The following is a 563,188-nucleotide window of genomic DNA, read 5'->3' on the forward strand; positions in this document are numbered from 1 at the left end:
ACAGACCCTTTCGGTGTGCTGGGAGTGGGGGAATGCATTGCAGATACAGCCACTTGGGGTGCATAAAGTTCCAAGGTTACATCTGTAGCAGATCCTTTTGATGTGCTGGGAGGGGGGGAATGCATTGCAGATACAGCCATTTGGGGCACACAAAGTTCCATGGTAATATCTGTAGTAGACCTTTTTGACGTGCTGGGGGTGGGGGAATGCATTGAAGAAACAGCCATTTGGGGCGCATTCACTTCCATTGTTATATCTGTTGGAGAGAACAAAATTACTGAATATCATATTACAAATAAAAATATTTCAATAGAATTACTCTTGCACTTTGTATACTAACTTATTAAATTAATTAAGAAAACAGCCAACGAAAGCATACATTAGTGAGAATGTAATGTAACAACTAATAAAAATACAAGCAGGAGTGACCAACCACCAGTTACCTTGCTTTTTGATTTATACTATGGGTAGAAAAGAAATAACCGCACTCATGACAGTAGATAAATTAATTAACCAAAAACAAGATGATATTCAGTAGATAACACATCTAATGCATGCATCAGGTGTGCTATTACTCCATTTATTAAAATGGGACACAGCATCCCTGTATAAAGCCATTACCAGAGCTAAATGGTGAAGCATGAGAAGCATGTCCTATCACTTGCCCAACTGTTGAATCAGTTCCATCGGAGGTTGATGTTAAAAGAGATGAAAAAAGCGTAGGTACAGCATTCCGCAGCAGTCTACCCTTGGCTTTGTTAAGATAATTCTCATCTGAGAAATGACGAGAACAAATCCTGTAGCCTCTAAGTGAATTACCAGTATACACAATGCCCATGTTTTCCTGCCATATTTTGGATCTACAATGATGAATAAATTGTATGTATATTAGACGTACAACTCCAATACTATAATTAGGTACTGTTACGTTATTATTTTCTCCTTAACTAGTCCACCAACAAGAGAAAACTTAAATCTCCCAACTTCACCGGGGGAAATTTAAATAACGATTTCTGAGACTGATTGGTTCCGGGTCCGGCACATAAACACACTTACGTCTCAAGAGCGAGGCTGTTGAAGTAGAAATGATGCTACACAAACATGGTGTTATACCAGGTGTTGGACAGAAACACAGATGTAATAATGAGAGTGTTTAATATTCCTTTCCTAACCTTACAGGCGACAAGTAACTATTTAACTCCAACTTAGATGCCGCTGCGGGTGAAACACAGTCGACTATGTAAGGTGATGCTAGGATACAAACCAAGTGTTATTCCAAAATGAACAAATTAAAGTTTTGGACCTTGAGACCAAATTGAACTAACCAAAGTTAACAATATATAGGCGAGGTTATGAGTGAACTGATGGTTCTCAAAATAACACGCTGAAGGCGCTTAAACTCTAGCTAAATTTACAAACAGTGCCGGTACTACCAGGCTAAATCTCAAACTATACAAATGACCAATTCATGAAAATTAAACCAAAACTTTCCTTACACCGGGCCTGGGGCTTGAAATCCAAGAAGAGTCCTTGGGAGAGCGATCCGGAGGAAGGTCCTCCGAGTCCTTCTTCCGCCGCTGGTCTATCACGCCGTCCGTATCCTCGGAAAGTCCTCGAGGTCCTTCCTCCCCTCGACCCTTCCTAGGAAAAGGCGTAAATTAGTCAATGTTAGCCCCGGTGAAAATAATATAAAATGATAATGAAGTGATAAAATAATAAAAAAACTTCCGAGAGCCAGCGAGCGCGTCGTTTCTGGCGAGGTCACTCCAGGTCTGATAACGCAAATCAACGTAAAAGAAATGAGTCAAGATGGCGGACTGCAAAAGAAAGACGCTGAAGGACCTTGCCAGATATGAGTTGCTCCTGGACTCGGGTTCCTCGGCCGGGGACAGTCCGGTGTGAGGTCCTGTTCTCTGGTGGGATCCTTGGGGATGACGCCGGCCCAACAGGGTGGTGAAAATAATCCGCTGAAGCGTAGGGTCGATGACCCTCGTGAAGGAAGCCTTTCTCCGCCGCGACGTTTCGGTTGGAATTCCTCTAGGACAGTTTACCAGCCGATTCGGTCCTCCTCCACGGGTTTGCCAGCACCTGTTGCACACTGAAAACACCCCCTAATCTCCCCCTTTGAACACAACACTCACACACGGATCGGTCGTAACCTCTGACCTGAACTAGTCGAGAACCAGTCGAGAACCTGTCGAGAACCCCTGACATGGCGTCTGCTCCACCTTTATATATTTTCCCCTCCTCTCGCCGAATTGACGCGGCCGGTACCGGAAGTCGGGGTCCGAGAGCCCGCTCTGGAATGTTCTAGAACGTTCTCGCCTTTACGATTTACCGCGAAATTTAAATCGTAACAGTACCTGTCCAAATTGATAGGAAAACGATGCATACTTTGCACTTCATCCTCTGACGACCCACACACCAGACACAATCGCGGAGACGGCATCTTAACTATAATACGATGCACACACGAAACAAAATTTAAATGTTCTTAAAGTAGAAAAGCAGTAATTTGTAAGAAAGTCTAGCACACGTATAATACGATGCACACACGAAACATAATCAAAATGTTCTTAAAGTAGAAAAGCAGTAATTTGTTGAAAGTTTAGCACACGTATAATACATACGATGCACACACGAAACAAAATCAAAATGTTCTTAAAGTAGAAAAGCAACAATTTGTACGAAGTTTAGCACAAAGCACACGTGTGAACAGTTTCAATACAATTTCAAAACAAAATGGTCGCCTTGAACTGTCATTTGTCATTGTCTAATTTAGCTACGCTGCTGCAACCTATGCGTGGACTGCGACTGTAGGAGGGAGATCGAAATAGGTAAATTCCAGGCTAGTGACAGAGATAGCAAGCGTACAATATTTTGTTGACTTGCGGACAAAATTCTGTATCCACATGCCGATCTCTACGTTATCTCTGCCCCTAGTGAGCGAACCAGGTCATCCCGCTCATCCGGCCCGTTCGCTCCCCTAGTGAGCGAACCAGGTCATCCCGCTCATCCCCTGTTTCCGGCCCGTTCGGTCCCCTAGTGAGCGAACCAGGTCATCCCGCTCATCCCTTGTCTCCGGTCCTTTCGCTCGCCTAGTAAGCGACCCAGGCCTCCCCCAATCCCCCCGGATCCCGTTACACCCCCGCAACCCCGTTACACCCCGACCAGCTCTCTCTCGCTACGCCGTCAAGAGGAAGTTCCAGGGCCGACCGACGTAAGTACGAACATCCCCTTATCTCCCTTGCCGCCGAGGACATCCCCCAGGTCACGGGCACCATCCCCGGAGGATCTCGCCTTCACCAGGTGGTCCCCTTGTACATAGTGTAAATAAAAGTTTTGCGACGACTGTTTGTTTGTTTCCCCCCCCCCTTACCCCGCGCCCTGACAGCTGACCCCTAGACGCCGTCACTCCGCAGAGCTACCCCGGCCGTGTGGCGTCCCGCCACAGCCGAAAAAAGGGACTGGCGCTCGAGGCATACCTCGACCGACCGGCGTCAAATCGAATCCCGTGACGTTACCACCGGAAGTGATCGTCACAAAAGTCTACAATGCAATTCATTCTATCCGATGTACTTTCTGCAAATTTCCACGTAAAACTTTCCCAAAATGGTGAATGATCGCAATTTGTAATTTTTAGTATCCTGAACTTTTACTACGATAGTATAGCCCAAATCTTCGACATCTCTCATTGTCAAATTGGTGATTTCATTGCATCGAAAGGGGTCACACTTAGTCACAAGTAACATACAATAATAATTTATCATTCTTCCTCTAGCGAACTCAGAAATTTTACCTATGTAGCCAGAAACTTTGCATCAGGAGCAATTATGTAGAAATCATACACTTTTCGCCCGGGATTGTGGGCGGATTAGATCTATTCGTATGTACATTGAGGTTGCCGCGATCTGCATCAATTTTTGAGCCGTCGCCGTCGCTCGCCGTGCATTTCGTTCTCTAACACTACACACTTACTTCAGATATTCGCTGAATACAACAAACGTTATCAAAACGTAAATAGCAAACGATTACAACTTACAACTGTTTACCTATTAACATTTTGCGCTATTTTTGACATTTGTTTGACATCTGATCTGACATCCGTAAGCCGTTGGACACGCCCACAAGTCTCACAAAGGGCGGTTCGTCTTTAATCACAGTCCAATCGATTATATATTGGATAATAATTTCGTTATTTCGCTTATTTACAGGCTTTATCTTAATGGGGATAATTTATTAATTAAATATTTCGTGTAATTGATAGTTGTAATTCATAAATAAATCGTGACAAATACTTCAAATGACCTTACATTTGACCCGGTCAAGCCGCCTGTGGGACACTTCTACTCCTAGGACTTGAAGTACTTGTACTCCGCTCAGAAAAAAAGAAACTTTAACCGTCTCTATGGAGATACACAAAGGCGCGATTTTCGATCGCTTGAAGATAAAAAGTCGTTGGTGACCGCCGATGCTCAATCCAGACAAGGTCGAGGACAATGTGATAAGAAGCGTAATGCATAAAATCGAGATTTCACGATAAAGCAAAACTAAGTCGAAACACTGATCCAAATTACGTGATTAACAATAAATGAACAATGCTAAATGAAATCATAGAATTCGTGGAATTAATAACGTTAAAATGTGCGACAATGAATAAACTTTTTGAACTCCGCTTAGTTAATAATAGTAAGAACAATAAATAATGAAATTATCGGTCGACGTTTAGCAAATGAATCTGCACAATAAGGAATGAAAGATTTTGGAAGCCACGGCCCTTAATGAAATGGAAAACAAATTTCACAATTTCACCGGGACTTGGACCTAGTGATGCCTGAAGTCCAGGTTCCTCTAGGAGAGCCTCGGGGACGACGTCGGTCAGCAGACACCGATGTAGATGTAGATCCGCTTTTCGGCGTTCAGTTCGATTGAACCTTACGCCGTGGGGTCGCAATTCCGCTGTCTCCGCTTGGAATTCCTGAAGAATCTTCGCTCCAACCAGCCTTCGTCGACTCCACCACGATACCACACCAACACCTACTGCACTCTAGATCACCCCCCTTGACTCCACTTTTGTTTACTTGTAAAACCTTCAAACAAAAAGTCGTGAACTTCTTCGACTCTCGCTGGTTCTCTCGTTTTATATCTTTCGCCCCTCTAACGTGGGTCTTTTTCGGCGGATACGGAAATCGCCACTGGGATTGCCATTTATAACAAAAAGCAATTGTTTTTGATCGTGACGTCACTCTTTTTTAGTAGAACGATGTGTTTAGGCTTTACAATTACTGCTTCTTGAAGTAAAATATATTGAGTAAAATCATAAATCACACCAACAAAGAAACAGATCTTAAAGCACGCCATCCGGTAATTTATGGGGAGGTGTTAAATAACCTCAGCCAAACATTTGGTGACACCCAACGGGCAAAAATGACGGTTTCTTACCTGTAAATGTAATTACCTGTAAGTGGATTGTAAACTGTTTCCTTGGTGTGATTTATGATTTCAGCCAATATTTCTATTAGGGGTAAAAATACTATACAAATGAGGATAAGTTTGTGCGTTTATTGTTCTTGCGTAATTTTTACTTTGTGAATCATTTAAATAACACCAAATCATAACAAATATTTCTTACATACAAACTGCTATGTATTGCTAAGATAGTTTTATAAAAATAAAGACCGATCAAATTAATTTGTAGTCAAGCTATCCATATATTCGAAATCGTATGTCGTCACTTGAAACACAGGTTAGATCTCGACATATCAATCGCAAAGGCGTACGGATTCAATTCCATGGATATTTCGATTACAATTTAATTTCATCATTCAATACTTACCAGGTCTCAACGTTTTCTGCGACGTTGGATGAACAGTAAATACGCTGGTATCAACTGAAATTATTATATCATAGGGAATTAATTATATTTTAAACGAAAGAAAACACCAAAATCAGCTCTTTATTATTCGGGGGTGTGTTACAGAATGAATCCAAAAACTAAAACTAAACAGTTTTATATCTAGAAGTGTGATAATTACGACATTTGCGACCCAGCAGGGGCTCGATAATTAATCACCCCAGCTGCATGCTCTTGACTTCGTCGGGGTTAAAATAAAATCCCACGCATTAACTCAAGTTAAATTATAAAAATTTAACAATTAATCCGAATACATGAAATTTTGACGGCAGTATACATAGTTATATACACTTGCCACCAAGCATTTGCTTATCTCACAATTTTCAGTCTTCGATAAGCATGATGAAAACACCGTATTTGATACATTCTCAAAATGTAATAGTATATTAGCACATGAGTTTTATTAAACTTAATATTAAGACACGAGTCAGATTTGCAGCACGACTGCCGCAGGCAGGACTGCCTGTAAATGACGAGTGCTCTTAATTTTTATAAAACGAGTATTTTATGCCAAATAAAATCAATTTTTCTTCAAACGTCCGTAAAATATGCCATTGCGATGCTGCATTGATAATGCTAAAATGTAAAGTTAACTAGCTAAATCATTTGAAATTCCTAACTCAAATTTTAACAAATTCGTGTCTGAATGTGACATATTGATAGCTGAAGTGAATAAATAAGGTTTAATCAAGAAACTTGTACACTATTGCAAAACGTACTTACAAAAAACGGATTGACAGACGGATAATAATTTCGGATTTTGTTCACAGCGTTTTTTATACTAGTCATAGTCATAGTAACGTTTTCCAAAACGAGCTATATTAATTTATCAGTCTACCCAATCTTCTACCTGGTTTCTTAACATGTCTTAAATAATTTGTTATGAAAGTTTGAAGAAAAAATAGTATGTGATATATTCGGAACACAAATGGTTTTATGTGCTTTGGCTACCAGCCATTTTTGCTCCTCATAACATAATACAGGGTTATTCACGAGAGACTTCCGATAAAAATTTCGTTATGTGCAACCCAAAATACAAGAAATCCCTATAACTTAATATTTTGTTTAATTCGAAATAACCTAGCAATCCAAGTAGCTTAGCGAATAAGATTAATCACGACACTTTCTCTTTATTGAGGTTACGAGCAAAAATTTTTTACAACAAACATGGCTGTTGCCTATTTGGAAATCGCCGTCTGTAAATAAATGTAGCTTGGGCACCATTTTTTTTTTACATTGTCCATATATGAGAATCATATCCATGTTTTCACCTTTTGTGTACTTTATGAAAAAAGTCTTGAAAAATTATGATTAGTTATAAATGTGAAAACTGACATGACAGACAATATAAGGGTCAGCAATCGTTGAGTTAAATATTACGTTTTATAAATTTAGCAATCTAGAAACTTTTGGAAATTGTAGTTTCGGTTGCATATAACGAAATTTTCATCGGAAGTCTCTCCTGAATAACTTAGGGAATTTTGTGACTATCGATGACACTTTTATTTCATTTAGTGTCATTTTTCGCAAGAGAAATTGCAATTAAAGATGAATTACACAGAAATACGTCAAATAGCAGAGAATATCACAGTAAATTTGCTGGCGGCAATGTGTGTTACCAACTGAAAAAAGTTTCTAGATTGCGGAAGTGTTAATAACTTACGAGTATTTTAGAATCTGCGTCTCTAATAGGCCTATTATTGTATTCAATTTGGAGTCGTTTATGGCTATCTCTTAAAGCACTCGTAGTTTAATAGATCTCTAAGAAAATTTTTATCAATATTTCAGTGTATTATTGTCATTTACACCAAAAAACTTCCAATATTAATGTTCAAACTGTTGCAGATGTAGTTGCATCCGTTATTAATAATTAATACAAAATTCCCTAGAATTTGAAAATTTAAATTTTTAATTTAAAAATTAAAACAAGGGTGCAAATTCTAAAAAATAACATAAAAAACTCGTTTTATAAGGGCATTGGCGCACTCGCCCCATACAAAACTCCCCTACGGGTCGTTTTCTACACTTGGGACTCGTGCGCCAAATCAACCCTTATAAAACTCGTTCTTTAATATACTATTAACGCATTCAAAGTGAATGCGTTAAAACAGCAAATTAGAAAAACAAATTTTGACGTTTGGCCTTCCTCGTCACGTCACATGTCTTACGTTCTAGATTAAGGCTGGGACTTTCTTAGATTTTGGTATTCGAATAGTTATTCGATTATTCGAATAAGTACGATTCCAAGCCTTATTCTGGATGGCAATGCCACTGACCGCGGGCAGTTTCTCGAACATTCGTGAACATTCTCGACAACTTAATTTGTGGGAAAATTAAATTGTAACAGTACATATTATAAAAACTAATAGGACAAATTCACGGTTTATCCTATTTTTCATAGAAAACACACCATTTATCATAAAATATGATGAAATCAGAGGAATCGAAGACAAAATGAATTAGGTATATTAGTTATATTAGTTTATTATTGTCCGATAACTCCTTCTCTCCCAGTACAAAATGATCATTCTTGGGAAGCAAAGAGACAGATCGGACACAATACAGAGTAAGCTTACAACTATGTTATAGCTTAGATAACAGTGTTTTATTATTGTTGACAATAACAAAACTTAATGTCCGGGACATCCTGTTGAATCTGTACAGGCTGTAGCTTTGTAACAGTTGGTTGAGTCAGTACATGTTGTGGCTTCAAAACAGTCTTTTGAATTTGTACACGTCATGGCTCTATTACAATCTGTAGACCCAGTACATGTTAGTGCATTGACACAATTTTCAGAATCGGTACACGTTGCTGCCTTGACACAATTTTTAGAATCGGTACACGTATGTGCATTTGGACAACTTCCACAACCAGTGCATGCTGCTGTACAACTAGTACAATCAGCACCCCCAGTGCACTGGCAATTATACTCGCTACACAAACACATAACGATTACTGCTATTATTAACCAGTTTTTTGTAAAACCACACATTTTGAATGCCATAGTTTTTTGTATTATTGTTATTGATCTTGTTGTTTACTTCGGTCGACTGCTGAATTCTGGTCTACGCTCTACTATATAGGTACCTTATTTCATTATCTTTTTACACAATAATTACAATAACATGTTGTTCATGTTGTGGAATAACAAACTTTCTGATTCATGTGTATAAAACTATGACTGATATAATATGGATTTTAAACAGTTATTCAAACTATGTGACTTAATCTAGATAATCCTGTAAAACGGCCTTGCCGAGGAATCAAAATGTATTTTTTTGACATTATTCATTATTTTGAAACAAGTGCAAAAAGATTACCTTTTCCATTAAAATTGTTAGTATATTCTACTTTTTTATATCAAGCATTATGATTATGTTGGAATGGTGTATTAGAAAATAAAATAAATATTGTAACCTTTCGACTTCCTTGACTCTTCCTCGGTGAAATTTTTCGCCCTTATCTAATGTATGGTTGGTTGCAACATTCCCTCGGAGGGTATTTTTTGCGGAAAAATACGAAATAAAAATAATGACAAAAGAAAGGTTTATGGATCCTACGTTGTGTTTTGTTTATGATTTTATTTAATTAGGTTTTATCAAGAGGCCGACCTTCGGGGGGTTTCCAAAATGGAATTAAAACGATTGATCCCACTTAACTTAAATTTTATTTAACAAATAATCGTGTATGGTGGTGTTTGGTCCCAACCAATGGTAGAAATAAATAAATGAATTTAATAACAGAAGTTGGTGGATATTTGACTTCATGCGATTTGACTCGCGGCCCGCGAATTTAGATCTGACTCCGGAATAAATGACTAAACTAGGCAACCACAGAAGTCTTTGGCGCGAACAGCATTATGAGAGTTTGAGATGAGAACTATGTGATCCAATGTAGATTTAAATTATCCCACAATTTAAATTGAACCCGACAGGAAGCTCTGGAACCTCTCATTCTAGCCTGGTCTAATAAAGGGTAAAATAAAAGGGGCAAAGGTTGTAACAGACTTACTAGGGTACCTCTCTTCACGTATCAGCTGTAGGTACCTAAAGAGTCACTATCCACCTAAATTTGGCGATGGCTCTTTGTGCTCTACGCTGGACCAACAGCTAATTGAGAACGATGAACACTGGCGGTAGCTTCCCCCGACCGAGAGAAAGTTCCAAAGCGACGGATAATGAATTAAGATGTCCCTTTTTTTAAACAATAATTTAAAATAGACGCCTTGTCGAGAGCACATTTCCCCAATCGGTAAATGCAAGATCACATACTTAAATAAAGAATGAACTCAAGATTTTGAAACGATAAAGATCTAAAGCCGTTTGTCTAATTAGATCGCGACCACAAATAAAGTACAGAAATTAGAAGAGTAATTTACCTTGTAAATGTAAAGCACGTAGTCACAAAATGGCTGCTGAAGGTACCGGAAGTACCTCGGGCTACTTTGGAGATCAGACCACGAGTGAATCAAAAAAGCCCCGTTTTTCGTTCCGCGTTCCGGGAAGTACAGTGGCGAAATTACCGGTAGCCTTAGCATGCCATTAAACGGTAGTGGCGAATTTACCTGTATGTTAATTTCGTAATGATGCTTGGTGGCGAAATTCCCAACACCGAAGTAAAGTGTCCCAGGAAGACACTAATGCTCCTAATACCAAATTTACCAGCTAATAATTTAAGTTCATTTCCTTTTGATTTAAGGTTTAGAAAGGAATTATTTAATAATGCAACACCCATAGAGACAAAACAAATGTCAGTGTGAAAAACCAACAGAAAAAAATGTTAAACAAAAGTCCATTTTTTTTAACAATTGTCAAAGTGTTGTCATGTTGGTATAGGCCACTAGTTATTTGATGGTTATTAGGTTGGCAACGTAAAATGTCAATAGCATATTAGCCATCTTGATGTAAAGGCGCTTACGCTACTGAAGCGACAATTACTTTTACATTGAAAATAAAAAGTAGAATAAGTTTCCAAAGGAGAGGATCTGGACGGCCTCTAACAAAACGAGCAAAACTGGCATTTCAGAAGCTACCTAAACGATGTTTTTTTAAATTTGGCGTTGAAGTTGGCGTTGGAGAGTCGATTGAGAACGCACTGCTCGTGTACTTGTATTAGTCTTATAACAATAACTCTTTTGACCTGTTGTTACCCAGTCAATTCACCTGTCCAATCTCCCAATAAACATCCTGCCTTGACAGTACTTTTATCATCGTCTTTATACGAGCATACAATGCTATCTGTGTCACTCATCGATCCAATCTCCCAATAAACATCCTGTTTGTTTTGACACTACTTTTACCATTATCTATATATATATATAATGCTATCTGTGTCATACTCATAATAAACCACACTTTTTCCTAATATGTCTAACATTTTGTCTGGCATTTGCAGTTGTAAAACCAGATACAGTGTGGAACAAACTGATTTTCATCTAGTTGCCTTTGCATTACCCTTGTAAAAATAGGAAATGCCCCTCTAAGAAAATAATCATTATTTTAAGCCAATAGCTTTATATTTTAATCGTAATAATTGTCAGTTTGACTGATGACATTTATTAAAAAAGAATAGAGCGGTCCAGGAAAATTTACATGTGAAAAAATTCCAAAGCTAACTAATTTGTATAACCGGTCCAAAATTCGAAATTATTCAATAATAAAAATGCGAATCAGACCAAAACAAAAGGGGTCCACTAATAGAATTTTACGAAATGATTCCATTGCCGAAAGAATCACCGCCCTAGAGCCTGTTTAAAGAGAGGTATTGTTAGGTTATAAATTACTCTCCCGAACTGGGCAATCCTGTTACCGGTAACAAATCCGGAATGTTCAGGGGTATAACGAACAGGTCGTGGACTTCGAGTCAGTAACAATACGAACCACGAGTATCGTCGTCTGAGGCTGAAAAATGGTGAGGTGCCCGGAGTATTGGAAATGATACACAACAAACTCGTGGAGAATGATTTTTTATTCACAGACTGTCACGTGAAATGGTTGGTACAAGACAAGATCATAAATAAATGAAACCTAGGAGTTCACAATTCCTATCTAGTATAACTTAACAAAATGATACAATCTGCAAAACTTCACGAAATGAAAAACCTAAACAATTCAGTAAAATTTCTCCTATTCTGACCCAAACAAGACGCAACTAAATCACCCACGAGCTTCCCTGTATTGACGCGAACCCAACGAGCAAATCTTTTGACACCGGTTGAGAGCAAGTGCCAAAAATATGTATAAGGGGGTGGAAGGCCGACCCCTTTTCGGAAGCTAAACAATTACACCGCCCTCCGGTGAGGGTTAGGACGTCGAGCTCTTCCTGCCTTCCTTCAGCGAGCTCCTGATTTACTGCTGGTCGACACTGGAGTCGTTGATCCTTATCACCACGCAATTGTTTACCCGGTAAAGAACCGTCGCAAGAAACTGTGGTGAACGCCGATAACTCGATGCTGACGAGGTCACTCAGAACTGATACGGTGAAGCCGTGAATAAAAAGTTCTGCCCTTGACGCAAATTAAAAATTGATTCCCAAAACTGGATTATGCACAAACTGCCAATTTAGACATTGACGAAGTGATTAACAAACTATTTCAATGAGTCTGTCATTGAATAAAAGTGAAATGAAATAAAAAATGAGATGAGATAGATAACGTGGAAATTGAATTTATAGGTATGTAAAATATGAATAAGGTGTGGAAGCCCCTGCCTAGAGGAAAGAAAGTGTCACCACTGCTCCGGACTTGGCTGGTGGGTAAATCCGGGACCTTCCGATGAGTCCGGGGACAACCTGGACTGGCAGGACTTGACGTGATCTTGATTCGCAAAAGCGTTCGGTCTGGAACCTGTCGTAGTGAAGTCCTTGATCCGCTTGGCGATTTGGGGTGGTGGTACTTGGACGAATCGTCTCCAACGGCCCCTCGTAAACTTCACTACGTCGTCCCGTCAGTCCTACAATTCACTGGATCACTGTCCCCGTGACTCTCCCCAGGCACTAACTACACTGCGAGCAGCCGTGAACTTCTCCTTTTTGTCCCTGGTTCCCATGATTTATAGCGTTCGTCCCCTCTCTGTACGGATTTTTCGACGGAAGTCCGTGTACGTTTTTGTCACGATGGGTTCTAGAATGTTCTAGAGAAATCGGACAGATTTACAAACGCACGGCGATTTAAATCGTAACACTATGTACAAAATTGGTGTTTTTTTAGTTTTTTGCGAATTTGTCGACTGTAATTACACAAGAGGTTTCATTTAGTCGGTAAAATATTTTTTGCAACGAAAACGTATTGCTTAGCAATTAGACGAAAAAAATTGGCACGATAAAAGCACGACGGCCGTAGGCCGGAGTTGATTTTATCCTGCCAATTTTTCGAGTCTAATTGTCAAGCAATTAGTTTGAGTTGCAAATAAATATTTTTCCTGACTAAATGAAACCTCGAGTGTAATTCGGCGAGACAATTTAATGAATGAACAATGCAAATTTAATTTTTTTATTTGGTATTAAAGGTATTACATGCCTAGCAACTAAAGGTATAAGTTACCTGAGTGTTTTTGCCGGATAAAAGTTAGGGCAAACTTTTATCCGCTGTCAAAGTGACAAAATCACAGCGCCTTATGAGATTTGTTATACATGAATTAAATTGTCGAAAATTAAAGGAGGGAGGTAAAAAATTTTCAGCTTAGAGGAATTACATTGACGAGAGGAATCCAATGGCGCAAGATCCATTACGATGTGTCGGGTAATAGCAGTTAAAATGTTTTTCTAAGTCGAAAAATGGCAATCTCAAAATTAACGTTTTTCACGATCGGGAGTAGAAATCAACTTCTCGGATGTCAACGTCGTGACAGAAGTAGAGCATTTTCTCCCTAGGGAGCAAATATTTCTTTCTTTTTTTTGACAGTTATGACAAAAATCTAATGGGAGTTTTCATTTTTTTTTGACAGTTGTGACAAAAATCTAATTGTGTTGTCAAGGCAACTACTAAAGTGCCATAGCGGTTCATTTTTGCACGCATTTGCGTTAAAAAAGTGCTGTAGCGTATCATTTTTTAACGCAATTATAAAATTTTTCAATCACAACAATAGTTTATTTAACGAGTTCGTATGTAAATTGGGCTTCTTTCGGCATGAATGAGGCCCACGAGTTCACACGCGAGAAAAATTTCAAATTCTGACACTGTCGAAAAAAATTGTTATATAAACTTACGGGCGCCAAAAAATTTGCAACTCGTTAGTAAAGTACCTTTTTTTTACTCGGCGGATTTGCGCACTCGCTTCGCTCGACCGGCAAATTTTTCTTCTTGTAAAAAACCTGTTAACATAAATTCCTATTAACAAATTATAATAGTTATTTATTTAACGAGCTCGTTTGTAAATTGGGCTTTCTTTGGCATGAGTGGGCCAGTTTAAAATGCGAGTGAAACGAGTGCCAAAAAAAGCCCAATTTACACACGAACGAGTTGAATACAACGTTTTTTGTTCGACGAGCCCCTTAAAGGCTCCAAATCGCGTAAAATCTTTAAAAATTAGCTTGACGTTTCATTTTGACAAGTTGTGACATTTATCAAAATCCGTTCACACAGGAGAAAATTCTCAAATTCTGACAGTAACGAACAAAAAAATTTTATTTTATTATTTCTTTACTTTTTACCCAATTTGAGACATTCGAGATTCGATAAACTGTCCATTATCTTCCACCATTTACCTTTATAGTAACTCCTTAAGAACCAATCGATGAAGCAAGTCCAGGCATTAATTACTCTCATGCTGTTCTTAAGAGGAATCCTGCGGTGCTATTTTGAATACCACAAACACTGTTCCGTATTTTTCACTTTGTGTAAAATTGGGGCTGTTTATTACAAAAAATTTAAAAAAGCATTGAAGATAAAAGTAAATACAATGTTTCTACCGTGCCAGTTTTTTCGAAATGTATTTACAAATTTGTTAACGCAGCTCTAAATTTACGGTATTTTATGTACATAAATTTTCAGAATTTAAGTCGAAAAATTTAATTTGGCTATGGCAGGAACATAGAATGTAGATTTGTCTAGCAATGAGATTCAATTGCTTAATGAAATTCGTTTTTCTTTCCGAGTAATAAATAAAATAGCAGAACATTACAAGTGTGAAAACTTAATTGTCGCATGCTGCGCTCTAGCGGATCGATTGAAGATCTTTTTGCGCTATTAGACAAACTGAAAACATTAAAGGAGCTGTGAGCTCAATGCAGTGTCGACTTCCGAGGGCCCAATTACGTCATACGTACGCCAGTCAGTTTATACCCGTTAAGCGATATTGTCTTTTCTTTATTATTTTATACAGTGATCGTTTTATTTCTTGATTCTGATAGCCCTTTTAATTGTCTAAACGACAGTATAAAAATTTTGTTATCTTACATAAGGACATTTTTGAGAAAAAAAAAATAAAGTTGGAAAAAATAAATTTTATATTATAACGAACAGAAACAAGTCAAAAAATCAAGTAGATAAATTAAACAGTCAAATGGTACTGTCAATTTCAATCCTATGTGTTATTTGTTTTACAAAACGGCTCATTTAACTCTCTATACACAACGTATAGAAATTTGAATTTTGATTGGGTGCGGGAAAAAAATTAGATAAAACTAAAACAGGAGGAATTTCTTAATAGATTTTCTTATTGTCAACAAGCTGGGAGACAGCAATTCGAACATTTAATTCCATAATTTTAAGTACTTAGGGCCGGTTTCACCAACGTGGTTAAATTTAATAACTTCAGATTAAAATATACGAGAACATTGTTATAACAATAGGTAACTAAAGTAACGAGCCATTTTAACCTAGATTTAACTTTAACTGGCGTTGGTGAAACCGACCACAGCAACACAGTTGTTGACTCGTTTTTGTTCATTATAAAAAAAAATTCCAACGTTTTCTTTCTCAAAAGTGTCCTTATATTAGAGAACAAAATTTGTATACTGAGGCTTAGACAAATAAAAGGGCTATCAGAATCAAGAATAAAAAAAATTGGGGGTTTCCATTAAAAAAATATCGATGACGTCATCACTCGAAAACAAATGATTCCTTGGAATTTGATTTGTATTAAAATATGCATTTTTATAAACTTAAATTGACACGTCCAACTCAGGGGGCAATGTCAAATTATGTTAGAGAATTATGAGAAAAACAATAAAAAAATTCTATCTCTTTTAGATTTGAAGATGTGGGGGCTCAAAAGGTGCAGCTTTGATCTCATTTAAAATAAATAAAACATTAAAGATTTTGATTATTCGTGTTTTCCTAGCCAATGCTATAATAATTCTGAATTATTGTGATCAGGTTTGCGATTATTTACTTCGTTATTTGGCTTTGATTTTTCTTTCTTATTTCCATAGATACAATAAAAATGAAATATTTGCTAAAATTCAATGCATCGCAGCAGACAGTCCTACATTTCCACTGGAATGATAAATTTTCCGTGGACTGTGATTTCCAGGTGGGAGAATGGTTATTTTCACATAAGAAAGTGGCTAGCAACATAGACCCCCTAAAACAAGTCTTTTGTAATTTGAAAGTGCTTCCGCAGTCAAAACATCGCAACAAATCGAATAATTTTGCAAGTTGATTAAAAGAAAACAAATATAGTCCATTTTTTATTATAGTCCGATGAGCTTAGTCCGAATCAAGAAGTCGACATGACCTGCGTCTGCTTTCGACATTTGACAGCGGTGCATGGTGCTACCAATATTTGAAAATTTATATTGGCATCTTGGGACAAATATCATTACAAATTTCAATTTTTGAGATTTTGAGTTGTGTTCTTTCGTGCTTTCATGATTTTTCTGCAAATTCATTCCTCCGTTTTCATTTTGTTTTTCAAAAAACAGTTCTTTTCAGAACTCTTTTGATAACTATTTATCAACTAATATATATAATACATTCCCTGTACCTATATTTTCGGACTTTTATTTTTATTAGAAAATGAGAAAAAATTAATATTCGTTGATTTTTCATTGTTATCACAACCAAATTCACAACACCGTGGAATTTTAAGTTTAATCATTTATCAATTGTTGTGTATAATGATAATGTACGGTCGATGGACAAATAAAACTGGAACACTTAAAATTTAATCTACGTAAACCAGACTATTAAACTGTTAATATTATATTTTTCAATGTTTACATAAAATGTCATACCAAAGTTAACCTATAATCTGTTTCAAAATCAAAAATCCACCACCTGTGGAATTATGTTGGCAGAAAAAAGAAATCCCTAGAATAAGTTTCATTTTTTTGGATTGGCCCCACCTCCCGCCAAAATTTGACATCGAACTGTTGAGTTTATTTACTGTCGTGTCAAAAATGGATTACTCCCTAGAATTCGAATTTTTAGGGAAATAACGTTTTTCATGTTGTGTGTAACTAGAATTTTCAAAAGTTATTTTGAATGCCTAAGGTTGGTTACTTTGAATTGAGAGATTAAATCCAAATAAATATGCCGCTAGTAACCAAAATTGATTGTGAAACGAAAAATCATCTATCACTTAGCAAGAAATTAGTCATTTGCAACTGTTACAATTAATTTGCTGTCTTACATTTTTGGGATATCGTTTGTTTGTCACCAGAAACCACATAGCCTCCAACCTAACCAAATTTATGGCAACCTAGTAACGAATATCCCTAAATCCTAGGAACGATGAACTACGACCAAAACGACTGTCAACAGTTTTCTTTCATAACCCCAGTTTTTTCTGATATACAGACACACTAAGAACAAAAGTTGGTGACGTTGTCGGTTGTATTTTCGAGGGACAATGCAGTGTTGGTGGATTTTTGATTTTGAAACAGATTATATGTGTGATAAAGCCGTAATTAAACGATGGAGATTTGTAAATTTTGAATGTACAGTTGCGGCCGTTGAAAACTCAGACACTTTGACAACGCCAAACTTTTGGCTTTGTAAATGGTATTGAAAGTGACGTTCTCAAAATGTCACTCAAATATTATCCACATTAATTTCTCTCGCAATGGCTCTTATACTCACACCGTCCCTCAGTCAAACACATTTTTGCAAATCAGATAATTGCGGCATTTCAAAAGTTACGCGCGATTCTGACCTAATATGTCAAATACTGACACTGACTTTATAAACCTTGATGAAAATCCTGTTTACGCTAATCAAATTTCGGAATTTATAGTGTTTAAATCTTTCTTGTCTGAGATTTCAACGGCCGCAACTGTATGTGATTATCATTTTTGTCCCAGTGTTATTTGTCCATCGACTGTACCATCGTGATAATAAAAAACGACTACAGTTAACGTAAGATTTTTTGAAAATTTAGAACGTACCGAGATTTGTCAGTTTTATTTAAAATTTTCAAATTCGTGAAAATAAACCCGCCCGCAACACAGTGCTAGTGCTAACATCCAGTTCGGCAGCAATATTTCTAATGGTACTATTGCAATCATTAAATTTTGGACATCATTTTTCTGTCATTTAAAAAAAATTACTCTAAATCATGCTTTATTGAAATTGTCACACATGAATGATGAAATTGTTGTCAAATTCATCTACAATTTGTCAGTATGAGCGATGACAAAATATAAAGTTTATAGTTGGGCTAGAGAGGTGAATGTTTGCAGAATGCATTTATTCTGATCTTGGGTTGCAACTTAACTCCGCCTTCCAGGTACAATTCCCGTCACCCGCGCCCCCGCTAAACGCGGGAGCATTTTGGTAGGATTCCTCTTAAGGATTTTTAGCGGTTATTTAAACATTATACAGAGTTATTCACGAGAGGGGTATTTCTGAATTTCTTTTTGCCGCAACCCATTATACACATTGCAACAATATCTTGATTTCAAATTTTGAAAATAATTATAACTGAATCCACGATGGCTCTTAGTCCTGTCTCTTTGACGTTAAAGCAAAAAATCTTTGTCAATTCTAAAAAATTGTTTTTACAATGACGAAAAGACTGATATGATCCTCATTTTGGAGAGCGTGGAAGGAATTCTGTCGCCGCTGCGGATGTTTCCAAGCCGATGGTAGACACTTCGAACACCTTTTACATTAACTTAATTTGTTAATTTATTTGTTGAATTTTGATTAAATACAGGTTATCTGCCAATCTGACATTTCTGACAAATCTATTCAACTTACTTTGATTTCTAATTTAAAAGAAATAACACATTTGATTTAGTAGTCACTGCCATTGTATTGTTGGTTGCGGCAAAATAAAAATTCAGAAGTACCCCTCTAGTGAATAACCCTGTATTCAAAACATTTGAGGCGTTTGGTGTCTATTTATCAATTGAGCGTTTGCGCTAAAGACTTCTGAAAACAAACACTTTATCCTCACAATGGCATAAAATATTCATTTGTTTTTCATTTCGAGTAATTGTTTATTTTCTTTGAGAACTTGAGATTTTATCAAAACGATTAAACAAGATGACCTCGCCGGCGGTGGTGTGACATATTCAAGATATTATCTCCGGTATCTAATGTGTTGTAAAGAGCGATCAAATTAATTTGTAATCAAGTTATTCATGAATCCGAAATCGTAAGTTTTACTGGTCGACTATAATCATTGCTACGTCTGCAGCTTATGCGGTTTACAGCAATGTGGTAATCGTCTTTCTTGGTATGTTGGCGAGATGTGAATTTTGTTATTTTTTTCATCTTCCACACCTCTCTAACTCAATGCATTTTATCTACGATCGTGTAAAAAGTAGGCACTTTTTGCATAGAAAATGATTGTCAAAGTTGCCGCTTAGTGAATTGACTGAACTTCCAATATAGTTATTTTTATATTAAGTTCGCGAAGAGAGTGTTTTTTGTGCATGAAAAGGTCTTTTACGCCGAGACGAAGGTCGAGGCAGTATAAGCCTTTGAATGCACAAAAAACACTCTCTTCGCGCACGAAATATAAACAATATTTTTTCTATAATTGATTCAAAAAATTGAAATTAAAAATTCAAATTTTTGAAGGAACTCTGAAGTTTCAATGCAGTGACCATGTTGCTAGGTAACTAATAAAAAACAGTGCGTGAAATGAAAAACAGAAACAGTCGTATGCGTGAAATTGCATTTCACACACTGTTTTGTATGGTTTCTATGGTTTCGATCTTACTAACAATGCAAAAAAAAATACACGTCAGAAAATGACCCACTTCAGGCACAGATAACTATGCGTGAATTTCAATTTTTTGAATCAATTATAAAAAAAAAAATTTTTGTTCGACACTGTCAGAATTTGAGAATTTTCTCCTATGTGAACGGATTTTGATAAATTTGACAACTTGTCAAAACGAAACGTCAAGCTAATTTTAAAGATTTTCAGCGAGTTGGAGTCTTTGGGGGACTCGTCGAACAAAAAAATGTTGTATTCAACTCGTTCTTGTATTATTTGGGCTTTTTTTGGCACTCGTGGACCTTTAAAACTCTCGTTTCACTCGAGTTTTAAACTGGCCCACTCATGCCAAAAAAAGCCCAAATTACACGCGAACTCGTTAAATAAACTACTATTATTGCACAGTACTGTCAGAATAAAATATGTAGTACAATTTGCTACGGTTCAAACTGGCCAGAGGGCACAATATTTGGCTATCTCGATCTCAGCTCAGGCCACCACTTGCGGCGAAGTCGAGGGTTCTTTTGGTAGCAGGCCCCGCAAGCAGCTTGCTGACCTGGCCAGGAAAGGTATTTGAAGTTCGCGAGAATGAAGTCAACGAAGGTAATTTTACGCACAAAGCGGACGTGACTAGACCTAGAGTCCGCCCGTTCTAAAAGTAGCACACTGAGTCATGCGAATCTGACAAGTAGAATCTTACCAGTGGCGTAACGTGTGCGCACTTCACTAAAATCAAATGGTTAAAAAAGATATTGTAAAAAGGGTTCAATCGAAGGTAAAATGACAAAATCAAATTTTTTTATCGGATAAATTTTTCAATCTTACGAAAACTTTTTGCTTTGACAATTTTACGAATTGAATTTGGGCATTTTTAGCTCGCGGGTCTAACCTTTGAATAAAAATGCTCAAATTCAACGAGATCGTGTTATTTTTGGCAAGATTAATTCCAGAACACAAACTTTAACGTTAATTATCTTTTTATAATACCTACAGTTATTAAAAACTGAACACACACGTTTGATGTACAACGGAATTAATCGAAGATAAAATAACAAGACCTAATTTTTTATCGAATGAATTTTTCAATTTTACGAAAATTTTTAGCTTTGACAATTTTACGGCTATTTATAATTTTTGCCCGGTGCAAATAAATAAAATAAATTAACTGGTAATTTTTTTATTTTGGTATTAAAGATTATTAGTAAAGAATACTGTAAAACTGTGTAGCCCTGAAAAGAACTGATTTTATAAAAACGACTAAAAAGACTCTGAAACAACACACGAAATCATCAACGTGCGACGTAAATTCGAAATGAATCTGGAATCGCCGAAACTAGACTTTTGACACGGGCGCCACTGCGCAGGTAGAACACCCCTTATTTTTAAAAGTGGACTCGGTCCAACTCAAATTTGTCATCAACGCAGGTTTATTGGTGTGCTACTCTTAGAACGGGCGCACTCTAGGCTTTATTCAGGCAGGTGGAACAAAGGGACACAACGAGCGAGCTGGCGGGGTAGTATTGATACGCTGATGGTGTGAAATTTTGAATATAATTGATGTGATATAGCAAAGGTTATAAATATTTTAATTTATGAATAACTATGGAAGATAATATGATAAATAGGTATATAAAAACATGTATAATAGGAAGAGGCAATATACTCGGTTCTAGCAATCCGGTCGAAATAGCTATTTCCGCGGAGGTTTACAATAAGCGAGCCTCGCCGATGTTCACGCGGAGATATTGAATGAAGATGCTGAATGTGAAATATAAAATGAGTAAGTGAGCTATTGCTACCTCTGGAGGAGTGCTCGGCAGATCGTTTGCTTCATTATCCCCATTATTATCACACACTTTACCTTTATTTGTCAAAAACGGTAATGGCGACTGAAAATTGTTTACCCACAAGTAGGTTGCTAAACGAAGTGGTCCTCAAATGACGGTTACTCATAAAAAATTGAATCAATAATTATTATATTATAAATATTATACAAATTTATGTTAAAACATGATTATGATCTCACAATCGCAGATAAAATGTTGTAAGACATACGTGTAAAAAAGTTCCTGTATTGCACTCACATCTTCGCTCGTATTTCACTCGTATTTTAAACCCGTTCGTGCAATAAAGGATAACTTTTTACACTTACATCTTAATAGTTATTTATATCCGATCGGGCGATTTTTGCCTACTTATGAACTAGTTTTTAGGGCGTTGTCGGGGCGTAGAGCCACCCCCCTCCTTCCAGAACGAGAACCACCCCTGCGTGGGTGAAGACAGAGATTTGAGAGGACAGTACCGAGATGGACTCAGGGTAGAACAGTCAGAGTCACAAGTCAGAAATCATTTACCCAACATCTCGAGTACGGTCGTACGGTCCAAACAATTGTATAAATGTAAATAAACGTTTTACACAAAACGATACGGTGTGTCAGTTCACGCGCGCCTACAGTCAAACCAGTGAAGCCTCCATTAGGCTGAGCAAACCCAGGAGCCCCATTTGGTTCCGAACAAATTCCTGGAGCCCCCATTAGGCCCCAAACATTGGTCCTTCGAGCCGGATCGTATCGACATCGAGGAAGCCACAGCGACAGAGGCAAAGGTAGAGTGCATGCCTTTTTTATCTGTTGATTAGTGTGTACATGTCCTAAAAACATGGCTAACGAACAAGAATTGAAATCACTTAGAATACGTCGCGGTACGATCAAGAGCGCCGTCACGCGTGTATCTAACTTCGTAAGGGATTTCGGCGACGGTAACATTTTTCAGCTAAAGACACGTCTCGTGAATTTACGGGAGGCGTTCAAAGAATTTGACGCGGTTCAATTACAAATCGAAGTACTCGACGAAACGGCCTTACAAGGCAACGAGCGCGCCGATTTTGAGAACGCGTACTACAACATTGAATCCACCATTTTAGAGAAAATAGAAACCGCCACCGTTAATGAAGCCGCGACTATCGCTAACGCGACGGGCTTCACCCCATCGGTATCAAGCCATGGTACCGGTAACAGCAATGTTAGATTGCCCGTACTAGAATTACCCACATTCAGTGGTAATTATCGGGATTGGTTGTCATTTCGCGACACATTCACGGCGTTGATACATGATAGCAATCTGTACACGAGTATCGAGAAATTCCACTACCTTAGAAGTTGCTTAAAAGACGAAGCCCTTAAGGCAATAGAATCAATTGCGGTTTCAGAGGCAAACTATGGGGTAGCATGGGAAACGCTAATCACTCGATTTGAAAACAAACGCCTCATAATACAAGAACACGCGTACGCCATAATAAACCTACCGCCGTTGGTGAAAAACTCGTATCAGTCGCTGAGAAAGTTAGTTGACGATTTCAACATCAACCTCGCAGCGTTGACGAATCTAGGGCAACCCACGGAACATTGGTCGGGTTTATTAGTACCTATCATAAGTCAGAAAATGGACTTTTTCACAAAGCGCGAATGGGAAGCTCAATTGGGTCCGGGTCCACCGACTGTTGAGACGTTAAAATCCTTTTTGCAGAAAAATGCGTAACTTTGGAATCGCTCAGCGTCGCAGAGCAACAGAGCGCAAAAACCAACAACGCGACGCCCAAATCAAATAACAAGACCTCCGCGAATCATTTCAGCAAGGACAGGACGCTGTGCAACGCTAGCACAAACAAACAAATACAGTGCTACATGTGCAAAGAGGCGCACGGACTGTACCAATGTCCTCAATTTTTGAATTTAGTTATCGCGCAGCGGCTCACACAGGTCAAAGAATGGAAGGTCTGCGAAAACTGCTTCCGAAAAGGCCACGAAGCCTCACAATGCAAATCGCGAGCATGTCGGTACTGCAAGGAGAAACATAATTCTCTTTTGCATGTAGAAAATAACGTGCAGACTTCAGTTGTAACTTACTCATCATTCGGAAAAGCCAAACAAAATCTACTCGCAACGGCGGAGATTTTAATTCGCGATAGTCGGGGCAACTGGCAGGGATGCCGTGGGCTATTAGACCCAGGCTCCCAGTCTAACTTCATCAGTGAGGAAACGGTCAAAAGGTTAGGGATCGGAACGAAGCCGGTTAACTGGCCGATAACGACGGTAGAAGGGTTGCAGGGTTGTGCACGGCAGTTAGCGCAAATTCATTTCAAATCGCTACATAACCCATTCAATGCTCACATCGATTGTTTGGTGTTAAATAAAATTACGGAAGAATTACCGTTATCTTCCTTTGAGTTCGAGTCACGGCAAATTCCGGGTAACATAAATCTGGCGGACCCAGAATTCAATGTGTCCAGAAAAATAGACGTTTCATTGGGGTCCAGTATTTTTTGGCGTGTTTTAAGTGTCGGCCAAATCAAGGCCACTCGAAACAACCCACATCTGCAAGAAACGATCCTGGGGTGGGTTGTTGGGGGCGATATGGTTGCAGGTCGTAAACCATCTTACTCTTTGTAACGTGTCATTGAACTCCATCAATAAACAACTTTCCAAATTTTGGGACGTGGACGAATATCCAACGAACAAAAGGGTCGTAATTGTAAAAAAGGAGGACATCGAGTGCGAAACCCATTTCAAAAACACGTGTTCTCGAAATGCCGAGGGTAGATTCACGGTCGAAATACCATTCAAGCTAAATGGCCCCAATATCGGCGTCTCAAAAGAGATGGCCATAAAACGTTTTTTATCATTGGAAAATAAGTTCCGAAAAGACCCAGCAGACATCATATCGCGCGGAGTCTATCCCCCCGAATTATTGACAAATAATTTATGGTTCACGGGACCGCACTGGCTGTCGCAAAACCCAGATGGTTGGCCCTCACAGACGGCACAACAAATCACGGGCGAAGTACCGGAATTACGGCAGGTAGTAACCCTTACGGTCATCGGGACGGATGATAGTCACCCAAATCTTTCGGTTATCAATCAATTTTCCACATTTCGTAAACTACGACGGATAATAGCTTTATGTCTTCGATTTGCCGATCTCTGCAAAAAGAGAATAACAAAAAACGGTTATAATCATCCATCGACAGCGGAACTGCAAAACCCGGAAGAGAAAATAATACTTCTGGTGCAAAAGGCGAATTTCGAACACGAAATACGGGACCTAAAAGCAGGTAGACAGGTAAACTCGAAGAGTAAATTAAAGCTGTTAAACCCATTCATTGACAATTCGGGGATGATAAGAGTGGGAGGACGATTGTCCAATTCACAATACCCACACGACAAAAAATATCCGATTGTTTTGCCAAAGGGTCACGTGACCCGACTGATACTTGAGAACACACATCGCGATCAACTACATGCTGGACCAACGGCCACACTAGCGGCGGTACGCGAAAAATTCTGGCCGTAAGATGGGCGCAGTGAAATTCGGAAAGTCGTGCACAGGTGCATCCCATGTTTCAGATCAAAACCGCACGACAATAACCCGATTGCCGGTCGTTCACTAACTGTGGCGTTGATTTTGGCGGTTCCATATTCTTGAAAATCGACGGGATTCGTAGTAAAAAAACTACCAAAGCTTACATATGTCTGTTCGTATGCTTTTCAACGAAGGCGATTCACTTAGAACTCGTCAGCGATTTGACCGCGGCGAATTTTTTGAACAGCCTAAAACGATTTATCGCGCGTAAAGGAATGGTAGCGAATATCTACTCCGACAACGCCACCAATTTTGTTGGAGCTCAACGGGAACTACGTGACGTGTTTTTGGCTGACGAATTCGGCAACATCGTGTTAAGACACCTAGCGGAGTTTAATATCAATTGGCATTTCATACCCGCCCGGTCACCTCATTTCGGAGGTCTTTGGGAAGCCGGAATTAAAGCAGTAAAGGGGCATATCAAACGCGTAATTGGCCAAACCTCATTAACATATGAGGAAATGTACACATTGTTGACAGGTATTGAAGCTTGCCTCAATTCGCGACCCTTGTGCCCGCTGACTGAAGATCCGAGCGATCTAAACGTCTTAACACCCGGACACTTCCTGATTGGCACGGCGATGACATCCCCACTGGAGCATCAAATCGTCGACGTTCCCCAGAACCGCTTGACGCGATGGCAGCACCTAGAGCAGATGAGACAGCACTTCTGGAACCGTTGGTCCAAGGAGTACGTCGGCCAGCTACAAGAGCGGCCAAAATGGCAGAAGGGCAATTCCAGCGCGAGAAATTGAATGTAAATGGAGTTGACGTCTTCTGACGTTCTTTGTGGAAAAGTGAATAGAAAGTGTTGAAAAATTTAAAAATGGCCTACCCTTAGGACAAAAAAAGGATGAAGGTATTTTATAAGGTCTCATCTTTATCGAAAAAGATGAAATTGGTTTTGATTTGGCTTTAATTTGAAATTTTGTCACAAAAAAAAAGTTTGCGGTCAACGAAAAAATGTTGTAATCAGCTCATTTGTTAATGGGCGATTAATAATTTCAACTATTAAAGGCACTCACTCGCTACACTCGTTCGTGCTTTAAACAGTTTCGATTATTAATCGCATTCATTAAAAACATAAGTTTATTAAATAACTATTAATTTAATTTATAGCTATTAAGACAACAAGTGTTTTATAAACGATTTAAAAATCGAGGTCGTAGTTTAAATCAGAGCGACGGCAGGGAGCGAGGATTTAATAGACCGAGATTTTTAAACTATAGTTTACGCGTTGTCTTCAAGATTTTTTCTAAAACTAACATCTTATCAGAAATTTTAATAAATTCAGAAATTATTCCAGGCGCGTCACAATACGCAAAATGCCAAGCTTGCCGTGGGTACTGTCGGGGCGTAGAGCCACCCCCCTCCTTTCAGAAGATGACACGTTTGAGGTTATGTGTCGGTGGTCTCGGTCCATATGAATCATGAGCAATTTAACCAGGAAAATAATAAATATTATTATTATTATTACTTGATAGTATTATCCGTAATAGTGTATGTACTCCGGCAAAATTGCCATGCCGCCGGGTGGAGGTGGGATACGGATAGAAAGACTTTGCCGCGTCTCTGTAAGTACATTATTGTAATATTTGAATATTTTTCAACAACTACCAACGCAATTTTCCATTGGAACTTTCAAAAACCCATAAATTCAACTTGACGGCTGAAAATTTCCCAAAGACCACTCACCAAGATAAAGAATGGAGTATAGGTCAAATACGATGACAGATAAAAGTCGACAAAAGGACGTTCCAAAATTAGAATTTAACGTAAATTCCAAATTTAAAATCAAAATGCGGCCTTTCCATTAAAAACAAACAAGGATGGTGTCGATTTCCGGTATTTTCGGAAGTGTCGCAAATTTGAAAATATTTTATTTCAACTTGGAGCAGTTGATTATAGTCGGCTACCAATTTTCAGCTATAATATAACTAGTGGTATGATTTATCGATGATATTATGAGTGAAATTGAGCTGGAGATTTCACGAGTCCGAAGGACGAGTGAAATGTCCTGCTTCAATTTCACGAATTTAATATCATCGATGATTAATCATACCACGTGTTATATTCGATGAGACAATACAATGAACTAAATACAAAATTATTCATTTATTTGTCAAACTGACAAATTTATTTCAATCAAAAATCGTAACGACGAAAGTAAATAAGATAATATTTTTTTGTTTTTTATTATCGCTGTGATAGCCATGCAACTAAGGACTTTACGCGTTTTTATTTGATCATTCATGATCACGTAATACATGAATTATATTGTCATATTAATACGATTTTGGGAAATCAGAAAATTTCTAACGAACGGGCTACTTGAATCACCCTGTATACAAATGGTGATTTGTAGTTATTAATAAACGAGTTAATAAATTATTTGGATGATTTATTGAACTTAATTCAGGTAAATTCGGATCTTAAGACCCCTTGTGAGACTTCGCTGAATTCGGATCTAAAGGTTCCTTATGAGTTGTGAGACTTGATTGAATTTGATTCTTCTGTAATAATTTAAATGTGAAAGATGCGTCAACAAAATACACTGCGCCGCAAATTTAGGGCATACTGTGTAAAAACTTTAAAAAAGCCTGTAAATTTTAATTTTAAATGATGCATTATGAAAAGAGGTTTTCTAATGAGTATCGGATTTAAACTTTAAGATAATGCGAATGAACATTTTTGGTTTCCAAATGGCAGTGATAATTTTCTAAAAAGGGATACGATTAATTTTCTAAATTATGCGTTAATTTTGCGGCGCAGTGTATGTAATAAAGACCCGGTTGTATAAAGCGATGTCAAGTCATTGTTAAAGTTAACATAATGTCAAGGGATCTCGTTGGAGGATATTTAACATTTTATTTGAATCAGCCAATCAAATGGGCGGATTTCCGACTTGACGCGTTGTTAGCTGACACGATGTTAACTAAGCTTTATACAACCGGGCCTAAGGGCCAGTTTACAGAAGCGAAATTAAGTTAATCGTAATCAAACGCGAGATTAACTGAACACGTGATCAGATTGAACCAATCGAAATTTCGGATTCATGGGTTAATCGCGCATTAAAAGTTAATTCGAATTAAATATTTAATTCTCTTTCTAGAAACTGACCCTAAGTGTTTTAGGGACATGATTAAAACCTGTGGCGCACTAAACCGAATTATTTTTGAGCAAGGCACGGCGTTCACGTCTCGTCAATTTTCTGATTTTGCTGTGGAGATTGGGACGAAACATCACGTGTGTTTTAGGGTTTACCACGAAGAAATGGTCAGAATGAAAATTAGCGTACAACCGTACGCTAATAAATTCGTACTATGGGAGCCTTTGACAAGGAAGATCAATGGGATGAACATATAAGTATTCAAGTTGGGATTAATGTGTCCAATGGAATGCTTTATGATGAGGAGTCCGAAGTTGTAGATGTCAAGGAGGATAGAGACATGATAATGACGGGCTTGGAGCAGTGTCAAGGAGGTACAGAAACGGCGTTTCGATGCTAGCCGTTGTTCAGCCAGAAAATACGAAGTTGGCGATTTGGTGCTGATCAGAATTGTTAGTCATGCTGCTGCTGATACCAGTCAGAAATGATTTCCGAAGTGGAGAGGTCTAAATAAGGTTGTTGCTATCTTGGACAAGGCAGATGTAGGGTTCCAGATATCCGAGGAGCACGTTAGAAGAACCTGTAGGGAGAAACTTGTCCTCGAAAGACGTCTGGTTTGCAAGAAAAAAGCAAAAAACTGTGTTAAACGTGGCTGCAGAAGCAAAAACGTAGACGCTTAGGAAACAAACGCGCACCCTCCCCGAATTTTGGTCATCCCTTTTCGCACAAACGCAGGTGACATATTTGACGTTTATTTTGCTAACCTTACAAACATTTACAAAGTTAAAGACAAAATTTGGACGTTTTTTATTATACTGGATGCTTTAATTCTTCCATAAAGGACTAAAACACGATCGGGATATTTTAGCAAGGTAATTTATTTCACGTACGCTTCCTGTGTCTTCAAATAAATTGACGACTCTCTTAACTTTACATTTTGTAAAGCCTACATTTGGATAGTGTTCCACGAGAAAACGAACTGTGTCGTTGAAGTCCTTAGGACACTCTCCATAGGCAAAAATTGTTTCCTTTTGCAACAATATTGAAATTTCTGCCATTGTAGTCTATTTTTAGAGTATTTTCAATAAATTTACACAATTTGACGTTTCTAATAACGCGCGCTCCATTTTGACAGATTTTAAAGGGTGTAGGTACAAAATGTTGCTTGGCAATCTTTCATCAATTGTTTCAAAAGGTAACTGCTCAAATACATTCAAATTTTACATTTAATTTTTAACAACAAAATCTATTTTTTTAGTTGAATCAGACGAGTGATTTAGTTAATTGTTTGTGCAGACCCCTATTTTTTAATGTTTAACAATCTAATAATAATCACGCCTAATTTTCAATAAAGGAAGCATGTGTTAAAATGACATTTTTTTAACTTTCGGTTATTTTATTATTACTAATTGAACCTTCGCCGTCTAAAATATTTGTATTTTAAATTTAATAAAAATCCGTTGGCAAATAACCGAGATATTAGGCTCGAAAGTCTTAGCTGAGACACCCTGTATAGGGTGTATTTTTAAAATGTACCGAAATTTTACCTACGAGGTTCTGGGACAACGTAGAAAACTAAAAGCAATAAAAAAAATTTTGACAGAATTTTTTAAATATTTTTTCCGAGTTCTTCATGAAGCCAGGAGCTCGCGATTGAAATTTGTACACGCATTTCAAAAATACCTGTATGTTAAACATACAGGGTGTCTCAAAATTCGCGAATTTCGAATTCAGAGCATGGTAGGGAAGGATCCAGTAGAGCTCGAAAAATTCTTTGAAAAAAATATTCGCTCTGAAGAAGATATAAGCACTTTAATTTTGTTCAATATATAGCAGCCTTCATATCCACAGTGACAAAATGCTATTCTAGCTACGTTGCCGTTTGATTTTTAAGAAAAATTACAAACATTTAAGATTTTTTTTACTCCAAAGTAAAGCTACTTTTCAAAAAATTGTTTTACGTTATGATTTTTCACAATCATCTACACCATAATTAACAATAAACACTGAACTTTTCATCCTGTATTTGAAGAAAACGCACTTCAAAAAGTGCACCTTCAGACCAATGTATCTTTGTGGGGGGAGTCCTGATTTTTTTTTATTCCCATATTTGGACTACTGATGAATTTGGAATTCGCGAATTTTGAGACACCCTATAATCAACATGAGAGATTATATTTTCTTTTTTAGTGAACCTCGGATATAGTGAACCAGTTTTCATGCATTTTTCAAGTTCACTGTAAAGGGTGTTTTTTTAAATTTGGCGTCGAAGTAGGCGTTGGAGAGTCGATTGAGAGCGCACCACTCGTGTAAAAGCGTAAGATTTAAACAGCTGATCCGTGATCCGTAACCTGTATAGTGCGTTCACAATCGACGGTTCAACGCTTACTTCGACGCCAAATTTAAAAAAACACCCGTTATATAAAATCACTAATGGCGCTACCTTAACACGTAGTGTGTTGATTTAGTGACCTTAGAATGTTATATACCTATTATCCGTTCACGATTGTTTCAAATTCGGACTGTCTATGAAAATCTGACATTTTAGTTAGCAATATTATGATTTGACATAATAAATCTATTTTAGGTTATAATTGAATTACACTGAATCAATTAGGGAATTAACAACAAGACGAATATTTAATAACGAAACGTCATATGACAGGATCTAAGAAAAATATATCGTGGCCTCCTGCGTGTTTAAAAGAATCGTGAACGGTATATAGTCCAATTTTTACCTTTTTGCGATGACGTCATTATCTAGTAACTTTACGTAAATTCCATTCATTTTGTATTGAACTTTTCAAGGTAAAATAATTTAAATTTTGGCACTGTAATTATGTTTTGTAAATAGTGACATGCATATAACCAACATAATGTGATTTAGCAATGCTCAATTCAACGTTTACGGTGTTTACCTGCATGTCGGTCACTATTTACAAAACATAATTACAAAACCAAAAAATAAAATTATTTCACCTTGAAAAGTTCAATACAAAATGAATGGACTTTATGTTTGAGCTAAGATCATAAACAAATTTGAATTGATCATAAATAACTATAAATGTGTCAAATTTGTTGACAATTGCTTCGAAAGGTTATGTTTGTAATCAATGTAATAAGTGAAAGAAATTAAAAATTGACAGGAGCATAAAATAACCTCAAAGTGACCATCAATAAATAAACATGCGTTTCTTTTGGTTTTTTGCTGTTTCTGTCGTTTCAATAAAGAGAAAGCGAGGAAGGAAATCGTGACGTCACCTCAAAAGGGTAAAAATTGGACTATACAGTGCCTTTTTTTTAACGCTGGTCATAGGAATTTACATGAATATTGGATCAGTATTTTATAAATCAATTTAAGTTTATTTTATACTACAGAATAAAATAATTACGGAATTATTTTAAAAAAAGTACTTTTAATTTTTTATACTATTTCTTGCCTAGAAGGTTTTATAATCGTTAGACAGTTACAAAATGTTCCGACAAAATTTTTATGATCGTCTTGGTTAGTATCTTGCATCATTTCTTTATTTGAAAAGGTGTCCATTGAGAACTGTTACTGTTTGACATTTGTTGAGTTTACATTACGTCAGCCTACTTGGCAAGCCATGTGCTAAATTTAATAAACTTCTTTTTGCTCTAATTCCGTGATTATTTTGTTTTGTACGATGGGCCGAACTGAAATTGATTTATAAAATACTAATCCAATATCCTACCAAATTTCACTTAAAAATTCCCAATAAAAAGCTCATTAACAGACCCTAAACTTTTTAGCATGTAAATCCCTATGGCCAGCGTCAAAAAAAAGGCACTGTATAATGTAAACACCGTTCACGTTGTTTTGGCACAAGGGGAGGCTATGATTTCAGTTTTTAACGTTGGACGCACTGTTTCCGTCACTAAAGTGCCTGACATGCGGACCTGTCAAAATGTATGTTATGGTTATGGACATACACCATGACCAGCTTCATTTTTTTTTTTTTTTAATAGCCTTTTCCTTTCACCATATTGGCCTATCTGGTACAGTCGATGGACAAATAAAACTGGGACAAAAATGACAATCACATAAGTCAAAATTTACAAATTTGCATCGTTTAATTACGGCTTTATCACAAATAGGTTAACTTTGGTATGACATATTGTATAGACTCTGACAAATATATTGACAATTCAATGGTCTGATTTACACAGATTAAATTTTAAGTGTCCCAGTTTTATTTGTCCACCGACCGTACCTTGCGGTCGACTAATTTTTTCCTTTTTTTCCTTTGGTGGTGCGGCGGGGCTCTGGGGTACTTTCCCCGGCCACCCACGCCCACCCTCTCCTCTCCTCAACTCTCCTTTTTCTGGACGACACGAAACGCACACAACACAACATCCATGGGAGGCCATCCGGCCTGGGATTCGAACCCTGCTGACCTCGCGGTGGTGTCGGACGAGTGTCGCTTTTCCTCCCACCACCCTACCGTCAGCCCCTGCTAGACATACACACACATCCATGGCCCGGCGGAGGTTCCTTCCTTCGAAAAAATCCTCCCCCTTCGGTGGGATTCGAACCCACTAGCGCCGGGACCGCGACCTCGAAGCACTGTCTCCGACAGCCATGCGGCCACCGAGCTACCAACTTCATTAAACTATGTTATGGCCATCCCAAATGTCGAAAAAAGTAAACCAAATGACAAGTCGATGATGGACATAGACAACACAGTAAATAACCACACATTTAAAAAGTTAAATATCAGGTTATGTTATATGCCATTTCATTGTCAAAAACTGTCAGTTTATACGTTTTCGTCGTCATAAAAGTATAAACTGACAGTTTTTGACAATGAAATGGCATATAATATAACCTGATATTTAACTTTTTAAATGTGTGGTTATTCTAAATTTCACTAGATATCGCCACTTCATCTCCACCACCATGGCCTACTAAATCTGAACTGCGCTGCGCTTATTACGGCCGTAACAAACTACCTGAATGATTGATTCGGCTAACCTCAAAAAATCTACCCTTAACTAGCGCCATCTCTTTAAAGATATTAAACTACAAATCAACTAAATTGCCACAATAATTTAAATTTCCTTGAATTTCATCAAGGTTGAAGTACTAACATGGGAAAATAGTGCGTTGCATGTGGAGAAAATAACAACAGTTATTTTCAAATTCCCAGCAACCTCCAAACCAAATCCAAAATTGATAAAATTATAACAAAAACTAAATGTAACATTTCAATACATGTTTCTTCTTTATTATCTACAGCAACTCCAGAACCCTTGTTACGTTTAGTTTGGCTTCAAGACCGTGGGGTCTGTAAATTTGTGGGGCTTTTAAAAAACTTGGCTAATATTGTCACACAAATTTTGTAATATTTAATTCCAAAAAATCCTTGTCAACCACTGGTTACTACTTTGCATCCACATTTAATACAGAATTCCATATTTACCTGTGATAAACACAAAGATAAAATTTATTATCCAATTAGTAATGAAACCAAATTTAAACATTTGTTTATAAAAAAAACAGATTACGATAAAAACGAAATCCATTCAGAATAAACTCACAAGTAGGAAGGTTTTAAAATTATAAACTTACGAGAAAGGTATTGTCTTCCTGCAGATAGATAGTTTTACTTTTAATTTTTCTACTGTGCTCTATCCATTTTCAGATTTTGCAATTCCATTTTATATTTAAATATTATGTTTCATAATTTGATTATTGTAATTATTAGGTATTCTTACGTTCATGAAACGTATACGTGAAAATTTATTTTGCGTTGAAATGACAAAATAGAAAGTGTTAACCTAACAAAATAAACACGTTAATACGTTATGTGATTGTGATTGGATAATTTCAATTCAAATTACATTTTTCTTTTCCATTTCGCTAACAGATGGAGTTGGTTAAGGGTACATTTTTTGAGGTTAGCGGAATCAATTGCTCCATTGAAAATCCGAGCTTTGTTACGGCCGTAATAAGCGCAGCGCAGTTCAGATTTAGTAGGCCATGACTAAGCATAACATACTTCATACGAAGCGCATTGGAATGGCCATAACATAGTTTAATGAAGTTGGTCATGCATAGACATCTATAGTCTGTTTTTTCCTGCAAGGCCCAAGCCGTGGCGGGAAATTTGAAATAAGCCAATAGGATTAGTTAAAAATCGGTAATTTTACAATAAAACAATAAATTAATCCTGCTAGCAGGGGATGTATCTGTCACATGTGTTGTCATTTCTGCTTTTTAAAAATGAGTGAAAAGATCAAAGGCAAACTTACCGTTAATGAGAAACTGATGATTCTTAATGTCTTTAAAGGACTAGAACACGATCATCCTCAGTTTAACAAAACTGTTTTATTAAGCAAGTGTTGCGAATACACAGGTAACATATCTTTTATTCTCTTCATTAATGAAGACCAACAGAAATACAGTGGAACTCGGTTATAACGAACACTCAAGGGACTTCAGAATTTGTTCGTTATATCCGATCGTTCGTTCTAACCGTACGTCGTCGTTATTTATTAAGAAAGATAAATAATTACATAGGTATACATAAGATAATATGGTAAACATTTTATTTAATTCAAATAGTCACTAAGAGTTTCCTCTTCTCGGTACCGGTCATATTAGCGCAAAACAAAAATCGTTTGCCGTTCTTTGGACTGTTTTCCGCCACATAATTTTTCACCTTTGAATTTCAGTTTTATTTGGTGTTTATTTTATTATTTATAAAATAATCCCGTTTCATCACCGTTGAAAATATCCCTCTCATTATACAGCCTGTCTTAGATTTATCCTTATTTCATAAACGAAAATTTGTTGGTAGTGTGCTGGACTTAAATGGCAATTTTACGCACGTTTCATGTTGCATATTTTATTTATCTAATTATAATTAATAAAAATCATCGAATAATGGAGGTCGGTTAACTTGATTTTTTCATTAATATCACAATAAACCTAATTTTGATGCAACATATTTTCCTTTTTTTCTCGAAAATTTTGTTATCAAAGTGTATACATATGTAGTTTTTTTATGCCATTACAATCAGAAAAAAAAACTCTAACAGAATCAATAAAAAAAAATAGGTTACCATTTGAAAAATAAAAGTTGCCCATTGCCCATAAATGTGTAGATGGCATAAAAATTATATGCTCACTCAGGTTTGTAATGTTTTTAGAGCCATTTCGTTTCCTGTCTAATTTTTTTCATTTGGGTTATCAGTAGCAAAGTTATAGCGTGGGCCGTTTTTTTAAGACAGCCAGTATTTTCTTCGTAATTTTGGCTATACGGACGTAAACTAAGAAACAGTAACTGCCTTGTCAACGCTTGCTGTGTTTATTGTTTCCTAGAATGTAAAAAAAGTGCACGTGCGTACGTTATAACCGAGTTGTAGACCGCTTTCGCGCCTAGATATTGGACGTTAAAAGCAAGCGTTCGTTGTAAGCGAGGTTCGTTATAACCGAACAAATTTGTTAATATAATATAGGATTTTCAAACGGGACTTTCAATTCTGTTCGTTATATCCGAGCGTTCGTTATAAGCCGGGTTCGTTCTAACCGAGTTCCACTGTACTTCTAATCTAATAGGTCGTTCTGTGCGAACAGTTAAAAGAGTTTGGCCGAGGAAAAAAACACTGGCACCCTTAGACCACCGAAAGTACCTCAACGTGAAGATCTTTTAATTTTAAAGGAACATCAAAAGTATTTAATACGACGAACTGTACACCAGTTCTTTTTCGATAATCTTCCCCCAACACTAAATTTGATTCATGCCAAGATATAACAAAATGAAGAAATTCCAAAAATGAGTAGGTCCAAATTATATAAGATGTTAAAATCTCTAAATTTCGCGTGAGTAGACAACAAAATGAGATTTTGATTAATTAAAAGCGTAATCTCTACAATTAACAGATTTATCAAGAGAGGTAGGAAAAGTATATTATTTGATAGAGAGGACATTGTAATGTGGAGAAGAAAATATTTACGTCAAATAAAAGAATTACGAAAGCAAAAAAAAACATATATTATTTAGACGAAACATGGGTGAACTCGGGTCATGTCAGATCTAAAATATGGGTAGATCAGAACCTAATGAGCAAAAGAGAGCTGTTTAACCAAGATTTGTCAGTCGGGTTAAAAAATCCTAGCGGAAGAGGAAAACGTCTAATAGTGGTACACATTGGAAACGAGAAAGGTTTTGTTAACAAGGGGTTGTTAGTTTTTGAAGGAATTAAATGTGGAGATTATCACGACGAGATGAATTCTGAAAAATTCGAAGCTTGGTTCACTAAAATCTTAAGTTTGATTCCTCAGAACTCAGTAGTAGTATTAGATAATGCTCCATACCATAGCCGAGTTTTAGAAAAATGGCCAATTTCAGCATAGCGAAAAGAACAAATCAAAGAATTTTTGGAAATAAAACAAATTCCTTTTGAAAATAACTTACTCAAATGTGTACTGTCAGATTTGGCATCTCTTCATAAGCCAGTCCAGCCACTTTATGCAGTTGAGGAATTAGCAGCAGTGCATAACGTCAAAATTCTGAGAACTCTTCCCTACCACTGTGAACTCCAATAGAAATGATTTGGGCTCAAGTAAAAGGTTATGTGGCTGCTAACAACAAAACATTTAAGTTGGAAGACGTTAGATTGTTGCTAGAGAAAGGTATCCAGAATGTAACACCAGAGAGGTGGGAAAAGTGCGTGCAACACGTAATTAAAGAAGAAGACAAAATGTGGAACTTGGATGGCAATATGGAAACTGTTATGGAACCATTAATTATAATTTACAAAATTCCTCTGATGATAGTGATAATAGTGACATAAATTAGTTTGAATCGGTTGTCCGTTTGTCTGAATTTAAAAGTTTTTTTTTAATCAATAATAAATTTCTTGTTGCTTTAATGCTTGAAACTCTTCATTTTTATTATTTTTCACATTAGTGTTTCAACCCCTTGAAACCAACAACCAGTTATACAATGTGCTTTTCCGATTGCCTAACTTCTCCCCTGCAACATCCTGCGAATTTTCAAAATTTTAGCGGTGTAAGTTGTACTGGGCCTTGCAGGAAAAAACGAAGTTTACTACTCTCGTATCAAAAATGGATTACTCCCTAGGATTTAGGGATATTCGTTACTAGGTTGCCATACATTTTGTTAGATTGGAGGCTATGTGGTTTCTGGTGACAAACAAAAGATATCCCAAAAATGTAAGACAGCACATTAATTGTAACAGTTGCAAATGACTAATTTCTCGCTAAGTGATAGATGATTTTTCGTTTCACAATCAATTTTGGTTACTGGCCGCATATTTATTTGGATTTAATCTCTCAATTCAAAGTAACCAACCTTAGGCATTCAAAATAACTTTTGAAAATTCTAGTTACACACAACATGAAAAACGTTATTTCCCTAAAAGTTCGAATTCTAGGGAGTAATCCATTTTTGACACGAGAGTATATCCTCTAGAGAGTCTAGACATGGCATTGGTTGTGGAAGGGGTAAAATTTGTGTAGTTAAAATCCGTCATCTTTCTAAGGTCAAATGTAATGTTGGTGGTCTATATACGCAGTACCAAATTATTACATTTAACATTTTCAATCGACTCTCCAACGCCAACTTTGAGGATAAATTTAAATGAAGTATAATAGAATAAACTAATACAAAACGAAATGGCATATTCTAGGTAGTGTACCTATATTGAGAAGAATAGGGTAAATAGCGAGATCGAATTTCATTGACGGCTCATTTCCACCGCAGCCTATTTAAATTATTTTCTTCACGACTATTAAAGAATGAATGCATTCTTGTTGGATATTCAACGAAAGAAAGATATTAATTCCACACCCAGAAAATACTAAAACCCAGGGCTGTCGGCCAATCCATCCCTCGTATTTACATTCTATCACCCGCAACTCGTCAGTCGGATGCGAGAAATAATACATATGCGATCGGGGACCACATGTTATCCGCGAGAGCTGCGAGTTTACAGAGCTGTTGTATAAATTTAATGGTTATAAAAGATTATGTTGCGCCCTCGTTTGTGGATGATTTTTGGAGTTTTTTTACTCATCCCATTTACAGTGTCTGTTTTCGTATCCCACCTCCACCTGGCGGCACGGCAATTTTGCCGGAGTACATACACTATTACGGATAATACTATCAAGTAATAGTGCAGTGCTTATCAACATGTGACATGAGTATAATAATATACCTTTTTGAATTACAACCACCAATGTGTTCCCCAAGTCCAAAATTTTTAAATTTTTAAAAAGAGATTGCGGTACTATTCCTGTTGCTGAAATTATAAATGGTGAAATCGAAATTTTTTCTAAACACCAAAGACTTCTCATAGCAACGGAGAGTTCTAAATATTTATTAATTTTTGTATTATATGTCTGTGTTATATTGTGTGAATTTGGAACAGCTATATCTAAAAGATATGCTTGCTTTTGTTGTTTATTTAAAATAATAATGTCTGGTCTGTTATGCTGAATGTGAATGTCAGTTAAAACTGTGCGATCAAAATATAATTTGTACTTGTCATTTTCTAAACAACTTTCTGGTTTATAAATGTAGGTAATGTGGTTGTGTATCCTTTAACAAATTGAATTTAACTGCTAAATTCATGTGTATAATTTTTGCGAATATATCATGACGTTTTTTATATTCGCTATGTTTATTACAAACACAAACAAATTTAACTATCAATTGTTGCAATTACATACGTTAATAATGCATTTTGAACCGTTTCGGAAGTATTTTCATATCGCTCCTGGGATCGAATCAGTAGAGAGCCGCACTTGCAGCGTTGGTAATTCCGTGATTATTTTCTTGCATTTCAAGAAAATCGCCTTCAAAGTCTTCATCGGGCATTAAAGCCATTCTTTCTTTTCTTTCTTTTTGCAACAAATTTCACAAAACTTCTGACAGTATTTTTGTTGTTTATCTCAACACCATGACGACATAGGTATAATTGCCCCACCGCCTTTCATTACAAAATTTTTATAAACATAAATAACAATTAAAAAACGAAATTTAAAGGCTGAAGGTGGAAATAAAAGTTTGTATGCAACTCGCTTAGCAATTAATCTTTACTGGGCTTACTGGCTTATGGGACTCGCTCCTTACGTCGCTCGTCCAACAAGTGCCGTAAAGATTAATTTACTAAGCTTGTCACATAAATAACTATTCTGGCTGTTCTAGCTCTTTAAAATATCTCCCATGTAAAGACTTTTGTTTTATATTTGCTATAGTGTCAGGTATATTTGGCTCAACAATATCTGAAATTATATTATCACTTAAATTTAAAGGTGTGTAACCTTTATTCGCTGAAACCAAAGCATTAAAAAAGTGTTATCACGAGCTCTATTGAGAAAATAATTTTTTAGTGAAGCAATTTGATTTTGTTGTAGAATTTCTAGATTTGAAAAACCCCTACCACCATTTTCGCGTGGTAAATTAAATCTTTCAATAGCAGATTTGGGGTGATGTTTACAGAATTTTGTAAAGAGAAATCTAGTTTTTTATATTCTGTAAATTAGTTTTGGACCATTTTATAACACCAAAAGAATAGGTCAACAATGGAACAGCATATGTATTAACTGCTTTAATTAAATTATTACCGTTTAATTTTGATTTTAAAATAGATTTCATTCTTAAATAAAATTGTTTTTCTAAATTTTCTTTTATAATTGAATGTTGAATATGATTTGATTGATTAATACCGAAATATTTATAAAATTCTCCTTTATTTAAATTTTTAATGATTTCTCCTTCTTTAGTTATATATTCTAAATTTTCGTATTGACCGCGACATATTGATTGCGTTTTACACTTATCAATAGCAAAACTCATGCCAATATCATTTGAGAAATTTTCAGTTATTGTTAGTCAAGATAAAATGTGATTCTTTTTAGATGCATAAAGTTTTATGTCATCCATATAAAGAAGGTGATTTAATTTGGATAGTGTGGTATTATTAAGTCTAATATTGAAACCATATCCAGTGCTATTTAATAGATTTGTCAAAGGATTAATGGCTAGACAAAACCATAAAGGACTTAAAGAATCTCCTTGATAAATTCCTCGTTTAATTTGAATAGGCTCAGATTTTAATTTAGTATTGTTTATTGATAAATTTAAAGTAGTTCTCCAAAATGTCATAACATGGGATAAAAAGTTAATCAAATCCAAATTAATTTTATAAATTTGAAGAATTTTAATTAACCATGAATGTGGTACTGAATCATAGGCTTTTTTGTAGTCTATGAATGCGGTATAAATATTTCTATTATTTTTTTTAGCTTGTTCCATTATCACCGTATCTATTATGAGCTGTTCTTTACAACCAAAACACTCCTTAACACAACCTTTCTGTTCTTCATTAAGTATATTTAATTTTTGACAATGGTCGTAAATTATTACTTTAATGCAAGATGTCATAATTATAAATTGTAGGCAGACATGTCTATATTTTGATGGATTTTTAGTATCGGAATCTTTTGGTTTTAGATATGATATACCATGGGCCAAAAACTCTGGAAATGTGTTAGGTTCCCTAATAAATCCGTTAAAATGATCAAGTAAGCATTTATGAATACAAGTAAATTTTTTTAACCAAAAGTTATGAATTTGGTCACCTCCAGGGGATTTCCAATTATGTGAACTAAAATTTCAAGGCTAATTTGAATATGATGTGGATTATTATTATCTGGTATCTCATTTTCTAAATTAGGAATCCATTCTGCCTGATTATTAAATTGAACTTCATTTGACCATATGTTTGACCAGAATTCTTTAATTTCATTTATATTTGGTAGACCATTATTATTTTGAGTTTTATTATCTGCTAAATTTTTGTAAAACAACTTCTCATTATTTCTAAATAGTTTGTTTTCAAATTTCCGTTGTTTATTATTTTTATATCTTTTTAATCGTTTAGAATAAATATTCAATTTTTGTAATAAAGTGTCTTTAATTTCTATTAATGTTTCATTATATTCGTTATATTTTAAACAATGTATTCTGTTTTTATTTAAAATCGATTGAATACAGTTATTTAGATGATTAGTTTATACCCTTTAAATATTCAGTTATTCTACCTAAATCTCGTCTGATATTGTTAATGCGTTTATTTAGTCTTCGTTCCCATTTTGGTAATTCTTTAGCTTTTATATTATTTGTCTGGTCAATTTCTTTTGAACCATTTAATCTGATAATTGTTAAAGCTCCACTATATATAATACTGTGTAATTTTTTAAAACTTGTGTTATTTACAAATTTATGTAAAATGAATTGATTTAAAATTTCAATCATTGCAAAGAATTTTTTGGAGCTTTGTTGTTTAGGTAATAGTGGTCTATTAAATGGTTCTATATGTTCAAATTCGTTCAGAGTTCTATTAAATTCATCTTCAATTTGTTCTTTAAAATTTTGATGGTAGTAAAAATTTTGATTAATAACATGTATATCATTATAACTCAAGTCTAAATTATTTATGTCGTTTTGTATCGTGTTGTTTGGTGTTGAATTATTTTGATAACAGAAAGAGTCATTATGATTTGGTAAACTTTGTAAACTTTGCGGTTCAACAGAATTTTCAACTAAATTATTAGAAACTTCATTATTGTCATATATTATACAACTAGAGGACTGAAAATTCTCGATTATACGAGACGTGTTGCCCGGAAACACCACGAGATCGAAGATCGAGTGGTGTTTCCGGCAACACGTCGAGTAATCGAGAATTTTCCATCCTCGAGTTGTATACGGGTAGACTATATCATGAATAAAATAAACAAATAAATAAATAAACAGGTTTCCGAAACCGACTGGGCGCATTCAGTAGCAGAGCGATTTAATGTGACGTTAATGTGACGGCTAGTGCAAAAAATTTTATCAGTTAAGGCGGCGAGCGAAAATACAAAGGTTGGTATATTCGAATATACAAAGGTTCGTATATTCGAAATCACCCTGGTTACTACAATAACCGCTGTAATACATGGTAACTAAAGAAAATCAAAGATTCTTATTGGTTTATGAGGTAATGAATGATATAGTCAGAATAATTAATTGACAATTCTAACTTTACATCATTTTTGATCTTTTCTAAAATTGCCGAAGGGATATAGTTTTTCTTCATAATGGCTCTCCTCTGGTCAGCTAAATTTTGAATAGTAACAGGAAACTGGGGGTACTTACTTTGGAACGCTTTAAATAAATCAAGCCTGTAAGTACTCACAACATCCTGTAGTTTCGTGATCCGAAAATATTCCCGTATAATGAAAATATTCATTTCCATAGTCCATTTTTTGCGTTTTCTAACTTCTGTAGTACCATTGGATTGCAGTGAAGCACTTGGAACAACATTCGGCGCGTTTTTATTACCGAGCGAATTTATTGACATTAAGACAATTGTCACGGCACTCTGTTATTATTATCATGTCATTAGTTTCACGGTGCCGCTTTGTCCTTGTATTTCAGCTTTGTTCCACATCAACTAAGGGGAACTACTTTTAAACGAGCCTCTCAAGGTGAGGGTTCACCAATTGTAGACGCGTATGGCACTATGGCCAAATTTTGGTCACCTCTCTTCGCACAAACGCAGGTGCCATATTTGATGTTTATCTTTCTAACCTTACAAACACTTACTAAGTTAAAGACAACATTTGGACGTAATTTATTATACTGCATGCTTTAGTTGTTTGTAGCCCGAAGGTTCTACAAAGCACTGAGGGTAAAAATCATTCACTTTCGAGGTCCATATACCTACTATTTTTTGCACGACTCACCGATTTTAATAGAAAAAAGCCGAAAATTTGTAAATTATCACTAACTGTCAAACTAAATTTAAGTGTCATGTTGACATGTTGTTTTCTATAATTAATTCAAAAAATTGAAATTCACGCATAGTTATCCGTGCATGAAGTGGGTCATTTTTTTACGTGTATTTTTTTTGCATTGTTAGTAAGATCGAAACCATAGAAACCATAAAAAACAGTGTGTGAAATGCGACTATTTCTGTTTTTCACTTCACGCACTGTTTTTTATTAGTTACCTAGCCACATGGTCACTGCATTGAAACTTCAGAGTTCCTTAAAAAAATTTAATTTTTAATTTCAATTTTTTGAATCAATTATAGAAAAAATATTGTTTATATTTCGTGCGTGAAGATGTTTTTCTGCATTCAAAGGCTTATACTGCCTCGACCTTCGTCTCGGCGTAAAAGACCTTTTCATGCACAAAAAACACTCTCTTCGCACACTTAATATAAAAATAACTATTAACCTTTCGGCTTTTTTCAATTAAAATTTTTGGATCGTGCAAGCAATAGTATTTGCACCCTCGGGCTTCGCCTTCGGGCTACAAACTGCATCTCGAGTGAAAAAACAAATTAATTCGAAAAAAATATGTATAATAAAAGCACAGTATTGAGCCATAAGAATCAGTAGTTTCACTCGGCGGCGGCACCTTTTATCTTTTTGTTATCAAATTGCACTGCGCAACTCACCGACGAGTTGCCAGTGGCGTAGTCAATTCCAAACCATACGGGTAGATGTGAGAGTTAAAACTAGTCCGGAAATGAAAATGACATTAGGGGATGCAAATATTATTAAATATTTTTTGAAGGGGGAATAAGGGAATACATAAATTAAACAATTTTTATACATATACAGGTGCGTCTTAAAAAACGCCGTAAGCCATATCTCCGTTATTTATGGCTCAATTTAAATAAAACAAAAAATGGAATAAATCACTTTAAAAACTCTATAAGCACAGTATATATTTTTTTTTTTCAAAAAGTCATTCAAGGTCAGATGATAGTCAACATTATTTTTTCAGATAGTTTGGTATATTTTTTTATTCCTACTTTGAAAGAGATTGTTTTTCTGAATCCAACGATATGCTGCATGTCAGAATGCGCTTAATAGTAGCCGAGAAAATAAATAAATAAAATCGCAAATAGCAGGGAGGGATTCTCCCACTGCGCAGTCACCTGCGAGTTTGTCAGGTGAATCGAGATCTGCGACCATTTGAACCCGCGAGTGAAACTACTGATTCTTATATAACTCTATACTGTGATGAAAGGTTGAATTGGCTATGGTTTTTTGCCCAAGGGGAAAAAAGATGACTAAAAGCTTGAGTTGGCTATGGTTTTTTGCCCAAGGCGAAAAAGACCCGGTTTACCCCATACAATCAGGGAGTAAAATTGCTCATTATGTCCAAGTCGTGCAAAAAATGAGTTTTATTGCGTTTTGAAAAAAGGAGTGAGTCAACTGTCTGTATTTATTTAAATAGTACCACAAGTACCACAATATGGCACATTTCACACGGTTTTTCCTTAGTGAAAATTTAAAATTGCAAACGATTTCAACACGAACACGAACGAACAGCCTAACCGTGTACAATGAAAAATTTGAGAAATTTGATTGGCCGACAGCTGTGTGTTTTTATATTGTACACGGGCCGATGATTAACGATGTCTATCTCCGCGCAACGGCATAATTATTTTGTCCGCAGCTCTGTCGAATGATATTTGAAGTTTGAAGGGATGCCGAATATTAGCGTTTTTTTTTGTGGTCGTCGGAAAAATATCGTGTATACCACGTGTTGAAAATTCGATTTCACACTCGTTTGTTTAAGCCACGCGCCTACGGCTTGTGGCTCAATTCTGCAAACTCGTGTGAAATCTTTCATTTTCAACTCTTGATATACAATATACTATTTCGCACATGAAATAAAGTTTGTACCATGTCAATCCCTATGGTTCATTGATAAAAAATTAACTGTATAGTTAGTTACAACTCGGGACACAACAATTTGCTCTACTACTCATTATACTTACACTTGTTATTGGTTTGGTTGTTGGTGAAGCAGGTGTTAACCCATCAGGCAACCTACTTTGAAAACCAGTTTCAACAGGCTCAAAGTCATTGTGTGAATGGTTCAGCGGCTAACTAGAGTGACAATAGTTATGAATAGGCAGAATATAGCCTAAGGGAGTCCGTTTAGGCTCAGGGACGCGAGGGTCGCGGGTTCAATTCCGACCCAGGGCGAAATAAAAAAAGGCTATATTCTATCTCGTGATTCGGAAGTCACGTTAAGCCATTCGTCCCTGTCTATTGAGTTGGTCATCATGCCCCTCATAGATTTGTAAAACCAGTCCTAGACTGTGTAACAAATTTTTTTAAAAACACATATGTGGTTTAAAATCGATCATCGATAAATGTAGGATTTGCGGAACTGAAGGGGAAACCATTGAACACATCATTTCTTCTTGCACCGTTTTGGCTCAAAGCGAATATAAAAAACGTCATGATATATTCGCAAAAATTATACGCATGAATTTAGCAGTTAAATTCAATTTATTAAAAGATACACAACCACATTACATTTATAAACCAGAAAGTTGTTTAGAAAATGACAATTACAAATTATATTTTGATCGCACAATTTTAACTGACATTCACATTTAGCATAACAGACCAGACATTATTATTTTAAATAAACAACAAAAGCAAGCATATCTTTTAGATATAGCTGTTCCAAATTCACACAATATAACACAGACATATAATACAAAAATTAATAAATATTTAGAAACTCTCCGTTGCTATGAGAAATCTTTGGTATTTAGAAAAAATTTCGATTTTACCATTTATAATTTCAGCAACAGGAATAGTACCGCAATCGCTTTTTAAAAATTTAAAAATTTTGGACTTAGAGAACACATTGGTGGTTGAAATTCAAAAAGGTATATTATTATACTCATGTCACATCGTGAGGAAATTCCTTAACATTGACACAGAACATAAAACACAAAAAAGTCAAAATGTGGAGGCGAGACGCCGGTAATTATGTTGAAAATCGTACGACACTCATTAATGACCAATAGAAAAATTAGTTCACGAGCCATAACCATGGCAACAAAAAAATTTCTTGGAAATTTTTTGTAGGTAGACCAACCTAACTGTGATTAATAAGTGGAAATTTTTTCAGCCAATCAAAATCATTTATTTTGTTGTTGTCTTGGTTATGGCTCGTGAACTAATTTTTCTATTGGTCTTTAATGAGTGTCGTACGATTTAAAAATTTATAATTGAAGAAGCATAATGTCCGTGTCGTTGCGATTTTCTTACCGAATATGTCCTCGTGCATTGATTAATATCCGGAAATAATCAATGCACTAGGGATATTATAAGTGATAAGCACTGCACTATTACTTGATAGTACTATCCGTAATAGTGTATGTACTCCGGCAAAATTGCCGTGCCGCCGGGTGGAGGTGGGATACGAAAAAACAAACACGTCACCCCACTGTAAAATTTTACAGACACGCTTTTATCCCACTAATTGCGTAAATAACTTTATCTACGGCTGCTTGGATAAGTCGTTATTACCACACTCATTTACAGTCATTTGAGTTGCGTAATGTAGTTCATTACCGCACTGGTTTCATTACGTAACGCATTTTTATTTAGAAGCAAACAGACAAAATTTATTGAAATACAACAATACAAAAGAAAAGCTAGGTACTTATTGTAAATACATAACACAGTCCTTGCATTTTGTTCGCCCAGTAGCCGGCATCGACTTCGTTTCGGTCTTCAATCTCTGGGCTTGGCACAAAAAGACTCTCTTCCACTTTTAATGATATCATCTACTACTCTCTTTTGGGTTACTCACACAAGAGACTACTTTGTAATACACGTCATATTGTAAAAACGACGCAAACTGCAGTGACACCTCCAGAGACGCTCGTCTCTTGCACTCCAGGTCGTCCTCGAAACAGGATCACACACGTTTCCATTCCAGGTTCTGGTACTTTTCTCACTTGACGTCGGGGTAACCTCAATGTACATTTTTCGAAGTCACTTCACTTCCGAGAGCCGCGATAAGACGTAAACGACCCGGTTCTCAGTTATGAAAAATTTAAAACAACGCGTTGTTTACAAACAGAATTAGCTGGTTGTCCTGGTATTGAGCAAATTGTTTCAATCTTGTTGTTTTGATTTTGAATTAAAACGATTGAAACTGACATTTAACAATTATCAAAATATATTTTTGTAAATGTCAAATTTGACGTTTTTGCCAAAAATTGATTTTTTTAATTAATAATTCGCAGCCGTAGATAAAATGTTGTACATAACACGTGGGCTAAAGCATATTACAGGAAACTCGTGTGTTACAGATGAACTCGGGCTAACGCCCTCGTCATCTGCAATCTTCACACTCGAGTCCTGTAATATTGCTTTTATCCCACTAATTACGTAAATAACTATTACACAATTAGTGGGATAAAAGCAATATTACAGGATTCGAGTGTGAAGATTGCAGATGACGAGGGCGTTAGCCCGAGTTCATCTGTAATCACACGAGTTTCCTGTAATATGCTTTAGCCCAAGTGTTATGTACAAAATTTTATCTAAGACCGCCCCGAATTAAAAAAAAAAGGTAAATCCGCCAGTCTCATTACACCACTCATTGGAATAATGACTTACTTATCCCACTCAAATGAGTGGGATAAGTGTCATTTATCCCACGGGATTAGATAAAATTAATTTATTTTCATCCAACATGTATTATTGACACAACAATAAGTTACGTGACATATTTACAATTTTTATAAGATCAGAACAGTGAGAATAAATTATGAAAATACCAGGCACAAGCTACGGTAAAATATGTGTTGATTGTCACATCATGATGTTCTCTATTTCCGTTCTTGCTCTTGAAAGCTCCGCCCATTCTTCTTTGTTGATCGTACCCGCCGACCTTGAGCAGCCTCACCCAATAGCGTTGTTAAAACTCACCAAGCGATTGTTACAAGCTCCGCCCACAAGTCTCGCCCAACCCCACCCACTGAGTAGTTGAATGAGTTCTCCGACTGGCCGATCTGGCAGATCCTGGAAGATTTTTAAATTGAACAAACAATATGAATGCAAAGCGACATCAATTACTTACTTAAATGAATTAAAATTACACTTTTTGATAGTTTTGTACAATATTGCAATAAAAGAACTGGTTCAAAGCTGTAACGTTTTGTAATTTATTCTTGGATACCAAACTGTATTACTACAATAAGGAAAATGACAATTGTCTTTACCATTTTTAAAACTGTTCTTCTGCTGATCTCAAACATGCCCGCTGCAATAAATGTTGGTAGATTTTTGATCAAGAAATTTGAAAATTCTTCCAACTTCAGCTCCTCCAAAACCTTGCCCTCAAACGACCACCTCAAATCATGACTCACGATGTTCTCAGCTTCTTGCAACACAGAGTCGTATTGCAAAATTAAGATGAAGGTGCCAAACTGAAATGTTAAAATGTATCAAAAATTTTTTCTCTGGGTTCTCTTAAGTACCAAATTCCAACCGAGGAAGATCAAAATGATGCTAATGCCTTCGTACATGTTTATCTGATTGTTGCGAAATAAAGTGTAGTCAATAACGCTTAAAGCAGCAAGAATGGAAGCAGACATTAAGAAAAAGTTGGGCCAAGCAAACATGCTGTTGAAAATGTCTACTGTATGTTTTAAGAGCCGCATGGTATATTCTACTCTTTTAATAAATACTAAGTGGAGAGTCTGCTTGTCTGTTGCCTTCGCATGGTCCAGCAGAAGATTTCTCAAGCCTCTGTACTGTGACAGAATCATGTTGACGATGACATAAAGCAGCAATTTGTGAAAGAATTGCAGATATATTTCCACATGAAATATTAAGTTCTTCGACAAATAGTCAGCGATATTGTTTTTGCACAAAATGTAGACCACACAACTAGATGTTGCCAGATGCAATAGATTCAGCAAGATTACAATAAAATTCAAGGGAACTGTCGGCTTTTCATGTGGTTGTTTCAGATGCGAGGTGGAGTTTAAACTGTTGAGTAACCGTTCCCATGACCGTTTCTTAGATAAGTTCATGACGACAATAGAGTAGAAACTGAGACTGTGGATGCACACTTGACTCAGCAAGGCAAGAACCAAGTCCGTACAGAACGATGTGATACATTCTGCGTCTTCGTGTTCTTTCGTCTATTTTTGTAGGAAGTGGTGTGTGCCCAATGAAGTAACCAATTTTAAGAACGAGTGATAACTGTTGAGAGCTTATGATGTGACTGAGATACTAGAGCTAGTAGACATCGTTCAGTCTAAGAAAGACATTGTGAGTCATCCAAAGCTGCGCGAACACTCGCAGTCCAGGGCCGACCAGTGGCGTAGGGAATATTGGCTATCTTAAAGAACTGTTTTTGTTAAATAAATAACGCAACACTGACAAGAAAACGAGAAAAAACAAAGAGAACACGTGGAATTAGCTTGAACAAAGTCAATGATAAACAGCAAGTGCGCCGCTGCAATGAAACTCCCCCAACGCGTCGAATTTGGACTCGCCCGACCAGAATTCGTTACTGCACATCGTGACATTTGATGTCTTTCTTATAGTGAACGATATCTACCTCAATGAAGATGCGCGCAACAAAATAATAGAAAGGGTTTTATTTTGATGACCACAAATTTTCTACTGTAACCTTCTCATGTTTTATTCAACAAAAAACGTTTCACTAAAATTTCCAAACCCTTTTTTTATTATACAGTGTCATGATATGATGATAAGATAAAAGTGTTGCATGTTTTATACACTTTATACACCGCGCGTAGTTTCGTGATAAGATGAAAATGTCGTGACGAACCCAAAACAAATTTAAATACACGAAATAATTCCGTTACGTAATTGTCTACATTTGGGTTAACTGACATGGATTTTGAAAAATATCTTCTTTTAACAAACGCGATATTAGCGTGTGGCTAGTTGTAGCTTAACAATAAGCTTTTGACGTAACGGAATTCTCTCGTGAAATGAGGATCACCTTGTTTTGGCATAATGCGAAACCATGATTTATTTTTTTAACGTTGGACACACTGTTTGACTTCCGTCGCTAAAGTGCGGACCTATCAAAATGAATATAACAAGTTGCTGAGTCTGAGTATTCCTCTATTGCAAACTGACAATAATGCACATTGACGGTATTTATAACCTAATTTATCAGACAGCTTTACTTCCAAATTAAAACCAAAATTTCCATGGCCTCCCGTTATGCCAAAACAACGAGAATGCATTTTATACCGTTCGATTAATAATGACTTAGATAAGAGGCGGCTATGACTTTGGCAGTGTCAGGGTTTTCGTATTTTTGGTAACTCAGCTAATACGTCAAACAACTGTCGCGACGAATCGAAAACAAAAGTCAATTATACAGGCACCATTTTGTGGTGTGGGAGCCAGAAAAAGGGAACGAGAGGAATCGAGCGGTGCAAGAATGATTGCCACATCTTCAATTGTAAGAAAGATCCTATGCTTGAAGCTGATTTGAACCGGTCCAAAATTCGAAAATTTTCAATAATCTAGAATGCAAATAGATCTCGACGAAAGGATTCCATTGCCGCAAGAATCATCGCCCTAGAGCCACCCTAAAGAAAGTTATGTGCAAGAAAATGATTTTTTTTTTAAGTTATAGTAGGTATAGGTTTTAGGGCTCATAAGAAGCATCTCGACGACGGGATCTGATAATGAAAGACAATATTCCTCAATTCACTCCTACATTCCATAAAATAATAGTTAAGCAGAGTCGTGATCTGGTCATTTCAGAGTAAACTCTTATCATTGAGGAATCTGCAGAAGTCTAGGAACAGACACAAGTCATATGGAGTTAAATCAGGCGGATGGGCTGGATGTAGTCTCTGTTATCGATTGGTAATAAAGATAATCATACAGGAATATCTCATTTGCACCTCAAACAATCCAGTTATTAATTCCCACAATTGATAATATCTCTACTACGAGTAGTTATGGAAATTATACTTCAACAAAAATGTATTTCTGTATCAATTATTTCATTCAGGAAATATGAATGTCAATTCTGTTCTTTTGTATAAATTATTCTACGAATAAAACAAAATGGTTTGATGACACGCAAGTCTGAACCTACGAGTAAGTATGAGTACATGGACAAGCGGATACCACTTGAATGTGTTTCAAACTTTTCACTTAAAGTCGGTTGCTTTTCAGTAATTTCGTTAAAAAAATAAACACGTCAGATCTGCTCTAATATTTATTTTATAAAATCATGTACAGATTGACTCAATTTGAAATTTGAACAAGAACTGCAATGTTTGACACATTATTGATAGTCTGCAATGTACTGATTGTCATAGTTTAGTTTAAATAATAAAATTTCAAAATTAAGAGATTGCTAGAAATCAGAATAGTTTATTTCGTATTTCACTTTAAAGTTTTGTTTATTTTGAATCCTAATTTCTTATTCTGCGTTTGTACCAAAAGATCTAAATGAAATCCATTCAACACTTTGATAGTTAAATCATTGCTGCTCTAAATTCAATCAACCAAGTTTCGAGAATGAGACAAGAAAATGAATCCCAAAGGATCCAGCAAGCTGTCATTGTTTGTTAAATGTCTGAAACTGTAAAAACAACTATAGATTTTTCCCTCATGAATAATTTAGTCAAACTGCGAGTTAATGATGAATCCAATAGATAACTGATCTCCAACTGTGACACGTAAAACAAGTTTCAAACGTCAAATAAGCTAAGCACACTGCGACGGTAACAGTGATATTAATATACAATGACTATAAAATTTTTGAGTTTTTTATTCAAAATTAGTCACACTTTACCTTGACCCCGTCGTCGATTGAACCAAAACAAACCACTTGGGCCCGAAAGTTATATAATGTATTGATTTTTGCAGTTCTAACGACAGGTGCGACATCAATTTTAATCCTGCAGAAGTTCCACAGAAGCTCCGTTTTAATGAAAACAATTGTGACTACAACTCTAGACATTTCTGTTATGACATTTCATTTCCAAACCACGATCGTGTTGAACTTGTGGAGCGCGAAGTCATGGAAAAACCTTCTGGAAGGCTTGAAAGTCAGTGAATATTTGATCAAACCTAAGAAGACGAAAGACAACACAAAAGGGTATTTGGTCTTTCTTGGTTTTAATCTTCTATATGGGATATCACGGGGCTATATTCTATACGTCAGATATTCTATTCGAATAGAGCAATGTATTCAAACACAACCCTGGAATTTTGCGCGAAGATACGAGTATATTTTACTCCTCTACACGTTTCTTCTTTGTGTCATCGTTAACATGATACGAATGAGATACAAAGGCTTGCGGTTAAGGATTTGCAGCTTTTTGAAGAAGAAGTCACCAGTTTGCGACAAGAACTTTCTTGATTTTCTCGATTGGGTCGAATCTGCGATGAATCTTCTGAAAAATACTGTCCAGATCTACAACAGCTTGTTCGGTGGGAGCATTTTTTGAATAATCTCATTCGCAACGCTTCACATTTAAAATACACCTACAACCTCTTGTACAATTTATCCCTCTACAATTTGAGTTATGCGATTTTTTTACCATGTTTGTTTTTTTATTGGAATTTTGTAAGTCTCGTCAGACTTCCGTGTTCTATTCTGACATTTCTTTCTTTCAGGTGGTCACCATTGTGTTGCTCTTCTTGTGTCATTCTGTGACTCGAGAAGCTGAGAGGATCGTGTCGCTTTGCTATGGCGTCAAATAGAGATTTGAGCATGTTTCAAAAGCCAAAGAAGAGAAATTTTATCAGTTCGGAAATTCTGTGTCCCAGAGCGTTCCTACGTTTCGAGCGGCACATTTTTTTCACCACATCTAGGAGAACAGTCCTTGACATGTATTAGATCTTATTATTTTGGCCCAGTTTCACGACAAAGATGAGCACTCTGAGGTTGAAGTGCATTAACTGCTCACACGACGAACTTTTTAAGCCTGCGAGCTCTCTATTAGTCGCAGAATCAGCGAATATTTTTGTCATTTCATTTCGCGACGAGAATTTTCTTTTATAATTCGTATCATGCGACTTGGCAATCATGGAGTTGACTATCTGGCAACAGTGCGTTAAAATGTAGCGCCAGGCATTGCCATCTAGAACACAATAGGGCGTATTCGGTAATTTTTAAAGGGGCCTTAAAATTTTAGCCTGCTTTGGGGTGTATTCTGTAACTGCTGCTAAATTTTAAAGGGCGTTAAATTAAGCTGTCATAGCAATGACCAATCAGGGCTTGAAATTTTAAAATTTTAACATCTCTTTAAAAATTACAGAATACGCCCCTTGAAAATTTAAAATTTCAAACCACATTACAAATTGCGGTTTCCCTTAGACTAGGTATCAGTATTTGTCAACCTCATATCTGTACTTGCGGTTCGCTTGTTGATACTTTGAGTCATCATGCATTGTCTTGCATAAAAAGTGCAGGAAGAATTTCAAGACACAGTTGCCTTAATGACATTTTAAAACGTGCTTTTTCTTCTGCCAATATCCCTTGCATTCTCGAACCGACTGGTGTTCTGAGGGATGATGGCAAACGTCCAGATGGGATAACAATTATCCCATGGAAAAAAGGCAAATCACTTGTTTGGGATGTCACCTGTACTGACACACTTGCACCTTCCCATTTATCTGAGTCGTCCATTTCACCTAAATCAGCTGCAAATTTAGCAGCAGTTCTTAAAAAAAAGAAATATAAATCCTTATCCGATAATTACTTTTTTGTTGCGTTTGCTGTGGAGACTTTGGGTCCTTGGAGCAATGATGCACTTTCTTTGCTAGATGAATTGGGAAAACTTTTGTCTAATACCACAGGTATTCCTCAGGCGAAAACATACTTGAAGCAGCGCATTAGTATTGCGATTCAGAGGGGTAATGCTGCCAGTGTTATTGGGACTGTGCCTTTATCTTCTACTTTTAAAGAATTATTTTATTTGCTTTAATTTTATCTATTTAAATGTATGAAGAATCAATCTATTATAAATAAATTTCCACTTATTTAGAGAAAAAAAAATCAAACCCGGATTAGTCATTGCTATGACAACTTAATTGAACGGGCTTTAAAATTTAGCGGAGCAGTTACAGAATACGCCCTAAAGTCTTAATGCAGCAATTGTTTTTGATCGTGACGTCACAGTAAAGGTTTTATCGAAAAACGAATGAAACCTCCAGAATTTAATAAAAATAGCAACATTTTTTGCTAGCATTTTTTTTTAGTAGAACGATGTGTTTTGGCTTTACAATTACTGCCTCGTGGAGTAAAATGCCATTAATGACGCGAAAATGTGTCATTTATAACTGAGGTTAAATTTGTGTATTTATTGTTCTTGCGTAATTTATAATTTTTATTTTGTGAATCATTTAAATAACACCAAATCACAACAAATTTTTACATTTAGATTTTTTAATTATAGTCCGATGAGCCTAGTCCGTAAAAAAGGTCGACATGACGTGCGTCTACTTTTGACATTTAACAGCAGTGCATGGTGTTGTTTTGGTAGGTGGGATGACATCGGAGGACCGCGGGGAACAGAGAAGAGAATACATTACTTTTTCCGCCAAATATTTGAACCTGCGCAAAACGGTAACAAATGTGGTCGTGATCGTCATCGAGTCGGAGGAGCCCTACGTTGTGATTTTCTTTTGGCGGAAAAAGGTTCGGAATGCAAACGGTGAGGGTTCCAGTTGGAAGAGTGCCGCAAATAAAACACACATGTGAGGGACTCAAAATACCTTTTATTAAAAATTCCTGTAATAACTTTGATGAAAAAGAAATTGAAACGAATACAAACGACAGAAATTAAGTTTAACGAAATACAAGAAATTAACTAGTTGAGTGCATCACAAAGGTAAACGACAAGATGGATGCAACAATATTTAAAATAACAGAAAAACGGGCACATGACAGACAAAATGACAGTTAAAGCTTGCAAAACAAGTAAACAAATTATGGTGCAGTTATTACAGACAGGGACGGATGAAAAACCCTCTTCAAAAACCGTATCCCAGGTATTACTCATATTTTACAATTCGATTAATGACAAAACAATGTTTAGTTTGGAACTACGCGGTCAAGGTACGCCGACGGGAGCTTAGAGCTGGAGGTAACAAACTTTAGGCCGCGAGGGGACTCAGAAGAATAATCTGAATCATCTTGAAATCAAGCGACGTTTATAGATATTCGGCGTATTAATGAACGTCAGACTATTTCACCGACCAAGCAAGAGTGACAGAGCGTTTCGGGGTCGTACGATTAGCATTCCTAGACCGCATCCGCAAAGACCTAGGTCCGCCGTCCCCAACCAACCTTTCCCGGACAAAACCCCGAAGTCTCTATAACCGTTGACGGAAGCTTCACGAAAACATCCCGACGCCGCTCCCGCAAAGACTAAGGTCCGTCCCCGCTAACGGCTCTAAATAACCATAGCTTCCACAGAAATTTACTAAACAACCCCACGACTTCCTGATTGTCACCTAGCTCCCACAGGGGCGCACTTACAACATTTTACTTTAACTTTTCCGAAATCTAGCAACAACACAAAGAAAAACAAAAACTGAGTTTAATTCAATCGAACAAAGCGTAACATTAAACGATGAGAAAATCCAGCAAAACAAAGCGCAACATCAAACAATGATAAAATAAGCAAAACAAACGCAACATTAAACAAGGATAACATAAGCAAAACAAAACGCAACATTAAACAATGAGGAAATAAAAGAGAACAAAACGCGAAGTTAAATAACGATAAAATAAAAATGCTTTAAACAGGAATACAATACTCGCTGGCAATACTCAACAAAAATATGGCGGGTCGAGTGCCGTTAAAAAAATGTTAGTGAAAGAAAAACAAAATGGCCGCACGCGGTCTGGACGACGGCTAGGGATAACGCTTAAAATTAACAAATGCGCGCTTCTTAAAGAAACAGCATGCAACAAAATGAAATCTACAACATACCCTTACCACGTGGTCCTGGTCCCGAAAACAAAACACAAAAAGCTAACGAACGTGGAATAAATTGCCCAGGCGAATGAAAAAAACGTCGAATTCCTCACGGGGACACAAATATCTACTCGGGACTTACAAATTTGAGAAACTGGATCGCTCTTCGCAAGGTGTGTTCGTTTCGAAAAACTAAACAAAAGTGACCTACCCCCTTACAACCACCCGCGCGAGAGAGCTTCAACCCCCCGCTATATTTCCGCCCGCAGTTCCTAGTCTAGCCGCTAGTACCTTCACATTTGGCGCGCTGTTGTGGCGGTACCGGAAATTTAAATTTAAATTTTAAACTGGGTCACTACACTACGTTAGTTTTTTTATCCACAACCGATACATTATGAGGTCATAATTCTACTGTTTTGAGACGTCTTATGGGATTAATAAAACACTAATGTCTTATAAGCAGTGTTAGGACAAAATAGTACTGGACAGTCGACCAGTACAACGTTGCGTAATCCCTCACACGCACATAAACACGATTCAGCTGGTTCGCGTGTTATTTAAAACGAACCAGCCGAATCGTGTTTAAACAACGTGTAACAGAAATAAGTACATTAATTTTAACCGGTAACAGAACTCGTCATGATGAACAATTTTTCTATGTACTACTTTTTCGAAATCGGCAATTTTTTTTAACATTTTCCCCCCCATAAATTAACGAGCCGTTCAGCCGTTTACGTAAACCTTCTAAGCACAGCGACCAGGTAGCCAGGGATGGGCGGCGACGCGTCGACTTTATTTGTCGACGTCGACACGTCGACAATACGTCATCAATGTCATCAAATGTCATCAATGTCATCAATGTCGATAAAACGTCGACACTGCGTCAACAATATCGACAATGTCGGAAATTGTAATAATGTGAGGTTATATACAGTTTATTATACAACATTCACAATTATTTCAAATTCGAAATGTCTATGAAAATCTGACATTTTAGTTGGCAATCAATATTGTGATTTGGCATAATAAATCTATTTTAGGTTATAATTGAATAGTACTAAATCAATTACGGAATTGACAACAAGACGAATATTTAATAACGAAACGTCATATGACGAGACGTGACACCAAACTAACAAAAAAAAATCTTGGCCTGCTACGTGTTTAAATCAATCGTGAACAGCTAATAAAGGGTGTTTTTTAAAATTTGGCGTCAAAGTCGGCATTGGAGAGTCGATTGAGATCGCACCACTCGTGTAAAAGCGTAAGATTTAAACAGCTGATCCGTACCTAATCCGTAACCTGTATAGTGCGTTCCCAATCGACAGTTCAACGCCTGCTTCGACGCCAAATTAAAAAAAAAACACCCATTACAATTGCTCCTACTCGTACTTCATATTAGCTGTGTTAATTGAGCTGTAATTTTAAATTTGGCGCGACCTTGATGCGACCTTGAAACACAAAAAGAGGAGAAAAAAAGGCATTTGCACAAGGTTTGAATGGTGGGAAACGATCTAAGAGGACGCCCTGAGGGTGTCTAGACAGAAAAAACGCGAAAATTCCAGAAGTAGTTAAAGTGAACAATTACCCAGACTAATAAACCGATGGGACACCAGATGAAGATGTTGGTACCGACCGTTTCTTTGTAATTTTACCTTAAAAATGTTTTACCATAAGGGTCATTTTTGTCTCATTCATAATTCTTGTCAAATCAGGTAGAAACTTCGAACGAACAGTCATTTCCTCAACAACATGACATAACCTAACTTTATTTTTGAGAATTGAATTTATTTTGAAATGCGTACATACACCATTAGAACAAAATTTACATAGAGTGGATTTAAAACCGTCACTTTTCTTAAATTTTTATTTCGAGAGTAAGGATGTTTTCTGAATGCAATTAAAACTTTTAATTTTATCGGACTCTCGACATTGTTGACTTTGTCGACATTGTTGACAGCTCCCAATTTGTCGACATCTAGCTAATTGTCGACGCGTCGACAATGACATAGTCGACACAAAATGTCGACACCGCCCATCCCTGCAGGTAGCGTGGTCTCCAGTGGCGGGTAGCGAAATTCGTGAAAAATTTTAAACAATTTTAACTCATTAACAAGAACGTTTACAAAAAAAATTTATTTAGAAAAGTTGTTGTTCTTGATGAGTTTTATTACCAGTTAAAATTAATGTACTTATTTCTGTTATACGTTGTATGTGAGCGAGGTATTACGCAAAGTTGTACTGCTCGACTTGTCCGGGACTATTCTGTCCTAAAGGCGGCCTCACACCAAGGCAACATTTGGCAAAATGTTGCCTGCAACATTTTTTAGTAATGACCGGCAACATTACTAAAAAATGTTGCCGGCAGCATGTTGCCAATTGTTGCCTTGGTGTAAGGCCGCCTTTAGACTGCTTATAATAATTAATAAGACACTATAGCGCTAAAGTCAGAATAACTTTATTTAGATCCACTTAAGATTTACATTAATATTCACATTAACAGACAAAACATTGGGGTTGTTTCCTTTTAAAAAAGAAAATATTATCGGTCTTCTTTTTTTTTTGTTTCATTAGCGAAGACAGATTAACTGCAATAGTAGATGGAACTGTAGTCTCACAAGAAGTTTCGGTGCACTTTCAAAGTTGCCTTTAACTTAGAGACTTTTGTCTACGACTATGAAGGTAGATACTTTTTACGGACATTGAAGAATTACGCCGATAGGAGCTCTTCGGTTACTTATCACTGATGTTACACTCCTTTTTTTCTTTCCAATTAATAAAATTTGCAAATTTTCGTAGGCTTTTTCAGTTTCTGCAAGTACTTCCGCTGAAATATTCTGATTCTTGCCAATATTTTCTATTTTTCAAAAATGAATGATTGCAAATTGCAAATAGGGTCGACAAAACAATCGGAAATAAGTAGCAACCGTTCCATGACTTCCTGGTATAAATTAATTCATCGTAAAATGACAAACGTCATTTGAAAAAGTCAAATAAAAATTTTCCAAAAAAATAAAGGAAAATGTACCTGGATGTGGATAAAATGTTGTATTGCATTCGTTGTCTTATTAGCTTAAAACACTCAAGAAAAGCGTAAACAGCTCGAGCTAACGCTCTCGTGTTGACCTTTGTCTTTCGTGTTTTATATGCTTAATAAGACACTTATACAATAAATAACTACAGTGTGGAATAAAATGAACATCTACTTACCTTTGCATTACCCTTGTAAAAATACGAAATGCCGCTCTAAGAAAAAAAGAAAGCCTAACCTCAAAATATATACCCAAATTCCAAATGTGATTTATTGCGAAGGGATGATATGAATGCAAAGTTGAGATTGAAATTAAAAAGGAGCTAACAAAAGCAAGTCACAGCTAGTGTTGAAAGTGGCCACCAACGTTTGTTAATTCAATTTAGTAAATTGTAACAATTGTCAATTCGATTGATGACATTTATTGACAGAACTAATAGTTCGGCACTTCGAAAAAAAAAAGTAGAGCGGTACAGGAAAATTTACATGTGCAAAAATTCCAAAGGTAACTAGATGTAAATCATTTTATTCCACACCGGATAATCATAACTTAATAATTATAATACATATTTTTCAAAGGTAACTAGATTTTCTTAGCAACCGTGATTTTTACGTGAAATTGAATGTGAATGGAGTTGACGTCTTCTGACACTCTTTGTTGAAAAGTGAATAGAAAGTGTTGAAAAATTTAATGATAAAGTAACGCACATAATTCAGAAAACGTACCATCGGTGGACATTAAAAGCTGAAACAAGATGACAATTGTATAAAGTCAAAACTTACAAAACTTGTGTCGACTAAACTTGTTTATTTACAAAAAGGTTTTAAAAATTATGACATGACGTTTATTTATCAAACCCATCAAGCTAAAGTTCAGTTTGTTTCATATTGAATGATATTGTTTGTTTTCCCAATTAAATAGTTGGTAATTATTCACAGAATCGGTTTTTTGGTGGTTCAGGGTGCACTCGACCTGCAAAGAATTATTTTTCCTACCAGAAAAATGTTCATACCTTGACCGAACTGCACCACATCAGATTATTAACCCCTAACCTTCTACCTGAACTGCACTATCCCTCCGCCACCCGGCGGCACGGCAATTTTGCCGGAGTACATACACTATTACGGATATTACCATCAAGTAATAGTGCAGTGCTTATCAACATAATTACCGGCGTCTCGCCTCCACATTTTGACTTTGTTGTGTTTTATTATGTTCTGTGTCAATGTTAAGAAACTTCCTCACGATGTGACATGAGTATAATAATATACCTTTTTGAATTTCAACTACCAATGTGTTATCTAAATCCAGAATTTTTAAATTTTTAAAAAGAGATTGCGGTACTATTCCCGTTGCTAAAATTACAAGTGGTGTAGTGCCCCGATTCAAAATTCCATTTCACGGCTACCAAGTAGGCCTTGGTTTGTTTACCAAAAATGGAATCCAGTAGGCCATGGTCAAGAAGTGACTGAAGGGATGGTGGGAAAAAAAAAGCGCGCTCTGGCTTTCCACTCTCACCGGAGGCAAGACGTGTTTTGTGCGTGCAGAGTGTTTTGTTTAAAAATCTCGTGTTTTTTTGCTAATTCCCACTGCCATCCGCTGTTGAATTAAACGCTTTTCATTCACGAATTAACAGACGGAGTGTTTTCTCGTGAGATTTGGTGCAAATCAGTGATATTGACGCTGTCCCATTTTGGCGCCACTTTTTCCCTTTGTCTCACGCGTTACACTAATCTTTGTTCGAGCCAGGACTGTGTTTTGTTGTTACAGGTATGTTTTGCAGGTATAACAGCATTGTAAATATTAAATTCTGACATGCTAAATTCACAAATTTGTTAAAATCGTAATTTGTTCGTATCGGAAGAAAAGTTTGTGTCATGTAATTGGGAAAGCAGTTTAGAGCGACATCAGCGTTCGTTTCGTCACGGGCTGTAATAAATGTTCCGCACTTCGATAGGCATTGATTGGTGATTGGGACTATGTAGATCACTGCACGTTGTAGTTTCGTTCGCTCAGCGTAATTTCTTTTCCTTTTTTTTTGTCCTCGTCCCCTCCGAACCTACGCGTGAGATTCACGTACACACATAGTAGTTGTGTGCCTCTTCCCCTCCGAACATACGCGTGAGATTCACGTACACACATGGAAGTTGTGTGCCTCGTCCCCTCCGAACCTACGCGTGAGATTCACGTCCACACATGGAAGTTGTGTGTCCCGTCATCTCCCTTCCGATCGGCATGCGGATGTAGAAATAGGGCGCGGGGGTGTCGCATGCGTTAGAGGTTGTAGTAATGTTCACACATGTACTCTGTAGTTGTTGTATCTCCATTTAAACGGCTCGTAACGAAATCGCGCGTCCCCGTATCTCAACTGTACCGAAATGAAATATTTTATTGTAATTCGTGTTTAAGAAAAATTTGTTATGAAGTTTGAAAAGATTCCGCCTTTGGGATACCGTTTACGGGGGTTTTATCGGTCCCGTTTTGCAATAACCGCGTTTTATAATTTGTTTATTTTTGTGTTTTGTCGGGAAAATTCGTTCATTCACCTTAATTCAAAAATCCACTTTGTCGGTTCGTTTGGCGTATGCGAGTGCAACGTGAGATTTGGCATTGTGTCTAATTTCTTGTTTGTCTTTATTTCTTTAAAAATTCACCGTTTGCTATTTCGATTTTGGTAAATTATGTATTTTGTGTTGCATCGTTTAATGCTGTTTATTTGTGTACACCTTATATTTTGTTTTGTTGCCATCTTGCGTTGCTCGCTTCAAAAATTCAAAGTCATTGCGGATCAAATAATTAAATGAAATAAAAGTTTGGCGTCCCTCACATGTGTGTTTTATTTGCGGCACTCTTCCAACTGGAACCCTCATCGTTTGCATTCCGAACCTTTTCTTTTTTTCCGCCAAAAGAAAGACACAACGTAGGGCTCCTCCGATTCGATGACGATCACGACCACATTTGTTACCGTTTGCGCAGGTTCAAATATTTGGCGGAAAAAGTAATGTCTTCAAATCATTACAGTGGTAAAATCGAAATTTTTTCTAAACACCAAAGATTTCTCATAGCAACGGAGAGCTCTAAATATTTATTAATTTTTGTGTTATATGTCTGTGTTATATTATGTGAATTTGGAACAGCTATATCTAAAAGATATGCTTGCTTTTGTTGTTTATTTAAAATTATAATGTCTGGTCTGTTATGTTTAATATGAATGTCAGTTAAAACTGTTCTATCAAAATATAACTTGTAACTGTCATTTTACAAACAACTTTCTGGTGTATAACTATAATGTGGTTGTGTATTCTTTAATAAATTGAATTTAACAGCTAAATTCATGTGTATAATTTTAGCGAATATATCGTGACGTTTCTTATATTCGCTTTGAGCCAAAACGGTGCAAGAAGAAATGATGTGTTCAATTGTTTCCCCTTCCCTGAACTGCACCATTATTAAAATTATAATTTCAATTATTTATTCCACTTAATTTATATGACACACAAATAGCAAAATGTTTCCTACTTATTCTACCTAATTTATAATCATTTATCATTTTCTCTATAAATATTTTTCTCTGAGAAATTTCTTTTCTAACAGTTTTCCTTTCATTCAAATTAACAGAATTAATTTTTATATAAACATCTGTTTGCATAGCTTTCATTACATCTTGGTCCAATCAATAGGGATATTTACCTTGTAAAAGGCACAGAAAAGTTTATACTTGGCAGGTATCTTCTATCAGGCATATTATTAATGTTGATAAGTTTGCGACCTTGGGGGGTTGCCCCGCCATACTGGAGAATAGGGGTGCAAAATCACATTTTTGCGATTATTTCATTATCCGTGCGAGATACCTCTATCTAAGTTATTATAGAAAATATAGAGTATGCAATTCTCTACATTTTTTGTTCTTTATGTTTTTTTGTCACATCAATAGTTTCGTAGTTACAGCGTGTAGAAATCGAGAATTTCTTTTATTTTTGTATTTTTTATTCTTTTCCACACCACCACAGAGGTAGAGCAATAGAGCAATATAAACACGATTCAGCTGGTTCGTTTTCAATAACAGGAAACCAGCTGAATCGTGTTTATGTGCGAGCGAGGGATTACGCAAAGTTGTACTGGTCGACTTATCCGGTACTACTTCGTCCGGACACTGCTGATAAGAGCCGTTTGACACGAGACTTATTTCAGTACTGAATTCAGTACAATTGTTGCGCGCGCTGATTCAGTGAGCTTGGATGCAAGAAAATAGAACATGTTCTAATTTCTTGGATGTAAACCTGCGCATTAGCGACATGGTTGACGGTACCGCCGTCGTGCAACTGTGCCTGTTTTTAGAGGTGGCAAGTTCGATTCCTTTCAGTGAATCAATTCATTTGATTCATTTTTTTAATGATTCGTTCACAGCTTTTGAATAATTAACCATACTTCTATTTAAAGCTATCTATCTATTTACATTGGAGTTTGAAACGTTAATAATTAGACGTGTAAATAAAAAATGTGTTTTTATTTGCCATTCTGAAAATAATGTTCTTTATGTCCCGGGCCCATTTTTTATAGCTTGTTCGGCTCCTGCAAGTGAGTCTTGTCCTGTACCGTACTGAAACGACCAAATAATAATACCCAAATTTTTTTCGGGCGCTTTTTTACATTCCTTTTTTTTTTCTACCATGATTAATACGGTGTGATCAAGAATGACTGAGTCTGTTGGTAACAATGAAATTTTGAAATTTGGCAAATTTAAAATTTACCATCAAAGGTTCATTTTTGTAATAGCATAAACATAACCGGCATAACCGAAAATGTTTAGAATGTCGTCTCAAGTTAAAAAATTCAGTCAGCGCGAATTACGAGATAAAAAACATCAGCACTTTTCAACTGTTTCTTTGCCAACAGACTCAGTCATTGTTGATCACGCTGTATCATCATTATCTCCGTGGCTGCTGCTAGCAGTAGTTGTCTACGCCGATCCATATTGATATTAATAGCTGTTTTCCATTCAATATCCTTACGCCCCTGGTGCTTGAAGCCTCGTACTTCTCGGAGCTGCTCGAGAGCAGTTATGAAAGGAACGGTTAAAATGTGCGAACTTTGAGTTGAAATGCCCGTGGTTAAAATCCTAGGTTAAAATGCACGTTTGGGCCACACGCCCCTGCACGAAAGGTGGTCCTTGAGGGGAAAGGGAACGGTAAAACCAATGAGCGTGATGCCCACCGTTTCTAGCAAATGGAACGTGGGGTTTCAAGCTCAGGAGCAGCTCCGAACGGTTCTTTTACTTCTTTTGACCGAATGGAAAGCAGCTATTGTTCACTATTTTCACTTTCAACGGTGCCGCAAACTTACGTAGTATTGACACTTAACAGATTGTTTACATTGAAAGCGCATGCGCGTGTACGTATTTTACGAACTTACGTGTCATACAGCAATCCGGCATTCAGTACTAAATTTTAAACTGAATCAGCGCGCGCAACAATTGCACTGAATTCAGTACTGAAATAAGTCTCGTGTCAAACATAATACAGGGTTATTCACGAGAGACTTCCGATGAAAATTTCGTTATGTGCAACCCAAAATACAAGAAATCCCTATAACTTGATATTTTGTTTAATTCGAAATAACCTAGCAATCCAAGTAGCTTAGCGAATAAGATTTTTTACGACACTTTCTCTTTATTGAGGTTACGAGCAAAAATTTTTACAAGAAACATGGATGTTGCCTATTTGGAAACCGCCGTCTGTAAATAAATGTAGCTTGGGCACCATTTTTTTATTTTTACATAGTCCATATATGAGAATCATATCCGTGTTTTCGCCTTTTGTGTACTTTATGAAAAAAGTCTTGAAAAATTATGATTAGTTAAAAATGTGAAAACTGACATGACAGACATTATAAGGGCCAGCAATCGTTGATTTAAATATTACTTTTTATAAATTTACGAATCTAGAAACTTTTGGGAAATTGTAGTTTCGCTTGCATATAACGAGATTTTCATCGGAAGTCTCTCGTGAATAACCCTGTATACTATTTGGTAATTTAGGGAATTTTGTGACTGTTGGTGGTGGCACTTTTATCTCAAAGTTAACAGTTAACAGTTTCAAAGTAAAATTTTAAATTACCCAGAAATACGGCAAATAGCAGAGAATATCACAGTAAATTTGCTACCGGCAATGTGTGTTACCAACTGAAAAAAGTTCCTAGATTTCGGATGTGTTAATAACTTATTAACGCATTCAAACTGAATGCGTTAAAACAGCAAATTAGAAAAACAAATTTTGACGTTTGGCCTTCCTCGTGACGTCACACGCTCTGCGTTCTAGATTAAGGCTGGGACTTTCTTAGATTTTGGTATTCCAATAGTTATTCGAATAAGTACGATTCCAAGCTTTTTTCTGGATGGCAATGCCACTGGCCGCGCGCACGTTTCTCGAACATTCGTGAACATTCTCGGCGACTTAATTTGTGGGAAAATTTAATTGTAACAGTACATATTATAAAAATAGGTATATTAGTTATATAAGTTTATTATTGTCCGATAACTCTTTCTCTCCCAATACAAAATGATAATTTTTGGGAGGTAAAGAGACAGATCGGATACAATACAGAGTAAACTTACAAATATGTTATAGCTTATATGTATAACAATAATTGTGTTTTATTATTGTTGACAATAACAAAACTTAACGTCCGGGACATCCTGTTGAATTGGTACAGGCTGTAGTAGCGTTGTAACAGTTGGTTGAGTCAGTACATGTTGTGGCTTCAAAACAGTCTTTTGAATTTGTACACGTCATGGCTGTATTACAATCTGTAGACCCAGTACATGTTAGTGCCTTGACACAATTTTGAGAATCGGTACATGTTAGTGCCTTGACACAATTTTGAGAACTGGTACACGTTTCTGCATTTGGACAATTTCCACAACCAGTGCATCCTGCTGTACAACTAGTACAATCAGCACCCCCAGTGCACTGGCAATTATACTCGGTACACAAACACATAACAATTACTGCTATTATTAACCAGTTTTTTGTAAAACCACACATTTTGAATGCCATAGCTTTTTGTATTGTTGTTATTTATCTTGTTGTTTACTTCGGTCGACTACTGAATTCTCGTCTACGCTCTACTATATAGGTACCTGATTTCATTATCTTTTTACACAATAATTACAATAACATGTTGTTCATTTTGTGGAATAACAAACTTCCTGCGTCATGTGTATAAAACTATGACTGATATAATATGGATTTTAATCAGTTATTCAAACTATGTGACTTAATTCTAGATAATCCTGTAAAACGGCCTTGCCTTGTATTTTTTGACATTATTCATTATTTTGAAACAAGTGCAAAAACATTACCTTTTCTATTAAAATTGTTACTACATTCTCCTTTTCTGGTGTATGGTTGGTTGCAACATTCCCTCGGAGGGTATATAACTAACCCGCCTTGCAATGGTCAGATACGTTGGCGATGTATCAATAAAACAGCAACAGTGTCAAACGTAAAACTGTGGAAGATCATTACGAGAAGCCAGCAAAACTGATTCATACAAATTACGTCATCTTAAACAATATGAAAATTGGAGAAGTGATTTTGTAAAATGTGTTTCTTTTAAATATGCGCCTGTTGGCTCGTTGTAAACCTAAAACCTATAAATAAAATTGTTTTTTCATGGTAACTTGTTTTTTTATGGTCACTTTTAAAATGTCTCTAGGCAGTAGACAAGTATTAATTACGTACAAAATCATTCACTACTGGCCCAACTCGACCATCTCTAGCATGTGTTATCATCAACGGGTTATTGTTTTGGTCAACAAGAGATTATCTCAGGTATAGTGCTCCCGTTTCTAATTTGGTTTTACTACCAGCCCTGTTGTCAGGGAGTGTAAAAGCAGGTCTGTTATCTGTTGTCTGACCAGGCTACAATATCTTCACGTCTTTTGCTAAAACCACAACCCCAGCCCCAGCCCCAATTGGACTGCCATAAAACCAAATTATAAATGGGAAAACAATACTTGGCCCAACTCGGTTGCGCCCGTGGCACCACTTTGGCTCACAAATTAATCAATAAAATTTACAACTAACTATTGTAGCATTTCCGCTCCAAATGAGCGGTTGTTAGGATGTTTCGTTGAAATAATTTTAAAATTTAAAATTCTTAATTTAGCGAACCTATTCGGAACGTTACAATATATAGGTATATTTATGTTTTTTTTTTGTTATCATATTAAAACTTTAAATTTGAAACAGACTGCCATTAAACAAAAGCTTTTTGAATTAGTTCTTTCTTATTTCATGTGTGTGTACTGAAAAATTCAATTTGAGATTTGTTGTATTCCACTTATTATTTTGAATTCTGCACCTAAGTATGCTGTTGGATTATTATCTTTCAAACCACATCTACGATTACTAATCAAATCAAGTGTTTCTTTCTATAATTGAAGAACACATAGTCAACTAAAGTGTCCCAGGAGACACTAATGCTCTGAATACCAAATTTACCAGTTAATAATTTAAGTTCATTTCCTTTTGATTTAAAGTTTAGAAAGGAATTATTTAATAATGTAACAACCATAGAGACAAAACAGATGTCAGTGTGAAAAACCAATAGAAAAAAATTGGGATGGAGCCGAGTCGAAGACCCGGCCTAGTAACTTACCCGACGTCAATTTAAACCAATCTGAATTGACCCGAGATACCTACCTTGTCCGTGTTAACCCACATAAGTCGTTTTCTAATTCTCGCAAATAGTAAATATCATTTCCAACATAAAAACACATGCCCTTTCAACTTGTAATGTCAAATTTCCATGTCACTTCATTATTTTTTCGAGCAACCCCCACCCTCTTCCACCCCTCGTAGTCGGATTGACACCAAACTCTATTCGGTGGTTACTATTACAGAATTATTTCCAATGGCAAGATTCGAGATTTTTTTGTTAAAAGTTTCAGCAGTTATCGCCGTCGATCTATGAAGACGTAAATTACTTCATAAGTCCGCCATATTGAAAAAATCCGCAAATGGTAAACATCGTTTCCGACATAAAAACACATGCCCTTTCAAACGGTAAAGTCAAATTTCCATGTTCCCTTATAATTTTTTCGACCTACCCCCATCCTCTTCCACCCCCCATGGTCCGATTGACACCAAAAGCTTTTCAACTCGAGAGACCATGGATAAATTTGTGTTGGTCAAATTTGAAAGCAATCGGTCAAAGCGTATTTGAGTAATCGTGGGAGAACGAAAAGTGGGACAGACAGACGCACAGACAGACGCACAGACAGACATTATTCTAAAAACTTCATAAACGTGTTCAGAGGACCTCAAAACGTAAAGATCTGATGAAATTAGCAATTCGAAATTTTGGACCGATCACAATAACTTACCTACCTTTGGTCGGGTAAGTTAAAAATGTAAAATTAAAGTCCACTATTTTAACAATTGTCAAAATGTTATCATGTTGGTATGAGCCACTAGTTATTTGATAGTTATTAAGTTGGCAACGTAAAATGTCAATGGTATGTCAGCCATCTTGATGTGAAGGCGCTTGCGCGACTGAGCCACAATTACTTTTAAATTTAAAATAAAATGTAAAATAAGTGTCCAAAATAAAGGATTTGGACGGCCTCTAACAAAACGACAAAAATTAGCATTTCAGAAGCTATCTAAATGATGTTTTTTTAAATTTGGCGTCGAAGTTGGACAGTCGATTGAGAACGCACTGATCGTGTAAAAAGCGGGGTACACACGGACCTGGATGCCTTGATACATGCACGTGCATACCTACATCAGCGTACGAGCAAAATTTCTGACGAACACAGGAACATCATCGCGGTGTTCTTTGTTCTTCTGATGTGCATTCATTCGCGTGCGTAGAACAGGCCGCAAAATTGAATTTGGCAGCCGTTGCCTTGACGACGGCCGGAAAAGTAATAGTCATTTTAATATTTATAATTTATTATCCCAATTACAATATATCTATCTGCATATTTGCGGTGTAATCTTACAAAATCTGGATTGCCACTATTAGTACAGAATCTTTGATCCGGTTTGAAATTCCCGCTAATTTCAAATGAGGCTGCCTCAAGGAGTAGGGGTCGGTAAGAAAGATCCTCATTATCGATCTATCTACAACAGAGACGTGTAAACTAGATTAATTTTTCACCGGTCAAAAAGAGAAATATCTAGTAACTAGTAACATATCTTGAATCCTGAATGTCATCAACAGACATTTTGGTTAATTTCTCTCTTCGTACGGCCCCTGAAATTCCCACAATTTTTTCAAAACGAATTATTTTATTTATGTCGTTTCTATAGCAACATATCGACATGTAAGCCGACTTTATTTTGCCGTCCGCAAGTGAGCTCGGTGACAATTTTTCTCTCGGTTCGTTAAAGTACGATTTCGCAGCCTTGATATATGTATCGAGCGATCAAATTAATTTGTATCCGTATGTCTTTTGCGACTGACATGTCAGGATCTAACATGTGTTTCAAGCTGTGCTTCTTGGAGCGTGGAGTTCAAGTAACGACATACGATTTCAGATTCATGGATAACTCGATTACAAATTAATTTGATCGCTCTTTATAAATAACTATTTTTTATTTTCAATCAACTTTACTTGTATTAATCTTATAACAATAACTCTTTGGATTTGTTGATACCCAGTCAATTCACCTGTCCAATCTCCCAATAAACATCTTGCTTTGACAGTACTTTTATCATTGTCTTTATACGAGCATACAACGCTATCTGTGTCACTCGTCGATCCAATCTCCCAATAAACATCCTGTTTGTTTTGACACTACTTTTACTATTGTCTATATATAGAATGCTATCTGTGTCATACTTATAATAAACCCCACTTTTTCCTAATATGTCTAACATTTTGTCTGGCATTTGCAGTTGAAAAACCAGCTACAGTGTGGAACAAACTGATTTTCATCTAGTTGCCTTTGCATTACCCTTGTAAAAATAGGAAATGCCCCTCCACGAAAAAAATAATTATTTTATTTCAATTCAATAAATCGTAATAATTGTCAGTTTGACTGATGACATTTATTGAGAGAACTACATAGCTACTTGAAAAAGAGTAGAGCAGTCCAGGAAAATTTACATGTAAAAAAATTCCAAAGCTAACTAATTTTTATAACCGGTCCAAAATTCGAAACGATTCAATAATAAAAATGCGAATCAGACCAAAACAAAAAGAGTCCACTAACAGAATTTTACGAAGGGATTCCATTGCCGAAATTACCGCCCTAGAGCCAGTTTAAAGAGAGGTATTGTTAGGTTATAAATTACTATCCCGAACTAGGCAATGCTGTTACCGATAACAAATCGGGAATGTTCAGGGGTATAACGAACAGGTCGTGGGCTTCGAGTCAGTTAACAATACGAACCACGAGTCTCGTCGTCTGAGGCTGAAAAATGGTGAGGACTGCCCGGAGTATGGGAAATGATACACAACAAACTCGTGGAGAATGGTTTTTTATTCACAGACTGTCACGTGAAATGGTTGGTACAAGACAAGATGATAAATAAATGAAACCTAGGAGTTCACAATTCCTATCTAGCATAACTTAATAAAATGATACAATCTGCAAAACTTCACAAAATGAAAAATCCAAACAATTCAGTAAAATTTCTCCTATTTTGACCCAGACAAGAGGCAACTAAATAACTCACGAGCTTCCCTGGATTGACGCGAACCCAACGAACAAATATTTTGATACCGGTTGAGAGCAAGTCGCGAAAATATGTATAAGGGGGTGGAAGGCCGACCCCTTTTCGAAAGCTAAACGATTACAGAGCTCTTCCTGCCTTCCTTCAGCGAGTTCCGGATTTACTGCTGGTCGACACTGGAGTCGTTAATCCTTATCACCACGGAATTGTTTACCCGGTAAAGAACCGTCGCCGTCGCAAGAAACTATGGTGCTCGCCGATAACTCGATGCTGACGAGGTCATCAGAGCTGATACGGTGAAGCCGTGAATGAAAAGTTCTGCCCTTGACGCAAATTAAAAATTGATTCCCAAAACTGGATATGTACAAACTGCCAATTTAGACATTGACGAAATGATTAATAAACTATTTCAATGAGTCTGTCATTAAATAAAAGTAAAACGAAATAAAAAATGAGATGAGATAGATAACGTGGAAATTGAATTTATATGTAAAATATGAATAAAGTGTGGAAGCCACGGTCTAGAGGAAAGAAAGTGTCACCACTGCTCCGGACTTGGCTGGTGGGTAAATCCGGGACCTTCCGGTGAGTCCGGGGATAACCTGGACTGGCAGGACTTGACGTGATCTTGATTCGCATAAGCGTTCGGTCTGGAACCTGTCGTAGTGAAGTCCTTGATTCGCTTGGCGATTTGGGGCGGTGGTACTTGGACGAATCGTCTCCAACGGCGCCTCGTAAACTTCACTACGTCGTCCGTCAGCCCTGCAATTCACTGGATCACTGTCCCCGTGACTCTCCCCAGGCACTAACTACACTGCGAACAGCCGTGAACTTCTCTTTTTGTCCCTGGTTCCCATGATTTATAGCTTTCATCCCCTCTCTGTACGGATTTTTCGACGGAAGTCCGTGTACGTTTTAGTCGCGATGGGTTCTAGAATGAGAAATCGCATAGATTTACAAACGCACGGCGATTTAAATCGTAACAGTATGTACAAAATTGGTGTTTTTTTTAGTTTTTTGCGAATTTCTCGAAAATGAAAGGAGCGAGGTAAAAATTTTTCAGCTTAGAGGAATTACATTGACGAGAGGAATCCAATGGCGCAAAATCCATTACGATGTGTCGGGTAATAGCAGTTAAAATGTTTTTCTAAGTCGAAAAATGGCAATCTCAAAATTAACTTTTTTGACGTTCGTCAAAAGAAAGTGCAAGTTTTTTCATTCATTTGCGTTCATAAAATATGTGATTTTTGAATCGGTCATGAAGTGTTAAATGCCATAGCGGTTCTTTTTTGAACGCATTTGCGTTAAAAAAGTGCTGTAGCGTATCATTTTTTAACGCAGTTATAACATTTTTCAATCACAACAATAGTTTATTTAACGAGTTCGTATGTAAATTGGGCTTTTTTCGGCATGAATGAGCCAGTTTAAAACGCGAGTGAAACGGGTGGCAAAAAAAGCCCAATTTACAAACGAACGAGTTGAATACAACGTTTTTTTGTTCGACGAGTCCCTTAAAGGCTCCAAATCGCTTAAAATCTTTAAAAATTAGTTTGACGTTTCATTTTGACAAGTTGTGACATTTATCAAAATCCGTTCACACAGGAGAAAATTCTCAAATTCTGAGTGTCGAACAAAAAATTCTATTTTATTATTTCTTTACTTTTTACCCAATTTGAGACATTTGAGATTCGATAAACTGTCCATTGTCTTCCACCATTTACCTTTATAGTAACTCCTTAAGAACCAATCGATGAAGCAATAAGTCCAGGCATTAATTACTCTCATGCTGTTCTTAAGGATTTTTAGCGGTGATTTAAATATTATATTACAAACATTTGAGGCGTTTGGTGTTTATTTATCAATTGAAAACAAACACTTTATCCTCACAATGGCATTTCGAATAATTGTTTATTTTCTTTGAGAACTTGTGATTTTATCAAAACGATTAAACAAGATGACTACCTACCTCGCCGGCGGTGGTGTCGAGTGACATATTCAAGATATTATCTCCGGTATCTCATGTGTTGTAAAGAGCGATCAAATTAATTTGTAATCAAGTTATCCATGAATCCGAAATCGTAAGTTTTACTGGTCGACTATAATCATTGCTAAGTCTGCAGCTTATGCGGTTTACAGCAATGTGGCAATCGTCTTCCTTGGTATGTTGGCGAGATGTGAATTTTGTAATTTTTTTCATTTTCCACACCTCTTTAACTCAATGCATTTTATCTACTGTAAGACTTGATTTTTGCCCAAGGGCGTTATCCCTCAATATTTGATAATTCATCGATCAGACTCATCGGTACACATTAAATTAGACGATCTCAGCTACAGTCATACGATAATCTACAATCGGACTCACCTCCACCTCATTCAGTCATTCAAAGGGTAAAGCACAGGTCCGGACTCGGGTTTGCTCAATGGGACGGTACAAACATGTAAATGATAAACACCTGACACATCTGTCGCGAATCAAGGTCATACAGTGACTCACCCGGGGATTCCTCCCCCTAGCTTCTATCATGATGAGAGGCTCGAACCACGGGCGTCGTCTTCAGAGCGCTACGTTCCGGGATTGCGTTGGATGTTCTAGTAGCACCTGTAATAGCCCCGTGTGCAGTTTGGGGTGCACAGCCCGCCCGCAGTCTCCACAGAGGAAGACCGCCACGGCCAGAGTATGAGCCTACAACCCACTTCCATACGTCACTATGCCCCCTCAGTACCTGGGGACCGGGATGACCTCATAACCTTTTGACCAGCAACGTATGATCGGTGCATTTGGTTGCCACCACCAGCCATCTCTACGAGATGCGCCCGGTCAACGGCCTAGCCGTGTCATGAGCCAAAGGTGCCCCACCCGGACATCCGGTGCTCAGGAATCATACCATGGTATAGGGAGGTTTTACGCATTAAGGTACTGATTTATAGCCCAGCTTGCCCAAACCTGCTATCACCCAGTTACCAACACACCTGGTAACTGTATCTCTATTCACTACACCACTTCCGGGTCACAATTATTTACCTGCCGTCACTCTCGTACTCGTACCTTAGACAGCCCGTCGGTCGCAACTGCCAAGCGACACTGACTCTGTCTCGCCTGTGGAACTGTTCAAAAACACCCCCGAGTCAAGGACCTTTCAGAACATAATTTATGAGCCAGATGTTTGGGGTGGAAGAGGTAGTTTTTCTGTTTCGTTTTTAAAATTCTCTTACACTACGATCATGCAAAAAGTAGGCACTTTTTGCATCGAAAATGGTTGTCAAAGTTGCCGCTTAGTGAAATGACTGAACTGTCCAATAAAATTTTTATTGCACAGAACTGTCAGAGTAAAATATGTAATACAATTTGCCACGGTTCAAGCTGGCCAGAGGGCACAATATTTGGCTAGCTCGATCTCAGGGCGCCACTTGCGGCGAAGTCGAGGGTTCTTTTGGTAGCAGGCCCCGCAAGCAGCCTGCTGACCTGGCCAGGAAAGGTATTTGAAGTTCGCGAGAATGAAGTCAACGAACGTAGGCACAAAGCGGACGTGACTAGGCTTTATTCAGGCAGGCGAAACAAAGGGACACAACGAGCGAGCTGGCGGGGTAGTATTGATACCCTGATGGTGTGAAACTTTGAATATAATTGGTGTGATATAGCAATGGTTATAAATATTTGAATTTATGAATGACTATGGAAGATAATATGATAAATATATAAAAACATTTATTTTATGTTTCGACCGAAAACACTTTTTAAAAAATAATAACTTTATTTAAACACAAGTTACACAGTGTCATGCACAAAGATGTTAAGAAAATGCCCCCGTGTGGACGTTACGTTTGCCTTATACATACCGGGTGGGGCATCGTATACGCGCACGCGAGAAATCGCGACTTCTAATTAAATAAAATTGTCGAAATTTTTCAGACTTACCCGGCTATTGGTAAGGTACATTTCATAATTTTTTGATAATTTTTCACTTACAAACAAAGCCAAAAAAAAATAAAATGTAAATTTCAACCAAAAAGTCAAATTCTGATTTTTATACTAACCTACCCAGATTCACTTCCTATAATTATTTACGAAATCTACGGAAAAAAATACCAATTAGATTTTGAATTAAACGCAGTTTTACATTTCAATTTTCAAAATCATTTTTATTTATGACCTGCTACTTGTGCTATCGTAAATTTAGGTGACAATGGAAACTGTCAATTTTATGGCAAAAAGGTTTAAAACGGTCGGCTATACCTTTGTTGGGAAATTATACCATTGTGCCGTAAATCACGCGTCTGGTTTACGTTTAAATAAAAAAGCGAATTATTTAGCTAACCAAGTCAAAATTTGTAATTGTGCCACCAGGGTTTGATGGGCTAGCAGATACAGATTCATTTAGTGTAAAAACTTTATAGGTAAATGAACAGTTAATTTCAGAAAACTAATAAAACTGTTACGGCCTTATTTATTAACAAAAAAATGTTTAAACATTCTCAAATAAACCTTATCAATAATTAGTCAGGTATATAAAATTTGGCCAATTTTATTTAATTAGAAGTCGCGATTTCTCGCGTGCGCGTATACGATGCCCCACCCGGTATAGGGAATGATAAGAAAAGATTAACGACTAAGTGACATCCACACGTTTACAGAAGAATACAGAGTAATAATATTGACATGTGAAGTAAGTCTAAGTGGATAAAGTAGCAAAATGATACAAACGAAATATTAGAATTTTAGATAAGTGGTGACAAAACTAAAGATAAAGTAAATAATTGAGCTCAAAGGTTAAAACTAAGTTAAAAGCAAAGAAATAAATCAACTTGAATTATTGGGTTCACTGGGTCAGTCAGTTATCGCTCGGCCGGGATGGTGCACTGTGAGAAATTAGCTTGTCATTGCACTGGGATATAACACTCCTCCCTCTTCTCCTCCACCAGGTGGAGAAGAGTCAGAGTCTCCTTTTTGTGGACAATGACGCCAACGGGATATCCCTTTGGTAGACGACCTCTTCGGAGTGGTCGTCAGTTTCGATTCGAATTGGGGATCTTCTCGAGATGTTGGACCTTATGTTGCAATAATTGAAGATCTGCGGGCAGCAGGAGCCAGGACGAGGGGAACCATCGTCAGAATGTGAGCCCTTAAGGTAGCCAATTAAACCTTTAAATAGCTGACATTTAGAACATATTACGTAGACAATTATTGCGACTACGACGATAATAGTGATAATAGCAAGTGTGCTGAGATGTCGATGCGCAAAGGATTCTTTCCCAAGGTTGTCCAGTTTATGTACTGTTGTACTGATTTAACTTGAACTCGGCAGTTTTCAAATCATCTAGGTTTAACGTGTTGATTTTCAAAGGTTTCATTTGATGACGTTGATTAAGTGGAGGTGTGAAATTTTCGCAACAATCGTAGTATAATGAAGGAATATTATCAGCTTCGGAATAATTTGAAGATTTTTCTTCTTGGGCGTCAACTTGGATTGAGCCAATGAAAGCGGTGCATCTAAGTGCCATGATTGGAATGCTGTTTTGATTAATAATTTCGGCCTTTGAACCTCCAGATGAACAAGTATGAGTAATTGGCAGGGTTTTGCCAGTGATGATAATCCATTTGTTGGCCCTGAGTTTCTGGATGTTGTAATCTTCAATATCTAGTAGTACGGGGTGGCATTTTTCGTTAGCTGTCAATTTTGTCAAGGCTTCGATCAGGGATGGGCGGTGTCGACAATTTGTGTCGACTATGTCATTGTCGACGCGTCGACAATTAGCTAGATGTCGACAAATTGGGAGCTGTCAACAATGTCAACAATGTCGAGATTCCGATAATTAAAGTTTTAATTGCATTCAGAAAACATCCTTACTCTCGAAATCAAAATTTAAGAAAAGTGACGGTTTTAAATGCACTCTATGTAAATTTAAAAAAAAATCCAAAACAATCAAATCGAACATGGTCCGCATTAACAATTTGGTTAAGTTGGAAATAATGCCAAAGCTGAGTACGGTTGGTCAATAAGGAGGATTGCGCCAAATTTATACAATTACCTATCATTTAAGAAACCAAATACGAAATTCATTTTTACCGTTACGTTTTAAAATTATATTATTAGAAAAGTTTTCGCTACGGGACTGCGGCCGGTCCGGATCGAGTTAGGTAGAAAATTTCAAAGCAAAACCGAACATCTGGCAGCTTCAAAAAATTGCACCCTTTAACGCTCCAAATTGTTGTAAACAACACCGACCCAAACAAAGCCTTTAATAAACATTTCAATGCCGAGTATTACACTTTGTATCCAATGTTTAGCAGTGCAGCAGTTGTGCTGCACACTTTCAAGATATAGGATATTTATTTGACTCTGAAGGCCGATCTAATAAAGCTATAATATTCACCACATACAGGAAGAGGCATTGTGTAGGTGTATTTCCCAAAGTATTATTACAATTAAAGCTGAATTTACTAAGAACGAGCCCTGTAATTGAGGAAAGGACTGTGCGTTCGGAGTTTCTACCTGATTTGACAAGAATTATGAATGAGACAAAAATGACCCTTATGGTAAAACATTTTTAAGGTAAAATTACAATGAAACAGTCGGTACCAACATCTTCATCTGGTGTCCCATCGGTTTATTAGTCTGGCCTTCAGTCACATAAATATCCTAAAAAATGCAACACCAAGAAAACAATTTGCAGACCCTTTGACGGCTTTCAATTAGTTGTTCTCCGATGCCACCCGGCACCCGCACAAAGCTTCCGTATTTACATAGTTGCCTGTCTACCTATGACACTTATCACAGCTAATATGAAGTACGAGTAGGAGCAATTGTATTAAAAAAAATAGCTGTTCACGATTGATTTAAACACGCAGCAGGCCAAGATATTTTTTTGTTAGTTTGGCGTCAGGTCTCGTCATATGACCTTTCGTTATTAAATATTCGTCTTGTTGTCAATTCCGTAATTGATTTAGTACAATTCAATTATAACCTAAAATAGATTTATTATGCTAAATCACAATATTGATTATTGATTGCCAACTTAAATGTCAGATTTTCATAGACATTTCGAATTTGAAATAATTGTGAATGTTGTATAATAAATTGTTCGCATATACCGTCAGTTTTTTTTAACTCTGGCCATAGGGTTTTACATGCTAATTTTTCAACCCCCTGTTAACTTTTGTTCCGATGAAAATATTCAAACTATTTTTGGAACAAAGTTGGAAGATTTGTTAAACTATCGGATAGGTTACAATTCAATATCCCAAACTGTCGAAAAAGTTGTGGAAAAAATATTTTTTAGCGCACCGAAAGCGTCCAAAAGTGGAGATCGTCAGCTGCTGGTTGAGCCGACAATGGCGCTACTCTGGCGGCCGCTCGACGTACTATTATTTCGGCGCCCTAAAAAATATTTTTTTCACGACTTTTTCGACAGTTTGGGATATTCAGTTGTAATCTATCCGATAGTTTAAAAAATCTTCCAACTTTGTTCCAAAAATAGTTTGAATATTTTCATCGGAACAAAAGTTAATAGGGGGTTGAAAAATTAGCATGTAAAACCCTATGGCCAGTCTTAAAAAAAACTCACTGTATACGACCCTGCATGTGAGATTTAAGTCATACATAACCTCACATTACATATTACAATTTCCGACATTGTCGATATTGTTGACGCAGTGTCGACATTGTCGACATTGATGACATTGATGCAGTGGCGGCTCGTAACAATTTCAACTGGTACGGCAGAGTCGTTGGTATTTTTTTTAAATGCTCAAAGTTGTCGCCGTATTTGTTCCATATTTATTTAAAATAATGTTTAATAATAATAATATAATGGAAATTAAAAAAAAAACTTTTTTTTTGATAAAGAACAAATTCACTGTTCAGCAAGAACCAAGAGGAAGGTCTAGCTAGAGCAATTCTTGCTAGGAGGGGAGGATTAAGGAATTTGGTAAGGTAACGTAGGTAACTAATAATTTATAAAAAAAAAAACGTAGCGAAACAACTATAAAAATGTAAAAGAAAAGCAAATTCCAAAAAAAAATATCACATATAATACCACGAGTAGGCAAAGTTATGTTTGCCATGAAAAACAAGGGGCGCTTTTTACTTCATCCTCAACCGTAATTATAATTACATTATTAATACTTTGAATGATCTCATTTTGTATGGTCATGGACAAACCAGTGAAAATCGTGGATTGTTTAAATTTATCATTATGCCGCTTAATAATTTTGCAAGTTCTCTAAAATTGCCCTGATTAAATAAATTTTCGTTTTCATTATGCCCTCCAAACGCTAGCTCTTGTGTTCCTAAATAAATAGTGATGTCAATTAATCGTCCAATTAATAACACTTTAGCGATGTGCATTGTCTAAGACGTTTGCAATATTTTGTTTTCTTCCAAATAATTTAAATTTTAGTAGGCCTTGTGTGTGATCTTTTGAAATACCGTGTTTTTGCAGTGCCCTACCGATCTCTTTACGATTGTGAAAGCCTGTACAGTTAGTTCCACGGACCTGGACGTTGCTCAGAAAAAAGTAAGCACGGCCAACAAAACAATCTATTCCTAATTTCGCTACCTGTAATCCACTTGCACTTTTCATAGCATGAAACACAAAAACCACGATTGGAGCTGTCCGCTTTGCTAATTACTAAATTTGACATGGCAGGACGAGGCCGTTTCAAATCCTTAACAAACAGTTTGTCATCGTAAAATAATGAAGATAATTTATTTCTCAGTAAAAAATCTAGAGTATCTGAATTATTATTGCTCACCACTTGTCGAACATTTGCCATTATTAACACGGAACAATAAAAATTAAAGTAACACAATTTAAACGTCAAACCGTTGAGTGCTATTGTGGTTCGAAACGAAACAAACAAAAACCCTTACTCTGCGTTAATGAGGTACGGCGCTGCCGTACCCAGAAACTGAATCGCTGTCGCCACCCAATACTTCCTAACAAATTCCTATTTTTATGCCAAAGCCAAATGCCAATCAACTTACATTTTCAGTTAAATTATATTATTTCAGTTTCATTATTTTTCTATAGATTTTTTTTAAATTTCTAAATGTAAGTAACATTTAATTTAAGAGCAATAATTTTATTAAATATTTCTTCTTCATCGAACTAAGTGAAGAAGAAGAAAACTTAAACATAATATTAAAGCTTCTTATGGTCTGTAAATATTAAATTGATATTTAAAGGTATAAAAAAAAAATAGGAGCTAGGAAGTATTAATTATGTAGTGCTTTATTGAAAATGTTCACAAAAACCCACAGCTGTTTTCTCAATAAATACAAATTTCTATTATTTTATTAACAACTAAAAATGTTACTTTTTAATTAATAAGATCAATGAGAATTAAGTGATTCGTTAAAAAAAAACAATTCGAATCTATGAATCTAAAGACTGAAAAGCGGTGCGGTACGGCATGCAGTACCAACTAGGGTTGCAATAATCTCGACGTTCTGCGCATCTGGCAAGCAAGTATTGGTGCATTTAACGCAACTCTCGCTGTCGCTGTCGCTGATCTGGTACTACTTGCCGTAGCCGTCGTAAGAGATAGCCGTGCTGACGTAGAATTGGCAACATCGCTTGAGGACCGTCGAAGTCAGCAATATACATGGCGCGATATAGTGGAGTGTGTGTTAGTTTTCATTTTCTTGTTCATAACTGCCGTTTTTTGGTAAATATTCATGTATAAAAGGGTTTGATGTGTGTGGGAAGAGTTGTTCAACCGTGTTATGTAAAGTTTAACACATTTTTGTTTTCATTTATCGGTGTAATTTGTGTTTTTTGTGGGGAGTCTCCTGTATAACCTCAAAAACATGCCTAGCCGTTGTTGTGTGCCTGGTTGTAACAGCAACTATGATTCAGCATTGAAGACAACACAGAATAATCGTGGTATGAGTATATTTAAATTTCCTAAAAATGAAGAACGTAAACAAGCATGATTGAAAGCTATTCCGCGGGATGATTTTACACCCTCATCTTCAAGTGTGGTCTGTCAATTACACTTTCATTCTACTGATATTGTTTTAGGTATGATAAACACTTGCAACCTGATGGAAGCACTAAAGAACTTCTTTTAAACAGACCACGCTTAAAAGATAATGCCATCCCCAGTATCTTTCCCAATTTACCCGCGTATTTAACCAAATCAAAACCGAAAGAAAGAAATGACCCTCAGTCTAGACGAAATGCCGTTTGTCAAAGACAAATTGATAATGTGACTAATTTTTTAAATTCAGACATTATTATCGATTTTAATGATTTAAAAAACAAAATTTCAACTGAGGTTAATATGTCTGGGTGGGAATTTAAAATAAGTGATAATGGTGTTTATTTTTTTACATTAAATTTTAGTAATAATAATTTAACAATTGACACATCGATATATGTAAGTCAAATTTTGCAAGTAAAAATATGCATCAAAAAAGAAGAACTAACTCCAAATGAATTAAAGTGGATTTTGCCTTTCGATCTTAAACTTTCTAGGTTGTCACAGTTAGTAAATTTATTAGCACGATACAAAAATTCAACTGATAATAATTATTCAGAACCAACAGTAAATATTTTAAATCGGGGCTTAGATTTATTAATAAATGCCCAAGAAAAGGGAAGAGAACAAAATTTTGATAAAATCAGACAATTAGAAATAATTATAGATCAGTTGCGACAAACTGTAAATGATAAACCGAAATATTCATCTTGTACTGTTATAATGGCTTTTATTTTATATTCCCAATCAGCTTCATGCTACGAATTAATTCGCAGATTTTTAATTTTGCCCCATAAACGATATTTGCAGTCAATATCGTCTTCTCTTCAAGTTTCACCTAATTCTGAGTTAACAAATAAAAATTATCTTGTAAATGTCTCTAAACCTTTAACTTCATTAGAGCGGGTTGTAGTACTGTTAGTAGACGAAATTTATATAACGGCTCGATTAGACTATAGATCAAAAAGTATAATTGGTTCTGCTGTAAATTCACCATCTAATGAAGTGGCCAAAACAGTTTTAACTTACATGATTAGCTCTGCATTTGGAAGTTTAAAAGAAGTTGTTAAATTCGTTCCCGTGAACAAAATAAAAGGAACAGAGGTTACTGAAATAACAAAACAAATAATAAATTTTGTTCAGGACTGTGGTTTTGAAGTGCTTTGTGTTATAACCGATAACCATTCCATAAATCGAGCTATGTTTAAAACACTTTCAAAATCATTTAAAATTGAAAATCCGAAAAGCCCAGAAAAAACAATTTTTCTTACTTATGACTTTGTTCACATCTTTAAAAATATTTGGAAAAATTGGCTAAATTTAAAAAATCTAGATCACACCTTTGTATTCTGTGATTGGGAAGATCTGGAGACAATTCGGTATGCAAAATTTCAAAATCTTCGAGAAATTTATCATGCAGAACAAAATTCACTTGCTAAACAAGCCTTTAAACTTTGTTATAAGTCACTGTATCCATCTGTTTTGGATAGACAGAAGGTTATTTTGGGAGATAATATTTTTCACAGTTCCACAGTATCTTGCTTGAAATCAAAGTCAATTAATGACACAGCACAATTTTGTGAAATTATTAGAAAATGGTGGGATATTGTAAATAATACTTCCAATATTAAAAATTTAAAAATTTTGGACTTAGAGAACACATTGGTGGTTGAAATTCAAAAAGGTATATTATTATACTCATGTCACATCGTGAGGAAATTCCTTAACATTGACACAGAACATAAAACACAAAAAAGTCAAAATGCGGAGGCGAGACGCCGGTAATTATGTTGATAAGCACTGCACTATTACTTGATAGTATTATCCGTAATAGTGTATGTACTCCGGCAAAATTGCCGTGCCGCCGGGTGGAGGTGGGATACGAAAGGCAAAATTAAGAGAAATGAATGGTGTACCCCTTTTGAAAAGGAACATATAGATGACGATGTCAAATTGCGGTTTTTAAAAAAATTTGTTTTGTGGATAGACCAGTGGAATAGCTTAAAAGATTTTAATGGCAAATTATCAAATGATACTTATCACGCTTTACGACAAAGCACATTAGTTTTAATATCTTTAATTGAATAGAGCTTTCAAACTTACGATACTTTAAAGTACATACTAGCTGGAAAATTTAGTACCGATAATTTAGAAAAACGCTTCGGATTATATCGATCTCTGTCTGGATGTAACTATAACGTTTCATATGATGACATACTGGGAGCTGAGAAGAAAATTAGAGTTAAAAAGGTATTTAAAAAAATTGATGGATCTTTCTCATTTACAGAACTGAAGGAAAATTTTGGAGCAATAATTGACGATGAAAAAATTAATTATTATGATAATGATAATTTCCCACATATTAAAGATTTTATTTTCATATTAGAGACAAATTATCTGTAGGATTGTGATATAGATTTCTCTGCAAAAATATATATTTCTGGGTATGCCGCACATTCTATATCAAAAAAATTAAGTTGTTGTGAATGTATTTCTGTAATTAGAGCAGAAAAAGGAAAACAGTTAGGTGATGTTTATTTTGATAATCTACAAAGGAATGGTTTATCGGTTGCAACTGATTCTGTAATGTTTATTTTCGTACATATGTGTTCGATTTTGGAGTATATTTTAAATGATGAAACTTGCTTACCAAAATTTTTAAATTGCTCTGAACAAAAAATTCTCTTATGTAAGTTAACTGTACTCAGCATTCAGTCAGATTACTATTTTCAAGATTTTCTAGAAACTTGTAATTGTGGAAATAACTATAAAAATATTTTAAATTCTCTGTTCTATATTTGCTAATATATGCTTAAATAATTTTGTAAAAAACAAAAACAATCAATTGGCCGCACAGAAAAAAAAGAATGACGGCAGTGGGACAATGAAAAGTTCAAAAACAAGAAAACTAAACACATTCCAATAAATTAATAATAAAATTTTATGTATATATTTTTGTTTTGAAGAATTCATTTTGTTTTTATTTATTTTTTAATTTATTAAAGAATTTTATTTTATTTTTATATTCTCCGTTATGTACATATATATTTGTTTCAAAGAATTCATTTTATTTTTTGATTTTTTAAAGAATTTTATTTTATTTTATTTTTATATTACCTGATGTATATATTTTTATTTTGAAGAATTTATTTTATTTTTTGTTTATTTTTTTATTTTTTGAAAGATTTTATTTTACTTTTATATTACCTTTTATTTATATATTTATGTTATGAAGAATCCATTTTCCGTTCTCCTTTCTCCTTTCTCCTGGCAGGAGATGGCCCGACACCTCCACGTGGTTCTTGCTGGACAATAAATTATTTTTTTCGTACAAGATATATCTACCTAGATATATTTCCTTGCTAAATCGTTTCGTATAGCAAGTAAATGTACTTGCGGTTTTTGTATTAAAAATATAGTTTATTGACAAAGTAGGGTTTTTCCCAAATTCCCTTATTGTATTATTTGAATTTTTTGAGTTAAATAAATTGTTAATTTTAGTGATATGCAATAATTACAGCCTCACACGTTTTCGACATTTATGTAAGTAAAGTTCTCCCAGAGCTGCAGCGGTTTTATGGCAGAGCAATAGTAATTATTACGCCTGTTGAGATGCCGATACCCGACATAAACAGACCCCTGTCAATCATCATTTTCGTTCTATACCTGTCAGTTTACAGGGTAGTACTTGGACGAATTTACGATGAGGGGTTGTACTTGCGGTTTAAACCTATTGTCGGTGTTGTTAACGTTTATACAATGGTACCCTGCCATAAAACCGCTGCAGCTCTGGGAGAACTATACGTCTGCGAAGTGCCGAGTGCCGGTCCACTAGAGGCGAGCGTTGCGGCGTTGCCTTTTTCTCAGCACGGCTATCTCTTACGACGGCTACGTACTTGCCGACCCAAACCCAAACAGCGTGCAATTTCATCGGACATGCTCACGCGTATATTTATTTTAATGCGCTCACTTTTACGGGATACTGGGACCTTTAAATCTCCAGTAAGGGCTAATGTCATAAAATTTGAAAAATATATGCATATTAGAGAGATATGAATGATGAAACTTGTTTAAAAAAAAGGTATAAATGAACTGTTTTAAATTGTGTTCTTTTCAAATAAATTTCTGGGTCGGCACTGCCGTATCTGCCGCCCCTGACCAGCCGCCACTGCATTGATGACGTATTGTCGACGTGTCGATGTCGACAAATAAAGTCGACCCGTCGACGCCCATCCCTGGCTTCGATTTTGCAGGTTGGATTTTCATGAGGGAGTGGAATTAAATCCGAACATAACAAAGTTTCTTCTTGGAGATATTTACATTTCTCTATACTGTTAATTTTTAAGTATTGTCTATTATTCTCACATAGAGCAACATATTTTTATTCAGGAATGATTGTATGAAACAAATTCGTTTTAGAGTCTTTTGTTGGAATTGAATACAAATGATAGGGTGTATGTTTTTCCTTTTCTATTAGTGGAATTCTCAAAATAAAGACAATTCTTTTGTTTGTTTGATATGCTTGTAAAGTTACTAAATTTGTTAAAACTGGAAGTGTTGTTGTAATTTAAATGTTGGGATATTTGACTTAATTGGTTCAAGAGATATTCCGGTTTAATTGATGAATGCAAAGCCTTTAATTTAATATAGTTTACCTGAGATTCGATAAGAACTAGAGATTCTAACAACTATTCACAAGTATTAATTAATTTCAACTGATTATTAAAATAATAATTATTATCCTCGATTTTATTAATTTCATCTTCGATAATTTTAAGGTCATCGTTATCAGTTTGTTCATCGATCTGCAACTTTTGTGTGGTATTATTGAAATTTTAAATAGTTGGTTACTTGGATTTATTCCTTGATTAGATTTTGAATTTCCCTATCGTCCTTTTCTAATTATTTATTTATACATTGATCGTAATATTCGCCATCGGATGCATCTAAATTTTCAGTTAATGTTTTCCAAATTGACCCTAAGCCATTTAAAATTCCTCGTTTAGATCTTCCTGGAGTTTCTAATAGAATTTCTGAAAATTTATTGTCAAGTCTTTTCGTAATGTGATCTAAAAACTGTACTGTAACCTTTCGACTTCCTTGACTTTTCCTCGGTGATTTTTTTCTCCCTCGTTTGGTGTATTGTTGGTTGCCGCATTCCCTCAGATGAAATTTTGCGGAAAAATACGAAACAAAAACAATGAGAAAGAAATATTTATGGATCCTACGTTGTGTATTATTTTCCATTTTTCTTTAATTAGGCTCTAATGAGAGGCCGTACCTTTGGACGGTTTTCAAAGATGAAATTAAAACGATTGCGCACACTTCACTTAAATTTTATTTAACAAATAATCGGGTATGGTGGCGTTTGGTCCCAACAAATGATAGAAATAAATAAATGACTTTAATAACAGAAGTTGGCGGAAATTTGACCCAATGAGATTTGACTCGCGGCCCTCGAATTGAGATCTGACTCATGAATAAATGACTAAGCTGGGCAAATATAGGAGTTTATGGCGCGAACAGCATTATACGAGTTGGAGATGGGAACTATGTGATCCGATTTAGATTTCAATTACCCCAATTAAATTGAACCCGACGCGATGCCCTGGAATCTCATAGATCACCCCGGTCTACTCCGGTGGTCGAAAATAAAAGGGAAAAAAGGGTTCTAACAGGGCCAAAGGGTACCTCTCTTCACGTGTCAGCTGGCCTAGTTTGGTCACTGTCCCGTTTACGGGTGACATGGCGGTTTGTGCACTTATGCCGGACCACAGCTAATTGAGTGCGACGGACACTGGCGGTAGCTTCCCGAACTCGAGAATCCAAGACATAAATAATGAATGGAAATGTTTTATAATGATTGCATAGTGGTTCCCCTTGACAAGAGCACGTTTCCCCAATCGGTAAATGCAAGAAGATCACATACTTCGCTATAAGGAATTTAATTCAAGATTCTAAAGAGTCACGTGGTCATCAAAAGCTCCAAGAAAATAATATCACCTTTACGTTAGAACGATAAAGAACTCAATGCTGTTGGGCTAATTAAATCGCGGCTACAAATAATGTACAAAAATTAGAGGAATAATTTACCTTGTAAATGTAAAGAACGTGGTCACAAAATGGTTGCTGGAAGTACTGAACGTACCTCCGGCTACTTTGGAGATCAAACCCCCGAGTCAATCAAAAAGCCTAGTTTCCCGTCCCGCAATCGGTTTTATCGTTTCTGGCGCACCCCACCTTCGCAACCCCTACTTGACCAACGTGACCAATCAGCTCGGTTCTACTTTACGCCGATCGCGACGCCTTTTCGAAATCTCTAAAACTTTTGAAATTACAGTTTCCGTTTTTCCACCATTATTTTAAATGTTTAAATTTAGACTTTTGTTAGGACCAGACCGTATATACATAATTTGTTGTTGAATTAGAACTCTGAAAAAGAACACTAAATTACTGACTCTATACAATAATAAAAATCAGCATCAAGAAACAAACACCATTAAAATGGGACAAACCGAATTAACAGGAACACTGAATTACCGACTCTATACAATAATAAAAATCAGCACCGAGAATTAAACAGAATTTAAATGAAACAAACATAATTAAAATGCAACAAACCTAATTAAAATAAAACAAACACAATTAACATGAAACAAACATAATTAAAAAGAAACAAATTAACCTTATTTTGAAACCTAAATTGGGCTTGAAACGCTGTTACGCAAATGCCATTTCATGCAACTAAGTTCCGTTGTTCTGCTACTTCTAAAAATTGTTCTACATTGGTTTGATTCCCCAAAACCGTTCTAATTAATGATTACTTCGTAAATTTCATTCTCTCTCTCTCACTCACACGTCTGATTTCTACGACTACCTGGCTTTACCGTTACCCGGTCCTCTGTGTTTTCTACCGACTCCCTTTCTACTTTGCTTTGTTACTTTTCTAACTAAAAGTGCAAACGATTCTAGTTCTTTTCTACGATAAAGCGCTCTGTTTTTAATTTGCAATTCTCGCCCTTTAATTACAAATATGCCACAAATTTGAGAATGCTAAAAAAAGTAAATTAACCTAATGAACATTAATTTTGTTGTTCTCTCAATTTGAAACCTGCTAACATCAAATTCATTAATTCAATTATCCCCTGATTTTAACTGGACCACCCAAATTGTCGAACATGTAATTACAATAAATTTATTGCAACGCTTCCTTTCCCCTAACACTTGTTCCCCTTGGGCTATGTTTTGCCCCGGACGCGTACCTGCATTTTTCAAAGAAAGGTTGGCAGATTTCACTTGAGGAGTGTAGTGCCACTCTTGTGAACAAAGCAACAATAAAATTTACAACTGACCAGCATTTCCGTCGCAAATGAACGGTATTTAAAATATTTCGTTGAAATTATTTTTAAAATTAAAATTCTTAATTTATCGAACCTATTCGGACCGTTACAGTACATGTGGTTTTACAGGCTTATTTTGTAAAATGTCGAAAAAATTACGACATCGTTATTGAACGGTAATCGTTAGGAAATAATAGCGAGAGCATAACGATTGAAAGGAAAATTGGGATTTTGTAACACATGTCGTTATGAATAATCGTAAAACAACGACTTATCGAATTGTATCGACGAAGCGGTAATTTTTACATTGAGTGTACGTTTATTGCTATCTTCATTCCGTTAAACCAGCATGTCATTAGATTGAGGTTATTCACAATTGTTTTTGATTAATTCTGTTTTTTGAAATATGTTTTCACTCCTGTATTTACTTAAATAAAATTCATGGTGTTTAATTAATGGAGTACTATTTATACATATACATATTACATAAACTGTCTGAATATCAAGTTATTTCTAGTAATGTTGTCCTTGATGAAAGAGATTCACATTTTTCAAGTCTTCATAATCATCCAATTCGTCATCGTACTGTATTATAATATGTTCATCCAGAATATTTCTTTGAATTAAAATATTGTATAAAGTGACACATGAGTACACAATCTTGGCGGCAAATGGAGGAGCATAATGTAATACTCTGTCTTTCAGAAGACATCTGAAGTATGATTTTAACATACCTATACACCGTTCTACGCAATTTCTAGTTGTTTTATGAGCTTGTGTGTACCTTCCCTCGGGCATTTCAGGATTAGCACCTTCGATTGGGGTCAAAAGGTATGGCTCTAATGGATAACCAGAATCTCCTAGTAGCCAAGTGGATCTATCACCATCGGCATATCTCTGGTGAAATGTTCTCTTAACAGCACTCATCATATAAACTGCTGAGTCGTGTACTGATCCGGGATAACGAGCATTAACACTTAAAATCTTCAAATCAGAGTCACAAACCAACAAGACATTCAGCGAATGAAAATTTTTACGATTTATAAAAACGTTTCGTGGATAAACGGGATGTTCTCTCGGAGGTGCAACAATCACCACAAACGATCCATCGATACAATCTATGACACCGGGAAAATTAAACTTTAATCCTCTTTTCACTTCAACAACCTCTTCCAACGTTTGCGGAAATTTTATATAGGTAAGCATTTCCAAGGTATCTAACCATTACGTATACCACTTCATGAAGAGAATTACTGACTGAAGTTTGTGACAGGCCTGAATGTTCAACTGCTTTTGATAACTGCCATGAGCGAAGAAGTGGAGAGCTGTCGTAAATTTTCTAATAGCTGGAATTTTGATAACTCTCTGTCCATTTTCTAGGTGTTCCTGGATTTGGAAAAAGACATCTTGTGCAGCTTCTCTGCTTAACCTATAGCGTTGTCGAAATAATGCTTCAGGTAGAAAAAACGGGTCATTTACATCGCGCAAATACCTATTCATTTCTCTACTACGCGGTCTGTAAAACAATATTGTTATCAGAACCAGCAAAGGAACTCTTTGATCGAGAATACCCGAAATGCCCAATGAATATTTTGTTCTACCTATGTAGTTACAAACCCACTTACCTACGTTCTAATTCATCCAAAAGTAGAGCCAAAACTTCTCTTTCCATGATAATTTATGTCAAATATCCACAAATTATTAATCTTAACGAGATTGTCAGAAGTCAACGACTGCCGGATAGGCTATCATTTGATAACGATACAATTTTAACGATAAATCGTCCACCAACGTTATCGAAGTTAATACAAAATTGCTTTTAGGAAAAAGTCGTTATTTCGTCGATTATCGTTCGCTAACGTCACCGTTATGATATGTGTCAATTTACAAAATAGGCCTGTTAATCTAACAAAGTTCACAATGGAAGTTTTCGTTGGAGTCAATTCAATTTCGGCTGCATTATGATTTGTGCTTCTAATTATTTTATATGGACCGTTATACTTGTTTTTCATCTTATTTCCTTTTTCTGATCTCTAACATAATCTTGTTGATTAAGAGAATAATTTGGCTTATTTGCTTTAACGTGTGCGTCAAATCTTGTTTTTGATTTTTCTTTGTTCCTTTGTTGATTTGCAGCGACTTCCGGATATCGATATGAGGTTAAATTATTTTTATCGCGTACAAAATGATTTTGTGGTTTTGGATCGTATGTGTCCGAAAATTAATTCTTGTGGAGTGAATTTTGTTGATTGACTTCTATTACGAGTATTATTGTGGAATGTAGTAACGAAATTTAAACCTTTCAAAACATTTTCCTTGGAGTGATTGTCATGATAACATCTTAAGGAATCTGATAAGGTAGAGTGAAATCTTTCGACTAATCCATTCGATTGAGGTTGTGCTATTGAACTAAACTCGCAAAGGCCGGTTGCACCAAGGTGAGTTAAATCTAACCACAGATTAAAATATACGAAAACATTGTTATAACAATAGGTAACTAAAGTAACGAAGCATTTTAACCTACAGTTAACTTTAACTGGCGTTGGTGCAACCGGCCCTAAGTGAATTAGGTGATTTTTTGATAAGGTTAGTTATTAAATTCTAATCCTGAATCTGAATAGATTTGTTTAGGTGTCGTATCATGTCTAAGGAAAATATTATTATTATTATTATTATTATTATTCATTTAAATAGTTGCTGAGGCAAACCTATTTAGCAACTTAATGGTTGTATAATTCCGTATATTGGACAATTGTGTACAGATTTATTACTGCATTTTGTCATTGCTTCTTAAAAGCACAGACATTAGCGCTGTTAACGACTGTGTTATCTAATTTGTTCCAGGTTTCAAATGCGCGGTTTGTTAGGAAATATTGTCGAGAAGATGTCCTAAATTTCTCTTTCTTAAGCTTGTATTGGTGTCCTCGTAGTCGGGGGTCCGTTTGCATGTCTATGAACTCCGAGGTGTCACCTGGCCATATATTGTGGGTTAATCTATATATCTAGATCATATCTGCTCTATCATATCTGACTTTTAATTCAGGCAATTGTAGAATCTCTTTAACCTCTCTCTGTAGGGCTTATGTTTAAAGCCTGTCGGCCATCTTGTCACTGCATGTTGTACTCGGTTAAGCGTATGTATATCCTTCACATGATAGGGTCTCCAAACCGATATTGCATACTCTAAGTGGGGCCTAACGTACATTTTAAATAACCTTGAGCATAATTCAGGACTTGGTTTAGAGAAAGCTCTTTTGATTGAATGAAAAACCCCAGAAGCCCTTCTAGCGGCTCTGGCGCTCCGGTTGCCCCAATTCAACTTGTTATTAACGAGAACGAACAGATCATTTTGATTTTCAACTACAGTGATGTCTCGGTTTCCAAGTTGATATATTTTTTTTGGATTGTTGAAACCAAGATACATGACGGAACATTTGTCCGGATTCAAGGGTAAACACCACTGATCACTCCATTCAGTCACAAAATTTAAATCAATTTGTAGCTTGTTAATATCTCTACATTCATTGGATGAACTAAAGATTTTTACGTCATCTGCGTAAGCTGCAAAAGGACATTGTAATCTGGCAAGCAAGTCAGATGTGTAAAGAGTGAACAATAGCCGACCACGCACCGAGCCCTGTGGCACGCCACTTATAACGAGTTTCTTGCCTGAGAGCACAGAACCCACTTTAACTGCCAACGTTCTAGAGGACAGAAATGCCGCAATCCAGTTCAGGACATGTCCATTGATGCCACATCTTTCGAGTTTATGTAGGAGTAAAGAGTGTGGCACTCTGTCAAATGCTTTGCTAAAGTCTAAGTAGACAATGTCAACGGTTTTTCCTGTGTCTAGCAGTTTGGTCCACTGGTTACACGAGGTAAGCAAGGTTGTTATGGCAGAACGGCCAGGAATATACCCGTGTTGGTTTATTGGTACAACGTTTTTATTTCCTAGAAATTCGAGTAATTGTCTAACTAGCACTTTCTCAAATAGTTTGCACGTGCTAGATGTTAGACTAATGGGCCGGTAGTTTTCTGCCTTGCACTTATCTCCCTTTTTGAATATTGGCGTTACAACGGCTTCAAGCCATTATGTGGGCAATTTGCCACTTCTTACCGATGTTTGAAAGATTTTGCATATCTAAGTTGTTGCAAACATTCTCTGCAGTTTTATTTGTGATTTCAACCGGGTCAAAGTTTACAACAGGAATAATTAATTCTGTTTCTACCAAATATTCGTAATAGTAGTGTCCAGTTTTTCATTATCTGTTACGATAAAATTTGGATTTTTTTCTTGAGAATCACGGTTTAATACAGAACAAATATCTTAATTTAAATGGGAATTTGGTTTTATGTCGATTGTTTGTACGGTACGAGGTGGTAATTCAACTTTATCTTCACCTTTATATTGATAATGTAAAGGGATATCTTTAAAATATGTTTTTAATAAGTTTTGTTTACGATGTATTATACAATCAAAGGTAGTAAAAAAATCTAATCCTAAAATTGCATCAAATTCAATATCAAGATCTGCAATGTAAATTTTGAACAAAGTATCACTATCATCGAATTTTTTGTAGAAAATTTCGTTGACGTTTATACGTTTGTTTGAAATTCCTTGAATTTTAAAATCTTCTTTATGCTTTTTCATATTTTGTGGTACTATACATGGTTTCATTATTGAAATTGCAGCACCAGAATCGATTAAAAATTTGTTGTTATCTTTACTTATAATGTAAACTAATTTAGAATTTTGAAGAGAATTTTCAAAGTTCGTGGTATGAATGACGTGTTGTTGATACGGGCGGTTCGTAGTTTAAATAGTTGACATTAGAGTTTTCGTTCCTTGCATGTTGAGTAACCGAAGGACGTTGGTGATTTGGTTGCTGAATGTTTCGATTGACTTGATTTTGATTTCATCTGAAACACCTATCTACGATGACCTGACTTTTTGCAGTAAGAGCAATATTCGTCGTCTGATCTTGTTGTACTAGAATGAGATGGATAATTTTCTTTAGGGACAATTTTATGATTGACCTGATTATGAGGAGATGATCTTGAACTTTTGAAATTCTTTAAATAAGTGATGTTTTCTTCCTCAATTAAAAATTGTTCCGCTTGTTCTATTGTATTTGGTTTTTGAGAACGAATTATTGAACCTAGTGGATCGCTGAGACCCGCTAAAAATGTTTTTAATGCCATTTTTTTGCGACGAATTTAATGCGTCTCGAGCTGCTTGATTTAATTCGTTGTTCAGAGCTACGCTGCTTCTAATTTTTGTCAACAAGTCCTCAATGCGTTGTGCAAATGCTCTAGGAGTTTCGTTAGTTTTTTGAAAAGTTGAGGTCAAATCGTAAAGTAACCCTTCCGTGTCACGACAATCACTGTAATGAATAATGATTAATTTGTAAATCTTTGATGTCGTTCCATTCTCGATGTTGTCTCGATGAAATAAACTTTCTTGTTTTACCGACAAGCTTACTTTTAATAATAAAAATTAATGCATTTTGTTGATTTTCGGGAACATTCTCAATTGCAAAATTTACCGAATAAGGTACTGTTACAAACCCTCTTATTAAGAGGCCCGGGGTTTGTACATGACGCTGTGTAACTCCGCAGGGGGGGAATAGTTTTACACATATGCTTGATTTTTTTACTGGTATATTGTTCAACTGATTTGTATATGGTTCACACTGGGGATCGCTGGGTTTCCGGTGCTGGGTCGCAGGTGGACAGCTCCGTGCTCTCCCGGAGCAGTCTCCGGCTAGGGTTGATGTCGGGGCTGGGTGGTGTGGGCCGGTGGCCTTGATTGTTGCTGGGTGATGGGTCCAGGTGGACCTGAGGGAGGAAACGGCGTCTCTCGTCCACGGTGGTGGTACTGCTGACGGTGAAGCCTGCTCGCCACAAAATGGCGTGGTTGTTACTTTCGGAGAGATAAGGAGTTTCAACTTACTCTTTCGGTCTGGTGACCCCCCTTGATCCGCTCATACACTATGAGTGTCCCAGGGTTGATCCGCACAACGGCGGTGACGCAAACCTTTTTCTGGGATTTGTCACGATTGTCCTGGGACACTAAGTCGCGGCGGCTCTACCGTTGGTGTTACTTGTGCCGACGGTGTTCGAGTGACCAAAAATCTCTCTCTCCCCCACGCTGATCCGTCATTTGCCCTCACCAACCGTCGTACGATGGTCCTAATGTGGTCGTACATTAGACCTCGTAACAGTACTCTGATCTCCGTCGTATTCGGGAATCATATTGAAACATTTCGACCTTCATGATTTTTCCTCGATGAAACTTTCCTCCCTCACAAACAGAATTAAAATGACACAAACAGAATTAAAAAGAAACAAACAGAATTAAAATGGAACAAACAGAATTAAAATGAAACAAACAGAATTAAAATGAAACAAACAGAATTAAAATAGAACAAACAGAATGAAAATGAAACAAACAGAATTAAAATGAAACAAACAGAACTAAAATGAAACAAACAGAATTAAAATGAAACAAACAGAATTAAAATGAAAACGTACCTACATTTTCAAAGAAAGGTTGGCAGATTTCACTTGAGGATGTGGTGCCGACACGGCATCAATAAAATTTACAACTGACCAGCATTTCCGTCGCAAATGAACGGTATTTAAAATATTTCGTTGAAATTATTTTAAAATTAAATTCTTAATTTATCGAACCTATACGGACCGTTACAATATTTATTAATTTTGTGTTATATGTCTGTGTTATATTATGTGAATTTGGAACAGCTACGAGTATACAGTGCATTTTTTTTAACTGTTGCCATAGGGAATTGCATGGTAAAACTTATATCCCCTGTTAACTTTTGTTCTGATGAAAATATTCAAACCGTTTTTGGAACAAAGTTGGAAGATTTTTTAAACTATCGGATAGATTACAATTCAATATCCTAAACTGTCGAAAAAGTTGTGAAAAAAATATTTTAAAGCGCGCCGGAATAATAGTACAATCGCGGTCATCCAAAAGTGAACGATAGCTTGCGAAAATTTCCGTATTTTTCGTTAGATTCAATCAGGCTGTATTAATTGGCGTTCGTGCAGCAGGCGTTACTATTTTAATAATAAAAAGTTGTAATAAATAATGTTTAATAAAAATGAGGCTGAGAAGTAATTAATACATTATTAAGGTGAAAGTAAACTTTAGTAAAGAAACCTTTCCAACACCTATTCGTATTGGCCTCTCAAGCCTATTTTCTTGCCAACGCCTCTTTATATTGAAGATCCAAGTCTTACTGCAATGTAATTCTCTCGTCACAGCAGCCAACGACCAATTTTCTTCTAGCTTTGCAATAGCCCTAGCTGTCTGAATCGGAGTGAGATGTGGCATTTAAAAAAAATAGTTTCAATAATTTTTTTATCGCTAGCGTCAAACTTTGACATTTTAGGACGCCTATGATTTAAAGTAAAAATCAAACTATAAAAAAACGTTCACTTTTGGATGGCCGCGATAGTACGTCGAGCGCCGAGCGGTCGCCAGAATAGCGTCCCTGTCGGCTCAACCAGCACCTGACCAAATTCCTTTACAGTGCGACATTTACAAAATAGTCGAAGAAAAACATTTTGAACAATTCCTTTGATAATTTCTGTTAATTTGTTGAATTATTTGTGCGTTAACGTTATTACGTTTTGTTTTTTTATAAAAAAAATTAATCATAGCCATGAGAAGATCTCGCTATTTATTTTTTAAATGAAACTGACAAAAATCAAAAGTGGGGATAGGCAGTTGCTGGTTGAGCCGACAAGGACGCTATTCTGGCGGTCGCTCGACGTATTAGTTGATAAATAGTTATCAAATATTGGTAGCACCAAGCACTGCTGTCAAATGTCGAAAGCAGACGCAGGTCATGTCGATTTCTTGATTCGGACTAAGCTCATCGGACTATAATAAAAAAAATGGACTATAACTATAATGTGGTTGTGTATTATTTAATACGTTGAATTTAACAGCTAAATTCATGTGTATAATTTTAGCGAATATATCATGACGTTTCTTATATTCACTTTGAGCCAAAACGGTGCAAGAAGAAATGATGTGTTCACTTGTTTCTCCTTCAGTTCCGCAAATGCTACATTTATCAATTTATGGATTGTAAACCGCATATGTGTTTTTTACACAATTATTACAACAACATGTTGTTCATTTTGTGGAAAACCTAACAATTCCCCGTGTCATGTGAATAAAACTATGATTCATTTAATATGGATTTTAATCAGTTTTCCAAAATATATGGCTTAATTCTAAATAATTCTGTGAAACGGCCTTGCCGAGGAATCATTTATATATTTTTTTAAGTATATAGCACTGTATTTTTTTTTATTCTGATAGATGTTTATACAAACATTAAAATAAAAAATAAAAAAATTGTCTTTAATAAAAAAAAATAGAATTTACAAAAATCAAGTAACTTTACTATAGCAAATGTTGGAAATTACCTCCATTCTCTCTAAGGCACATTTGACACCTTCCACTGACGGCCATTGCGGCGATTCCTCTTACTAAATCATCTCTGTTATCGGGCGGAGTCAAACAGACATTGTCTTGGATGTCCATAGCTCTTTTGTCACTTTGCAAAATTACAATGTACAATGTAATGAGACATTGCTTGATTTAAAAAAAAATTACATTTTTAATTTCTTCTTTTTGTTTCTATGCATGAGCATGGTTGTTTACATTTTCATATTCAAAGTAAAAATCTCTATAAAACTGAGCACAAGAAAAGGTAATAGTGTAAATAAAAAAAAAAAAAGTTGACTATCCTCTGTCAAAAACAGAACTCAATAACGAATATTGGATCAATTCAAATTGTAGTCCATTTAAAACTATGTTTGACACATCATTTATTAAAATCGCATGAAAACTAAGGAAGTTACAGCACCAAAGATTTTTCATAATAATCATAATACATCCGGTATACAGTGTGAACATAAAGTTTGGAACAAAATTCCTAGTAGCGTTATGTGATGTTTTTTGGAAAATCGCTTGGACGTATAGTCCTTTACCCTTTTGCGATGACGTCATTATCTAGTAACTTTACGTATGTTTCAGCTAGGATCAGAAACAAATTTGAATTGATCATAAATAACTATAAATGTGTCAAATTTGTTGACAATTGCTTCGAAAGGTTATGTTTGTAATCAATGTAATAAGTGAAAGAAATTAAAAATTGTCAAATTCACAGGAGCATAAAATAACCTCAAAGTGACCATCAATAAATAAACGTGCCTTTTTTTTTTTGTTTTTTTTCTGTTTCTGTCAATAAAGAAAAAGTGGGAAGGAAATCGTGACGTCACCTCAAAAGGGTAAAAATTGGACTATACAACTTGTTTAAATGACGTCATTGGTTTTTGCGAAATGACGTAATCACCAATTTTTTTCAATGGCAACCCCAACTTTTTTTATCTCTTTCTGATAGACCTTCCTACTACCTAAACGATGAATGAAAAAAATTGCTACGTTACATAACAATTTTTTTTGAGAAAATGGCAAACTTTATTTAAAAAAAATATTTAATTTTTACTGTAAAAATTTTAATTCACCTCAAACAAATACAAACAATCATCTAAGGTTAACAATAAAGTTTAACGCAAATGTTGAAATTATTCCCTGCCAACCATTTGGCACTTACCGACACTTTGTACACTGCGCTCAATAACGTGTACCATGACAAAATGCCACTATTCCATTGGCCGGTGTAGGAGGCCCAAGAGATCCTACATACGCTTCCGGGACAGTAACAACGCTGCTCAAACACCTGGAGACTGGAAAAGACATCGATGACAACGTCATATGTCGACGCGACGCGCCCACCTTCCGTGACATTTTTCGGGACGCTCGTTTCAAGATCTTTCAAATTTTTGTTTGTTGGTTCAGTCCAACACCTTTGTGGAAACTGTGCCAGCCACGGGGCAGCTGGAACAACACGTTTTTGCCCCATAATGTCAAGCTGAGGTGGCTTCACGCCTCTGGGTTGTTTAGCTGCGGCCTATCTTTTTATCGTTCCCATTTTCTTCTCCTTCTTTCTCTTCTCTCAATTCTTCTTTCACAGCTCAGATAACCGTACGGCAAAGTTGGTTTCGCTTTCCTTTCATTTTCGTGACTTGCCGGAACGTTATCTTCTTCTCTTCCTTTCTCTAACTGTCTTCCTCTTTTTTCTGTGTCCTACCTTTTAAGACCCTGCGGAAAATCACTGTTACCATATGATGTAAAATACGCGCGGACTCACCGACGCTTTACCGCAACAACATCTGTGTATTTTCCGGTCGGTGAAATCGAAAGGTAAACAAACCGGCGCCATGATCGTTCACCTGTCAATCGAGAGCGCAGGTGTAGTACCGCCGTAAATCGTCATTTTTGATGCGTCGTACTTTAGAACATCGGAACGCCTTATTGCAAGGAAAAATAAGGGTCAGGCATTTCGCGCCACGCAACATTTCGACGACTGGGGTATCAAAAATTTAGGGAATTTTGTGACTGTTGGTGTCACTTTGATTTCAAAGATAACATTGAAAGTAGCATTTTAAATTTGAATCTAGACTAAACATAATTGTAATTTTTCGCAAGTGAAATTGCAACTAAGATGAATTATCCAGAAATACGGCAAATAGCAGAGAATATTACAATAAACTTGCTGCCGGCAATGTGTGTTACCAACTGAAAAAGTTTCTAGATTTGAGATGTTTTAATAGCTTATTTACGCATTCAAAGTGAATGGGGTAACAGCTTTGTCAAAACAGTTCTAGATTAAGGCTCGGACTTTCTTAGATTTTGGTATTCGAATAGTCACTTGAATATCTAGTCGAATATTCGAATAGTTATTGGAATAGTTATTCGAATAGTTACCTATACATCGTTCACGTTATATTGAGCATTGGTAAATTCGCATTATGTTGGTTCCCTGCATCTCACTATTTTAAGAATCACATAGGCAAGAAATAAAGTTATTTAACCATGAAATATCCAATTCATCCTGAATTTACTTTATTCGAATATTCGAATATGTAGTTATTCGAATATTCCAATACATATTCGAATAATTCGAATGGCAATGCCACTGGCCGCTAGCACGTTTCTCGAACATTAGCGAACATTCTCGACGATTTAATTTGTGAGAAAATTAATTGTAACAGTACCTAAATATTATTAAAACTAATAGGACAAATTCACGTTTTATCCTATTTTTCATCGAAAACACATCACTTATCATAAAATATTGTGAAATCAGAGGAATCGAATGCAAAATTAATTATGTATATCTGTTATATTAGTTTATTATTGTCCGACAACCCTTTCTCTCCCAGTACAAAATTATTATCTTTGGGAGGCAAAGAGACAGATCAGATAGAATACAGAGTAAGCTTACAATTATGTTTTAGCTTAGATAACAATACATAATTGTGTTTTATTATTGTTGACAATAAAAAAAACTTAACGTCCGGGACATCCTGTTGAATTGGTACAGGTTGTAGCTTTGTAACAGTTGGTTGAGTCAGTACATGTTGCGGCTTCAAAACAGTCTTTGGAATTTGTACACGTCGTGGCTGTATTACAGTTTGTAGATCCAGTACATGTTGCTGCCTTGACACAATTTTGAGAATCGGTACACGTTGCTGCATTTGGACAGTTTCCACAACCAGTACATGCTTCTGTACAACTAGTACAATCAGTACCGCCAGTGCATTGGCAATAATACTCGGTACACAAACACATAACTATAACTGCTATTACTAACCAGTTTTTTGTTAAACCACACGTTTTGAATGCCATAGTTTTTTGTATTATCGTTATTTGTCTTGCTGTTTACTTCGGTTGACTGCTGAATTCTGCTCTCCGCTCTACTATATACCTATGTCATTATCTTTTTACACAATAATTACAATAACATGTTGTTCATTTTTTGGAATAACAATTTCCTGCGTCATATGAATAAAACTACAACTAATTTAATTTTAATTTTAATCAGTTTTCCAAACTATGTGACTTAATTTTAGATAATGCTGTAAAACGGCCTTGCCTGGGAATCTACTTTTTAAACTAGCATTATAACTTTTTTTACTTTTTTCTACTCCCATGTTCAAAATGCCAATATCATATTCAAACTTAAAATTTGTAACAGACTGCTTTTTATACAGTTTGAGTCAATTTTGGCTTATTTCTGAAATTTTCTTAGATGCAACCAAAAATACTAATTCCGCTTACCACTTGATACTGTGTTTATTTATAATAACAAATTGATTGAAAATTGCGTTTTTGACTACAAACGTCACAATGACAATGTATACAGTATGTTATTGAAATGCGTTAAGAAAATTTAAACCATTTACCATTTTTTCGAAAAATCTTTATAAACACAGATAACATTTTAATTAGTTTGATCGTAAATTCTAGTACCCGCCAATGACTCCGCGCGTACTTTAAAAGCGAAATACGATAAAAACTTAGATAGTCCACTTCTTTATTCGTAGTAAGTGAGTGTGACATTCAAGTTACGCATCACACTTGATCAAGGGCACTAACCTTCAAATTAAATGTTCGAAATGACGCCCTCCGTTATCGATGCACGCTTGTGCCCTGCGAGCCATAGAAGCTTGAGTTCTCACCAACATGTCCGAATTTCCTCGAACTGAGTCGGCAGTATTATTCACGCGAATAGTTAATTCTTCGACGGTGTTAACTGAAGTCTCATAAACAATCTGTTTTAAATGGCCCCATAAAATAAGTCACAAGGATTTAAGTCCGGTGAATGAGCTGGCCATAAAACTGGTCCATTACGACCAGCGCACCTCGTGCACTGTGAGCGGGCGCTCCGTCATGTAAGTACCACATATCCCTCCGAACTCGCAACGGCACGTCATCCAAAAGGTCACTCAGCTCATTTTGTAAAAAATTTAAATATCCTTCACCATTTAAATGTGGAGGTAAGACATGTATCCCGATCAAACGATTCTCAATTATTCCTGCCCACATGTTAATCCAGAATCTTTGTTGGAAACCACGTTCTCGGATTTGGTATGGATTTTCTTCTGACCAGATGTGGGTATTATGCGAATTAAAACTCCATCTCGAGTAAATCCTGCTTCATCTGTGGTTAAGACGATGCTTAAAAAATTTGGTTCTTCGTCGATTTTTTGAAGAAACCATTGACAAAATGCGATTCGACGTGGTGGATCTTCTGGTTTTAAGTGTTGGACACGTTGTTCGTGCAGCGTTCTCCAAATTGGGAAACTGGAAAGACCTATTCGTAATGCAAGTCGTCGGCAACTAACATTAGGTTGCAGAATTTCAGGCTCCAAGTCCAAGATACGGCGAGATCTTGAATGGCCTCGATCTCGGTTGACAGAACTAAAAGTACCATAATCCCTTAAATGCTGGACAGCATTCACAAAGGTACGTGCACAGGGAACTTTGTCACGGTTCGGAAATTCCGTTCCGTTTGCTCATCGATTTTTGCGAGTGTGGCCGGAGTGGAAGGCCCAAGGGTTGCACTAATGCACCATCGTTACTCGAACACCTAGAAAGTAACCTCGAAAATAACCAACTCGGCAAACGCTCGCTCACAGTTAGGCCTAGAGTTAGCGCATATTATCGCGACCGCTTTGTTCGTGTTCCTATCCCCCATGTGTCCCTATCCCCCATCATCCCGTTCGTTTATCCTGATCGTTGATCCCTCTTTCTACCTAGTTTTTCCTTTGATTTTTTTCCCGGTTTTCTTTATCTTTTACGTTTGGCCCCGGCCGATGAGGCGACCGGAATGGTGCCTTTTCCCTCAAAATTTCAGCGGGACGGTAGCTACATACCGTCGCGTTTGTCAGGTCGGGAACCTTGGCCCTGTGCCAGAAAAAAATTCATTCTTTCCAGCCTATCTTCTTCTCTCTTCACGACCTAGAGTTTATTGGAGTTTGGGCAAGTCGCTTGAACGTCTCTTTTCCCTTTTAGACTCCAACCCGGTAAATTCCCTTCACTTTCCCGACCCTCGTTTTCTTTTTTCCTGGACTACTCAGTTTCACTTCAGCGCGTCGAAAATTCTAGAACGCACCTGCCGGTTCTCGATTTTTCCTTTTGTCGGCAGTCATTAAGGTCGGTTTTCCTACGTCAAGAGTGGTTAGAATTTTTTGGGGAAGTTGATAAATACTCGGCTCGACGCGATTTTTCTTCTCTCTCGTGCAAATATCGTCACTGGGTGCACTTCGCCGCCATTGTCGCTTGGACATTACCGAATTCGGGATTTGGGCGAAGTCTCCCGTACCCCAACAAAAAAAGTTGAGTGGTTCTCCGTTCCGTTGCCGTAGTTGCCGTTTGGAACTCCAACTTGTGCGGAAATTCCGGATATCTGGGAGTCGCGCCCTTCCCAAAAAAAAAGACCTCGCGCCAACCGAGTAAGTCACGTTTTTCAACTCTGATCGGTACTAATTTGCGTCTCCTTTTTCATGAAAGGGTCTTTTTTTTCCTTCTCTCTCGACCTTCTGCCTCGTCACGTCTGCCGTACTCTTTCTTCCCGTCGCGTCGCTTCGTTGTTCCGGCGAAAAGGAGTGTAATCTGGAGAACCCCTTCACCCCGGAGAGCAGCAGCGGATATCAGGCTGCAGTTATCGAAGCACCTCGGTTGAGAGGCAGGGATTGGCGGTGTCGACAATTTGTGTCGACTATGCCATTGTCGACGCGTCGACAATTAGCTAGATGTCGAGAAATTGGAAGCTGTCAACAATGTCAACAATGTCGACATTCCGATAATTAAAGTTTTAATTGCATTCAGAAAACATCCTTACTCTCGAAATAAAAATTTAAGAAAAGTGACGGTTTTAAATGCACTCTATGTAAATTTTGTTCTAACGGTGTATGTACGCATTTCAAAATATGCAAATTCAATTCTGAAAAATATAGTTAGGTTATGTCATGTTGTTAACGAACATCAACTACTTTCTAGAAACCTTTTTTGCGATAAATAGGAATGTCTGATTATTATCAACGCATACAGTTTGGATAAAATTTAAAATAAAGTGGGACAAGTCTTGCTGCAGATTTTCGCTAATACATATTTAATATTTAATTGATTGCAACCGGTTGTAAATGTAAAGTTTTAAATTTGACACTTGTCAAAAAAAAATCCAAAGAACATGGTCCGCATTAACAATTTGGTTAAGTTGGAAATATGTAATGCTAAAGCTGAGTACGGTTGGTCAATAAGGAGGATTGCTCTCAGCTATAATATCGCTAAATAAACAAGAAAACAACGAGAAGCCACACTACTTTGATTTGCAAAAATCACCGTTATTGACTATGACATCAGATGAGTCCCTCAACGATCATTTATATGCGCCAAATTTATACAATTACCTATCATTTATGAAACCAAATACGAAATGCATTTTTACCGTTATGTTTTAAAATTATATTATTAGAAAAGTTTTTGCTACAGGACTGCGGCCGGTCGGGACCGAGTTAGGTAGAAAATTTCAAGGCAAAATAGAACATCTGGCAGCTTCAAAAAATTGCACCCTTTAACGCTCCAAATTGTTGTAAACAGCACCGACCCAAACAAAGCCTTTAATAAACATTTCAATGCCGAGTATTACACTTTGTATCCAATGTTTAGCAGTGCAGCAGTTGTGCTGCACACTTTCAAGATATAGGATATTTATCTGACTCTAAAGGCCAATCTAATAAAACTACGAGTATAATATTCACCACATACAGGGAGCGGCATTGTGTAGGTGTATTTTCCAAAGTATTACAATTGAATCTGAATTTACTAAGAACGATCCCAGTAATCGAGGAAATGACTGTGCGTTCGAAGTTTCTACCTGATTTGACAATAATTATGAATGAGACAAAAATCACCCTTATGGTAAAACATTTTTAAGGTAAAATTACAATGAAACGGTCGGTACCAACATCTTCATCTGGTGTATCATCGGTTTATTAGTCTGGCCTTCAGAGTCACATAAATATCCTAAAAGATGTTTGCAAATTTACGTTTTTAATTTTGATGCAACGCTAAGAAAATAATTTGCAGATCCTTTGACGGCTTTCAACTAGTTGTTCTCTGATGCCACCCGGCACCCGCACAAAGTTTCCGTATTTACATAGTTGCCTGTCTACCTATGACATTTATCGCTAACATTTAAAATTACAGCTCAATTAACACAGCTAATATGAAGTACGAGTAGGAGCAATTGTATTAGCTGTACGTTGGCTGGTATAGCCAATAGATATCATTAAATTCCCTAAATTTAGTAAAATTTTATATATTTACAAACCTAAATCAACAGGTCGTAGTTTTTTGATTAAAAAATAGACAATAAATACGCTACGAAATTACACTACGAGCACTTACCAGTTCATGAAAATACGCCAACATCACTTTCATTTACAGTTGTAACCTTATTTAGATCTTGCCATTGTTTGAATGTTTCTATGATTTCAGATAAATACCTCCTGCCTTTCGATTTTTCCGGTAATCAACTATTTAAAGCTTGTTCTTCTTCATTTTAGACGTTTTCCGGTAAAACACTATTATTCAAACTCAATTTGCGAAATGTCTATTTGTCTAAACAACCAAATGTAACTATGACACCTGAACATATCATGCAAACGCGATCAACTCAATCTATTTTAAAACGAGTTTTTGGATTTAATTGTTTTATTTTATCTTCTTCGGCTTATTCTGAAACCGGTAAACTATTGAACAAACCACGGATGTTATGAATCATAACAACCTTAGATGTCTTAAAATCGTCGCTCTACGAGCTCGGATTTCAAACCGACATCTGCGGTGGTCATGATAGTCATAACATCGCTAGGTATGTTAATAGCTATTACTTGTATTACTCTTATAACAATAAGTCTTTGAACCTGTTAATACCCAGTTAATAGTCCATACATTCTTATCTAATTCATCGGTCCAATCTCCCATTAAACATCTTGTTTTTTACCATCGTCTGAGCATACAAGCACAATGCTATCTGTGTCATAATAAATCACATTTTTTCATAATAATTATGTCTAACATTTTGTCTGGCATTTGCAGTTGTAAAAGCAGCTACAGTGTGGAAGAAAATAAATTTCATCTAGTTACCTTTGTATTACACTTGTAAAAACACGAAGTGCCCCTCTACGAAAAACCCGTTATTTTAAGGCGCTAGCTTTACATTTTAATCGTTTGTTAATTCAATTCAGTCAATTTGATTGATGCCATTTATTGACAGAACTACATAGCTACTTGAAGCAGAGTAGAAAAAGAGTAGAGCGGTCCAGGATAAAAAAATTCCAAAGCTCACTAATTTTTATAACCGGTCCAAAATTCAAAACTATTCAGTAATAAAAATACGAATTAGACGAAAACAAAAGGGGTCAACTAAATACTTATAGAACTTAACGAAAGGATTCCATTGCTGAAAGAATCACCGCCCTATAACAAGTAGAGATATTTTCATATTTGATGGCGGAAACAAAAGACTGAGAAATGTCACAAATTTGTATTGTCAGTGTCAAATTTCTCAAAGACGTTCGTGATTTCGATAGAAATGCAGCAAATTGGCAATAAGAAAGTTATTCATCGTCGAACTAGAGAAATAATTTGTAATACGTTTGATTATATGAGAATAACTTTTCCTTTAGAGCCACTGACAAACATTGGCTTCCTTAGAATTTATTTTTTGAGTCTATTTAGCGAAAATTTAAATTTACCTAGATATTCCTTTTTACAGCGTTCATGAGAAATTTGACACTGACAATACAATTTTGTGACACTTCTCAGTCTTTTGTTTCCGCCACCAAATATGAAAGAAAATACCTCTAACTCAATGAATATTCTATAATTATGCCTAACGAAATACATAGATTGCCATGGATTTCAAAACTGTCAGTGTCAGATGTCAATGCGACGTTCTAGTTTTGTAACAAGTTTTAATTGAAATAAACAAAAATGAGTGAAAAATCGATTGAATCAGATATGGAATTTGATAATACTCCACCAGAAATTACAAATATGTTATTATTACGAGTACATGGTTGTGGAGAAAATACAGTCCGTTACTCTGTTAGATTTCGAACGCGAGCGTTAGCGATATTCTAACCTTGTTACAGAATATACTATTCTTTAGGCAGAATATAGCCTAAGGGAGCCCGTTTCGGCTCAGGGACGCGAGGGTCGCGGGTTCGATTCCGACCCAGGGCGAAAAAAAAGGCTATATTCTATCTCGTGATTCGGAAGTCACGTTAAGCCATTGGTCCCGGTCTATTGAGTTGGTCATCACGCCCCTCATAGATTTGTAAACCAGTCCTAGACTGTGTAACAACAAAATGGTGCCAATGCCAAGATAAACAACAGAACAAAGACACAACCCCACATCTTCCAGGACACAGAGACCAAACAAACTATGAAAAACACAATTTTTAGTTCGGTTTGGAAATCATTTTTAATTCAATAATTCTATACATCTATCTCATTTGTCTAGACTCTAGACCGTTTGGAACTACAGAGTGTCTATAAAAGAACATACATCAAGAGTGCTGTGGAACTCGAATATATTTGATTTTTGCCGCTTTGTAGCATATTGTGGTACCAAATAGAAAAACAGAGGCTATGTAACTTCATTAATGACAGGTTTTTCGATTTTTAAAATAAATTTCTGTTAGGTACAGAACACACCACATGCCATCGTATCTATTTTTCATTAATTAGTGTTGTCTGAAGAATGATCACTTCCAATTTGTAATACTCGATGGACTAACAATAATTCACATTTTTATTAGGTATAAACTATCAAAACATAACTTCTGCAGACACCTCATAATGAAGATTCGGGGTAATTAAAACAAACACATTTTGGGGGTTTATGTACTCTCTATTTCAAGGGTACTATTACGACCCAAAAGGCAGGTCGGCCACAAACAGATTTCTGGTGTCCTGATTGGAGTACGGAAGGGAGAAAGAGATGCCAAAGTTCAAAAGACAGCACAACATTTATTGGGTCCTGAAATTACAGGGGCGGCTTGCCCGGTCTCTGCACCGCGCAGGGTGCGATATTGCGAGTACTGGTCACTCCTCGTTCGGGCTTGGATGACGTCGCGTGGTTCAGTGAGGCCGAAGGTGGACAGTAATAATTCGTCGGAATGTGTGTGGTAGCCGCCGACGGAGCTCCTCCGGAGTCGGGGCTCGCTTCCTCCCTAGTTGGGCTTCACTGAGGGGTGTCTCCACGAGGTGGTGCGACTGGAGAACTGTGGTGGAAGTTGAGCGACTCGAGGGAGTCGTGGGTGTTGAGAAAATTGAGTCTCGATGGAATGTTGATTGAGACTGAAATAGAGTCCTGGGAAGGAGAGTCCTGCTGGTCGCCTGTGGGAACAGTGAAAATTTTCTAGCTGCGAGAGCCGCCATTTTGGTTTCGAGGTCGTACTTACTTGCGACGCTAGTACCGAAATTTATCCGTCTTCAACGTTTCCGGTTCCGATCCCTAATTAGTCGCGAGCCTGTCTTTTCGCCGGTTAATTTAATCGGTCCTTTGACCTTCGCTTCCGAGACGTTATTACACTGAACGCTCGGACACTAATTTTAACTCGGCGAAACGGTACTACGTGTTGTTCGGTGGACCTTTGCACGGAAAAGAGAACGAGTTCTTCCGTTATCCGTTGCGGGTTTTGCGTCGGCGCTCTTCACTAATTAGTGGGGACGAATTTGCGGGTGGTTTTACCGACCGATAAAATCGTCACAGTACCTACCCAATTTTACAGAAATTGTTGAAAGTGGCCCCCATTATGTTCTAAACATTTCCTAATTCGTTTCTTTTTATTTTCAAAGATATTCTGCAGCATCTGCTGGTCTATAGTATTGCAGCAGTTCCTTATTTCCTCCATAAGTTCCTCCAAAGTGTGCATTCTCCTTTTAAAAACTTCATTTTTTAGATGGCCAAATATACAAAAATCTAACGGTGTTAAATCTGGAGAACGTGGGGGAAATTCAGGATTTAATCTATTACTGATAATTCTATTGCCATAAAATTGTTGAAGATAAACCAAATTCTCTTGTGTTGTGTGAGCTGTAGCACCGTCGTGTTGAAAGTATCCATTCTGCAATTCTTCATCATCCAGCTGATTAATAAATATTTCTAAAATTTGTTCCCGGTATCTAGTGGCATTTATAGTTTCATGGAAAAATATCGGTCCAATTAAACGCCTTCGTGAGACAGCAATCCACACTCCAACCTTTACAGGATGCAATCGGGTTTCTACAAATGCATGTGGATTTTCTGAACTCCATATTCTATAGTTTTGTGAATTTACATATCCAGATAAATGAACCCATGCTTCGTCCGAAAAAAAACTGATGTCTAATAATCTGCAAGAAAAGTTAATATTAAAATTGTTTAATTCAATTCATCATTACAAACCTGTCATCATTCAAATTGTTTAAAAACCAATTGCAGTATTCTAAGCGCCTCTCAGAATCACCTGGTCGAAGTTCTTGAAGTGTAGTGATCTTGTATGGATATAAGTTCAGGTTTTTTCTAACAATTTTTTGGCAAGTGGAAAGTGGTACATCAGCCTGAAGTGATAACTTCCTGAGAGATGTTTTTGGGCTTTGTTCAATTCGTTGGCGTAAATCTTCAACAATTTCTTCATTGACTGGCGGTCTTCCTACACTTTTACCCTTTTCAACACTTCCAGTTGCCACAAATCTATTCACAACCCTTCTAATGTGTGCAATTAAATTTGCTTCCACGATGTTGCAATTTGGAAATTTTGCAAAAAATTCTTCCTTGCAAGCGTTTATCGAGTAAACCCACTCTCCATTCTGCAGAGTACCATTTCGGTAATACGACATCACAATGAAGGTGTTTTGCTCTAGCGATAAAACCATTGCGGTTTACTGAAAAGATTGCTTATTACTTACTGTAAACGTACGAAAATAACTGTCTTACCTTCGCAACCCCGTAACTTGTTTCTGGTATTATTCACAATTCACGCTTACGCGGAAAATCGTTTTAGTCTTGATAAAGACTGTTGAAGAAAATCACAAGGAAAACAACTAAGACACGGAATTCACAACTGAACTAAACTGGGAAACTGACGCTCTGACGCTAAAACGTATTTATTTGACATGTGTCATTTGACATCAATGATATCTAATTTACCGGCTTCAACGGCTTGACATAGTTCGGTCAAAAAAAGTATAGAGCCGCACAATTCCACAGCACTCTTGATGTATGTTCTTTTATAGACACTCTGTATATAGCTGCGTCGTTTCATTTATTCCTTTCGGTACTCTTTTCAGAGCAATTGCGATTCCGTGGAGCAGAAAGCTGTGTCATCATAACAAAACGAATCTTCACCGGTGACCTAGCTGCCCAGAGCGACTGGCGTCCTGGTCTCCCAGCTTCATCCTAACCGTCGGTTACGCCGGTTGCAATCCGTACCTATCATAAATGCGTTTTATCCTATCTTTCATCGAAAACGCACCATTTACTCGAATCATGAAATATAATGAAACCAGCGAAAACCGAGGCGAAATCAGTTATATATGTATACTCGTACATTAATAATTATACAATTAAACGAACTTACCAGTGATGTTCAATTGGAATTATGTGGCTTCATCCGGAAGATAACTTGATCGAGTAGTACCTCTTGTTACTGCTAGGTCGCGTATATTTTTAGAGTGTATAAAAAGGAAAACTGTTTTACCGACTACTGATCCCGCGCTGCACTCCGCGCTTATGTCTCATTCTTTTTAAAGTCTTCCCCAAGTCTCATTCGCATATTGCAACAGGACGGGGTTGTTCGGGGGGGTTGGGAAGTTATCTTCCGGATGAAGCCACATAATTCCAATTGAACATCACTGGTAAGTTCGTTTAATTGTATAATTATGTGGCTTCATCCTACAGATAACTTGATCGAGTAGATATTCAGAGTGTACTGTTGCTGGTGCGATTACATATTCAAGCATTTATTGTGAAAAATGAACTATTGTAAACAATACTGTCAGCAGATCTATTCTAATTATTGACCGCCAAGATGGCCGGAGCTAATGAAGAGCCGTGCTGTTGAGTAGGTCGGTTGTAAAACTTGGCGAATACTTGGGAGTTTTGTGAGCACCCGGCAGACCGTCGAATTATGTCCCATGACAGGCCTTTCTTATAGGCGGCTGAAGTCACGGCGTGGCGAGTGGAGTGTGGAGCGAACAGATTCATATCTACTCCTGCTGCTTTTAATACTTCCTTCACCCATCGACTGATGGAATCCTTTGAGGCCGTACGGTGAGGCTGCCTGAATGTGATGAAAAGAAATTCCTCTTTCCGAAGAGGTTGGGTGGCCTTCAGATAGTCTTTAAGCGTCGTCGCTGCGCAGAGGGAGGGGTTAGCTTGAAAGAAGGGTACTTGCAAAGTTGGTTGTTCCCCCCCGACTCTGGAAGTTTTTATGTGATCGGTGATCCAAATCTTAAAACCTTGGGGACTCTGGTTGATATTTTCGAGCCTTATAAGGGATAGAGTCTGCAAACGGTGACCCGAAATTAGTGCTAACAAGGTGACAGTCTTCATTGTTAACTGTCGCAGTGAGAGTGAACTGTTTGGTCCTAAGCTTTCGATGTAGTTCAGTACAGTTTTTGGGTCCCAAATATGGCGGTATTTGGTGGTCAACGGCTTCATCTTGAATACGCCTCTCATGAACCGCTTTACTATACCACTACAGCTGAGGTTGTCAAGAATTAGAGCCAAGGCTGAGCGGTGTTGATTGAGTGTGCCGTATCCCGTATTAGGTTTTAAATCCAGTTGCTCTTGGAGGAACTTAATTGCCTGGTTGGGTTCCGCTCGGAATGGATCAATATGATTAGTGGAGCAGAACGCCCACCAAAGCTAGGTCGTAGAGTACTGTTTCCTGGTTGCTGCCGCTAGGGAGTTTTTTATTGTGCCGATGCTATTTGCTGGTAGTCCTTTCATGCTGAAAGCGTGCCGGATAACCTCCCCGCCACCAGGGTAAGTGTCTCTGCCAAGGGATGTAGTTGCCTAAAGGGTGAACACAAAAGTTTAGATTGTGGGCCCAAAAAAATTGGTTTTTGTTTGAGTAACTTTATAAAGAGGGGGTACCACGGCTGAGATGGCCAATGAGGGATGATTACAATGCCAATAGCTTTTTCATTGACAATTTTATTTAACACCCTGCCTACCAGGTTAAAGGGGTGAAATGCGTAAAAGAAAATGTTTCCCCATGGGATTGTAAAGGCATCGTCTGCAATGGAATCTGGGTCTTTCTTCCACGAAACGTATTTTTGGCATTTATGGTTAGATATGGACGCGAATAAGTCAATTTCCGGTATATCGAGGCGTTGTACAATCATTTCATATGCGCCCGCCGCGAGTTCCCATTCAGTGTCTGCGGGCAATGCTCGAGACTCCTGGTCGGCTTGGACATTGTCTTTTGAACAAATGTAAGTTGCTGTAACCCAGAGATCTCGCTCCTCACACCACGACCATAAGATTCTGGCGATACCATCTAGTGTTTCATATTTTGTACTTCCCATACGGTTAATTGTTGCGATAGCAGTCGTATTATCGAGCCTAAGCAATATGTTACATGACGTTTTGTCTTTGGTGAAAATTTTTATGCCGTAAAGCGCTGCTTTGAGTTCTAAAGCGTTTATGTGCTGCTGGGAATCCTGTGTCGTCCACCACCCGTGCACTTTCTGGTGATGACAACAGGCTCCCCACCCTGTCCGCGAAGCATCGGTCTCGACTTCGAGATCGTAAGTATCTTTTCTAATTTTGTTAAAGACATGGTGGATATTTGTTTCCCACCACTTAAGATCGGACTGTGCCGTAGTCGACCTTATTTGCATGCGAACAAGATAATTTTGCTTGCTGTCAAACAGAGCACGACATTTCTCCCTCTCCAATGATTTTATATGTGCCCAGCCATATTTGACTGCTGGAGCGGTCGAAACTAATAACCCTATTAGTCTAGCAATACCGAGAATTTTGTGGGAATTTTTATTTTTCAAATTTCTTAAGTGAACAAGGATTTTTTTCTTTTTCTTAGGTGTAATTTCGATGGTGTGATGTATGCTGTCTAAAATAAAGCCCAAATATCTACATCTCTGAACGGGAAGTAGCGAACTTTTGTCCTTATTAATATAGAATCCGAGATTCTGTAATACCGTTAAGACCTCCTGTGTCTGTTGTAGACACCGTATGTAGCTGTTCCCAATTACTAAGAAATCGTCCAGATAGGCCACACATGAAATGTTTTTTCTTCTGAGGCTACTAACGATCGGTTTAACAATTTTCGTAAATAAATAAGGGGCCGACGCCAACCCGAACGGAAGGCAATTGAATTGATACAGGTCTTGTCCAAACTTAAAACGTAAGTACTTTTTGTGTGTCGCATGAATAGGTATGAGGAAGTACGCATCTTTTAAATCGATGGTTGTCATGTAACAATTTTGAAACATTAAACTTTTTACCGTCTTTATATCCTCCATTTTAAAATGTGGAAGTGTCATAAATTGATTAAGGCTTTTCAAATTGAGTATGAAACGCTTATTGCCATTTTTCTTGGCTGTCAAGAAGAAGCGAGAAATGAATTGATTTTTTACGGGGCTACATTTACTGATGGCACCCTGCTTTAGCATTAGTTGTATTGAGTTTAACGTCTCTTTGTCATGAACTGAATGGCATAACTTTTTTGGCGGTGCTTTTTGTATAGGAGTCCTGGTGAATGGGATTTTATAACCCGTAATCCAGTCCATTATTTGGCGTTTGTCAGTAATACTGTGCCAAACATGATGGAAGTACTTTAGTCTGCCGGCGGAAGGGCACCTTACCGCATTTATTTGCGGTTCCTCTGCTGGTGCTGGGGCTGTTGGTAGTGTCTTTTGTACGCCCTCTGCTTGGGAAAAGACCTGCGTGCTGCGTTGAAGGAACGTGTCGGGCTTCTCTGTGGCCGAGCGTCCCTCATTTGACTCGGCTGTCCCCTCCCGTTTAAAGATTTATTGGTAGCTCTGTGCGATGGCATAATCATTTTTGATTTATGCTTCAGCTCGTGGCTAGATTTTTCTAGTGCCTTTGCTGCCCGGAGTCTCTCTGTCAGATCTCCGCCGAAAAGGGATTCCGTCGGTGCACTATCCTGCACCACCTCCTTAACTGTTGGAGATAGCATCGGTAATATCAGAAATCGGCGTGATTTGGACATTTCGAAGAAAACCTCTGTTTGAATGAGAACTGCATTGTTGAGGTCGGTCAAGATATCGTCCTTGAGAGGTTTTGGTAACTCAGATTGCAAAAGTTTATTTATAGATTTGCCGAGTGCGGCTATCGTGTTACCAACCTTGTCTTGGGTATAAGCTTGGTATTTGTCCCGTCTCAAGGTCAGTTGATCGAGAGCGCGTTTGATCTCAAGGTCTAAAATGGGGACTTTACATTCACAGAAGTTTGTGGGATGAGGATATTTTTCGAGAAGTGTCGTCCTCATTTTCTCCTCAAGGCCCTGTCTAAGTGATGGCCCCCACCGCTTGCACAGCGATGGGTGTAGTTCGAACGCTTCCTTGTTTTTAGGAGACAGTTCCCCAAGAAAATGTAAGGGGTCCTCTTCTAGAGTAACGTCATTATTGATGACTAACCGTTCCTCCTGCTGTGCAGAGAGTTGAGATGTGGCGTTCGCGGGGGTATTGCTCCGGTGGCTTCCCGCCCCCGACCTGCTAGAGCTGTTGCGGCTCCGACTGGGTCTGGGTTGGCTAGACCTGCATCGGTCCCTATTGGGCCGTACTAAGGTCTGTGGAGAATAACGGTCCCTTGTGGGCCTATCTCGAGAATAACGGTCCCTATCTTTACTGGGCCTAACTCGGGTTTCCGGTAATTCTCGTCGTCTGCTGCTATGGCGTCGAATTCTGGAGGCACTGCGACTCCGGCTGGGCCGACTGCGTTCACTACCAGCACTTCGACGACCATGCTTCAGTTCCTCCTCGATTTTCCTGAGTTTTCTTAACAACTTGTCGGTGCGTCCCATTGCTCTTTACTACAATGGAGAGGTTAGTTTATACTCACGTCTGGATACACAAGTTCCTTTACTTGTCCCAAAATGGCGCCTGTGAACTTCTGTTTCACGTTGTCGCGACCCGCGTAAGAAGAAGAATGAGACATAAGCGCGGAGTGCAGCGAGGGATCAGTAGTCGGTAAAACAGTTTTCCTTTTTATACACTCTAAAAATATACGCAACCTAGCAGTAACAAGAGGTACTACTCGATCATGTTATCTGTAGGATAAAGCCACATAATATTTATTATTGTCCAATAGCCTTTTCTCTCCCAGTACAAAATTATCCTTAGGACGCAAAGGGACAGATCGGATAGAATACAGATTACGTTTACATTTTTGTTTTAGCTTAAATAATAACAATTATGTTTTATTTTATTGTTGACAATAAAAAACCTAATGTCCGGGACATCCTGTTGAATTGGTACAGGCTGTAGCTTTGTAACAGTTGGTTGAGTTAGTACATGTTCTAGCAGTGTAACAGTTGCTTGAGCCAGTACATGTTGTGGCTTCAAAACAGTCTTTTGAATTTGTACACGTCGTGGCTCTATTACAGTTTGTAGACCCAGTACATGTTGTTGCCCTGACACAATTTTTAGAACCGGTACACGTATGTGCATTTGGACAATTTCCACAACCAGTGCATGCTGCTGTACAACTAGTACAATCAGCACCCCCAGTGCACTGGCAATTATACTTGGCACACAAACACATAACGATACCTGCTATAATTAACCAATTTTTTGTAAAAGTACACATTTTGAATGACAGTTTTTTGTATTATTGTTATCTATCTTGCTGTTTACTTCGGTCGACTGCTGATTTCAGCGCTACGCTCTACTATATAACTTATTGCGCAGAAATCGGATTCAAATAGGCGTTAGGTAGGAAGCGGAGAATCAGTTCCTAATATAATTACATGCAAAAACACTAACCAAGTAGCCCAAGTACTAATCGCTTACAATTGATGTGGTTTCATATTATAAATACAATCAGCGCACGGAATAATGCTAGTTAAAACGACTTGCGATGGTGTTTATTGCTGAACAGGTCGACTGTATGGTGTTTGCCAGGTTTTTATTCTGCGTGAGACGGAAGCAATGTCTGGTGGCGTCCCAAGTGTTTAGGGAATTTATTTGAATAAAATTCGATGAGGTTGTAAAGTAAAAAATAAATTATCAAATAATAATGGAAACAATATTCAAACCATAAGATGCCAGGTAATCTGTCGAGTCTTGTACTGCTTCAAAAAACAGACAAACCATTATTATATCGTGAAATTACATTGGGCCCGACGCCCTGCAAGTACTGTGTCGCACGTTCATGAAATCGTCCCCCACTACTTAAATCGCCTAAATCTGTCTTGTTTACACAAAAATGACAATAACATGTTGCTGTAAGTAAGTATCCGAAGAAAAATATTCCGATTATATCTTGTGGAATGACAAACTCCCTGCGTCATGTGAATAAAACTATGACTCATTTAATATTGTTATTACATACTCTTTTTTTGACATTGAGCATTATGATGCATGCATGCTGTTGGATTATCTTTTACACTACATCTAGGATTACTAATCAAATCAAGTTTTTCTTTATTTAATGTTCCATCAGCAGGTAAATTATATTATAGAATTCTTCAAATCTTATCAAAGACACTACTTGTTTCAGTTGACGATGAAATATTACTGTTTAAACTTTAAATATCCAAATTGTACGAAGTACCTAATTCTGAATCGAAGAATCCGAAACACCAAGTATGTTGGTATCGTTAAATCCCTTATGAATTGACGATAATAGTTATGATACAAGTTTATAAGGAAGCCTTTAAAGCACGCGCGACGCATAGCGGAGTGCTTTTAACGTCGCAAGTGCTTTAAAGGCCCATATGAACGTGTATCATACGCTATTTTTTTATTGTACCTACAGTACAATCTGAAAATTATTATTATTAACGAAAAAAGTAAATTGAAATACCTTTTCCGACGTAACCTGTGTCATTAATCGTTGATATAGAAATGATCAATTGTTGTTGTTTCGTTGCTATCATAAATTGTGTATAAATGTCTATTTATCATTGGAAGATGGAAGTCCCGATTGGACGGACGTTGTACGGAAGAAACGAAATTACCAAAATTCCCAAACAATAAGGGGCAAGGCAAAATCGTTGAATCTTAGTGCGGCACCGAGAAAAATTTATATTTACGCTGGTCATTTCGAATTAAACACAGAGGAGAAGGCGATTTTAGAACATTTGCAAACTATTTTTCCCCAAAAGCATTTCCAAGTTGAAAGGCTACCCAGGCGCGAAAATGCTAAAAGTGTCGCCTTTAAGGTGACAGCCGATTACGACCTACTTCAACAAATGAACAACGAAGAGATATGCCCCGAAGGAGTATTAATTAAGCGTTTCATTTTTTTTCGAAACGGGAACACGGAGCAAATAAAAGCGCAATAAAAATTTGAATGTGCTCAGGCAAGAATATAATAGGATATTATACACCAAGGTGAAGAAGTTCATCATTATAGCCAGAGCGCCAAGATTAGAGCCCGAGGCGTGCCGAGGGTTCTAAGGCCCAATCTATCTTCCGCCGGACGCTACAACTGTTAGTTATGCGAAACATGTCCAGGTTGTTAAAAATTTATTATATAATATTCGTCGCAGTACGTTTTTCATTCTAGGCGACTATAATTTGCCAAATATGAAATGGATTAATGATAGTGATACTAAACTCGGTACAGGTTGCAAAGACACACTTGTCATTTGCAACAGCGCTTTTATGACATTAGTCATTTGAAATTACTGTACTTATATGGAAAATATTCAACCCAAACTATGATTTTCTTGTCCCTTTGTGCCTTTATTTGGTTCAGAAATATGAAAAAAATGCTGTTGCAAATGACAAGTGTGTCTTTGCAACCTGTATCGAGTTTAATTTGTTGATATATACTAACGCCAATTCTGATAAGGACATCATAATCTGTGACAGTCTGTATTCCTGTGATTTCTGTCTATTTAATACTATAACTAATTGTAATGGTAATATCCTTGACTTGTATTCCTCTAATTGTGACTATATTAAGATTGAAAACTGTATTGAATTTACCAAGACTGATGTGTTTCATCCACCGTTCATGTTTGAAATAAGTGTTGATAATGTTTTTGTTGAAGATCTTTGTGACATTTTTTATGATTATTCTAATGCCGATTACGATGAAATCAACACACTTTTGTCTAATATGAACTGGAACACCATCGATTCCTGCAGGGACATTAATGAAGCTCTGAGCCTTTTTTATTATTATTTACACTTTGTCTGTGGTCTTTTTCTTCCTGTGAAGAGAAAATGTAAGAGCACATTTCCTCCGTGGTTCGATCCTGATGTTCGTAGATTAATTCGCCGGAAGTCAACCTTGCATCGTCGCTATAAAATCAGTCACAATGCGAATGATTATGCTGTATTTGCTGCAGTCAGAACACAATGCAAAGAAGCCCTGAAGAAATCATACAAAGAATACATAAAACGCAATGAAAATTTTATTACATCTGATTCGGAAAATTTTTGGAAATATATAAACCAACATACCAAATGTAACGAAATACCGAATCTCATGATCTACCACAATAAGCTGTATGTGGTAATGACAATATTGTTAATACCTTTGCCGAACATTTTTCTTCTGTTTATAATGATGCCGTCACCACACAGCCTGCTTCTGCTTGTGACAATCCTGTCGGTTTGAGCGTTGTTTTCAAAAACTTTGACTTTACTTCAGATAGTGTCTTTTATGAACTTACTCTGTAATAAAGGTGCTGGGCCAGATGGGCTGCCTCCAATTTTTTACAGAAATTGCTGTACATCGCTTACTGATCCTTTGTGGTGTATTTTGAAGTATTCACTCAACTCAGGTGTTTTTCCGAACTGCTGGAAATCAGCTCTTGTCACTCCAGTGTTTAAATCTGGCTCTAAACAAAACTTCGAGAATTACCGACCCATCTTTGAAAAGCTAGTTGCCAAACACTTGTCTGCTTCCTTCAAAACTGTCCGTCACAGCATGGGTTTTTCGCTAATAGATCTACGGTAACCAATCATTTTGCCTTTGTTAATGATGTTTTTGATGCATTTGAGGGCGGTTTTGATGTGCATTGCATTTATACTGATTTTTGCAAGGCATTTGACACTGTTAATCACAAGATCCTTTGAATAAATTGTATGTATACGTACGGAGTACGCGACCCGTTCCTATCTTGGACATCTACCTACATTTCCAATCGAACTCAGCAAGTTGTCCTTAAGGATGTGAGGTCGTCTGCATACTCTAGCACATCTGGAGTACCGCAGGGCTCTGTTATCGGGCCATTATTATTCATAATCTTCATCAATGACATCACTGATAGTCTGACCTCGGCATCGCTGCTGTACGCGAACAATCTCAAAATCTATAAAACCATCAAAACGCAGCTGGATGTATTTGATCTTCAGAAGGATGTCAGAAGAATTGAAAACTGGTGCGCACGCAATGGTATGAAACTTAATGTTTGCAAATGCAAGGCAATGTGTTTCAGCAGGAAAACTGTGCCCTCCGTTCCTTATTATTCGTTGGAAGGGGAGCAGCTGGAAATTATCAATGTCATCAAAGACTTGGGTCTCTTTCTCGACTCCAATCTATCGTTCCATGAACATTACGACTTCTTGATTTCTAGGGGAAGAAAAATGCTGTGATGTTTAAAAAGATGGACAGTGGATTTTAAGAACACCAGAGCGACTATAATATTATATAATTCCTTGGTCCGCTCCACATTAGAATACAATTGTGTTATCTGGTCACCTTTTTACGGTATTCACATTTCACGTATCGAGTCGGTACAGAACAATTTCTTGAGGTATTTGAAATATAGGCTGACAACTCAAAATATCAATTTTGATGATTTGCACTCTGTAGCCGCTTACAGGTCTTTGCCCTAACTTAAAACCAGACGGGATTGTCACAAGCTTTGTTTTCTACATAAAATAATTAATTATAATGTTGACTCTTCTGATGCTCTGCTTCGTATCGGCTTTAATGTTCCTTTATGTAACCTCAGACACCCGAATTTGTTTCATGTTTCCTGCCATAAACACAATTACTCCTACAATTCACCCCTAAATAGTGCCCTCCGCCTGGACAACCTTTACTGTAACGAGTTAGACTTCTGTGGAGTCTCGATAAATAAGTTCAAGAGTGATTGTAGGAGACATCTGTGCAAGTGACACATTTTGTTCCCACTTTTTGTTCTTGCTAATGCTTCATGTGTGTTTTTCTTGTAATAGCTCTCTTGGCGTGAATAAACTATAAAATAAAAATTAATTTTTAATTAAGAAAAAATACATAGTATATGTTATTCGGAGCAAAATTCATAACATAATATATTATTTTCTTCAAATCTTCATAACAAATTATTTAAAACATGTTAAGAAGCCAGGTAGGAATTTCAAATGATTTAGCTAGTTTACTTTACAGCCGCTCATCAGCGGAGACAATAACTTCACGGACGCCCTCAGCGGAGATAATAACTTCCCGGACGTTCCTCAGCGGAGATAATAACTTCACGGACGCTGGTCAGCTCGTTAGATGCCATGACAATGAAGTGACACTTTAGCATTATCAATGCAGCAGTGCAATGTCATATTTTACGGACGTTTGAAGAAAAAAATATGTATACACCGTGTAGAATGGATTTTGGTAGCTACTGTTACATTATTGTTTCTCCTTTTTTGTTACTCAAGACAACAACGATTTTTTTTACTAACTGAATGCTCCTATGTCGTCACACTGTCACTACCTCGAAAGTGCTGAAACGGCAAACTTTTTTTTTAAGATTAGGTGCTTGCCAGGAAGTAGTAGGGTAGAAAAACTCTAAAGGTTCAACAATATCTTTATTCCGCGACCAAACGACAATTCAAATGATAAAATTAAAACGAGACTGACCTAAAAGCCGCTAATGGCTCTCACAATTTCAACTTAAAACATGCACTCTCTGGTCTTTGAATACGGAACAAAATCAAATCTCTTAAGGCGGCGGTACAAATGAAAGAACTTGAACAATAAATTAACGAGATCTAAGTAATCTAGTCGCTGAAGGTGTGAACGAAATTAAGTAAAAATGATTCAAGGCAAATTTGATTTACATTACTTAAAGGAAGAAGAAAAGGTCTTACTCCGGGAACCCAGTCGAATTGCCACGTTGCTCCAGAATAAAATAAACGAAGATTCCTTGAGGGAAGGGGAGGAAGGTCTCCCGAGTCCTGTTACGCCGCCCGCATGTGCGGAGAGGTCTTCGAAGTCCTGAAAGAAACCAGCAAAAAAAAATGGTGCACGTGAGTGATACGTCGTAGCTGGCGAGGTCACTCGCTGCCGGATACAAATGTAAGTGTTAAAAAAAACGGATAAAAGAATTAGCCAAAAATGGCGGACTATTGATGAAATCCTTGTGAAGATCTTAACGTTCAGAGGGTGGTCGCCAAAAAAAAAGTTCTCTCTTTTTTTTGGAACAATAATGGGCGGGAAGCGTCTTTCCGGGAAGTCCACGACCTGGTGGCGTAGATGTTACCGCCGTGGGTCCACCCGATTCGAAGTTTGGGTCCTCCAGGTGGGCTTCGGAGATGAGTGGTCCGGCAGATGTAGGCGTGGGTCAAATCCGCAACGCGTAGGTTTCGATGAACCCTCCAGCCAGTACTGACTCCACCACGTGCACACTAACACTAGCTGCACACTTTAAAACACCCCCTACACTCCTCCTTTGAACACAAACGACACACTGAACAAACGATCGTGAAAATCCCCGATTTACGCTAGTTCCCCCTTTATATGCCTTTTGCCCTTCTGGGTCGGATTTTTGGTAACGGATTCGGAAACACCGTGGACCGTGCGCGCGCTCCGGAACATTCTAGATCGTTCTGGCATTACGATTTGAAGAGAAGATTTAAATCGTAACAGTACATATGAATTTGTAAAAGTAAAAATCCTCTTTGAGGTCAATCTTCGCAAACAGTTTCCGATAGCGATCGGTCTAATTCCTTCATCTTTCTTGTTAAGGGCACATAAAGACGCACCATGCAATAAATGGCAGATTTCTGAAGGAAGTTGCCCAGATAATAAAAAATTGCACAGTTTTGTTAAAGCTCTTAGTGCCTTCTGACCTGCTTCACCCGCTGATAAAGATATAATATCTTTCAAGTATTGTGGTCTCATGCCATCTAAACCTGGTGAAGAACCGGCAGGAAATGAATTGATAGCTTCTCGAACGTTTTGCTCATTGACTATTAAACTAATGTCTCCTGGTTTGGAAGGGTCTGGGAAAAAAAGTTTGCGGGATGGTGAAGGATGCTTTTTTAAGTCCTTCAGCAACGTCTTCGTTGAATGAAGCTAATGAATCATCGGCTACTTTTGCTTCCACTTTCTTAGCTAATGATAAATTTGTACGTTTCTTAGAACCAGTTCGTATTCGAGGTACTTCAAAATTAGAAAGATTTTCTTTTATATACTTATTCAACGACTTATCAGATTTCTCTGCTACATTGAAAGCTCTATAGGAAAAAAGCAAAAGATTCTCAAAGGAAGATATTGATTTGGTCGAAAGACACAATTATTAATAATGGAACTTAATTTATCTGCAGCTAAATGTCTACAAGCTTTTGCTAATCTTGTAATTGTTGGTAACTGAAGTTTCAAATTAATTAGCAATTTTGTTATTGATTCGGTTGAAGAAGAAGTAGAAGAAGTTGATAGATTATTATCGACATGATGCTTATCTACGTGAATGTTCAAGCTGTTATTATCCTTAAATGATTTTCCAGGACATAGAGTACAACGTAATCGTTGAGATCCATCAGGTTGACTATCTTCTGATCCGGATTGTTTCTCATAATCCATGGAAGTAGGTGGAGTTTGATTCATTGTTTCATTTTTTCTTCTTGATTTATCAATTTTTGAGGAAAATGATTCACACAAAAAAGATTGGCCCATTAGTCCATGGATTCTTGTTCTATGAATTTTAAGACCTTTTTCGTTTTTAAAGTTCCTGTTGCAGTCTTCACATTGAAAAACTAATTTATCTTCAGAAATTGTATTATGACATTTCTTGATATTTCCGAATTTTTGTTCAATATTTATATTAACGTTCGAAGTACCTGCGGCGGTTAAATCTTTGTCACTAATTTTCCAGTGGGTAGTTCGTAAACAATATCTTGAGTCTTGAGGATATTTAAATTCAAAAAAACTATAATTCTCGTCAAGAGAAATATCAGATGATGTTGACAGAGGCATGGCATACTTTATATGTACCTAAATTGTTTTCTAATTATTTTCTAACATTTTCTGGCTCTGTTAGACAAGAAAAATTAAATATTAAGGATCTATTCATAACATAGTAATAGCCATGACTCCTGACAGCAATAAATTTCATTTTCAAAGAATGAATTCTTTTAACAAAGAAGAAAAAGTTAACTTCGTAAAATGGCAATACTCTGGATTGCCTTTTTTTTGTCATCTTTGGTTGTCACTTCGATTACACGTCACTGCTGTTGCTATTTTGACCAATCGTTTAATTTTTTTTTCTACTACGTTTCTGGAAAGTTTCATCTACTGTCCTAGCAACACACTTGTAATCGAAAGTGAAACCTATCTTGCCCGTGGTTGGTAGCTACGAAAGTAAAATACTTACACGACTAGGAGCTTCCTTACGGGACAAGGAGAATTTATTTTATTTTGTGACAATTTTGATTGAGGTACTCAAATCATCAAATGGAAAATAGCAACCCATTTTATAATATGTAATTTAATTAGTCAAATTGAAAACATTCAATTACAACAAAGGAAAATTAATCTACCTACTTATTCACATTTATTGTGATTTATTAATTGTTGGAAAGTTAGGTTATATCGCTCATCCGACTTGACAGGCAACAATGAGCCTAACGCAATTCCAGCGGCTCTTTCAATTCCGTCACATTCCATATTTTGTGGGAAGGCTTGTTGCATAAATACTAAAAATACTAAATTTATAAATTAACTTCTATTCTTCAATTCTTTCTAATATTTTTAATCGCTCATCTAGAATTTCTATTACCCCAGCGCGAAGAGATAAACAAACCAGTGGAGGTAGAGTTAAAGAAGATAATCCAGATGCACTAAATAATAATTTATCCGATAAATAAACCAATTCCAATTTTATAAAAATAAACTAGGCAAAAATGAATAGGGAATTTTTCAATTTTTGAATTTTTTATAAATAAATACAGTTTAAAATTTATAATGAAATGTGTTAGAAATATATAAAGATACACATTAGATGTAATGTTTCAAGTACCTGTAACATTTTAAATTTATCTAATGTTTAAGAATACGTGGGAGGATTGGGGCAATTATTTTGCTTTCTAAGAAAAACTGTGGAATTCCCTATTCAGTTTTGGCTAGTTTACTTGCTGTGGCTCAGTCTGGTTAAATTTAAAAGAAAGAAAAGAGAAAGCGCACGTTTCTAACTTGACGTTGATCTGCTGTTTCTCGTTGTCCTAAAATATTTAGTATCATGGCAACTTCATTTATACAGGGTGTATCCAAATTCGACCGACGCAGATTCTATGATAAAAAATATGCATTAAACCAAGGAGATCTTCATTTACTTGAGATCGCCTTGATAGAATGCTTAATACATATGGGATCAAAAATGCTGAGTTTGCGAGATAATTGACTAAAAAGTTCTACCAGCAACAACAGGAATCGGTTTGAATTTTTTGATAAAACGTACAAAAATAACGGGTGACTATTAAAATTTTCACTTAGGGTTGGCTATGGATCATTCTTTGTTTTCCGTTGCACCTTAGACACTGACAAGTTTGACATTTCAAAACTATGTTTTAATTGTACTGACTGCCATTTGCCGTTCGTTCTTGCGTGTGTCTAAAGTAACAGAAAAAATAAAAACTCGTTCAAAGCCAACTCCAAGTGAAAATTTTAATAGTCACCCGTTAAAAAGAAGCTATGTAGAATTTACAAAAATTGTCAAAATTTCGCCCCCCTGTACAATGCACAAATAACCCCATAATGATAATGATAATGATAATGATGTTTATTCATGCAAATAACAATAAGTTATAGCACATGTCAGTACAAACTCATACTAATTTTAACAACATAAAATTAAAAATTTACATATACAGCGTTAAATCAGCTGATAGAAACTCTTCAAACGAGTAGAATGCGCCCCGCAACAAGCAATCCCCGGTTACCCACAGTACCACTTCCACCCTCTCCTTTTTTATACTGTTGGGCAGTTTGTTGTAAAATTTTATACAATAATAGTTAACTGCATCTCTAGATTTGCTTAGTCTTAATGGTTTATAGGATGCTTCAACAGTTCTAGTGTTATATCTATGATAATAATTTAATTTAGGATATAGTTCAAAGTTATTTAAGATATATTCAACAGATCTATAGATGTATAGACAGGGCAAGGTTAATATTTTAAGGTCAATGAACTTTTGACGGCAATCATCCCGATAACCTATATTTGCTATTATTCTTACACTTCTTCTTTGCAATTGAAATAGCCTATGTCTGGAGGAAGAGTGACCCCAGACTAATATGCAATATTCTAAATGACAATTTATTAAGGAATAATATGCAATTCGCAAGCAATGTGCTGAAAGACCATTGGACATGTTACGAAGTAAATAGATGTTCCTGCACACCTTTGATGCAATATAATCTCCATGCCTATTCCAATTTAATTGGGAGTCTACAAACACACCCAGATACTTTTTGCTGACGGCTTCATTTTTGTTCTTTTTCAACGAAAATTGCATAGAAATGGTCTTGTTCCTATTCAAACTTAATCTACAGTGTGGAATAAAATGATTTACATCTAGTTACCTTTGGAATTTTTGCACATGTAAATTTTCCTGTACCGCTTTACTTTTTTTTCGAAGTGCCGAATTATTAGTTCTGTCAATAAATATCATCAATCGAATTGACAATTGTTACAATTTACTAAATTGAATTAACAAACGTTGGTGGCCACTTTCAACACTAGCTTGCTTTTGTTAGCTCCTTTTTAATTTCAATCTTAACTTTGCGTTCATATCATCCCTTCGCAATAAATCACATTTGGAATTTGGATATATATTTTGAGGTTAGGCTTTCTTTTTTTTTTTTGTAGAGCGGCATTTCGTATTTTTACAAGGGTAATGTAAAGGTAACTAGATGTAAATCATTTTATTCCACACTGTATTTGTAAGAAACCAATCCTCTGCCAATAGCAACAGTTCTCTACCATCACGCTCCAAATATTCAATGGAGGGGCCTGCAGTGCCAATGGTAGTATCGTCCGCGTATAAAGTTATGTCTGCATTTTGAAATTGACAAGGGAGATCGTTAATATAAATTAAAAAGAGTAGGGGTCCAAGTATGGAACCCTGCGGTACTCCAAAGGCAATGCAGGCTTCATCTGATATTTTATCATTCAGCTTAACACACTGCGTACAATTGTGCAGGTAGGATGAGATCAATTTCGTACTTGAAGGATGAAAATTATAAAAAAGCAGCTTTCGTAACAAAATGTCCCATGATACACAATCAAATGCTTTACTAAGATCTAAATAATGTGTGTAATAGGATTGTTTATTTTCAAAAGTTTTCATCACATTTTCAACAAATTTCAATACTGCTGTAGCAGTTGAAAAACCTTTCCTAAAACCAAATTGCACAGGTGTTAAAATTTTATTACGCTCTAAAAACTCGATCATCTGATTATAAAGCAACCTTTCTAGAATTTTTGAAAAAATTGGAAGTAACGAAATCGGTCTGTAGTTGTTTACATCATTTTCATCACCTTTCTTGTATATCGGGACTGCTACAGCTTTTTTGAGACACTGTGGAAATACCTTCTCCTCAATACAATGATTTATTAACTTGGTTAGAGGTGGAATTAAGATATTTTTAATATTTTTTACAATATACAGCCCATAGATGTCTTTTGTATTACTTATCTTCAATTTGCTATAAATATCCCGCACCTCAATGAATGATACTTTCATAAATAAAAATATCTCTTTATCATTATCAGAAACACTCATATAGGAAATTGGATCTCGTTTGGGTGGTGGTAAGGCCGAAATAATACTACCCGCAACCGAGGAAAAGAACGCATTAAACTCATCCGAATGTAGACCATTCTGTTTATTTTGCTGTCTCTAACTCCCCAGTATGTTCCACAATACTCTGGGATTGCTTTGATTATTTTTGATAAAGGTTTCCGTTGCATCAACTTTTGCTTTTTTGATTGCTGAATTATATCGTTTCTTAAAACTAGCTAATAATTCCTTAGACTCCAAGGTCCCACGTAATTTACAATTATCACTTAGTAATCTTAGTGTTTCTCGCATTTTTCCTAGTTATTTATTGAACCACCCAATGTATAAGTTTTTGGAGTTGTGATTGACGCGAATGGTTTTTATTGGAAGAACTAAATTTAGATAATATATAATAATATTCAAAAACATATGAAATTTATTATTTGCATTAGTATCTGATTCAATAAAGTCCCATTCGACGTTACTTAATAAATTGAAAAAATTAAATCTACCTTGCTCTGTGAGCGATCTTATAACTTTAAGTTTAGTATCAGCTTTGTTGCAATTATGATTTGGCATAGTTACTATTATTCCCAAATGATCAGAAAAATGTGTACAGAGTGGACTAACAATTATTAAGGATGAAAGAACATTTGTGAAAACATTGTCTAGACAAGAGTTTTTCCTAGTTACAAAGTAAACCAAAGGTCTTAACTCGTAAGAAAGTAATAAATCACATAACGTCTGGGTATTTACGTTGTTTGAATCAAATTGTAAGTTAAAATCGCCTCCAATAATTATGTTCTTATTTTTGTAGTCGATCATGGTAAATAATTTTACAATAGTTTGCATGAAAATTTCAAATGAGCCTAGAGGTGATCTGTATAACGTAACAATGTATAAGTTATGTACAGATTATCTCACAATGCAGCTCACTAGACAAATTTCGAACAGTTGTAGACTCGGAATAAAGTGTAAAGGGACGGTCACGTGATCTGCGCGCAAAACCAATTTGCGTGGTCGAGTCCATTCGGCCGAAAATAGGGTAGATTTGTCAGAGAGTTGTTTACATGTTAATGTATTGCAACTTTATTTACGACTTTGCTTTAGACGATTCCCAAGTTTACCCAAGGCTTCAAATCTGTCTTCTCGAGACAACTGAAGATAACTTTAATTGTTTTCGTAAGTACAAAAAAAAAATAATAGGAAAATTTATTTTATAACCTCACTTTCAATAACAATTCAATTGTAAATGAAATGAAATGAAAACTTAACTAATACCACCGGAATTTCGTAGGTTTTTTTTAGCAGAATCAGGCAGAATGGCTTCACATCAAACTTTTGGCCAGCGTGGGAAAATTTTACACAGTCAAGCTCGCGAAATTATCGCCAACGTCATCGCATTTATGAAACACGAATCAGAGTGTGTTAGAAATAATCGGGAGTTGACTATTCCTATCATCAATTACAAACAACGAGTTATGGCGTCCACAGGTATATCTGAGAAGATGTACAAAACAATTACAAAAGAGCATAAATTATATCAGTATTATAAAATAATAATGCTAAACTTCAGCCTCAAATCTGTCAAAAATCCCCTATTCATTATTATTGATTATATCATAAACTGTTTAAAACGTTTTATTCTACTAGGGTGAAAATTTCCCATTACATGATGCGCCACTGTGTTGGTTCCCAGTGATTCTCATTTTCCCTACGCCACTGACGCGTTAAAGGCCGCGCAAGCTAAGCTCCGCCCCAGGTCCTTTACAGTTTAATACGATTCTAAGGACTTTCACATTGATGTTGGGATGTTGCAGTTGGATGACTCCACGATTACAATGGTTCCTTCTTGAAAAATGTTCAATCGTAACTAGATTCCCAATTTTGACACAGTCAGCCTCAATCTCATTAAGCCAGTGTTCTGATAAACACAATACATCCAGGTTTGATTCTTCTAATAGTGCATCAAAAGCGTTCACCTTGTTGCGCAAGCACTGAACATTTAAAAATAAAAAATTTGTCTACCTTTCCCCATGAGATAGGACATTTGGTGACTTTAATTGCTATGTCGTATATCGAATCCTGTTTTTAGCAGCTAGCACTTGTTTCTTATAAGTTTCACATGAGTAACTGAAGCAAGAATGGTTAACACTTAAATTTAAAGACTCTTCTCTGTTACGCCTTGTACAATTTACACATATCACCTCCTTTTTGCAGGTCCCTTTCTCCTTCTCGTCCTTTTCACCACAATTAAGGCAAGTGGGTTCTTCTATTGGACAGTTCTTACTTATATGGTTAAAACCTCCGCAATTAAAGCATCGGATCACATTCACATGTTCATAAACCCTACAGACGTCCCATCCTATATAAACCCTTTCCAGTTTGATGAGTTCTGAAAAGGTTTGAGGATCCACCTCGACAATTGTTAGAAAACGTGTTTTCATCTTTTTGCAGGCTATGAGCTTGAACATACCGTTTATATTTTTTAGGCTGGGATTTTGATTCTTTAAGCACTTCTTCAGGTCATCTTCATCCAGCTCGTCAGTCAGGCCAACTATTTTAACTTTAGGGTTATGTAGCCGTGGTTTTGTTATATGATAATTCTCACCAATATCCTTTCTAGCAGCTTCTTCAAGTTTTGCAAGTTCTTCTTTAGTGTTACAACTGATCGCAATCGCACCGTCTTTCATTTGTTTAATATTTTGAATACCGACTTCAACTTCAGTGGGTTTAATTTTTTTTTTAAGAACACTCTGTGTAGCTTGAAAGTCTTGAGCAGTTTTAGGTTTGAATATGACGGCATCTCTAGGTTTTTTCAGCATCCCGCTGTAACTTTTGTGTGTAGAATCTATATTTGAAAGTCTACATTTATTATTTGAGAGTAAATTACGAAGTTCATCAAACTGTGGATTCATTTGTTTATTTATCTCTTTTTTAAAACATTCCAGGTCGTCCCTCAGTTTATCGGTAGTCGTTCTTATATCCACCTGATTATTATCGTCACTGGTAAAGTTTTTGTGCGTGCCCGCTGTTGTTTGTAGTTGATGAATCTTGCTTTGCAAATGCTCGATTTCACTTTTTAGTTCTTCATTTTCAGTTTTCAGGACAGAATTTTCATTTTTCAAAATTTCCATTGCAACTTGATATGCCCCTTCGACATTACTTACGTCTTTATAATGTGACTCGCATAGCATTATATTATCAGACACTACGCAGAACTTCCCCTATCAATCAAGACATTAAGACAACTTTTATGATAGGTATCATCATATTTTGAACACTTCACCCATGCACTAATAACTCTTTGTTTGCACTTTTTACAAGCCTTTTCTATGCTTGTTTGCTCAGCAAGATCATGCGGATCCTTTCGGTCCGCCATCATGGCTGTTAAGGGTGACCGATACTGGCGAAGTATTTCAGTTTTGCCACCTTTATAACGCAGCCAGTAATGCACAATTGAGTATATAGATAAGTATGGAAACCAAACTGAATTTTTACCTGAAATTATAAGCCCTGACCGTTTCCACGCCTTACCGAAAGGAGCTTATGGTCTGGTTTATCAGACAAACAATAAATACATTTCTTATTTTGCCTAAAAATGTAAGGCATAATTTTCTTCTCGAAAATGGTCGAATAATAATATTGTTAATATTCCTATACATAATAGATTAAAATGATCCAATAATATGAACTCCCAAAATTCATACCCATTACTTCTATCATTGCATTGAAATTACAACTGTTAAAGTGCGTCTATCGATATTTTGAAACGACTTTATTTAAACACTACTTAGTTAACATTTTGGATCGTTTATGATGGTCTCATTACTAGGGGATTATTTACCTACCCTGTAACAAAAACTCTGGATGGTTCAAGACTTGTACCTGCGGATTATTGTTACTTTTACTTTGTTAGCGGGCAATAAACCACTGAAGGAATTATTTACATGCGAAGTCGGGATTAGTTTATGAATTGTGTTATCAACAATTTGAGCAATGGCTTACGTTTTTATAAGTCTCTTTTGCGTGACGAACTGATGAGATCAATTCAATACATGCTTTGAAGTGCAGAAGAACTAAAAAAAGCTGAAAGCACGTATCTGGAAAATTTGTCGAAAAATATCAAAGAAATTGAAGAAGACACGAAGCAACAAGCTTTTTCAAACTCATGGCGAAAAGAGCGAAAAAAGAGAATAACTGCTTCAAATTTTGGACGAGTATGTAAGATGAGGAAAAGCACATCAACCAAGAAAATAGTGGAAAATTTACTATACGGTACCTTTGTCGGCAACGAAAGTACAAAATATGGACAAAACAACGAACTAAAAGCCATTAGATCATTTGAGTTGCAAACATCATTAAAAACGAAACCATCTGGTCTAATTATTGATAAAGACAGACCTTTTCTGGCTAGAAGTCCCGATGCAATTTTGGAGGACAATTCAGCTTTGGTTGAAATAAAATGTCCCGATACTGCCAAGAATTTGACCCCCGAAGAAGCTGTCAAACAAAAAAAAAATAAAGTTTGCAACTTTAGTTGATGGGAAATTAAAATTAAAAGAGAGACAATTTCATGTATCTATCAAATTCAAGGACAAATGTTTGTTAGCGGTATAAATACAACCTATTTTGTAGTTTTTATTCAAAAAGGTATGAGTATTGAAAAAATCCAAAAGAATGAAGAATTCTGTTCAGAAATGGTGTCGAAATTGACGAATTTTTATTTTGGGGACTCCTACCGGAACTACTAGACTCGCGAAGGAGGAGACAATTACCAATTCGCGACTTTTTTTAAAAATAAATCTTTGAATTGTTCTGTACTTTTTGTGATCAATACCTACCTACCTACCTACCTACACACTACACAACGCACAAAACTTTTTATATGATCATACTTTCATTTATAAATCAATATTTCTGTACTTAATTTATTATACATATAATGACGTTGACGTAACAATGTGCGGCCTAAATTAGACAATTTATTTATTATTTTTATACGTATTTAAAAAAAACCTAATATTTAATTTCAAAAATTAATTTTAATTAAAAAAATCGAAATATTAATTAGCTCTGTATGGTCATAATTTATATTGGAATTTCTGAAGAAATTCGAATAATACCCGGACAGGGTTTATCTGCAACGTCATAAAATTTGCTGGTTGAAAACTGACGGGCGGCCCAAACTAACCAGCGGATTTGTCCCGTTCCTAAACAGGCAGGTAGCTTTGAAATCGGAGAACAGATGTGCCTCTGGTGGCAAAAGCGATGAACTAAAAGGGTTTTTATTCGCAAATTTATAAATGAATAACTTCCACAACTTCCGTTTTTTTAAATTATTATTGAATGTAGTAGGTAAAGGTAAATATATTGTATAGAATTACAAAGTATTCTCTAAAAAATGTCCGCCTGGAAGACGAAAAATTTAACTTTTACGTTAAGCTCAATATTTAAAAAAAACAAATATTTCATCCACAATTTCACAACGCAGCGATCTCAGTAAACTTATTTAGATTCATTCTACAAAATCTGGAAACATAATATTTAAGTTTAGGTAATAAAAAACCGTATTAAAGCGGCGCACTTTAGGTTTTTTGTACATCATCAGACAATCTTTTTCTCTTATAAAAAAAGGATAATGCAGCGGTCTGGAGAATTAAAAAACCTTTAATTTGATGTATAATACTTGACGAATGATTGCGTATTAAGTGAGTTCTTTGCAATTAAATAAATACACTCAAGTGAAGGCTGGTATCGGTCACCCTTAATATAAAATCCAAGGAATTCAGATTGTAATTGTTTTAAAGCTTCGTTGATTATCTTGTAAACTAAGCGTTTTTGACCCCATATGTATTAAGAGTTTTATGCTTATTTTTGATTATAGAATCGCTCTGAAAGTTTGTCGGTCAAATTCTGATACACCCTGTATCACTTTGGTGTCTATAAGGCCGCCTCACTTCGCGTACATTATAACGGTCTCGCTATCGCTCGATCGATTAAACTGTCCGCTCATTAAGAGTCTATGTTGATAGTTGAACAGATGGCTCTGTTCAAAAAAGCATGTTTTTACACAGATGTAACATCTGTACAGAGTATATCAAGATGACTACACCAACTACTTGTAATCATATAAAGTCGAGTTAGAGGAACGTGGAAAAAATAATACAAATATTCTCCTGATGCTTTTTTGTTTTTTCTTATTTTTCCAAATGTTGATTTTTGTTGTTGACATGTAAAAGCATATGATTAATTGACTAAGATTTGATCAAAAATTGTGTAACAAAAATTTTAAATTTCGGTTTTTAAAAAAGCAAAGGGACTATAAGAAAAATAATTAAATTAGTGAATGTTACAGCAATTGAATTGAGTATTCTGTTCTAAAATACTTGAAACAAATTTTATTTCCGAGCACATTTTTAGTTAAAATTTTCTAACTTTAACACCCTGTAACTTTAATTGAAGATGAGAAAACTTTTTTTCAATTTTTTTAGGTTCTTCGCACGGTATTCTGTACAACTGCTAGTAGTTGGTGGGTTCGTTTTGAATCACCCTGCACAATAACAATATAACAACACGCTCCTATTCGAATGCAACATTGTGTCAAAATTTCAAAGCAATCGGTGAAGAACTTTCGGAGATCTGAGATTTTGTTGCGTTCGTTTTGTACCACCCTGCATAATAACAATATAATAACATGCTCCTATTCGAATGCAACATTGTGTCAAAATTTCAAAGCAATCGGTAAAGAACTTTCGGAGATCTTAAATTTTGCCTACATTTTGGTGCATATGGTTTTTGCATATGTCCTCCTGGAAGTGTGCAACATTTCTGGTAATGTTTGCCTAATTTCATGGCTAATACGTTGCTTAGGGTTTTCAATACTGTTCGGTTTTAGGCATGAAATGGGGCAAATCGCACCGGAAATGTTACAAAATGTAAGGAATGCATGTTATTACCGATTTGCAATTTGCTAAGAAAGAAACGGTGTCCATTTTGAACATTTGTTGCATTAAATAGTCTTCAACTTATAAAAAGGGTTTTTATTTTTTAGCACGTAGGCTTTGAAAATATTCAGGAAACAAACAGTGCGTTGTATTCCTTGCCAAGTAACCTTTCAAACGGGTCGCAAACGAGTTCCTCCAGGCGGTCAAATTTTTGCAGGGCTCTACCTTTTTGATCCTTATGGGCAAACGAATTCCTCCAAGTACCTGTAATCGAATTAGAGACTGGCGGCGGCGGTCCATCTGGACTGGCCGTTAGCCACCACTTAAGATTTAGTAAAATGTTTAATTTTTTCCAATATTTTCAATAAGGTAGGTACCCCTACCCACCCCACTTAAAATTAAGGATAAGTATATAACACTTAGTATCAATTTTTCTTGTGACAAGTTAACATTCTGTCTCTGCGAACAATGAATGTTCAAAAAGTAATTTACAGTGAAAAAGGAAACCCTTTATTGGTTATTAATGGAGCAAAATTTTTGGCGGCAGCGGAGTTCCTCCCGGCGGTCAGAAAATCTCAGGTCTTGTTGCAGGTAGTGAACGGTAAGGGATTAGGGCTGGTGATAAGAATGATCGGGTAATTAGGAATTACATTGCCTTTCCTAAAATATTAAATTAAAGATTTCTTTATAAGAAGACATACTTCTTACGACCAATGATTAAAACCATCTATTTTTTGGTGGGGTGCAGGGATAAATCTCACTTATAAATAGGCCCATTTCAAAGTAAAATTTTTAGTTTAATTATTTCTTTAAAAGCGTCAGCATGGAAACTGAGTGAAAAGGTGCGAAATTTTGTCAAGCCAGAAAGTTATGTAATAAGTGATAACCGTATACGTTGGAGATGTCTTAAAAAAAACTCACATTATACTCATATCATGTATATAAATAGAGTATAATTTGTAAATGCCGTATGTCATTTTAATTTACCCTTGTAAGTAAAATTGTTTCTCCCTCTCATCAGTGTATTTATTGCCAATTTCAAGCAAAATACTCAATACTCCCCATAATAATCTAGTGCCGCTACCACCCCTCGGCTACCTATAGCAGTAATCCCCGATAACCTCGGGAGGAACTCGTCCGTTAAAAAGGGTTATGCTGGTAAAGAAGTGACCACCGGGAGGAACTCGGATACGCCCAAATTTTTTAAAGCTAGTGTGATAAAAGATGAAAAAACACGCTGGAGGTGCACAGAAAAGTTTTGAGAAAGAATAAATACTTTGAAGTGTACCTGCTTTGCCATATCATTTTCGTGAAATTAGCCCGTCCCTGATAATCCTCCACATTTCGCTACCTGACCTGACATCCACCTTGGTACCTGCATTTGGAGGAACTCGTTTGCGCCCTTCAAACGAGGTGTCACTTGGCATTCCCTTCCATTTAAGAAAAAAACCTAGGGGTGGTTACGAACTTCCGGAAGCAGATACGCCAAAACCATAGACGCCAAAATGTTGACAAGCAAAAGCAAAAATCGACCTGTTTCGAAATTTTTTACAAAAATTCCCTATGTCCAAGTTATGAATTTTATTCCAGTTAAAGTTACCACACTGAATATGTATAGATATTGTAACGGTCCGAATAGGTTCGATAAATTAAGAATTGTAATTTGAAAAACCTTCCGAAGGTACGGCCTCTCGTTAGAACTAATTAATCAAAATGAAAAAATAAAACACAACGTAGGATCCATAAATATTTCTTTCTCATTATTTTTTGTTTCGTATTTTTCCGCAAAATTTCATCCGAGGAAATGCAGCAACCAACAATACCAACTGAGAGAGAAAAGTTTTATCGAGGAAAAGTCAAGGAAGTCGAAACGTTTCAATATCATATTCACTATTTGCCACTAAATCCAATAATTCAACTTTTGACTTTGCCATTATTTATTGCATCCGTTAAAATAAAGATTTACAGAACAAAATCATTTCATCTTTTGTTTTTTATTGCCTCTTTAGGACAAATTGATATTTTGAGGCAAAAACCTCATTTTTAGGTACTGCTACGTTATTAAAATGTTTTCCTTTTTCTTCCGAGTTCCCTAAAGCAACAATTTGAAGTAAAAGGAAAATGAAAAACAAAAAATAAATAAATAAACTAAAGGAAGAAAGAAGGACCACCGATCCTTACGACGGGCATGGGTCACTTGCGCGCCACGGTCAGAAAAATCTACGGGTGGGCTTAATCCCACAGGACAGTTGCTCGCCAAGTAGTAATAGGGTTTTGGTCAGCAGCGCGCGGCGGTCAGTTTACCTGCGAATCACACCTAGGTACAGATTTGAAAATATAATATATAAAACACTGAAATGTTAGGGAATTTGTGCACGAAACGGGCAAATCAGTGCTATTCATTTGAATATAAGGGTGTGGTTGTACCTCCTTCAATACGTGTATAAATTTAAAAGTATGTATCTGGATGTGGAATGTAAAAACTGTATTTATTGTATTTATGCAGCCCTTGAAGATTATCTCAAATTTCATAATGCCACAAAACAACCCGGCTTTACCTACAGATTTTACGAAGAATAGCAAGATGAAAAGAAACATGTGCAATGCAAAGGGCAATAAGTAGTTCTACCTGTTTAACGGTATAGGTGTATTTTATTATCTTAATCCCTCATTTGCGCGCAAGTGTCCTGTACCTTTTGGGGCCATCAAATTTCTAGCAAAGGGTAAACTGACCGCGGCGCGCTACTGACCAACACCCCCTTAAGACGGGCGCTAGTACCGTTACGCCGCGCCGCCCACACGCGCGTAGAGATCCTCGGGTATTTTATACCATTTTTATAAATTTACGTATTAAATAAATGTATTTTACAAATAAAATCAATTTTGGTACTTAATTTAGGGAATTTTGTGACTGTTGGTGACACTTTTATTTCAAAGTTAATATTTAAAGTAAAATTCGAAACTAGACTAAACATAATTGTTATTTTTCGCAAGTGAAATTGCAATTAAATATGAATTACCCAGAAATACAGCAAATAGCAGATAATATCACAGTGAATGTGCCGCCGGTAATGTGTGTTACCAACTGAAAAAAGTTTCTAGATTTCGGGTGTGTTATTTTAGAATTTGCGTCTCTAATAGGTCTATTATTGTATTCAAATTGAAGTTCTTTATGGCTATCTATTAAAGCACTCGTAGTTTAATAGATCTCAAAGAAAATTTTTATCAATATTTCAGTGTTTTATTGTCATTTACACCAAAAAACTTCCATATTAATGTTCAAACTCTACTTTTTATCACTTGTTGCAGATGTAGTTGCATCCGTTACCTTGAATTACTAATTAATACAAAATTCTTTAGACTTTGAAAATTTATTTTTTTTATTTAAAAATTAAAAGAAGGGTGCAAATTCTAAAAAATAACATAAAAAAACGCGTTTCATAAAGGCATTGGCGCACTCGTCCCATAAAAAACTCCCCTACGGCTCGTTTTCTACACTTGAGACTCCAAATCAACCCTTATAAAAATCGTTCTTTAATATAGAGGGTTATTCTAAATGATTGTAGTCGAAGTAGGCGTGAAAACTGAATGTAAAATTAATACAGGGTCTCTATAAATGATTGTCTGGTCAAGCCAGCCTTGGAAAAAAAATTTACTGTTCCGCTTTTTTGAAACCGATGCCAAATTCTAGTTCGTTTTCACGGTCACTTCTGACATTAGTGAATGTCGTTTCGTTTGCGCTTGTCAGTCGAGTTTTGGTTCCTTATATTCGTTTTATCGCAGTTAATCACAGTTAATATACACCAAAAATCTGTATTTTTCAATAAAAATTGCAAGTACATCCGCTTTTAGAGGTAAATACACTGACAAAATTTGTGAGGTTATGCTTTAATGTTTTATGTTTTATTTAGCTTTATTTTCTTTACAATGGTTTATTCTGTTGAACAGAACACGTTCATTGTTGTTTTTTACTTTCGAAATGGAAGGTTTAGTAATGGGGAATTATCTGTTTGTAAAAATGAATTCCATCAAAATATCTGAACAACATTGTGAACAGATTTTTAACAATCAGAACAATTAGCAAGGGTAAATCATTAGGACAACCACCAGTATCTGATGAAATACTCGAGGATTTGAAAGAAATGGTGGAAAAGACTCTACAGATATCCATAGCCTGTTTATCTCAACAATCTGGTGTACCACGATGCACTTGTCACAAAATCATTAAAAATAGGCTACAACTGCATCTTTATAAAATTAGTGTTGTACAAGAACTCCAACCTGTAGGTTATCAAAGTTGTGTTTAATAATGTATTCAGTTTGAAAATCACCTCAATTTCATAATTTGGAGTGCTGAGAATCCACACCAATTTGTAGAGACTCCTTTACATGTTTTGAAAATTGGTGTGTGGAACTGTGGATAGCAGTGTTGCTGTACCTTTAACTAAGAAATGCTGCAAAATATTTTTGAAAATAAATGAAGAATTGTCAAGTGTTTAGAAGTTAATGGGGGACATCATCAATCTATTTTATAAAAAAAATACCTATTTGTTATCGTTATTTAGTGTTGTAAATTATGTTGTTGAATACATTTGATTTTATTGAAAAACCAGTAAGACTTATTTGTTATGAAAAACACTGTTATTTATATTGGAAGAAAAAATGGGAGTCAATACATGGTCAATACCACATTCGACAATTCAGTCTAGGTCGTATTTACCACTAGCATAAAACAAGAAATGTGAAAGCACTAAAGCAGACAAAAAGGCAGTATCAAGTATTGTATTGTGGTATACAGGGACAAGGTGTTCTCAATATTTATCTGTTTGGATTTGTTCTCATACCAATTCCTGTACAGTGTGTGGCGGTACGATGGGGGCAATAATTGTTCCCCTGTTGGAGTTGATATTAAATAATAAATACATTAATGTTAGCAAGAGTAAAGCACAGTTGAAACTTGTCTCTGGTTAAAAGCCAACAACCTAACCTGAAAATGTGACATTCATTATTTGCCCAACAACGCGGCACATTCAAAATTTGACAAGTTTCCATGGCTGGCTGGACCCGACAATCATTTATAGAGACCCTGTAGTTGCCGCTCCACATAAAAAACATCAAAATGATGTGAATAAGTGAGTACACACCGTTCACACACGGGAGTTAAATTGGGTGCAAAACAACTCAATATTTCTGGATTCAATTGTTAATTTAACAAAAATAAATAAAAATCTTATCACCGCACTTTTCACCTAAATAATTACAGTAACAGCGACAAAACTGACAGTTCACATGAAAGCGGCAAAAATGTAATAACATCGGCATGGCCTACTTCGACTACAATCATTTAGAATAACCCTGTACTATTAGCGCATTCAAAGTGAATGCGTCAACAGCTTTGTTAAAACAGCAAATTAGAAAAATAAATTGTGATGTCACACGCTTTGCGTTCTATAAGAAGGCTGGGACTTTCTTGGATTTTGGTATTCGAATAGTCATTTGAATTCAATTCGAATAGTTATACGGGGTCATTATAAATGATTGTACCATCGTAGGTGGCTGTGTGCTATGCTTTAGGAGCGCCGCTATATAATTGTTACAAACATTTATAATGACCCCGTACATCGTTCACGTTGTATTGAGCGTTGGTAAATTCGCATTATGTTGGTTCCATGCATCTCACTATTTTAAGAATCACATAGCCAAAAAATAAAATTATTTGACAATTAAATACCCAATCCATTCTGAATTTACTTTGTTGTAATATTCGAATATTCGAATATTTCGAATACGATTCCCAGCCTTATCTAGATGTCAATGTCAGACTTAATCTGCGGGAAAATTACATTGTAACAGTACCTATTATAAAAACTAATAGAACAAATTCATGTTTTATCCTATTTTTCATCGGAAACACAGCATTTACCATAAAATATGATGAAATCAAAGGAATCGAAAGCAAAATTAATTAGGTATATCAATTATTTTAGTTTATTATTGTCCGATAACCCTTTCGCTCCCAGTACAGATTATCATCCTTGGGAGGCAAAGAGACACATCGGATACAATACAGAGTAAACTTACAATTATGTTTTAACTTAGATAACAATAATTGTGTTTTATGATTGTTGACAATAGAAAAACCTAATGTCCGGGACATCCTGTGGAATTGGTACAGGCTGTAGCTTTGTAACAGTTGGTTGAGTCAGTACATGTTTGGGCTTCGAAACAGTCTTTTGAGTTTGTACACGTCACGGCTGTATTACAGTCTGTAGACCCAGTACATGTTGTTGCCTTAACACAATGTTGAGAATTGGTACACGTTACTGCATTTGGACAGTTTCCACAACCAGTGCATGCTGCTGTACAACTAGTACAATCAGCACCTCCAGTGCATTGGCAATAACACTCGGTACACAAACACATAACTATAACTGCTATTACTAACCATTTTTTTGAAAAACCATACGTTTTGAATGCCATAGTTTTTTGTAATATTGTTGTTTATCTCGCTGTTTACTTCGGTCGGCTGCTGAATTCTGCTCTGCGCTCTTCTATATATATATTATTTCATTATCTTTTTACACAATAATTACAATAACATGTTGTTCATTTTGTGGAATAACAATCTCTTTGCGTTATGTGAATAAAATTATGACTCATATAATATGAATTTTAATCAGTTTTCCAAACTATGTGACTTAATAGATAATCCTGTAAAACGGCCTTGCCGAGGAATCAAAATGTATTTTTTATACAAGTGACGTTTTTAGTGGAAGCTAATTTGATTAAAAATTGCTCTTTAAACTTACCGTGTTAAAAGTATTTTTAACACTAGTAAAAAAAAACTTTTAACACTAGTTATTTTTTATTTATTTATAAATGTTAAAGTGGCTCTTGCCGCTTTTTCAATATCTGCGGGAAATCTGTCGTCGATATCGGCATCGCTAACGTCGTTTTCTTTGCATTCCATGTTTACGAATGCAATAATGTGGAATTGAAAACTTTTTTCACGTTTCTAATAAACAAATGTCAATACAAGACTAGCTACCTGATTTTTGCCGCAGAAATTAAAATAAACATCAAAAATACGACTGCGTTTTTTAATGCAATGCAAACCAGATGTATAAAAAATAGATGTATGATGGACGTGTTAAAAGTGATTTTATTTTGTTCATGGGGTTGGTCAACTCGCTGGACTCGTTTCCCAATCTACACCACTTACAAAATAAAATCTCACTTTTAACACTTACATCATAAATAACTATTTTGACATTCTTCATTATTTTGAAACAAGTGCTAAAACATTACCTTTTCCATCAAAATTGTTACTACATTGTCCTTTTTTATATCGAGCATTATGATTATGTTGGAATGGTGTACTAGAAAATAAAATAAGTACATCTGGTTTTTTGTTATCATATTTAAACTTTAAATTTGAAACAGACTGCCATTAATCAAAAGCTTTTTGTATTGCTTATTTCATTTCATTTATATTTAATGAAAAATTCAATTTAAGATTTGTTGTAGGGATTCCATTTATTATTATGAATTCAGTAAGGTTGGATTCTGGACTGTTGGATTATCTTTAACACCACATCTAGGATTACTAATCAAATCAAGTGTTTCTTTGTATAAATGGAGAATACACAGTTAACTAAAATGTCTCAGGAAGACATTAATGCTCCGAATACCAAATTTGAGAAAGAGAGACATGACTAGCAAATGCTTTTGCTCGTTTTAGAAAGCATTTGCATGACGATGTTAGGATTTGCTAGGATAAATGACATTCTGCTTCATGTCATACTAGTAGTGATAAATCGGCTGTTAAAGCACAATAAATAGTAATTTATTATACCAGTTTTATAAGATAGAGTGCTATAAAGCAAACAAGTGCGACAAAATGGCTTATAAAACGAGTACAGCAGAACAGATTCCTGATGGCGAGCGGTGGGGGTTACTTTGCGCAGAGCTTGCTCCGCCCAACTTACAGACGATTGCTTAAAATGAATTGAGCCCACAGACAGTGGTGTAGTTAAACGTTTATTCAAACTAAAAATATCAAAGCTGGGAAAAATACAAAATAAAGACGGCCGAATTTGACGTGCTTGACTGCGAATAACAGGTTTGATGTTATTTGAAGGCATTTTTACTATTTACAATGACTTATTCCACAAAATTTACATCTACACGAATGCTACACCTACACCACTGATCAGCCACGACCAGTGAGGATAGAGCAGCTGATTGGTGTCAACTGCGCATCCCTACCGCTCGCCATCAGGAATCTGTTCTGCTGTATAATACAATATTTTTTCTATTTTGCACCTTAAATTTAAAAAAAGTTCTAAACATAATGCTAGGAAAATTATATTTGGCAAATATAAGGGTTGGTAACGCTGGTAAATAGAGGAACAATTGTAAGTTTTGAATTTAAAGTGTCGTGAAGTGCAGTGATCATGTAGCAACAACTCACTATGAGTCACTGCCAATATTAAAAATGTAAGTAAATGTTTCTGAAACGCGTTTCGAAAAGAGCTCCTTTTCGAAATCCGTTTGAGTGTTATACTGACTGTGTTATAGGTCCAAAATAGAAAAAGTATGTTCCAAGTGCCAAGAAACCGTAAATTTTACAAAGAAAGAAAAGACAATACCATTAGAAGAGAAGATTAAGTAAAATTGTTTCGTTTCCCAGATGAAAATGTTCAGTGGATTGCTGAACATTTTCTTGGGAATGAGGATGAAGAAACGCGCGGTGGTGCTTTATCTTCGGTGATTAAAATGAAAATATAGTTGCGATATGTGGCTGATTCAGGAATAAAAAATAAAGTTATTCAAAGTATTGTAACCTACCTGAGGGGATGGTCCACTGCGCCGGCATCAGTCGGAGAGCAATTTGTGTATTGCGGGGGTCCCTTGACGAAAAATATAGGGCGCCACGAATTTGGTTTGCAATAAAAATTGGAAATTTAACTCTGGGTCCAAACCCGAAGACCTCAGAAGAAAAATTCCGGTAATTCAACAACACAGGGGGTGGAAATAAACGTATATTGAAGTAAAATTGTAAAAATGAACACAAGAAGGGTATTTGGTATGATAATTAATTATATGAAATTAAATGTGACTGTCTCTAGTAAGCCCCTACGAATTTGAAATTAAAAATCAATTGTTATTCGGTTTTTACCCGGAGATTGCTCCTATATAAGAGCGCGTGGCTACGTGTCGTACAGGGCGTAAAATTTGTTCAAATTATTGAGTAGTTCGAGCGAACAATCAACGCGTTAAGTAGCTAGCCCTTCACAAGGTTACTCACAAGCTTATTTAAGAAAAATTCAACGAACTTGCGCATTAACTTGGTGGATTGATTTGGCGCAATTTAACGGAACAAGTTGTCCGTTCCTGGTGACAATTTACTACTAGGGATAAAAAAAATCTGACCGTAGTTGCTGCGGTGCTGATCGCTGCCGGAAGATGGACTCCGGGAACTCCGGTGAGGGTCAACTTCGACGGTGATGACTGCGCCTGCGTAGAGAATTGAAGATAGCTCGATCTCAAAGATCCAGCGATAATTCTTGTCTCTTGGGAGTCCGGGATATGGAGACGGTATTTGACGGTAGAGAGAAGATAAAAAGCGAATGTAAAAAAAGGCCTGAGGAAGAGAATAGAAAATTACCTAAATGAAGTAAAAAAGGAGGAAGGTCGAAGATAAGAAAGTTGGAGGTCTCACCTAAGTTTTAACTCTGGCCTTTCTCGAGAAATTCGTGCAGAGAGATGTACTGTCGTAGGCGTTCTCGACTTGTACTTCGATATATGTATTTCTTTCATGACGATGCTTTTCCCTTTTACGGTACTTAACGATAATTGACGGGAAATTTCACCGTGTGAACAAACTTGGTGTACACGCAAAACGGGAAGAGAGCTAATATCTCGTATCTCTCCCTTTTATAAATTCGGAGTTTTTGTTAACTCTACGTGAAATTGAGTGGGCTAATGGTGTACTGCCGTATGTTGCAGTCGTAGGAAAAGTGGGGTGTTGGATTTTAGTGAGAGAAGACAGTTGACAGACCAAAATTAACAAAGAAGTGAGGTTTAGTTAAGTGAAATTGTAAATGGAAAATTGGGAAATGAGCAAACCTTTGCTCGCTGAGTCACATGGAGAAGACAACGGGCATTGAAATAGAACTAGTTTCGCTCACCGACTAGTTCGCGGCACGGAGGAACGAAGGCACTCAAACTGAGGCTCACTGTGCCAGAGTGTAGGCCCCCAGGGTAAGGTTAAAGCGAACAAGGTGGCTAAACTACATTGCTAGTAAAGCTTTTCCGTAGGTGACGATGAAAACTAATTTTGACTTTCGGAAGACTCTTACTTCCCCTAAATCACAAAGGGTGGCGATATTCTTCAGCCCTTCACCACAGGGCGAGGAAGATGAGAGAATTTAAGAGCACAATGCGGAAATAGAAGAGGTTGATGATGTAATTATATAAAGTATCCTTCGAATTACCGGAGATGAGTATTTTAAACAATAAATATTGAGGAAGAGTCAAAACAGTGTCTCAGCATGTAGCGCAAGGGAACCCTCAACACAAAAATTACTAACTATATCAGGCGTTGTAAAATATGTTACGGGAAAAATAATAGACAAGGCACCACTTTGGATACGAGTAACTACATTTTCCTGGCAGCCCTGCGTTGAACGGCAAGCAATTACTTGTCAAGTAACTAGCATATGACAGGCACAGAACGAACGTGATGATTGACAGGGGTTTGCTTATAGTATTTTACAGTAGAAGTCCGTTAGGATAGCCTTTACTGCCGAGCCAGACATTTTGTGAGACGAGCTCGCAGAGCGAGTCGAATAATACTGGCGAGGCTGTAAAGGCCCTAACGGACGTGTATTGTACAATAGTTTTTGTAATATCTCTACGATTCGTTCACAATTATCTTTTTGAAATACATGTTTTTTAACGCCATCGAAAAAACCGAATGATTAATAAGTGTGCGGAGGACGTCGTCATGTCAACCGTTGTTTGTGAAAAAAAATTGTTTCAATGTTGTTTGTCAGATTTGTTCAACGTTTAACTTTCCGTTAAAATTAAATGAATGAAATCAATACAAAATCGCAATCAAGATATGCCCGATGTCCGGAAGTGAGGTATCGTTATTGCCTGCAAAATCGCGCTTGTGTTAGTCTTAAAATTGTGAGGCATCATCTTCGATCTTGTCTACATTTGCTGCTGTTTGTCAGATTTGTTCAACATTTAACTTTCCGTTGAAAATAAACGACTGAAATCAATAACAAATCGCGATCAAGATATTCCCGATGTCCGGAGAGCAAGTGAGATCATTGTTATTCCCTGCAAAATCGCGCTTGTGTTGTGGTGTTAAAAGTTTGAAGCATCATCTTCGATCTCGTCTACATCTGCTAGTGGCATACGGATTTCGATTAATTCAAGGTGTGTCCCATAACATTAAACATTAATTATTGTACCAATTGTAAAAAAGTTGAAAAATAAAGTTTAGATCTAAGTACGTTGCTATAGTTATTTAGTCATTCATAACGGTCGCTCCCGCTCATAACGGACACCCTTAACGGACTCCGGCCGTTATGAGGTTGTTTACATGGTGACAAACAGTCCGGAAAGCCACCTTTAACAACTAGATATTACAAAAAGTTGTTTATCGGCATCTCAATAGACGTAATAATTACTATTGCCCTACCATAAAATCATTGCAGCTCTGGGTCAACTATATAAACGTCAAAAAAAGTTCCTTTACTTTCCTTTGTGTGTATTTCTGCTGTGCAAAAATGTGTGACACAAGCAATGAAAACGAACCCAGAAAAGAAGAAGATATTCAAATGGCCTTTGCAATTTATTTTACAGTGATTCGGCCATAAAAGTAGGTAAAAGCTAGTGACTGACACAGCTGCACAATGGCAGGAACGGCCAGGGTTGTATTTGGTAAATTTTTCAAGCAAACAGATTTATGGCACCCTGCGGTGAACCCTCATAATCATTGTTAAAAGTTAACAGGGGATTAGACTCGTAAACGCAAAATATCGTTGGGCAGACTCTACTACAAATCGAAGTATCCCTGTACCAATTGCTTCTCCCAAAAACTTTTGCTCCTATGTACAATAGTAAATAAAGTATAATCTGAAGCAAATGCTTCAGACTGAAGTGTTTACTGATATGTACTTGAAGTAAAAGGTGAAGGAAATACTCCATTGTGGAACCTTTCCTCGAAGTAAGAGCAAATGCTTTTTTTTTCATACCATTCTATGTTGGATTCACAAAAAAAATAAAATAAAAAACGTACCTAATTATTTAAAAATAAAGTTGACAATCATCTGACCTTGAATAAAATGCATATTAAATAAGTCGTTATCCACATGACGCAATGAGCTTGTTATTCCGCAAGATAAAATCGGAATATTTTTCTGCTAATACAGCAACATGTTATTGTAATTATTTTGTAAACAAGATAATGAAATAAGTTATACTTTGGGAACGGGAAATTGGAACTTTAGCTTCTTCAGTTGAGTTTAGGGTAGGTTGTAAAGATTATACCTAGTAATGAATATTTACGACTATGAGCAATTCATTCCAGGAGGCACAAACAATCTGCATTTTGCCGATATTCGGCACCCGTTTTTAGTGACTAGGAGGTATACTAGACCAGCATGCCGGTTGGCAAAAACTTATCACTATCATAAATCTTCATTATTATAATTTGTAAACCCATTGCAAGTGAAGAAGCTAAAAGTTCCAATTTCTCTTTCCCAAAATATACAGGTTATTCACGCAGCCCGTTCGTTAGAAATTTTCTAATTTCCCAAAATATTAATACGAAAATTGGTAGCCGACTATTGTCGACTGCTCCAAGTTCAAATAAAATATTTTCAAAATGGTGACGCTTCCGGCAATACCGGAAATAGACGCCATCTTTGTGTTTTTAACTGGAAAGGCCCCATTTTGATTTCATATTTGGATTCTACGTTAAATTTCGAGTTTAGAACGTCCTTCGGTTAACTTTTGTCTCTCAACGTTTTTGACATACCTATGTATTTTTTTTCGCAAAAAAGCGTTCATTAAAAAATTCATAACTCTTGAACCATCGGAAATAAATAACTTATTTTTATTTTACTGACTACCCAAAGATTTGGGCGATCTTCTGCGCTATTAGTGACATTTTTTTTATGTTTAATTACCCACTGAAATTTTTTAAAATTGATAATCAAAAAATGTCGAAAACTTCATTTTTTTAAATAGCAACTACCATTTCTGACACTAGATATAAATGTGACATTGCGTATGCCTATTTGCAGCCGTTTTGGTGTAATTTCAATTCAATTTCAATTCTTTCAAGAAAATATTTTTTTTCTACAAGCAATTTTTTTATTTGAATTTTTATTCAAAAATAGCATTGCAATAAATAAACAAAAATAGTAATTTATTTAATGAGTTTGTGCGTAAATTGGGCGTTTCACTCGCGTTTTAAAATGGCCCACTCGTGCCAAAATAGGCTCAATTTACACACGAACGAGTTGAGTTTTTTTCTTCGACGAGCCCCTTAAAGGCTCCAAATCGCTTAAAATCTTTAAAATTAGCTTGACGTTTCGTTTTGACAAGTGGTGACATTTATCAAAATCCGTTCACATAGGAAAAAATTCTCAAATTCTGACAGTGTCGAGCAAAAAAATATTTTAATGTAAATGTGTGCACCGTTTTCATTGAAAATATATTTTTTTGTTAATTTGCTTATTTTTTATTATTTCGTTGTTATCTACTGTTCATTGCATGCGATTCTTCAATAAAAATTTAAATAAAACAATTGCTTGATAAAAAAAAAAGAATATTTTATTAAAAAATCGAAATTACGCCAAAACGGCTGGGAATAGGCATACACAATGTTAATAAAAGTAGGCTTAAAATTAAATTTTACATGTACATCTAGTGTCAGAAATGGTAGTTACCATTTAAAAAAATTAAGTTTTCTACATACCGGGTGTCCCAGAACTGCCGCATGATATTTTAATAACGTATTCCGGAGTGAAAATTAAGACTAAATTTGAAAGAATAAATGTCGAGGGCCGTAGGGTATTTAAATGGTAAACTATTGAAATTAACCAATCGTGTGAAGCTTTTTTCAACCTGTTTTAAGGTATATTAAGTAATCCGACTAGTTGCTAGGAAACAACTTACGTTTACATTTTTCAAAATTCTTATAAATTTAGCTGGTCCACTGTGCTTGACAGAAATGAAGTGTCAATGTGACATTATTTTTATAATAGCTGCGTTGAGGCACGTCACCCTAAGATGAAAGCGTAAATGTTGAGCTGACAAACGTTAATACACTCGTTGAAACTAGGGAAAAATATTGACGTTCATGTTTGAGTGGAATAATACCTTAAGATAAGCTGGTTTTTAAGCAGGGTCAAATAGAAAAGCAATATTGTTTTGATTTTTTAGAATTAAAAAAAAGTTTAATAAACAAACAAAACCCATAACAGTTAACAATTCGTAGATACTCTTATAATAATTGCTCAAAATGACCTCCACCAATTTGAATACAAAGGCGTGCTCGTCTTATTAAGTTTGCTTGGGCGTCTTGAATCATTTGAGGTGTAATCGTTGCCAAAGAATCATGCAATCTATCATCCAGTTGTTCCAAAGAGTTCACCGGTTTACGATAAACATAGTTTTTCATGTAACCCCACAAAAAATAGTCTAAAGGTGAGAGGTCAGGCGACCTAGCCGGCCAATTTATTGGCCCGCCACGTCCTATCCAAGAATCAGGATATCTTCTATCAAGGACTTGTTAAGCTTGAGTTGTATAATGCACTGGAGCACCATCGTGTTGAAACCAGGGATGTGCCAAGAATTGCAATGGCACATCTAGAAGATCAGGCAATTCATCATTAAGAAAATTAGCATAGACTTCACCATTTAATCTTGGAGGAAATTCAAACGGACCAACCTGAAACTCTACAGTCGATATTTTATCTGATAATCGTTTGTTTATCAACACTTGCCAATGAATCTCCTAAAATCCCAGCCCACAAATTGATGCTAAACCAATGTTGAAATGCATTAACATGAATTGCATGTGGATTTTCGTCTGCCCATACATGATAATTATGAATGTTAAATGTTCCGTTCCTTGAGAAAAAACATTCATCCGTAAATAAAATACTTTTTACAAAGTTGGGATTTGCTTCATGTTGTTGCAGTAACCATTCACAGAACTGCACTCTGAGAGGAAGATCTTCAGGCAAGAGATTCTGTACACGCGTATAATGATAAGCGTGTTGTCGATTATCCTTTAGAATCCGCTGTGTTGTGCTTTTTGAAATGTCAAACATACTAGCGACGCTTCTAATACTTAACGTTCCGTCTTCCTCAAAAGTCTGAAGAACAGCCTCTTCATTTTATGGAGTGCGAGCCTCTCGTGTAACACCACCAACTCCTTTAGTTTGAGGTACTAAATTCTCCCTATTCCTAGCGCGATTCACCAAACGCAAAAATACATTTGCAGGAAAACGTGCAGCGTAAGCTTCTACGGCTGCGTAAGCACTTTCACCACATGCTCCATATACTATGAGCATATCATAGTACTCTGCAGCGGTAAACATTTTCAAAACTGTTCACTTTTCGATTTTCTGAAAAAATATTACTGTCAAAATGACGTTAAGAAATGTCACAATGTAATTTATTATTCGATTACAGCGGACCAAATAATTTAAAGAATTTTATCGTATTATGAAAATCCATGGAAATGAAACAAAGTAATGAGCTTACCTAATAAGGCAATTAACAAAGGTCTTATGATTGGTCAGCGAAAATCGCTTACAGTATAGATACTATAGGACCCTCGAAATTTTTTCTTTCAATTCTAGTCTTGATTTTCACTCCAGAATACGCTATTAAAATATCATGCGGTAGTTCTGGGACACCCGGTATATACCATTCACGATGTTTTGGCATAAGGGGAGGCTATGATTTCATTTTTTAACCTTGGATACATGTTTGATTTGTGGCATCTCTGCTGTCACTAAAGTGCCTGACATGCGGACCTATCAAAACGAACGTAATATGTTGCCGAATTTACCGTAATCATAATTAAGCGACTTTAAAACGTATTGATGGTGTTTGTATTAGACTGCAGAACATATGTTCAGTAAGTTAGAATGAAGTCAAGTTTTTATTTGTGTATAAATTGAATTGTAGGTGAGTACAAGATAAATAAATATGTAGCACGGATAGTGAAGGAAGAAACAACGACCCAATTGAAATGGCACAGGGGTTTTGTAAGACCTATTACAACTTCACGATAGAGTTGTGAATTTATGGCTTGAGTCTATTTTGAAATGTACTCCTGAAATTTGCCAACATTTTTGTAGATATTGTGAAGAACTTATTTCGGAAGATTGGGCAAAATTAATGTGAAATCTTTTATTTGAGAACGTTTTTCCTTTAATAATTTCATTAGGAAAATGTGACTCGGAATTTGATTGGGATTTTGATGCAGGTAATGATGATTCAGAATTTTCTAATGAAATTATGGAAGTTGAATAGTTTTGTTCTTTTTTGTCATAGACGATGGGTGAGTAAATATTTTGCAGAAAGATTCGAATAAAGTAAGGCTTAATAAGTAGGTACAAGATTTTATACAATCTAGTTCTAGGAATGTTTTGGTTAAAATGAAAAATTCATTGAGAAGATATTAACTGATTGGTTAAGACACTGTATAGGTGGGTTATCTAAGTGGTGCACAAATTAACAGGAGCCACTTCGTCTTCCGGTCCCGGTCCCTACTATTCTGTAGTCTGTTCAAGTCAGTTTCCTGTTTTGTTAAATTGGATTAGAAATGTGTGAGTATTGTTCCATTGCAAACTAGTAAAACTGACCACAATGCACTAGACAATGACGCAGTTTATAACCTCAAACTTAGAAAAACATAACCTAATTCAACAGACAGCTTTACTGTCAACTTAAATGCACTTTTTCCATGGCCTCCCCTTATGCCAAAACATCGTGAATGGCATATATGTATTTTAATTACCAATTTTCAAAAATTGCAGTAGGCGTATGAAACATTAAAAAAATCACTAATGGAGAAAAAGATCGGCCGGACCTTTGGGAATTCAATTTAGAAAAACTAAATTATTTATTTCCAATGTTTCAGAAGTTATAAATTTGTTAATGAAGCCCTGCAACCTCGCTTTTTTGCAAAAAAGATTACATAGGTCAAAAACGATGACAGATAAGTGTTGACAAAAGGACGTTCTAAACTCAAAATTCAACGTAAAATCCAGATGTGAAATCAAAAAGAAGCCTTTCCATTAAAAAAAAGATGGCGTCGATTTCCGGTATTTCCGGAAGTGCCGCCATTTTGAAAATATTTCGTTTGAACTTGGAGCAGTCGATTATAGTCAACTTCCAATCTTCATATTAATGCGATTTTGGAAAATCAGAAAGTTTCTAACGAACGGGCTACGTGGATCAGCCTGTATACAGGCTGTTTGATGAAAAACGCCTCAACCCATAACTTTGTTATTTATTACCCGATTTCAATGAACAAAAAAATCAAAGATATGGTTTTTCAAACACTACAAAACAGCCATAAAATGGTTTTTTTTTGGCGTTATCTTCAATAGCTAACGATAGTCAACTTTTTTTTTTAAATGGACACATGTAGTTTTTTAGGCTTGGTCTGGTAAGGTTTTTTTTTCTGGATCTAATGATGTATTGAAAGTTATCATTTGGTTCATAGCTAACTGAAGAAAAAATAAAACATTTTTTTCTGGTTCAGCTTATTATAAAATTTTTAAGAGTGCCGTGAAAAACAATCGGAATACAAAGTACGATAAATGTCATCTAAACGTCAGCTTAGAAGTTTTCATCTGCTTTTTTAAACTTTTTTTATTTAAGTATAAAATAACATTGTCAGTCATGCAGGATAGCAGTCATTTGACTATTATTTTATGTTCGAGTGTAATAAAAATCGTAATTAGTTAAAAACAAAAAGATAATAGAAAAAATAATAATGTGTTATACAGTCTAGGACTGGTTTACAAATCTATGAGGGGCATGATGACCAACTCAATAGACCGGGACCAATGGCTTAACGTGACTTCCGAATCACGAGACAGAATATAGCCTTTTTTTTTTTTTTTTCGCCCTGGGTCGGAATTGAACCCGCGACCCTCGCCGAAACGGACTCCCTTAGGCTATGTTTTCCAAGAAAATAATAATAAAACTCTTCAAGATTGCACCTGAAAATTTTCAAAATCACACTTGACATTTGTTGCTATTTGTATTCCAATTGTTTTTCACGGCACACTTGAAAATTTCATAATAAATTGAACCACAATTAAAAATTGTTTTATTTTTTTTTCAGTCAGCTATGGACCAAATGATAACTTTTAATACATCGTTAGATTCAGAAAAAAAAACTTTATCAGACTGAGCCTAAAAAACTACATGTTTTCATTTAAAAAAAAAAAGTTGACTATCGTAAGCTACTGAAAATAACGCCAAAAAAATTTATTTTATGGCTGCTTCGTAGCGCATGAAAAACCATATCTTCGGTTTTTTGTTCATTGAAATCGGATAATAAATAAAAAAGTTATGGGTTGAGGCGTTTTTTATCAAACAGCCTGTATAGTAGAGCGTAGAGCAGAATTCAGCAGTCGATCGAAGTAAACAGCAAGATAAATAACAATAATACAAAAAATATATCATTCAAAAACAAAAACAAAATAAATAAATAAAATATTTAGGCATTATTGGAAATACTTTCCCTCCACCACCCTGAGGCACGGCAATTTTGCCGGAGTACATACACTATTACGGATATTACTATCAAGTAATAGTGCAGTGCTTATCAACATATTTACCGGCGTCTCGCCTCCGCATTTTGACTTTGTTGTGTATTATGTTCTGTGTCAATGTTAAGGAACTTCCTCACGATGTGACATGAGTATAATAATATACCTTTTTGAATTTCAACTACCAATTTGTTATCTAAATCCAAAATTTTTAAATTTTTAAAAAGAGATTGCGGTACTGTCCCGTTGCTGAAATTACAAGTGGTAAAATCGAAATTTTTTCTAAACACCAAAGATTTCTCATAGCAACGGAGAGCTCTAAATATTTATTAATTTTTGTGTTAGGTGTCTGTGTTATATTATGTGAATTTGGAACAGCTATATCTAAAAGATATGCTTGCTTTTGTTGTTTATTTAAAATAATAATGTCTGGTCTGTTTTTCTTAACCCTCCACCACCCGGCGGCACGGCAATTTTGCCGGAGTACATACATTATTACGGATAATAATAAGTAATAGTGATTATTCTTTTTTTTTGGGGACACCTGTATAACGTATCCCAAAAAGATATTAAAAAAAAATTTGCCATAAGTAAAAACTCATTATGAAAACGTTTATTAAAAAACATTTCAATAATTCTTCTTAAAAAAACTTACGGATGCATTTTGATAAAGTTAACTTAAATATTTAGCAATATCCCTAACTTTTTTCGATCAGTTTATTATTATTAAATATTATTTGTACCATACTTGTAGATAGTCTTTTCCTTTATCACTGTGTAATTTTTCACTTTAACATTAAAATAATGTCAACATTTTGGTTGTTTTCCAAACTTGCAGCAATCAATACGATAACGAAAATATTTGATCTTTTTTCTCATAGGTGATCACTGCATGCACCAATGTCACCTTCAGAATAAAAATAAATAAATACACGATGATCTTTAATAATTCCAAAATGCTCTAACAACTTTATTTCTTGTCTAATTTCAATAAATGATATATCAAATGAAAGGGCGTCTAAGCTGACATACAACAATTTATTTTTAAAGAAGTTAATTATGTAAGTGGAGTGATATTTAATTTTCTTATTTTATTTTTAAATTGTGATATATGTTTTTTTTTATTTATATTTAAATACATTATTTTGCTAAATCTTTCTGTATAATTTTTTTTGGAATATACAGAGTGTCCCAAAAATGGCGTACTAACTACTTACTACCGTATCCAGGATGTTTAAATGTACACGAAAAAAATATGGAAAAAAATTTTCAGACAAAAAAATAAATTATTATTATTTTTATTATTAACGGTAATACAATGTAAACAAAGATGTACTCGTACATCATTACCTTGCAATGTTACCGTAGTGGATTTAAAATATTTTTTTCGATTTCCAAAGCTTGTAAATTCACTATTGTGCAGGATGAGATATTGGTAGTGAGTAATCCTGTACTTTGTGATAATATGTACGATTAGAGGTAGCTGTCATGACAATTTAATACATATATTTCAAAATAATTTTCCTGTTAAGTGCCACTTTGAAGGACCGCCCAATCAGTAAATAAATCCAATAGAATTTTTTCAACATTTTTCTGACGTTTACGGTAGTCTCTTCTACACCGTAGTGCACCGTTAGTACGCCATTTTTGGGACAGCCTGTATTTAATTTTAGAAAAAATTCCAACTATTCGAAAATTTTGTTTAACGATAAATTGTATAGTAAAAAATCAAGTGGTTTAAAATCAAATAAATAATAATAATTTTTTATAGTGGGGAACTGTTCAATTAAGAAAACGCTGGTTGTAAAGGCGAATGGCTGTCTGTGTATTCTTGCCACACTCAAAATAGGTTTGTAGCATGTCGGTCATTTCACCAAAAATGTCAATTTTTACTCAGAGTTATGACAAATGCAATTTTTTACAGTCTAACAACTTGTCAAATTACTTGCGCAACAGCTGCCCCAGCTTACAGGTTGCACAAGGTAACTAGATTTAATTAGTTTTCTCATTAGAAAGTTTCACTAAAAAAAAAAAAATTTGTTTCACAGTCTAGGACTGGCTTACAAATCTATGAGGGGCATGATGACCAACTCAATAGACCGAGACCAATGGCTTAACGTGATAGAATATAGCTTTTTTTTCTTTTTAATTTCGCCCTGGGTCGGAATCGAACCGGCGACCCTCGCGTCCCTGAGCCGAAACGGACTCCCTTAGGCTATATTCTACAAAAATTTAAAAAAAAAATAAAATTTTATACAATGTTTAGAAAAATATTGCTTTTAAAAATAAGTAAAAAAACATATCACAATTTGAAATAAGAAAATAGAATGTCGCCCAAAACTTACTATTTAAAAAATATATATAATTATATGACAGTTTATAGTATTTTAGAAGGCATTTTATTTGATACTGTAACGTATCCTTTGCGTGGGTCGACAGCTGCAGCACCTCCCGGGTTCCGGCCTTACGTTGGGGAGCTCGTCGTAACCTCCTGGTGACGTATCGGTCCTCTCGCTTTACGGTACTGGTGACGATAGGCTTTGGGATGGTTGGGAAGGATTCGATTCCGATGCAACGCAGTGGGGAATACACAATTTTATTCAATAAATAAATAAACAAACTACAAGGAGGGTTGAGTACGGGGGGGGGGAGGACTTTCGTCCGACTCGTCCACCAAGGGCGCATTCCGGAGCGGAGCTACTCAAGGTCCGGGTAGATGTCTCGAGGGCGCTGTCTAGTTGGAGCCAAGACTGATCGTCCGTCCGACTTGTCCACCGGGTGAGCTTCTAGGGCAGAGCTATTCAACGTCCGGGTAGATGGATGTCTCTAGGGCGCTGTCTGGTCGCAGCAGAAAAGTAGTCTTTTCTTCTGCGTGGTGTTCTGCAATTTATAAGGTCTGACGATGGAAGGGAGATAGTAGAGATGGTCAAGTGCTAGGGGAGCCGACGAGGGCGCTATTCTGGTGGCCGCTCGGCGCACTGCAACTCTGGGGTGCTACAATACGTTATTTATTGAAATTGGAAAATAAATAAAGGTGCTACAGTGTTTTGGAAATTTTAGAAATCACCCTGTATATCTAGTCATTTGAAAAAATAAAGTTGACTATCATCTGACCTTGAATAAAATCCATATTAAATACAGCAACCTGTTATTGTAATTATTTTTTAGACAAGATATTGGGTGATACTGATATCCATAAAAATTAGTATCAGTTCAACCTCAAAATAAATACTTGAATCCATATTCATAAGCAGATGCTTATTCTTATGAGCAGATACTTACATCACATAAATTCGTACTTACTTTGGTTGCTTAGCTCCCGACAGATTTTTAAAAAATCGGCAATGAATATTTTGACGTTCAAAAAATAAATCGAGCGCCACGTTGGGCGCCAAAAATTTCAACACTTTGTTTGGTTTGGGTCGGCTGTTGGCAATTGTCGCCGGTAGCTCAGTCTTGGGGCGGGCTAAGGGAACGAATCAACTTGACCCAAAAGACGAGACGGTAAGGGCGCCAGGATGATACTCCGGGGCCGATACCTGCAATGAATCACATGTGTCCCAGTTGACCAATTTAATTAAAAGAAGTTCCCTGGTACAGTGATATGTGTACAATAATGAATGATGTAAAATTAACAATTGATTTTAAAATGCAAAATAAATTATTGTTTGATGTTTCCCTCGAAAACAATTAACTTAAAATACAAGGGGGCTGGTAAGGTAGTGATTTTGGCGGTAAAGCCAAAATACAAATGCGACAATAAACAATATTAAAAATGCAGACGTAAATGGTCCTGACCGGTAACTGAACGAATAAAAAAATTATCTAAAAGGAAATTCCCGGGTCAGCCGCCGACGATACTTGTACAAGCGTTCGGTGCGACCGCAAAACAAATAGTATCAAACCGAAACGGAACTTAACGCAACTCGGAAGATACCGGGGTCAGATTTACAAATTAAAAAAAATTCCAAATAAAATTACACAAATACGCAACACAACGGGAAAGAGACAGTGAGACAAAAAAGGAACGTTATCTCCCTGCTAAGGAACTGCGGCCTCGAAAGACGGAGATAACCCGCACCTCGACGCGAACAAAATGGAGGCTCTGTTCTGGAAAGTTCGAAATTCATACGGAACGATCAGACCTGAGCCTCTCGGCGTCGTCCTGAGGGGGTTTACTCGACGGTTCTGCTGCCGTTGAGGCCGCTGCTGGCTCCGGAAGAGGCGAAGGGTCCGCTCGTGTCCTCTCCGGGCGCTGGTCCGGTTCGACAGGGCGAAAAAGAGACGGGACAGGAAAGAGAAGACTCCCAAGAGCTTTTCTTGCAGATGAATCCTCCCAGCAAAACAAGAGAGACTCAAAAGAGATCCCAAAAGAGGTCCCAAAGAGGTCCCAAAAGACCCTTTCAAAAGAAGAGAACGCATTTGGGGCAACATACGGCAGAAAAACTGTGACTTACTCAGTCGGCGTGAGGTCTTTTTTGGGACGACGGAAAGCCAAAAAAAAGTCCGTGACTCCCAAAATCCGGAAATTCCGACAGAGTTGGGGTTCCAAAAGGTACGCTATCCAGCACGAAACGGAGAACCACACAACTCTTCTGACGGGCACAGAAGACTTCGTGAGAATCCCGAAAATCGGTGCGATACACAAAAAAACACTGCCACGAAGTTCACCTAGTCACGGTACTTTAACGAAAAAGGGAAGAGAGGCATCGAAACGAGAATTTATCACCTACCCCATAAAAGTCTAACCAGTCTCAGTGAAGGAAAACCGACCTTAACGGCAGTCGCCAGAAGGAAAATCGAGAACCGATAGGTGCGTGCGTTCTAGAGTTTTCAACGCGCGAAAGCGGGGCCGAGATAGGTTAGGAAAATCAAGACAAAAGGACCAAAATGCCTACGCCGTCGATCGTCGATGAGAACCGTCAATCGGGACCATCTCCAGGTGTTTCGGGAAACGAAGAGAGCCGTCAATAGGGGAAGTAAGTAGGACTGAGAGGTCCACGAAGGATGAAAAGAAAAAAATGTCTAGAGACGAGAGAAGGTGAAGGAAATTTATGGATTTGGAGTCCAAAAAAGGGAAAGGTAAGTTAACGGTACATTCAGACGACTTACCCAACTCCGATGAAGTCTAGGCCGTGAAGAGAGAGGAAGATAGGAAAGAACAAAAATTTTCTGGTGCAGGGCCAAGGTTCGCAGCCTCACAAACCCGACGGTATGTAGCTACCGTCCCACTCAAATTGCGAGGACAAAGGCACAGGTCCAGCTGCCTCTTCAGTTGGGGCCAAACGTAAAAGATAAAAGGAAACGACAAAAGAACTCAAAAGGAAGGCAAGCTAGTAAGGATTAACAACAACGACAAGCCAACGTGAAGGAAAAGGACACAAACACAACGGTTGCAGTAACATGCGGTTACTCTCGGCCTAACTGTGAGCGAGAGTTTACTGAATTCGTTACTTTTAAGGTTACTTTCGAGGTGTTCGAGTAACGATGATGCATCTCCAAGCATTAGTGGAATCCACTCCGGCCAAATCCGCAAAAACGAGGAAACGAACGGAACGGGATTTTCGAACCGTGACAAGTTAATTATAATTAAAATCCATTTCTGTAAACGGTATTTAGATTTTGAGGTCAGCGCCATGTCCGCCACAAAATCCGTAAAAAGAAAGAAAGTAATGAGGATGACCTATGGTTTGTAGCCAATTTGGTTCAGAAATATCCCGTGATTTTAAATAAAAATAAAGTGCCTTCAGTGATAGAAAACGGAAAAGGCCTTGGCTAATTCCCAGGACGGATAGTAACTGCGTCGATTTTCCTGAAAAAGGTGTCTGTAATCCCACCATCAAAGTGCGCCAAAACCTTTTACAGGGGGATTAGTGTTCTCCCAGTAAAGTGATTAGCATAATGATCTTTTGAGTACTGTTACGTTATTTATTTTCTCCTTTGGCGAAATTGTCCCAAAATAACCATTTAACAGTCTTCGGGTCGAGATCCACTGGAGAGTACAACTAACAATGTGGGGGTGGGTGGTGATAACCGGGAGAAGTAAAATTCTGAGTGGTTTAATACAAAAATATATTTTCACTCAGTCCTGCACATGTAAATACTTAATAATTCAACAAAAAAAGTTTCTCACGCAAATTTTTATGTACAAACTGAAGGGTGGTGTCCGATAAAAAAAAAGAAAAACCCTCGAAAAGGAAATTGAATTCAAAAGGAAAAAAAATGGGGAACCGAAAGCGAAACCCGATATCGTCCTCGACGCTAATCTTCTACGCCGCCCACGATCGGCTGACCGTTACCTCGGGCCTCACCTCGTTTCCCAAAAGAAAAGAAAAATTCGAATAGGAAAGGAAATCTCGCGACAGAGGACGACACAAATAGTATATTAAAACATGAGTTTTATAAAACTTATATGTATTAAGACACGAGTTAGATTTGCAGCACGACTGCTGCAAGCAGGAGTGCCTGTAAATACGAGTGCTCTTAAGTTTTGTGACCCAAAATGTGCCAGGGACAGCACCGGGCTCTCAGGGGGTTTTCGGGGCAAAGGGTGTGGGTTCAGAATGGGCGCCAGGCAACTTTTTGGAGCTGGTGTTGTCTTGTCCAGTTGCCGGGACAAGTGCTCAATTTCTAATTTCGTCGGAAATTCAAATACACGAGTTTGAGATTAAAAAAGATTTGATTATTCTGGTCTCAACTGTTGACAACTCACACTGGTTTCAATAGTGGTGTACTGGTTCACACGACAACGAAAATGGTTCTATTCGTAAATTGGATTTAAATGAATGAATTGTGGAACCAGTACAATTAGATGGTCTTAAAGTATTTTGGTCTTCACCAGAAAAGCTTTTCCTCACAGTGACCGGAAACTTAAACTAAACTCTGTGTCAACTTAAGATTCTTACAGTGTTTTCCGAACGAAACAAAAAAATGGTTTCTGTTTTTAAACTTTCCGAACTTGAAATTCCTTAGCAATTAAATAAATGGATTGAATGAAACGAAATTCAAGGTTGGTGTCAGGCTATGACCATGACGAAAATGAACAATTGAATCCTAAAAAAGAAATGTTAAACTCGGAAAGGTTCCGATGGTTTTGATTCTCGAACTTGAAGAATTCCTTTATATGAAAAATGACAATGAATATATGAAATTACGACATGTGAAAATGTGATTGAACTCTATATAAAAATTGAAATGCGTGAAACAGCAAAAATTTACAAAATGAAATGTCTCAATAAATTATGAGTATACATGAAACGATAATTTGAGAAGCGGGAGATTCGAGGCGTTCCTTAATAAAAGATGGCGAAATGAAACATTTGCGACTTATCTTTTCAAGGCGAATCTGTTGATTCCTCGAATGGGTGTCCTGACTAACTTGCGGTACGATACGGGCTCCCATGAGACGGTGTCACGGCGTGACCTTGAAGTGTTCTCTCAATATATAGCCGAAAACGATACGATGCTGAACTCCAGCGAACGACGATACTGAACTCCAGCAGTTAAGCGAACAACTACGGTACGATCGACGGTGCGAACGATCAAACTGGAAAAACGACGATACTGAACTGGAAGAACGACCCCTTTCCGCTGAAAGGGGGTGCTCCACGGTAAATTTTGAAGGAGGACTTTCCGGTACTCCCTCACGGTACGGTACTTGATCGAACTACCCCTAATTAACGGAATTAGTGATGCGAAATCGCTAATGGGCGATAATTACCTCTATCTCTCTAGATGGCGAGGGGTCTCTCGAGAACGGTAAACGGTAAACAGTAAACGGTAAACGGTAAACGGTAGATCTCTTCGGGCTCGTTGACGGCTCCCGAAACCTGGCACCGCCGGACGATATGCACCATGGCGATCAGCAATCCGCTATCGGGGATGATTGCGGATCCCGAACGCCACGCACGTAATTCGCATCTCGCGACTTGCGGCACAGCCGCCCGCTCGGCGGTCGCCGACCGAGTCCCCCGATTTCCGCTGACGATCTTCTTTTTTTTGTTACCCTCATATCTAGGAGTGCGCAACACGAAATAGCTGGAACTTATTTTCCGCTGCAATAAGGCGTCCCGATGATTGCACGGACAGCGCATCTAAATGACCATTTCCGGCGGTACTACACGTGCGCGCTAAAATGACAGATGGACGATCATGGCGCCGGTTTGTTTACGTTGGATTTCACCGACCGGGAAATTCACGGATGTTGTTGCGGTAAAGTGTCAGTGAGTCCGCGCGTATTTTACGATAGATGGTAACGGCCATTTTCCGCAGGATCTCATAGATTGGACACACAAGGATGAAGGAAGAAGGTTGGGGAAAGAAGAGAAGAAGATAACTTTCCGGCAAGTCACGGGAATGAAAGGGAAACGGAACTGACTTTGCCGTACGGTTGCCCGAGCTGAGAAGAAGAAGAGAGGAATTGAAGAAAAAAGGAAAGGAGAAAGAAGAAAAAAGAGAACGATTAAAAGATAGGCCGCAGCTAGACAGCCTAGAGGCGTAAAGCCACCTCAGCCTTAAATTTAGGGGTCAACGCGTGTTGTTCCAGCCGCCCCGAAATGGCTGGCACAGTCTCCACTAAAGAAAACTCAAAAGAAAACCGCGAAAGAAAACTGAAAGTAAAACGATAAAAAAAACTGAATGCTGAAACTATAAACAAAAAAATAAACTGACTGATGAAACAACCAAACAAAACTGAATGATCTCGAAATGAGCGTCCCGAAAAAGGTTACGGCAGGGTGGGCGCGTCGCGTCGTCATGTGACGTCGTGCTTTTTCTTGCTAGCTCCAGCTGTTTGAGCAGCGATGTAATTTTCCCGCGAGCAATAGTAGGATCTCTTGGGCCTCCTACACCGGCTAAAAGAATAGTGGCATTTTGACATGCTACAGTTTTATAAAACGAATTGTTTATGCTATTTTTTCTAATTTGCATATTAAATACATGTTTTTTTTTACAAATAAAATCAATTTTAGTAATTTAGGGAATTTTGTGACAGTTGGTGACACATTTATTTCATGGTTAACATTTAAATTAAAATTCTAAATTTGAATCTAGACTAAACATAATTGTCATTTTTCGCAAGTGAAATTGCAATTAAAGATGAATTATCTAGAAATGCGGCAAATAGCAGAGAATACCAGAGTCAATTTGCTGCCCGCAATGTGTGTTACCAACTGAAAATAGTTCCTAGATTTCGGATGTGTTAATACTCGTAGCTTATTAACGCATTCAAAACGAATGCGTTAACAGCTTTGTTAAAACAGCAAATTAGAAAAAGATAAATAACACAATAACAAACAACAACAAAAAGTTGTTATCGACCTGACCGGCCGCTTGCAGGCGAGATCATCAGCAGACCGATAGCCAAACCCGTACAAAAAAATGTTTCACCGGAACGACGCGCTCGCTTCCCGAAAACTTAATTTTTTTCTTTATCACCCTGGCTTTCACTGGCTTTCATCGTCACGGTGCGGTCGACGTCTCTGGAGACCTGGACGTTCTTCGGAGACTTCCTCGGGCCCACGGTGGTCGACGAAATCCGGGCGTGGAACCTAACTCCGCACTCCGACGTTCGGTTCTCCGCGAACCTTCCATCGGGGATCCGCAAATCCACTCCTTGGGGTCTGGGTTTGGATTTTCTGGACTCTTCTTCCAGCCTCACCCTCTTCGGATCCTCGACGTCTCCACACCCTTTTCTCGCCGCTCAACTACTCGCCCTTTCAGCCCCCTTCACAATCCGGCACCGATCTGACCCTAACGGTTTCGCGTCCTCTAATAGCGCACAGGATGCGAGACTAAATCGGTACGCCCCAGCGGCGGGTCCTTCGTTCCGTCAAAGTAACGTTCCACGCATTTCTTTAATCTCGATCTCTGATCTGCGGAAAGATCGTCCTTCGTAATTATGTTTCCGACCTGTGGTCGGTTGCCAGCGTCAATCGAGGGGTCTGCGAATTCCCAAGTTAGTTGTCGCAAATTGGATACGATGCCCATCTCAGTCTAGAAATCGATCCCCAAGATCATTTCGTAGCAGACCTTCTGGCACCACCAACACCTCCAAAATGCCCACCCTACCTTCTAACGTCACCGGGACGTTCACGGCTCCTATGCAGGCAGTTTCCTAAGCGGACGCGAGGGTACAGTACTCTACCTCTGTAGGGTGCATCTCAAAATCTAACGCCCTTAATTTGAGCCACCCAGCCAGTCCGACAAACAAATCCCAAATCTAGCAGCGCTACGAATTCGCATCCACAGATGCTTACGTTCAACTTAGGACACTCGTTCCTCTTCGAAATCGTACGAGTAAATAAGTAATTTAGGGCGGCTTTAGTCGACTTTACTACGGAGGGCAAATCGCGACCTAGTGATGTTGTCCTCCTTGTCCATTTCCCCGGTCTTATCTACAATCGGACCAGTTATGTCGCATGAAACCTGATTTACCGCATCCCAACATTTTATGTCCCGTCTGGAGGGGCAATCGCAGATCTCATGTCCCGTCCGTTTGCAACGATGACAAAAGGGGTCCTTAGGAGAGGGGGTTGTGTCTTTCGACGCGGTTGTCGTCTTTTCCGAACGGGTCCGTACCCAACCGTACCGACGAGGCGCCGCGCTGCGCTACCACGTGTTGGTGTATATGTATTGAAACGCGTGGCGTCTAACCTGCGACAGAGACATTACAGATCGTCCGGTGAAGCTATCTCTTTGTCCCACAGCCGGTCCTGGTAGTACAGCAGGATGTTTTTCTGGATTGCGGCCATCTTTTCCGTGAAAGATAACGGTCTCGGCAGGTAACCTTCCAGCTATTCGAAACTTGCCAAGAACATCCCCACGGACTGCCCCTCCGTTTGCCTGTATTTCAGCAGGTTTTAGCGCGTGGTCTCGGAATAACCTATGAGCAAGAATTCGCAAAGTTCGGTCCAGTTCGAAACTCGGCTTTCGATCATCCGGTACCAAACTAGAGCCTCACCTCTGAACAACATCTTTGCGTGCCGTAACAGGTCATCTTTCGGCAAATCGTGTGACGCGCACTTCTGGTCGACCTCCACCAAGAAATCGAAAACGGACATATCACCCTTCCAATCTCTTTGGAACGCGATACCCCAGTTCCCGATCACTTGGGTCCAGTTGTAATTGCCCCAAGACCGTAAACGGGTTCGACTCGCAGTGTCGAAGCAATCCCCGGAAATACCGACGGTGTTTCATTGAAAAATTTCGCTCGCCATTTGAACCCGGCGATAGCTCTGTCCAGGTCGGCACAGAGTCTCCCTTTGGCTTCAATTTGAACCACCGGCTCTGCCGTAAGACGGCCAAGGCGTCCCTTCAAGTGGGCCAACTTCGTAGCCGCGATACGCAGCATGGTCTCGTCCAGTATTCTGGTGAATAGCGTATGGATCTCCTCGAGAATTTGCCTGCAACGCGTCAACTCCGGCTCCGAATCCAGTTTCACCCCCGTATCGAACAAGATCCCTTCCCGTTACAACTGACAGGTAAAGTTTTAAATTGGAGGCCAGCTTCTCGCAAATTTAGTGCAGTCTATGCTATGTAGAATAAATGCGGATATAAATGCAAACGGCGCCACGACCAAATATTAATGTAATATTCAAATAAAATTATCTAAAAATTAAAACATAACCTGTCTCAGAACTTTTGTCAAAATGATAGAAAAGGTCCGTTTATCTACTTTCCGTTACAAATGGGCTCATTATTATATCGAAAACAGTTTAATAATGAATCATATTATTAAACTGTTTTTAGTAACTTTTAGCTTTTGTTACATTGGCAACATCACCCGTTTGACGTTAGGCGTCAAGGTAACGAGTGAAGCTATAAAGTAAATTTACTAAATATAACCTTACATTTTTGTGAAAAATGTCTGTTGCCAACCCACGCGAAAGTCCTTAGTCTAATAGGAAAACAAGAGCATGAAGCTAAGGTGGCAGTTCCAATTCAATAATAATTTATTGTACTTTTTATTTTTGAGATACCTAATTACTGTAAATAGTATATTAAAGTATAAGTGGATATTAAGGTCTTTAAAACACGCGCGAAATAGAGCAAGTGTTTTAAAGACCAGTTATCCACGAATCCTTTACGATATTTTTTTTTAAATGTTAAATGAGTTAACATTTAGACTTCACATTTCTCCGGTCCTCTCGGGTTTGGTGATGTTTTCATGGAAAACGCGCGATGTTGCCATGGAAAAGAGCGTCTTTTAAAGTTCGATTTAAGCACGCTCAGGCGTGTTTTAAATGAGTAAAATTGGTTACCAATAAAAAAAAATTATGAATAAAATGTTACTTGAATAATATGCATCAGCATATTTTATGATCTTATAAGATACGTTGCTGTTGACGACGTGTTTTATAGAGAAAAGCGTATTTTAAAGGAAACATAAAATGTGAGCTCAAATACACCATAGAAACAGTATAAGATATTAGTGTTAGAAAAACACTTTTTTCTAACACTTCTCCGAGTCCGCTATGGACATAAAGAAAATTCGAAGTAAAAGAAAAAAAACGAAAGGAAGAAGGAAGGACGACCGATCCTTATGACGGACGGCGACAAAAAGAAGAGGTAAACGTAAAGTAACCCTGTCTAGATCTGAATGAACAATGACAATAGTAGTTTATTTAACGAGTTCGTGTGTAAATTGGGCTTTTTTTTGGCATGAGTGGTCCAGTTTAAAACGAGAGTGAAACGAAAGTTTAAAGGCCCACGAGTACAAAAAAAAAAAAAAAATTTCACACGGACGAGTTGAATACAACGTTTTTTTGTTCGACGAGCACCCTAAAGGCTCCAAATCGTGTCAAACAAAAAAAGAGATTATAGAAGCCGCGCAATCAATAATAAAATGTACGATAATGAATATAATTTTTGAAAACCGTTTAGTCAAAAAAAATTGTTACACAGTCTAGGACTGGTTTATAAATCTATGAGGGGCATGATGACCAACTCAATAGACCGGGACCAATGGCTTAACGTGACTTCCGAATCACGAAATAGAATATAGCCTTTTTTTTTTAATTTCGCCCCGGGTCGGAATCGAATCCGCGACCCTCGCGTCCCTGAGCAGAAACGGACTCTCTTAGGCAATAAGGAATGAAAGATTTTGAAAGCCACGGCACTTAATGATATGGAAAAGAAATTTTCCCGTTTCTCCGGGACTTGGACCTAGTGATGGCTGAAGTCCAGGTTCCTCCGGGAGAGCTTCGGGAACGACGTCGGTCAGCAGACACCGATGTGTGTGTAGATTCACTTTTCAGCGTTCAGTTCTATTGAATCTTACGCGGTGGGGCCGCAAATCCGCAATCCGGACTTGGGTCTGGAATTCCTGAAGAATCGTCGCTCCAACCAGCCCTCATCCACTCCACCACACCACATCAGCACCTGCCGCACTCTAAATCAACTCCTCCCCCAAACAAAAGGTCGTGAACTTCCCCGACTGTCGCTGGTTCCCTCGTTTTTGTATCTTTCGCCCCTCTCCCCATGGTCTTTTTCTGCGGATACAGAAATCGCCACTGGACGCACGTAAGTTTCTCGAAAATTCGAGAACATTCTCGACGATTTAATTTGCGAGAAAATTAAATTATTACAGTAAAAATATCAATTTGTTCTGAAGAGGCAATAGAAAACAAAAGATAATAACATATGTTCAATTGAGAAGTTCATCAGATTGGCTAATATCTTGTCGCTATCTTTGTTTAACCAACTTAATTTACGATGTTGTTGTCAACTTGATGAACATTTCAATTGAACACATCATTTCTTCTTGCACCGTTTTGGCTCAAAGGGAATATAAAAAACGTCACGATATATTCGCTAAAATTATACACATGAATTTAGCTGTTAAATTCAATTTATTAAAGAATACACAACCACATTATAGTTATACACCAGAAAGTTGTTTGGAAAATGACAGTTACAAGTTATATTTTGATAGAACAATTTTAACTGACATTCATATTAAACATAACAGACCAGACATTATAATTTTAAATAAACAACAAAAGCAAGCATATCTTTTAGATATAGCTGTTCCAAATTCACATAATATAACACAAAAATTAATAAATATTTAGAGCTCTCCGTTGCTATGAGAAATCTTTGCTGTTTAGAAAAAATTTCTATTTTACCACTTGTAATTTCAGCAACGGGAATAGTACCGCAATCTCTTTTTAAAAATTTAAAAATTCTGGATTTAGATAACACATTGGTAGTTGAAATTCAAAAAGGTATATTATTATACTCATGTCACATCGTGAGGAAGTTCCTTAACATTGACACAGAACATAATACACAACAAAGTCATAATGCGGAGGCGAGACGCCGGTAATTATGTTGATAAGCACTGCACTATTACTTGATAGTAATATCCGTAATAGTGTATGTACTCCGGCAAAATTGCCGTGCCGCCGGGTGGAGGTGGGATACGAAAAAAAGTATATTATGGGACAAGTGGTTGAAATAAAATTTCAACGTTGAGAGTGGTGTGAAAAAAGTAACTCGAGAAGTTGAAATTTTATTAGCCACGAGTTCCATATACTATCTTTTTACGAATTAAATGGTTTGCTTTGTTTTTTAATTCTCCAATCCACAAACATTCTATAGAGGAACTCGTAAATATGTTTCGACTTGGGAGAAATTAAATAAGAAAATGCATTATCAGTTGCAGTTCTTCTAGCTCTACATCACTATCATCATCACACCCATTTTAACAAATTAATGCACTTTGGAAAAAAATTAAACATAAAGTGACATTTCTCTTGTCAAAATTTCAATGTCTATTGGTGGAAATGCGATTTCAACCACCAGAATCAATGTTAAAATGACTGATTTCAATGTCATGAGTAGAAAAATACTTATTTACAGTAAGAGTGAGGAAGGCAAAGCTTTAGTTTACGCGAATTGCGTGTTCGTCCACGAAGCGAAGCCGAGCTGGCCGATACAAATCAAGTGAACGAAAACGGCCTTACTCTCGAGTGCTGTATTTGGTTTTGCTCGATAACTATTTAGAAGGTGAGTTTGTAACTTTGTATTCAAAATTTTAAATAAAAATAAATCCCATCACAGAAAAAAATAAAATACAGAATAAACAAATTTTTGCAACGTCAATCAACTGGTTGTGTGCACGTTGTGGAAATGAATGATGAAGAATTATGTGTTTCTGATGATGTCCTGGAAGAGGCAAGTGCAGCGAGGTACCAAATGTTGCCTCAAAAATCAAAAGAACGTAAAAAAAAAAATACGGAGGATAAACCTATAACGCAAAAAGCTTTGATTAATTTGGATAATAGATACGAAAGAATTAGAAAAATTCAGTGTTGAAGAGTACATTGTTTGTATTTCAAAACCTCTTGTTTGAAAACAAAATGTGGACACTATCAGCCCAAAAAAGCTACAACTTTTTCAAGAAACGATGCTTGCAAGTTTTTATTGGAAGCGGCGGACCAAGGGTGGATCCTTCAGAAAGTTGTACTAATGATGGGCATATTGGGTGGCTGTCGTTGTAATGAATTATATAAAATAATGAATTTATATATTAACCTCCTATTATTGGTTATTATTTTCAATATACAAATTCTTTTTCATAAAATCCAAAGAGGGTGAGCGAAAGAGAATGAGCGAAAGTGAAACCTTCACCTACTGGTACCCATGGATCAGGACTCACTTTCAATGGAGGTATCGTACAAATTATTATTTAGTGCATCTGGATTATCTTCTTTAGGCACTGGTTTGTTTATCTCTTGGCGCCAGCCGGGGGCATAGAAATTTTAGATAAGAGATTAAAAATATCAGAAAGAATTCAAGAATATAGAGTAATTTATAAATTTTATGGACACTTATTGCATTTATACAAGGCTCGTGAATTAAATGAAAAAGAGGTAAATTTACGGGAACAAGAATTTTTACTATTTTCATAGAGAAAATATTTACAACAATATTTAAATGGTAATTGGTTCTTATTCTAATAAATGAGATGTATACTGAGTAACATTAGAAGTGGAACACCAACAACATATACATATGTATAGAACCTATTAGTCTAGACGCAAGGTAAAAGTGATTAAAATTTCAGCCTCTTACACCAACTAATAATTGACAAAAAATTAGTAATTTGTTTGCCGACCTCGATTTTGGATACATTCATTTAACCTTTAACCATTGGCGAAATGAGGTGTTCAATGTCCTCTTGAGGCACTTGGTCCCAGGCAATTTTATGTTGCAGTTCAGCTGGGGTCTGTGGGGGGCGGTGCAAACTGGTCAGTCTTCTCCCAATCATTTCCCAAACATGTTCGATCGGGTTTAGATCGGGAGCTCTAGCTGGCCACAGTGAAATGTTGACACCAGCTTTATTTAAGAACTGTAGGGTTCTTCTGGCTATATGTCGGCGAGCGTTATCTTGCTGAAATATGGGTTGATGAAGACCATTTAGGTAAGGCAACAAAAACGGTTCCAGAACTTCGTTTATGTAGCGTACAGATGTCGTACTGCCCGGAATGAAAACTAATGGTAACCTGCTGCCATAATCAAAAGCACCCCCTACCATTGCTCCAACAGTGCAGTGAATCAGCCTCTCAACAGCAAACTCAATATCAGACCTCTCTCAACAACGTCAAAGATTAGAGTGGGGCAGAGAACGACAACAATGGAGGGAGGAATGGCACAATACGCAATACGGAATTCAGCGATGAATCCAGGTTCTGTTTGGGGATGAACGACGGTCGCAGGCGAGTAAGAAGACATCACTTCGCTCGTTGAAGAAAACCACTCTCAACGTTGAAATTTTATTTCAATCACTTGTCCTATAACATACTATTATATTTTGTTTTCTATTGCCTCTTCAGGGCAAATTTTTAGTAAATACTGTCACAATTTAATTTTATCGCAAATTAAATCGTCGAGAATGTTCTGGAATGTTCGAGAAACGTGCGTGCGGCCAATGGCGATTTCCGTAGCGGCAGAAAAAACCGTCGTGAGAGGGGCAAAAGATATAAAAGGAATGAACCAACAACAGTCGGGGAAGTTTAAAACCTTTTGTTCGATGCGTTTATGAGTGTCAAGGGGAGTCAAGTGGGGGGGGGGGGGGGTGATTTACAGTGCGGCGGGTGCTAGTGTGGTATCGTGGTGGAATCGATGATGGCTTGTTGGAGCCACGATTCTTAAGGAGGGGGGGAGGGGTGATTTAGAGTGTGGCGGGTGCTGGTGTGGTATCGTGGTGGAGTCGACGAGGGCTTGTTGGAGCGACGATTCTTCAGGAATTCCAGACCCAAGCCCGGAATGCGTAAGGTTCGACAGAACGTGACCCTGAGGAGCGGATCTGCACACACATCAGTGTCTGCTGACTGACGTCGTCTCCGAAGCTCTCCCTGAGGAACCTGGACTTCAGCCATCACTAGGTCCAAGTCCCGGAGGAACGGTGAAATTCGTTTTCTGTATTATTGAGGGTCGTGGCTTTCGAAATATTTCATTGCTTATTGTTCTTATTATTATTGACTAAGCGGCGTTCAAAAATTACATTCATTATCATTAGGCTTACCATACATCCCGGTTTCACACATTGGTCCCGGCGTCCGGGTCGGTGTGGTATTTTGCCCGGTTGTGGGAGGGGAGTCCCGCTGATGCCGATCATTTTAGTAAGGTGCAGACTGCAGGCTGTAGCTCGTAATACAGTGTGGAAACTTTTGAATGGAATAAAATTTGTAGACGATTTTTGTAAAAAATGCCGAAATTGGTTTTGTTTTTCCTTGCCCAAATTTTGGCGCATATAGTTTTTGTATATTTGCTCCCGAAAGTGCGTAACCACCCCTATTTTTTTTCAAATGTAAGGGTATCTCAAACCTCGTTTGAAAGACCACGTATATATACAACGTGTTTCACGTAAGAGTGAGAGCCTGACGAAGTCCAAACACAAAACAAAATAAATTTGACAAAGGGCATTAGTTTCATTAAAAATTATAAATTGTAGTTTTGGACATCCCCGACTAACACAATCACTGGAAAGCTTCTCCTCAAATGTGTGAATAAGGGGAAACCTAAAAAAAATTCTGGGATGTCGAAACTACTTTTTGTCAAAATATGATTTATTTACCCAGTTAGTTATGAAAATTGAATATTGGGTTGCATTTTGGTGTTATGGAAGTCCACGTAATAAATTTAATCACCAATAGAACTCTTTAAAATAAACATTTATTTACATATTGATCTTTTTTTAATCGAATAATTGTTTTTACTGTTTTCCATTCGAGTACCTATTTTAATCGAGTAATTTTTTTTTCGTGCTTCGTTGTCAATGGATGTGTAAACACATGAGTGGGTATGAATTTTAGGGTTCAAATTATATTTAATTTTAACTCAGTTTGGAAGAATTTGCGGAAAAAATGATAAATAAAGAAAATGTTTATTTTAACGAGTCCTATTGATGGTTAAATTTATTACGTGGACTTACATTACACCCGGTATATATTGGCTATGGGTATATGCACCTATATGCACATGTATGTATAATGACACGGTTTAGAGCTTCAGAAATATGGTAAGCCTGATTATCATTCATTTTATTATTAATTGCACGGCTTCTACAGTGTGGAATAAAATGATCTTCATCTAGTTACCTTATTCATTACACTTGCAAAAACACGATGGGCTGTTCTACAGGCTGTATCCCAACCTCAAAATATACATCAAAATTCCAAATGTGAACTATTGCGAAGATGTATGGTATACATTTTAATCGTGTGTTAGTTCAATTCAATAAATGGTAATAATTGTGAATTTGATTGATGACATTTATTGACAGAACTTCAAGGCCACTTTAAAAAGAGTAGAGCTTTGCAGGAAAATTTACATGTGAAAAAATTCCAAAGCTAACCAGATGAAAATCATTGTGTTCCACACTGTATAATTTCGTTTATTCATTTATTGTTAATCACGTAATTGGGAGCTTTGTTACATCTTAGTTTTTCCTTATCGTAAAATCTCATAATTTTTATACTTTATACTTCTTATCACATTGTCATCGACCTTGCCTTGTGCAAGGTTCTTCTCCGCAATTAGAATTTGTTTATTTTATTTTATCTCAAGCAAAGAAGGAACCAGAGGACCTCCCCGCTAGTGTGGGCGGCGTAGCGGTACTAGCGCCCCTCGCAAGGATCGGTTATCCTTCCGTATTCCTTTAATTTTTTTTTTCATTTTCCTTTTACTCCGAATTTTCTTTTTGTCGATAGCCGACTCGGAGAAGGACCCCTCAGGCGTTATCATTTACTTTTGTTGTTGGATCCTTTCAGATCTGGACAGGGTTACTTTACTCCTTGGGAGGCAAAGGGACAGATCGGATAGAATACAGATTAGATAACAATACTTGGGTTTTATTATTGTTGACAATCAAAAAAACTTAACGTCCGGGACATCCTGTTGACCTGGTACAGGCTGTAGTAGCTTTGTAACAGTTGGTTGAGTCAGTACATGTTGAGGCTTCAAAACAGTCTTTTGAGTTTGTACACGTCATGGCTTTATTACAATCTGTAGACCTAGTACATGTTAGTGCATTGACACAATTTCCAGAATCGGTACACGTTAGTGCATTTGCACAGTTTCCACAACCAGTGCATCCTGCTGTACAACTAGTACAGTCAGTACCTCCTGTGCATTGGCAATAATACTCGGTACACAAACACATAACTATAACTGCTATTACTAACCAGTTTTTTGTAAAACCACACGTTTTGAATGCCATAGTTTTTTCTATTATCGTTGTTTGTCTCGCTGTTTACTTCGGTCGACTGCTGAATTCTGCTCTACGCTCTGCTATATAACTTGTTTCATCATTTTGTTTACCCAATAGTTACAATAACATGTTGCTGTATTAGGAGAAAAAAAATTCCACTTTTATTTTATGGAATAACAAACTACCTGCGTCGTATGAATAATTTAATATGGATTTTAATCAGTTTTCCAAACTACAGGGTGATTCACGAATAGTGTCTTATTTATTTACAAAAATATAATTATTTTGACAGATTTGATTGACACTATTGTTTCGTTTTTCTGAAATCGGATTCCTATGATCACAAAATTTTATTCAAATTAAAAAACTGTAAAGTATTCTATAAGAAAGTAATTTATGTTGCAGGAATAAAGGCGCTAAATCAGACACTATTCGAGAATCACCTTGTATATGAGGTAAGTTTGATTAATAAACTTTTCAGTAACTGGTATTTAGCAGTTTATAAAAACCGTAAGAGTGGGGAACGCTTTAAACATAATATGTTAGGCGTGTTGTTAGAAGAGCAACTTAATTCTAGATAATCCAGTATAACGGCCTTGCCGAGGAATCTATTTTTAGACTGGCAATTATAACTTTGTTTTTCGGATGTTATTGTTTTACGTTGTGTAAGAAATATTTAAATACCAATATTATACAATTTATTAATCTATCAATAAAGTAGTAAACAATTCAGGTATGAGTAAACGAGACGTGCTCCCTTATCAACATATGACCCTAAACCAGTGGCGGCTCGTGACTTTCGGACTTGACAGTGCTGCAGAGCCCAAGTCCAAGTACCTACCTACCTACATTGTATAATTATAATTATAATTAATTATAATTATAATTATAAATAAAATAAAACGAAAGTTTTGATATTTAGATACAGGGTGTAACAAAAATAAGTGCATTTATTTTATCTGTTAATAGTACTCATCAATTGCAACAACTTTTCTAAATAAAATTTCTTGGCATTTGCAAAATTGACTTGCCATTTGTCCATCTTTTATTTTGACGTGACGTTCACGTTGAATGCAATTTTATAAATCTGAACATTTTCTTAAACAGGAATCACAAAAACTGAATGTTTTTATTCCCTTCGTATTGCATTTGATGAAAAAGAAGGTCTCACTTTTGTTTGGTTTTTTGTTACCATCTTGTTTTATTTCTTAATTAAATGTAGCTAGTTAGATTAAAATCGTTTGATAGGCTGGTAAGCAAAGTTTTAGTAAATTTAAATTAATTTTAAAAACCCTTCAGAATTTGTTTTCGAAAAAAAATTACATTCATATTTAGCAAACTCGATTTATTTTTTAAATGATCGCTCGGTATTACCAGTTAAAATTAATGCACTTATTTTTGTTAGACCCGGTATAATATCCATTTTTATTATTTAATGTTAAAAAAACAATTCACTGAGCCGTTGACTTATTCATCTACTAAATCACGTCACACCATCGTCACACTTTCTGGCAGCGCGACTTGCAGCTCAGAGCCCATGCAAAACTTCCATATAATACTTGACGTTCATTGGTCAACTCAAGGCCAAGTATGATATTCAAGCTCTGGAATGACAAATTTGCCGCGTTTATGTCGGCTGCAACGGCTAGCTGACGTCACGAGGCAAGACAAGGAATAACGAATGTATTGTGGATTGCCGATATAATACAAAATAGTGAATATTGATAGATATAGCCGAGTCTGACGAGTTAATGAAAAATGTTCGGAAAAATGCAGATATTATTTTGTTTTGGCAAATCTTGGATTAAAAAATACAATTAATTCTAACATATTATTTTTTCAAATTACGAGTAAGTGTCGGTGCTGCAGCTCTGCAGCCCTTATTGAAAAACCGCCACTGCTCTAAACTTAAACTAGATTCCTGTGCACCCTCAATGCGGGGTATTAAAAACAAAACGAGGTAATAAATGCGTGGTAAGGCGGGGGTGACGTATGGGTTCCCACGTTAATTCCTGAAACCATGACGCCAACCACTTCCAGCAGATGCCCTTCGAACCGAGCGTCCAGACTAAGGATGTGAGAATTTCGTACAGTTGCTGGTTAATCATCTTTATTATTATTGTTTTAGTACACTTACATTTAGACAGTAAATATAGACCGCAAAGATAAATCGCTGATAAAAATAATCTTCGGATCCACAGCATGAAGTAGGAGACACGCAATAAATATTGTATATACTGTGCGTTCAACAATTACTTAGATAGGTGGCTATGACTTTAACAGTCTCAGATTTTTCGTATCTCTGCTGACTCAGCTAATAAACGTTAAACAACTGTCACTATAAATCAACATAAAAAAATTCATCATTGGATCGTAATGGTGTTTTCAATAACGGAGAATGGACATGCATTGCTGTTGCCTGTTTGCTGGAATTTCGGTAAAAATTTCCAAATTTAAATTGAAACAGGTATATATGCAACCAAAAATATTTCCGTGCATCCAGACCATCTGATTGTCTAGATTCGGACACATGTTCCAAATTCCAAAGGTTTCTTTGATCTAAATACTTGTATAGATATATAAATTCATTTCATTGTGACAATGTATTTAAAAAATAACGTTTATTAAATAGGTATGTATTTCAAAAGCTATCTATGTTTTATTTGAATTAAATAATATCAGAGGGATCACGTTAACTTTTTTATTTGTATTTTGTGTTGCATTTTTACCTAGTCAGGCTCGTACTCCTATGTGAATGGCTCTGTATATCATGACAAATTCTTAGTCACATATTTCTTATTTGCTAATGAATTAATATATGTACTTACCTATTTTTTTATATCTTCGTAAGGTATCTTCGACTTGGCATCTGCACTGATCATGCCAGAGTTTGCTATTAATATCATAGCGATTTTTCGTAACAAGTCAAGCTCCTCTTCTTCCTCAAGATTAAAATTTATAGTTAGGTACATAATTACCCATTTACCTTTATAATAATTACTCATTACTTTAATTTCGCCTTCGGCACTGATCTGGTACAACCACTCTAGAGCAGCCTTGGCAAATGTGTCCACTTGCTCGTTTCCTTGGATTTTTGCATGTCCTTTGACCCAGGCAAAGGCTACTGTCATCCCTCTGCTTCCTAGCCGTTTAACCAGTTCCACTATGTCTAATAGGAGGTAGTTCCGCATCTGATGTTGAAGACCGTTTAGAACAGATTGCGAAACTGAGAGTATTAGTGCATTCCCGCCAGGATCATTTCCCCAGATGAGCGCTTTATATATCGCCATGGCTTCTGCCGTGAAAATCGAGGCTTGTGGAGAAAGTTTGTAGCTCTGGACAGTTTCGGAATGTGAGGGCGGTTGCGCTAGAAAGGCACAACCGGTGCCTTCTTTCATCTTTAATCCATCGGTGTAGATTCTGATGGTGTTCGAGGGAAGCGAGTCAAACATTTTCAACAGCACTCTCGTGTTGTGGGTGGGGCAGTCGGAGTATTTTGGTGAGAATACTGACAGCAGGGTTATCAAATCGTCACATTTCTTATGAAAGGGATGCGCTGTTGGGAATTCACAGTCTCCGTGGAGAGCTGGGGGGTCGTGCATATAGACCTTCACCAAAGGTAGGAGTTTCTTTGCGTTCCAATATTGTGAGGTTAGCGCAATCACCGCGAGGTTCGTTGCTTTGCACGACAGATTTTTTTCCCCCGTACATTGCCATTTAAACAATATTTTCTTGGCTGGGAACTCCCTACGCAATGGCAGCGGCTTCTCGCCGCTTTCTGCATATGTGATCATGTTTGGCGTTGATTTCATCACACCTAGTGCTTGTCTGAGAGCCTTATGTTGGACTGTTGCCAATTGATTGAAAACACAGACGTTCGCCGCACCGTACCAGACACATGCGTAGTCTAATATGGACCGAATATAGGCTGTGTTCAAAAGTACGCACACCTCTTGTGCGCCTCCCCAGGACCGTCTTGCGACTGCCCTGAGAAGTTTCACACCTTTCTCGCATCGAGTTTGTACGTAAGTAACGTGGGCTTTCCACGTTAGCTTCCTATCGAGATATACCTACACCAAGGTACTTGATTTCATTAACCATGGAAATCGTTAGGTTATTTAGTTTTAGCTGGGTGTATGGGATTTGCCGTTGTCGACAAAAGAACAATAGTGCGGATTTCTCGGTGGAACGGGCGAATCCGTGATCTTGGCACCACCGATTTAGGATGTAGGATGTATACGGATGTATGCGATTTGTAAAAATGCCTGTGATTGCGTTGGTCGCTGCTTCTGACAGACCTGTTTGTACCAAATAGCTGCTCAGCACACTCAGGTTTACTGCATTGTATGCATCCTTTAGGTCGACGAAGAGGCAAGCCATAATCTTGTTCTCTGCTCACGCCATCTGAGCATCAATTATCAGATGTGATAAGACCTCATTGGTGCCTTTTCCTTTCCGGACCCCTAGCTGCGTTTTTGAGAGTAGTTGGTGCTCTTCCAGGTGATGTTCTAGCCTTCGCTTGATCATCCGTTCGAAAGTTTTAACTAAGCACGACAATAGCAAAATTAGACGGCAGCTCTCAGCCATGTTTGGGTTCTTATTGGGTTTGCAGAACAAACAAATCACTAAGGTTTTGAGCGCCTCTGAAATTATATTGTGTAGCCAACAATCCTTAAATATCTCCAACATGTAGCATTTGGCTGTTGGCGATAGGTGATCTAGCATCGAATAGTTGATCCTGTCATAACGAGGAGAGCTGTTCGCGGTCGTTTTCAACGCACGGTTTAATTCCGTTGGTCCGAACAGCCTATCCAAGTGGGGACATACCCTTGTCCTTGTTGTGGCTGCGGTACTGTCTCGATGCACGGCGGGAGGCGCCACCTTGTTCAATATGTCTTCTAACATAATCGGAGTCAGCTGAGATTTTTGTTGTCCGGCTGTTGGTGTGAACCGCTTCGCCATCGCCCTGATTTCTCCTATGGGCTTGTTTTTGTCAAGTGAACTCACATAAGCTTTCCATCCATCCCTTGCGATTTGCTTAAAGGCTCTCTTACACCAGGCGTCTTTATTCTTGTATTTTGAGAAATTATCAGGAGTCATGTTGGCTTTATATTTTTTAAATGCCAGGTCTCTCCTTAACTAGGTTTGTGCACACTGCGTCCCACCATGGCGGGTTTTCGCACTGAGCTCTCTTGATCTTCGTTCTGAGGATGGCGACATTGGCGGCCTTTGTAATCAATTTAAGAAGATGCTCCGCTTTTTCTGTCAGCCTCTCTTTCAGATCCAGATGTCTCTTGATTTCAGACTGATATCTCGACCAATCTGCTTTGGTTTCGTTCCAGAACAAATATGTTTTACGAACGTTCAGATGGTGATTCTCGGAATATTCTATGAGAATGGGCAGATGATCGGAGCCTAGGGGGTCCTCTAGAACATTCCAGGAACATTTTAATGCAACGTTTGTTGATGCCAAGGTGAAGTCAAGGGCGGGATTCATGTATTACCGCCCGTATTGAGCACAACGTATTCGATTTCACTTAGAACCTGGTCGACAAAAAAGGTCCCTTCAGGGCTACTTCCTCCACACCCCCATAGGACATGATGCAGATTAAAATCGCCACCGATCAGGGCGCTCGCATGCACCCGCTTGACCAGATTACACCAATCAGTAGCTGTGACGTTAAGACTTGGTGGTCTATAGATCGCTAGCAAGGTCAGATTTAACTCTTTAATTCGGACCCCTACCACTTCTAGAGCACTTTGTATAGTGAGGGTTTGATAGTTATATCGCGCGTTGAAATGAAATCCTGGGCTGAGTAGGCGTTGGAAAAATTAAATCGTTTAGAACAGTGTAAAGTTTGAATTTCCCGCCGTTTGACACGAATGACATTTGATTATGTTTAATCGGGACATAGTTGAACATGTTTGTTTTCAGCAAAGGGTGCCCTTAGATATTTGATTCGAGAACAGGAATCGTTAAGTTACTCTATTTTTAATGTAAAACATTGCAAAGAAAGAAAAAAAGAAGCTCTTTTTTGGCTCTAAATTTTAGGTTAGCTGTCAACATGCTCCAATTAATCTACGCTTTAAAAAAGCACAACAATTGACCGTTTCCAACGCCTCCCCAGCCCAGGATTTCATTTCAACGCCCGATACTTATTGGACACTAGAATCGCCACGCCTCCTTTCCCGTCGGGACCTCGACCCTTCCGAATGCAAATATAGGAGCTTATCTTGAAGGTATGTCTCGACTTTTAGGTAATTTAACAGATTTGATTTGTTAGCAACAATGGAACGCGCTTTCCATTGCAAAACCCTAGCTTTATGTTTATGTTGGTTGGCCATGGTTGCTTTTAAGGAGTTCATCTAACAGGGTTTTAATAGTTTTTCCGAAAGTATTAATAATGCCTTCCAAATCTTTTCCTGTGAAGGAAGTGCGAATCGAATCCATTACACCTTTATGTAGGATTGTTTTAAGTTTTTCTATTTCACTAACCGCGAATGGGTTATGGGCTGTCCCGCGAAATTCATCTTACTTGGACCCGTCGGGAGAGGTTCAGGATTATTTTCGATTTTTTTTCTTTTGGTTGGATTAAATGGATGGTTGTGTTGGATGCATCCAGATGAGGTGTTCTGGGTCAAGGATGGTTTAGCTTTTCGGTTTGGCAAAGGTGGGAAGAGCTCGTTTAGTCCTGAGAGTGGTTCTGAATTTAAAAAGGGAGTGCGGATTTGTGTTTTTGTTACAGTCGCAAAGGAAGGATTTTTTAATTGCAAACTGTTTTTGATGATATGGGCAATATTTAGCTGTTGACGTTTCGCAATACACACAGAATTTAACTCGACAGCATTCGCATTCCGTAGCCTGCTCTTTACCACACGTTTTATAGCGCGACCTACTGTTACATTGGCTGGATATACGTCCAAACCTTAAGCAATTGGACCACCTTGAATAAAGTTTGGTAGGGCATTTAATGTAATTTATTGTCACCGTTTTTGGTATCGAGAGCCCCGCTAATGTCACTACTACTGTTTGCCAAGGGATTTTAATTTTTTACCCGTCCTGTTCAACAAGCGAGGTTATACGCCTAACACCCAAAACTGGGACTTCAGATTCAATTAGGGTTGTTAACTGGGATTCCGTCAACTTTATGTCTACTCCTCGTACAATCGCTTTTTTTCTGTAAGGTGCTGGAGAATGTACGCGGTTAGTTCATTATCACTAAATAATTTTTTCCGAACCAATGAGTTTGCTGCCAGGGCAGTTTTGAGCACTATTTTCAGCCTATTTCTTCCTGATCTACAAATTTCCGTTGTTTCGTTTTTAACCCACTGTAATTCTCTTAACAGTCCCCCCGGGATGGACCCTACCGACATTTAAAGTATTATGCTCTACATAGACTACATACGGCCCAATATCTGTTGTTCGATATTTTAGATTAACATTTGTCTCTATTTTTTTAAATTCCCTATTTTCGGGATTTTGACGTGTCTTATTTAATTCTTCGGCCTGTTTAGACTCATTTAAACCGTTTTCATTACTGTGACTATCCTCGTTGTCACTATCATGATCCAGCCGGCCATCACCACCGTCTACCACACTAAAATTATCGTCGCCTTCCCTTCTTATTCTAACCACTATGCTATTCCCTCCACCAGGGTCATCCTTCCCATCGCCATGCCCCATGGCGAGGGCGGACTTACTTTAACTTACTTTAACTTATTGATTAATTGATTTAAATTACCTTTCTTTTGTAATAAAATAAAGGTTGTTTATACTTTAGCTAAAAACTTATCTGTTCGCTCTGCTTCGCTGATAGTCACGGTCAACACATCCGCTTCACTTGCTAGCCGAACTCGGACTGTGTCTTGCATCAAAGCTTTCAAGGATAACTCTCTTAATTTAAAATACAGATATTTTAGACGGTGAAGGTTCAATTAGTAAGTATAAAATTACTTCAAGTTAAAAATTATAATTTTAACACATGTTTTCTTTATTGAAAATTAAGCGCAATTATTATTATTAGATTGTTAAACATTAAAAAATAGGTGTCTACACAAGCAATTAACTAAATCATTCGTCTGATTCAACGAAATGATTAGATTTTGTTGTTAAAAATTTAATCTAAATTTTAAAGGCATTTGAGTAGTCACCGTTTGAAACAATTGATGAAAAGTTGCCAACCAACATTTGGTACACCTCTCAAAATTTCGTTTATCGTTGTTCATTTATTGTTAATCACGCAATTGGGAGCATTGTTACGTTTTAGTTTTTGTTATCATAAAATCTTATAATTTTTATACATTATACTCGTAGTTCTTACTACATTGTCATCGACCTTGCCTGGGAGTGAGCAACGGCACTCACCAACGACTTTTTGTGCGAGGTTCTTCTCCGACTCTTATCGCTAATAGATTTTTTTAATTTTGTTTGTATTTTGAAGCGAGGAAGGAATCCGAAGACCTCCCCGCTAGTGTGGGCGGCGTAGCTGTACTAGCGCCCGTCGAAAGGATCGGTTATCCTTCCTCCTTCCTTTAGTTTTTTTTTTTTTTGTTTTTCATTTTCTTTTACTTCGAATTTTCTTTTTGTCGATAGCGGACTCGGAGAAGGACTCTTCAGGCGTTATCGTTTACTTTTGTTGTTGGATCCCTTCGGATCTAGAGAGGGTTACTTCACATTTACCTCTTCTTTTGGTGAATAAATATCTTATTTTCGATACCGTTGTATTATTACTCTCCCGAACTCCGGGTAGCATCTCCATCCAGGGTATCGATCATCAATTCTCGAGGTGCCAATTAAAATTTAAATCGTTATTAATTCCAGTTCCTTTAGGGAACTCGGAAGGAAAAGGAACAAATTTTAATAACATAACAGTACCTATCATACAAACTAATAGGACAAATTCTCATTTTATCCTATTTTTCATCGAAAACACACCATTTATCATAAAATGTGATGAAATCAGCGGAATCTAAGGTAAAATTATTTATATTAGTTTATTATTGTCCGATAACCATTTGTCTCCCAGTACAAAATAATCCCCCTTGGGAGGCAAAGGTACAGATCGGATAGAATACACATTAAGCTTAGAATTATGTTTTAGCTTAGATAACAATACTTGGGTTTTATTATTGTTGACAATAAAAAAACTTAACGTCCGGGACATCCTGTTGAATTGGTACAGGCTGTAGCTTTGTAACAGTTGGTTGAGTCAGTGCATGTTGTGGCTTCAAAACAGTCTGTAGACCCAGTACAGGTTACTGCGTTGATACAATTTTTAGAATCGGTACACGTTACTGCATTTGGACAGTTTCCACAACCAGTGCATGCTTCTGTACAACTAGTACAATCAGCACCCCCAGTGCATTGGCAATAATACTCGGTACACAAACACATAACTATAACTGCTATTACTAACCAGTTTTTTGTAAAAGCACACGTTTTGAATGCCATAGTTTTTGTATTATTGTTATTTATCTTGCTGTTTACTTCGGTCGACTGCTGAATTCTCCTCTACGCTCTGCTATATAACTTATTTTATTATCTTGTTTACCCAATAGTTACAATAACATGTTGCTGTATTAGGAGAAAAATATTCCGATTTTATAAAAACATTACCTAGAAAGGAATTATTAAATAATGCAACAACCACAGAATCAAAACAGATGTCAATGTGAAAAACCAACAGAAAGTCAAAGTTGGTATGTTGGTATGAGCCATGAATTATTATTTGATGGTTACTACTTATTAGGTTGGCACCGTCAATTACTATTTCCTAAAAACTCTTTGATTTTTCACAATTTCATTTAACCAAGTGGATATGACATTTATGTCAAAATTTACGAAACTGCACAGTTGACAATGTTTTACGTTTTTTAATTCAAGAAACAAATATCCACGTTAGCGTTGCAAATGTATTATGGTTTGCATTTTCAATTCCGCCGGGTTCATTATCACTCGTGAAATACCCTGTATAAGGTGATTCACATAACTTTCCAACCCTGACGAAATTTAAATGCAGCCAGTAATACGTTTTTCATTCATAACTTGATTGAAAAACATGAATAATTTTAAACTTTTGTATGGTTTGGACATCTCTCACAAAAGTCTTGTTTATAAATAATGGCAGTAATCGACAATATTTTTTTTAATTTAAAGAAACTGACTCTTCATGTACGGTCGGTGGACAAATAAAACTGGGACACTCAAAATTTAATCTATGTAAAACAGACCATTGAATTGTCAATATATCTGTCAGTGTCTATATAATATGTCATACCAAAGTTAACCTAAAGTTAACCATAAAGCCGTAATTAAACAATGCAAATTTGTAAATTTTGACTTATGTGATTGTCATTTTTGTCCCAGTTTTATTTGTCCATCGACTGTACATAAATATTATTATCTAATTAATATTCAGTTGGTATTGTATCAAAGCTTTCTAGGATAACTCTCTTGTCATACACGAAACCAATTCTTTTTTTAATTTCTATTTTATTTTTAAGGTCTTTAGTTTTAGTAACTCTGGTAATTCGATGATATTGTTTACTGATTTTATTGCCTTTTCTAAATTTTCTAAAATATCATTAAGGTAGACTATCTGAATTTGTAGGGTGGTTTCGAATGTATATATTTATTGTAAATGTACCAAAGTGATTTAGAAAACACGGGTCGAGCTTCCACGGAGGTGTCGTCAGGGGGACCTGGTGATGAAGAGGGCTTGGGATGTCAGGGTAAACGCAGTGTCCACTTGTCGGCTTGCTTTAGATTCGGAAAAGACCAGTGACCACAGAGGGTGCTGCTGGAGGAGAAAGAGTTGTGTCACCGAAGCAAGCGCAACTGATGCATCAAGATTCAGATTCAGATTCAAATACATTTATTCAGTTGTTTGTGTAATACATGTCATGATAAATAAACTAGGCAAAAATGAATAGGGAATTTTTCCATTTTTGAATTTTTTATAAATACAGTTTAAAATTTGTAATGAAATGTGGTAGAAATATAAATATATACACATTAAATGTAATGTTTCAAATACTTGTAACATTTTAAATTTATCTAGTGTTTAAGAATACGTGGGAGGATTGGGGGAATTATTTTGCTTTCCAAGAAAAATTGTGGAATTCCCTATTCATTTTTGCCTAGTTTATTTTATAACAGTATAATGTGTAGTGTAGCTGCCGCTGAGGGTTATGGCCTTTTCAGCAGGATGCATCAAGAGGATGCAATTTCTTTTATACCCTCGTCCGATGGCCTGAGGGCATGCAAAAGAGCGCGCGGAAACTTGACCAATGGGTGAGATCCTGGCTAAGAGCGAGAGCCGCACCGGGAAGATGGAGTGGCGCCCTTGAGAGCGTACTAGTGGAGCGTCACGGAACTATTCCCAGTCGCGAAGGTGTATTTACGTTACAAATTAATATTGTTGAACGTTTTATATTTTAATGTAATTTTTTTTATTTTACCTGTAATCGTCTTACAACAATAACTCTTTGGACCTGTTGATACCCAGTCAATAAATCTATTGGTACATTCTTACCTAATTCATCGGTCCAATCTCCCAATAAACATCCTGTTTTCACACTACTTTACCATCGTCTTTATACGAGTAGGTATACAATGTTATCTGTGTCATTTATCGATCCAATCTCCTAATAAACATCCTGTTTGTTTCGACACTACTTTTACCATTGCCTACACAGGCTGATTCACATAACTTTTCGACCCTGACGAAGTTTAAATGCAGCCAGTAATACGTTTATCATTGAAAACTTGACGTTTGTATGGTCTGGACATCCCTCACAAAAATCTAAATTATCAAAATTTAAAAATAGGAGTAATTGACGGTTTTTTTTTCAAGAAACTGACACTCACCATATATCAAAAGCATATCGACACGAGCCGTTAGCCGAGTCGTTAGCAGGTCGAACACCTAAAAAGTGACAGCGCAAGAACATTGAACAACGTTTTTCGTGTTCGTTTAGGCAAAGTTTAAAAAAAACATTAATAAAGTGTAAATTTTGAGTTTATCTTTGACAGATGTCAAATTAGGTTATTATAAATAAAGTCCATTTATACTAAGACTCTACCATCGATTTGTTCAGTTTTCAAAAATGCACATAATTTAATTGTTTTCGTCTGACATAGGTAAAACGAGACAAATAGAATGCAAACACCTTGATTTTTTTTGAGCAGCAATTGTGGCGTCATCTGCTGAATTGTGGACCTTGCAATATTCCATATCCTATTGCTATTATTATTTTATTTTTATTATGTAATCATTATTTAAAAATATAATTAAAAAAAGCTTTGTTTCATTCACTGATCGCAAAAAAAAGCAGAGTATGCAGAACAGATGATCGTATGAACTTGAAATTTTGGTGACAATTTGAGATCGGATAAAACAATGAATGGTAATAATTTCAAAAACATCCGTATTTAGGAAAGGTTAAAAAAATAATAATGCGTGGTATCTCCTCTCAAACGAATGCATTCATTTAAACGCCGGGACATACTTAAAATTAAATGATCAATTTCTGTTTGCTGTGTTTCATCCCAAGTTCAGCTAAAAATGCCTATGGGCGATGGAAAATCTTCGACTCTTCTGCCGATCATGTGCCATACATGTTCAATCGGCGATAAATGTGGGGACCTTGCAGGCCATGACAGTAAATTGACGGTATTTTCACTAAAAACTCTGTGTTACTCTTGCAATGTATGGCCTAGCGTTGTCTTGCTGAAAAACACTGTTGCGATGCCTTTGAAGGTACGGCAACAAAACTGGCTCCAAAAATTCGTTAATGTGCCGGGCCGCATTCAGACTTAAATGAAGACTAGAAGTGACCGGCTTCCAAAGTGTATTGCACCCCAAACCATAACACCAGGTGTTACACCAGAGTGGCGTCGAAATGTAGATTGCAAATTTAGCCTTTGCCTCCTGTCTTCTGACACGCAATCGTCCATCAGATTGTCATAGGCAAAACCGAGATTCATCACTAAAGATGATTTGGTGCTATTCATCGATCCAATGCTCACTCAGCGTACCCACTCGAGCCTGGCAACTCGATGCTCTGGGGTTAAAGGAAGCCGAACAATTGGTTGTTATGAGGCTAAGCCATGTGAACGGATTCTGCGATAAATTGTTCGCATAGAGACCTGTATTTCCAAAACAGTCCTCTAAGTAGCCTCCACCGACCGAGTTGTCTCAAACGGCTTAACTGAAGCCAATCGCCGAAAACGCCTCTCTTTACGTTCATTCGTAATTCGTGGCCAACCACTACCTTTTCTAAGCCTTTCTGAGCAATGCTGGAATGACTGTAGAGTCACCTCGACTCAATCTTCTGGCAATTTCACGAAAGGATCAGTTCGACCCCTCTCAAAAGGAGTTAATTGATTGTAATGCTGATTACGACGAACGTGGGGCATGACAACGACATAAGTAAAGGAAATCAACATCTAAACTGTCACTAATCATTAACTTTGGTACACACGGAACAAGAGAATGTACCTGACAAAAAACATCGAAGAAGTTCGTTGTTCATGATAAAATTTTAATCATTTATTCCTACATTTCAGGTGTATATGTTACGGTAAGAGTGCAAAAAGGGTCAATGTGCACATCCACCGGCTTATATGTACATTGACGAGCAGAACCGGCTAATGTGCGTAAATTATCTGTGATACTTTCACCGGTCAATGTGTACAGTGTCCTAGTACTTCTAGAAAATGTTTATTCCACTACTTAAATAAAAATGCAATTGATACCAAGATGTTCATAGATATATTATAGGTCTGTACGATGTATGTAATTAGCTATAAAATATGGTTTATTAAAAAACGACAAAATAATCTATTAAAATTGAAAATAAATTAATAATTGAAATTTTTTTTTAAGAAAACCAAATTGCTATTTAGTCCTTGTTGCGACAGGGCTACCGTGGCATTTAGAATTGCGCACTATCAATGAAGCTTCACAGTGGCACATTTTGGTGTGGCATTTTCACCTGCATCCGCATTTCTTAAAACCTGCACTGTTATGTCGTTTCAACCTAAACCTAACCTCAGACCAGCCGGTATCCACATTCGCCGGTTATTCTGCGTGTTGGCTTCAGTCATACCCGCCTCCGGTAAATGTGCACATAATCCATGTTTGCAAGGTGAATGTGCCAAAACGATGACCGAAAATGATTGCTATGCACATTTGCCAACGTAATAGGACATTATGAACATTTACCGGTAGATGTGGACATTCACCTCCCTACGCAGTTTTCCACCACTAAAATTTCAATTTCATACGATCATTTGGGTGCTCTACTTTTTGTGGCAATCAGTCTAGTAAGAACAATAAATAATGAAATTATCGAGCGACGTTTAGCTAACAATAAGCTGCCAAATAAGGAATGAAAGATTTTAGAAGTCACGGCCGTTAATGAAATGGAAAACGAATTTCACCGTTACTCCGGGACTTGGACCTAGTGATGGCTGAAGTCTAAATTCGTACAGGAGAGCCTCGGGGACAACGTCGATCAGCAGACACCGACGTGGATGTAGAACCGTTCTTCGACGTTCAGTTCGGTTGAACCTTACGCGGTGGGGTTGCAAATGCGCAGTCCAGGCTTGGGTCTGGAATTCCTGAAGATTCCTCGCTCCAAGCAGCCCTCGTCGACTCCACCACGATATCACGCCAGCACCTACGGTACTCTAAATCACCCCCCTTGACTCCCCTTTTGGACCCTTATAAAAGATTTAAACAAAAAATCGTGAACTTCTTCGACTCTCCCTGGTTCCCGTTTTATATCTTTCGCCCCTCTCACGTGGGTCTTTTCCGGCTGATACGGAAATCGCCACTGGCACTCACATCTAGAACACAAAGCCTTAAGGTTAAAGCAGCAATTGTTTTTGATCGTGAGGTCGGGGACCGGTAATCTCGCCACCAGTAATTACCTTAATCTTTTGCGCATCTCCTTTGAGTAAAATCCCATCGGTAATTTCGCCACCAATATTTTTCAATACATTTTTATTGAGGGTCATACCCAATAAGGGTGGATTTAAGTAACTACCTGACACCTGACCCAACTTTGGGAAATTCGAATTTGTACAAAAAGGTGGGGGACGGGGGAAATGCTTAGAATTTGCCTTACTTGTTTATTCCTCTTCCAATTAGTGTTAGTGAAGTATCCAGAGTATTCATTATGGATATTAAAATTATTTCGAGTATTCGCGGTAAAAACATGTTGGTGGTTGAAAATTATAAATTTAGTTTTCATAAAATAATAATTAAAAAGATGTCAGATTAGAAAAATACGCAGATTATTTAGTTGATACTTATATCTCTGAAGATTCACTTTTCCCACCACACTACAAATGCATGTGAATCATTTCATCATAATTTTAATGACTCTATGTATAAAGCACATCCAAATTTATTTGTGTTTTTCGAAAAACTGAAAGAATTTCAAACAGACACTTGTGTGAAAATACAAAGTCTACATTTGGTAGCAAAAATTCATAATAAGCATGTCAGAGACAGACAAAAATTTATAAATAATATGATAAAACGACATAATAATAAAGAATTAAGTAGATTAGAATTTTAAAATGTGTATCTTTCCATTGTATTCTTAAATAATAAATTGTTTTTCCATATACATGCATTTACTTGTTTTAATTTTCCTGTCTCAGATACAGAAATATTTATGTCGGCCGTCCGTCGGCGCCGTCCCTATGGGCGGCGGCAGCCGAGTTCCTCCCGGCGGGCGGTCAGAAATTTTCAGGTCTTGTAGCAGGTAGTGAACGGTAAGGGATTAGCGCTGGTGATAAGAATGATGGGGTAATTAGGAATTACATTACCTTTCCTAAAATATTAAATTAAAGATTTCTTTATAAGAAGACATACTTCTTGCGACCAATGATTAAAACCATCTCTTTTTTGGTGGGGTGTAGGGGTAAATCTCACTTATAAATAGGCCCATTTCAAAGTAAAATTTTTAGTTTAATTATTTCTTTAAAAGGGTCAGCATGGAAACTGAGTGAAAAAGGTAAACTTGTAGTGAATGGTGCGAAATTTTGTCAAGCCAGAGAGTTATGTAATAAGTGATAACTGATAACCGTATACGTTGGAGATGTGTTCAAAAGTTTTTTTATTGCAAAAATAGATATACCTCGGTTTTTTCTTAAATGACTAGGTAATATTATTGTTTAATATAAAAACAGTGCTAGGCTTTGTAATTTTCACAAAAATTAAATTAACAGGGGGTTGAAAAATTTGCATGTAAAACCCTATGGCCAGTCTTAAAAAAAACTCACTGTATACTCATATCATGTACATAAATAGAGTATAATTTGTAAATGCCGTAAGTATGTCATTTTAGTTTACCCTTGTAAATATAGATATTTATGCATTAAGGGAGATATGAACATGATTTTTCCCTAAGGTTGACGTGGTTATAATCCGAGGGCCTTTGGCCCGAGTCAACCGAGGGGAAAAACATGAATATCTCCCGTGGTGCATACAATATTTTATTTTTTAGTCTACTCATAAATAGGCCCATTTCAAAGCAAAATTTTAAGTTTAATTTTTTCTTTAAAAGCATCAGCATGGAAGTTAAACATATTTTGAGTGAAAAAGGTAAACAACTGTTTGTAGTGAATGGTGCTAAATTTTGTCAAGCTAGAAAGTTAAGTGATAACCGTATACGTTGGAGATGTGTTCAAAAGTTTTGTACTGCAAAAATATACACTCAAGGTAATATCTTAAATTATTTTACAATAATATCATTCATAAGTCACGTTACTTGCGATTGCAGAAAACAAAGTTGTTTGCACGGATTTAGTGCATAATCAATCATAATACGGATGGATCTTCAATATTAAAACAACAAATCAACAACAGTGTAAAAAGAAAAGCACAAGAAGATATCTGTGAAAGACCAGCCAAACTTATTCACCAAGAAATTGCTAATGCGACTCAAGATTGTTCAGACGAAACGGTAGATATGCGTGCTCTTGAAAATATTAGAAAAAATATTTATGCGGCTAGACGCTCTATTTTACCACCACTGCCGAAAAATATAGGAGACGTACATGATGCTTTAAATACAATGCAAGTTGAAACCATAAAAAATGATAATTTCTTGCTGGTTAATGATTCTGTCACAAACATAATTATATTTTCTTGTTTCACTAATTTACAATTTTTATGCTCGGTCAATGTCCTATATGTAGATGGTACATTTCAATACTGCACGAAATTTTTCTGTCAATTATACAGGGTGTTTTCGAAGTTGAGGCGTTCCTTTTAACATGTGATAGTATGCGTTGTTCTAAAGAATTTTAGCCAAAATCACCTTAGTAAAATGTGTACGGCAATGAAGATACAATAAGTTAATTTTTTTGAAATTTTTGAAACCGGTCCTGCTCAAATTTGCGCTGATTTGTTAGAAATTGGAATTGACAAAAAAAAAATCAAATGAGCATGGACGTTAATCAAAACTACTGTTAGAGTTGTCATCTAATTAGTCGAAATGGCTTTATTATTAGGAAAATAATGAGCTCACAGATATGTTGCAAATGCATGGGCAATGTTATCACATTATCAGAATGCATCTGCAGCGTCCAGAGAGTATTGCAAAGCGATTTCCGGAAAGACACCATTCTGGGCCAGGTTAGTTATTAATCTAGTACAGCGGAGAAATGGACAGGACCGGACTTAAAATTTTAGAAAACAATAAAAATATACAATCAATTATCTCCGTGAATACAAACATTTTACTAAGAAGATTTAGGCTAAAATTCTTAAGAATAATGTGTAGTACCTCGTGTTACAAGGAACGCGTCAACTTTGAGAACACCCTGTATACAATTCATGGGTACAAAAATAGCCAATATATACCGTTAGTTTTTGCTCTCCTTCCTAATAAAAGTAGTGCTGTATATTGCCACATGTGGAAATTCATTTTAGAAAAATGTGGGGAGTTTAACCTTACATTTGAACCAAAAGAAATTTTTGTTGCATATAGCAATTAGGGAAACATTTCCATTAGTAAAAATTAGTGGCTGTTTGTTTCACTTAAAGCAAGCGTGGTACCGTAAACTCCAAAATTTAGGTTTAGCTAAATTTTATATGGACAGACAGTCCGAAATAGGAAAATGGGTAAAACACATTTTTGGTTTGCCGTATTTACCTCCAGAAGATGTTAGGGACTGCTTTTTAGAATTAATGGAAGTTATCCCTGTTAGTGAAAATTTAACAAAATTTGCAGATTATCTAGTAGATAATTACATAGAAGATGATTGCAGTTTCAATCCTCATATGTGGGCTGATTTTTCAGCAAGTACAATTCGAACAACAAATGCCTGTGAAAGTTTTCATTCGCATTTTAAAAGTAATTTTTACGGCAGTCATCCTTCTATTTATATATTTGTAAAAACATTATTAAGTTTTCAAACTTTTACCTATGCAAAAATAAAGAGCGCACACAATAGCAGAAAAATGATTAGATCCAACATACGAAAAAAATAAGATTCTCTAGGTAATCTAATTGAACATTTTAAAAACGGTCATATAAATAGAGTACAATTTGTAAATGCCGCATGTCATTTTAATTTACCCTTGTAAATATTGTAAATAAAATTGTTACTTCCCTCATCAGTGTATTTATTGCCAAGTCCAAGCAAAATAATTATAATCTACCAGGGCTATCTATCTACCACCCGAAGTTAATAAAAGTGAATTTTTTGCGACAGCTTGACAATCCAACATCCTGCATCGAAATTTCTCTCGTTTGGCGTACAACAACATCGGACAATCGGTGCCACTATCGAAGAGCTCGTCAGATTACTTTAATGTTTAATGTATCCGTGAATTTAAATAACCGTTCCTTAAACCAAAGGTTAATATTTTAACCATAGATATTAACAGAGATACATCTAACTCAAAGTCACTCACTTGAGTCACTTCTGCAATTCTGCAGTGAAATTGAAATCACTGAATGCAACTGCCCACTCGACTCTTCCGATGCGCGCGCCGCGTGACGCTCAAACTTGACGAAATTTCGTGACGGCGAACCTCGAACTTGGCTCCGTATAAATGTTTTCAACATTAAAACATTTTTCATGCCGCCGGCCGTTATCGACGGTTTTGCATGATTCAAAATCCGCCGGGAACGTAAAATTCCCGGCCTAGTACTTACAAAAGTGACCTTAACTAAAAATTCGCAAGAAAATGGGCAGGCAGCATTGATATAGCCAACGGACTCCGTTTCGGCTCAGGGACGCGAGGGTCGCGGGTTCGATTCCGCTTGTGAAACAAATTTTTTACTTTTTAAAAATGATTTAAATTTGTCGGCATGAAAAATTTTGTAGATTACACGTTGAGATACCCGCTTTTGAATTCAAACTAACCGCCAATAAAAGCTACGGTAGTACTGGGTACCGTCGGCGACCGCTTGGGGGCGGGGGTGAGAGTCGACAGGGGATGAACGGCCATGTTTTTTTTGGAGACACTTTTGTCTTGACTGCAGAGTAGTGCAGAAGTACGGTGTATTCTTCTGTGTTCAAATTGTGCGATTTTAGTTGTTTTTTTTTAATTATTGAACTGTGCTAAATGTTGCTGTCCAGCTTCTGTTTTTGTACTAGGTATGTGTTTGGGGTACTAAAATTAATTCTGCTTCGCGCGAAATGTAGTTTAACAATAATAAGACACAAATGGGTCGCACGTGGGTTTCCACCATGCTTTACAAAATCCACAATTACCTCGACCATCCCCATGTATTACGCTTTTAACATTTATAAGCTTGCGAAGGAGCCTAAGGTAGTTTGGTTCTAGCTTTGCAAATTTTATAAAATCGTACGGCTCACGTTTTTTTTGTAAACTCAGATGTAACAATTCACTAACGTTCCTAAAAGAAAAAGGGCACCAAGTTTTAGCCTGGGTCTGTGGCTTTCACTTTTTAAGCGCACTCCCTCATTTTTGATCCCCTTTTAATTATTCCGAGTGACGCTTTTGGTGTGATAAGTACCTAGTTATTGTTCAACACTTTAATCAAAATTTCAAAGTTTTCACTTTCCATCCCGGTAGCAACCAAATGTGTTTATATTTCAGGTGTCTCCATGGGTTTTTCCTTAGCTAGGGATCTACTACATTTAGTCCCGGGGCGCCCTCCATATTATTATTGTCGATGAACCGGCTCTAATATGCTAGGGTCGACCGGATTATGTTTTTTTATTTTTATGTATGTGTTAATGGTTGTTACCACCTTTCCATCCCAATTGTTCCCAAGTGTTCTTAGATAGCTCTGTCAACAAATATTTGTCGCGTTTCTTTTTTGTTTGCTTTTTCCAGTTTGCTGTGATACGGTTGTGAAACTTCATCACTCATTTTGAGTATGTCTGTGGACGTTTGGGCCATCCGTTTTCATAAGACCAATGGGATGACGTTTTTGACAAGTACCTGCGGCACTTGCGTGGTCGGTACCGGAAGGCGCCACCGGGCATTCCTTGTTGGGTGATCGGTGCAAGTAGAAGCCGAGACAACCCGTGTGCTGCTCCTTCGAGTCTACCCCACGTTCGTTGGAAATCCGACCTTTTTGGAGCCGTGTTGGAGTGTTCCCGGGCCAAGTGTCGTCTTTTCCCTCGTCGGACGGATCGGGACGTGGAGCTCTGGACTCGTCAGGACCGACCACGCTCAAGCGGATCAGCGACGTGGTTGTCGGGAGAAAAAGCCGAACCTTTTTTTCGCCGTATCGTTCGCCGTATGGTACAGTTTTTGTGGTCGGAGGTTATCCTCTTGTTTCAGGTTTGACGCCTGCAGCGGAGTCATTTTCATCGCCGGGACTCCTCGAGGACAGTGCGCACTGGACCATCGCGGAGCTCTGCCGGGATCCATCGACCCCTGTGAGGTAGGTCCCTGTATGAAGGGGTAACTTCCGACATCTTCTGGTGTGGCGAACGACACCCCCCATTGGTCTTACGAGTGTGCCTCATTCCTCTCTGTTTTTTTTGTTGTTTTTTTGTTCAAGGACTCACGTCTCCACAGGCCACCCCTTGATTTAAATTTAATTTAAGTTTCTATTTTCTTTTTTTTTCTTATCTTCCATTTCATTTTGTTTAGAATCATTTTTTTGTGTTTTTTTAATAAAGGCTGAATGTTCTCCAGGGACACATACAAATTTAATTAATCCCACCCCCCGAACCCCGACCTTCTCGGCTTGAGCTAGTCCGCGGTCGAAAGTGGCGTAACAGCTGTAAATGTAAATTCTTGACCTTACCGCGAGGGTCTCTCTCTGTTTGAGGGGTTTTGTTTCCTCTAACCTCCAAGTGTTGAACACGACCTCGCGGCCCTCATAAAATTTGCACCCCAAGGGAGACCCAAAAACCTAACGCTTGGCAGGACTTGAACGCTGGGTTATCCCCGAGCTCCATGGCACACTCCCGGAAATGTGATCAAGTCTATTTTCCCTGAGTCTGTGTAGCCTGACAAGCGCGTTTTGTTTTTTTTTTGCTTTGAAATAGTCATATTCAACTCAACCGATGAACTTAGAGTACCTCCATTTGTTGACTTAACGTAAAGCAGTTAGGACTTTTCTCTTAGCACTCAATCACGGGTAGGCGGGTAAGGATAGGCGCCACAGACCATGTTTTTGTAGCTGTGGACGCGTATTCCAAATATTGTTTATCTAATCCCGTGGGATAAATGACACTTATCCCACTCATTTAAGTGGAATAAGGAACTTCATTACCTGACGCATTTCATTACTCCACTCAGTGGGATAAGCGAGCTTCATTACCCCACTCAGTGGGATAAGTAAGTCATTATTCCACTGAGTGGTGTAATGAAACTGGCGGAAATAAATCAGATTTACCTTTTTTTTTAATTCGGGGCGGTCTTAGATAAAATTTTGTACATAACACGTGGGCTGAAGCATATTACAGGAAACTCGTGTGATTACAGATGAACTCGGGCTAACGCCCTCGTCATCTGCAATCTTCACACTCGAATCCTGTAATATTGCATTTATCCCACTAATTGTGTAAATAACTATTTCATGCCGCCGGTCGTTATCGACGGTTTTGCATGATTCAAAATCCGCCGGGAACGTTAAATTCCCGGCCTAGTACTTATAAAAGTGACCTTGACTAGAGATTGGGCAGTCAGCATTGAATATAGCCAACGGACTCCGTTTCGGCTCACAGACGCGAGGGTCGCGGGTTCGATTCCGCTTGTGAAACAAATTTTTTACTTTTTAAAAATGATTTAAATTGGTCGGCATGAAACATTTTGTGGATTACACGTCCAGAAAATGTTTTGCGAGTGCTCGTGTAGCTTCGCCTCGGCTACGCAATATCACTCACACTCGCAAAATATCATTTTCTGAACTTGTGATCCAAATAACTATTTATTCACAATAATAATAATAATAACAAAATAAATAAGAACAAACTAGATATAAAATTTAAAAATAAACAAAATACTAATAGGTTATACTAAATATTCGACTAATTCTCCATTCTGGTTTAAACCATAACCCAACCAATGATAAAATGCTGTTGTCATATTTTTAAGTTGTGCTTCTCTATGTTTCTAAATTTCACAACAATGGCCTCCCTCAGATAATCAATATTTGGGTGTCGTGCTTTATAAATGTTGTTTTTAAGATAGACCCAGGAAAAGAAGTCACATGGTGCAAGATCAGGAGATCTGGCCGTCCAATTTATGCTACCAATTTTTTTTTTTTGGAGACAAGTATCGAGTTTTAGGTATTAGTTATTTAACGTAAATGTACTTTCGTCGGCAAAACAAATAGAAGACAAAAAGTTTTCGTCTTGGTTTGTCATTTCCTTTTATTTTCTACGTCTACATCAAAAATTTCCTGATGGCATTGTATCTAGTTTGTACGGATCATAATTATAACTCTCAATAAGACATTAAACAAATATATTTCAAAGCAATATCAAAGCCTTTAAACTGGCCCACTCATTACAAAAAAAATCCAATTTACACACGAAGTCGTTAAATAATAGTATTATTATGTTATGAGGAACAAAAATGAAGTTTTATGAGCTGCGGCCGGTAAATTGGCTGCCGAACGCAGTGAGGCAGACAAACCAGCCAAAGCACATAAAAAAAACCATTTTTGCTCCGAATATCATATACTATTTTTTCTTCAAACTTTCATAACAAATTATTTAAGGCATGTTAAGAAACCAGATAGAAGATTGAATAGACTGATAAATTAATATAGCTCGTTTTGGAAAGTCTATATAGTCCGTTTTTTATAATCAATTGTCAGTGTCAAAATACAGAAAAAGACAAAACTGTATATTAAAAATTATTGACATTTGGTCCAGTTCCATCTCAATTTCACCCTAGGTTTCCCCTAGATCATAATTGAGGTTATGTCGCATATGTTTATGAGTGTGAGACACGTGTTTAATTTAAATTTAAATTGTCAAATGTGACAATCGGTGATAATTTCAAAAGTCAATATTTCAAACGTGATTTATAAAATTCACTATTTCGAATTTTCTACCAACCTGACAACACTTTGACAATTGATTATAAAAAAACAGACCTTATGACTATTATAAACAACGCTGTGAACAAAATTCGAAATAATTATCCGTTGTCAACCCGTTTTAATTTGGATAGATTTTGGAAGTACGTTCTGCACAAGTTTCTTGTTTAAACTTTATTTGTTCAGTTCAGCTATCAATATGTCACATTCAGACACGAATTTTTTAAAATTTGAGTTAGGAATTTCAAATGATTTAGCTAGTTTACTTTACAGCCACTCATCAGCGGAGATAATACGAGTAACTTCACGGACGCTGGTCAACTCGTTAGATGCCATGACAATGAAGTGACACTTTAGCATTATCAATGCAGCAGTATAATGTCATAGTTTACGGACGTTTGAAGAAAAACTACTATTAAATATGTGTAATTTAAAATGAGCCTATGGCCAGGTTTGGTGGTTGATACCCGGTATACACAGACCTGTCACCAAGCTTTTGCTTATCTCACAATTTTCAATCTCCGATAAGAATGATTAAAACACCGTATTTGATAATTTCTAAAAATGTAAACAAATTTTGACGTTTGGCCTTCCTCGTGACGTCACGCGCTATTTAGCTTTGGCAATGCAATGGGCCGCGCGCACGTTTTTCGAACATTCGAGAACATTCTCGACGATTTAAGGGGGTCTTCCAGCTTGAACACCGTTTATTATGCGTCCGCATTCTATTTTTTATCGTATAAAGTTATCATGATATGTAAGGACGATCTTTTCCAGTTTATTGTCAAAGTAATTTTTTAATAAAAAATAAAAGAAAATGGAGGCTCCCCTAAACTGCTCAAAATAGCCATGCATTTTTGCGGGCACGACACGTTTTCCGTGAACTCTATTTATCTGACAAAATGCAATTTTTGCCGTTTTTTTTTTTTTAAATGGATTAAAAACGCAAATATTAAATTATCCAAAAAAGCCTCCGTACGACGATAGCCACTTGTTTTCTGTATAATGTAAACCAAATATGAGCTTAATCGGTCCAATACAGTGCTCAAAATGCGTGTAGCAGTTTTTAAAAAAAGGCAATTTCGAGAAAAACGTGTTTAAAGTTTTGCAGTAGAATTACTTGAAGGCAGTTTATTGGCAATTTATGACCCTTCAAAACTACCGAAAATAAATTAATCGCGGAAAATCCTTCTATAGGGTGAATTCTACATGCTTCGATTTCGTCTCAACTTTTCAAATTCTTTCTCGATTCTGTTATAATACGGGGTCATTATAAATGATTGTCTGATCGCAGTAGGCGCTGATGACGTACTTGAATGTGCAGCAAGCTTTATAACATGAGTGAGACTAGCATCGCCAATAGGTAGCGCTGCTGGTGGTAGTGTAAATTTGTCTACTATATAGTTTGTCTAACGTTGCGAAGCTAGCGGCACATCCCAAATTTGTATAGGTTTTCAACGCCAACTGCGATGGGACAATAATTTATAATGACCCTGTACTTATAATGCACTTTCTAACCTTATATCCCAATATACCGTGAGATCATTTAAATTTATAATTAGAGTTAGGCTATGACTTTAAAATTATATTGTCAACACCACTTATGAAACGGCGAGTTAACAGTTGTATCCAAGCCGGGTGTTCGATACAACTGTTAACTCGCAGTTTCATATTTTGCACTGAAGCGTCACTTTGACAAATCAAATCAAGATGTCAATGGTGTTGCCAATATAATTTTAAAGTTATAGCCAACTTTAATTATAAATTTAAATGATCTCACGGTACTATTGTTGTTACCTAAGCAACTTTAAAGCTTTACTGCTTCGAAGTGCGGATTTGCACACATTTTAGTGTCAAAAACAGAGATTATGATTCAGGTATAATAAAAAATAAATTATTTCAGTTATATTAGTTTATTATTGTCCGATAACCCTTTCTCTCCCAGTACAAATTTATTCTTTTTGGGAGGCAAAGGGACAGATCGGATAGAATACAGCTTAAGCTTACAATTATGTTTTAGCTTAAATAACAATAAAAAAAAACTTAATGTCCGGGACATCCTGTTGAACTGGTACAGGTTGTAGCTCTGTAACAGTTGGTTGAGTCAGTACATGTTGTGGCTGCGAAACAGTCTTTTGACTTTGTACACGTCGTGGCTGCATTACAGTTTGTAGACCCAGTACACGTTACTGCCTTAACACAATTTTGAGAATCGGTACACGTTACTGCATTTGGACAGTTTCCGCAACCAGTGCATGCTGCTGTACAACTAGTGCAATCAGCACCCCCAGTGCATTGGCAATAATACTCGGCACACAAACACATAACTATAACTGCTATTACTAACCAGTTTTTGGTAAAAGCACACGTTTTGAATGCCATCGTTTTTTGTATTATTGTTATTTATCTCGCTCTTTACTTCGGTTGACTGCTGAATTCTTTTCTACGCTCTACTATATAGGTACCTTATTTAATTATTTTGTTTACACAATTATTACAATAACATGTTGCTCTATTAGGAGAACAAAATTCCGGTTGCATTTTGGGGAATAACGAACTTCCTGCGTCATGTAAATAAAACTATGGCTCATTTAATTTGGATTTTAATCAGTTTTTCACATTACAGGGTGATTCACGAATAGTGTCTGATTTATTTAAAAAAATAAAATTATTTCGACACATTTGATTGACAATATTGTGTCATTTTACTGAAATCGGATTACTATGCTCACTAAATTTTATTCAAATTGAGAAACAACGAAGTATTCTATAAGAGAGTAATTTATGTTGCAGGAATAAAGGCGCTAAATCAAATACTATTCGTGAATCACCTTGTATATGAGGTGAGTTTGTTTAATAAACTTTTCAGTAACTGGTATTTAGCAGTTTATAATAACTGCACTGTAAGAGTGGGGAACGCTTCAAACATAATATGTTACGCGTGCTGTTAGAAGAGCAACTTAATTCTAGATAATCCTGTAAAGCGACCTTGCCGAGGAATCTATTTTTAGACTAGCAATTATAACTTTGTTGTTTGGATATTATTGTTTTACGTTGCTGACTAATCAACTTAATTATTATTATATAAAAAATGTTGTTACACAGTCTAGGACTGGTTTACAAATCTATGAGGGGCGTGATGACCAACTCAATTGACCAATGGCTTAACGTGACTTCCGAATCACGAGATAGAATATAGCCCTTTTTTCCGCCATGGGTCGGAATCGAACCCGCGACCCTCGCGTCCCTGAGCCGAAACGGACTCCCTTAGGCTATATTCTATTGTTTTAGTACACTTACCTAACGGGTGACTATTAAAATTTTCACTTAGGGTTGGCTATGGATCATTCTTTATTTTCCGTTGCACCTTAGACACTGACAAGTCTGACATTTCAATAAATGTTTTTTCTCTTAATTTGGTTATGTTTCAATTGTACTGACTGACATTTGTCGTTCGTTCTTGCGTGTGTCTAAAGTAACAGAAAAAATAAAAACTCGTTCAAAGCCAATTCCAAGTGAAAATTTTAATAGTCACCCGTTATATTCAAACAGTAAATATTGGCAATACTAAAATCAAATGGACCAGCTCTTTTCACATATTTGAGAATTCATCATAATCATATGAAAGCGCGGTGTTATCCTTCTTTATCAAAATGTAGGTATTCTTTGACATTCTTCATTATTTTGAGATAAGTGCTAAAACATTATCTTTTCCATTAAAACTGTTACTACATTCTCCTTTTTTATTTCGAGCATTATGATTATATTGGAATGGTGAACTAGAAAATGAAATAAGTATATCTGGTTTTACGATGGTGAGGGAATTTTGACATTGACAATTGTAAAAAAAAATATAAAACGACATGGTTATTGACATAAGAGTGCGAGTCTAATGCATCCAAATACTAGTTTTCAATATAAGTGCGCTGTCAGATCACTTTTCAGGTATGAGGCCGAAATTTGAATCACGAGGCCTTAGCCGAGTGATGCAAAACAGGCCGAATACCTGAAAAGTGACAGCGTACGAATGAATATTGTACAACGTTTTTCGTGTTCGTTTAAGTAAAGTCTTGAAAAACATTAACAGTAACACCTAATTTGTTGCAAAGTGTAAGACTATCGTTTTTGAACAGAATAACAGCGTGTGAACAAACAAATGGAAGACATTTCGAATACTTACTTTAACGTTTTCTTTTTTTCTCAATAGTTTGTACTTTTAATATGTGCAGTTATTAAATAATTATTACTATTAGCTTTTGAAGTTAAAAGCTTAAATAAAGATTATGCGTCCGCACTGTACGAGGCGCGTGGTCAATCTGCTCGGGTGCGGTCCGCACTTAAGAAATGTGTAAGACTAGCACTATTATGCAGAATCACCACTTGGACACGTAATGCGGTACGTTTTGGCGCTAACAATTACTTCATTTCTTTGTGGCAATTATTAAAATTAAAAACATGACATTTATTAAATTGGCATTTCAACAGTTTTATTTGCATTAAATAATATTAAAGGGATCACATTAACTTTTTTATTTGTATTTTGTGTCGCATTTTTACCTGGTGAGGCTTGTACTCTTTTGTGAATGATCCTGTTGACGAATTCTAGGTCACACATTTTTTATTTGTTAATGAAATAATATACCTATTTTTTATATCTTCGTAAGGTTTGGCCCACTCGTGCCAAAAAAACCCAATTTACACAAGAACTCGTCAAATAAACTACTATTTTGTAATTTGCCGTTTTTAAAGAAAACTGTTTACTTTCGTCGATGATGACGACGCGTTCGTTAATATGTCTATTAGAGAATCAAAATGGAGGCAAATTACAACAAATTATATTGTTACACACTCTATAAATACAGTGCACACTCTATAAATACAGTGCACACTCTATAAGTACAGTGTGATTTTGAAAGTTGTGCAGATATTTTAACTTGACGTAGTACACGTTAAAAGATGGCAAAATAATCCGACTTGCCTTATACTTACAAATGTTGATGGTTTACAAGAGAATCAAAGAAATCAGTTTGTTTTGGAACCGCTCAAAAATTTCAAATTTGCCGGGCAGTTTTGACGTACGACAAACCTAAAAAAGTCAAATTTTTATGTCATTCGAGGTTATGTTTGACTTTTATCGTTTAAGAGTAGTGAGTTTGTATTGTATTTGTAAAATGAAAAAAAAAAAATTCGTTGATTGAACATTTACGAGGCGCTGGATGCCTGGCAAGACCAGTCTAGAGTCAAATTAGATCAAAAAAGAAAAGTCCATTATTTAAATAATCAAAGACAATTACATATTATTAAAAATCTGGCATTAATATAAGAGAATTTTATTTATATAAATGGATCATGGAAGTTTTTATTCAGGAAATGATGATCTAACTTTTAATTTATTTATGTGATGAGATTCAAGGTAAAGTTATAAATATGTATGGCAAAAAAGTTTTGTGATTTCGGAATATATAAAATTATTCTAATTGATTATTTTGGGTGGTGTATACAGGGTGATTCATATGGTTTCATACAAATATTAACCGGTGGTAGATTCCAACCCCTAGACACTCTTACAAAAATGTCTAGGTTCTAAGGTTAAAATTATTGAAGATAAAGCATGTTGAAGAGTGTACTACCACTTTTTAAAAACTGCTGATAAATGAAAATATTTAACGTTGAAACAAACTGTCAGGCATTGTTGTCAAAATGAAACTAGAGCGACCTTTATAATACGAATATTTTCAACAACAATAGCAACAATTGTTTGCTTCTATTGAGTGGTATGAATAAAAAAAAGCATTTGCTCTTACTTCGAGCAAGTGCAAAAGCTCCAAGAGCATATACTCCACCTTTTACTTTACATAAAGCAAATAATTTTTTAATGATCTACCTACATTACTTCTTTCCGCCAAATATTCGAACCTGCGCAAAACTGGTACAAGAGTGGTGGGCCCTACGTTGTGTGTTTCTTTTGGCGGAAACGGTTCGGAATGCAAACGATGAGGGTTCCACTTGGAAGAGTACCGCAAAATAAAACACACATGTGAGGGATGCAAAATACCTTTAATTGAAAAATGCCTGTAATAACTTTGATGAAAAATGAAACGACTCCAAAATAACAGAAATTAAGTTTAACAATGTAAAGTAAATTAACTAGCTGAGGCCATTGCAAAGACAAACAACAAGATTAAGGCGGCAACAATTAGAACAAACAGAAAACGGGTAAAAGACAGATAAAATGACAAGTTAAAGTTAGCAGAACAAGTAAACAAATTATAATTTAGTTATCGCAGTCAGGGATGGATAAAAACCCTTTTCAAAACCGTATCCCAGGTATTACTCATATTTTACAACTCGATTAATGACAAAACAATGCTTAATTGGTACATACGCGGTCAAGGTACACCAACAGGAGCTTACGAGCTGAAGGTAACAAACTGTCGGCCGCGAATGGACTCAGAAGAATGATCTGAATCGTCTTGAGATCAGCGACGTTTATAGATACTCGGGGTAACGCGCGTCGGACTGCATAAAGCAAGACCTAGGTCCGCCGTCCCCAACCAACCGTTTACCGACAAACCCCGCCGCGGGGATTCACGTCAGCATCCCAGAGCCGCGTACAGCAAGACTTAGGTCCGCCTTCGCTAATTAACCGTTGGCCCCACAGAAATTTACTAGAAAACCCCACGACTGCCTGAATGTCACCTATCCCCCATAGGGTCATACCTAGAACATTCTAAACTCTGACTCATCCGAAACCTAGCGACACATTGAAAAACGATTGTTAATGCAACAAACAAAAAAATTACAAGACAATAAATATCAGAAACAACAAGTAACGCCACCGTGACTACGAATGTTACAATCGCTAAATTAAAATGGCGGGTAAAGTGCCGTTAGAAAATGTTGGTGAAAGAAAAAAATCAAACAAAATGGACGCACGTGAGAAAGACGGTGGCTACTAATTTGCGAAATTAATTGATTGCCTGAAAATTACATCTTCCGGGAAAAATTTTCGGGATAACGCTTAAAATCAACAACTGGGTGCTTCTCGAGAGAAACAGCATGCAACAAAATAATATCTACAAACATATCCTCTACCACGTGGTCCTGGTAACAAAACAAAGACAACGAACGCGGGATAATTTACCTTGTGTGGACTGAAACGTCTTGTTGCTCACGAGGACACAAAATATTTACCCAGGACGGTAGCGGGATAAATTTACTGTTTAAAAAAAATGGATCACTTTCCACACGATGTGTTATGTTAGAAAACTCCAAAACAGAACTAACTACCCTCTTCACCAACGCGCGCGAGCGCCGCTTCACACCCGCGCCATTTCCGCTCTCCCCAGCATTGTTAACCCCCTCCCTTAGTTCCTAGCCTAGTCGCTAGTACCTTCACATTTGGCGCGCTCTTGTGGCGGTACCGGAAATTTAAATTTAAATTTTAAACTGTGTCACTACAATACTACACCAAATTCTCCCTGCTCTAACAAATGCTATAGTTTCGCTTTGTAGGAGACTTTGATTTCATAAACGTCAAAGAGGTTGCTCTTGTTTCCTTTGGGTGTATTTGTGCTATGCAAAAATTTCGGAAAACGTCAAAATAATTTTCTGACATTTTGTTCATTAATTTGTGTTACCAACAAAAACAAAAGCCTTGTCAACGTTGTTTTTCACCGGAAGAGAAATTTTTGTAGGCGGAAGACGCATTTTCTGACCATGACTAGATTTTTTCGCTATATTCGGCACACTATTGGTCAATATTGTAACGGTCCGAATAGTTTCGATAAATTAAGAATTTTAATTTTAAAATAATTTCAAGGAAATATTTTAAATACCGTTCATTTGCGACGGAAATGCTGGTCAGTTGTAAATTTTATTGTTCCTTTGTCCACAAGAGTGGCACCACACTCCTCAAGTGAAATCTGCCAACCTTTCTTTGAAAATTCAGGTACTCGTCCGGGGCAAAACATAGCCCAAGCGGAACAAGTGTTCAGGGGAAAGGAAGCGTTGCAATAAATTAGATGTTCGACAATTTGGGTGGTCCAGTTAAAATCAGGGGATAATTGAATTAATGAATTTGATGTTAGCAGGTTTCAAATTGAGAGAACCACCGGATTAATGTTCATTAGGTTAATTTACTTTTTTTAGCATTCTCAAATTTGTGGCATATTTGTAATTAAAGGGCGAGAATTGCAAATTAGAAACAGAGCGCTTTATCGTGGAAAATAACTATAATCGTTTGCACTTTTAGTTAGAAAAGTAACAAAGCAAGGTAGAAACGGAGTCGGTAGAAAACAGGGACAACACGGTAAGGGTAAAGCCAGGTAGTCGTAGAAATCAGAGGTGTGAGCGAGAGAGAGAGAATGAAATTTACGAAGTAATTATTAATTAGAACGGTTTTGGGGAATCAAACCAATGTAGAACAATTTTTAGAAGTAGCAGATCAACGGAATTTAGTTGCATGACATGACAATTACGTAACAGCGTTTCAAGCCCAATTTAGGTTTCAAAATAAGGTTAATTTGTTTCATTTTAATTCTGTTTGTCTCATTTTAATTCTGTTTGTTTCATTTTAATTATGTTTGATTCATTTTAGTTATGTTTTCCGACGACCACTATGAAAAATGCGTAAATTCGCACAAATTGAAAGTTGGCTATTGCATGCAAATAGCGAACCCGTGTGCAATGAAACTGGTTAGCCAATCAGATACCTTCTAGCCTGTGCGCAATGAAATCATTGCACACAGTTGTAGTAACCATGGCCACCAATGTATGTTTTGTCCGCAGCTCTGTCGAATAATATTTGAAGTTTGAAGGAATACCGAATATTAGCGTTTTTTGTTGTGGTCGTCGGAAAAATATCGTGTATACCACGTGTTGAAAATTCGATTTCACACTCGTTTGCTTAAGCCACGGCTTGTGGCTCAATTCTGCAAACTCGTGTGAAATCTTTCATTTTCAACTCTTGATATACAATATACTATTGTTTCATTTTAATTCTGTTTGTCTCATTTTAATTATGTTTGATTCTTGGTGCTGATTTTTGTTATTGTATAGAGTCGGTAATTCAGTGTTCCTGTTAATTCTGTTTGTTCCATTTTTTAGATTGTGTTTGTTTCTTGATGTTGAGGTTTATTATTGTATAGAGTCAGTAATTTAGTGTTCTTTTTCAGAGTTCTAATTCAACAACAAATTATGTACATTCGGTTTGGTCCTAACAAAAGTCTAAATTTAAACATTTAAATTAATGGTGGAAAACGGAAATTGTAATTTCAAAAGTTCTAGAGATATCGAAAGGGTGTCGCGGTCGGCGTAAAGTAGAACCAAGCTGATTGGTCACTTTGGTCAAGTAGGGGTTGCGAAAGTGGGGTGCGCCAGAAATGATAAAACCGATTGCGGGACGGGAAACAAGGCTTTTTTGATTCACTCGGGGTCTGATCTCCAAAGTAGCCGGAGGTACGATCAGTACTTCCAGCAGCCATTTTGTGACCACGTTCTTTACATTTACAAGGTAAATTATTTCTCCAATTCTTGTACATTATTTGTAGTCGTGATTTAATTGGTCAAACAGCATTTAGTTCTTTATCGTTCTAGAGTAAAGATTACATTATTTTCTTTGAGCTTTTGATGACCACGTGACTCTTTAGAATCTTGAATTAAATTCTTTATCGCGAAGTATGTGATCTTCTTGCATTTACCGATTGGGGAAACGTGCTCTCGACAAGTTTAAATTATTATAAAAAAAAAGGGACATCTTAATTCATTATTCGTCGCTTTGTGACTTTCTCTCGGTCGAGGGAAGCTACCGCCAGTGTCCATCGTTCTCAATTAGCTGTTGGTCCGGCGTAGAGCATAAAGAGCCATCGCCAAATTTAGATGGATAGTGACCCTTTAGGTACAGCTGACACGTGAAGAGAGGTACCCTTGTAAGTCTGTTAGAACCTTTTTCCCTTTTATTTTACCCTGTATTAGACCAGGCTAAACTGAGAGGTTCCAGGGCATCGCGTCGGGTTCAATGTAATTGGGGAAACAAGTCAAATCTAAATCGGATCACATGGTTCGCATCTCAAACTTGTATAATGCTATTCGCGCCAGGAACTTCTGTATTTGCCCAGCTTAGTCAGATCTCAATGCGTGGGCCGCGAGTCAAATTTCATTGGGTCAAATTTCCACCAACTTCTGTTATTAAATTCATTTATTTATTTCTATAATTTTTTGGGACCAAACACCACCACACTCGATTATCTGTTCAATAAAATTTAAGTGAAGTGTGCTCAATCGTTTTAATTCTATTTGGAAAAACCTTCCGAAGGTACGGCCTCTCGTTAGAACCTAATTAAGCTAAATAAACAAAAATAAAATGAAAAATAAAACACAACGTAGGATCCATAAATATTTCTTTCTCATTATTTTTGTTTCGTATTTTTCCGCAAAATTTCATCCGAGGGAATGCGGCAACCAACAATACACCAAATGAGGGGAAAAAATTATCGAGGAAAGTCGAGGAAGTAGAAAAGTTACAATATCAAATGTTTTCATAACATGAGGGAATTTGTCATTACTCATTATTAGGTAATTATTGACTATTTAAATTTGCTATTACAATATGTTCACTTGACAGCAACAAATTTTCATTGTCCAGTGTTTCTTCAGCAATGGAGAAAGGCTTGTTCCTATTTGAGACCTCGAGTTTTTGAGGAATTTCAACAAAAGTTTCTGGACTTTCAAAGCACTTATCCAACAACTTGCCCAGAAAGTCTACAAATGCGTAAACATCTTTTTGAAAACATGTAGTGTTCTTCACAAAAAAGGCAGTAGACGACCGACAAAAAGTTCAGCTGAAAATATTGAAGAGGGTGAACACAGAATTATTGCCAATTAACCCAAGAAACTAACCTATCATTTGGTACAGTTCAGCTTATATTAAAAAAGATTTGTACTTTTTTCTCTATCGTGTGCTGTTGTGCATGAAATGACTCCTTGACAATAAGAGCCCCCGCAACCGACAACAACCTTTCTGGATAATATTGATTGATCGATGATCGTTGATCGTTGCTCCGTGCTCACCGTTGACGTCAAATAAAGGTGCGGGAGATTTAAATCACATTGTTTCATTGCACTAGCTGAGGAAATTCTTTTACAACCGACAGGTCACACGAAATTCTTTATAAAAATTAAGATTTCAACTTTCTCAGAATCACTAATCTAACTTTTAAGACTGACATCTGTTAATTGAAATCTGACGAATTGCTAACTGAAATGTTTGGTCAGCGCCTACTCTATTTTTTTTTTTTCGATCTCACGGTATTATGTTCTGTGTCAATGTTAAGGAACTTCCTCACAATATGACATGAATATAATAATGTACATAATTTTTCTTTTCTAAAATTGCCAAAAGGATATAGTTTTTCTTCATAATGGCTCTTCTTTGGACAGCTACATTTTGAATAGTAACAGGAAACTGGGGGTAATTACTTTGGAACGCTTTAAATAGATCAAATCTGTAAGTACTCACAACATCCTGTTGTTTGGTGATCCGAAAATATTCGCGTATAACAAAAATATTCATCTCCATCGTCCACCTTTTGCGATTTCTAACTTCTCTAGCACCATTGAATTCCAGTGAAGCACTTGCAACAACATTTGGCGCGTTTTTATTACAGAGTGAATTTATTTACATTTAGACAGTTGTCAGGGAACTCTTTTTTTATTTTATTCTGTTATTCTTTTTAAATATTATTAGAACAATAGGTAATTGTAGATAGTTAATTCTTTTTAATTTAATTTAGTAATATTTAATTCTTTTTAACTATTATTAGAAAAATAGGTAATTGTAGATAGTTTTTCCTTTATCATTGTGTAATTTTTCACTTTAACATTAATAGTATATTATGTTATGAGGAGCAGTGAGGCAGACAAACCAGCCAAAGCACATAAAACCATTTTTGCTCCGAATAACATATACCATTTTTTCTTCAAACCTTCATAACAAATTATTTAAGGCATGTTAAGAAACCAGGTAGGAATTTCAAATGATTTAGCTAGTTTACTTTACTGCCGCTCATCAGCGGAGACAATTACTTCACAGACGCTCTCAGCGGAGATAATAACTTTATCTGCCGCTCTCAGCGGAGATAATAACTTTATCTGCCGCTCGTCAGCTTGTTAGATGCCATGACAATGAAGTGACACTTTAGCATTATCAATGCAGCAGGATAATGTCATAATTTACGGACGTTTGAAGAAAAAATAATTTTATTGCTTTCAACTGTCATAAATTGTCATTGTTCTCCTTTGTAAACTGCCTCCTAACTGCTCTAAAGCAAAATATAGCAGATAACTAACCGTTGCCCTAGACAACACATTCAAAGTGACATTTCTTGAAAAATTTGTCAAAACTGTCAAAAGCAAATGCGAAATCATTTTTAATAGATTTGGAAGCTTTGGGAACGTCGTTTCAAACAATAAAAGTTTGTATGCAACTCGTTTCTGTGCAAATTGGGCTTTTCTAATTGCCCGAGAGGCCAGATTGAAATACGAGCGTAGCGAGGATTTTAAGGCCTCTGTTCAATACCGTCTATTTTTTTGTTATGTACCTCTCTTTCTCTCTGCACCTCAGGGGATTAGCATCCCCACCCACTTGTATATAAGGGTGGACGTCCCCTGAGTGTAAGAGTTGGTCAGTGTTGGTGTACTGAGTAAGGTCAAAGTAAATCTAGAAAATCACACGAATTTGTTTCATTGACATCACATTTCACATTGAACTAAGTCGTTTGGAAACGCCAGCGACTTTGTATCGCCGAGACGATACAACCTCGTTGCATAAATAACTATTAACATTTTGGTTATTTTCCATGTCAAACTTGCAGCAATCAATACGATAAAGAGAATATTTTATCTTTTTTCTCTTAGGTGATCAGTTGATCACTGCACCAATGTCACCTTATGATATGACACATTGTCGGATTCAGAAAAAAAAAACTAGCCATTTGAAAAAATTGGGATGGAGCCGATTCGAAGACCCGGCCTAGTAACTTACCCGACATCAATTTAAACCAATCTGAATTGACCCGAGATACCTACCTTGTCCGTGTTATCCCACATAAGTCGTCTTCTAATTCTCGCAAATAGTAAATATCATTTCCAACATAAAAACACATGCCCTTTCAACTGGTAATGGCAAATTTCCATGTCAACTCATTATTTTTTCGAGCAACACCCACCCTCTTCCACCCCTCGTAGTCGGATTGACACCAAACTCTATTCGGTAGTCACTATTACAGCGTTATTTCCAATGGCAAGATCCGAGATTATTTTGTTAAAAGTTTCAGCAGTTATCGCCGTCGATCTATGAAGACGTAAATAACTTTATAAGTCCGCCATTTATTCTTTTGGCATTGTTATTGTTCTCCAGGGCGCCCCTGATTTTTATGATTTTTTTTTTGAATTTGTATTCCAAAAAAGTCAACGTGTACATCATTGAAATGAGAAAAAAATTCTCTACCAGAATAAAAATAAAAAAATGTTTCCATTTAAAAAAGTTTTTGAAATCGCTTATTTAAATTCTTAGCCTGTGATCCAAAAATAATCATTATCCCATAAGTTTTCTTAATTTTACCTGTACCTCTACCACTGGACCACTGCCTAGTACTCGTAGAAACTATAAGATATCTCCAAAACTAAAGAAATATTTCTCGCCAAGAAAATTTGCGTTTTACAATCGATCTCCTTGGAAAACCTCTCTCAGCACTCTGCACTTCGTAACCGTAACGTAACTCCCGCTGTGAAGGATCAGCTGTCATGATAGATTCAACATTTATAGAGAATGCAACTCAACTTCCTCGAAACCTGAGTTTTTATTTTGTGATGAGGACCCTTTAAGGACCAATTTTGCACGCAATTTACTGTCAAAAACAGAGATTATGATTCGGATATAATAAAAAATTTATTATATCAGTTATATTCGTTTTTTCACTACTAGTGTTAGAAGGCGTCACTATTGACTCTCGAACTGAACCCAGAATTAGAATTTCTCTCCTACTAGTTTTGAACTATCCCACCTCCACCCGGCGGCACGGCAATTTTGCCGGAGTACATACACTATTACGGATATTACTATCAAGTAATAGTGCAGTGCTTATCAACATAATTACCGGCGTCTCGCCTCCGCATTTTGACTTTGTTGTGTATTATGTTCTGTGTCAATGTTAAGGAACTTCCTCACGATGTGACATGAGTATAATAATATACCTTTTTGAATTTCAACTACCAATGTGTTATCTAAATCCAGAATTTTTAAATTTTTAAAAAGAGATTGCGGTACTATTCCCGTTGCTGAAATTACAAGTGGTAAAATCGAAATTTTTTCTAAACACCAAAGATTTCTCATAGCAACGGACAGCTCTAAATATTTATTAATTTTTGTGTTATATGTCTGTGTTATATTGTGTGAATTTGGAACAGTTATATCTAAAAGATATGCTTGCTTTTGTTGTTTATTTAAAATTATAATGTCTGGTCTGTTATGCTTAATGTGAATGTCAGTTAAAATTGTTCTATCAAAATATAACTTGTAACTGTCATTTTCCAAACAACTTTCTGGTGTATAACTATAATAAATTGAATTTAACAGCTAAATTCATGTGAATGTTGTTACACAGTCTAGGACTGGTTTACAAATCTATGAGGGGCGTGATGACCAACTCAATAGACCGGGACCAAAGGCTTAACGTGACTTCCGAATCACGAGATAGAATATAGCCTTTTTTCTTTTTTTTTTTTTTCGCCCTGGGTCGGAATCGAACCCGCGACCCTCGCGTCCCTGAGCCGAAACGGACTCCCTTAGGCTATATTCTGCCTAAAAATTTTTCATTATTAACCAGTGGTTAATAATGAACAGCCGTCACCTAGCAACGAAAGATTTTCTTTGATTTCATTGGTTAACGTAGATAGCAACCGTTGAAAAATGTGAACTCGGATCGTCGCATCGGACAAAATAATCTATACGGTAATGTATCAGATTACGAAGAAAGCTCATTGAAGCGTTCACGCGTCTAGTCTTAAGATCCTGACATTCGAAACGCTCAAGGAGTTCAGATTACGAGCGACCCCTTTCGGGATAAGTACCATCAATTCTATGGGCCAAGAAGTTAAGAAAACGACGCTGGACTTTTTCCAGATTTTGAATGTGTGTCTGGCAATTTGAAGACCAGATAATACTTCCATATTCGAGACGAGAACGAACAAAGGCAAAATATAACATTTTCAATGATCTGATATCACTGAAATTTTTAGTGCATCTTATAATGAATCCCAGAGATCGCAGCGCCCCGGAGACTATAACATTTATATGATTTTAAAATGTTAATCTTGTATCAAAAGTAATTCCCAGGTCGCAGATCATGTTGTCTCTAGTAAGCAAACAGTGATCTATGTGGTAATCAAAGAGGATTGTTGTGGATTTATTCGTGTAGGACATAGCATGACATTTTTGAACATTTAAAAACAGATTATTACATTTGCACCACTCTTGTATCCTAATAATATCTCGCTGCAGCATTTCACAGTCATGTGTGTTAAATATTTTTCTGTACACTTTAAGATCATCCGCATACATGAGAATATTGAACTCGATGTTTACACTGATGTCGTTAATAAACATGATAAAAAACAGAGGCCCAAGAACAGAGCCCTGCGGAACTCCAGATGATACAGTGATTTCTTTAGATCTAAAACCGTTACACATTACAAATTGCTTTCTGCTCCCAAGGTAAGATTCGAAGAATTGCAACAATTATTCTGAGAGACCAAATTCCCGAAGTTTGCATAACAGAATGCGGTGATCCAACCGGTCGAAAGCTTTAGAGAAGTCGGTATAGACCACATCAACCTGTAGCCTGGCATCAAAACATTCAGCAACAAATTGCGTAAAGGAGCACAAGTTAGTTACTGTAAAACGACCACTAACGAAGCCGTGTTGAAATTCGGAGATCGTGTTGCGAACGCTTGCAAACAAAGTGTCATACAGGATGGATTCAAACACCTTAGAGAAGTTGCAAATAAGAGATATTGGTCGATAATTTTCTACTTGAGTTCTGTTGCCTTTTTTGAAGATTGGCGAGATACTTGATAATTTCCATATTTCAGGGAATTTGCAGGTTTTGAGAGCAAGATTAAACACCAACTGCAAGGGATACGCTAGGACTGAGGCACAGTCTTTTAAGAGAAACGCAGGAATATTATTGGGACCAGCCGTTAATTTGGGTTTAAGTTTCTTTAGGGCTGATGTTACGTCTGATTCAGATATGAAAGGAGTGTTTACATTATTAGTGTCAGAATGAATAACGTCCCGGCCAGTGAAAACTCCCGAAGCAGTGTAGCACTGTTGGAAGAAATCTGCAAAAGCATTGACGATGTCGTTTGGATCATGAAATTGATTATTTAAATATGACATGCGACCTGGAACACCCTTAGAGTTTTTGATGCTATTAACGTGAGACCAAAATTTTTTTGGGTCAGTTCTAATGCTACCTTCAATACTGTCAATATAAACTTTATACGCCTGATTGATGTCATGTTTAATTTGCGAGCGGATCGTTTTGAATATCTGGCATGTTACGGGATTGTTATTAATTTTGTATTGACGCCAAATTTGCCATTTCCGTTTAATATTTTTAATAATCGATGAGTTGAACCAGGGCGGATAGCAACCATTGTAACCGCTGTAAGTTTTTGGGACACACGTATCTAATAAGTTGTTAAATTTGTTGTAAAATAGAGAGCAGGCTATGTCAACATTGGTGCAGTCTTCCAAAAAAGACCACTCTGTGGATGCAATTTTCTTATATAACATGTGAAAATCAGCTTTCCTGAAATTCCATCTCTTAAAGTTTTTATTGCTGAAGGATTTAACTGTTGACATGTTAAGACTTAAATTCATTAAAAGAGAAGGATGATGTAAATCTTCTGATAAAAGAACATCGACTGCCTTAAAAACGGCGCATTCCTTATTACACAAAACAAGATCAAGATATCTATCGAAGTTGTTAGGCACTCTATTATATTGATGCAAATTATAGAATTGTAGGAAATTGAACAAAACTGAGGTTTTACCATCATGGATAGAAGTAATAGTCATATCAAGGGTGTAAGCTGGTATATTAAAGTCACCTAGTATCATGACATTTTTACCCTGAATATAGTTCAGCTGCCCAAGCAATTGAAACAACAAATCATACTCTTGCAGAGTTGACTTGGGGTGAATATAAACTAGAAACATGTAAAGACAGAACTTGTGACAAACAATTTTTACTCCTAGAACGTCCGTAAATTGCAGATCGTCAAACCCATCCAATGAAAGATTCAACCTATCTACTATAAACTCACGCCTACTCGCCAAAAGGACACCGCCACCTCTAGATAAATTCATTTTCGTTAAATCTCTGTCGGATCTGAGAGTATAGTAGTTATTATTGTTGCACAACTCAGAATCTAAAACGGAATCATTAAGCCATGTTTCAGTTAAAGCAATAAAGTCATAACTGCAGGATGAGATAGCATTATACAACTGTGTTAGTTTAGTGTTGAGACCGCGAACGTTCTGATAATAGATTGAAACATTTTTCCCCTGATTATGAATGGACGATGGAGACGCTTCGGGCGAGAGACTGTAAGAAACTGATACAAATTGCTATTTGATACCTAAAATTTCAGATTTTATTTTATTAAGAAGCCTCTGATAAGCTTGGCAATCCCTCACATCCCAAACAGAATGATTAACATCAAAGTTTGTTTTGTCTTTCTTATTCAATAGCAAGCAATTGACACATCTTTTAAAGGTAGATTTGCAATTTTTTAAATCATGACCGAGTCCGCATTTCGGACATGTTAGTTGATTTTTGCAGTTGGTTGCAATGTGTTGAAACTCGTTACAATTAAAGCATCGTCGAACTTCGATGGCATCATATACATTACAACTGTCATAACCTACAATAAGACGTCCAGCATCCATGATCTTATTATATGAGTCTTGATCGACCTGTACAAGGGCTTGAAATATCTTATCATTTTTCTTTGTCGGACCGAAATTGATAATTTTGCATTCAGGCTTAATTGAAAATAAATGCTTGTTAATCTGAATTAAATAACTAGTTAAGTGCTCCAACTCCCATTTTTCTGACATTCCCACAACACGAATTCGGGGATTTAAGGGTTTAACCTCTTTCACTTCATAAGCGTTAGATAACTTATCCACGGCAAGCTTCTTAAGCTTCTCATTGTCGACGGTACTATTTCCTGCGATCAAAACACCACCCTTTTTTACGTTTTTAATTCTGCCAATCTGAATTTGTCTTTCAAGTGGATCAATATTCTGAAAAATATCTGACTTTGTCTGAGAGTTAATCTGCTGATTTTTTGGTTGGATTATGATGGCTGGATTGTTATGTCTACGAACAGTGTCCGAAAACAAAGGACCGGGGCTGGTAAAATTTTTGGCAGCATTAGAGAGATTTTCTTCAGCGAGCTTCAAAAATTCAGTTTTAAATGACTCAAATTTTAAATTAAGATCTGACAGCAGATCATCTATTCTTGCTTGATTAAAGAAAACTGAACTTGCTCTACAATCGAGACAACGCCATGACAACCCTGAATTTTTTTCAATCACGGCAGGTAAATCAGGATCAACACCAGCACAGGCAATGTGAAAGGATGTTTCGCAAGGTCCATTACAAGTAATAAACTGCTTTCGGAAATTAATTGGTTGCTCACAAATTTTACACTTGACCAATATATCGAATTAAAGAGACGTCACCGGGTACAGAGTGCTCTGACAATGTCGCTCCACTCATCCGAGTAAGTGACGCTCACCGACACTTGGAAGACTTCAAGTACACATGCACTAGGCAGTCAAAAAACAACGATAAGATAGGAATGTCTGTTTGAGAAATCGATTGAAATAGCTTAACTGTTGGAACAAACTCACCAAATCAGCGGTTGGAAATCGAACCACTGGCACAAAACGCACAATTACACCAATGAAATAATAAAATGACCATTTATTGCAGACAAAATTCCGAAAAATTAATTCAACTAACGGAGAGGTGCACGTCCTCGTCCACGTTTTAAGCCTCGCTTCTTTATTATTAATAAACTACCTCGGCTTAAAACAATGTCTTCTCTACCTTGGTGTACAATTACTATTATTATTGTCGGATAACCCTTTCTCTCCCAGTACAAAATAATCCTCCTTGCGGGGCAACGGGACAGATCGGATAGAATACAGATTAAGCTTACAATTATGTTTTGGCTTTGTAGAGATTAACCCAAGAAACTAACCATCATTTGGTAATCATTTGGTACAGTTTAGCTTGTCTTTAAAAAAGATTTGCACTTTTTTTCTCTATCGTGTGGCTGTTGTGCATGAAATAACTCCTTGACAATCAGAGCCCCCACAACCGACAACAACCTCTCTGGATAATATTGATTGATCGATGATCGATGATCGATGATCGTTGATCGTTGCTCCGTGCTCACCGTTGACGGTAAATAAAGGTGCGGGAGTTTTAAATCTCATTGTTTCATTGCACGAGCTGAGGAAATTCTTTTACAACCGACAGGTCACACAAAATTCTTTATGAAAATCAAGATTTCAAAATTCTCAAAATCACTAACCTAACTTTCAAGACTGACATCTGTTAATTGAAATCTCACGAATTTCTAACTGAAATGTTTGGTCAGCGCCTACTCTAATTTTTTTTTTTCGATCTCACGGTATTATGTTCTGTGTCAATGTTAAGGAACTTCCTCACAATATGACATGAGTATAATAATATACCTTTTTCAATTTCAACTACCAATGTGTTCCCTAAATCCAGAAATTTTAAATTTTTAAAAAGAGATTGCGGTACTATTCCCGTTGCTGAAATTATAAATGGTAAAATCGATTTTTTTTTTAAACAACAAAGATTTCTCATAACAACGGAGAACTCTAAATATTCATTAATTTTTTTGTTATGTGTCTGTTATATTGTGTGAATTTGGAACAGCTATATCTAAAAGATATGCTTGCTTTTGTTGTTTATTTAAAATAATAATGTCTGGTCTGTTATGCTGAATGTGAATGTCAGTTAAAACTGTGCGATCAAAATATAATTTGTAATTGTCATTTTCCAAACAAATTTCTGGTTTATAAATCTAATGTGGTTGTGTATCCTTTAATAAATTGAATTTAGCAGCTAAATTCATGTGTATAATTTTAGCGTATACATATATTATGACGTTTCTTATATTCGCTTTGAGCCGAAACGGTGCAAGAAGAAATAATGTGTTCAATGGTTTCCCCTTTAGTTACGCATATCCTACATTTATCGATGATCGATTGCAAACCGCATACTTATGTGTTTTTTATAATTTCTTGTATTTAAAACACAATCAATATAAAGATTATGATTTAATTTGGATAGTGTGGTATTATTAAGTCTATCCAGTGCTACTCGTATTTAATAGATTTGTCAAAGGATTAATGGCTAGACAAAACCATAAAGGACTTAAAGAATCTCCTTGATAAATTCCCCCCTTAATTTTAATAGGCTCGGATTTTAATTTAGAACTGTTTATTGATAAATTTAAAGTACTTCTCCAAAATGTCATAACATGGGATAAAAAGTTAACTAAATCCAAATTAATTTTATAAATTTTAAGAATTTTAAGTAACCTTGAATGTGGTACTGAATCATAGGCTTTTTTGTAGTCTATGAATACGGTATAAATATTTCTATGATTTTTTCGAGCTTGTTGCATTATTATCGTACCTATCTATTATGAGTTGTTCTTTACAACCAAAAGACTCCTTAACACAACCTTTTTGTTCTTCATTAAATATATTTTCCGTTGACCGCTTGTTAATTTCAATATTAATGAAATATTTTGTCTAAAATATTAATATAATTGTCCGTTTACTCTAAGGTTATATTGGGGCCGTAAAAGTAGTTACCTCCAAATAAGCTGCCCCTTTGTGTGGGTTTCAGAAGCCACGCGCCCCTGCAATAAATCAAATTTTAAAAGCTGTTGGGTGGATGTACAAGGTCCGGTTTAAGGGAGAATGTTTAGTTTTATTATTTTCTGAACCGAAGTATATGGTACCCTGGTTAATTCACAGGTCTCCTTAATAGGATTAGAACACCCCCTTGTGACTAGACCTTCATAGCTTATTTTTCAACATAATCTCTAAAAACGAAAATTTATAAATTGGAATTCATATTTCCACAAATTTGCCTCAGTCCCACTCTGAACGAAACAACCAGCCGGGTTTACCTGCTGTTTACAATCACAAAATGTTTTCTATTGTAGACAAATCAACTTTTACACAATGGGATAATTCGACGGCCTCAATATAACCTTAGAGTAAACGGACAATTATACATTATCTAGTAAAAAAATTAATACACTATTTTTCATTAATCAACGATTTTTGCGATTTTGCCGTTTTGATGATATTTTGATGTATAAATAACCTCGAACATGCATTGCACTTACCAACACTGCAGCAGGGTTTTCTATATTTTATAGCTCCATAACTGCAGAATTACGAATTCACTTTTTCAAAAGCCGACCTTTTTGGTTATAATTCGCATGTCATATTTTTAAAGGTTTACTTAGCAACTGTGATTTTTACGTGAAATTGAATGTGAATGGAGTTGACGTCTTCTGATACTCTTTGTGGCAAAGTGAATAGAAAGTGTTGAAAAATTTAAAAATGGCCTACCCTGAGGACAAAAAAAGGATGAAGGTATTTTATAAGGTCTCATCTTTATCGAAAAAGATAAAATTGGTTTTGATTTGGCTTCAATTTGAAATTTTGTCACAAAAAAAAAGTTTGCGGTCAACGAAACATTTTTGTAATCAACTCGTTTATTAATGGGCGATTAATAATCTCAACTATTTAAGGCTACTCGCTACACTCGTGCGTGCTTTAAACAGTTTCGATTATTAATCGCCTTCATTAACAAACTACATAGTTTATTATATGACTATTAATTTTTGACAATGGTCATAAACTTATAATTCATAAATTATTACTTTAATCCAAGATGTCATAATTTTATAAATTGTAGGCAAACATCTGATTGACCTATATTTTGATGGATTTGTAGTATCGGAATCTTTTGGTTTCGGATACGTTATACTATGGGCCAAAAACTCTGGAAATGTGTTTACGTTCTCTAATAAATCCGTTAAAGTGATCAAGTAAGTATTTATGAATACAAGTAAATTTTTTTGTTCGATACCTCCCTAGAAAGTGGGTCTGTATCCATGGTTACCAGTGGGTGAAGGTTACAATTTCGCTCATTCTCTTTCGCTCACGCACTTTCGCTCACGTACTTTCGCTCACGCACTTTCGCTCACGCATAATTGAAATTCGATTTTATGAAAAAGAATTTGTATATTGAAAATAATTACATACCAATAATAACTAAACGTTATTCACGTGGAGTTGAACATTTCAAGGTCAAATAATTTTATTTTTTGGCTCTGTAATTATGTTTTGTAAATAGTGACATGCAGCTAACCAACATAATGCGAATTTAGCAATGCTCAATCCATCGTGAACGGTATTTACCTGCATGTCACTATTTGCAAAATTATTTGACCTTGAAATGTTCAATTCAACGTGAATAACGTATACAGTGCGTTTTTTTAAGACTGGCCAGAGGGTTTTACATGCTAATTTTTCAACCCCCTGTTAACTTTTATTTTTGCAAAAATTACAAAACCTAGCATTGTTTTTAGATTAAACAATAGTATTATCTAGTCATTTACTACATTTTGTAATACCTAAATGGTTGTAATAGACAATTTACAAATAAAATGTTATTTGCAAAAAATAGTGTGAACATTAATATTTTACATTTTATAACGATAGATTCATTATTTATGTTATAACAAGTTTCTTTACTTTAATAAAAATCAAATGAAATGTTCAAAATGGCCTCCAGAGGCAGTTAAGCAATCACACAATCAATTACATATCAAAATTACAAATGTCAGGTGAAATTTTAGCCTACTGAAAATTTAAAATTGGAGCAAACGGAACTCAAAAAATGTCTTTTTGCTAACTTATTCCTTGATTCTGGTTATTAATTTGAAATTGTTTCAATACATTATCATATCCCACAACTTTACTACAAAACTGGGTTTAATATTTTCATGAGGACAAAAGTTGACAGGGGGTTGAAAAATGTAGTTTGTAATATGCCCATCATCAGTACAACTTTCTGAAGGATCCACTCTTGGTCCGCCGCTTTCAGTAGAAACATCGTTTCTTGAAAAAGTTGTAGCTTTCTTCGGCTGATGGTTTCTACATTTTGTTTTCAAAAAGGAGGTGAGACTGTTGAACCTGTACAATTTATTATATTAAAACAACTAATAGCTTATTAAAAAACCTCTTACCTGGATACCTGGAGATATCAACGTTTTGAAATACAAACAGTGTACTCTTCAACATTGAATATCACAACCGCGCTGATGCTGCTTTCGTCTTTTCCCTTGATCTCGGTCTGCCATTGTGTAAATATTTCCAATTCTTTCTGGTATCGTAATTTTGATTTCGTAGGCACCATTTGGTACTTCGCGGCACTTGCCTCTTCCAGGACGTCATCAGGAACACAGAATTCTTCGTCATCCATTTCCACAACGTGGTGTACGCAATCACTTTATTGACTTTGCAAAACTTTGTTTATTTTGTATTTTATTTTTTTCCATAGCAACAGATCTCTCCGAAAATGTGATTTATTTATTTTATTTTAATTTTATTTAAAATTTTGAATATAAAGTTACAGACTCATTTTCTAAGGAGTTATGTCTGGTATCGAACAAAATCAAATACAGCACTCGACAGTAAGGCCGCTTTTGTTCACTTGAATTGCATCGACCACTGCGCTGCGCGTCGTGGCCGAACATGCAATTCGCGTGAACAAAAGCTTTACCTTCCTCTCTCGTAGTGTAAATAACTATTAACCAAAAGTTATGAATTTGGTTACCTCCAGGAGATTAAAATTTTTAATCGTTTAGAATAAATATTTAATTTCTCTAATAAAGTATCTTTAATTTCCATTAATGTTTTATTGTATTCCTTATATTTTAAACAATGTATTCTGTTTTTATTTAAAATCGATTGAATGCAATTATTTAGATGATTACAATTTATACCCTTTAAATATTGAGTTATTCTACCTAAATCTCGTCTGAATATGTTTATTTAGTCTTTGTTCCCATTTCGGTTTTATATTATTTGTCTGGTCAATTTCTTTTGAACCATTTAATCTGATAATTGTTAGAGCTCCACTATAGATTGAGATACCCGCTTTTGAATTCAAACTAACCGCCGATAAAAGCTATGGTGTCGGTACCGTCGGGGACCGCTTGGGGGCGGGGGTGAAAGTCGACAGGGGATGAACGGCCATGTTTTATTTTGGAGACACTTTTGTCTTCACTGCGCAGTAGTGCAGAAGTACGGTGTGTTCTTCTGTGTTCAAATTGTGCGTTTTTAGTTGTTTTTTTTTTTTATTATTGAACTGTGCTAAATGTTGCTGTCCAGCTTCTGTTTTTGAACCAGGTATGTGTTTGGGGTACTAAAATAATTTCTGTTTCGCGCGAAATGTAGTTTAACAATAATAAGACACAAATGGGTCGCACGTGGGTTTCCACCATGTTTTACAAAATCCACAATTATCTCGACCATCCCCATGTACGAGTATTACGTTTTTAACATTTATAGGCTTGCGAAGGAGCGTAAGGCAGCTTGGTTCTAGTTTTGCTAAATTTAAAAAAATTTATAGATCACGTTTTCCTTTTGTTGTCAAAGCAGGTTTTACAATTCACTAACTCCTAAAAGAAAAGGACACTCAAGTTTTAGCGTGGGTCTGTGGCTTTCACTTTTTATAAGCGCACTCCCTCATTTTTGATCCCCTTTTTAATTATTCCGAGTGACGCTTTTGGTGTAACAAGTATCTATTTATTGCTTAATGGTACGTTTACATCTGACATTTGTATCCGGACATTTGTGTCCAGTGTCGGACACACAATTTCAAAAACAGTTTACATTAGGTGAAATAAACGATATAAATTACATGACATAAATGTCAGCAACAAGCATATGACACCTCTCGATGTCCAAGATTGCAATAAATATCAAACCCGTTTAGATCTAGACCAGCGATTTATGTAGCTACACATCTCACTCCTCTCTCACTAGACAGGATTATTCACGTAAGATGACGAGCCTGACCAGGTAAAAATGAAACCCAAAAGACAATTCACAAAGCAATTGCGATTCGTGTGTAAATTGGGCTTTTTTTGATAGGAGTGGATCAGATTAAAACGCGAGTGAAACGAGCGTTTTAAAGGCCCACTAGTGCCAAAAAGGTCCAATTTACACAAGAACGAGTCGAATACAACGTTTTTTTGTTCGACGACCCCCTTAAAGGCTCCAAATCGCTTAAAATCTTTAAAATTAACTTGACGTTTCGTTTTGACAAGTTGTCACATTTATCAAAATCCGTTCACATATAGGAGAAAATTCTCAAATTCTGACAGTGTCGAACAAAAATCATTTTTATTGTATTTACATTGATATTGTAATTTTGTCATTAGAGTTATGAAACTATCATAGCGGAAAATTGCTGCAAGTATGATTATTGATTATTATAGGTATATTCTTCGGTTGACGTCGCAAATATCTCGACCAAAGCATACCTTTTTTTAATTCTATCCCTGTAGACGTTATCTTCTACGTCCCAGAGTACAGGCTTATTGTGGTTCAAGTCAATTAGTTCGTCTATTTCTGTTTTTAGCCACTCTTTTTTTTTCACTCATTTCAGATAAATAATATACAATAGCAACAATGAAAATAAAAATGATTCACAAATTGCAGTGAAATGCACTCAGTACTTATTGCTCGACAGTCGACACAAAAGTAGACCGCTAATCAACTTTAAGAACTTATCGCCGATAAGTTCTGTTCATGTGTCTGTAAAAAATACCCGTTTCCACCTATACCTCTAGAAGTGTCGGTAGATATTGCAGACATACGCCACAAATGTACCGGACAGAAATTCTACCCCGTTTACATTAAGCTATAGCTACTGTCCGACATAAATATTGTCACCTTTCGACTTCCTTGACTTTTCCTCGATGATTTTTTTTCTCCCTCATTTGGTGTATTGTTGGTTGCCGCACTCCCTCGGATGTTATTTTTGCGGAAAAATACGAAACAAAAAATAATGAGAAAGAAATATTTATGGATCCTACGTTGTGTTTTATTGTTCATTTTGTTTAATTAGGTTCTAACGAGAGGCCGTACCTTCGGAAGGTTTTTCCAAATACAATTAAAACGATTGAGCACACTTCACTTAAATTTTATTTAACAAATAATCGAGTGTGGTGGTCTTTAGTCCCAACAAATTATAGAAATAAATAAATGAATTTAATAACAGAAGTTGGAGGAAATTTGACCCAATGAAATTTGACTCTCGGCCCACGAATTGAGATCTGACTCATGAATAAATGACTAAGCTGGGCAAATATATGAGTTTTATGGCGCGAACAGCATTATACGAGTTTGAGATGCGAACTATGTGATCCGATTTAAATTACAATTATTTTCCCAATTAAATTTAACCCGACGCGATGCCCTGGAATCTCATAGATCACCCCGGTCTACTCCGGTGGTCGAAAATAAAAGGGAAAAAAGGTTCTAACAGGGCCAAAGGGTACCTCTCTTCACGTGTCAGCTGGCCTAGTTTGGTCGCTGGCCCCCTTGGGGGTGACGCGGCTAATTTTGTGCTCTTACGCCGGACCACAGCTTATTGAGTGCGACGGACACTAGCGGTAGCTTCCCGAACTCGAGAATCCAAGACATAAATAATGAATGGAAATGTTTTATAATAATTGCATACTGGTTCCCCTTGACAAGAGCACGTTTCCCCAATCGGTAAATTCAAGAAGATCACATACTTCGCGATAAAGAAATTAATATAAGATTCTAAAGAGTCACGTGGTCATCAAAAGCTCAAAGAAAATAATATAATCTTTACTTTAGAACGATAAAGAACTAAATGCTGTTTGACTAATTAAATCGCGACTACAAATAATGTACAAGAATTAGAGAAATAATTACCTTGTGAATGTAAAGAACGTGGTCACAAAATGAAATAGAACTCTGAAAAAGAACACTAAATTACTGACTCTATACAATAATAAACCTCAACATCAAGAAACAAACACAATTAAAACTGGAACAAATAGAATTAAACAGGAGCACTGAATTACCGACTCTATACAGTAATAAAAGTCAGCACCAAGAATTAAACAGAATTAAAATGAAACAAACAGAATTGAAATGAAACAAACATAATAAACATAAAACAAACAGAATTAAAATAGAACAAATTAACCTTATTTTGAAACCTAAATTGGGCTTGAAACGCTCTTACGTAATTGTCATGTCATGTAATTAAATTCCGTTGATCCGCTACTTCTAAAAATTGTTCTACATTGGTTTGATTCCCCAAAACCGTTCTAATTAATAATTACTTCGTAAATTTCATTCTCTCTCTCTCACTCACACGTCTGATTTCTACGACTACCTGGCATTACCGTTACCCGGTCCTCTGTGTTTTCTACCGACTCCCTTTCTACTTTGCTTTGTTACTTTTCTAACTAAAAGTGCAAACGATTCTAGTTATTTTCTACGATAAAGCGCTCTGTTTTTAATTTGCAGATTGGCAGATTTCACTTGAGGAATGTGGTGCCGACACGGCTTCAATGAAATTTACAACTGACCAGCATTTCCGCCGCAAATGAACGGTATTTCAAATATTTCGTTGAAATTATTTTAAAATTAAAATTCTTAATTTATCGAACCTATTCGGACCGTTACAATATCATACAATAAGTGTCAGATGTAAACCTAGCATAACACTTTAATCAAAATTTTAAAGTTTCCACTTTCCATCCCGGTAGCAACCAATTGGGTTTATATTTCAGGTATCTGCGCGGGCTTTTCCTTATCCAGGGATCTTCTACATTTAGCTATTTCCATCGTTTAGTCCCGGGGCGCCCTCCATATTGTTCAGGGGGGGCCCTTGTCGATACACCAGCTCAACTAAGCTAGAGTCGACCGGACTGTGTTTTTTTTAAATTTTTGTGTATGTGTTATTGTTTGTTACCACTTTTCCATCCCAAACTGAAAGTGTTCTTAGATTACATCGTCAACAAAGCTTTGTCGAGATTTCGTTTGCATTTTCCAGTTGCTGTAAATGTCAATTCTTCCTTATCGCGAGGGTCTGTCTCTGTTGCGGGGTTTAGTTTCTCCTAACATCCAATCGTTGCACACGACCCCGCGGCCCCTCGTTTAACTTGTTGTGCCTCAAGAGAGACCCAAAAACCATAACGCTTGGCGGGGCTTGCTGAATGCTGGTCCACAACGTCGCTCATGGTGTAAGTTGAATCCGAGTTCCTTGGCACAGAACTTCCGGAATGGTAATCTGTTCCCGAAGTTTGTGGTACTTGACAAGCGTCGTTTGTTTTTGCTTTGAAATAGTCATATTCAACTCAACCGATGAACTTAGAGTACCTCAATTTGTTGACTTAACGTAAAGCAGTTAGGATTTTTCCCTTAGCACTAAATCACGGGTAGGCGGGAAATGTTAAAGTCATAAGGATAGGGTGCCACAGACCATCGGACCACCCAAAGCCACTCACTCCTTCTAAAGCGTATCTGCCGCATATTGTAAATTAACTTGGAAAAAAAAAGATACATGCTGAAGTTTTCGTCTAGTGCCCGCTCCCGCTCGAACGGTCCGAAGTAACTGTTTTGTTTGTAATGTACATGACCTTCCTGTTTTTTCTGTCCCGTCCACGTTGTCATTCGGGGGGTCTAGGAGAATGACCAGAGCTCACCATTTTCCTAGAGTTCTAAATGAGTAGTCTTCTCACATTTGGGGAGACTTGGGTGCCCTCTCCCGAGACGTTTATTATGCATTAATCCCGACGTTAACCAACCCTGTTGGAACGAATCTGGTAATGTTTAATTTGTATAACAAAAAACACAACGTAGGGAAATTAACGAGGTACGATCACGCGCTCTTGGCCATTTGAATTTCGCGGGTTTTATTTTCATTGCGTATGTTGGTAAAAAAAAGGAGATGGCCGCTTGGTGGGAATTTTGAATTACCTACTTGGTTCATCACAATATACCTAATACTGTGTAATTTTTTAAAACTTGTCGCGTTATTTACAAATTTAGGTAAAAATGAATTGATTTAAAATTTCAATCATTGCAAAGAATTTTTTGGAATTTTGTTGTTAAGGTAATAGTGGTCTATTTAATGGTTCTGTATGTTCAAGAGTTCTATTGCATTCATCTTCAATTTGTTCTTTAATTTTGATGGTAATAAAAATTTTGATGAATAACATGTACATCATTATAATTCAAGTCTAAATTATGTATGTCGTTTTGTTGGTGTTATTTGTTGAATCGAGAATTGAACTATTTTGGTAACAGAAAGAGTCATTAATCATTATGATTTGATAAACTTTGTAAACTTTGCGGTTCAACAAAATTTTGAAGTAAATTATTAGAAACTTCATTATTGTCATGTATAATATCATGAGTAGCCCAAATTATGTCGATTATTTTTCAAACTGGTCACGAATTATCAATTGTGCTTGAGAATGAATCCACGAGTGCGTCAGCACGAGTGAGATTACCAAGCATAATTGAATGAGTGGAACCAGTTTGAAAAATAGTCTACATAATTTGGACTACGAGTTGTATTCGAAGGACTATTCCATGAACCAACTTTGGCAATTTGGCAGCAAATCGGAAGAAGAAATTAACGCAGAAATCGAAGAAAATGTTTCCAACAACACAAAAAAGACTCGTGAGTCCATTTGGAATCAATTCTCAAGGCTGCATTCATTTGTTAAAAATTATCGCTAGGATCACTAGTGGTATTACCGATACAATTTCCACGAGTGGGAATATTCGGTCCAATTTTTTGAAACACACACGAGTGTTTGTAGCAAGAAAATTACACGAGGGCGCTAGCCCGAGGGTAATTTTGAGCGACAAACACGAGTGTTGGACTGCAAGAAAAAATTTCCGGCGATATATATCAGTCCCGAGGTATATTCGGAAGAGAATCGCCCGAAAAAATTTTTCCCTAGGTCAATTATATCGGAAATTTTCCCTAGGGAAAATGTCCGCTTAATTAAATTGTGATTGGTTGCTATTCAAACAATTCGGAGTTGTGATTTGTCAATATAAATCATGTGACATTTGAGGGCGATTCTCAGAATAATTAATTGACAATTCTGACTTAACATCATTTTTGATCTTTTCTAAAATTGCCGCAGGGTTATAGTTTTTCTTCATAATGGCTCTTCTTTGGTCAGCTACATTTTGAATAGTAACAGGAAACTGGGCGTACTTATTTTGGAACGCTTTAAATAAATCAAGTCTGTAAGTACTCACAACATCCTTTACTTTGGTGGACCCAAAATATTCGCATATAAGAAAAATATTCATCTCCATCGACCACCTTTTGCGCTTTCTAACTACTGTAGCACTTGCAACAACATTTGGTGCGTTTTTATTACAGAGCGAATTTATTGACATTTAAACAGTTGTCACGGCACTCTCTTTTTTCTTCTATTCTTTTTAAACATTATTAGAACAATAGGTAATTGTAGATAGTTAATTCTTTTTAAATATTATTAGAACAATAGGCACTTGCAGATAGTTTTTTCCTCTATCATTGTGTAATTTTTCACTTTAACATTAAAATAATTTTAACATTTTGGTTGTTTTCCATTTCAAACTTGCAGCAATCAATACGATAAAGAGAATATTTTATCTTTTTTCTCATGGGTGATCACTGATCAGTTGATGACTGCACCAATGTCACCTTATGACAGCGTTTCTCAACCTGTGGGGCGCGCCCAACTAGGAGGGCGTAGTAAAATGAAAGGGGGGCCGCGAGCATATCGAAAAAAATAAGAAAACAACCATATCAATACTAAATTAAAAACAAGTTTGATAATAATTATTAGTGACTCACTCGGACCTGTCTTGCAGAGCAAAGTTTTTCGAAAGAAGGTTTAATATTAGAAATTGGCACACTGAGTTCTTTTTGTTTTTTTGTGTTCAAAGCAGCCACCACAGGAAATCCGATTTCGCAAAGGTAGGATGTTGAAAATAATAGGGGTGTTTGGTCTTTAAGGTAACAAACTTTTCTGAGATGCATAGCTAGGTTAAATGAACAACTTTTCTTAGTGACATTTTTTAAATTTGCTGTTTTTATTACGCTGAACCACGGTAGAGAATAATATAAGGTAAAACGACGAAGGGTCAAGCAGTAACTCTCTAGTGGTAGACAATCGTGTTAGAAAGAGACGGAGAAGGTAGTGCTGCAGCGGTTCACTAATTTCGGCGTGTAAATTATTATAAAAACCCAAACAAGGATTAGAAAGCTCTAGAATAGGTTTGCTGGTAGTACCATAACGGTAAACGACATTATAAACCAATAAGATGACGTAAAATAGTGATGTATCTAGTTCTAGGCAATAAACCTTTTAACGTTTAACGTAAATACGGCAAACGTATTTCAAAAATACTGTATTAACTTTTGGTACCTCGCATATTAACTCTGTGGCGGTCGTGAAAAAGTAGGTAAGTCAAATAATTTCAAAAATGAGTTAACCATGTTTACACCTTAATAATAAATCATTGAATTAAATAATTCAGATTTTCACAGTTTAAAATTTACTTATATTGAAAGCAAGTACAGGTAGAAAGAAGTTTCTATTTAATTACAGGATTTTAGGAATGATGTGGAATTTTGAATCGTTGTCCTGAAAAATTAACATTTTCGACTTACCTACTTTTTCACGACCGCCACAGAACTATTCATTGTTATTGAATCTCTTATTTCAGTTTTCCTTTTCATCAGTTTTTGGGAGTAAAGGTTAGGGAACAAAATCAAATGAAAATGAGATTATAAAAATATTAAATATTTATTGCGCTTGAAGTCTTGACTCTTTCTTTTTTCTTGACAATTTTTTTGTGTTTTTGAAATCAATTTTGTTATAAATATAACGTAATTCATAATTTTCAAAAGTATTTGCGGAAAATTTTCATAACCACAAAATATAATACCTAGTAATGCCCTTGGCTACGTTATTTTTTAAAATAGTGTAAGGAATCGGATATTACGATAAGCTTATACGTGAATCTTATGATTATAAGCATAAGGGAACGTTTTATAAGCAAAAAATTGCCTACCGCATATCCGTTATTTTACGGCAAATTTGTAATTTGTCAGGCAAAAAATGTAAAAAATAATAGCCGTCCTTCGTATACGTGCATTGGGCTAAGCACTACCTTTTCGATCCTTTATATTGATCTCTCACTCGCACATGTCTAGCGTTCGAGGGACACAATCTCAGCGCTGGACACGCTTCGTCGTCTTACCTATATAATTGTCTACCGTGCGATGAACTACATTCTGTTTCCACTGTTTGAGAGCCACTGTTCGTATCTGTAAACACATAATTATTAATAGCAAGTTAATAAAGATTTGTACAAAAAAGATTTGTAAAGGAAAATACCATAGCTCCCGTTTTTATAATTTAAAATTCCGGTGGATCTCAAACAGTGGTTCTACAATTTGAAAAAATGATTACTAGAAAATTATAACACTTACTTACTAAAAAATTTTACTAGAATAAAAGTTTTATTTTGTCTACACGAAATGCTCTTGTTTTCAGTGCAGAAAATTCATCATCCGCCTCTGCCCAAAATTCAAAGCGTGATTTATTACTAAATTGTTTTTTGATTTCGCCATTTGCCCTGAAGTCTGTGAAGATTTCTTTTTCGGTAGTTGAGAGATCTTCGGTAGTATTTTGAAATGGGTTCCTAACCCACTCGTAACTTACTGCCAAGTTGTCGTCAACAAGAACTACTTCCTAAAATTCCTTGCCAGCATGACTAAATGATTTTCATTGGTTACAAAAACGGCTTGCACATGTTGTTCTTCAGCCTTTTAACAATTTCATCCACATTTGCAAAATATTTCTAGGTTTTTTTGCTTTAAATTTTTGCTCCATAATTCTAATTTTCTACCAAAAGCATTAACTTGATCACTCGTATTCAACATATGTATGTATATATGTTTGCTCCTTGGAGTTGAAGTTTCAAGATATTTAATTTCTCGAATATGTCGACCAAGTAGCTCAATTTCATCACACAGAAATCATCTCGAAACTTCTCGCGATTAAAATTGTGGTTGAAAATTGGGTCGCAAAGACTAAAAGGTTGAGAAACGCTGCCTTATGATATGACATATTGGCGGATTCAGAAAACAAAAATACCTAGCCATTTGAAAAAATAAAGTTGACAATCATCTGACCTTGAATAAAATCAATATTAAATAAGTCATAGTTTTATTCACATGACGCAGGGAGTTTGTTATTCCACAATGTAAAATTCAGCAACATGTTATTCTCATTACTCATTATTGTGTAAACAAGATCTCCTCCTCCAGAATAAAAATAAAAAATATACCTAGTCATTTGAGAAGATATTTTGACCTTGAATAAAATCCATATTAAATAAGTTTTAGGCTCGGTTTATTCACCTTCAAGTAAATTTATCTGGCCAGTAGTTGCTATGATTTACTGCTATCTCTGCTATTGGTAGATCCATGGTAATTACCGTTCAAATAAAGTTACTTGAAGGTGAATAAACCCGGCCTTATTCACATGACGCAGGGAGTTTGTTATTCCACAAGATAAAATCGGAATTTTTTTCTCCTAATATAGCAACATGTTATTGTAATTATTCAGTAAACAAGATAATGAAATAGGTTATATAATTGAGCGTAGAGCAGAATTCAGCAGTCGCCGAAGTAAACAGCAAGATAAATAACAATCATCCAAACAACGATGGCATTCAAAACGTGTTCTTTTACAAAAAACTGGTTAGTAATAGCAGTTATGGTTATGTGTTTGTGTACCGAGTATAATTGCCAGTGCACTGGGGGTAGTGATTGTACTAGTTGTACAGTAGCATGCACTGGTTGTGAAAACTGTCCAAATGCAGTAACGTGTACCGGTTCTAAAAATTGTCTCAAGGCAGTAACATGTACTGGGTCTACAAACTGTAATCAAGCCACGACGTGTACAAATTCAAAAGACTGTTTTGAAGCCACCACATGTACTGGCTCAAGCAACTGTTACAAAGCTACAACATGTACTAACTCAACCAACTGTTACAATGCTACAACAGCGTGTACCAATTCAACAGGATGTCCCGGACGTTAAGTTTTTTATTGTCAACAATAAAATAAAACAAAATTATTGTCATCTAAGCTTAAACACAATTGTAAGCTTGATCTGTATTCTATCTTCTATCTGATCTGTCCCTTTGCCAAGGAGGATTATTTTGTACTGGGAGACAATAATAAACTAATAAGTATACCTGATATAATTAACTTTGCCTTAGATTAAGCTAATTTCATCATAGTTTATGATAAATGGTGTGTTTTCGATGAAAAATAGGATAAAACCTGAATTTGTCATATTAGTTTGTATGATAGCTACTGCTACGTTATTAAAATTTGTTCCTTTTCCTTGCAAGTTCCCTAAAGAAACTGCAATTAATAACGATTTAAATTTTAATTGGCACCTCGAGAATGCGATGATCTCGACCTTGGATGGAGATGCTGTCCGGAGTTCGGGAGAGTAATACAACGGTATCGAAAATAAAATGTTTATTCACCAAAAGAAGAGCTAAATGTGAAGTAACCATTTCTAGATCCTAAAGGATCCAACAACAAAAGAATGACTAAATGACATTTATCCTTTTGACACTGTTATTGTTTTCCACGGCGCGCTTGATTTTTATTTTATTTTTCTAGAATTTGTATTGCAAAGAAGTCAACGTGTTGGACATCATTGAATTGAGAAAAAAATTCTCTACCAGAATAAAAATAAAAAAATATGTTTCCATTTAAAAAAAGTTTTTGAAATCTATTATTATTTAAATTCTTAGCCTGTGATCCGAAAATAATCATTGTCCTATAAGAATTTGCCTAGTAGAAACTATACAGAGCGCCCAGAAATGTGGTAGCAACTTTTACACAAAGTGTCACAAGATGTCACTTTCGAAAAGCCAGATTTGTTCAATCTTGCAACATTCAATTTTTGAATTTTTTCAAAAGAATATGTTACGGAGGTTTTCCGAACAATTTTTACCCCCGATTTGTGCACTAAAATTTGTCGAGATGTTGCTTGAAGGGTTCAGTTATGCATTGAGCATAATGGTGGTCAATTTGAATATTTTCAATAAAATTTAAATTTGAATGTTTTACGTTTGACAATAATTCTTGACATTTATTTATCTCAATTTAGATAGCGGCGTTGCCATGCATAAAAAAGGTCTCTGTAAAAAAGTGTCATCTTGCGAGACCAATCGAAAAACTTGCTACCACATTTCTGGGCGCTCTGTATGAGATATCTCCAAAACTACAATCAATCTACCTGGAAGACCTCTCTCAGCGCACTGCACTTTGTAACCGTAACGTAACTCCCGCTGAGAAGGATCAGCTGTCATGATAGATTCAACATTTATGGCACGCATTTTAGTGGCAAAAACAATGATTATGATTCAGGTATAATAAAAAATTAATTATATCAGTTATATTAGTTTATTATTGTCCGATAACCTTTTCTCTCCCAGTACAAAATAATCCTTCTTGGGAGGCAAAAGGACAGATCGGATAGAATACACATTAAGCTTACAATTATGTTTTAGCTTAGATAACAATACTTGGGTTTTATTATTGTTGACAATAAAAAAAAACTTAACGTCCGGGACATCCTGTTGACCTGGTACAGGCTGTAGTAGCTTTGTAACAGTTGGTTGAGTCAGTACATGTTGTGGCTTCAAAACAATCTTTTGAGTTTGTACACGTCGTGGCTGCATTACAGTTTGTAGATCCGGTACATGTTACTGCCTTGACACAATTTTGAGAATCGGTACACGTTACTGCATTTGGACAGTTTCCGCAACCAGTGCATGCTGCTGAACAACTAGTACAGTCAGCACCCCCAGTGCATTGACAATGATACTCGGTACACAAACACATAACTATAACTGCTATTATTAACCAGTTCTTTCTAAAACCACAAGTTTTGAATGCCATAGTTTTTTGTATTCAGTATTGTTATTTATCTCGTTGTTTACTTCGATCGACTGTTGAATTCTGCTCTACGCTCTACTATTTATATAACTTATTTAATTATTTTGTTTACACAATTATTACAATAACATGTTGCTGCATTAGGTGCAAAAATTTCCGGTTTCATTTTGGGGAATAACAAACTCCCGTCGTCATATGAATAAAACTATGGCTCATTTAATATGGATTTCAGTTTTCCACATTACAGGGTAAATCACGAATAGTGTCTGATTTATTTACAAAAATATAATTATTTTGACACATTTGATTGACACTATTGTTTAATTTTTCTGAAATGGGATTACTATGATCACAAAATTTTATTGAAATTAAAAAACAGCGAAGTATTCTATGAGAGAGTAATTTATGTTGCAGGAATAAAGGCGCTAAATCAGACACTATTCGTGAATCACCTTGTATATGAGGTAAGTTTGTTTCATAATCTTTTCAATAACTGGAATTTAGCAGTTTGTAATAAATAACTGTAAGAGTAGGGAACACTTTAAACATAATACATATGTTAGGCGTGTTGTTAAAAGAGCAACTTAATTTTAGATAATCCTGTAAAACAGCCTTGCCGAAGAATCTATTTTTTAGACAAGCAATTATAACTTTCGGATATAATTGTTTTACGTTGTTGACTAATCAACTTTATCATTATTATTGTTTTAGTAGGTACACTTACATTCAGATAGTAAATATTCACAATACTAAAATCAAATAGACCAGCTTTTATTAACATATTTGAAAATTCATTATAATCCTATGAAATCGCTTTGTTATTCTTCTTTATGAAAATATATTGTTTGACATTTTTCGATTACAGCCCGACGCAACACACGGGCGGACTTACCGGCACTTTACCGAAAACCATTTGTAATTTTCCCCGTTGGCGGAAACAGAAAAGATGAACAAACCGGTGCCATAATCATTCTTTTGACAAGTCAGAGCGCACGAGTAGTACTGCGGAAGCACCTTCATTCGATGCGCTGTGCATTAAAAAATCGGAATGCCTTATTGCAAAGGGGAATAAATGCCGATTGTCTCGCGTCACGCAAAACTGCAAAGTACTGGGGCTGCAAAAAAAAGAGACCAAAAGGAAACGAGGCTTTTTGGTCGGTGACCGCGGAGCGGGCCAGTTGTGCCATCTATTCTGGTATCGCAAAATTTTTGATTCCGGGATCATCGTAATACCGCTGTCAAACGCCGTCTCCGAAGAGTTTGCCAAGTCCAGTCGCCATCGATCCGCATATTTTTACCGGAGGAAGTCGTTGTTAGGTCGCCCCTTTCACTCGGAATGGTAATTATCAAATCATAGCATTTCTCGTTGCCAACGACGTCCGTTAGGGGCGGTTGGTCCTGTTGGTCCTGTTGGATCTGTTGTACCTGTCGATTCTGCTGGTCCTGATGGCCTTGTGAGTGCCACCGAACTTGCAGATAGGTCACAACACTTGTAACCGCCGAGAGCGACAGCATCGCGGCAAGCCGCTATATTCTAAGTTCCATCAGATCCCAGTAGTAGATTTTTCGAACGGCGTGTTCAGTTCCTTCTTCAGCAAATTGTATAATAGCATTCGATGCAATTTCGTTCATAATATCTAGCAATGACTGGTAATATTTATCCGCTTTGTAAAAAGGAAGCTTTCTTTACGTTTTTTTTTTATTTTGTACATATTTACCTACCAACTGAAATATAGAATATGCTTTAATTTCTCCACCTACAAGCATTGTGTTCAAATCTTTATTTCAATTATTATTAAAGAAATGTCGTTTCAGTTTTCCACACGAATCTTGTTTTTTTTTTTCAAATTGCGGCACAAACTCGGAGCCCTAGTTTAAGCAACTTAACAAGACGCAAACGCTCCTCTAGCTAGTTGCCTGACGCCCATTGTGAACCCGCCCCAGAGCTTCCGCACAAAAACCTGAGCCCGGAAATGTGACTGGTCACAGGAAGGTCACAGGTTCCATAAATGGAGATTAAAGCCTAATCCAAGCCTAATCCAAAGAAGTCGCAAATCGTTATTATTCCACCATAAGATTTCAGAAACCTCTCCTACTATTACCATGTGCAGGTAAAAAATCAATTCCCTGCCGGGTTGTCAAATATTTGGAAGTCTACATCGACGCAAAGCTTAATTTCAACAGACACACTGAAATAATGAAACACAACGCTATTGCTAGGGCTAAACATTTTCGCAATCTCCCATATTAAAACAGAGGAATTGATAACACCACAGCAGCAAAAATATACAAAATACTTTGTCGAACAATGCTAGAATATGGAACGTTTCTCCTACTCAAAGGAAAAAGTTTAGAAGTTCACAGAGTCGTCAATTTATTTTTTCTAATTTGCTGTTTTAACAAAGCTCTTAACGTATTTGTTTTGAATGCGTTAATAAGCTATTAATACATCCGAAATCTAGGAACTATTTTCAGTTGGTTACACACATTGCCCGCAGCAAATTGACTCTTGTATTCTCTGCTATTTGCCGCATTTCTAGATAATTCATCTTTAATTGCAATTTTACTTGCGAAAAATTACAATTATGTTTAATCTAGATTCAAATTTAGAATTTTACTTTAAATGTTAACTATGAAATAAATGTGTCACCAACTGTCACAAAATTCCCTAAATTACCAAAATTGATTTTATTTGTAATAAAACATGTATTTAATATGCAAATTAGAAAAAATAGCATAAAAAATCCGTTTTATAAGCAGTCGTGCTGCAAATCTGACTCGTGTCTTAATATAAGTTTAATAAAACACATGTTTTAATATACTATGAAGACACAGAAGCGCACGTGAACTAAATTACCTTGCTAAAATAATCCAGTATAATAAATTACGTCCAAATGTTGTCTTTATCCTTGTAAGTGTCAAATAGGTCACCTGCGTTTGTGCGAAAAGGGATGATCAAAATTCGGCTAAGTTGCGCGTTTGTTTCATACGCGTCTACGTTTTTGCATCTGCAGCCATGTTTAACACAGTTTTTTTATTATTGCAAATCACATGGTTTCAAGGACGAGTTTCTCCTTATAGCATTTTTTATTGACGATCAATTTTTTGATATAAATCTTACGTGATTCAACAGTTTAAAAAGGCATGTGGCATGTAAAAATTATGTTTTTAAGACTTGGATTATTACATTAATGAGATTTTACTCTTCACCGTCTAAAATACCTGCATTTTAAATCTCACAAAAATCGGTTGGAAAATAACCGAGGTATTAGTCTGGAAAGTCTTAGCGGAGACACCCTGTATACAGGGCGTTTGGGGTATAAGGTAACAAACTTCTCCCGTGAAAGAAATAGACAAAATAAAACTTTTATTCTGGTAACATTTTTTAGTATAATGTTATAGGTACTGTTCTATCGAGCGATCCACTGAATTAGTAAAGTTGGCGCTGGAACTGAAGCCGTAGGTCTTTCTGAATCGATACACTTATTTGTCTATAAATTAATGTTACAAAATGCTATCAGTGGAGTCAAACGAAGGGCCCGTTTGTGCGTAGAACAAAATGGTGAATACCTTTCGGTCGGCCGTTTTTCAATTCCAATTCCTTTTTTGCCTATCCTTCTTCCTTCAGATGGTGCGACGGGGCTCCGGGGCACTTTCCCCGGCCACCCACGCCCATTCCACCTCTCATACACAACATTTATACACCCATGGGCGCCTTTTCCCGACGGGACTCGAACCCGTGCTGACCTCGCGGTGGTGGTCGAAAGAGTGTTGATTCTTCCTTCCACCACCCTACCGTCAGCCCCGAGGAGACATACACACACATCCATGGCCCGGCGGAGGTTTCTCCCTTGGAAAAAATCCTCCCCCTTCGGTGAGATTCGAACTCACTAGCATCGGGACCGCGACCTCGGAGTACTTTCTCCGACAGCCATGCGGCCACCGAGCCACCTTTTTAATCATTTGTTAATTCAGTTCAATAAATCGTAGGTAATAATTGTCAATTTGTCTGATGACATTTATTGACAGAACTACATAGCTACTTGACAAAGAGTAAAGCGGTCCAGGAAAATTCACATGTGAAAAATTCCAAAGTTAACTAATTTTTATAACCGGTTCAAATATGTAATAAAAATGCGAATCAGACCAAAACAAAAGGGGCCTATTAATAGAACTTTATGAAAGGACTCCATTGCCGAAAGAATCTCCGCCCTAGAGTTTAAAGAAAGATAAAATTTTTCAGCTCAGAAGAAGTACATTGACAAGAGGAATCCAATTGTGCAAGATCCATTGCGATGTGTTGCTTAAGAGGAGTGGATACCTACTTTTCTTATGGACCTTTCAATGTATAATGCTAACAACTCATTAAAAAGAGCAAATTATTCCCTATAAATCGGCTTGAAAAACAAATTACGAGTATTTATTAGAAAACATAGCAAATATTTTCGTGAAATTGATGGTTCCTAGTTACAGCAATGCAAAACCAGATTGCGGATATGTTCTTAACACTTTGGCTACTATTTGTACCATTTTTGGTACACACTCGAGCTTTACCTGCAAACTATGTGGTCAGATTTGGTACACATTTTACGACTCACTTAGATCCACTGTGTACCCTGTACGGACACGATTTTCGTAGTTTACAAGGTGATTCTCGATAGTCGTAGTTTGTGAGTAAAGATTGGTGAAGCATTTCGAAAAAAATGAAAAATGAAAATTTTTTCTATCTTGAACGGTATTCAAGGAAAGAACAGTTTAATTCGACCAATCAAAGCATTTTAGGCCATCCAGGTCTAGGTTGCATATTGTATTACGTTTTCAATAAACTGACCGGCTATGAAACTTTTGAGAAACGTCAGTGTCAAAATTTCATTCAAATCGCTTTAGTACCGCCGTCGTGGTCAACCGTGCTCTTTTATCATGTATTCTGCAGCGGATTATGTGGAAATGTTGATAATTTACGGAGAATGTGGAAATGAAGTAAATCTACATGCTCTATTTTCAAGAGCATTTCAGCAACGATTTTATATAAATTTGTGGGTTGGTCTATTAGGGAATCGTGTGGTATGTCTTCAATAGAAATTAGTTTGCATGTCAGCTAACTTCCCTCTTTAGGTAGGATTTTTTGAATTTCCTGCACGGTAAGCGCCAGACATTCACCCAGAATTTTGAATGGAGAATTTTTGAACCCAGAACTTCCCAATTTGTTTGAAGACATTCCACTTCTTTTTTGTGCTACCGGCTAGTTTCAACAGGACGGCGCACTACCACACTTCAGTCGACAAGTTCGAGAAATTTTGGATCAACAGTATCCTCATCGATTGATAAGTTGTGGTGGTCCACGACACTGGCCTGTGCGGTCCTATTGCCTTACTGCTACAGGAGAAAAATTCAGGAGTTGCATTCAGGAAGCTTTTGCCACAATTACTCCTGAAATGGTTACGAATTCTAAACTGAGTCTTTTGCGACTGGCATGGTTATGCCTGGTGGCCATTTTGAGCACTTCCTCTGATTGTAATTATGTTTCGTTTCATAATCCCTTTTGGCTTGTGTTATACCTTTTCTTCCTGTTTTTTACGATAAGCTCACGTGCATGAGAATAAACAAGGTTGTTTTCAGAACCGCCAGTTGTTGTTTTATTTAAAAAAATAAAAATACATAGATTCATGTGATCGATGGCAAATGTGACATCTTGAATGACATCTGCCTTAACCTAGGATGTTGATGTTGATACTTTAGCGGACATGTCATTCTGGCATTATTTAATTGTAACAATTTATAAACTCAGCAACCGATTTTATTCTCATTAACACCTCAGGAATTGGTGGATCTTAGATGTATCACAACTCTCTTATGCAAGCCATTAATTGTTCTCATTTGCATTTTTAGAATCGAGATTGTCGTCGGCATTTGTCTGTTTTCTCTGGGGTGCGAGTTCTGGGACACCTGTATAGGGTGTATTTTTAAAATGTGCCGAAATTTTACCTACGAGGTTGTAGGACAACGTAGAAAACTAAAAGAAATTTAAAAACATTGTAGCTCAAAAAATAAATGTCATTTCATTTTTTGACATAGAATTTTTTAAATATATTTTCCGAGCTCTACATGAAGCCAGTAGGTCGTGGTTAAAATATTTGTACAACTTTCAGTAACACCCTGTATTATGTTCTGTGTCAATGTTAAGGAACTTCCTCACGATATGACATGAGTATAATAATAGGTATACCTTTTTGAATTTCAACAACCAATGTGTTCCCTAAATCCAGAATTTTTAAATTTTTAAAAAGAGATTGCGGTACGATTCCCGTTGCTGAAATTATAAGTGGTAAAATCGAAATTTTTTCTAAACACCAAACATTTCTGATAGCAACGGAGAGCTCTAAATATTTATTAATTTTTGTGTTATATGTCTGTGTTATACAGGTGTCCCAGAATGAACCAGGATAATTCCCTGGTAGTAGATTCAGGGTCAGTGGCTCGTATTGGAACAAAAATGACAAATAAACCGAAACCATTAAAAGTATCTTTCAATACTCCTGATATGGCACGGCTCTGCTTACGGAAGAAAGGGAATCTCATCCACCATGCCCAATTTTCGAGAATACTTATTCGAGATGACAAAACTCCGCTATAAATAAAAAATTTGCAGTCTTTAAGAGAAGAACTTAACATTATGCGTCAGCATTCCTCAAATTATTAATAAAAAAACTAGAAACTGGCAAACCATTTAGCTTATCCATTTTATACACAAACATCTCGTCAATTATGGCAAAACTTACTACACTTTCTACTGTTATCGCGAAAAGTAATCCTGATATAATTGCCATAAGCGAAAATGGCTACAGTCAAACATTGCAGATTCAGAAATATCTATTAATACCTATACTATATTTAGAAAGGATAGAACTATATGTAGAGGGGGTGGGGTCTGCCTATATGTTAAGTACTCCTTACTAAACTATTTCAAAACTATTGTCGTAGATATCGAAACAGATCCATATGATTCACTTTGGGTTAAATTTCATAACAAAGTATTTACTTTCACACTTTACTGCTTATATCGACCTCCTGATGGTACCATTTTAAACTCCGCTGCTCACGATGCAAAACTGAATAATACATTAGAATCATGTTTTACAACTTTATCTAATTTAGTCGTGATAGGTGACCTAAATTTTTCCAATATCAAATGGAGTCAAGGGATATATCAATGGACAAGCAGCCGTGAAAGTGACTTAATTTCAAAGCTCAATCACAATAATGTATCGCAGTTAATTTCTGAACCCACTCGTTTTAGACAGAATCAACAACCATCCATTTTAGATCTTTTATTAACAACAGACGCAGATCTGATATCACAAGTTACTGTTGGCGACCCAATTGACATCTCTGATCATTGTAGAATAACGTTTGATATACAAGTTCTAGTGTACAATACACACAAAATTGAAATAAAAACTTATAAAAAAATATCTTATGCTTCTGTTAATGACGACTTAGCCGGGCATGACTGGTCCTCCTTTTACCAACTGCACTGTGTTAACTTGCAATGGAAATATTTTCTCTCTACAATCAACCAATACCTGGAAAAAAATAGTTACATCAAATCGCATAAACAAGTTGTGTCCAAACCATGGATTGATCACTCTCTACTTGTTCAATACCGTCTATTTTTTTTGTTATTGTGATGAACCAAGTGGGTAATTCAAAAATCCCACCAAGCGGCCATCTCATTTTAGTTCTACCAACATACGCAATGAAAATAAAACCCGCGAAATTAAAAAAAAATGGCCGAGAGCGCGTGATCGTACCTCATTAATTTCCCTACGTTGTGTTTTTTTTTTAAATACAAATTAAACATTACCAGATTCGTTCCAACAGGGTTTGTGAACCACACAGAAGAGTGCAAATAAAACAACACCATAATTAGGACCAGCTATTTATTCAAAGTTTTTATTTTCGTTAACGCCGGGATTAATGAATAATAAAACGTCTCGGGAGAGGGCACCCAAGTCTCCCCAAATGTGAGAAGACTACTCATTTAGAACTCTAGGAAAAATGGTGAGCTCTGGCCATTCCCCTAGACCCCCAAATGAGGCTCCGCTAAAACCTCTCCTGAAAATACGAACAAGCCCGAAGTGACAACGTGGACGGGACAGTTAGTGAAAATTGAGCAAACTGATTTCATAAACAACACGATTCAAATTCAGAAAAAAAAACAGGAGGGTCGTGTACATTACAAACAAAACAAACAATTACTTCGGACTGTTCGAGCGAGAGCGGGCACTAGGCGAGAACTTCAGCATGTCCTTTTTTTTCCTTTTTCACGTTAATTTACAAAATGCGGCAGATACGCTATAGAAGGAGTGAGTGGCTTTGGGTGGTCCGGTGGTCTGTGGTACCTATCCTTACGACTTTATCATTTCCCGCCTACCCGTGATTTAGTGCTAAGGGGAAAAATCCTAACTGCTTTACGTTAAGTCAACAAAGTGAGGTACTATAAGTTCATCAGTTGGATTGAATATGACTATTTCAAAGCAAAAACAAACGACGCTTGTCAAGTACCACAAACTTCGGGAACAGATTACCATTCCGGAAGTTCTGTGCCAAGGAACTCGGATTCAACTTACACCATGAGCGACGTTGCGGACCAGCATTCAGCAAGCCTCGGCAAGCGTTATGGTTTTCGGGTCTCTCTTGGGGCACAACATGTTAAACGAGAGGCCGTGGGTCGTGTTCAACGATTGGATGTTAGGAGAAACTAAACCCCTCAAACAGAGAGAGACCCTCGCGATAAGGAAGAATTGACATTTACAGCAACTGGAAAATGCAAACGAAACCGCGACAAAACTTTGTTGACAGAGTAATCTAAGAACACTTTCAGTTTGAGATGGAAAAATGGTAACAACCAATAACACATACATAACAATAAAACAAAAAAAACCCACAGTCCAGTCGACCCTAGCATATTAGAGCCGGATCATCGACAAGGGGCCCCCCTTGAATAATATGGCGGGCGCCCCGGGACTAACCGATGAAAATACCTAAATGTAGAAGATCCCTGGATAAGAAAAAGCCCGCGCAGATACCTGAAATATAAACCCAATTGGTTGCTACCGGGATGGAAAGTGGAAACTTCAAGTTTTGATTAAAAATGTTAAGCAATAAATAGATACTTGTTACACCAAAAGCGTCACTCGGAATAGTTAAAAAAAAGGGATCAAAAATGAGGGAGTGCGCTTATAACAAAAAATGCAAACCACAGACCCATTCTAAAAACTTGGCGCCCTTTTCTTTTCTTTTTAGGAACGTTAGTGAATTGTTACACCTGATTTTACAAAAAAACGTGATCCGTACGATTTTATAAATTTAGCAAAACTAGAACCAGGCTGCCTTACTCTCCTTCGCAAGCTTACAATCGTTAAAAAGCGTGATACATGGGGATGGTCGAGATAATTGCGGATTTTATACAATATGGTGGCCACATCAACAAACCACGTGCGAACAATTATAATCGTTAAAAATACATTCCGTGCGAAACAGACATAATTTTAGTACCGCAAACATACCTAGTTCAAACCAGAAGGAATGGACAACAACAACGTCTAATGTAATTCGGAAAACACCGAAAATCTCACAGTTAGAGCACACAAAAAAAAAACAGAAAATCACACAGGGTACCTCTGCACTCATCTACAGACAAGGGAGAAGTGTCGCAAAAAAAAACATGGCCGTTCATCCCCTGTCGGCTTCCACCCACGCCCCCAGTGGTCGCTGGTGGTGCCCACTCCGGTATTTTCCTGGCTTTTGCTGGCGGTTGGTTTAAATTCAAACTCGGCTATCTCATTATGTACCTCTCTTTCTCTCTGCACCCACTTGTATATAAGGGTGGGCGTCCCCTGAGTGTGAGTTGGTCAGTGTTGTTGTACGAAGTAAGATCTACGTAAATCTAGAAAATCACACGAATTTGTTTCATTCACAATCACATTTCAAATTGAACTAAGTCGTTTGGAAACGCCAGCGACTTTGTATCGTCGAGACGATACACTACTCAAGATGATAAATCATAAGAGGCAGCTCTGGCGGAATTTCAGGCGCTCCGGTGCTCCATCTGATTACGACATTCACCGCAATTTCTCTAATCACCTGAAAAATGTCATTAATGAAAAGAAATAAATAATCCTAAGGCATTTTATGGACATCTGCGTAAACATCTCTTCTCCAGAGTCAGTGTCCCAATCGTTCATAATCCTAGCGGAATTCTGTGTGGTAGCAGCCTCGAAACTGCAAACGTTTTGGCAGGGGTTTTTGCATCAATGTTTAACACCAGTTCAAACAATAACATACCCACAATTATTCATCCTTATGTCAGACACTCCGACACGTTGTCGAATGTCTTATTTACAAAAGAAATAATTTTAAATGAAATCAACAATTTACCTGTGAACTCTGCGCCTGGCCCTGATGGTCTCACTTCTAAAACTATTAAATTATGCTCCCAAAATTTGATTGGCCCTCTATGCAAAATCTTTCAGACATCGTTAACAAGTGGCAAATTGCCCACACAATGGCTCGAAGCCGTTGTAACGCCAATATTCAAAAAGGGAGATAAGTGCAAGGCAGAAAACTACCGGCCCATTAGTCTAACATCTAGCACGTGTAAACTATTTGAGAAAGTGCTAGTTAGACAATTACTCGAATTTCTACGAAATAAAAACGTTGTACCAATAAACCAACACGGGTTTATTCCTGGCCGTTCTGCCATAACAAACTTGCTTACTTCATGTAACCAGTGGACCAAACTGCTGGATACAGGAAAAACTGTTGACATTGCTTACTTAGACGTTAGCAAAGCATTTGACAGAGTGCCACACTCTTTACTCCTACATAAACTCGAAAGATATGGCATCAATGGACATGTCCTGAACTGGATTGCGGCATTTCTGTCCTCTAGAACGTTTGCAGTTTGTCACGGTTCGAACATTCTGTTCCGTTCGTTTTTCGTTTTTTTGAATTTGGCCGGAGTGGAAGGCCCATGGGTTCTACTAATGCTTGGGGATGCACCATCGTTACTCGAACACCTCGAAAGTAACCTTAAAAGTAACGAATTCAGTAAACTTTCGCTCACAGTTAGGCCGAGAGTAATCGACTAATCGCATGTTACCGCGACCGTTTTGTTTGTGTCCTTTTCCTTCCCAATCCCTCATCTTCCCGTTCGCTTGTTGTTGTTGTTAATCCTTTCTACCTTGCCTTCTCTTTGGGTTTTCCTTGGCTGCTTTTCTTAGTTTTCGTTTCGTTTGGCCCCCAGCTGAAGAGGCAGCTGGAATCGTGCCCTTATCCTCACAATTTCAGCGGGACGGTAGCTACATACCATCGGGTTTGTCAGGTCGCGAACCTTGGCTCTACGCCAGAAAAATTTCGCTTTCTTCACGGCCTAGAGTTTATCGGACTTGAGTAGGTCTTCTGAATGTACCGTTAACTTACCTTTCCCTTTTTTAAGACACCAACTCCATTAAATTCCCTTACCTTCTCGTCCCTAGGCATTTTTTTCTCCTTCCTTCCCGGACCTCTCAGTCCTACTTAGTTCCCCCAATTGATGGCTATCTTCATCTCCAGAAACACCTGGAGACGGTCTCGTTCGACGGTTCTCATCGATAATCGACGGCGTAGGCATTTTGATCCCTTTGTTTTGATTTTTCTAACCTATCTCGGTCCCGCTGTCGCGCGTCAAAAATTCGAGCACGCACGTACCTGTCGGTTCTCGATGTTCCTTCTGTCGACAGCCGTTAAGATCTGTTTTCCTTCACCGAGACTGGTTAGACTTTTTTGGGCAAGGCGATAATTTCGCGTTTCGATGCCACTCTGCCTTTTTCGTCACGGGTGAACTTCGTGGCAGCGTTTTCTTGTGTGTCGCACCGATTTTCAGGATTTTCACGAAGTCTCCTGTGCCCGTCAGAAGAGTTGTGTGGTTCTCCGTTTCGTGCTGGAGAGCGTACCTTTTGGAACCCCAACTCTGTCGAAATTTCCGGATCTTGGGAGTCACGGACTTTTTCTGGCTTTTCGTCGCCCCAAAAAACAGACCTCACGCCGACTGAGTAAGTCACAGTTTTCCTGGCGTACGTTACCTTAATGACGTTCTCTTCTTTCTATGAGAGGGTCTTTTAAGCGGATCTTTTACGAGGACCTTTTGTCGGACCCGTTCAAGCGGATCCGTTAAGTCCCTTTTTTTCTGGCCTTCTTTCCTTCATCTCTACCGGTGTCAGCAGCGGCCTCAACGGCGGCAGTACCGCCGAGCGGCGAACCCTCGCAGGACGCCGAAGGACGACGCAGGAGGCTCAGGTTAGATCGTTCCCGAATATCGAAATTCACACCTTCAGGAACAGAGTCTCCATTTTGCTCGTGTCGGGGTTATCTTCATCTCTCGAGGCGGCAGCAGTTTTTCGGCAGGGAGATAACGTCCCTTCTTTTGTTCACCGACTCTCTCTTCTTGTGTCGCGTATTTTGTCTTGTATGTGTAATTTGAATCCAAACCCTTTTTTTATAATTTTATTAGTAAATCCGACGCCGGTAACTTTAGAGTTGCGCTTTGATTCGAAACATGGGTTCCGGGGCGGATTCGGTCGACGCGGTTAGGGCAGTTGGCTCCGCGCTAATTTTCTGCACCGGCTCGGAGAAAGAACGAAATTTTTCCGCCACCGGGAGCGTTTCTTAGTAACTTCGTTACAATATTTATTTTGTAGCGTTACCGGTCAGGACCGTTCATTCAATTTTTTGTTTGTTTGCTGCAATTATATTTGGCTTTGGCCACCCACATCGAAAATATTTCACTGTACCAGGGAATATAATTTAATTAAATTGGTCAACTGGGACACGTGTGTTTCATTTCGGGTATCGGCCCCGGAGTATCATCGGATCCGGATACTCCTGAAGCATCAGTGCCGGAAGATCCTGGCTCCCTTACTCTCTCGTTTTTCGGGTCGGGCTGATTCGTTCCCTTACCCCACCCAAGACTGAGCTACCGGCAACAATTGCCAACCGCCGACCCAAATTCGAAAATTATCGTGGCAAGTTAAAGTGGGTTCTGTGCTCTCAGACAAGAAACTCGTTATAAGTGGCGTGCCGCAGAGCTCGGTGCTTGGTCCGCTATTGTTCACTCTTTACACATCTGACTTGCTTGCCAGATTACAATGTCCTTTTGCAGCTTACGCAGATGACGTAAAAATCTTTAGTTCATCCAATGAATGTAGAGATATTAAATTTTGTGACTGAATGGAGTGATCAGTGGTGTTTACCCTTGAATCCGGATAAATGTTCCGTCATGTATCTTGGTTTCAATAATCCAAAAAAATTATATCAGTATGGAACCCGAGACATCACTGCAGTTGAAAATCAAAAATGATCTGGGCGTCCTCGTTAATAACAAGTTGAATTGGGGCAACCTGAGCGCCAAAGCCGCTAGAAGGGCTTCTGGGGTTTTTCACTCAATCAAAAGAGCTTTCTCTAAACCAAGTCCTGAATTATGTTCAAGGTTATTTAAAATGTACATTAGGCCCCACTTAGAGTATGCAATGTCAGTTTGGAGACCCTATCATGTGAACCGAGTACAATATGCAGTAATACGATGACCGACAGGCTTTAAACATAGACCCTACAGAGAGAGGTTAAAGATTGTACAATTGCCTGAATTAGAAGTCAGATATGATACAGCAGATATGATCCAGATATATGGATTAACACACAATATATGGCCAGGTGACACCTCGGAATTCATAGACATGCAAACGGACCCCCGACTACGAGGACACCAATACAAGCTAAAGAAAGAGAAATTTAAGACATCTTCTCGACAATATTTCCTAACAAACCGTGCATTTGAAACCTGGAACAACTTAGATAACACAGTCGTTAACAGCGCTAATGTCTGTGCTTTTAAGAAGCAATATGACAAAACGCAGGAATAAATCAGTACACAATTGTCCAATATACAGAATTATACAACCATTAAGTTGCTAAATAGGTTTGCCTCAGCAACAATTTAAATCAATAATAATAATAATAACTCGGAAAAAATATTTAAAAAATTCTTTCAAAAAATGAAATGGCATTTAATTTTTGAGATACAATTTTTTTTAATTGCTTTTAGTCTTCTACGTTGTCCCACAAACGCGTAGGGAAAATTTTGGCACATTTGAAAAATACACCCTGTATGTCATATTTTATAAAACGTAGGAAGTTTGTTATTCCACAATGATAAAATCGGAATTTTTTTCTCCAAACACAGCAACATGTTATTGTAATTATTCTGTAAACAAGATAATGAAATAGTTATATATAGTAGAGTGTAGAGCAGAATTCAGCAATCGACCGAAGTAAACAGCAAGATAAATAACAATAATACAAAAAACTATGCCATTCAAAACGTGTGCTTTTACAAAATTCTGGTTAGTAATAGCAGTTATAGTTATGTGTTTGTGTACCGAGTATTATTGCCAATGGACTGAGGGTGCTGATTCTACTAGTGGTACAGCAGCATGCACTGGTTGTGGAAACTGTCCAAATGCACTAACGTGTACCGATTCCCAAAATTGTGTAAAGGCTGCGTGTTTTGAAGCCACAACATTGTACTGACTCAACCAACTGTTACAAAGCTACAACCTGTACCAATTCAACAGAATGTCCCGGACATTAAGACTTTTTATTGTCAACAATAATAAAACGCAATTATTGTTATCTAAGCTAAAACATAATTGTAAGCTTAATCTGTATTCAATCGGATCTCTCCCTTTGCCTCCCAAGGAGGATAATTTTGTACTGGGAGAGAAAGGGTTATCGGACAATAATAAAGTAATATAACTGATATAATTATTTTCTTTCACTACTAGTCTGAGAAAGCGTCATTATTTACTCTTGAATCGAACAGAGAAATAGAATTTCTCTTCTACTGGTCAATAATTTTTCATTAGAACTGACAGAACTGACGCCGAAGAGCGGACCTACATCCACATCAGTGTCTGCTGACCGACGTCGTCCCCGAAGCTCTCCCGGAGGAACCTAGACTTGAGCCATCACTAGGTCCAAGTCCCGGAGTGGCGGTGAAATTCGTTTTCCATTTCATTAAGGGCCGTGGCTTCGAAAATATTTCATTCCTTATTGTGCAGATTATTATTAGCTAAGTGGCGACCCATAATCTCATTATTCATTGTACAATTGTACATTGTACTTACCTGCTATTACTAACTAAGCGGCGTTCAAAAAGTTTATTCGCTGTCGGGCATTTTATAGCTATTAACATACCTAGCGATGTTATGAATATCATAACCAGCGCAGATGTCGGTTTGAAATCCGAGCTCGTAGAGCGAGGATTTTAAGGCGTCTAAGGTTGTTATGATTCATAACATCCGCGGTTTGTTCAATAGTTTACCGGTTTCAGAATAAGCCGAAGAGAATTTAAAACAATTAAATCCAAAAACTCGTTTTAAAATAGATTGAATTGATCGCGTTTGCATAATATGTTCAGGTGTCATAGTTACATTTTGTTGTTTATACGGGGTCATTATAAATGATTGTCTCAACGCAGTAGGCGTTGGTGACGTAGTTGAATGTGCCGCAAGCTTTATAACATGAGTGAGACTAGCATCGCCGATAGGTAGCGCTGCTGGCGGTAGTGTAAATTTGTTTACTAGTTTGCCTAACGTTGCGAAGCTAGCGGCACATTCCCAATTTGTGTGGGTTTTCAACGCCAACTGCGATGGGACAATCATTTAGAATGACCCTGTACAAACGGACATTTCGCAGAATGAGTTTGAATGATAGCGTTTTACCTCTAATAATTTAGGTTAATTTTCTTTTGATTTTAAGTTTAGGAAAGAATTATTTAATAATGCAACAACCACGGAAACAAAACAGATGTTAATATGAAAAACCAACAGAAAAAAATGTAAAATCAAAATTCCATATTCTTAAACAACTGTCAAGGTGTTGTCATGTTGATAGTTGTCATGTTGATATTATGGTCTGAATAGGTTTGCTAATTAGGAATTTTAAATAATTTCAACGAAACATCTTAAGAGCCGTTAATTTTGGGGTAGTCAGTTGTAAATTTTATTGATGCCTTTGTCGGCAAAGTGGTACCTACTGTGATACTCAAAGCGAAATCTGCCGACCTTCTTGGAAAACAGTACGCCTCCAGGACAAACCATAGCCCAAGGAGGACAAGTGTTTAAGGTTTAAGGGAACAGAAACATTGCAATAAATTACTCGTTCGACAATTTGGAAAGTCCAGTTAAAATCAGGGGAAAATTATATTAATAAATTTGATGTTAGCAGGTTTCAAATTGAGATAACCACCAAATTAATGTTCATTAGGTTAAGTTACTTTCTTAGCATCCTCAAATTTGTGTCATATTTGTAATTAAAGGGCGAGAATTGCAATTTAGAGACACAGCGCTTTATTGTAGAAAATAACTAGAATCGTTTGCACTTGTAGTTATGAAAGTAACAAAGCAAAGTAGAAAAGGAGTACGTAAAAAGCACAGGAAAGAAGGAAACGGTAAACACAGGTCGTTCTAGAAATCAGATGTGTGAGTGAGAGAGAGCGAATGAAGGTTACTAATTAATTAGAACCGTTTTGGGGAATCAAACCAAGAACAATTTTTAGTAGTATCGTGGGTTCATTTAAATTTATCCTCAAACTTGGCGTTGGAAATTCGATTGAGAACGCACCTCTCGTGTAATCATTATAAAACACTTTCATTAATTATTCGTTACTTGGGAGCCGTCGCACTCAATTAGCTGTGGTCCGACCTAAGTGCACAAACAGTCGCGTCACCCGTAAACGGGACACTGATCAAACTAGGTCAGCTGACACATGAAGAAAGGTACCCTATAAATCTGTCAGAATTTTTTTCCTTTTTATTTTCAACCACCGGAGTAAACCATCTCGTCGCGCGTGCTTTAAAGGCTTCCTTATAAACCTGTATCATAATATACTATTCTATTTCATTCATTATATTGTCTCATCGAATATGACACGTGGTTGATCAATCATCGAAGATATTTTATTCGTGAAATTGAAGCTGGGCAATCTCCAGTTCAATTTCACTCATAATATATATAATATCATCGATAATAATCATACCACTAGTTATATTATAATCAAAAACACACCATTTATCATAAAATATGATAAAATCAGCGGAATATAGGGCAAAATTTTATATCAGTTATTTTAGTTTATTATTGTCCAATAACCCTTTCCCTCCCAGTACAAAATTATCTTTCTTGAGAGGCAAAGGGACAGATCGGATAGAATACAGATTAAGCTTACAATGATGTTTTAGCTTAGATAACATTACTTGTGTTTTATTATTGTTGACAATAAAAAAAATTTAACGTCCGGGACATCCTGTTGAATTGGTGCAAGCTGTAGCTTTGTAACAGTTGGTTGAGTCAGTACATGTTGTGGCTTCAAAACAGTCTTTTGAATTTGTACACGTCGTGGCTGTATTACAGCCTGTAGATCCAGTACATGTTACTGCATTGACACAATTTTGAGAATCGGTACACGTTACTGCATTTGGACAGTTTCCACAACCAGTGCATGCTGCTGTACAACTAGTACAATCAGCACCCCCAGTGCACTGGCAATAATACTCGGTACACAAACACATAACTATAACTGCTATTACTAACCAGTTTTTTCTAAAAGCACACGTCTTGAATGCCATCGTTGTTTGGATTGTTATTACTTTGCTGTTTACTTCGATCGATTGCTGAATTCTGCTCTACGCTCTGCTATATAACTTATTTCATTATCTTGTTTACAAAATAATTACAATAACATGTTTCTGTATTAGGGGAAACAAAATTCCGAATTATTTTGTGGAATAACTCCCTGCTTCATGTGATAAAACTATGACTCATTTAATATGGATTTTAATCAGTTTTCCAAACTATATGAGGTCAGTTTGTTTAATAAAGTTTTCAGTAACTGGTATTTAGCAGTTTATAATAACTGTAAGAGTAGTGGACACTTTAATAGTATATTGGGATATAAGCTTAGAAATTGCATTATAACAGAATTGAGGAAGAGTTTGAAAAATCGAAATTTTTCAACTTCCGAGATTCTGTTATGGTACATAATAACCGTATGGTCTATAACGTTTTTCGCACAATCGCCTATACGACAAGAATTTACTTTGAAGTAATTTTTTTGACAGAAGTATTTTATAATTTCATTAATGACTTACCAGTAGGTACCAGTACAGAACAGTACAGTACCAAGTAGGATTTCGATAACCGGTAGCTATTTAGTAGTTTATAAAAACTGTAAGAGTAGGGAACGCTTTAAAAATAATATGCTACGCGTGTTATTAGAAGAGGAACTAAAGCTGGATTTATAAACTCTTCCGCAGCATAATGCAAAAACAATCCTATTAATAAACCTTACACATTTGTTTCTATAAATATTCAAGTTCCAATTTCAGAGGCATTGATATTCAAATTATGATGTAACTCGAAATGCGTTCAAGCTGGCAACAATGTACCGTTTCCGTCACTTAATTTAAGCTAATCGAAATCAACCTAACCTAACACGAAAGCTATCAGTTTTTAATAGGGAATTTTATTTGTTCTGTCGTTACTACCAACAATATTACCGAATGTCATAGCCATCTTTTATCCACATTCATCGTGAATAGCATGTAAGGTGATTCACATAACTTTCCGACCCTGACGAACTTTAAACTCAGCCAGTAATATTTAAGTTTTTCATTCATAACTTGAATTAAAAGCATGAATAATTTTTAACTTTTGTATGGTTTGGACATCCCTCACAAAATTCTCGATTATAAAAATTTAAAAATGGCAGTGTTCGACAATATTTTTTTATTTAAGAAACTGACTCTTCATACATTAATATCATATCGATCCTTTCGTCATTGGAGCACATTTTAATTATTAACAAAAAATATTTTTGAATGATACAAACAGGAATGTTAAATGGCTTGTAAATAATGCGAAGAGTGTCCCGATTTCATATTAAATAGAAATATCAATTTATAACTGAATAACGTATTACTGGCTGCATTTAAAATTCGTTAGGGTCGGGAAGTTATGTGAATCAGTTTGTATATCATGACGAATTCTAGGTCACACGTTTCTCATTTGTTAATAATTTAATATATTTTTCATATCTTTCTTAGGTATCTTCGATTTGGCATCTGGACTGGTCTTGCCAGATTTTACAATCAATCCCATAGCGATTGTTTGTAATAATAATTCAAGTTTTTCTTCTTCCTGAAGATTAAATTCAAAGTTGTCATCATTTACTTTACAACGAACTGTCGATATACCTTCCTCCTTTGAATTTATAGTTATATAAGTATATAATTACCTATTTACCTATATAATAATTACTCATTAGTTCATTACATAAATTTCGCTTTCAGCACTGAGTTAGCAAAACCACTACAGAGACAAAGTCCAAGCCAGATACGTCCTCGAATAGTGCTCCGCATATACAGGGTTATTCCATTAGATGACGAGCCTGACCAAGTAAAAATGCAACCCAAAAAACAATTCACAAAGCAATCTCGATCCTTATTAGTCTTATTACATTATCCGGTATTATCATAATGCGTATAAAACATTGTTAGCTTTTAACCTACTGAATGTCAAATTCTGACAAAAAAATACCTCTCTCAACAAAATATATTGGGTGATTCAAAATGATTGTGGCCAAGTATGGCAACTATGTACGAAAATTTATGTGGCAACTGTGTGGGTAGGGTAGAGTTGATATTTCTTTGACAGTTCATAGTTGCGCAATTTTGAAAAATGTCAAATCAATGTGTAATGATGTCAAAAAAATCAAATGCACGCTTATGAAATGTCATACAAATGACAACTCTACCTCATCCACACAGTTGCCACATAAATTTTCGTACATAGTTGCCATACTTGGCCACAATCATTTTGAATCACCCAATAATTTAATAACAATAATAAAATAATCAATTAAAAGCACAAAAGTAATGGGTAAGTAGGATTATATTGGTTGAGTCATCGTTCGAAAACCTTTTCAAATACTAAATATGAACGAAAAATGCAATGACAGATATATCTTTCAAATTAATAGGCTACCTACTTGGATTTCTGATTTAATTTTCAAATACTAAACACAATGAATGCTTTGTAAAGTGTATTTCGGGTTGCATTTTTACCTGGTCAGGCTCGTTATTTTATGTGAATAACCCTGTATTGTTTTTCATCCATTTTATCTAATTAATATCAAATTCGTATTGTATCAAAGCTTTATAGGATAACTCTCTTGTCACAAATGAAACCAAATTTTTTAAATTTCTATTTTAATTTTAAGCTCTTTAGTTTTAGTAACTCTGGTAATTCGATGATATTGTTTACTGATTTTATTGTCTTTTCTAAATTTTCTAAAATATCATTTAGGTAGTCTATCTGAATTAATTTTTTTGGACGTTTTATACTTTAATGTATTTTTTTTTATTTTACTTGTATAGGTATGGCAATAACTCTTTAGACCTGTTGATACCCAGTCAATAATCCATACATTCTTATCTAATTCATCGATCCAATCTCCCAATAAACATCCTGTTTTGACAATACTTTTACCATCGTCTTTATACGAGTACCTATACAATGCAATCTGTGTCATTCATCGATTCAATCTCCTAATAATCACCTGTTTGTTTTGAAATTGTTTTGCCTATACAAACTGATTCACATAACTTTCCGACCCTGACGATGCAGCCAATAATAGATTTTTCATTCATAACTTGACTCCACTCCGGAAATCCGGATCGTCGGTTGGCGGACGTCGCTAAGCAAGCTGATCGAATCCGGGGTGACCGGCGGCGGTCCCTCCACTCCGGAACTCCGGATCGTCGGTCGGCGGGCTGACTCCGGGGATTACCGGCGGCGATAATCTCGTCGGGGGGTCCGTGCGGGTCCTTGCTCGGGCGCCAAATTATGTGACGATCACTTGGGGTAGTGACGTCACGGGATTTGACGCCGTTCGGGTCGGTCGCGGTATGCCTCGAGCGCCAGTCCCTTTTTGCGGCTGTGGTGGGACGCCACACGGCCGGGGTAGCTTTGCGGAGCGTACGGTGTCCGGGGGTCGGCTGTCAGGGCGCGAAAAAGGGGTAGCAAAACAAACAGGTGCCGCAACAAGGGGGCCTTTATTTACACTATGTACATAAAAAGGGGTGTTGGTACCTGGTGGCGCCGGAACCTTTCGGGGACGGTGTCCGTGACCTGGAGGAGTGTTCCGGGCGGGTGTCGGAGGAGGGCGCGGCTCGTACTTACTGTTTTTCCGGTCGGACCTGGACGCTGCTGGCTCTTCCCGTTCCGGTCGGACCTGGACGCTGCTGGCTCTTTCTGTTCCGGTCGGAGAAAGGAGGGTGAAAGGAAGCGGGATGGCCGGGGTTCCCTCACAGCGGGAAGGCCGGGGTTCCCTCGCAATGGGAGGGAACGGGCCAGGAAGAAAAAGGAGAAAGCAGGAAAGCCGGGGTTCCCTCGCAATGGGCGGGAACGGGCCAGGAAGAGAGGAGAAAGCGGGAAAGCCGGGGTTCCCTCGCAATGGGAGGGAACGGGCCAGGAAGAGAGGAGAAAGCGGGAAAGCCTGGGTTCCCTCGCAATGGGAGGGAACGGGCCAGCAAGAAAGGAGAAAGCGGGTTGTCGGTTAGGTCGGAAGCGGAGTCGGAGTCGGTGCTGGAGCTAGGCTAGAAGCGGAAAGACGATCGGGATCGGAATGAGCAGGGGTAGGGCACTCTAATAGACTACCTTGAATCAAGTTTAATATTTTTCGGCCACTACAGATGGCGCTCAGATCAGAAAAAAATTAAAACGTTTGCTACTACCAACACAATTTAGCAATTCCTATGGTTGGTTATCCTGGTTAAATCCCCAATCCGAGGCACTTTCCTAGTAATTCCCAGAATAGTGTTACAACGCGTGACGCAATTTAGTGGATAGTGGAAAAAGTTGATTTTGTGTTTTTGTGTTTAATTTTTAAGTACTTTTGGACAATTTATAAAAAAATGAAGCCGTGTTGTGTACCCGGATGTGAAAATATTCCAAGTCGCAGGTAGGCTGTAAAAATTAAATTTTTAAACTTTGATAATAATCAATCAATGTTTTTCGAAAAATCTTTTATTGTTATATTTTATTTCTAGATATTTCATACCAAGAGAAATACGAATTCAAAAAATTTGGATTGAAAGAATCCAAAATCCAAAACTTCTAGGCTTGGAGCCAAAATATGTCGGTAAAAGTTTTGTTGTGTGCGAAAAACATTTTTCACCGATTTGCAAAGATGCAAGAGGACGTTTGTTAAAGAATGCTCTACCTACAATAAATCTACCAGGTATTATCATGTTTGTCCTGATTAATTATTTTTGGCCCTTTTTTACTGAGAAACAATAACGACGAATTCGCAACGTCTAGTCTACACATGGTAAACTTTATCAAGCTGCAAAAATTGTTAATTTGGAATCACATTTGACATGATTATAGTATTTTTTTTTACATTTAGAGGTCATAAGTAAAGTAAAAATTTTTATAGCAAATGAAAAAGTCAGAGCAAGAGGAAATCTATGTGTTACTAGTCATTATCCTTTCCCAGTAAAAAAAATTCTACCAGATAGGTCGTAGGTGTGTTTGACTCCCAAAAATTCAAAAATTTTATATTATGTTTGTTTCTCAGGCTTTAAGGAATCTTCCGGGACAGAAGACTGCTTCAGTCACCCTCAGGAAGAATATAAATATGTTACACCTGAAAAAATAAAAGGTAGGTCTGTTTTTATGTGATAGTCAGGCGCGAATCTACCAGAAAATTTGTTCTAAACGAAAAAAAAAATTGTAAAACTTCAATTTGTCATTCATACAATAACATTTGAATGTTCAGCAATTTATGATTCGAAAAAAAATATGGAATAAAAACATAGGTATAGGAAACGAAAAGTCCGTAACATGTAGACAATAAGTAGACATAAATAAAAGTAAAACTCTTTCACACCCTCAACATGGCGTATTTTAAACGGAACACAAAGAAAATCAGTGTATAAAATATCTGCTCAAACAGTACCTACAGATTTGTACATTTTAAGCACACAATAATTCGATAATAGTATATTATGATGCGCTTTTAACGTCGCAAGTGCTTTAAAGACCCTTAAAAGTCTTAAAACGTATGTTATACGCTATTTTTTATTATACTTGACCTACCCAGGAAAATCTGGTGTAAATTAAATCGTTTTAGAACCGGCCATGGCAAATGCAATAATATGCTGTTTCACTGGAACATTCGTGAAAACCCTTCTTGTGAATGGGGTGCAGAAAAAGAAACCATCCAACACATTGTGGAAGAATGTCCCCTTACTAAATTCCAGCAAGGTTTCTCCAAACTCCATCTACTTACCGAAGACGCCCTAAATTGGCTACAACAAATTAAAAACATATAATTTACCATAATTATTTTGTGATTTTCGAATTTTAATTGTATTTTTCTTCATACGAATATAATATATATATATAGTTATTATACTTGCACTACAATCTGAAAATTATAACAAAAAAGTAAATTGAAATACCTTTTCCGAAGTAATCTGTGTCATTAATTGTTGAGATAGAAATGGTCAATTGTTGTTGTTTCGTTCTCCTGTATATTTGTTAAAAATTGTGTATAAATGTGTAGGTATTGATTATTATTATTATTTAAAATGTAGGTGAATTTGAAAAAACGGGAAATGACATATTTCATAATGTAAATTTGGTTTTAAAATGTTTGTCAATTAATTGTCTACTTGCCAGTACCTATCAAATCATTTTTAAACAAATAATGTCATTGAATTATTTATTTATAAACTGACGTACCGTCAAATAATTGTAATCTATTTCTAAAAAGCCATTTTCAAACTATGACAAACATGAAAAGAAACATGTAGGTTTTTTAACATTTCCCGTTTTTTTTTTTAAATTGAAATACATACAATGCCTGGCAATAAAAACTGGACATCACTTTTGTGTTACGTCAAAATCCAAATGTGTAATTAATGTTTTTTTGACACTGACATTTAAATGATGGCTTTTTCTTTGCCGGCCATTGTATATGTAGAAACGCCTTGTTTTATGCATTCGCTTTGTTCGTATATCAATTTTTGTATTCTTACTTGTTTTATAATAAATATTGTAACATTTTAACCTTGTTTTGAATTACCACCCTAAAATTTTTTTGGAACCAGTGCGTAGTACAGGATTCAATTTTGCCGCCTTAGCACGATTACAGGTCTCCAATCAACTTTTTACCGACTCTCGGTAAAACTTTTTTTCGGCCACTATAGATGGCGCTGAAACTTGTTACCAGTTTTAACTGAGAGAGTTGCCAATCTATTCTCTTCTTTATCTAGGGGAATGAGCTCTGCAGGCTCGGCGCGGCCCTTTTATTGCCACGGTGGGGCTGCGCGCGGCCGGCGACTCGCGGCTGGGGCGGTGGGGGAGCTCGGCTCAGCGCGGAGTCCGGGTGCTGTCGGCCGGAAGAAACACGCGTTCCGGGGCGGATTCGGTCGACGCGGTTAAGGCAGTTGGCTACGCGCTAATTTTCTGCACCGGCTCGGATAAAGAACGGAAATTTTCCGCCACTGGGAGCGTTTCTTAGTAACTTCGTTACAGTCCACACCAGTTCAGTTAAAAACAGCACATGTCCAGGACATGTGATGTTTTTGTTCTAAACAAGATTCTAGCCTACAATTAATAAATGATTACGCTGTTATTTGGTGCAACCGGTGTTTTAACATTAAAACTAATTTCACCAATTTAATTAATTAAACTAATTAAAACTACAAAATGAACGCAGTTAACAATGATGATGCCAATAATCAAACCAACTGGCCTAGAAGAAAGGAAAATAAAGTAAAAAAAACAGTGCAAATACGAGATGCCTATGGAAGTGGAGAACCAGAAGTAGAAAACGAAGATAATAGCAGTGGGTGTGACGAATAGGTCAAGCATTAGGTCACTTTTCATTTAAGTTTATAAATTTGTTGTTTTTTGAGTGGACATTATTTTTTTTAAGGGTTTATTTTATGTTATCTTTTCAGTTATTAAACTTTATTTAGTTGTAGCCCATATTATTAATGCAAAAACTTTCTTTTTCAGTTAAAAACAACATATGTCCAACGGTTTTTATTTATTTTTTTTTACTTAACACAGTAAATTGACAAACTGCTTTGCCACATATGTCTATTAGAGACTCATTACATGTTACAAAAAAAATTGGAACTATAAGTTTAAAGGTTACTAAGATAAATATTTTTTATCGATTTTCTCAAAACTTCATTTTTGGACATATGTTGTTTTCGAAATTAACGCCTCAGTTGCATCCGTTACCTTGAATTACCAGTTAATACAATATTCCTTAGAATTTGAAAATTTATTTTTTTTGTTTAAAAATTAAAACAAGGGTGCAAATTCTAAAAAATAACGGCTCGTTTTCAACACTTGGGACTCGTACGCCAAATCAACCCTTATAAAAATCGTTCTTTAATATGCTATTAGTGCATTCAAAGTGAATGCGTCAACAGCTTTGTTAAAACAGCAAATTAGAAAAACAAATTTTGATGTCACACGCTTTGCGTTCTAGAATAAGGCTGGGACTTTCTTGGATTTTGGTATTCGAGTACATAGTCACTTGAACATTTATTAGAATATTATAAAATTCGAATATTCGAATTATTCGAATATTAGAATTATTCCAATATTCGAATAATTATTCGAATAGTTATGCGGGATCATTATAAATGATTGTACCATCACAGGTGGCTGTGTACTATGCTTTATAGGCCGTGCCAAACCCAAATAACCACCACCTGTTGAATTATGTTAGTGAAAACAAAATTACACTAAGTGTATAATGGCAAATTTGATATTACTAGGATGCTAGACCAATCAAATTTAAGTGCACAACGTTGCCGGTTGATTTTCTGAGTAGAATGCAGTGTTGGTGGTTATTTGGCTTTGGCAAAGACTATTAGGTGTGCCGCTACTAATTGTTACAAACATTTATAATAGAGAGTTTGCGGAACATCATTTTTTGTTATGCTTATGTCTGATTTTATGTTATAAATACAGGGTTATTCTAAATGATTGTAGTCGAAGTAGGCCATGCCCATGTTATTACGTTTTTGCCGCTTTCATGTGAACTGTCAGTTGTGTCTCTGTCACTGTCATTTTTTAGGTGAAAAGTGCGGTGATGAGGATTTTATTTATTTTTGTTAAATTAACGATTGAATCCAGAAATATTGAGTTGTTCTACAATCAATTTAAAAATATTGAGTTGTTTTGCAGCCAATTTAACACATCATTTTGATGATTTTTTTTATGTGGAGCGGCAATCATAAATTTTACATACAGTTTTCACGCCTACTTCGACTACAATCATTTAGAATAACCCTGTATAACGTAATTCATAATTTTCAACAGTATTTGCGGAAAATTTTCATAACCACAAAATATTATAATAATCCCTTATAATTTTGACATTCATTTAGAAAACTGTCACCAAAATTTTTGAGTTTTTCGCAACCATTCGACTGCGGAGCACATCTTTGAATTTTTCTGAGTATTTCGAAGTTTTCAATGATATTATGTAGCTATCACAATGGACAAGTTAATATTTGTCAGATCCTGCCATCTATCTTTATTAGACGTAAAGACCAACAAAATATAACGTTAAACTATTTGATTGGCTACGTTATTTTTTAAAATAGTGTAAGGAATCGGATATTACGATAAGCTTATACGTGAATCTTATGATTATAAGCATAAGGGAACGTTTTATAAGCTAAAAATTGCTTATAAATTATGTTGGTTCTCTGCATTTTACTATTTTAAGGATCATGTTGGAACTTCGTCCAACCACTTTTGGAACACCCCCTCTGTCGAAGGGGTGGGGACATAAACCCTCGAAGACAGATCGACTCAAGACTCGAGACAAGACTCGTCTCTATACAAACACTTTCTTGTATTTTACATTATTCAATAAATAGCTAAAAAATAAAATTATTTGACCATTAAATACCCAATCCATTCTGAATTTACTTTATTGGAATATTTGAATAATTATTCGAATATTCGAATATTTCGAATACAATTCCCAGCCTTATCTAGATGGCAATGTCAGACTTAATCTGCGGGAAAATTAAATTGTAACAGTTCCTATTATAAAAACGAATCGAACAAATTCACGTTTTATCCTATTTTTCATCGGAAACACACCATTTACCATAAAATATGATGAAATCAGAGGAATCGAAAGCAAAATTAATTAGGTATATCAATTATTTTAGTTTATTATTGTCCGATAACCCTTTCGCTCCCAGTACAAAATTATCATCCTTGGGAGGCAAAGAGACAGATCGGATACAATACAGAGTTTTAACTTAGCTAACAATAATTGTGTTTTATGGTTGTTGACAATAGAAAAACTTAATGTCCGGGACATCCTGTTGAATTGGTACAGGCTGTAGCTTTGTAACAGTTGGTTGAGTCAGTACATGTGTTGGCTTCAAAACAGTCTTTTGAGTTTGTACACGTCTGGGCTGTATTACAATCTGTAGACCCAGTACATGTATTTGCCTTGACACAATGTTGAGAATTGGTACACGTTACTGCATTTGGACAGTTTCCACAACCAGTGCATGCTCCTGTACAACTAGTGCAATCAGCACCCCCAGTGCATTGGCAATAACACTCGGTACACAAACACATAACTATAACTGCTATTACTAACCATTTTTTTGAAAAACCACACGTTTTGAATGCCATAGTTTTTTGTAATATTGTTTATCTCGCTGTTTACTTCGGTCGACTGCTGAATTCTGCTCTACGCTCTACTATATATATTATTTCATTATCTTTTTATACAATAATTACAATAACATGTTGTTCACTTGTGGAATAACAAACTCTCTGCGATATGTGAATAAAACTATGACTCACATAATATGGATTTTAAACAGTTTTCCAAACTATGTGACTTAATAGATAATCCTGTAAAACGGCCTTGCCGAGGAATCAAAATTTACTTTTTGACATTCTTCATTATTTAGAAACAAGTTTTATATCGAGCATTATGCTTATGTTGGAATGGTGTACTAGAAAATGAAATAAGTACATCTGCTTTTTTGTTATCATTTTTGCTCCCATGTACAATAGTTAATAAAGTATAATCTGAAGCAAATGTTTAAGACTGAAGTGTTTACTGATATATGCATGAAGTAAAAGGTGAAGGAAATATTCCACTGTCGAACTTTTCCTCGAAGTAAGAGCAAGTAAGAGCAAATGCTTTTTTTGTTATTTATACCACTCTATGTTGGATTCACAAAAAAAAACATACCTACCCAATTATTTAAAAATAAAGTTGACAATCATCTGACCTTGAATAAAATGCATATTAAATGAGTCATTATCCACATGACACAAGGAGTTTGTTATTCCACAAGATAAAATCGGAATATTTTTCTGCTAAAATAGCAACATGTTATTGTAATTATTTTGTAAACAAGATAATGAAATAAGTTATACTATGGGAACGGGAAATTGGAACTTTAGCTTCTTCAGTTGCAATGAGTTTAGGGTAGGTTGTAAAGATTATAGTAATAGTTATTTATGGTATAAGTGGGTTATTTAAGATATTACCCACGAGAGGTATTTGTAACCTACGAGGGCTTACCCGAGTAGGTTATTACCTCGAGTGGGTAGTACTTAATAACCCACGTATGCCATACAACGTTTTATCCAATATTCCAAAATTTTTAGATAATGACATTATTGATGAAATTCTGCTCCCGATGGGTTATGAACGTTAATAACCCACGGTGCTAATGGCAACGTGGGTTATGTATGTTATAACCCACGGTGCAAATGGCAACGTGGGTTAAAACAACAGACTAGTTATAGCCCAGTTTACTCAATTAAAACTAACTAGTAAAACACGATATTACTATTGAATGTTGGATAAAGAATATTTACGACTATGAGCACTTCATTCCAGGAGACACAAACAATTTGCATTTTGACAATATTCGGCACCCCTTTTTAATAACTAGCAGATATACTGGACCAGCACGTCGGTAGGCAAAAACTTATCACTATCATAAATTTTCATTATTATAATTTTTACAACCTACTCTCAACCCATTGCAAGTGAAGAAGCTAAAGTTACAATTTCTCTTTCCCAAAGTATACAGGGTGATTCACGCAGTCCGTTCGTTAGAAATTTTCTAATTTCCCAAAATCGTATTAATACGAAAATTGGTAGCCCACTATAGTCGATTGCTCCAAGTTCAAATAAAATATTTTCAAAATGGCGACACTCCCGGAAATACCTGAAATCCACGCCACATTTATGTTTTTAACTGGAAAGACCCCATTTTGATTTCATATTTGGATTCTACGTTAAATTTCGAGTTTAGAACGTCCTTCTGTTAACACTTGTGTCTCATCTTTTTCAACATATGTAATTTTTTTCGCAAAAAAGCGGGGTTGCAGGGCTTCATTAAAAAAGTCATAACTCTTGAACTATAGGAAATAAATAATTTGGCCGATCTTCTGCGCTACTAGTGACATTTTTTTGATGTTTCATAAGCTTACTGCAATTTTTTAAATAGTAACTCCCATTTCTGACACTAGATATAAATGTAACATTGCGTATGTCTTGGGTGTTTTGACCAACAATTGAGAGAAAAAAATGTAATCATGACAACTACGTGCGTTAGTTTTTAGTTACCTATTGTATTGCTGCCATTTTCATTTTCACTTTCTGGGAGTTTTTTCTTTAATTGAAAGCAGCATAACAATTCTTGTTACAAAATCGGGATCTATGTTATGCTATGCTATGCTACTAAAACGCCTGTCCGTCCTTTTCGACACCCCCGATATTACATACAGGTGTCCCCAAAAAAGAAGACGAGTCCAAAACTCACTTATTTATCGGATAATTTTAGTTACATGTACACCAAATTAAATATTTCTGAATAGGCTACACAAGGGTCTAATAAATTTATCTGTTCCCTACTTGTAAACATCAGTTTATCGAGTCAATGTATTCACCTCGAAAATGTCTCTTTACTGGCTAGCATGTAAAATTGTACTAGCAAGCATGTATAGTTATTTTTATCCGTAAAAGTGTATGTACTCCGGCAAAATTGCCGTGCCGCCGGGGGCGCCGGGTGGAGGTGGGATAGTGTATTGATTTTTTTGTCAGAAACATTTTTTCCATATTTTTTTCATGTACTATCGGTGGACATAAAAAACTGGGACAAAAATCAAATTTGTATAAAGTCAAAATTCAAAAATATACATTGTGTAAATTTGGCTTTTTACAAATAAGGTTATGAAAATTATGACATACTAATAACATATTGTCAAAAACATCAAGTTAAAGTTCAGTTCTTTAATGACAATTTTAATTTTGAGTGACAATTCAAAAGTCTGAGACACAATGAGCAAATTTTGGCTGTCCCAGCTTTTAATGTCCACCGATAGTACATTTAAGCATCCTCGATAAGGTAGTAAGTAGTTTGTACGCCAATTTTGGGACAACCTGTATGTCCACAAAGCACACAATTTTTCATTTTTAGCAAAAATCAAAATAGTCAAATATTTGAAGCTTTGAAATTCAACGTTCAAAGTTCAACAGTGACAGTCTCCGAAACAGACCTGCCCTCTAGCGAATATTTATGACCTATTCAGCGGACTCCAGTGGGCCCTAAATTTGACTCTCAAAATGGCGGCGAGTGGATGTAGCAGTCTTCTCTATATCGTGCTTGTCACCAAGCTTTTGCTTATCTCGCAATTTTCAATCTTCGATAAGAATGATTAAAACACTTTCTGAAAATGTAAACAAATTTTGACGTTTGGCCTTCCTCATGACGTCACACGCTGTCTGGCCTTGGCCTTGTGTTCTAAAAATCTAGATGGCAATACCAGTGGCCGCACTCACGCACGAGAACATTCTTCTACCTTTGAACACCGTTTATCTTGCGTTCACATTTTATTTTTTATCGTATAAAGTTATCATGATATGCAAGTACGATCTTTTGCAGTTTATTCTCAAAGTAATGATAAACGTAAACAATATTTTTTTATAAAAAATAAAAGAAAAGGACGGCTCCCATAAGCTGCCCAAAATTGCCATGCATTTTTCGGGGCAAGACACGTTTTCCGGGAACTCTATTCATGTGACACAAAAAGTAAATATATGGCATTGAACACAATCTCCTTCGCTATCGTCGCAGGGAGGCTTTTTTTGATAAGTGCAAAATTTTCAAAATGGTGGCGATTTAAAAGAAAAATTGCGATTCTTGCTACATTTCTTTGGATAAAAGAATGGATTAAAAATGCACAAATGAATTTATCGAAAAAAACTTCCGTATGACGGTAGCCACTTGTTTTCTGCATATATAGACCAAATACGAGCTTAATTGGTCCAATATGGTGCTCAGAATGCGTATCGCAGATTTTAAAAAGGCAATTTCGAGAAAAAGGTGTTCTAAGTTTTGCAATAGAATTACTTGAAGGTAGTTATTGGCAACTTCGGACCCTTCAAAAGTACTGAAAATGAATTCATCGCGGAAAATCCTTCTATAGGGTGAATTCTACATGACTCTAGATTAGAGATGGACAAAAAAAAATCGTTTTTTTTTTAACCGACAAAGGTAGAAGACCCCTTTAATTTGTGGGGAAACTAATTTTAACAGTACGGTTGCGGTCAATAAAATCTGAGCACTGATTTGACATTCCATGACTTTTTCATGAAATTTGGTAAATCAGGCTTTCACCTCAAGTCACATTACCCTAGAGACCGCACCTACGCATACACAAATACCACGTGTTAATTCACACCTTCCGTGAACTTAATAAATAACATGTTTATGGTAGAAAGATAAGAACATTGTAAGAGAATGCAACAAAAAAAAAAATATATATAAAAACTAATATTTTGTAGCAGCCCCATTTTTGTCTATTACATTAGGTCAATCTTCTCGGCATTGATGCTACTAAAACCTCGGTATAGTTTGGAGTTAATTCGTTTCACACTTCTTGAATTTTTTCCCTATAACTCTTCGACGTTTCCTTATCATTAAACCCAAAATATTTTCGATAGGGTTCAAGTCCGAACTGCGCGAAGGCCAAGGCAGAACTCGTATTCCTACCTGCTCCATCCAATATGAGATAATTCTAGCTGTATGAATAGGATAATTGTGCTGATAAATAAAATGATTTTGGGGAAAGACCGCATTCACTGATGACAGCATGATATTCTCCAGGGTATGAAGATAGACCTTTGCATTATTTCTGCCTATTATATGCGTTAAAACTTCAGGTCCTTGGGCACTAATCCAGCCCCAGACATTTACAGAAAAGCGACCGTTTACTACTACTTTTTGAGTATAACTTTCATCAAAACGAGAATTTGGTGGTCTATAAACTCTAACACGACCCTTATTGCACGATTGAAAAATCTTCTCGTTTGTGAAAACAACATTCTGCCAAAAATCTAATGGTTCTAGGGAATATTCCAACGCGAATCCTACTATCCTACTCTGTGTTCTTTTGTTGATTCAAAAAAGGTTTTTTGACTGCAGGATGATTTCGCAGTTCCGATCCTTCCTTGACACGACGCCTTGCTGTTCGAAGAGAACCTGGGAAATTTGTTTCATTGTGTGCCTCGGTAACAGAATTGAACGGGTTTTCTCGTAGAACTTGAATCAAATTAACGTCGTCAATCTCTGTAGAGATTCTAGGCCTGCCACTACCGACTTGCCTTTCAAACGATTGGCGTTCATTCCACATTTTCTTATTGTGCACAGTGCTCCTGGCTATGTTGAACCTGACTGCTACCCTCCTTTCTAACCAACCTTCTTCCAGCAATGTAACAACCCTTACTTTTTCTGCAAGAGATAAATGTGGCATTTTTTTTTTCGTTGACGTTTACATCAACATGACAGTTTTCCAGGTGACTACCCGTACTTGAGCAACAATCTAAACCATATTTACAGTAGGAAAATGTGCTGCTCAGATTTTATTGACCGCAACCGTACCTACTACAGAGTGATCAACAAGGACTGAAGCTGTTGGCAACAATGACAACATGATGAAAATTTCAGTGAAATTGGTAGCATTACATTTTCAGTTGTCAATTTTGACGGGCAAATTCAAACTTCAAAATCAAGCGTCATTTTTGTATCAATTTATTTATTAAAATGGTTTTTACACTAGAACAAGACATTTTTATTGGTGTGGCGTACTTTCGGACTGGAAATTTTGATGCTGCTAACGGTTGGTAGTATTCCATGGAGCACGGATGATGAATTTCACCTATTTCAACAAATGTTCCCCGAGCCAGTTGTTATATACCTTAGTTGCGTTTAGGCAGCATTGCACGAGATTGGTGCAACGTTACCTACAAACCAGTGATGGAACAAGGCAAAAGCTACTGGTAGAACCTCATCTACACTTAAAGTTGACTCAAGTTGCAAAAAACCACTTGTCATTTGCAACAGCGTTTTTTCAATATTTTTAAACCAAATAAAGGCACAAAGGTACCAGAAACTCATAGTTTGGATTGAATATTTTCCATATAAGTACAGTTTTAAAGGAATTTCAAATGACTGATGCCATTAAAGTGCTGTTGCAAAGGCAAAGTGGTTTTTTGCAACTTGAGTCAATATTACAGAAGATGCAGTCGAGAATGTTCGAGGTAGAATGGAACAAAACCCTCGAAAGTTAGTGCGAAAGCTTTCACTCCAAACAGGTGTGATTCTTATCTAAAACACACGCATCCAAAGTTCTTTGTTGGGCACGTTTAATGCAGGGTCTAATAATTCTTACCATTAAAAATCCCGTCATTCCTTTTCCTTACTGTACAAGCTTGAAGCTTGTCATCTCATATGGAAGTTGCCTAACCATTTTAAAGAAGAAATTAAAGTTCCACCCTTACAAATTTTCCCGGATCCAATCCCTGCAACATGTTTCTGTTTCTCAGAAGGGGCATGCGGGCACGGCCTGTCGCTTTTATGAATATCGAAACAGTGGGCCATTTAATTAAGTACGGCTAATTACTTTTTATACTGTTTTTGGTCGTTTTGTACGTATCGTGTTTTAAAACTACCAACTCGTAACATAACCTAAATTTTTTGACATTCACAAATTGCAGCGGGTGCCAACACTGACGCACAAAAAATTTTCATACTTTGGGAATATTTTGCTGTCATTTGCTGCCAACAGCTTCAGTCCTTGTTGATCACGCTGTATAAAAACTAATAAGTAGGACTAATTTACGTTTTATCCTATTTTTCATCAAAACCACACCTCTTATCATAAAATATTATGAAATCAGGGAAGTCAAAGGCAATAGCTATTTATGTAACCAGTTAGGAAATGCGTTATTTTGTGTAACGAGTGGAATATTTGCGGGACGAGCGCAGCGAGATCCCGCAAAATCACACGAGTTACACAAAATTGCATTTCCTAACGTGTTACATACAAGATTTTTTCTAATTTTGACAATTTTGACGAAGTAATGAATTTCATTAATAATAAATTATTATTGTGTTAAAATATCAAGTAGGTAAGTAGGCACGGTTATTTTGCTTAAAAACAAAAAATATGACAGTGTCAAATTGATGATACAATAAATTTTTCCTAACCAGTTAGGAAAGATTTTACTTTTCGTAACCAGTTACGAAAAGTGTAACGTTTCCCAACGTCAATTAATTTTGAAAAGTGTCACTTTATATGTCAAAATTAGGAAAAATTAATTATATCAGTTATATTAGTTTATTATTGTCTGACAACCTTTTCTCTCCCAGTACAAAATAATCCTCCTTGGGAGATAAAGGGACAGATCGGATGGAATACAGATTAAGCTTACAATTATGTTTTAGCTTAGATAACAATCATTGTGTTTTATTATTGTTGACAATAGAAAAACCTAATGTCCGGGACATCCTGTTGAATTGGTACAGGTTGTAGCTTTGTAACAGTTGGTTGAGTCAGTACATGTTGCGGCTTCAAAACAGTCTTTGGAATTAGTACACGTCCTGGCTGTATTACATTTTGTAGATCCAGTACATGTTGCGGCCTTGACACAATTTTGAGAATTGGTACACGTTGTTGCATTTGGACAGTTTCCACAACCAGTGCATGCTTGTGTACAACTAGTACAATCAGCACCCCCAGTGCACTGGCAATTATACTCGGCACACAAACACATTACTATAACTGCTATTACTAACCAGTTTTTTGTAAAAGCACACGTTTTGAATGCCATAGTTTTTTTGTATTATTGCTATTTATCTTGCGGTTTACTTCGATCGACTGCTGAATTCTGCTCCACGCTCTACTATATAGGTACCTTATTTAATTATTTTGTTGACACAATAATTACAATAACATGTTGCTGTGTTAGGAGAAAAGATTTCCGGTTTCATTTTGGGGAATAACAAATTACCTGCGTCATGTGAATAAAACAATGACTCATTTAATGTAGATTTTAAGCTACAGGGTGATTTACGAATAGTGTCTGATTTATTTACAAAAATATAATTATTTTGGCACATTTGATTGACACTATTGTTTCATTTTTCTTAAATAAAAAATAAAATAAAAAAAAATTTATTCAAATTGAAAAACACCGAAGTAGTCTATGAGAGAGTAATTTATGTTGCAGGAATAAAGGCGCTAAATCAGACACTATTCGTGAATCACCTTGTATATGAGGTAAGTTTGTTTAATAAACTTTCCACTAACTGGTATTTTGCAGTTTATAATAACTGTAAGAGGAGGGAAAACTTTGAACATACTCGTAATATGTTATGCATGTTATTAGAAGAGTAACTTAATTCTAGATAATCCTATAAAACGGCCTTGCCGAGAAATCTATTTTTAGACTAGCAATTATAATAACTTTGTTTTTCGAATTTGCGTCTCTAATAAGTCTATTATTGTATACTTCGTTTTTGAGTTCGATGCCGATAAGACGTAAAACCGAGTTGTCATAAATCAATTATAATAATCACCACTTAACATACGCAGCAGCAAATTTCTTTTGTTAGGAAGATACTTGCGCTTGGCTCACGTTAACAAATTGGTCATCCTCGTTCTGAAAGCTGTGTGCGGGCGTAAGAGTGAGAAGGCATAATGTTTGGACGATGCTAGGTAACGGATAGTAACTATTTTAGAGAAGGAAATCCAAAAAGTTGAATTGTAACATTTTAATACCAGTAGAATGGCCTAGGAAAAATGATAATCTCTTTCTGCTTATTTTTAATTATTCACGAAATGTTTTGGACGCACAGCGCTGCGATCATTTTATCGCTCAGAGGCATCGGTCTACAAACAGAGTATATTCAAGTTGGAGTCGTTTATGCCACGAGTGTTTTAATAGATCTCTAAGAAAATTTGTATCAATATTTCAGTGTATTATTGTCATTTACACCAAAGAACTTCCAATATTAACGTTCAAACTCTACTTTTTAACATCTGTTGCAGATGTAGTTGCATCTGTTACCTTGAATTACCAATCAATACAAAATTCCCTAGAATTTGAGAGTTTAATTTTTTTATTTAAAAATTAAAAAAGGGTGCAAATGCGAAAAAATAACAAAAAACTCGTCCCATTGAAAACTTCCCTACGGCTCGTTTTCTACACCTGGGACACCTGCGCCAAATCAACCCTTATAAAACTTGTTCTTTAATATACTATTTTCGGATGTTATTGTTTTACGTTGTTGACTGATAAACTTTATTATTAGCATTGTTTCAGTACACTTACTTCAGACAGTAAATATTGACAATACTAAGCTTAAATGGACAAGCTCTTATTAACATATTTGAAAATTCATCATAATCATATGAAACCGCTTTGTTATCTTTCTTTATCAAAATGTATTCTTTGACATTCTTCATTATTTTGAAACAAGTGCTAAGCTAAAACCATTATCTTTTTCATCAAAATTGTTACTAGATTCTCCTTTTTTTTAAATCTAGCATTATGATTATGTTGGAACGGTGTACTAGAAAATGAAATAAGTATATCTGGTTTTTTGTTATTATATTCAAACTTTAAATTTGAAACAGACTGCCATTAATCAGGAGCTTCTTGTATTATTTCTTTCAATTCATTTGTGTGTAATGAAAAATTCAATTGTATTCCATTTATTATTAATTATTATGAATTCTGTAAGTATGTTGTTGGATTATTTTTAACACCACATCTAGGATTACTAATCAAATCAAGTGTTTCTTTTTATAAATGGAGAACACATAGTTAACTAAAGTTTCCCAGTAAGACACTAATGTTTTGAATACCAAATTTGTTAAATTAATACCACCTTGTAATTTAGATTCATTTCCACCGCAGAAACAAAACAGATGTCAGTGTGAAAAATCAACAGAAAAAAAAAGTAAAACTAGTGTCCATTTTTTTAAACAATTGTCAAAATGTTATAATGTTGATACGAGCCACTAGTTATTTGATGGTTTTTAGGTTGGCAACGTAAAATGTCAATGGCCGGTATGTCAGCCATTTTGATGTGAAGGGGCTTTCGCTACTGAAGCCACAATTTCTTTTAAATTTAAAGTAAAAAGTAAAATGAGTTTCTGAAAGAAAGGATCTGGAAAAATTGGCTATGATTAGATTATGTGAAGAAATGCAGAGAGAAAAACCAACCATGTTAATGAAAGAAATTGCACATATACCTACAACGTGTTTCACGTAAGGGTACGAGCCTGGTGAAATTTAAACGCAACACAAAATACATTTGACAATGGGAACTAGATTAATTAAAAATTATAAATTGGTGTGTTGGACATTATGATTATTATTATTGTTGACGGCTAACAGGCTTGACGCCCAATTAGAAGCCCTGCCAAAAAGAAAATGATACACAAAACACAATCACAACACAACAACCATTACACAGAGAGCATCCCAACATGCCTAACTAACACAATCGCTGGGAAATCTAAAAAAAATTCAATGATGTCCAAACTACTTTTTGTCAAAATATGATTTATTGCACCTAGTTACTCATAAAAATTGAATATTGTGTTGCATTTTGAGTTCATCAGGATCGTACTCTTACGTGAAACACGTTGTATACAGGGTGTTATTAAAAGTTGTACAGATATTTTAACCACTAGCTACTGGCTTCATGTAGAACTCGGAAAAAATATCTAAAAAATTCTATGTCGAAAAATAAAATGACATTTATTTTTTGAGCTACTTTTTTTTAATTGCTTTTAGTCTTCTACATTGTCAAACAAACTTGTAGGAAAATTTCGGCACATTTTAAAGATATACCATGTATATCATGTTTTATAAAATATACAGTGCAACTTAAAAAAACAAAGTTAGCTGCGGTCTGTCAAAAAATATAATGTTAAAAAAAGTAATAGCATGTCGGGCTATAGTGTTTCTAAAACGATTTTGTTTGATGTATCATTTGTTAAAATCGGATAATAAATAAGGAAGTTATAGCACCAAAGGTTTTTCATAATACACCCGGTATTAGGACCCATTAAATAAATTTCCATTTTTCTGTTTAGCTGTATATGTTTAATTGCATTTTTTTTTGTCTTTTGTATAAAACTTGCTTACACCTGAAAGGTTTCTGATATTTGAAAATTACTGACCTAACCTTAAATCTAATCGAGGCAGATTTTACGATACAAATGTACCGAATCCAAAGGTTTTAGGGTGGTACAGTCTGTACAGCCTGGTATTTGAGGGAATTTTGACATTGAAGTATGTAAAACTATATTATGACGAATTCTAGGTCACACATTTCTCGTTTGTTAATAATTTACTTAATATACTCGTACATATTTTTTATATTTTCGACTTGGCATCTGGACTGGTCTTGCCAGACTTTGCAATTAATATCATAGCGATTTTTCGTAACAGTTCTTCTTCTTCCACAAGATTCAATTTAAACTTGTCATCATTTACTTTATAACGAACTGTCGATATACCTCTCTCCTTTAAATTTATAGTTACGCATATAATTACCCATTTACCTACTTTAATTTCGCTTTGAGCACTAAGCTGACAAAATCACTCCAGAGACAAAGTCTAAGCTTAATTGTATCAAAGCTTTCTAGGATAACTCTCTTGCCATACACGAAACAAAAATTTTTTAAATTTCCATTTTATTTTTAAGCTCTTTGGTTTTAGTAACTCTGGTAATTCGATTATATTGTGTACTGATTTTATTGTCTTTCCTAAATTTTCTAAAATATCATTTAGGTAGTCTATCTGAATTAATCTTTTTGGACGTCTTATACTTTAATGTAATTTTTTTTTTATTTTACCTATGTGTGTCATAACAATAACTCTTTGGACCTGTTGATACCCAGTCAATAATCCATACATTCTTATCTAATTCATCGATCCGATCTCCCAATAAACATTCTGTTTTGACAGTACTTTTGCCATCGTCCTTATACGAGTACGAGTATACGATGCAATCTGTGTCATTCATAGATCCAATCTCCTAATAAACACCTGTTTGTTTTAACACTACTTTGCCTGCACAGGCTGATTCACATAACTTTCCGAGCCCGATGAAGTTTAAAGGCAGCCAGTAATAAGTTTTTCATTCATAACTTGGCTTTTGTATGGTCTGGATATCCCTCTCAAAAATCTCAATTATAGAAATTTGAAAATGGCAGTAATTGACGTTTTTGTTTTTTAAGACTGATACCATAATACAGGGTGTTTTTGAAATGCGTGCACAAATTTTAACCACGAGCTATTGGCTTCATGTAGAACTCGGGAAAAAATATCAAAAAAATTCCATGTCAAAAAATAAAATAACATTTATTTTTCGAGCTACATTTTTTTTAATTGCTTTTAGTCTTCTACGTTGTCAAACAACCTCGTAGGTAAAATTTAGGCACATTTTAAAAATACAGCCTGTATATCATATTTTATAAAACGTACACCAATGCGGTTTCCTTGTTTTAAAGCATATTTCTTATAGGTTACTTCGCATTGGAGAATTGGCGATAAATGTCATTTTATTTTTTGACATGGGATTTTTAAAATATTTTCTACATGAAGACAGTAGCTCGTGGATAAAATTTGTTCACGCATTTCAAAAACACTCTGTATATCAATATCATATCTGTATTAGCCGACTGATGGAAACAGGCGAAACACCTGAAAAGTGACAGCTCATGAATATCGAACAACGTTCGGAGGGTCACTCCCTACTGGTTACTTAACATGACTCAAATGAATAAGCTATCTGAATCTCTTGAAACTATTAGTGTTTGTGAATTTGTCACAAAGAATTATGTGAATGTCAGCATCTCTCGTATATTCTATTCGAGATATTCGGATTTGTCATGAAGATATTTCCATAAAAATAATAAATAAATCAATCTAAAACGAATTTTACCTTCCCATCGTTGGTCTAAAGTGTGGTCGCTGAATAGATGGTGTAATAAAAAAAAGGGATGTGGCGTTAGTTGCGCAGAACGATATACGCCGAAGCTTGTTTCACAATGGGGCAAGTTCTTTGCCATTTGTCCTTCTCATAATAATATGATGTAAGCTGATAGACTGAGAAAAATATTGTATTCATTGACCTGCCCATCTTCTCCAAACATGAACACGTGGTCAAACTGCCGAAGTGAGTTTAAAATTAATGAGATGTTTGGGTAAAGTGAAAGGTTTCATTTTCCTTGATGAAGATGCCCAAATTCACACAGTTTTTTCAAGGTTTGGGAATATACCTTGACTGTAGAGTTTCAATTGCAAAAAACGAAACGCAGTTAGCTTAAATATTCAAAACTTTTATCTACTACTACTTTACTTTATTTTACCCTACGGGCTTTAAAGGATTCCTATACTTTACACAGTTCTAAATAAACTTACAATTCCAAAATCATTCTTTTTCTTTTTTTTAAATTAACCTACATTTTCTTCTATTCCCCACCCCTCTCCTTCTCTATCCTTTCCCTCCTCTTCCATACCTCTTTCATCCATCCTATCTCTCTTCCGTCTTCGTTCAGTATTTCTCCCCGTTCCTTTTCCTCCCTTTCTCTCATTTCACCGCATCCTCTCCACATGTGCTCGATCGTCTCTCTCTCCTCACGGCACATCCTGCACATTCTTTCCTCCTCCTCCATCCAGTACTTGTTTTCTCTCTCTTCGTTCCCACATCTAAATCTTGCCATCATTTTCCTTTCTTTCGTGCTCTCTCTCCCCAGATACACCGGAACATCCTCTGTCACGCACCTTTCATACTCCCTGTTGTACCTCGCTTCTCTGATTCTCTCCCTTCTCTCCTGCTTGTCCGTATCTCTGTCCCTCTCGCTCAGCTCCGCACACATCCATCTTCCTTCCGCTCTCATTCTTTCCACTTCCTCGCTGGCATACCCGTTCCTCCTACAGTACTTCTCTCTCTCCTTCTCATCCGCGTTCTTTTTCTTTTCTCTATAGCACTCAGTCAGTATCCTGCATTCTTCCCTTCCGCCCATTCTGTCCTCGAACTTTGCCGCTCTCTTTCCCGCTTTTACTCTCAGCTTGCTCCTCTTGCACTCTTCCCTCACTATGTACCCTGGTGTTTCTCTGTCCACTCCTAGCACCCATCTCAAATATTTCTCTTGCACCCTCTCCACCTCCTCCCGTTCCTTCCATCCCCATATCTCTGCTCCGTACATCAGCACGCTCTCCACCATGCTCTCGAACATCATCATTCTCCTCCCGAACTCGCCTCCCCACATTCTCTCTCCTATTCCCCACACACATCCAACTACCTTGTTCGCCTTCCTCACTACCTCTCTCACTTGCGCCCTGACTGTGGCTCTCTCGTTGAAGGTGTAGCCCAGGTACTTAAACTCGCTCACTCTTTCTATCTTGTTTTCTTCCCACTTCCACTCGCTCTCCTCATTCTTCCTCTTTCTCTTGCTGAACACCATCATTTTCGTCTTCTCTACATTCACTTCCAGCTTTTTCTTTCTCACATACTTTTCCAGGTTCCTCATCATTTCTTTCATCTCTCTCTCACTCTTTGCCACAATCACCATGTCGTCCGCAAACGCCAGGCTCCATACTTTCTCCCTACCCACTACAACCCCCCCCGCCTACGCTTTCTTCAACATTTCGTCCACATCCGCTACATATATCGTGAACAGCAGGGGACTGAGCGGGCAGCCCTGTCTCACTCCCTTTGTTGTCTCAAACCATTCGCCCTCTTTCTCTCCCACCTTCACCTTATTCCTCGTTCTCGCATATATCTCCTCGACCTTCCACACCAGCCATTCACTTATTCCTCTTTCTCTCATACATTCAAACATTTTCACTCTGTCAACCTTGTCGAACGCCGCCTTGAAGTCTATGAACAATGCGTACATCCTTCCCCCTTTCTTCCTCAATTCGTTCCTTGCTAAATGATCCAGGATGTACACATTGTCCGCAGTACCCCTTCCCTTTCTGAACCCTGCCTGACTATCCGGCAACACTCCCTTTTCCTCGATTTCCCTCTTCATCCTTTCGCTCAAAACAGACGCATACAACTTATACCCCGTGTTCAGGAGAGTTATTCCTCGGTAGTTTTCCGCTCTATTTTTCTCGCCTTTTTTAAAAATTGGGCAGATTACGCCTTCTCTCCAGTCCTCCGGGAATCCCTCTCCTCTCCATACCCCATTCATCAGTTCCACCATTCTCTCTACCATTCTTTCAGTCCCATACATCCACGCTTCATTTTGCACCCCGTCCCATCCCGGTGCCTTTCTCTTTTTCAAGTATCTTATGTGTCTTCCTACCTCCTCCGCTGTGATTTCTGTTTCCTCCATCACCGTCTGCTTCTCTTTCCTTTGTGTTCCCACCTTTCCTTCTTCTTTCCTCCCTTCCAGCAGTTTCACGAAGTACTCTTCCCATTCTTGTATTGTTATTTTCTCGCTCACAGGTTCTTTTTTCTTCCTCTCTCTGTTTATGTATTTCCACACCTCCCTCTCTATTCTTATTTCTTTTATCTCTTTCTCCTCCCTTTCCCTCTTCTGCTTCTTCTTCTCTCTACATCTCTCTCTGTATCTTCTTTTCGCTTCTAGGAATCTGCTTCTGTCAATTTTGTTCCTCCTCCATCCTCTCAACGCCTTTACCACTTCCCTCTTTGCTTGCTCACATTCTCTGTCCCACCATCCATTTTTCTTTCCTGCCCCTTTCGCTCCCCTTACTATCACCTCCTTTTTCTTCGTCGCTTTTTCGATTACTTCCTTTAGCTCTGTCACCATCTTCTCTATTTCCTGCTCCTTGAATGTTGCTTCCTCCAGTCTCCTCCTGTACTCTCTCACTCCATGTTCACTCCACACTTTTACTATCACCTTCTTCTCCTCCTCTCTCATTTCTCCCTTTTCCTTTTCTTCTTGGTTCGTTCCCTCTATGGTAATTTCTAGAGGGAGATGGTCGGAGTCCACTCTTTCTCCCACTTTGAACTCTTTCACTCTCTCCCATGCTGCCTCATTTACTATTGCGTAGTCTATGACTGTTTCCCCCCTGCTGCCTACGTATGTCACTTCCCCTTCCTCATCCCCTCGTTTATTCCCGTTCAGCACTTCCCATCCATTCTCTTCTATCCACTCTCCTTCCCCTCTGCATTTTCCACTTTGTCTTTCGTTTTTCTTCTCCCATCCCCTTTCTCTTCTTCCCAATTTCTGGCTCCTCTCTCTCCAATTCTCCCGTTAAAATCACCCCTAACAGCATGCATTCTTCCCTGTCCATCTTCATTGTGTTCTCGACCCGTCTTGTTGTTTTCCTCATCTCCTTGCTATATACTGTTACTATTTTCCACCATTCGTTATCTATATGAACGTTTCTTTCCATGTATCCCTCTTCTTCCCCCTTTTCTTTTTGTTTCTCTTCAATTCCAACTTCACCCCTGTTATTATTCCCCCTGCAGCTCTTCCTCTTTTTCTTTCTCTTTTTGCCCATTGTCCTTCCCATTTATATTCTTTCGGTAGCGTCCTTTCTACTTTTTCCCAGCTCTGTTTCTCCACCCAAGTCTCCACCAGTCCCACTACCTCGAATTGTCGTACATAGTCCCAAAATTCATCCCCTCTTTTTCTTAATCCCGCTACGTTCCAATATAATACTTTTGCTCCTTTCCTCCCTTTCGTACCTTGTTTCTCTTGTTCCCCTTTGTGCTTTCCTTCCGTTTCCCCTTTTTTTTGTCCATCTACCCTTTTCTTTATCCTTTGTCCATTTCCGTTGTCTCCCTTTCCTCCATCTCCTCTTCCTACATCTACTGAAAAACCTCCAGTCTCCCCTTTTCTTCATTCCATCTCATCTGCACCCCCTCTATGGCTATTTTCATGTACCCAACTTTTAGATCTTTCCCTTGTCTCCTTTCTTCGTATTTTTTTCTGTATTTCCCTTTCCTTCTTTGTGAGGTCGTTGTCAATAAATATTTTCTCTGTCGCCCTATTTCCTCTCAATTTTCCTTTCTGCTTCATTACCTTCTCTTTCCCACTCCACTCTTCCATTTGCACTAGTATTTGGTCCTTGTTTATGTTGTAGCAACCTTTAACTTTCGCTTCCCCTATGTTTTCTTTTATAAACTTTTCTACTTCCTCTCTGCTCTGCTGCTTGCTACTTCCCTCACTTCTCCATCCCGTTATCACTATGTTATTTTTCCTTCTTCTTCTTTCTTCATTCTCCATCTTCGTTTCCAGCCACGCTACTCTCTCAGACATGCTGTTTTTCTCCTCCTCCCATTTCTTTTCTTTATTCTTAAATTCTTCCCTTAGTTGTTCTATTTCTCTCTTGACATCTTGATTCTCTTTTCTCAGCTCCTTTATTTCCTCTGTAATTTCCCTTTTCACTTCCTCCAGCTTTTCCAATATCTTTTCCATTTCCCTGCCTAATTTCTTCTCCACTTCCGGTGACCTTGCGGTTTTTTTTACTTGTCCCAAATACCTCTTCCTCCTCCTCCTCTTCTTGTCTTCCTGACTTTCCTTTTCCCGTTCTTTTCCTTTTTTTCTTGTCTTCCTGGGACGCCTCCCCCCTTCCTTGGCTAAAAGAACGGTTTCTGCTTCCCTCGCTCATAGGCTTGCTCTTTACCTCCTAGATGTCGCCGTTTTCCGTTTGTTTAACCTTCTCTTCTTGGGTATTTCCTTCCTAGTTTATAGAAGTGACGTTTTTAAAAATATTTCTAGAGAAAAGTGGTGCCTCAAAACAGCGATCTCTGTAATTGTTGCCTCATTTTAATTACAAATGAGGAAGGTAAACTACAAAATTTCGATTCGGAACGTTTTTAGTGTAATTTTAGAATTTTGTTTTATAAAAATATTTTTAGAGAAAAGTTGCTACCTCAAAACAGCAATCTCCGTATTTGTTGCCCTATTTTTAATTAGAAATGAGCCAGTTCCACAACAACATTTCGATTTGGAACATTTTTAGTGTGACTTTTGAATTTTGTCGGCGTAAAATGATTTTTAGAGAAAACTTTATGCCTCAAAAAAGCGATCTCAGTAATTGTTGCCCCATTTTTATTACAAATGAGCACGTTCAACGCCCAAATTCCGATTCAGTACATTTTTACAGTGATTTTTGAAATTCACTGGTGTAAAAATATTTTAAGAGAAAAGTTGGTGCTTCAAAACAGCGATCTCTGTAATTGTTGTCCCATTTTAAATACAAATGGGCACGTCCAACAATAAAATTTCGATACGGAACGTTTTTAGTGATTTTTAAAATTTGCCGGTTTAGAAATATTTTTGGAGGAAAGTTGGTACAAAACAGCGATCCTCTGTAATAAATGTGTGGAATAAAATGATTTACATCTAGTTACCTTTGCATTACTATTGTAAAAATATGAAATGCCGGTCTAAAAAAAAAAGAATGTGATTTATTGTGAAGGGATGATATGAATGCAAAGTAGAGATTGAAATTAAAAAGGAGCTAACAAATGCAAGTCACAGCACTCACAGCTAGTGTTGAAAGTGGCCACCAACGTTTGTTAATTCGATTTAGTAAATTGTAACAATTGTCAATTCGATTGATGACATTTATTGACAGAACTAATAGTTCGGCACTTCAAAAAAAAAAGTAGAGCGGTACAGGAAAATTAAATGTGCAAAAATTCCAAAGGTAACTAGATGTAAATCATTTTATTCCACACTGTAATAATTGTTGCCCCATTTTAATTACAAATGAGGAAGTTCAACGACAAAATTATTTTTTATTTTTCGGTATAGTTAGCTGTTTTCATGATGATTGTTAATTGAACAGCCCTAATGAGCAAGAACACAAAAAATATCTTTCAAAAGGCGTTAAAATGTCACCATGGAAACGTACCACTTGTGAGTGTCTCTCTCGAGCTTAATCGATTAAATGACTATAAAACAAAACAAATTATAAGCAAAAGCTTGTGCTTGAGACGTTCTTACCCAAGTCAGTCTTGAGTTTAGAACTATAAATACGGCTCTAAGTCCAATTAAATATGCCGCCAGAAACCAAAATTGATTGTGCAACAAAAAACATCTATCTCTTAGAGAGAAATAGAGCCATATGCAACTGTTACAAGGAATTCGCTGCCTTAGGGTTACGATATCTTTTGTTTGTCACCAGAAACCACATATAGTCAAATTTTTACCCTTTTGAGGTGAGGTCACGATTCCTTCCTCGCTTTCTCTTTATTGAAACGACAGAAACAGAAAAAAACAAAAAAAAAACGGCACGTTTATTTATTGATGGTCACTTTGAGGTTATTTTATGCTCCTGTCAATTTGACAATTTTTAATTTCTTTCACTTATTACATTGATTACAAACATAACCTTTCGAAGCAATTGTCAACAAATTTGACACATTTATAGTTATTTATGATCAATTCAAATTTGTTTCTGATCCTAGCTCAAACATACGTAAAGTTACTAGATAATGACGTCATCGCAAAAGGGTAAAAACTGGACTAAAGTCCATTCACGTTGGATTTTCCCTGCCAAATTGTTGTCATGTTGCAAACCTGCGCCTCATTTCCTAGTAATTTTCACATTATCATGTTAGAGCGATTTGACATCGTTAAATTTGAATGTTAGTTTGACGAGTGAAACAAACTCACAGATTTTTTCATTAAATTCTGTTCCTATCCTATTCCTGGTTAATTTGAATATGGCGGAAGGAAAAAAGAAGGTTTTATTATCAGCTGATTTGAAAATTGCGTTAATTAAATGTAGCCAAGTACTGAAAAATGCCTATCCCGATTCCCAACCGAACTCCTTGAACAAAAATTTAGCCCACATTTTTTCGGTATAATTATGCAGGATGTACATACTTACCTTGCCTAATTATCATTTTACCCTCCACAGGTTTCATCTAAAACGGCAAAATCAATTTTACGAGCACATGAAAGCGGTCAAGAAATTAAATCTTCTAAGAATAAACCTAGACAAAAATGTCAATTTTTCTCTAATGTTTGGCTTAAGGAAGAATTGACATTAAAGATTCACAGTTATCGTAAAGAAAACAAATTTTTTACCCTAGACAACTTATTACATTTTGCTAAAGAAGAAGTAGAATATACCGCAGGCCGAACCACATTATACAAAATACTAAAATCCATGGGATATAGATACAAAAAAGTAAATGGTCGAAAAATTTTGGTGGAAAGCAAACAACTTCTTTCAAAGAAGATTTGTTTCTTAAAAAAGTATTTACAATATTCAAAGGTGGAAAATATTAATTTTATATATCTAGACGAAACGTGGATTTATGAGAATGGGAGTCAGGTTCGTTTGTGGGTTCGCGATGGCGATTTAAGAGCAAATCCCTCCAAAATTCCCACAGAAGGAAAAAGGTTTACTGTTTTGCACGCAGGCCACAAAAATGGCTTTTTAAAAGGTTGTGATTATTTTTTGCATAGCAAAATAGAACACCGTGATTATCACCGAACAATGAACGGAGATTTATTTAAAAATTGGGTTGAAAATCAATTAATTCCCGCACTAAGAGAACTGAGTGGTAAAACTGTAATAATTATGGATAACGCTCCATACCATTCTGTAGTTCTTAACAAATTGCCAACTTCGAATGTATCCAAATCAAAATTGCAAGAGTGGGCATCTTCTCAAAATATAACTTTTGACCAGTCATTAAATAAAAAAAATCTTTGGAATGTTATTAAACCTTATTTAGATCAAGCAAGACATAACCGGAAATATTATTATTATTATTATTATTATTATTATTATTATTATTATTAATTTCATGCTCAACAGGAAAATCCCAATTAAAGAGCACGTATAATTCGACCTATACAAATTAAATATCCGACAAATCCAACGATTTTAACACTTCAATGCTACAGGAGAACAGATCAACAAGATCACCGACAGAGTTGGAAATATTGAGCATGTTGTTCAAAGGAGAAAATTTAAGAAAATCCGTTCTGGGAGTTGATAAATAGAATAAGTTTTTACTACGAGTAGTAATAGAATGCTTACCAACACAAAAATTAATCTGACTGAGCAGAGAACAGCAGTCAATCAAGTTATGAACGATTTTGTACAAGAACAATAAATTCATTAATTTATTGCGTTCAGATAAAGTTTTAAACGAGAAACGTTCTAATAAAATGGTCTGTGAATATCCAATAGGAGGATAGCGTCTATCCTCTCTGAAACACAAGTATTTTAAGAATCTACGCTGCAAATGTTCAATACTAGCAATGTGAACAGCATGATGAGGAAACCAAACAATCGACGCATATTCAAGTTTACTTCTGACAAATGATTGAAATAAGTATATTAATGTGGAGATATTAGAGAAATCTCTGGTATTCCTAATAATATAGCCATAGGTCTTCCAGGATTTTTTTATAACAGAGTTGATGTGGCCTGTAAAAGACAGCTTATTATCAAACAGCACTCCCAAGTCAGAAACCAATTCAGGTCTCTCCAAAACAGCACCATCAATATTATAATCAAATTCAATCTTTTGTTTTTTATTACTAAGAGTCATTACAATACATTTGGTTATATTTAACTGAAGGCTATTTCGTATGCACCAAGTGGAGATTAAATCAATATTATCCTGCAACCTGACACAATCACCAAATTCTTTAATAGACGTAAAAATCTTCATATCATCTGCGTACAGCAAACAGGATACTGAAAGATCCTCAATTATGTCATTAATAAAAATATTGAAGAGTAGCGATCCCAACACAGATCCTTGAGGCACACCAGAGGAGCAATCAAAAACATTAGAGCGGTGTCCATGAACACTAACAAACTGTTTACGACCACTCAGGTAAGAATACAAAAAATTTACAAAGTTAGAAGAGCAACCCAATGTCTCCAGCTTTCTGACAAGGATTTCATGGTCCAGCCTATCAAAAGCTTTTGAAAAATCAGTATATATCACATCAGTTTGGAGGCCCAGATCCATTGAATTAGCTACATACTGTGTGAAAGTACATAAATTGGATATCGTTGACCTACCTCTCACAAAGCCATGTTGTGACTCTGAGATATAACTTTTAAAATGAAAAGACAAGGTATCTGATATTATGAATTCAAATACTTTAGAAAAATTGCTGCAGATCGAAACAGGCCGATAATTTTCAATGCAACTGCGATCACCCTTCTTAAAAACCGGCACAACCCTTGCAGTTTTCCAAATTGCAGGAAACGCATTAGTCTTCAAACACAAGTTGAAAATCACTACCAAAGGAGAAACGAAAACCTCAACACATTCACGGATTAGAAATGATGGGATCATATCAGGACCAGCTGTGAATTTCAACTTAAGTTTGGATATTGCATTCAAAACATCTTGTTCGTTAACAGCATTTAAGAAGAAATTACAAGATGTACTCCATTCTTCAACAGATGACTCTATGACTGAAGCTTTTTCGCAATAAGCAGACTCAAAATAATTAGCAAAAGCTCCCGTAATCTCATCAGCGCCAGAAACTTCCGCTCCAGAAAAAGTCATATTAAGAGGAATACCAGTACCGTTCTGTTTGAATTTGACGAACTGCCAGAACTTATTAGGATCTCTCTTTATGTCAGCCTCAGCTTTAGCAACGTATTGATCATACTGCCTTTTAATATCACCTTTAATATCTCGACGTAACATTCTATATTTCTCCAGATCACACAGTTTGCCAGATACCCTAAATTTCTTCAATATTCTGTGTTTCAACTTAATTTTCTTAATAAGCTCATACGAAAACCAAGGCGGATAATTATGCCTACGTTTTTTTTTCTTTGGAACAATTAAGTCAAACAGCTCAAATAACTTATTGTAGAAACCATGACATGCCAAATCAACATCCTCATAGCTCTCAAGAAAAGACCAATCTATAAGAAGAAGTTCGTTACGCACCATCTCCATATCAATTGCCCTAAAATTAAAATTATCACCATCATCAACACCATAAATGAACTTCCTTATCTTGATTCTAACGTCAATGGATACCAAAAGAGATGGATGATGAGGATCCTCAGGGACAAGACCCTCCTCACCCCTGGTCACACTACAATGTAAATTCGACAGAACCAAATCGAGTAGCCGATCATTATCATTAGTAATAGAGTTATGCTGCTGAATAGATAACTCACTTAAAATATGAAAAATCGGAACTGCATTACCCCGAAGTTGATCTAAATTCAAAAAGGTAATGTATTCAGTGACATTAAAATCACCCAAGAAAATTATTTTAGAACCATGCAGAAACCGCAAGGAAAGGAAAGCATAAGAAAATTCATGATATCTATGCAAAGTCAGACCAGGAGGAATATATACAAGACAAATGTAGATAGTGGAGTTGACATTATGAACCTTAACACAAATGAAATCAATTTCCGGTAGATTATCAAAGGCTAAATCTACATCCATCAGCTTCACTGACAATGTAGATCTAACAGCCAGAGCAACGCCACCACCTCTGGACTGATGAGTTCTACTAAAATTACGATCCTTTCTGAACACAATATAATCAGAGGAAAACAATTCGGTAGATAATACATCGTCTTTTAACCATGTTTCCGTCACAGCAACCACGTCAACATCAAGAACAGATACAGCATTATAAAATTGCACCAATTTGGTGTTAAGGCCACGTACATTTTGATAAAATATTGAAAAAGTGTCAATTATTTTATCACACTGATTGGAAGAAAGATTAGTTAGTCACTTATTAGAGCTATCACCAGCCACAGAGTGCTGTCCATCAGAAATTTTGCTCACACGCAGGTCAGTTGTGATGCCAAACAGATTTTCTTTGAACTTCGCCGTGGCAAGTTTGAAAGCAAAACATTTCTCATGCTCAAATGTTGCATGATTACAGTCAATATCTAATTTTTGCGACATGCGAATGTTCTTACAGTTGCGGCATTTGGGATTAGTTTCATTATCAGCACCTACGCAAGCATTTTCTTCATGAGATTTACCACAAAAAGGGCACAATGGATTGTTCTTACAAAATTTAGCACTATGGTTAAAACCGTGGCATCTGTAACACCTAGTCACGGAGACCGCGTCATAAACAGAACAACTACTCAAACCAACAAGCACATGGCCACATTCAAGCAAACATTTATATGTATCCAAATCAACAGAAATTTCAGCTTGAAAAATTTTACCGTTTTTCTTTATAGCCCAAAATCTATGCAAATTGACGACAGAGCCATCAGTGATTACACTCGAATTTTGTTTCCTGAAGTAATCAAGAAATTCGGAATTACCAATATCCTCAGATATGCCCACAATTCTAAGACGAGGCAGAACCGGAGCCAACTTCTTAATGTCATATTTAGCTGACAATTTCGTTTCAGCAACTTTTATAAGTTTATCTCCATCTTCTCTCCCAGAACAACCAATAATTAACCCACCATTTGAAGCCACCTTTACTCTAGTAATGTCAATGTTTTCATGCAATGGATTAATTGATTTCAAGATTTCAGACTTCGTCTGTGTTACAAATTGTTTAGCAGATTTGGGCTTGAAGATAACATTGTTATCAGAAGACTGTTGAACCTTAGCAGCATAAGACATCGATGGTTGTACCTCATGTGGTATTGCAGCAGATTTCTGTAATTTAAAAATTTCTTCTCGAAGGGGCTGTATAGCATTATTAACAATATTCCTCACATACTTCAAAAACACATTATCTTCTAAAGGAACAGTCGGATCAATCGGAGACAAAGGAGAGCACTGAAAAACGCTTTCACAGTTCAAGCACAATAACTTCAAGTGAGAAGATCTTCTATGAATGCGAAGCAGGAGTTGAGCCTCTTCAGGTGCAACATCCATACAGTTGATGTGTGAGTGAGACTTACAAAGATCACATCTAATGCCTGTACTTTCATCCACCTCCATCTTACACCCAGGACACGCAGATTTCAAAACATCCTTAGGATTATCCGCAACTAAAGGAGGTTTCTTACGAACCATGATACTGGATAGTCTGGCAACCTTAAAGCTAGCGAGGTGCTTAAACTAGCAACACCCTTCCAAACGGAACAGACTATTTGTACAAAATTATTATAACAAGTTATAATAGCGCCAGCAAGAATTAACACACAGCCAGTCGCTTATCGCGCACTAGCTGATAAATTGAAGTACAAAAACAATTGTTATTATTGAAAAAATTAAAGCGAAAACTTCAATTCAAACACAATAAATAGTAAAAGCCTACCTTCAATTCACTTATTAAGCACAATTCAACAATTAAATCGCACTTAAATAACTTAAAAGAAGAAATTAATCACAGAGAACAGAACGCAAACGACAGACCAGGCTGTGTTGCCAACTCTCATCAAATATGAAATAGATGAGATCCCTTTCAAACAAGGATATGAAGTTTTACGCCTACCCCCATATCATTGTCAATACAACCCAATAGAAATGGTATGGGGGTATTGCAAATCATATTATAATAAACACATTCGTTCCCAACCTCGTTCAAAAGATAAAGTTACAAACTTGTGGAAAACGGCCTTGTCAAATTATACACCGCAAATGTGGGCAAATAGTGTCGCCCACTGTGAAAAATTAATTAAAGATGATTGGCAAAAGTTGATGGGCAATTTCCCAATAGATGATATTCCACCAATAATAATATCTTTAGCTGAATCAGATGATGAATCTTCAGAGTTTAGTTCCGATGCTGAATCCAATTATGATTTGCCATTAGAAAAACGACGGAAATTAAATAATTCTCTTGATTTTTCAAGTGACATACAAACCACAAATTATAACGACTCTAATATAAATGCCAGTACAGATACTGACAGTGATGTGGAAACTATCACAATAGAAGTTATTTAGAAGATGGAATTTATTTATTTATAATTTATCAAACATGTTTTCATTATCTTCTTGCTCTCATATCATACCTATCTACATACCTATCATTTAGTTTTAAAATACATTTCTTTCAAAATCTAAAAAGAGAATTATTTTCTTTGTTGCACATATTTTTAATATCAATTAATAAATCTGCCATAAAAATTTCAGACTGCCTAAAGTATATTTTTTGCGTACTCTAAAAAAATGACTTTGGGGCAGTCGGGCTGTACTTTAAAACGGTCCAAATAATCTGGCATTTTTATTTCTGTAATCTATAAATGTTAAGCTAAAAAATTAATATAATTTCAAGTTGCCTAAAGTATGTTTTTTGGGATTAATTTCTTGCAAATGTCATGTGCTGCGCAGTAGTAAAATAACCGCAAACGCCCTTTGCGACTCTCGATTCCTGATTCACTAATATTCAAATAGTACAATTTTTTATATTTCTGATTGCCTAAAATACCTTCCCTAAATTCGTCAGCAGCTCTCCGACTATAAGAACTGACACTATTTTTAGTGCAAATGATAGCAAAATGGATGTATTATTAATTTATTACCTATTGTTATCCTCTAAGAAGTTTAATTACAATATTTGAAAAATAACTGTTTCTTTGCTGACAGCGAACAACATAACCTCTACAGTCTGCGAATGACTTAGTTACTTTATCAGCCCGTATTGGTGACATACACAGCTAAACCATTTTTGAAGTAAAAATCACACCGCCACAATATTAAATTATTTGACCTTGACGAGGAAAATCCAACGTGAATGGACTTTATAGCTTCCAACCTAACCAAATTTATGACAGCCTAGTAACGAATATACCTAAATCATAAGGAGTAATTCATTTTTGACAAGATTATAGTCCGAGGAACTAACGTTCGAATTGGCCTCCAAATCATTCGCCAACATATTCTAGAAGACAACTTGCACATCCGACGCCCTGCTACTCGACGATTATTATTAACAGCAGTTCATCGCCAAGCACGTTTGCCGAAAACTATACCAGATGTAATAATATGAATAGACACGAGTACTGTTGGCAGATGAGTCCAGATTTTGCTTGGTTTGGAGTCATCTGACAGACGTGTAAGAGTAATTCGACGACCAAATGAACACTATGCCCAATGCAATATTCTTGGAAGGCCGCCTTACGGAAGTGGCTCAGTTGTGGTTTGTAGGGCTCGTACCGATTTGCATGTTTTTCCCAAAGGGATAATAAATAACACACTTTATGTAACAGGTTTCTTGGAAAATATGTGGTACCATTTGCCCCATTTATCGGGAATAATTTCGTGGGTATAAAGGTAAAACTCATTAAATAATATTTTCATACTTTATGTTTTATTTTTTTTTCTTGTCAACAATACGCTCCTTATAGCTAAGTAAACTGCCGTGCAGAAAAATCGCGTACACTTCAAAAATCAAGCAATCAGGTTTTAGAGTATTTTGTAAATGCGGATTTTGACATTGTATTTGTAAATAGGTTATAAACTGTCAGTGAGATTGTCCACAATTGGATTTGTTATTAGGAAAATGAGACACTGACACTGACAAATAAAATGTCAAAAACAATTCAGCCCGACTTAGCACAGCGATAAATAGGTCTACGCGATTTTTCTGCACAGTAGTGTAGCAATTATCCTTTTAATATTGATGTAAAAAATCGCTTCTTATCACTAGCTAAGAAACGTACACATTTATCACTAGCTAAGAAAGTGGAAGCAAAAGTAGTCGTTTTTGATATCAAAGGAGTTATTAAATTATTGTCCTTGGATGACTCATTAGCTTCATTCAATGAGATGGTGCTGAAGAATAAAAAAAATGTTCTTCACCATCTCGCGAACTTTTTGTTCCAGACGCTTTCGAACCAAGAGACTTTTCTTTAATAGTCAATAAGCAAAACGTTCGAGAAGCTATCAATTCCTTTCCTGCCAGTTCTACACCAGGTTTAGATTTACACATTTATTATATGGTGCGTGTTTATGTGCCCTTCATAAGAAAGATGAAGGAATTTGACCGATCGCTATAGGAAACTGTTTACGAGGATTGACTTCAAAGCTAGGCTGTTTTCATAGTCGTAATATTGTAAATTCGTATTTATCTCCACACCAACTTGGAGTGGCAACTAAGCTAGGATGCGAAGCAGCAATTCATACCACACGAACCTTTGTGAATAACGACCAAAACCGTGGCAAAGTTCTGTTTAAATTCGATTTCAAAAACGCTTTTAACGCAGTCGAACGGGACTGTATTCTAAAAGAAGTGCAATGTCATACCCCATTTCTTGACCCTTATCTTTATCAATGCTATAAGAATCCTTCAACTTTATTTTTCGGTGATCATTAAATTTCTTCTTCTCAACTGAATATTTGGTATTTAGATGATGGAACCTTAGCTGATTACCTAGAAATAGTTTTCTCTAACTTTAAGAAAATTATCAATTTATCCAGAAAAATTAGTCTTGAATTAAACTTTAACAAATGCGAGATCTTTTGCTGTTTTGGAGACACAGATTTAGAATTCATAAAGGAATTTCAAAATTTTGCACCAGGTATTAAAATTTGTGACCGAGGAATTTTATCTCTCTTAAGCTCTCTAATCTTTGCCCAAGGTTTCAAAAACACTGTCGAAAAAACTATAAATACAGTTGAAAATTTTTTAAACAAAGCTGAACTTCTTAGCAGACACGTGGCTTATATTTTAATCAAGAACTGTCTTTTCATAGCAAAATTTAATTTTTTATTAAGAACAAATCCATTTTGGAAATTTTCTAATTATGTTAATTCAATTGATTCTTCTTTAAAGTCTTCTTTAGAAAGAACACTTAATTTACGTTTAACTGATTTACAATGGTGTCAGTCTACTTTGCCGATTAGATTTGGTGGACTGGGAATTCGCCGCATTTCCGATATTTACCTCCCTGCTTTCCTATCTTCAATTCATGCTGTGTTAAAAAGCTTGTTTCTCTATTACTAAATTTAAAGTATAATGAGTCTATTATACAGGGTTATTCTAAATGATTATAGTCGAAGTAGGCGTGAAAACTGAATGTAAAATTTATGGTTGCCGCTCACCATAAAAAATCATCAAAATGATGTAAATAAGTGAGTACCCACGGAAGTTAAATTGGGTGCAAAACAACTCAATATTTCTGGATTCAATCGTTAATTTAACAAAAATAAATAAAAATCTCATCACCGCACTTTTCACCAAAAAAATGACAGTGACAGCGACAAAACTGACAGTTCACATGCAAGTGGCAAAAATGTAGTAACATGGGCATGGCCTACTTCGACTACAATCATTTAGAATAACCCTATAGCTCCACCATAATGATGAAGCTTTAACACTCTAGGATGTAGAAAATTAGAACGAAAGACCAACAATTCCACAATTTCAGAAGAATTGGGATAATATCAATATCAAACGAATAATTGCCAATGACTTAGGGCCGATTTCATAATTAGAATTAATCCTCCATTAATATTTAATGCTATAGTGAATCCAGCCATAGATTCAACTTTTTCAAATATCGTGAAAAAAAGAAATTTCCCTAGACATTAACAATGTATATCAATAGGGACATTGGGTTGATGCGCTTTAACGTTGGCAGTGTTCGCGCCTTTTTTATTCCTACACCCTACACGGTTCCGACCTGTCAGGTGCCTGTCAGCTTCCTGTCAGCGTGTGTTTGTAGGACGTCAAAGTGTTATAAAATAAACTATTTAATTAAGAATCTTTCGAAGGAAAAACTTTCTTTAAACAATGAGTGGCCTAAGTGATATAACAAATACGGTTCAGTCAAAGGTAAGATTCTTGGTTTTTCGTTTGATTTTAATGAACTGTTTGATAGGCCAAGAGAAGCTATATTATTGTCGCTGGTAATGTGACAGCACAAAAGATGATTGCCAATGCATACACCTATTTTAAGGAAAGAAATTTGTGTTTGGGATCTGCTCTTGAGGTACTGTTGATGATTTACACCTAACACATCATTTTAAGTCTTGTTTTTGTAGGTAACTGCACTTTGTTTGGGTATTAGTAACAACTCAGTCTTGCAATACAAAGATGCAGTACAAGAGGAGCCTCAGAAAATTAAAAGGCGATGGTCCAAAAATAGTACGACAGATTTGGGTCCAAATATTAAACAAGAAATTCGTTTTGTTTTATATGACATGGTTCATCAGAGTAAGAGAGAAGAAAGGGTGCTTTATTCAATGAGATTTTTTGTTCTTAATTTATGAGTTTATTTTGCATGTAGATTTCTGGGGTCATTATTTTAGGAAATTAAGTGTGTAGAACTAATAATTTTTAATTGTAGAAAAGCATGTGACGTTGGATACTTTAGGCCAGGAGCTCACTTCAAAATTTATCTACCATTACAAACGTTCAAGTCTTGCAATACTTTTGAATTTTATTGAAGGGGCAGGACTCATCTTCAAAAGCAAAAAGAATTCATTGGATTACCATTCAGAAATGAATGCAGAAACTTTTGAAGAGTGGTTGCAAGATAAATTATTACCTGCTTTGACGGAACCATCAATAATTGTTCTGGACAACGCTAGTTACCATAGTCGCTTGGAGGAAAAGAAACCAACTTGTGCATGGAGAAAAGCTCATTTACAGACCTGGCTTCAAAATAACAATATCCATTTTTCTGAGACAGATAAAAAGGACACCTTATTAAAGTTATGCAGACAAAATTATAAAAGTCCTGTCTACGTAGTGGATCGTGTTATTCATGAGGCTGGTCATAAACCATTACGTTTGCCTCCATATCATTGTATTTTTAACCCGATTGAAATGGCATGGAGTCAAACCAAGCGAACATATGACAGTGAGGTTCTGAAGAACAAAAATCCAATTTTGGCGTGGAGGACAGCTTTAGAAGGGGTCTCTGCAGAACAATGGACACATTACATAGGTCATACCAATAAAATTATAAGACAATATTTTGAAAAAGAGATATATACGTCTGTTGAGGAGCTGGTGATTAATGTTGACATTGAAAGTGACGATAGTGATAGTGATTTGAGTTTTCACCTAGGTAATGACTAGTTATTTAAAAGATTTGGTTTATTTGCAGATGTAGCGTTTTGAAGACGAGATGGGGGGGGGACATTCAACCCCTGGTAAGTGACAGTATTATAGGTACATGACTAAAATAGATGGTCAAATCACTCAAATCATGCGTTTTTTCTATGTTTACGTTTACCCCATTTTGAGTGAATGTGTTAGCTTCTTGTACCAGGTGAGATAAAAATAAAAATGTAGAAGTAAACATGTTTTGTCGTTATTTTATTTTCCTGGCCCAAAACTAATTCATGTCACATTATAAATTTATTATCATATATAAATTTTTTAGCCTACATCTTACGTTGTTAATTATTATCCTAGGGCACTTTTTCTTTCGAATTCGTTATTAGAATTTACGAAGAATGTCATGCAATGTCATCCACGTCTCCTACATTTATTCTGAGACATCCTAAATAAAATCTTAATTCAACGCGTGTATGAAGACTTCATTTTGTAATTTAGTAACATTGTGGGATATTTTAAATTTGCCGCGGTACTATTTTCTTCGCGTAGTACGGGAGTCGTGAAATGAATACTTGACTGTCAACAATCTATCACTGGATAGACTATACCATTAAATTAAAAAGTTATTTCATATTTTTTTTAATGTACCATTAGGAGTTAATGTTTTATTAACGTTAATGCCACAACTTTGGCCCATTAAAAATTTAATTCTATAATTAACCTCACATGTCTGTCAAAAAATATTTTTTAAATAATAAAAATGAATGCGATTGATACAAGTATGTGGTTCATCTTCGCTTGGGATGAAAATGATATGTGGTTTGTACGGAGACCAAAAAGAAATAGTTAAAGAAAAAACTACATACCTAGAAATTTTCGACGAATTAATTTTTTTTCAACGGTTTCAAATTAATAAAGATACTTTCTTTATTCTACTTGGGCAGATTCAGGATCGAATTAGACCTGCTACAAACAGGTAACTTACAGATTCTATTTATTTTTGTGCAGAGAAACTAAGTTTTACTTTATACGAGTAGGTAGTGTTACGTTATAATTTTTACCTTTACTGGTGAAACATTAAATTTTCCAACTATTCCGGGGAAAATTTAAATAACGCTTTTTTGCGACTGATTGTCTCCTAGTCCGGCACACACACACAGTAACGTCTCGAGAGCAAGACGGTTGAAGAAAACAAATGATGATTTACGAGTACGGTGGTATACCAGGTGTTAGATAGAAACACAGATATTATTTACTAAGTTTAATCCTCGACTACTAGACATACAGTGCGACACATTAAATGAAATAACAACAACCTAGATGCCACTGCGGGCGATACACTGTAGTCTAATGAAAAGAAGATAATAGAACTTAACCTCAAAATGATACAATTAATTCCAGGTTAAAGTAATGACTCTAAGGTAAAATTAACAAATACAAAAGTTCAAAAAAATGAAAAAGGTGATGAGTCAAGATGTAATCCAAAATTAAAACGCTGAAGGCGCTTAAACTACTAGTTTAATTTTACAAAAACTGCCGGTTCTACCAGGCTATACTCAAAATTTATAAAATGAAATGAAAGTGAAAATGAATAATCCCTTACACCGGGTCTGGGGCTTGGAATCAAATAGGAGAGTCCAGGGAAGAGTGAGCTGGAGGAAGGTCCTCCGAGTCCCTTTTCCGCCGCTGGTCTATCACGCCGTCCGTATCCTCGGAAAGTCCTCGGGGTCCTTCCTCCCCTCGACCCTTCCTAGGAATAACGAAAGTAAGTAAGTAAGAGTTAGCCCCGGTGTAAAAAAAAAAGATAATGAAATGTAATAAAAACTTTCCGAGTGCCAGCTGGCGCGTCGTTTCTGGCGAGGTCACTTCAGGTCTGATAGCGCGAAACTATGTAAAAGAAACGAGCCAAAATGGCGGACAGAAAAAGAAAGACGCTGAAGGATCTTGCCAGATAAGAGTTGCTCCTGGACTCGGGTTCCTCGGCCAAGGACTGCCCGGTATGAGGTCCTGCTCTCTGGTGGGATCCTGGGGGATGACGCCGGCCCAACAGGGTGGCGAAAATGATCCGCTGACGCGTAGGGTCGTTGACCCTCATATACACGTTGGAGTCCGATATGCTCGTAGACGGACAAACAATAAATGCTCGATTTCTACAGGCTGTAACTACGAAACTATTGATCTTACAAAAAAAAACGTAAAGAACCAAAATTTTAGAGAATTGTATGTTCTACATTTTTTGTAATTAGTTAGATATACGAGTACGTATCTCGCACGGATAATGAAATAATCACAGACGTTTCAGAATCTGAAGATCAAGACGAACAAATACCTGAAATCAATGAATTTCCATTTTGGCAAACGCCAAATGATCTTGATGATGATGATGACCCTGAGTAACAAGAGGAAAATTCTCAAGAGGAATTCCCGAATTCATAAACTCTGATGAATTCAGCTCATCTATACCGTTAGATCCAGATCATTCGGGTCCGTCTACGTTACAAAGATATCAAAAAGAGTAAAACAGTAAACTTCTACTGCATCATGGACTACGCCCACCGGGGACACTACGTAAAAAAAACGCACCCTATTGCTCTACCTCTATGGTGGTGTGGAAAAAAATAAAAAGTACAAAAATAAAAGAAATTCTCAAATTCTACACGCTGTAACTACGAAACTATTGATCTGACAAAAAAACATAAAGAACAAAAAATGTATAGAATTGCATGCTCTACATTTTCTATAGAACTTAGATAGAAGTATCTGGCACGGATAATGAAATAATCGCAAAAATGTGATTTTGCACCCCTATTCTCCAGTATGGTGGGGCGAGCGGCAACCCCCCAAGGTCGCAAACTCAACAATATTAATAATATGCCTGATAGAAGATACCTGCCAAGTATAAACTTTTCTGTACCTTTTGCAAGGTAAAACTCCCTATTGATTGGACTATACGATAAAGAGAATATTTTATCTTTTTCTCAGGCGTGATTACTGCACCAATGTCACCTTATTACACATTGTTGGATTCAGAAAAAAATATAAAAAAATACCTAGTGATTTGAAAAAATAAAGTTGACAATCATCTGACCTTGAATAAAATCCATATTAAATGAGTCATAGTTTTATTCACATGACGCAGGGAGTTTGTTATTCCACAAGATAAAATCGGAATATTTTTCTCTTAATATAGCAACATGTTAAATTATTCTGTAAACAAGATAATGAAATAAGTTATATAGTAGAGCGTAGAGCAGAATTCAGCAGTCGATCAAAGTAAACACCAAGATAAATAACAATAATACAAAAAACTATGACATTTAAAAAAACAAATAAAATATTTATGAATTATTGGAAATTATTATTAAATTATTATATTATTTGAACAATAATTCTAGATAGTTTTTTTCCTTTATCATTGTGTAATTTTTCACTTTAACATTACAATAATTTTAACATTTTGGTTGTTTTCGATATCATAATTGCACAATAAATAGGATAATGAGAAAATAAAGTTGATCTTTTTTCTCATTGGTGATCACTGCACCAATGTCACCTTACGACACATTGTTGGGTTCACAAAAAAAGGCCCCTTCAGAATAAAAATAAAAAATATACCTAGTCATTTGAAAAAATAAATTTGATTATCACCTGACCCTGAATGAAATCCATATTAAAGAGTCATAGTTTATTCACATGACGCAGGGAGTTTGTTATTCCACAAGATAGGTAAAATCGGAATATTTTTTTCCTAATACAGCAACATGTTATTGTAACTATTATGTAAACAAGATAATGAAATAAGTTATATGTAGTAGAGCGTAAAGCAGAATTCAACAGTCGATCGAAGTAAACAGCAACATAAACAACAATAATACAAAAAACGATGGCATCCAAAACGTGTTCTTTTACAAAAAACTGGTTAGTAATAGCAGTTATAGCTATGTGTTTGTGTACCGAGTATTATTGCCAATGCACTGGGGGTGCTGATTGTACTAGTTGTACAGAAGCATGCACTGGTTGTGGCAACTGTCCAAATGCAGTAACGTGTACCGATTCTCAAAATTGTGTCAAGGCAGTAACATGTACTGGCTCTACAAACTGTAATGCAGCCACGACGTGTACAAACTCAAAAGACTGTTTTGAAGCCACAACATGTACTGACTCAACCAACTGTTACAAAGCTACAGCCTGTACCAATTCAACAGGATGTCCCGGACGTTAAGTTTTTTTATAGTCAACAATAATAAAACACAATAATTATTGTTATCTAAGCTAAACATAATTGTAAGCTTAATCTGTATTCTATCCGATCTGTCCCTTTGCCTCCCAAAAAGGATAATTTTGTACTGGGGCAGATATGGTTATCGGACAATAATAAACTAATATAACAGAACTGATATAATTAATTTTGCCTTAGATTCCGCTGATTTCATCATATTTTACGACAAATGGTTTGTTTTCCATGGAAAATAGGTTAAAAGGTGAATTCGTCCTATTTGTATGATAGCTACTGTTAGGTTATTAAATTTTGTTCCTTTTCATTCCAAGTTCCGTAATGGAACTGGAATTAATAACGTTGGGTCTCGAAGTTGGCATCTCGAGAATGCGATGATCGAGACCCTGGATGGTATCGCAAATAAAATGTTTATTCACGAAAAGGAGAGGTAAATGTGAAATAACCCTGTCTAGATCCGAAAGGACAACAGAGACCTATAAAATGGTAAAATTTAGTTATTGTTGTGAATTGTTGATTGTGAACGAGCCCTAGCGCTTGCACACTGAGCATTAAATTCAAATTTTGGCAGTGTTAGAGCGAGTTGTTCGTTTATAAATAAACCACAGCCTGTACCAGTTCAGCAGGATGTCCCGGACGTTAAGTTTTTTTATTTTCAACAATAGGCAGAATATAGCCTAAGGGAGTCCGTTTCGGCTCAGGGACGCGAGGGTCGCGGGTTCGATTCCGACCCAGGGCGAAAAAAAAGGCTATAATTCTATCTCGTGATTCGGAGGTCACGTTAAGCCATCGGTTCCGGTCTATTGAGTTGGTCATCACGCCCCTCATAGATTTGTAAAACCAGTCCTAGACTGTGTAACAACATTTTTAAACACAAGTATTGTTATCTAAGCTAAAATATAATTGTAAGCTTAATCTGTATTCTATCCGATCTGCCCCTTTGCCTCAAAAGGAGGATAATTTTGTAATGGCAGGGAAAGGGTTATCGGATAATAATAAACTAATATAACTGATTAATTTTGCTTCAGATTCAGTTGATATCATCATATTTTATGATAAATGGTGTGTTTTCGATGAAAAATAGGATAATAATTAGTAGATTTTACAAGTAAAGAAAAGTAAAGGTTTACTAGCGAGTGAAAAATTTATGATTCACGAGGTAGTTTTCTTACGAGTTGAACATATTTTTTTTTACTCAATGAAAAAGTTTGAATAAAAAATTGATTTATCTTTTTTACAAGTTTCTTGCTTTATCAAAGTTGCGTTTTTGCAAAACATGCGTAGTTACGAGTAAACAATGATCGAAATTTCTCCTAAAATACATATTAGCAGCAGCACAAGAAGCGACAAATTTACTTACGACGTCGAGAGAAAAGTATTCAAATGTATGCGATGTTTTTCAGTAGATTTGAAAATTGTGAAGGAAAATATTATATTGACATTTTTTTGGAACAGGTAATAAGTGCATAAATTTTAAAATAGATTTTATGTTTGTTGCTGATTCAAAACAAATTCAAACTTCAAAGAGAATTTGTAGCGGCCTGAATCAAGAGAACATTTAGTCAACTTCAAGCGTCAATACTTCGGACAACACATCAACCAAGGACTTCCGTTCCATTAATACTTCACGTGCATTTTTGTTTCACAATTTAACTAACTGTACCAAGGCGGTCTCAAATTACAGGCCAGGTCGCTGGCTGTGTTGTCAAATTCCCTGGTAGGCCATTCCATGACATACAATGTTCCTAAAATTTTGAAACTAATTCGACGTTTAAAATACATTTGCGTACCAAATTGCTACTCAAATTATGCGTCTTCTTTTTCAAATTACGTATCTGTATTTAAGTTTGCACCAATTGCCAATTTGGAAAGAGATTTTAAAAATTGAAGAGTGAAGAATTCGTAAAAGCAGCCATGCTTGTGCTAAACATTTTAGTGAAACAAATATCAATGGGGACAAAATGAAGCGACTCGTGCCAAACGCGGTGCCAATAACTTCTAATTAGGAAGAAATTACACTTTAGGAAGAAACAATCAAAATTAGTAATGACGACACAATCACTGGGGAAAATCTTTTGGCTTTAAAAACGAATATTGAAATGAGCCTGGGAAGCAAGTTACAAGAAATGGGATGGGATTTGGGCAATGGGGAGAACAAAATTGCTATGTACAGGGTCTATCAGAACTGGTGGACCAAAATAATACGGTGAAATCATCATCTTCTGGGAATAATAGGAAAAATATTGAAAAAATCCATCCTCATTGGATTTTAAAATAAGAACGTTGTTAATTGACCAATCGCGTGTAGGTATAAAATTAACTTAAAAAATTATATTAGTAACTATCGAAACAAATTTGATTGTTGCAAAGACATAACAATTGAATATTATGTCATAATAAATTATTTCTGACAATTACAAAAGTCATTAAAAACGCTTAATGTTTACTTCTTCAGAATATTTTGATATGCTTGTCTTATATGGACAGTGTGATGAGAGTGCAGTTCGTTTTCCCAATAGGGAACAACCTAGCAGAAATACCATAACCTGAAAAATACTATAACCTAAAAACTTCCGTCATTGCACAAACAATGCGGATACCCAACAATGCATATGCATCATTTGAAATGCATCCATAGTTAGAAATAAAGCAGGAAAACTAATTTATAGGTAACTTAACGTCAACAACAGGATTGGTCAGTTTAAATTGCTTCTTTCCTAATCACTATTTAAGATAGATTTTTCTGAAAATTTTGCTATTATTCCCAGAAGATGATGAATTCACCGTATTATTTTGGTCCGCCAAATACTTCAATACGCCGTTTACAAGCCAATCTGTCCTATAGGCTATACCACTTATCAGCTTATTCTGAAACAAGATCTTCATTTATATCCTTATCATCTACAACTAGTCCATGAAGTACTTCCAAATTATCGACCTCGAAGACAGCAATTCTGTCAGTGGTTTATGGAGAATTTTCATAAAAATAGTGCAATAGTGGGAAAAACATTCTTTAGTGATGAATCGTGCTTTAAGGGAATTTTATGACAACCGCCTTATTAGTTTAAATATGCCACATGAGTGGCCTCCCAGTGTGACTTCTTTTTGTGGCCATACATTAAAAATTCAATTTTCAGTGCACCTGTGGTTGATATGGATGATCTTCGGCAAAGGATAGATAACAATTGCGAATAAATCAATAATTCGCCGTGGATGTTGGAAAATGTTATTGGCTCCATTAAAAGAAGAGTTAGGTTATGCATGCGTGAACGTGATGGTCACATAACACATCGTCTTTAAGTTTTATTTATTAGCTATCCCTCCGCCACCCGGCGGAACGGCAATTTTGCCGGAGTACATACACTATTACGGATATTACTATCAAGTAATAGTGCAGTGCTTATCAACATAATTACCGGCGTCTCGCCTCCGCATTTTGATTTTGTTGTGTTTTATTATGTTCTGTGTCAATGTTAAAGAATTTTCTCACGATATGACATGAGTACAATAATATACCTTTTTGAATTTCAACTACCAATGTGTTCCCTAAATCCAGAATTTTTAAATTTTTAAAAAGAGATTGCGGTACTATTCCCGTTGCTGAAATTATAACTGGTAAAATAGAATTTTTTTCTAAACTCCAAAGATTTCTCATAGCAACGGAGAGCTCTAAATATTTATTAATTTTTGTGTTATATGTCTGTGTTATATTATGGGAATTTGGAACAGCTATATCTAAAAGATATGCTTGCTTTTGTTGTTTATTTAAAATAATAATGTCTGGTCTGTTATGGTGAATGTGAATGTAATGTATCCTTTAATAAATTGAATTTAACAGCTAAATTCATGTGTATATATTCGCTTTGGGCCAAAACGGTGCAAGAAGAAATGATGTGTTCAATGGTTTCCCCTTCAGTTCCGCAAATCCTACATTTATCGCACATAACATATGTGTTTTTTATAATTTCTTGTATTGATAACACGATCTTGTATTGCAAATATAAAACCCTCAGTCTCAGGTTGAATATTTGATTTCTTAAGCCATGCATGAGAAGCCTGAATATTAATTTCTGGTTGTTCCAGTTCTTTAAAATATCTTCCATGTAAAGACTTCTGTTTTATATTTGCTATAGTGTCAGATATATTTGGCTCAACAATATCTGAAATTATATTATCACTTAAATTTAAAGGTGTTATTAGTAATTATTTTTAAATCAATGAAGTACATTTGTTTCTTTAAAAAAGCTCTTTTTTTGGTCGACACTGTCAGAATTTGAGAATTTTGATAAATTTGACAACTTGTCAAAACGAAACGTCAAGCTAATTTTTGTGATTTTCAGCGATTTGGAGCTTTTGGGGGGCTCGTCGAACAAAAAAACGTTGTATTCAACTCGTTCTTGTGTAATTTGGTTTTTTTTTGGCACTCGTGGACCTTTAACTCTCGTTTCACTCGAGTTTTAAACTGGTCCACTCATGCCAAAAAAAAACCAAATTACACACAAACTTGTTAAATAAACTACTATTAAATTGAACTCTGCTTCTTTTTTCAACTATCCGATTGATAGTTCAGATTTCGTTCTGATCTGAGTAGTTCAAGATTCAAGAATACGTTCGTAGTTCTAGGGTCCCTAAACACAGTTCCAACCTTATTATCAGACATACGTAATTTTTTTCATGGCACACTTTGATGACAGGTTGTTTGAATCACACGTTATATCAATTCATTGTTCGGTTAACCCTATTTGTGCTATTTTGTTGTCTATTTCGACTAGTGTTGTATTTTAATGCCTTCTGCCTTTTCATCTCTTACAAAACATTTTTTCGTGCTGTCCTATTAGTTTTTATCTGACAATCCAACTCGAAAATTTTTAACCAATCAAATTGCAGCATTTTTAAAATTTGGACCAATCAAATTGATTTATAGTGAAAAAACACCGGACAGAGTGAAAAAACAACTAGCAGAGTGAAAAAACAACGGGCAGTTTTTCAGCGAAAAAATTTATGTCAAAATGAAACGTCAAATTTATTAGGTTAACTCGATAAAAATTTTCTCGGTAGATTGTCAAGTGGAATACAATTCGTGGTCCAATTTTTTCTGCAAAATTTGTCATTTAAGACATTCGTAGCTTTTGCTTTTGGAAAATTACACTCATCTCTTTCGTCGACTCGTGTAATTTTCGTTGCAAAAGCTAATCATGTCTGAAATGACAAATTTTGTTGGAAAAAATTAGACCACTTATTGTATTATACCGGGTATCCACACTCAAAGTCGAACATAGGCAATTAACACTGTGCATTCAGTTTATAGATATTATGGCATTATTTCGATACATCAATAATATTAAAGAATTAAATTATAATATTAAAGTAATTAACAGTTTAAGCAGTTTTTATTATAAATTCTTTGAAAAAATTACAGTGCAGTTCCTACCTTAGTTAATAATAAATCTAAATACTTTGCTGAATTTAAATTTCCCTTTATTTCAAATGTTATTAAAAATCCCAGCCCATATATAAATTTTTTGAGGATACTGAGTTCTAGTAGGAATATTTACTCGAGGATTTTCTTTAGCTCAATATCTCGTGTTTTGAACATTTGGTTCGTTATTTAGTGTAAAAGTAGATTCGTCTGTGAAGCAAATTGTTGACAGAAAGCGACGATTATTAGCATGCTTCTGTATTTCATACCAGGTTTCACTCTTACTTTCTTCATCAACAGCAAAAATCTGTTGATGACACTGTGTCTTGTAGGGATGATATTTGTACTTCCTGAGAATAGTCAGTATCCGCGATTTACATGAACTTACTTTAAGAGAAATTTGTCTTAATTTGTATGGAGTAACTATTCATTTTTCCGTAAATAATTTTTACAGTAATTTACCGAAATTCGCTGACAACCCAAAAAATTACTAAATTTTTTGACAAATGCTGTCCAATTTGAAAATCATGGCATGTCATATTTAAAAATCGCCATGTTTTAAATTAGTATTTTAAAATAAAAATAGCACCTTTAATCTTATTATTAGTATCATTTCAAGCGCAATAATTTTATCTTTCTATTGATACCATTACCTTATCTGTAAGTTCAATTGGCGAGCAGAAATCAGCAAAAACGTTCAATACAATGTTAATTGCCTATGTTCGAGTTTGAGAATGCACAGGCTGTATATGAAAATATTTGTATTAATCAATAAAATTAATTGAAAGGTCTGATTACCCTTAGTAATCCGCAGGTATTTTTCGCGTTTCCCTTACTGCCAAATGACCATTTCATTCATTCTTCATTTCTATTGAGAATTGCATGAGGTGATTTTTAGATTTTGACAGTAAATAATCTGTATCTGGAAATAAACCCACTTTTCAACAAACGTGATCACAGCATGAGGCAGACGTTTTTAGTTTCTCCCACTATAAATATTAATTTCCGTTATTAATATTAAAAAATACATTGAGATCATTGCTTTACCATTACTGGCAAGTTTTGACATCGGGTGAAAAAATTAAAAAATAAATACAAATACTTGCTTGCCTTCCATAATTGTTGCTGTCTTCTCAGCATTGGTTACCTTAACCTCACTTATATTAAATACTAACACTGACAAAATTTGAATTTAATGCTCAGTGTGCAAGCGCTAGGGCTCGTCACAATCAACAATTCACAACAATAATTAAATTTTACCATTTTATAGGTCTCCGTTGTCTTTTCGGATCTAGACAGGGTTATTTCACATTTACCTCTCCTTTTGGTGAATAAACAGTTTATTTTCGATACCGTTGTATTTCTTTCCCGAACATCGGACGGCATCTCCATCCAGGTTCTCAATCGTCGCATTCTCGAGATGCCAACTTCAAGACCCGACGTTATTAATTTCCGTTCCATTACGGAACTTGGAAGGAAAAGGAACAAAATTTAATAACCTAACAGTAGCCATCATACAAATAGGCCGAATTCACGTTTTAACTTATTTTTCATGGAAAACAAACCACTTGTCATAAAATATGATGAAATCAGCAGAGTATAGGGCAAAATTAATTATATCAGATCTGTCATATTAGTTTATTATTTTGCGATAACCATATCTGTCCCAGTACAAAATTTGGGAGGCAAAGGGACAGATCGGATAGAATACAGGTTAAGCTTACAATTGTGTTTGGCTAAGATAACAATAATTATTGTGTTTTATTATTGGTGACAATACAAAAAATTAACGTCCGGGACATCCTGTTGAATTGGTACAGGCTGTGGCTTTGTAACAGTTGGTTGAGTCAGTACATGTAGTGGCTTCAAAACAGTCCTTTGAATTTGTACACGTCGTGGCTGTATTACAGCCTGTAGATCCAGTACATGTTACTGCATTGACACAATTTTGAGAATCGGTACACGTTACTGCATTTGGACAGTTTCCACAACCAGTGCATGCTACTGTACAACTAGTACAATCAGCACCACCAGTGCACTGGCAATAATACTCGGTACACAAACACATAACTATAACTGCTATTACTAACCAGTTTTTTGTAAAAGCACACGTTTTGAATGCCATCGTTATTTGGATTATTGTTATTTACTTTGCTGTTTACTTCGATCGACTGCTGAATTCTGCTCTACGCTCTGCTATATAACTAATTTCATTATCTTGTTTACACAATAATTACAATAACATGTTGCTGTATTAGGAGAAACAAAATTCATTCTTTATCTTGTTCACACAGTAATTACAATAACATGTTGCTGTATTAGGAGAAACAAAATTCCGAATTTATTTTGTGTAATAAAATAACAAACTCCCTGCGTCATGTGAATAAAACTATGACTCACTTAATATGGATTTTAATGAGTTTTCCAAACTATATGAAGTCAGTTTGTTAAATAAAATTTTCAGTATATACAGTTTATAATAACTGTAAGAGTAGGGGACGCTTTAAACATAATATGCTAAGCGTAGTATTAGAAGAGCAACTTAATTCTAAATAATCCTATAAAGCGGCCTTGCCGAGGAATCTATTTTTTAGACTAGCAATTATACGTTTGACGTTGCTGACTAATAAACTGTATAAAATGTTGTTACATAGTCTAGGACTGGTTTACAAATCTATGAGGGGCGTGATTACCAACTCAATAGACCGGGACCAATGGCTTAACGTGATTTCCGAATCACGAGATAGAATATAGCCTTTTTTTTCCGCCCTGGGTCGGAATCGAACCCGCGACCCTCGCATCCCTGAGCCGAAACGGACTCCCTTAGGCTATATTCATATATTCACTAGTAATATCCTCTCGTGCATGTCAAATTATCGACAATTTGACATGCACGAGAGGATATTTTGGCAGACTATTTCCTGAGAAAAATTTACATGTTAAGTAAGTACCAAATGATTTTTTAATTAGGACTACGCGAAAATTTGGCACTAGTGCCAATTATCGATAATTGCACTAGTGCAGTATTATCGCTGTAATTCGATCGCTATTGCGCTAAAAATCACGGCGGTTGCTCGTGGATGTAAAAAGTATACTCCACATCTATTCCGGCATGAAACAAATAAATATGAATTGCAGTCCTACAGATAGCGTTGATTTTGCAAAAGAAAGAAAACATTTTTTGTCAATTAAAGAACATACAATAATTCAACATATCTTACTGATCGATTTCCGTTTTATAAAATCAAAATCGTCCACGTTGTTTTTACACCATGATCACTTGAATTTTATGTTAGAAACATGGCAACGGGCGTCGCGCGAGCTTACTCCGAGAGGGCTAAATTTCGAATGCCCCAGGGCAGCAGGTATACAACAATTTGACCTAAGTCTTTCGGATTTAGATGCACCAAAGCCTCCTCTACAAGACTGTGCACAAAAAACCTCAAAGTTTCTACCTTCAATTTTCGAGTTTTGGCCAGCGAAACAGGCTATTCGTCCCACTGTGTGACGTCACGATTTCCTTCCTCGCTTTCTCTGTATTGAAACGACAGAAACAGAAAAAAACAAAAAAAAAAACCGGCACGTTTATTTATTGTTGGTTACTTTGTGGTTATTTTATGCTTCTGTCAATTTGACACTTTGTAATTTCTTTCACTTTTTACATTGATTACAAACATAACCTTTCGAAGCAATTGTCAACAAATTTGAAACATAATAGTTAGTTTTTGCATATCTCTTCCCGGAAGCTAGCTACAACCCCTAATTTTTTTTTCAAATGGAAGGGTATGCCAAGTTTGAAAGCCCACTTCACAAAGAATACAACGCACTATATGCTTCCTGAATATTTTTAAAGCCTACGGGTAAAAATTAAAAAAAAATAATGCAACAAATTTTTAAAATGGGCACCGTTTGTTTCTTGGCCAATTGAAAATCGATAGTAATCGATAGTACGTTTTATAACATTTCCGGTATGATTTGCCTAATTTCATGCTCAAACCGAACAGTAGGTATTAAAGATCTTAGGCAATGTATTAGAGATGAAATTAGGCAAATCACACCGGAAATGTTACAAAACGTAAGGGATGCATGTTACTATCGATTTGCAATTCGTCAAGAAAGGAACGGTGAGCATTTGTTGCATTAAATAGGATTCAATTTATAAAATTGGTTTTTATTTTTTAGCACGTGGGCTTTGAAAATATTCAGGAAATAAATATTGCGTTGTATTTCTTGCGAAGTGGGCTTAAAAAACAAAGTATCACTTGGTATACTCTTCCATTTGAAAAAAAAAGTTATGGGTCGTTGCCAGCTTCTGGGATCACATATCTAAAAACCATATGCGCCAAAATGTAGATAAAGAAAACAAAAATCGACCTGTTTTGGGATTTTTTTACAAAAACCACCTATGTCTACCTTATGAATTTTATTCCAGATAAAGTTTTTACATTGTATAATTAATTACCCATTTACCTATACCGGGTATCAACCACCAAATCTGGCCATAGGCACATTACACATATTAAAATAATATATGAGTTGCTATGAAACATATTATTGTTTCGTCAAATTTGTTCAATAATTGAGCATAATACTGCTCTGTAATCGTTCTTCCCTTTTCCAAATTTCAAAAGTATTTCTACTTTCTACGTTACCTACATCAAAAGTTTCCTGATGGCATTGTTTGTACGGATGATAATTATAGCTGTCAATATGACATTACACAATAATAATTATATTTCATAGCAACTCATATTTTATTTTAATATGTGTAATGTTCCTATGGCCAGGTTTGGTGGTTGATACCCGGTATATAGTGGAGTAACGTTAGGTTTTTATTTCGGAACCGGTAGCAAGAGCTCGGATTTGAACGAATTTTTTTTAATGTGTTATAAATAAAACATATTAAAACCTTTATAGGTTAAAAATTGCCGCTCATAGTTTATTTCATAAATTTTTTGTTTATTTATAAGAGCTGAAATTTTCCAGTTAGAAATCGATATTTTCGCAAGAAAAATACTAGAGAAAAATATAGAATGACTTTGGGAAGAGTATATTGTTATATTGAAACTTGTTTGGAATGAATTGTATGTGGAAAAAGAAGAACAATAGGCAGATGTTAGGTAGCCCGGTGTTGACCGGCTCAGATAGAAACACGTTCAGTTTGTCTTCTAGAGTCGCATAGTTAGCATCTTTTGAAGAAAATATATAATTATTTTTGATGATTTTTGACAAAAAAGTATTTAGTAATACCATGCGATCGAAAATAAAAAAAATCCAAAGGTCCCTGATTAATACGCTTCAGTTGGCAACACGTAAAAATGTAATTCAAATGTCATCAGATGTCATTACAATGGAGAACTGTCATTATTAATTATTGACTATTAAAATATGTTCACTCCAGAGCAAAAAATTTTCATTGGGCAGTGTAACTTCAGAAACGGCGAATCGTTTTATTCAACACCTCTAGTTTTCGAGGAATTTCAACAAAAGTTTCCGGACTTTCAAGGCACTTACGTAGAGAGTAAAAAAACCAGACATAATTTTTGATATAACAGTCATAAGTGTGAAACAGCCCTTCCTACATTTAAACTTATTTAGACTGATTGTGACAGTTTCGTTAATAACTGTGCTACAATCGTGTCAAAAATAAATTACTCTACGATTTAGGGATATTCGTTACTAGGTTGCCATAAATTTGGTTAGGTTGGGGGCTATGTGGTTTCTGGCGGCAGACAAAAGATATCTCAAAAATGTGAGGCTGTGGCTAATTCATTGTCACAGTTGCAAATCAATAACTAATTCCTCGCTAAGTGATAGATGATTTTTCGTTTCACAATCAATTTTGGTTTTTGTCGGCATATTTAATTGAACTTAGTCCCTCAATTCATAGTAACCAACATTAGGCATTCAAAATTACTTCTGAAAATTCTAGTTACACAACATGAACAACGTTATTTCTCTAAAAGTTCGAAATACATATAGGGAGTAATTTATTTTTGACAAGATAGTGGGTACGTCTGATCAATTCTACAAATGTTCCAGTTGTCATAAACTGTCACATTGGCAATAAAGAATGGGTTATATTGAATTTTTGAAAATGTCACAATTTTGATGTCCGTTTTTTTTTACTCCCAACTGTACCAATAACTTGCCTTGATTATTTTGTTTTTCCATTCCTCAAAAACAACGTGTTCAAAAATAGGCCCACCATCAACAATTTTAGACGAAAATGACATAGTAGAGGATGAAAACGGGGAAAATATTTAATTTTTATAATGCACTCTTAATAAATTTGTAAATTTTTACTTTCAGCATTTCTTGTAAGTATATTTTTTTACCAATACCCGTCACAATGATCGTTTGAAGAGTTCTCATAACAAAGTCTGATATATAATTTCAAAAAGTGTTGTCGGAATAGTTTATTCACCTTTTTAACCACTAAAATAAATGCAAATCAATTAAATTCCATGTTTTGGATTTTTTTTTGTTTTCGAGTGTTCCGAAATATTTCCCACTATGAGCGTCAATTTTTAACCTATAAAGGTTTTAGTATTTTGTATTCATGACATAAAAAAAATAAATTATTACAATCGGAACTCTTGCTACCGGTTCCGAAATAACGCCGTATTTTTGTCTATCGTTACTCCACTAATAATAATTATTAGCTTTTACCCGCGGCTTCGCCCGCAAATTTTTTACGTGACAATTTAATTCATACACTAAAAATCGCATAAGCAGCGGTGTTTTTGTCATTATGACAGCGAAAAAGGTTTGCCCTAACTTTTCCAGCGACAAAACGAAACCTAACTTTTGAAAGCGTATGATTCTAGTAGGTCTGCATCATAGTGATTTACGTATTCATTAAATTGTCTTACCGAATTACACTCAAGCTTTTTTTGTGTGTCCAAGTAAGCTTGACATTTATAATTCGAGTTTTGCTGTTTGGCAATGAAACTCAAAAAACTCCCGAGAGAAAAATTGTTGCCGCGGTCGTTTGCGGCCGAGACAAGACAATCTCGAGATCGTCAAAGGATTTCGTAGCCAAGGTCTATACAACATTTTGTGTGCAACCGAAAATTTGTAATTATAAAATGAGCAAGTAAAATTTCTTTCACTGTCAATAAAAATAAAGTCGGCTTACATGTCGCCATGTTGCTATAGAAAATGTCGGAAGAAAATTGCCATGTTTCAGTTCCGTGTACTCATCCAGAGTTAAAAAAATATCATAACGTATGCAGTGGCTAATTTGATACCTGAAAATCTAAACGGCGGTGTGAAAAATGGTACAGTGTCTTTGAAACTGGTGTAACAAGAAGAATGTGAAAACGGTGTCGGATAATGTTGTATTGGCTTACCTATTTACTGGAATTTATTTATTGTGGAAGGTAAATGTTAAGTTCTGTTATGATAAGTTGTACTATCTGTTCTTTTTAGGTTATTTTAATCGTGGGAATATCAAGGGCCGTGCGAAGAGGCAAATTAACCAAAATGTCTGTTGATGACATTGAGGATTACTAGTTATTACTAGCTATTTCTCTTTTTGATCGGTGAAAATTTAATTTAGTTTACACGTGTCTGTTATAGATAGATCGATAATGGGGATCATTCTTACCGACCCCTACTCTTTGAGGTGGGCCCCATTTGAAGTTGGCGGGAATTTCAAACCGGATGAAAATTCTGTACTAATAGTGGCCGTTCCTGACACAAAAACTGGCATAAATCAAACTTTAACTGTAACTAATCCAGATTTTGTAAGATGACACCGCAAATATGCAGATAGATATGTTGTAATAGAGATAATAAATTATAAATATTAAAATGACTTTTACTTTTACGGCCGTCGTTAAGGCAACGGCTGCGAAATTCAATTTCGCGACCTGTTCTACGCACGCGAAGTGCTCATTTCGCGTAAGGTTGCACACAAATTTGATTTTGGTGCGCTAATCGACTGAAAAAATCTCTAGTTTAGATAGTGAGTTAAATGTGAGACCAGATGCAGTGCGAGTCGCAAAAGAAGGCTTAAATTCTGAATACATATATTGACGTCCAACTCGAAAATAATGGAATTATCAGTAGCCAAATCATTCCTGGATTGTTCTCTAAAGTGGAGCATTGTAACATTAATGAATTAATTTTTATAATAATCGTAATTTTAGAAAATAAATAATGTTAATAATGTTGCAAATTATGTACTTCCTGGTAAAAACGAATAATCTCTGCAGGTGAATACATGATATTGAGGTTAGAATGTTCCAGTTGCACTTTGATACCAACAGCTACCTAGTTGGATAAAGTAGGTACTATATCGGTGGACATTAGAAACTGGGACATCCAAAATTTACTCATTGTGTTTCAGATTTTTGAATTGTCACTCTAAATAAAAATTGTCAGTTTTAAAATTAACTCTTTGAACCTAATTGATGCTAGATCATTTGTATTATATACAAAATCCTTATAAATGTAAACAACATTAAAGAACTGAACTTTAATTTGATGTTTCTGACAATATGTTACTAGTATGTCATAATTTTTATAACTTTATTTGTAAAAAGCCAAATTTACCCGATGTATATTTGTAATTTTTGACTTTATATAATTGTGACGTTTGTCCCAGTTTTTATGTCCACTGATAGTATCGTGCGTTCATTTAAATTTATCCTCAAAGTAGGCGTTGAAGACTCGATTGTGAACGCATTATATGGATAAATGATCACAGATCAGCTGTTTAAATCTACGCTTTTACACGAGCATCGACTCTCCAAGGCCAACTTTGAGGATACATTTAAATGAACGCACCATACATAAAACGTTTTTAAGACCATAGATCAACTTCTGTGGTTTTCTTTTATTGTGTAATTTTGCAGATATTTACGAAATAACAATTGTCAAACTTTTTGATATATACAGCTGCCAACCCGATAGGTTGTATTTTCGCTGTTACGATCATGATTATTTATTGGTCAATATCGATTAAACAAACACATTTATCGAAAAAATTATACAGGGAAATGTGTTTTTTTACACTAAATTAAAGTAAGAGTGTCCGCACATTGTTCTCGTACCTACTCCACCAGACTTTGCTCCCACACTCCATTACAAATTTTTACATCGTTCGGGAAATCGCAGCTCCCTTAACCTAAAGTGTAAGGTAATGCTACCACTATATTTCCCAGATTGGGAGGCCAAAATAGTTATTTACATTAGAGTACGGGAGGTGAATTTTCCGGCACGACAACTAATTTCAGGCACGCTTCCGAAGCCGAATGTCTGATTAGTTGGAGACAGTTGGAGTTAGGCAATGGTAAAAGTAGTGTCACAATAAACAGGATGTTTATTGGGAGATGGGATCGATTGGATCGACACAGATAACATTGTCTACTCGTACTCGTATAAAGACGATGGTAAAAGTACTGTCAAAACAGGATGTTTATTGGGAAATTGAACCGATGAATTAGATAAGAATGTATGGATTTATTAACTGGGTATCAACAGGTTCAAAGAGTTATTGTTATAACTTATAAGACTAATACAGGTAAAATAAATAAATAACATTAAAGTATAAAACGTCCAAAAAGATGAATTCAGATAGCCTACCTAAATGATAGTTTAGAAAAGACAATAAAATAAATAAAATTAAACAGCTTAAAAATAAAATTGAAAATTAAAAAAATTTGGTTTCGTTTATGAGTTATCCTACAAAGCTTTGATGCAAATGATACAATACCAGTTGGATATTAATCAGATAATAATAAATCAAAATAGTTATTTACACTTTAACGGATTTATTAGGGAACCTAACACATTTCCAAAGTTTTTGGCCCATGGTATAACATATCTGAAACCAAAAGATTCCGATACTAAAAATCCATCAAAATATAGGCCAATCACATGTCTGCCTACAATTTATAAAATTATGACATCTTGCATTAAAGTAATAATTTACGACCATTGTCAAAAATTAAATATACTTAATGAAGAACAAAAAGGTTGTGTTAAGGAGTGTTTTGGTTGTAAAGAACAACTCATAATAGATACGGTAATAATGGAACAAGCTAGAAAAAATAATAGAAATACTTATACCGCATTCATAGACTACAAAAAAGCCTATGATTCAGTACCACATTCATGGTTAATTAAAATTCTTAAAATTTATTAAATTAATTTGGATTTGATTAACTTTTTATCCCATGTTATGGCATTTTGGAGAACTACTTTAAATTTATCAATAAACAATACTAAATTAAAATCGGAGCCTATTCAAATTAATAAACGGGGAATTTATCAAGGAGATTCTTTAAGTTCTTTATGGTTTTGTCTAGCCATTAATCCTTTGACAAATCTATTAAATAGCACTGGATATGGTTTCAATATTAGACTTAATAATACCACACTATCCAAATTAAATCACCTTCTTTATATGGATGACATAAAACTTTATGCATCTAAAAAGAATCACATTTTATCTTGACTAACAATAATTGAAAATTTCTCAAATGATATTGGCATGAGTTTTGGTATTGATAAGTGTAAAACGCAATCAATATGTCGCGGTCATTACGAAAATTTAGAATATACCGGGTGTAGAATTGGTTTACGAGACATAGGATTTTACATGTAAAAATAAAGAGTTTCAATTATTGGCTCCTCTAATAATTTTATGCCAAAATAGTTAAAATAAAAGTTAGAGAAAATTAAAAATACTGTCTAATTCCACTCTTTGTTTTTTTCTAACATCTTGTGATACTGAAAGAAGAGCAAGAAAGGAGTTAACACAAAAATACTAAAAAGTAGCACTAGCCATGAAATTTGACTTTTAAAATACTATGTATTTGTCGGATGGTTTCTATATTATTTAATTGTCTTTTAATTTTCCCTTCAAATGAAGTCGTAGAGGACTACAGGATAAATGAAAAGGTATCTTCCATTAAATGCTCAAACTTCTCTATAATTCTTCCAATTGTTTCTGTGGCAGGAATTGATCGGTCTGGGAAACCTGAAGCAAATGTTGCTTGGAAGTTGCTTAAAAAAGATCCTCCATAATAACATTTAAAGAAAGAAATACAATTTCATGCTTAGTAGTACTTTTTACTGTTTTTGTGTCAACTTCTTTCTTGCCTTTCTTTCAGTACCACAAGATGTTAGAAACAAAGTAAGACTTAAATTAGACATTAATTTTAATTCTCTCCAACTTTCATTTTAACTATTTTGCCGTAAAATTATAAGGGGAGCCAATAATTGAAACTCTTTATTTTTACATGTAAAATCCTATGTCTCGTAAACCAATTCTACACCCGGTATGTATAACTAAAGAAGGAGAAATCATTAAAAATTTAAATAAAGGAGAATTTTATAAATATTTAGGTATTAATCAATCAAATCATATTCAACATTCAATTATAATATAGATATTTCTTTTAATTATAAAAGAAAATTTAGAAAAACAATTTTATTTAAGAATTAAATATATTTTAAAATCAAAATAAAACGGTAATAATTTAATTAAAGCAGTTAATACATATGCTGTTCCATTGTTGACCTATTCTTTTGGTGTTATAAAATGGTCCAAAACTAGTTTACAGAATATAAATATTCAAACTAGAGTTCTCTTTACAAAATTTTGTAAACATCACCCCAAATCTGCTATTGAAAGATTTTATTTACCACGCGAAAATGGTGGTAGGGGTTTTTGAAATCTAGCAATTCTACAACACAATCAAATTGCTCAACTAAAAAATTATTTTTTCTATAATTGATTCAAAAAATTGAAATTCACGCATAGTTATCTGTGCCTGAAGTGGGTCATTTTCTGACGTGTATTTTTTTTGCATTGTTAGTAAGATCGAAACCATAGAAACCATACAAAACAGTGTGTGAAATGCAATTTCACGCATACGACTATTTCTGTTTTTCATTTCACGCACTGTTTTTTATTAGTTACCTAGCAACATGGTCACTGCATTGAAACTTCAGAGTTCCTTCAAAAATTTGAATTTTTAATTTCAATTTTTTGAATCAATTATAGAAAAAATATTGTTTATATTTCGTGCGCGAAGATGTTTTTGTGCATTCAAAGGCTTATACTGCCTCGACCTTCGTCTCGGCGTAAAAGACCTTTTCATGCACAAAAAACACTCTCTTCGCGCACTTAATATAAAAATAACTATTCTCAATAGAGCTCGTGATAACACTTTTTTTAATGCTTTGGTTTCAGCGGATAAAGGTTACACACCTTTAAATTTAAGTGATAATATAATTTCAGATATTGTTGGGCCAAATATACCTGACACTATAGCAAATATATAAAACAAAAGTCTTTACATGGGAGATATTTTAAAGAACTAGAACAGCCATAAATTAATATTCAAGCTTCTCATGCATGGCTTAAAAAATCAAATATTCATCCTGAGACTGAGGGTTTTATATTTGCAATAGAAGATCGTGTTATAAATACAAGAAATTATAAAAAACACATATGCGGTTTACAATCGATCATTGATAAATGTAGGATTTGCGGAACTGAAGGGGAAACCATTGAACACATCATTTCTTCTTGCACCGTTTTGGCTCAAAGCGAATATAAAAAACGTCATGATATATTCGCAAAAATTATACACATGAATTTAGCAGTTAAATTCAATTTATTGAAGGATACACAACCACATTACATTTATAAACCAGAAAGTTGTTTAGAAAATGAAAATTACAAATTATATTTTGATCGCACAGTTTTAACTGACATTCACATTCAGCATAACAGACCAGACATTATTATTTTAAATAAACAACAAAAGCAAGCATATCTTTTAGATATAGCTGTTCCAAATTCACACAATAACGGGTGACTGTTAAAATTTTCACTTGGAGTTGGCTTTGAACGAGTTTTTATTTTTTCTGTTACTTTAGACACACGCAAGAACGAACGACAAATGTCAGTCAGTACAATTGAAACATAACCTATAAAGTTAATTATAATGTCAAACTTGTCAGTGTCTAAGGTGCAACGGAAAACAAAGAATGATCCATAGCCAACCCTAAGTGAAAATTTTAATAGTCACCCGTTATAACACAGACATATAATACAAAAATTAATAAATATTTAGAACTCTCCGTTGCTATGAGAAATCTTTGGTGTTTAGAAAAAATTTCGATTTTACCATTTATAATTTCAGCAACAGGAATAGTACCGCAATCTCTTTTTAAAAATTAAAAAATTCTGGATTTAGGGAACACATTGGTAGTTGAAATTCAAAAAGGTATATTATTGTACTCATGTCATATCGTGAGGAAATTCCTTAACATTGACACAGAACATAAAACACAAAAAAGTCAAAATGTGGAGGCAAGACGCCGGTAATTATGTTGATAAGCACTGAACTATTACTTGATAGTATTATCCGTAATAGTGTATGTACTCCGGCAAAATTGCCGTGCCGCCGGGTGGAGGTGGGATACGAAAAATGTATGATTATAATATAAGTGTTAAAAGTAAGATTTTATTTTGAGAGAACGGAAGATTTCGGAACGAGCGTAGCGACTGGAGAAACCCTTCGAACAAAATAAAATCACTTAACTGGAATAGCATACACTATTATACAGTGACCGGCAAAAGTATGGAATAAATTCATTAAAAATTAAACAAAATTTTTTTCAAAAAATTCTTTGGACAGGTCAATTTTAGTTTATAGAAATACATATTTTAATATAAAACCAAATTCCAAGCAGTCATTTGTTTTCGAGTTATGACATCATCGATAGTTTTTTTAAATGGAAACCCCCTATTTTTTTTTTGACTCTGACAGCCCTTTTAATTGTCTAAGCACCAGTATAAAAATTTTGTTACCTTACATAAGGAAATTTTTGAGAAAAAAAAAATAAAGTTGGAAAAACAAAATTTGGTAACAAACAAAAGCAAGTCAAAAACTGTGTTAGCAAATACTTAAAATTATGGAATCAAATGTTCGAATTGCCATCCCCCAGCTTGTTGACAAAAATCAAGTTTATGAAGAAATTCCCCCTGTTTTAGTTTCATCCCAGCACCCAGTCAAAATTAAATTTTCTATACGTTGTGTTTCTGTTAAATGAGTCATTTTCGAAAACGTTTTGTAAAACAAATAACACATACGAATGAAATTGACACTAACATTTGACTGTTTGATTTACCTACTTGATTTTTTGACTTGTTTTTGTTCGTTCTAAAATTTATTTTTTCCAAATTTATTATTTTTTTTCTCAAAAATTTCCTTATGTAAGATAACAAAATTTTTACACTGCCATTTAGACAATTAAAAGGGCTATCAGAATCAAGAAAAAAAAATAGGGGATTTCCATTTAAAAAAACTATCGATGACGTCATAACTCGAAAACAAATGACTGCTTGGAATTTTCTTTGGTACTAAAACATGTATTTTTATAAACTAAAATTGACCTGTTCAAAGATTTTTTTGAAAAAAAAATTGTTTAATTTTTAAGGAATTTATTCCATACTTTTGCCGCTCACTGTATACCAATATACGATGCGATCAATTAAAAAATAAATCGAGTCGGCGTGTTACCTATGGCAACCCATGATATAGCATAGGCTCCAAAGCAAACTCGATTTATTTTTTAAATGATCGCTCGGTACTATTAAAGTGTCCCCTACCCTTGCAGTTATTATAAACTGGTAAATACCAGTCACTGAAAACCTTATTAAACAAACTGACCTCATATACGGCGTGCTATTGAAATGCGTTAGGAAAATTTAAACGGTGATAGAACTCATCAAAACAAATTACTTTTCTATTTACATTTTTTCGAAAACTGAAAATTATGCTCGATTTTATTTTCACCATATTCCGTTTCATCTAGTCGTTTATAGGTAGATGGGACGGTGAAAGAACAACGGCTTCGTACGAAAAACGTTAACGCAAATAAAGTAAATACGGCAAAAACCCAGGCGGATAGGTCTTGCAAGAACTTACTGACAGATAGGTCTTGCAAGAACTTACTGACACAATTTAGTCACGTCCTTCACCTGCATGCGGCCGTGTTTACAGTTTATGAGAAAGTGAATTTCCCGTAATTATCGTTAAAAATGCTGTAGTACACTAATCCGGAGTTAACAGACACGGTGCTCATCTACGGGGAAGCTTTATCAAATGCTAATACAACCGGGCGTTTGTATGTTGGTACATGAAGAGATTTCCCGGTCGCCAAGTTCCCTCTCCACGCACCTTTGTGAATGCTGTCCAGCATTTAAGGGATTATGGTTCCTTTAGACCTGTCCTGTCCTGTTGACGAAGAACCAAATGTTAGTTGCCGACGACTTGCATTACGAGTTGACGTTTCCAGTTTTACAATTTGGAGAATGCTGCACGAACAGGGATTACATTCTTATCATCTTCAACGCGTCCAACACTTAAAATCAGAAGATCCACAATGTCGAATTGCATTTTGCCAATGGCTTCTTCAATAGGTCGTAATTGACCAGTTTTATCGTCAGCTCGTTCACCAGACTTAAACCCTTGTGACTTTTTTTATGGGGCCATTTAAAACAGATTGTGTATGAGACTCTAGTTGACACCGAGGCAATTCGATAAAATTCTGACATGTTGATGAGAACTCAAGCTTCTGTGGCTCGAAGGGCACACAAAAGAGTACATCGATTACGGAGGGCGTCATTTCGAACATTTAATTTAAAGGTTAGTGCTGTTGATCAAGTGTGGTGCGTAACTTCAATGTCATTCTCACTTACTACGAATAAAGAATTGGTTTTTGCTTGACTATCTAAGTTTTTATCTTATTTCGCTTTTAATGTACGCACGGAGACATTAGCGGGTACTAGAATTTACGATCAAACTAAATAGCTAGCCATAGACGAACACATTTTTTGACACATTTGCACGCGGCGAGCAAAAGTGATGGATAAATCCGTGCATATATGCGGACATGACGCTCCACATCGCAAGCCATGCAAATTCGACAAGTTTCAGCTTGCATGCCACAGTTTTACAAAATAAACGCACACGCTTGCATGGCGTTAAAAATTGATTAGTATTTATAACGATTTCGGAAGTGCAGCAAAAATGACTAACAGACGTGCAATTCTTTCAAGAGTTTTAAATCAGTATACAGTGTGGAAATTACTTATGGAATAAATTCAGTAATTTCAAAACTAATGACATTTGCCGAAAACGCTGAAACAGGTCAATTTTTGTTTTTAATAATGCTTATTTTAAGTTACTTCACTTGTTCATGACGTCATCCATTTTTGAGCTATGACGTCATCACCAATTTTTTTAAATGACAACCCCCACTGTTTTCTTCTCTCTCTGAAAGTCCATCCTACTACCTCAACGATGAATGAAAAAAATTGGTACCTTACATAACAATTTTTTTGAGAAAATAACAAATTTTATTTCAAAAATTTAATTTAATTTTTAATGTACTTATTTTTTTTCTATGTGGTTATTTAAAATCGAGGGTTTACTTTAATAGACCAAACAATTTAGAAGATTTATGACAGAGAATTCGCGCTGAAGTGGAAGAAATCAGCCCTGACATTATTGAGCGCGGTGCACAGTGCCAAAAGTTGGCGGGGGGTAATTTCAACATTTACGTTACATTTTATTGTTAACCTTAGATGTTTGTTTCTTTCTGTTTAAGGCCAATTAAAATTTTTACATTAAAAGTTAAATTAAATTTTTGAAGTAAAATTTGTTATTTTCTCAATTTTTTTTTTATCTAAGGTACCAATTTTTTTAATTATCGTTTAGGTAGTAGTAAGGTCTATCAGAAGAAGAAGAAAAAAGTCAGTGTTGTCATTTAAAAAAAGTGGTGATGACGTCATAGCTCAAAAATGGATGACGTCATGAACGAGTGAAGCAACTTAAAATAAGCACCATGAGAAATAAAAATCGACCTGTTTCAGCGTTTTTGACAAATGTCATTAGTTTTGAAATTACTGAATTTATTCCATAAATGGTTTCCACACTGTATTTCTCCCTTTCACGATACCATTCTTTTTGCCATAAACGTCGTTTCCTTTTTTGTTTCCATTATTATTTGCAAAAATTGTATAGTACATTAGAGCAGTAGCACTAGTAATAATAACTAATTTACGCACGCTTCGAATTGTGAACTGAAAATGCCGTTGGCGTGTCGTGCGACCTCTTCAAATTTCCAAAGAGCCACGAACCATGTAAATCCGTCGCGTAAATCGTCAGATTCTTCCATAAACAGGCCGATTTACTCGTGGTGGACCAGCACGACGGATAATTCCGTGGAGTGGTGTGGATGTTTATGGTGTCGGTCGTAAAAGTGCTCCACGTTGCTCGCCACGAGTAAATGTGCCACTTTCGCTAGCCGCGTGCAAATGTGGCTAAAAATGTGTTCGTCTATGGCTAGCTATTAAAATTGTATGTGGGTTTAGAATAATTTTTCGAAAAAATGGTAAATAGTAAAGTAATTTGTTTTGATGAGTTCTATCACCGTTTCAATTTTCTTAACGCATTTCCATAATATACTGTAGTTTGGAAAACTGATTAAAATCCATATTAAATGAGTCATACTTTTATTCACATGAAGCAGGGAGTTTGTTATTCCACAAAATAAATTCGGAATTTTGTTTCTCCTAATACAGCAACATGTTATTGTAATTATTTTGTAAACAAGATAATTAAATAAGTTATATAGCAGAGCGTAGAGCAGAATTCAGCAGTCGATCGAAGTAAACAGCAAAGTAAATAACAATAATCCAAACAACGATGGCATTCAAGACTTGTGCTTTTACAAAAAACTGGTTAGTAATAGCAGTTATAGTTATGTGTTTGTGTACCGAGTATTATTGCCAGTGCACTGGTGGTGCTGATTGTACTAGTTGTACAGAAGCATGCACTGGTTGTGGAAACTGTCCAAATGCAGTAACGTGTACCGATTCTCAAAATTGTGTCAATGCAGTAACATGTACTGGTTCTACAGACTGTAATACGGCCACGACGTGTACAAATTCAAAAGACTGTTTTGAAGCGACAACATGTACTGACTCAACCAACTGTTACAAAGCTACAGCGTGTACCAATTCAACAGGATGCCCCGCACTTTAAGTTTTTTTTATTGTCAACAATAATAAAACACAAGTATTGTTATCTAAGCTAAAATATAATTGTAAGCTTAATTTGTATTCTATCCGATCTGCCCCTTTGCCTCCCAAGGAGGATAATTTTGTAATGGGAGAGAAAGGGTAATCGGACAATAATAAACTAATACAACTGATTAATTTTGCCTCAGATTCCGCTGATTTCATCATATTTTACGCTAAATGGTGTGTTTTCGATGAAAAATAGGATAATAATTAGTAGATTTTATAAGTAATGAAAAGTGAAGCTGGTTTAGCGAGTAAAAAATGTGTGATTCACGAGCAAGTAAACCTTCAGTTTTCTTACGAGTTGAACATGCTATTTTTTTCTGTTCTCAATGGAAAATTTCTTACTTTAATCAAAGTTGCGTGTTTGCAAAACATGCGTAGTTACGAGTAAACAAACAAAATTATTGTGACAACAAAACAACAAAAAACAAGCAAATTAACAAAAAAATATTTTAATGTAAATGATTTCATTGAAAATATTTTTTTGTTAATTTGCTAATTTTTTATTATTTCGTTGTTATCTACTGTTTATTGAATGTGATTGTTGAATAAAAATTCAAATAAAACAATTGTTTGATAAAAAATAAAGAATAGTTTACACAAAAAATCGAAATTACGCCAAAACGGCTGGGAATAGGCATACACAATGTTAATAAAATAGAATTAAATTTTACATTTATATTTAGTGTCACAAATGGTGGTTGCCATTTAAAAAAATGAAGTTTTCGACATTTTTTGATTATCAATTTTGAAAAATTTCAGTAGGCGTATGATACATAAAAAAATTTTCACTAATGGCGGAAAAGATCGGCCAGAGTTATAAATTTTTTAATGAAGCCCTGCAACCTCACTTTTTTGCAAAAAATATGACATAGGTCAAAAACGATGACAGATAAGTGTTGACGAAAAGACGTTCTAAACTCAAAATTTAACGTAGAATCGAAATGTGAAGTCAAAATGAGGCCTTTCCATTTAAAAAAATAAAGATGGCGTCGATTTCCGGTATTTCCGGAAGTGCCACCATTTTGAAAATATTTCGTTTGAACTTGGAGTAGTCCATTATAGTCAACTACCAATTTTCATATTAATATGATTTGGGGAAATCAGAAAGTTTCTAATGAACGGGCTACGTGAATCTGCCTGTATATATCAACTTTATTGCAGGGTTTGTGTCGACATTTCCGTGTGGCGGTCAGATGTTGGGGTTCTAAACAAGTTTATACTTATGACCATGCACCAAGGTGAAAAAGGCACGTTTGCTTTTTACTGAAACAGATCCCTTGGAAAAAATCTGAAATGTACTACAATATGCTAGAATATGCATAAAAAAGGCAAAGTATGCAGGAACATGGCCAACTTCATCTAGCTTCCGCTGCGCTCCATACGGCCGTCCCAATACGCCAATTTTCATTGTTGAAATTGATTCTACTAACCTCAAAAAATCGTTTGGTAACTAGCTCCAACTAGCGGAGAAAAATGTTAATAACAATGATTGACGTTTCCTTCAAAAGTGTCATGAAGTTTCAAAAAGATATGAAAATCAAACGAAAATATGTAATAGTCTTGTAAAACTGGAAAATATATAACTATATTTACTCGTAATACATTATTTACATAAAACAATGGAAAAGGAACAAAACTCGAAACTAACGTAATTTTAAACAGCATAAAGGAGTGATAGATAACTAAACAACATACCTAAATGGGTGGATAGGTAGGTAGGTATGTAGGTACCTCTTTGGTAGATACGTAGTGTTATAATTTTAAAACCTTTCCACTTATGGGTTTATTAGCAATTGATTTTCTTTTTATGGAATCAGTTTTTTGTGAACAACTATTATTTAAAAGTGGTTTCATCAATAATTCTATAACTTTACAAATTTTGTCTTTATGTATGTTGCAGATAAAGTGATAAAGAGGGAATTAGGAATTAAATGTGGAAGTAAAATTGAACGTAAAAGAGGACCAGGGGTTGAAAAAGACAATATAGGAGAGAGACAACTGTCGCAGTGAAATATTTCGTTTAATTTTTTTACAATATACCCTGCTATGAAAGCAACAGAAGCTGCATATTTGGTGTTACTGCGATTAAAAATAATAATTGGTTTACTTAAATTTCGAATTTTCTCTAACAGTCGAAAGGGTAGTATCAAGTCCGGTTCACATTTTTCCGCCAAACTGACAAAAAACACGGTTTCCCCATCAACCCATAAAGATTTATGTTAAAAATGTTGCAACAGATGGGGCTAGTTACCAAACGATTTTTTTAGGTTAGCTGAATCAACTTTAGACCCTTATTGGGACGGCCGTATGGAGCGCAGCGGAAGCTAGATGAAGTTGGCCATGGCATGAAAAATCAAAATATGCAATATTTCATTAAATATCCAAAATATGCAAACTGCTTAACTATTAAAAATAAACGATATGCATTTTGCATAAAATCCGCTCTCTACTAATGAGTAAAGTGTTGCTAACGAGTAAAGTGGCACTTGACTTTATTTATTTCTACACAGTACCGAGTTTTCCATTGAGTACACAAACAAACGTGAATTTGCCCTATTAGTTTGTATAATATGTAGTAAAGGAAAATGAAAAAAAAAAGAGTGTGTGCTTAAGACCGCACGACAGAAGTGAAAACTTCTATGACGCTCGTTACTGATTTTAAGTAATATGTATTCTATAAATTATATTATTATGGATGATAGTACTTGGAGGAATCAGGAGCAAGGCATAAATAATAATTAATTTAGGGACAGTTTATAGAAAGAGAATTAAATATTTAATTCGAATTAAATTTTAATGCGCGATTAACTCATGAATCCGAAACTTCGATTGGTTCAATCCGATCCCGTGTTCAGTTAATCTCGCATTAGATTACGATTAACTTAATTTCGCTTCTGTAACCTGACCCTTAGTGTTGTAAATTAACATTAAATAAAATTTTATTTTAACGGCTGCGAAAGTCAATTTCACGGCCTTTTGTACGCACGCGAAGTGCTCATTTCGCGTACGGTTGCACACAATAGTTATTTGGATCACAAGTCCAGAAAATGATATTTTGCGAGTGTGAGTGATATTGCGTAGCCGAGGCGGTTTAGCCGAGGCGAAGCTACACGAGCACTCGCAAAACATTTTCTGGACGTGTAATCCACAAAATTTTTCATTCCCGACAAATTTAAATCATTTTTAAAAAGTAAAAAATTTGTTTCACAAGCGGAATCGAACCCGCGACCCTCGCGTCCCTGAGCCGAAACGGAGTCCGTTGGCTCTATTCAATGCTGCCTGCCCATTCGCTAGCGAATTTTTAGTCAAGGTCACTTTTATAAGTACTAGGCCGGGAATTTTACGTTCCCAGCGGATTTTGAATCATGCAAAACCGTCGATAACGGCCGGCGTCATGAAAATATTATTTAAAGCACTGTGGCGCGGAATTCTACCAGCACTTTTTAAACACGAAAGACCATGATGACCCCATTTACCCACTTGAGAGCCACAAATGCAAATGTGGGGATGACAGATTTCAGATCCAATTCTAAGAGCAACAGCTATTTGAAGTGTTTGACAGTCCAATAAAGTACCAAGGTTAGAAGATGGTAGAACTTTTAACCAGGCTGGAGATTCCAATTCAGAAACAGCTAGCACTCTTGCTTTATTGCGATGATCAGAAGAATCCAAAATTTCATTAAACTTTTTGTTGAAAATTGGAGCATCCCAAAGTCTTTGCAAATTACGTGAATCAGGTATCTGAATGCCGGGACAGGGTAGCTTCCTACAATTCAAAGCTTCTGACAAATATTTGATCTCAAAGGTATCGGTTAAAAGCGAGAGTATACATCCGATGAGAGCAATTGAAGAATGTATTGAAGCAAGGAACGCTGCTAAAGATAAATCAGTCACTGAATAACTACCTACTCCACCAAAATCCAATGGAAGTGATACTTGATTCCAGGAGTTTGAAAATAATTTAATGTTCAATTTTATTTCCAAGATTGATTGAATTTTTTCATCAAAAGCTTTACAATAATTTTTGAATTTCCAAAAAGAACAGCAACGAAGAAAATGGTTAAGTTTCGGAATCCAAATGCAATGTCGTACCAGAAATAAAGGTTTTATGTTTTCGCATTTCTCACTAACAAGTCGAATTTTCCCAAAATTGTTGAGAAAAAATCAGGCATTGCATCTTTAAATAACGGCGAACCAAGTAAAAATAAATCTTCTGCAGAGGTCTTTCGAATGTCTGGAGAAAGAGATTCAAATTTCTTCAAAATGTCGATTTTGCGTTCTTCAGAATCATGACAAGAGAGGAATAATTCACATTTAGAGTAACTCAATGATAATCCAAGTTTTCCGAATTCAACTGTAATGGTTTCCAAATCTTTTAAAACACTTTCAGCTGAACCTCCTAAAGCGCCATCATTCAGATTAAGATGAAACAAAAGTCTTTCAATGGTCGGGTGAATTGATAAGCTTAATATAGCAGGACCAAGGGGTCGCCTTGTTGACAACCAACTTGGGAATAAATTAAACTTCCATTGGAAATCAGATGGTATGAAGGAGGAGAGTAACATTTCCATAAATAAGGATAAATCAGGGGAATCTTGTTGAGAACCATTAACAGCAGGGAGTCACGTTCAACAGAATTAAAAGCATTTGTAACGTCAATCTTCAAAAAAACTTCGGCTGAAGAGTTTGAGAATTTTCGCATGCGTGATCGGATTTTGATAAATGTCACAACTTGTCAAAACGAAATGTCAAATTAATTTTAAAGATTTTAAGCGATTTGGAGCCTTTAAGGGGCTCGTCGAACAAAAAAAAACGTTGTATTCAACTCGTTCTTGTGTAAATTGGAATTTTTTAGCACTCGTGGGCCTTTAAAACTGGCCCACTCATGCCAAAAAAAAGCCCAATTTACACACGAACTCGTTAAATAAATAACTATTTTCTACAAACACTGGTAAAAAATCAATTTTTAACACGACATACATGAATTAAAAATTATATTTTTTTCCATAAGTGTTAAAAGTAATGACAAGTCGTTTGTTACAATGACGTTTTGACAGAACAGCACAGAAAGACCCATGAATACTGTAACTTTTCGACTTCCTTGACTTTTCCTCGATGATTTTTTTTTCTCCCTCATTTGGTGTATTGTTGGTTGCCGCATTCCCTCGGATGTTATTTTTGCGGAAAAATACGAAACAAAAATAATGAGAAAGAAATATTTATGGATCCTACGTTGTGTTTTATTTTTCATTTTGTTTAATTAGGTTCTAACGAGAGGCCGTACCTTCGGAAGGTTTTTCCAAATAGAATTAAAACGATTGCGCACACTTCACTTAAATTTTATTTAACAAATAATCGAGTGTGGTGGAGTTTGGTCCCAACAAATGATAGAAATAAATAAATGAATTTAATAACAGAATTTGGTGGAAATTTGACCCAATGAGATTTGACTCGCGCCCCTCGAATTGAGATCTGACTCATGAATAAATGACTAAGCTGGGCAAATAAAGGAGTTTATGGCGCGAACAACATTATACGAGTTTGAGATGCGAACTATGTGATCCGATTTAGATTACAACTATTTCCCCAAATAAATTTAACCCGACGCGATGCCCTGGAATCTCATAGATCACCCCGGTCTACTCCGGTGGTCGAAAATAAAAGGGAAAAAAGGTTCTAACAAGGCCAAAGTGTACCTCTCTTCACGTGTCAGCTGGCCTAGTTTGGTCGCTGGGCCCCTTGGGGGTGACGCGGCTAATTTTGTGCTCTTACGCCGGACCACAGCTTATTGAGTGCGACGGACACTGGCGGTAGTTTCCCGAACTCGAGAATCCAAAACATAAATAATGAATGGAAATGTTTTATAATAATTGCATACTAGTTTCCCTTGACAAGAGCACGTTTCCCCAATCGGTCAATGCAAGAAGATCACATACTTCGCGGTAAAGAAATTAATATAAGATTCTAATGAGTCACGTGGTCATCAAAACTCAAAGAAAATAATATAATCTTTACTGTAGAATGATAAAGAACTAAATGCTGTTTGACTAATTAAATCGCGACTACAAATAATGTACAAGAATTAGAGAAATAATTTACCTTGTGAGTGTAAAGAACGTGGTCACAAAATGGCTGCTGGAAGTACTGAACGTACCTCCGGCTACTTTGGAGATCAAACCCCGAGTGAATCAAAAAGCCTTGTTTCCCGTCCCGCAATCGGTTTTATCATTTCTGGCGCACCCCCCTTTCGCAACCCCTACTTGACCAAAGTGACCAATCAGCTGGGTTCTACTTTACGCCGACCGCGACACCCTTTCGATATCTCTAGAACTTTTGAAATTACAGTTTCCGTTTTTCCACCATCATTTTAAATGTTTAAATTTAGACTTTTGTTAGGACCAGACCGAATGTATATAATTTGTTGGTGAATTAGAACTCTGAAAAAGAACACTAAATTACTGACTCTATACAATAATAAACCTCAACATCAAGAAACAAACACAATCTAAAAAATGGAACAAACAGAATTAACAGGAACACAGAATTACCGACTCTATACAATAACAAAAATCAGCACCAAGAATCAAACATAATTAAAATGAGACAAACAGAATTAAAATGAAACAAACATAATTAAAATTAATCAAACATAATTAAAATGAAACAAACAGAATTACAATGAAACAAATTAACCTTATTTTGAAACCTAAATTGGGCTTGAAACGCTGTTACGTAATTGTCATGTCATGCAACTAAATTCCGTTGATCTGCTACTTCTAAAAATTGTTCTACATTGGTTTGATTCCCCAAAACCGTTCTAATTAATAATTACTTCGTAAATTTCATTCTCTCTCTCTCACTCACACGTCTGATTTCTACGACTACCTGGCTTTACCGTTACCCGGTCCTCTGTGTTTTCTACCGACTCCCTTTCTACTTTGCTTTGTTACTTTTCTAACTAAAAGTGCAAACGATTCTAGTTCTTTTCTACGATAAAGCGCTCTGTTTTTAATTTGCAATTCTCGCCCTTTAATTACAAATATGCCACAAATCTGCTAAAAAAATAAATTAACCTAATGAACATTAATTTTGTTGTTCGCTCAATTTGAAACCTGCTAACATCAAATTCATTAATTCAATTATCCCCTGATTTTAACTGGACCACCCAAATTGTCGAACATGTAATTACAATAAATTTATTGCAACGCTTCCTTTCCCCTGAACACTTGTACCCCTTGGGCTATGTTTTGCCCCGGACGCGTACCTGCATTTTCAAAGAAAGATTGCCAGATTTCACTTGAGGAGTGTGGTGCCACTCTTGTGAACAAAGCAACAATAAAATTTACAACCGACCAGCATTTCCGTCGCAAATGAACGGTATTTAAAATATTTCGTTGAAATTATTTTAAAATTAAAATTCTTAATTTATCGAACCTATTCGGACCGTTACAATACCAAAATAATAAGCTCTAGCTACCTACAATCGAGGGACGGTGTTGAAAACAGGCAACACTCAATGCTCTTCTGCATTTTGCGTTTCATTATATTTTTAACTTAACCTCATTTTTTAAGTACGTTTTAATGGTGTTTGTAGAAAAAATAGTGTATGATATTCGTGTTAAGTGATTTTATTTTGTTCGAAGGGTTTCTCCAGTTCTTCCGTTCTCTTAAATTAAAATCTTACTTTTAACACTCATATCATAAATAACTATTATTAAGTATCTGATTAATATCCAACTGGTATTGTATCATTTGTATCAAAGCTTTGTAGGATAACTCATAAACGAAACCAAATTTTTTTTAATTTCTCTTTTATTTCTAGTTTAGTTTTATTTATTTTATTGTTTTTTCTAAAATATCATTTAGGTAGGCTATCTGAATTAATCTTTTTGGACGTGTTATACTTTAATGTATTTTTTTTTTATTTTCCCTGTATTAGTTTTAGAAGTTATAATATAACAATAACTCTGTAATGATCTGAATACATTACTTCTTTTCGCTAAATATTCGAACCTGCGCAAACTGAAACAAATGTGGTCGTGATCGTCATCGAAGCGGAGGGGCCCTACGTTGTGATTTTCTTTTGGCGGAAAAGGTTCGGGATGCAAACGACGAGGGTTCCAGTTGGAAGAGTGCCGCAAAATAAAAACACATGTGAGGGACGCAAAATACCTTTTATTGAAAAATGCCTGTGATAACGTTGATTTTCGGCGAACAAATGGAATGAATCCAAAATTAACGGGAACCAAGTATAACAGAGTAATGTACATTAACTGGTTGAAGGCCATTGCAAAAACAAACAACAACAATATTAATACAGCAACATTTAAGACAAACAGAACGGGTAAATGACAACACAAATGGCAAGTTAAAGGTTGCAAAGAAAAAAAACAGTAACAAATTTATAATGCAGTTATCACGGACAGGGACGGATAAAAACCCTCTCCAAAACCGTATCCCAGGTATTACTCATATTTTACAATTCGGTTAATGACAAAAACAATGTTAAATTCGGAACTACGCGGTCAAGGTACGCCGACAGGAGCTTAGAGCTGGAGCTAACAAACTCTCGGCCGCGAGGGGACTCAGAAAAATAATCTGAATCGGCTTGAGACCAGCGACATTTCTAGTCACTCCGGTAAATGAACGTTGGACTATTTTACCGACCAAGAAAGACTAAGAGTGATAGAAGCGTTCGGGCTTCACCCCTGCTCCCTCAGAATTCACAACTCCCCAGCATTGGCAACCCCATCCCTTTGTTCCTAGTCTAGCCGCTAGTACCTTCTAAGGTACTATATCTTTAGAAGGTAGCGCCATTTCGCTCCACAATTTTTCGCCTCGAAATTAAAAGAGAGGACATTATCGATAAATCCCGTGAGTGTGACAAAGCTAGAAGTATACACAATTTTAAGGGATGTTTGTATCGTGTCAAACAGATTAACTTAACATTGCTCGAAATTAAAAGAGAGGGAGATATATCTCTGCACCGTTGGCGATACCTTTGTGATAGAGTACCTTAGTACCTTCACATTTGGCGTGCTCTCGTGGCGGTACCGGGAATTAAAATTAAAATTTTAAACTGGGTCACTACAACTCTTTGAACCTGTTTGATACCCAGTCAATAATCAATACATTCTTATCTAATTCATCGGTCCAATTTCCCAATAAACATCCTGTTTTGACAGTACTTTTACCATCGTCTTTATACGAGTACGAGTAGACAATGCTATCTGTGTCGATCCAATCGATCCCATCTGCTAATAAACATCCTGTTTATTGTGACACTGCTTTTACCATTGCCTATACAGGCTGATTCACATAACTTTCCGACCCTGACGAAGTTTAAATGCAGCCAGTCTCCAACTAATCGGGCACAAAAAACGACTCACTTTGAATTTTATTAATATAATTAAGTAATTCAATGTCAATTTTTTGATATCATGTTGTATTGATAAGTGTTATTTAAGTTATTCTTTGTCAAAGAATATCCGACAAACAAAACATTAAACACAGCAAATACAATTTTAATTATGTTATCAATACAAAGCCTTTTCTATTTTAATGCAAAAAAAATAAAAGTAATTTTTTAGAAAAAAAATTATGTTATTAAAAATTGCCAAAATTTGAACAGCATTTTGAATTAGTAACTCGTATTGTCAAATTAAACGTAAATCAACTGACAAAAACACAACATGGAAGTAGCGCAAATTTTCTAATAATTCATTTAAACAAAACAATTCCGTTGCCATGGTGGCCACAGCACCCCCGATCGTTGAAAATATCCCAATTTAACTATAATAAAGAAAAATAAGCACAAATTTAATTTCAAGATCATTTATTAAAGAAATCATAATGAGTCGTTTTTTGTGCCGGTCAGTGTATTTCGGCCTCCCAATCTGGGAAATACAGGGCAAGTCACATAAGGCTTATTTCTGAATTTATTTAGTACGCAACCAAAAATACTAATGACGCGGACCACTTGATACCGTTTATAATGTGATTTAATTTAGTAATCAACGTATATGTATAGGTGGGTGATCTAAGTGGTGCATAAATTAACAGGAGCCACTTCGTCTTTCAGTCCCGGTCCCTAATATTCTGTAGTCTATTCGTCAGTTTCCTGTTTTGTTCAATAGGTAAGTAATTTGGCTAAAAATGTCAAAATGACAGTTGATGAATTTAATTTTTGATTTCATTAATCAGAACAGGATAACGTCATAAGCAAACAGATTACAACAGATTGTTAGTAATTTTTAGAAAACAGTCTCCTCTATTCGAATAACAACAATTTATCATAATAAATTGTTCCAGTAAAAAAATAATTCATAAAAAATTCACCTTAATAAAAGTGACTCCTTTTTCGTTTTGATTAATGTATTTTACTGCTCTGTGCGTAAGCACAGGCCGTTCCACTAGTGTTAATAAAAGCTGGTCCATTTGATTTTATTGGTGTCAATATTTATTGTCCGAAGTAAGTGTACCGAAACAATAATAATATCACCCCAAATCTGCTATTGAAAGATTTAATTTACCACGCGAAAATGGTGGTAGGGGTTTTTCAAATCTAGAAATTCTACAACACAATCAAATTGCTTCACTAAAAAATTATTTTCTCAATAGAGCTCGTGATAACACTTTTTTTAATGCTTTGTTTTCAGCGGATAAAGGTTACACACCTTTAAATTTAAGTGATAATATAATTTCAAATATTGTTGAGCCAAATATACCTGACACTATAACAAATATAAAACAGAAGTCTTTACATGGGAGATATTTTAAAGAACTGGAACAATAGAGCTCGTGATAACACTTTTTTTAAGGCTTTGGTTTCAGCGGATAAAGGTTACACACGTTTAAATTTAAGTGATAATATAATTTCAGATATTATTGAGTCAAATATACCTGACACTATAGCAAATATAAAACAGAAGTCTTTACATGCGAGATATTTTAAAGAACTGGAACAACCAGAAATTAATATTCAGGCTTCTCATGCATGGCTTAAAAAATCAAATATTCACCCTGAGACTGATGGTTTTATATTTGCAATACAAGATCGTGTTATCAATACAAGAAATTATAAAAAACACATATGCGGTTTGTAAACGATCATTGATAAATGTAGGATTTGCGGAGCTGAAGGGGAAACCATTGAACACATCATTTCTTCTTGCACCGTTTTGGCTCAAAGCGAATATAAAAAACGTCATGATATATTTGCAAAAATTATACGCATGAATTTAGCAGTTAAATTCAAATTATTAAAGGATGCGCAACCACATTATATTTATAAACCAGAAAGTTGTTTGGAAAATGACAATTACAAATTATATTTTGATCGTACAGTTTTAACTGACATTCATATTCAGCATAACAGACCAGACATTATTATCTATACCGGGTATCAACCACCAAACCTGGCCATAGGCACATTACACATATTAAAATAATATATGAGTTGCTATGAAACATATTGTTTCGTCAAATTTGCCCAATAATTGAGCATAATACTGCTCTGTGATCGTTCTTCCCTTTTCCAAATTTCAAAAGTATTTCTACTTTCTACGTTACCTACATCAAAAGTTTTCTGATGGCATTGTTTGTACGGATGATAATTATAGCTGTCAATATGACATTACACAATAATATACATTCATAACAACTCATATATTATTTTAATATGTGTAATGTGCCTATGGCCAGGTTTGGTGGTTGATACCCGGTATATATAAAACTGAATGTCTGTTTATAAATTTTGTATGCAAATCTACAGTTTTACTCCGATCTTGATAAAATTTTGTACACTTGATCTTCAAAACAATGAGAAATTTACTGTCTACTTTAATTTTACAAAAACCAACCCCTACTACCATTTTCAACCCTGTTAAAAAAAAGACAGTTTCTTCGAGTTGGAAATACCCTTACCTTCGCCGCTTCACCCCTATTTCATCCTCTGAGTATATCGTCACCTTCGCCGCTTGACACCCACAAAAAGCCATCCCTATTATCATTTTTAAGCCTGTTAAGCACAAAAAAAAGTTTTTTCGAGTTGGAAATCGCGTTTGCATGATATGTTCAGGTGTCATAGTTACATTGGGTTGTTTATAAAAGTAGCAATTTCGTAAAATGTGTTTGAATGATTGTGTTTAACCGGAAGATGTCTTAAATGAAACAGAACAAGCTTCAAATAGCTTAATACCGGATAAATCAAAAGGCAGGTATCTGAAATCAAACTAGACAATCAAACAATAGGAGGATCTAAATAAGGTTACAACTGAAAATAAAAGTGTTATGTTGGCGTATTTTCATGAATTGGTAAGTGATCATAGTGTTAGTTTCTTATCGTATTGATCTTTTTGTTTATATAGTACGTATCCTGCTTGGTTTGACAGGGAACTGATATACTTAATAAGGAGGAAGTATAGGGCATGGCAAAGATATAAGCGTTCAGAACGAATTCATGCCTACAATATTTTTAAACAACTCAGAGCCGAGGTTAAGGTGAAAGAAAGACACGCATACAATAATTACGTGAATAGGATGAGCGCCAGTATCAAAGCTAATCCTAAATACTTTTGGAGTTTTGTGAACTCGATAAAAAAATCCACCTCAATTCCAGACGTCATGAATTATGATGGGTCTATATTAAAAGATCCTAAAGATATCGTAGATAAGTTTGCTGGGTACTTCTCGAAATCATTTATGGTAAATAATAAAAATCAACAATCTAATCAACGTCCTACTGAACTTGTGAACAAAAACGTGTTATACTTAAACGATATATCTGATGATGATGTACAAAAAGCTATAAAAAAGCTGAAAAATAGTCAAACGGCTGGCCCTGACCAGATACCCTCTTTTTTACTTTGTGACTGTAAAACAATTTTCTCAAGTCCCCTAAAAGTAATCTTTAATCTTATTGTTAAAACTTCCGTGTTTCCAGCTAAGTGGAAGGAATCTCGACTCTGCCCAATATTCAAAAATGGTGATAAATCTGATATAACCAACTATCGGCCAATAGCAATAATCAACAACTTTGCTAAAATTTTTGAGTTTATTCTGTTTGAAAGAATATATCACCACATATCGTCAAAAATCTCTGTTAACCAGCATGGTTTTATGGCTCGAAGATCTACCGTCACTAATTTGGTTTCCACCACGCAATTTTTGTGTGAAAGTTTGGATGCGCACGGGCAGGTTGATGTTATATATATGGACCTGTCCAAAGCATTTGATCGCGTGAATCACAGGTTACTGCTTTATAAATTAGATGATTTCGGTTTGTCCGATGGGTTGATTTTGCTCATTGAGTCATATCTTCAGGAAAGGGTTCAGTTTGTTCAATATAGAGGCTTCAGATCGGAATCTTTCTCTCAAACTTCAGGGGTTCCTCAGGGTTCTGTCCTTGGACCCCTGTTTTTTAATATATTTATCAATGATCTGACCTCTTTATTAAATGAAAATTTTCAAATGTATGCTGATGATTTGAAGATTTATCGTACAGTTTCGACACTTGATGATTGTTCTAGGTTACAGAAAGATCTTGACATCATTCAAAAATGGTGCAATGACAATGATCAGCTAATCAATACTAAGAAGTGCTATGTGTTGACTTTCTCAAGGAAGTTAGACAAGATTATATGTGACTACTGGATAGGTGGGGTAAAGATACTGCGTGCTACTGAATTCAGGGATCTTGGAGTTGTGTTCGATTGTGGTCTCACTTTTCGCAATCATATTGAATATGTGACATCTGCTGCCTACAAATCTCTGGGTTTTGTTCTTCGTAACAGGAGATTATTCCATAGTGCTGAGGCAATTGTATCGCTTTATAAGGCTTATGTGCGATGCAAATTGGAGTATGCTGGTATTGTTTGGTCACCAATATACAATAACCACACCTGGGCCTTGGAGAAGATTCAAAGACATTTTGCTAAATTTTTGGTATTTAATGAAACTGGTCAATACCCACCTAGGGGACTTCAGCACGAAACCCTTTTAGAATGTGTTCAGCTTCATTCATTGGCGAGTAGACGGGATTTTGCTAAAATCAAATTTCTGTCGGATGTCCTCAGCTTTTCTGTTGAATGCCCCTACCTTTTGTCAAAGCTTCTTATTAAGGTTCCTGCTTTTAATTGTAGAAGATGTGAAGTTTTTCAACTAAGATCTGCGAGGACAAATATTCTACTAATGTCACCGTTATACCAGATGGTTAACAGCTGTTCAACCAAAGCTGACTCCAATAAAATCGACATATTCTTTACAAGACCCTCTGAACTCAGGTCTGTCCTGACATATGCCTCTTAATATAGCAAGAATATATATAAGCTGGCAGTAAGTGTGATTCCTAATGGGAGAGTAGTATCATGCTGCTACTCATTCCACTTACTGCCTAACTAATGATAGCTTGCCTGTAATTAGGTCATTACCTGTTGGCAAGCTTAACTAAATAATAATAATAATAATAATAATAATAATATAGTCGAAGAAAAAATAGTCTACAGTAAAGTTTTAATTATTCTTCGTAAAAAGACAAACTTCATATTGAAATTACTGCGTTTATAGCAATACATGAAAGTAGAAACATAATTTTAAAACATTCTGAAAAATGCGGGCAAAGCCGCGGGTAAAAGCTAGTTTTAAATAAACAACAAAAGCAAGCATATCTTTTAGATATAGCTGTTCCAAATTCACACAATACAGGGTCTGTCAGAACTGGCGCACCAAAATAATACGGTGAAATCATCATCTTCTGGGAATAATAGGAAAAATATTTTTAAAAATCCATCCCCATTGGATTTTAAAATAAGAACGTTGTTGACCAATTGTTGCAAAGACATAATAATTGAATATTATGTGATAATAAAATAAATTATTTCTGACAATTACAAAAGTCATTAAAAACGCTTAATGTTTACTTCTTCAGAATATTTTGATATGCTTATCTTATATGGACAGCGTGATGAGAGTGCCACAGTTGCTGCTCAGGAGTACGCAGTTCGTTTTCCCAATAGGGAACATCCTAGCAGAAATATTATAACCTGAAAAATACTATGTCCTAAAAACGTCCGTCATTGCACAAACAATGCATATGCTTCATTTGAAATGCATCCATAGTTACAATAAAGCAGGAAAACTAATTTATAGGTAACTTAACATCAACAACAGGATTGGTCAGTTCAAATTGCTTCTTTCTTAATCTATTTAAGATAGATTTTTTTGAACATTTTTCCTACTATTCCCAGAATATGATGAATTCACCGTATTATTTTGGTCCGCCAGTTCTGATAGACCCTGTATAACACAGACATATAACACAAAAATTAATAAATATTTAGAATTCTCCGTTGCTATGAGAAATCTTTGGTGTTTAGAAAAAATTTCGATTTTACCACTTATAATTTCAGCAACGGAAAGAGTACCGCAATCTTTTTTTTTTAATTTTGGACTTAGAGAACACATTGGTAGTTGAAATTCAATAAGGTATATTATTATACTCATCTCATATCGTGAGGAACTTCCTTAACATTGACACAGAACATAATAAAACACAACAAAGTCAAAATGTGGAGGCGAGACGCCGGTAATTATATTGATTAGCACTGCACTATTTCTTGATAGTAATATCCGTAATAGTGTATGTACTCCAGCAAAATTGCCGTGCCGCCGGGTGGTGGAGGGTTAATACAGTTTATTTGTCAGCAACGTAAAACGTATAATTGCTAGTTTACTGAAAACTTTATTAAAGAAACAGACCTCATATAGTTTGGAAAACTCATTAAAATCCATATTAAATGAGTTATAGTTTTATTCACACGACGCAAGGAGTTTGTTATTGGACAAAATAAATTCGGAATTTTGTTTCTCCTAATACAGCAACATGTTATTGTAATTGTTGTGTAAACAAGATAATGAAATAAGTTATATAGCAGAGCTTAGAGCAAAATTCAGCAGTCGATCGAAGTAAACAGCAAAGTAAATAACAATAATCCAAACAACGATGGCATTCAAAACGTGTGCTTTTGCAAAAAACTGGTTATTAATAGCAGTTATAGTTATGTGTTTGTGTGCCCAGTATTATTGCCAATGCACTGGGGGTGCTGATTGTACTAGTTGTACAGAAGCATGTACTGGTTGTGGAAACTGTCCAAATGCAGTAACGTGTACCGATTCTAAAAATTGTATCAACGCAGTAACATGTACTGGGTCTACAGACTGTTTTGAAGCCACAACATGTACTGACTCAACCAACTGTTACAAAGCTACAGCCTGTACCAATTCAACAGGATGTCCCGGACGTTAAGTTTTTTTATTGTCAACAATAATAAAACACCTTAATTATTGTTATTTAAGCTAAACATAATTGTAAGCTTAATCTGTATTCTATCCGATCTGTCCCTTTGCCTCCCAAAAAGGATAATTTTGTACTGGGACAGATATGGTTATCGGACAATAATAAATTAATATAACAGAACTGATATAATTAATTTTGCCTTAGATTCCGCTGATTTCATCATATTTTATGACAAATGGTTTGTTTTCCATGAAAAATATGTTAAATCGTGAATTCGTCCTATTTGTATGATAGCTACTGTTAGGTTATTAAATTTTGTTCCTTTTCATTCCAAGTTCCGTAATGGAACTGGAATTAATAACGTTGGGTCTCGAAGTTGGCATCTCCAGAATGTGATGATCGAGACCCTGGATGGAGATGCTGTCCGGTGTTCGGGAGAATAATACAACGGTATTGAAAATAAAATGTTTATTCACCAAAAGGAAAGGTAAATGTGAAATAACCTTGTCTTGATCCGAAAGGACAACGGAGACCTATAAAATGGTAAAATTTAGTTATTGTTGTGAATTGTTGATTGTGAACGAGCCCTAGCGCTTGCACACTGAGCATTAAATTCAAATTTTGTCAGTGTTAGGGCGAGTTGTTCGTTTACAAATAAACCACCGTTATGTGGTTTAAAATCAGTAGGCTTGATCCGTCATTAACTTGAACTGTCAACATTAGCGGTTTAGTACTTGACGCGGTTTTCGCTTTGCAAAAGTTTCATATACTTAATATTGAGAATAAAAATGAATTTTTATGAAATAACCGAAGAAATTACCGACGATGAAGATTTTGTTGAGTTTGTTCGGCAAATTCAAAGAGCTCCTCGTGTTTATAGATATAGAGTTAACAATTTTACGAAGTGAAATGATGCAGAATTTAAACAAAGGTTCGATTATCTAAGCCAATAGTGAGGTACATCATCAACAAAATTTCTGGAAGAAATATTCTTTCATGCCAGGTAATGAAGAAGAGGTCATTGTATTGGCGCATTGGATTGTACGCACGTAAAAATCTTGTCACCCGGTGGAGAAAATGCAGAATTATATAGAAACTGGCAAAATTTCTTTTCTATAAATGTCCAAGCTACTCGTATATGCGATTCAAACCTAATTATCAGAAATGTAGTCTGCCGATGGCCTGGATCGTCTCACGACTACAATATTTCGAAACTCGTGACTGAGGGCATATTTAGAGAATCGAATGTATGGCGAAGATAGTGTTGTTGTGGGTGACAGTTATAGATTAAAAGTTATAACAATACACCACTCGCAAACCCAAGAACTGCTCCAGAGAACCTCTTTAATGAGTCCCAAATTCGTACACGAAATCCGATTGAAAAATGTTTTAGTTGTTGGAAACGTAGATTTCCCATCCTAGCGCTGGGCATTCGATTAAATTTGGAAAAACTAGAAGCAATAGTTGTAGCTACAGCAGTATTACACAATATTGCTATTTTTATGAGCGATGAAGTTCCTCAAGTAAATGAAGAGGAATTAGCAGCTATCAAACTCACAGAAAATGTTAATGCGCGGAGAGTTTTAGAAGAAAATAGAAATTTTAATGAAAATAATATACTCAGACACTTAATATTTTCAAAATTTATTAGTCAATTAAAGGTACTTCATAGTTAACAGTATCTCATTTTCCAGAATAATTATTTTTCTTTAAATAGTTTTTCTTTTGCAAATTTATTAATTTCATTTTGGCTTCGTGTTCTGTTCTCATTAACGTTATCTTTTCTTGAAATCCTAACTCTAACAACTGTACTCTTTTCTCATATTGTTCTTTCATAAATTTTATATACTCCTGTTCTGTAAAAAATATTGACTTGTCATGTTTCTTCTCAACATTTCTTAATTTTGTGGAATGTTCTTGCAGGAAAGTGTCCTTTTGCAATTCAGCCAGTTCTACCTTTGTTTTTGCCCAGGTACCCAGTTTGGTTTTAATACTTTAAGTCTTTGCTTTGGCTTTTGCATGTTCGTTCTTTATTAGAATTATTTTTACTTTCTGAATCTGATTTCCTTTTAAGACATCTGAGAGGAGTAGAAGGTGGTTGTTGAAGTTTTGCTGGAGTATAATCACTCCAATCATCAATGGTCGCATTATCCGTACCTTGTTCTCTTTCTTTAATATTATTCTGCGAGGGTGACCCTATTAAATTTTCAATTTCATCTTCATCATCTACATTATAAGACAGTGGTAAGTCTTTCATATTGATACTTTACTCAAACGTTTTGTGTATCAAATCACGACTTGAGTCATTTTCAGAACCGTTATCAACCTCTTCCTCGAAGTAATCGTCGTATCGACCTTGATGTGGACTCCACTATCTTAAAAACAAAATGTATAAAAAATGACACTCAAATATTGATTCTCTGACGGAGGCCATTGTTGCGGAATGCAGAAACAGAGAAAGACAAGTTAAGAATGTGACACCTGCATTTTATCATCGGTTGGGTTATGGTTTAAACAAGAATGGAGAATTATTCGAATATTTATTATAACCTACTAGTATTTTTTTTATTTTACATCTAGTTTTAACTTCTCAATAAAATAGGTACTTACCAGAAATCATGCAAAAACTATTTTTCATGTTAAATCCCTAGGGCCGGGTTTGGTAGTTGACATTCGGTATACTTAATAATTTCAGTTGATACCAGCGTATTTACCATTAATCGAACGTCGCAGAAAACGTTGAAACCTGGTAAGTATTTTTATAAAACTATACAGGCTGCGTCTGCTTAAACTTTATATTTGAATATCTTCGTTATTTTAAATTGCTGCTCAATAATATTTAGTCTTAATAAAGGCTGCATTGCTCTCTTTATATAGGCGCTATAAAAATTAACAAGGATCTGGACAGAATAATATTCAAGAAAAAAAAATATTTTCAGCGTTTTCTAACGTTATAACGTTTAACATGCACATCAAATCGTTTTGTGTAGATTTTCTGCCCAATAATCATCCTAGTGCTTATTATTGACCAATAAATTAATGTTAAATAGAGACAATTTCCAGACTTCATTTACCAGTGTGTATTTACGTATAGTACGAACATTTCCATTGGGACCAATCAAATTTTATGGGGTCATTATGTAATCAATGGTGTAAAATCGGGGGAATGGACTGAAATGAACGGTGGCCTGCTTCAACACACTCTTACCTGAAACTGCCAGGCATGTCTTTATAAAAATTTTCGGCCCGGTTTTTCAACATCGATTAATTTTAACTGCTATAATAAAAGAATTTAAAAATTGAAGGTTTCGTGGCACTAAAGAATCATTTCTACACTACCAGGTTTTAATTTTTTTTTCGGAGAACATTATTTTCTTCTCTTTCAGAATCCGACGAAATAACCAATACTCCGTCCGTACCGTTTTCTTGAGTATTACCTTATTGCGTTAGATACTGTTAAAATCAACCGGACGCCACACAGCCATTTCAAACAAAATACTAATTAAACTAAGCTAAATTCTACACAGAGCACACTACACTCGCTAGAGAACGGTAAGAACAAACTGAACAAGCCAAGCATTTCCAGCCCCGAAAATTGTATTTCTTATAAACAACTCATTATCTATGCCTTTCGGACTACCCGCCTAAACTTTCACTAACAAATTACTTCTATTATACAGTGTGTCCCCGGATAGGTGAAACGACTCTTGTAAAAGATAAAATCAATCTCGATTTAAATTTTCATTTTCTACAGTTCAGCCCTGCTTGGTTAATGCCTAACGCTAACGCCTCGTCTCGAATTGATATTGATATATGGTAAGTGTCAGTTTCTTAAAAAAAAAACGTCAATTACTGCCATTCTAAAATTTTTATAATTCAGATTTTTGTGGGGAATTTGTATGGTCTGGACGACCATACAAAAGTCAAGTTATCAATGAAAAATGTATGACTGGCTGCATTGTCAGGGTCGGAAAGTTATGTGAATCAGTTTGTATAGGCAAAATAGTTTCAAAACAAACAGGTGTTTATTAGGAGATTGGATCCATGAATGACACAGATTGCATTGTATAGGTACTCGTATAAAGACGATGGTAAAAATATTGTCAAAACAGGATGTTTATTGGGAGATTGGACCGATGAATTAGATAAGAATGTATGGATTATTAACTGGGTATAAACAGGTCCAAAGAGTTATTGCTATACCTATAAGACGAATACAGGTAAAATAAAAAAAATATATATTAAAGTATAAAACGTCCAAAAAGATTAATTCAGACAGACTACCTAAATGATATTTTAGAAAATTTAGAAAAGACAATAAAATCAGTAAACAATATCATCGAATTACCAGAGTTACTAAAACCAAAGAGCTTCAATATAAAATAGAAATTAAAAAAAATTGGTTTCGTTTATGACAAGAGAGTTATCCTATGAAGATACAATACGAATTGGATATTAATTAATAATTAGATAAAATGGATGAAAAACAATATATGCGGAGCACTATTCGAAGACGTATTCATTTAGGAAATCTGGCTTGGACTTTGTCAATGGAGTAGTAACTCAGTGCTGAAAGCGAAATTTATGTAATGAACTAATGAGTAATTATTATATAGGTAAATAGGTAATTATATACTTACATAACTATAAATTTAAAGAGGAACGTATATCGACAGTTCGTTATAGAGTAAATGATGACAAGTTTGAATTTAATCTTCAGGAAGAAGAAAAACTTGAATTATTATTACAAACAATCGCTATGGTATTGATTGTAAAATCTGGCAAGACCAGTCCAGATGCCAAAACGAAGATACCTAAGAAAGATATAAAAAATATATTAAATTATTAACAAATGAGAAACGTGTGACCTAGAATTCGTCATGATATACAAACTGTTTCACATAACTTCCCGACCCTAACGAATTTTAAATGCAGCCAGTAATACGTTATTCAGTTATAAATTGATATTTATATTTAATATGAAATATATGTATCATTCTAAAATATTTTTTGTTAATAATTAAAATGTGCTCCAATGACGAAAGGATCGATATGATATTGATGTATGAAGAGTCAGTTTCTTAAATAAAAAAAATATTGTCGAACTCTGCCATTTTAAAATTTTTATAATCCAGAATTTTGTGGGGGATGTCCAAACCATACAAAAGTTAAAAATTATTCATGTTTTTAATTCAAGTTATGAATGAAAAACGTAAATATTACTGGCTGAGTTTAAAGTTCGTTAGGGTCGGAAAGTTATGTGAATCAACTTGCATGCTATTCACGATGAATGTGGATAAAGGATGGCTATGACATTTTGTAACATTGTTGGTAGTAACGACAGAACAAATAAAATTCCCTATTAAAAACTGATAGTGATAACTTTCGGGTTAGGTTAGGTTGATTTCGATTAGGTTAAATTATTATTTATTATTATTTCGAGTTGAATCATAATTTCAGTATGAATACCTCTAAAATTCGAACTTGAATATTTATAGAAACAAATGTGCAAGGTTTATTAATAGCATTGTTTTTGCATTATGCTGCGCAAGAGTTTATAAATCCAGCTTTAGTTGCTCTTCTAATAACACGCGTAGCATATTATGTTTAAAGCGTTCCCTACTGTTACAGTTATTATAAACTGCTAAATAGGTACCGGTTATCGAAATCCTATCTGGTACTGTACTGTACTGTACTGGTACTGGTAAGTCATTAATAACATTAATGTCTTCTATCAAAAAAATTACTTCAAAGTCAATTCTTGTCGTATAGGCAATTGTCCGAAAAACTTTATGGACCATACGGTTATTAAGTGCCATAACAGAATCTCGGAAGTTGAAAAATCTCGATTTCGTGTCGATTTTTTAAACTCTTCCTCAATGCACTTTCTAAGCTTATATCCCAGTATACTATTAAAGTGTCCTCTACTCTTACAGTTATTATAAACTGCTAAATACCAGTTACTGAAAACTTTATTAAACAAACTGACCTCATATACCTAGTTTGGAAAACTGATTAAAATCCATATTAAATGAGTCATAGTTTTATTCACATGACGCAGGGAGTTTGTTATTACACAAAATAAATTCGGAATTTTGTTTCTCCTAAAACAGCAACATGTTATTGTAATTATTTTGTAAACAAGATAATGAAATAAGTTATATAACAGAGCGTAGAACAGAATTCAGCAGTCGATCGAAGTAAACAGCAAAGTAAATAACAATAATCCAAACAACGATGGCATTCAAGACGTGTGCTTTTACAAAAAACTGGTTAGTAATAGCAGTTATAGTTATGTGTTTGTGTACGGAGTATTATTGCCAATGCACTGGCGGTGCTGATTGTACCAGTTGTACAGAAGCATGCACTGGTTGTGGAAACTGTCCAAATGCAGTAACGTGTACCGATTCTCAAAATTGTATCAGTGCAGTAACATGTACTGGGTCTACAGACTGTAATACGGCCACGACGTGTACAAACTCAAAAGACTGTTTTGAAGCCACAACATGTACTGACTCAACCAACTGTTACAAAGCTACAGCGTGTACCAATTCAACAGGATGTCCCGGACGTTAAGTTTTCTTATTGTCAACAATAATAAAACACAAGTATTGTTGTCTAAGCTAAAACATAATTGTAAGCTCAATCTGTATTCTATCCTATCTGTCCCTTTGCCTCTCAAGAAAGATAATTTTGTACTGGGAGAGAAAGGGTCATTGAACAACAATAAACTAATATAACTGATATAAAATTTTGCCTTAGATTCCGCTGATTTCATCATATTTTATGAAAATGGTGTGTTTTCGATTATAATATAACTAGTGGTATGATTATTATCGATGATATTATGAGTGAAATTGAGCTAGATATTGTCCAGCTTCAATTTCACGAATAAAATATCTTCGATGATTAATCATACCAGGTGTTATATTCGATGAGACAATATAATGAATGAAATAGGAAATTAATTATTTATTTGTTAAACTGACAAGTTTATTACAACCAAAAATCGTAACAACGAAAGTAAACAAGATCATGATTTTTTTGTTTTGTATTATCGCTGTGATAGCCATGTAACTAAGGACTTTATGCGTTTTGATTGGATCATTTATGATCACGTGATACATGAATTTTATTATCAATGAAATATAGGATAAAACGTGAATTTCTATAAAAGGTACTGTTACGTGATTAACATTTGTTCCTTTTCCTTCCAAGTTCCCTAAAGGAACTCGAATTGACAACGATTACATTTTTTATTGGTTTCGTGTCGGGTCTCGGAGTTAGCATCTCAAGGATCCGATGAACGAGACCCTGGATGGAGGTGCTTCCCGGAGTTCGGAAGAGTAATACAACGGTATCGAAAATAAGATGTTTATTCACCAAAATAAGAGGTAAAAGTAAAGCAACCCTGTCTACTGGGTGCCCCAAAATTCGCGGAACAACGTAGTAGTACGTTGTTAAGTAGTCATTAAGAGATCAGGTAAAAATGTTTAAAAAAATCAATCTTCTTTTTTGTAGAAGATATGGAGCTATTCGTTACACTAAATGTGGCAACATTTAAAAACATTCTATAAACCATTCACGATTATTTCAAATTCGGACTATCTATGAAAATCTGACATTTTAGTTGGCAGTATTGTGATTTGTCTTAATAAATCTATTTTAGGTTACAATTCAACCGAACACTGCTCCCAAGTTGTTACATTTTTTAAATAATTGAACGCATTAGGAACAATAATCGTAAAATTGTAACTGAAATGAAACATACATATTTGTAGGGCAGTTCTGGGTAAATTCTTATTAACCAAATTAATGACGGAATTGACAACAATGCGAATATTTAAAAACGAAACGTCATATGACAGGACCTGACGCCAATCTAACAAAAAAATATCGCGGCCTCCTGCGTGTTTAAAATAATCGTGAACGGCATATATGCATCCCAATAGTCTGCAAATATTTCATTTTTGTTGTATCCTTGGAAATGAGAGGGAAAAATCAAAGCCGTGTTGCCGTACGCCGTACGTATTTGAGGTAAAACGAACATAAAATTACTACTTGGAAATGCTGGAAATAATGAAGAAAATAATTGCAAACCTGATCACAATCGTTCAAAATTATTAAGCCACTGGCTAGTAAAAGACAAATAGTCAAAATCTTTTTTATTATTTAAAATAAATGAGATCAAAGCTGCACCTTTTGGGTCCCCATATCTTCAAATCTAAGAGGTAAAGAATTTTTTAATTATTTTTCTGGTTATTTTCTAACATGAATTGACATTGCCTCATTGAGTTGTTCCGCGAATTTTGGGGCACCCAGTAGATCCCAAAGGATCCAACAACGAAAGTAAACGATAACGCCTGAAGAGTCCTTATCCGAGACTGCTATCGACAAAAAGAAAATTGGAAGCAAAAGGAAAATGAAAAAAAAAGACGATAGGCGCCGGTACGCCATGCACACTAGCGGGGAGGTTTTCGGGCACTCGTTCTTTTGATTTGGTACCTCGCGGCACTTACCCCTTCCAGGACATCCTCAGGAACAGATAATTCTTCATCATCCATTTCCACAACGCGCACACAACCACTTTATTGATGTTGCAAAACTTTGTTTATTTTGTATTTAATTTTTTTCCATAGCAAAAACAAAATGAATATAAAATTACAGATTTAGGGGGCAATTCACGAAAAGTAATTTGCAAATAGTTATCGATACTGCAACTTGCAAATGGTTTACAAGTGCTTACCGACGCGATTGCAATCTAATTCACGAAAAGATTGCAAGCTGTGGATAAGTTATCGGGTATGGAGTGACGTTGTCATGACAACAGCAAATAATTTGCAATTTTAAATGTCAAACTAAAACGTCAAACATCCTAACTGTACAGCTGCGGAATTAACATTTCAGGCAGTATTTTTCTGTCACTTCAAAAAGTTCACTGTAAACTACCTTTTACTGTCATCATGACTAACATTTGACAATTAAACTTTTCTGTCGGTAACGCAGTCAGTTTGAATTTTCGCAAAGCCAAAAATATGCCAAGAGTTACTCTTTTCAATAAAGTAAGGGTGATAACTGATAACACTCACTGAAAATGAAATGTCGCAGAGATAGATTGCCGAAATTTTAAATTTACCCAAAAGCTCCGTAAATTCAATAATACAAAAGTATAGACAAAGGGGAACGGTAGAGCAGCAACCAGGTTTTGGGAGACATCGGATTTCTACCATAGAGGAACACGAAGCCCTGGTTAACATAGTACGGCTAAACCCCTTCACAAATGCCATCAATGCAGTAACTGTTACTAACTTCCCCGGCTGCGTTAGGACGGCGCGTAAGGGTATCAGAAGCAGTGGTCTTAAAAATTACGTTGCTGTGAAAAAATTAAGACTTACGCCACACCACAAAGAGGCAGGACTAGGATGGGCGTTGCAACATATCCTCTATGATAATGATTTTGGGAGTAGAGTGATATTTTCCGATGAGAAAGTTTTCCAATCGTTTTCAAGTGGCCGTCTAAGAGTGTATAGACCACACAATTCTCGTTTTGAAGACTCATATATTCAGGAAACAGATAAAAGTGGTCACTTTTCTGTAAATATATGGGCTTGGATCTCTGCAGGTAGTCCTGGAGTAATGGTGCATATAGTAGAACGCTTAACAAGTGACGTTTAAATTAGGATTCTTGAAGATATGATGATCCCATCCCTTCAGGGACGAGAATTATTCCCAACAACAATTTTATTTTTCAGCACGACAACTGTGCTGTTCATACAGCACGTAGAGTGCGAGCATGGATCGAGAATCATACCATAAAGAAACGTCCTTGACTGGCCCAGTCGCAGTCCGGACTTCCATTCGATAGAGAATATGAAGGGACTACTGATCCAGAGTTTGCAACAACAACGTTTGGTGTTTCGGAACCGGGAAGAACTGTTGCCTGCGATTAATAATACATGACAAGCATTACCGCAAGGCTACCACAGAGATCTTTCCCTGTCTATGCCAAAACGTATTACAAACGTTATAGAACTGAATGGGGCTATGACAAAATATTAAAATTAATTGTTAAAACTGTTAATTAAACAATTTGTCTGTCTTAGGAAATTTATTAATTGAACTAAGTGTAATTAAATCATCGCTTTGATCTGCTACCTAACCGTTATTATGCCACAAATCACTATTTTTGAAAGTAAATAAGTTAAAATGACAAAAACATGACAAGAGTAAAAAATGAGGTTATTAATGTAAAGGTTGGTTTAGAGTTTACACTATGAAAATGACAACACTGCCCGAAATTTTAATTCCGCAAGTATACATCCAAGGCGATCTTCATTTACCAGACCATGACACTGACCAAAGACAGTGTGTTATGGAATGGCCTACCACAGTCTAGCAACACTGCTTCACCAACATTTAGTGAAAAAATTTAAAATCCACTAAACTTGTCATTGCATTTGCATTTGTCAAATATAAGTGAGCTAATTTTACGACAGTTCAAAAATGCGTCATCGCATTGTAATATATAGTTTAAAACCACCTTGGGGACAGAAAAATAACGCACATTTCATTACTGTTACTGATAATTGTTGAGATGCTCTGCGGTGTTCCGGGCTATTGAAACTGCTTGGTTATAAAATAACGCGAGGTGGGCATTTCCAATTTAAATATAACAATTTTGTTTTCCCCATTGTCTAAATCCCACCTCATTTCTTGTAACTTGCTTCCCAGTTTCATTTCAATATTCGTTTAAAGCCAAAATATTTTCCCCAGTGATTGTGTCGTCATTACTAATTTTGATTATTTCTTCCCAAAATGTAATTTCTTCGTAACTAGAAGTTATTGGCACCTCGTTTGGCACAAGTCGCTTCATTTTGTCCCCATTGATATCTGTTCCTCTAAAATGTTTAGCACAAGCATGGCTACTTTTGCGACTTCTTCACTCTTCGATTTTTAAAATCTCTTTCCAAATTGGCTTCATTTCCTCATTTGATGGCAACTTAAATACAGGTTCCTACGTAATTTGAAGAAGAAGACGCATAATCTGGTTTGCAATTTGGTACGCAACACTTAAATGACATTTTTAATTCAATTTGACGAATTTGACCAAGGACTTGCCAAAATTTATTTTAAATGTCGAATTAGTTTCAAAATTTTAGGAACATCGTAGGTCATGGAATAGCCTACCAGGGAATGTGGCAACACAGCCAGCCTCCTGGCTTGTATAGTTGCAAAAAAAACGGGAATTGTCACAATAAAATTGGCACATTTTTACAATGTTTTCATAGTGTGAAACCTTCTTACGAGAGATAGGTCAAAATTGAATGACATTAAAAAAAATATTTGACAGGTATTGTCAAGTAGACAATTAATTGACAAATGAACAAAACCAAATTTACATTAGGAAAATTTCCTTTTCCCGTTTTTTTTTTGCAACCAACTGTAACTTGAGACCGCCTTGGTACATCACATTACATAAAGTTGATTTTTGTTAAGTGTTTGTGAGTTTGTGTTAATTCGCACAATGGGAAAAGGCGTAAAGGCTGATGGGCAAAAAAGGAAAAGAAGCGCTAACTTTACGGCAGCAACAGAAATTTTAACCTGGGAAGTGGAGGTGCGCAAACACTTTCCTTTTCGACGCGCTAAAGGGTCCAAATTTGACCCTAGCACATCGAGATCGTGCGTGGGCTGTTGTAGATGAGGAAGTGGCCTCTACAATAAGATCTGTCCAAGAGCTTAAGAGGAAGTTTTCCGACCTGAAGACTCGCACCAAACGCTTAGCAAATAATTTATTTAGAGAAGCCGAAAAAACAGAGGGTGGTCAAAATACGGCTGAAAAATTGTCTTCTTCTGAACAACCGTTATGCGCTTTTATAGGAAAACAAAGTATTGAAGGTAATTTTGATTTAAATAATAACACACAAATTAAAAATTATTTTTTGTTAGGTATCTCGGAAAGATTCGATATTGGTATACCAAACCATAGTCAACAACCAGCAGCAACAAGCAGAAGTAGTGGTGAACATGAAATTATTTTACAACCGCCATCATCATTCGGTAAGGAAACCTGTGAGAACCATCATAGCGTAAATAAAAAGACAAATCCTGGACCTTCTTCATCATTTGGTGAAGAAAAATAAGGTTAATGAAAATACAGTTCCTGGACTTTCAATATTTTAAGCAAGCGATTGGACAATACCAAAACAAAAAGAGTTCCAGACGTTAAACCAAAGATTGAAAAGAAATATGGAAATTCCGGAAGAAATTCTGAAATTAAAGAAGAGAAAACAAGCCTGAATATTTGTACTTTTAATTTTTAACCCATAATTTGTAAAAATGTATAAAATAACTTTTAACGAGTAAATCTTGTAAATTAGATTATTTCGGGGCGTCATTATTGCAAACACCTCCTAAATAATGTATATCTTCTTGAGCAATAAGTTGCTGCACATCAGGGTTAACAGCCACAGCTCGCCCTACAGAAGGCAAATGTTGTGAAACACACAACATGCAACTGTTATAGCACAAACTTTTTCTGAGCTATAAACAAGAGCGCTATCAGTCATGGGCTAAGCATCTGAAACGAGATTTCAGTGCCCTATTGCATCGTTCAATTGGGTTGCGTGTGGTGATGTTCGGCAGGTGTTCTAGGGTTTGTCTCGTAGTGGCAACAGTGTTTCAGTGTGGCGTGGCTTAAATGTTTATTAAGGCCCGTTATTTCAGTGCGGGTTTAAACTTGATATCACTGAAACTGGTTTTACTTTTAATCCCGAATTAAAACCAATTTAAACGGATGAATGTTTTTCAGTCCTCTAAACGGGTTTCACAGTAACGGGTTTTAGCAAACCCAATATTTAGTACGGTTGGCAACTGTGGTCGATTCTGCGCAAGTACAGTTTGTTGAATGTAAAAATTCAAACTTGGCAGCCGTGCTGGACATCATTAAAAACAATGGTCAATGAGGTTAAAGTTTGGCTCGTGTGTGTTTGACTAATTATGGCTTGTTACAGTGATAGTGAGAGTTGAGATGTTTTCCGACGATTCAGATGATGAGGAAATGATAAATATTGTGGAACATTTGGCGGCAATTTTGTCAGGAATAAAATGATAACATATTTCGATAATTTATAAAATTTAATTAATCTAATTTGTTTACAATTATGTGTTAATAATACTATCTAAATCTTCTTCTTTCAAATTTTGAATTTTTAATTCGTGCTGTTCATTTGCTTGACCTTTAGTGAATACATTTCTTGCTGCATGATTGCTTCAGAATTTAAATTGTCCAATTTCTTCTAGGCAACTATTTTCTTTTCGTCTGCAAATTCGCACCATTTTTTGTTAATGACAGTACGTGGCGTTTACTATTTCCTAAGAAATGCAATAAATTAATACATTTTACTGATCTGTATTTATTTTTTAACCTTTCATCCTTAAGGGCTTTGATGGAGTGCTCTTCAGCATTTGCGGAGTGTAATCGCTCCAGTCTTTAGAATCTGCAAAAAAATCGTTACTTTTACATTGTACAATGAGTTAAAGTTAAAGTTTCGCTGGTATGAGATTACATAATACTCTCCTGTTTGTTGGTAACAGTTCCCAGAGTCTTGCCTGAAAAAGTAAAAATATTAACCTTCTTTTATAACAATTAAATTTTTGTTAATTACCATATGATCCATCAGTGATATTAATAAATGGATCTCCTTAAAAAAATCGGTGGAGTCTCTTTCGTCATCTGAAATATTGGAAGTACTTATAAAATAAATAAATTATTTCCATAAACCAAATAGGAGGTAACAATAATAATTGATTATTTTATTTACCATTATGACCAATTAATTGGATTTCATCTGTTTGTGCGGGCTATACCTGAACCTAAGAACCAAAATTGACATAAAAAATCGGAAATTTGATTAATTTTTATGTTGTAATACCTGCATATTGTTGTTGATCAGAATCACATTCGGGGACCATCCCTGTCAATCGCCGACCGGCATCTCGCCGGTCGACTAGAAATACGGTTTAAACCACCCGACCACCCGGCATCAAAATTCAAGGGTGCCGTAAACTGGTTTCCGCTATAACCCGGGCTGATAAACACTTTACACCAAGTACCAGGTAGATGATCCAAAAAATTTGGGTTAAACCAGTACTGAAATACCGGGCCTAAGTGTCGTCTCTATGTCATTGTCATTACACATCATCACAGATCAATTATTATCGATTATTGTTCATTACCCAATCCAATCCAGTCAATTGAAGTTAGAAAGGGTAAGGTTAGAATGACGGGTGTCATGTATTTTTTTAAAATAGGCTGAATTCGAAATACGTCACAATCTTTACCGGTTTCAGTATAGTAAGCCTTGGTTTACATTCACAAAAGTTGGATGGTATAGTCCAATTTTTACCCTTTTGAGGTGACGACACGATTTCCTTCCTCGCTTTCTCTTTATTGAAACGACAGAAACAGAAAAAAACAAAAAAAAAGGCACGTTTATTTATTGATGGCCACTTTGAGGTTATTTTATGCTCCTGTCAATTTGACAATTTTTAATTTCTTTCTCTTATTACATTGATTACAAACATAACCTTTCGAAGCAATTGTCAACAAATTTGACACATTTATAGTTAAAGTCCATTCGTTTCAATAAACAATTGTCAATGTCAAAAATTCTTAAAAGACCGGACTGTACCACCCCAGAATATCGTTTTATGGACCAGATGTATAATGGTTTTTACACTAGATATTTATTGAGGTTATGTATATGTTGCACACATGTTGCACTATCTGTGTGTTGCACGTTGACATTTTTCAATCGCAACCAAGAACACAATTACGAGTACACAAATCGTCATTCCAACATCCAACGACCGGTACGAAAGTACCTACAGAAAATGATAAATATTGTTTATTTATTAAGACCTTGCATATTAAAAGCAATGTTATGTTTAATAATGATTCTGAAAAGTGAGTTGCGTCTTCAAACTTAGCAAGAAGAAATGAAGGTTTGTACGGAATATGTACTTGAAATCCAATAAATCGGGAAATGTGAACGGTTAAATAAAATGTGGATTGAAAGATAAAAGGCAAAAACTAGTTTAATATTAGAAAAATGAAAAAAATTAAACAACTTGAGAGTGAAAACTATTCATATTCCAGATTTTCGTCATCATCTTCCACATCTGATTCTGAATTTGAATCTGCTGCCACCTGTATTATAAACGGGGGTATGTCTTCAATTGATGCATTTCCCATTAATTTTTGCCAATCCTGTTTGATGAGTTGCTCACAGTGTTTGACACTATTAGACCACATTTCAGGTGTAAAATGAGAAATGGCTTCTAACCACATTTTTTTGACTTTTTCAGTTTTTGATTCAGTAGGTACATGAAGATATATTTTTATTATAACAATTTTTCAGAAAACCCCAAGCCAACTAAATGGGATTGTACTGGCAATTGTAAGGTGGTAAGCGAAGCATATGATGCCCATTTGTATGAACTAAATCATCAATCAGATAATGTTTTTGGATATCTTGCTTCTTGGTGCAAATTATATTATACAACACTTTTTTTGTGGCTTCAGGGGGGTACGGGATATTGTTCTCATTTAACCACTGTATCATGTCACCTTTTTTTGGTAAAAACCCTGCAGATGTTCCGGCATGAAGAATGGTGAACCTTTTGCCTTCTCCTTTTACCCGTTTTGGAATACCTTTAGGATCTGAAAGATTAATCCAGTGCCGCACCTGGCTGCCATTTTCATAAATCCAGGTTTCATCCAAAAAAACAAATATATAATTATCAGATTGTAGATACTGTAAATATTTTCTTATAAATTTAATTCGCTTCAAAATTATATGTGGTTGTGCAATCAAAACTAGTCTGTTATTGTGTTTTCTATACCGGTATCCCATTGATTTTAGTATTGTATATAACTTTGTTCTGCCGCAAATATATTCACATTCCTCTTTGGCGTATTTATGCAGATCATCTATTGTGAAATGTTCACCTTTTTCGTGATGAATGTATATTCTTCGGGCCAATTCTTCTTTAATATAATGAAATGCTGGATCTCTTTTATAAACAATTTTTGCGCGTCCTTTTTTTTGTGGTGATTTAACACATCGATTGATTTTAAAATCTGTCATTATTTTAAAAGCAACGGTTGGGTGAATCTGTAGGGAAAAGGATTATGAAATAGGATTTCAAAAATAGGAAATAGGTACAATGTTACATCAAAAATATGAGCAGCTTTCTCGCAAATTTCTTTCATCGACATTGATGGTTTTTCCGTCTCCAGTTCTTTGCAGTATCGAACTACTGCCATCTTTTCACGTTGAAGAAGCGACTGACCTGTACCCCTTTTTACGTGAAGCCATTCTTCAACTTTAAATTCTTCGCCAATTTTGAATTTTATATTAAACAAGTCTTGCGCATGTCAAATGGACGAAATTTGGCTGACACTCAGAGATGCCAACATTGATTTATGAAATAACTAGGTTTGACATTTTGGCAAGTCTACCACCTTGACAACATTTTGACAATTGTTTATTAAAACGAATGGACTTTATTTATGATCAATTCAAATTTGTTTCTGATCCTAGCTCAAACATACGTAAAGTTACTAGATAATGACGTCATCGCAAAAGGGTAAAAATTCGACTATAGTCATAACTGTACTAATACAGTTATGCTGTAGGGTAATATTGCCATAGTGACAATAGTGACATGTCAACGACAATCAACAAATGAAGACAATATCTAACTTTATTCATTATTAATTCAAACAGACGGAAATAAAAACAACAATAATTACTTAAATAGACGGAACTCTGCCATAGTAAAAATGAACTGCACTTCGTAGCATCGGGTAGTACCATGACGGACAATAAATTTAGACCGGCAAATTTCTGACATTACAAAAATTATGACTGATGTGTTAGTTTGTCAAACTGAAGGTTTTCAAGCTGTTTGGCGTTTTCTTCGCCCTTTTCGTAACTTACAGATCATGATGCACTACCATAACTGATTTGTAGTACGCATTTCACTCTGGTGCACGCTTCTTTTCCCAAATTGAATTTTGATTATCGCTATCACGATGACAAGAATGACCATACTATGTTGGTGACTATAAATTATGACATTTATTTGATTCAAAATAAAATTCAGTTGCTTTGAATTTCGTTCATATTATTTTATTAGCAGCACGTTTCATTTATTTATTGATTGTTATTATTTTTACTTAAACATGCCCAGAAAAACAACACACTTAATAAACATTTTTCTTTATACCATACTGTTATTAGGATTTATCAGTACTCAATGCTTGATTGATATGACACCTATAACAGACTAGGCCGTTATTCAAAATTATAGGCCGTTATTCAAAATTATCAGAACGAGGCCGTTATTTTTGCTGCCGTTGCTACGGTTACGGCACAAATGACAACTAAATTTAATTTTTGAGGTAAAGAGAAGTGTCAGTCTTATAAATAAATCACCGTTAAATGTTAAGTATTATTGGTATAAAGAAAACTATAAAACAACATACGGCCGATATGGATATAACAGACTCGGTTGATTATAAAATCTCAACCTCATCTGTTATATAACCCATATCGGCCTAATACCGTTATATCCTATAACATCAAAATTATGTCTCACCAAATTTTACACTAGACAGGGTTGCCGATAGTAATTGTCGAGGAAAATGCGACGTTGGTGGTTTTTTGATTTTTGAATGGACTTTAGTCAGGAATTAATTGTTGGTGTTTGTAAGAATGACAGTATCTAAGAAACATACCTAAATCGTTTGTGACAAATCTGACAAATTGAATTTTTAACAGTGTTAGGCCCGTATTCACCAACGCCAGTTAAAGTTAACTGTAGGTTAAAATATACGAAAACATTGTTATAACAATAGGAAACTAAAGTAACGAAGTATTTTAACCTACAGTTAACGTTAACTGGCGTTGGTGAATACGGCCGTTAGTGTTGTAAATAGTTTATTTACGTAAAGGTAAACAAAGTTAACAAAGGTTTGCGGTGAGACTCTTGAGGGAGCTCGAATGATTAAGTAAATAATAATGAATAATTGTCCATGCGTGCATCTCTTTTATAGCCTGAGTGGAGGTGGTCCCGCACGCTTCGTCAGCGCGCAGCTGATGGGATGGTAGGGGCGCAGCGAGTTGATTCTCGCTGGCGACGGTAGCGCTTCGAAAGGGGTAGTACGGGGCTCTTTGGTACTACATCCGTGATCTATGCTACATCCTCCCCCTCAGGTCTAATAGAATCGGCCCGATTTGGGCGCGGCGTCCTCAGATTCCAGATACGGGGTGAGTTGCGAGACGTGGTAGGTACCAAGGGGCTCTACTGGTTTGTCTCGGGCAGCTAGGACATAGCTCGTAGGGCCGTTCTGCTGGAGAAAGATGTAGGGGCCGTCTCGTCGAGGGGCGAGCTTGCTACTGAATCCACGTGCTGCTTTGCTCAGTGCATGGAGGTCGGCTTACAGAAGGTCACGGGGTTGTAGGCCGGCGTTTGGAGTCGGCGTACTGTTTACGGCGATCTTGTTCTTTCTCGTGGGTTTCTCGAGCTTCCTTCCAGCTTTCATGGAGTCGTAGAAGTCGGGGTGTGGCTTCAGCAACGAAATTTTCAGACAGAACCACACCGCTGAGGTCGTTGGTGACGTCGTCAATGGAACGAATTTCGCTCCCGAATAATAGAAAAGCAGGGGTCTTCCCGGTGCTTTGGGAACGGGCTGTGGTCATTGCGAATCGAATACTTGATAGTTGTCGAGGCCAGTCGGAGTGGGGCTTGTCTCTGATTTGAATGGCCAATTGGGTCTTCAGATCCCGGTTACGGCGTTCGACTGGATTTGCTTCGGGATGATAAACCGGAGTAAAGGCTTGGGAGATCCCTAGACAGAAGCAGATTTTTTGCATAATGGCGCTTATAAACTGGGTGCCATTGTCCGAGATTAGTTTCCGGGGGATCCCGTAGCGGAGGCAAACCTCGCTGATGAAGGTCCAAGCGCAGCGGTCGGCGGTAGCGTCCACAAGGGCGAATAACTCGATCCAACGGGTGGCGTAGTCCTCGATTATCAGAATCCATCGTTCGCCAGTGCTGGCGGGAGGTAATGGTCCGAACAAGTCGATGGCGATGATCTCCATCCGTTGTTGGAGAACGGGTGTCTGTAACAGGCCTGCGGTTTTAACATTGACATTCGTGACACGTTTTAAGGTAGTCGGCGATATATCTTCTCATCCCAGGCCAGTAGTAGCGTTGTTGGATACGATGATATGTGCGTTCTATGCCGTAATGGCCGGCCGTTGGGGAGTCGTGATATTGTTTCAGGACTCGCGTTCGCTCATGATCGGGAACGAGAAGTTAGGCGGCTTCTTCGTCGTTATCTTGGAAATAGCGATACAACACACCGCTGTTCAAGAGGTATCCTCGGTTGAGCCAGGGCTGCGCTACTTCAGGGGTTGCATTCGTTAGGGCATCTATGATCTTCTTCAGATCGGGGTTTTTTAATTGCTCGGTGCGGATTTCCAGCTCGTTTCTACGGGGTAACTCGATTTCGAGAGAACGGTGGGCGCTGGATAATTCGGAATTCTCTTCCGGCATGGCAGGGCGGGATAGCATGTCGACTAATGCGTTGGCACGTCCTGGGGTATACTCTATAGAAAGATTGTAGGGCTGTAACTGAAGAGCCCATCGTGCGAGGCGGCCCGTGGGTGATTTCAGGGTCATTAACCAACGTAATGGCTGGTGGTCGGTGATGACGACAACGCTGGTCTCTTCGATGTAGCCTCGGAATTTATTGATTGCCCAGACAATGGCCAATGCTTCTCTTTCGGTGGTGGAATAGTTCTTCTCCGCCTCGGCGAGAAGACGGCTAGCGTACTCGATGGGGCGCTCTTCGGACGCCTCCCTCTGGAGTAAGGCTGCATCAAGAGCGTAGACGCTGCTATCGGTATGTAAAATAAATGGCTGGGTAGGATCTGCTGTCCGGAGGACAAGGGTACTAGTAAGTTGCCTCTTTAAAGTTTGGAAGGCTTCTTGCTGAGCGGGGCCTCAGTTCCAAGACTGGTCTTTCTTTAACAGTATACTTAGGGGTCGAGAGGTGATGGCGAAATGCTTGAGGAATCGTCGGAACCAGGAGCAAGTTTGGAGAAAGGACTGTAGCTCCTTTGGATTCCTTAGGGCCGGCATCTGGGTTACAGCTAGCACCTTGTCGGGGTTGACGGCGATTCCGTTGGGGGTGATCCGATGTCCAAGGTATTTGACTTCTGTGCACCCAAATGAGCATTTGGCGCGGTTCATTCGTAATTGGAACTTGCGCATCTGCGCTAGAACAGAGCGTAAGTCTTCGAGGTGCTTGCTCGGGTTCTGGGAGAACACGATGAGGTCATCTAAGTAGGCCAGTAGGATCACGTCGGGTAGTCCGGTCTTGAATCGGTCGATCAACCGCTGGAATGAGGCGGGCGCGTTGCGTAATCCAAACGGCATACGTAGAAATCTGTACAGGCTAAAAGGACAGACAAGGGCTGTCTTGTCTCGGTCCTCGGGTCGTATTTGAATCTGCCAGTAACCGACCTGGAGATCGAGAGTGCTGATACAACCTATGGGGCCGATGGCATTGAGCAGGTCATCCATTCGGGGCAAGGGATACATGTGTAACGAAGTTACTTAGGAAACGCTCTCGGTGGCGGAAAAATTCCGTTCTTTCTCCGAGCCGGGCCAGAAAATTAGCGCGGAGCCGACTATCTCAACCGCGTCCACCGAGTCCGCCCCGGAACCCGTGTTTCTTCCGGCCGACAATACCCGGACTCCGCGCTGAACAGAGCTCCCCCACCGCCACAACCGCGAGTCAACGGCCGCGTGCAGCCACCGAGCCAACAAAAGGACCGCGCAGAGCCTGTAGAGCTCATTCCGATTCCGACTCCGATTCCAATTCCGATCATCCACCTGACTCTCCTAGCACCAGCTCTGAACCGGCTCCCGATACAACCTCCGACTCCGCTTCCGACCCCCGACTTCCGGCCAGTTCGCTTCCCTAGTGAGCGAACGAGGTCATCCCCTGTTTCCGGCCCGTTCGCTCCCCTAGTGAGCGAACCAGGTCATCCCGCTCATCCCTTGTCTCCGGCCCGTTCGCTCCTCTAGTGAGCAAACCAGGCCTCCCCCAATCCCCCCCGGATCCCGTTACACCCCCGAAACTCTGTCGTTCAATGTTTGGACGTCGGAGACTCTTAGAGTAAGACCGGGTGGACCGTCTTCAGTGCCGTTCAGTGCTTGAACTCTGTGTTGAGTCGTGGATTTTTAGAGTAAGACCGGGTGGACCGTCTTCAGTGCCGTTCAGTGCTTAAACTCTGTCGTTCAATGTTTGGACGTCGGAGACTCTTAGAGTAAGACCGGGTGGACCGTCTTCAGTGCCTGTCAGTGCTTAAACTCTGTGTTGAATCGGAAATGTTAGAGTAAGACCGGTTGGACCGTCTTCAGTGCCGTTCAGTGCTTAAACTCTGTTGTTCAATGTTTGGACGTCGGAGAATCTTAGAGTAAGACCGGGTGGACCGTTTTCAGTGCCTGTCAGTGCTTGAACTCTGTGTTGAGTCGTGGGTACTTTGGAAATGTTAGAGTAAGACCGGTTGGACCGTCTTCAGTGCCGTTCAGTGCTTAAACTCTGTCGTTCAATTTTTGGACGAAGGAGACTCTTAGAGTAAGACCGGGTGGACCGTCTTCAGTGCCTGTCAGTGCTTAAACTCTGTGTGGAGTCGTGGACTTTGGAATTTTTAGAGTAAGACCGTGATCAGTGCTTGAACTCTGTTGGATTTTTGGATTTTCAGAGTAAGACCGTGCTCAGTGCTTGAACTCTGTTGGTGGGTCGTGGATTTTTGGCCCGAAGTTGGGTGTCACTTTTAACATCGGGCCCCACGTTGTGGAGTCATTTTTAACATTGATTGTAAATAATTTATTTACATAAAGGTAAACAAAGTTAACAAAGGTTTGCGGTGAGACTCTTGAGGGAGCTCGAATGATTTAGTAAATAATAATGAATAATTGTCCATGCGTGCATCCCTTTTATAGCCTGAGTGGAGATGGTCCCGCACGCTTCGTCAGCGCGCAGCTGATGGGATGGTAGGAGCCCAGCGAGTTGATTCTCGCTGGTGTCGGTAGCGCTTCGAAAGGGGTAGTACGGGGCGCTTTGGTACTACATCCGTGATTTATGCTACAAATTAAATTAATCACATTTATTGAAAATGCTGTAGTGACTCAGTTTAAAATTTAAAATTTTAATTCCCGGTACCGCCACGAGATCGCACCAAATGTGAAGGTACTACCATGGCCTACTAAATCTGAACTGCGCTGCGCTTATTACGGCCGTAACAAAGCTCGGATTTTCAATGGAGCAATCATGGATTTATTAGTACTGGATACGGCAATACCCTATAAACGTATGTCGACTTTGAAAAAACATATCACAGACTTCGGTACCTTCCCCCATTTCATTCTGACCTGTATTAAAATATGTTTCTCTCTGTTATTACAATACGTATGTCGTTTTGATGTTTCGCAAATGTCAATTTTGAAGTTTGAAATTAATTTAAGAGTCTGAACCTGTGGTCTGAACTGTCATAAAACTTGATGTTTTAATTTCTAACATTATTCCTGCATTCGTAAAATAGAATAATTGCAATAATGAAAACCTGCAGAATTTGTTCTACTCCTTATAGTTCTTCAAGACAAGACTTATCTTTTCACTGGTATGTACCTTAATATCATTATGGAAGAAACAATCAAAGTTGCAAAAGATGCGGTTATTTGTTCAAAACATTTTCGGAATTCTGATTAGGATGAATGTGAAAAACCAAGCAAAATTTTAAAAAGGGTTTGTATAGGCATGGCCAACTGTATTAAAACGCTAAGCGCTTATTATGGCCGTCCCACTCGATAATTTCTCCGTAAGAAAAATTGTTCTTGATATTTAAAAAAATCGTACGTACAGTAGACTTCAAGTGACGATTATTTGAATTAAAAGACAACGGATGACAGAAACGTCTTTTTTTTTCTGTAATTGGTTATGTCCTATTCTTGGTTGTGTCCATGTTAAATGTTTATAAGTAAATAAATTAACTGCAAGTGTTAATTGCATGCAGTAACAAAATAATAAAAATAGTAAAAGTGTAAAATAAGAAACATATAATAGGTAAGGTGTTGTGTCAATAGCTTAAAAACCATAAAAAAACGAACTTCAATTGCTTCAAAATATCAGACATAGGCTCAAATTGTTTTAATTCCAATTTAGTATTTTTCTGAATACATTGTGTTGTTGAATAATGTGACTCGTGTCAGCATTAGAATAAGTGAGCACATCAAAAAGATTGTCACCTATGAAAAAAATTCAACAAGACAATGGTAGGTACTGTTACGTTATTGTTTTCCCCAAACTACTCCAACAACAAGAGAAAACTTAAATCTCCCAACTTCACCGGGGGAAATTTAAATAACGATTTCTGAGACTGATTGGATCCAGGTCCGGCACATAAACACACTTACGTCTCGAGAGCGAGGCTGTCGGAAGTAGAAATGATGCCACACAAACACGGTGTTATACCAGGTGTTGGACAGAAACACAGATGTAATAATGAAAGTGTTTAATATTCGTTTCCTAGCTTTACAGGCGACAAGTAACTATTTAACTCCAACCTAGATGCCGCTGCGGGCGAAACACAGTCGTCTATGTAAAGTGATACTAGGATACAAACCAAGTGTTCTTCCAAAATGAACAAATTAAAGTTTTGACCTTTGAGACTAATTTGAACTAACTAAAGTTTACAATATAAAAGCGAGGTTATGAGTGAACTGAAGGTTCTCAAAATAACACGCTGAAGGCGCCTAAATACTAGCTAAATTCACAAACAGTGCCGGTACTACCAGGCTATACTTCGGACTGACAAGTAACAAATCAATGAAAATTCAAACGAAAACCTCCCTTACACCGAGCCTGGGGCTTGAAATCCAAGAAGAGTCCCTGGAAGAGCGAGCTGGAGGAAGGTCCTCCGAGTCCTTCTTCCGCCGCTGGTCTATCACGCCGTCCGTATCCTCGGAAAGTCCTCGGGGTCCTTCCTCCCCTCGACCCTTCCTAGGGATAGGCGTAAATTAGTCAGGTTTAGCCCCGGTGTAAAAAAATATAAAATGATAATGAAGTGATAAAATAATAAAAAAAAACTTCCGAGAGCCAGCGAGCGCGTCGTTTCTGGCGAGGTCACTCCAGGTCTGATAACGCAAATCAACGTAAAAGAAATGAGCCAAGATGGCGGACTGCAAAAGAAAGACGCTGAAGGACCTTGCCAGATATGAGTTGCTCCTGGACTCGGGTTCCTCGGCCAGGGACAGTCCGGTGTGAGGTCCTGCTCTCTGGTGGGATCCTTGGGGATGACGCCGGCCCAACAGGGTGGTGAAATTAATCCGCTGAAGCGTAGGGTCGATGACCCTCGTGAAGGAAGCCTTTATCCGCCGCGACGTTTCGGTTGGAATTCCTCTAGGACGGTTTCCCAGCCGATTCGGTCCTCCTCCACGGGTTCGCCAGCACCTGTTGCACACTGAAAACACCCCCTAATCTCCCCCTTTGAACACAACACTCACACACGGATCGGTCGTAACCTCTCACGAGAGCTAGTCGAGAACCTCTAAAATGGCGTCTGTTCCACATTTATATATTTTCCCCTCCTCTCGCCGAATTGACGCGGCCGGTACCGGAAGTCGGGGTCCGAGAGCCCGTTCTGGAATGTTCTAGAACGTTCTCGCCTTTACGATTTACCGCGAAATTTAAATCGTAACGCACGACCTTCCCTAAATTATAAAAATTGAGCGGAGCGAAATTTTTATAAAAGTGGTTCCTAGCGAAAGATGAGCGACGCCCAAACGTAGTAAAGTCGATTGTTCGCATGGTGTTTTTATTATCATTAAATGTCCAGGCGATGGTTGCGGTTTGGGGTGAAGCCCCAGGTCTCTGGACTCGACCTAGCAGGTTATAGTACCGCCAAACTGATACGATCTGAAGGATCTACTACAAGCTGAAATTCCAAGCGAAAAGAAAACTGAAAACCCCCCGATGTGCTGCTGTGTAGCCGATGCTATCACACCCGAGCACAAGTTTCTGAAACAACACAACGACAAATTTGAAAGATTGTCAACATCGGTGGGTCAAGTTCGAGAGTCGCTGGAAACCCTTCGGCGCGCTTTTCGCCCACGCCCCACGTCGATGATTGTGCGTTCGTTCCCCCGAGCTATAAAATCCAAAAGAAAAAACCGGCGACCTCGTCGTCAAAATCCGACTTATTTCCCGGGACGGTACGACATTACGGTGAAAGATCTTCTTCGTCGCGTGGACGGCGCGAAGATTTAGAGCAAGAGCAAGGAACCAAATCCGCATGAACGCGTTCGACCACTCTCGGCCTTCCGTACGTGAGGTCCTAAATCCACCGCAGCGCTATGGCGACGAGTTCCTGGACCGTTCAACCTTCGGCCCTCCTGAGGACACTCGACCCTACATGAACTTCACGACGATTCTCCTTCTTTCGCCCCGGACCGTCCGCGCACGACCACGCTACCGTCCTCCGGGTCCTCAATCTTGACGACACGACGTTCGAAAACACAATGTTCGCCCCTTGCGAACTAGAAACTTCTCGGGTTTACGAAACGCAACAACCGGACAAAAGATGGAAAACGCAAAAACGCAACGACTCACTTGTTGCCCTCCAGATGTTGACTACGCGACCGTTCGCTCTTCAAAAAAAATCGCGAAAGTGACCTGCCGCACTCCCAACCAACCTCCCGATAAAACTGTAGGATCTCCGATCCGGTAATGAAAAAATTTTTGAGTGAGACTCCAACACCACTCGCGAAAGAAATGTCCGGACGACGATGCGACCGCACGAAGAAAAATCTTGCGATTTAATGAACGAGTCTGTCGGGCAATCTGAGATTGTAATTTTTTAAAAGTCACATCCGAATACATTTTTGGTGGTCTTGGCGCACGTCCTCGACCACGTATCATCGCACACGGGGCGCGTTCATCTTCCGAGTACTTCCACCTACGACGACCGAACGTCTTTGTCAACTACTCTCGTTTCGTACCCTCACGAGAGCAACTCGGGGTAGGAACCGCCCCTGTGGCGTATCCACTCGAATTGTACACCGAAGTATTTTATCAGGCAGCATCGAGTCGCGTCCAAGATACCACACGTCGCGTTCCGGAAGTCGGGGTCCGAGAGCCCGTTCTGGAATGTTCTAGAACGTTCTCGCCTTTACGATTTACCTAAATTTCCTAGAATGGAACAAAATTTTCATGGCTGCAGAGGATAACCCAAATGGACTTAATAAATACAAAGATTCGCCGACTCAGCTAGCAAATAAGTTACCAACACGTCGTTTACCAAAAAGAAACATTCAGTTTAAAGGAAAATGCATATGGGAGGAACACAGGATGAGATCCTAAATTTGTAATAAAAGCTTTAAAAATGTATCGACACGTTTATTTACCTTTAAATGTACACTTCTATGAAAATAAAAAAATTTTCAGTATTAAAATGGTGTTTGGAAATAGCGACCTACGGTTATAACGACCGAATTTCACCGGGTCCCTTCCACGTCGTTATAAACGATATATACTGTATATGGTTTGGATAATACCAAATCTGAAACCATTGGTGAAAGACCTTGCACAGCCAACAAAATGCTCTGCTATGTTATCCACGGGTTATCAACTAGATACACAATTGCTGCAGGGTACTTCTTCCATTCAACATTAACAACGGCACAATTTTCACAGATTATGGTTTCATTGTTCTTTAGCTTGTTACTGACAATCATGCATCAAATGTGGCTTAATTTAAAAATCTTTGCAGCGGAACGTTAAAAAATCATATTGACCTTTTTTTCCACTATTTCTAAGTTTTGATTAGGTACACTAGGTGCGTTCGGATACTACCTCGGAGATGCAAGCACAAATTTAATAGACTTGAACAGCTGATTGGAGATCAATCTGAAATAAACGAACGAAAATAGTGTAGGTAATTGTTCACTTTAGCTCCCGGTCGAATTTTCGTGTTTTTTCTGGCAGACACCCTTAGGGCGTCCTCCTACATCGTTTCCCACCACTCAAACCTTGTGCAAATGCCCTTGTTTTTCTCTCTTGTTCCACATACCCACGATATACATAAGAAGTCTTCTTTCTATCATGCACATACCACATAAACATATTCAGATATAACCCTACTAGTGTGACAGGCGCCAAAATCTCAACATCCTCGGTCGAAATACTCCTAGCAAATCGAGCTTCCTCTAATGACTCTGATGTCTAATATCCGAACGATTTAGATTTACATCAATTTGCTCATTTTACAAAAACCGAACGATTTTGACATAAACGAACGCAGCTACTGTCAATACTGTCATTGTGACGAATTTCGTTTTCAAATCAGTTCCTAATGTTAATTTAGGGGGTGCCACTGTACGTACGCTCCCGGGCCTACTCGACGGGAACACTTTTTCAAACCAAGTGGGACGGCCATAATAAGCGCCTAGCGTTTTGATACAGTTGGCCATGGTATAGGTATTGTAACGTCTCGACTTCCTCGACTTCCCCTCGATGATTTTTTTTTCCTCATTTGGTGTATTGTTGGTTGCCGCACTCCCTCGGATGAAATTTTTGCGGAAAAATACGAAACAAAAATAATGAGAAAATAATGGAAATTGGACCCAATGAGATTTGACTCGCGGCCCTCGAATTGAGATCTGACTCATGAATAAATGACTAAACTGGGCAAATATAGGAGTTTATGGCGCGAACAGCATTATACGAGTTTGAGATGCGAACTATGTGATCCGATTTAGATTTGAATTATTTCCCCCAATTAAATTGAACACGACGCGATGCCCTGGAATCTCATAGATCACCCTGCTCTACTCCGGTGGTCGAAAATAAAAGGGAAAAAGGTTCTAACAGGGCCAAAGGGTACCTCTCTTCACGTGTCAGCTGGCCTAGTTTGGTCGCTGACCCCTTGGGGTTGACGCGGCTAATTTTGTGCTCTTACGCCGGACCACAGCTAATTGAGTGCGACGGACACTGGCGGCAGCTTCCCGAACTCGAGACTCCTAAACATACATAATGCATGGAGCTGTTTTATAATGATTTTATACTAGTTCCCCTTGACGAGACCACGTTTCCCCAATCGGTAAATGCAAGAAGATCACATACTTCGCGATAAAGAAATTAATACAAGATTCTAAAGAGTCACGTGGTCATCAAAAGCTCAAAGAAAATAATATAATCTTTACTTTAGAACGATAAAGAACTAAATGCTGTTTGACTAATTAAATCGCGACTACAAATAATGTACAAAAATTAGAGAAATAATTTACCTTGTAAATGTAAAGCACGTGGTCACAAAATGGCTGCTGGAAGTACTGAACGTACCTTCGGCTACTTTGGAGATTAAACCCCGAGTGAATCAAAAAAGCCTTATTTCCCGTCCCGCATTCGGTTTTATCATTTCTCGGGCACCCCACTTTCGCAACCCCTACTTGACCAAAGTGACCAATCAGCTCGGTTCTACTTTACGCCGGCCGCGACACCCTCTCGATATCTCTAGAACTTTTGAAATTACAGTTTCCGTTTTCCACCATTATTTTAAATGTTTAAATTTAGACTTTTGTTAGGACCAGACCGAATATACAAATTTGTTGTTGAATTAGAAGTCTGAAAAAGGAACACTAAATTACTGACTCTATACAATAATAAACCTCAACATCATGAAACAAACACAATCTAAAAAATGGAACAAACAGCACAGACAATTAAACTATAGTAAGACTGTCAAGTGGGATTACATTTTCGGGGACGCGCTCAAGTGGCGCTGCCCGAGCGTTAGGCCAAACTAATGTATAACAAGTTGCATATCTGACTAGTTTCTGTATACCTAGTTGCCTATTTTTTTCAATTTTATTTAAATTGACACTTATTAAAAAAAAATAAAAACGACCAAATAAGTATTAAACATTTTAATACAAATTCTGACATATACAACAAATTAGTAGTTCATTAAACGAGTTTGTGTGTAAATTGGGATTTTTTTTGGGCATGAGTGGGCTAGTTTAAAAGGCGAGTGAAACTGAATTGAAGGGTAGATCTAGTTCAATAATTTGATTTTGCGTTAACTTTTAAAATTTCTGGAGATAATTTTAGAATCGTGCAAAAGATTTTTTAATTTTGAAATTGTTTTTCGCTGATATCGGTCCATATAATAAATGTTTCTACCTTTTGAAGCAAGACTACTAACTTTCTTGCATTCAAGTACTTGCAACACACTAGAAGATTTTGTTGGGTGTCTATTTTGGGCCTTGGGCATAACAGGAAAGATTAGATTCTCTACAGTGGGATTTTCAGTAATCGTAGAATTTTCAAATTGTTCAGCTGGTCTAACATTATTTATTGAAGTTTGTTTGTCTTCACGAAGAAAAATCGACGGCAGGGCGTATTTATGGAGTTTTGTTTTTTGAGTAAAGAAATTGTTGCTAAAATGTTTCTCGCAAATAAAGGCATTATCTGTTTTGAAGGGTGGTGCCACATTTACCTAAAGCTTCTATTCATCGTTTCCTTTGTTCTTCTAATTTTGGAAATTTAAAATGTTTATTTTTTATCGCCGATCTTGTTGTTTACAAAGCATTTATGTTTAATTTTTCCCATATCCAAATAAATAAAATAAAAATTGCGATCTGAAAAACCATATTTCGTACTTTTTCAAAAAGAAAAAGATAACTTACCAAATAAAAAGATAACGAAAAATTATCTTAAGGTACTGGTTTGGAGTAATTTATTTTGTAGAACAATTTGTAAAATTTATTGACTAAACCTTGACTGAAATTAGAAAATTCAAAATTACTGATGACATTATTAATTAATATTCAAATCAACCTTCTTTTTAAACGCAAATTTCCGATCGGATTAACGAGTAAATTCGGTAATTTAGTTTGGCCTAACGCTAGAGCAGCGCTAGTGTTGTCAGTGTCTCCCATTGTCTCCCATGTTTTATACTGGTTTTGAAAGTCTTAATTCTGTTGATGGTCTGTGACAAACAGAATTAACAGGAACACTGAATTACCGACTCTATACAATAATAAAAATCAGCACCAAGAATTAAACAGAATTAAAATGGAACAAACAGAATTAAAATGAAACAACAGAATTAAACTGAAACAAACAGAATTAAAATGAAACAAACATTTTACAATAGGACAGCAAAGCGCCTTATAACAACCATAAATAATTTATAATTTTATGGCCCCTTTGTCGTGCAGTGCCGACTCAAGGAAGGGCAAGCATCAGGTATATTTAGCAACTCCTACCTAGAGAAAGTCTACCTAAAGCATTTGTTGAAGAAATTTTGTCTTCAGTTGTTGATTGATTTTCGTACACTGCGAATAGAAATATTTTGAATTCCCCACAATAAAAAGAGTGTATTTTTCAACTTATAACCTGTGTTTAAATGTGTGGCGTCCTTTTGGAGAGAACTACGAGGAGGAGGAGATGGTCGACGTTGAAATAATTTTTGATAATAACGAGGAAAATGAAGGTAAAAAAATATAGATAAGGGTGTATATTTTAATGCCAAATTATAATAGCGGTACCTGTAATTTTTACAGCAGGACTGAAAAAGAAACATAGGAAGCATTACTCTAACGATGCTAAAGAAATTATAAGAAATGTCTACAAACATTTATTAGAATCGGGATGTAAAGCTGTCGGTAAAAAAACAGCCCGATTAACGGGAGTCAACGAAACCACGTATACAAAAAATTTGGAACCGAAACCCGGAAAATTTGGAAAGAAAAAAAAAAGGAAATAAAAAAATAACAATTATTCTGCAGCTGAATTGAATGCAATTAGGGATATCATATATCAAGTAGTTCCGAAATTATTATTTAAAAATAATAATAAGATAGTGAGTGTGCGAACACAGCAAAAAACAACATTTACCTGATGTTTGTCCTTCCTTGAGTCGGCACTGCACAACAAAGGGGCAATAAAATTAGAGGGTATAATGGAATAATTTATGGTAGTTATAAGATGGTTGGCTGTCCTATTGTAAAATGATTTACAATTTAAGTCAAAATTGACTATTTCTTGAGGCGGACTTTAATGAACATTGATTTTGTGGTTCTCTCAATTTGAAAGCTGCTAACATCAAATTCATTAATTCAATTATCCCCTGATTTTAACTGGACTCCCAAATTGTCGAACGAGTAAATTTTGCAATGTTTCTTTTCCCATAAAAACTGTTATCTTTGTGTTGTGTTCGGACAGGACACGTACCTGCATTTTCAAAGAAAGGTTGGCAGATTTCACACGGCTTCAATAAAATTTACAACTGAACAGCATTTCTGTCGCAAATGAACGGTATTTAAAATATTTCGTTGAAATTATTTTAAAATTAAAATTCTTAATTTATCGAACCTATTCGGACCGTTACAATACTAACTAAATAAAAAAAAATTCTTGTGTCCAGTTTTTGACAGATGAACATCAGCTTCTTTTTTTTCAAATAGCACTGTACATTTTTTTTTATTCAGTATTCTAGAGATTTGTCTTCTGAATATAAAAATGCAAAGAACTATAGGTACCCATTCATTAAACAAAAGTCAAGAAATTGAAGAGTAAATGTACAAAATTTAAAAATTAAGTGACCATAATAAACAAGAGAGAAATTTGTTCTAAATGCTCGAAATGACTAAGTAAGCTCTGAATATTCATTTGTAAAAACAGTTTGATAATAATAATGATAATGTTGCCGTGGAAGAAAATTTCCAAAGACGATTTAATGTTAACGTGTGGTGTGGCATTTTTGGAGATGGAATGGATTAGTGGGTCCCTTTTTTATTGATAGCAGTCTCAATCAAGCGAAATAATTAACTTTCTGGATGAGATACCATTAGCAGTGTTGAACTGAGTCGTGTTTCATCAGGACGGCGCCGTACCACATAATGCACGCATGAATTGTGTGTTTTTAAATCATTGAAATCATTTTAGTGAACGATGAATGGGTGCTCATGGAGCTATTCGGTGGCCCGCTAGATCCCTAGATTTGAATCCATTGGATTTCTTTATATTCATTGGAAACCTTCGAGACAATGTTTATTTGACCCCATCAGGTACCCAAAAAGTGTTAAGAAAAAGGATAGTGCGAGTAGGTATGTCAGGAAAAACCCCGAAATTTTTTACTGAATGCAAAGGTGAGCATTTTTAGAAGGTATCGACAGTGTCTACAACAGCATTGAGGAAATTTTGAGCAACTAGAATAGATTTTGTATTGTTTACAAATTTGATTGATTTTTTATTTTAAATTTTTTTGTTATTAAATACATACAATAGTATATTGTATATCAAGAGTTGAAAATGAAAGATTTCACACGAGTTTGCAGAATTGAGCCACAAGCCGTAGGCGCGTGGCTTAAGCAAACGAGTGTGAAATCGAATTTTCAACACGTGGTATACACGATATTTTTCCGACGACCACAAAAAAAAACGCTAATATTCGGCATCCCTTCAAACTTCAAATATCATTCGACAGAGCTGCGGACAAAATAATTATGCCGTTGCGCGGAGATAGACATCGTTAATCATCGGCCCGTGTACAATATAAAAACACACAGCTGTCGGCCAATCAGATTTCTCAAATTTTTCATTGTACACGGTTAGGCTGTTCGTTCGTGTTCGTGTTGAAATCGTTTGCAATTTTAAATTTTCACTAAGGAAAAATCGTGTGAAATGTGCCATATTTCACAGTGGTCGTCTGAAAAATACATTTTTTGGTTTTTCTTTTAATGTACGAATATTCAGAAGAAGATTCTTTATAAGAACGAATAAAAAAAATATATGGAGTGTAATTTGAAATAAAGTTGGCTATCGTCTGTCAAAAAATAGATGTCGAAAAAAATATAGAAGAGAATAATAATGAAGTATTTTTCGAACTATTTCATTCGATGTGTCATTTATTCAAATCGGATAAAGACTAAGTTAGATACAGCGTCAAAGGTTTTTCGTCAGTCACCCTGTATATTAAATTCAATTCACTTCTCAATGAAGTAGGTATCAGAAATGATCCAAAAATTATTTTTCATGTTAAATCCCTATGGTTGTAACGTGTCGTTTCCACCCCGCAGTCAGAGCCGTTTGTGGTTATCTTGTTTGTTTACATCGGATAGCCGCGGACTCCGTCAGCGATTCTGACCTCCTGTTCCACCTCCACCTTGACGCCGCGTCTCTTCAGTTCGACCAACCCACTTTTCTAGTGATTTCATTGATGTCACCAATTTTCTCCTTTTTTCCGTTTTTTTGGGTCGAACCGTCGAGCATTATGGGCGGAAGGGCGGCCATGTCACTTGTGGTTTTGTTGGTCAAAAAGTGAGAGTGCGTGTCTTGTCGGTCCTGGTGACGAATTGGATTTTGCAACCGCAATCTTGGCCGGTTGGTTCCATCGACGATAGGTACGTCGGATTAGGTCATCAGCGAACCTCCATTGTGCTGCTTGGACGAACATTTTGTCATTTAGCAACCTTGAGAAGGTTGAGCACGCGACTTCAGGTCGGATAGCGAAGACACCACCACGCCGAACACCACCACGTGAAAGCCGACCACCATCTGAGGTAAAGATCGCTGCCGAGTTTCCTACACCAGGCCAGTTTCCCGTTGTGACGCGGATTTCGACTTACAGGCTTTCTTCTTTTGCCCTCTGTCCCCCCCCCCCCGTCGATGTCACCGCATCACTGACCGTGGAGCCCCCTTGTTTCACCCGATTGGAGCCCCCTTGCTTCACCCGATTGGAGCCCCCTTGCTTCACCCGATTGGAGCCCCCCTGCTTCACCCGATTGGATTCTGGAGCCTCGCCTGGGAACGCCTCATCGTCCCGGACGTAGCACGCCGACCACCCCGAGGAGGTTCGACCTCGAACCGCAGTGCCCCGCCAATCGACGATTTCATCTCGCAGAGACGGTCAGATCACACCCCCTTGTTCCCCCATTTTCTTTCCGCCTTAGTTTCCCTCGCATTTAAATTTTTGTTGTAAAGAACTTGTTACCATAGATTTTGCGACCCCTAGATATAGAAATTGAGTCGATTGTACACTTGATTGTTTTGCGCCGATCGTATCGCAGCTGCGATATGTAATAGTTGTAGATAAGGTAAATGCTAAACTTGTAACGTTCAAGTGTCTTGCGGACCACTCCGCTTAGATGCGTACATGTCAATGTTGAATATTGTGTTTTTTTCTTGTTAATAAATTGGAGAAGGTTATGGGAAATTTGTGTTTCCGATAATCCCTAATCTTCGGATTTAGATTAGTCGCACCGCTCCGGGTTGGTAGAGTTCTCGAAGTTGAAAATCCGTGGCTCTCGTGAAGAGCCGAATTTCGAACCCCCCGTCTCCGAATAGTGGGTCTAGTCAGGCCGGGTTCTCTACCAGGGCGGCTCTTGAGGTTTTTCATTAAATGGTTTGGTAGTTGACAATCGGTATAATAATTTCAGTTGATACCAGCGTATTTAATATTCATCAAACGTCGCAGAACACGTTGAAACCTGGTAAGTATTTTTATAAAACTATATAAGTAATATATAACAGTTAAATAAATAATAATAAGTAGCAATTTGTATGTAAGAAGAAAATGTAAGAACCATTTTTTGTGATTTATTGTTATTTAATTGATTCACAAAGTAAAAATTACGCAAAAACAACACAAACTTAACCTGACTTGTAAATGACATAATTGTAAAATCTAAACACATCGTTCTAGTAAGAAAAAGAGTGCTAACCAAAAATCTTAGTATTTTTACTAAATTCTGGATGTTTCATTCGTTTTTCGATGAAGCCTTTACGGTGACGTCACGATCAAAAACAATTGCTGCCTTAACCTTAAGGCTTTATGTTCTAGATGAGAGTGCCAGTGGCGATTTCCGTATCCGGCGAAAAAGACTCACGTGAGAGGGGCGAGAGATATAAAACGAGGGAACCAGCGAGAGTCGAAGGAGTTCACGAATGTTTGTTTAAATCTTTTATAAGTGTCCAAAAGGGGAGTCAAGGGGGTGATTTAGAGTGTCGTAGGTGCTGGCGTTCTATCGTGGTCTAGTCGGCGAGAGCTGGTTGGAACGAAGAGTCTTCTGGAATTCCAGATCGAAGCGTGTACTGCGGATTTGCAACCCCACCGCGTAAGGTTCAACCGAACTGAACGTCGAAAAGCGGATCTACGAGTACATCCACGTCGGTGTCTGCTGACCGACGTCGTCCCCGAGGCTCTCCTGGAGAAATCTGGACTACAGCCATCACTAAGTCTAAGTCCCAGAGTAGCGGTGAAATTCGTTTTCAATTTCATTAACACCTGGTGTTATGGTTTGGAGTGCAATATAGTTTGGAAAGCGGTCACTTCTAATCTTCATTCAAGGAAGTCTGAATGCCGCCCGGCACATCAACGAATTTTTGAAGCCAGTTTTGTTGCCATACCTTCAAAGGCATCGCAACAGTGTTATTCAGCAAGACAACGCTAGGCCACACATTGCAAAAGTAACACAAACGTTTTTAGTGAAAATAACGTCAATTTACTCTCAGGGCCTGCAAGGTCCCCAGATTTATCGCCGATTGAACAAGTGTGGCACATGATCGGCAGAAGAGTCGAAGATTTTCCATCGCCCATTGGCAAGTTGGCTGAACTTGGGATGAAACACCGCAAACAGAAATTGATCATTTAATTTTAAGTATGCCCCGGTGTTTAAATGAATGCATTCGTTTGAGAGGAGATACCACGCATTATTAATTTTTTAACATCTTTCCTAAACGAAATTTTTTGAAATTGTTACCATTCATTGTCTTACCCAATCTCAAATTGTCACCAAAATTTCAAGTTCGTACGATCATCTCTTCTGCATGCTCTGCTTTTTTTGGCGATCAGTATATGAAACAAAGCTTTTTTTAATTATATTTTTAAATAATGATTAAATAATAAAAATAAAATAATAATAGCAATAGGATATGGAATATTGCAAGGTCCATAATTCAACAGATGACGCCACATTTGCTGCTAAAAAAAATCAAGGTGTTTGCATTCTATTTGTCTCGTTTTATCTATGTTAGACGAAAACAATTAAATTATGTGCATTTTTGAAAACTGAACAAATCGATGGTAGTGTTTTAGTATAAATGGACTTCATTTATGATAACCTAATTTGACATCTGTCAAAGATAACCTCAAAATTTACACTTAATTAATGTTTTTTAAAACTTTGCCTAAACGAACACGAAAAACGTTGTTCAATATTCGTGCGCTGTTACTTTTCAGGTGTTCGTCCTGCTTTGCATTACTCGGCTAACGCCTCGTGTCGATATGATATTAATATAAAATATGGTGAATGTTAGTTTCTTAAAAAACAATCAATTACTACCATTTTTAAATTTTTATAATTGAGATTTTTGTGAGGGATGTCCAGACCATACAAAAGTCAAGTTTTCAATGATAAACGTATTACTGGCTGCATTTAAACTTCGTCAGGGTAGGAAAGTTATGTGAATCAACCTGTATAGGCAATGGTAAAAGTAGTGTCAAAACAAACAGGATGTTTATTAGGAGATTGGATCGATGAATGTCACAGATAACATTGTATACCTACTCGTATAAAGACGATGGTAAAGTAGTGTGAAAACAGAATGTTTATTGGGAGATTGGACCGATGAATTAGATAAGAATGTACTGTCACATTTTAAAAAAATGCAAGTTTTATCAATGTTTCGATCATCGTACTTCGAACCATCTGGACGCGTTGTTCGAACGAAGCAGGAAAATTTTGACGGTCGAATTTACTGCGCGACTGCACTATTTCTATTTCTTGTATCGGGCCTCGTCAATAAAAATTTCGCTCCTCTCAATTTTTATTGTTTTAGGGGGGGTCGTGTGTTACATTTTAAAAAAATGCAAGTTTTATCAATGTGCGCACGACGTTTTCCGCCAAAAATAATAATAATCCGAATTGAGAGGGGCGAAACTATAAAAGGTCGAAGAGAATGCGGGGAGGGGCTTTTTGTCTTTGGTCTTTGGTCAGGGAGGTCAGATCGGTGCTGGACTGTGAAAGGGGCTGAAACGGCGAGTGGTTGAACGGCGAGAAAAGGGTGTGGAGACGTCGAGGGTTCGAAGAGGTTGAGGCTGGAAGAAGAGTCCAGGAAGTCCAAACCCAGACGCCGAGGAGCGGATTTACGGATCCCCGACGGAAGGTTCGTGAAGAACCAAACGCCGGAGTGCGGAGTCAAATTCCACGTCGTCCACCGTGGGCCCGACGAAGTCCTCGAGGAACGTCCAGGTCTCCAGAGACGTCGACCGCCCCGTGACGATCAAGGCCAGGGTGTTAGAAAAAATTTTTAGTTTTCGTGAAGCCAGCGTGTCCTCGGCCGCCGCGCGACTTCCTTTTCTATTTTATTTAGCTTTTTTTGGGGGAAACAAGGTGAGGCCCGAGGGAACGGTCCCGCCGATCGGGGGCGGCGTAGAAGAATAGCGCCGAGGACGATATCGGGCTTTACTTTCGGCTCTCCCCCCTTTTTTTTAATTTAGTTTTTGAATTCAATTTACTTTTCCAGATTTCCTTTTTTTTTGTCGCGGCGAGGGCACAACCCTTCATTTTTGTTCATAATTATTGAGTGTGAGAAACGTTTTTATTATCAAATAATCAGATTTATACGTGTGCAGAACTGGGTGAAAATATATTCATTTCGTTTAAACCACTCGGAGTTTTCTTTCTTCCGATTATCACCATCCAGCCCCACATTTAGGTTGTACTCTCGAGCAGTCTCCAGTGCATCTCGACCCGAAGTCTGTTAAATCGTTATTTTGGGAAAATTTCACCATCAGGGAAAATAAATAACGTAACAGTACCTATAGATTGTATTGACACGAGACCAGATCAATTTATTTTTAGAAAAAGCTAGTGATGAAAATTATTTATTGTGGAAGGTAAATATTAAGTTCTGTTATGATAAGCTGTATAATCTGCCCTTTTTTAGGTCATTTTAATCATGGGAATATCAGGAGCCATGAAGAGACGAACTAACCAAAATGTCTATCGATGACATCAAGGATGAACATTCTGTATTAATAGTGGCCGTTCCTGACACAAAAATTGGCATGAAACGAACTTTTACTGTCACCAATCCAGAATTTGTAAGATTATACCGAAAATATGCAGCTCTTGTTCCGTGTACTCATCCAGAGTTAAAAAAATATTATAAATTGTGCAGTGTCGCATTTGAAACCTGAAAAATCGAAACAGCAATATAAAAAATGTTACAGTGACTTTGAGACTGATGTAACAAGAAGAATGTGAAAATATCAGATGCCTTGCGAAGAGACAAATAAACCAAAATGTCTGTTGATGCCATTCAGGATTCAGGATATATTACTAGTTACTCGATATTTATCTTTTTGACCGGTAAAAAATTAACCTAGTTCACACGTGTCTGTTCTAGATCGATAATGGGGATCACACCGCAAATATAGAGATAGGTATGTTGTAATTGTGATAATATATAAATATTGAAATGACTTTTACTTTTACTGCCGTCGTCAAGGCAACGGCTGCGAAATTCAATTTCGCGGCCTGCTCTAGGCACGCGAAGTGCTCATTTCACGTACGGTTGTACACAAAAGATATTGTCGATTACTGCCATTTTTATAAACGAGACTTTTGTGAGGGATGTCCAAACCATACAATAGTTTAAAATTATTCATGTTTTTCAATCAAGTTATGAATGAAAAACGTATTACTGGCTGCATTTAAATTTCGTTAGGGTTGGAAAGTTATGTGAATCACCTTATACAGGGTATTTCACGAGTGATTTAATGAACCCGGCGGAATTGAAAATGCAACCCATAATACATTTGCAACGCTAACGTGGAAATTTGTTTCTTGAATTAAAAAACGTAAAATAAACTAGGCAAGAATGAATAGGGAATTCCACAATTTTTCTTGGAAAGCAAAATAATTGCCCCAATCCTCCCATGTATTCTTAAACACAAGATAAATTTAAAATGTTACAAGTACTTGAAACATTACATTTAATGTGTAGATTAATATATTTTTTACACATTTCATTACAAATTTTAAACGGTATTTATAAACAATTCAAAAAAGAAAAATTCCCTATTCATTTTTGCCTAGTTTATAGTACAACAAACCGATTTCATACGATTATGATGAATTTCCAAATATGTTAATAAAAGCTGGTCCATTTGATTTTAGTACTGTCAATATTTGCTTTCGGAATGTAAGTGTACTAAAACAATAATAACAAGGTGTATTAGTCTGCAACTTTAAACAATAACATCCGAAAAACAAAATTATAATTGTTAGTCTAAAAAGTAGATTCCTCGGCAAGGCCGTTTTACAGGATTGTTTAGAATTAAGTTGGTCTTCTAATAATAATAATAATAATAATAATAAATATATTTCCTACAGAAAGCACCCAATTACAGGAAACAACGTGCTGTACAACTAGATTACAAGCTAATAAATAAGTCACAATAATGATCAACTCTTCAAAAACAACAGTCGGCACTCCACAGCGTCGAGAATTGTCTTCAAAGAGTCAAAGTGAATGTCACACCCTGCAGCGAACCGATCAAAGTTGTTGCACATTAAAATAATCGGCGACTTAAGCAACACATTTGTTCTGTAGCCAGGAATATAAAACGTAGTGTAGTTTCGACTATTCATGCGAGGAACATGAAAGCTAATTTTGCTTAAAAGAAATGAACAATCAATTTTATGATGTACAAGCTTATACAGAAATGATACAACAGCATTTACTCTGCGAGTATACAAAGACTTAAGCTTAAACCTGCCTAATAACATGTTGTTATCATAATTTCTTATAGGGTAAACACCGTCAAGTTGAAAACTTAAAAACTTCAAAAATTTTCGTTGGACTTTCTCGAGTTCATTAATATTTGTGATGTATATAGGATACCATATAAGTGAACAATATTCCAGTTGAGATCTAATCAATGACGTGTACAGTAGCAATAGAGTTTTTGGATTGCTGAAGTCTTTACAATTTCTAAATACAAATCCGTACGTTTTTAGAGCTTTGCTAACAATATTGTTAAGATGATCGTTAAAATTTAATTCCGTATCGAAAGTGACACCCAAATCTTTGAATTTGTAGACTCGTTCCAAACGATGTTGGTCAATTATATACGTATGTTCCTTGACAGAACGAATCCGGGAATATGAGGATACAAAACATTTAGCAGTATTCAAAGAGAGCCGATTTCGAGATGACCATTCAACAACAGCGTCTAAGTTATTTTGTAGTAGATTAAAATCACTATCAGATTCGATTCTAATAAACAATTTAAGATCATCAGCGAAAAGCAACTTTTCACAGGTAATAACATTGACCATATCGTTTATGAAAAGTAGGAATAGAAGAGGTCCAAGGTTTGAGCCTTGCGGAACGCCTGAGGTCGGTGTAAAGGACTTGGATACAAAGTTTTGGTAGGTAACATAGTGGCGCCTATCTAGCAGATATGACTGAAATAAGGCAAGTAAAGAATTATCAAAACCAAACTGTTCAAGTTTTCTGAGTAGAATGAAATGATCGATTTGGTCAAACGCTTTCTGAAAATCTGTATATAGAACGTCCACTTGATATTTAGAGTCAATTGCCTCTGAAACGTATTGCGAAAAATAAGCGAGGTTGGTAAGTGTTGATCTTCTTTCTACAAATCCGTGTTGATGAGGTGAAATATAGTTCTTTACGCCTGCATAAATGCGTTTATATAATATAGATTCTAAGATCTTTGAAAAATTACATATTATGGAAATGGGTCTAAAGTGTTCGATGTTTGACAAATCTCCTTTTTTAAAAATCGGTGAGACCCGTGCTTGCTTCCAAACTGTGGGAAAAGTTGAAGAATTAATTATGAGGTTGAATATCGAAAACAGTGGTGTTACAAATATTTGAGCACAATCCCGAAGAAGGAAACTTGGAATCCCATCAAGCCCAGCAGTCATGGAGGTTTTAAAAGATTTTAGTGAAGATATTATTTCCTCTTCGAAAATTTGTGTAATTGAAATAATATTATGAAAATTAGTGTCAACAGCTCTCTTCGTATATTCAGGATCGGATGCTAAATATACTTGATTGAAAAAAGAGGAAAATGCATCAACAATGTCTTGAGGTGAGGATAGCGTTAGATCATCAAAATGCATCGTGCCAGGTATTCGAGAACGGCCCTTTTTCTGGTGAATGTAACCCCAAAACCTTTTCGGATCTTTCGACAGTTTACATTCAATGGACAACATATATTTTTTGTAGGAAGTAGAAATTAAAAGTTTACATTTAGACCTATATCCTTTAAATTCATTGTAATGTCCAAGATCCTTGGATCTTTTGTATTTACGGAAAAGCCTGTGCTTCAACTGAATTGTCTTTATGATCTCCCTGTCGAACCAAGGTGGATATTTTCGACTTTGGTTTATCAGACGTCGTTTAGGGACATGCAGGTTGAATATTTCATGTAACTTGGCATAAAAAGAAGAACATGCAACATCAACATCAGTCAAATTATTGAGAAACGACCAATCCGTCTGCAATAGAGTATCATATAGTCTGGGAAAATCAGCTTTCTTGAAGTTGAAAAATGACGCTCCATCATTTACCCTGAAGTTCATAAATTTTGGGGTTTGATGTAGAAAACATATATCCAAAGACGGATGATAAGAATCCTCATCAACCAGCTGAAAATTTGATTTGAGCACTTCGCAATTGAAATTAGCAAAAACGAGATCAAGTATACGCTGAGAGGTGTTCAGTATACTGCCCAAAGTTTACAAAGTTTTGGAAGTTTCGTAGAACTGTAGCGGATCTGTTGTAAACATTGGTACTAAAAGTAGGTGTATTAAAATCACCTAGAACGATGACTTTGTCCTCGTGTACTTCATGCATGCTGCTAAGTATCTCGAAATAATGTTCAAAATCTAAAAAGGAAGTGTAAGGTGGAATGTACACAACTAATATTACCATAGAGGAGGAACAATTAATTGAGATCCTAACTCCTACTGTATCGATGGATGGGATAGAGTCAGAAAGCGTGGCAGTGTTTAGCCTATTACTGCAAAATTTGTTATTTACAGCAATAAGAACACCACCGCCTTTTTTTACACCAAGTGATGAGAAGTTTCTGTCACTTCTATATACTGTATATGAGTTACAAAAAAGTTCATCATCCGTAATATCGTTGGACAGCCACGTTTCAGTTACAGAAATAATGTCATTCTCAAGGGTACAGATGTTGTTGTAGAATTCACAGATCTTGGAACGTAGGCCTCGCACATTTTGATAGAGTAGGTTAAACGTCTTACAGTCCGAGGGGAGAGTAACCTTCCTTATGTTGTAGTTGGTTCCACTGCCACCTGCTGAAAATTCTCAGTAGTTTTCTTTGGAAAGTAGTACTTGTTGACGTATGTGTTGGCAGGCCAAAAGTCGGGGTCTCGGATTGTAGGTAGAAGGTGAACCGGAGCTTCAACAATAAAAGCGCTGGAGGTTGGTTTTCTATTAAGGTTAGCGGGTTTTTCCACTTCAAACGAAGCATCTTGGTCAAGTTCTTTAAGCACGGCTAAAATGTCGTCAACTTTCTGATCAGCGATAAGTTGGAAACGTATGTCCAGCAAAACTTCTGTAGGGGTACAAGCTTAGCTTTAGCTCCTGTTAGAGTTGAAGAATTTTTTGAAACAAAACGTTTGCTGCTTCTGACATCCGTTATGCTGGAAGGAACTGTAGTCTTCTAATAGCACGCCTAACATATTATGTTTAAAGCGTTCCCTACTCTTATTTATTATAAACTGCTAAATACTGTAACGGTCCGAATAGTTTCGATAAATTAAAAATTTTAATTTTTTAAAATAATTTCAACGAAATGTTTTAAATACCGTTCATTTGCGACGGAAATGCTGGTCAGTTGTAAATTTTATTGTTACTTTGTCGGCAAGAGTGGTACCACATTCCTCAAGTGAAATCTGCCAACCTTTCTTTGAAAATGCAGGTACGCGCCCGGTCCGAACACAACACAAAGATAAAAGTTTTCATAGGAAAATAAACATTGCAAAATTTTCTCGTTCGACAATTTGGGGGAGTCCAGTTAAAATCAGGGGATAATTGAATTAATGAATTTGACGTTAGCGGGTTTCAAATTGAAAGAACCACCAAATCAATGTTCATTAGGTTAATTTACTTTTTTTGCTCACCAGCCTATCAAACGATTTTAATCTAACTAGCTACATTTAATAAAGAAATAAAACAAGATGGTAACAAAAAAACAGACGAAAGTAAGACCTATTTGGTAATTGTTCACTTTAGCTACTTCTGGAATTTTCGCGTTTTTTCTGGCTAGACAGCCTCAGGGCGTCCTCCTAGATCGTTTCCCACCATTGAAACCTTGTGCAAATGCCTTTTTTTCTCTTGTTGTGTTTCAAGGTCGCATCAAGGTCGCTCCAATATCTTAGTATAACTAAAGGGCAAGGAAAATTCATTTGCACAAGGTTTAGTGATGGAAAACGATGTAGGAGGACGCCCTGAGGCTGTCTAGCCAGAAAAAAAAGGAAAATTCCAGAAGTAGCTAAAGTGAACAATGGCCACCTTTTTATTCATGAAATGCAATACGAAGGGAATAAAAACATGCAGATTTTGCGATTCCTGTTTAAGAAATTGTTCAGATTAATAAAATTGCATTCAACGTCACGTCAGAATAAAAGGTGGACAACTGGCAAGTCAATTTTACAAATTCCAAGAAATTTTATTTAGAAAAGTTGTTACAATTGATGAGTACTATTAGCAGTTAAAATAAATGCACTTATTTTATAATAATTTATTTATAATAATACATTATGTACTTGGACTTGAGCTTTGCAGCACTGCTAAGTCCGTAAGTCACGAGCCGCCACTGGTTTAGAGGCATATGTTGATAAGAATGATAAGAGAGCACGTCTCGTTTACTCGTACCTGAATTGTTTACTACTTTGTTGATAGATTAATAAATTGTATAATATTGGTATTTAAATATTTCTTACACAACGTAAAACAATAACATCCGAAAAACAAAGTTATACTTGCTAGTCTAAAAATAGATTCCTCGGCAAGGTCGGTATACTGGATTATCTAGAATTAAGTTGCTCTTCTAACAACACGCCTAACATATTATGTTTAAAGCGTTCCTCACGCTTACGGTTTTTATAAACTGCTAAATACCAGTTACTGAAAAGTTTATTAAACAAACTTACCTCATATACAAGGTGATTCACGAATAGTGTCTGATTTAGCGCCTTTATTTCTGCAACATAAATTACTCTCTCATAGAATACTTTGTTGTTTTTTAATTTGAATAAAATTTTGTGATCATAGCAATCCGATTTCAGAAAAACGAAACAATAGTGTCAATCAAATCTGTCTCAATAATTATATTTTTGTAAATAAATAAGACACTATTTGTGAATCACCCTGTAGTTTGGAAAACTGATTAAAATCCATATTAAATTATTCACACGACGCAGGTAGTTTGTTTTGACACAAAATAAAAGCGATTTTTTTTTCTCCTAATACAGCAACATGTTATTGTAACTATTGGGTAAACAAAATGATGAAACAAGTTATATATAGTTCATTTTTTAATTATAGTCCGATGAGGTTAGTCCGAGTCAAGAAGTCGACATGACCTGCGTCTGCTTTTGACATTTGACAGCAGTGCATGGTGCTACCAATATTTGAAAATTTAATTAGGCAACATGAGACCGATATCATTACAAATTTCAATTTTTGAGATTTTGAGTTGTGTTCTTTCGTGCTTTCTTGGTTTTTTTGCAAATTCATTCCTCCGTTTTCATTTTGTCTTTCAAAAAACCGCTCCCTTCAGAAGGTAGGTAAGATATATTAAAAATTGTTGAAAACAGCATTAAACAACCACGTATAGATTGTTTTTCTTTCTTCCTATTTAGAATTTGTTTCGGCAATGACATGAATTAGCTTACCTCCTTACATGTTAACTTCCACTCTGTAAGTAATTTTCCCCGAAATTCCAATAATATTATTTTTGCAATTACAAATTCTGCAAATGAATCTGTCCACAAGCCGCGTAGCTTTTCGTTGGCATCATACGGTGGTCATTTCAAGCAAAATTAAACAAAACTATCACAAATAATGTGGTTAAAACGTAACCTAAAAATTTGACGTCGCTAATGCAATAAACGTACACCTCGCGTCTTGCTCTAATCGCACATGCTAAAGCGAGATGCATTGTGCGACGCACTTAATACGATACGTACAAGAATTCAATAGCTTGTTTTACATTATGTTGAAGAGAGATAGCAATATAACAGTTGTTCTGCTTTTTAATTGATACATCGGACTATAATTAAAAAATGGACTTTAGCAGAGCGTAGAGCAGAATTCAGCAGTCGAGCGAAGTTAACAGCGAGACAAACAACGATAATACAAAAAACTATTTCATTCATAACGTGTGCTTTTACAAAAAACTGGTTAGTAATAGCAGTTATAGTTATGTGTTTATGTACCGAGTATTATTGCCAATGCACAGGAGGTAGGTACTGACTGTACTAGTTGTACAGCAGGATGCACTGGTTGTGGAAACTGTGCAAATGAACTAACGTGTACCGATTCTGGAAATTGTGTCAATGCACTAACATGTACTAGGTCTTCAGATTGTAATACAGCCATGACGTGTACAAACTCAAAAGAATGTTTTGAAGCCGCAACATGTACTGACTCAACCAACTGTTACAAAGCTACTACAGCCTGTACCAGGTCAACAGGATGTCCCGGACGTTAAGTTTTTTTTATTGTCAACCCAAGTATTGTTATCTAAGCTAAAACACAATTGTAAAGTTACTCTGTATTCTATCCGATCTGTCCCTTTGCCTCCCAAGGAGGATTATTTTGTACTGAGAGAGAAAGGTTTATCCGGACAATAATAAAATGATATAACTGTTATAATTAATTTTGCCTTAGATTCCGCTGATTTCAGATAAATGGTCTGTTTTCGATGAAAAATAGGATAAAACGTGAATTTGTATGATAGTTACTGTTACGTGATTAACATTTGTTCATTTTCCTTCCAAGTTCCCTAAAGGGTCTCGCAGTTGGCACCTCGAGAATGGATGATCGAGATCCTGGATGGAGATGCTGCCCGGAGTTCGGGAGAGTAATACAACGTTATTGAAAATATGATGTTTATTCACCAAAAGAAGTGGTAAACGTAGACCTGAAAGGATCCAACAACAAAAGTAAACGATAACGCCTGAGGGGTCCTTCTCCGAGTCGGCTATCGACAAAAAGAAAATTCGGAGTAAAAGGAAAATAAAAAAAAGTTTAAAGGAATAAGGAAGGATAACCGATCGTTGCGACGGGCGCTAGTACCGCTACGCCGCCCACACTAGCGGGAGGTCCTCTGGTTCCTTCCTCGCTTGAGATAAAATAAAATAAAAAAATTCTAATTGCGATAAGACCCGGAGAAGAACCTTGCCCAAAAAGTCGTTGGTGAGCACCGATGCTCTCTTCCAGGCAAGGTCGATGACAATGTGATAAGAAGTATAATGCATAAAAATAATGAGATTTTACGATAAGGAAAAACTAAGATGTAACAAAGCTCCCAATTACGTGATTAACAATAAATGAATAAACGAAATTATACAGTGTGGAACAAAATGATTTTCATCTGGTTAGTTTTGGAATTTTTTCACATATAAATTTTCCTGCAAAGCTCTACTCTTTTGAAATGGCCTTGAAGTTCTGTCAATAAATGTCATCAATCAAATTCTCAATTATTACCATTTATTGAATTGAACTAACACACGATTAAAATGTATCCCATACAAGAAAACATTTTCATTATTGAGGCGTATTCCCGACCTCATCCCATCGCAATAGATCACATTTGGAATTTTAATGTATATTTTGAGGTTGGGACACAGGCTGTAGAGTGGCACATCGTATTTTTGCAAGGGTAATCCAAATGTAACTAGATGAAGATCATTTTATTCCACACTGTAGAAGCCGTGCAATTAATAATAAAATGAATGCTAATCAGGCTTACCATTTTTATGAAGCTCTAAACCGGGTCATTATACCTACACATATGTGCATATAGGTACATATACCCATATCCAATATATACCGGGTGTTATGTAAGTCCACGTAATAAATTTAACCACCAATAGGACTCGTTAAAATAAAAACAATTATTCGATTAAAAAAAGATCAATATGTAAAAAAATGTTTATTTTAAAGAATTCTATTGGTGATTAAATTTATTACGTGGACTTCCATAACACCAAAATGCAATCGAATATTCAATTTTCATAAGTAACTGGGTACATAAATCATATTTTGACAAAAAGTAGTTTCGACATCCCTGAAATTTCGATACACATGCAGCGAGTCAAATGTAACTAACATATTGGAAAAGTTTAAAAAAAAGAATTAAGTCGATAGCCCGTGTACTTTTTGAGAAAATAATTTTTTTATTCGATGAGCAGAAATAACCCGGAACTTTGTATTTTTGCTAAAATTTACCTATTTTAAATGCTTTCTTCGTCATCCTCATTCTCATATAAACAAGAAACATCGCAATTAGAATTTTTTTATTTTGTTTTATCTGAAGCGGGGAAGGAACCCGAAGACCTCTAGTGTGGGCGGCGTAGTGGTACTAGCGCCCGTCGGAAGAATCGGTCATCCTTCCTCCTTCCTTTACACTCCCTGGGGGGTAAAATGACAAGCGCTGCTATTTACTTATTTGGAAATCAGTACCTGCTTCCCCTAAAGATTAAGACTTGACCGCCGCCGCAATTTGATACTGCTCGACGAAAGCATATGCTAGTTACTTGACAAGTAATTTCTTGCCGTTCAACGCAGGGCTGACATGGAAAATGTACTCGTATCCAAAGTGGTGCCTTGTCTATAATTTTTCCGGTGACATATTTTACAACGCTCTATATAGTTAGTTGACTTACTCCCATGAGTTCAGCTACCCCAGTTTGAAATCCTATAAATCGGTTAACACTATTTATTAAATTTTGAATAATATTATTTTTTATACCTGAATCAGCCACATATCGCAACAATATTTTCATTTTCATCAGCGAAGATAAAGCACCACCGCGCGTTTCTTCATCCTCATTCCCAAGAAAATGTTCAGCAATCCACTGCACATTTTCATCTCGGAAACGATACAATTTTACTTAATTTTCTCTTCTAATGGTATTGACTTTCCTTTCTTTGTTAAATTTATGGTTTCTTGGCACTTGGAACATTTTTTTTCTATTTTGCACCTATAACACAGTCAGTATAACACTCAAACGGATTTCTAAAAGGAGCTCTTTTCGATACGCGTTTCAGGAACATTTACTTTAATTTTTGATGTTGGCAGTGATTCATAGTGAGTTGTTGCTACATGATCACTGCACTTCACGACACTTTAAATTCAAAACTTACAATCGTTCGTCTCTTTACCAGCGTTACCAACCCTTATATTTGCCAAATATAATTTTCCTAGCATTATGTATTGACCTTTTTTTAAATTTAAGGGGCAAAATACAGGGTTATTCTAAATGATTGTAGTCGAAGTATGCGTGAAAACTGAATGTAAAATTTATGGTTGCCGCTCCACATAAAAAAATCATCAAAATGATGTGTTAAATTGGGTGCAAAACAACTCAATATTTTTAAAATTGATTGTAGAACAACTCAATATTTCTGGATTCAATCGTTAATTTAATAAAAATAAATAAAATCCTCATCACTGCACTTTTCACCTAAAAATGACAGTGACAGCGACACAACTGACAGTTCACATGAAAGCGGCAAAAACGTAATAACATGGGCATGGCCTACTTCGACTACAATCATTTAGAATAACCCTGTAGAAAATATATTGTATTATACTCGTTTTATAAGCCATTTTATCGCACTTGTTTTCTTTATAGCACTCGTCGCTGCGCTCCTCGTGCTCTAAAAAACGCGTGCGACAAAATGGTATTTTATAAAACTCATATAATAAACTACTATTTATTGTGCTTTAACAGCCGATTTATCACTTTAGTATGACATGAAGCAGAATGTTATTTATCCTTGCAATTGCTTACTATTTCAAGTAAATGCTAAACTGTATTAATAGTAAAAGAAGCAAATCCTAATATCGTCAAGCAAATGCTTTCTAAAACGAGCAAAAGCATTTGCTAGCCATGTCTCACTAGCATTTACTACACTTTTATTAATATCACTTAAAGCAATTGCTTATAAATGCATTATTAAATCATTCCTTACTAAACTTTAAATTAAAAGGAATTGGACCTAAATTATTAGCTGGTAATTTAACAAATTTGGTATTCAGAGCATTAATATCTTCCTGGGGAAAAAGGTATATTATTATACTCATGACATATCGTGAGGAAATTCCTTAACATTGACACAGAACATAAAACACAAAAAAGTCAAAATGTGGAGGCAAGACGCCGGTAATTATGTTGATAAGCACTGCACTATTACTTGATAGTACGATGCGATCAATTAAAAAATAAATCGAGTCGGCGTGTTACCTATGGCAACCCGTGCTATAGCATAGGCTCCAAAGCAAACTCCATTTATTTTTTAAATGATCGCTCGATATTATCCGTAATAGTGTATGTACTCCGGCAAAATTGCCGTGCCGCCGGGTGGTGGAGGGTTAAGCAATACAAAAAGCTTTTGATTAATGGCAGTCTGTTTTAAATTTAAAGTTTAAATATGATAACAAAAAACCAGATGTACTTATTTCATTTTCTAGTACATCATTCCAACATAATCATAATGCTCGATATAAAAAAGGAGAATCTAGTAACAATTTTGATGGAAAAGGTTATGTTTTAACACTTGTTTCAAAATAATGAAGAATGTTAAAAAATACATTTTGATTTCTCGGCAAGGCCGTTTTACAGGATTATCTATTAAGTCACGTAGGATTGTACAAGCGGAATCTCGTAATGATAAATGATCACAATTTAAAACTATCGAGCATTACTTAATAATATGCGCTTATTCCGGTTTACAAACTCTTTGGTAACTTGCGTTCTTACTTCTTTTAGTGAGGCAATAACGAAATAATTCAGGCAAATTTCTTCAAAGGACTCATTGTTTTCACAAATAACATTAGAATAATCCTTTTCTTGGCAAATATCATCTGAGTCATAGCTTTCTGATGACGATGAACTGGCAGTGGCTTTCTTTTTAACACTTTTTGACGATGCTTTACGTTTTTTTTTTAAGTTTGATTTTGTTGCTGCTTCATCGTTGAACAAATATTTCTTTACTTGCTTTGGAGGTTTAACATGACGTGGCGTTTGACAGTTCTTGAGTTCGTTCATATAGGGTGACGACGTTATAATGGCAGTTTTGCCACGCTTGCGATTATGTTTAATAGGCTGTTGAGGTACAACTTTTGGCAAAGGCAAAAGCAAAGGCTAAATTTACTGCACTGATCGGAGAGGATGTTTGTGGTCTAACCAGAGCTTCTACTGAAGCACAAGTTGATGGATTCGGTATCTCTATACAAGCAGAAGTTGATGGAGTCGGTGTATCCTCAGCAAAGCCATCAGTGTTTTGTGTCGACAACAGAATGTTATCAGAGTAATTAATATTGGATGATGACGGTTCGGCCGCTATGTTGTTGGTTGGAATGTCCCTTTCTGTAAGTTCGGCCGGTGCAAAATCAACCTCTGTAAAAACGTGGGGGTCATAGGCGTTAATACCTGTTTTTCTGAAGAAAGTGAGTCTTCATTATCAGAAACGGAAGAAGAGGATACCGAAAATTCAGATCTACAAGCCATTACAGCGCGAAGTGGAAAGATTTGTCACGTAAAGCCACCAGCACAAACGCGTCGTCGTGCAGCAGCCAACATTCTGTCTAGTCGACCTGGGCTAACTGATTATAGCAAAAATGTTTCGTTTCATCTTGACTGTTTTACGTTGCTGTTAACCCCTGAAATTTTTCAAGAAATTTGTTCTTATACAAATATGGAAGCTAACAGAGCAGGATTTACGGCAAAGAATGTGACTTCAACGTGGAAACCCTTGTATCCAGATGAATTGAAAGCCTTTTTGGGACTGTTTATTCTAAGTGGAGTTTGCGAGAAAGAAAACAGGCACTTCAAGATTTGTGGTGTATCAACGAAATGGTAGATGGCTATCAGGGTTGACTCTTCACCAGTCCCGATTTGGTAAACACAGGGGTTGGCCTTGGTGGGAACCGCTCCGAATCTCCTCAGTATGCCATCCAGTTTGGCGTACCAACTCCGACCAGGCTGACGTAGGCCATACAAGGATTTTTTCAGCAAACACACATCGTCACCCTCTCGTAGTTGCTTGAGCATCTTCCTAGCCTTGTTTCCTACTTCTCTATCTTCTTCAGATTGGATCATCTCGAGCACTTGCAACGGGTATTTCGAAGGTTCCATGAATATCTCTTCCTCTAGTTCTCCATTCAGATTGGCACAAGTTACATCGAACTGTCTTATGTTCATATCGTATTGAGCTGCTGTAGAGGCTAAAAGTCGAATTGAACTCAGTCGCGCAACCGGTGCGAAGGTTTCTTTGAAATGAACTCCAGGTCGTTGGCTAAACCCCTGAGCCACTAGTCGAGCCTTTCTTCTTCTTTCTAATGTACCGTTCGCGGTGTATTTATTTCTCAGTACGATTCGGCTGCCTATGACTTCGCGATCATCAGGACGTTTGACAAGTTTCCAGGTATTGTTGTTGATGATGGGCCTAATTTCAACGCCCATCGCGTCATACCACTCGTCGACTTCTGGTGCTATTCTTGCAGGAATTTCAGATATAAAGGCCTCTTCCTCTATTTCGGCAGTTCTTGCTTCCTGAAATCTGCAGACTTTTCGAGGTCTTCCCCTCGCTCCTGTTCTAACAAGCCTAGGTCTACCTCTTTCTCTTCCGACTACGGGCTCTTCCTGAACAATTTTATTCTGCACCTCTTCTTCTGGGTTTTCGACTTCTTCAGCTGATCGCATTTCGATACCCACGTACCTAGGCGACTCCACTTCGTCTGTTTCGCCTTTGAACAGATCATCTGGCACAAATTCAGTGAAGATCTCAGCCTCTTTCTCAGTACCTTCAGGAATTTCACGTCTCGTGTGATTTCGACCTTTCTCTCATTAGGCATCCACACTCGATATCCCTTGCTTTCTTCTGAGTAGCCCAGGAATACACCTTCCTTTGCCCGAGAGTCGAATTTTCCTCTGTTGGGTTGTCTGTCCAGGGGGAAGGCACGACATCCAAATTCCCTATAGTGACTAACGTTAGGTTTCTTGCCAGTCCACACTTCATAGGGTGTTCCGCCACCGAGGCTCTTGGACGGGCATCGATTTCTAATGTAATTCGCCGTGTTGACCGCTTCGGCCCAAAAACTGGGTGGAAGACCCGACTGCAACATCAGACAACGAGCCATGTCTAACAAAGTTCGATTCTTTCTTTCAGCAATCCCATTTTGTTCAGGGTTATGCGGAATGGTGAGTCATCGGGTTATTCCAAGTCCATTCAGAAGGTTGTCGAACTGTTCACTGGTGTACTCTCCACCGTTATCAGTTTGAAACGTTTTTATTTTCTTGCCCTGTTGATTTTCGACCATAGTGATGAACTCTTTTGTGGCTTCAATCGCTTCGCTTTTCGACCTGAGGAAACGAACAACGGTCCATCTGGAACGATCATCTATGAACTCGATGAAGTATCGTGCTTTACTCATCGACTCGACACGCATCGGCCCGCAAACATCCGAATGTATCAGTTCCAGCAATTCGCTTGTTCTGTCAGACCGTTTCGGGAAGGGTGTGCGTACCATCTTCCCCTGAAGACACTCAATGGAGTCTCTCGCGAAATTCATGGGCTTTAAAACTTCCAATCCAAGCACAGACCCTTTGCTTATGGCTTCGGACATGTCTCTCGCGTTTAGATGTCCTAATCGCCTGTGCCACACCTCGAACGTCTTGGTACAGGGAAGTCCCGCTGCGAAAACCGATCCCGTTGACATCTCTTTCTCTCGTTCGCGCGCGTAATATAATTCGCCAATCCTGTCAGCAACCAGCTTTACGCTACCGTCGTTACCGACTACGAACGCGTTGTGTGTGGTACTTGGCGGGGCCCAATTTGGTGATGCCGTTGCCACTTTCTGGGGTTTAATTTTGTGGACTGTATTTTGGGTTTTCAATTAAAACTATAGCTTCTAACACACTGCTATATTAATTTTAAAATTTAACAACTTACGCTGAAACAACACTTAAACTAACATGTGGTAAGTAAATCGACTTGGGCAAAAACAAAACGGCAAAGAGGCCGAGGCCTGAGTTGAGGTGCTATTTATATCGTTGAGGGCACATTTTCAAAAATAGTTTTGCGCATCGGCGACTTCGAGAAACTGTGGGTGGTGCTGACATCTGATAAGGGTAGTTACAGTTGCTCGAAGCTTCCAAGATTTAAACGAGACGCTACATTCTTCCGCCGGTTGAAATGTCTAATTTCAAACAGACTTGACAACTGATCGGAAACAGACAAGAAAAAGTACAAAACAGTATAAGTAGACAGATGACTGAAATCCGCAACTTTGCTTGTTATCACCTTAATTGCTAAACATTCCAATAATCATAATAATAAGGTTACATTTGAAAACAATGATGAGATAACAAAATTTACAATAAGGATACAAGTATAAGTGCCAGAGACAGTTCTTACAGACACCGACCGAACACGGCCATCAGGGCCAGGGAAGACCTCAATTACGCGGCTAAACGCCATAGTAAAGGGGGCGCGTGGTCATCCTTGACGAGCACCATTGTACCGGGAGTCACATTTTCTTTAACTCTCTGCCACTTTACACGCTGTTGCAATGAGTTTAAGTATGCGGTGCGCCAACGTTTCCAAAATAATTGGCGCATTTTTTGGATTTGATTCCACAATGAGAGGCGATTAATCGGCGTTTCTGCAAGATCAGCCTCAGGCACTGACGCCAGACTACCGTTAATCAAAAAATGTGCAGGAGTGAGACAGGTAAGCTCATCAGGCTCACTTGAGAGTGGATGCAAGGGTCGCGAAATTACTACTCCCTCAATCTGCACTAGCAGAGTGTTCAATTCCTCATAAGTATACAGTGAGTTTCCCATAACGCGCTTTAGGTGATACTTGACCATCTTGATTCCACTTTCCCAAATACCACCCTGATGAGCAGCTGACGGACTTATAAATCTCCATTCAATTCCCTCGTTTGACAATTCATTTTTGATTGGAGAAAAGTTGGAGCTTTTATTCAACAATTCATACAATTTTCTCATTTCATTGTTGGCACCCTTGAAGTTGGTACCATTGTCACTACAAATGAATTTACATTTGCCACGACGAGAAATGAAGCGACGTAGGGCAGCAAGAAAGTTAGCTGTGGAGATGTCAGAGCATAACTCCAAATGAATTGCTTTAACGGATAAGCATATGAATAGACAAACATACCCTTTACTTATTAGTGACTTTGGAATGCGTGATTGCTTCATCTCAATAGCACCAGTAAAATCGCCACCAACGTAGAGAAATGGTCTGTGAGGGGTGACGCGAAAGGAAGGCAAATCAGCCATTATTTGCTCTGAAGGAGAGGCAACAAATCGGTAGCACTTTATACATTTTCTGATAATTAGTCTGACAACATTTCGGCCATTTAAAACCCAAAATCTGAGTCTGAGGCTAACTAATGTATTCTGAGCGCCAGCATGCAACAGTTTCTGATGCTCATGTATAATTATCAATTTTGTGACGGGATCTTCAGCGGGCACAATAATAGGAACCCGTTGATTGAATGAAACAGTTGAATTTTTGAGACGGCCACCGACCCGTAGAACACCTTCAGGATCGATAAACGGATTTAAATACTTTAGCTTGCTGAAGCTCAAATCAACGCATATCGTCGGATTATCCTCTACTTGACGCAGTAACGCTACTTCTCTAGGTTTCTGGGGTTTAATTTTGTGGACTGTATTTTGGGTTAAAAATTAAAACTATAGCTTCTAACACACTGCTATATTAATTTTAAAATTTAACAACTTACGCTGAAACAACACTTAAACTAACATGTGGTAAGTAAATCGACTTAGGCAAAAACAAAATGGCAAAGAGGCCGAGGCCTGGGTTGAGGTGCTATTTATAGCGTTGAGGGCGCATTTGGAAAATAGTTTTGCGCATCGGCGACTTCGAGAAACTGTAAGGTGGTGCTGACATCTGATAAGGGTAGTTACAGTTGCTCGAAGCCGCCAAGATTTAAACGAGACGCTACACGTTGTCTCTTTTAAATATGACCTCACAACCCTTTTCGGTGATTTTTCTCACTGATAGCAAGTTCGTACGTAGGTCTGGAACAAACAAAGTCTTACTCAAAGAAATGTTCTTCGACTCACCAAACACATCGGCGGTGAACATTGCTTTTCCTTGGGCAGTGATACTTGTAAAGCCATTATTTGGGAGATTTAACTTTCCAGGTTCAGACTTCATTTCCGAGGAGACTCTTTCATCATTGCACAGATGAGAAGTTGCACCACTGTCCAGACACCACGTGTTTGTCTTGTTCGAACTGGTCAGATGACATTCAGATACGTTCAGACAAGTATCTTTTGCACTTTTCGCGGAGGCACGGAAGTCTTTGTTCTTGCAGTCAGCTGCTTTATGTCCGATTTCTTTGCACTTGTAGCACCGATATTTGAAATTTCCACAGTCGTTCTTGGAACCGGATTTCGAGTTCTCCCGTTCGTCGTTTTTTCAGTCTTCTTCACGTTCTTCTTTCGCCAATTTGCTTTATGGTTACTGAACAATGCATTTTGAGAACCTCCTCTCGCTGTAGTTTTCCTGGCGTTACTCTCTTCGATTATTTTCACAGGAAAAACATCAGGTGTCGGGAGGTGGTCCCGCGACTCAATGGCACACCTGAAATTCTCAAAGCTGTCAGGCAAGCCATACAGCAACATGATCGCTAATAAATCTCGGTTGATTTCAACTTCCATCTCCTGGAGTTTGTCGACCGCATCGAAGAACATATCGATGTGTTCTCGCACATCACCGGATTCCTCCATGCGCTGAAGTGTCAGCTGTTTCAGTCTTCCTCGCAGGTCCCTTCGACTGGTATATACCCTCGAGCTTGAGCCAGACTTCTCTCGATGACCCACATCCTTTTATCTGCTTCAGCTCAGAGGGGTTGATCGCCAGTATGATGTCGGATTTAGCTTTACTGTCGTTCCTCACCCATTGTTGTGCAGCAGCTTCTGAATCGACGTCGCCGACTACCACCGCTGGTTTCACCGTTGCTCCGTTCACATAACTCCACGCGTCATTTTTGATCAGCAATGCTTCCATCTGCATCTTCCACGTGTCGTAGTTCTCCTTGTTTAGGGTTTCTATCCTCGCCAACTGATTTGAACCCATCGTATCTTCTGGCGGAAACGGACTATAAAACAACGACATTTTCGCGTTCACTGGTCTGTTAGCGGGTCGAGTAAAACGCAATGCACCAGGAGCAACAGGAGAATATTGAATTTGAGTTTCACGGACTACACTATATTACTTAAAACAGATACAAGATATAAGACAGACAAGATGGCGTACGGCGTTACATTTTTGGACGACGACTACGGTCATCGATCTCCGACCGCACATGCGCAGCGTCATCGTTTCGGTCGGTGTAACCGGACATTGTCTGGTCGACAATACACCAGGGCCGGCGCGGGGATCGAGATTATATGCACTAACAAAGTCGACCAAAGCCGCCCTAAATTACTTGTTTACGATTTTGAAGAGGAACGAGTGTCCTAAGTTAAACGTCAGTATCTGTGGATGCGAATTCGTAGCGCTGCTAGATTTGGGAGCCAGTCGAGTGTTCGTCGGACTGGCTGGGTGACGCAAATTATGGGCGTTGGGTTTTAAGATGCACCCTACAGAGGTAGAGTACTGTACCCTCGTGTCCGCTTCGGAAACTGCCTGCATAGGAGCCGTGAACGTCCCGGTGACGTTAGAAGGTAGGGTGGGCGTTTTAGAGGTGTTGGTGGTGCCAGAGGTCCGGCACGAAATGATCTTGGGGATCGATTTCTGGACCGAAATGGGCATCGTACCGAATTTGCTGGAACTAACTTGGGAATTTGCAGACCCCTCGATCGACGCTGGTAACCGGCCACAGGTCGGCAACATAATTACGAAGGACGATCTTTCGCAAATCGGAGATCGAGATTAGAGAAATGCGTGGAGCGTTACTTTGACGGGACGAAGGACCCGCTGCTGGGGTGTACCGCTTTAATCTCGCACAGGATTACGCTGTTAGAGGACGCGAAGCCCTTACGGTCAGATCGGTGCCGGATTGTGAAGGGGGCTGAAAGGGCGAGTAGTTGAGCGGCGAGAAAAGGATGTGGAGACGTCGAGGATCCGAAGAGGGTGAGGCAGGAGGTCCAAACCCAGACCGCGAGGAGCGGATTTGCGGATCCCCGACGGAAAGTTCGCGGAGAACCGAACTCCGGAGTGCGGAGTCAGGTTCCACGTCCGGATTTCGTCGACCACCGTGGGCCCGAGGAAGTCCCCGAAGAACGTTCCGTTCTCCAGAGACGTCGACCGCCCCGTGACGATGAAAGCCATGGTGGTAAAGAAAAATTTTTTGTTTTCAGGAAGCGAGCGCCTCGTTCCGGTAGAACCTTTTTTTTGTACGGGTTTGGTTATCGGTCTGCTGGTGACCTCGCTTGCAAGCGGCCGGTCAGGTCGATAACAAGTTTTTTTTGTTGTTTGTTATTGTATTATTTATCTTTTGTGTCGTCCTCTGCAGCGGGATATCCTTTTCTATTCGAATTTTACTTTTCTTTTGGGAAACGAGGTGAGGCCTGAGGTAACGGTTCCGCCGATCGTGGGCGGCGTAGAAGATTAGCGTCGAGGACGATATCGGGTTTCGCTTTCGGATCCCCATTTTTTTTCTTTTGAATTCAATTCCCTTTTCGAGGGTTTTTTTTTTATATCGGGCACCACTTTTCAGTTTGTACATAAAAATTTGCATGAGAAACTTTTTTTGTAGAACGACTCAGAGTTTTACTTCTCCCGGTTATCACCACCCATCCCCACATTTTTGGTTGTACTCTCGAGCAGACACTAGTGGATCTCGACCGGAAGACTGTTAAATCGTTATTTTGGGACAATTTCGCCAAAGGGGAATATAAATAACGTAACAGTACTCAAAAGATCATTATGCTAATCAACTTACTGGGAAATCATTAATCCCCCTGTAGAAGGTTTCGGCGCACTTTGATGGTGGGATTACAGATACCTTTTTCAGGTAAATCGGCGCAGTTAGTATCCGTCCTGGGAATTAGCCAAGGCCTTTTCCTTCTTCTATCACCGAAGGCACTTTACTTTTATTTAAAATCACGGGATATTTCTTGGCTACAAAGCATAGGTCATCCTCATAACTTTCTTTCTTTCTTTTTCGGATTCTGTGGCGGACATGCCGCTGACCTCGAAAATCAAAATACCGTTTACAGAAATTGATTTTAATTATAATTAACTATTCAGACTGATTTATCTTTTGAACGTCAAAATATTCATTGCAGATTTTTTAAAAATCTGTTGGGAGACAAGCAACCAAACTAAGTACGAACTTATATAATGTAAGTATCTGCTCATAAGGATAAGCATCTGCTTATGAATATGGATTCAAGTACGGTGCGATCAATTAAAAAATAAATCGAGTCGGCGTGTTACCTATGGCAACCCATGCTATAGCATAGGCTCCAAAGCAAACTCGATTTATTTTTTAAGTGATCGCTCGGTATTTACTTTGAAGTTGAACTGATACTAATTTTTATGAATAACGCACTATACACTATACACTATACAGGTTACGGATCACGGATCAGCTGTTTAAATCTTACGCTTTTACAGGAGTGGTGCGCTCTCAATCGACTCTCCAACGCCTACTTCGACGCCAAATTTAAAAAAACACCCTCTATATTGCTGTATTTAATATGGATTTTATTCAAGGTCAGATGATAGTCAACTTTATTTTTTCAAATGACTAGATATACAGGGTGATTTTTTAAAATTTCCAAAACGCTGTAGCACCTTTATTTATTGTCCAATTTCAATAAATAAAGTACTGTAGCGCCAGAGAGTTCCAGTGCGCCGAGCGGCCACCAGAATAAGCCCTCGTCGCCTCCCCCAGCACTTGACCATCTCCACTATCTCCCTTCCAACCATTCCCTTCCATCGTCAGACCCTATAAATTGCAGAACACCACGCAGAAGAAAAGACTATTTTGCTGTTCCGACCAGACAGCGTCCTAGGGACATCTACCCGGACGTTGAACAGCTCTGTCCTAGAAGCTCCCCGGCGGACAAGTCGGACGGATGATCACTCTTGGTTCCAACTAGACAGCGCCCTCGGGACATCTACCCGAACCTTGAGAAGCTCCGCTCCAGAACGCTCCCTTGGTGGACGAGTCGGACGAAAGTAAAACACACAGTTTAATATTGTTGAAGTAGAATTTTATTTATTTTGATGTATGTAATTATGATTTCCTATGTTTTATGTTTACATATGAAATAAAACTGCACATTTTTCAAAGTCTATTCCATTCAATCAATTCTTTATTTGAAAAGGTGTCCATTGAAAATGATTACTCTTTGACGTTTGTTGAGTTTACATTACGTCAGCCTACTCGGCAAGCCACGTGGTAAATTTAATAAACCTGTTTTTGCTTTAATTCCGTGATTATTTTGTTTTGTACGATGGGCCGAACTGAAATTGATTTTTCATGCCGCCGGCCGTTATCGACGGTTTTGCATGATTCAAAATCCGCCGGGAACGTAAAATTCCCGGCCTAGTTCTTACAAAAGTGACCTTGACTAAAAATTCGTTAGAGAATGGGCAGGCGGCATCGCATATAGCCAACGGACTCCGTTTCGGCTCAGGGACGCGACGGTCGCGGGTTCGATTCCGCTTGTGAAACATATTTTTTACTTTTTAAAAATGATTTAAATTTGTCGGCATGAAAAATTTTGTGGATTACACGTCCAGAAAATGTTTTGCGAGTGCTCGTGTTGCTTCGCCTCGGCTAAATCGCCTCGGCTACGCAATATCACTCTCACTCGCAAAATAACATTTTCTGGACTTGTGATCCAAATAACTATATTAAATACTAATCTAATATCCTACCAAATTTCACTTAAAAATTCCTACTGAAAAGCTCATTAACAGACCCTAACTTTTTAGGATGTAAATCCCTATGGCAGCGTCAAAAAAAGGCACTGTATACCTAATGAGTCTTTACTTATGGAAAACTTTTTCTTAATCTTTTTGGGATACGTTATACAGGTGTCCCCAAAAAAAAGATGAGTCCATAGCTCCCTTATTTATCGGACGATGTTAATTATCTATACACCGAATTAAATGGTTGTGAGTAGGCTACAAAATGGCCACTAAATTCATGTAAAGCCGCAACGACTTCAAGGTTAAACTGTTAAAAGATTTTTTTTCAAATAAGAACACATACTTTTTTTTTAGTAATTCTGATAGAGAATTTTATTCTGAAGGCAACAATGTATCACAAGTATAACCTAAAATTTAAAAAAATTAAAAAAAATAAGACCATTTTTGGAAAAAAATGACGAGCACCAAGCGAGAACCTATCAAAATGCATTGCATTACAATGTAATAACCAAATTCAGTTGGCTGGAAAAACAAATGACAAATAATAACATGTGGGATTGCGCAGAACGCAGTTTTAGCATAGACGATAGTAGCGATTTTAATTTATTTTTATTTTTTGTATTTTTGGTATGTAAGTTATACTTGTGATACATTGTTCTTTTCAGAAAAAAAAATCTCTATTCAACGTGGAAACGCTGCAAGCATTCGGGGCACTTTTCCAGATTCCGCAATATTATCGGAAATTTTTGTATTATAAAACAAAAATGTTTATGTAATTATGTTATAATATAATTTATTTATTACTAAAAAAAAATATGTGTTCCTATTTGAAATTTTTTTTTTGACAGTTTAGCCTTGAAACTCTTGGGGCTTTACGCAAATTTATTAGACCCTTCTGCAGCCTACTCAGAACCATTTAATTTGGTGTACAAATAATTAAAATCGTCCGATAAATAAGAGAGTTATGGACTCGTCTTCTTTTTTGGGGACACCAGCATGTAATACCGGGTGTGTCAAAAAGGACGAACAGGCGTTTTAGTAGCATTGCATAGCATAAATAGACCCTAATTTTGTAACAAAACTTGTTATGCAGCTTTCAGTTAAAGAAAAAACTCTCAGAAAATGAAAATGAAAATGGCAGTAACGCAATAGGTAACAAAAAACTACCGCATGTAGTTGTCATGATTACATTTTTTTCTCAATTGTTGGTCAAAACGCCTAATAAATAACAATCACACTGGAATGTCTTCCGTTAGCAAAACGCATGGTGTATGTCTTGGCAGCTAAATGCGGCGTTATTTTCTGCGACACCAAGAGCTAAATATCGAGCGATCAAATTAATTTGTAATCGAGTTATCCATGCATTTGAATCCGTATGTCGTTACACACTTGACCTACTTTACAAACGTAAAATAAAACCTCAGTTGAAAGCCAAAATCGTGGCAAGTTTAAAATAAAATTTTTTTGTTCGACACTGTCAGAATTTGAGAATTTTCTCCTATGTGAACTGATTTTGATAAATGTCACAACTTGTCAAAACGAAACGTCAAGCTAATTTTAAACGTTTTAAGCGATTTGGAGCCTTTAAGGGGCTCGTCGAACAAAAAAAACGTTGTATTAAACTCGTTCGTGTGTAAATTGGGCCTTTTTTGGCACGCATGGGCCATTTTAAAACGCGAGTGAAGCGAAACAATTTAGACACAAACTCGTCAAATAAACTACTATTATTGTCAAAAAATACGTGAATCTTCAAGAAAAATACGTTTATCCAATTTTGCCTTATAAAGTCATGTTTAAATACTTAGATACAGGGGATAAAAGCACTTGTTTAATGAATAATCGAATAAAATTTTAATTGCTCTAGCGGTTTAAATTTTTTATTTCGCTAGCGGTTTAAAAATGTCAAGTAAATGTCAAAGAAAATAAATAAAAATGTATTAAACAATAATGATACATACATTACAGGTATTGGGAAGCAATTGTTCATAATTGTATCACCCATTTTCTAGATTTTCACCTTCTACACGCGTATACGCCATAAGGACGTAATTTTATTAGCAGTAATATTAGATAAAATAATTCACTGTCACACCGATTTTTTTGTATCGTGTCCATAAACCCATGGCAACAAAAAATCACACTCAGCAACTCGACAATCATAGATGATTAGTGACACAAGCTTCGGACTTGATTTTAAGAAAACTACACTCAAATTGGTGAGGTTTATTAGTGTAAAATTGGATAAAATTGGATAAACTTGCGATGTTAACGCGCTTGCGGCTTTGCCGCTCGCGCTGTTAAACGCATCGCTCGTTAAACATTCATTTAGCCCGCTTGTATAATAAATAACTATTATTTTATTCAATAATTGCAATAAATGGTGAAAATGTTCTCCATGTTGTTCCAAGCACAAATGAGCCCTTCCTGGATCATTATTAATTTCATTAACTTTTTCACTTCTTATGAGCTTTACTCGTAAATCGTGAACAGGTTTTTGATAAATTGAATTTTTTAAAGGAGGCCACAAAAAAAAGTCCACGTAAGATCACAAGACCTCGGAGGCCAGATATTTTCTATATTCCAACTAATAAGTCTGTTATCAAAAAACTCCCGCAACATGGCTGTTGTGGTCCTAACTAAATGTCTGGTGGCTCCCCCCTGTTGAAAATATCCTAGTGTTCTGGGATTTGAACCCATTTGGTTCGGCCCCACGATTCTTGTAAGACGCCTACGAGTGATGTCGCTGTTCTGGCCCATAAGGCACCACGTAAATCAACGCGCGCAGTCCCTCCTCGATGCGAGGCCCGCGACCGCCATTAAGCAGTCAATTAACACCTTCCGCTCAAAACGGTCGACTCACACGTGGGTGGCACACACCTTTGTCCACCATTTCTTTATTTCACATTATCTCCATCAAGTAATCTCATCTACCATTTTACATATGTTAATCTTATAGTACATGTTTCGTTTAATCCAGAAGTGTAATTAGTTCAGTTATTTTCATGTGTTTAAAGCGAGTAAACGCCATTAAGTTAAACTGACCTTTGCATCAGTTATCCCACGCCACGCCACTTACCTACACCTAACATCCATGGATCCAATACACAAAACACCTAGGATCGATTCATCATCGAGAAGTTCCAAAATCACTTGTTGATATCTAACTGCAGTTAGGTTAGAAGTCTTTCAATCTCTCATGAGTTTTGACCTTGGAAATATCTGCGCGAAGGCTGAGCGATAAACTAGTGAAGGATTTGTAAATGAAAACTGAAAACATTGACTATTTTAGCCACGCTTTATATTTCACAATTACAAGTTCATAATCACAGTAATGACACAAAGCATGATCAACCCAGCTGTGAAAAATGAAAATGGAGCAGATTTGCCTCTTCAGATATAATAGTGGACCCTTTTAAAAGGTTAAACTAACGTAACGAATGACGATGTTTTCTGGTTTGTAGCGCCTAGTTCGTAGTTTACGCAGATATAACTCACAACCCATGAGAGATTGAAAGACCTCTACCTGAAGAATGATTAAAAATATTATAAAGTTAATAACTAAGTGCCTACCTTCAAAAAACAATGGTCCTATTATTCGTTGTCGACGATTTTATCGGGAAATTGAACGGAGTACTTCCACACGACTTCTATCTTTCCTCCGTTTCGAAAATACGATTCAATGATCAAAGCTTTGTGTTCCAATGAAAATGCCATTTTTAAGGAACACACGAATGAAGTTTTTAAAAGAACGAGAATAAACACAGCGTGAAAGACAGGTTAGGTCTTGTCAATGTAAACAATGCAACGGTGGTTAAACTTGCAACAAATTTAATTGTATACCCAGGATTAGGATCTGACGAAAAATTGAAATGAACAACAAAATTAGATGTGGAGGCTACAGTTTTTCTGTCCTATTTAGAAATTATATTATCAACATTTTTGAAAACAAAGCAATTTTAAAAATGTTTTGAAATGACGCTACTTTAGAATGGATGGATAACTCGATTACAAATTAATTTGATCGCTCGATACATTATACGGTGCGATCAATTAAAAAATAAATCGAGTCGGCGTGTTACCTATGGCAACCCATGCTATAGCATAGGCTCCAAAGCAAACTCGATTTATTTTTTAAATGATCGCTCGGTACAATATTCATTTTTCATTGACATTTATTTTATAAAGGTGTTTTTTTTCGTTGCTAAGATATGTTAGCAATGTTGCCGCGGTTGAAAACTGCTCCCCCACATCAAATTTAGTCATATTTAATACTGACGATGAAACGGATTTCGAACGTATTCGTGAAAAGAATTTTTGGATATCTATTTAGGGCACCTATGAGAGTTGTCACATACAATTATGTTCCCACATCAATAACAGGATCATTTAGTTTTACAGGTGGTTTAGTTGTAACTCCCAAAAGCTCTTGCGCGTTAACGAAAGGTCCAAAGCAAAAAAAATGTTTTTCTTCATGTTCCATGATTACCCTAAATTGTGTACTATGGCGGCCAAAAAATTTTGGCCGTCACTTTCTTGACATTCAAGTAAAGTGTAAATAAACCTTTAGGAATCGTAACCCCACTTTCGATTCTTGTCATTTTGACAATCAATTTAAACTGTTTGAAGCTCAAATATTCCAAAAATCCGACATGAATAAACAAAATTAGAGCAATCGTACATAGATAACCTGAGGTAAACGTTCTGTGTAGTAGAAATGACAAAATAATTTTGGGTCTTGAAATTTACCACCCAAAAAATAACGTTCATAATCAAGATGGTAATCATGATGACAATAAAGTACGAATTACAATTTTTTTTTTTGAATTGACAGACAATGACGGCCAAAATTTTTTGGCCGGCATAGTACCTTCTTTGGTGTCCGTCCCTTTTGACACACCCGATATATCAATATCCCTAACTTTTTTCGATCAGTTTAATTATAATTTAAGAATAATTTCCAATAATGCCTAAATATTTTCTTTGTTTATTTTGTTTTTGTTTTTGAATGCTCTATTTTTTTGTATTATTGTTATTTATCTTACCGTTTACTTCGATCGACTGCTGAATTCTGCTCTACGCTCTACTATACAGGGTCTTTCAGAACTGGCGGACCAAAATAATACGGTGAAATCATCATCTTCTGGGAATAATAGGAAATAGTATATTATGACACAAGTTTATAAGGAAGCTTTTAAAGCACGCGCGACGAGTTTAAGAGCACGACGCATAGCGGAGTGCTTTTAACGTTGCAAATGATTGTAGTCGAAGTAGGCCATGCCCATGTTATTACATTTTTGCCGCTTTCATATGAACTGTCAGTTATTCACATCATTTTGATGTTTTTTTATGTGGAGCGGCAACCATAAATTTTACATTCAGTTTTCACGCCTACTTCGACTACAATCATTTAGAATAACCCTGTATATCTGCTAGTTATTAAAAAGGGGTGCCGAATATCGGCAAAATGCAGATTGTTTGTGCCTCCTGAAATGAAGGGCTCATAGTCATAAATATTAATTACTATAATCTTTACAACCTACCCTAAACTAATTGCAACTGAAGAAGCTAAAGTTCCAATTTCCCGTTCCCAAAGTATAACTAATTTCATTATCTTGTTTACATAATAATTTTAATAACATGTTGCTATTTTAGCAGAAAAATATTCGGATTTTATTTTGTGGAATAACAAACTCCTTGCGTCATGTGGATAACGACTCATTTAATATGCATTTTATTGAAGGTCAGATGATTGTAAAGTTTATTTTTAAATAATTAGGTATGTTTTTTATTTTTTTTGTGAATCCAACATAGTGGTATGAATAAAAAAAAATATTTGCTCTTACTTCGAGGAAAGGTTCGACAGTGGAGTATTTCCTTCACCTTTTACTTCAAGTACATATCAGTAAACACTTCAGTCTGAAGCATTTGCTTCAAATTATACTTTATTTACTATTGTACATAAGAGCAAAAGTTTTTGGGGGAAGCAATTGCTACAGGGGATACTTCGATTTGTTGAAGAGTCTGCCCAACGATATTTTGCGTTTATGAGTGTAATCCCCTGTTAACTTTTAACAATGATTATGAGGGTTCACCGCAGTGTGCCATAAATCTGTTTGCTTGAAAAATTTACCAAATACAACCCTGGCCGTTCCTGCCATTGTGCAGCTGCGTCGGTCATTAGATTTACCTACTTTTATGCCCGAATCACTGTAAAATAAATTGCAAAGGCCATTTGAATATCTTCTTTTTTTCTGGATTCGTTTTCACTGCTTGTGTCACTCATTTTTGCACAGCAGAAATACACACAAAGGAGGGTAGAGGAACTTTTTTTGACGTTTATATAGTTGTCCCAGAGCTGCAACGATGTTATGGCAGGGTAATAGTAATTATTACGTCTATTGAGGTGCCAATAAACAACTCAAGCAGACCCCTGTCAATCATCACTTTCGTTCTGTGCTTGTCAGTTTACACTACCCTGTAAACCTTGTTCATCGCCATATCTCCAATAAAGCGAGAACACCCATTTGCCGACAGAAAAGTCGCTTTTGTTATTTCGCACGACGCGAGACGACATACCGGGACATTTTTTTAACATTGAACATAGCCCATACTTATTCCCTATGTTCAGTTTTAAAAAACACAGGTCAATGCATGTATGTAATCACGTAACCAAGGTAACGAAAATAAGTACTTGACAGTTTAACAAAATGGTCAAGTTGTTTGAAGAAGAAATACACATAATGCAGTTATTCTATGCCAATCAGAGCATTAGAAATGTGCGTGACATTTCCAATGCAACACATGATAGACCAATTTCATCAATCGGAACAATTTTTAACATTATTTCAAAATTTCTGGTGTTCGGTTAATTAATTAAAATTGAAGATTTCGACTTCCTTGACTTTTTCTCGACGATTTTTTTTTCTCCCTCATTTGGTGTATTGTTGGTTGCCGCATTCTCTCGGATGAAATTTTGCGAAAAAATACGAAACAAAAATAATGAGAAAGAAATATTTATGGATCCTACGTTGCGTTTTATTTTTCATTTTGGTTAATGAGGTTTTAACGAGAGGCCGTACCTTCGGAAGGTTTTCAAAAATGGAATTAAAACGTTTGAGCACACTTCACTTAAATTTTATTTAACAAATAATCGAGTGTGGTGGTGTTTGGTCCCAACAAATTATAGAAATAAATTAATGAATTTAATAACAGAAGTTGGTGGAAATTTGGCCCAATGAAATTTGACTCGCGGCCCACGAATTGAGATCTGACTCATGAATAAATGACTAAGCTGGGCAAATACAGGATGACTGACGAAAAACCTTTGATGCTGTATCTTGCTTATTTTTTATCCGATTTGAATAAATGACACATCAAATGAAATAATTTTGAAAACACTTCAATACCAACTAAATAAAAAAATTCTTGCGTCCAGTTTTTGACAGATAAACTTTACCTTCTTTTTTTCAAATAGCACTGTACATTTTTTTTTATTCAGTATTGTAGAGATTTGTCTTCTGAATATAAAAGTGCAAAGAACTATACCCATTCAATAAACAAAAGTCAAGAAATTAAAGAGTAAATGTACAAAATTTAAAAATCAAGTGACCAAAATAAACAAGACAGAAGTTTGTTCTAAATGCTCGAAATGACTAAGTAAGCTCTGAATATTCATTTGTCAAAACAATTTGATAATCATAATAATAATAATGTTGCTGTGGAAGAAAATTTCCAAAGACGATTTAGCGTTAACGTGTGGTGTGGCATTTTTGGAGATAGAATGGACTAGTGGGTCCGTTTTTTATTGACAGCAGTCTCGATCAAACAAAATATCATATTATTTATTATCAAACGTAATAACCAACTTTCTGGATGAGATACCAATAGCAATAGAGTCGTGTTTCATCAGGACGGCGCCATACCACATAATACACGTATGGATGTTGTATTTTTAAATAATTTAAATCATTTTGGTGAACGATGAATGGGTCCTCATGGAGCTATTCGATGGCCCGCTAGATCCCCAGATTTGAATCTATTGGATTTCTTTATATTCATTCGAAACATTCGAGACAATGTTTATTTGACCCCACCAGGTACCCAAAAAGAGTTAAGAAAAAGGATAGTGCGAGTATGTCAGAGAAAACCCCGAATTTTTTTACTGAATGCAAAGGTGGGCATTTCTAGAAGGTATCGACAGTGTCTACAACAGCATTGAGTCAATTTTGAGCAACTAGAATAGATTTTGTATTGTTTACAAATTTGATTACATACTTGATTTTTGATTTTCAATTTTTTCAATTAAAATACATTTTTTGTTTTTTCTTTTAATGTACGATAATTCAGAAGAAGATTCTTTATAATAACGAGTAAAAAAATATATAGAGTGTAATTTGAAAAAAAAAAGTTGGCTATCGTCTGTCAAAAAATAGATGTCGAAAAAAATATCTAATAGGATAATAATGAAGTGTATTTCAAACTATTTCATTTGATGTGTCATTTATTCAAATCGGATGAAGAATAAGAAAGATACAGCGTCAATGGTTTTTCGTCAGTCACCCTGTATATGAGTTTATGGCGCAAACAGCATTATACGAGTTTGAGATGCGAACTATGTGATCAGATTTAGATTAATTATTTCCCCAATTAAATTGAACCCGACGCGAAGCCCTGGAATCTCATAGATCACCCCGGTCTACTCCGGTGGTCGAAAATAAAAGAGAAAAAGGTTTTAACAGGGCCAAAGGGTACCTCTCTTCACGTGTCAGCTGGCCTAGTTTGGTCGCTGGCCCCCTTGGGGGTGACGAGGCTAATTTTGTGCTCTTACGCCGGACCACATCTAATTGAGTGCGACGGACACTGGCGGTAGCTTCCCGAACTTGAGACTCCAAAACATAGATAATGAATGAAAATGTTCTATAATGATTTTATACTAGTTCCCCTTGACGAGAGCACGCTTTCCCAATCGGTCAATGCAAGAAGATCACATACTTCGCGATAACGAAATTAATACAAGATTCTAAAGAGTCAGGTGGTCACCAGATACTCAAAGAAAATAATATAATCTTTACTTTAGAACGATAAAGAACTAAATGCTGTTTGACTAATTAAATCACGACTACAAATAATGTACAAGAATTAGAGAAATAATTTACCTTGTAAATGTTAGGCACGTGGTCACAAAATGGCTGCTCGAAGTACTGAACGTATCTCCGGCTACTTTGGAGATCAAACCCCGAGTGAATCAAAAAAAGCCCTATTTCCCGTTCCGCATTCGGTTTTATCATTTATCTACTTTCATACTGTAATGTGCCATATTTCACAATTTTTTTAAGTGTCGTAATGGCAGTTTTTACGGCACTAGTGCGGTAATAAAGCACTAGTGCAGTAAAGAGACTAAATTTTGCAAAATTTACAACTATTTATTAACATAACTTACACAGTTTGAGACATTTTCAATATTGACCCCAGACGGTGTCCCCAAGTTAATGCTGGGCTTTTCCACCATGACGTTACTTGTTGAACGTAGAGTATCTGAAGAGCCCATTATTTTCGTTGCAATTATTTTCTTATTTTGAACTGATGTTTCAACATATCCCTCTGCAACATTGTCAGACTTCCAGCCTCCATGACGCTTGAGAGTATGCATATCTGCCCCTCCATCTGCCAATAATGATGCTGAGTATCTCCGAAAACAATGTCCTGTATAGTTTGCTGGTTCAGATAATCCTAATGCAGTAGCGATTTTCTTTGGAATTCCTCCGATTGTATTCACTCCAACAGGCTGCTGGGTACATTTACGTCCCCTGTAGTTAAGAAAAAATCTCTCGTGCTTGGTCTGACTGGGACGCAAATCCATATATTTTCGAAATAAATCCAAACAACTTATTCCCTGAATATTTCCGTCTGTTATGGCAAATTCCCGTGTAATTTTAGTTTTTGTATTCGGCAAGGTGATCCAGATAAATTCTCCTGATAACTGACCAGCATTTCCGTCGCAAATGAACGGTATTTAAATATTTGGTTGAAATTATTTTAAAATTTAAAATTCTTAATTTATCGAACTTATTCGGACCGTTACAGTATGGACTATGTTCAGAGTTAAAAAAATGTCCCGGTATGTAGGACACAACAATTCCTGTTTCTCTATGTTCCGAATCATATCGTAAATAATTTTTGAAACCTATTGCGCAAATTTTCGAATTCAAATTTCACATTTTTTGTTATCAAATCAAAAATCATATGTAACGCCAATTTAAGACATGGAATAATTATTAAGTTTCATTAAAGTGTTTGTCAACGGCGAACATGCCAATTCATTATTATATTAGCTTAATCCATAAGCATAGTCATTATTTTACTGGTTACCTGTGGAAGAAAAGCTTTTCTTAGAAACCAGATAAGTTTATTTTCTTAGATTTTTATATGAACTCGTTCGAGGATCTTAATTTTTATTAAATTAATTCACCCTTTTTTAGGAACCAGTTCATAACAATCAACACTCATTTTTATATAAAATCCATTTCTCATTTCACTTTAATTCATTATTTATTAATTTCAATTCTTTTTTTGTTTCAATCATTGTTCAAACAATTCGTTTATTAAAGAACATCATCTTTATTTCAACACGAAATAAGTTCTTTTATTTTTCCGATGTCGAAAATTTAGAACCCTTGTTCCGGCAGCTGGACAAGGACACGACAGCTCTCAAAATATTTGCCTGGCGCCCATAAAACGATCCCACACCAGTGCCCCGAACAAAATCCTGAGAGCCCGGTGCAGTCACTGTCCCATTTTGGTCACAAATGGCAGTCTGTTTCAAATTTAAAGTTTAAATATGATAACAAAAAACCAAATGTACTTATTTCATTTTCTAGTACACCATTACAACATAATCATGATGCTCGATATGAAAAAGGAGAATGTAGTAACAATTTTGATGGAAAAGGTAATGTTTTAGCACTTGTTTCAAAATAATGAAGAATGTCAAAAAATACATTTTGATTCCTCGGCAAGGCCGTTTTACAGGATTATCTATTAAGTCACATAGTTTGGAAAACTGATTAAAATCCATATTATATGAGTCATAGTTTTATTCACATAACGCAGAGAGTTTGTTATTCCACAAAATGAATAACATGTTATTGTAATTATTGTGTAAAAAGATAATGAAATAATATATATATAGTAGAGCGTAGAGCAGAATTCAGTAGACCACCGAAGTAAACAGCGAGATAAACAACAATATTACAAAAAACTATGGCATTCAAAACGTGTGATTTTTCAAAAAAATGGTTAATAATAGCAGTTATAGTTATGTGTTTGTGTACCGAGTGTTATTGCCAATGCACTGGGGGTGCTGATTGTACTAGTTGTATAGCAGCATGCACTGGTTGTGGAAGTTGTCCAAATGCGCATACGTGTACCGATTCTAAAAATTGTGTCAGGGCAGAAACGTGTACCGATTCTGAAAATTGTGTCAAGGCACATACATGTACTGGATCTAGAAACTGTAATACAGCCATGACGTGTACAAACTCAAAAGACTGTTTTGAAGCCAAAACATGTACTGACTCAACCAACTGTTACAAAGCTACAGCCTGTACCCATTCAACAGGATGTCCCGGACATTAAGTTTTTCTATTGTCAACAATAATAAAACACGGAGGGATAGTATATTGTTATCTAAGCTAAAACATAATTGTAAGCTTACTCTGTATTGTATCCGATCTGTCTCTTTGCCTCCCAAGGATGATAATTTTGTACTGGGAGCGAAAGGGTTACCGGACAATAATAATTAATAAACTAAAAGAATTGATATAACTAATTAATTTTGCCTTCGATTCCTCTGATTTCATCATATTTTATGATAAATGGTGTGTTTTCGATGAAAAATAGGATAAAACGTGAATTTGTCCTATTAGTTTTTATAATAGGTACCGTTACAATTTAATTTTCCCACAGATTAAATGTGCGTGCGGCCAGTGGCATTGCTATCTCGAATTAGGGTAGGTTTATGTTGGAGCTACGATTAGCGATAAAAGCGGCGACAAGAGCGAACTGCCATGGTTTTCAAATGACAATTCGCTCTTATAGCCGCTTTTATCGCCCATCGCAGCTCCAACAAAAACGTACCCTAAGACTGGGAATCGTATTCGAAATACACTGCTCAAAAAAATTAGGGGAACACTTTTTTCAAAACCTGTAACTTTTTAAATAATAGTTCTAGGCAAATCAAATTTGGTATGCTTTAAGGGCATGTATTTAATTAAAAAAAAAAATTCAAAAACAATTTTACAACTCTTAGTTAAGTACTTCTAAGTTACACTTAAAAATCCAAAAATTCGTATGAAAGCCTACTAAAGATGACAAATAAATAGAGTTGTCAATTTTCGTTGATTAGAAGCGTGATTAGAAGTAAAATGAGGCATCTTAGTGAAGTGCAAGTTGCTCGTGCTGTCGCCCAGTGGCGGCTCGTGACTTTCGGACTTGGCAGTGCTACAGAGCCCAATTCCAAATACATACATGGTGTAACAGAAAAAAGTGCATTTATTTTAACTAGTAATAATACTTACAACAACTTTTCCAAATAAAGTTTTTTGGAATTAGCAAAAATGAATTGACATTTGTCCCCGTTTTATTTTGACGTGCCGTTCACATTGAATGCAATTTTATGATCTGAATTTTTTTTTAAACCGGAATCAAATGATTTCACTTTGTTTTTTTATTACTGCTGTTTGTTTTGTTTCTTTATTAAATGTAGTTAGATAAAATCGTTCTATAGTCACATCTTTAGTAAATTTATATTAAATTTTAAAACCCTTCATCATTTGTTTTCGAAAAAAAAGATCTAGAAAAGTTGTAGTAGATGAGTCCTATTACCAGTTAAAAATCAATGCACTTTTTTTGTTACACCCTGTATGATAATAAATAAAATAAAAAGAAAATTTTGATATTTAGAAATAATATCCATTTTTATTATTTAATGTTAAAAAACAGTCCTCTGAAAATTAGGAACCGGCGGGCACGTGACGTAAAATCAATCCTAATAAAGGAACCGTTGACTTCAATTGTTCATCTACTAATTCACGTCACTCCATCGTCACACTATCTGGCTGCGCGACTTGCAGCTCAGAGCCCATGCAAAATTTCCATATAACACTTGACGTTCATTTGACGCGTGTATGTCGGCTGCAACGGCTAACTGACGTCACGAGGCAAGACGCAAGACAAGGAATAACGAATGTATTGTGGATTGCCGATCTAATACAAAATAGTGTATGTTGATTTGTAGATATCCGAGTCTCACGAGTTAATGAAAAATGCAGATATTATTTTGTTTTAGCAAATTTTGGATTAAAAAATACAATAATAACATATTATTTTTTCAAATTAAGAGCCGGTACTGCAGCTCTGCAGCCCTTATTGAGAAATCGCCACTGCTGTCGCCAGTATTAAACCTCACCAATCCAGAGAAAACCTGACTATCATCGATACTATGACAGTTGTTTCCATTTTGTTTTGCGTTATTAATTTACATTTTTAAGGGTAACTTAGAAGTAACTATGAGTTGTAAAATTGTTTTTGAAATTTTCCTTAGTTAAATATATGCCGTTGAAGTATACCAAATTTGATTTTCCTTGAGCTCTTATTTAAAAAGTTACAAGTTTTGAAAAAATTGTTCCCCTAATTTTTTTGAATATTCGAATATTCGAATATTCCAATAATGTAAATTCAGAATGGATTGAGTATTCAATGGTCAAATAATTTTATTTTTTGGTTATGTATCAACGTGAACGTGATAAATGTTTGTAAAGGCGGCCTTATACCAAGGCAACAATTGACAACATGTTCCCTGCAACATTTTTTAGTAATGTTGCCGGTCATTACTAAAACATGTTGCAGGCAATATGTTGGCTATTGTACTTGACAGAGCATAATTTAACTTAGACCACTTTTTCTTTTTAGATTTGTTTAGTACTTTTTCATACTTAACTAAAACAAGCAGCTCAGAGACAAGGTTGAAGTTAAAATTTAAGCGATATGTTTTTTGCTTTACATCTGATCGAACCAAGCCCAAAAACGTAATTTTAATATTCATTCATGAGCGCGAGCGAATCTTTGAAACTGATTAATAACTGAATTCGGATCTAAGGTCCTTCATGGTCATGCACCAAGTTTTAGCGTGCGTCTGTGGCTTTCCCTCAGTTTTGATCCCCTTTTAATTATTCCGAGTGACACTTTTGGTGTAATAAGTACCTAGTTATTGCACAACACTTTAATCAAAATTTCAAAGTTTTCACTTTCCATCCCGGTAGCAACCAATTGTGTTTATATTTCAGGTGTCTCGGTGGGTTTTTCCTTAGCTAGGGATCTACTACATATAGTTATTTCCACCGCTTAGTCCCGGGCGCCCTCTATATTATTCAGGGCGCCCCCTTATGTCGATCAACCGGCAAAGGCTAGGGTCGACCGGACTGTTTTTTTTTTATTTTCAGATATGTGTTATTGGTTGTTATCACTTTTCCATCCCAAATTGAAAGTGTTCTTAGATAGCTCTGTCAACAAATATTTGTCGCGTTTCTTTTTTGTTTGCTTTTTCCAGTTTGCTGTAAATGTTAATTCTTCCTTATCGCGAGGGTCTCTCTCTGTTTGATGGGTTTAGTTTCTTCTAACATCCAATCGTTGAATGCGACCCCGCGACCCTTCGTTTAGCATGTTGCACCCCAAGAGAGATCCGAAAACCTTAACGCTTGGCGGAGCTTGCTGAATGCTGGTCCGCAACGTCGCTCATGGTGTAAGTTGAATCCGAGTTCCTTGGCACAGACTTCCGGAATGGTGATCTGTTCCCTAAGTTTGCGGTACTTGACAAGCGTCGTTTGTTTTTGCTTTGAAATACAGGTCGACCAGAACAGCTTGGCCAGTGACGCAGTGGACTGAAGTCCCGCCCACTAGCGGAGCGCACTTATTTGTTGTGTCTGGAAGTGTACAATCGGGCTAAAATCAGCGCTTCAAGCTTCAAGTGAACAGCATGTCCGGCCTGTTTTGAGCAGATTTGCTTCGTTGAGTGTACCGCACCTACAACCGTAGCCACATCCTTGTCTTACAGACACTCGCTCGTTTCCTGGTCGGCGCATCTCAGGCGCCAAGCTATTCTGGTGAAGCTGTAGTCATATTGAACTCAACCGCTGAACTTAGAGTACCTCAATTTGTTGACTTAACGTAAAGCAGTTAGGACTTTTCCCTTAGCACTAAATCACGAGTAGGCGGGAAATATTAAAGTCGTAAGGATAGGCGCACCAGACCACCGGACCACACAAAACCACTCGCTCCTTCTATAGCGTATCTGCCGCACATTGTAAATTAACTTGGAAAAAAAGACATGCTAAAGTTCTCGTCTAGTGCCCGCTCCCGCTCGAACGGTTCCAAGTAACTGTTTTGTTTGTGATGTACATGACCCTTCTGTTTTTTCCTGAATTTTGAATTGTGTTGTTTATGAAATCAGGTTTGCTCAACTTACAATAACTGTCCCGTTCACGTCGTCATTTCGGATTTGTTCGTATTTTCAGGAGAGGTTTTTAGCGGAGCCTCATTCGAGGGTCTAGGGAAATGGCCAGAGCTCACCATTTTCCTCACATTTGGGGAGACTTGGGTGCCCTCTCCCGGGACGTTTATTATTCATTAATCCCGGCGTTAACAAGAATCATAACTTTGAATAAATAGCTGGTTTTAATTATTGTGTTGTTCTATTTGCACTCTTCTGTGTGGTTCACAAACCCTGTTGGAACGAATCAGGTAATGTTTAATTTGTATAAAAAAAAAACACAACGTAGGGAAATTAACGAGGTACGATTACGCGCTCTTGGCCATTTTTTGAATTTCGTGGGTTTTATTTTCATTGCGTATGTTGGTAGAAAAAAAAATGAGATGGCCGCTTGGTGGGATTTTTGAATTACCCACTTGGTTCATCACCATGTTAAAAATTTGAAACTTTTAAAATGGCGAACCGAATTTTACTCCAAACAAACAACTCATGGCTATCACTTTTGACAGTATCTAGATTTATGTCTACCTAATTTTTGAAACAAAATTAAGGATATTGAGGTATGGAAATATCATGTTTTAAAATATTTTGATCGGAGAAAAAAATAGTATGTGCAACTCGGGGAAAAGAACATTCCAGGACTTCGGTGGTCGTCCTGGAATGTTTTACTTTTCCTCCTCGTTACGCAATACAGGCTGATTCACGTAGCCGGTGCATTAGAAACTTTTTGATTTCCCAAAATCATATTAACATGAATATTGGTAGTTGACTATAATCGACAACTCCAAGTTCAAATGGAATATTTTCAAAATGGCGGCACTTCCGGAAATACCGGAAATCGATGCCATCTATGTTTTTTTAAATAGAAAGGCTCCATTTTGACTTCACATTTCGATTCTACGTTAACTTTTGAGTTTAGTATGGCTTTTTGTCAATACTTATCTGTCATCGTTTTTGACCTGTCATTTTTTTGCAAAAAGTGAGGTTACAAAGCTTCATTAAAAATTTATAATTCCTAAACCATCAAAAATAAATAATTTATTTTTACTTTACTGACTTGCCAAAGATTTGGCCGCTTTTTTGCGCTAAAAACGATATTTTTTTTATGTTTGATACGCCTACCCAAATTTTTTAAAATTGATAATCAAAAAATGTCAAGCATTTCATTTTTTTAAACGGCAACTACCGGTTCTGATACTAGATATCAATGTAGAATTGAATTTTAAGGCCACTTCTATTAACATTATGTATGCCTATTTGCAGCCGTTTAGGCGTAATTTCAATTTTTTGAATAAAATATTCTTTTTTATAAGTAATTGTTTTATTTGAATTTTTATTCAAAAATAGCATTGCAATAAATATTAGATAACAACAAAACAATAAAAAATAAGCAAATTAACAAAAAAATATTTTAATGTAAATGTCAGAAATTATTTACTATGACATAATATTCAGTATTAATAACATAATTAAATAACATTTTTGTTTTATAATACAAAAATTTCCGATAATATTGCGGAATCTGGAAAAGTGCACCGAATGCTTGCAGCGTTTCGACGTTGATAGGGGAAATCCTCTCGAAAAGAAATTTCTTTGATTTTGAATCGCCTGATTCCGCGATAAGTCGGTTTCCGATGACATTAATGAAATCGATGGCTTCTTTGCACCAAGGGCCTAAGGTTTCAAATGCTAAACCTTTAAACACATAGTTTAACGAAATGATTCAACTATATTTGCTATGTTTGCGTTTGCAAGCCATTTCAGCGGCAAAACCTGAGATTTCAGATGATTTCAATACGTAACTGTCTGCAAGTGTATCTACAACAGTAACGTCGCAAACCAAAGGTTGACCTTTAATCCACGGTACTAAAGTCATCCCATGTGGGCGTTTTCCGTCATCCCGAGACAGTCCGTTTGGTTCTAAAGTTGAATTCACATCTAGCCAAGTCTCTAGGTGAATTAAAGATTAGGTCATCGGCAATTATTATTCATTTGATATTAATATTATCCCAATTCTTCTGAAATTGTGGGATTGTTGGACTTTCGTTCTCATTTTCTACATCTCAAACTGCTAAAGCTTCATCATAATGGTGAATAATAAGCTCATAATCCTTTGAATTTAGTAATAAAGAAACAAGCTTTTTAACCCCATTAATTGAATATAGGAAAGCAGGGAGGCAAATATCGTAAATACGACGAATTCCCAGACCACCAAATCTAGTCAGTAAAGTGAACTGACACCATTGTAAATCAGTTAAACGTAAATTAAGTATTCTCTCTAAACAAGACTTTAAAGAAGAATCTATTGAATTAACATAATTAGAAAATTTCCAAAATGGAGTTGTTCTTAATACAAAATTAAATGTATGAAAAGACAATTTTTGATTAAAGTATAAGCCACGTGTCTGTTAAGGAGTTCAGCTTTGTTTAAAAGATTTTCAACTGTAATTATAGTTTTTTAGACAGTGTTTTTGAAACCTTGGTCAAAGATTGGAGAGCCTAAAAGAGATAAACCTTCTCGGTCACAGCTTGGTGCTAAATTTTGAAATTCCTTTATGACATTGATAACTTTCTTAAAGTCGGATAAAACTACTTCTGAGTAATCAGCTAAGGTTCCATCATCTAAATACCATATTATATTCAGTTGAGAATCCAAAGATAAAACAATTGTTTGAATGGCAAGACTAAAAATCATGGGACCGAAGGGATCTCCTTGCTGGGCTCCAACAGAAGAAGAAATTAAATGATTACCGAAAAATAAAGTTGAAGGTTTTCTATAGCATTGATAAAGATAAGGCTACAGAAGTGGGATATGACATTGGACTTCTTTTAGAATACAATCCCGTTCGACTGAGTTAAAGGCGTTTTTGAAATCTAATTTAAGAAGAACTTTGCCACGGTTTTCATCGTTATTAACAAAGGTTTGCGTGGTATGAATTGTTGCTTCGAGTCCTAGTTTAGTTGCCACTCCAAGTTGGTGTGGAGATAAATACGAATTTACAATATTACGACTATGAAAACAGCCTAGCTTTGAAGTCAATCTTCGTAAACAGTTTCCTATAGCGATCGGTCTAATTCCTCCATCTTTCTTGTGAAGGCCACATAAAGACGCACCATACAATAAATGGCAGATTTCTGAAGGAAGATAATAAAAAATTACACAGTTTGGTTAAAGCTCTTAGTGCCTTCTGACCTGCTTCACCCGTTGACAAAGATATAATATCTTTCAAGTATTGTGGTCTCATGCCATCTAAACCTGGTGAAGAACCGGCAGGAAATGAATTGATAGCTTCTCGAACGTTTTGCTCATTGACTATTAAACTAATGCCTCCTGGTTTGGAAGGGTCTGGGAATAAAAGTTCGCGAGATGGTGAAGGATGTTTTTTTTAAGTTCTTCAGCAATATCTTCGTTGAATGAAGCTAATGAGTCATCCGAGGACAATAATTTAACAGCTCCTCTGATATCAAAATCGGCTACTTTTGCTTCCACTTTCTTAGCTAATGATAAATTTGTACGTTTCTTAGAACCAGTTCGTATTTGAGGTACTTCAAAATTATAAAGATTTTCTTTTATATGCTTATTCAACGACTTATCAGATTTCTCTGCTACATTGAAAGCTCTATAGGAAAAAAGCAAAAGATTCTCAAAGGAAGATATTGATTTGGTCGAAAGACAATTATTAATAATGGAACTTAATTTATCTGCAGCTAAATGTTTACAAGCTTTTGGTAATCTTCTGATAGTTGGTAACTGAAGTTTCAAATTAATTAGCAATTTTGTTGATGAATCGGTTGAAGAAGAAGTAGAAGAAGTTGATAGATTATTATCGAAATGATACTTATCTACGTGAATTTTCAATCTGTTATTATCCTTAAATGATTTTTCATGACATAGAGTACAACGTTGAGATCCATCAGGTTAACTATCTTCTGAGCCGGATTGTTTCTCATAACCCATGGAAATAGATGAAGTTTGATTGATTGTTTCATTTTTCCTTCTTGTTTTATCAATTTTTGAGGAAAATGATTCACACAAAAAAGATTGACCCATTACTCCATGGATTCTTGTTCTATGAATTCCTGTTGCAATCTTCACATTGAAAAACTAATTTATTTTCAGAAATTGTAGTATATGTCATACTACAATTTCTGAAAATAAATTCTTGACATTTCCGAATTTTTGTTCAAGATTTATATTAACGTTCGAAGGACCTGCGTCGGTTAAATCTTTGTTACTAATTTTCCAGTGGGTAGTTCGTAAACGGAATCTTGAGTCTTGAGGATATTTAAATTCAAAAAAAACTATCATTTTCGTCAAGAGAAATATCAGATAATGTTGAGAGAGGCATGGCATACAAAAAAATTTGTTACACAGTCTAGGACTGGTTTACAAATCTATGAGGGGCATGATGACCAACTCAATAGACCGGGACCAATGGCTTAACGTGACTTCCGAATCACGAGACAGAATATGGCCTTTTTTTTTTTAATTATTTTAAATTTCGCCCTGGATCGGAATCGAACCCGCGACCCTCGCGTCCCTTTTTTTTTTTTGAATTGAAAAGAGCTTTATTACAATTTGATTAATGAATTACAAGGTATTTACATATTACAAACTAGGTTCCTATGCTAGCCCTAAATCTAATTCAATTTTGTGACCAGTTTGGTTATATAACAATATTATGTACAAAATGTGGAGTTTGTCCCAATTTCTTCCAATTTAACAACATTTATCTAATCGGGGAAAAAAGCGAAACCCTGCAACCCTCGCGTCCCTGAGCCGAAACGGACTCCCTTAGGCTATATTCTGCATACATAATAATATTCAATTATTATGTAAATGATTTCATTGAAAATATTTTTTTGTTAATTTGCTTATTTTTTAATTATTTCGTTGTTATCTACTGTTTATTGCATGTGATTTTTGAATAAAAATTCAAATAAAACAATTGTTTGATAAAAAAAAATGAATATTTTACTCAAAAAATGGAAATTACGCCAAAACGGCTGGGAATAGGCATAAACAATGTTAATAAAAGTAGGCTTAAATTTTACATTTATACAGGGTGTCCCCAAAAAAGAAGACGAGTCCATAACGCCGCTATTTATCGGAAGATTTTAATTATCTGCTCACCAAATTAAGTGGTTGTTAATAGACTACAAATTGGCCTAATAAATTCAAATATAGCCCCATGGGCTTCAAGGGTAAACTGTCAAAAAATTTTTTTTTCAAATGGGATTACATATTTTTTTTAATAAATTCTGATAGAGATTTTTATTCTGAAAACAACAATGTATCACAAGTATACACTTAAATACCAAAAATTCACACAAAAAAATGTAAAAAAACGCCACTATCGTCTATGTTCTATTTTGCGCTAAACATTGGCGGCATATTTGCGCAGTCCCACATGTTATTATTTGTCATTTGTTTTTCCAGCTACCTTAATTTGGTTATTACATTGTAACGCAATGCATTTTGATAGCTTTTCGCTTCGTGCTCGTCATTTGTTTCAAAAGTTACTGTTATTTTTTTATGTGAAGTTATACTTGTGATGCACTGTTGCTTTCAGAATTAAAATCTCTATCAGAATTACTAAAAAAAAGTATGTAATCCCATTTGATAAAAAATATTTTGACAGTTTAGTCTTGAAGCCCTTAGAGCTATACGTGAATTTATTAAGCCGTTTTGTAGCCTATTAACAACCACTAAATTTGGTGTAAAGATAATTAAAATCCTCCGATAAATAAGGGAGCTATGGACTCGTTTTCTTTTTTGGGGACACCTGTATCTAGTGTCACAAATGGTGATTGCGATTAAAAAAAATGAAGTTTTTATCAGCAATTTTGAACAAGATCGGCCAGGTCTTTAGGAATTCAACTAAAAAAAAAACAATTATTTATTTCCGATGGTTTAAAAGTTATAAATTTAATGAAGCTCTGCAATCTCGCTTTTTTGCAAAAAAAATGACATAGGTCAAAAACGATGACAGATAAGTGTTGACAAAAAGACGTTCTAAACTCAAAATGAGGCCTTTCCATTTAAAAAAATAAAGATGGCATCGCTTTCCGGTATTTGCGGAAGTGCCACCATTTTGAAAATATTTCATTTGAACTTGGAGTAGTCGATTATAGTCAACTACCAATTTTCATATTAATATGATTTGGGGAAATCAGAAAGTTTCTAATGAACGGGCTACGTGAATCAGCCTGTATACTATTCATTGTTTTGCGATTGAAAATGGCTTCTAAATGGAACCAGGATACAAAAACCAAGATTAAAAATAAAATTAAAAATTTAAGATCAAGAAATAACAAAAATTAGATATTTTTGCAAAAGAATGTTAAAGCATCTTGGAGGCATTCTCATACAGTTTCGATAGTCTGGAACGTCTTCTGAGGCAAGCTCTTTTAAAAGCAAATTTGTTTCTTTAAATCCATTTTGAATTAAGGGGCGTTGGTAGACTAGTTATGTTCTACTTGTACTAACATGAAACTTACTAAAAAACTGTGTAGACCCTACGCTCCTACGAAACACTCGTTTCCAGTACTCGGTTTTAGTGACTCGTAGCATCGTGTAACGCCGCCTTTACGCTGTTACTAGCCTCCCGGCTCCGGTATTCATAGGAATCCGGTTTTATGCAAGTGATGTCATCGGCGACCGGTATCCCGGCTGGCGAGGCAGTGCCTTGTTTTCAGGTAATTGTTGAAACTAAATCGGAAATAATTCCTCAGACGCGGCGATTCGGTAAGAATAAATACCTAATTGATTTCTAAGACAATTTAATGATAACAATTATTATATTGTGATGAACCAAGTGGGTAATTCAAAAATCCCACCAAGCGGCCATCTCATTTTTTTTTCTAACAACATACGCAATGAAAATAAAACCCGCGAAATTCAAAAATAGCCAAGAGCGCGTGATCGTACCTCGTTAATTTCCCTACGTTGTGTTTTTTTTTTTATACAAATTAAATATTACCAGATTCGTTCCAACAGGGTTTGTGAACCACACAGAAGAGTGCAAATGAAACTACACAATCATTTTAACCAGCTATTTATTCAAAGTTATGATTTTTTTGTTAACGCCGGGATAAATGAATAATAAAACGTCTCGGGAGAGGGCACCCAAGTCTCCCCAAATGTGAGAAGACTACTCATTTAGAACTCTAGAAAAATGGTGAGCTCTGGCTATTCCCCTAGACCTCCGAATGAGGCTCCGCTAAAAACCTCTCCTGAAAATACGAACAAATTCGAAATGACGACGTGAACGGGACAGTTATTGTAAGTTGAGCAAACCTGATTTCATAAACAACACAATTCAAAATTCAGAAAAAAAAAACAGAAGGGTCATGTACATTACAAACACAAAAACGGACCGTTCGAGCGGGAGCGGGCGCTAGACGAGAACTTTAGCATGTTTTTCTTTTTTTTTTGTGTGGTCCGGTGGTCTGTGGCACCTATCCTTACGACTTTAACATTTCCCGCCTACCCGTGATTTAGTGCTAAGGAAAAAAGTCCTAACTGCTTTACGTTAAGTCAACAAATTGAGGTACTCTAAGTTCATCGGTTGAAGAGAACATGATTTTTCCAAGCAAAAGAAAAACAACACGCGCTTGTCAGGCTACACAGACTCAGGGAAAATAGACCTGATCACATTTCCGGAAGTGTGCCATGGAGCTCGGGTATAACCCCAGCATTCAACAAGTCCTGCCAAGCGTTAAGTTTTGGGTCTCCCTTGGGGTGCAGTTTTTATGAGTGCCGCGAGGTCGTGTTCAACGCTTGGAGGTCAGAGGAAACAAAACCCCTCAAACAGAGAGAGACCCTCGCGGTAAAGTCAAGAATTTACATTTACAGCAAACTGGAAAAAGCAAACAAAAAAGAAACGCGACAAATATTTGTTGACAGAGCTATCTAAGAACACTTTCAAATTGGGATGGAAAAGTGGTAACAACCTTTAACACATACATAAAAATAAAAAAACATAGTCCGGTCGACCCTAGCATATTACAGCCGGTTCATCGACAAGGGGGGCGCCCTGAATAATATGGAGGGCGCCCCGGGACTAAATGTAGTAGATCCCTAGCTAAGGAAAAACCCACGGAGACACCTGAAATACAAAAAGATTTGGTTGCTACCGGGATGGAAAGTGAAAACTTTGAAATTTTGTTTAAAGTGTTAAGCAATAAATAAATACTTGTTACACCAAAAGCGTCACTCGGAATAATTAAAAAAAAGGGAATCAAAATGAGGGAGTGCGCTGATAAAAAGTGAGAACCACAGACCCACGCTAAAACTTGGTGCCCTTTTTCTTTTAGGGACGTTAGTGAATTGTTACATCTGAGTTTACAATTACGATTTTATAAAATTTGCAAAGCTAGAACCAAGCTGCCTTACGCTCCTTCGCCAGCTTATAAATCTTAAAAGCGTAATACATGGGGATGGTCGAGATAATTGTGGATTTTGTAAAGCATTGTGGAAACCCACGTGCGACCCATTTGTGTCTTATTATTGTTAAACTACATTTCGCGCGAAGCAGAATTAATTTAAAACCCCAAACACATACCTAGTTCAAAACAGAAGCTGGACAGCAACATTTAGCACAGTTCAATAAAAAACAGCTAAAATCGCACAATTAGAACACAGAAAAATACACGGTACTTCTGTACTACTCTGCGGTCAAGACAAAAGTGTCTCCAAAAAAAAAAAAAACATGGGCGTTCATCCCCTGTCGACTTTCACCCCCGCCCCCAAGCGGTCGCCGACGGTACCGACACCCGTATTTCTATAGTTTTTATTGGCGGTTAGTTTGAATTCAAAAGCGGGTATCTCAATATCATTTTAGATATCTTGTTTACAATCAACAATTCATAACAATTAAATTTTACCATTTTAACAGTGTTCGTTATTATGAAGTTACAGGACAGCAAATTTGTCTCCCAGATTTAAATGCTTATTAATATCCGATCTTTTAACGTATTCGATACGGAATAGCCCCTAATATACATCAAAACTCTGTATTTTTCAATAGAAACTGCCAATACGTCCGTTTTTAGAGGTAAACAGACTGGCAAAATGTGTGAGATTAGGTTTCGATGTTTCAGTTTTATTTTCTTGACGATGGTTTATTATATTAAACGGACCACAAGTTTTCATAGCAATACCCTGTCTTACGATAATTTGTCCATTTTCCTCTTCACATTTTGCTACACAAATTTTTCCACTAGATGAATTGTTGGAGCCATTTAATTGAGAATTATATTTGTCGTGTTTTTATCGTTTACATATAACTATATTATATACAGCTACTCCTGCAGCTCTGGACTGAGGTCAGTCAGGTCACAACACAATTATCACTGAAAATTGAAAAGTGGCAAGTGACGCACAGTTGATTGTTTTTCGCTCGCTCCGCAAAAAATATCGACTCCCGAGATTTTAGCTTGCCGTTTCGTGCTGCGAACGTATCAAGTGCGCTTAAAGAAGTTTTCACTTCAAAAGAGAGAACTTTTTTTTTGGCGACCACGTAAGGCATCCCTTCCGTTATTCCTACTAGCCAGGCCTTCACTCAAAAAGGAATTGTCGTTCACCTTCTGAACGCTACGACCTTCAGAGGGATTTCATCAGTAGCCCGCCATTTTGACTAATTCTTTTATCCCTTTTTTTTAACACTTACATTTGTATCTGGCAGCGAATGACCTCGCCAGCTACGACGTATCACTCGCGCGCACCATTTTTTTTTTGTTGGTTTATTTCGCCGGGTCCCCCCAAGTAATAAATCTTTATTTTTCTGTTTAGCGTTGGGGCGAGGGAGGACTTCGACGACCTCTCCGCACTGCGGGCGGCGTAACAGGCTCGGGAGACCTTCCTCCCCTTCCCTCAGGGAATCTTTTATTTTATTCTGGAGGAAGTTGGTAATTCGACTGGGGGCCCGGAGTAAGACCTTTTCTTCTTCCTGTAAGAAATGTACTTAAATCAAATTTGCGTTAAATCATTTTCCTTAATTTCGTTCACGCCTTCAGCGACTAGATTACTTAGATCTCGTTAATTTATGATTCAAGTTCCTCCATGGTACCGCCGCCTTAAGTGATTTGATTTTGTTCCTTATTCAAAAACCAGAGAGTGCATGTTTTAGGTTCAAATTGTTAGAGCCATCAGCGGCTTTTAGGTCAGTCAACAAGGAGAAACAATAACGTAACAGTAGCTATCAAAATCCATTCTACATATTTTTATTATTTCTCAATATATTTTTTTTATTATACCTGAATCATAATCCCTGTTTTTGACACTAAAATGCGTGCGAAAAAGGGCCTTTAAAACACTAAAGCTTTAAGGGTTGCTTAGGTAACAACAAATTCACCTACATTTTGAACAACGATAAATAGACATTTTTTTTTTCAGATTGTGGTGCAGGTATAATAAAAAATAGCGTATGATACACGTTCATAAGGGCCTTTAAAGCACTTGCGACGTTAAAAGCACTCCGCTATGCGTCGCGCGTGCTTTAAAGGCTTCCTTATAAACCTGTATCATAACTATTATCGTCAATTCATAAAGGATTTAACGATACCAACATACTGGGTGTTTCGGATTCTTCGATTCAGAATTATAGTTTGTTTTTTAATCAAAGAACCACAACACCGCAATTTACACTCAAAGTAGAGCTGACAACATTGTACACATTCGCCTAGGGTGAAAAATCTCATCATATTAAAGATATTAGTAGCGCAGCATTTTAATAAAGTTACTAACAACTAATAACAACTAATTTGAGAGTTTAATAAATGTTTCACTTTGCGAGGCATTTTTAATAACACGTTTGAAATGCGAGTTTGCATACTTTCAAGGACATTAAAAATGACAGGCGTTGGCTGGTATAGCCATTAGATATCATTAAATTCACTAAATTTAGTAAAATTTTATATTTGCAAACCTAAATCAACAGGTCGTGGTTCTTTGATTAAAAAATGGATTATAGGTACTTCGTACAATTTGGATATTTAAACAGTAATATTTCATCGTCAACTGAAACAAGTATAATATGATCAAAAAGTTTTTGGATCAGAGTAGCCGTGGAATTAACAAGCTATCTAGGAAATTATTTATTTCAATGATTTTTGACATTTATTTGACAACTTTCAAGTTAGCAGGTTATAATTCAAAATGTTTCAAAGAGAACATACAATTTTTATTATTAAATCATACTACAGTAATGGAAATCGTGGTGAAAATGGTGATTGGATTTATTCGCCTCGTTTATGTTTAAACGAGCTCCTTGAGAGATTAGCACTACTTTGAAGTATTGGGTGATTCAAAATGATTGTAGCCAAGTATGGCAACTATGTACGAAAATTTACGTGGCAACTGTGTGGGTAGGGTAGAGTTGACATTTCCTTGACAGTTCATAGTCGCGCAATTTTGTAAGTTGGCAAATCAGTATGTAATGGAATTGAAAAAATCAAATGCACGCTTATGAAATGTCATACAAATGTCAACTCTACCCCATTCACACAGTTGCCACATAAATTTTGGTACATAGTTGCCATGCTTGGCCACAATCATTTTGAATCACCCAATATGTACACATAAAAACTACGGACAGTAGAAGTAAATAATTCTATAGATGGTTTTTACATTTAATGGCTACCGCGATCCAAAGACTTTTTGATCATACTATAGTATCTTTGAATTCTATAACATAATTTACCTGCTGATGGAACATTAAATACAGAAAAACTTGATTTGATTAGTAATCCTAGATGTGGTGTAAAAGATAATCCAACAGCATGCATGCATCATAATGCTCAATGTAAAAAAAGAGTATGTAAAAACAGTATTAAATTAGTCATAGTATACAGGGTGTTAGATAAGTGTCCAGCCAAACTTTAACCGCGAGCTACTGGCTTCATGTAGAACTTGGAAACAACATTTAAAAATTCTATGTCAAGAAATAAATTGACATTTAATTTTTGAGGTAAAAATGTTTTTTAATTACTTTTAGTCTTCTACGTTGTCCCATAACCTCGTAAAAAATATGATATACAGGGTGTATTTTTAAAATGTGCCGAATTTTACCTACGAGTTTATGGGACAACATAGAAGACTAAAAGCAGTTAAACAAAAATTTACCTCAAAAATAAAATGTCAATTTTTTTTTGACACAATTTTTTAAATATTTTTTCGGAGTTCTACATGAAGCCAGTAGCTCGCGGTTAAAGTTTGGCAGGATATTTACCTAACACCCTGTAGTTTTATTCATATGACGCAGGGAGTTCGTTATTCCACAAGATAAAATCGGAATATTTTTCTTCAAATACTTACAGCAACATGTTATTGTCATTGTTGTGTAAACAAGATAATACAATAAGTTATATAGTAGAGCGTAGCGCTGAAATCAGCAGTCGACCGAAGTAAACAGCAAGATAAATAACAATAATACAAAAAAGTATGTCATTCAAAATAAGTACTTTTACAAAAATCTGGTTAATTATAGCAGTTATCGTTATGTGTTTGTGTAACGAGTATAATTGCCAGTGCACTGGGGCTGCTGATTGTACTAGTTGTACAGCAGCATGCACTGGTTGTGGAAACTGTCCAAATGCAATAACGTGTACCGGTTCTAAAAATTGTGTCAGGGCAACAACATGTACTGGGTCTACAAACTGTAATAGAGCCACGACGTGTACAAATTCAAAAGGCTGTTTAGAAGCCACAACATGTACTGGGTCTACACACTGTCATAGAGCCACGACGTGTACAAATTCAAAAGACTGTTTTGAAGCCACAACATGTACTGGCTCAAGCAACTGTTACACTGCTACAACATGTACTAACTCAACCAACTGTTACAAAGCTACAGCCTGTACCAATTCAACAGGATGTCCCGGACATTAGGTTTTTTTATTGTCAACAATAAAATAAAACAAAACTGTTCTTATCTAAGCTAAAACATAAATGTAAACGTAATTTGTATTCTATCCGATCTGTCTCTTTGCGCCCTAAGAATAATTTTGTACAGGGAGAGAAAAGGCTATCGGACAATAATAAACATTATTAATATACATATATAACTGATTTCGCCTGCGTTTCCGCTGGTTTCATCATATTTTATGATACGAGTAAATGGTGTGTTTTCGATGAAAGATAGGATAAAACGTGAATTTATCCTATTTGCATTTATGATACGAGTAGCTACTGATTGCAACCGACGTAATCGACGGTTACGATGAAGCTCGGAGACCAGGACGCCAGTCGTTCTGGGGAGCTAGGTCACTAGTCCAGTCTATAGAGACATAAAAATAGCTCCAACTTGCAAAAGGTACAGAAAAGTTTATACTTGGCAGGTATCTTCTATTAGGCATATTATTAATATTGCCGAGTTGGCGACCTTGGGGGGTTGCCGCTCGCTCCGTCATACTGGAGAATAGGGGTGGAAAATCACATTTCTGCGATTATTTTTTATCCGTGCGAGATACGTCTATCTAAGTTATTATAGAAAATGTAAAGCGTATAATTTTCTACATTTTTTGTTCTTTATGTCTTTTTGTCAGATGACTAGTTTCGTAGTTACTGCGTGTAGAATTGGAGAATTTGTATTATTTTTGTAGTTTTTATTCTTTTCCACACCACCACAGAGGTAGATCAATAGGGTGCGTTTTTTTTTGTTACGTAGTGTCCCCGGTGGGCATAGTTTACTGTTTTACTCTTTTTGATCTCTTTGTAACGTAGACGGATCCAAATGAACTGGATCAATCGGTATATGTAGATGAGCTGAATTCATCAGAGTTTATGAAATCGGGAATTCCTCTTGAGAATTTTCCTATTGTTCTACAGGGTCATGATCATCATCATCAGGATCATTTGGCGTTCGATCCAGATCATTCGGGTCCGTCTACGTTACAAAGAGATCAAAAAGAGTAAAGCAGTAAACTTCTACTGCATCGTGGACTATGCCCACTGGGGACACCACGTCAAAAAAAAAGCGCACCCTATTCCTCTACCTCTGTGGTGGTGTGGAAAAGAATAAAAAGTACAAAAATAAAAGATATTCTCGATTTCTACACGCTGTAACTACGAAATTATTGATCTGACAAAAAAACATAAACAACAAAAAATGTAGAGAATTGCATGATAGAGTTATCTCGCACGGATAATGAAATAATCGCAAAAATGTGATTTTGCACCCCTATTCTCCAGTATGGCGGGGCAACCCCCCAAGGTCGCAAACTCAACAATATTAATAATATGCCTGATAGAAGATACCTGCCAAGTATAAACTTTTCTGTACCTTTTGCATGGTAAAACTCCCTATTGATTGGACTACACCGGCAAAGAGTCATTTTGTTATGATGACACAGCTTTCTGCTCCACGGAAATGCAATTGCTCTGAAAAGAGTACCGAAAGGAATAAATGAAACGACGCAGCTATATACAGAGTGGCTACGAAAATTAGAGTCACTTTTCTGCATATTACCAAGAGATGTCGCTGTTTTACAATAAATTTGAGGACCAAAAAAAATTATATTTAATTAAATGGCAACATAGAATTCAATATTTCGTGCAATTGTCACTATTTTTAACAATTGTCAGCGAATAAGTATCATAAAATGGTATTATCCTACTAAAGAAGGTCGATCTGGTAGAACAGCAGCTGTAAGAGTGCAGGATCATTAGCGTGTAACATAACCTAATCGGCTACCACCAACATTTACCTAAACTCCGTCCAGCGAGAGATTGGGAGAGTTTAAATTGTAGGCTTGTAACCCAGCACTACAAAATGCACTAGAATACAATACAAAAAAATTTAATAAAATAAATTATTGTGGTGGTACCTTTGAAATAATTTCGCGGGCATTGTAATCCTACGCCAATTTATGCTTTCACAGCAAATTGTCAAATTTCAGCTGTTGTCGTTGCCGCTGTCATTTTGAATCGTAAACACCGTGTGTGGTTTATTTGCTCTTTCGTCTTCAAGTGAGGTAATTTGTTGTGTTTAAAAATTCTTAATTATCTGGGATAAGTTAGTTTGTTGGTTTGTATTGACTAAGTTCTGTATTGTTAACCTCCGAGTAATGTGTGTTTTGTTCGTTATTTCTTGCTTAACTATTTTTTTGTGGTGTTTAAACTTTCTAAGTTTTTAAGATTAGTTAGTTTGTTGTTTTAGTTTGTTTCTGCTCTATAAGTTCCCAATGGTTTACCTTCGAGTGCCTTTTTTAAGTGACATTTCTATTTATAAACATGAATCCCTTTAGTGATATCACGAACAATATCTAGACTGATGCAAAGGTATGAAGATAATATTTTTAATTTAATTATATTGCTTTGAAACTGTTTTGTAGGCAACCCGAAGCTGTTTGACTGTAGCTGGCAACCCAGCAGCCCAGAAGATGACGCAAGTGCTTCTTAATTTTTCATAAATGAAAAACTTATAACTGAAAGTCCACTGGAGGTTGCTTTTCATACCTTTACACACAAAATAGTGTCATACCTATCATAATTTTATTGACATCATCATTGATTAGGTCAGATTAATCAAGGGTTAAAAGTTAAAAGTATTTTTCTTACAGGTCACTGCGAGATGCTTAGGAGTTAGCAAAAACACAGTGTCAAAGTGTAAAGGTGGTCCAACTAAAACATCATCAAGAAAGTTGACGAGACAGCGTCCCAGAAGAGTTACAGCAGACTTGCATTGCAATATTAAGCAAGAAGTTCATCTTGTACTCAATGATATGGTGCAGAGCAGTAAGACAAGGGTTGTGTACTGTAATAGTATATTAAGTATAAAGAACGGTAATGACAATGTACGGATCGAAGACAATTGTTTGGAGGAGGAGCTTGCGACGACTCCAATATTGTCTGAGATCCGTACATTGTCATTAACGTTCGTCATGCTTATGAGATTTTTTGCGCGATTGAATATTTATTACAAAACATTCCTAACTAGAATGCAATGCGATACGACGCCCTTCACATCGTGTTGCCACAATGTCAATTTTTGTATTGCGTTTCTAAGGCAATCTGCAAACAACTACCGCCATTGCAGTTTTTGTGCGCAAATATCGCCAGTTGTGTTGAAAAACAAGCAGTAAAATGAGTGATATTAGTGATTCCGAAAACGAAGTGTATATTGTAGAAGAAACTTTGAGTGTGGGGTGCGTCACAAATAAAGAATTTTTGAAACTAACGACCTCAACGTGTAATTAAGAAGACAAGGAAAATTTGTGGTATGAAAATTTTGATAATACTAATGTCGCGGCAAGTTCACTAATATTATTTAATTGCAGCGGCAAGGAATGCCGACCACAAGAGCCGTGTGAGTTTCCAGAAAGTGCTAACATCTTGTCTTCAACTTCTGTCTACATAAATCAAGAATTTTCGAAACCAGCGAACTCAATATGAAATCAAGAAGACAAGGAAGATGCGGGGTATGAAAATTTTGACAATGCCAATGTCGCGGCAAGTTTGCTAATGCTATTTCATTGCAGCGCCAAGGAAAGCCGACTAGAAGACCTTTATGAGTTTCCAGAAAGTGCGCCCACATCTTGTCTTCAACTTCCGTCTACATGAAAATTATTATAATAATCGATTAATTTTGAATAAACTTTACTTACCGTTCTAGAACACCAAAAATTACTTACCATCGAGTTTATCGTTAGCAACGAGTAAACAGAGCTTACCATCTTGGAAACAGACGTGGTAAACAACCAAATAGAGTACAATCGCGCAAAAAGCTAGTTTTTTTCAATGAGATATTTCTTTTTTAAATTTTCAGCCTTATACCGCCACAGGTTCTTCTGATGTTTATTCAATAAGTAAAGTTAATATTCTAAAATATATTTTAATAAGACAAATTGAATTCGGACTGGCGCACGATAGTCGGTCATTCAGACAAACGTCTGCAGGAAGTCTGAGGATTTAATTTAAATTAACCTTGACGATCTCGTTGTCCATTTTTGTTTTATGTTTATATTACCTACGTATTATGTCTTAAGGATACTCGAGCAGCACTGTCCATAATTTTGTGTAAGTCAGAAATTTAATTTGAAATTAACCAGTTACTGCAGGTGAAAACAAGAACGTATTCGATTTTATTTATTTGAAAAATTAAATACAGGCGTCCTTCAACCCAAGGAATTGTTTTATTTTAACTCCTAGCCCCCTGAGAAGTTCCCCATATTTTGCTTCACGAACTGATCTTCCGCTATTTTGAACACAACAATTTGGTAGACATTTCACGACCAGCAAAATTAAGTCGTTTGATTTCGCATTGATATAAAATTGATACATAAACGATCTTGTTGGTTGAGGTTTTACTTTTAAATACTCTTGTTCTGGGATTTGAACCCATTTGGTTCGGTCCCGCAATTATTGTAAGACGCCTACGAGTGATGTCGCTGTATTAGGCCCATAAGGCCATGTTGATCAACGCGCGCAGTCCCTCATCAAGGCGAGATTCGCGACCGCCATTAGTCAGTCAATTAACACCCACCGCTCTAAACGGTTGACTCATACGTGGGTGGCACACACCTTTGTCCACCATTTCTTTATTTCTCATTATCTCCAATAAGTAATCTCATTTACCATTTTACATGTGTTAATCTCATAGTACAAGTTTCGTTTAATTCAGAAGTGTAAGTAGTTCAGTTATTTTCATGTGTTTAAAGCGAGTAAACGCCATTAAGTTGAACTGACCGTTGCATCAGTTACCCCACGCCACGCCACTTTCCTACACCGAACATCCATGGATTCCATACAGTCAAACGGTCCCTAAAACCGTCCCCAACATAATGGTCCTTCGAATCCGGATCCAGCTAAATATCGTGACGTGAGTGTCTTCCGCTAATAGTTAGTTCTGAGTGTCGTTTGCTCAACATTGTGCAACGTGAGCGACGCGTCATCGGCCGCCATCTTGTCTGCAAGAAACAAGCACATTCCTGAGGGAAGGGTTCCTACACCAGTTCCCGAGGGAGGGTTCTCATGCCTAAGTGCTGGGAGTCAGAGGGAACGCTATCCAGTTTCCAGTCGAGCTCTCGCAGGTCAAGAGATCCAGGTAACCGATAGTACGGCGTCGAGACGGCCCGTAGAGTAATCAGCCGCATCGTCCTACACCAGGAGGTAAAGCCCTCTACAGGTGCACAATCCAGGTATTTGAGACCCCCTCAAGTAGTAATATAGATATAGTGCGTCCACACATCAGCTGGCCGAATATATCTATAGAGCGTTCAAAGTAGTTGATCGTAGCAGTTCACATATAGGGCGTTCACTTCAACTGGACGAATAAATCTATAGAGCGTTCACGGTAGCTAGACCAACAATCAAGCGACCACGCCACGTGGTCATTCTCTCATCGGCGTTCACTCCCAAGTGGACATCTTCTCCACGGAGTCCACTCCCAAGTGGACATTTTCTCATCGGCGTTCACTCCCAAGTGGACATCTTCTCCACGGAGTCCACTCCCAAGTGGACATTCTCTCATCGGCGTTCACTCCCAAGTGGACATCTTCTCCACGGAGTCCACTCCCAAGTGGACATTCTCTCCACGGCGTTCACTCCCAAGTGGACATCTTCTCTACGGCGTTCACATCTTAGTGGACATCTTCTCCTCGGAGTTCACTCCCAAGTGGACATCTTCTCCACGGCGTTCACATCCCAAGTGGACATCTCCTCCTCGGCGTTCACATCTTAGTGGACATCTTCTCCTCGGAGTTCACTCCCAAGTGGACATCTTCTCCACGGCGTTCACTCCCAAGTGGACATTTTCTTCTCGGTAGTTCTCTCCCAAGTGGACATCTTCTCTTCAGTAGCCCACAACAGGGCCAACCCTCCAAGTCCACCTGCGACGTGCATTTTTTCTAGGAGCGCTGCACCCCTTCACAGTGGTTCACTTACGGTGATCATTTTTTCGAGCAGCGCAGCTCTTCCCACCGCCTTCTTTAGAAGCTCACATTGAGTGACATCTCCCGTGTTTCATTCCATATAACAAGATGGCTGCGTGTCTTTTGGCGAAACAGGCCAAGCTCATCGCTCGCATGAGAAAATGGCCACAGACCGTAGCTGAAAGCCTGGACGAAGAAGACCCACAGGAAGCCTCCGAAATCATAGAAAAAGGGCTCGAAGTTCTAGCGAACGATTGGGAAGACTTCCGAACCAATCACCACCATCTAGAGGACGATCCAGGTAACGAAGCTACGACGTATCTTGAAAATGATGACCTGGAAGTCGCCACCCTGGCCTATGTGAGGGGAGCTGCTAGAATCTCGGCTCTTCGACCACGGCGACCCCCTTCGCCTCAAATAGAAGACACGTCGCTCTTCAAGGATATAGCCAGAGAAGCACTCCCCCCTCTCCCAAGAATAGAACTACCTACCTTCTCTGGAGTCTATTCAGAGTGGGAAACATTCCGTGATGCTTTCACTACTGCAGTAGTAAACCGCAATGACGTTTCTAATTCCCATAAGTTACAGTATCTCAAGCAATCGCTGAAGGGTACCGCCGCATGCATCGTACAGAACGTCGCCGTCACTGATGCCAACTTCGCGCCTGTGTGGAAGGAGGTATGTCAGCGCTACACCAACGGTCGTATGCTCGCACACGCCCACCTGGTGGAGTTGTTCGACATGCCAACCCCGACGAAATGTACACCAGTCAACATGCGCTCGATCCTTGACCACACGAAGGAAGAGGTCAGAGCCTTGGAGGCGCTGGGCTGTCCCACGCAGTACTGGGACGACCTATTCATGACGCTCCGAAGGTTGGACGATCCCACCCGCTACGAGTGGCAGATCGACCTGACAAATTGCGACAAACAGAGGAAGATGGTTGACGCAGCCTACATCCCAGCGCTGCCAACCTTCCAGCAGCTCGAGTTCTTCCTCGATCACCGCATCCGAGCACTAGAAATGTCCATGGCTGCAGGCAAACCTCATCACGGAACCCCTATCTACAAGAGCGTGCCAGTCAAAGCACGTGTTCACGCTGTAGGCGCAACCTCAAGCTCACCTGGAGGACAGCAAGTTCCCAGGCTCGATCACAGAACTTGTCCGATATGCAAGGAAGACCACAAGATCTACAGCTGTGGGACCTTCCAAGGGCAAACCTCAGGAGAACGTTATGAACAGGTAATTCAATTACGCCTGTGTCTCAACTGTCTAGGGAGACACATGGTACGGGACTGCAAGTCGACCTCCTCCTGCCGTACCTGCGCTCAGAGACACCATACGCTTCTCCACCGCACAGATAGACGTCCAAACCAGACAGCGAGGGCCCTAGAGTCCGACCCATCCGCCACCGTGAACATGGTCCGCCCCCTTCATCAGACCCGTGTGGTACTTCTGGCGACTGCACAGGTAACCGTCTGCTCCCCCAACGGGAAACAGGCTCAGACACGAGCACTGCTCGACTCGGGGTCTGAGACCACGCTGATAGCTGAACATGTCGTGCACCAGCTACAACTGCCGCGCACCCGTTCGTCGGTGAATATCTGCGGCATAGGAGAGACTGCTGCCGGGTCAGCACGCTTTCAGACGGACGTACGGCTCAAATCCCGCGTACATCCTGACGCAGAGTATACGGTGACCGCAGTAATACTACCGAAGTTAACCGGTTGTCTACCGCGACAGCAGATCGCGCCGGTTGACGCGCTTCCCGTCGATCCAAACGACCTAGCAGACCCGTACTACTTCCGCAAGGCAAAGATAGGACTCGTCCTCGGCGCGGACATCTACGGATCGCTTCTACGCCCAGGACTCAAACGAAGCTCGTGCAAACAAGTGACCGCGCAAGACACGACTCTCGGTTGGGTAGTTTCTGGCTCGGTCTCTACACCGGAACCCAGTAGTGCGTATCATCAATGCACGTCCCCTGCGGAGACGACAGACGAACTCCACCGCTTCTGGGAGACCTCTTCGGTCTCGGTGCCCGAGCAACCGCTTACACCCGAGGACGCTCTCTGTGAAGAACACTTTCGTGAAACCTACGGTCGGAACACGGACGGTCGCTTCGTGGTTCGGCTACCCACTCGTCCTCATGCACTCCTCTCCGGGGATAACAATCGCTCTTCTGTGCTCGATCGTTACAAGCCCTGGAACGCAGATTTACTCGAGAACCCTCACTCAAGGAGACATACTCGTCTTTTCTCACTGAGTACGAAAGGCTCGGACACATGTCAGTCGTTTCACCCCCTTTTTCGGGCCAACCTTGTTGGTATCTTCCGCATCATGCAGTGCAACAGCAAGGCCCGCGTGGTACCAAGCTCCGCGTCGTCTTCGATGCCACGCGCGGCAACAACGCTGGCTGCTCCCTGAATTCAACATTGCTCACAGGCCCTACTCTTCTGGGCGATCTTTCCTTATTGCTATTACGTTGAAGAAACTATCGCTATGTCTTCACGAGCGATATCGTGAAAATGTTCAGACAGATTCTAGTGCACCCAGATGATCAAGATCTGCAACGTATTCTCTTGAATTCAGGAGAACCAGGTTCACCAATAGACTTTCGACTCCAGACAGTTACATATGGCACAGCATGTGCACCTTTCTTGGCCATCAGAACTCTCCGAGAGTTAGCCTTTCTCGAACGTGACAATCTACCTCTCGGCGCTGCCAGTCTCGACGACGACTCCTACGTGGATGACATCCTGTCAGGTGCAGACACGCTTCCGGATGCGCTCCGTCGTCGCGACGAACTCAGAACTCCTCGCAAAGGGAAAATTCGAGCTAGGCAAGTGGACAGCAAATCATCGATCACTTCTCCCGCTTGGAACTACGGAAGCCGCCGCTTCGTCTACTCAGCCAGTACTTTCTGGACAACCCGCCAAGATGCTCGGCGTGATGTGGAGCCTCGCGAGCGATGAGTTCCTCTTCGAGTTCACACCACCGGATTCTGGCGGCAGGCCAATCACCAAGAGAATCGTACTGTCCTGGATATCCCGCATCTTCGATCCCCTCGGTTGGATCGGTCCAATCGTGGTGAGAGCGAAGATATTCCTTCAAGATCTATGGCTGTCACATACCGGATGGGACGAACCCCTCAGTCGTCCAATGCTTCGTTGTTGGCGAGAGTTCGTCAACGCTCTCGAAACTCTACCCGTACTTCGAATCCCCAGGTGGACTTCCCTGTCCACAGACACCAAAGGGGTAGAGCTCCACGTCTTCTGTGACGCCTCTACACGAGCGTACGCCGCGGCACTCTACGTTCGGTTTCCTATATCGAACAACCGCTTCAAAATCACCTTGTTGACTTCGAAGAGCAAGGTGTCCCCTCTACAGACAATGACCGTGCCGCGACTCGAGTTCTGTGCCGCGCAGCTCGGGGTCCGCTTGTTGCGTCACGTACTGAAAGAGAACAGTTTCTCCAAGTGTCCTATCACCGCCTGGTCCGACAGCCAAATCGCGCTAGCTTGGATACACGGGCATCCAAGTCGATGGAAGACTTTCGTCGCGAACCGTGTGTCCTACATACAGACTTCATTACCGGCACTCACATGGAGATACATACCGAGTAGTGACAACCCCGCCGACGTGGCTTCGCGCGGTACAGAGCCAGAACTTCTCCGAGATTCACCGCTTTGATGGCACGGGCCCCCATGGCTCAGCCAGAGTGAGGAGTGTTGGCCGAAGAAAGTGCTCCAGGACGTCACTTCACCCGGCGAAGAAGCCCCTCGAACTCTACGGAGTAACGTAGTTCGCGTCGATGAGGAGCCTTGGGCTCTTCTGAGCAGGTACTCTTCGCTCGCGAAGCTCCTTCGAGTGACCGCGTTGTGTGTGCGGTTCTTCAGACGTTGCCGTTCGCGTGACGCGACAGACCTCTCTCGTGCCGCCGAGATTCGGGACGCGAAACTTCGATTGATTCGTTGCGAACAGAGACGTTGCTACTCCGACGAACCCGGTTCAGTTTCCAGGAGATCTTCTCTGCTGAGGCTGTACCCAGTTCTGGATCCAGCCGGAACCATGCTCGTAGGAGGACGTCTCTCCTATTCACACGTTCCATTCTCGGAGCGTCACCCCCCAATCCTGCCGAAGACTTCGCCGCTAGCGGAGCTCTTCATACGAAACGCCCACGCTGCTATGCTGCATGCAAGCGCCACCTTGACCACTTCGTACCTAATGCGTCAGGTGTGGATTCCCGGGGCACAGTCAATGGTGAAGAGGTTCATCAGGTCCTGCGTTCCATGTTTCCGTTTCCGACCGCGTCATGGTGGGCAGCTGATGGGTCAACTCCCCCCGTCTCGAGTCACTCCGGCTCGACCCTTCTCTAGAACAGGTCTCGATTATGCTGGCCCCATAATGTGTCGCACGACAGCTGGACGAGGCCACAAGTCGTACAAGGCCTACTCTTCGTATGCATGGCAACCAAGGCCGTGCCAAGGTCGTGAGCGACCTCACCACCAACGCCTTTCTTTTAGCATTTCGCAGGTTCGTCTCCCGCCGAGATTTGTGTGCTGAGCTCTACTCCGACAATGGCACAACTTTCGTGGGCGCTGATGCGGAACTACGTCGTCTCTTCCAGTCCGCCTCAGATCTCTACAAGGAGGTCGCTCCAACCTTGGCCCAAGACGGAATCACGTGGTCGTTCATTCCTCCATATGCCCCCCATTTCGGTGGACTTTGGGAGGCTGGCGTCAAGTCAGTCAAGTCTCTACTCCTGAAGGCCATCGGACCCCGGACTTTGACGTTTGAGGAGATGACGACGTATCTCGCTCAAGTCGAAGCATGTCTCAATTCGAGACCTCTAACTCCTCTTTCTTCTGATGCTTCAGATATTACCGCATTGACACCCGCCCACTTCTTAGTCGGTTCGACCCTAGGACTTGTACCGGAGCCACCGATTGAGGAAGACCCGTCCAAACTCCTGGTTCGTTGGAGACAAGTCCAACAAGCCCAGCAGTGCTTCTGGCGACGCTGGTCGCTGCAATATCTGAATCACCTTCAACAACGTTAGCGCTGGCGAGGCGCCACCGTCAACTTCGCCGTTGGTCAGTTAGTCCTTGTCCACGACCACCGAAATCCTCCTGCCAAGTGGATCCTCGGTCGAGTCACCGCCACGCATCCCGGAGCCGATGGGCTAGTCCGAGTCGTTACAGTTCGGACCGCCAACTCGGAATGTCGTCGGCCAATCACGAAGTTGAGTCCACTTCCTATGGAACCAGCTCCCGACGGTGGGCAGCAACCACCTCCGGCCCCCTAAGGAGTACCAGAAGAAGTTTCCATCCGCGGTCGCGGCAGCAACTGTCCGATCGCAACCCATTTGTACATAGTCTTCGTTTCATCCGCGGTCGCACCTAGATGTTCGATCGCACCCGAATTGTACTTTGTTTGATATTTCAGAGTATGAAGTTAGTTTGCTCATCTACATTCGCAGGTGGGCAGTATGTTCTGGGATTTGAACCCATTTGGTTCGGTCCCGCAATTATTGTAAGACGCCTACGAGTGATGTCGCTGTATTAGGCCCATAAGGCCATGTTGATCAACGCGCGCAGTCCCTCATCAAGGCGAGATTCGCGACCGCCATTAGTAAGTCAATTAACACCTACCGCTCTAAACGGTTGACTCACACGTGGGTGGCACACACCTTTGTCCACCATTTCTTTACTTCTCATTATCTCCAATAAGTAATCTCATCTACCATTTTACCTGTGTTAATCTCATAGTACAAGTTTCGTTTAATTCAGAAGTGTAAGTAGTTCAGTTATTTTCATGTGTTTAAAGCGAGTAAACGCCATTAAGATGAACTGACCGTTGCATCAGGTACCCCACGCCACGCCACTTTCCTACACCGAACATCCATGGATTCCATACAGTCAAACGGTCCCTAAAACCGTCCCCAACAACTCTTGACGCAAGTAGTTATCAAGAGTAGGTAACCTACCTACACGTCTTCATGTAAAATACTGCAACTGTAATATTTTCAATCATTTTATATCTTATTCGTTAAGGTACTTCATTAATTAGAGCATAATTTCAGGGCACAAAATGTTACTGCTTGAAGGATATATTTCAAATTTTACGCGCGCTAGGTACTACTTTCTCTGCGTAGAATTTAGTGATATTTATGTCAACCAATCTCTCACTGGACAAACTATACATTTTTTGAAAACATAGTTACGTAAAAAAAACAATGTTGCCAGCAATTCCATTTAATTTCATGGCCAACTTCATCTAGCTTCCGCTGTGCTCCATACGGCCGTCCCAATAAGGGTCTAAAGTTGATTCAGCTAACCTAAAAAAATCGTTTGGTAACTAGCCCCATCTGTTGCAAAATTTTTAACATAAATCTTTATGGGTTGATGGGGAAACCGTGTTTTTTTGTCAGTTTGGCGAAAAAATGTGAACCGGACTTGATACTACCCTTTCGACTCTTAGGGAAAATTCGAAATTTAAGTAAACCAATTATTATTTTTAATTGCAGTAACCCCAAATATGCAGCTTCTGTTGCTTTCATAGCAGGGTATATTGTAAAAAAATTAAATGAAATATTTCACTGCGACAGTTGTCTCTTTCCTATATTGTCTTTTTCAACCCCTGGTCCTCTTTTACGTTCAATTAATCTTCAAAATCGTGGCGGTTTGACTTATCCAAATTATCAGTTTGTAAGTTTTTTTAAAGAATTGGCAGATATTGCCACCACAGAAATTTTATCATATTTGGCCCAAGAAAATATTTACAAACAACTCGTAACAATTTTACTTCCACATTTAATTCGTAATTCCCTCTTTATCTGTAACACACATAAAGACAAAATTTGTAGTTATTATAGAATTATTGATGAAACCACTTTTAAATAATAGTTGTTCACAAAAAACTGATTCCATAAAAAGAAAATCAATTGCTAATAAACCCATAAGTGGAAAGGTTTTAAAATTATAATACTACGTATCTACCAAAGAGGTACCTACATACCTACCTACCTATCCACCCATTTAGGTATGTTCTTTAGTTATCACTCCTTTATGCTTTTTAAAATTACGTTACTTTCGAGTTTTGTTCCTTTTCCATTGTTTTATGTAAATGATGTATTAAATATAGTTATATATTTTCCAGCTTTACAAGACTATTACATATTTTCGTTTGATTTTCATATCTTTTTGAAACTTCATGACACTTGAAGGAAACGTCAATCATTGTTATTAACATTTTTCTCCGCTAGTTGGGGCTAGTTACCAAACGATTTTTTGAGGTTAGTAGAATCAATTTCAACAATGAAAATTGGCGTATTGGGACGGCCGTATGGAGCGCAGCGGAAGCTAGATGAAGTTGGCCATGTTAATTTTTTTTTGTGGTTCCATCTTTTGAATAAATGTGGAAACTTACTCCAATTTTCGTAGCCAGGCTGTATTCCAAAACCACAGTTCAAAACGGTCTAGATTCTAGACGAATGAGGTACTCATAGATGTATAGAATTATTGAATTAAAAATGATTTCAAAACCGATCTAAAAATTGCGTTTTTCGTGGTTTGTTTGGTCTCTGTTACCTGGAAGATGTGGGGTTGTGTCTTTGTTCTTTTGTTTATCTTGTTTCACTGGACTGGTTTACAAACCTATGAGGGACATGACGACCAACTCAATAGCTAGCCATAGACGAACACATTTTTCGCCACATTTGCATGCGGCGAGCAAAAATGACGGATGAAACTGTGCATTTATGCAGACTTGACGCGCCACATCGCAAGCCATGCAAATCCGACGACTTGCATGCCATATTTTTACAAAATAAACGTACACGTTTGCATGGCGTTAAAAATTGATTGGTATTTATAACAATTTCGGTAGTGCAGAAAAAATGACTAACAAAGATCGTCATGTTCATTAACGCGCAATTCTATGTCACTATATTTCTCCCTTTCGTGTAACCATTATTTTTGCCATAAACGTGGCTTCCTTTTTTGTTTCCATTATTATTTGCAAAAATTGTATAGTACATTAGAGTAGTAGCAATAGTAATAATAACTAATTTTCTTTTCTTGTTAAAAAAAAATCATATCATGTCGGGCTATAGTGTTTCTAAAACTATTTTGTTTGACGTATCATTTGTTAAAATCGGATAAAAAATAAGGAAGTTATAGCACCAAAGGTTTTTCATAATACACCCGGTATAATATACAGGGTATCTAAGCAACATAGGTACCTGAATCGTTTATGACAAATCTCAAATCTGAGAAACTAAATCAAATTAATGACATTTATTGAAAACGCGTACACTGTGTGCGTTAATTCACCAGCTTATTTAGGTACAAAGCTGATTTTGTAGACTGAGATGAATGAGTAGGTAATAAATAAAGTGGTGTTCCTCAATGTGTAAATAAATGTAGAGGTAGTGTGTGTGCAAAAGTGTGGAAAAACTCTGTAAGAAGAGTATCGTCTTAATTGTGGTTAAATAACCAAAATAATGTATTGAATACATTTATTTGCACTTTACATATTCGTACTTTCAACTCTAAGTGAGAATATCCTACTAACTAATGAAAGGTAAACTAGACTAGAAAAATTATTTTATAATAATGTTCTGTGTGCCTTCCGTTGGCATTTAAGCACATTTGAGTACACCGGTACTGTAGTGAGACCGTCCATTTGGATCGTGATGATGTCGTAAATTTTTGCATTTTTAACTGTTAATCTTTTAAACTCTCAATTTGATATACTAATCTATTTGGCTCGTCTAGTAACCCTTTACACTTATAATTTTCACTTACCTACGTTGTGTTTATTTTTCGTCGCTAGTCACCTTTATAGTGATGATGATGTTTTATCTTAAGGCCTATTAGGCAATACTCAGTAGTCGTAACACAAATTCGGAGACAAAGTAGTGTCAAAACGCATGGAGGAAGAGATTTAAACACAAGTTTCCCCACAATTATTTTATTACAAAATATTTCGAAGCCTTGTTTACAAAATGGATAAGTTCTGCGGGTTTGATCAAATTTTGCCCTGTGTTAAAATTATTGTTGAGGTTATGTTTGTAATCAAATTCGTAAGAGACTTTCCTTGTAATTGTGATCATGAATTTAAACAAATGATTGGGGCGTCAGTTTTCACCTAATGATATTTTATGTTATCCAATTTAGATTTGAAAAAGTTTGATTTTGCTGTAACCCCCATTTTTATGCAACCCTATCTACGTACGGCAAATCTACCCTAACCTTCAGGTAACTTGTTCGAACTTATATCACCCAAGCAACATTTAATATCGCGTTTACTAAGTTAGACTTGTACCAGAGTCGGAAGGTAACGTGCTCGCGGCATTTGATAAGTGCATCGCATTTAACTATTACGCCCTACTGCCGAAATACCGCTTCTGGTAAAAGTCCGGTGCTTAAACACCAATCACAACTTCCGAACAAAACCCGGATATACAAGTCCTCGCAAATCAATCTGAATGACTGTAGGCGTCATTTCTCTCACAAATTTCGTCCACGAGCTTCGATGAAGACTTGTACAGAACTTTGTCGTACGCGACACCAGTTTATTACAGGTAACCGGGATGGTTATTTTGTCTCGTTTGTCCTCGTGGTAGCCCACACATACATAGTACATGTCGTTGGAGCGGGAATTACGACGCCCATTCTGTCCACGGCCGGAAGCTACGACCTGACACCGTGTCTTAGACCTAGTAAAGTTGGAGAAGAGCGTCCCCGGGAACCACGACTCTCCTCATCGTTGGTGGCCGACAAACGCGCCTATAATCTCAGGTGCAATTGTTGCAAACAATAATTTTGCTTTGATCGCCTAAACACGACGCGGGAGAGAAATAGCCCTTCTCTACCCTATATTGAATATGCAACCAATTATTCTATCTCCCTAAAGTTTATAACTAGAAATTTCGATCTGATTTGAGGGCACCAGTTGAGAAAATTCAGGAACGATTTAGTTATAAATTAGTAATTGACTGTTAAGTTTCAAAATCCCTGACTGGTGGTTACACTCAAATTTGGAGTAAAGAATTTAATATAAAAAATGTCGAATAAATGGATCAGATCAGTTAAATTTGGAATTTAGGTAATCCGACAACCAAAGTGTTGCGGCCCTTTTCCATCGGAAATAGAATCATTTGCTGCTCACTACCTCTAGCTTTAAACCTTTATTTCATACTGTCCGGTAGATGTTCGATTGCATCATCAATTTGAGTCCGGTAGGTGAGTTATAACAGTATCAGAGCCGGAAAGTGTCACTAAGCAACACCTACTGACTGTTTTATTTTTTTCTTTATACCATACTGTTATTAGGATTTATCAGTACTCAATGCTTGATTGATATGATACCTGTAACAGACTAGGCCGTTATTCAAAATTATCAGACCGAGGCCGTTATTTTTGCTACCGTTGCTACGGTTACGGCACAGATGACAACTAAATTTAATTTTTCAAGTAAAGAGAAATGTCAGTCTTACAAATACCTAAATCATCGTTAAATGTTAAGTATTATTGGTATAAAGAAAACTATAAAACAACATACGGCCGATATGGATATAACAGACTCGGTTGATTATAAAATCTCGGCTCCGCCTCGATTTTACAATACCTCAACCATGTCTGTTATATAACCCATATCGGCCTAATACCGTTATATACTATATCCATCAAATCTGACATTGAAAAGTGAAAAAGTCAAAAAATATTCAATCTAAAAGAACAATAGCAACGGCCGTTGCCACAGGAAAAAGGTGATGCTATTTTCACAGAATAATGTGATTTTTTAATTTTTGAATTAAAATTATGATGCACAAGAGACTTCCAGTATGAAATAAAATACATTACGATATACATCCGGTAGTACTTGTAACAGGTACTCGTTTAGACATTCATGACTCGGCTCCTAACGTCGCCTCGTCCATAATGTCTAACTCGTACTGTTACAAGTAACCTACCGGATTTATAACGTAAATTACTATTACTTCAACTACCTTGAAACTTGGAAAATTATTTTAAATTTTGATTTTGATTATTTCAAATTTGTTGAATAAATTGATATTGAAAATCCCATGGTGAAGGACTGATAAAATAAGTTCAACGAAAAACAAGCAAATTTTGACAGAAAGTTAATTAATCAAAATAATATAACCCTTTCTCGGGCTTACCTAGAAAGTTTAACACCCTGGTTGATCGTCGGCACCTGTTGTTGGAACTGGCACTAACTTATTTATTAGCACTCGGCACTCTAAACGAAGCTAAAGTGATTTAATAAAAAAAATATAGTTTAAATTTGGAAAATTTAAACAAAATCGCAAAGGCAGACACACGGATATCGACTAGCTCGAAAGACAGTCAAAAACCGAATTCCTCAAAACAAATGTGCCAAAACTTTAAATAGGGGACGCTAATTCGCTTACCCCCCTTCCCTTGTTACTCATTTTCCATATGTGTGGTATTATGCAAATTTGACTATTACGACGCATTGGCAACCGATCAAACCTCGTTTAACTCGCTTAAAGTTATTATTATTTCCTAGTTAGGGTGGTTTTCGATTCGCAATATCAACATTATTAAACATACAATTTGTTAGTCCATTGGACAATATAATACAACACAGTAACGATAGCGAATCACCCCAATTACGCTGAAAGAGAAATTAAACTCCAAAATTGGTTGTTGTTCTGTCTGCAACTAATTGTTGAACTGAAGATGGTTAATGAATGTAACAACAAATTTTGTTTGTTTAAATTTACGGAAAGCATATGGAAGAAAGACGTAAGAAAACTGTAAATTTCGTAGTACTACCCCTTGTTAGATGTCGCCCCCAGTACTACAGCGCATGGCCAACTTCATCTAGCTTCCGCTACGCTCCATACGGCCGTAACATTATGCCAATTTTCATTGTTGAAATTGATTCTACTAACCTCAAAAAATCGTTTGGTAACTAGCCCCAACTAGCGGAGAAAAATGTTAATAACAATGATTGACGTTTCCTTCAAAAGTGTCATGAAGTTTCAAAAAGATATGAAAATCAAACGAAAATATGTAATAGTCTTGTAAAGCTGGAAAATATATAACTATATTTAATACATCATTTACATAAAACAATGGAAAAGGAACAAAACTCGAAAGTAACGTAATTTTAAAAAGCATAAAGGAGTGATAACTAAAGAACATACCTAAATGGGTGGATAGGTAGGTAGGTATGTAGGTACCTCTTTGGTGGATACGTAGTATTATAATTTTAAAACCTTTCCACTTATGGGTTTATTAGCAATTGATTTTCTTTTTATGGAATCAGTTTTTTGTGAACAACTATTATTTAAAAGTGGTTTCATCAATAATTCTATAATAATTAATAACTTTACAAATTTTGTCTTTATGTGTGTTACAGATAAAGAGGGAATTACGAATTAAATGTGGAAGTAAAATTGTTACGAGTTGTTTGCAAATATTTTCTTGGGCCAAATATGATAAAATTTCTGTGGTGGCAATATCTGCCAATTCTTTAAAAAAAACTTACAAACTGATAATTTGGATAAGTCAAACCGCCACGATTTTGAAGATTAATTGAACGCAAAAGAGGACCAGGGGTTGAAAAAGACAATATAGGAAAGAGACAACTGTCGCAGTGAAATATTTCATTTAATTTTTTTACAATATAGGTACCCTACTATGAAAGCAACAGAAGCTGCATATTTGGTGTTACTGCGATTAAAAATAATAATTGGTTTACTTAAATTTCGAATTTTCTCTAACAGTCGAAAGGGTAGTATCAAGTCCGGTTCACATTTTTCCGCCAAACTGACAAAAAAACACGGTTTCCCCATCAACCCATAAAGATTTATGTTAAAAATTTTGCAACAGATGGGGCTAGTTACCAAACGATTTTTTTAGGTTAGCTTATTGGGACGGCCGTATGGAGCGCAGCGGAAGCTAGATGAAGTTGGCCATGTACAGCGGTATTATTTTTACATTTTCACGATTTTCTACGTTTTTCCTACAGAAATTTCTACCTACTTTCCTTGTAAAACTATGTTAGTAAATGGGCAGTAATCGTACGGTGCAAGATTTGCTTACAATGATTAAATAAAGAAAATTGGTTTGTACATCAGAATTACGATTACTCCAGCTTAAATTAGGGTTAAATTGGATATCAAAATGTTCAGAAAAATACAGCGCGTCTTTCTAAAATAGTGGGTTTGTAACTTGACTTTGTTTAAACAAGAATTTATTAATTTCGCTAAATTTTCCCACGACTGACCACACGTGCAAGTGTAATCTGATATCTTACTTAAAAGTCTCGATCTGTAACGCGTCTTTCGTCCCCTTAACTAATCGGACCACCCTTGACTGACGACGCTGGGTTTTAAAATCTAAATTGCAGACACCAAATTCTAGTCGACCAATTCAATTGTGAATATTTTAAACGATTTGACCGATTTACAAGGATTTAAACTAATTAACAATTTTTACTATATGGATTCAGCAACCCCGAACAAAGCTTCCTATTTAATGTAAACATCTTATGAGAAATTTAAATGAAACATTATTTACGACCAAACTCAGACGAATTGAATTATTATCAACATTGTTAATTCTAGTTAAATTTTGTTTTTGTCACTCCAAATACCCGGCGACTCCTTTCTAAACGGATGTATTAATTTATTTATCGTTATATCTCTATTTTCATCCAGTTTTAAACAACAATTAAATTATTTATCTTTTCGTATGCAAATGAATGCCTTGCTTGGTCGACTGGTCGAGTGTGGTGGGCGTCTCGCCACCCTGACAACTTAGAGAAATACCACATGGCCTTTTGAAAGAAACTAAAGAAGTTAATTTTGCGATTTGCAACGGTCTTAAATTCCAGGAAACCCTTCGTGGGAACGGCTCTGTTTTTCTCAACATTCTGACATTTACAAGACATGTGTGTAAGTATTTAAAAATGGAAATAAATGGAATTCATAAATTGCACAGAAACAATTTGGAGGTCGTTAAGACAAATCTGAATTTGTTGAATTGAAGATGAATATTTTCCGCGATGGGAATAAAATAAAATTTATAAATACCGCGTTTATCACAGTACCAATTTTTATAAACATAATTCAGCATTTCTGGGTTTTTACGAATCTGGTTCACGGCGTCTGTTACGCGTTTCTGGAGTTGGCCTTTTGTATTTATTTCAACTTCGTATACTAATCTTTCGTGTGGCCCCAAAAATTAAAATCCAGAGGGGTTAAATGGAGGATCGGGGACGCCATCGTATTGGAATCAGTCAGAACCAAATTCACATAAATGCAGATGGTGCTCCACAAAAGTACAACGGGACGGAAGGACTCCTTCAAGAAAACGCTCGCCGTATGGTCGCCTTGCCGGTCTTGAATTACCACGTGTTTCGCCATAGAGTAAATGCAAATCGGCTTATTCTTGTTTTGTGAATTTCATAACTTTTTGAAGGATTCGCAAATTGACAAATGTCATAGGTGTTACAGGTACCGTTGCTAAAGAAATTGCAGCCAAGTAACCAGAATTACCTTTTTAAAACCGATTAACTCATTAGCGTACAGCAAATTTGGACCAAATTTTCAATTATTTTTATCTCGAAAACGAAAAGACTTTTATTAGAAACATTTTTTGTGTATGAGTTCTACTCGTCACCTATTACTGGATTTCTTCTGGCAGGTTATATCGGGACCACCCTGTATAATATAACACAGACATATAACACAAAAATTAATAAATATTTAGAGCTCTCCGTTGCTATGAGAAATCTTTGGAGTTTAGAAAAAATTTCTATTTTACCACTTATAATTTCAGCAACGGGAATAGTACCGCAAACTCTTTTTAAAAATTAAAAAATTTTGGAGTTAGAGAACACATTGGTAGTTGAAATTCAAAAAGATATATTATTATACTCATGTCATAAGGTGAGGAAATTCCTTAACATTGTAACCTTTCGATTTCCTTGGCTTTTCCTCGATGATTTTTTTTTCTCCCTCATTTGGTGTATTGTTGGTTGCCGCATTCCCTCGGATGTTATTTTTGCGGAAAAATACAAAACAAAAATAATGAGAAAGAAATATTTATGGATCCTACGTTGTGTTTTATTTTTCATTTTGTTTAATTAGGTTCTAACGAGAGGCCGTACCTTCGGAAGGTTTTTCCAAATAGAATTAAAACGATTGAGCACACTTCACTTAAATTTTATTTAAAAATAATAATAATAAATAATCGAGTGTGGTGGTGTTTGGTCCCAACAAATTATAGAAATAAATAAATGAATTTAATAACAGAAGTTGGTGGAAATTTGACCCAATGAAATTTGACTCTCGGCTCACGAATTGAGATCTGACTCATGAATAAATGACTAAGCTGGGCAAATATATGAGTTTATGGCGCGAACAGCATACGAGTTTGAGATGCGAACTATGTGATTCGATTTAGATTACAATTATTTCCCCAATTAAATTTAACACGACGCGATGGCCTGGAATCTCATAGATCACCCCGGTCTACTCCGGTGGTCGAAAATAAAAGGGAAAAAAGGTTTTAACAGGGTCAAAGGGTACCTCTCTTCACGTGTCAGTTGGCCTAGTTTGGTCGCTGGCCCCCTTGGGGGTGACGCGGCTAATTTTGTACTCTTACGCCGGAACACAGCTTATTGAGTGCGACGGACACTGGCGGTAGCTTCCCGAACTCAAGAATCCAAAACATAAATAATTAATGGAAATGTTTTATAATAATTGCATACTAGTTCCCCTTGACAAGAGCACGTTTCCCCAATCGGTAAATGCAAGAAGATCACATACTTCGCGGTAAAGAAATTAATATAAGATTCTAAAGAGTCACGTGGTCATCAAAGCTCAAAGAAAATAATATAATCTTTACTTTAGAACGATAAAGAACTAAATGCTGTTTGACTAATTAAATCGCGACTACAAATAATGTACAAGAATTAGAGAAATAATTTACCTTGTGAATGTAAAGAACGTGGTCACAAAATGGCTGCTGGAAGTACTGAACGTACCTCCGGCTACTTTGGAGATCAAACCCCGAGTGAATCAAAAAAGCCCTCTTTCCCGTCCCGCAATCGGTTTTATCATTTCTGGCGCACCCCACTTTCGCAACCCCTACTTGACCAAAGTGACCAATCAGCTCGGTTCTACTTTACGCCGACCGCGACACCCTTTTGATATCTCTAGAACTTTTGAAATTACAGTTTCCGTTTTCCATCATTAATTTAAATGTTTAAATTTAGACTTTTGTTAGGACCAGACCGAATGTACATAATTTGTTGTTGAATTAGAACTCTGAAAAAGAACACTAAATTACTGACTCTATACAATAATAAACCTCAACGTCAAGAAACAAACACAATTAAAAATGGAACAAATAGAATTAAACAGGAACACTGAATTACCGACTCTATACAGTAATAAAAATCAGCACCAAGAATTAAACAGAATTAAAATGAAACGAACAGAATTAAAATGAAACAAACAGAATTAAAATGAAACAAACATAATAAACATGAAACCAACAGAATTAAAATAGAACAAATTAACCTAAATTGGGCTTGAAACGCTGTTACGTAATTGTCATGTTATGCAACTAAATTCCGTTGATCTGCTACTTCTAAAAATTGTTCTACATTGGTTTGATTCCCCAAAACCGTTCTAATTAATAATTACTTCGTAAATTTCATTCTCTCTCGCTCACTCACACGTCTGATTTCTACGACTACCTGGCTTTACCGTTACCCGGTCCTCTGTGTTTTCTACCGACTCCCTTTCTACTTTGCTTTGTTACTTTTCTAACTAAAAGTGCAAACAATTCTAGTTCTTTTCTACGATAAAGAACTCTGTTTTTAATTTGCAATTCTCGCCCTTTAGTTACAAATATGCCACAAATTTGAGAATGCTAAAAAAAGTAAATTAACCTAATGAACATTAATTTTGTTGTTCTCTCAATTTGAAACCTGCTAACATCAAATTCATTAATTCAATTATCCCCTGATTTTAACTGGATCACCCAACTTGTCGAACATGTAGTTACAATAAATTTATTGCAACGCTTCTTTTCCCCTGAACACTTGTTCTCCTTGGGCTATGTTTTGCCCCGGACGCGTACCTTCATTTTCAAAGAAAGGTTGGCAGATTTCACTTGAGGAGTGTGGTGCCACTCTTGTGAACAAAGCAACAATAAAATTTACAACTGACCAGCATTTCCGTCGCAAATGAACGGTATTTAAAATATTTCGTTGAAATTATTTTAAAATTAAAATTCTTAATTTATCGAACCTATTCGGACCGTTACAACATTGACCCAGAACATAATACACAAAAAAGTCAAGATGTGGAGGCGAGACGCCGGTAATAATGTTGATAAGCACTGCACTATTACTTGATAGTAATATCCGTAATAGTGTATGTACTCCGGCAAAATTGCCGTGCCGCCGGGTGGCGGAGGGATAGTATTAGTAAAGCAATAAAAGAACGAAACGAAAAATGTGTGTAGACACATTTTTTTTTGTTATGTTCATTTCACCTTTGATGAATAATTAATAGTTATAGCGCCCCAAAGTTGCAGTGCGCCGAGCGGCCAGTAGAGTAGCGCCCTCGTCGCCTACATCTGATCCTTTCCGCAACTTCCCTTCTACCCACCTCTCCCATCGTCCGACCCTATAAATTGCAGAACATCACGCCCTAGGGACATCCACCCGGACATTGGAATAGCTCCCCCGGCGGGCAAGCTGGACGGACGATCACTCTTGGCTCCACCTAGACAGCGCCCTCGGGACATCTAACCGGACCTTGAGTAGCTCCGCTCCGGAAACGCTCCTCAGGTGTGTAAGAGAATTTTAAAAACGCAACAGAAAAACTACCTCTTCCACCCCAAACATGTGGCTCAGAAAATTATGTTCTGAAAGGTCCTTGACTCGGGGGTGATTTTTAAGAGTTCCACAGGCGAGACGAGGGCAGTGTCGCTTGGCAGCTGCAACCGACGGGCTGTCCAAGATACGAGTACGAGAGTGACGGCAGGTGAATAATTGTGACCCGGAAGTGGTGTAGTGTATTAGGCTAGTGATAGCAGGACATAGAGATACAGTTACCAGGTGTGTTGGTAACTGGGTGATAGCAGGTTTGGGCAACCTGGGCTATAAATCAGTACCTTAATGCGTAAAACCTCCCTATACCATGGTATGATTCCTGAGCACCGGATGTCCGGGTGGGGCACCTTTGGCTCATGACACGGCTAGGCCGTTGACCGGGCGCGTCTCCTAGGGACGGCCGGTGGTGGCAACCAAATGCACCGATCATACGTGCTTGATTATAAGGTTATGAGGTTATCCCGGTCCCCAGGTACTGAGGGGGCATAGTAACGTATGGAAGTGGGTTGTAGGCTCATACCCTGGCCGTGGCGGTCTTCCTCTGTGGAGACTGCGGGCGGGCTGTGCACCCCAAACTGCACACGGGGCTATTACAGGTGTTGCCAGACCATCCAACGCAACCCCGGAATGTAGCGCTCTGAGGACGACGCCAGTGGTTCGAGCCCCTCATCATGTTAGAAGCTAGGGGGAGGATTCCCCCGGGTGAGTCACTGTATGACCTTGATTCGCGACAGATGTGTCAGGTGTTTATCATTTACATGTTTGTACCGTCCCATTGAGCAAACCCGAGTCCGGACCTGTGCTTTACCGTTTGAATGACTGAATGAGGTGGAGGTGAGTCCGATTGTAGATTATCGTATGATTGTAGCTGAGATTGTCTAATTTAATGTGTACCGATGAGTCTGATTGGTTAATTATCAATTATTGAGGGATAACACCCTTGGGCAAAAACCAAGTCTTACAGGTGGACGAGTCGGACGAAAGTCCTCCCCTCAACCCATCCTTGTTGTTTGTTTACATTTTTACTGAATAAAGCCTGTGTTTTCTCCACCGTGTTGCATCGGAATCGAACCCTTCCCAAACATCCTAAGCGTATCATTACCAAGCACCATCCAACTTGGGGTACCGATACACGAAGAAGTGTTATAAGTGGCCCCACGTAAGGTCCGGACCCGGGAGCTACTGCAGCTGTCGACCCACGACGGTACCGATACCCAAAGGATTGTTACAAGTGGCATCCAACGTGGGCCGGCGATACAAAGGATTGTTACATAGAAATTTAAGACATAAGTGTAAAAAGTTATCGTTTATTGCCGCACTGCCGGGTGGTGGAGGGAAATCAAAGAATTATTAAATAGATTAGAATTTTAAAATATGTGTCTTTCCATTGTAATCTTAAATAATAAATATGGAAAACCATATATTTACTTGTTTTAATTTTCCAGTCTCAGATACAGACATATTTACGTGGGCCGTTCGCCGTCCTTATGGGCAGGTATAGGTGTAGATTAATTCCGAAAAGTACCTACAGTGGCGAAATTACCGGTAGGTTTAGCATGCCATTAAACGTTGGTGGCGAATTTACCTGTATGTTAGCGTCGGCTTGTCAATAAAACAATTGGCACTCTAAAATGACTTTATGTATTTAAAACGTAGCGCAGAGTTTTCAATCGAATTTGTGATGATCAAGGCGACTCTTGTGTTCTGCTGGAGGCAACGTCTGCGTCGTTCCCCACTCTTGACCGCTCATTCGGCATCATCGGTGACATCACCTCCCGCGCCGTCACTGGGGTTGCTAACACGGCCAGACTGACCGGTGTTCCGCTCTCGGATCACTCCGTGACCATCATCTTCAGCATCAGCACCCTCGGCGTCGGTGTCACGCTCGGCGTCGGTCATCAGTTGATCCTCTAGTTCGTCTGTAAGACGGAATGTAACGAAACAGTAACTGTCAACTTTGGCGAATTGGTATACTCCGTTTTTGGACTGAACAACAATTTAATTAATTCTCGATGTCATACAACACTTCAATTTTGAGACAATCATTTCAAAAATTAAAGAAATGAAACAAGGTACTCTCAACCCATAACTCATTCAATTGCTCCTCGGTCTTCACAATAACCGTCCAGCATTAAATAATTTTTTTTTTATACATTCGCATGCTCCTCGGTTTTCACAGTAACCGTCCAGCATTACATATTTTCCAACAACTTCACATGCTCCTCGGTTGTCACAGTAACCGTCCAGCATTTCCCAAAACACAGTAATACTCAAATATCTCATTTTACGAATCTAGACAACATCCGTCCTACGATTCAAATAGCTCGAAGGCTCAAAACTCACAATTCTCTTCAAACAGCATAGGCAAACTCACACACCATTGACAACAATGTCCATACTGACAACAATAGCAACAATAACCAAAATAAGGCAATAGTAACATCAAGTAGGTACTTGCCTTCTGGGCTGACTGCTTCCGGGCCCGACCACTCGCCTGGCCAGCGCTTGATGCGGTCTAATGGTACGACCAAAGGTCCTCTTTTAAATCGTCGGTTTTCCACACGAAACCGATCCCCTGGCAGTACCTCGATGATTTTCTAAGGCCCTCGAAATTGTGCCTCTAGTTTTCCCGCCCTGGCGTTGGATTTTGGGATGAAAACATAGTCTCCCGCTTCGTACTTGTGATTGTTGCGACGGGTCTTGTCAAATCTCGTTTTCTGGTTTGTGGCGTTTCGTTCGATATTATGGTATGCAAGGAGGCGATCATTATGAAGATTAATGTTGGACTCGGTTGAGGGAAGAGATTCGATTAAATTTTGCACTGGGGCAACATTAGCATTTCGTCCTATCAGTAAGCGCAGGGGCGAGAAACCAGTCGTTTTTTGAACAGTTGAATTAAGGGCGAGTTGTACCTTGGGGATAGCGCTCGTCCACTCCTGAACTTTAGCAAGCTCAATTGTCAACAGGCTGATCACTGTTCCCACGTATTTTTCTTTTTCAGCAACTGAAAGACGATACGGATGATAGGTGATAACGGAATCGTCCTTCAATCGTATCGTCATCTCCGCGGTAGTGATACATCGAACTCTGTTTCCCTAATATACGTTTGGAACGCTTCACTTGTCAATAAGACGGCCCTCTTCAGTTTTTCGGCCAGGTTCCTCTTCGGTGGAAACAAGTCGATTAATCGGATTTGAATGACTCCCAATCTCGTTGCTCTGGCTCCCAGTTCTCGAACCACGTGGAAGCTGTTCCTTTCAGTACCTTGGCGGCCCTGGCTACCGTTTCACGGCCGTTCCACCCGAACTCTTTTCCCAAATCTTCAATTTCGCGGCACCACCCCAGAGCACCGGAATCGGTTCGTTGCGGGTCAAACACAGGCAAAGCGATATCGTCAGTACCACGTCTTGAACTTCCCAGCGATCTCTCAAGTTTTTGGAAAAGTTCTAGCAAAGCCTCTTGCACTGCCATGGTCAACAATGCGGATGTACTTACACAAAACTAGGTTTTTGTGGGTAAATCCCACTTCTGATGTTAGCGTCGGCTTGTCAATAAAACAATTGGCACTCTAAAATGACTTTATGTATTTAAAACGTAGCGCAGAGTTTTCAATCGAATTTGTGACGATCAAGGCGACTTTTGTGTTCTGCCTGGAGGCAACGTCTGCGTCGTTCCCCACTCTTGACCGCTCATTCGGCATCATCGGTGACATCACCTCCCGCGCCGTCACTGGGTTTGCTAACATGTATGTTAATCTCTTAATGATGCTTGGTGGCGAAATTACCAACACCAATTTTTCACTACTAGTCTTAAAAGGCGTCATTATTTAGTTACGAACCGAATCCAGAAGTAGAATTTCTCTCCTCCTGGTTAATAAATTCTCATTATTAACCAGTGGTTAATAATGAACAACCGTCACCTAGCAACGAAAGATTTTCGTTGATTTCATTGGTTAACGTAGACAGACGATTTTCAATTTTCATAGCAACCGTTGAAAAATGAGAACTCGGATTATTAGAAATGGTTTTAACGTATCAAGTAGTGATTTTTTTTATATAAACCACGGTGGAGAAGTCCCTAATAGCCTTCGCGCCTTACATCCCTCGGCACGCCTCGGGATCTTGACGCTCTTGCTATAATCATGAACTTCTCCACCTTGGTGTATAATATACTAGCTGTGCATTTTGATGTTATAAGAATGTTACAATTCTTCTCGATCAAATCAGTCAACAAATTCTAGAAAAAGTACGTTTTATAACATCAATCCCAGTTGCTAAATTTTCCGCCATCAAGCTTGTGTCAAATGGAATCGCCACCCAATGATTATAACATTTGGCCAAATATTTGAAACGGCCTGATGACTTGTCTTTTCGAAATCTATAAGTATTTCGGTAGGCGCAAATGATAACTGAACACACACTCGTTACGAACTGTAAACAGTGCTCATAACTCTGAGCAACTTTGTCCGTCAAAAGAGCGAACACAAGAGGTACATAATGTCCAATTTTATATCCGTGAACAATAAATAATTGTTTAAAAAAATGTGTACAGTGTAAAAACGTACCGTCCACGTAAATATTTGCCGATGTTGACAAAAATTTCAAATTTGTATGGCAAGAAAAAATTATATGTAATATGTTTTTCTTTGGCATTCACCTGAAGAAAATCCTGATTTCGATTAGTTTTAATTTGAATCGATTCAAGAGCATCATGTACATCGTTTTTACATCTGGATAATGAACTGAGAAGTGCAGTGCTACCTGAAAATTTCTAAATGATAAGCCGACCCCTTATTAAGATTATAAGCCCTACAGTTTACATCAGGTTATTAAGACCCAAACTAACCGTGCGCTGCAATTTAGTACTTAGGACTTTAAAACCGTCGATCCTCGCCGCACTTTGACATCGCCGCCATCATTGTACCTCCTACACCGAGTACCTTACCATTGCACCAATTGCAAGATTTGTGTCGGTGTGCTTTACTCATACAGGGTTGCGATTATGTATGGAACCGGCTCCGTCCTGCTAAAATGGTTTAAGCTAAAACCCTGAAATTTTAAATGCGCTTAGGACTTATTAAAGGTTACTTATCAAATTAAAAAGAAAAATATCAATAGGTTTTCAAAATACAAAGCCAACTTGATTTTTTTTAAATGGGAACATGGGTTAAATGGGATATCGTTAAAAAGCTTATTTTTTTTAGAATTAAATAATAAAATAGGTTTGTTTTAGTCTTAATAAAGACTTGAAGAAAGTCACAAGCAAAACAACTAAGACGCCGAAGTCACAACTGACGCTAAGTTTTAATTAATAATTTGACTAATTTGCCAGCTTCAACGGCTCGACATAGTTCGACCAAAAAAAATATAGAGCTACACAATTCCACAGGACTCTTGATATATGTTGTTTTATAGACAATTTGCATTTGCTGTTTCGTTAACGATTTGCAAATTTGCACAATTTTGTGAATCTACCCCTTAGTAATGATTTATAGTCGACCAGTACAACTTTGCGTAATCAAGTAACGATATACGATTTCGGATTCATGGATAACTTGATTACAAATTAATTTGATCGCTCTTTGCAACACCGGAGATAATATCTTGAATATGTCACTCGACACCACCGCCGGCGAGGTTTTGTTTGACTAATCGTTTTGATAAAATCACAAGTTCTCAAAGAAAATAAACAATGATTCGAAATGAAAAACAGATTAATATTTTATGCCATTGTGAGGATAAAGTGTTTGTTTTCAGAAGCCTTTATCGCAAACGCTTAATTGATAAATAAACACCAAACGTCAAATGTTTTTAATACAATATTTAAATAACCGGTAAAAATCCTTAAGAACAGCATGACAGTAATTAGTACCTCGACTTATTGCTTCATCGATTGGTTCTTAAGAAGTTTTTATAAAGGGAAATGGTGGAAGACAATGGACAGTTTATCGGATCTCGAATGTCAGTCTCAAATTGGATAAAAAATAAAGAAATAATAAAATAGAATTTTATAATTTGTTAAAGTTAATTTTGAGATTACTGTTGTAGATACACTTGCAGACAGTTACGTATTGAAAACATCTGAAGTCTCAGGTTTTGCAAACGCAAACATAGCAAATATAGTTCAATTATTTCGTCAAACTACGTATTTAAAGCTTTAGCCTTTGAAACCTTAGGCCCTTGGTGCAAAGAAGCCATCGATTTGATTAATGTCACCGGAAACCGACCTATCGCGAAATCAAGCGATTCAAAATCAAAGAAATTCCTTTTTAAGAGGATTTCCCTTGGCATTCAATGTAGAAACGCTGCAAGCATTCGGGGCACTTTTCCAGATTCCGAATTATTATCGGAAATTTTTGCGTTGTAAAACAAAAATGTTATGTAATTATGTTATTAATATAAAGCTTGTTAATTTTGAGATGTCCTTTTTTCCGCCTGAAAAAAAAATACCGGTTTCAGTATAGTAAGCCTTGATTTACATTCACAAAAGTTGGATGGTAGGTGAGTCATAATTGTATTAGTACAGTTATGCTGTAGAGTAATATTGCCATAGTGACAATAGTGACATGTCAACAACAATCAACAAATGAAGACAATATCTAACTTTATTCATTATGAATTCAAACAGACGAAACTAAAAACAACAATAATTACTTAAATAGACGTAAGTATGCCATGTAAAAATGAACTGCGCTTCGTAGCATCGGGCATCGGGTGTACGTCCATAATGATAAGGGGCTATATTTCTTGGACTCTATAAACAAAAAGATAAATACGCTACGGAACTAACGTTACCAGTTTATCAAAATACGCCAACATCACTTTCATTTACAGTTGTAACCTTATTTATATCCTGCCTCGGTTTGAATGTCTCTATGATTTCAGATAAGTACCTGCCTTTTGATTTTTCCGGTATCAAGATATTTAAAGCTTGTTCTGCTTCATTTAAGATGTTTTCCGGTCAAACACTATCATTCAAACTCATTTTGCGAAATGTCTGTATAAACAACCAAATGGCACCTGAACATATCATGCAAACGCGATCAACTCAATCTATTTTAAAACGAGTGTTTGGATTTAATTGTTTTTAATTCTCTCTAATTATTCTGAAACCGGTAAACTATTGAAAAAACCACGGATGTTAAGAATCATAACAACCTTAGATTCAAGATTAGATTAGATTAGATTCTTAAATTCAAACCGACATCTGCGGCAGTTATGATAGTCATAACATCGGTAGGTGTGTTAATAGCTATAAACTGCCATAGATCCCTTACTAAGCGACACATCGCAATGAGTTTTGCATCATTGAATTCCTCTCGTCAATGTCCTTCTTCTGAGATGAAAATTTTTACCTTGCTCCTTTCATTTTCGAGAAATTCCCAAAAGCTAAAAAAACATCAATTTTGCACCTTACTTTAAACTGGCTCATGTAAGTGAGTGTAAGTGGGGACCCTGATGCCTGACCCACCCACTTTAGACCGTACCTTGCCTTTTTTATGTGCAGTTTTGTTTATGTTGACGCACTCCGTCGAGGGTGTAAAGGAATCTAGATTTAATCTTTGTATTATACATATGTCGAAAGGAAAGCACGGAATTGTTACCGACTTGTGGTTAGTATTTTAATAAATCTTACAACTGATATTTTTTAATGAGTCTTATACTCTATGGTGGTGATTCTTTCAGCAATGGAATCCTTTCGTTAAGTTCTATTGGTATTTAGTAGACCCCTTTTGTTTTGGTCTGATTCGTATTTTTATTACTGAATAGGTTCGAATTTTGGACTGGTTATAAAAATTAGTGAGCTTTGGAATTTTTTTCACTCTGGACCGCTCTACACTTTTTCAAGTAGCTATGTAGTTCTGTCAATAAATGCCATCAGTCAAATTGACTGAATTGAATTAACAAACGATTAAACGATTAAAATGTAAAGCTAGCGCCTTAAAATAACGGTTTTTTCGTAGAGCGGCACTTCGTATTTTTACAAAGGAACTAGATGAAAATCATTTTCTTCCACAGTGTAGCTGCTTTTACAACTGCAAATGCCAGACAAAATGATAGACATAATTATTATGAAACAGTGTAGTTTATTATGAAACAGATAGTATTCTATATATAGACAATGGTAAAAGTAATGTCAAAACAAGATGTTTATTGGGAGATTGGACCGATGAATTAGATAAGAATATATGGACTATTGACTGGGTATCAACAGGTCCAAAGAGTTATTGTTATAAGATTAATACAAGTAAAATTGATTAAATTAATATTTTTGGACGTTTCATAATTGAATGTATTTTTTTTATTTTAACTTTACTTAAAACTGTAAAATAAAAAAAAAATACATTCAATTATGAAACGTCCAAAAATATTAATTAAGATATTATAAATGATATTTAAGAAAATTTAGAAAAGACAATAAAGTCAGTACACAATATCATCGAACTACCGGACATACTAAAAAACTAAAGAGCTTTAAAATGAAATAGGATTTAAAAAAAATGGTTTCGTTTATGACAATAGATTCATCCTAGAAAATTTTGATTCAATACCAATTGGATATTAATAAGATAATAGATCAAAATCAATATATGGCGAGCACAAGATGAAGACGTATTCATTTAAGAAATTTGGCTTCGACTTTGTCTCTGGAGTGGTTTTGCCAGCTCAATGCCGAAGACGAAATTAAAGTAATCGGTAATTATTATACAGGGTGACTGACGAAAAATCTTTGACGCTGTATCTTACTTATTCTTCATCCGATTTGAATAAATGACACATTAAATGAAATAGTTCGAAAAGCACTTCATTATTATCTTATTCGATATTTTTTTCGACATCTAATTTTTGACAGACGATAGCCAACTTTTTTTTTCAAATTACACTCTAAGTATATATTTTTTTATTCCTTCTTATAAAAAATCTTCTTCTGAATATTCGTACATTAAAAGAAAAAACAAAAAATGTATTTTAATTGAAAAAAATTGAAAATCAAAAATCAAGTAATCAAATTTGTAAACAATACAAAATCTATTCTAGTTGCTCAAAATTCCCTCAATGCTGTTGCAGACACTGTCGATACCTTCTAGAAATACCCACCTTTGCATTCAGTAAAAAATTTCGGGGTTTTTCCTGACATACTGGCACTATCCATTTTCTTAACTCTTTTTGGGTACCTGGTGGGGTCAAATAAACATTGTCTCGAAAGTTTCGAATGAAGATAAAGAAATTCAATGGATTCAAATCTGGGGATGTAGCGGGCCATCGAATAGCTCCATGAGCACCCATTCATCGTTCACCAAAATGATTTAAATGTTTTAAAAATACAAAATTCATGCGTGCATTACGTGGTATGGCGCCGTCCTGATGAAACACGACTCCATTCAACACTGCTAATGGTATCTCATCCAGAAAGTTGCTTATTTCGTTTGATAATAAATAATATGATATTTTGTTTGATCGAGACTGCTATCAATAAAAAAGGGACCCACTAGTCCATTATATCTCCAAAAATGCCACACCACACGTTAACTAACACTAAATCGTCTTTGGAAATTTTCTTCCACAGCAACATTATTATTATTATTATTATTATTATCATCAAACTGTTTTGACAAATGAATATTCAGAGCTTACTTAGTGATTTCGAGCATTTAGAACAAATTTCTCTTTTGTTTATTTTGGTCACTTGATTTTTAAATTTTGTACATTTACTCTTTAATTTCTCGACTTTTGTTTAATGAATGGGTATAGTTCTTTGCATTTTTATATTCAGAAGACAAATCTCTACAATACTGAATAGAAAAAAATGTACAATGCTATTTGAAAAAAAAGCTGATGTTCATCTGTCAAAAACCGGACACAAGAATTTTTTTTTATTAAGTTGGTATTGAGGTGTTTTCAAAATTATTTCATTTGACGTGTCATTTATTCAAATCGGATAAAAAATAAGCAAGATACAGCATCAAAGGTTTTTCGTCAGTCACCCTGTATAGGTAAATGGGTAATTATTTAACCATAAATTTAAAGGAGGAATGCATATCGACAGTTCGTTATAACGACAAGTTTGAATTTAACTTGAGGAAGAAGAAGAACTTAAATTGTTACGAAAAATCACTATGATATACATTGCAAAGTCGCACGACCAGTCAAGATGCCAAGTCAAAGATACCTTACGAAATATATTAAATCATTAACAAATAAAAAATGTGTGCCCTAGAATTCGTCATGATGTACAGGATCATTCACATATTTATTATACGAGTGTCTATAAGGCAAATAAGCCACGAAAGAAATGTTTAGCCACGAGAGCTTCCTCGAGTGGGCTAATTTTTCTTGAATGACTTATGTGCTGTTAAGGTATGAGTGTAATACATAGTTTTATCCAATACCTCCTTCTGTAACAGTTCTTAAAACATCATCAAAACCCAAAAATTTGTAGATGTTAACTTAAGCCTCAACAAATGATATCATCTGAAATTCCTGTTTCATGTATGTAATTCTAATTTTGTGTATTACATTTTTTGATGTTCAATAAACTGTTCAATTCTCTCTAAACTGTTTAACTATAAAAACAATTTAATAATGGGTTAATAAGTCCACTAGTGCTTTATAGACCTCATAATATTGTCAACATCGGCATTATTATGAATTCATATTAAACAGGTGTAGGATTAAAAAAAAATTAACTTGATCTCTCTAATATTATTTAATGGAACGGGTGTTTTTTAAAATTTGGCGTCAAAGTTGGCGTTGAAGAGTTGATTGTGAATACAGGCTGATTCACTTAGACCGTTCATTAGAAACTTTCTGATTTCCCCAAATCATATTAATATGAAAATTGGTAGTTGACTATAATCGACTACTCCAAGTTCAAATGAAATATTTTCAAAATGGTGGCACTTCCGGAAATACCGGAAATCGATGCCATCTTTATTTATTTAAATGAAAAGGCCTCATTTTGACCTCATATTTCGATTCTACGTTAAATTTTGAGTTTAGAACGTCTTTTTGTCAACACTTATCTGTCATTGTTTTTGACCTAAGTCATCTTTTTTGCAAAAAAGTGAGGTTGCAGGGCTTCATTAAAAAATTTATAATTCCTGAACCATCAGAAATAAATAATTATATTAATAATTATATATTTGTAAATAAATCAGACACTATTTGTCATTCACCCTGTAATCAACTTGGAAACCGAGACATCACTGTAGTTGAAAATCAAAATGATCTGGGCGTTCTCGTTAATAACAAGTTGAATTGGGGCAACTAGAACGCCAAAGCCGCTAGAAGGGCTTCTGGGGTTTTTCATTCAATCAAAAGAGCTTTCTCTAAACCAAGTCCTGAATTATGCTCAAGGTTATTTAAAATGTACATTAGGCCCCACTTAGAGTATGCAATATCGGTTTGGAGACCCTATCATGTGAAGGATATACATACGTTTAACCGAGTACAACATGCAGTGACAAGATGGCCGACAGGCTTTAAACATAAGCCCTACAGAGAGAGGTTAAAGATTCTACAATTGCCTGAATTAGAAGTCAGATATGATAGAGCAGATATGATCCAGATATATAGATTAACCCACAATATATGGCCAGGTGACACCTCGGAGTTCATAGACATGCAAACGGACCCCCGACTACGAGGACACCAATACAAGCTTAAGAAAGAGAAATTTAGGACATCTTCTCGACAATATTTCCTAACAAACCGCGCATTTGAAACCTGGAACAAATTAGATAACACAGTCGTTAACATCGCTAATGTCTGTGCTTTTAAGAAGCAATATGACAAAATGCAGTAATAAATCTGTACACAATTGTCCAATATACGGAATTATACAACCATTAAGTTGCTAAATAGGTTTGCCTCAGCAACTATTTAAATGAATAATAATATACATAATAATAATAATAATAATGTGGAAAATTGATTAAAATTCATATTAAATGAGCCATATTTTTATTCATATGACGCAGAGAGTTTGTTAATCCCCAAAATGAAAACGGAAATTTTTTCTTCTAATAGAGCAACATGTTATTGTAATAATTGTGTAAACAAGACAATATAATTCATGTGTCACGTGATCAATGATCATGAATGATACAATGAAAACGCGTAAAATCCTTAGTTGCATGGCTATCACAGCGATAATAAAAAACAAAAAAATTATCTTATTTACTTTCGTCGTTACGATTTTTGATTGAAATTAATTTGTCACTTTGACAAATAAATGAATAATTTTGTATTTCATTCATTATATTGCCTCATCGAATATAACACGTGGAATGATTAATCATGGATGATATTAAATTCGTGAAATTGAAGCAGGACATTTCACTCGTCCTTCGGATTCGTGAAATCTCCAGCTCAATTTCACTCAGAATATCATCGATAATAATTATACCACTAGTTATATTATAGCCGATAATAAAATAAGTTATATAAATAGCAGAGCGTAGAGCAGAATTCAGCAGTGGGCCGAAGTAAACAGCGAGATAAATAACAATACTGATTATAAAAAAAAACTACGGCATTCAAAACTTGTGGTTTTACAAAAATCTGGTTAATAATAGCAGTTATAGTTATGTGTTTGTGTACCGACTAGTATTGCCAATGCACTGGGGGTACTGATTGTACTAGTTGTACAGCAGGATGCACTGGTTGTGGAAACTGTCCAAATGCGTGTAACGATTCTCAAAATTGTATCAAGGCAGTAACATGTACCGGATCTACAAACTGTAATGCAGCCACGACGTGTACAAACTCAAAAGACTGTTTTAAAGCCACAACATGTACTGACTCAACCAACTGTTACAAAGCTACTACAGCCTGTACCAGGTCAACAGGATGTCCCGGACGTTAAGTTTTTTTTTATTGTCAACAATAATAAAACACAATTATTGTTATCTAAGTCAAAACATAATTGTAAGCTTAATCTGTATTCTATCCGATCTGTCCAGTTACCTCCCAAGGAGGATTATTTTGTACTGGAAGAGAAAGGGTTATCGGACAATACTAAACTAATATAACTGATAAAATTAATTTTTTATTATACTTGAATCATAATCTCTGTTTTTGACAGTAAAATGCGTGCAAATTCGGCCCTTTAAGGGTCCTGATCACAAAATAAAAACTCAGGTTTCGAGGAAGTTGGATTGCATTCTCTATAAATGTTGAATCTATCGTGACAGCTGATCCTTCTCAACGGGAGTTACGTTACGGTTACAAAGTGCAGTGCGCTGAAAGAGGTCTTCCAAGTAGATTGATTGTAAAATGCAAATTTCCTTGGCGAGAAGTATTTCTTTAGTTTTGGGGATATCTCATAGTTTCTACGAGTACTAGGCAGTGGTCCAGTGGTAGAGGTACAGGTAAAATTATGAAAATTTATAGAACAATGATTATTATCGGATCACTGGCTAAGAAATTAAATAATAATTGATTTCAAAAACTTTTTTTAAATGGAGATATATTTTTTTATTTTTATTCTGGTAGTGAATTTTTTTGTCATTTCAATGATGTCTAACACGTTGACTTTTTTGCAATACAAATCCAAAAAAAAAATAAAAATCAGGGGCGCTGTGGACAACAATAGCAATGTCAACAGAATAAATGTCATTTAGTAATTCTTTTATTGTTGGATCCTTTCGGATCTAGACATGGTTACTTCACATTTACCTCTTCTTTTGGTGAATAAACATCTTATTTTCGATACCGTTGTATTACTCTCCCGAACTCCGGGCAGCATCTCCATCCAAGGTCTCGATCATCGCATTCTCGAGGTGCCAATTAAAATTTAAATCGTTATTAATTCCAGTTTCTTTAGGGAACTTGGAAGGAAAAGGAATAAATTTTAATAACGTAGCAGTAGCTATCATACAAACTAATAGGACAAATTCACGTTTTAGCCTATTTTTCACTTATAATTACACGAGAGCTTTTTTTTGTTGAAGTAAACTTAACATTTCAATGAGAATTTTGTTGCCTGACAATTTAACGAAAAAAACTGCCTCTGAAAAAATTACGAGTCCGTAGGACCAGTAATTTTTTCTGACAGTTTTTTTCGCTGTCATAATGACAAACACGCCGCTGCTTATGGGATTTTTATGAATTAAATTGTAACTGAAAACACACCATTTTTCAAAAAATATGATGAAATCGGCGGAATCTAAGGCAAAGTTAATTCTGATATAATTATAGTTATTGGTTTATTATTATCCGATAACCCTTTCTCTCCCAGTACAAAATAATCCTCCTTGGGAGGCAAAGGGACAGGTCAGATAGGAGATAGAATGCAAATCAAGCTTACAATAGTGTTTAAGCTTAGATACCAATAATTTTGTTTTATTTTATTGTTGACAATAAAAAACTTAATGTCCGGGACATCCTGTTGAGCCAATACATGTTGTGGCTCTGTAACAGCCGGTTGAGCCAGTACAGCTAGTTGCTCTATTACAGTTTGTAGACCCAGTACATGTTACTGCGTTGATACAATTTGTAGAACCGTGACACGTTCTTGCATTTGGACAGTTTGCACAACCAGAACAATCACCACCCTCAGTGCACACCTGGCAATTATACTCGGTACACAAACACATAACTATAACTGCTATTACTAACCAGTTTTTTCTAAAAGCACACGTTTTGAATGCCATAGTTTTTTGAATTATTCTTATTTATCGTGCTGTTTAGTTCGGTCGACTGCTGAATTCTGCTCTACGCTCTATTATATAACTTATTTCATTATCTTGTTTACACAATAATGAGTAGTGACAATAACATGTTGTTGAAATAGAATAAAAATATTCCGATTTTACACTGTGGAATAACAAACTCCCTGCGTCATGTGAATAAAACTATGACTTATTTAATATGGATTTTATTCAAAGTCAAATGATTGTCAACTTTATTTTTTCAAATGGCTAGATATTTTTTTTTCTGAATCCGACAGTGTGTCATATCATAAGGTGACATTGGTGCAGTGATCAATTGATCACCTATGAGAAAAAAGATTCTCTTTATCGTATTGATTGTTGCAAGTTTGACATGGAAAACAACCAAAATGTTAAAATTATTTTAATGTTAAAGCGAGGGGGAAACCGCTGGCTCAAAAGTGTACACCATAATCCCATTTTAGGTAAATAATCCCAAATAATCCCACATAATCCCACATAATCCCATATAATCCCATGTAATTCCACATAATTCCAAATAATCCCATATAATTCCAAATAATCCCAAATAATTCCAAATAATCCCATATAATCCCAAATAATTCCAAATAATCCTTAATTATTGCTTCATAATTTCTAGGAGTTATGGGGAGTTTGACGTAAATTATTGTTGAATATACTCGTACGTAACACCACCGTCAAGCAAAACATTAATTTTATCGAGTGTTAAAGTAAAACATTACACAATGATAAAGGAAAAAACTATCTACAATTACCTTAACCCTCCACCACCCGGCGGCACGGCAATTTTGCCGGAGTACACACACTATTACGGTTAATATTATCAAGTAATAGTGCAGTGCTTATCAACATAATTACCGGCGTCTCGCCTCCACATTTTGACTTTTTTGTGTTTTATGTTCTGTGTCAATGTTAAGGAATTTCCTCACGATATGACATGAGTATAATAATATACCTTTTTGAATTTCAACTACCAATGTGTTCTCTAAGTCCAAAATTTTTAAATTTTTAAAAAGAGATTGCGGTACTATTCCCGTTGCTGAAATTATAAGTGGTAAAATCGAATTTTTTTCTAAACACCAAAGATTTCTCACAGCAACGGAGAGTTCTAAATATTTATTAATTTTTGTGTTATATGTCTGTGTTATATTGTGCGAATTTGGAACAGCTTTATCTGAAAGTTATGCTTGCTTTTGTTGTTTATTTAAAATAATAATGTCTGGTCTGTTATGTTGAATATGAATGTCAGTTGAAACTGTACGATCAAAATATAATTTGTAATTGTCATTTTCCAAACAACTTTCTGGTTTATAAATATACAACGTGTAACAGAAATAAGTACATTAATTTTAACTGGTAATAAAACTCATCAAGAGCAACAAATTTTCCAAATAATTTTTTTTTGTAAACGTTCTTGTTAATGAGTTAAAATTGTTTAAAATTTTTCACAAATTTCGCTACCCGCCACTGGAGACCACGCTACCTGGTCGCTCTGCTTAGAAGGTTTACGTAAACGGCTGAACGGCTCGTTAATTTGTGGGGGGGAAAATGTTCAAAAAAATTGCCGATTTAGAAAAAGTGGTATATACAAAAATTGTTCATCGTGACGAGTTCTGTTACTGGTTAAAATTAATGTACTTATTTCTGTTACACGTTGTATGTGGTTGTGTATCCTTTAATAAGTTGAATTTAACTGCTAAATTTATGTGTATAATCTTAGCGAATATATCATGACGTTTCTTATATTCGCTTTGAGCCAAAACAGTGCAAGAAGAAATGATGTGTTCAAATGGTCTCCCCTTCAGTTCCGCAAATCCTACATTTATCAATGATCGATTGCAAACCTATTGTTCTAATAATATTTAAAAAGAATTAAATATTATTAAATTGAATTAAAAAGAATTAACTATTTACAATTATTACCTAATCTCGTGTCAAAAATGGATTACTCCCTAGGATTTAGGGATATTCGTTACTAGGTTGCCATAAATTTGGTTAGGTTGGAGGCTATGTGGTTTCTGGTGACAAACAAAGGATATCCCAAAAATGTAAGATAGCAAATTAATTGTAACAGTTGCAAATGACTAATTTCTCGCTAAGTGATAGATGATTTTTCGTTTCACAATCAATTTTGGTTACTGGCGGCATATTTATTTGGATTTAATATCTCAATTCAAAGTAACCAACCTTAGGCATTCAAAATAACTTTTGAACATTCTAGTTACCTACACACAACATGAAAAACGTTATTTCCCTAAAAATTTGAATTCTAGGGAGTAATCCATTTTTGACACGAGAGTATTGTTCTCTAATAATATTTAAAAAGAATAATAGAACAAAAGAAAAAAAGAGTGCCGTGACAATGACAATGTCTAACTGTCAATAAATTCGCTCTGTAATAAAAAAGCGCCAAATGTTGTTGCAAGTGCTTCACTGGAATCCAATGGTGCTAGAGAACTTATAAATCGCAAAAGGTCGACGATGGAGATGAATATTTTTGTTATACGCGCATATTTTCGGATCACCAAACTACAGGATGTTGTGAGTACTTACAGGTTTGAATTATTTAAACCATTCCAAAGTAAGTACTATTGGGAGCATGGAATTTCGGGCATCAAATTAAATGTCATTGAAAAAACCCCAATGTAGTCTAAGCTTTATTGTCATAAATGTCATAATTAATTTTGACTGGACTTCAAAATAAACTGTCACAAATATTATGCACAATTATTTTACATTTTGGCTATTGATTTCCAAAATTTAATAAAACACTGTTCAGTTTTCGGAAAATCACATCTAAGCACCTGCAACTTTTCAGGATTGATGAATGCAAGTTGTGAAAATGATATGTGGCAATAGTTGATATTAAAATGAGGTTATTAATACGTCTAGCACCTAAAACCTATTTCACATTTTATATCAGTCAAATTTCAAGTCTGCCCGAAATTCAGTGCTCGCAATGGTACAGTCGATGGACAAATAAAACTGGGACAAAAATGACAATCATATAAGTCAAAATTTACAAATTTGCATCGTTTAATTATGGCTTTATCACAAATAGGTTAACTTTGGTATGACATATTGTATAGACACTGACAAATATATTGACAATTCAATGGTCTGATTTACACAGATTAAATTTTAAGTGTCCCAGTTTTATTTGTCCACCGACCGTACATACCCCCAGTTTCCTGTTACTATTCAAAATGTAGCTGACCAAAGAAGAGCCATTATGAAGAAAAACTATATCCCTTCGGCAATTTTAGAAGAGATCAAAAATGATGTTAAGTTAGAATTGTCAATTAATTATTCCGAAAATAATGAAGTTTCTAATAATTTACTTCAAAATTCTGTTGAACCGCAAAGTTTATCTAATCATAATGACTCTTTCTATTACCAAAATAGTTCAATTCTCGATTCAACAAATAACACCATACAAACCAACATACATAATTTAGACTTGAATTATAATGATATACATGTTCTTAATCAAAATTTTTACTACCATCAAAATTTTAAAGAACAAATTGAAGATGAATTCAATAGAACTCTTAACGAATTTGAACATTGAGAACCGTTTAATACACCACTATTACCTAAACAACAAGGTTCCACAAAATTCTTTGCAATGATTGAAATTTTAAATCAATTCATTTTACCTAAATTTGTAAAAAACACGACAAGTTTTAAAAAATTACACAGTATTATATATAGTGGGGCTCTAACAATGATCAGATTAAATGGTTAAAACAAAATTGACCAAACAAATAATATAAAAGTGAAAGAATTACCAAAAAGGGAACAAAGACTAAATAAACATATTAATAATAAATATCAGATGAGATTTAGGTAGAATAACTCAATATTTAAAGGGTATAAATTCTAATCATCTAAATAATTGTATTCAATCGATTTTAAATAAAAACAGAATTGGAATGATAATTTATTTTTGCACTGTTTGTGTTAATTCTTGTTAACTATATGCAAGACATTGCAGAACCATCTCGTTTACCACAATACTTTAGAGCGAATTAATCAATGACTGTAACTCCTTATGTTGATATGTGCAATATGGATTTTATACAATTTCATCTCGGAAGGATAAGTCAGAAAAAAAATTAAGTTAAAATTCAGTTTTTACACATATAAACATATGTTATGCGACAATTGTTGTGGGGAGTGTAGTTAGGTACGATAATAACGGAACAAGCTCACAAAAATAATAGAAATATTTATACCGCATTCATAGACTACAAAAAAGCTTATGATTCAGTACCACATGCATGGTTACTAATAGTAGTTTATTTGACGAGTTTGTGTGTAAATTGGGCCTTTTTTGGCACGCGTGGGTCATTTTAAAACGCGTTTTAAAATGGCCCACGCGTGCCAAAAAAGGCCCAATTTACACACGAACGAGTTGAATACAACGTTTTTTTGTTCGACGAGCCTCTTAAAGGCTCCAAATCGCTTAAAACCTTTAAAATTAGCTTGACGTTTCGTTTTGACAAGTTGCGACATTTATCAAAATCCGTTCACATAGGAGAAAATTCTCAAATTCTGACAGTGTCGAACAAAAAAAGTCTTAAAATTTATAAAATTAATTTGGATTTAATTAACTTTTTCACCCATGTTATGACATTTTAGAGAACTACTTTAAATTTATCAATAAACAATACTAAATTAAAATCCTAGCCTATTCAAATTAAACGGGGAATTTATCAGGGAGATTCTTTAAGTCTTTTATGGTTTTGTCTATCCATTAATCCTTTGAAAAATGTATTAAATAGCACTGGATATGGTATAAAATTAGACTTAGTAATACCACACTATCCAAATTAAATCACCTTCTTTATATGGATGACATAAAACTTAATGCATCTAAAAAAAATCACATTTTATCTTTACTAACAATAACTGAAATTTTCTCAAATGATATTGGGATGAGTTTTGGTATTGATAAGTGTAAAACGCAATCAATATGTCGCGGTCATTACGAAAATTTAGAATATACGAGTATAACTCAAGAAGGAGAAATCATTAAAATTTTAAATAAAGGAGAATTTTATAAATATTTAGGTATTAATCAATCAAATCATATTCAACACTCAATTATAAAAGACAATTTAGTCCGGGTTTATTTACCTTCAAGTAAATTTATGTGGCCAGTAGTTGCTATGATTTAGAATCTGCTATTGGTGGATCCATGGTAATTACCGTTCAAATAAAAGTACTTGAATGTGAATAAACCGGGCCTACGAAAAGCAATTTTATTTAAGAATTAAATCTCTTTTAAAATCAAAATTAAACGGTAATAATTTAATTAAAGCAGTTAATACATATGCTGTTCCATTGCTGACCTATTTTTTGGTGTTATAAAATGGTCCAAAACTAACTTACAGAATATAAACATTAAAACCAGAGTTCTTTTTACCAAATTTAGTAAACACCACCCCAAACCTGCTCTTGAAGATTTAATTTACCATACAAAAACGGTGGTAGGAATTTTTCAAATCTAGAAATACTAGAGCTCGTGATAACACTTTTCTTAATGCTTTGGTTTCAGCGGATAAAGGTTACACCCCTTTAAATTTAAGTGAGAATATAATTCACGTGTCACATGGTACATTTTTGATTAATTTCATTGGTTAAAATACAGAAACAAAGACGCAGAAGAGGCTATCAAGTCGATGATAATTTTAGCACCGTATGTTGACTCTCACCTGTTTTTAATGAATAAAATTGGTTAATGTCAAAGTGACAGAAAGTTTCAATGGACGCGTCGAAGTCAGGAGATAGCGCTGTTAACCAGAAAACGTTCCAGCCAGTTGTCCAGTGGATCACCATCGATGGGAAGATGCTAGCGAGGAAGAGATTCGAAAGTTAATTGAGAAGAAAACTTCAAAAAAATATTGTATTGAGTATCCTGTAACTGTAATGATTTACTGTCAAACTGACAGATCGTTTAAAATGACATTTTAAAAAATGTATTTTCTGTTGGCGTCCATTATATTCTCTCACCAAATATAACACCGATGATAATTATAACACTGGTTATATTATCCCTGATAATATAATTTCAGATATTGTTGACCCAAATATACCTGGCACTATAGCAAACATAAAACAGAAGTCTTTACATGAGAGATACTTTAAAGAACTGGAACAACCAGAAATTAATATTCAGGCTTCTCATGCATGGCTTAAGAAATCTTAAGAAATTCACCCTTAGACGGAGGGTTTTATATTTGCAATACAAGATTGTGTTATAAATACAAGAAATTATAAAAGACACATTTGCGGTTTGCAATCGATCGTCGATAAATGTAGGATATGCGTAACTGAAGGGGAAACACATTATTTCTTCTTGCACCGTTTTGGCTCAAAGCGAATATAAGAAACGTCATGATATATTCACTAAAATTATACACCTGAATTTAGCAGTTAAATTCAATTTATTAAAGAATACACAACGACATTATAGTTATAAACCAGAAAATTGTTTGGAAAATGACAACTACAAATTATATTTTGATCGTACAGTTTTAACTGACATTCAAATTCAGCATAACAGAGCAGACATTATTATTTTAAATAAACAGCAAAAGCAAGCATATCTTTTAGATACAGCTGTTCCAAATTCACATAATATAACACAGACATATTACACAAAAATTAATAAATATTTAGAGCTCTCCGTTGCTATGAGAAATCCTTGGTGTTTAGAAAAAAAAATCGATTTTACCACTTGTAATTTCAGCGACGGGAATAGTACCGCAATCTCTTTTTAAAAATGTAAAAATTCTGGATTTAGGGAACACATTGGTAGTTGCAATTCAAAAAGTTATATTATTATACTCATGTCATATCGTGAGGAAGTTCCTTAACATTGACACAGGACATAATACCGTGAGATCGAAAAAAAAAATTAGAGTAGGCGCTGACCAAACATTTCAGTTAGCAATTCGTGAGATTTCAATTAACAGGATGTCAGTCTTAAAAGTTAGGTTAGTGATTCTGAGAGAGTTTAAATCTTGATTTTCATAAAGAATTTTGTGTGACCTGTCGGTTGTAAAAGAATTTCCTCAGCTAGTGCAATGAAACAATGAGATTTAAATCTCTCGCACCTTTATTTAACGTCAACGGTGAGCACGGAGCAACGACCAACGATCATCGATCAATCAATATTATCCAGAGAGGTTGTTGTCGGTTGTGGGGGCTCTTATTGTCAAGGAGTCATTTCATGCACAACAGCACACGATAGAGAAAAAAGTGCAAATCTTTTTTAAGGATAAGCTGAACTGTACCAAATGATAGGTTAGTTTCTTGGGTTAATTGGCAATAATTCTTTGCTCACCCTCTTCAATATTTTCAGCAGATATATTTTTTTTGGTCATCTAATGCCTTTTTTGCGAAGAACACTACCTGTTTCCAAAAGCATGTTTACGCATTTGTAGACTTTCTGGGCAAGTTTTTGGATAAGTGCCTTGAAAGTCCGGAAACTTTTGTTGAAATTCCTCAAAAACTCGAGGTGTCGAATAGGAGCAAGCCTTACTCCATTGCTGAAGAAACACTGGACAATGAAAATTTATTGCTCTAAAGCTCGGTGGCCGCATGGCTGTCGGAGACAGTGCTCCGAGGTCGCGGTTCCGGCGCTAGTGGGTTCGAATCCCACCGAAGGGGGAGGATTTTTTCGTAGGAAGGAAACTCCGCCGGGCCATGGATGTGTGTGTATGTCTAGTAGGGGCTGACGGTAGGGTGGTGGAAGGAAGAGCGACACTCTCCCGACACCACCGCGAGGTCAGCAGGGTTCAAATCCCAGGCCGGATGGCCTCCCATGGATGTTGTGTGTTGTGATATTCGTGTTGTGTCGTCCAGAAAAAGGAGAGGAGAGAGGGTGGGCGTAGGTAGCCGGGGAAAGTACCCCGGAGCCCCGCCGCACCACAAAGGAAAAAAGAAACCAAGCCGACCGTAAAAGGTACCTGATAGGCCTGTTAGGTGAAAGGGGAAAGGCAAAAAAAAAAAAAAAGTGAACATATGGTAATAGCAAATTTTATTAGTCAATAATTAATAATGACAATTACCATTGTAATGACATTTGAATTTAATTTTTACGTGCTGCCAACTGAAGTATTAATCATGGCAATTTCGATTTTTTTTATTTTCGATCGCACGGTATAAAAACACAACAAAGTCAAAATGTGGGGGCGAGACGCCGGGAATTATGTTGATTATCAGTACACTATTACTTGATAGTAATATCCGTAATAGTCTATGTACTCCGGCAAAATTGCCGTGCCACCGGGTGGTGGAGGGAAATTTAATAATAATAATTTGTAGTCCAATCAGTAGGAGATTTTGCCTTACAAAAGGTGGGGTCCTAGTTATGATTTTGATTTTGACCTTGGGGGCGGTGAGCGCGAGTCGCCATCTTGAATGTAAGGTATGAAAGACTGTGCGACGGTGAATTTTTCCCACATACTATGCGACAAAGTAAATAATCCTTGTTTTTATACTTTAGAAACGTAGAAGAAATACACAATTTTAAATGAATGGAACTGAGTTTCAGGAGAACAATATGTATACATTTTGAATTCAATTAGTTTTAGAAAATAAAATCTAAAAAACCTAAAAGTCTTGGGTGCGTTCCATGAAGGTTGTACAATACCCAAAAATATTACGTTTCACCAACGTAAGATGAAGATGGCTCTGAAGTTTCACACTCTGATAGTTGGCGTGTAGACAACACACCAACCTTCTATCCTTCCCTTTATACCGGGTGATCAAGAAGGACTGTTTAAGTTGGCAGTACAATTGAGAAAATTTTTAAATTCGGTTATTTATAACACTGCAACTGGATGTGTTTTGTTGGTTTATTTGACAAATATCTGATATAGGTATAGCATTAACAACGACAAGCCACCAACATCCGGAAGTTACTCCTGTTATACGATTAAAATACGATCCAGTGTTACCAACTTGTACAGTCCTTCTTGATCACCACGTAGATTTCAATTTCCTTATAGCATGGCCTACTAAATCTGAACTGCGCTGCGCTTATTACGGCCGTAACAAAGCTCAGATTTTCAATGGAGCAATTGATTCCGCTAACCTCAAAAAATCTACCCTTAACCAACTCCATCTGTTAGCGAAATGGAAAAGAAAAATGTAATTTGAATTGAAATTATCCAATCACAATCACATAACGTGTTTATTTTGTTAGGTTAACACTTTCTATTTTGTAATTTTGACGCAAAATAAATTTTCACGAATACGTTTCATGAACGTAAGAATACCTAATAATTACAATAATCAAATTATGAAACATAATATTTAAATATAAAATGGAATTGCAAAATCTGAAAATGGATAGAGCACAGTAGAAAAATTAAAAGTAAAACTATCTATCTGCAGGAAGACAATACCTTTCTCGTAAGTTTATAATTTTACAACCTTCCTACTTGTGAGTTTATTCTGAATGGATTTCGTTTTTATCGTAATCTGTTTTTTTTTTATATAAACAAATGTTTAAATTTGGTTTCATTACTAATTGGATAATAAATTTTATCTTTGTGTTTATCACAGGTAAATATGAAATTCTGTATTAAATGTGGATGCAAAGTAGTAACCAGTGGTTGACAAGGATTTTTTGGAATTAAATATTATAAAATTTGTGTGGCAATATTAGCAAAGTTTTTTAAAAGCCCCACAAATTTACAGACCCCACGGTCTTGAAGCCAAACTAATCGTAACAAGGGTCCTGGAGTTGCTGTAAATAATAAAGAAGAGACATGTATCACAGTGAAATGTTTCATTTAGTTTTTTTTTTATAATTTTATTAATTTTGGATTTGGTTTGGAGGTTGCTGGGAATTTGAAAATAACTGTTGTTATTTTCTCCGCATGCAACGCATTATTTTCCCATGTTAGTACTTCAACCGTGATGAAATTCAAGGAAATTTAAATTATTGTGGCAATTTAGTTGATTTGTAGTTTAATATCTTTAAAGAGATGGCGCTAGTTAAGGGTAGATTTTTTGAGGTTAGCCGAATCAATCATTCAGCTAGTTTGTTACGGCCGTAATAAGCGCAGCGCAGTTCAGATTTAGTAGGCCATGCTTATAGAAATAAGAAGGGTTGATGTCCAAGCTCAATTGTTGTTATGTCTATTGACCGGTAGGTGGATTCAAACTCGACAGCTTCTAAGGTACTATATCTTTAGAAGGTAGCGCCATTCCGCTCCACAATTTTTTGCCTGGAAATTAAAAGAGAGGACATTATTGGTAAATCCCGTAAGTGTGACAAAGATAGAAGTATACACAATTTTAAGGGGTGTTTGTATCGAGTCAGACAGATTCTATCTTTGTCACACTCACAGGATTTATCGATAATGCCATCTCTTTTAATTTCCAGTCAAAAATTGTGGAGCGGAATGGCGCTACCTTCTAAAGATATAGTACCTTAACAGCTTCCCATAGAGAAAATAATATAAAGTCCATTCACGTTGGATTTTCCTAGTCAAGGTCAAATAATTAAATATTTTGGCGGTGTGATTTTTAGTTCAAAAATGCTTTAGCTGTGTATGTCACCAATACGGGCTGATAAAGTAACCAAGTCATTCGTAGACTGTAGAGGTTATGTTATTCGCTGTCAGCAAAGAAATAGTCATTTTTCAAATATTGTTATTAAACGTTTTAGAGGATAACAATAGGTAATAATACATCCATTTTGTTATCACTTCCACTAAAAATAGTGTCAGTTGTTAATCGGTATAATAGGATTAGGAACATGCAATAGGTACCTAACTCCTACCTACTGGTGTTGTATTTTTCTGCTTGCGTTGTTGATTAAGTGAAAAAACCCTTAATGACTACATTTACTTAACCTTCTGCGACTAACATGATGAGTGATGAGGAACCAGAATAAGTTATAGAAAATGAACCCAATAGGAAATTGTGTGAAGTTTCTGTCATTGGAAGCGATGGAAGTAAGGAATGCATCTAAATGATGGAACAAATTTGGCAATAAAATTTCAGTTATTCAGAGACACTTATACGTTTTGATTGTGGTTGTGACGTTTCAAGAATGTATTGTTAAAATTGCATACCACAAAAGAAAGGTGTATTTTGATTTTTAATGATTTTTTTCTAATTTATGTTTTTTCGATGTACATATTACCTTTAAAGTAAGGTTGTATTGTTAAAACTGCTCAATAAACGTCGTAAATAGATTATAATCATGTTAATACATACAATACATTAGATATTAAAGGATTCTAACTAATTAATTTTCGAACTGAAGCTATTTTTTCTTGATTCCGTATTAGCTTGCGGATTTCGTCACATTACGTCAGTTGTGGAAGGTTAACGCAATTTTAAAATTAACCTTTTTTCTTTTCGCCATGGTAAAATCACCCAGGAATAGAATTTTATTAAAAAATCTGTGACTATTTCACACGTCAAACTAACATTCAAAATTAAAGACGTCAAATCGCTCTCAATCGCTCTATCACGAATAAAACACGATAATGTAAAAATTACTAGGAAAGGATGCGCAGGCTTGCAACGTGACAACAATTTGGCAGGGAAAATCCAACGTGAATGGACTTTACTATAGAATGAAAAGTCCCGAGTCTTATGAATCTAGGAGGCCGTGGGAAAATCGTTTAGCGCACCCTCACCAAACCGCACGAGGGCGCAAATGTTTTAAAAAGTCAAAACTTCAAAATCAAAGAAATCTCAATAATCTAAAAATCAGTCAAAGCAGTGTCATTCTTTATGTCACAATCTTGTAATTCAAAATGAGGCTGTGTCACGTTCACAGATAATGTAATACCGATGCCAAGATTGCTAAATTTGTTGTTGAAAGAATCAAGCAAAATTTATATAGAAAACAATCAACAAATTGAAAGAAAAATAATAATACTTCAAGTACAAGAGATTACACCATTATTTGATACACCTCATCTTATTAAAGGAATTAGAAATTATAGGATAACAATAGATTTGGTTTGGGAAGTAAACGAAGAAATTTTAAGTGCGAAATTGGGCCATATAGTGAAGGTTTATCTTAATGATCCAGCGTGGGGTAAATTAAGGGCCGTCCACAAAATTACGAACATGCAGATAAGATTCAAAAGATGTCCTATGCAACTCAAGTTTTGAGTCGTCATAATGGATTCAACTATCACGCTATTAGTTAACTGTGGTAATTTCTAATAACATTGTTGTTAATAATCTAATATATATTTTAACTAACAGGTAATAGAACCAACCTAAATCATAAAAGGCTTGGGAACTGCAAAAACAATAACTTTTTTGACAAACTCTTTGATAATAATCTGGAGGGAGGGACATTTCGCCCACGTTGCGAGAAACCTCTTGCTTGTGGAGTTTACAAAAATCCGGGGCACACAAAATTTTGGCAGAAAGCAGTCCTGCACTTCGCAATATGTACCTACTTTGGAAAAATTTTTGGATTAAAAAAACAGCACTTCCTTCCATAAAAAAAAAATAGAATAAAAACATTGGAAGGATTTTCGGATGTATACTAAAATTTAGCAGAAAGTGGCAAGTGTGAGTTTTTTAGAGTTTGTAAAAAATGTTAATAAGATTCATAATATTTTCAAAATTACATTGAGTAACATAATTTCGCCGATAATATTAAAAGCAAAATTTCAACGGTAATTCAAACATAAGTACTGTTACGATTTAAATTTCGCGGCAAATCGTAAATTCTAGAAGGTTCGCGAACGTTCCAGAACGGGTTCTCGGACCCCGATTTCCGGTACCGGCCGCGACGAATTTGCGAGAATAGGGGCAAAAGGTATAAAAGGTGGAACCGACGCCATCTTAGAGGTTCACGACGGTAACTCCGTGTGTGTGTTTGTGCTTAAAGGGGGGAGATTAGGGGGTGTTTTCCCAGTGCGACGAGTCGACTGGTTCTTGGCAAGATTTTTTTCTTTTGTCACTTTTCACATCAGGGCTATTTTCTTACTTTGTTTCGTTTTTCATCCCTAGGAAGGGTCGAGAGGAGGAAGGACCCCGAGGACCTTCCGTGGATATGGACGGCGTAGTGGACTAGCGGCGAAAGAAGGACTCGGGGGACCTTCCTTCCGCTCGCTCTTCCCTGGACTCTTCTGGATTGACTTTCACGCCCTAGACCCGGTGTAAGACATGTATTTTGTGTTCAATTTCATCATTTTCAAATATTTAAAAATCGCCTGGTCTGAACCGGCACTTTTTGGAAATTTCACTTCGTATTTCACGCGCGTTCTGCGCTTTTCATATTTCAAATTTTAAACTTTATATATTACATCTATTACTTAAGGACATTGTATTCGTCTCACTTCGTATTATTGGAGTTATTACCCTTACTTTAATTATTTGTATCATTTAGATTCCGGTTTCAGTCTTCAGCACAAATTAGATTACAGTTGAATCGTCCGAAGAGGCATCTAGGTTGGCTTATTACATTATTGTGAATCGTCTCACTGTGTTGCCTAACATGGAGAATTAAACTTTTGTAATTTGAATCTGAGTTTCCATCCAACTCCTGGAATTTTACCGTGCCTGTTAGACTTTACATATTTTTCATCATTCTTCTCGTTCTCGAGACGTTGGTGTGAGTGTACAAGACCGTGGAGACAGTCAGTCACCGAGAAAGCGTTATTCAAATTTTTCCCAGGGGAAGTTGAAAAATGTATTTACTAAAAGAGTAAAAATTAATAACGTAACAGTACCTAATGTTAATTTTTCATTCACTTAAAAATAAAATTGAAGATGAAATGATTGGTAACATAATTCATTTAACCACATTTACATTAAGGGGTAAAATTTTATTTTAAATGGTAGGACACCAGAACGATAGCATTTAGGAATAATATTTATAAAAATAAAGCAGAACTGTATCAAAGACGGTTGAAAATAAAATATCGAAAGTACCTATTGTTGACGTTGTAATTTGTTGTGATAATTTGCAATGATAAAAAATCAAAGGAAAGGTAAACGCATCCGGTAGGCTGTGATATTGCACCGTCATGTCACCAGGATAAGAGATGGCGGTAAACGCTTTGTGCCCGAAGGTTGGTAGAACTGACTAATTTGTATAATAGGTTGCCTCGTTGAAAATTGGGGGGCGGGGGGAAAGTAACTCGTGACGTAAAATCAACCCAGAAATTTTAGGTGTTCGAATAGAACCCAAGGTTTATAACCTCCGTGGAGTTTATTGGGTGGTTTTTTGGGCTTTATTCTAGCGAGGGAACACCTAATGCATGATCTGCATTACTTTGTCGTAAAAGTTTAGTACACTGTGACGTCACGAGTAACTTTTGCAGGGGGAAAAAATTCAAACTATTGCTTTAAATGGCAACGAGGCAACCTATTATACAAATTAGTCAGTTCTACCAACCTTGTTGTGCCCAAAAAATGTATAGGGAGTTCCAAACTCGGTACAGGTTGCAAAGACACACTTGTCATTTGCAACAGCATTTTTTTCATATTTCTGAACCAAATAAAAGCACAAAGGGACCAGAAAATCATAGTTTGGGTTGAATATTTTCCATATAAGTACAGTTTTAAAGTAATTTCAAATAACTAATGCCATAAAAGTGCTGTTGCAAATGACAAGTGTGTCTTTGCAACCTGTACCGAGTTTATATGTTCTTATTTTGTCTATGCCGCTTCCCTTCACCACCTCCTTTCTGCCCGCTATGGGTATAATTTATATTTTTACGGTGGGGATAATCCTGTTAACAGGTATACGAGCCCCGTCCAGCTTCAGTTGGCCCACTTACACTCGCTACAGAGAAATGTAAATTATATTTTGATATATCAATCTGTTTCAAAATCAAAAATCCACCACCTGTTGAATTATGTTGGCAGAAAAAAAGAAATCCCTAGGAAAAGTTTAATTTTTTTGGGTTGGCTCAACATCCCGCCAAAATTTGACATTGAACAGTTGAAATGAAACACAAAATAATTATTATGTACAAAAAGGTTTTAGCTACCAGGGGCGTATGTGAGTTCGACCACGTTACCTGTATTTTCTAAGTATTCTGAAGGGTATGGGATTAAGTGCATATACGGGTTAGAGTGGTATATAAGGGAAAGTAGGCTCGATCCTGGTTCCTAGGGGAGTTTTTGAGAGTTACATTTTCTGTTGGCAGCATCTACTGTTTACTATCAAGCTTCAAATATCCGTCAGTTCGGTCAAGCGCCAAATTCAAAACAGAAAAATTTCTTAAAATGGTTGGTTGCACGGCACCTTATTGTTCTGCCAGATCAGAAAGAGGTATGTATTAAAATGTTTCGGTTCCCAAACGATGCATCACGCAGACAATTGTGGATCCAAAATATTGGGAAACCATTGAATTGGCAGCCTAGTTGCCACAGACTTTGTGAAGTAAATGCAAGCAAATCTAAATAGTTAACATAAAATTTACATTTTATTTTCACTCTTGAAATATTTTAACAATGAGCAATTTAATTTAAATGCAAATAATGACAAAGTTTTAAGAAATAAAAAATAAATAAAACAACCTCCAAATTTGAATGCACCTTCAACATCATCACTTACACTCCCTACTTGTTCCTCCACCTACACTGAACATAATTCTTCTCTAGCAAATGAAAATATTCTTCACTACATTGCAGACTCAATAGCCAACTCCCTACCTAAAAAGAGCATGTGTACTAAATGTGCTAATTAGCTTAATTCTGAGGACAACAATTACTGTGACGACAATGTTCAGATATATAGTTCAAAGCGAAATTTTGGAGGTTTACATTTTCCAAGTAGCTGCTTTTTTACACTTATTCGAATATGTGAAGAAACATTTAATCGCCATACAAAAGTTTTACTTTCCAATAAGCTTACAGAGACAACATACACTTCTATAGTATTGTCTATGTCTTCCCACATCATAATTCCAGCTTGCTGTAAACTTGCAAACCTCATTATAAAAAAATTTCTAATCATTCGCTCAACATCACTAGCAAATCACATTACGGAAAATTTACAGCACAAATGGCAAAGTTTTTCCACAAGTTGTAAGTTTGTAGTTGAACACTGTAATTGAACTTATTTTCTTCCATAATTGTGTTTATTTTGCACCTACTCTTGAAATGTCACCTGTCATATCAACAGAACAGTCATATCATAGTCATATCTAATAATTTTGACAATAACAGTGCAGCCAATCAACAATCGACAAACGCCCCTAGGAACCAGGATAGAGTCTACTCTCTTTAATATACTAATTTTAATACGGGTTGGACCACGCTACCTGACTTATCTAATTACCCAGGAGATCGGATTTTACCTGTTGGTTCTGGACAAGATACAACAATTTCACAAGAAAAGTTAATGTGGTTGAAATTTACAAGATACACATTCTATAAATTCGAATTTAGTAATAACATTATGTACATAACAAGCAGCAATTTTAGTGTTTACTAATTTTTGCTTCTCAGGTATGTCTTTACGTATTTTTTTTTACAAAACGGTTAGCAGTGTGTATTTTAATATAAACCTCACACTGGAAATCTTTTAACACAGATACATCGACATTTAAATATGCCAACGTCCCACCACTTATTTTTTCAATCTCCAAGCTAATAGAGTGAATTTGATCCCCATTTTCTTCGTAAGCAACATGTCTTTGACGATTTTTTTTTAAATTCTCTTCTTACGTCCTGCAGTTTTTTTTATAAATGATCAAATTGATTGATGCATCCAACAATTTTGTTTTAATTTCCAGAAAATGGCTTTTACAAATAAACCGTGAAAATTAATTTTTCGTTCTAAGGCGATACGTAATTTCTTTCCAATACTTTTATTCAAAAATACACTTAGATCGTAAATTTTGGCAACACAACACACAACTCTTCTGTTATACATATATACATAGTGGGCCGATAAAAACGGTACCAACTTTGTACGCTCATATTTTCCTGAGTTATTATCTGTTTTTAATGTGTAATATACCAGTGAAAAGCTCAATATTTATAGAAAAGGTTGTTGTTGTCCAGAACTCAAAAATTGTGCGTCACAACATGAAGACATGCAAAAATTCTCTCAATTATAAGTTTTACAGATATGGTTCAATATGCTCCCCATTTTTATTAGCTACCATTTGCAATCGTCTTCACTAGTGATTGATCAACATCGCACCGAGCGGCACAAACAATCATATACCTTGAGCTGAAGGCTCCTGAACAATTAACGGAATGCTGGAATCAGCTACCTCAGAGACAAATATGTAGCTTCTGCAATTGGGGACGGACAAAGACGATTACAAATGATAGCTAATAAAAATGGAGGGCATATTGATTGAACCATATCTGGTTGAGATAGGTAATCTTCAAAACCAGAATTTTTGCATGTCTTCATGTTATGACGCACAACTTTTGAGTTAGGACTATCTCTGCACAGCAAGAGGCCTTCATCTTTTCTATAAATATTGGGTTTTTCACTGGTATATTAATCATTTAAAAAACTTAATAACTCAGGAAGATATGAACGAACAAAATTTGTACCGTTTTTTTCGGCCCACTGTGTATTTTAGTTTCAATTTTAACTTGTCATGCTCCTTAAAAGAATAGGTACCGGGAGCACACACTATTGTTTGGTTTCTTTTTGTCTTGAATTGAAGCTGAAAGTATAACTTTATTAAAAAGTTTCATCACTTAAGTTTTTACCTTTATAAATTACGTAGCAGATTCACAAATTGCCCAAAAAGTAGAAAATGTTATTTTTTTCATTTCTTTATTGTTTTCTTATTGACAATTTCTCAATACTGAAAACGTTGGCTATTGTAATTACTTTCATTTAATAAATGGCACTAATTCCTACCTTTTTATTCACAGAAAGTCTTATATCTTTAATAAGTACATTTTTATTTTTTTCAGAAAAGTGTCACATTTGACAAATATTTTTTGACTGTTTTAAATACAACGGTAATAATCGAAATTTTACGAATAAATACGACGGAGTGTTTTGGCCAACTGCGTGCGGAGCAGCACCGTCGAAGCTATTCCAACATTATTATATGGGATTGAAGTGTCTTACTATAGTTTAATTGTCTGTGAAAACGACTGTCCAACAGTTTTCTTTCATAACCCCACTTTTTTCTGACACTTGCAGACACACTAAAAACAAAAGTCGGCGACGTTGTCGGTTGTATTTTCGAGGTAGAATGCACTGTTGGTGGATTTTTGATTTTGAAACCGATTATATATATTTATTTCATTTTCAAGTGCACCATTCCAACATAATCAGAATGCTCGATATAAAAAAGGAGAATGTAGTAACAATTTTAATGGAAAAGGTAATGTTTTTGCACTTGTTTCAAAATAATGAAGGATGTCAAAAAATACATTTTTATTCCTGGGCAAGACCGTTTTACAGGATCATCTAGAATTAAGTCACATTGTTTGAACAACTGATTAAAATCCATATTATATCAGTCATAGTTTTATTCACATGACGCAGAAAGTTTGTTATTCCACGTTATGAACATTGTAATTATTGTGTAAAAAGATAATGAGATAAGGTACCTATATAGTAGAGCGTAAAGCAGAATTCAGCAGTCAACCGAAGTAATCAGTGAGATAAATAACAACAATACAAAAAACTATGGCATTCAAAATGTGTGGTTTTACTAGCAGTTATAGAGGTAGCTCGGTGGCCGCATGGCTGTCGGAGACAGTGCTCCGAGGTCGCGGTCCCGGCGCTAGTGGGTTCGAATCCCACCGAAGGGGGAGGATTTTTTCGAAGGAAGGAAACTCCGCCGGGCCATGGATGTGTGTGTATGTCTAGTAGGGGCTGACGGTAGGGTGGTGGAAGGAAGAGCGACACTCTCCCGACACCACCGCGAGGTCAGCAGGGTTCAAATCCCAGGCCGGATGGCCTCCCATGGATGTTGTGTGTTGTGATATTCGTGTTGTGTCGTCCAGAAAAAAAGGAGAGGAGAGAGGGTGGGCGTAGGTAGCCGGGGAAAGTACCCCGGAGCCCCGCCGCACCACAAAGGAAAAAAGAAACCAAAGCCGACCGTAAAAGGTACCTGATAGGCCTGTTAGGTGAAAGGGGAAAGGCAAAAAAAAAAAAAAATAGTAGTTATGTGTTTGTGTACCGAATATTATTGCCAATGCACAGGGGGTGCTGATTGTACTAGTTGTACCACAGCATGCACTGGTTGTGGAAACTGTCCAAATGCAGGAACGTGTACCAATTCTCAAAATTGTATCAAGGCAGCAACATGCACTGGGTCTACTAACTGTCATAGAGCCTCGACGTGTACAAATTCAAGAGACTGTTTTGAAGCCTCAATATGTTCTGGATCTACAAACTGTCATAGAGCCACGACCTGTACAAATTCAAAAGACTGTTTTGAAGCCAAAATATGTACTAACTCAACCAACTGTTACAAAGCTACAGTCTGCACCAATTCAACAGGATGTCCCGGACATTAAGTTTTTTTATTGTCAAAAATAATAAAACACAAGTATTGTTATCTAAGCTAAAACATAATTGTAAGCTTGCTCTGTATTGTATCCGATCTGTCTCTTTGCCTCCCAAGGACGATAATTTTGTACTGGGAGAGAAAGGGTTATCGGACAATAATAAACTAATATAACTGATATACCTAATTAATTTTGCCTTAGATTCCTAATAATTACAGAGCCAAAAAATTAAATTATTTGACCTTGAGAGGAAAATCCAACGTGAATGGACTTTACGTTATGAGGAACAAAAATGAAGTTTAATGTTGATACGGTTATGAACCCTCATCCCTCATTTTTGGGTATGTCAGTGAACGTTCGTGCCATCCGTTTTCATAAGATCAATGAGATGACGTTTTGACAAGTACCTGCGGCACTTGCGTGGTCTGCAATCTTTACTGAACCAGCGAGAGTCGAAGAAGTTCACGAATTTTTATTTGAAACTTTTATAAGTGTCCAAACGGGGAGTCAACGCGGGTGATCTAGAGTGCTGGTGTGGTATCGTGGTGGAGTCAACGAGGGCTGATTGGAGTGAAGATTCTTCAGGAATTCCAGACCCAAGCGGAGACTGCAAAATTGCGACCCCACCGCGTAAGGTTCAACCGAACTGAACGCCCAAGAGCGGATCTACATCCACATCGGTGTCTGCTGACCGACGTCGTCCCCGAGGCTCTCCAGGAGAAACCTGGACTTCAGTCATCACTAGGTTCAAATCCCGAAGTAGCGGTGAAATTTCATTAAGGACCGTAGCTTCCAAAATCTTTCATTCCTTATTGTGCAGATTATTATTAGCTAAACGTAGACCGATAATTTCATTATTATTTTTTCCCTCCACCACCTGGCGGCACGGCAATTTTGCTGGAGTACATACACTATTACGAATATTACTATCAAATAATAGAGGAGTGCTAATCAACATAATTACCGGCGTCTCGCCTCCACATTTTAACTTAGTTGTGTTTTTATATTATGTTCTGTGTCAGTGTTAAGGAACTTCCTAACGATATGACATTACTACGAGTATAATAATATACCTAATATACCTTTTTGAATTTCAACTACTAATGTGTTCCCTAAAGCGAGAATTTTTACATTTTTAAAAAGAGATTGCTGAAATTATACGTGGTAAAATCGATTTTTTTCTAAACAACAAAGATTTCTCATAGCAACAGAGAGCTCTAAATATTTATTAATTTTTGTGTTATAATTATGTCTGTGTTATATTATGTAAATTTGGAACAGCCATATCTAAAAGATATGCTTGCTTTTGTTGTTTATTTAAAATAATAATGTCTGGTCTGTTATGCTTTCTGATTTATAACTATAGTGTGGGTGTGTATTCCTTAATAAATTGAATTTAACAGCTAAATTCATGTGTATAATTTTAGCGAATATATCATGACGTTTCTTATATTCGCTTTGAGGTAAAATTGTTTATTGTTCTTTAATATTTTTAATTAAGCGGAGTTCAAAAAGTTTATTCATTGTCGCACATTTTAACATTATTAATTGCACGAATTCTATGATTTCATTTAGCATTGTCCTTTTATTGTAATTGTAATTTGGATTGGTGTTTCGTCTTAGTTTTGCTTTATAATGAAATCTCTTAATTTTTATACATTACGCTTCTTATCACATTGTCATCGACTTTGGCTGGATTGAGCATTGGCGGTCACCAACGTCTTTTTGTACGAGGTTATTCTCCGGGTCTTATCGTAAATAGAACTGTTTTATTTTATTTCGTCTGAAGCAAGAAAGGAACCAGAGGACTTCTTCGCACGTGTGAGCGGCGCGGTGTAGCGGTACTAGCACCCGTCGTAAGGATCGGTCGTCCTTCCTCCTTCCTTAAGTTTATTTACTTTTTTTTTGTTTTTCATTTTCCTTTTACTTCAAATTTAATTTTGTACTCTCCCGAACTCCGGGTAGCATCTCCATCCAACGTCTCGATCATCGCGCCAACTGCGTGACCCGACACGAAGCCTATAAAAATTTAGATCGTTATTAATTCTAGTTCCTTTAGGGAACTCGGAAGGAAAATGAAAAAAATTAATAACGTATCAGTACCTAAAAATGAGGTTTTTGCCTCAAAATATCAATTTCTCCTGAAGAGGCAGTAGAAAACAAAAGATAAAATGATTTTGTTCTGTAAATCTTTATTATAACAGATGCTCTATAAGTAAATAATGGGAAGGTCAAAGATTGAATAATTGGATATAGTGGCAAATAGTGAATATGATATTACTTATTAGTGTTTAGAAGGCTATTGGATCAGGAGATGGTATAACTTAGACCACTTTTTCTTTTTAGATTTGTTTAGTACTGTTTCATACTTACCTAATTAAAACAAGCAGCTCAGAGACGAAGTTGAAGTTAAATTTTAAGTGATATGTTTTTTTGCTTTAGGTCTGATCGAACCAAGCCTAAAATAGTAATTTACGTTCTAAGTCCGGTAGCTTACTTATAACAGTACGAGTTGGACATTATGGACGAGGCGATGTTAGGAGCCGAGTCAAGAATGTCTAAACGAGTACCTGTTACAAGTACTACCGGATGTATATCGTAACGTAATTTTATTTCATACAGGAAGTCTCTTGTGTATCATTATTTTATTTTAAAAATTAAAAAATCACATTATACTGTTCAAATAGCATCACCTTTTTCCTGTGGCAACGACCGTTGCTATGTTTTTTTAGATTGAATATTTTTTGAGTTTTTCACTTTTCAATGTCAGATTTGATGGATAAAAATAACACAGTCCGGTAGGTGTTGCTTAGTGACACTTCCCGGCTCTGATACCGTTACAGCTAGAGACCGGCGGAAAAAGGTTCTCGCCTCCCACCACTCTAGTGTAGTGGTTTGACAGCTTTGAGTTCGCACCGAGCATAGAGCGCACCGACATTGGGGTCTTGTGGTGGGAGTTATTCGCTAGCCCTTAACCATTTTTTGCATGTCTCAAATTGATGAACATCTACCGGACAGTATGAAATAATGGTTATTTATTCTATTTTAGTCAATAATCGTCTTTATACGCCCCCAAATGAGGGCATAAATTGGCCTTTATGGCACAGATCTATCAAAAATCTGCCAAGCAACGGTTGGTTTAATTATTGAAACAATAGTATCGAACATTATTTTATTAAAGAAAATCATACATTATATGCACAGTAACCCTAACAACATCAAAATAGCTAACTAAATTTTGCATGGACACAACCTTTAGTTGATTTCTTTTAAGGAATACTAAATATTTGTTTGAATCTTTTAGAAATTATAAAATAGAATAAAACGTTGTATGTACCACGGGCATAATTGTCGATTATGGCCCTCGGGAATTTAAAAGCCCTCGTTCCTCGGGCTTTAAACATTCCCTCGTGCCATAATCTCCTGATTATGCCCTTAATACATAAATAACTATTGTATCACAAGGCCAGAAACTGCACGTTTGCGAGCATGAGTACGGTTTGCGGTAGGAGTCGATAGACGAGTATTGCAAGTACGAATGCTCGCAAAATAGTTTCTGGACGTGTGATACACAAATTTTTTGTGCCGACTTCTGCGGATTTTTGGTAAATAAAAGTTAAACCACTTGTTACAATATTTATTAGAATTAAGAAAAAAATAACACAGCTGCATGACCCCGGTGCTTGACCCCGAATTAGTTACCCCGTTTTTTTTCTGTATGTGTCGTTCTACTTCATTTATACTACATTGAGAGTGTAAAGGAATCGAACTTTATTTTATGTTTAGTCGGTAGATTATGAATTATTGTCCACATGTTGAGGACTTTGGTGCATTCTTAAGATTAGGTAACTGCAACTGTCTTAATTGGTTTTTTGCATGATGTCGACCCCAACGAAGGGTCTTCAGTTCTATAATGGCCCGCCAATAAAGTGGGAGATTTTTGGTTTATGTGAATCAGTTTAAAATTAAAGTTTGTTGAGGAAACAAGTTTTTGATTGTATTTTCTCCGATTCGCCTTACAGTTTATTGATCAAAAGTGGGATAATTCTTTATTAATTTATCAGAAGTGGAATAATTCTTTATTACACTTATCCATCCCTTTGTGCTCTACGCCGGACCAACAGCTAATTGAGAACAATGGACACTGGCGGCAGCTTCCCCCGACCGAGAGGAAGTCGCAAAGCGACGAATAATGAATTAAGATGTCCCTTTTTTTATAATATTTTTTTATAATAATAACCTAAACTTATCGAGAGCACGTTTCCCCAATCGGTAAATGCAAGAAGATCACATGCTTCGCGATAAAGAATTTAATTCAAGATTCTAAAGAGTCACGTGGTCATCAAATGCTCATAGAAAATAATATAATTTTTTATTTTAACGCGATAGTGAACTAATGTGAATAATTAAACCGCGAATACAATTTAAGTACAAGAATTAGAGAAATAATTTACCCTGTAAATGTAAAGCACGTGGTCACAACATGGCTGCTGGAAGTACTGAACGTACCTCCGTCTACTTTGGAGATCAAACCCCGAGTGAATCAAAAAAGCCCTCTTTCCCGTTCCGTATTCCGTTTTATCATTTCTGGCGCACCCCACTTTCGCAACCCCTACTTGACTAAATTGACCAATCAGCTCGGTTCTACTTTACGCCGATCGCGACACCTTTTCGATATCTCCAGAACTTTTGAAATTACTGTTTCCGTTTTCCACCATAATTTTAAATGTTTAAATTTAGACTTTTGTTAGGACCAGACCGAATGTACATAATTTGTTGTTGAATTAGAACTTTGAGAAAGAACACTAAATTACTGACTATACAATAATAAACCTCAACATCAAGAAACAAACACATTTAAAAACGGAACAAACAAAATTAAACAGGAATACTGAATACTGAATTACTGACTCTATACAATAACAAAAATCAGCACCAAGAATTAGACAAAATTAAAATGAAACAAACAGAATCAAAATAGAACAAACAGAATTAAAATGAAACAAACAGAATTAAAATGAAACAAACAGAATTAAAATGGAACAAACAGGATTAAAGTGAAACAAACAGAATTACAATGCAACAAACAGGTTTAAAATGTAACAAATTAACCTTATTTTGAAACCTAAATTGGGGTTGAAACGCTGTTACGTAAGTGTCATGTCATGCAACTAAATTCCGTTGTTCTGCTACTTCTAAAAATTGTTCTACATTGGTTTGATTCCCCAAACTGTTCTAATTAATTCGTAATTTTCATTCTCCCTCTCTCTATCTCTCTCACTCACACCTCTGATTTCTACGAGTTACCTGGCTTTACCGTTACCGTGTTGTCCGTGTTTTCTATCGACTCCCTTTCTACTTTGCTTCGTTACTTTTCTAACTAAAAGTGCAAACGATTCTAGTTATTTTCTACGATAAAGCGCTCTGTTTCTAATTTGCAATTCTCGCCCTTTAATTACAAATATGCCACAAATTTGAGAATGCTAAAAAAATAAATTAACCTAATGAACATTGCTTTGGTGGTTCTCTCAATTTGAAACGTGCTAACATCAAATTCATCAATTCAACCCCCCTGATTTTAACTGGACTCTCCAAATTGTCGAAAGAGTAAATTTTGCAATGTTTCTTTTCCCATGAAAACTGTTATCTTTATGTTGCGTTCGGACAGGACGCGTACTCGCATTTTCAAAGAAAGGTTGGCAGATTTCACTTGAGGAATTTGGTACCACTCTGGCCGACACGGCATCAATAAAATTTACAACTGACCGGCTTTTCCGTCGCAAATGAACGGTATTTAAAACATTTCGTTGAAATTATTTTAAAAATTGAAATTATTAATTTATCGAACATATTCGGACCGTTACAATATTCAAGAAGTGGCTCAAAACAGTAAAACGTAATTTTAATTGATTAATTTTAGTTAAATATTGCTTCTTTGTAGTTTGTAAGTACGTTATTTTAAATAGAAAAACATTTTTAACGAGCCATGCACAGAACTGATTCTGACGCTTGACAAAATTCTGAAAACACATGCCAACCGAAACTGATGACAATTCAAAATCCCTACTTTTACCGGACTAGGTCGGCAATAAAGTTAGCATATTAAATAGAGTTGGCTCCATCCTGGTTCCTAGGGGCGTTTTTCGATTGATAATTGGCTGCACTTTTATTGTCAAAATTGGTACTATTTGTGTTTAAATAAATTTGTTAATTATTAAAATGTTTCTAGAGTGAAAATGTAATTTTAATATTTATTCATGAGCGCGAGCGAATTTGATTGAGAATCGCCCTCAAATGTCACATGATTTATATTGACAAATCACAACTCCGAATTATTTGAATAGCAACCAATCACAATATAATTTACCTAGGGAAAAGTTTTTTCGGGCGATTCTCTTCAAATAATACGGTGAATTCATCATCTTCTGGGAATAATAGGAAAAATGTTCAAAAAAATCTATCTTAAATAGTGACTAGGAAAGAAGCAATTTAAACTGACCAATCCTGTTGTTGATGTTAAGTTACCTATTAATTAGTTTTCCTGCTTTATTTGTAACTATGGATACGTTTCAAATGATGCATATGCATTGTTGGGTATCCGCATTGTTTGTGCAATGACGGACGTTTTTAGGTTATAGTATTTTTCAGGTTATAGTATTTCTGCTAGGTGTTCCCTATTGGGAAAACGAACTGCGTACTCCTGAGGAGCAACTGTGGCATTTTGGTCCGCCAGTTCTGGGAGACCCTGTATATGGCCAGAAATTTTTTCTTGTAGTCCAACACTCGTGTTTGTCGCTCAAAATTACCCTCGGGCTGGCGCCCTCGTGTAATTTTCTTGCTACAAACACTCGTGTGTCAGGACTGCTCGAAAAAATTTCCGACAATATATCTGGCCCTTGGTATATTATATATGATAACTAGCTGACCCGGCGAACTTCGTACCGCCTCAGAATCAATAAATGTTGTGTTAACTTGTTAGGCGAATTAAATTAAGTTTTTTTATTAAGATAAAATGAACAATTAAAATGAATTGAAATTTAATGATTTAATGCATACACAAACAAATTTAATACAGTTGGTTGCAAAAAAAAAACGGGAAACGAAAATTTTTCTAATGTAAATTTGGTTTTGCCCATTTTTCAATTAATTGTCTACTCGACAATACCTATCAAATAATTTCTAAAAATGTCTGAATTTTGACTCTAATTCTAACCTATCTTTCGTAAGAAGGTTTCACACTATGAAAAAATTGTAAAAGTGTGTCAATTTTATTCCGACAGTTCCCGTTTTTTTTTGCAACCAACTGTACCTTAATTTAATGCTAAGCACTACGCCCTCCGACGGAGATTATTCATTCGTAATCACGTCACGTGATGTGTAATTTCTGCACGGATGTTGGCCTTCAGGTCTTGTAGGGTCCTTAGATGGTTGATATAAACGCGCGATTTCAAAAAAACCCATAAACAAAATCACAAGGTGCCGAATCTGGCGAGCGAGTTCTTTACTACAAATTGCCCCTTATTGAAGTGAAACTCCAGTTCTTCGTCTTGTCGCACTCCCGGTTTGTCTGAACGTAGTGACCCATGTAACAATTGATTTCTGGTTCGGGACACGACCCAATATTGAAGCGATTTCGGAAGGGTTGCGATCATAGAATATCAGTTTGAAAAGTAGACCTCGACGGCAAACGCGGGGTCTCCATCTCCACTCTTCCAACCATTGAGGTAGTATTAACAGGAGGGAGCATTATACCGTTAATGCTTTAGATGCGGTATCAGTCAACCACTCTTTGGTACCACTTTATGACTCTTCTCAAACTACGCGCAAGCGTTAGTGACACTGCTGGCCCTCTGCTGGGATCTTTCCACATGGTGCGCTCTGCATTTAGTACCACTTTATGGCAGTGCGCATTTACGCGGCATTTCCGCTTTTTTCAAATAGTGCTCCCTCCTGACAACGCATGATGGCAGCTGACAGAGATAGGGAATAAATCTTTAAAACCACGGGACCACGGCTTCCGAATGAGACCACCCCATTACAGTCTGAACGGCGCGCATTTCAAAAAAAAAGTTATGTTGTCGCACAACAATGCAAAAATAGGTAAGAGTAATACGTGTTGATCACCATTGATCACACTTGGTGTCAAAACTCAGCTGACGTTAAATATCAATTAAGTTCAATGCGCGCACAATGACAGATGACATAACCTTACAAAATGAATTTTCTTCATAATTTTTTTTTCGTTAGTTATTCGATGTTTTAATAGTTATTCTGCTAATTGGGGCGGAGACAAATCCAACAATGTGTAACACAATAAAAATCATTGGTGTGAGCTCGTGACACATGTCGAGTACTTTTGAGGTTATATGAAATCACTGAATTAACTGAACGATCAAGTTATAGACCGGGGTTGAAAATTATTGAATTACTAATATCGCTATTAAAAAATAGGGGTTGATGGTAGAAGGGTGAAAATTTAGGGTTGTATGTATTTTTTAATGCCACATAATAAAAAAATAAAAATAAACAATTTTGTCCAAAAAATTAAAAAAAACTTTTTGGGGTGGACCACCCTTATCACTTAGGGGTATAAAAACTAGATAACAACCTATTCTCAGACCTACTGAATATACATATAAAATTTCATCAAAATCGGTCAAGCCGTTTCGGAGGAGTATGATAACTAAAACTGTGACACGAGAATTTTATACAGGGTGTCCCAGAACTGGCTCCCCAGAGAAAACAGGCATGTGCCGACAACAAAAGAGACTCTAAATTGAGTAAAATAAATTTATCCAACATTCAATAGTAATATCGTGTTTTACTAGTTAGTTTTAATTGAGTAAACTGGGCTATAACTAGTCTGTTGTTTTAACCCACGTTGCCATTTGCACCGTGGGTTATAACATACATAACCCACGTTGCCATTAGCACCGTGGGTTATTAACGTTCATAACCCATCGGGAGCAGAATTTCATCAATAATGTCATTATCTAAAAATTTTGGAATATTGGATAAAACGTTGTATGGCATACGTGGGTTATTAAGTACTACCCACTCGAGGTAATAACCTACTCGGGCAAGCCCTCGTAGGTTACAAATACCTCTCGTGGGTAATATCTTAAATAACCCACTTATACCATAAATAACTATTTCTGCTAGCTCAAATTACCGAGTTATAAAGTTTTTAATTTCACCAATCCCGGAAGCTCGTCCTCAGGTATTACTAAAAAATCCGATCGGTTGCTAAACAACAACAAAAAATCTATGATATCGCACAAATCAATCAAATGTTTGGGCAACTGGAATTTTGACGTTTTCCGATATAAAAATTCGTTGACGTTTATCTGTCATCAACATCAAGACTTGACAATTGCAAAAGATAACTTCAAAATAAAACAATAAAAATGGCGATTCTAAAAAGAACCATTTATTTAAGTAGGTAATAATGTTAAAGCAGATGTTCGAAATGACCACCATTCATTTGTATGCACAATTGTGCTCTACGTAACAAACTTCTTGTAGTAGCGTTAGTTATCATTTCTTCAGTAACTAAAACAAAAGCCTCCTGAATTCGAACTCTCAGATCAGCCTCTGAATTTATGGGCCGCCGATAAATGATTCAGATCTGGAGACCTGGCAGGCCAATGATGCGGTCCTCTTCGACCGATCCAGCGCTGTGGATATTGGTTATCCAAAATTTCCCGAACGTTTCTGCTAAAATGTGGTGGAACACCATCATGTTGGAACCAGTCATTTATGCGATAAGCAAGAGGTACAATTTCAAGTAAATTAGGTAGCTCCGTGCCAATGAACTGAGCATATCTTGCCCCCGTTAATCTTGCGGGGAATTCAAACAGTCCAATCTAGAGCAGGTGATTGGGAATTTTAACAAATGGAAGGATCCACCACAATTATACTTGCCAAACGATCGCCCAATAGCCCAGTCCACAAATTAACAGAAAACCTATGTTGAAAACGTCTGGGAAATAATTCTCTTGGATTTTCGTCTGCCCAGATATGAAGGTTGTCATAATTGGAACAACCTTACCGGCAAAATAGCGACTCATCAGAAAACAGTATCCCTGACAAGAAGTGTGGAGCATCGTTTTGGTTTATTAACCATAGACAAAACTCTCGCCTAATTGGATAATCCTCGGGCAGAAGATGTTGTACTCGTGTATAGTGGTACGGATGCCTCCTATTATCAGCTAGAACTCTCTGCACGGAACTCTTGGATAAACCCATTTCACGAGAAACTGTTCGAATACTCCGGGTGCCGTCTTCCTCAAAGACATTCAATACGGCTTCCTCGTGTTCGACAGTCCTTACATTTCTTGAAGCACCCCCAACTTCTTCGAACTGGCTGCATCTGACCCGAGCGATTAATTTCAGGATTGTTTTATGATCCGGATGACTTTGTCTTTGTGGAAATTGTTCACGGTACAACCTTACTGCTTCACGTCCATTATTCCCACATCGTTAAAAGTAAGAATCATATCTACGTACCCAGAGGAAGAATACATGTTAAATGATACACTTGAATTAAATATCGCAGCGAAATTGTATAACAAATGTCAAACTGACGTAAACAATCATTCTAATAAATGTAGTGGACCAAATCTAATGGACAGAATTATAGAGGTTTACGGATAAAAAGGAAACCCAGGCAACGCAAAATTGCGATTATTCCACCTTAATGATGCTCAACTCTGATTGGTCAACTTCAGAATGTCTTTTCTCGGTTATCATTTGAGATAGGACCTTTTTTCTTCAAAATACACGTTAATATATTCGCCCTAAGGCTCCCTTTTTTCTCTGGGGAGCCAGTTCTGGGACACCCTGTATATTAGATTGAATTCGGATCTTAAGGTCCCTCATGAGGCTTCGCTGAATTAAGGCCTAAATAATAATAATATTATTATTAATCTATTATAAAATAAATGGAAAAATACTTAGAAAAATGAATGTATAGGTATGTAGAGGTGTCTCAGAGTTGCGAAAAAGCTCCATAACTTGTTTGTTATTAAAGGTATCAACTTCTCTTTTTTTTAGATGATAGCTGCGTTTCTACTGCACACTCGGAAAATATTGCGGTATATATACAGCGTGTCCCAATATTATAAAAACACTAAATTTATGTTTTTTTAAAAGGAACCTAGCCAGTTTGAGTGCATTTTTGGATTCAATGCTAAATTATGAATCAAATCTATAGGGGTCGTTTATACTTATCTGCCATCGTTTTTGATGGCACTTTATTTACCAGAATTTCGAATTGCACGGGTCCGTTCGAAAATTCGTACCTTCCAAATCATTGCACATAAACTAAAATGATTGACGTTGTTTGATTCCTGAATGTTTGCCGCATCTGCTGTACTGAATAACCTGCTCAATCGCATATGGCTACTGCGATTTTTTAAATATAACACACTAAAAATGTCAAAAACTCATTTTTTCAAATGGCACGCCGTATTTATTATTGCACTGGTCGAACGCTCGATCATCGAGAGGATACATTTTTCATCCCCTCCCGAAGGGGTCGGGCTGCTGAGGATTTCCAGAGCCTTTTCAACCACACTGACGGGAAGATTCGGGATGGGTACGGTGAGGATGTGTGTGGAAGGAAGGTGGTAGGTACTGCGAGGTTGATACTGAGACAGCATTCGCCTTATTTGTGATATACAGGGTGGAACAAAAGTATCAAATATTGGCTGTAACTTTTTAATTTGACAATTTATGAAAAAATGTTTAATATAAAAGTTGATTGGTGTATTATCCTGCATCATCTGGTCTTTCTAGTTTGTTCCTATCTTCTTTTGTTTCGCTGCTATGGCAACCAACTTTGGTTTTTTAAATAGCACCCATACATTTTTTGTGTGATTTTCAAATAAGCGTATCTTTCTGTATTCATAAATACAGTTTTGCCATTATGGGGAAAAGGAATAAAATTTAAAAAAAAAATAAACAAAGGTGATAAAATTAACTTACTAAGTAATAAAATGCAATATCAAGAATGCTATGGAAATTTGACAATTTTTGTTGAACGTCATGCATGATAATAAACCGAGTAATAAACCAAACAATTTTTATATTTAATTTGAAAAATTATGAAAAAATGTTTATGCTGCCGCTGAGGCTTATGGCCTTTTCAGGAGAGTGGAAATTAATTTGAATTTAAGTGTAGCAAAAAAAAAGTTCTCTATTAATAACTCGTTATAACTCTATATAATTTTAAAGGCTTAATTGCTAGGGGGGTAGTGGAGTGCGTCTGGGTGGTGGTCCTGGATCAGTTCCGGCCGCGGTTGGGTCCATGGTTGGTGTCCTCTTGGTCCTGTGGGAGCTTGGTGACCTGAAACAAATGTTAGTGGGGAACAGGAATTAAACTATTACACATTTTATTTGGTTCATTTCTCCTCAGATATTCCCACTTTTTTAAAACTGTATTCCATTTTAACATCCAAGAATTTATATTTTTTAAATCGTTTATTGTATTTATTATTTATATTTATTTTTTTCGTTTCTTTATTCACAATTTTACTTCTCTAAACTCAAGCTTTTATTCCTTATTTTCACTATAGTATTTTTACGCCGAAAGAAATATTGACTAAAATCATAAATCACACCAACAAAGAAACAGATCTTAAAGCACCCCATCCGGTAATTTATGGTTGGGGTGTTAAATAACCTCAGCCAAATATTTGGTGGAACCCAACGGGCAAAAGTGACGGTTTCTTACCTGTTGGTGTATGTTTTACGACCCAAAGGGGCCGGCCATAAAGAAAACTTTAGTTGTCCCGATCGGGGTGCGGGACGGGAGAGAAAGACGCCAAAACTGTGGGGACAACACAACATTTATTGATCCTTTTTACAGGGGCGGCTTGCCGGGGTCCGGTACCTCGCAGGGTGCGGTACTATTTGAGCACCGGTCGCTCCTCGCTTGGACGTTCGATCTTGTCGATTCGGTTCAGTGGGACCGAGAAAAGTGGACTCGATGAGGACCGTACAAGTGAATGGCTGGTGGTATGGCCGCCTGGCGGAGTTCCTCCGGAGTCGGGGCTCGCTCCCTGGCCGGCGTGGTGCCCTGTGGTGCCTCCACGAGGTGGTGCGGGTCTGATGGTTGACTGACCGGGAGAATCCGGGGAAAATCTGAAGAGACATAGGCCTATTGTCTGAAATGGCAATTTTTGAACACAGGTTGCATTTAATTTTTTGTTGGAAATGAACTTCTCACTAAGATTCGTACAAAAAAATATGATTTTGCAAAAAAAAAATCTTGGGTCTTAATGGGTTAAACTTCATTTTTGCTCCTCATAACATAATATACTTTTTGGTAATTTAGGGAATTTTGTGACTGTTGGTGACACTTTTATTTCAAAGTTAACATTTACAGTAAAACTTTAAATTTGAATTTAGTGTCATTTTTTGCAAGTGAAATTGCAATTAAAGATAAATTGCCCAGAAATACGGCAAATAGCAGAGAGTAACACAGTAAATTTGCTGCCGGCAATGTGTGTTACCAACTGAAAAAATTTCTACATGTCGTGTGTTAATAACTTATTCACTTTGAATGCGTTAACAGCTTTGTTAAAACAGCAAATTAGAAGAACAAATTTCGACGTTTGGCCTTCCTCGTGTCGTCACACGGCTTGTGTTCTAGATTAAGGCTGGGACTTTCTTAGATTTTGGTATTCGAATAGTTATTCGAAAATTCGAATAATTCGAATAAGTACGATTCCAAGCCTTATTCTGGCCAATGCCACTGGCCAGAGGAATCTAAGGCAAAATTAATTAGGTATATCAGTTATATTAGTTTATTATTGTCCGATAACCCTTTCTCTCCCAGTACAAAATTATCATCCTTGGGAGGCAAAGAGACAGAGCGGATAGAATACAGAATAAGCTTACAATTATGTTTTAGTTTAGATAACAATAATTGTATGTTATTGTTGTTGACAATAACAAAACTTTACGTTCGGGACATCCTGTTGAATTGGTACAGGCTGTAGCTTTGTAACAGTTGGTTGAGTCAGTACATGTTATGGCTTCAAAACAGTCTTTTGAATTTGTACACGTCATGGCTGTATTACAGTTTGTAGACCCAGTACATGTTGCAGCCTCGACACAATTTTGAGAATCGGTACACGTTGCTGCATTTGGACAGTTTCCACAACCAGTGCATTCTGTTGTACAACTAGTACAATCAACACCCCCAGTGCATTGACAATAACATTCGGTACACAAACACATAACTATAACTGCTATTAGAAACCAGTTTTTTGTAAAATCACCCATTTTAAATGCCATAGTTCGGTGTATTGTTGTTATTTATCTTACTGTTTACTTTGATCGACTGCTGAATTCTGCTCTACGCTCTACTATATACTCGTAGGTACCTTATTTCATTATCTTTTTACACAATAATTACAATAACATGTTGTTTATTTTGTGGAATAACAAACTTCCTGCGTCATGTAAATAAAACTATGACTGATATAATATGGATTTTAATCAGTTATTCAAACTATGTGACTTAATTCTAGATAGTCCTATAAAACGGCCTTGCCGAGGAATCGAAATGTATTTTTTGACATTATTCATTATTTTGAAACCAGTGCAAAAACATTACCTTTTCATTAAAATTGTAACTGCATTCTTTTTTTTTATATCGAGCATTATGATTATGTTGGAATGGTGTACTAGAAAATGAAATAAATATATACATATACAGGGTGTCCCAGAACTGGCTCCCCAGAGAAAAAAGGGAGCCTTTGGGCGAATATATTAACGTGTATTTTGAAGAAAAAAAGTCCCATCTCAAATGATAACCGAGAAAAGACATTCTGAAGTTGATCAATCAGAGTTGAACACCATTAAGGTGGAATAATCGCAATTTTGCGTTTCCTAGGTTTCCTTTTTATCCGTAAACCTCTATAATTCTGTCCATTAGATTTGGTCCACTACATTTATTAGAATGATTGTTTACGTCAGTTTGACATTTGTTATGCAATTTCGCTGCGATATTTAATTCAAGTGTATCATTTAACATGTATTTTTCCTCTGAGTACGTAGATATGATTCTTACTTTTGCACGATGAGGGAACAATGCACGTGAAGCAGTAAGGTTGTACCGTGAACAATTTCCGCAAAGACAAAGTCATTCGGATCATAAAACAATCCTGAAATTAATCGCTCGGAGTCGAGAAACGGGTCAGATGCAGCCAGTTCGAAGAGAAGTTGGGGGTGCTCCAAAAAATGTAAGGACTGTCGAATGTCTTTGAGGAAGACGGCACCCGGAGTATTCGAACAGTTTCTCGTGAAATGGGTTTATCCAAGAGTTCGGTGCAGAGAGTTCTAGCTGATAATAGGAGGCAACCGTACCACTATACACGGGTACATCTTCTGCCAGAGGATTATCCAATTAGGCGAGAATTTTGTCTATGGTTAATAAACCAAAACGATGCTCCACACTTCTTGTCACGGATACTGTTTTCTGATGAGTCGCGATTTTGCCGGTAAGGTTGTTCCAATCGGCGATTACAGTTTCGTCCGTAATCCTTTCATGCATAAATTAAAGATTACACTTTCGTCCAAATAGTTCAAAACTGTAAAACTGTAAATATGCAGTTTTGTCCGACGATAGAACAGGTATATAGGTACGCTGGGGTGGCTGGGTTTTATTGCCTACCCTTTGGGGAAAAACCCGGTAACTCCTACCCCTACCCGCACCTGCATCAGTATCGGCAGGACCGTATTTTCAGTTCTCATTGTCTCATTCTGAATTAGTTGCAAAGTAAAATCTAAGTTTGCAAAATGGAAAATTTAGACATCCAAAAAAGTGTTTCTAAACGTGGAAAAGTATTGTTGATTGTTAACAATTATAAGTTCAGTTTTTGTGATAAATTGTTGAATGGTGAGTCGAGATGGAGATGCAGAATTCCAAAGTGCAACGCCACGATCTACACAATTGGTAAAGATTTTTTAATATCACGGCATAATTTAATCCATTCTCACGAGGAACTCAGTAAGTCAGCACTACAAAAACAATTCGTGGCAGTAGCAGCTAAACGTAAGGCTTCTGAAGATATTGGATTGCAACCTAAAAGAATTATCCATTCTGTTTTAAAAGAAAATGAATCTGATCAACTAACCATTGATGACGTAAAATCTGTAAAAAGGAGTATATACGGAGAAAGACGCAAGAAGTTTCCAAAGTTGCCTAAATCTTGTTTGGAATTGCATTGCGCTTTGGAGGACATAAAAGAAAAAATAATTACTAACAGAAAAGAAAATTTTTTGATGATTAACGATATTGAATCGAACATAATAATTTTTTCCTGCGACGTAAATTTAAAGCATTTGTGCAGATGTACTCGTATATTCATGGACGAAACTTTCAAATACTGTCCAAAGTATTTCTTACAATTATTCACACTTCATGGATACTATAATGGGCATTATATTCCGCTGGCATTTTGTTTGCTCAAAGATAAATTAACAGAGACGTATGCAAAATGTCTAACTATTCTATTAAACAAATGTAAGGAAATAAATTTGAAGTTCCAACCAGAAGAAATTGTGATCGACTTCGAAAAATCTATTCACAACGCCGTCAAAATTGTATGGAATGAAGTTAAAATAATAGGCTGTCGATTTCATATTAGTCAAGCATGGTGGAGGAAAGTTCAAGAATTGGGGCTATCTAAGGATTATAAAGAGAGAACCGAAGTTGGAAAATGGATTGGATACTGTTTTGGTCTTCTTTTTTTGGGTAAAAAAAATTACTTATTATTTTGTACAATTTCACATTTAATAAGCAAGTAATAATTAAATGTACATATAGATATAAATCATAAACAATGCACTTCTTCAAGTGGAGTTACATAAGGCAGAGTGCCTAACATACTTGCAGCATTTCCACGTTGAATTGCCAATGAGATTCTTTGGTAGAAGAAAAATTTTGCTCTAGAATCTCCGGATTCAATCATAAGTTTTGCACCAATGAAATCGATAAATGTTTTACATTCCAAACTCCATGGACCTAACGTTTCGAAAGCTAATGCTTTAAAAATATAATTTGCAGACTTTAAATTTTTATATTTGTCATGTTTTCGTTTACTTGCTTCTTCGGCAGCTGATCCTGCAATTATGGAAGTTTTTCTTATGTAAGAATCAGCTAAAGTGTCAACACATGTTACATCCCATATTAGGCGTTGACCTTTACTCCATGGAATGAGTGTAGCACCATCAGGTCTTTTACCATCGTCTCTCAAGAGGCCACATGGTTCAAGAGAGGAGGAAATGTGGATAGAACTTAAGGCTCGCTGGATAATTTGATTTAAATCTGAATGTCTTGAAAATCTGCCCTTATTTTTAGCACAACTAAGTCCGTGACGGCCACCATTTGAAACTGTAAAGCCGCAGTGGCAAGTATGTTTCTCAAAAATTTCAACACCAAAGCGATTTGCTACACATATTTGTAAAATCTTGTTATCCATAAATGTACCGATGTTTCTTGAGGGAAAGGCATGAAGCCAAGCATTAGATTCCTTTCTTTGTGCGGCAAGAAAACGAGCTGAACCAATTTTATCACAAAGATTAATTTCATTGGCGATGATTCTTGTTGTATTGATTATATCCCAGTCTTTTTGTAAAAATGTTTCCGTTGGAAATGTTTTACCATTTAATTCAATCCATAATCCAATAGCTTCTTCAGCAAAATGAACACTAACCTTTTTGTCCGTTTTTGGTAATATTTGAAAGACTAGGTCGTGAACACCATGTATTGAACCAAGGAAGGCTGGCATAGAGATATCTTGAATTTTCCTAATACCGAGACCACCATTTGAAATAGGAAGGGAAGCAAGAGTCCATTGATTTTCATTAAACTTTATGTTTAAAAATTTTTGTAAACTGTTACGAATAGCATTGTCTATTGATTTAATACAAATGGGAAATTTCCAAAAGGGAGATGTTCTAAGTAAAAAATTTAATCTTGGAACAAAGAGACAATTTTTTACCAAAAAATAAGCCGTGTGTGAGTTTAAATTTTCTTGTTCAATATTTTTCAAAAGAAGAAAAACTTTTTCAATTTTCTTTTTGGCAATGAAATCAAAACCATCTTTAAAAATTGGGCTTCCAAGTAATTCTAAATTATTTTTGTTTACTACTAGAATTTCTGATGTTAGCGATTTGAATTTTCTTAAGACATCTTCATCAACAGTATCAGAACAAAAAAAAAGTTCACATTTATTTGGGTTAATATGTAGACCTACTTCCTTGGCCGTCTTGATAATTCTTTTAAAATTTTCAAAAACAATATCAGGAACGTCAGTTATTGTTGCGTCATCTAGATACCAGACGTTTAATTCAGTTGTAATTGATTCAAGGATAGGATGAACATTAATTTTATGTTAATGTAATTTTCATGTATTTTTCTCTTTAAATATTTTTTTTTTCTCTTTCTACAGAACCCGAAAGTGTTGGTGACTGTTTAGTATTCGAACTGAATGAAATCAGGCCACATAATCAACAACTGGAAAAATTCCTAGATTATTTGGTCGAAACTTATATTGACGATGATGCTCCATTTCCACCAAAAATCTGGGCTTCGAAATCAGCTTGCAGCCGAAGAACCACAAACGCATGCGAATCGTTTCATGCTCACTTAAATAAATGTTTCAATTTTAGTAACCTCAACATATTTGTATTTTTAGATATCATACAGAATTATCAGTCTGAAATTTACATACAAATTCAGAGCATTCATACAAAAAAAAACACCTAATATCAGAACCTAGAAACGAGAAAACTACTTAAAAGAAAAAATAAAACAATTAGATGATAACCAAATTACTCGGCTTCAGTTCATTAAATTGACTTCCCACTATTTTAGTTTTTAATTGAATGTAAATATGTATATAAATATAATAAAATTATATATACAGTTTATTTATTTTCCTTGTTGCAAACCCTGTCTTTCGACATGTCTTAATATTGGTAGAGACAGGTACTCAATAAATTTTATTAAGTACAACAGGTACTGCCGGACGAAAGTGCATGTACCCTAAAATTGAGTCCGACCGAAACCGTAGGCTTTGCAGGTAGGGCGTTTTAAGGATTAGGTAATTAAAAGATTTCTCCGGACGAAACTGTATGTACCCGTTCCAATTATCACAACCTTCATATCTGGGCAGAGGAAAATCCAAGAGAATTATTTCCCAGAAGTTTTCAACATAGGTTTTCTGTTAATTTGTGGACTGGGTTATTGGGCGATCGTTTGGCAAGTATAAGTGTGGTGGATCCTTCCATTTGTGAAAATTCCGAATCTCCCGCTCTAGATTGGACCGTTTGAATTCCCCGCAAGATTAACAGGGGCAAGAAATGCTCAGTTCATTGGCACGGAGCTACCTGATCTACTTGAAATTGTACCTCTTGCTTATCGCATAAATGACTGGTTCCAACATGATGGTGCTCCACCACATTTTAGGAGAAACGTTCAGGAAATTTTTGATAACTAATATCCACAGCGCTGGATCGGTCGAGGAGGACCGCATCATTGGCCTGCCAGGTCTCCAGATCTGAATCATTTATCGGCGGCCCATAAATTCAGAGGCTGATCTGAGAGTTCGAATTCAGGAGGCTTTTGTTTCAGTTACTGAAGAAATGATAACTAACGCTACTACAAGAAGTTTGTTACGTAGAGCACAATTGTGCATACAAATGCATCTGCTTTAACATTATTACCTATTTAAATAAATGGTTCTTTTTAGAATCGCCATTTTTATTGTTTTATTTCGAAGTTATTATCTTTTCTTTATACCATACTGTTATTAGGATTTATCAGTACTCAATGCTTGATTGATATGATACCCATAACAGACTAGGCCGTTATTCAAAATTACCAGACCGAGGCCGTTATTTTTGCTACCGTTGCTACGGTTACGGCACAGATGACAACTAAATTTAATTTTTGAAGTAAAGAGAAATGTCAGTTACAAATAAATCATCGTTAAATGTTAAGTATTATTGATATAAAGAAAACTATAAAACAACATACGGCCGATATGGATATAACAGACTCGGTTGATTATAAAATCTCGGCCTGCCTCGATTTTACAATATCTCAACCTCGTCTGTTACATAACCCATATCGGCCTAATACCGTTATATACTATTTACACTTGTCAAGTCTTGATGTTGATGACAGATAAACGTCAACGAATTTTTATATCGGAAAACGTCAAAATTCCAGTTGCCCAAACATTTTATTGATTTGTGCGATATCAGAGATTTTTTGTTGTTGTTTAGCAACTGATCGGATTTTTTAGTAATACCTGAGGATGAGCTTCCGGGATTGGTGAAATTAAAAACTTTATAACTCGGTAATTTGAGCTAGCAGAAAATTTATTTTAGTCAATTTAGAGTCTCTTTTGTTGTCGGCACATGCCTGTTTTCTCTAGGGAGCCAGTTCTGGGACACCCTGTATACATCTGTTTTTTTGTTATCAATGTTTTCATATTAAAAGCAGGGATGGGCGTCGACGCGTCGACTTTATTTGTCGACATCGACACGTCGACAACACGTCATCAATGTCGACGATGTCAATAAAACGTCGACACTGCGTCAACAATATCGACAATGACGGAAATTGTAATAATGTGAGGTTATGTATGACTTAAATCTCACATGCACTGTCGTATATATGCCAACAGCTTATTATACAACATTCACAATTATTTCAAATTCGAAATGTCTATGGAAATCTGACATTTTAGTTGGCAATCAATATTGTGATTTGGCATAATAAATCTATTTTAGGTTATAATTGAATTGTACTAAATCAATTACGGAATTGACAACAAAACGAATATTTAATAACGAAACGTCATATGACAAGACCTGACGCCAAACTAACAAAAAAATATCTTGGATTCTTGGCCTGCTGCGTGTTTAAATCAATCGTGACAGCTAATACAATTGCTCCTACTCGTACTTCATATTAGCTGTGTTAATTGAGCTGTAATTTTAAATTTAGAGATAAGTGTCATAGGTAGACAGGCAAATATGTAAATGCGGAAGCTTTTTGCTGATGCCGGGTGGTATCAGAGAACAACTAATTGAAAGCCGTCAAAGGGTTTGCAAATTGTTTTCTTGGCGTTGCATCAAAATTTTTAAATAAAATAATTTTAGGATATTTATGTGACTCTGAAGGCCAAACTAATAAACCCATGGGACACCAGATGAAGATGTTGGTACCGACCGTTTCATTGTAATTTTACCTTAAAATGTTTTACCATAAGGGTCATTTTTGTCTCATTCATAATTCTTGTCAAATCAGGTAGAAACTCCGAACGAACAGTCATTTCCTCTATTGCAGCGATCGTTCTTAGTGAATTCAGATTTAATTGGGAATACTTTGGGAAATACACCTACACAATGCCGCTGCCTGTATGTGGTGAATATTATAGTTTTATTCTCATAGATCGGCCTTCAGAGTCAGATAAATATGCTATATCTTGAAAGTGTGCAGCACAACTGCTGCACTGCTAAACATTGGATACAAAGTGTCATACTCGGCATTGAAATGTTTATTAAACGCTTTGTTTGGGTCGGTGATGTTTACAACAATTTGGAGCGTTAAAGGGTGCAATTTTTTGAAGCTGCCAGATGTTCGGTTTTGCGTTGAAATTTTCTACCTAACTCGGTCCCGACCGGCCGCAGTCCTGTAGCGAAAACTATTCTAATAAATAATATAATTTTAAAACATAACGGTAAAAATGAATTTCGTATTTGGTTTCATAAATGATAGGTAATTGTATAAATTTGGCGCATATAAATGATCGTTGAGTCATCTGATGTCATAGTCAATAAAGGTTGTAATGATTTGAATACATTACTTTTTCCGCCAAATATTTGAACCTGCGCAAAACGGTAACAAATGTGGTCGTGATCGTCATCGAATCGGAGGAGCCCTACGTTGTGATTTTCTTTTGGCGGAAAAGGTTCGGAATGCAAACGGTGAGGGTTCCAGTTGGAAGAGTGCCGCAAATAAAACACACATGTGAGGGACGCAAAATACCTTTTATTAAAAATGCCTGTAATAACTTGGATGAAAAAGAAATTGAAACGAATACAAAAGACAGAAATTAAGGTTAACGAAGTACAAGAAATTAACTAGTGGAGTACATCACATCACAAAGATAAACGACAAGATGAATGCAACAATATTTAAAATAGCAGAAAAACGGGCACATGGCAGACAAAATGACAGTTTAAAGCTTGCAAAACAAGTAAACAAATTATAAGACAGTTATTACAGACAGGGACGGATGAAAAACCCTCTTCAAAAACCGTATCCCAGGTATTACTCATATTTTACAATTCGATTAATTACAAAAACAATGTTTAACTCGGAACTATGCGGTCAAGGTACGCCTTCGGGAACTTAGAGCTGGAGGTAACAAACTTTCGGTCGCGAGGGGACTCAGAAGAATAATCTGAATCATCTTGAAATCAAGCGACGTTTATAGATATTCGGGGTATTAATGAATGTCAGACTATTTCGCCGACCAAGCAAGAGTGACAGAGCGCCTCGGGGTCGTACGATTAGCATCACTAAACAGCATAAGCGAATATTTAGCTCCACCGTCCCCAACCAACCGTTTCCCGACAAACCCCCGAAATCTCTATAACCTCGACGGAAGCTTCACGAAAGCATCCCGCCGCCGCATAAGCGAAGACCTAGGTCCGCCTCCGCTAACGGTTTTAAATAACCGTAGCTTCCACAGAAATTTACTAAACTACCCCACGACTTCTTGATTGTCACCTAGCTCCCACAGGGGCGCACTTACAACATTTTACTTTAACTTTTCCGAAATCTAGCGGTGCTTAACAACAACAACATAAAGAAAACCCGAGTTTAATTCAATCGAACAACGCGTAACATTAAACGATGCGAAAATTCGACACAACAAAGCGCAACATTAAACAATGATGAAATACACAAAACATAACGCAACATTAAACAAGGATAACATAAGCAAAAACAAACCGCAACATTAAACAAGGAGGAAATAAAAGAGAACAAACGTGCAGTTCAATAACGATAGAATAGAACCACTTTAAATGGCTCAAATATCAGGAAACAACATAAATCACGAATACAATAATCGCTGGTAATGTTAAACAAAAAAGATGGCGGGTCGAGTGCCGCGAAAGTAAAATGTTGGTGAAGAAAAGGAAAATAAAATGGACGCTCGCGGTTCGGACGACGGCTACTAATTTCCGAAATTACAAGATTACAAAAAAAGGACCTCCCGGGAGAAAGATAACGCTTAAAATTAACGAATGGGCGCTTCTTAAAGCAACAGCATGCAACAAAATGAAATCTACAACATACCCTTACCACGTGGTCCTGGTCCCAAAAACAAAACAAAGGACAACGAACGTGAGATAAATAATTACCCGTGTGGATAAAAAAAGAAACTGCCGGATTCTTCACGGGGACACAAAATATTTACCCGGGACGGTAGAGTAATTGGTTCGGATTTAACTTACAAATTTGAGAAACTTGGATCGCTCTTCGCAAGGTGTGTTCGTTTCGAAAAACTAAACAAAAGTGCCCTACCCCCTTCAACCACCCGCGCGAGCCCGTTTTCTCCCCGCTATATTTCCGCTAGTAGTTCCCAGTCTAGCCGCTAGTACCTTCACATTGGGCGCGCTGTTGTGGCGGTACCGGAAACTTAAGTTTAAATTTTAAACTGGGTCACTACAAGGTGATTTTTGCAAATGAAGGTAGTGTGGCTTTTCGTTGTTCTCTTGTTTATTAAGCGATATTATAGCTGAGAGCAATCCTTCTTATTGACCAACCGAACTCAGCTTTAGCATTATTTCCAACTTAACCAAATTGTTAATGCGGACCATGTTCGATTTGATTGTTTTGGATTTTTTTTGACAAGTGTCAAATTTAAAACTTTACATTTACAACCGGTTGCAATCAATTAAATATTAAATATTATGTATTAGCGAAAATCTGCAGTAAGACGTCCTACTTTATTTTAAATTTTATCCAAACTGTATGCGTTGATAATAATCAGACATTCCTATTTATCGCAAAAAAGGCTTCTAGAAAGTAGTTGATGTTCGTTAACAACATGACATAACCTAACTTTATTTTTCAGAATTGAATTTATTTTGAAATGCGTGCAGTTGGGGCCGTTGAAAACTCAGACACTTTGACAACGCCAAACTTTTAGCTTTGTAAATGGTATTGAAAGTGACGTTTCTCAAAATGTCACTCAAACATTATCCACATTAATTTCTCTCGCAATGGCTCTTATACTCACACCGTCCCTCAATCAAACACATTTTTGCAAATCAGATAATTGCGGCATTTCAAAAGTTACGCGCGATTCTGACCTAATATGTCAAATACTGACACTGGCTTTATAATCCTTGATGAAAATCCTGTTTACGCTAATCAAATTTCGGAATTTATACAGAGTGTTTAAATCTTTCCTGTCTGAGATTTCAACGGCCGCAACTGTACATACACCGTTAGAACAAAATTTACATAGAGTGCATTTAAAACCGTCACTTTTCTTAAATTTTTATTTCGAGAGTAAGGATGTTTTCTGAATGCAATTAAAACTTTAATTGTCGGAATCTCGACATTGTTGACATTGTTGATATTGTCGACATTGTTGACAGCTCCCAATTTCTCGACATCTAGCTAATTGTCGACGCGTCGACAATGACATAGTCGACACCGCCCATCCCTGATTAAAAGTTTAAATTTGTAACAGACTGCCATTAATCAAAAGCTTTTTGTATTACTTATTTCTTATTTCATTTGTGTGTAATGAAAAGTTCAATTTGAGATTTATTGTATTCCATTTATTATTTTGAATTCTGTACTTTAGTATGCTGTTGGATTATTATCGTTAAAACCACATCTATCTAAGGCACAATATTTAAACAGCTGATCCGTATCCGTTATCTATATAAGGCCGCTACACACGGACGTTGATGCCTTGAGACCAGCATGTGCATACGTGAACGCGAAAGCAACGTCGTCAATGTGGACGCAAAATAAAGCCACGTTGTTGAATGCACAATCAGAAGAACAAAGAACACCGCCAGAAATTTTGCTAGTACGCTGATGAATGTACGTGCATGTATCAAGACATCCACGTCCATGTGTAACCCGCTATTGTGCATTCACAATCGACTCTTCAACGCCAACGTCGACGCCAAATTTATAAAAACACCCGTTATGTTTTATTTGCATTAAATAATATTAGAAGGATCAGGTTAACTTTTTTTATTCAACATCTGTTTATTATGAACACATAATAATGCCGATTTTGTGTATATTATGAGGTCTATAAAACACTAGTGGACTAATGAACCCATAATTAAACTGTTTTTATAATTAAACAGTTAATTGAACATGAAAAAATGTAATACACAAAATTAGAATTACATGAAAAAGTAATCTCAGATGAAATCATTTGTTGAGGCTTAGGTTAACATCTACAAATTTTTGGGTTTTGATGATGTTTTAAGAACTGTTACAGAAGGAGGTATTGGATAAAACTATGTATTACACTCGTGCCTTAACAGCAAATAAGTCACTTGTATAGGGTTATTATAAATGTTTGTAGTCAACGAGCCCATGAAAACAAATGAAATTTTTTCTTTTGCCGTTTCATACTTCCATACGAAAATGATACGAAGTAGATTATTATTCTTGACATTAGGAGGTTATGTTAACCTTCAAAAAAGATTCTTTGAATTATTAACCACAACAGTGAAGATTCGTTTAAAGAGATTGTTCCAACGTTTTAATACCGTGAGTAACAGTGACTAAAATCCATCAAGTTATTGTCAAAGTGAACTTTAAAGTTCATATGGTTCAATCCATCTCATACGGACAATAAAATTTAATTTTCTCTATTTCAGTTTTGTAAACTTATCCACTGGTGTTCAACCACAGGTGTGTAGAACTGAATTGTTGCTGTTAAATTATTCAATGGGTACTGAATCATTTTTGTTTTAATAAATTTCGATGATGAAACAATGTTAGGTACCAGAGGATTCCAAAAGTGTTGATGGAAAATGAAAGAATAAAATCTTTGTAAATAAAGACATTTTATTTATGTGTTATATGGCAACAAATTAAAGCTATTTGACTGTCTAGCAAGGTTTTATTGTTGTTGATGTGTATTAAATGATGTCCAATGTTATAATGTGAAGGGGCGGGATACAAAAGATGGGCGACGTCAGACAGGTTCCGTGCATGCGTTGATCCAATCTGGAATAGTCATTAACGAAATCAGCAACAAATATGGAAGAAGAGGTATAGTTATTTGTTCTAACTTCTCCCTGACTACAATCAGGTTATGAACTTACAGCAGGACCATGCCTTGTCTGAAAAGAATGACAAATCCAAAGTTCTGTTATCATTCATGTTGTTTAAAAACTAACTGCAATATGCAACATGACGTGGATAATCTGCTGGTTTCAGTTCTTGAAACAATGACACTTTATAAGGGTGCAAATTTAATCTTTTCTTCACAATTATCTGACATGTGCTCAGTGGTACACCTGACTGTGCTGACAGTCTCAGCAATGATGTTCTAGGATTTTGTTCCATTCTATATCTTAAATCTTCACCAACTTGAAGCCTTCTCGATGACTTTTCTTTTAAAACATCTCTAGTTTTGTCTATTCACAATCCATCGAATATGGGTCATTAAAGATTGTTCTTCCATTTCTAAATTAGGAAACTTTGCGAAATATTGATCCTTACATGATTGAATTCTGTTTTCATCTCGTACACCATTTTAATAAAATGAAATAATAATGAAAGTAGTCTGTTCCAGGTGTACCCTATTGCAATCTTAAAAATCCTTTTTATCCTAAAAAAATGTGTTTAGGAGAAACTGATAATTAGAAGAGAGAATTTGGAAGAGAACAGTTAACCTGAAAATAAATTTACTTGAAACTTACAGAATTTTACTAACCCAACTGCTGTATACTCATCGTCGTCTGCTATGGTCGTCTGTGGTCTTAACACTCTTAACTTTTACTAAAGACTTATTTTGATTCGAAGGAAAAAAATGCGGCAATCAGTGATTTGACACTGGCAGTGACTTTTACAGTTTCAGTTGGTCAAGAGTTCACTCATGCCAATATTCCACTAGATACAGTGCACAATCGAAATACTAAAGTCATCCCATCTGGCCGTTTTCCAATATACACTACTAAATCTAGTGATTTTAGTAACTTTTGTGGTATAATAGGATACAACTTTTTTCTACTGTAAATGCAATGCCACAGATAATAATTAAGGTTATGTGTATTTTGAAAAGGTTATAACGTGCGATTTTGTCATTTTTGACAAATCTCTAATCGAGTCCCGCAATCAAGCAAAGTAAACTAGTTTTGAATATTTTACTTAAAATATGGTATCTACAGGTTAATATTAAATACCGGCATTGAAACCAGCAAGTAAGTGTACCTTAAAAACATAAACAGATTTTAATGAAAAGATTTCAGAGCAGGACACAGAGTGAAAGCATCATACATTCAAAATGAAGAGTGCTCAGGAGCACACCCTCTCAAGTCAAACCTGAAGGCCGGAGGTTTTGTAATTAAAAAAAGCGCACAACGGCGCAAATATTTCTTCACTGTTCCATCGTGCGTCGTTTCCATTCTGTGCCTGTGCCCTCGATGCAGAAATTACTCCGTACTTTTCCTTCAGATATCTGTAAGAGATTAAAGCTAACATTTTAAATAAATCAATTTAAATTATCAACTTAGGGCAAAAAATTCCCCAACCATTCGGTAAACTGACATCCTCCCCAAATGTGGACCATTTATTTCCCAAATGTTTTTAAAACACCGGTAAATACTTTGTTTTATCTCTAAAGTGAGTTATTTTCTCTTTATAACACTGCCTGTGGCCTCTCCATGATATCGCTACTTAATCGTATTTTTTTCAATAAATAATCTGACATGAGCACTTCGCGTACGTAGAGCAGGCCGCAAAATTGAATTTCGCAGCCGTTGCCTTTACGAAGGCCGGAAAAGTAAAAGTCATTTTAATATTTATAATTTATTATCACAATTACAACATATCTATCTGCATATTTGCGGTGTAATCTTAGAAAATCTGGATTGCTTACAGTTAAAGTTTGATTTATGCCAGATTTTGTGTACAGAATTGACATCCGGTTTGAAATTCCCGCCAATTTCAAATGGGGCCACCTCAAGGAGTAGGAATCGGTAAGAAAGATCCCCATTATCGATCTATCTACAACAGACACGTACTACTTTACTTTATTTTGCCCTACGGGCTTTAAAGGATTCCTATACCTTACACAGTTCTAAATAAACTTACAATTCCAAAAATAATTCTTTTTTTTTAATTAACATACATTTTCTTTTATTCCCCACCCCTCTCCTTCTCTATCCTTTCCCTCCTCTTCCATACCTCTTTCATCCATCCTATCTCTCTTCCGTCTTCGTTCAGTATTTCTCCCCGTTCCTTTTCCTCCCTCTCTCTCATTTCACCGCATCCTCTCCACATGTGCTCGATCGTCTCTCTCTCCTCACGGCACATCCTGCACATTCTTTCCTCCTCCTCCATCCAGTACTTGTTCTCTCTCTCTTCGTTCCCACATCTAAATCTCGCCATCATTTTCCTTTCTTTCGTGCTCTCCCTTCCCAGATACACCGGAACATCCTCTGTCACGCACCTCTCATACTCCCTGTTGTACCTCGATTCTCTGATTCTCTCCCTTCTCTCTTGCTTGTCCGTATCTCTGTCCCTCTCGCTCAGCTCCGCACACATCCATCTTCCTTCCGCTCTCACTCTTTCCACTTCCTCGCTGGCATACCCGTTCCTCCTACAGTACTTCTCTCTCTCCTTCTCATCCGCGTTCTTTTTCTTTTCTCTATAGCACTCAGTCAGTATCCTGCATTCTTCCCTTCCGCCCATTCTGTCCTCGAACTTTGCCGCTCTCTTTCCCGCTTTTACTCTCAGCTTGCTCCTCTTGCACTCTTCCCTCACTATGTACCCTGGTGTTTCTCTGTCCACTCCTAGCACCCATCTCAAATATTTCTCTTGCACTCTCTCCACCTCCTCCTGTTCCTTCCATCCCCATATCTCTGCTCCGTACATCAGCACGCTCTCCACCATGCTCTCGAACATCATCATTCTCCTCCCGAACTCGCCTCCCCACATTCTCTCTCCTATTCCCCACACACATCCAACTACCTTGTTCGCCTTCCTCACTACCTCTCTCACTTGCGCCCTGACTGTGGCTCTCTCGTTGAAGGTGTAGCCCAAGTACTTAAACTCGCTCACTCTTTCTATCTTGCTTTCTTCCCACTTCCACTCGTTCTCCTCATTCTTCCTCTTTCTCTTGCTGAACACCATCATTTTCGTCTTCTCTACATTCACTTCCAGCTTTTTCTTCCTCACATACTTTTCCAGGTTCCTCATCATTTCTTTCATCTCTCTCTCACTCTTTGCCACAATCACCATGTCGTCCGCAAACGCCAGGCTCCAAACTTTTTCCCTACCCACTACGACCCCCCCCGTCTGCGCTTTCCTCAACATTTCGTCCACGTCCGCTACGTATATCGTGAACAGTAGGAGACTGAGCGGGCAGCCCTGTCTCACTCCCTTTGTCGTCTCAAACCATTCGCCCTCTTTCTCTCCCACCTTCACCTTGTTTCCCGTTCTCGCATATATCTCCTCGACCTTCCGCACCAGCCATTCACTTATTCCTCTTTCTCTCATACATTCAAACATTTTCACTCTGTCAACCTTGTCGAACGCCGCCTTGAAGTCTATGAACAATGCGTACATCCTCCCCCCTTTCTTCCTCAATTCGTTCCTTGCTAAATGGTCCAGGATGTACACATTGTCCACAGTACCCCTTCCCTTTCTGAACCCTGCCTGACTATCCGGCAACACTCCCTTTTCCTCGATTTCCCTCTTCATCCTTTCGCTCAAAACAGACGCATACAACTTATACCCCGTGTTCAGGAGAGTTATTCCTCGGTAGTTTTCCGCTCTATTTTTCTCGCCTTTTTTAAAAATTGGGCAGATTACGCCTTCTCTCCAGTCCGCCGGGAATCCCTCTCCTCTCCATACCCCATTCATCAGTTCAACCATTCTCTCTACCATTCTTTCAGTCCCATACATCCACGCTTCATTTTGCACCCCGTCCCATCCCGGTGCCTTTCTCTTTTTCAAGTGTCTTATGTGTCTTTCCACCTCTTCCGCTGTGATTTCTGTTTCCTCCATCACCGTCTGCTTCTCTTTCCTTTGTGTTCCCAGCTTTCCTTCTTCTTTCCTCCCTTCCAGCAGTTCCATGAAGTACTCTTCCCATTCTTGTATTGTTATTTTCTCGCTCACTGGTTCCTTTTTCTTCCTCTCTCTGTTTATGTATTTCCACACCTCCCTCTCTGTTCTTATTTCTTTTATCTCTTTCTCCTCCCTTTCCCTCCTCTGCTTCTTCTTCTCTCTACATCTCTCTCTGTATCTTCTTTTCGCTTCTAGGAATCTGCTTCTGTCAATTTCGTTCCTCCTCCATCCTCTCAGCGCCTTTACCACTTCCCTCTTTGCTTGCTGACATTCTCTGTCCCACCATCCATTTTTCTTTCCTGCCCCTTTCGCTCCCCTTACTATCACCTCCTTTTTCTTCGTCGCTTTCTCGATCACTTCCTTTAGCTCTGTCACCATCTTCTCTATTTCCTGCTCCTTGAATGTTGCTTCCTCCAGTCTCCTCCTGTACTCTCTCACTCCCTGTTCACTCCACACTTTTACTATCACCTTCTTCTCCTCCTCTCTCGTTCCTCCCCTTTCCCTTTCTTCTTGGTTCGTTCCCTCTATGGTAATTTCTAGAGGGAGATGGTCGGAGTCCACTCTTTCTCCCACTTTGAACTCTTTCACTCTCTCCCATGCTGCCTCATTTACTATTGCGTAGTCTATGACTGTTTCCCCCCGCTGCCTACGTATGTCACTTCCCCTTCCTCATCCCCTCGTTTATTCCCGTTCAGCACTTCCCATCCATTTTCTTCTATCCACTCTATCAGCCCTTCCCCTTTGCATTTTCCACTTTTTCTTTCGTTTTTCTTTTCCCATCCCCTTTCTCTTCTTCCCAGTTTCTGGCTCCTCTCTCTCCAATTCTTCCGTTAAAATCACCCCCTAACAGCATGCATTCTTCCCTGTCCATCTTCATTGTGTTCTCGACCCGTCTTGTTGTTTTCCCCATCTCCTTGCTATATACTGTTACTATTTTCCACCATTCGTTATCTATATGAACGTTTCTTTCCATGTATCCTTCTTCTACCCCCTTTTCTTTTCGTTTCTCTTCAATTCCCAACTTCACCCATGTTATTATTCCCCCTGCAGCTCTTCCTCTTTTTCTTTCTCTTTTTGCCCATTGTCCTTCCCATTTGTATTCTTTCGGTAGCGTCCTTTCTACTTTTTCCCAGCTCTGTTCCTCCACCCAAGTCTCCACCAGTCCCACTACCTCGAATTGTCGTACATAGTCCCAACATTTATCCCCTCTTTTTCTTAATCCCGCTACGTTCCAATATAATACTTATGCTCCTTTCCTCTCTTTCGTACCTTGTTTCTCTTGTTCCCCTTTGTGCTTTCCTTCCGTTTTCCCTTTTTTTTGTCCATCTACCTTTTTCTTTATCCTTTGTCCATTTCCGTTGTCTCCCTTTCCTCCATCCCCTCTTCCTACCTCTACTGAAAAACCTCCAGTCTCCCCTTTTCTTCATTCCATCTCATCTGCACCCCCTCTATGGTTATTTTCATGTACCCAACTTTTAGATCTTTCTCTTGTCTTTTCTCTTCTCTGGCGATGGCTCGTATTTTTTTCTGTATTTCCCTTTCCTTCCTTGTGAGGTCGTTGTCAATAAATATTTTCTCTGTTGCTTTATTTCCTCTCAATTTTCCTTTCTGCTTCATTACCTTTTCTTTCCCACTCCACTCTTCTATTTCCACTAGTATTTGGTCCTTGTTTATGTTGTAGCAATCTTTAACTTTCGCTTCCCCTATGTTTTCTTTTATAAATTTTTCTACTTCCTCTTTGCTCTGCTGCTTGCTACTTCCCTCACTTCTCCATCCCGTTATCACTATGTTATTTTTTCTTCTTCTTCTTTCTTCATTCTCCATTTTCGTTTCCAGCTGTGCTACTCTCTCAGACATGCTGTTTTTCTCCTCCTCCCATTTCTTTTCTTTATTCTTAAATTCTTCCCATAGTTGTTCTATTTCTCTCTTGACTTCTTGATTCACTTTTCTCAGCTCCTTTATTTCCTCTGTAATTTCCCTTTTCACTTCCTCCAGCTTTTTCAATATCTTTTCCATTTTCCTGCCTGATTTCTTCTCCACTTCCGGTGACCTTGCGGTTTTTTTACTTGTCCCAAATACCTTTTCTTCCTCCTCCTCTTCTTCTTGTCTTCCTGTCTTTCCTTTTCCCGTTCTTTTCCTTTTTTTTTTGTCTTCCTGGGACGCCTCCCCCTTCCTTGGCTAAAAGAACGGTTTCTGCTTCCCTCGCTCATAGGCTTGCTCTTTACCTCCTTGATGTCGCTGTTTTCCGTTTGTTTAACACTTCTCTTCTTTGGGGTGTTTTCTGCCTCCCCACACCGCTCAGCCTCTTCCTACCTTGCTTCGCTAAACTCTCCTCTCCTTTGTCGTTGATCTCTCTTATTTTTCTATACCTTTATCTCCTTTTCTACTTCACTCTCTTAGCTCGCTTTTTACCACGTGTAGCTCGCTCCGTCGGTAATACAGGAATCCTGTCTGCAAGTGTATCTACAACAGTAACGTCCCAAACCAAAGGTTGACCTTTAATCCACGATACTAAAGTCATCCCATCTGGGCCTTTTCCAATATACACTACTAAATCTAGTGATTTTAGTAACTTTTGTGGTGTAATAGGATACAACTTTTTTCTACTGTAAATGCAATGCCACAGATAATAATTAAGGTTATCGCTACTTAATCGTATTTTTTTCAATAAATAATCTGACATGAGCACTTCGCGTACGTAGAGCAGGCCGCAAAATTGAATTTCGCAGCCGTTGCCTTTACGAAGGCCGGAAAAGTAAAAGTCATTTTAATATTTATAAATTATTATCACAATTACAACATATCTATCTGCATATTTGCGGTGTAATCTTAGAAAATCTGGATTGCTTACAGTTAAAGTTTGATTTATGCCAGATTTTGTATACAGAATTTACATCCGGTTTGAAATTCCCGCCAGTTTCAAATGGGGCCACCTCAAGGAGTAGGAATCGGTAAGAAAGATCCCCATTATCGATCTATCTACAACAGACACGTGTAAACTAGGTTAATTTTTCACCGATCAAAAAGAGACATATCTCGTAACTAGTAACATATCCTGAATCCGGAATGTCATCAACAGACATTTTGGTTAATTTGTCTCTTCGCACGGCCTCTGATATTCCCACGATTAAAATAACCTAAAAAGGAGCAGATGATACAATTTATCATAACAGAACTTAACATTTACCTTCCACAATAAATAAATTCCAGTAAATAGGTAAGCCAATACAACATTATCCGACACGGTTTTCACATTTTTCTTGTTACACCAGTCTCAAAGTCACTGTAACATTTTTCATACTGCCGTTTATTTACAATATTTTTTAACTCTTAATGAGTACACGGAACTGAAACATCGTAATTTCCTTCCGATATTTCTACAATTTTTTTTAAAACGAATTGTTTTCTTTATGTCGTTTTAATAGCAATTTATCGAACCTATTCGGACCCTTACAATACTGAGATGTCTTCCGTTACGAAAACGCATGGTGTATGTCTGTGCAGCTAAATGCCGCGTCATTTTATACCGCACCAACAGCTAAATACATACATATTACAATCATCATATTACAATATTTATCTGCGGTAAAACTCATTTTGAAAATAATTTGAAAACTGTCGCAATTAAATTGACATTTATTTTATCAAAGTGATTTTTTTTCTCGCTGCTGTGAAATGTTAGCAATGTTGCCGCGTTTGAAAACTACTCTCCCACACCAAATTTCATCATATTTAACACTGACGAAGAAAGGGATTTCGAACGTGTTCGTGAAAGGAATTTTTGGATATCTGTTGAGGGCACCTTTGAGAGTTGACGCATACAATTAGGTTTCCACATCAATAACAGGATCATTTAGTTTTACAGGTAGTTTAGTTGTAACTTCCAAAAGCTCTTGCGCGTTAAGGAAAGGCCAAAAGCAAAAAAAAAAAATTCTTCATGTTCCATGATTACTCTAAATTGTATACCTTCTTTGGTGTCCGACCTTTTGACACACCCGATATAAACTTTCCCGTCTATATACCTAACTTGACATCTGTCAAAGAGAGCTTCAAAATTTACAATTAATTAATGTTTTTCAAGACTTTGTGTAACCGAACGAACACGAAAAACGTTCAATATCTGTCACTTTTCAGGTACTCAGCCTGTTATGCATCACTCGGCTAACGCCTCGTGTCGATATGATATTGATATAAAATATAGTGAGTGTTAGTTTCTTAAAAAACAATCAATTACTGCCATTTTTAAATTTTTATAATTGAGATTTTTGTGAGGGATGTCCAGACCATACAAAAGTCAAGTTATGAATGAAAAACGTATTACTGGCTGCATTTAAACTTCGTCAGGGTCGGAAAGTTATGTGAATCAGTCTGTATAGTCAAAACAAACACAATGTTTATTAGTAGATTGGATCGATGAATGACACAGATTGCATTATATACTCGTATAAAGACAATGGTCAATGTACTGTCAAAACAGGATGTTTATTGGGAGATTGGACCGATAAATTAGATAAGAATGTATGTATTATTGACTGGATATCCACAGGTCCAAAGAATTATTGTTATAAAACTAATACAGGTAAAATTTAAAAAAATACACAAAAGTATTAGGGTGTCCAGAAAGTTCTGAGCGTTTTTATGGTATTCTGTTTCACGATATCAAATAAATGTAAAATCAATTGGTAATTTTTGCAAGTTTTTTAAAATATTGTAGTGCCCAGATTCAAAATTCCACTTCACGGCTACCAAGTAGACCTTGGTTTGTTTACCAAAAATGGAATCCAGTAGGCCATGGTCAAGAAGTGACTTAAGGGATGGTGGGAGGAGAAAGCGTGCTCTTTTCTTTCCACCCTCGGTGGAGGCAAGACGTGTTTTGTGCGTGCAGAGTGTTCTGTTAAAGAAAAAAAAATCGTTTTTTTTCCCTAATTCCCACTGCCATTCGCTGTTGAATTAAACGTTTTTCATTCGCAAATTAACAGACGAAGTGTTTTCCCGTGAGATTTGGTGCAAATCAGTGATATATTGACGCTGTCCCATTTGGCGCCACTTTTTCCCTTTTTGTCTCACGTGTTCCACTAATCTTTGTTCGAGCCAGGACTGTGTTTTGTGGTGATAGGTATGTTTTGCATGTAGAAAAACATTGTAAATATTAAATTCTGACATGCTAAATTCACAAATTTGTTAAAATCGTAATTTGTTCGTATCGGAAGAAAAGTTTGTGTCATGTAATTGGAAAAGCAGTTTAGAGTGACATCAGCGTTCGTTTCGTCACGGGTTGTAATAAATGTTCCGCACTTCGATAGGCATTGATTGGTGATTGGGACTATATAGATCACTGCACGTTGTAGTTTCGTTCGCTCAGCGTAATTTCTTTTCTTTTTGTCCCGTCCCCTCCGAACCTACGCGTGAGATTCACGTCCACACATGGAAGTTGTGTGCCTCGTCCCCTCCGAACCTACGCGTGAGATTCACGTCCACACATGGAAGTTGTGTGTCCCGTCATCTCCCTTCCGACCGGCATGCGGATGTAGAAATAGGGCGCGGGATGCGGATGTAGAAATAGGGCGCGGGGGTGTCGCAGCGTTAAAGGTTGTAGGAATGGCCACACATGTACTCTGTAGTTGTTGTCTCCCCACTTAAACGGCTCGTGACGAAACCGCGCGTCCCCGTATCTCAACTGTACCGAAATGAAATATTTTATTGTAATTAAAGGTTAAGAAAAATTTGTTAGGAAGTTTGAAAAGATTCCGCCTTTGGGATACCGTTTACGGGGGTTTTATCGGTCCCGTTTTGCAATAACCGCGTTTTATAATTTGTTTATTTTTGTATTTTGTCGGGAAAAATTCGTTCATTCACCTTAATTCAAAAATCCACTTTGTCGGTTCGTTTGGCGCATGCGAGCGCAACGTGAGATTTAGCATTGTGTCTAATTTCTTGTTTGTCTTTATTTCTTTAAAAATTCATCGTTTGCTATTTCGATTTTGGTAAATTATGTATTTTGTGTTGCATCGTTTAATGCTGTTTATTTGTGTATATATTTTATTTTGTTTTGTTGCCATCTTGCGTTGCTCGCTTCAAAAATTCAAAGTTATTGCAGATCAAATAATTAAATGAAATAAAAATTAGGCGTCCTCCACACCTAGTTGTTTCATTTCTATCGACACTCCCCGAATTGGAATCCTTACCGTTTGTACCAAGAATCTGATCCGCCTTTGAAGTCTTGTCAAAAAAAAAAACACAACGTAGGTCCTAACACTTTTCCACGATCACCACTTGGCCACATTTTTGTTTAGTTTTTATTTGTTTTTTTTTTATTTGTTTATTTTTTTATTTGTTTACTTTTGGGGTTTGTTTACATTTCAGGGGTTGTTTATTTTGTTTTCAAAATGGCGGATAAACAGTAATGTTCAGATCATTACAATATGAAGTACTTACACTTGTTCATAAACAATTCGACGTTTCTCAGTTCAATAATTTTCAATTGGTTACATTCTGGTAATTGATTGTGTCCATGGAAAAAGAACGAAATCGTAATTTAATGTTATATGAGTTTAAATGTGGACATTCAGCGGCGATGGTTTGCGAATTTTCTGAATGGGGAAGAAGGTCTTAAAGATAAGAATCGTTCGGGACGAAAGAGTCCATCTTCTATCGCCGTGGAATTGAGCTTTTGGGACAAAGATGATTGGAAGTCATTGACAACAACGGCGAATATTTATTTTAATTGTTGTTTAATTTTTTAAGTAATAGATATTTATTTATTTTTATCTATTTTTCTAAAAAACGCTCAGAACTTTCTGGACACCCTAATCTAAAACGTCCAAAAAGTTAATTCAGATATTCTACCAACATGATATTTTAGAAAATTTAGAAAAATCAATAAAATCGGTAAACAATGTCATCGAATTACCAGAGTTACTAAAACTAAAGAGTTTAATAATAAAATAGAAATTAAAAAAAAAATGGTTTCGTTTATGACAAGAGAGTTATCCTAGAAAGCTTTGATACAATACCAATTGGTTAATTAGATAAAATGGATGAAAAACAATATATGCGGAGCACTAGTCGAAGACGTATTCATTTAAGAAATCGGGCTAGGACTTTGTCTCTGGAGTGGTTTTGCTAGCTGACTGCTGAAGGCGAAATTGAAGTAATTAGTTATTATTATTATACAGGGTTAGTCAGAAGTATGGAATGGGTGGTTTATTTCCGTAAATATGAACTTTATAACAAAATGTCTTTAACAAAAGTTTTTTTACTAATTATTCTCCATTTCTTAGCCTACTCGTGGTTTTTGTGTGTCAACGCATTTCCATGAAAACGTAATTTTTTTTTTCTTTTTTAAGTGACAACCAAGTAACTTTTTTGCTGATTTTTATTCCTCCTTTTTATTTTTAAATGATTTGATTTTTTTCCCTTTACTTTACTTTATGTACTCAAATAAAACTTAACTCAAATTAAATGTTCAAACTGAAGACACCCTGTAGCTTGACAATAACCTAATCTATCACAAAAATTACGCAACGAATTTTGGAGTCAGTTAGGTGGTATTTCTTCAATTTCATGCCTGGTAATGATAATCCAAATTGCCTAAAGCACATTTTATTTTCAGGTGAAACCACGTTTTGTCTAAATGGGTTTGTAAACAGACGCAACTCTCGCTACTGGTCCAGTGAAAGTCCTCATTGATGATAGAACCAGCAGCGGCCCTAGCACTTAATCAGGGTGGAGTGAGATTGTCTTTTGCAACCTCGAATCAATTATAATTTAGTTTCTGGTAATAAAATACAAAAATTTTCAAAAATCGGATTTTGGCCCCCCTTGCCACCTGGCGTCTAGAGCGGCTGCTCATCTCGCTCTAGCCCAGGGCCGCCACTGGATTGAACACCATACCTACACAGCATCCACAAAAACTTAATGTCTGGGCTGGTATCATTGAGCACCACACGATATGTCCATATTTTATACATGGAAATTTGACAGCAGATAGATTCCTAAACCTATTGCATGATTACATTGTACTTGACATTGCACATTTATTTCCGGAAGAAGATCGACAAACCGCAATGTTTGGTTTCACCAAGACGGTGCTCCACAACATTATGGAGTTGATGTTCGCCTGTTTCTGAATAACATCTTTCCAGGTCGTTGGATAGAATGTCGGGGATCTATTGAATGGCCTGCCAGGTCGCCTGATTTGAGTCCCATAGACTTTTTCTTCTGGGGTCATTCAAAAAATAAAATTTACAAAGAGAAACCACAAACTCTGCAACCTAGAAGCCAGAATCAGGCATGAAATTGAAGCAATACCACTAACATATTTTGGCAACTTTTTAGTGCATATTGCATGCATATATTCGGCATTTTTTAGTGCATATTTTCCAGTCTCTATATCACCATCTTCAAGATGCTGCACTGTCTTTCAAAATCCAAAATTTGGTACATGGATGGTACATTCAGCACCGTGCCCACTTTCTTCTGTCAGTTATTTACAGTTCACGTTCGAGTTTGCGAAATTGTTGTCGTAAGTTTCAATACATTTTTTATGACAGATTTCGAGAAAGCCATTGTCAATGCAATAAAGAAGGTTTTTCCACAAGCAACTCACAAGGGTTGCTACTTTCATGTCGCTAAAAGTCTTTACCGAAAAGTAGCTTCTCTTGGTTTGAAGAGGAAATATCACTGTGATCCAGATTTTGCTTCAGCCTTAAAACAATTGTCGGCATTAACGTTCGTTCCGCAAGGTTTCGTTGCCAAAACATTTTGACATTATGCTACAGCAAAAATATACCGGAGGAGACACACAATGCTTTAGAATATTTTGAACACACCTGGGTAGGTGATTCTAAAATCGGCAAGAGGTGTTAATCAATTTTTCCAATTTTGTTGTGGAATCTCTATAATCTTAAAAAAAAGACTTACCAATTACAAATAACGTAACAGAAGGCTGGCATAACAGCTTCAAACCACAGCTCAACGCAGAAAAGCCGAAGGTTTGGGTCTTCATCAAGGCTTTACAGAACGAACAAAATATTAACGAATTAAAGGTAAACAAAGTCTTATCCATAGATAAAATAATAGTTATTTATTGTATAAGTGTCTGATTAAGCATATAAAACACGAAAGAAAAAGGTAAACACGAGAGCGTTAGCTGGAGCTGTTTACGTTTTTCTTCAGTGTTTTAAGCTAATAAGACAACGAATGCAATACAAAATTTTATCCGCAACCAGGTACATACAAAGAATCACGTTTTTCCTTAATTTTTTTGGAAAATTTTTATTTGACATTTTCAAATGACGTTTGTCATTTTATCATGAATTAATATATTCCAGGAAGTCATGGAACGATTGCTATTTCTTTCCGATTGTTTTGTCGACCCCATTTGCAATTTGCAATCATTCATTTTTGAAAAATAGAAAATATTGGTAAGAATCAGAATATCCCAGCGGAAATACTTGCAGAAACTGAAAAAGCGACTTCAGAGTCATTACCGAGAAAATTGAAAGAAGCCTACGAAAATTTGCAAACTTTATTAATTGGAAAGAAAAAAAGGAGTGTAAGTGCTTATTCACAATGGACATAAGCTTGACATAAGGCATAAGAAATTCATGATACATGCAGTGGATATACCATTAACTTTTACGTAACTTGTGAGAAGTGACCTCAGTGAACATTATTGTTGTGTACAAAAAGGCATGAAGAACCATATTCGAGTTATATGGACACATAAATTATTTTCCAATTGCCCAAATTTACAAATTATTCTTAGGCATCTCTTATGTATTTCTTATGTCTTAAGTCCATTGTGAATAAGCACTAACATCAGTGATAACCGAAGAGCTCCTATCGGCGTAATTCTTCAATGTCAGTAAAAAGTATGTACCTTCATCGTCGTAGACAAATGTCTCTATGTTAAAGGCAACTTTGAAAGTCCACCGAAACTTATGGGGAGACTACAGTTCATCTACTACTGCAGTTAATCTGTCTTCGCCAATGAAACAAAAAAAAATACCGATAATATTTTCTTTTTTAAAAGGAAACAACGCCAATGTTTTGTCTGTTAATGTGAATATTAATGTAAATCTTAAGTAGATCTAAATAAAGTTATTCTGACTTTACAAGACACTAGTGTCTTATAATATACGACATTAGTGTTGTATTAATCCCATAAGAAGAACTGGCACTATAAAACCACGACGGCCGTAGGCCGGAGTTGATTTTTTCGTGCCCATTTTTCGAGTCTAACTGTGAAGCAATTATGTAGCTTGAGTTGCAAATAAATATTTTTCCTGACTAAATGAAACCTCGAGTGTAATTCGGTGAGACAATTTAATGAATGAGCAATACAAATTTAATTTTTTTATTTGGTATTAAAGGTATTAGATGCATAGCAACTAAAGGTATAAGTTACTTGTGTTTTTGCCGGATAAAAGTTAGGGCAAACTCTTATCCGCTGTCAAAGTGACAAAATCACAGCGCCTTATGAGATTTCTTATACATGAATTAAATTGTTGATATTATTCTACTTCGACAAATATTTTCTCGATAAAATGTTTTCGATCGTACAATTTTCGAAGACAATTCCGACACCCGTAGCAGACATTATGACAAAGTCGCTGACAAAGATACGCCTGAAGATTTTATGTGCGAAAATTGGACTTATGTGAAATAGAAAGGACTATAGACAGTGAATAGTATGTTTATTTTTTTCAACTATCATTAACAAGGGAAAGTCTTAAAATAATATGTTAAATTGAAGTTGAACTTTTGAGTTGACTTACAAACCCATAGATGGCACAACAAAAGAAAAATCAAGATAGCCGAGAGCTGCGTCTCTTGATAACCCTCCGTAGTTTTTGAGCTTGTTGGTCTTACTAGAAATGTAATCTGTTTTCTCGACAAAAATTAAAGAGTGATTCATAAAATCCACGAAAGACTGTTTCATTGAGAGACAAACCTCAATATGGATGAGTACACGAAACTGAAACATCGTAATTTTCTTCCCACATTTCTACAAATTTTTTCAAAACGAATTATTTTATTTAAGTCGTTTCTATAACAAGATATCAACATGTAAGCCGACTTTATATTTATTGACAGTGAAGGAAATTTTACTTGTTCATTTTATAATTACAAATTTTCGGTTGCACACAAAATGTTGTGTACACCTTGGCTACGAAATCCTTTGACGATCTCGAGATTGTCTTGCCTCGGCTGCAAACCACCTCGGCGACAATTTTTCTCTCGGGTCGTCAAAGTACGATTGCGCACCCTTGATATACAAACAACTTTTTTTTATTTTACAATCAACTTTACTTGTATAAGGGCCGGTTTCACCAACGTGAGTTAAATTTAACTACAGATTAAAATATACGAAAACATTGTTACAACAATAGGTAACTAAGGTAACGAAGCATTTTAACCTACAGTTAATTTTAACTGGCGTTGGTGAAACCGGTCCTTAGTCTTTGGACCTGTTGATACCCAATCAATAGTCCATACATTCTTATCTAATTCATCGGTCCAATCTCCCAATAAACATCCTGTTTTGACAGTACTTTTACCATCGTCTTTATACGAGCATACAATGCTATCTATGTCCTTCATCGATCCAATCTCCCAATAAACATCCTGTTTGTTTTGACACTATTTTTACCATTATCTATATATGTATAGAATGCTATCTGTGTCATAATAAACCACAGTTTTTCCTAATATGTCTAACATTCTGTCTGGCATTTGCAGTTGTAAAAGCAGCTGTGTAGAACAAACTGATTTTCATCTAGTTACCTTTGCATTACCCTTGTAAAAATACGAAATGCCGCTCTACGAAAAAATCGTTATTTTAAGGCAATAGCTTTACATTTTAATCGTTTGTTAATTTCAATTCAATAAATCGTAATAATTGTCAGTAACTACATAGTTACTTGAAAAAGAGCAGACCGGTCCAGGAAAATTTACATGTGAGAAAATTACAAAGCCAACTAATTTTTATAACCTCGTTTTTTTAATTTTTTATGCAAAAACTACTATTTGAAACTATTCAATAATAAAAATGCGAATCAGACTGAAACAAAAGGGGTTTGCTAAAAAAAGAAAGGATTCCATTGCCGAAAGAGTCACCGCCCTAGAGTCAGATTAAATAGAAAGGTATGTACAAAATTGATGTTTTCTTAGTTTTTTGGGAATTTCTCGAAAATGAAAGAAGCAAGGTAAAAATTTTATTTTTTAGTAATACGGTATTGTTTCTTTTCGTCATAGATACACATTATGAAAAACAACTTAAGATATTTCTAATTTTTTCGTCCTCCCCATTGTTTACAACAAACTCATGAGAACGAAACTATAGTAACCATAAATTCACGCAATTTTCCTTGCAAAATATTTTTAAGAAAGTTTTAACTTTTAAGTATAGACACTAAAAAATAAGATATTGTATGCACCACGGGAGATATTCATGTTTTTCCCCTCGGTTGACTTATAAACCTCGGGCCAGTTATGTTCATATCTCCCTTAATGGAATTAAGAATTACATTGAAGAGAGGAATCCAATGGTGCAAGATCCATTGCGATATGTCGCTTAATAAGGAAGCTATAGCAGTTTAAATTTTTTTCTGAGGCGAATAAAAGGAAATCTCAAAATTAACTTTTTTAACGTCCGTCAAAAAAAGTTTTTTCATTCTTTGCGTTCATAATATATGTGATTTTTAAATCGGTCCAGAAGCGTTAAAAAAAAGTTCCATAGCGGTTCATTTTTGCACTCATTTGCTTTAAAAAAGTGCCCTAGCGTGTCATTTTTTAACGCAATTATAAAATTTTTCAATTTTGCCGGAGTACATACACTATTATCCACATTACTATCAAATAATAGTGCAGTGCTAATCAGCATAATTACCGGCGTCGCGCCTCCACATTTTGACTTTGTTGTGTTTTATTATGTTCTGTGTCAATGTTAAGGAACTTCCTTACGATGTGACATGAGTATAATAATATACCTTTTTGGATTTCAACTACCAATGTGTTACCTAAATCCAGAATTTTTAAATTTTTAAAAAGAGATTGCGGTACTATTCCCGTTGCTGAAATTACAACAGGTAAAATCGAAATTTTTTCTAAACACCAAAGATTTCTCATAGCAACGGAGAGCTCTAAATATTTATTAATTTTTGGGTTATATGTCTGTGTTATATTATGTGAATTTGGAGTAGCTATATCTAAAAGATATGCTTGCTTTTGTTGTTTATTTAAGATAATAATGTCTGGTCTGTTATGCTTAATATGAATGTCAGTTAAAACTGTTCTATCAAAATATAATTTGTAATTATCATTTTCCAAACAATTTTCTGGTGTATAACTATAATGTGGTTGTGTATTCTTTAATAAATTGAATTTAGCTAAATTCATGACGTTTCTTATATTCACTTTAAGCCAAAACGGTGCAAGAAGAAATGATGTGTTCAATTGTTTCCCGTTCAGTTCCGCAAATCCTACATTTATCAATTATCGATTGTATACCGCATATGAGTTCGTATGTAAACTGGGCTTTTTTCGGCATGAAATGGGCCAGTTTAAAACGTGAGTGAAACGAGCGTTTTAAAGGCCCACGAGTTCACAGTGTCGAAAAAAATTGTTATATAATCTTACGGACACCAGTAGTTATTTGGATTACTAGTCCAAAAAATGATATTTTGCGAGTATGAGTGGTATTGCGTAGCCAAGGCGCCTAGCCGCGGCGAAGCAACACGAACTCTCGCAAAACATTTTCTGGACGTGTACTCCACAAAATTTTTCATGCCGAAAAATTTAAATCATTTTTAAAAAGACAAATTCCCTTATGTTATGAAAACAGTTGATATTGACCAACAATGTGCCGAATATCGCAAAAAAATTTAGTCATGGTAAGAAAATGCGTCTTCCGCCGACAAAAATCTCCCTTCTGGTGAAAGACAACGTTGAGAAGACTTTTGTTTTTGTTGGTCACACAAATTAATGAACAAAATGAAAATTATTTTGACGGTTTCCGAAATGGATTTAAAAAATCGTTTTAGAAACAACTTCAGCAGTGATATGGACTACAGTGTGAAAACAATTTGGAATACAACAGGTAAATTGTTGCAGGAAAATTTCCGCAATGAATATAAACTAACCTTTAATCCGTTTTGTGATGTTGTTCCGAATGTTTGTTTGAATTGTTCAATCGGGAATTTGTCTAGACAAATATAACTCGACTTCTCATTTTTTTTCGGCAAATTTTGATTTTATTAGTCTCAAAGTTTGTTGCCTTAGGTAAAACAACTCGACCCTAATGGGTCTCATGGTTATTGCCAAGCAACAAACTTTTCGTCATAAAATCAAAATTTTCCGAAAAAACAGGAAGTCTTGTGATATTGTTTCTGAAAAAAAAATTGTTTTACAGTCGGAATCGAACCAGCGACCCTCACGTCCCTGAGCCGAAACGGACTCCGTTAGGGCATATTCTATATTAATTAATTCAACCAAAGTAACTTCTATCTCAAACTTTGTTGACATTTAAGAATCAATGCTGCCTGCCCATTCTTTTGTAAGTACTAGGCCGGGAATTTAACGTTCCCGGCGGATTGTGAATCATGCAAAACCGTCGATAACGGCCGGCGGCATGAAAAAAAAATGTTTCATGCAACTCGTTAGTAAAGTATCTTTTTTTTTACTCGGTGGATCTGCCCACTCGCTTCGCTTGAGCGGCAAATTTTCCTACTCGTAAAAAAAGTATTAAGGACTTTATTATTTGTTGCATAATAGTTATTTATGTAACCATAATATAGTTGACTCAAGTTGCAAAAAACCACTTGCCATTTGCAACAGCATTTTTTTCATATTTTTGAACCAAATAAAGGCACAAAGCGACCAAAAAATCATAGTTTGGATTGAATATTTTCCATATAAGTACAATTTTAAAGTAATTTCAATTGACTGATGCCATAAAAGTGCTGTTGCAAATGCAAAGTGGTTTTTTGCAACTTGAGTCAGCTTTAGTTATTTATTTAACGAGTTCATGTGTAAATTGGGCTTTTTTTGGCATGAGTGGCCCAGCTTAAAACGCGAGTGAAACGAGCGTTTTAAAGACCCACGAGTGCCAAAAAAGCCCAATTTACACTTGAACTCGTTAAATGAATAACTATTATTCAACAAATAATAAAGTCCTTAATACTTTTTTTACGAGTACGGGCTCGTCGAACAAAAAAACGTTGTATTCAACTCGTTCGTGTGTAAATTGGGCTCTTTTTGGCACTCGGCGGTGGTGTCGAGTGACATATTCAAGATATTATCTCCGGTGTTGTAAAGAGCGATCAAATTAATTTGTAATCAAGTTATCCATGAATCCGAAATCGTATGTCGTTATTTGATTACGCAAGTTTTACTGGTCGACTACAGCTTATGCGGTTTACAGCAATGTGGTAATCGTCTTTCTTGGTATGTAGCTGAGATGTGAATTTTGTTATTTTTTTCATCTTCCACGCAATGCATTTTATCTACGATCGTGTAAAAAGTAGGGACTTTTTTCATCGAAAATCGTTGTCAAAGTTGCTGTTTAGTGAACTGACTGAACTGTACAATAAAATTTTTATTTTACCGAACTGTCAGAATAAAATATGTAATACAATTTGTTGAAAATGTTTCCAAATTATATTACCCTAAAAACATTGTTATGTATGTATTATTATTATTATATGAATAATCCACATCGATACTATATTGCAATTGTTCCAACGGTAGCAGACCGTTCGGTGTAGGAGGTACAATGATGGCATCTTGAATCTTGGCGGGACTGGCTGTGTCTTGCAAATTTTCATTTGAAAATATCAATTTCATTTTTTTCGAATTCTTGTATCGGTTGCCTTCCAGAAGAGCATGGAGAACACTAAGAATACGTTTTCCGTAACACTTTTAGACGCACACCGCTGCTTGAACATGTTAAACACTAATTCATATTTCTGACGTGAATTCTGAGGAACCAAACCTACAACTGCCTTTTTCTGCAATGTTTGCTATCTCTGGAGGAGTGCTCAGCAATTCGTTTGCTTCGTTATCACCACTATTATCACACATTTTACCTTTATTTTTCAAAAATGGTAACGCCGACTGAAAATTGTTTTTCTTCAAACGTCCGTAAAATACACTCACCGGCACAAAAAACGACTCACTTTGAATTTTATTAATATAATTAATAGTGGAGTAAAATCGGACTGAAATTATGACTTTTAGTGATTCCAAGGTATAACTAAATGAGACCTATACTATCTTGTAGAGGACATTTTGGGGCATAAGAAATGGCCATCTACAACTTTTTTTAATAGGACCGAACTTTGAAAACGGCCTTTATACGTAGTTGAGGTGTAGTCCGAAAAACTGCGTTTCTCGTAACATTTAACGCTGTGTTAATTCAACCACTGAAGCTATAATTATGATTTTCTGTATATTTGTAGCAAAAAGTACAGCGCTTGCAATAGTGGATCGGAAATTTCGCAAATATCGATAGTTTGGAAAAAAATAATTAATAAATTTAGATTAATCAAAAATGCGCATCGTAAACGTCACTCTGCTGGGACCTATGTGAAATGTTGAAAATTTCGATACACATGCAGCGAGTCAAATGTAACTAAGATATTGTAAAAGTTTTTAAAAAAAGAATTAAGTCAGTAGCCCGTATACTTTTTGAGAAAATAATTTTTTTATTCGACGAGCAAACGCGCCGGGCGGCTCCTGACAGGCAGATATAACCCGGCACGCCTATTTAGCCGTCTATCGATGTAGGGATTGTAGCAGTCTAAAAACAATAATTGTAAAATTTTGAGTAGGTAAATTTTTTGTATTTTTGCTAAAATTTACCTACTTTAAATGCTTTCTTCTTCGTCATATTCATCCTCATATAAACAAGAAACATTGTTCTGACATTTTTTGTAAGAACAATCACTCCAGGATCTTAAGCCTTCCTTGATGCACATACATTTATTGTTATTTTTTTTTTAATTTAAGAAGGATAGATAAGCAATACCATTACAAAAAAAAAGCAAAATATTATTTCTCGTCGATTCTCCTGTTCCTATAAAAAATGTTAGAAAAATGTCTTCAAAGTCAATCAATATCAAAAAATATTATTTTTCCACTACTAGTCTCAGAAGGCTTCATTATTGACTCTCGAACCGACCCCAGAAGTAGAATTTCTCTCCCAAGGTTAATGTTCCATTACTGACCTATTCTTTCGGTGTTATAAAATGGTCCAAAACTAATTTACAGAACATAAACATTAAAACTAGAGTTCTTTTTACCAAATTTAGTAAACACCATCCTAAATCTGCTATTGAAAGATTTAATTTACCACGCGAAAACGGTGGTAGGGGTTTTTCAAATCTAGAAATACTGCTAAAAAATCAAATTGCTTCACTAAAAAATTATTTCCTCAATAGAGCTCGTGGTAACACCTTTTTCAATGCTTTGGTTTCAGCCGATAAAGGCTACACACCTTTAAATTTAAGTGATAATATAATTTCAGACATTGTTAAGCCAAATATACCTGACACAATAGCAAATATAAAACAGAAGTCTTTACATGGGAGATACTTTAAAGAACTGGAACAACCAGAAGTTAATATTCAGGCATCTCATGCATGGCTTAAGAAATCAAATATTCACCCTGAGACGGAGGGTTTTATATTTGCAATACAAGATCGTGTTATAAATACAAGAAATTATAAAAAACACATATGCGGTTTACAATCGATAATTGATAAATGTAGGATTTGCGGAACTGAAGGGGAAACAATTGAACACATTATTTCTTCTTGCACCGTTTTGGCTCAAAGCGAATATAAAAAACGACACGATATATTCGCTAAAATTATACACATGAATTTAGCTGTTAAATTCAATTTATTAAAGAATACACAACCACATTATAGTTATACACCAGAAAGTTGTTTGGAAAATGACAGTTACAAGTTATATTTTGATAGAACAATTTTAACTGACATTCATATTAAGCATAACAGACCAGACATTATAATTTTAAATAAACAACAAAAGCAAGCATATCTTTTAGATATAGCTGTTCCAAATTCACATAATAAACACAGACATATAACACAAAAATTAATAAATATTTAGAGCTGTCCGTTGCTATGAGAAATCTTTGGTGTTTAGAAAAAATTTCGATTTTACCACTTGTAATTTCAGCAACGGGAATAGTACCGCAATCTCTTTTTAAAAATTTAAAAATTCTGGATTTAGATAACACATTGGTAGTTGAAATTCAAAAGGGTATATTATTATACTCATGTCACATCGTGAGGAAGTTCCTTAACATTGACACAGAACATAATACACAACAAAGTCAAAATGCGGAGGCAAGACGCCGGTAATTATGTTGATAAGCACTGCATTATTACTTGATAGTAATATCCGTAATAGTGTATGTACTCCGGCAAAATTGCCGTGCCGCCGGGTGGAGGTGGGATAGTGTTATTATTTTCATTATTAACCTAGGTGAATAATGAACAGCCGTCACCTAGCACTGGGACGGTGGTTCGGCGTCCAGGTTCTGGAAGAAAGCGGGTGTCTTCTGTTAGTATTTTGGATTGATCTGTACTTTAATTTTTTGATATTTGCGTACCAAAATGCAACCTGTCGGGTCGTTCTGTCTTGACGTAAATAGGACTAAATTTGGTTTCATCTATAGTGAAGACATTCCTGATTTTGTGTTGATGCTAAACCTCTAAGAAATAGATATAGTTTGTCTCAATTCTAAATTTCCACCACCTGTTGAATTATGTTGGCAAAATAAAAATATTTCTAAACTGGGGATTCTTATAACCAAAGTTGGCAATAGAATTATTTTATAACCATGATTCGAAAACATAAAAATTAGTTCATATGTTTATTTTGCTTGTAGAATTTGATTTTCTACCCACTTACTTGCTGCATTTTAAAAATGGTTTTCGTTATTTCTCTGTATTCAAAAATTTTGAGTTGTAAAAACGGAAATTGACAGATAACCTAATAAATACAATTTTTTCATTTTCATTTTTCACGAAACAGTGTTGCCGGTTGTATTTTCAACGTAGAATACAGTGTTGGTGGAAATTAAGAATTGAGACAGACTTTAGGTACCAATCTACACCACTCGATAGCCTAGGGGATGCAGCGACTTTCGCAATTTCGACGGCAAAGAATGTACAGTATCGATTTCGATTACGATTTATCCATTCGTGAGTCAACATAGGCACACCAAAATTTTTGTGTTAATCTATGATTGACTAATTTGTCACTGGTGACATGACAAGAAAGACAAAAATAAAAAATGGTTAGTTGACCATAAAGCCAGTTTTACATTTATATGTCAAAGGAATAACAAGTCGTGCAAAATTTTTTATCCACCATTGTACAGTTAATTTCAAAATTATCGAGTACACCTCAAAATTCAAGAAGTCGATTTGTTACAGTTTTTTTCACGTGTAAAGATGCCTTTTTGAAATTTGAGCGTCATATTTTTTATATAGGTTAGGTAAGTTTGACAACATAAAATGTCGCTGATATTTTAGAACACCAAAACATTATCTGTTCTATCCTCTGCATGGTGCCCTTCGCAATGTTATTATTTATACTGGGCAACCCTCCGGATCGACCACCCTTCTTGTAATTTGGAAAGAATGAGCACTTTCGCGTTTTCGGTTAGATTAGGCATTTTGTTTGTCAAAATTGACATTAATCATTGACAAAAAATGTAAGTGCATTTGATACTGTAAAAAATTAGGTGTACTCTATAATTTTGAAATTAACTGTACCTATACCTAAAGGGTGTTTTTTTAAAATTTGGCGTCGAAGTAGGCGTTGCAGAGTCGATTGAGAGCGCACCACTCGTGTAAAAGCGTAACATTCAAACAGCTGATCCGTGATCCGTAACCTGTATAGTGCGTTCACAATCACAGTTCAACGCCTACTTCGACGCCAAATTTAAAAAAGCACCCGTTATATACAACCTACTTTTGAAAAGTTGTTGAAATGTTTGACGCAATAGATATTTATTTAAAATGCATATGTTCAGAACTTATTTTTATATTTTTAAATTTTATATTTTGAATAATAGTTGCAATTAAATATTTTTACAATAAATGAAAAATAAATTTTACTTTTGTCTGCCGTTATCGTTCACTTTACTAATTTACATTAATTTCTAAAACACTATTTAAAGAGAATTTAATAACTTTAAAAAATATCTTAAAAGTAACATCAAATGTTTAAAAAAAGTTACATTTAAGTACTCTCTTACAGTAGGTACTAAATAATGTTACTAATAAATTACGTACTTGGTGCAGTTAGTATTCCATTACCAAACAACTGGTAAAGTAAATTGTCCCACGACCCTTTAGCGAGACAATGCTTCATAACATATTCTAGATCATCTGAATCGGTAACTCCAATGAATAAATAGGGACCCAACCAGACTTTTCCAATTGGTGCATATTTCTCCACAATTTCCAATGATGTAAGAAACCAATCTTACAAGAAAAGTTGGTTAGGTATATATTTTCTACTCTCACAATGTTTTACCATCTGGACCTTTGCTGAATAGATGAATGCTTCCAAAAAATGGTAAAGCAAAAGGTCCCTTCAACTTTGCAGCATGATAGTACAATTTTCTTCTTTTCCAACAATAATTAATAATAAACAACTGACACTATAGCAAATATAAAACAGAAGTCTTTACATGGGAGATACTTTAAAGAACTGGAACAACCAGAAGTTAATATTCAGGCCTCTCATGCATGGCTTAAGAAATCAAATATTCACCCTGAGACGGAGGGTTTTATATTTGCAATACAAGATCGTGTTATAAATACAAGAAATTATAAAAAACACATATGCGGTTTACAATCGATAATTGATAAATGTAGGATTTGCGGAACTGAAGGGGAAACAATTGAACACATCATTTCTTCTTGCACCGTTTTGGCTCAAAGCGAATATAAAAAATGTCACGATATATTCGCTAAAATTATACACATGAATTTAGCTGTTAAATTCAATTTATTAAAGAATACACAACCACATTATAGTTATACACCAGAAAGTTGTTTGGAAAATGACAGTTACAAGTTATATTTTGATAGAACAATTTTAACTGACATTCATATTAAGCATAACAGACCAGACATTATAATTTTAAATAAACAACAAAAGCAAGCATATCTTTTAGATATAGCTGTTCCAAATTCACACAATATAACACAGACATATAACACAAAAATTAATAAATATTTAGAGCTCTCCGTTGCTATGAGAAATCTTTGGTGTTTAGAAAAAGTTTCGATTTTACCACTTGTAATTTCAGCAACGGGAATAGTACCGCAATCTCTTTTTAAAAATTTAAAAATTCTGGATTTAGATAACACATTGGTAGTTGAAATTCAAAAAGGTATATTATTATACTCATGTCACATCGTTAGGAAGTTCCTTAACATTGACACAGAACATAATACACAAAAAGTCAAAATGCGGAGGCGAGACGCCGGTAATTATGTTGATAAGCACTGCACTATTACTTGATAGTAATATCCGTAATAGTGTATGTACTCCGGCAAAATTGCCGTGCCGCCGGGTGGAGGTGGGATAGTATAACAACACTAACACCACTGATGATTGTTAAAATAATTGTTTTGCGCGTGTTACAGGGAGACAATTTAGTAGTCTAGATTCTAATACTGAGTAGCCATAGAGAGAATGTAGTTTTGTTTAGTTGTTTACATAAATAAATGTGACGGTTAACGTTTTTGAGAATCTGTGTATCATTTTCCTTGCTCTCGAAGTTTTCCTCAAAGAATTCTGCAATAAAAGGTTATGGGCCCAGATATCGTTAACTGAGCTGAAAACACTTAGAGGAAAAACTTTGTGAGCGTCTCAAAAACGAGTCGCGCACGCTGTAGCCATACGGCTAGTGAGTTAATCGTTCTCGACAAAAGTTAAGTGCTCGCGAGTAATCCGAAAATGTCTGACGAGATCTCGGCGCGAAACGTTTCGAAATTCAACGGGACAAATTTTCAGAGTTGGAAATTCCAAGTGAATGCGTTATTTGTCGCGCACGGTATTCGAGACATTGTCGACGGATCGCGAGTGAAACCGGAAGGTGTCGGTCAGGATATCGCGAGGTAGATCAAGGACAATGCAAAAGCTATGTTCCTGATTTCAACGACGATTGAGAGCGAGCAGCTTGAACCGCTTTTGGTCTGTGTAACGGCCAAAGAAATGTGGGAAAAACTGACGAGCGTGCACGAGCAGAAGTCCGCTTCGAACAAACTGCTGCTCACAACGAGGCTGTACGAGTACAGAATGTCTCCGGGAGACAGTATCATACAGCACGTTGCGAAAGTACAAAACATGGCTGCTCAATTACTGGACGTGGGAGAACCAGTGTCGGACTTGACGATAATGGCCAAAATACTCGCAAGTTTATCGTCGAAATATGCAGCTTTTCAGACGGCATGGGACAGTGTATCACCAGAGCAGCAAAAGCTGAATAATCTTCAAGAGCGTCTCATCCGTGAAGAAGCTCGTCTAACTGCTGAGGACGAGAGACCTGGCGCGTTTTCTGCCTACAAGAAAAACGCAGCCAAGAAGAACGACGCGAAGAACGCAACAGGGAAATCACAGAAGTCGGACTGGCGTAAGGACGTCGAGTGCTACAAATGCAAGAAGAGAGGCCATTTTGCTCGCGAGTGCAGAAGCAAGAAAAGCGAAAATCAAAATGGTAGGGCAGGAAAAGATACAAGAGATTGCGCGTTCGTAGCAGAGAAACACCGACAACAGTCGAAGATGTGTGACAAGAGCAACACTAAGTTGCTAGACAGTGCCATCAACGAAGTTCGCAATGCCCGTAACGAAGATGTCTGGATTACCGACAGTAGAGCTTCAAGACACATCACACGAAGACGCGATTGGTTTTCCGAGTACAGAGTACTCACTAATGGTGGTACTATCTCTTTAGGTGACAACAAGGAGTGCAAAATTGTGGGCGAAGGGACAGTGCTCATTGAAAAGTGCGTCAACGATGAGTGGCGAAACGCGCGAATAGAAAATGTTCTCTACGTGCCCGAGATGAAAAAGAATCTTTTTTCGGTAGGTATGTGTACCACGCGCGGTCTCGAGGTCCTGTTCAAAGGTGACTATGTAAACATACACGGTGACAACGAGTTGCTAGCGTTCGGTGTAAAACAAGAAAACGAAATTTATCGCATGGTTTTTAGAGTTAAAAATGCGCGTAGTAATATTCAAGCAAACGCGTCGACAAGTGACCTACGTGTCTGGCACGAAAGACTGGGACATTTAAATTTTCGTACGTTGCGCGAAATGGTAAACAAAAACCTCGTCAATGGCGTGCAGCTATCAGAAAAGCACGACGTATTTTGCGAACCATGTCAAATAGGAAAATCGCAGCGTAAAGTCTTCAACAAAGTGCGCGAACGGGCTGCGACGAAACCTGGCGAAGTTTTTCACAGGGAAGTGTGCGGACCGATGTCCGTAGAATCTCTTGGTGGAGCACGTTATTATGTTTTGTTTAAGGACGATGCCACAAGTTTTCGCTTTGTTTACTTCCTTCGACATAAGAGCGACGTAGTCGAGAAACTGAAGATGCTGGACAAAATGGTTGAAAACAAGTGCGAACGAAGAATTCAAGTGTTGAGGTCCGACAATGGCAGAGAATACCAGAACAAATCTCTGGATCACTACCTGAAATCTCGAGGAATTCAGAGAGAAAATACTGCCCCGTATACGCCGGAGCAAAACGGCAGAGCAGAACGCGACAACAAGACCATCACGAACGATGATACACGCGAAAAGCCTACCACTCCGCTTATGGGCAGAAGCTGTAAACACGGCAGTGTATCTGATGAATAGAAGTGGATCATCGAGTACTCCAGAAGAAAAGACACCGTATGAACTTTGGATCGGACAAAAGCCAAACTTAAAACACTTGCGGGTGTTTGGCTCCACAGATTTTGTTCACATCCCGAAGCAGATGACCACGAAGCTAGAGCCACGTTCAAAGAAGATGCTATTTGTAGGTTACGATGGAGAATCGTCAAATTACCGAGTCTTTGACCCTGTGTCGAAGAAAGTATCTGTTTCGCGTGATGTTGTCTTCAATGAAACTGTTGGCAGCACAAAAAGTGTCGTAAGAAATGAAGATGACGAGGAAATAATATTTCCAAATGTCGAAGAAGTCGATGAGCGAACAGAAGACGCAGATGAACGAGAAGAAGAGGATGAATTTCAAGAAGTTACCGAAGAAGTTGCAGATATGGAGGTACAGGAGCTTCAACAAGAAACATCACAACGCACCCTGCGAGATCGAGCGAATCTGCGAGCTCCAACGCGGTATGAGTCTAACGTTGCAGAGTATAACGTGCCCCTGACGTATTCAGAAGCTACACAAGGTGCAGATGCACCTCAGTGGATCGACGCGATCAACAGTGAGCTCAAAGCTCACCAGGAAAATGGTACCTGGTCCCTGGTCGAACGAAATCCCGGAGTCAAAACTATCGACTCTAAATGGGTTTTCAAACTGATGAGGAATCCCGAGGGCGATGTGTACAGGTACAAAGCACGACTGTGTGCTCGTGGTTTCTTGCAGCAGAGAGGTGTTGACTACAATGAAACGCTACGACTCAATAAGAGTGCTTCTTGCACTCGTGGCAGCAGAGGATCTTGAGTTGGCGCAATTCGACATACAGACAGCATTCCTTCATGGGCAGCTCGAGGAGGAAATCTACATGGAAGTGCCTGAAGGTCTAAGTGGTGAAAAGCAGAGCAAAAGTGCGCGAAAAAGTGCCGTGTGTAAGCTGAACAAGTCCCTATATGGATTGAAGCAAGCACCAAGGTGCTGGAATAAAAAGTTTAGTGCATTCTTGCACGAATTTTGTTTTAAAGAAACTGAAGCAGACCAATGTATTTTTGTAGGAAATGTCGGAAATGAGTCCGTGTATTTAGCATTGTTTGTTGATGATGGTTTGATTGCAGCAAAATCTCTTGATACGCTTGATATCATGCTCGGGCGTTTGAGTGAGACTTTCAAAATCACAATCGGTGATACTAGCATGTTTGTAGGTATGCAGATCAAGCGCGATCGAGCGAAACAAAAATTGTTCATTCACCAAAGTGCATATGCAAAAAGAATTGTCTCAAAATTCAAAATGAGTGAAGCAAAGAAAGCTAGTGTTCCGAATGATCCTAATGTTGTTCTTTATCCTGTGCTCGAGAACGATAAAAAGGTTGAAAATGTGCCTTATCGTGAAGCAGTCGGATCCTTAATGTTTTTGGCCGTAGTTTCGCGTCCAGACATAGCTTTCGCAGTAAATACAGTAAGCAAGTTTTTGAACAATCACAATGATGAGCATTGGCGCGCAGTAAAACGCATTATCTCATATGTGTCAGGAACGATCGAGTATGGAATCGAATACTTCTGTAGCGAAAAAGCATGTGAGTTAATTGGTTATTCCGACGCGGATTACGCGAATGATATCGAAACAAGAAAGTCAAGAACCGGGTATTTGTTCGAGCTCGCAAATGGTCCTGTCACATGGTGCTCTCAAAGGCAAAAGCTTGTAACACTGAGCACAACAGAATCAGAATATGTTGCAGCGTCGGTTGCGTCTCGGGAAGCAATATGGTTACGAAAGTTGCTGAAAGATATCAGACCTCAATGTGAAAAAGCAACTGTGATATTCGTTGATAATCAAAGTGCCATAAAACTAGTCAAAAATCCTGAATTTCACAAGCGTACAAAACACATTGATGTTCGTTATCACTATATTCGTGAAAAAGTCAACGCTAAAGAAATCAAAGTCGAGTACGTTCCTTCAGAACTACAAAAGGCTGACATTTTTACGAAAGCCTTGACAAAAGAAAAATTCAAGCGTTTATGTTTTAGTATGAATGTAATCGAATACCCTACTTAACACGCTGAAACGGTGAGAGTGTTAAAATAATTGTTTTGCGCGTGTTACAGGGAAGCAATTTAGTAGTCTAGATTCTAATACTGAGTAGCCATAGAGAGAATGTAGTTTTGTTTAGTTGTTTACATAAATAAATGTGACGGTTAACCTTTTTGAGAATCTGTGTATCATTTTCCTTGCTCTCGAAGTTTTCCTCAAAGAATTCTGCAATAAAAATGATAAATGAAACTGAACACTACTGACGTTAAAATTATTTTCCTTCATGACGATATTCATTTATTTAAATCAAAGTTAAAATCTGTTTTACGTCTGAAGTCACTATGAAACGAAATATGTTTTTAGAAGTATCCACCTATTTATAGATTGGTAAAAAGAACAAGAATCAAATATTTAGTTAGAGGACAACAGCGTCCATGATTCGGAAAGTTTTTGGGTGTAAACATGCCAAGGAGAAATAAAACAAAATATTAGAAATAATAATAATAAAAATTTTCTCTAGACGGTAATAATTAATATACAGAGTGGACCAAGGAAACGTATCCACCTGGATTATCTTGAAAACTACAGACTTCCGATAAAAATTTGAAGCAAGTTAATTTTGACGATGAAAGGGACACATAATAGTGACAAACCGAGCGGCCCAACGTCATCTTCCCATCAGCCTTACCACCCTCTTGCGAACCATTTTAGAGAGCCAGGATGAAATTGTATATCATTTTAAAGCATTTCAATTTTATTGATGTTAATGTAGCATCAGTTAACAGAATGCTGATGACTGAAATGTAAAATGGTTTTCATCTATTTCTATTATTAACTGTAATTACTGCATATTGTTATAAGCGCATTTGGACAAGAATTTTCTTATTGTATGTAGTGTTACGGGACGAAGTCGAACGTCTGGGCGGAGCCCCAGGGGGGCGGAGCGCCAAGGGGGCGAAAGCCACGGACGACGGAGTCCTTGTTGATGAAGGGGGGGTGCCACCGAGTGCCGTGGGCGACTACGGTGACGGTTTCGGTGGTGCGGTCGGCCGGGAGGTGGCTGGTCGATGTCGCCAGCGCAGGGACCCCTCGGTGGAGCGTTGATGATGGTGTGAGGGGTGTCTGGTCGATCGTGCCAGAGCAGGGACCCCTCAGGATACGGTGAAAGAAAAATCTCGAAGTCGAGCAAGTTTTTATTGACTCCGACCGGTACGGGAGTAACGTTGACAAAATGTGAGCCCCTATTTATGTGCGCCCGGCTGAGGACCTGATTGGTCCGGCCGGAAACTTTGGTGGCGCAGCCGAGAGAAAACCTGTGCCTATAAAGCCGGCGGAACAGCCGCGCGCGCGTACTATAGGACAGGTCTCCTCGTCGACAACACCTCGCCCCGGCCGGCTCACAACAGAAAAAGAACCTTAACTATATTTACAAACTTAGCCTAACTTATCTAACTTAACTAAGGCCCATATTCACCAACGCCATTTAAAGTTAACTGTAGGTTAATTCGTTACTTAGATACCTATTGTTGTAACAATGCTTTCGTATAATTTAACCTACAGTTAACTTTAACTGGCGTTGGTGAATACGGCCGTATCTTAACTAACTTAACCTACGTGTTCTTTATTTACATTTATGTACAATATTTATACAATTAAACGAACTTACCAGTGATGTTCAATTGGAATTATGTGGCTTCATCCGGAAGATAACTTGATCGAGTAGTACCTCTTGTTACTGCTAGGTCGCGTATATTTTTAGAGTGTATAAAAAGGAAAACTGTTTTACCGACTACTGATCCCGCGCTGCACTCCGCGCTTATGTCTCATTCTTTTTAAAGTCTTCCCCAAGTCTCATTCGCATATTGCAACAGGACGGGGTTGTTCGGGGGGGTTGGGAAGTTATCTTCCGGATGAAGCCACATAATTCCAATTGAACATCACTGGTGAGTTCGTTTAATTGTATAATTATGTGGCTTCATCCTACAGATAACTTGATCGAGTAGATATTCAGAGTGTACTGTTGCTGGTGCGATTACATATTCAAGCATTTATTGTGAAAAATGAACTATTGTAAACGATACTGTCAGCAGATCTATTCTAATTATTGACCGCCAAGATGGCCGGAGCTAATGAAGAGCCGTGCTGTTGAGTAGGTCGGTTGTAAAACTTGGCGAATACTTGGGAGTTTTGTGACCATCCGGCAGACCGTCGAATTATGTCCCATGACAGCCCTTTCTTATAGGCGGCTGAAGTCACGGCGTGGCGAGTGGAATGTGGAGCGAACACATTCATATCTACTCCTGCTGCTTTTAATACTTCCTTCACCCATCGACTGATGGAATCCTTTGAGGCCGTACGGTGAGGCTGCCTGAATGTGATGAAAAGAAATTCCTCTTTCCGAAGAGGTTGGGTGGTCTTCAGATAGTCTTTAAGCGTCGTCGCTGCGCAGAGGGAGGGGTTAGCTTGAAAGAAGGGTACTTGCAAAGTTGGTTGTTCCCCCCCGACTCTGGAAGTTTTTATGTGATCGGTGATCCAAATCTCAAAACCTTGGGGACTCTGGTTGATATTTTCGAGCCTTATAAGGGATAGAGTCTGCAAACGGTGACCCGAAATTAGTGCTAGCAAGGTGACAGTCTTCATTGTTGACTGTCGCAGTGAGAGTGAACTGTTTGGTCCTAAGCTTTCGATGTAGTTCAGTACAGTTTTTGGGTCCCAAATATGGCGGTATTTGGTGGTCAACGGCTTCATCTTGAATACGCCTCTCATGAACCGCTTTACTATACCACTACAGCTGAGGTTGTCAAGAATTAGAGCCAAGGCTGAGCGGTGTTGATTGAGTGTGCCGTATCCCGTATCAGGTTTTAAATCCAGTTGCTCTTGGAAGAACTTAATTGCCTGGTTGGGCATAAGATTCTGGCGATACCATCTAGTGTTTCATATTTTGTACTTCCCATACGGTTAATTGTTGCGATAGCAGTCGTATTATCGAGCCTAAGCAATATGTTACATGACGTTTTGTCTTTGGTGAAAATTTTTATGCCGTAAAGCGCTGCTTTGAGTTCTAAAGCGTTTATGTGCTGCTGGGAATCCTGTGTCGTCCACCACCCGTGCACTTTCTGGTGATGACAACAGGCTCCCCACCCTGTCCGCGAAGCATCGGTCTCGACTTCGAGATCGTAAGTATCTTTTCTAATTTTGTTAAAGACATGGTGGATATTTGTTTCCCACCACTTAAGATCGGACAAGATAATTTTGCTTGCTGTCAAACAGAGCACGACATTTCTCCCTCTCCAAAGATTTTATATGTGCCCAACCATATTTGACTGCTGGAGCGGTCGAAACTAATAACCCTATTAGTCTAGCAATACCGAGAATTTTGTGGGAATTTTTATTTTTCAAATTTCTTAAGTGAACAAGGATTTTTTTCTTTTTCTCAGGTGTAATTTCGATGGTGTGATGTATGCTGTCTAAAATAAAGCCCAAATATCTACATCTCTGAACGGGAAGTAGCGAACTTTTGTCCTTATTAATATAGAATCCGAGATTCTATAATACCGTTAAGACCTCCTGTGTCTGTTGTAGACACTGTATGCAGCTGTTCCCAATTACTAAGAAATCGTCCAGATAGGCCACACATGAAATGTTTTTTCTTCTGAGGCTACTAACGATCGGTTTAACAATTTTCGTAAATAAATAAGGGGCCGACGCCAACCCGAACGGAAGGCAATTGAATTGATACAGGTCTTGTCCAAACTTAAAACGTAAGTACTTTTTGTGTGTCGCATGAATAGGTATGAGGAAGTACGCATCTTTTAAATCGATGGTTGTCATGTAACAATTTTGAAACATTAAACTTTTTACCGTCTCTATATCCTCCATTTTAAAATGTGGAGGTGTCATAAATTGATTAAGGCTTTTCAAATTGAGTATGAAACGCTTATTGCCATTTTTCTTGGCTGTCAAGAAGAAGCGAGAAATGAATTGATTTTTTACGGGGCTACATTTACTGATGGCACCCTGCTTTAGCATTAGTTGTATTGAGTTTAACGTCTCTTTGTAATGAACTGAATGGCATAACTTTTTTGGCGGTGCTTTTTGTATAGGAGTCCTGGTGAATGGGATTTTATAACCCGTAATCCAGTCCATTATTTGGCGTTTGTCAGTAATACTGTGCCAAACATGATGGAAGTACTTTAGTCTGCCGGCATAAGGGCACCTTACCTCATTTATTTGCGGTTCCTCTGCTGGTGCTGGGGCTGTTGGTATTGTCTTTTGTACGCCCTCTGCTTGGGAAAAGACCTGCGTGCTGCGTTGAAGGAACGTGTCGGGCTTCTCTGTGGCCGAGCGTCCCTCATTTGACTCGGCTGCCCCCTCCCGTTTAAAGATTTATTGGTAGCTCTGTGCGATGGCATAATCATTTTTGATTTATGCTTCAGCTCGTGGCTAGATTTTTCTAGTGCCTTTGCTGCCCGGAGTCTCTCTGTCAGATCTCCGCCGAAAAGGGATTCCGTCGGTGCACTATCCTGCACCACCTCCTTAACTGTTGGAGATAGCATCGGTAATATCAGAAATCGGCGTGATTTGGACATTTCGAAGAAAACCTCTATTTGAATGAGAACTGCATTGTTGAGGTCGGTCAAGATATCGTCCTTGAGAGGTTTTGGTAACTCAGATTGCAAAAGTTTATTTATAGATTTGCCGAGTGCGGCTATCGTGTTACCAACCTTGTCTTGGGTATAAGCTTGATATTTGTCCCGTCTCAAGGTCAGTTGATCGAGAGCGCGTTTGATCTCAAGGTCTAGAATGGGGGCTTTACATTCACCGAAGTTTGTGGGATGAGGATATTTTTCGAGAAGTGTCGTCCTCATTTTCTCCTCAAGGCCCTGTCTAAGTGATGGCCCCCACCGCTTGCACAGCGATGGGTGTAGTTCGAACGCTTCCTTATTTTTAGGAGACAGTTCCCCAAGAAAATGTAAGGGGTCCTCTTCTAGAGTAACGTCATTATTGATGACTAACCGTTCCTCCTGCTGTGCAGAGAGTTGAGATGTGGCGCTCGCGGGGGTATTGCTCCGGTGGCTTCCCGCCCCCGACCTGCTAGAGCTGTTGGTGGGTCCCATTGCTCTTTACTACAATGGAGAGGTTAGTTTATACTCACGTCTGGATACACAAGTTCCTTTACTTGTCCCAAAATGGCGCCTGTGAACTTCTGTTTCACGTTGTCGCGACCCGCGTAAGAAGAAGAATGAGACATAAGCGCGGAGTGCAGCGCGGGATCAGTAGTCGGTAAAACAGTTTTCCTTTTATACACTCTAAAAATATACGCGACCTAGCAGTAACAAGAGGTACTACTCGATCAAGTTATCTGTAGGATGAAGCCACATAATTACAAAATCGGGGCTAAATTCGCGAAGCGCGGTATCAGTAGTCAAATGCTCTAGTTTGAAAATTTAATAATCTTACCTACGCAGTAAATAAATTGTTGTACTGTTTTATTTATAGACAATTTAAATAGCTTTAACTATCCCACCTCCACCCGGCGGCACGGCAATTTTGCCGGAGTACATACACTATTACGGATATTACTATCAAGTAATAGTGCAGTGCTTATCAACATAATTACCGGCGTCTCGCCTCCGCATTATGACTTTGTTGTGTATTATGTTCTGTGTCAATGTTAAGTAACTTCCTCACGATGTGACATGAGTATAATAATATACCTTTTTGAATTTCAACTACCAATGTGTTATCTAAATCCAGAATTTTTAAATTTTTAAAAAGAGATTGCGGTACTATTCCCGTTGCTGAAATTACAAGTGGTAAAATCGAAATTTTTTCTAAACACCAAAGATTTCTCATAGCAACGGACAGCTCTAAATATTTATTAATTTTTGTGTTATATGTCTGTGTTATATTATGTGAATTTGGAACAGCTATATCTAAAAGATATGCTTGCTTTTGTTGTTTATTTAAAATTATAATGTCTGGTGTGTTATGCTTAATATGAATGTCAGTTAAAATTGTTCTATCAAAATATAACTTGTAACTGTCATTTTCCAAACAACTTTCTGGTGTATAACTATAATGTGGTTGTGTATTCTTTAATAAATTGAATTTAACAGCTAAATTCATGTGTATAATTTTAGCGAATATATCGTGTCGTTTTTTATATTCGCTTTGAGCCAAAACGGTGCAAGAAGAAATAATGTGTTCAATTGTTTCCCCTTCAGTTCCGCAAATCCTACATTTATCAATTATCGATTGTAAACCGCATATGTGTTTTTTATAATTTCTTGTATTTATAACACGATCTTGTATTGCAAATATAAAACCCTCCGTCTCAGGGTGAATATTTGATTTCTTAAGCCATGCATGAGAGGCCTGAATATTAATTTCTGGTTGTTCCAGTTCTTTAAAGTATCTCCCATGTAAAGACTTCTGTTTTATATTTGCTATTGTGTCAGGTATATTTGGCTTAACAATGTCTGAAATTATATTATCACTTAAATTTAAAGGTGTGTAACCTTTATCGGCTGAAACCAAAGCATTGAAAAAGGTGTTATCACGAGCTCTATTGAGGAAATAATTTTTTAGTGAAGCAATTTGATTTTTTAGCAGTATTTCTAGATTTGAAAAACCCCTACCACCGTTTTCGCGTGGTAAATTAAATCTTTCAATAGCAGATTTAGGATGGTGTTTACTAAATTTAGTAAAAAGAACTCTAGTTTTAATGTTTATGTTCTGTAAATTAGTTTTGGACCATTTTATAACACCGAAAGAATAGGTCAGTAATGGAACAGCGTATGTATTAACTGCTTTAATTAAATTATTACCGTTTAATTTTGATTTTAAAATAGATTTAATTCTTAAATAAAATTGCTTTTCTAAATTTTCTTTTATAATTGAGTGTTAATAATTATATTAAAATATTATTATTATACATTTTAGGTAGAATACAGCCTAAGGGAGTCCGTTTCGGCTCAGGGACGCGAGGGTCGCGGGTTCGATTCCGACCCAGGGCCAAAAAAAAAGGGTATATTCTATCTCGTGATTCGGAAGTCACGTTAAGCTATTGGTCCCGGTCTATTGAGTTGGTCATCACGCCCCTCATAGATTTGTAAACCAGTCCTAGATTGTGTAACAACATTTTTTTTAAACCACATTATATTTATAAACCAGAAAGTTGTTTGGAAAATGACAATTACTAATTATATTTTGATCGCACAGTTTTAACTGACATTCATATTCAGCATAACAGACCAGACATTATTATTTTAAATAAACAAAAAAAGCAAGCATATCTTTTAGATATAGCTGTTCCAAATTCACATAATATAACAAAGAAATCTAACACAAAAATTAATAAATATTTAGACCTCTCCGTTGCTACGAGAAATCTTTGGTGTTTAGAAAAAAAAACGATTTTACCACTTATAATTTCAGCAACGGGAATAGTACCGCAATCTTTTTTTAAAAATTTAAAATTTCTGGATTTAGGTAACACATTGGTAGTTGAAATTCAAAAAGGTATATTATTGTACTCATGTCACATCGTAAGGAAGTTCGTTTACATTGATACAGAACATAATAAAAAAAAACAAAGTCAAAATGTGGCGGCGAGACGCCGGTAATTATGTTGATTATGATTAGCACTGCACAATTACTTTATAGTAATATCCGTAATAGTGTATATACTCCGGCAAAATTGCCGTGCCGCCGGGTGGTGGAGGGTTCAGATTGAGTAAATCCCAAAATTTTTGGTATTGTTGTAAAGAGAGTTTAAATTGCTTTAAAATGATATGTCATTATAACATTTCGCTTTGCCAAAAAGAAGAAGTTGCACTGCTGAATTTCACACTGTCATGTGTGCCCTAGGATAATAAAATGTAATGTAAATCTGTTATCACGAATCATTTACGTTGGACCACTAGCTATAATGATTTGAGAAGATCCTTAAAATAAAAATAAAAATTAAATCATTATTCCAGTTTCTTGAATATTTAATTTTTAATTATCTACATATGGCCTACATCCTCCTACTAATAAGTATAACTATGATAAATACGAAATAATTTTGCAACAAAAAATTAAAAAATAGGATTCCTTCTTGGATACTTTATGAAGTAATTTATTGAAGCTTTGTAAACGTTGTGCAGTATCTTCGCGTTTTCGGGCGTTTCGAAATGAATAACCGTGTTGTTCTTGGCCGCTCAGGAAATTCGTCAAAACAGAAGCATTCTGAGTCCAGTTCGGCTTTCTTCAGCAGGTCAAGATTAAGCTTGCAATGCAAACGATGACAGGCATTTTGAGTAACTTCTTTGATCTTTCATTTTATGCTTTTACTCACAAATACAGTCTTTTTGCTTTGTTGTTTAAGCCTTTGCTGTTTTCTCAACCATATCTTCAAATGATTCGAGGTTATGTTTGATTTTTATCGTTTAAGTATTTTGAGGTTCAGCATAAAAGTCCCGTTTACCTGCGTTAATGAGGGTAATGTTCCAGAGGAATTCCGGGTCATTAAGGGCTTAACTACCCTTGCCCAACCCTTGATTAATAAATATAAGAAGAATAATTAATATTTACAAATTAGAAGAAATTGATCCCCTTTTACAACCATCAAAAGGTACAAGAATCCGTAAAATTCAACCAGCCCTTTAGTTTTTATTCTGTTTGCTACCCCGTTAGTTAAATAAGTAAAATGAAGTATGAGTTCATTAAAAGTAGTCGGCCTATTTGAAAACAGAGGGAAACAAATATCGTTGAAGCTGTCGATAACAATAATCATCCACCATATGAAGAAAAAATACTTAATAGGAATGAACTAAGTAATTCCTTAAAAAGAAAAGCTACAGCAGATTCAAACGAGAGGCCTACAAAATTCATTCGCCAGGAACTGAGGAAAGGAGATATCGAAACATCGACGAAATGCTATATCAAGCGTCTAAGAAAAAATATCACGAAGGGCTGTTGTTCCAAACTTACCAGCAACTCAAATTCCTTTAAGTTTTATTATTTTCATGCATGTTCTGACTACCTGAGTTGATAAGCTTCGGCTACCTGAGCTGATGAGCTTCGAAATCTATGAGCCATTTCTGAAACATGATTATGAGGGATAAGAAAATTTGGGATTTTCGGCAAATAAGATATGGCAACATGGCCTTGATTGCTCTTTTTTATTTCCATGGAAACAGATAATTGGGATGAATCGAATGTTTTCAAATGTTTCCACACTAAGGCCCGGTTTATTCACCTTCAAGTAAATTTATCTGGCCAGTAGTTGCTATGATTTAGAATCTGCTATTGGTAGATCCATGGTAATTACGGTTCAAATAAAGTTACTTGAAGGTGAATAAACCGGACCTTAGTCTAATAAAAAGGTCCATATCTTCTACAAAAAAGATAGATTTCTATTAACATTTTTACCTGATAATTATTTTATTACTACAACTTAATAACGTACTGCTAAGACGTTCCCCGGATTTTGGGACACCTCTATAATATCTTTTATAATTTGATAAATGTTTTATAAATATCTGTACCTATCGTATACCTTTTTGATGAGATGTTTTTAAATTACCAACTGATTTTTTAATCCATAGTCATGTCAAATGGATTTTTTTTGCAAAATAAATCTCTACTCGATAATTTAAGATTTATTATTCGTAATTTAATTCTTTCTATACAGGGTGATTCATATAGTATCATACAAACTTCAACCAGTGGTAGATTCCAACCCCTAGACACTCTTACAAAAATGTCTGGGTTCTAAGGTTAAAATTGTTGAAAATAAAAAATGTTGAAGAGTCTACTACCACCATTTAAGAACTACAGATAAAGAAAATATTTTACGCTGAAACAAACTGTCAGGCATTGTTGTCAAAATGAAACTAAAGCGAACTTTATAATACAAATATTTTCTCTATAGCAACAATTGTTTGCTTCTATTATGACATTCATGATTTTTGCTATACGTTGGACGTAAAGTGGAATAATTTAGCGAAGAATGGTATTTACTAATAGTGAAAAAACCGATGTGGTAATTTTTGCCAATTTTTGATGTAGATATGACTCAAAATTTTATTGTCAAGAGCCTTTTGAGACCGGAATCTGCCGCTGGTTAAAATATTTATCAAACTATATGAATCACCCTGTATATTCCAAAAAAATAGTCTAAAACTACAAATTATTTACAAATTGCAATTATTATTAATTAACTAAAATACAGACGCTAGCGACAAGTTTTTTTCATCATAAATATATTTATTATCGAAACATCTGACTTTATTGTTGTTTGTTCCTTCAGACGAAGGTCATAATTAAGTAGTTAACTTTCAAAAGTTCAGACGAAAATAATTACTTGTTAGGTTTTCTTATAAATGGAAAATAATCATATCGTATTTTCGAAACGGGCATTTAATTGATGTTATGATGGTGAGCGGCAATTTTCAATTGAAGTCTGTTTCGAAGAATTTCGCCAAAAATTTCCCGATGCCGTGTTAACTTATACAGTGAGGATTTTATTTCGCTGAACATGGGTTTGCATATGTTCAGTTTTTGAATATTCGTGTCAATAATTGTGCCGACGCGACGCGGCGCATACCTTGTCGCTGGGTAGGCAACCAAACTTGTAACTTTTATTTTATTATTTTGACAGAACTGAAATTTTAGTTTTTTGTAAGTATTATTACATCCAAAAAACAAGTTTAAAGAGAAACTTTTAATTAAATGATTTTCACAAATATTCAAAGTGACCACCTACTGTTCCAAGCAATATGCCAAACGATTGTATAATCTTTTTTAATTAATGGCAATTGTTTTATCAGAGGTTGCTTGGATATGTTGTAATTGCTTGTATGCATTGACATGTTTTTTTTTAAATTTGAACACAGGGTTAATAGTGTTGATGTTCAGCGAAATATAAATCCTCACAATAACAGTTTTCGTCATAATTTACCGCAATTTCGGGAAACTGGATCGGTTGATCGGAAAAAGGATAATAGTCGCCCGACAAAACGAACACAGGAAGCAATTGCGAACGTAAGACAAGTTATGGAAGAAGTCCCACCAACTTCTGTTCGTCAGCTCTCACAACAAGTTCAATTGTATCTCTATCGTCTGCAGGCGATACAGCAACTTCTTCAAGCTGTTTATCCTGTACATGTTGAATACTGCCATCGATTCTTAACACTCCAAGAGAGAATTTGCTCAACTGGAGTTTCTACACTGACGAATCGTGGTTTTACTTGGACGGTTATATCAACTCACAAAACATGCGATGGTGGAGTTCAGAAAAACCTAATTTCTTTGAAGAGGTTCCACTTCAACCACAAAAGGTAGGAGTGTGAGCGGCAATTTCAAGACGCAGGATTATTGGACTAATTTGTTTTTGAGGGTACAAATAGGTACCATAAAAATTTTCTTCCCAAAAAAGATAACGATACGATTTTTTTCAGGAACATTGACGGCTGTAAGGTATCTGGAAATCATACAGCAATTTCTTGAACAGTATCATGATGATGTATTTGTGAACGGGTATTTCCAACAAGACGGTGCCCCTACACACACCACGTACGAGACCTTGAATATAATACAAGAAATGTACCGTCAAGATGCTGCGACCTCACTCTGTGCGACTTCTTTTTGTGGCCCTATTTAAAGAAATCGATTTTCCAGCATCCGTTAAATAACCTCGAGGAGTTGCCTAAGGCAAATGTTGCGAAAATTGATGAAATTAATAATAATCCTCAAATGTTGGCGAATGTCAGCACCGCAATTCTTTCCAAGAGTTCCCAAATGCCTTGAAGTTGATGGAGCATATTTGGATCATTTATTATAAACGTTATTTCCTCATTACAGTTGATTTTTTCGTTCGTTATAACACTCAACTGCTTCCTTTGGAATCTTTCTTGTTCAGATCCAGCTTGGCATTTAATAAAATTTTGAGCAGATCATTGTGGTTCCACAGAGCGGCCTCGTGTAAAGCTGTCCATCAGGACAAGTTCTTGACAAATCAACGTCATTTGCGATTAACAATTTCACAGCCTCTTTTTGATCTCTCTCCGAAGCTAAATTAATAATAGATTTGTCGAAATTGTCTAAATTTGACAAATATTTCAGTTTAATTAGCATGGACAAGAGATTTACGAAACCAAGGGACACACAGTACCGACATAAACTTTTCAGATCTTTATAATTCCTCAAATAATCTCGTTCCAGTTTATTACATGTGGACAATTCTTCTAAGGAGCGTGCAGACAATGAAGGATTAGTAGATTCACAACAATTCCACCCAAGTACTGTGTTCTTCTGTAACGAGTAGATTTTTCTGCTCGTAATCTACATACTTTAAAATTTGTCAAATAGGTATAAAATTATATTATGATAAATTTATCCTCTTTACCCAGACTGTCCAAGAACATATGACTAGAGTAAATTATTTTCAAGTTTTTTTGTCGTCAGTACATCTTTTTAGTAGGGTACTTTTGCCTGTTACTTGCTCATTCTCCATTTCTGAGTTGGATGCCGGTAAGTCATAAAACCGGGTTGTCATAAATCAGTAAAAATCACCGCTTTACGCCGATACAAGCAACTTTCTTTTGTTGGGAAGATATTTGCGCTCCTTGTTCTGAAAACTGTGTGCGAGCGTAAGAGTGAGGAAACATGATACTTACAAACGCCGCACACTAGTTCGCTCCTGCGGTCAAATAACCACGTTAGTCCTATGCTTGTTCGCTCCGGTAGCCGTATACTAATTCGCTCCCATATTTTAAGAGGAATTACGAGTAACTAATTCTAGGAAATAACCAACCGGATTTCGAACCAAGCCATGATTATCTTCAGTTTCTCAATTAACTGTTACCAAATAGAAACACAATGAAATGTCAAATGATGTACCTATGTGTATTCAATTTTTACATTGCATACAAATTACTGAGTAACATTTGGCATAAGTAATGAACGACGAGTGAGTGAGAGGTGATAAGCAGAACGCAGTGAGCAAGAAAGGAAGGGCATGCCGAAATCGCCGAAAGCAAGGAAAGAAAGAAGCAAGAGCGAAAGGGAAGAGGGTGGGATGTCGGAAAAAGGCCTGAACCCATTCAGAAAGAGTTCCAGAACCGAAAGATCCCCAAGTAGAAGCGAAGAAGGAAATCAAAGCAGAGAAATATGTAAGAAAATAGAAATCGTGTTTCGAGAGATAAGAGAGGATGTGGCGGGAACAGTAGGGGAGAGCAAAATACGAAGAAAGGAATTAGCGGCAGTGAGAGAAAAGAAAGAATAGCAAGACAGAGGACATGCCGAAATCTTCAGAAATAAGGAAAGAAAACAGCAAGAGAGAAAGAGAAGAGAGTAGGACGTCGAAAGAAGGCAAGAACCCACTCAGAAAGAATTCCGGAGCGACAAGGTCACCAAATAGAAGCGAAGAAAGAAAATCAAAGCAAGCAAATGGATAAGGAATGACAACCATGATTAGAGAGATAAGAGAGGAGATCAAAGCACTAAGAAAGGAATTAGCGGCAATGAGAGAGGAGAATGGGGAGATAAGGAAAGAATTAGCGACAGTGAGAGAGGAGAAAAGAGGAAGAGAAGAAAAAGGACAGGCGGAGAAGGCAGATTGGATGAAAACTGAAAAGGAAGAAAATGATAGAGGGAAAGATGGAACAAAGAGAAAAGAAGGAGAGGAAGAATAATGTTATAATAAGGGGAATAAGTGGAAGTACTGAGAGGGGGTGGAACAATGGTTAGAAAGGAAGATAGGGGTGAAAAAAATAAAGGTAAGATGTTGCTGGCAAAAATAGAAAGCTGGGAGCAGAAGAAGAAAATTATGCTAAATAAGGGTAAGTTGAAGGAAAAAAAAGATGAGAGGATGTATATAGATGACGAAAAAGGGTTAAAATAGGATACAGGAAGATATAGATAAACGGGGAGTGGTTTAGATAGGATGAGAGAGAGAGGATAAACTGAAGAAACAATTCTAGAAGAAGGAGAGGAAGAGAAAACGACCCGGCGAGAAAAGGTACAAGGAGAAGGTGAATAAAAAGGTAGCGGGACAAAGACACGGATAAGTAAGAGAGAAGAGAAAGAATGAGAGAATCGAAGTACAATAGGGAGGGAAGAGAGTGTGTGTGACAGAGAAAAATTATGGCGAGATTCAGAGGTGGGAACGAGGAGAGAGAGTGAACAGGAATGGGATGGAAGGAGAAGAGAGAAGGTGCAGGAGATGACGCGAGGACAGTGAGACGATCGAACACATGTAGAACGGATGCGACGAAATGAGAGAGAGGCAGAGAAAGGAACGGAAAGAAATACTGAATGAAGACGGAAGAGAGATGCGATGGATGAAAGAGAAATGGAAGAGGAGGGAAAGAATAGAGAACGAGAGGAGTGGGGGAGAGTAATCAAAATCTTGTTTTTTTGGAATCGATAGATTTTATGTTTGTATAAAAGTGCAAACAGGAATCAGAAAGCCCGTAGGGCAATAAAGCTCATTAATTACTACAATATCTTTGCGGCATCAGGTTCAGCAATAGTTATAGGCATTTTATCACACTTGGAAAATTAACGGGCTTAAATAAACGGTAAGAACTGTAGAAAATTTTCATGAGTGGGAATTGTTTCATCGAGGAAAAGTCAAGGAAGTCGAAACGTTTCATTATTGTAGCAACATCTGGGAGACCATTTAAAATTTAATTTTCAATGAAATGACATTGCTTCGTCAATACCAACCCAATTCCATTAAAATAAATGTCACTTGATAATAACTTTATATTTAAAAAAATTAAATTAATGAAGCCGAAGTAGAAAAAATACCATGTTACACTCGTTGCACAAGACATGTTGTCGAACTCGTTCCTTTAGAACGTTCCTCACTGCGTTCGTCGTGTTCTAAACCCTCTCGTTCGACAATAGACTCGCATAACAATACAGGGTGATTCTGAAATAAGTTTGGAAAAAAAACCGGTAATTGGTGATGATGAAAAGAAGTCATAAACAAAAAAAAATTCTTATAAAAGTTTTTTCGTTTTCGAGATACAAATGATTGAAAATTTGGTCAAAATTGCTAGTTCGCTGCTGAGTTAAAGATAATTACCTGACTGTCTTGGTAGTTTAGCAACAACAATAATCAAAGGTGCCCGTCACTCACAAACATAACCCTACTCCTCTCGATCATTTCCATAGAAATATTTACAAAGCAGTGTGCTTTCACCTACGCCTTTATTGTGGAGTTGATGTAACAATGGTTGCTAATGAAGTGAACAAATTTGGACAAATTTTCCTTATTGATAGGCGTTGAAAATACAAGGATTTAGGGTAATTTCCTTCCTTTTGATTTCACCTCCAAGAGTCATTAACGCAGAATTATATTGCGTCAAGAATATTCCACATTTTTTTTCTAAACTTATTTCAGAATCACCCTGTATACTATTGAACTGTTGATTTATAGACAATGTAAATTTCCTGAAATTGTTGTATCAGTTCCACAATTGAGAAAAAGCTAAAATTTTTGGTATTGTTGTAAAGAGAGTTTAAAGTGCTTTAAAATTGTATGTCATTCAATCCCTGTTCTATATAATACCGGGTGACTTTTAATAATTGAGACAAATTTAGTGAGTTAGCACTCCCGAATAATTGATACGCCTAGTCACTTCTGTTGCTAATGTGCATGCGTTTTGCATACTGTGCATTATCTGCAAAATTATGGATGCTTTAAGGTTGCAGCCAACGAGCCTCATAGAACGAGCGAATTGAAATTGTTGTTGAGGGGGTTGTTTTTGAGTGTCCAGGCCGCAGCACCCAGAGACTAATGGCTATTACTCGTTCGGTTGAAGTGCGCCACTCGGCTTCGGCTCGTGACACAAAATCATCCTGACGAGTAATAGCCATTATCCGCTCATTGAATAATATACTATTATTGTATATAAAAAAATTAACACGAAAAAGAATGTGGAAGACAGATCTGACCGTAATAGAAAATAAACTTCTTCCAAATGAATATAATATACATCTTTAAAAGGTTTTTTCCAAAGTAATGTTCCTATGCGGTATATTACTTAGATCAACACAATCAAACACAATAAACGTATAAAAAAATATATAAGAGATGTAAGCTTTTAATTATTATGGTAGAATTTTACTAGAAAACAATTTATTTATAACAGAAATTGATGAAAACATTTTTTATCCAATTTTGCCTTATAAAGTCATGTTTAAATACTTACATACATTGCAGGTATTGGGAAGCAACTGTTCATAATTGTATCATCCATTTTCTAGATTTTCACCTTCTACACGTGTATACGCCGGAAAGACCTAATTTTATTAGGAGTAATATTGGATCATGGCCTACTGTATCAAAACGCTAGGCGCTTATTATGGCCGTCCCACTTGGTTTGAAAAAGTGTTCCCGTCGAGTAGGCCCTGGAGCGTACGTACAGTGGCGCCCCCTAAATTAACATTAGGAACTGATTTGAAAACGAAATTCGTCACAATGACAGTATTGACAGTAGCCGCGTTCGTTTATATCATTTTTATGCTAATTTACGTCAAAATCGTTCGGTTATTGTAAAATGAGCAAATTGATGTAAATCTAAATCGTTCGGATATTAGACGTCAGAGTCATTAGACGAAGCTCGATTTGCTAGGAGTATTTCGACCGAGGATGTTGAGATTTTGGCGCCTGTCACAATAGTAGGGTTACTATCTGGTTATGTTTATGTAGTATGTGGAGCAAGAGAGAAAAACAAGGGCATTTGCACAAGGTTTGAGTGGTGGGAAACGATGTAGGAGGACGCCCTAAAGGTATCTGGCCAGAAAAAACGCGAAAATTCGACCGGGAGCTAAAGTGAACAATTATCTACCCTATTTTCGTTCGTTTATTTCAGATTGATCTCCAATCAGCTGTTCAAGTCTATTAAATTTGTGCTTGCATCTCCGAGGTAGTATCCGAACGCACCTAGTACCTAATCAAAATTTAGAAATAGTGGAAAAAAAGTTCAATATGATTTTTTAACGTTCCGCTGCAAATTTTTTTAAATTAAACTACATTTGATGCATGATTGTCAGTAACAAGCTAAAGAACAATGAAACCATAATCTGTGAAAATTGTGCCGTTGTTAATGTTGAATGGAAAAAGTACCCTGCAGCAATTATGTATATAGTTGATAACCCGTGGAAAACATAGCAGAGCATGGCTGTGCGAGGTCTTTCACCAATGGTTTTAGATTTGGTATTATCCAAACCATATACAGTATATATCGTTTATAACGATGTGGAAGGGACCGGTGAAATTCGGTCGTTATAACCGTAGGTCGCTATTTCCAAACACCATTTTAATACTGAAAAATCTTTTTATTTTCATAGAAAAGTGTACATTTAAAGGTAAATAAACGTGTCGATACATTTTTAAAGCTTTTATTACAAATTTAGGATCTCATCCTGTTGAATTTTTTTCATAGATGACAATCTTTTTGATGTGCTCACTTATTCTAATGCTGAGACGAGTCACATTATCCAACAACACAATGTATTCAGAAAAATACTAAATTCGAATTAAAACAATTTGAGGTTATGTCTGATATTTTGAAGCAATTGAAGTTTCTTTTTTTTATGGTTTTTAAGCTATTGACACTTTTACTATTTTTATTATTTTGTTACTGCATGCAATTAACACTTGCAGTTAATTTATAAATATTTAACATGGACATAACCAAGAATAGGACATAACCAATTACAGAAAAAAGAGACGTTTCTGTCATCCGTTGTCTTTTAATTCAAATAATCGTCACTTGAAGTCTCTACTGTACGTACGATTTTTTTAAATGTCAAGAACAATTTTTCTTACGGAGAAATCATCGAGTGGGACGGCCATAATAAGCGCTTAACGTTTTGATACAGTTGGCCATGATTGGATAAAATAATTCACTGTCACACCGATTTTTTTTTATCGTGTCAATAAACCCATGGCAACAAAAAATCACACTCAGCGACGCGACAATCATTTGTGATTACTGATTGATTAGTGACACAAGCTTCGGACTTCATTTAAAAAAATACACTCAAATTGGAGAGGTTTATTAGTGTAAAATTGGATAAACAGGATAAACTTGCGATGTTAACGCGCTTGCGGCTTCGCCGCTCGCGCTGTTAAACGCATGGCTCGTTAAACATTCATTTAGCCCGCTTGTATAATAAATAACTATTTTTAAACTTATACTAAATACAGATATCGTCTAAATTCGTCCAAAATCTCAAAGCCTTCTTTCATCTAAATAATTGCTGATGGCATGGTAGGTATAAGTTTAATAAATTAAAAAAAATACAATCGATAATATGACTTTTAACTTAAAAATATTGTTAATAAAAATATTTTCAAATTATTATTTTCTAGGTTTAAGAGTTACTCCGTAGCCATCCTTACTAGCAAGTACTATATTGATACGAAGTTTAATACTTTCAACAGATTTGTGTTGAGTTGAAATAATTCGGAAATTTCTTATTATATTTGATAGAGAAACTTTCATTGACATCATGGCAAATGACAGCCCTGAAAAGACAAAAAATTTAAAATATGAAAAAATTTCATAAAAAATGTTTTACCAATGCAATTTCTCGGGGGAATGCTGAAGGGCATAAACGAATAACGAGGTCTTTTTTCAATTTCCTCTGGTAGAAATCTGTCAGGATCAAATTTTAGTGGATCTGGCCAATGTATGGGATTCCTATGTATAAAATTTATAGGAATGAATAATTCGCTACCTTGGGGGATCACAATGTCACCTACAACATATTCATTACACTGCAGCAGTTAAAAGCGTTAAGAAACTTACGTATTTTAATATCGTCCTGAACCTGTCTGAGTATAACAGGTGTTATTGGAAATAATCTCATGGTTTCTTTGATAACACGTTCCAAATAGTCCATTCGAGTTAAATCATCTAACGTAGGATCTCTGTCGGTATTTCCAAAGATGTCGCACATCTCTTTGTAAAGTTTTTCTTGAATACCTTGGTGCAAGGCTAACATGATAGTGGCAAAACTTAATGTGATAGCTGTTGTGTCGCTGCCTGTTGCAACCATCGTTTGTATTTCTTCCATCATTTCCTTGTTGGTCCATTTACCCTCTTCTTCAGTAAGTTTTATTAAATTACTTAAATAATTCTTATTATTGCTACTATCGGCGACTTCATCCTTATTAGAATTTTTTTTTCTTTCAACAATCTAAAACTTACTCATTTAACAATAAATTATTAGAACGTTATTTGTACTCGTATTTGCCTTTCTGGCGTAATCATGACCCATTGCACAAAGCTGCTCTATTCTTTTCTGATATCCCAACAACTTCCACACAAGATTAATTTGTAATATAGGATTAACGATACGTTTCCCTATATAAAACCCCCCTCTAAAACGATTAAATTAAAACTCTGTGGGAAATTATGGTTTATTTAATTTACTCAGCCATCCACGACAAACATTCGTTTTGGTGATTGAAATCGGTCGAATCTACCCCCATACATGTGTCTGCAATAATAACATTTTAGAACAAAATTTTTTTGCGATTGTAAAATGTTAACTAACCACAAATAATTTTAAATGTGGATTCGCCATATCGTGTAAAGATGTTTGTTTCACAATTCATGTAGTTCTTTTTCAGGTTAACGACTAATTCATTTGAACGTCTCACAAAAATGTCAAAATACGAATTCAAAATGGTTTGATTAAATGTTTGATTAATACTTTTTCTGTGGGTTCTCCATGTTGAAACTGAAACAGAATTAACATTTTTACGAACATATTAAAATACAATGGAGCATTTTCCATAGCGTCAATGTCATTTCAAAATTTGGTTAGATTATCACAAATTAAAAAAAATTCCTGTCAACGAAGTGTCAAAAAATGAGAAATAAATGCCAATTAATGTCACACAACATGATGAGAGGTTATAATATTTACGACCGTTTTACAATGGACCATTTTCCATTGCGTCAAAGAATGACATTGACGACCAAAATTTATTAATTTATTGCTCGCGACTGTACGGTCGATGGACAAATAAAACTGGGACACTATGTACTCATATATCATCTTATTGAATTGTCAACATATTTGTCAGTGTCAGTGTCGGATAATATCTCGGTTATTTGCCCGGATTTTTATGAAATTTAAAATACAGATATTTTAGACGGGGTGAAGGTTCAACTAATGATAATAAAATTACCTCAAGTTAAAAAATGTAATTTAAGACATGTTTCCTTTATTGAAAATTAGCGCAATTATTATTAAACATTAAAAAATAGTTGTCTACACAAACAATTAACTAAATCACTCGTCTGATTCAACGAAAAGATAAGATTTAATGAAATGATTTCATTGAAAATATTTTTTTGTTAATTTGCTTATTTTTTATTATTTAGTTGTTATCTATTAGTTATTGCATGTGATTTTTGAATAAAAATTCAAATAAAACAATTGTTTGATAAAAAAAAAGAATATTTTACTGAAAAATTCGAAATTACGCCAAAACGACTGGGAATAGGCATACACAATGTTAATAAAAGTAGGCTTAGAACTAAATTTTACATTTATATCTAGTGTCATAAATGGTGGTTGCTATTTAAAAAAATGAAGTTTTTGACATTTTTTTATTAGCAATTTTGAAAAATTTCAGTAGGCGTATGAAACATTAAAAAAAATCACCACTAATGGCGGAATAGATCGGCCAGGTCTTTAGGAATTCAACTAAAAAAAATTTATTATTTATTTCAGATGGTTCAAGAGTTATAAATTTGTTAAACTCAAAATTTAACGTAGAATGTGAAGTCAAAATGAGGCCTTTCCATTAACAAAAATAAAGATGGCGTCGATTTCCGGTATTTCCGGAAGTGCCACCATTTTGAAAATATTTTATTTGAACTTGGAGTAGTCGATTATAGTCAACTACCAATTTTCATATTAATATGATTTGGGGAAATCAGAAACTTTCTAATGAACCGGCTACGTGAATCAGCCTGTATAACACAGACAAATAATACAGGGCAAGTCACATAAGGTTTATTTCTGAATTTATTTTGTACGCAACCAAGAATACTAATTACGCTGACCACTTGATACCATTTATAATGTGATTTTATTTAGTAATCCACGTAGGTATGTAATTTGGCTAAAAATGTCAAAATGACAGTTGATGAATTTAATTTTTGACTTCATTAATCAGAACAGGAAAACGTCATTGTGACATTTTTAGCCAAATTACATACCTACGTTGATTACTAAATTAAATCACATTATAAATGGTATCAAGTAGTCAGCGTCATTAGTATTCTTGGTTGCGTACAAAATAAATTCGGAAATAACCGTTATGTGACTTGCCCTGTACAAAAATTAATAAATATTTAGAACTCTCCGTTGCTATGAGAAATCATTGCTGTTTAGAAAAAATTTCGATTTTACCATTTATAATTTCAGCAACAGGAATAGTACCGCAATCTTTTTTGAAAAATTTAAAAATTTTGGACTTAGAGAACACATTGGTGGTTGAAATTCAAAAAGGTATATTATTATACTCATGTCATATCGTGAGGAAATTCCTTAACATTGACACAGAACATAAAACACAAAAAAGTCAAAATGTGGAGGCGAGACGCCGGTAATTATGTTGATAAGCATTGCACTATTACTTGATAGTATTATCCGTAATAGTGTATGTACTCCGGCAAAATTGCCGTGCCGCTGGGTGGAGGTGGGATACGAAAATTATACACGACGGTAAAATTTAATTATCTTCTCGAGCGTAATTATTAATTAGCGTCTCGACTAAAAAAAAGCTCTCGAAGATTTTAATACAATTTACTCATTTTCAAATTCTATTACTGTAGGTATTAAATTTATGTTACTAATAAATTACATACTTGGTGCAGTTAGTATTCCATTACCAAATAGCGGCTCCATTAAACTGTACAACGACCCTTTGGCAAGACATTGCTTCAGAACATTTTCTAGAACATCTGAATCGGTAACTATAATGAATAAATAGGGACCCATCCAGACTTTTCCAATTGGTCCATATTTCTCCGCCACTTCCATTGATTTAAGAAACCATTCTTACAAGAAAAGTTATTTAAGTAAGTATATATTTTCAAATACTCTCACATTGGTTTACCATCTGGACCTCTGACGATAAGATGAATGCTTCCCAAAAATGGTAAAGCAAAAGGTCCCTTCAACTTTGCAGCATAATAGTACAATTTCCTTCTTTTCCAACAATAATTAATAATAAACAACACTAACACCACTGATGATAAATGAAACAGAACACTACTGACATTAGAATTATTTTCCTTCATGACGATATTCATTAAAGTTCAGAATCTCTTTGACGTTTGATGTCACTATGAAACGAAATATTTTTTGTGAAGTGTCCACCGATTTATATATTCGTAAGAAGAACAACAAACAAGTATTTTGTTAGAGGCCAACAGCTTCCTTGATTCGGATAGTTTGTCGGTGTCAACATACCACGGAAATGGTAATAATTAATATACATGATGGGCCAAGGAAAAGTATCCACGTAGATTATGTTGAAAACTATAATAGACTTCGGGTAAAATTTTCGAAACAGGTTAATTTTGATATTAAAGGGACACATAGTAGTGACTCAGCGGCCCAACGTCATCTCCCGGTCAAGCTTATCACCTTCTTGCAGGATGAAAGCATTTTCAATTCTCTTGATAGGGATGACAACATTTTTGAGTTTTACCCGTTATCACTGGAGAAAGTACACTGTGAAGTGTAGTCATGTGATGTATCATTTTAAAGCAATTTCAATTCTCTTTAAAATAGTATCATAATTTTATTGCTATTTATGTAGCATCAGTAAATAGAACACTGATGATTGAAATGCAAATGGTCTTCATCTTTTCCTAAGCGAGCTGGACGAGGAACAGTAAATAAATTGTGGTGTTGTTTTATTTATAGACAATTTAAATTGCCTGAAATAGTTGTATGAGTTCACAATTGTTCCCTGGGCTATTTTCTAATAATACTGACAAAAACCCAAAATGTTTCATATTGTTGTAAAGAGAGTTAAAGTCGCTTTAAATTATATGTCATTCAATCCCTGTTCTCCATAATACCGGGTGTATTTTAATAATTGGGAGAAATTTAGTGAGTTTGCACTCTGGAATAATTGGTACTGCTAGTCATTTGTCAAAGAGTTGTCTGTTGATTCGCTTTCGAAACGAACAAAAATAATTTCAGTCGTTAAAAGTCACCCGATAGTTCGCGAGACAGTGGTCACCTTGCCAAAAAGATGAAGTTGCACTGCTGAATTCATCGCCGACACGTGTGCCTGGGGATATCAAAATTTACCTATTTCAGCGTTTGTCATGTAAATCGTCACGTTAAAAAAAAGGGGGACAAATGGCAATTCAATTTTGCAAATTCCAATAAGTTTTATTTAGAAAAGTTATTGTAATTGATGAGTAAGTGCTATTACCAGTTAAAATAAATGCACTTATTTTTGTTACACCCTGTATTTGTTCTACTAGTCCTCCAACTAGTAAATACAATTATGCTAAATACGAAATAATTTTACAACAACGAATAAAAAAATGGGAATCGTTCTTGAAGACTACTTTTTATAACGCGCTGGTTAAACCCATATTGATGTTTGGATCAAATATTTGGAGGCCGTTTTTTTGATATTTATATTAATAGAATAGAAAGAGTGCAACATAGATTTCTCCAATAAGTAGCTATAAAATTAAATTCAAGGATCACGCACGATTATTTTCAAATCGCGAAAACATTGCATCTTAGTTCAGTGGAGTCACACAGAATTTATGCGGACGTTTTTTGCATGGGATATTAAATGATCTGGTCGACTGTCCTGAATTAGGCAGTAAAATTAGCCTTTACGAAAATTGTACAAGTTCAAGATCAAGAGGTCCATTTGTTATTCCATTCAATAGAACATCCCAAGGAGTAAATTCGCCAGTGTCCAGGTTATCAAAATTAGGGAACTCCTGGACTTTAGAAAATTTAATGCTCCCACAATCACAGTTTAAAGTCCTAGCGAGGAACATGTACCTCAATGACTTTAAGTAAGTGTAAACTGTTATTGTTAGTTAAAATGAAATTATTCGAAGTTTGTAATTTAAGTTTTTATTTTAAGCGGAAAGTGGATACGGCTATCATGTTAATTTATTATATTAAGGCCCGGTTTATTCACCTTCAAGTAACTTTATTTGAACGGTAATTACCGGTTATCTACCAATAGCAGATTCTAAATCATAGCAACTACGGGCCAGATAAATTTACTTGAAGGTGAATAAACCGGGCCTTAAGCTGTAGTTAGCATAATAAATAAATAAATAAAAAAAAGAGTGTGTGCTACAAAAGTGAAAACTTCTATGATGCTCGTTACTGAGTTTAAGTAATAATAATATGTACCTTATTCTATAAAAAATATATCATTATGGACGATAGTACTTGGAGGAATAAGGAGCAACGCATAAATAATTAATATTATGTAAATCCTCTGCTGTTTTTAAATAAACATGAAAAATCTGTATTTTTCAACAGAAACTGCAAATACGTCCTCTTTTAGACGTACACTCTGACAAAATTTGTGAGGTAAGGTTTGGATGTTTAAGTTTTATTTTCTTGACGATGGTTTATTATATTGAACAGAACACAAGTTTTCATAGCAATACTCTGTATTGTGATAATAATTTGTCCATTTTCCTCTTCACATTTTGCTACACAAATTTTTCCAATAGATGAATTATTGTTGAAGCCATATAATTGAGAATTACGTATTAAATCCTACATTCATCTGTAAACTTACAATATTTGTCCTGTCTTTATCGTTTATACATATTATATAAAACTATACGAATGATGATGAGCCTGACGGAATAATAAATTCAACCCACAATACTTTTTCAAAAAAGCCGGACATTTTAATTTCAGTAGCCAGCTTTTTTCGGAAATATAGTGTGAGTTTCATTTTAAATTACGTCAGGCTCATTATCACTCGTGAAATATCCTCTATATATACAGGGCGTTTTCGAAGTTGAGGGGTTCCTTGTAACACGAGATACTATACATTATTCTTAAGAATTTTAGCCTAAATCTTCTTAGTAAAATGTTTGTATTAAGGGAGATAATTGATTGTATATTTTTATTGTTTTCTAAAATTTTGAGTCCGGTCCTGTCTATTTCTCCGCTGTCCTAGATTAATAACTGACGTGGCCCAGGATGGTGTCTTTCTGGAAATCACTCTGCGTACTCTCTGAACGCCGCAGCTGCATTCTGATAACGTGATAACATTGCCCATGCATTAGCAACATATCTGTGAGCTCATTATTTTCGTAATGATAAAGCCATTCCGACTAATTAGATGACAACTCTGACAGTATTTTTGATTAACGTCCATGCTCATTTGATTTTTTTTTGTCAATTCTCATTTCTAACAAATCAGCGCAAATTTGAGCAGGACCGGTTTCAAATATTTCAAAAAAATTAACTTATTGTATCTTCATTGCCGTACACATTTTACTAAGGTGACTTTGGCTAAAACTCTTTAGAACAACGCATACTATCACAGGTTAAAAGGAACACCTCAACTTCGAAAACACCCTGTATACAGTTACT

General features: G+C 36.6%; 8 protein-coding genes and 11 long non-coding RNA genes across 21 annotated transcripts; 7 read left to right on the forward strand and 12 right to left on the reverse strand.

Annotated features, from left to right (window-relative positions):
* Nucleotides 1–1,138: 1,138 nt before the first annotated feature.
* LOC138139236 (uncharacterized) lies at nucleotides 1,139–357,072 on the reverse strand. Its single transcript, XR_011162247.1, has 2 exons — nucleotides 355,989–357,072; nucleotides 1,139–2,363 (listed from the first exon to the last, which is right to left on the reverse strand). It is a non-coding gene; the product is annotated as an uncharacterized lncRNA (long non-coding RNA).
* LOC138139017 (uncharacterized) lies at nucleotides 91,481–92,607 on the forward strand. The gene is made up of 3 exons (XR_011162184.1): nucleotides 91,481–91,870; nucleotides 91,923–92,298; nucleotides 92,376–92,607. It is a non-coding gene; the product is annotated as an uncharacterized lncRNA (long non-coding RNA).
* LOC138138905 (uncharacterized) lies at nucleotides 107,398–108,213 on the reverse strand. The gene is made up of 2 exons (XR_011162145.1): nucleotides 107,852–108,213; nucleotides 107,398–107,786 (listed from the first exon to the last, which is right to left on the reverse strand). It is a non-coding gene; the product is annotated as an uncharacterized lncRNA (long non-coding RNA).
* Nucleotides 108,258–109,676, reverse strand: LOC138138904 (uncharacterized). The gene is made up of 3 exons (XR_011162144.1): nucleotides 109,369–109,676; nucleotides 108,838–109,316; nucleotides 108,258–108,785 (listed from the first exon to the last, which is right to left on the reverse strand). It is a non-coding gene; the product is annotated as an uncharacterized lncRNA (long non-coding RNA).
* On the forward strand, nucleotides 137,130–138,140 carry LOC138138731 (uncharacterized). Its single transcript, XR_011162086.1, has 2 exons — nucleotides 137,130–137,382; nucleotides 137,440–138,140. It is a non-coding gene; the product is annotated as an uncharacterized lncRNA (long non-coding RNA).
* LOC138138730 (thermal hysteresis protein YL-1-like) lies at nucleotides 139,499–140,077 on the reverse strand. The gene is given in 1 exon segment (XM_069058734.1): nucleotides 139,499–140,077. A coding segment is annotated over 1 exon segment (390 nt). The 5' UTR covers nucleotides 140,009–140,077; the 3' UTR covers nucleotides 139,499–139,618.
* LOC138138994 (thermal hysteresis protein YL-1-like) lies at nucleotides 229,532–230,125 on the forward strand. Its single transcript, XM_069059144.1, has one exon. The coding sequence runs from the start codon at nucleotides 229,592–229,594 to the stop codon at nucleotides 229,967–229,969; it is 378 nt and encodes a 125-aa protein (XP_068915245.1). The 5' UTR covers nucleotides 229,532–229,591; the 3' UTR covers nucleotides 229,970–230,125.
* On the forward strand, nucleotides 253,675–256,083 carry LOC138139185 (uncharacterized). Its single transcript, XR_011162228.1, has 3 exons — nucleotides 253,675–253,969; nucleotides 254,058–254,248; nucleotides 254,588–256,083. It is a non-coding gene; the product is annotated as an uncharacterized lncRNA (long non-coding RNA).
* Nucleotides 265,118–266,203, reverse strand: LOC138139221 (uncharacterized). Its single transcript, XR_011162240.1, has 3 exons — nucleotides 265,774–266,203; nucleotides 265,617–265,709; nucleotides 265,118–265,345 (listed from the first exon to the last, which is right to left on the reverse strand). It is a non-coding gene; the product is annotated as an uncharacterized lncRNA (long non-coding RNA).
* LOC138138729 (uncharacterized) lies at nucleotides 288,741–289,850 on the forward strand. The gene is made up of 2 exons (XR_011162085.1): nucleotides 288,741–289,216; nucleotides 289,269–289,850. It is a non-coding gene; the product is annotated as an uncharacterized lncRNA (long non-coding RNA).
* Nucleotides 331,197–332,544, reverse strand: LOC138138652 (uncharacterized). 2 transcript variants are annotated; one of them, XR_011162063.1, is made up of 3 exons: nucleotides 332,170–332,544; nucleotides 332,045–332,116; nucleotides 331,197–331,979 (listed from the first exon to the last, which is right to left on the reverse strand). It is a non-coding gene; the product is annotated as an uncharacterized lncRNA (long non-coding RNA). The 2 variants fall into 2 exon arrangements; XR_011162062.1 differs by having other exon boundaries at nucleotides 331,197–332,005.
* A 65,572-nt stretch (nucleotides 357,073–422,644) lies between the features above and the next one.
* On the forward strand, nucleotides 422,645–423,321 carry LOC138139116 (thermal hysteresis protein YL-1-like). The gene has a single exon (XM_069059288.1). It carries the CDS (start codon nucleotides 422,696–422,698, stop codon nucleotides 423,140–423,142), a length of 447 nt encoding a protein of 148 aa, XP_068915389.1. The 5' UTR covers nucleotides 422,645–422,695; the 3' UTR covers nucleotides 423,143–423,321.
* A 5,910-nt stretch (nucleotides 423,322–429,231) lies between these two features.
* LOC138138617 (uncharacterized) lies at nucleotides 429,232–448,956 on the forward strand. Its single transcript, XM_069058603.1, has 7 exons — nucleotides 429,232–429,483; nucleotides 429,712–430,365; nucleotides 430,594–431,250; nucleotides 431,812–432,765; nucleotides 433,108–433,583; nucleotides 433,660–434,180; nucleotides 448,733–448,956. The coding sequence occupies exons 1-7, from the start codon at nucleotides 429,232–429,234 to the stop codon at nucleotides 448,954–448,956; spliced, it is 3,738 nt and encodes a 1,245-aa protein (XP_068914704.1).
* A 28,202-nt stretch (nucleotides 448,957–477,158) lies between these two features.
* On the reverse strand, nucleotides 477,159–477,991 carry LOC138138520 (uncharacterized). Of its 2 annotated transcripts, none has more exons than XR_011162047.1 (2): nucleotides 477,609–477,991; nucleotides 477,159–477,406 (listed from the first exon to the last, which is right to left on the reverse strand). It is a non-coding gene; the product is annotated as an uncharacterized lncRNA (long non-coding RNA). The 2 variants fall into 2 exon arrangements; XR_011162046.1 differs by having other exon boundaries at nucleotides 477,466–477,991.
* Nucleotides 477,992–478,368: 377 nt separating this feature from the next.
* Nucleotides 478,369–479,823, reverse strand: LOC138138521 (uncharacterized). The gene is made up of 3 exons (XR_011162048.1): nucleotides 479,586–479,823; nucleotides 479,432–479,529; nucleotides 478,369–479,385 (listed from the first exon to the last, which is right to left on the reverse strand). It is a non-coding gene; the product is annotated as an uncharacterized lncRNA (long non-coding RNA).
* Nucleotides 479,824–509,630: 29,807 nt separating this feature from the next.
* LOC138138711 (golgin subfamily A member 6-like protein 7) lies at nucleotides 509,631–510,797 on the reverse strand. Its single transcript, XM_069058712.1, has 2 exons — nucleotides 509,935–510,797; nucleotides 509,631–509,889 (listed from the first exon to the last, which is right to left on the reverse strand). The coding sequence occupies exons 1-2, from the start codon at nucleotides 510,747–510,749 to the stop codon at nucleotides 509,646–509,648; spliced, it is 1,059 nt and encodes a 352-aa protein (XP_068914813.1). The 5' UTR covers nucleotides 510,750–510,797; the 3' UTR covers nucleotides 509,631–509,645.
* Nucleotides 510,798–512,969: 2,172 nt separating this feature from the next.
* LOC138138620 (uncharacterized protein PF3D7_1120000-like) lies at nucleotides 512,970–513,593 on the reverse strand. The gene has a single exon (XM_069058608.1). The coding sequence runs from the start codon at nucleotides 513,591–513,593 to the stop codon at nucleotides 512,970–512,972; it is 624 nt and encodes a 207-aa protein (XP_068914709.1).
* A 26,042-nt stretch (nucleotides 513,594–539,635) lies between these two features.
* Nucleotides 539,636–540,445, reverse strand: LOC138138621 (uncharacterized). The gene has a single exon (XM_069058609.1). The coding sequence runs from the start codon at nucleotides 540,443–540,445 to the stop codon at nucleotides 539,636–539,638; it is 810 nt and encodes a 269-aa protein (XP_068914710.1).
* Nucleotides 540,446–555,588: 15,143 nt separating this feature from the next.
* LOC138139064 (cytochrome P450 4C1-like) lies at nucleotides 555,589–559,962 on the reverse strand. The gene is made up of 8 exons (XM_069059228.1): nucleotides 559,692–559,962; nucleotides 559,441–559,632; nucleotides 557,111–557,296; nucleotides 556,987–557,053; nucleotides 556,808–556,934; nucleotides 556,360–556,750; nucleotides 556,130–556,309; nucleotides 555,589–556,076 (listed from the first exon to the last, which is right to left on the reverse strand). Exons 1-8 carry the CDS (start codon nucleotides 559,885–559,887, stop codon nucleotides 555,910–555,912), a joined length of 1,506 nt encoding a protein of 501 aa, XP_068915329.1. The 5' UTR covers nucleotides 559,888–559,962; the 3' UTR covers nucleotides 555,589–555,909.
* Between the last annotated feature and the right edge of the window lie 3,226 nt (nucleotides 559,963–563,188).

Source organism: Tenebrio molitor, chromosome 9 (genome assembly GCF_963966145.1).
Source record: "Tenebrio molitor chromosome 9, icTenMoli1.1, whole genome shotgun sequence".
Classification (NCBI taxonomy): domain Eukaryota; kingdom Metazoa; phylum Arthropoda; class Insecta; order Coleoptera; family Tenebrionidae; genus Tenebrio; species Tenebrio molitor.

Coding starts and splice junctions, on each gene's coding strand:
- LOC138138711 (XM_069058712.1), bottom strand. CDS start 510,749: ATGGTGATTGTGGCAAAGAGTGAGAGAGAGATGAAAGAAATGATGAGG. Junction 509,890..509,934: donor GTGACAGAGGATGTTCCGGT/GTATCTGGGAAG, acceptor AATGATGGCGAG/ATTTAGATGTGGGAACGAAG.
- LOC138139116 (XM_069059288.1), top strand. CDS start 422,696: ATGTCATTCAAAATAAGTACTTTTACAAAAATCTGGTTAATTATAGCA.
- LOC138138620 (XM_069058608.1), bottom strand. CDS start 513,593: ATGGAAAAGATATTGAAAAAGCTGGAGGAAGTGAAAAGGGAAATTACA.
- LOC138138621 (XM_069058609.1), bottom strand. CDS start 540,445: ATGCCCAACCAGGCAATTAAGTTCTTCCAAGAGCAACTGGATTTAAAA.
- LOC138138994 (XM_069059144.1), top strand. CDS start 229,592: ATGGCATTCAAAACGTGTTCTTTTACAAAAAACTGGTTAGTAATAGCA.
- LOC138139064 (XM_069059228.1), bottom strand. CDS start 559,887: ATGAATATCGTCATGAAGGAAAATAATTCTAATGTCAGTAGTGTTCTG. Junction 556,935..556,986: donor TGTTTGTCGTGGATGGCTGA/GTAAATTAAATA, acceptor TAATCGTTTTAG/AGGGGGGTTTTATATAGGGA. Junction 556,751..556,807: donor GTCATGATTACGCCAGAAAG/GCAAATACGAGT, acceptor AGTAAGTTTTAG/ATTGTTGAAAGAAAAAAAAA.
- LOC138138617 (XM_069058603.1), top strand. CDS start 429,232: ATGGCTGCGTGTCTTTTGGCGAAACAGGCCAAGCTCATCGCTCGCATG. Junction 429,484..429,711: donor AAGTCGCCACCCTGGCCTAT/GTGAGGGGAGCT, acceptor CATAAGTTACAG/TATCTCAAGCAATCGCTGAA. Junction 432,766..433,107: donor GTAGTGACAACCCCGCCGAC/GTGGCTTCGCGC, acceptor CGTTGCGAACAG/AGACGTTGCTACTCCGACGA.